This window comes from Epargyreus clarus, unplaced genomic scaffold (genome assembly GCF_041222505.1).
Source record: "Epargyreus clarus isolate Ecla_fem2 unplaced genomic scaffold, WU_Ecla_fem_2.2 ptg000005l, whole genome shotgun sequence".
Taxonomy (NCBI): Eukaryota; Metazoa; Arthropoda; class Insecta; order Lepidoptera; family Hesperiidae; genus Epargyreus; species Epargyreus clarus.
Genome location: NW_027332213.1, coordinates 780,588 through 1,327,076, shown reverse-complemented (window position 1 = coordinate 1,327,076; position 546,489 = coordinate 780,588). Strand labels below are relative to the sequence as shown.

Below are 546,489 nucleotides of genomic sequence, written 5' to 3'. Positions count from 1 at the left end.
ATTGATTATTCGTGCTTTTATAAATAAAATATTAATAGAGCAACCAGCAGTGGATAGCCTAGTGTTTAAGAAACTCGGCCTCTCGATCGAGGGGTCCGAGGTTCAAATCCCAGGCACGCACCTCTGATTTTTCGAAATTATGTGCGTATTAGAAATTAATTATCATTTGCTAAAACGATGAAGGAAAACATCGTGAGGAAACCTGCATACCTGAGATATTTATAAAAAAAAATCTCAAAGGTATGTGAAGTCCACCAATACGCACTTGGCCAGCGCGGTGGACTATGGCCTAATCCTTCTCATTTTGAGGGGAGACCCATGCCCAGCAGTGGGACAATAATGGGTTGATGATGAATAGAGAAACCACAGCTTTAATACCATAACACCATTTTAGAGCCCAAAATTATTTTCCTCAACAAATAATTATTTAGATATAAAAATGTGCATAATTCATACCAATCACTTAATGTTATAGAGAACCTGTAAACTATATTTTAGAAACTTCCATGAAAAGATATTATCGCAACATTAACTTAATGTAACTAATGTGCCCCTATATAACAATGTCCAACTTTTATATACTGGACCCCGTAGAGTATGAACTCTACATATTACATATTTGTAGAGTTCATACTCTATAGGTAATCTAGGGTACATGTAGAGTACATATTATGTCTGATTATGTCAAAGTTACATATATACTTGCCTATAACCTGGTCTGATACTTCATGTAGCAGTGTAGTTAAAGTCGTATAATTAAATTTTGCATCGTAATTTTCATTTATGGCACTTATTTAGGATTAGGATTAATTTGTTTTGTGTTCCACTTTTATAAAATAAAAAAGCGAACGAGCTTTTAGACGCTCATCGATGGTAAGTGTACTCTACCGTCCGTAACTTTTATAAACAACCCCAATAGATTTTAGGTCCCACCAGAGGCCTACGTCGATTGCTACATCTGAGGACTTATTTGAAAATCCTTGTATATATGTGTTATTAAAACCGGTAAACAGCAGCTTTTACAAAATCAAATTTAGAATTAGTTACAGTGACCTCTAATCATGTTTTACATAGTGAAAGTAAATCGATCATTCTTAAATGTATTGTCTGTTACAGTCAATAAATTAAGGTAGCAGTAAAATTGTGATGAAGTTATTTTTTCAAAGACTAAGTAGTTTTTATAACTGAAAGAAAAACAGTTTCAATCTCTTAGGTTTCAATGATAAAAGTAACAGCGTCGAAAACCTTCTAAAACCGAGATGTTCTAGAAAAACCGATGTGTCATCAAAGTTTTGTATTTGAACGAGTTAAGATTCTTTTTCATTTTCCAAAAAAGTGTCATTATTTGAACATCGTCACTGATTTCTACAAAATGTGTTCTTTAACTTATAGGGGTGTAAATAATACGATTATTTTTCATTAACAACTGAAACAACTGTACCTAATTTAAAGAAATATTAATATCTTGATGTTGTATCACTAGTCACTAACTACTCTTGATTAATTAAAAAAACAATCCTCTCCCAGAATAAAAACATGCCATTGCCTATACATACATATATAAGAAGAAAGTAGGTAACTGTGAGATACACGCAAAAGTTCGAAATTACTTAAGTAATGAATACTAATTTACAAACACATACTTAGTTATTTTTGTGTTTTTCTTTTTGTATTTAGTGTAAATTAAGGTACAATAGGAAAGTCGCCAGCGCGTTACTGTCTTTTTGGAAGAGCGAATTATAAATAATCCACACTAACACTCCGGGAATCCCATATCATCGTTTCTCATCCATGACGTTTGCGGCAAAAGCGCGCGAGTAAACCGGAAAGTGTGGATTGAAATTGTATCGGTCATTAATTGTTTTTTCGCCGAAATTGGCTCCCCAGTCATACCTGCTATAGGCTACTATGTTTTAACTGTCTGACTCACTAACTTACTTTCCGGTACCAATGACCTAGTGCAAACTAGATCTAGTTCTCTAATTTCAGTTAGATCAAGGTTACTTAGAAGTAAAGGAATCTAGAGATTTTGCTTATATAACAGAAAGTTTTAAGATTTTATGCGAAATAAGATACTCGTATTATGCGCAGTTTCGCTACCGTTTACCCTAGTAGGCGGTTTAAGTAAATCTTTCGCTGAAAATCTAAGCATTTTTGAGATATTATATCTAAATTTAAACCGCTGTCAGCAAAATTCTCAAAAATTTCGTGATCCAATACCATTGTTTTCAATAATTTCTTGACTTGGGCCGTAATAAACAGATTACATATATTTTAAAAAGACAGTTACCTATTTCGAATATTTCGCTATATTTCCCTGTATACATTATTTAACAAATTCCATTCCATTTTAAATTTTAATTTTAATTCGTGGAAAAAGTCATGAATAATTTCTCTGCGCCAGGCAGTCTGAAACTGGTAGCGGCCACTGGTTCCAAACACAAAAGGATCTGACCCTCGGTCAATGGCTGCGATCAGGTGTCTCTCTCAGACAAGGTTACTGGTTTCGGGTTCAGGCGGGATAGGGCTCCAGTGGCCGTGACGGTTTGTACTAGCACAATTGTGTTTGAAGACCTGATTATCAACAATGACAACCCACAAAAACATACCCAGTGTGTTTTCTTTAGAGTCTACATTGGTATGAGCAAGGATTGTAAGGCTGGCTGGCAGAAATAGGACACTAGTTACTCCAAATACTATTATTCGAAAAACAAAACAATATAGGGATTTTGTTTGTGTTTCTATGTAGGTACCGTTAGTTAATTGTCCATCCATTGCAAATGAGGCTACGCAGCTCTTTTCCATCGAATTTTCGACTAATAAAATTAAAAAACAATTACATTACCTAATGAATAAAAAATATCTGTTTATATTTTTAAGTATCTATTTCACGTCCTTGTAGTATCGGTACCAGAATAGAGTTTCGGTATTCCCTGCCTACCGTATGAGGACACTCGGAGGACGGCCACCTGGGGAGTTTTAGTGAGTAAATTGCACATAACTGGTGATCGCTTCAACTATACCGAACACCTTCAGAAATTTTCCCCTTGCCAAAATAGGGAAAGAAACCATCACCAGTGTAGGTCTTTCATATTCATAAACAATGACATTTTATACTTATTAGTAGTATATCGATGTTCATAAAATACAGTTGTGAAGTACCTATAGTGCATACATTTTCACTTTAGGACGTTTATTAGTAATGAACTATGAGGCTTTATACTCACGCCAATATAATATAAGTACCTATTGATTAATTAATTTTACTAGTAAAAGCTTTAGTAGTAAAATATAGAAGAATGATTCTTCAATACCTTTCAGGTTTTAATGTGATTTAAAGGCAAGTCAGCAAGTAACTACTTTATACGAAGAAAGACATCGTGTGGTCTATCTATACCGGAACGAAATGATATCAGCAAAGCCGTTTTTTCAGTACCTAATTGTTGCCAAAATTCAAAAATCTATCTTAATGAAAGGCCTCCCATCGGGCTCCTTTCAGAGCGCAACCGTAAGGCGAAAAGTCTTGTTAACCACGCCTAGTTCCGCCACTGTATTCAAAATCTGGACTGCTTTGTTATAGAAAACCTTTGTCTAATAATAGATTAATAGTGATGATGATTGGATGAAAGGTGCCACTGCAGAACCTATGACAATGATTAATCTTTTCTTTGCTATATAGGAGCGGCAATAACAGTATCATAGTATATTTTACCCTGTATATAATAATACTCTATGGTACTCGTATATTTGCTGTGTAGTGGTATTGAACTAATAAAATGTACAATACTTTTATAAAATATATAGGTATATATCAGCCCCTTAAAAATGTTTTGTTCATAAACATGACAGGCCTTATATAAAATACTACTAAATAACGTTTCATATTTTAACGATAGATATAAAAATAATCATGAGATAAAAATATAAGAACTGTTTTTCGAAGTAAATCTATGGAACCCTTAAACTAAAGCGCCTGTTAGGATAATATAGCATAAAGTTCGTTTTAAAATAAGTGCGTTTATTTTTTCCAGATAACTTAAAAGTACTATGTAATTGCTCAAAAAATATAAGTTAATCAACAATATAAGCTGTTTAATAATATGGTCCATTAAAATTATTATAATGTTATTGTATTTAGTTTTGCCGAAAAGAGAGAATTCAGATTCTTAAAACTATTAAAAATGATCTTTACTGTCATTCTACTGCCAGTGCCAATGACAGCTGTGAAGTGTCAAATTGACAAGTCAAGTGTCAAATTGTCTAAAATGGTTGAAAGAGCGTTTGTTCTAAACTTTCATTTGTAAATAACTCTATTCTATGATGTAAATATCGCCATCGTGAATATTCTCAGTGAATTTGCTACATATGTTGAGTTGTCATGGGTGATAGCAGCGATTCCGAGGAGTTTTACGACGCTGAGGAGTTTACGCCCGTAAAGGGTTCTAAGTGAGTAATTTTCTTTTTTGAACGTTTTATTCGAGCATACACTTGCTATATTTGTTTTTTAATAGTCGGCCAACGAATGAGTAGTATTTAAAAGTGTGCATAGTTTATTTAAAGTAGTATTGGAGTATGTTTTTGTAGGAGTATTCTTTGGGCCCAAAACAGATGTTTCTTGTATATAGACGGCCTTGGCGAGTAGATAGGGAGTCCTAATGACCGTTTCCACTCAGGGGGAACTAATTTGCCTTAGATGTATCGCAATATATGAATTGACATGCCATCGTAAATACCTTACCTAACATTTTATGTTCAATCTGTTTTAGTTTGTTGTTTTTATCAGAGAGCAAGTATAATTTGGCACCACTTCATTACTTTAATGACTCTATTATGAAATAAATATTAATATAACTATTTTAATATTAAATTGTATTGCTAAATATAAAAAAGACAATTATTGTAGTAATTATCAATTTTGTTACAATAAGTATTTTTAATGTTATTTATTTGATAACAAAAATTTGCATTTAAATATGTAACATTAAAAGTTATGATTCAGTGTGAAGACTAAAAATTTCATAATAAATTAGTCATCATTAAGGTAAATAATATATACCTACAGTTAATATCCTCCATATTTTTTATATTTTACTCATTGTTATATGATGTAGGAAAATAGTACAAAAAATACAATAATGAGAACATTCTTTCTTATTCATTAAGTGTCATCTCATATCACCATCATCATAACACATAATTAGTAGGTTAAGAACCAATTTTCTCTTATCTCTAAATAGTTTTTGTTGCATAAACTTGTTTTAAAATAATGTGCCAAAATATTTTGCTCTTTTAGGTATAAGTATGTGTTATGTATGGTCATTATTTATTTTACTACTGCCTATTTAAGTATTAGAAGAAGTTGTGTAATATAAAAAATAAAAATATTATGTGTGAGAATAAACTAACATGGGGCAAAATATATATGTGTTGGTGTATCTTTACTTCTGGTTTGAAGTTCTTGTTAAGTTCTGTTTAGAGTTGGTATCACATGACCAAGGTGGTAGCACTACAGCCACTCAGAAGAAGTTTGTTGCTTCCATATAACAAAATAACTATTTCCAAATACATGAATTTAATAATCCTTGACAATTTTATTTTACTGAGTGTAATGAGTGGACGATAGAGTGGACGACGAAGTGACTGAGTGCAATGCAGTAGCAACTTTACATTTTAGAATCCTTTTCCAATCATATTTATATCCATTATTTACACAAGTTATATCCATTACTTACAATATTCACACCCTTTATTATGTTACTATGATTAAATTGCAGACGATCTTCAATATGCAAGAGCTTAAGTCTGACAGAGAGCACACACTCAATAGACAAGGACAAAACATTAGTTACCAAGAATGGTGATGCAGTCCAGCCCACAGCTGTTCCTACAGTGGTCACCGAGGCCCCACCTGCACAAGATGACAGGAACAGTGTTAAAAATGTAAGTACATACAATAGTAATGTTATACTAAAAAATTATCATCTCAACTTATTATTGTTTTTGATCATGAGTCCTCTCGCAAAATAAAGGCTTATGTCACCGTCATGCTGTCTTAATGTATATAGACTCACTTATAATTTTTCTAGAAAATCGTGAAAAATATATGTTGTTAGATAGTTGTTACAATTTTTTCCTTCACTGTAAAGCTACATGCTTTAATTTGCTTAATTAATGTATATAATTTCAAACATTAAAGATCAAAAAATCTGGAATTTACAACCAGAACAGAATGTAAGAGTACAAAATCAATGTAATATATTATCTATAATAGATAATCAATATTAGATAAAATATATTTTTTGAGAACTGTGAATAAAAATTAATAAAAGAGAAGGGCCATGCCATTTATGCCATAATGCCATTGAATAAATAAGCCAGTTCATATTCATAAAAAAATAGACACACGTCTTGGAAGAAGCCTTTGAAAAGTATAAAATTGGAGCATGTGTCTATAAATAAACTAAATACCAAATGAAGTGCAAACACTGTAAAGTCAGAAGGTACAGGACCCATCCACGAGAGGTTAAGTATGTCTGGCAGTAATCTCCAAATAGTGTCAATATATGTTACAAATATATTATGCTAAGGAATGTGAAATCAACCACATTATTATAAGAATTTCAATCACATAACACTATTGAATATGCAATAGCATTCATCTTCATACCAACATTTAAATAATATATACTTGCATAATAAATCTGAATTATATAGTCAAGATTTATTATGCATCTATGTATCTTCTATTATATTACATTGATTTTATAAAAATTACATCATTTTTAATGGAGTTACATATTTCTTTACTAATTAATTATTCATCATGGATGATTGCAAGATATTCAAATACTACTTCGATACAATCTGGTCTAGCTTCTGAATAAAATACTGGAATGAATTGCAGGATAAAGCTACTTTCCCAGGAGCTTTAAATTAGCGTCTCCAAGTGCATGAGCAAAATGCATTTTGTTTGAGAAATAAAGAGTGTTTCTAAATAAAATTCTATTAGCCAAAGGTATTATTACTAAATGATTAAAATGATATTGAAAAGGGGATATTTACTGTAGCTACATCAATTTATCAGCGTAAATTCTAGCTAAGACACACATATGTATATGTTTCAGGTGGTCCAGGGACGCAGGAAATTCCAGGAGTTGCGGCGCTGCATGCAGACTGAGGAGGAGGATGAGCCTGATGCTGGGGTCTCCTCCGACCATCACAGCTATGCACTGGAGCATCCATTCAAGTGAGTCTATATGTATGGGATTTCATTGCCATTCAAGATAAAATAATAGAAAATCTGTACAAAATTTGGGACTGTTTTTTCTTTAAACCAGTGTCATTGTGCAAAGTTGTAGTAAGACCTATGTGATATTTATTTTTTTAAATGAGAATGAATGCATGAGTATTAGAGATGTGCCTAATAGTGGTTTCACCGAAAAACCGAATACCAAATAATATTCGGTTTAACCTTTACCGAACCGAATATTCGGCCGAATACAAAAAGCAAAAAAGATGCCGAATACGCCGAATTCCCGAATACCAAACGAATATTCGGCGCATCTCTAATAAGTATGTATGTAATTTATAAAAAAATTCTTTCGCAATAAGAAGAGGCCCATGCCCAGCAGTGGAACAGAAATATTATGACAATGATGACAGTATTATTTTAAAATATTGTAAAATAAACCCTATATGTACAATACGATTTTAATGTTTTTTCAAAGTTCAAGGCTATATTAAAAAAATCGTGATATCTTTGTGTCAATTATATGTTGTTTATAAGTACTCGACTAATGCGCTATTTCGTCACTGTTCTATATGTCAGGATGGCCGAGCGGTCTAAGGCGCTGCGTTCAGGTCGCAGTCCACTTCTGTGGGCGTGGGTTCGAATCCCACTTCTGACAAATATTTTTTATATAAAAATATTTACTTATAAACCGATTAATATATTAATATGCATTTTTTTTTTATAAAAATAAGTGATTTCTAAAATTTATAAGAATATTCTAGTACCTGTTTTTTGTTGTTGTCTATGTCTATTAACAGTTTTATAAGGTTTTTTTTTAATGATAATTTCATTTGTGTATGTTTTGTTTATTATTTTTTAAATATCTTATAATGGTATAATATCTTTTTTATAAAAACCATTTTATTTTATTGTCACATTGCATAATTCTTGTAAGCATTCCAAATGTAAGTTTGTTAAATTGAATTATTTTTTAGGTTATAGCGTGGCATTTTGCCTATAGTATTATTATTCTATATTGCGGATAAATATTTTTTTAAATACCACTAATGAAAAAAATATAAATGTTAATGAATAGTTAAATTATGGAAATTTCTTAATGTTAAGCAAAGTTAAAATATTATAATGAATTTTATTAAATTATAATGTAACATAGAATATTTTATGTTACAGAATCATATCCCACGATACAATGAGTCTGCAAAGCATGACATCTTTGGGAAGAATTGGGAGGATTCTTAGCGGCGCTGCTGAATCTCACCGTAAGAAAACATTTGAATTTATTATGTGCATGTATTTGATTTATTTAAATAACATTATATTAATCGACAATAATAAAAATACATTAATATAGTCAAATGCAGTTATTAATCGTTTTTCAAACTCGAATAGTCCATTCAAATTATTAGTGTACTATAATACTTTTTAAATTTTTCTTTTTTTGAGACATTTCTGCATAATGGGAAAGTAATCCGATGATAATAATGAATGTAATCAAATATTTTTATGAGGGATCAACTTGTAATATTATCATTAAATAGTTTCATGTTTTTTTTTTGTTTTAGCAAACATACGGGAAGCGGCGCCCATGCCGTCGGCGTCTTCTAGAGAACCGTCAACTCTATCCGATGATCCGTTGGCCAGTGATAACCGAAATCAGAATGGTATGTATTTTTAATAAATGGTATAGATATAAAGCTAAAAAAATATTTTCTTATATAAAAATAGTGTTAATGCGTTCTAATTTGATATTTTGTTTAGGTAGAAACAATTATTTTGGGTTAAACAATTACTGTATTTCAAATGGCATTGGCATTCAAATGTCACTTAAATGCGCATGCTGGCATTTTTCCGCGTAAATTACACCGGAACAGCCATTAAATGACTGACAGAATTGTCAGCCGTTTATGGCTTCTTAATTTAATTTTAATTACAATGCGGAGATATGTATAGTTATCTGTGGTTGTTAGTTAATCCTCGTTGTGCGCAGTGCTGGCGATGGCGGAGCCGGACGTGATCGCGAGCACGAAGGCGAACAGCCTGAAGCAGGCGCGCGGCGGCGGCGCCATCGTCGCCGTCAGCGGCCGCGCCGCGCCGCCCGCCGGGCCCGTCGCGCCGCCCAGGAAGAAGAAGCGCAGTTAGTGCCTTGATTGTTGTTTGACTGATTTGTTGGTGTCAACGCAGTAACGCATCTGTATGCTGGGCAAAGGTCTCCTTCAAGAGGAAAAATGATTAGGCCGTCGACCTTGACGCAATACTGTCTCATTGCTGGGCACTGGTCTCCTCCCAGAGGAAGAAGAATTAGAACATTCAGCCAAGTGCGGATTCGTAGACTTTCATCAAGGACATGGCCGTAGTTACCACCGTATTAGCCATATCTATGATACGCGGCCCTGTGTGTATTAAATGTTATTCACAAATTTATCAAAAAAGTGCTAAAGAAAATATCACTTCAAAAATAAGACAAAAATTGAAGAATTTCCTGGTGGGTGCAACAGTTTTTAAAACAAGGCCCATCTAAAACATACTACGCCACTGGTCAAGGAAGTTGCCAATAGGAGGACCAGTTGCTAGCATAAAATTACCTGTCTACTTACATATAAATTAAAAAGTCATCTCATATATTACATTTCTATAATTTATCTTATTAAATGTAGTATTATTTAGAACATACAATATACAAATGATTAGTATATGTACATAATTATAGTAACATATATATCACTAAGCCACTTCATATTTCATTGTAATTTATTCATGAATTTAATAATAAAGCCATGAATCTTGATCTTATTACAGATAAACTCCACGGCTCCCAATCATTATCTACAACGGACGGTGACAACCTGAGCATCTGCACCACGGACACCGACGAGATACGATACAGCGTGCGACGGCCGGAGAAACCACAGCTCGACTCGTTATTGGTTGAGGTATATTTATTATTCAAATTACAATATATCAATGAATTTTTAGTAATAATATTGATTAAAAGAATATAAATATTGTGGCGGCAAATCAAGCCTGTTGCCTCCCGGCAAGTTCCTCCTACGTATTAGGCGGTAATTTCAACTTGCGTTCCAGACGGAAAATTCTTCTTGATCCTAGGGGCTAAAACTAATGCCACTTGCAGGGCGTACGCATTTACCATACCCTTACATTTTATATCGTTTGAAAGTAATAATAAAAAAAGTAAAATAAAAAAATCGAAAGTGTGACTGCACGTGAAAGATATTGTTTATTAAAAAAATTGACTGCACGTGAAAGATATTGTTTATAAAAAAATCGACATTTTATTTTGATAGTGATTTATTTTCATTTTATATTTCAGCCTTTACTGTCGAGCACATTGAACCAAACGATGGCGTTGCCAAGTCCGGCCAGCACTATCGAGTCCTTGACGAGAGAATTCCAAGATTCATTAGAATTATCACAGGCGAGATATGGTGAGTTAGTTTGAAGAAATTATTAAAAAATATTTCAAAGTACTCCTAAAGTCTAAAATGATCAGATGTGTGAAGTGGTTGATATTAATAATAAAAACAAAGGATATTCATAATTAAATATAAAATGAATTACATACATAGTTTTTGTTAAGTTTGCCTACAATATTTGCTAGCAATAAAAGTGTATTAAATAAATGTATAATAAATCATTGCTATAACTAAGAGTTAGCACTTAAGATAAGGTGGTCTGTACAAAATGTATACACGTCTGTCTATATTATATTACTAGCTGACCCGGCAAACCTTGTACCGACTCAAAATCTATTTATCAAATATATATCATATAAAATATAGCCTGTGGTACTCGTGGATAATGTAGCTTTCGAATGGTGAAATAATTTTTAAAATCGGTCCAGTAGTTTTTGAGCCTATTCATTACAATCAAACAAACAAGCAAAGTTTTCCTCTTTGTAATATTAGTATAGATTTTATTATTTAGATAAAATACGTATTTCAGCGGACATGTCGCTGCCGGTGCACGAGTCCCGCGCGAACGAGCGCGGCGCGTCGCGCGGCGGCACGCCCGCGCCCGCGCCCGCGCCGCACACCGCGCACGCCCCACACGCCGCGCTCGACGGCAAGGCCGCGTCGCTGGAGTGGTTCAAAGGTTGGTTGGTTGTGGGATGGAATGGGGATATGTATTTTGTCATGACCATTAAATTGGAAAAAAAAGTGTGAAGTGAAGAAGCCTAGTGGTTAGAAACATTCGGGTGGTCCCAGATTCAAATTTTAAGCACGCATCTCTCATTTTTTTGTAATATTATGTTACACATTAAAATTAATAATCAATTGTTTAAATGGTAAAGAAAAATATCGTAAGAAAGCCCATGTTTTTCTGTGTTGTTGTAGGTTTTCCTGTCCCCTGAGAAGTAAAAAAATAAGTTCTCAAAAGTGTTTGAAGTCTACTAATTCGGACTGGACTGTGGCGGTAGACTCACCATCAAACCAATGTGTGTGTACAGGTACGCCGGCGGCGCGTCCGGGGCCCGGCCCGAGCGGCGGCGCGGCGGCGGTGAGCGAGGACGAGCGCGCGCGCGGTGGCTCGCGCACGCACAGCGAGGGCCGCGCCGCCGCCTCCGGCACCGCCAGCCTCGGCTCCGCGACCAGGTGCGTGCCGCGCGTGTGTACGGTGCGGGGGCCGGCCCGGCCGAGGACGAGTAATCAATGGACCCTTAAAGCCTTTGACTGAAAACACAAACCCATTTTACAGTGCCACGCTTTATACTTTTTCCGACGCTGTGAGTTGCAACGGCGCGTTGGATTTCTAAAGTCTGAATTGCAGATAGATTGCGTCAACATAATTCATATAATATGTTTGTATTCCAGAATAGATTGCGCTAAATTCGCTCATAATATATTTGCATTCCAGACGTTCGGAGAGCGGTCGCGCGCGGCGGCGGTCGGCGGGCGACTCCCCGCAGGGCGGGCCGGCGCTGCGCACGCGCTCGTCGTCGGGCCACCAGCTGTCCGACATCGAGATCCTCGAGCAGGTCACCGTGCTCAACCTCGACACCGGTGCGTACACCTCTACACATACGCCAGACTGTGAGCATCCGGTGGTGCGCACGCAAAACCGCTTCTATAGATAAAGTTCTGAATTAATAATAATATCAGCATATAGAACACAAAGGTCGCATCTACACAAATTTCAATAGTTAGACAAAATTTTACTAAACTATAATTAAAGCATCTGTAGTGAGTGTATAAAGTGACATATTTTCGTCCCTAGGAAAACATACTAACCTGTGAAACCTATTATTGTTCTACTACCCAATAGTATTCTCAGGTAATCTTACTAAATGAGGGATTCTATAAACGATGAGTCGATAGTCCACCGCGCAGACAAAATGTAGATTGAATAACAGGCTTTTGTGAGGCATTTTTTTTAAATTACCCGTCTAAAGTTTTTTTAATATACGTAAGCAAACTTATGCATATTTTGCAAAAAGACAAAGTTTTACTAACTTACCTGATATTGTCTCGTCAGGTGAGCGAATGCCCCTCAGCGTGGCTGAGCACAAGCTACCCCAATGCATTAACCCGCTGAGCCTGCAGATCATGCGGCTTACCTCCGAGTACATCGGCCGCACCATCGACGACGACAACACCAGGTAACACTTGTCTTGTTATTGTTAATATGAATGAATGAGAGATTAGGTCATTCATTCATAATATACTATAGCAGTGTGCTGGCCAATGATTTTATTTATCACTGTACAGAACTATAGTTTGATTCATAATTAGGTGTCCAAAATGTTCTCTCTTTACATCTTATAAAAATGATTTATGACTCAAGTAGCACGTTCGTAATGGCCCAACTATAACTAAATAATTTAATAGCGATTTACGTTCGCCAAAAAAACGTAAATTATGAATAAAAATTAATAAGCAATATTGACTATGGGTTGTATATATCTTATTAAAAAAGGCTTTTTCAAGAAAAGATCATGGGAAAATTATGTTATGAACATAACATTCACTTGTATTAGCATGCTATAAATAGATATGCATGCTAAGTAGCGTATTTCACTGGATTAGTTAAATGTCATGACATTTTTTGTGCTTTTGCAATTTATGTATTACAAATCGTAAAGGAGGGAGTATGCATTGGTTGATATCGCACTCGTGAAATTTTTATGTAATTTAACATAAGTTCTTAATAATTTGTATAATTTCAGTGTTGAGGGTTTTTATTAAATTATAGTACTATTATAATTGGACTGGTTAAGGTAAAAATAAAATATTTGTTATAGAAATGGTCAATTTTATTGTTTGAGGGACTATTAATCCTATTATTTTGTATTTTGTATGTTTGATTTAGATGTATTTAATAATGGTAAATAATAGCACGGTGTATGTTTTTTACTTGTAGCAACGAATCTTGAGCGTTATTCAGTTTTTGTGTTTCGGAGAAACTAATTTGATGCTGGTTGACTTAATAAAAAATACGAGTGTACTTTAGACTACACGACTGAAGTAAAACTTCTTTAACTCCAGCAATAGTCGTCACAATTTAATAGGCCCATTTTGACACATGCCATCGCTACGGCACCAAGCATGTGCAACACAAATCGATAACCAAAGATACCGATTTTTACTACAAATTGATTACAACTCCATATCGTACTGTATAGATAACTTAATAGTTTGTAAACAGAATATTTGTTTACTATTTTTCTAAATCATCTTAAGATTTAATAAAAAATAGAAAAGAAAATAAATTATTTCGTAATTTAAAAAAATTAATCATTTTCAAAATATTAAATAAAGCATTTCCGTGCTATCGTAACCTGTATTTTTTTTTTTCATTTTAACATTCACTAAGGAACAAAGTTTCGGTTATTTTATTGTTGCTATGATGTAAAAGCGATAAAAAATAATTATTGGTAATTTTAAGTTTCGATTATTGAAAGTTAATCGATTATGGTTTCTTCCGTATGGTTTGAAGCCGCAAGCTGTAGCCATAAATTGTCGTAAACTGCTAAATTATCCGACTCATATAACATTGCAACGACGCCCTATGATACTTTTTGATGTAGGATAAATTGGTTTTTGGACAAATCTTAATTGAAATAAAATGTGTAATAAAATTAATAAATTCTACCAATTATTCTTGTTAATAAATTATTTCGTAATTGTATGTTTAGAAGTATGTGACTTTCCAATTACGTGTTATCGTTCATACAAGGTTAGCTCAAAAAATTTATGACATTAGGATGGCATGTGTCAAAATGGGCCTATTAAATTGTGACGACTATATATGTATAATATACTTAAACGTGAATATACATATAAAACTACATGTATTTCGACAAATATTTAAATATAGAAACATAACTCCCTCTCTTACTTATCTATCTAACTTATATCTCCCTCTCAACTTCCATTCGCGTCGCCCGTTCGCTCTTTTCGTATCGCACTCGTCACCAGTTTCCTGCCTAACTGAAGTGTGCGTAAAGAAGTTTTACTTCAAGAAGCGTATAGATAGATAAAAATGGCGGGGTTGTAGCGGGGCGGGTGCGCGGCGGGCGTGGCGCGCGCGGCTGTCGCTGCGCTGCGCCGCGTCCGCGCTCAGCCTGCGCGCGAGGTGACATCACACTATTGCTTGCTTGCTGCATTGTTATTCGTTATCAGCGCTTGGTACCTTTTATCATAGACTAGCTGACCCGGCAAACTTTTACCGCCTCAAAATCTTTTTTCAAATATATTTCATATAAAATATAGCCTATGTTCCTCGTGGATAATGCAGCTTTCGAATGGTGAAAGATTTTTTAAAATCGGTCCAGTAGTTTTTGAGCCTATTCATTACAATCAAACAAACAAACAAACAAAGTTTTCCTCTTTATAATATTAGTATAGATAGAAGTATCACAATGTGGTGCGCATCCCTAATACCAACGTTAGTAATTTCGTTGCCACGTACCATAAAGTGTGTGAGGTGCGCACCCCCTAAAACAGTAACAGCGTCAGTTTTGGTCGTGGCCAAGTCATAGATAAGTATAAATATCTCACCGCCTTGTAATTGAAGGAAGCCATTAAATGGCTGAAACGGCCGACAATTCTGTCACACATTTAATCTTGCTGTCATGATGTAATTTACGCAGAACAATGCTGACATGCGCAGTTAAGTGGTGCAAAAACACGAAATCGCAGATATAGTGCGAAAAAATATCGTTTCATTCGTAAATGATCTAAAACCACAATTTTTTAATATTTTTCAAACATGAAAATAGATCACAGTGACAATTTCAATGGTCAAAACTGGTTACGTTTTCTTGTTAGGAGTGAATAATCGTTACTAATCTATGCCTTTTATTAATAAACACAACTTACGTATGCAGAAATTTTTGTCTTGTATAATAATTTTTAGTTTAAATTCTTACGTACGTACACATGCCTTTTTTAATTGTAAAAACACTTTAAGTATTCATGAAAATGGTACCCGTAACTTCTTCGAGTATATTTCACTATTCCCATTATAGTTTCAAATTTAATCATCCTCGCACAGTTAAAACATTCGCCCCATGATTTATTAAATATAGTTCAATATATACAATTAATAAGTAAATTGAACTTTTATAAATGAATTCATAATAATATAATATTATTAAATAATTACACGCTAGAAATATATACAACTGTATAGAAATTACGGCTTTTGTACATGTGTCTTGCTTGATAATTTGTAAATGCTCCCATAGGCCTATACAGAGTAAAGCCGTATATTTTTTTTCCTAAAATAACCTTAGAAAATATCTTGTACGTTATAAATTGCTAGTATTTCGCTATATAAGTAGTTTAAAAAAAATAAGTAAAACTGCTTATACCCAAATTTAATATGTACTATAGTCATTAATCATTATTACAAATTAATAATAAAATTAAATAAGCAAATGTTGTTGGTATACGTTTTTCGTTTCCTATGTTGTGTTGATGTAAACCGTATCGTCATGTGATGTATAATGCTATGTTGTAAATGTATCGTATTGGTAAAATGCTTTTAGTATAGTATTTATTTTAAATACACAATTATTGTATGAAATTAAATATTGTGGTTAAATTATAAGAGTCAATGCCAATTTTTCTTTTGTTCAATCAATCAATATATTTGATAAATTTATATTATATTTAAAAAAATATCTCGAAATTTAAGAAAACTTATACTCGTATATTTCAGTTATTATAAAGGACCAATAAAATAGTTAATATTATACTTTTATTGACCATTATTGGACGTATACAAAATAATAAATATCCTGTTATATGTACAGAGAAACGGACGAAGAAAGCGAAAGTGTATGTACTGGCGGCGCAGAGGACGAGACTAAAGAGACCAAGCGGGAAGCCACGGACAGACAGACCACCGGTATTAAGAGGAAGACTGAAAAGTTAGTATATTTCTACATATATATTTCTTTAGTACGTTTTATTGATACTTGATTTTGTGTCATAATAAAATGAACTAAATATAAGTAATATATAGGATCCACTATTAAATTTATGTCCCTGTTATTGTTATACGTAAAATAATAAAAAAGTAATAACATTCATCTTGAGAGAATCTCCATATTGTGGAGAGTGTGTATATTAACGTGGCTTATTTTATGAACTACATCTTAGGGTACTTTTTGTTCAAAAAATTGATGATCATTGTAAGAATACTGATAAGTTTAATTTCCAAAAAACATCTAAATGAATAAGAGAACATATATTATATCGTTTTTTATTAATTATCTATATATCTATATACTCCCGAACACCACACATAATTAAAAAATGTCACATACGATACACATTACACATGTTACAATATAATTGTCAATATTAATTTTGATACATTTTAGGCTAGTCAGGTAAAAAAATCAAACATAGTTTTCTTTAAATTGTTATTTTAACTTAAGAAAGTCTTATCATGTAACTTAAATTTAAAAAATCTAAATGCATGTTTTTATTCATTCACATTAAAATATGATATTATTTTGTGGATTCAGACTAAAGCTCGCCGAACTAGTGAAGTCCCATTCGCAAGACAACATTAACGTCAGGTGAAGCTGCGAGGTGTATTGTGTTTTAAGCTTCATGAAGTTTTATTTTTGCTTCCAATCACTGATTAACATTATTCATTCTTCAGAAGCATTCGAATTTTTAATTGTGTGTATTTTGCGTTTGATTTTTATATTCAATTTTGAAGTTGATAATAATATGATTTTTATGTATTTGTCGCGTGATTTTTGAAGCTTACATGTATTTTAATAGGTCATTATTATACTTCGTATTTTATAGCTTATAGGCCCAGTATCCACCAAAGCAGAGGTGCGATGTCTCGTAAATAACCGATAGAATATCGTTATGCTCTTTACTCTTTGCTTCGCTCATATGAATATATTGTATTGGTTATTTACGAAATATCTCTACGCTTAAATTATCTCCGCTTTGGTGTATAACAGGCCTTACGTAAGTAATGCTTGATCAGGTTTTATATGAAAAATATAATTCTATTATGTATTTCAAGTTCTCATTTTTTTAATTTGATTTGTTCATTAACAGCCTTTTTGATATATCATTTTTATGTATCTCATTATATTTAAAACATATATTTCTAATAAAAAATAAGATAGTCCTTATCTATAATAGTTACATATTTTTAGTTTAAAACAAAGTTTTTTTTATCGTATGAAATGAACGCGTGGTAAAATTGTTACGCCAAATTTTGTTACGAAATTTAGTATTTTATGATATTTCCCTATTTTATTATATTAGCCTACAATATCTTCAATATTTTGTTAGTTACATCTTAAATATAAGGGTTGCAATATAATCATATTTCTGAGTAAATAGAATGAAACTTCTACATGACATTTGTTAGGTTAGGTTAGGTTAGGTTATTTATTTCGACCATCAGTACAATGACCCTACCATCCCCAGATTGAAACGTTTCTTCGGCACAACAGTGAAAAAGACGGTTGATGCCGCGAAGTCGCTCGCCCAAGAAGTGTCACACGCTAGACATAAAGAAGATGTAGCTGATATAGCGGACGATGTGCGCGGCGAACATAATATCAAATTGAAAGCGTCAAATTCCCATAAGGGCCCGTATGACTTTGACGGGTGTGTTCGATATGTTCAGGTGAGTGGGGTTCGTAAGGTATTGTAACTAATTATATTAATTTAATAATAAATGTGTATACAAGTGGGGATTTTGGATGACGATTATCTATATTTTATAAATTTTTAAATGGTAATACAATATTATGTAATAACAATAAAGCGAAAAAATAATATAGCTATGTATAACTCGACAGTACAATGATGTTACGACATGATCATGTGACAAGGAGACGTGACAATATCACGGTGACGATATGACGAATTGACAATGTTTCGTTTTGAGGAAGTGACGAGTTTATGTTATGATGAAATGACAATATGTCTATTGGACGAGGCAACAAATAGACTTTATGGCGATGTGACGTTTAGAGAATTTGACGCTGTGACGTTATGACGATGTTACTCTATAGCATTATATAGAGTGACGATGTGATAAATTACCATTGTTTCATTATGACAAAAACGGATTGATGTAATGATGAAGTGATATTGTCATTTCATAGTCGATTTGAGGAGTTGATGACGATATGATGTTACGACAATTTGACTTTCGACGAGATGATAATGTGACGATGTTATTATTATAATAGGAGGAAGTGACATTGTGTGTTCTATGGTCACAGGAAATGGGCTCGGGGCACTCGGGCGCGGTGTGGTGCTGCAAGTTCAGCGTGTGCGGGCGGCTGCTGGCCACGGCGGGCCAGGACCGCCTGCTGCGCGTCTGGGTCACCCGGGACGCGTACCCCATGTTCCAGGTAACGTCGTGTGTCAGGAGACGGGCTCGGGGCGCTCGGGCGCGGTGTGGTGCTGCAAGTTCAGCGTGTGCGGGCGGCTGCTGGCCACGGCGGGCCAGGACCGCCTGCTGCGCGTCTGGGTCACCCGGGACGCGTACCCCATGTTCCAGGTAACGTCGTGTGTCAGGAGACGGGCTCGGGGCGCTCGGGCGCGGTGTGGTGCTGCAAGTTCAGCGTGTGCGGGCGGCTGCTGGCCACGGCGGGCCAGGACCGCCTGCTGCGCGTCTGGGTCACCCGGGACGCGTACCCCATGTTCCAGGTAACGTCGTGTGTCAGGAGACGGGCTCGGGGCGCTCGGGCGCGGTGTGGTGCTGCAAGTTCAGCGTGTGCGGGCGGCTGCTGGCCACGGCGGGCCAGGACCGCCTGCTGCGCGTCTGGGTCACCCGGGACGCGTACCCCATGTTCCAGGTAACGTCGTGTGTCAGGAGACGGGCTCGGGGCGCTCGGGCGCGGTGTGGTGCTGCAAGTTCAGCGTGTGCGGGCGGCTGCTGGCCACGGCGGGCCAGGACCGCCTGCTGCGCGTCTGGGTCACCCGGGACGCGTACCCCATGTTCCAGGTAACGTCGTGTGTCAGGAGACGGGCTCGGGGCGCTCGGGCGCGGTGTGGTGCTGCAAGTTCAGCGTGTGCGGGCGGCTGCTGGCCACGGCGGGCCAGGACCGCCTGCTGCGCGTCTGGGTCACCCGGGACGCGTACCCCATGTTCCAGGTAACGTCGTGTGTCAGGAGACGGGCTCGGGGCGCTCGGGCGCGGTGTGGTGCTGCAAGTTCAGCGTGTGCGGGCGGCTGCTGGCCACGGCGGGCCAGGACCGCCTGCTGCGCGTCTGGGTCACCCGGGACGCGTACCCCATGTTCCAGGTAACGTCGTGTGTCAGGAGACGGGCTCGGGGCGCTCGGGCGCGGTGTGGTGCTGCAAGTTCAGCGTGTGCGGGCGGCTGCTGGCCACGGCGGGCCAGGACCGCCTGCTGCGCGTCTGGGTCACCCGGGACGCGTACCCCATGTTCCAGGTAACGTCGTGTGTCAGGAGACGGGCTCGGGGCGCTCGGGCGCGGTGTGGTGCTGCAAGTTCAGCGTGTGCGGGCGGCTGCTGGCCACGGCGGGCCAGGACCGCCTGCTGCGCGTCTGGGTCACCCGGGACGCGTACCCCATGTTCCAGGTAACGTCGTGTGTCAGGAGACGGGCTCGGGGCGCTCGGGCGCGGTGTGGTGCTGCAAGTTCAGCGTGTGCGGGCGGCTGCTGGCCACGGCGGGCCAGGACCGCCTGCTGCGCGTCTGGGTCACCCGGGACGCGTACCCCATGTTCCAGGTAACGTCGTGTGTCAGGAGACGGGCTCGGGGCGCTCGGGCGCGGTGTGGTGCTGCAAGTTCAGCGTGTGCGGGCGGCTGCTGGCCACGGCGGGCCAGGACCGCCTGCTGCGCGTCTGGGTCACCCGGGACGCGTACCCCATGTTCCAGGTAACGTCGTGTGTCAGGAGACGGGCTCGGGGCGCTCGGGCGCGGTGTGGTGCTGCAAGTTCAGCGTGTGCGGGCGGCTGCTGGCCACGGCGGGCCAGGACCGCCTGCTGCGCGTCTGGGTCACCCGGGACGCGTACCCCATGTTCCAGGTAACGTCGTGTGTCAGGAGACGGGCTCGGGGCGCTCGGGCGCGGTGTGGTGCTGCAAGTTCACAATACCACGTCAGTGCCACTGCAAGTCTGAGTCATTAGGGACGCATATCCTAATATCAGTTTACTCTGATTTTTATATAATTTTGAAATAAATGAAATTAATACAAATAAAGTTTTTTTTTAGTCTAGAAGGTCTGAAAGTGTGCCTTTCATTCGTATTTTGTACTAACTAAGGTCGAAGACTCGAATGAGTCATGGTAGGTACTTGCATAAAATAAGCGTGTATTCATGACGGTGGCGTAAAGGAGACTGGCGCGGCGAACGGTAGAACGAGCAATCGCGACTCGCGGTGACGAAGTACGTGAAGGCGCGAGCGAATCGATACAATAATCGGCGGCGTTACTGCTTGTTATTTTTGTTACGTACCGATTAATATACAGTCAAGAGTTTTTTATAGGTATAGGTATTTATATTCGTACATTTGCGTTTTTATATCGGTTTTACTACATACGTAATTTTATAATTTATTTTTATTTATTTTTGTTTCATTTCATTAGTTTAGAAAGTTAAATGTGATTCCAATTCAAAGAAACACTCGAAGTTTTCAAAGTAAATCTATATACATTTGTCTTTAATAAAAAACACCCTTTATAAAAATAAGAAAGAAGTACCTATTAAAAATCGTTTTATATTCCCAGGAGCTACGAACGAAATACAACGCGGAGCAGAAATCATCCCCCACGCCGTCACAAGAGTCGCTCGCGTCGCTGGCGCCGCCGCCGAGCCCGGAGCAGCCGCCCGGGCCCGCCGCGCCCTTCTGCCCGAAGCCCTTCTACGTGTACTCAGGGCACACCTCCGACCTACTCGACGTATCGTGGTCCAAGAACTACTTTATACTCTCCAGCTCCATGGACAAGACTGTCAGGTGAGGTGCATTTAGAGCGACTTTCGTCGCAGCACTGAATTCGATATACATTAATAATAAAAACAACACCTATGCAATATTTAATTACTCGGGAGCAATCAGCCAAATAACTCGCCTAATCATTTAATAATGATATATATTATAATAATAATGATATATATTATAAATATATTGCCGTGGCGTATACATGAGGCGTATACATGCTCGTCATTACAAGCATGTAATCGCCTCGCATGTGTATAGACTACAGATGCATATTCCTTTGATTCGCTCTAAAAATCCTACACCGAAAAAGTGACTAGAATCTTTGTAAACAAACTCAGTATGTCAGTGCTTCGTTAGACACTCGATGAACGGAAAGTCGAGGAAAAATTCGCTGATTTTAATTCCGCGAAAGCCACTACAATGTATTTCACCGTAATCATGATACATACATGCATCTATCCGAAATAACTTTAATATCTGAACTAACATAAATTATCAATTGTTCTTAGATTATGGCACATATCCCGCGGCGAGTGTCTCTGCTGCTTCCAACACATCGACTTCGTGACGGCCATCGTGTTCCACCCGCGGGATGACCGATACTTCCTCTCAGGCAGTCTTGATGGAAAACTCCGGCTGTGGAACATTCCTGATAAGAAGGTCAGTTCGACTGATGGGTCGTAAATTTAGTAATTTAATAGACACAAGACCGTTTCTAAAAAAAAATTCTTGAAAGTAGACTAACGGGTTCAAGTAAGTTAATGGACTCTTAACACAGGAGACAGTTTGTAAAAAGTTGGTTCGCTTTAGTCGTAGTAGGTTGAACGCTTTAGTCAGGTACTTTTATATACTTTAATGGTACATTAGTCTCAAAATTGAGGAACGAAAACATGTCGTCAAATGTCGTGAATTACGCTTCAATAGTAAAAAAAAACTAAATAACTAAACATACATTTCTCGAAATTGAGTTTACAGTTTACTTTCAAGGAAAAATATTTTAATGTTTACTGTATATTTGATTGCTAAGGCGTTCAACTGTTATGTTGCTACGCAAACATTATATGTGGACAAATTTCATTTTTTTGGGACATGCTTTCGTGAATTTATTATTAAATCTGATACTCTTTTGTTAAAAGTTGTAAGCAATGTCTATGTAATTTACTCGTAATTTATCATGCACATAAAATAATTATTTTGGTTTTTTGAATGATTCAGGTCGCAGTGTGGAACGAGGTGGACGGCAAAACGAAGTTAATAACCGCGGCAAATTTCTGCCAGAACGGCAAATTTGCCGTCGTCGGCACTTACGACGGCCGCTGCATCTTCTACACCACCGACCAATTAAAATACCATACTCAGATCGACGTGCGATCCACACGGGGGAAGAATTCTACCGGACGGAAGATAAGCGGTATCGAGCCAATGCCGAACGATGATAAGATCCTCGTGACGTCAAACGATAGCCGCATCCGGTTGTACGATCTACGTGATTTGAATCTCTCGTGCAAATACAAGGGATATGTGAATGTTTCGAGTCAGATTAAGGCGTCCTTCTCGCATGATGGTAAGTATAGATTGATCCATACTGTGATTCGTATTCAATCCGATTTGCAGATCAGATTAAGTCTCATATCGTTATGATCGTAGAAATACATTCAAATACCTATTTTTCACTTCTCTGTTGAAAATTCATTTTATTTATCCATCGCATTTGATTTTGCAATCCTTTACGCCAATCGGATTCGCAAATCGGGTCTTGATATTAATCCCATACTATCTTAAAAATCTGTTTTATCTTTAAAAAAAAATATATTTAATCGACTTCTGCACATTCAATTTTCATTCAATCCGATATACAGGGAGGATCGCGTTATCTTAAAAATTAAAGAATTTGAGTAAAGAACTTCAACGTTTTCTGTTAAATATCAGACTACGTTCGATCTGTTTCGAAAACCGGAACCGTCACGATCCGTTACGGTTCCTCGAACATAATTATCTATCCACAGGCAAGTACATCGTGAGCGGTTCAGAGAACCAGTGCATATACATCTGGAAGACTTGCCACGACTACTCAAAGTTCACGTCGGTGCGGCGCGACAGGAACGACTTCTGGGAGGGGATCAAAGCACACGCGGCGGTTGTAACTTGTGCAGTGTTCGCGCCCAATCCGGATCACTTGATCAGGATGATCGCGGAGAGAGAGGATAGGTTGGCATACCGCGGACCGGATGAGAAGGATGAAGTGGTGAGTTACACATTTTGACTAATTTTATTAATGGTATATTATCGGTTTTATACTCATTTTTGTTTTCATTTTAATTTAAAGGATATTTTCGATTTCATTTCATTTTCTAGAAATCTTAGCAGTATGTAAACAATGAAAGTGATCTTGAAGAAAAATTAAAATGTAGCTTTATATCACGGCGTGCGTAAATGGACGTTTTACGCACTCGTGTGATTGCAGTCCTCGCCTGCGGCTCGGCCTGCAAACTCACACTTGTCAGAAAAAAATTTTTCGTCCTCGTATTGTAATGTACTATTATATGTCTGTTTTGAATTAACTGCTTAATATATTTAATCGTTACTAGAAGTATTTTTTTTACATGTAACAACATTCACACTTAAACATGTTGTAAACTATTATGGTTTTAGCACATCTTCTTTTTCTTATATTTCTCTAATAAAAACACAGCATTGTACTAGCCATTAGTAGACACGAATATGATGTTCTAGTATACCTGAAAACCCTGGCACATTATATGCCATCATAAGTTGACATTGGCCTCTATAAAGCTATAAAGAAAAGGTAGGCTTGTTGCATTTTAAAAGTATCATAATAATACACCACTTTACAATTGCTCTTTTTCTTCATAAATACCTATATCCGATCGTTTATATTCGTTGACCCGTACCCAACATACACTAAAAATGACCCAGCCAGCCACGACAGGCGACATTACAAAGAAATTACTTACAAAGCGACTATTTCCGATCGTTCATATTGCATTGACCTGTACCCCCTAACAAATGCCCACAACTTACGGGTCACGTTACATCTGTCCAGAAGCCGGCAGAGAGCGGCATGGTGTCGTCCTCGCAGACGGGGCACGTGCTGGTGAGCGCGGACTTCAGCGGCTGCATCAAGGTGTTCGTGCACAAGGCCAAGCCCAAGCACAGCTCGCTGCCCGCCTCCGCGCTCGCGTGAACATCGTACTGTTTGACGAATCCGTTCTGTTAATAGTCAATCTTTCCTATTTTAAGTACTACAGATCGAAATTTGTCGATTTTTACGTAATAGACATTGTCAAATTTTGATTTTTGGTAGATAAAATTGGATAGATTGATTACTAATAGGTGTAAAGCAGCTATTTGTCGACTTGAGGTATTATATGTGTCTAGATACAACTGTGAACTACTTCATACGTGTATAAAATACATTATTTGTGACTGGATGAAACATGGACGTGAAACAACGACCACACATAATTGAAATGCGACTTAATATGTGTTTTGTCATTGAGTGGTAGTAAATCTGGCATTGACCTTTAACCAACAATCAATCTAAACACATATAATATCTTCATTATGAATTCAGAAGTGATTGGGACACTTATATAAAGGAGCAGGTGAGTGCTCCTGAGATGAGCATACAACCATTTGGGCCTGTTTCTTGTCACGCGGGCCCGTGAATTAACAGTGCTAACTGTGTAGTTTATATCACCTGAAATATTTATGAAACGGTAGAATACGAGAGGCATGCATACGAGAGGGAGACCTGATCACCAGATCCGAACGGTGCAGACCTGCGTGACAGGAAAGAGGCCCTCTACCTGCGCGTATCTGATAAGAGTATATTTGGTCATGTCATCTATTTTTAATACCATATCATGGTGCGATATTTTTGTAAAAATGGAAAGAGATCATTGGTTGTAAACGGTGTTGGAATTTTTGAGTACTGCCCTTCAAAATGTTCCTTATATATTTTCAAGTTATTAGCTATTGTTATTGATATAATATAGACATGTAACATAATGTATCATATGAAATTTACGGTCAGAAGCTAATTACAGACGGTAAACCAATCACATCCTTACTAATATTATAAATCCGAAAGTAACTCTGTCTGTCTGGTTGTCTCTTCTTCACGCCCAAACCACTGAACCGATTTTAATGAAATTTTGTACAAAGATAGTCTTAGACCCGAGAAAGGACATTGGATAGTTTTTATCCCGGAAATCCCACGGGAACTAGGGATGGCGATCTAAGATAGATTAATCGGAGGATCTCTCTTTGGACCCAAAACATCGATTATTTTAATCGATATTAGTAAGGATTGAATTGTAAACTATGCATTTGATCAAGTGATGATCTTTAGCAAAGTTGAAGGTACGAATTTTTACTTTTATGCATGTTAGTATGTTATATTATTTTCTTTTAAATGCGGGCGAAGCCGCGAGCAAAAACTAGTTGACAATAATTAAAAATATTAAATCTCCAGCACCCATTTTCATGTCTCACGGCTGGGTACAGGTCTCTCCCCACAACTGGAGAGATCTGGGTTAGTAGTCAATTTTTATTAAGGCAAACAAACATGCAGTCCATCTGATGATAAGGGATCACTGTAGCCCTTCTACCTCAAGCGTGTTGCCACTCCTATGTAAGTCAGGAGTCATCAACAACCTTCCAAAGAAAACTTTGAACTGTTTCACGCTAGAAAAAAGCGTCCTCTGCATATTAATGCTATTATTACTTCTTAAAAGCCTTTTATATATTTCGGTAGTGTTTTTTCCTGATGTAAAAAGTACTCTTGAATGTTCTAATACTGTTTCCGACTATGGTATAGTCAGTTGATCTAGATGAGATTTGCTTAGATATAGAGGTATAGATGTGCAATGATATATTTATGTATATTATAATTAATCGTTAATTTGTATATTGTTTGTTTAACTTATATTATTATTCAACTGTTGCTTATTCATATAAAATTATTTTTTTTGAGATTATAAATGTGAGTGCGATAGTTTTGAAGTTCTGTTACCCGATAAACATGAATTACACATTACTATTGTTTATTAGTTGCTATACTATTCTTGGGAGATTTTTTAAAAAAAAATCAAGTGCTATGGAAAAAAGAATTACTATGTCTGCCATAACAGATCTATCTAGAAATGACGTCATCATTGACGTTTTATTGCTAAGCAAACAAATTCGGTTAAGTATGGGTTTTTGGCGTCAATTGGCAAAATGTTTCTAATTCCTAATTCGAATCGCCATACAATTTGAACTACCCAATCAGAAACGTGTATTAAATGTGTGTGGAATGTGGATGTATTATTTACTTTGTCAATGTATTAATGCCATTATTTTTATTGAACTTCAATTCTTCTTATTTTTTGTGTATGCTTACTTGAAAACTAATCACGATTAGTTGTTTTATTTCTGTGTTTCTTAGGTATTAAGAATATCACAGGAATATATTTGGAATATCTACTTTTTACAGCATTATATTAATTTAAAAAATTGCAAACGAGGTATATGAAATATTTAATATTCGGCGTATAGGAAGAATATTATAATATTTCAAATGATTTTGAAATGTACAGGGCTACATTAACGTTATTGTGTTACAATTATTTATTCAATTGGGAAAGTAAAATCGTGCTCACAGAAGCATCATGAATGTATGAATGACTCATTCTATTTAAATGGCTAGACATTTTGATTGTCATTAATTTCTACTGTTATAATTTTTATTATATTATGAATCTTTGATAACGACTGAATCGATTTTGACGGAGCTTTCGTCGAATTAAAAACAAAAGATATTAATTTTAGTATTTCATTGGCAGTATATTAAATAGTATTTATTAAAATGATAATAAAAAAATCAAATATTATAAAAAACAGTTCCACTATCCCAGCTGTTCGAATATATTCTTAAAGCATATATTTCTTAAGATCTTGCCTTAAATTTAAATGAAATACCATGTGATTATTATAAATGATAAGTGTACATTTTTTATTTAGTTTTGTATAGAGATCGTGAGGCCATTGTATTGTCGTATAAAAGATTATGTATATTTTTAATTCGCATTTACTTCCATCAATAAATCGATGTATTAAATTGCTGTTTTATCTATACACTATGAATGCTTGTCTACATCCATAATAAAATTAGCGAATACATCGTACTTGTCTGAATTTGAATACTTGCCGGTACGTTCGTGAATGAATGAGGAATATGTAAACGTCATGCACGAATACAGACATATAATAGTATTGAGCAGTATGTTATTTATATGTATAAGTGCAAAAAATCCAATTCAACATTGACTTAGTAATTACGGGAAGTTTAGGTAGATGGAAACAGATTTGTAATTTTAATAGCGTGACTTGTTATTATAAGTAATTCTATATTTTTTTAAATTGCACTTATATTGTTAAATGAATCAACATAATTTTGTAATGAAAAAAAAAAACAAAAACATGGATATAAAATTAAATATAATTCATTAATAACAATTTAATATGGACTATTGTCAGGGAATGTCAATTACATTTTTTTATAAAAAGTACAAAAAATACATTCAAAACGCAAATATAACATCATCTTATATCTACTTAGCGGTGGTTATATTTATTTCAACTTAAGTAGCAGAAACAGAGTATTAAAAAAACCTTATTACGACAGCACCTTATTTCTCTCAGAGCAAAGGAGGTTTTTGTTACTATCATTTTGTACTTATGATGGCTTTTTATATGAATTGAAATGATTTTATTATTTAATACAAGTAGCAATTGCGCATACAATCCTGTGGTCTATGAACAACTATTATCAACCTGAAATGAGACTGAAATACTGATGTCGATATGTAGATACTTTTTACAACAAATCGTCAAGTGGTGCCACTCGTTTTCTGATTTATACTATCGAGATTTCAAAACATCTTGTATGTATTCCAGTTCCGATCTGAGACTACCGAAATACGACCACTCCTGAGGTTTGGTTCCCTCGCGTGGCAAGAGATTTTTACCAAACAATAAACTAAATAGTCACATAATGAGTTAGGCCTTCCAAGGCGGCTTATTGAGACGTTTGCGATCACGACGTTCGTTCCTGTCGGGGCGGTCGCTGGTGGGCTCCTCGAAGTCCAACTGCCGAGGGTCACTCTCCTCCAGATTAAAGTTCGCTGGCTTTGTTAGTAGCTGCAATTTGAAAAAAACAACTATAATTAATAGGCACTGTTAATTTGGTACAATAACTAATTTATGAACAAAATCTTTACAGTAAACGTAATGTACAGTATGAATACTTTCATAAATGAAAACATAAGTCCTATTGTAACACGTTCCAAGGCAGGAGCCTTGGAACGTGTTACAATAATTAAAAAACACTTAACATCGATTTTAAAAAAATCAAACAAACTTAATAATATATAATGGGGTATAAAATAGAACGCCATTTATAAACATCAGTTCACTCACCTTTGATAAGAGCGGTAACAGCGCAGTGTCATGACGTAAAATCTTTTGCTGCGAGTGTGATCCTTATGTCTTAGGAATAAGATACAATATGCATTTCCTTAATTTGACGAATTTGCAACATTTTAGTTTTAATACGTCTCGATTTATAATGATTTGCGATTATACAAAGCATGTAGAAATTTTAAAATGCAAAATAAATTCCTATGCCTAAAGTACTAAACATATTTGATTGAAAATTTGTCTGGAGGCTTGGGAGATAGATAGGTTCATGTGGTTAAATTTATTTTCGTATAAAAGTATCCACCCTGTATATTAATTGACAAAAAATAGGCTACAGAACTTATAATATTAGGGTAGTAGACGAGCATGCAGTCCACCTGAAGGTAAGTGGCCTCAAATAAGGTAAGATTCCTACCCGAGGTCGACTAAGCTGGAATGTCTCGTATGAAAAGTATGTCTTCCTTACCACACCCTTCAAACCAGAACATAGCAGTGCTTTACACTGCTGATATTAATCAGAAATAGATATGGCAGTGGTGCCGCTGTAATCGAACCACTGAGAGTTCTATCACCTTCAAAAACCAACATAAAATAGATATGGACAGAGCAGTGATAAAGCTGCACGATAATTACAACTACCAATTTTCAAATCACCGCTTCAGTACCACTCGACACCAATTCAGTTCTTTCACATTGGTTTTCACCACTCACATCACTCACCAGTTTGACATATTGTTGCAACTCATTATCGCTGAGCCCTTCAAAATTAAAGTCTCTATACTCCGAGGGCTTTCTGTCCTCTGTCCTTAAGAGACCCTTCTCAGCAAATGGAGGCATTGTTAGCGGCGGGATTTTCGGCGGCGCGTAGTCTTGACCTAGAGGAGTCGCGGCTGGAAATTATAAGTATTTTTTATCAAGTCACTACCTTGAATTTCCACCAATTTTGAACCATAATCGTAACTTAGAACAATAATAGATACATTGCAACATACAAATTAAATGACAATGCTTTTTAAAACATTTTACATTCTCAGACAGACCCACACTAGAATTTTCTATGTACACATATAAAGGCATGTACTTAAACACCCAGACCTTAAATTGTTGTGTATAGATTGAGGTAAATAAAGTCACTTAAATTAATATTAAGTAATGAATATGTCTTATGTAACACCAAAAACTGCTGCTGCTATCAAGAATTCAAATGTTAATAGGTAAGCATTCGCTTTCTGTGATATAGGTATATTAGTAGAGTCCGCGCCAAACTGCTAGTCCGCTCCGAATATAGAAACGAGTCGCGTTGCGATAGCAAATTGTAGATATTAGCGGGGCGAAGACAGCGCGGGACCTCCCGGTACCCTCCGCTGCCCGCTCACCGCGGGGACATGGCGCAGTTAGTGTGCCCGCGCGTTACGGAGTATATGCTAAATAAACCTGTGCAAGCAGTGATAGCCTAGTGGTTAAGTTAAACTCGGCCTCTCGATCGAAGGGTTCGAGGTTCAAATCCCACGCACGCGCCTGATTTTCCGAATTTATGTGGGTATTAAAAATTAATTATCATTTGCTAAATTAGTGAAAGAAAACATCGTGAGGAAACCTGCCTACCTGAGAGATTTATTAAAAAAAAATGTCAACGGTATGTGAAGTTTACCAATACGCACTTGGTCAGCGCGGTGGACTATGGCCTAATCTTTTTCATTCGGAGAGGACACCCGTGCCCAGTGATGATGATGAAACCTGCGCATGACAACTTCAGAGCGGACTAGAAGTTTGGCGCGGACTATATAACTGTAAGACCTACCTCCATCCCCCGTGTCGAGCGCGGAGCCGGCGGGGCGCGCGAGGCCGGGGTGTCCGTGCGTGAGGATGAGCAGCGCCTGCCGCCACTGCGCCTGCATGACGCCGTGCAGCTGCGAGGCGATCTGCCCGCGCCGGCGCCGGTACGTCTCCAGTTTACTCTACAATTTGAATTGAATTGGATATTTTATATCCTGGAGTTAATTGGTTACAGGCCACATTCCTGGAATCTTTTTTATTAATTCAACGCAAGAATGGAATACACCAAAAAAGTGCTTTTGCATTCAAACGAAAACACAGCAGAACTTTTTAGCTAAACACAGCAGTGTTGATACATTATGTTACATTTATATTTCTTTACTTATACACTGTAATATTGCACACCTCAGACGCGAAAGTAGAATAAATACTTTACCTCTAGTAGCCCAATTTTTTCATTAGCTTGCGCGAGCTGCAGTCTGTACAGCTTTATTTCTTCTTTTTGCTTCTCTTCTAGTACATTCACCTCCAATTTGTGCCTGTAAATATGGAAATAAATTAAAACTAAATACATATTTCGAATTCAAACTTATTAAATTGATAGTTCTACTAAAGGTTGCTTACAATCCACAAATGCAAAACAGAATCTGAGTTCTATGATGGAACACTTCATAAAACGAAATCTAATACATGCTTATTGTAAGTGCTGATAATGACAGCAACTCTAAAGACTTATAAAGCAGAAATAAATATGTCAATAGTCGTATCAAGTACTGCTATTTTTGAACAATGCAGAAAGAAAAGGCTGACTCCCAAAAATAAAAAAAACATGACTCACTGCTCCTCAATCCTGACCATTTGCTTATTGTAAGTGTCCACTATAGCCGCCTCCTTACTCCTGGCTTGAGCTTCCATGTCCCTCTCAGCTAGATCCAGCTGCCGTTGGAACTCCTGCAGCTTACCTAGGACAGCATCTTCGAGCTGCCTCTGATAGTGGCTCTTCAGCTCCGTCTTCTGGAGTTCTAGGTGCTTACGGAGGGTTTTTGTTTCGGTGTCTAATGTGTCCTGTAAAGAAATAAAAGAATTACTAAATTATAATAATAATGCTCAGTCTGCAATCAAAAATATAATTGCTACAATACGAAAAAGTGCTACAATGACGCGTCAATTGTTACGCGCCTTGCTTAAATAATAATTAGTCATTTAGTCGCAAATATTTTCAAAAACGTTATTAAACAGATTGCAACATTTATTTATCTTGCAATTTTGTCCAGTTTAAGTTGTATTGTAATAGTACTTTATAAGAACCTTATCTAAATTAAAATACTAAATAAAAATACTTACAGTATCACAAAAATAACTTAAATTATGAATAGTAAATAGTTTAAGTCATATGTTTAAAAATTGGTTTTACATAAGATTTAAAATAAATAGGGTGCATGCCGGCATAAGAAAGCATCATGACGTTTACCGTAACTGCATATCTATCTTACCCCCAAGGCTCGCCATCAGGTGTTTCTCTTCAAAATCATATTGTTTTTTCTAATCAATGTAACGTAACTTCTAAGCAACCTTATATTTAACATGTATCTTTTTTTCGACAGTATATTTTATACGATTTTTACCGATGTCGAATTAAATTTAATTAATCTTAACTAAACGCATATAAATTTAATGAATCGCATAATATGTTTAACGCTCCCGAGCAAATGCCAAGATTAATCAAAGTTAACAGGAGTCTACAACAAAACTTACATATTTCTTCAATAGCTCACTATTCTGATTCTGCGTATCAGCCAGCTGTCTTTCCAGCACATTGCATCTCGCTCGCTCGTCGTTCACTTTATCCTTCAGTATCTCGCGCTCTTGCTGCACTAGCGACATCTCGTCCGTTACGGATTGCATCTTGTTGTTTAGGTCGTTCATTTTGCTCTTTGTTTGTTCGTGGTCTGATCGCTCCTGTAATAGATGTGATCGTCTTGTCTTGTAGTTGGTAATTTAATGATAATATAGAGATGATACACATAATAATAAAGCAGTGATAGGCGGATAAAAAATATTGTGTTCCTACAGTTTCACTTACACTCCCTAACAAGTTCTTAAATCTTAATTTATGTACTCAACTTTATACAGTAAAATTTTAAGCATAAGCAAACAATGCACATGATTGACAGAAAAAAGACATCTATATAATAAGATGTAGACATTAACCAAATACATAGTTTTTTAAAATCAGTATAGTGTTCAGCCTATAAAATTGATTAATCTGTAAGGCTAAAAGAGAAAAGTGCATATGCATTAAAAACGCAATCACATCTTTATACAGAGTTAGGGATTAATTGCAAATTCAGAATAAGCTACAGTAAAGTTACTTACTTTTTCCAAAGCATCTTCCAAATTCTTTACACAGTCAGTGGACTGCTTGTTCAATCTCATCACAGTGTCATAACTCTCCTTCAATACTTCTATTTCTTTCTCCTTACTTCTGATTACTTCTTCTCTGTTAGCGATGGCTTTATCCATGTTCTCATGTAGCTCTGTTTTCTCTGCTGTCAGTTGCTTGCATTTCTCTTGATAATCATGGGCTAAATCTAAAGCTTTGTAGAGTTCTGTTTCGAAGTGGTTTGTTTTCTGGAAAGAATTTTGGTTTATAAAAAATTAAATAATCTCAATGTTTTTAGTAAAACTATTATTTTAATTATTTAATTATGTATTAGACAAAATTAAGAATAGTAAGTGCAAAATATTAGAGATGTACATTTAAATTGTCTGTTAAATTTATTCAATTGTAATTTTAATACTGTTTATATAATTATAATTTTAATGCTGTTCCTTCATTTTTCAGTCAATATTGATTTATAATTATAATTTTAATTCCAAAAGTATCCAAGTTCCTATTTTGTGTTTTTTATCTAGATAATATCATGTTTTTTATCTAGATAATATCTTTAAATTTAAAACTAAAATCTTAAATAACCATACCTTCTGAGCCTCCCCAGCGACAGTTTTAAAGTTGTCCACTTCATGCACCATGGCTTCCAGAGCTGCCCTATGCCTTTCCTCGGCGCGATCCAGGTTGCCCGTCAGTTTCAGCCATGCATCTTTCAGTTTCGCAATGGCAGCGTCCTTCGCTCTATCCACTTTCATTGCAACTGCTAATTTCTCTTGCTGCTCCAGACTTTTTCTTTGTAGCTGCTGTATCATGGACTCGCAGTGCTGGATAGGGAAGAAAGATGAAATTTCAGTTTGATTAATTTAATCACAAAAGAAATACTTTATAACATTTGGACCCGATTTGTTAAAATTGACACAGAATGACATGGATTACAGTATAATAAGTAAAACTCTAATCTTTTGTACATATTTTCATTGCAATTTATAGCAATAACAATATTAACGATTTCAACAACAACTTTAACGAAACTTCTAGATGTCTAACATGAGAATGTTAATATTGTGTAGTAATGCTAAATAAAGGTAATGTTTTTTGTGTATAATTGTACACATGCATATAATGGCTAAGACTAGAAATTAATTGTTTTATAATTAATGTACCTCTCTCTTCAGTCTTTCCTCCTCCAGCTTTATACTCTCCTTGTCTCTGTCGCCTCTGTCTCCCCACAGCTCGCTCAAACTCAACAAATCCGTATCTATTGTATCCAATGGCATAGCAGCTAGTTTCAAACCCTCTCTGGTATCTGGCTCAAAAGGTCTCATTTGAGGCATTTTGAACTCTTCCTTCCTGAGCGATGTTAAATCAGATTCTGTTACAGAATTCTGTGTACTGAAATTCTTTGATTTATAATGTTCGAGAACTTTTGACGCTCGGTCATAGATTTTGTTAGACGTTGGCTTGAAGTCTGTGTAGCTTGTAGAAGTGAAACGTTTGGGCGTTGATGTTGGGTTCACATCTCTGTTTTCAAAGAAGTTTAGCCTTCTCATACTGGGAGATTTTGCGTCCTTTGTGTAATTTGCTGTTGATGGATTAGTAGTTGTATTCTCTGTTCTACCTGCACTACTCTGTGGTAAGGTCTCTGCTTGAGATGTCTGGGTTACACTCCCTTTATTTCTTACTAAGTAGATATACTTATCCAAGACATCACTGGATACAGTCCTGCCGCTGGGCAACCTAATGTCTTCGCGTGAATTCTTTGGGTCCATTTTCTGGGTGAAATAATCCCCAGCAGCTTTAATTACATTTTCTGGACTTATTGCCTCAGTCTTCTGCTTAGTCTCTGGAGTCTCGTAGGACTCCACTTTGTTCAGAAACTCATCTATTTCATGCAACAGGAGTTTGTCATTTTTTTTACTTGGTGTAGATACTATACTGCTGATGTCACCATCCATGCTCTGCGAATCATTGACCGTTTCAGCTTTATCTCTCAAATTCAGTACGGGTACGCTTTTTTGAGATATAATCGATTCAAAGCTAGTCAAAGACACATCGATGCTTTTTCCTCTCTTACCGAGCTTTCGGCGGCGCCGGCGCGGGAAAGTGGAGCACTTCCGGTCCAAACTACGGTTGTCGAAGCTATCCGTATCCCAGGTCTTACGTCTCAGGGAAATACTAGACACGTTACTATCTATCTCCAAACTGTCTAACCGAGATTCTAACGAGTTAACCTGGTTAAATAACTTGCCGAGCGCTTGGGCAGTGCACGATAGGGGCTTGTGGACGACTGTTCTAGAAGATTCTAGCACCGAATCCTCAGATCCGGAGCTGTACACCAGAAAGAAGTTTGGCGGTATGAGGAGCAGCACATCAGTGTCGTCCGTCTCACTCATCCCAGTAGCTATTTTCGTCACGTAGATTTTCAGCCATTATATTACGCTTATCAAAGAAAGTCACCCATTCGCTTATGAAGTTAAAAACTGAATAAGAATAATATTAATATAATTCACGTGAATACCGACAAACAACCGTTGTTTTGGTTTGTTTTGTTGTCAAGTCAATCACTCAATGTCAAAATGAAATTGAGTTGTCTATGATGCACATATTTGATATTATTATAATTAATATATATCATGACACGTAAACGTAAAACTTGCTCTATTAAAACTTTATTTAATGTAACCAATAAGATAAAACGTACTATTATAATTATTTAAATACTGGATACGATTTGCAAGAGAATTTTAGTTATTGTTTTGATATCTATTACATGTCTATGGACCGGGCCGATCCGATTAGTCTACTCCATAGAGTATTATTATATACATGTTAGTCTACTCTTTGGGACTATGGCTGAGAGTAATTTATTATTATTTCACTATGTACTCCTGAGCTTGGGAATGTTTGCAAAAATAAAACACATTCAATTGGTTTAAATTAACATTTAACAGTAATATTAACTTAAGTTTATTCAGAGACATTAATGTAATACAAAAATGTAGCAATACAATTTTTTCATAATATTCATCATCATTATAGGCATCAAATCAAACAGAATATGTTACAAGTAATATACATTACAAATAAATAAATAACATAATATCAGTACCAGAATTTCAAAGATGTACGCTTCTAAATAGCATACAACTTTAAAATTTCTTATGTTATATTTTATTCTAGCCAAAGACATTAAACTATAATATAGAAATAGACTGGGGTTGGGAAAGTATTAACCTTAACTTATTACCAAAAGGTAATAAGTTTTTCTGAATTTTATTAGTTGTCAATTATGTTAAACTTTAATTAATCCGAGATCTATGAGTTACCAGTGTGAAGCTGGACATGTTTTGGATGAATATCTTGACAATGTCCACTCTGTAGCCATATACATCATTTAGTCACTGATTGTAGATGAGAATAACTTTTACAAAGATGCAAAGATGAACATACTTTCATACAAAATTTTTCATTTATAACTTATTTATATTTACATTATTATCTACAACTTATCAAGAAGCTCTAACAGTGTTCAAAGGTGCCTGTTTGATGAAGGTGTCAAGCTTATTCTTAAAGAGTTCGCTAGTGATGGGCTCTCCCATCCCGCACAGTGGGTTCCGCACTGCATACTTTACATATATCTCAGCATACAACTTCTTCAGCAACTCCCTCACACCTTGTGCCTGGTTGTCAGTATTCATGACGAACTTCAACCCCGATGGAGTCTCCAGACAATGTAGTGTATATTTAGAAGTCTTGTAATTTAGGAACCCATCCTTAGGGTCCAATGGTGATATTTTTGCGACGAACGATTTTATTGAGAACAGCATACCGTACATTAGTTTACCTTCCTGTAATTTTAAATTGGAATTTAAATTTGAAGTAAAAAAAAATAGGAATAAAGTGGTTCTTTTTATTGCAATTTTAAACTCAAATTTCGATGCTAAATGGCAATGTTTGATTGCAAAGATACTTTATGCAATTGTAGAATCGATCAGAGTATAATTTTATAAGAATATTTTATGTAATTTATAAAAGTATATCACAAACCTCCTCTCTGGACATTCCAGATTGCTTTGTTCTGTTCCATTCTCCGTAATATAATAAAGTGCCGTAACGATCGAAAATATATAAGTTGTGGATCGTCATTATATTATAGCCTGTTTGTCTTTAGAATAAATTAAATAGTTATAATATAAATACTTATTTCAATTCCACAATAATCCACAACAATACAATTTAATTTGAAATGAATGACATTTTTGTCACTGTCAAATTGTGATACTTTGTAAATATCTGTCATTTCACTTTTTTTTTTTTTTAAATGGTGTTTTACGGCTTTGGCTTTTTGCCTTTCAGCCTAACTTTATTGTACTTTCATTATTATAATTTTATTTATTAATGTTTCCTTCATTTGGTATAAATTTCTAATTGTATTTAAGTTTCATTATTATTTTTTTTTCCTTTTAACATTATTATTCTATTTCAAAATTTTGTTTATATTGTTTTTACAGTGTTTTTGATATATTCGTAAATATATTCGTAGGAATTGTGATTTCTAAGGATAGATGGTAAAAGGCGGGGAATGTCTTCAGTTTTGTAAATTTTCATTAAACCATCTATCATTATAATTCTTGCTATAGTAAAGGCTGGACAATTTAAAATTAAATGCTGCAAATCAGCAGTAGTTGCATTACAATATTTACACAATTCGGTTGTTTGTAATTTTAATCTTTTTAAATGAGATGGAAATAATCCATGTCCTAATCGCAAGCGATTTATGGTGGTAATATAATGTCTGTTAGAATTTTTTATACTAAAATACCACGGTTTCGAGGGAATTTCTTGTTGTATGTCTGCATACCATTTTCCTTTAATTGCTTTAGTTTTTCTCCATAAAACGTTCCATGCATTGTACATTCTACTTTTTAAAAGTTCTATAAAATCTGATATTGGTACCGCAGGTACTATATTGCTTTTAAAATAATTTAGTTTCATTATTTTGTCTACTATTTCATTTCCTGTTATTCCTGAATGGGAAGGAACCCACATGAATTCAATTATTGTTTTTAAATTAATTTCTGATAGGAGCTCTCTTATTTTATATATGTATATATTTTCTTTATATGACAATTTAAAGTTATCAAGTGCATTAAGGGCACTGAGAGAGTCAGTTATTATTAATATTTTCTCATTGGTTTTACTACATTCTTTAACATAATATAGCGCTCTATAAATTGCATATAATTCGGCTGTGAATATCGATGTATGCTTGTCTAATAAAAAGCAATGTCCAGATTTAGTATAAGAGTCAAAATAGGCTGCTTTTGTTGTTTCTTTAGTTTTTGATCCATCAGTATAAATTTGCCTATATTCAGCCTTTTCTGAATTCATAAAGAATGTAAATGTTGAATTGTTGTTAACTTCTCTTTTATAAAGTACAGGCTTAATTAATTGTACATCTAATGAACCGAGGTTCCAATCTTGGAAATGTTGAATATTAATACATTCGGTCTTTACATCATTTTTAAAATTACCTTGTAAAAGAACATTACTATCAAATAAGTTTAAATAACAATTATTACTTAATATTTTTACATAAAAAATTTCCTTTAAGTATGCATTTCTTATACTAACAGGTGGAATACCTGCTTCTATTTGTAAAGAATTAATTGGTGTAGAATTCATTGCTCCTGTTATTATTCTAAGTCCCCTATTTTGACAAATTTCTATTCTATTTAATAAATTGTTATTTATATTAAACATATATACAATTGAAGCATATTCGTAATGGCTTCTTACAATAGACTTATACATCATATTTAAAATTTTTGGGTCCATACCCCAACTTACACTAGCCATATATCTTAATATATTTATGCTCTTTTGCATCTTATTTACAATTCTTTTAACATGAGATGAAAATGTAATTTTGGAATCAAAAATTAAACCTAAAAACTTCTTTTCAGATACTACATTAATATTTACATTATTTATACCATACTTAATATTTACATTATTGCGATTTATGTTATTGCCGAAAATCATGACTGAACTTTTATGCGGATTAATATTTAAATTTAATTTGTTTTTATAATAATCATGTAATTGCTTAAGAGCTACATTCAAATACAGTTCAGCTTGTGTAAGATTTCGATTACAAGAATACATAACAATGTCATCAGCATATTGCAAAATTTGTACATTTTCGGACTGTACATATTTACATATTTCTGCGGTATACAACGAATATATAAGCGGAGATAAACAAGCACCCTGCATAACACCTTTATATGACTCTCTAGGTCCATGTAACTTATTACTATGTCGAACGTACACATATCTGCCATAAAACAAATTAAATATCCATTGTGATATTTTACCAGGTATGTTATAACTATTCAATATCGTTACTAAAACACGTAAATCGACATTATCAAACGCTCCTTGAACATCTAGAAAAACACTGACAGTGAAAGAGTTATTTAACATGGCAGATTTAATATCGCTTGTATATTTTAAGAGACTATCAACACTACTTCTGCCTCTACGAAATTCATATTGCTGTGGAGGTATAATATTTAGAGATTCAGCATAAAAGTCTAATCTATTTTTAATCATGTTTTCAAATATTTTGCACAAACACGAAGATAAAGATATAGGTCTATAAGATTCTGCAGAATTGACATCTTTGTCGGGTTTTAATATTGGTACTACCATGACAGTTTTCCACGATTGAGGAATTTCATTAAGTTCCCATAACTTATTAAAAATACTAAGCAACATTAGTTTACAGTCAATATGCATTTTTTTTATCAATATATAAGGTATGTCATCAAGTCCAGGAGTTGTATCTTTTCTACTATTCAAGGATAATTGAAATTCAGAAAATGTAAATGGTTTAATCAAATGTGTGTTTAAGTCATTAAAGTTAAAATACTGTTTCAAGATATTCATATCATCATTGTTTACTATATTCGTATTATCAGTTATTTTATGCAAAAAATCATTAACCCAGCAATCATCCTCAGTCTTATTAGTACTAAAGTTAACTCTACTAAATTTTCTTATGAAGTTCCATATTCTGCCAATATGGGTCAATCGATTAAAGCTAGAACATAAATTAATCCAACTAATCTTTTTTTGTTCTTTAATTGTAAGTTTCTTTTCCGCGTCAATTTTTTTATATATTATATAATTTTCTAGTGTAGGATAATGTCTATAAATATACAGTGCTAATTTACTACTATTTACAGCATCAGAACAGATTTCATTCCACCATGGTACAGGTATGTGTTTTTTATTATTTACATTGAACTGTTTTATTGGTACAAATTCAAGTTTCAAACTGTTAGTAAATTCACAAAATTGTTGATATGCTAATAAGGGATTTTCATTAATCTCAATAAGTTTTAAAGACTTCAAAGATTTTTCAGAATAGGAATCCCAGTTAACATTTTTATATATAAATCTTTCAGGTCGATCAATATACTCGTAAATTTCGGGTGAAATATGCAATTCGACTAGTGTTGGATAATGATAACTACCTAATGGATCTTCGGTTATAACTGACCATTGGCATAATGAAGCTAAAATAGGTGAAGCAAATGCTACATCAATTGCTGAAGGATTTTGATTAGGTCGGTTAACTGTAGTCATTGTGCCTGTGTTTAATATACAAAGATTTATTTCATCTAACATATCATATATTCTTAAGCCCCTTGGCTTATTATTTTGGCAGCCAAAGGCCACATGGTGAGCGTTTAAGTCACCTAAAATTAAAATTGGTGATGGAAGTGCTAAAATTACATTTTTTAAAATATTTATAGGAAATGAACCTTTTCTAGGTGGACAATAACAACCTAAGATACTAAGAATACCAGAATATTTCGTATGAACCGTTATTGCTATTGTTTGCACTTTATCACAAGTCTGAGTTAATACATGAGAACATTTAATTGAATTTTTACATAATATTGCAACACCACCGTGTGCAGTGTCGCTGTCAGAACGGAATATTTTATAACCTCTAATTTTTATGATATCAACAGATTTCAACCAAGTTTCATTTAAAATTAATACATCTATATTATGATCATGTAAAAATTGGGTTACTAGAGGTACTTTGGGTTTTAAACTTTGTATGTTATGTTGGGCTATTTTTAAAAAGGAAGGATTCGAACAATCCATTATAATTTAATGTTTTTAATAAGGAGTTCCTTAATAGTAGAACTATTTATTGGTAAGGTGTTTTCCTTACTTAAAAGTGTTGTGAGAGTCATAACTAAACTGGATAATATCTGGGTGTTGTTGACAATTTCACCAATTAGAGTTTTATTGTCTTTTTTAGGTAAAGTAGTTGACGAAACTACTGCATATGATTTATTGAGAGCAGGGAAATTATTTTTAATGCTTAATTTATTTACAATTTTTTCTTTATTTTCAATAATTTTCTGCTGTTTTACAGGGCAGTCTCGTGACACTGCTATGTGATTACCCTTGCAATTAATGCATAATGGATTGTCCGAGTTTGTACATTCTTTATAATAATGAGCCTGCGAACAGATTGAGCACACTACATTATGTCTACAATATTTTGTAGTATGTCCAAATGCCATACACTTATAACACTGAACTATAGGTCTAATATATGGTTCAACTCTAAGTTGACATAAGTCGAAGTTAACGTGATCTGGAAGTATGTTGCTTGCAAATGTAACAGAAATAGTAGTTAAGGGTATAAGCCCCTCGTGAGTCTTTTTCATAAAACGTCGCACAGCTAAAATGTCTTGCCTAGACGAAAGTTTATCAAACAACACTTTATTGCTTAGGTCTGTTGGTACAAATTTTATTACTCCAATAGATTCGGATGTAGATGCTGGTATAAAAGCTTTTAGTTCATTAACATTAAGAAATGAAGAATCACGAAGCAGAGTATTAGCACTTTTAGCACTATCAAAAATAACTGCATATTTCTGAGCATTCACACGTTTTAGTTCTTTAACACCTTTAATAGATCTGCTAAATATATTGTTCAAATATATTGGGCTTTTGTTGCCAAATTTTACATCGTCCTTTGTGCTTTGTATGTAAACTGGAAATATATTACCTGTAGAATTTTCTGGGTAACTCCGTACATAGTTTTGTTTTAAAAAAGGTGTGTACATTACATGGTCCTCAGTATCAGAGTTGTCAGGTAACTCTGGTAAACTTGGTGGGCATGCAACACTTTTCTTCCTTTTTGGTGGTGGCGCCTTTACAGGAGATGCCGGCGATACCTTAATGTTTTTTCTAATTTGAGTTCCGCCACTGTCGGAACTCATTTTTACTAATGAAATAGATACATATAACGTCTAAAATAACAGAAAAGTTATTATTTTTCAAGAGACTAATTAAAATTGAACTTCCCGCCTCGAAAGTTCCCGCCTTTTTTTTTCCTGTCATTTCACGATTTACGTTCCGTTCTTAATAATATATACTACTGTTATAATAATTATAAAATTAATATTTCGTCTTAGATTATTATTATATATTTTGTGATAAAAGCACAAAGATATATATTATATATAATTAATATATTATTTACACACAGTTTCATCTGACTTTTTAAGCTGTATAGCGATTTGTAAAATTTTAAATGTCAAAGTCCTTTTTCATCTTGAATGTCTCGGCAAAGCTACGACAATAGTAATATGGTGTAAAAATCCTATTTTGTGGTGAAATACCATTTACAATAGCACAAAAACAGCAAGTAGTCATACTGAATAACGTAGTGTGTTGTTAAAAAGTGGGTAATATCCTTCAAGGTGTATTCGTACCACGATGTGAATTATTTAGAGGTTATAATCTTACCTAATCTTACAGGATTATAAAAAGTAAATAAAAAATGGATGAATATTCAAGAGAACCTTGTCCGTGGCGTATTCTGGACGACTCTGGCGGTGCTTTTATTATGGGTGCTATTGGAGGTGGTTTGTTTCATTCAATAAAAGGATTCAGAAATGCGCCTGTGGGATTCAATAGAAAAATGGTAAGTACTAACATTTTGTGTGTACGGTAGTTTATTTGCCTGATGGCATTAATACTGATAAATATATGCAAGTAATTTGCAATTATCTGAGAGTTTTTGGGGATCAGGCTTAGATTATAAATACTCTGTCATCCAAATAACATGTAGTAGTAATAGTAGTTTAAGAAAATATTGTAACTGACAATTTGTAAGTGCCGCTGTTGGCCTATACAAAATAAATATATATTTCATTTCATATTTCATTTCATTATGTTTGCAGTGTATTGCAGTGTATCCAAATGGATACACTGCAATACATTATACATGTTATTTTCATGTTTATAAACACAACACACCTTCGGTTGTAATTAAATGAATCATGACTATATTGATTATCTAGAAATTTAGAATTGAATTTCTTTTTGGCTTATTGATTAAAGTATATTGTAAAAAGTATTAATATTCCTATTATTTATTGAGAAGTACAATCTTGGAAAAAAACATCATTCCTATTCATTCCCAATGGCCTAAAAATTGCATATTGTCAATAGCAATATATTTTAAATAAATGTATGATGCAATTGGAGTGTGTTCAGAATCTCTATGCATATTTATTTGACCAATCCATTTCATAAAATGCACACACTGATTTTTAGTTGTGTTTTGGTTACTTTTATTTCTACAAGACACTCAGTCTGGTTTTACAAATGCACATGTGTTATTCCATAAGGCTGTATGCTGAATTATCACTATTATAACATAAATAAATGAATGATTTTTACTTATTTATAAAATATTGTAAGCAACAATAATTACTCGTAAACATAAAAAAAAACAGTAAATAAATTGGTTTTGTGTACTTTCCAGCTTGGCAGTTTAGCAGCCATCAAGGAACGCTCACCAATTGTTGCCGGTAACTTTGCTGTATGGGGAGGCATGTTCTCAACAATTGACTGCTCTCTGGTATACTTGCGGCAAAAGGAAGACCCATGGAACTCTATAATGAGCGGAGCATTGACTGGAGGCATATTAGCAGCAAGAAATGGTGATTAAGTTATTTGTATATAAACATATTTTGTGTTCTTACATATAGGATTTAGAGAAATGATGTACTATTGGTTCTTTACCTTTCTTTGGATTGAATTTAACTGTTTCTGTCAGTATTTATAGAATATTTATTAATTATTATTAGTGTAGTCTTGGATGTCTTAGTTTAGCATTTAAAAATTAAATGCCAGTTTACTAAAATCCTAATACAAACATGGCATTTATTATAATGTGACTTTCAACGTGTATATTTCATTTAATTAAAAGATACAATGACATTTTGTTTTCAGGAGTTCCTGCTATGGCAGGCAGTGCTCTAGTCGGAGGCATTCTTCTTGCCCTTATAGAAGGCATCGGTATAATGTTTACGAGATTATCAGCAGAGCAGTTCAAGCCTCAACAACCAATATTCGAAGACCCCTCCGTGCTCGGCCAAAGTCAAGGACAAAACCAGTCTTTCCAATAGGATAAATTAATTAAGACAAACAATTAGTAGGGTTGTACATGTCGAGTTACTTGTTTTTAATCGAATCTGAAATTAATTATTGTTATCTCTTTTAATAACTTCCAATCATATCATAAAATCTTGTAGATTGTTGTTCAAACTAAATCTTAAAGACCTAGTAGACAGCCTAAATTGCTATTGTGTAATTTTGGCTTCATGATAAAAAAAATTCAGTAAGAAAAATTGTCTCTATCCTTTATAATAGTAGTTGTAATATTAAAAGGATGTTATAGTTTCTATGTTCCTATGCAAGTTTTGCGAATTTACAGATTATACATAATTCTCAATTCTCATAATGTTCAAGATATAAGAAGACTCTTCCTGCCCTTACTAAATCCATATTCATTTTTATTGACATACATTACTTAATCACAAATAAGCAATCCATAATTTGTTTCCAGCACAAATAAAAGTAAAAATACTACATACAATATTGTACATAGCTTAGACTGTATGATCCTAGGAAAACTTGCCAATATGTGGCAACATTGGTGTATTGTAGGGCTATCAAATTTTAGGTTATCCCACCCAAACGTTTAAGTGGATTATTTGCATCTGTGATATTTTCAGTTCTGTACTGATTGCTTATAAATTCACTTGAAAATTTGAAAAACGCACCATACCAACCTGAGACACTGGATTTGGGTAAATGATCGACTTACAAACATTATCAATATAATGTAATACTGATTATAATTAAATGGATATCTCACAATGTTCCCGTCACATACAACTTATTTATTTGTTTCCCATATGGTTGTAATGTGATCTTGTGCGGTGTGATGAGTAAGGTGTTCTGTTTATCGTAATCAAGATTTATTTGTCCAATCTTTCGATACAGTACCGAATCCTTACATGCTGTATTATGAATTGTACTATTAAGAACATTTGTGCGATATTCATACATCAAAGATGAAGAAACTCAATAAATATTTATAAATTACCATGTTGTTTTATAATTCTTCACATCCTCTATATGCATACCATCTATATGCAAACACAATAATATAGTTGACAAAGCAAAGTGCAGATGCACATGCAGTCAACCTGATGAAAAGAGAAATGTGATGTCCAATGGACAGTGTCTATGATAGAACATATCAGTAGCATAATAGAACAAGGGAATCCTTCCTACCTTAACATGATCACAGCTTGCCATGGCATGCTCTTGGTATGCCATTGAGTAGGATCCATACGTAAGCTGGTCTACATGATTAATGCTGACATAGGTGTTTTTTTATAATAAGGGTGTAGCAGGTGAGCATGCAGTCCACTTGATGGAAAATGGCTACTACCGCCCATGGACATCAGTGATCAACCCCAGATAGGATTATATATTTTTACCTGATGTCGGTCACAGATGTGCAGAGGTCTCTGAGGACTAAGATGGAACGCCTCGGAAAAGTATGTCTCCCTTACCACACCCTTCAAACCAGAACACAGCAGCGCTTAACACTGCTGTTATAAGGCAGAAATAAGAGTGGCGGTGGTGCCGCTGGAGTCGTATCACAATGGGTACCACCTCTCTGGTCTAGTTATACTGGTTTTGCCATTATATTACATAAATAAAACAATGCAAAATACTTTGTTTACATTATATATTTATTTGTACGCTTGTATCTACATCTAATAGCTCCAGAGTAAAAATTATACACAGATCAAATTAAAATCGAGACATTAAACAAAAGAGATTTATAAGGCATATTAAACAAAGAGGAATTCATATAGCCTTGGATTGTATGTTTTGATGAGATGTTTCAGGGGTCCAATGCAGAAAGCGAGAATCACAGGTTGACTGGTTTCCACTTCATCCAGATATATTTCTCGTAAAAGGATGCTTTTACGGGTGCGTATCGACGTTTCTTTGTAGGGAAGCCTGTGCTTCCATTTTCCGTATTTCTTTAACGACATTAGCGAGGATCTTGGGGTCGACTCCGAGCTCACACAGCTGGATGCAGATGTTGAGGGCGTCTGCGTCGAGGCCGGTGCCCAACAACTGCGAGATTTGGTACAGTGATTGGAACGCCTCTCGTGCTTGCCCCACTTGTGCGTTTTTCTCTGATGTCATCACTTAACGTCTGAAAAATGAGATGTAAATAAATTCACAACATTTATAGATTTATTCCCTACTACCTAGCGATGAGATACTCCTAATACTTGACTCACAACACAACATTAAATAGCCCTATTGATGTACAAGTATGTAATTTAAATGACAATACAACAATTCATTGTCATTGAGATGATGTGATTGATAATGAATGTTTTCAATGGCTTACTTGATTTCTTTTCATGAAGCCAATACATTATCTTATAACTAATCTTAATGGGCAATCCCAATGTAACATAAATTTTACACTGGAGGAGAGGAGGCATTATTTAAATGATATTGTTATATTAATGACGACCCGCGTGGCGGAGCGGTCACCATGCCGGTCTGACGCGCTAAGGGTCCCGGGTTCGATCCCCGGTCAGACAGTTATCTAAATGATGAATTTAGATTTCTGATTCTGGGTCTGGGTGTTTGTGTATTTGTCTATGTGCGTGTCCATAGCACCCACGACACAGGGAATCCTAGTGTGGGGCTGTGAGTGTAGAAAGCGTTTATGTTTATACATGTTTATGTTTATGTATCCGTTTTTATATTACTGTATTTTTAAGTAACTTACTAATACTTTGTAATGTTGCGAGTAATCACAAGGAGCAGTTACAAAACATTCTATTCGTCGTTCATTAATATGACCTTACTGGTCATCCATTTTATTGAAAAGATCCAGTACATTCGATGGAAACTATAAATAAATTTAAACGTTATAAATATTTATTTACCTACCTGTTGCCTTCCATGAGACGTCGTTACAAAAGGCGTTGAGACCGCAATTTAAATTGCTTAAGAAGATTCCAGATTCAAAGTGATGCGCTCCTTATGTGTCCGACAGAACTGCATTTAATTTTACATCAAACAAATCTTAAAATCAATAACCGAACCGCTCCCTCGGCCTCTTCCCGTGTATGTCATAATTCATATGTCAATATAATTGACAATTGACATAAATCATAATATTATAAAGCAGATGAGGCCAAGTGCTTAAGTTTTATTCAGCCACGCATACACACATACGTACCGAGTGAGTAAGCTATGCTGGTTTTTATTTCAAATTATAATATAAAATTGATTAAATAAAAATGCAAACATGGTTAAATTTTAAAATATATTGTAACTTTAAAGTTTTAATAAATTCCTAAACGTTACACAATAGTCATTCTCTTTTGCATTGTCATGTTCAATATTTTTGCGGGAAATTTAACTGGATGAGCGGATGATACAGAACAGTGGTGGATGAGCTTATATTATGCAAATATGCATACTATTATAGACCTAAATTTAAAAACTAGAAAATTGGTAAAAAATAATATTTAAACGTCTAAAAGTCAATTAGGCAATAATTCATATTCCATTACCAAAGCGGAGAAGATTAAATACGTAATTAATTTATCCGAAACTTCAATATTCTTCCTATTTACTAAGTACATTTTTTATATAATATTTGAATACATAATAAGTAAAAAAATGCACTCATTCAGAAAATTGAAACTTAAGCGGGAAGAGAAATTGGAAGTAGTATACAAGAATTTCGCGTCGGTATTCACTATCTATTTTTAAGTTCTGGCGTCTGTACTCCAGAAATAGATGTAGCAGCGTAAAATTTTGAGTTCAGCTTGCACTGCCGCTTGAGCTTTGTGTCCGGATATAAATTATTTTCTAAAATTCTTGCATTTACTTAATTTTTTGTGATCACAAGTTTTAATTAGTAAAATGGTAAGTGGCTCCTTTTTCTATCTATAATTTAATTACTGGCCATTGTTGTATTATTAAGAATGAAATTTGATTATTGCAATGTCATTTTGAATTATTTGGCCACGTGTATATGTGTTTTGAAAACTGATAGGACAGGATTGAATGCTATTATTACGATTTCCTTTGTAAATGATCTGAATGCGACTTTCTAAGCGAATCATGAGGTCTATTTGGACTAGAGTGCGGAATTTTGAAGTGAGGGTTAGTTTACCTTTAGAATTTTATACCTATTTATTTCAGATAAAGAAAGTCAACACAAATAATTTTGCGAACTTCAGTGACATGATTAAATGTAGCGATTTTTATTCATTTGAAATTTATTTACCTTGCTGAATTTTTACGACGTAATGATGACCGTAAAACTTCTAGAAATTTTATAGTACTCGTAATATAGAATATATACTGAGGAGAATATATGGTGCAACAGCCAACATGACTTCTCTACTCAAAAAATAAATTTTGGAGTTTTATATTGAGGTGTGTGCTACGAAGCAGATGGCTTTGTTACACTTTAGGTATATCTTTATATCATTAGAGTAAATAACCTTTAAAATACCAATAATCGCTGATAAAGGTGATGGAAGATATTATTTTCTATACCTACATAAGACATATCTTACGATTAACGTATAAACCATAAAGCCTAACTCGATATCGTGGAATAAACTATCCGTTTCAGAATAACCGTCATGGAGCCATAAATACTGATGTTCTACATTAAAATTAGCATTTTGCAAATAACAGTCGCAGTCTGTTTACCTTTGTATGATGATATTCCGTTTTCGAGCAAAACATGTTATTAATAACTATGTAGTTGATAGGTATGTTATTGCTTACGTACGTGTAGAAGGGGATCTTGTACGTCTTGAGATAGGGATAATATGATGATAGTAAACCTTTGTGGCTGATTGTTTAGAAATTGTTTTACTGGGAACTTAAAACATCAGCCTTTAAGAGTCCACTACTGGACATAGGCCTTCCCTAATCTGCGCCACTCCGACGGGCTTGAGCCATCTGAATCCCGCGGTTACCCGCTGTCCTCTTCAGGTCATAAGTCCACCTGGTTGGAGGGCGTCATGTATTCCTTTTGTCGAGAATACGGGCAAAGCAACACACGAATATTTTAAAGTAAAGTTCGATCCTCATTCAGTATATACTTCGTCGTCCTGCTCCGATGCCTATTGTTGAAAGCAGTACGCGTTCGTGACACTCACGTGTTGAATGTTTTCGTCCAATATTCTATAATAATATCCGGAGGGACGGCTCAATGTCTTCTGCGGAGCGCGGAAATGCAGTGAAATAAACTTTTAGCCTCTCGTGACTCATCAATCTACCTCCTGATAATCTCCGATGCTGCTTAATTTTGTTGATGGTTTAAGATCTATAGGTGTAAGCCACGGGGATAGAGACGATTCCTTTTATATAATAGGTAACCGATCAATCACAGTGTAGAATGATCCTCGTAACTTTTATTGATACAATATGCAAATGCCCTTAAAACCGAGCGTTGGATATCGAGCACGGTTGCGATAATTTGATTAATTAGTGATTGGCCACGTCGTGAGCTGCCATACTGATCTCATTAAAGTTCTCTCTGAAAATGTTACCTAAAACGTGAACATACACCCTGGTATCAACGATTAACTAGTAATTAGAAACTTCGGACTAGACTAAACACTTATAGCATTTAATTAAAAGTAAATTAAATATAATCAAAATATATTATTAAAAGTACATTCTCTACAGTATTATTTTTGAATCACATCGCAAGGTGTTTTGGTTATAAAGAAGTTATTAAATTTGTTTTCAACAAAATGAAAGGTAAATAGCACTGCATTGAAATTTCATTAATTTATCGTCTAGCAGCAGTGATATAGATAGAAGAACAACATATTTAACAAAGTTATTTTGATAAAATTTTGAATCAATATTACATTTTCGTGTTCATATTATTTTGGCATGAAAATTGAATAGATTTTGATTTGCCGCTTTCAAGTAATTATCATACTACAAAGTTTCGAACTGCTCCTTGTTTACAATATCATAATTGATTGCCTCTCTCTCAACTTTGATTTCAGTAAAATGCAAATGCCAGTAAAAGCTCCGGTAATTTGATTAATTAATGCTTAGGCACATACGAGTTGGCCGGTATTTACTCTTTTGTTTGAGTTTTACGTGTTTAATGTCGACGTGGGCTTCCGCGTGCGGGCTCGCCTACGTGCATCCTCTCGGATGTTTATTTGGATTTATGCAGAAACGGAATATTTTCAAGAAAAATAATTAGTGTAGGTAATATTATTTTGCGTCTCGTTTTATGTGCGTTTGGTTTTGTAATAAATACAGACAATTCGGACGGAAAACTAATTTTACAACTCGTTCTTGATATCGTAAACATTGTCGACGCTCCTTTAATTCAATCCTTTAATTAATCAAAATACTTTTATTGGATTTGTTTATTTTAAGTGAAAGACTTTATTTTCTTGTATAATTGCGTTATTTACGGTCAGTTGACTTTGAAAACTTGGCACATCTTTGTCAAATTTGTTTAATTTGTTGATGAAAACCGCTCACAAGGAAATTAGGTAGGTACGTAATACTAATAGCTGGTATATAATAATATGACAGAAATTGTCATAACGGAATTTTTTTTTTGAGGTATTTAGAATTATTGTGTACCTGTTATGAGTGATATGCTTAATGGACGACGGAAATGTAAATATCTGCTGAAAAATGATTAAAGTGGGATAAAAAGTAGTTACCTCTTGAAGGTAATATACAGTAAGCTAACTTAGGGTGAAGCCAAACGAACGTAATTTTATGAGTTGTGAGTCGCGTATTTTCGGTCACTTATTTTACGTTCAACTGAATTTCTGTTGAGCTGCCAGACGGACGTAATTTATTCAGTTACTATTGAGCGTTGGTACGGGGTATTTGTGACATCAAGTGCGATGGATCCATTGAAAATATTGTGTATTTATGAAGCGTATTCAGAAGATGATACCAGAAAAAGAAGCTGGGTGAACCCACTCAATAGTGAGAGGCTGATATGTGGACAGTTCCATACATTATATGAACGTGTATGTGCAAATCCAGATATGTTTAATAACTACTACCATATGCCATTACATGTTTTTCAAGAATTATTACATCAAATAAAACCTTTTATTACTAAATCGGACATCGCCCCGACAGAAATTCGGTCGAGTTTATGCGCGTGAGTCGGCAGACAACTCATTTTGCGTCGTCGTGTGGTACAAACTACATTTTTGTATGAAACCGAATGCAGCAGAAATTACGCGACAGAAATTTCGCGACTCACAACTCATAAAATTACGTTCGTTTGGCTTCACCCTTAAACTGACAATTTATCTAAACAACATCACATTGGCATGCCCGGAAATCAATACATGTTTTTGGTGCTCCTTATAACTGTGTCGGACATTGACTAATGGAAAGTGAAAAAGCAAAATAAATGCGGTCTATCGAAAGCAGAAGCATGAAAAATTGCGTTTATTTTGCATGCATGCTCTCTTGTTAAAATATAAGAGTTCGGTTTTGAATAGAACATTGTTGTTTGTGTCGCTGTTTCTGACATCCATGGGTTTAATTAAGCAACGTTATGGATTGCTGCATTCTACCCTATTTCAGCTATTATTGTGAACGCTGGACCTCACGTTTTCCGTTTTTTTTTCATTTTACCTGTGTGGGAATGTTGTGATGTGACTTTTAACCTAGTAATCGTCGCTACTTGATTTTTTTTTCTATCCGAACGGTTATCAGTACTCCAAATAACGTTGCCCCATTTCTCCTTGGTGCTTCTATATTACTAATCCATTGCTTTCACGATTTTCCTTTAAATATCAACGGCTTGTGATTATCCGTGATGTACAAAAAAACTTTGTTTTTAATATTATCAACGTTATATTTACTACACCTTACATCTTCCTACGCAGAGATTTAACAAGGAATAAATTGTCAATATAGTTATAAGATAAAGGCGTACACGAGAACCTATATAAAGCTCTTTATGTGAACAGGATATTATATTGTTTTAATGGCTGTATATGCGAACGCGGGAATAAAGCTCCTTTTCGGCACAATTGACATCATTACATATTCGTGATGCCGGCGATACTGTACGGTGCTTGTTATACGAAATGATACAGGTTTATGAGGGTAATAATATGTTTTGTTATATTTTCGTGGCGCTCGCTTCGGCTTAAAACTGGAGGTACCTAAATGGGTTTTACGTGATGTCTATTTACATAAATTAATATGTATTAGACATTTTTTGTCAGTGGCGAGTGATAACAGCTAGAAAATGGTGTCGTCGTTGTTTTTTGGTACTTGCACGTGTGATTGTAAGTGGAGATTTTTCACGAGTCAATACTTCATGTTACGTTTTAGGGTTTAGCTATTTAGACTCTAGTATATATTACTTCTAATAAATCTACACTGAGTCTTAGGTAATTTGCCTGCCTGTTCAGCAATCCTTAGTGTTCTGTTCTATGATATAATTTTTCTGTAATCAGAAGTGGCTTTAATCCAAAAACTACAGAAATATCCATAATAAATGTATTTTATTAATATAATTATTTTTTTATGTTCGTTATCGGTTAAAAAATATGAATACTATTTTGCGGCGAACATCGTACCAGAAGATAAAAAGTGAAAAATAATATTTTTCTTTCATAGTAAAAGCGTCAGGCTTCGCGTGATTACAATGCAAAATCCTACTTGAATAAAAGCGTGCTGTTTAACCTGATTTTGTGACAAATTCAATTTCCATCAGATATATCCGGTTTTCTTACACGTGCCGGGATATTGAGAATAATGTCGCATTTACCGAGAGTCACATCCTGGTCGCACGGCCGTAATTAATGGCGCCCCGGGAATACGTCCGTAGTTTCCTCGGAATATTATACTCATACGAAAAACATTGGGTAATATTTCATAATAAGTCATTGAACGACAAGATATTATTACTGCTGATTTAGGTTTATGTCGGCTTAGTCAGATTTTTGCGCATCTTCGTCGTGTAGTTTTTTTGATACGATGTCTATGTCTCTCTATTTTGACCTACGAGTATTTTGTGTATGATATTTATGATAATATGTAATTTTTTGTATTTAAATGTAAGTGAAATAAAGTGAGGACAAAGTGATCCAAGATTATCCTAGTCCACAACGCCTAGCTTTAGGGAAATTTAATTTAGTGTTAGAAATTGAATACGTAAATCTCAAAGTTAATAAGAAAGACGCTTTCTACAGTCATATAATAAATTTAAAAGAAGTTTAATTGTATTAAATGAATAACTATAACAAAGGTAACACCATAAGCCAGTGAGCTACAACAAGTGTCATAAAGCTTTTTTTAATACGCTTTTTATTAGCTTCAGACGTATGTATGTTAGTATGTAACGGAATCTTTGAACATGATTTTAACCCCCTTCAAAACGTCGGATTAACTTGAAATTTGGCATACTTATTAAGGACCGATGACAATTCAATATTTTAAACATTCTGACCCGTTATCCTTACTAGGATAATCAGGATCAGCGATTTTTGTTTTCCTGAGACCCGGAAGGTCTGCGTTAAGACCAATAAAGGAATCTACCAGGCGCGCCGATCACCTAACCTGACCTGACCTGACCTGACCTGACCTGACCTGACCTGACCTGACCTGACCTGACCTGACCTGACCTGACCTGACCTCAACTTTGACGCGTCCGTTGTTAATAGCATCATGAAGCGGTGTCTCATCATCCTTATTCATTCAGCACTTCAACATCTGCACCTTCCTTTAACAAGATTTCCACTATTTCATTGTTCCCATTTCTTGCTGCCAAATGTAAAGGCATATATGATTTCAGCTCATCGTCATAGTCACAACTTATATTATTAACTCGAGCTGTAAAATTAATTAAACTACTAACAGTTTTAAAATCTCTGCAGGCAGCAGCAACACAAAGAGAAGAAATTCTAGAATTATTTTTGATATTAACATCATCATGCTGTAATATTAAATCGATGATTGGACGACGTCCTTTTGAAATGGCTAGATGTAAAGCAGTTAACCGTTTTTCTCTTGAGTATTGCCATCAGCGCCTGTTTTTAAAAGATGCTCTATCATCCTTTTTCCGTGATTACTTTTATCCAAGATAGAGGACCTGGGATATGGTATAAATTATGAAAGAAAGCAGTTAGCATTGGCAATTCGGATGTCATTCAACAACTCCTCTGGGATTTTCACGTTAACAATAAAAATAAACACCAATGTAAAACACCACTACATACAGCTGTGTTAAACAATGACCCAATATTCATTTTTGCACTGCTAAGCAAAGGTGCTGATGCTGATTCGAAAGATAAACTTGATAATACGCTACGTAATAATCGTTAAAATCATCGCCAAAATAATCACTAAAAAATGAAAAATAAATAATAGTTAAAAAAAACTAAAAAATACGCTTTTATAAAAAATTCGACCAAAAAATGAAAAATAAATAATAGTTTAAAAAAACTAAAAAAATACACTTTTCATAGAAAATCCAACTAAAAAATAGAAAATATTTTTTTTTAAATTTGAATTAAGAATAGTGTAAATAAGATAAAAATATTATTTATTGTAAAAAAGCGTGGGGTGCTTTTTAAGATATTATCAAAATGATAATCCTTCTACTTAATATCTATCAATAAAATATTTATAACTATTGACACCATGCACCCCACGCTTTTTTACAATAAATAATATTTTTATCTTATTTACACTATTCTTAATTCAAATTTAAAAAAAAATATTTTCTATTTTTTAGTTGGATTTTCTATGAAAAGTGTATTTTTTTAGTTTTTTTAAACTATTATTTATTTTTCATTTTTTGGTCGAATTTTTTATAAAAGCGTATTTTTTAGTTTTTTTTAACTATTATTTATTTTATAATATAGGAGTAGCAGGCGAGCATGCAGTCCACCTGACGACAAGTGGCTACTGCCGTCCATGGACATCTGTAATCAACCCTAGTTAAAATTAGTGTCCTACATAACGTCGGCCACAGATGCGCCGCTATCCCTGAGGACCTAGCTGAAACGCCTCGGAAAAGTATGTCTCTCTTACCATACCTTTCAAACCAAAACACAACAGCGCTTAACACTGCTGTTGCCGCCGGTCGAAACACAGAGAGTTCTACCATCCAAAGCTGCAACAGCGGTTGACATGACCAATGATGAGATCCATTATTTTGGCTTTCAGGCAGATCCAGTACAGGAGCAAGGGGTGGCAGGTGGTGAGCAGTTACCAGCACCGGTAGTTGATACGCCACCAGCAAGTCCGCCAGAGGTGACAGCTACAGTAAGTATTTATGTTTTTTCGGAAGAAATAATTACATTAATTATATAGTGGAGCAGAGTAGATTACTATATAAGTTAATGTTGAACGGTGAAGGTACTTTTAATGATACCCTTATACAGGGTGAATTTTTAAAACGGGCCTTCAGGGCCAAATCTGAAACTATAAGGATTAGCGAAAAATGCTGAAAGGAGTTACGAGGCCGATTTTGATAAAAACTAAAACTGCATCATTAGTGTTTTTAAATATTTTTTTCCTTAGCCGGGAATCGAACGAGTTCATTTTGAAAAAAAATGACACCTCTATATTATTCCACTATCTGATAGTGTCCCTTATAAGGATCAAATTCTGGGAAGTAATGTTATGTGACAAATTAAAGGAAAAGGAAAATTTTGAAGAAAATACATATTTTTCCATACATTGGCATACTAATCCTTAAGGATTATACATAACAAATGATTTATGTATAATTCTTTAGAAACAGACATAAGTCATACCATTGAAGAATTTGTTGGTTATTCAACTAATTATTCGATGTTATGACTATGACATACGGCTTAGTATGAGAAAGTAATAGTTTGGCAAATAAGTTACCGGCGTTTTTAGGATTTATTTTTTAATGAAAATAGATAACTGATTAAATAGTAAATTCTTATTGTTTGTTGTTTACAACTTCGTTCCAACGTTAAATATCTCTTTTTTTAGTAATCACTCGGATTTGACTCTAAAAAAAAGTAATTCTCGCAAATTGTCAACTTTATATCTTTATTAGGTAAACGAAACTCCGCCCATAGCAAGTAAATATATTTTAATGGTCCTAAAAATAACCTTAGCTAAGTCAGACATAAAAATATAAATTATTGGGAAACAAAACGTCCATTTCGAATGATTAAAAATATTGAGCCAAAAAAAAAAATGTTAATATACGAAATGTTTAAATTAATGAATGGCGGGAACTTAGCTGCCAAATTAATATGAAAAATATGTATTTTCTTAAAATTGAGGCTTTTCCTTTAGTTTTTCATTTATCATTACTTTCCAGATTTTGATCCTTATAAGCAACACTATCAGATAGTGGAATAATATAGAGGGGGTATTTTTTTTCAAAATGAACTCGTTCGATTCCCGGCTAGGGAAAAAGTTATTTGAACAAAGTAATGATGCAGTTTTAGTTTTTATCAAAATCGGCCTCGTAACTCCTTTCAGCATTTTTCGCTAATCCTTATAGTTTCGGATTTGGCCCTGAAGGCCCGTTTTAAAAATTCACCCTGTATAAACAAATGTTAATTTAGTTACATATAAGTTGTTATAAATATTAATATTAATAAATACCTATTGTAAATTACAGCCTGAAGCGAAGCCCCAACCAACTGAACCAGAAAAAAAAGAACAGGTGAATACTTACGTATTCTTAGCATATTTTTTTTTGTTTACTATTATATCTTTTGTAGCGACAATTACAAAATAAAGTTACATAGGTTTGTCTATATTTAAGAATTAGTATTATTTGATTAAGTATGATGTCTTAATATTTTTTTTTGTACATTTAGCCCGAAGCAAAGCCTCAGGTAGCAGAACCAGAGAAAAAACAAGAAGTGAGTATCTATATTACTTTGAACAGAAAAATTTTAGTTGATTAAGTTAAATTTAAGGTTACTCTTATAAAATCCAAATACAAAATATGAAGCGCAACTCCAAAAATTACCGCGTACCTAAGACTTTATATTACATGATAACTTTTTGAAAATTTTAGCCTGAAGCAAAGCCGCAAGAAACTGAACCAGAGAAAAAAGAAGTTGTACTTGACGCTGCGAATAATGAACAAAAGGTAGAAGAACCTAAAGTAGAACCAGTACAGTCACCGGTACAGGTAGTAGAGAACACAGAAGTTCCACCACCACCTACGTCACAGCCTGAGGCACCCTCAGACGTTGTCACAGAAGTGAAACAAGAGGAAGCTATACCACAACCAGAACAAAGTGAACCGATCAAAGAAGTTGAAGTAAAGGCAGAGGCTGTTGAAGCACCGACAAATGGGACTACTGAGAAAGATGAAAAGAATAATGAAGAACCAAAGGAAACTAAACGAAACGAAAAGGTAATTTTAGGTAAATATGTAAAGCTGAATAGGCATAAAGGAATATATTTGATTAAGTTTTAGCTGTAGTCAAGCTTATTATCGGCGAGTAGCAATTTGCCAAATTATTTTAAACTATAAGTTCAGCTTAGTAACGGTCATCATGAAATTATTTAAGGACCATTTAAATTTAGTACTTTTTTTAGAGTCTTCAGTAGTCTTCAGAATTTAGTATTATTTTTTAGTACTTTATTTCTCTTTTAATCGAAACGTGTATACAAAGATTTTAGTGACTTCATATTGTCGTCTACAAATATCGTAACAATAAGAATTTTTATTTCATCCCGTCTTGCAGGATGACTGGCAGAAACGGGAATCGGAACTCTTGAAGAAAATAGAAGAGCTCGAAACAGTCAAGAACGCGAGGAGTGAAGACGGCTTGAGGTTGGAATTGAAAGTAAGAATTGTGTATTTTGAGATTTTCTTTACTTTTAAATCTTTTACGGTAGAAGGGAAGGTACGATTATACGAGATTATTAAACTTAGGACGTTCCTTTGCACCTTCTATTTGAGGAACTTTGGTACTTAGTCTTTTCTAAATTTTTTGCTCTTATTATCGGCCTTATATTTTATATTTATTGTAATTATATTATATTTTTGACAAACACAAGCGCACGGATATCCAAACCTAGACTAGAACTAAATATAAACAAATTTACCCTATAAATGTCTTCCACGCCAAAAATTTTGTTCTAACGATTTAGAAAGAAAGAAAGAAAGAAAGAAACATTTATTCGGATAATTGCAACACAAATGAAATACTGTAATGTAGAGAGACAAAAAAAAAATAACATAAAACAAAAGAAAAAAATAAATAAAAAATACAATAAAACAACAAAAGGACAATAAAAACGTACAATCAATTATTACAATAATATGTGTTGCAACGACCACGAAAAGGGACAAACTCAGCATGTGCCACGTGCAGGTAAACTGCGTCGTGGCTCTGATTTTCAGTTTGCCCCCTGCGTCTGGGCTGCTCGGACGGCTGACTCACACATGCCGTCTGTGCCTTTTTATTTGCTAGTCTTTATTATCGTTGTGATTCATAGAATTTGTGTTTATGTGAATTGACGAATACTGCGTAAAATGTTAACAATTATAATAAAGTTTTTAATGAAAGCAATATGGTGAGTACCTATTTCAGATTGTTGTATCTTTTAGTGTATAAGCATATATAATAATATTTGAGTGAATCATCCCAAATACCACTTTTTATTTCTAGAAAAGTACAGCAAGCCAGATGGGAACCAACCATGTGGGGTACATGTTACGATAACCCAGTGGACCACTACTATCGCTAGTACCGCGCCCGAAATATGACAACCTGCTATGATGCCTAAGAGCTATAAATTTTGGGTAAGTAAGGAAAACGTTATGTAAATATCTCAACTATTTAAAAGTCATATAATGTATTGTATTATACTTAATATAATTACCCAATTTGGAATTAAATTAAAATTAAAAGTTAGTTTAGTTAAGATTTTGTTTTTGACTTTCAAGTAATATAGCTTTATATGTATACTTAAATCTTTGTACTGTTTTTAGGCTGCGAAGAGGAGGAGGCAGGTTGTTCCAACATTTCGTGGCGCTGTACCGGAAGCTACCCCTGAAGGCAGCTGAGCAGTATGACGGGTACCATAACTTATCCGGAGCTGACCGAGTTCTGTCATGTAAATAATCCCTAGCCCAAGTAAGCTTATTGAATAGATATAAGGGTTCCTTATTTTTTATAACACCGAATATAAATGTGGCTAGATGTAGTTGCCTGCGGAGGTCCATTTTTAAAATGTTAGCGGCATTAATATAAGGAGTTACGTGAGAGCGCGGCGGAATGCTAAAACAAAAGCGTGCACAGGCGTTCTGGACTCGTTGGATGACTTTCTTTGTCCGTGCCAGTAGTCGTGGCCCTATGAGGGTATCCGCGTAGCTAAACTTAGATAAAACAAGGGCCTCACATAAGTTGATGCGTAAGGTCCCACTGAGGTAATTTCTCATACGGTATAAAACTTTTAATCTATAAAAGCAATTACGTACAATATTATTTATGTGCTTCTCGAATCTAAGGTTTTCATCCATGACTACCCCCAGGTTACGTGCCTCTGATACCCTATCTAATAATTCTCCGTTTAAAATAATAGATGGATTTTTACCACTAATTTTGCGAACCTGTGCAGTTGTTCCCATGATCAAAAACTTAGATTTCTTCGGATTTAATACTAAGGAGTTGCGTTCAGACCACAGAGAAATACGATCGAGTTCCGAGTTTAGTCTAGACACTGCCTCGTCTGTGTCACAAGGTTTAAATGAAGTATATACTTGTATATCATCCGCGTATATGTGATATTTACAATATTTTATATTATTTATCACATCAGCACTGTACAGTATAAAAAGGAGAGGTCCTAAAATAGACCCCTGAGGAACTCCTCGCCTTATATTTTGAGATGTTGATTGACTTTTTATACCGCTATTGCTATTTTGAAGTTCGACCTTCTGAGTTCGATTAAAAAAATAACTGTTAAACCAATTTACTGTTTGAATACTAAGGCCGTAGAACGACAGTTTTGATAACAAAAGTGAGATATTGAGCGATTCAAAGGCACGCGAAAAATCTAATAGAGTCAAAATTGTTCCCTCTCCTTTGTCCTGCGATGTTAAAATATCATCCACTACCTGAATTAACGCGGTAGTGGTGCCTCGCTTCCTTCTAAACCCAGACTGATATAACGGTAGAATATTATTTGACTCGAGGTAACTTATTATTTGATTAGAAGCAACTTTCTCAATCACTTTCGAGAGGCATGGTAAGATGCTAATAGGTCGTAGATCAGAAAGCGCAACAGGATTGCCTATTTTCGGTATAGGCTTTACAAGAGCCGTCTTCCACGCCTCAGGATAAATACTTGTTTCGAATGATTTGTTAATTAAGGCTGTGACCGTCGAAAGACAGTTAGGTAATACTAGCTTTAGCATATCCAGTGAAATGCCATCACTTCCAATTGCATTGGAGCTTAGTGATTTAAATACTTTACTTACTTCAACTTCAGTGACAGGCCTAAACTGAAATGTATCTGACGAAAACCTACTGAATTCAAAAGATGTTATAAGTGAAAGAGGTACATCCCTTGTACCAGGGACTTTCATAAAATAGTCATTAATCAGATTCGGATCATCGAAATGTGTAGGCAGAGAGTAATCGTTATTATTTATATGAATATGCTGCTTAATGTGCTTCCACATTATTTTTGGCTGTCTTAATTTGGAATTGACATAGAACTTAAAATAAGCGGCTTTTTCAGAGTGAATAGCAGTTCTTACAATATTTTTAAGATCTTTATAGTAAATTTTGTGTGAGTTTATCTTAGTGTTACGCGCTCTCACTTGTGCCTCATCTCCCGTTTTCATCATTTCTTTTATGTTATAAGTAATCCAAGGATAACTATTTTTGTTTTTTATATAAGCAATTTTAATCGGTGCATGTGCGTCAAAAACGGTTAAAACAATATCATTAAAGGTGATGATTATTTCATTTACATCATCTAGTTTTGCTATGGAGTCCCAGTCTATACAATTTAAAACATCAATGAATAAATTAAAATTTATACTTTGTAACGGCCTGAACGCAACCCACTTAGGTTTGATACGAATTATCGGGACATCAATTACACATGTTATAAACGCGTGACTGCTCAGTTCCTTTATGTGATCAACGTTAGTGTAAGATATAGGTGCATTGACACATATCAGGTCCAGAAGTGTTTCCGAGCTATCTGTAAAATGCGTCGGCTCTAGCACCAGTTGTGAAAGATTGTTACTACTTAAGAATTCAGATAGCATTTTAGAATTGGCATTATTTTTATTTAAAAAGTCAATGTTAAAATCTCCCACCAGTACTGTGTAATCATATTGAGTAAAAGAACTCAAGGATTCACTTATAGCATCAAGAAATAATTGCACGTTTAGCCACGGGGGCCGATAAGCAGTCCCAACGAGTACAGTTTTGCCTTTAACTTTAATGCCTAGCCACATTTGTTCAATCGCAGGACAAATCGGATGTTCCAGTGTTTTCGCATTTATATCCTGTCGCAGATAAAATCCGACTCCTCCCCCGCGAGATCGCACTTCACTTGGCCTAGGAATATGCCGTAACCGGTATCCCGGAACTGACGGAGCGCGTCCCTCCTCACCTAACCGAAGCCACGTCTCATTGATTGCCATTATATCAACTGAGTGACGCATCATGGCTACTAAAAATTCGTCATGGTTGGTGCCTAAAGAGCCGGCATTCAACAAACCAACTTTAAGTTTACTATCCTTAATCATTTTTATAAGAAAATAAATCATAATATGAATTTATGCCGTCACCACATACTAGTATGTTTATATGAATAGTCATTGATATTAATCGCGTTTTGAAATGAAAAAAGGTGTATTTAGTGGGCGAGAGGAAATCGAGTTTATCAATATAATAATATAAGTATGCAACATTAATATAGGATAATCTGTGGCCAAAAAATTGTGGATAGCTTACAAACGTTATTTTGCAACACATATTACAGTAACGAGACATTAAATAGACAACTATAAGCGAGGAAGATTCATAGAAACAAATAAATTCACTTCCCCTTATTACCAAGCTATGTATACATAATATAACGCAATGTATAGTATACAATAATAAAAACTGCCAAGAAAAATAATACATAATAAAACATAATGGCTTTTTTTGAGATAATCTTATCAGAGACATAAAAGCATAGCACATAAGGAGTTTTAAAAATATATTTTCACGACACACAAATATAGTAAGAAAAAATATATTTTTTTGTGAATAGTTAAAAAGGCAGTATATAATTAGGAACATTATATGCAGCGACCAACAAGTTACAAGCCAAAAAATTTTTTTATGTCAGCATCTGTGCGAAAACGATAACGAGGCGTATCAGAGTCCCGACGCGCATATATGCATCCGTCTCGCGTCCACATAAAGCGCCATCCTTTTCGCCGTCCCTCCTCCCGTACTTTATAAAAAAGTTGCTTATTTGTTCGAGTGAGGCGCTCGTTAATATAGAATTTACGGGGCTCAGTTCCGACGATCAGTCCGGCGGTGTCCGCACCGCGACGCACGCGCGCTGCTTTTATCATTTCATCCCGCACCGTACGGCGCGCGAGACGCACTACTAAGGGCCGCGGTCTCGGCTTCCCGCCATCTGATAAAATGTCGTGTTTATGGCGAACACCTGCACGCGTCACACTTACAATATCGCGCTCCTCTAGCGAGACACCGATCTTGGTTGCTATTAGCGTCACAATACTTAGGGGATTCTCGCCTTTAGCTTCTTCAACACCCGATATCTCAATGTCGGTTAAAAAGGACGCTTGGTCGCGGTCATTAAGTTGACACTTTAGCTCGACGATGGTTTCCTCCATCTTAGAAGATTCTGAAGGAACGTTGGTGTCAGGTGCCCGCTGCTCAAGCATTGTAACTCGCTTTTCAACGTCACCAACCCTGTTGTTCAAGTCTCCTAAGTTTTTATTAATTTTTAAAATTTCTTGTTGGAAAGAGGCCATCTCTTGGAGGATGGTGGTAACCTGCTCTCGAATGAATTTAATGTCATTTGCGAGATTATTGTCGCTCTCGCAACGCCCTCTGTCAGCCGCTCCGACAAGCGCATCCGCTAACTCTGTATCCGTGCCACCCGTGCTGCCACCAGAGCTTGGAGTACCAATAGCTGTGACGCTTGCGCATGAAGCCTTGGTTTTACACTCCCGGCAATGCCATTTTGACAGTCGGGCATCACTGCTAAGTTTTACACATTGCTTATGGAATGCGAGTGTGCATTTTACGCATTTAACGGAATCCGACATGGACGCAAACCTCCCGCAGGCGCCGCACTTATTGGCCATAGTCAATTCGGTCTTATAAAAAAGTTCCAAGGTGTGATAATAGATGGCACTGTTACCGATAGTTGTTAACAATTAATTTAGGAGTTTCTTTTGTTTAAAATGTTAATTTATTTAATTTTGCAATAATATTAAGCACACATTTATGTCTTAGTTTATAATTAAAATGTTCAAACCCGAAAAGCAGTTTTATTTACACAACACTTGTCCTCTAAATAACAGCTGATTTTGACGTGTCAGATTATCAACAGCTGATGTTAAAACTCGTATTATGTCGCAAGCAAAGTAAAGTACTTGAGATCACTTTAAATCCAAACACTATACGGCACTACACAACTGTACTGTCCACACAAACAAGGTAATAATTGGAATTAATGATTAATTTAAAATAAATTATCAATAACAACAGAAATTTTGCACTGTGACAGCCTTAGACAAAAGACCTCTATCGTGACAAACAAATAAAGTTCTGTGATCGTGACCATTATCGCAACATAATCGTGTAAGTTAAAATGATCACTTTATCATTACCTATTCAGGTCCGTGAAGAGGAGATCGATCTCTTGAAAGCAAGAGTGAAGAATTTGGAGATGGAACTCCAGGCAGCGTTGTCGAAGCCGGGCGGGAAGAATCATGAGATGATTCAAAATATCAAGCAACAGCACGAAGAGGTATTAAATAAGTTTATAAAATCCCTTTCAAACAAGACATATTTTTTTTTTTAGTGGCATTTGATAATTTTTATTTCATTTGTGTATTGGTGGGAATAGAGTGAAGCATTTGTATACTTTGTGGCTGCAAATACACAGTTAAGTGTAGTAACTATGGCATCACCTCACTTATAAAGGTGATAGATGGATGGATACAATCGAAAGAGAATTAGTTACCTGTTATCACAATGTGATCCTAGGGGTAAAACTCTTCGTTGGTTTTCTTTTTCTCTCTAATCTATAGAATACCTACTTAATAACAGTACATAATTTTAAATGTTATTAATTATATGATATATTAATTATATGAGGCAGTGACCATTTACCATCAGGTGGTCTATATTATTATGGTAGTGCACTACGAAAGCCAAAAAAATAAATACCGCGTTAATATTCTCCCTGTTACATTTCACCATGTTCCAACAGCCATACTTCACGTCATATTATTGCCCTTGTTTAGTGAGATTTGTCTGGTTTAGTTGAATTAATGTGTTTCGTTGGGCGACGGCGTTGATCGTTTGTTTGCGGCTTTGCGGGATCTCCTTCATTGTTACCGGTTACCGCGGCTGGAGATCTTTGTCATCTTTGTCGAGTTATGATGTGATTTGGATGATAAAGAAATGTGTAGATGGACAATGTTTTTATCTAATGTGTTTATTGCAGTATTTTTAGATTATCTCGTTTTCACTGAGGATTGAATTCGCAAAAGTCACAAAAATATAGTATAATTGGCATATATATTTCTTTTACTTAATAGGTAATCGTTTAATATTAAAGCATCCATTTCTCAAATCTTTGTTACCAATTGTCTCTCTCTAAAACTTCCAATTCTGCAATCACTAGATTGAAGGAATAAACTTCATGCAAGTTAGACTTCAGACAAACAGTTACTGAATGCGATAAGAGTTCTTCAGTCCGTTAAAGAAACATTCAAAATTTAGGTTTAGCCATGTGTATTTTACCACGCTTTTATTAGCTTGATCTGTATGCATGTAACGGAACCTTTGAACTCGATTTTTACCCACTTTGAACGCAGAAATAAACGGTAATTTAAAATTTCGAACAATTATCGGAAACCGATGATAATACAAAATTTTAACAATTTTATCCCATTCTCCTATCAGGATCGTCAGGAATCAGGATTAACGATTTTCCTTGTGCGATTTCAGCATGGTTTTTAGTTCTTAAAGTATAATTATTTAATTTAATAGAACTTTTAATGATTAATGCTAAAATTCCGACAATTCTGATTCCAGCTTCTCAGCAAAGCCCGCGGCATGATCTTCGACAAGACGAAGATGGTGAAGAACCAGGAGCTGCAGATCGAAGCGCTAACGACACAGGTGCAGTCGCTTAAGGACATCAACGTTATTACAAAGGACCTGCTTGAAATCAGGAACTCTGAAGTGAAAGCTATGGAGGTGAGTTATCTTATAAATACATTTATCTATAGGGCTCATTTGGTTACTATTGAGTTATAGTGTTTATGTAAGAATTGCAGGTCAAAAAGCCGACCAAATCACTAGTACTCTTCTTAAAGACAGGCAGAATATAGAAGATAAAGCGTTATTAATGAAAAGACTGTTTTACTAGGTAAAGAATTATAATGTACGTGTATAATATTATTTCGTACTCGAATAATATTTGGCAAGTAGTTGGAAAGTTATTAAGTTGTAACGCCTTTGCTATTCTAAAAGTTTGGAGAATTCGCATTGAATACGTGTAAGTAATATTTATAAGCGGCTAGTAATATTGAGTTCTTGATTGTATCCAATTATTTTTATCTGCTGATACATAGCCAAAGACTGAATTAGTTTGACAAATTCTATTATTCCATTTTTTAATTAGCAAAACACTTCCATTGAATTCCTGCTCTCGACTCGACTACTTAATCTGGACTACTCGTTTATATAACTTTTATTTATTTTATTTAAATATGTGGACACGATCTATCTACTGATGTTACGTATTTTATTAAAAAATAATTCAAAAAGCGACTTTATGTTAAGTGATGGCAATAGTCATCTGTAACCCATTTCTAGAATGTTAAATAAAGATATCTTTAACGTACTTATAATATATACGATACTATTAACGATATTTTACAACCCTAGGAACGTTTCCAAGCAATGGAGGCGAGGTACAAGGCGGAGAAGGAGAGGTACGACCTGGTGCTGAAGAGGGCTCAGACCAGCACCAACATCAACGATGACCTGCGCAAGGAGTATGAGACACAGCTCGCTATATTCAAGGTAAGGGGTCAGAAGGTAACAGGAGATGAGAAGGTAGGAGGTACAAGGAGAAGATGTACGACCTGGTATCAAAGGTCGACTAGGTCAGCATATATAACGACCATGAAAAATCCAGCATAAATAATCTTTAACGACGATCTGCACAAGTGGTGAAGGCAATTGAAGGCCAATGAAAAAAAAAAATTAAATATTTTTCAATATTCATGGCACAATGGAAAAGATGATGATAAATAAAATATCGAATGAAATGTGAATATTTATCCTTACTTTAGGTAGAACTAAAGAGAAATTTAGGCCTATGGCAAAATAATCGAATCTATTTAGAACACAGCAGAAATAAACAGCTGCAATAAACAATATGAGAATATGGGATTTGAATTTTCCTTTTTAGCTAAAACAAAGGATAATGAAATTTTCGGACTTTTTGAACACTGGCACTGGCTGTGTTGTACTTTATCTGTTTTGAAGGACTTTTAGTTGAACGTTTTCGTTTCGTTCATTATATATTTTTTTATTACAGGAACTACGCGAGAAATACGAACTCAGAGTTCAAGCGTTGGTCGCAGAGAACAATCGGTTGAAGGAATCCGTCAAAGGTCCGGGGACCTCTGGATAGTGGCTCCCATTATCTTCATATTGAATAGTGACGACAGACTCGACCTCATAAAGACTGCTTGTGTACTTATCGCCTAATACTTATGTGAATTTATGCAGTGTTTTGTAGAATTAACTTATTTTAATAAAAAAATGTTTTGGAATGGTCTTTTTAATGTAACCCTGTTACGTTTTGTTAGGTTTTTGTCGCCTCTTTTAAGTACAAATTGGCATTAACATATCAATACCTTAATTCGCAAATCAGCCAACTCCATTTTTTGTCATAATGATTTTTTATTTATTTTGATTTCGTTCAACGCCATTTACTATCAATCGATATATAAAAACGGAGAATATCTGAAATATTAGGAAAAAGACATTTTATCGGCGCTTATGAAGTTTGCATGTTTGTTACCTGGTAAAACAGATGTTTTAACGGTCAATCTAGATTTCCGTTCTATGTTTGGCGGTTTTTTAAAAAATCATACATGTCTGAATTGAAGTTACACTTAAGAGGAAATTGCCCGAGAGAGATCGCTTGTTTTAGGTACATCTTTAATGCTGCATTGCGTTTTTATGTTAAGTTCCTGCTTCAAAAATCTAAAAATAGTAGAAAATTTATAAATAAGTTCATTAAACCTCATGAGTAGCAAAGTATCTGTGACTGGCCTACCCAGGGTGGGATTCTTGTTCTACATGAGCTTATCATTTGTTAGTCGGCTGCATACTCATTAATTGCTCTCATTACTGTATGCAATTCTATCATTATAGTAATTAATTAACAGCGGATTATCAAAGATTCACACGGTACCGTATCAAATAAATTCCCTCGACGATGATAAATTACATTGAATTAAATTGACATTACTCCTGGTATTGCCTGTATTCACAGTGAATTTTTATCAACCTTGAAAACAATGTTAAATACATTACTGTTGTAATTAAAACAATACTAATTACATAAAACTTCTTTTTAAAATATTCTGCTAGATATTTTATGATGTTATCTGTGAAACAAATGGATACATCTGTTCATAATGTTACTTTAAATTTAAATAAAAACGTAAAACGTAGTAATTGTATGATTTTTAAGCATCTACCAGTAAAATGATTTGCGCGTTTTGGTATGGAAAATATAAAAAAATACTTATATGAATTCTCTACTTTTATATTAGCCCTAAGTCCCGTGGAGATTTGGCTTTCCGTAGAATTTTTGATAGAGCAACCATGCTTTCCTGCTCGTTTTAGTGTCAAAATGAAATGAATAACTTCACAAGAAATCGTAACTTATATAAAACATATTTGTTTACAAGTTACAGGGCAGGAAATTACCATCGGGAAAACTGAACGCCTATTTGTTATAAAATCATTAGTGTGCTAAGGGAGACAGACTTTTCCGAGGCGATCCAGCTTAGTCCTCAGAGGTAGCGGCGCATCAGTGGCCGATTATCTAATCCTATCTGGGGTTGATTACAGATGTCCATGGGCGGCAGTAGCCACTTACCACCAGGTGGACTGCATGCTCGTCTGCTACTCTTATATTATAAAAAAAATCTAAGTACCTATAACAAACGATAGAACCATCTGTCAATGTCGTTCTAGCTCCGTTGCTTTATCTGACCGTGGACTTGCTTTCAATAACCACTACCGGAACAAGCACCGGTGTTTTGTTAATTTCGCATCCTGCAGTTTCGCAAATTAATTTCCCGTCATGGTGATAAATTGCTTAAAATGTGACCCTGCGCGGAAATTTCGGTATTTACGCTATTTATTCTGTGAAACGACCTGCGTAAATTCATATTTTTGAAATTAATAAACGAGCAGTTTGCCTACTTAGACCTGTCGTAGTTGCATCCATTTACACTCATTTATTCACTATTGGATATTGTAGTTAACTCGACAAGATTACTCTTCCACTGCTGGGCACTTGTCTCCTCTTAGAACGATAGGGGTATTGGATATAGTCTACCCCTCTAACCAAATGCGAATTGGTAGACTTCACACTCTTTACAGTCACGTAGGTTTCTTTACAATATTTTCTTCATCGTTAATGCAAGTGAAAATGAATTTCAAATATATAACAATACCCATAACTTTGTAAATTCACTAAACTCTCGACCCCCAGATTATAAAGATCCCCTGAAAAAATTGCTGAAACCTATCTCCAAGGATTCAATCCCTTAATCACCATTACACCTTTTTTTTTTTTTTTTTTTTTTTTTCTCGAGGGGGAAACCTTCAAAAGATACCCGACGACGTGGGAGCGACGCCGGGTTATGTGGGATTTTTACCGCACTAAAACCCCCCCGGTGGCCGTCCTCAACGCTTGTTGGAGAACTCCGGGATCTCCGACGGAACACAACCGGAGCCCTCCAAGCGCGATGCCCCGATCGGGCTCTACCCTGGAGGAGCAGTTTTCGCTCCTCCCACACCATGTAGTGTTTACGACGGTATGCGACCACACATACCGCCGTCCTTCCCGGGGTCGCTAGCTGGACGGTTCGAGCTCCCACTCTTGCCGCCCGCAACCCCGGAAGCCCCCTTTTAGTCGCCTCCTACGACAGGCAGGGGATACCGTAGCCCTAATCTAGTCCCGGAACTACAGGGACAAATCACCATTACACCTACGGGAAGAGAAGGAATGGCTGAATTAGATAAACATTACAACTCACTCGAAAACACCTAACTTATCTATAAACTGATATATTCCCCGACGTATTCAGTTATTTACGAATCCATTTAAGTACTAACTTTCCATTCCAAACATTCCCGTCCTTCCGAGGCGACTCTTGGCGTAACCTATTTTCAAAGTCGTTTCAAAGCGATTATAGGTCGCTTAATTACTTTAAACCCGACCCTAGGTTAAGGGTCGCAATGACCTTCGGCAGGCAATATTGACGGAATCCCAACTATCGGCAGATTATATTATGAGAAGTAGGATAGGGATAGTTAACGTTGTTATATATAGATGATACTTCGGGAGGTAATAAGTTTTAATGATGTTACATATTGTATAGGAAATTTGCGATAGAACAGAGTAGATATAAACTATAGTTATGAAACCTTGTTATAGCTTAATTAATGTTATCCAAGTAGTTTTCTTTCATAGTTTACTACACATTGAAACAAGCATTATGTATGTACCTAATTATAAGTACTTAATTAAAAAATACTACAAACACAACAACTTAATTGTATCTACTGACGTCTTTTCACGTTTTTTCTTATTTTTCTTCAGCAAGGTTAATCATTTAAATACATATTCATGCAATATTATCTTTACAATTTTAGACGTTTACAAGATAACGTGCCTGATAATAATATACCAAAGAAAATAAAATTATACTAGATTTTATATTATGTCTATTTTATTTTATCCTTAGGTTATTTTAATTAAAACAAATTAAAATTTGTTTAAAACTGTTTGGGCATCATATGTATTTTGAACATTGTTATATTTTGACGGTAAATTATTTAACTCTCCAAGCAGAATATGTAACGATATCTTGCTTTTTTCAGTTTTTATTCACGCAGTGGACTTTTTTGTACTGCTTTTTTTTATCATGCACCTACCTAAATGTTTTGTTTGTACTCTAGGTGGAAATCTCACTGCCTGCAAGATACCTTTTTCGTGTAGGCTTTATTTCGTCGAAGAAAATGCTTACGTTTTCGCGTACCTTCGAAGGCACAAGATTGAACTTCGCGTTGTCGTAAAAATCCGACGTTTATTGAAGTTCTCACGAAAAAGGTATAATAGAGAGGACGAAAATTCGACAAACTAGGTAGCTTCATCCATAAAAAAGGTTCATCGGAACGTTTTGACACGACGTTGGCTTATTGGAACGCTGTGTACTACGCCACAATGCGAAAGACTAGACTAGGGGTTTCTAGGGGCCTTCCTCCTTGCGATCCGCGACACGTGCCCTATGTACAAATACCTACATAAAATAATTTCCGCGTTCCTTTTAAATATCACCGAAGTTTTCAGATCATTAATTATTGATGAATTTTTTTGGTCAAATTCGGCCTGCCATTGCCTTATTTACGCAAGTTATTTAGTTTTGTCAACATTCAATAACATTTTTCGTCAATTTCGATCATTGGTGGGAAAACATTGAACAAAATATTATAAAGAAACGGACGTAACCTACTTATTGCAAAAAAGGTTGCCGACGGCTGGACTAAACCAAAGTCATACTTATGAAGAGACTAGACCGACCATTTTCGGAAGACAGCGGCGTAATTCACATTTTAAGTTTGAATCCCATCTGGCCTAATTTTGCACGATATCTTTTTATAACCGCTATCAGGAGCGTACGATATGTGCTTAGAATGTATTATTCGTTGAAAATTCTTCTGTTACCCTTCTTCAAATGTCAAGGTTTCACATGACGACATCCGTTCTATATTGTGGAAGGGTAGAAAATATCTACATTGCTCAATTCATTTTTACAAAACCGTCTTATGACATATACTTCAAGATTTATACATTTTTATATAAACAATAATATTATGCTGCATCCATACGCATGGCATTGTCGCGAACTCCATACGGTGCACCTACCACGATGCACAACCCTTGTTCAATGCTCTATTTGAACAATGTTTTGTTGATTTGGTTTGGCAAGCGTGTGGTCGCGCCATTAGAAGTAAGTACTACAATATAATTATACAAGTATTAAAATTATGTCTTATGCAAAATAACTCGCATCAACTTCCTGCTCTATCCGATGTCGCCCGAAACGAAAAAAGGAGCTATTAAATCGCAGTAAAAGTCGCCGTGTGTAATCGCATTGGATTAAGCGACAATTTACGAAATCATTTGACACTCCTTGTCTAAATAAAATCAACTTTCAAATAAAATTCCATCGCCTAATTCCGGACAATATCTTTTTATCGTCATTCGTGTACGTGTCTAGAATAAGGCAGACAGGATCCGATATTGTTTGCAGACGATATTGTTTCATGCAAACTCAATATAAACGAGGCTCTGTTAAATATTATGAAACACGTCTCGCGTGCAAATTTATTCTGAGCTAACTTAGCAACGACTTCACTGCAAACTGAGGTTAAATAATGAGGTGGATGGATTTTCAAAATACTAATATAAAAAATATATTACACATTATCACTCATTACTGTCCCACTGCTGAGCAAGGGTCTCCTCTCACAATGAGAAGGAATAGTCTACCGCGCTAGCCAGCTAGCTAGAGGCAGTGATAGCCTAGAAAAACATCGTGAGGAAACCTGCATAACCTGAGAAATCTTTAAAAAAAAGTTTTCAAGGGTATGTGAAGTCTACCAATTCGCATTTGGTCAGCGCGATGGACTATGGCCTAATCCTTCTCATTCTGAGAGGAGACCCGCGCCCAGCAGTGGGACATAATTGGGTTGATGATGATGATGATGCTACCGCGCTAGCCAAGTGCGTATTGGTTGACGATTTTATATTTATTTATGTTTATTTATACAATGTCACAATATGAGAAAAAAAATAATATACGTTTCATAAAAATACTCATAATAACATCATGTTTATCAAATTTTTCACAAAAAGAGTTGGTAGGTTATTAAGAAACTCTATATTAAAAGCGCATTTTTTTTATTTGACTTAAAGTATACATCTCTACAGTTAATTAAATTATATAACTCTACAGTTTCAGAATAGGTAAAATTATACAATTTTTAAACGTTACCAAATTATAAAAGGCTTATAAAGCTAAACAAAATAACGTGGGCAACTTTTTACCAGGAAAATACAATATTATTTTGTTTATGTTCAGGCGCAATAAGGATTCAATCGAGCGTGGAGATAGAGAGCACGGTCTTTGTGAGCTCGTCATATTTAACGTAAATAAAAGATTCATGCAATGTAGGCTATTGTACTTTAACGATTTCCGCGTTGTAAAGAAATTGTTAAAAGATTTTTTGTAGTTTTTAATCACAGGAAATTTTTCTGTTTCATAGCAGCATATTTTTGAGCTGCGTTGATTTTAGTATATCATTTTTAGATAGCTCGTTATCGCAGAATACAATTAAAAGATAGTTCAGTTGTATTTTACGATAACGATCTGTCGATGTGACTTATTAGCCAGCTTTAAATTACGATTTACATTACATATCAGGTATTTCTGGAGAGAAGTGTTCACTAATTATATGATGAACTGCATGCATTCTACTCAAATACCTGTGATACTTACGGCATATGCTAGATAGAGTTTGTTGTGTTACAAATTATCATTATTATTATTATTATTTTTCATTTCTATTCACGACGAAGTAAAAAATATGCTCTTGTGAGCATGCGTATCACTGCATCATATTGTTTATTATACCTACTTTTCTTGTCAGGGGTGTCACCTGTCATGAAGAAACTGCAATCATTACATGAAATAAATAGCGCGTGTATGCTAGTGATAGGAAATGAATAAGAACAATTGTGTGTGTGTGTGTTTCAAAGGTGGTAGAACCCTTTGCGATTCGACTCCGGCGGCACCACCGCCACACCTATTTCTACCTAATAACAGCAGTGTTAGGCGCTGCTGTGTTCCGGTTTGAAGGGTATAGTAAAGGAGTCAGACTTTTCGGAGGCGTTCCAGCTTAGTCCTCAGGGGTAGCGGCGCATCTGTGGCCGACCTCAGGTAGGAATATGTAAACACCCTATCTGAGGTTGATCACAGGTGTCCATGGGCGGCAGTAGCCACTTACCATCAGGTGGACTGCATGCTCGTCTGTTACTCCTATATGTATTATAAAAAAAAAATAGCGCGTGTATGCTAGTGATAGGTGCACGTGTATGCTAGTCTTATTCATTATAAGAACCTATTATTATTCGAACTACAAACAGTTCTATTTTCCTAATTCATATACATTCTCAAAACTCGACAGGACAGTCTCAGTCAGACGAACACCCAAACTCATATAAGTTTGGGTAATATTTGTGTAACAAACAACAAGAAACCATAGAATTATGTGCGGAAAGTTTGTATTTATTATGAGTATCCGTTGACGGCTAATAGAAATTTATTATATGTAGCTAACATGTGGCGATCGGTCGCTCCAATAATGAGATTGGGGGGAATTGGAGCGCGGCGCGACACATGGACATCGATAGAGTTGTTTGAGCCAAATAACGCAACGACTATACCATTTGCTTTGTAGTTATACGTACATGACATTTTTATGGTGATTTTGTATGGGACAATGGAATAAGTATACTACTTACATGTATATCTACTTTTTTGTGTAATATAGGAGTAGAGTAGACGAGCATGCAGTTCATTTGAAGGTAAGTGTCAGCTGCTTATCGACAATAGTAATCAACCCCAGATAAGAGTAGTTTTATAGTCTATATGAGGTCGGCCACAGATGCGCCTCTACTGCGAGGACTACGCTGGAACGCCTCGGAAAAGTATGTCTCCGTTACACCCTTCAAACCAGAACACAGCAGCTCTTAACACTACTTATCCAAGGAGTTTTTGCTAGCTTACTCCTCAGGACTAGTATCTGTAGCCAACCACAGGTAGGAAATAAATCTTATCTATGGTTCATTATAGTTGATTATGGGCGGCGGAAGCCTTGTTACCGTCAGGTGGAGTGTATGTTTGCAACTTTAATGCAATAAAAAGTTGTACCAACACATTGTCAAGATTATTTATCATTTATATTTATCACTTGTATCATACAAATTTGAATTTTCGTATGACGTTGATATAAATCTTGATTGACAAGAGCTAATTGACTTTGTAATCATCTTATCTCGCTTAACAACGTTTTTATTTTAAAACATTTTAGTATGACCTTAATATGAAGGGTACAAGAAGGGTAAATAATTGATAAGGTTCTAACAAAAATTAAGAATTTTAAGAATACTATCGCATTATTATTAACTTTAAAAACTTTTATGTGGCTTTATCTTTTTACCGACGTTTCTAAATCTATTTTTGTAACTTTATACAATTTATTTTGAACATTTTTATTAAATATTTGGTGAAAAGGTTTTATAAATTATTATATTTACAGAAAAAGTCTATGTCCCATTCGAAACTCTATTGTTATTCCACTATTATAGCGTAGTGAAGTCCCTAGGCACTCGTAGGTACAAGTGAAATGCTTTAGGTATTTGCAAATGCATCTAGTAGTTTTATTATCATGGAAAAATAAATGCTACATGATCAACTGGTAAAAACACTATATTCTCATCTGATAACATATTATTGCTCCACAGTTAATAGGGATTAAAATATGATCGAATATAGAAAATAGGTTATTATTTATCCTTATAATTCCCCAATCCTACGACAGTATTTCGTTTTAATATTTTGTGAACAGGAAAAATAGCAGAATTTAATAATATGTATAGCATTGAAGTAGCAAACGAGCACGCAGTCTATCTCATCTCATGGTAAAAGTCCACTTCTGCCCATGGGCTCCATAGATAACTTATATAAGCATCACATGTTAGTCAGCCGGCATCTTTACCGGCTTCCCGCTAGAAATAAGTGGGGCGGTAGTACCTCCCTGGCAGAACTACACTGATTCTACTACCTTTCAAAGTAATAGGCACATAATATGACCTTCGTCATAAAACAGAAGTTTCCGAGGCTGCAATAGGGTTGGAAATAATCGGCGAATATATTTCTTCACTAGTTAATCCATTAACTACAGTACTGGCATACTTGCAAACGCAATCTTACAGAGTGGCCACTCATTAAAATTGAATGTATTCAAAATCTTGGCTGAAGACCTAAAAAGTATTCGCTGACCTACTACTCTATCTCTATACAGATGGTATATTTCGAACTACTATTTTGTAATTATTTTCTGTCTCATTAAAATTGATGATTCTGCCTTTGAACTTTGCTTCGTAAAGTAATCTCTTAATGAAAACAACTTGGATTAAAATCGACCTTGCTATACTGATATTGTTATTTATTACGTAATTCTCAGCATTCTAATAATGATATTGTTGTGTTTGTTTATACTTTCAAAATAACTGCCTTTTAATTCGCAGATTTCTATATGTATAGTAAACTAAATACCACGCTGACATCGCTCAAGAAAAATCGTTAATCCTGACTATCGTCAATCGTTAATACTGATGTGGAGAATGGGAAAAATGATTAAAATCCTATATTGTCATCAGTTCTTGATAAGTGTTAAAAAAACCGTACAAAGTGGGTAAAAATCGAGTTGGATGATTCCGTTACATACATAGTACATAATATAACATACCTATATACGGGTCAAGCTAATAAAAGCGTGGTTTAAATCAGTATTAGAAATGTTGTTGAATACTTGTTGAGGCAAAAGCTTGAGGAAAGCTTACGGCTATTTTTTACACAAAGAATACCTTCATGTCCTTATGTAAAATCCAGATTTTAATTTTGTTACATTACGCCATCCTTTAAATACAAAAGCTCTACAACACTAAGGCAGATATGATACTACATGTAGGCTTGTACCACATACGAAGCACGGAGAATCTATCTTACATCTCTAGATTGATAATTTGTTATAAGATGTATAAAAAGTATAGCCATAATACTTTTTACACAAAATTAACAACCCGGAAACAGCCGTCACCGTCTCTACTCGCGAACACGCATCGTTTACCTTGTAAGGGGCGTCCATTAATTACGTGAAGCAAGGGGAGATGGTAATTTGGGGGGAGGGGGGATTCGGCAAATAGTACATTTTTTTCACAAGAAACAAAGTAAAATTGCGACAAAATAGTGTTACGTAAAATAAATCTTGCACTTGCACTCAGAAACGTGAAAGGGCATTTGAACGGTTCTCGAAAAGATTTGATTCTAACATAATAATCTATTATTAATATGGAACTAACTTATGGCTTTTAAAAGCTTAAAAACATCCTTATATAATTATTATACATGAACAAATAGATAAATATAAAAAAAATAAAATTATTATGAAAATATTTTCATTTAATCAAATATTTCATTGATGGGTATAAAACAAATCATGTTTGAAGCTATTCCGTCAAAATCGACATAGAATTTGGAAAGCCATCATCCCAAAAGCGAATCTACTCAAATAAAGCAGCGAAGCGGAAAAAAATTACCAAAAAAACCCGTACTCTCACGGGTCCGAAAAGGACTGGAGAAAATTTCCATTCCACGGCCATTGAACCGTATCTCCACAGATAAACAAAATTTTAGCAATCTTCAAGTGAGCCGCTGGGGATGAATTTGCACAAATGCAAAAAATAAAAATATAACAACGAAGCTAGATGCGAATTGCTGCGAAATTATTATTACAGTCGCGATATCGCAGGTCGTATTATTTGTTGTTATTGCATCCTTTTGAAGGATTTTTGAAGGTGGTGGAACTCTTCGTGGATTGAATGCGATCCGTCTATTTCTGACTTACTAGAGTGGTTAAGCTTATGGATATCTGAAATAATCTCCAGATAATATTGGAGTCTTAACTAACCTCGGTTACGGATGTGCTGTTGTAGTGAAGAGTAAGTTAGATGTCTCGTGTAAGGTTCGTCTAACGTGGGTACCATAAACACACCTGTTGGATATTGAGTCTCCAGGCAACCGATGTTGTTGATTGTCAATGTAAAAATATGGATATAATCGAATAAAGTATTATTTTACATTCCTTAATATTTTATTTGATATTATATTAGCATTTTTCATAAATGTTACATTTTCAACTTTTCCCATTTCTATTGCTGTGGCGATCTGCATCAATCTTGAAAAAGATGGGGTTTCTCTATCTTGTAATATTTTTGTACGAATTTCACTATCTTTCAAACCCCTAATAAACTAGAGATAGGAAGGAGTCCAGAGTTTCTTTATTGCAATTTTTACATTTGAATTCGCAGTTAGACGACAACTTTTTTAGTTCGGACGCAAACACAGTAATTGATTCGTCGTCTTGTTGTATACGACTAATAAATTTATGCTGTAATGCCCACACGCTCGGTTTAGGATCCATATGGTCATCCAAAATTTTTGTGAGTCAGTGGATCTTCGGGTGAACATAGATCATACATTTTTTTGTGTAGTTCAGGAGAAATCGATGTAAGTAATAACACCCAAAGATACACAAACACCCAAAATTAGCACAGATACCTCTATTTATCATTCAGATACCTGTCTGGCCGGGATCGAACCCAGAACCCTTTGCGCGTCAGACCGATATGGTGGCCGCTCCGCCATGCGGGTTAAATCAATAACTCATATGATCGACTTCAAGTTCTCTCGTATATGTCGGTTACACGTGTTCGGTGGCAATGACCATTGACCGCGGTCACAGAATAATACTTTTTAGGGTTTCGAACCCACAGTATAAAAACGGAACCTATAGACTTCGCTGTCTGTACGTCTGTCACAGGGTTCTACCTCTGGAACCGTAATAGATAGACACTTGAAATTTTTACAGAAGATGCATCGTTATGTTCCGTTGTGGCCGCTACACTCGTAATAACGAATACTAAAAATAAATAAAGTTGAATATTAAAGGGGGTCTCCACACAACAAACTGGTATTTTTCAGCATTTTTCGATCTAACTCTTAAACCGTACTAGGAAGACAGTTGAATTTTTTACAATTCGCTTACTATAACTGCTATTATAATAAAAACAAATAAGAAAAATAGAACATATTTTAATATGGTTATTTTATAAGAATAACCACATTATAAAATATTAAATATAATGAACATTTGGTGGTACGGAAGCCGCCATGTGCGTTCGACTCGTACTTGGCAAATTATTATTTTGTGACGCGGAGTTGTTCTCATGTTTTCGTGTGTTTTAGTGTTAAACGTGTTTAATGGTTTTGTAAACTCGATTAATTAGATGGAGATAAGGTAGATTATAAGCAAAAAGTCGAATTTATATAATTACTCGAGCAAGTACTGTGTTTAATTGGGCAAGTACTTATGAAAACAGGCTCCTTACATAATATTATTCTTTATGAAGATACACAGTACTGATACAAATAGGATATTTATATAATAACACTGGATCCAATGAAAAAAATGCTTGTATTTTTTACATCATATTAATTGTTAAAAAAAGCTCTTACAACCATTGATGGTTGTGAGAGCTTTCGGTGGAAAGAAGTATATGAGGCGACTATTTTATCCCTCAAGAGTGGCAAAGTATTTGTCAAATATATCCCTATATTATATCCCTATTGGAGTGCCAGTGCCGATGGAGTTCGTTATAGATGTCAATGGGCAGCAGTGACTACTTACCATCAGGTGGACTGTAAGCGACCCCCATTTATTGTGAAGTTTTTTTATTTCTAGTATTTGTTGTTATCACGGCATAACACATATTCTGTGAAAATTTCAAATGTCAGACAATTGTGACAGACGGACAGATGGCCAGACGGACAGACAGCGGAGGCTTAGTAATAGGGTTCTTATACATATATTAAGTACGGAATCCGAAAAATGATTAGAAAATTTAAGTAAAATACTACGGAAACAGTCAAACAATTCTCTTTATATTCAGTAGGTATTTGTTCGGGTACTCGGCATCACGTACCGGATAAATGTGCGAAGCGAGCCATCAGTATTGCTTCGTACCACCGTTATCGTTAGGAGGGAGATTTGTCAGTAAGCCTACGTCACAAGACTTTATGAAATCTTATTTTTGTAATAAAATCGGTTTCCAGGTAGGTAGGTTTATTTATTGTTAAACTAAAATTCGTTAGTCTTACGTCAGTTATTAATAATCATCATTCTATCCATTTTTTGCTTATTAAAGATCGTAATGTGATATTTCTAGTATGCGTAAATTGTGTCGCGATGCTATGTTCCACAATTTCTTTTCTATCGCTCTAATTGCTAATCTTTCTAATTGCTCTTATCGTCCATTAAGAGCAATTTCTTGAACACTAAGTTTCTGTTACTAGATTTATATTATAATACATGGTGTCATATTTATTTAAAGTTTCTTAAAACGTATCAAACGTGCAAGCAGTCCAACGATTTTCAATCACTGTTGATCTAATATATTACCAGATATTTCATTAATAAATAGGTATACTCCACGCCAAACTGCTAGTCCGCTCTGAAGTTGTTGCGAGCAGGTGTAGTCATACAATTTACTATGGCGACGCGATTCATTTCTATATTCAGAGCGGACTAGCAGTTATACGCAGACTATACGCTGAATTAAAATAAATGCGCGAGTCTTCTAACATTAAAAACATAATTCAAAACGATCCTACCAAGCATCTAGACTCTAGAGAGATTAATCAAAATCTCTCCGAGATAAGAAACATTTCGGCGAATTCATTAAAGGTCTACTTTGAAGTGGGATAAACACATAATGCCCCAATATGCAGATTGGGATTAAAAAATCCGATTCAGCTGAACACACAGATTACGATCGATTTGGTACGATTCCAATTTTCCCTCGCCCCTTCATTATTCATTTTCTTTCTGTCCACAGAATTCAATTAAAAGACCCACTGTGTACCCAGGGCATAATTTTTGGCCTGACTGGTTTTGATATATGGGGTAAACTCATCTCACTGGTAGATACAATCCCATTTGATTTATTCGAATATTGCAATGACAGTATTATTACAATAAGGAACTATAACGAAATAATAGATTAACTCGTGGCGATCTACCATGATACATTTTACCACAAACGTACAAGATGTAGAATGAATTACCTATATAGGAATTCTAGGAGCTTATGATGTGGAGCTCTTCTGAGACTGATCTTTAAATCGGAGGTTCCATTGACGACTCTGAGTGTTGCAAAATGGTGACTTCTTTCCAATATGTAGCTTGTCAGCCTTGTCGTTATTTTTAGTAAGAAGGGTTGATAATGTCATTGAAGAAGCAAATATAGAAAAAGCAAAGTATGCCGTCCACCTGGTAAGAGGGTACTGCCTTCTGTAGATTTCTGTGATCACTGAAAGTCTTGCAGTTGATCGTAGTTTAGTTGCTACTAATAATGATAAAGTTTAACCACCACATACTTTCACCACACCACATACTTTTCTTACCATTCAACACCATCAAGATGACAAGGTAAATTGAGACATACCGTGCATGCAACTTACTTCATCTTATCAGGGACTAATTACAGATGTCCATGAGCAGCACTAATCGTCAAATGGACTGAAAACTCATTTGCTATATAAAAAATACAAATAGCTATAGTGTTTGTTTAGTGTGTATAGCCTACGGGGTCTATTAGACCTCCCGCTCATCATTAGCAATACAGATGGCCTGCTCAGGTGCCTTGCCTCATTATGGAAATTGCGAATTGCGAATCGCCTCTACTCCGCTGGGCTTTGTTGAGTAGCGTAGTGCTACTTAAGCCTCGATTAGACTTTTATTGTTCAAACAAAGGGGATACGGATTATTTTCTTGCTACGATAGGTACTACTGTCTATGTGCTTCTATCATAGATACAAACAAATAAAACTTCTAGATTACTATCATAATGCCATACAAATTTATTAGGCGACGATTTACTTAGTATAGTTCGCGCCAAACTGCTTGTGCGCTCTGAAGTTGTTGCGAGCAGGTGTAGTCATACAATTTGCTATGGCGACGCGATTCATTTCTATATTCTTTATTTATATTTATATTCAGTTTTACGCGGACTATACCTAGGGTAACTCCGAATAATTTCTTCACTTAATATCCCATACTAGGAAAACCTATGCCATAAAGTTTTCGAATGTGTTATTGCGCTATGCGAGCCATATTTAGATACAGTAATACCTCGAACTTACACGATTGGTGGGACTGAGTGATAACCGCGTAAGTCGAATTCGCGTAAGTCGGGGTATGCATGTACATTGTACAAATGTACATACCATCGTATGGTATGATTTCGAATGTGTTGACTTCCCGCAACAAATACAAATGTTTACATGAATAATTGTAGGTTAAGTAAGCTTATCTATACTTCTATACTAATATTATAAAGAGGAAAACTGTTTGTTTGTTTGATTGTGATGAATAGGCTCAAAAACTACTGGACCGATTTTAAAAATTGTTTCACCATTCGAAAGCTACATTATCCACGAGTAATATAGGCTATATTTTATATGAAATATATTTGATAAATAGATTTTGAGGCGGTACACAGTTTGCCAGGTCAGCTAGTTTTTTATAATCGGGAATTGCGGGACACTCAAACCATTGGAGAATCGACAAGATTTGAAAATCGCGTAACTCCGAATTCGCGTAAGTCGGGGTAGCGTAAGTCGGGGTATCACTGTATTTAATTGTTCGACGTGGTCACGACTGCTAAGACAAAAGTATTGACAGATTGACGTTATATAATAGAATCAAGTATTAAAACGCTCAGAAGGAATTCCAGAAATACAATATATTCTTCCATAATCATCAACATTTACATTAATACATCTTTATCCACTATTATTTTATCATATCTCCATTATAAAAGACATTGCAAAAATCAGCTGACATTTCATGACTCAAAGCAAGACTCCACATTCTAAAATATAAAAAAGAAAAGTATTTAATGAGTGACGTAAAGTATTAACAACCAGCAATATAAATGGATCAATGCGATGTGCCTGTAACATTCGGCCATCCGACAAAGTAACGAGTCCCCTCGTTATTCAATACATCAAACTTCTGACTGCTGGTCAGCGTTATTTGATTGTGCATCTCGAAGTATACCTATCTGAGATCGCAGTACAATACTTTCGACCATTTAGCATCTCAACCGGTGTTTTTTTTTTTATTTGTTTTTTTTTTTTTATTTGTAGAAGAATATTAATGGTAATCTCCGCTTGACTCAGTACTCGTAAGATTGTGAAATATTATTATTCCTGTTTAATAGGTTCTTCCAAACTAATGCTCGTTTATTTTTCTCTTCAATTCGCCATCCACTGCTGGATGTCAGCTTTTCCATTAGTCTTACACAAGTCCCGATCTCTCACTGTTCTCATCCAATCAAGCCAATCTTACGATGTTGTCCGTTTGTGGCTCGGTAGACGGCTTAAGATGCCCTGACTATCTGCATTTTAGTGCAGGACGCTCCCCTTCTTCGCTTCCCTACATTGCCTACCCTTGTCATCTTTCGGAAGGTAACATTGGGGTTAGAAGTAGTTCATTCTCTGAAACTAAAACTTATTGAAAGACCAAGGCAAATATTTAAAAAAATATATGTGTGGTACAACACCACAAATAGGTGATTCCCTCTGAGATTATTTTTGTTGTAGCTATCAACCAGTACAAAAAATGGATCTTCATATAAAATTTAGCAAAATCAATATATTCCAAAGTCTGTCCAGTACGATTCATGTTTTCTAAATTTTTCGGATGATTGTTTCTCATCACTCGATGCAGCTTACATTCACTTAGAAATTGCTCTATCTTAATGACTTTGACCTACATGACTTTCCGTAATATAGAAGTATTCAGCTATTAATTTTTCATCTTTACTATTTCCATCGATATTTTTTAATAAATCTATTTTCCAGCGAATTGTTGTCGGCTGTTCGTTCTTTTAATGTCCTCAAAACACTCACTAAGGTACCCATCGATGTTGCAAGAATTGTCCATCTATTTGTGAAAATCGGCATTAACTATTAATATCCTTGCTTAATACTGATTACTTTAATCCAAAGGTTAAAGCTTCTTTGTCAATTTATTCATACATTATTATTCTCTAGAGTGCGTGAAGCCATAATTAGTGTTGTTCAGAACGGTCCTTCATGGCATATGTAATTATTACACCTAACTTATACTCTGATAGGTCCTGAAAAAAATAAAATCTCCCAGTTTAGTTCATATCCAAAGAATAGTTCCATATCCAAAGAAGTCTTAAATCCTATAAATCTATTTTTAAAGTTCTTAAATGCCGCTTCTTCTCTTGCTCATATAAACAATTTCGAGCCCCAACAATTTTTTCAAAGTATTTTGTTGATTCTTCGTTGGTGACTTATCTTGAATTTACTTTATTTTCGATGAAGATACAAGCCTTCAGCATCTTTACATTCAATCCAAATCTTAGCCGTTGGTATTGTTTTTGATTTTCCACAGTATTAGAATAAGTATTAGCAATCACATTTAATTTATATGACACATATTCCTTTCCAGCAAATTATCTTATTGGATCGGTTCGCTCGTATCTTACTAACAATTTCCGTAAGACGCATTCGCTCGATTCCTCCCCGTTCCCAACGTCAGTCAGCTTTATAACGCCGTCTGGAATACACACTTTCACGAAGTATCTACTGTGTGTTAACTTATTGGCGTCTCTGACTCGTTAAAATATACAGTTGACATGAACCTCTGAGGTTTTGCCGGTCCAGCATGAACTCCAAAAATATATATAGCCAAACATAAAACCACCTCCTTCAAAAATCGATTAAAATTAAACAATTCTATTTGTGTTCATCATTCTGCAGTTTCATTATCAACCTTTACTTAATCGTATGTTTGCTTCATTTTTATTATAATAGGTATAGAATGTCTACTTGACGTCACAACAGCCTCTATCGATGTTGAGTATGATGTACCTCTATCAATGGATTGACTCTTCGAAGGAAACAGATCCGTGGAAACCCCCATCTTTCTTCCCTATCTTAAGGGGTAAAGTTCATTTCTAATATTCCACTAGAATCATTATTTCCGCCTTGAACATAAAATCTATGTCTTCAACTTTTTTTAAACTTGTGTCCTGGCTCCTTATATCCATCAACGCCTTCTTGAAATACCTCGAAAACTGTTCTCTTAATTATTTCATCATTAGCACTGATTTTCACATTAAGTCTTCTTATGTTTCAGATAAAATATAATTTAGCTGGAATTAATTTTTATTATTGCAAGTAAGTTCCGATTTGCTCAGGGAATTTCAATGGGTTTTACGTGCATGTCAGTAATTTTGTCTTAAGCACATTATTTATAGAAAATATTTACAATAACTTTCTATGGTCTATTCATAATGAGACTGTGATGCGTATGATTCAATTATTGATAATTTTGTTCATAAATCACAATCGCAATCTTTATCATAGAACTGTAACATAAATACTATTCCTTTCGTTCCCCAAACAGACTGATGTCGGTATCAAATCTTATTTTTTTTTTTCAATTAATCCGTTGTTAATTCGTATTAGTTGTGTCATAAAAACACTTGCTTCTAAAAATAAATATTCCATAAGCCTATGATGAATATTTTGTACAGTTAAATATATCTAAAACCCTACTATATGTTAATTAGCCCAATATCCGTAGACTTTGTAATATGGCCTGGGGTTTGATTCGTCTATTTAGTCTTGGAATAAGTTAACTAATATCGCATGATATTTGTGTCAAGGTATATAGGTAATTTGTGTCAATTAATTTAACGTGTTAACTGTTTACATCACTTATTTTATACTCGTATAAATATGGTCTTCCAATTATTTAAAGTTAAATCACTATTTCAATATTTATGAATAAAGAGGATCATACAATTACATTTTTGTCTGAACTTAAATTTCATTTCAATTTCACATCAATAAAATGAAAACATATACATAAACATACGTATTTTATTATGCTATGAAATTATATATCGTTACCACTATTCTATCCCTGTGGCTTTGTAATAAGATATCTACTTTTAATTACTCAGTTAAGAGATAACTAAATTTGTCACATAACACTCATGCATGGAACATGCTCTCTCATGGACCAAGCTCATGTGATATGTAGACAGTATAGATATCCTTACACTGTTACTTCTCATTATTCAATATCATAAATTTCATTAAAATAATTGCATGAATATATACGTATGTTATATACACGTATCGTATATATCATTATAATAATTATTTGTACTCATCTTATAAAAGTAAAATGTAATTATATGCTCCATTCAAATAAAACATTACTACCTCATCATTCATATAACATTTAGTACAATATGTTATTTGAAATAATAAAAACATATAAACTATCTATTGTCTTTAAATGTTAATTATCACTTAAAAGAGAAAACAGGATCAGGAAAGGTTTAATTACACATACTATAATTCTGTACGTTATACCATTTCGAGCAAGTGAAGTACCAAGTATGGGGTATTCTTTGTTATAAAGTACACTTTGAATTCAGTATCAACTCCAAACTTAGGTTATATTTTGATTTTCCTGATTTACTATTGTGATCACGTTGACAAAATTGTAACTTAAAATGTTTTCACTACTTACATATTTTATATCATATAAATCTACATATTTCATATTTCATATATCTAATCTATTATATATTACTTCGTTAGTCTAATTGTCCTTTAGTCTATTTTTGATAACGTGCTGCTGTGTTTATCTCTTCTCTATATTCTCTTATCTATCTCTTTATCTTCTTATTTTCACGTTCATAAAACTCTTCAGAAACATTATTTTGTGCGGAATAGGAAACCATAATCTCTTAAGGACTTTTGCAAAATCTTCCAAAAATAATCAGTAGAAAAAGAGTAGGTATTTTGATTTATAAAGCACTGTACTTTTAGTATCACTTCTGTAAGGAGCGAATACTTTTCGTTTCAGGTGATTATTCAAGTGCAGTAACGTAGACACGAGTTGTTCATTTTGCTTTAACAAATTTTCTTTAACAAAAGCAATCTTGATTAGGATTTTCGTTATTATTCGACCTTAAATTATAATAATGAGTAGTCTGTCGATTTCCCTCTTCTTTTATTATCACGTAAATACGTTGGGACTTAACACATTTCCCGTAATTAATGGCTTGCGATCTTTTCTAAAGAGACTTCGGCCGCGATGCTGATCATAACAAGTTCTCGGACTATGTGTGGAAATACTTCGGCTGCAGTGCTGATCATAACAAGCTCTCGGACTATATCTGGTACTTCGGTTGCAGTGCTCGGCTGCGTTGCTGGTCATAACAAGCTCTCGGACTACATCTGGAAATACTTCGGCTTCGTTGTTCATCATCGCTGGCTTTTTTAACTTCTGCAGTTGGCTACGAAGACCATCTAAAGTGCATTTATGGATAACTTCACTTTGTTTGTCTTCCTTTATCTGAAACTTACACATGAATCCTATGTAATTGTTCGTTTAATTAATTTTACATTATTTATCGTTTATGGGGTTTATTTCAAAGAAGTTAAATATATAAGGCTGTAGATAGGGCCTTATCAGTATTTTCATAAAAACGATCATCCTGGTTCATACTGACACCATTTCGAATTGGTGGTAATAAGTCAAGGATGATATTTTATTTCGCCATGACCACTATTTCTAAACCTCATTACATACGACGCACTTTTACAACATTGATATTATTGCGCTCAGACAAAGACAAAAAAATATCCAAATAAGTTTAGTAGTAATAACCCTAAGAATAATCCATGCCATAGGAATGTCAGGTTGTTAGAACATTTGGTCTGATTTTGTTATGGTGTTTTAAATACAATTTCAATTAATTTATGAAACTATTCAATAATGCACACCGCACCAGCTGGCTTGTATAACGATGTGAGTATCTTCAATTTAAAATTCATTGTAATATGAGACTGGTATGCATTTATATCATCAAAATAGAATTTCACACAGCATTTTAAGTACAAGACGTATGAATTTACTTAATATACGTTTGAATACGAATTAAAAATTAAAATTTGTAAGATTAATCGCGAGAACTAAAAGTAAAGTCAAGTTCAAATATCTATTCACAATATTTAATTCAAAACAGACATAATGTGCCGAATAGAAGAAGCAATATTGATATAAAACAAATAAAATTTTACAATATTATTTTTAAATACATTGGACCGACGAAAAAAGGCTTTTGTTATATTCCCCTTATCAGTTGCTAAGCAACGATTGTTGGTAAACATACTTCCAATTTCGCTGTCTTTAAATGTTTATTTACATGTGAAATGTGAAATTTGCGAAATTATGACGCCTCGATTTTTATGAAAAATGCAAAAATACATCACGTAATTCAAAACAAAATAAAAATCAATTGAAGCGAAAAAACGATTAAACTTGTATCGAACATTTTAAAACAGAATATTCACCATCTTAACATATTCATATATTTCAACATTCTTTCAGTATTAATTTACTTCATAAATTCATTCGACTATAATTTCAATTATCGTGTATTCTACATTATTTCTTTAAATCGTTTACAAAAAATAGCAAAAATAACATGACCTTTGAGCATCCATCATCCGTGGGCGTTGCAAAAACAGTATATTTTTGCAGTAATCCCACTTCTGAGCTATTAAAACGCTCAGAAGGAATTCCAGAAATACAATATATTCTTCCATAATCATCAACATTTACATTAATACATCTTTATCCACTATTATTTTATCATATCTCCATTATAAAAGACATTGCAAAAATCAGCTGACATTTCATGACTCAAAGCAAGACTCCACATTCTAAAATATAAAAAAGAAAAGTATTTAATGAGTGACGTAAAGTATTAACAACCAGCAATATAAATGGATCAATGCGATGTGCCTGTAACACAAGTCACTCTATACGTTTTCAGTTTTGCGAGTTGAAGTAAACTGATTTTTTGTGTAAAGACAAAACAAGTTATAATTTCGAACGACTGTATATCTTATTTTAGAAATGTTTTGTATATAACAAACAAAATGATTTACAAACTTGAACAAAATACTTACACTGTTAGCGTAAATATACACAATTATACACAGCCGTTTATCTAAGACTTGTAATAATTTACCGTTGAAAAGTTAATCCAACTTACAATTCCCTGGGCGGATCCGGGCCCTTAGATCTCCAAATCTAGCCTTGAAATGAGATTAAGCCCTATTCCCGTATTTGAAGTACCTACTTCTTAGTAAAGCCGTAGTAGGGATGGCGATTCTTTCCCGAAAGATATATTTATATAAGAATGTATATTATATAAAATTATAGATTCTTGAATCGATTCGAATCGAAGTGTAATAGTCGATTCAAAAAATATCGAGGCTCAAAGAATTGATTCCTCAAAAATCGATCTTCGATCATTTCAGCTATGAAAGGGTGAAGATAGCGAAGAAACAAGCACAAGCAAATGCATATCCGTCAACAAAAATGTCTACAACACATTCAACCAACTTCGAAAAGATCGAGTTTCGATCTTCTAGGAATAAAGATCGATTCACTCAATCGATCCATTGCTGGAGATTTATTAAAATAATCGAACGAGTCTTACATTAATCGATCTCAGATCGCCGTCTCTAAGCCGTAGTGTTCCTTGATTTGATATAATACGTATGTTTCTTTATTTTCTTACTCGTGTATGAACATTTAATTACCAAAATAACTCATTACTTTTTGTTTGTGTTTGTGTAGCCAAAAAACTCTAAGTCTATGGTTTTTGTTAAAAATAATGAATGCAAAGAGTAAAATAAGAAAAAACTTTGTTTGCCAACTAATTTATAGTGACTTTTATGATTGCGAACTTATGTTTTTTGTGGCACGTCTTTATTATCTAGTTTATACAACATAAAAACGTGCTGTTTACAGTAAGAATGTGTAGACTTTTTGTTATAAATACTATAATTATGACGAATAGGACATTTCCAATTCATGTAAAAACGAATCCTACCTAAGGTTAATGATAGATGCGTTTCCGTTCTTGCAGAAATAGTTGGAATTAATCACATAAATCTTTTATACAACTTTCAAAGTTACACAGCAGCTTTACGCCGCTAAAACAATAAAACAATAAGGCAAAAACAAGGGTGGTAGTTGGAACTACGCGGAGCAGGAACCCGGAACCGGAAGGAGGAACGCGGAAGGTGGTAGAACCCCTTGTGGTTCGACTCCGGCGGCACCACCGCCACACCTATTTCTATCTTATAACAGCAGTGTTAGACGCTTAATAAATAAATTTCCTTAATCATTTTATATTAAAGTCAAAATATTGTTATTTCATTTTTTATTTCGAAGTATTATATGTAAATGCAGACTGTATCTATCTTTTTTCATTTTGCCACTGGACACTAAGTTTTTTATAAGATTTGCTTTTTGCGACTTTTGTAATATAAACGAGTTTACAGTCCTGTTTTTTTATGTTTTATTAAAGTTTGATTTTGTTTAAGGAATAGTTGGTTATAATAATCCAACTGTATGCATCGACCTTATATGCAGTAGACTGGAAACAATATTTACTTAAAAATATGCCAATTAAATGTTTTTCTAGCCTTCGTACAATGATTCAGGAAAAAATTCACGATCAAATTGATTAGATAAGTATATTTACGTAATTTTGTTGACTTCGTTGCTTTTGACGCAAGTTGTATAAAAAGAATAATTAAAAAAAACGCACTTTATTACGTCTTAATATAATAAATGGTTATTATCAGATGGTTTGCTATTTCTACATTATAAAAAATGCCTAGTTATCTTACAAAATATCTTAAAATATTATCATCATCAACCCATTACTGTCCCACTGCTGGGCACGGGTTTCCTCTCAAAATGAGAACGATTAGGCCATAGTCCACTGCTCTGGCCGCTTGGTATTGGTATACCTTTGATTTTTTTATAAATCTCTCAGATATGCAGGTTTTCTCACGGTGTTTTCCTTCACCGTTTAAGCAAGTGATTATTAATTTCTAATATGTACATAATTTTGAAAAATCTGAGGTATGTGCCTGGGATTTTAACCTCAGACCCCTCGATCAAATGGCTGAGTTCCTTAACCATTAGGCTATCACTGCTTGTCATATAGATTATATAGATCTGTCAAAAACAGCTTATGATGTACAAGATAGCCTTATTACGCAAAAAAATCCAAAATATGTCTTTCAAGACGCAAAGTATGAGGCAGAAAATTTTACTAACTGAATGCTAAAAGAGAACGAAGTATGTTTCTTAAGTGGATTACTTTCTAGCGAGCACGTGACGACCTTATTTGTGTGGAAAGGGCTAAGCGTTTGTACCCTAAGTGTTTGAAGGTCGTGATAGGTTCTATCTAGGATTTACTCGGTATCTGCTATAACCTAGGATAGGTATTATGTCAGATAGAAAGATTTCCGTATAAGTGAAAATTGATTTATAATAATTTTATAATTCTGACGAATTTTGTAATTAAAGTGAAAAAATGATATAAATGCGCACTTAATATTATAAAAATAATCATCATGAAAAAAACATGAAACATGAAAAAAAACCATCAAGATAATATTATAATTAAATAATTTCAATATATTTCTAACACCATATAGTAAAACATATCTAGAAGCATAAAAACAGTTAAAAAGCGTAACAAGCTGGCAACTAAGTGCTTTTACTAGAAACAGCTGTGTCTGAAGAAACCAGTTCCCGAAACGGTCCCTAAAACGTTATTAGTGAACGTGGGGTGCGTGCGTAACTGGATTAGTTCCCGCGGCATGTGGACCTTGAAGAAAAACATCATCGCATAATATTATATCTTAGAAAATGTCTTTCAAACAAAGCATTATATTTGGTAACAAAATATTGACGATTCGCGTAATCATCATATGTTTGGGCAGTGGGTTCCGGGTTTAAATATGAATTTTGGTTTCTGTTCTGTTAAGCTATGAGCGTAGAAAATAATTCAAAAAGGTGTCTCTTTGAATTTGACATAATTTGATACACCTAAAAAACCAGACCCAAAGAAAAATCCGAATTCAAAGATATCGGCTTCAACGGGAAAATAATCTTGAACTCTCTAGGTGTTACACTTTCATTTTTTTTTTTTTTTTTTTATATGTAACCTAACGATAAGGCAGACGGGCTGCCTGATGGAGAGCAGTCACCGTCGCCTATGGACATTTGCAACACCAGAGGAGTCGCCAATGCATCGCCGGCTTTGAAGGAGAGCTCTTTTTACACCCCTCTTGAAGAGCCCCATGTCATAGTCCTGAGGGAATACCTCAGGAGGAAGTTCATTCCACATTTTGCACGTACGCGGCAAAAATGATCTATTAAACCGAACTTTTCATAATTATGTGGTCGATTTGTATAGGAAACCAATTGCGTTCAGTATAAAGTAGCATGTGGAATTGATCACAAATGAACAAATAATCATAATTCATCATCATCATCCCATTATTGTCCCACTGCTGGGCACGGGTCTCCTCTCAGAATGAGAAGGATTACGCCACAGTCACCGATCTGGCCAAGTGCGTATTGGTAGACTTTATATACCTTTGTGATTTTTTTTGTAAATTTCTCGGGTATGCAGGTTACCTCACGATGTTTTCCTTCACCGTTTAAGCAAGTGATATTTAATTTCTAATACGCACATAATTTTGAAAAATCAGAGGTGCCAGGGATTTGAACCTCGGACCCCTCGATCGAGAGGCCGAGAGAGATAATCATAATTAGTAATACTTAATGTCATGAAAATGCGTTAAGCCAACAATTTATATTTCGTGTAGATACCTACAACATTTCCAAAAACAACTGAGAGGAAAAGGCGTGAAACAGCGTATCTCCAATGACATAGATTAATACTTAGTATATAAAACGTTAAATTAAAACTTAAAATTGCATACCTTACCGGGTGAAATATGTTTGAACTTTATAAATTGTACAACATCCTATGTAATACCATATTTATGCAATAAAGAATTATGATTATGATTATGATTATGACAGGAAATTAGTAAATTGTATCGTAAGTAGATTATTCCGAGTGAATGCTCAACACAGCTGCGTATCGACCCAATGCCGACAGAAATCCATTTCCATTAGGAATGGTGCCGATATACCATAACGTTACCAAAAACTGTTCATATTCTTCATATCATTTGAAGGTGGTAGAACCTTTTGTGGTTCGACTCTGTCGGCACCACCGCCACACCTATTTCTACCTAATAACAGCAGTGTTAGGCGCTGCTGTGTTCCGGTTTGAAGGGTGTGGTAAGGGAGACAGACTTTCCGAGGCGTTCCAGCTTAGTCCTCAGGGGTAGCGGCGCATCTGTGGCCGACCAAAGGTGGGAATATCTAATGCTATCTGGGGTTGATTACAGATGTCCATAGGCGGCAGTAGCCACTTACCATCAGGTGGACTGTATGCTCGTCTGCTACTCCGATATTATAAGAAAAAAACAAAATCATATCATATAATATCGTACTGATATACTAAACTAACGCCGGTAATCAATCGATTTATATAATGGTTCAAAAATTGACAATTTCTACCTAATAGAATTTGTCAAATTTCGATTTTTGTTAGAGAACATTCTGATAGATTCTATACCTCACATTAGGATTCCATGTATTGTGGGCGCCATGGACATACAAACACTAATACACAGACACCCAGACCCAGAACAAATATCTAAATTTATCCTTCAGATATCTTGTCTGAGCAGGGATTGAACCCTTTGCGCGTCAGGCCGGTATGGCGATCTCTCCGCAACGCGATCATAAATTAATTTATTAATAACGTTGTAACCAAACTCAACAGTTTGGTGTATTTGTCAATACAAATGCACGAAACAAATTATCAAAGGGAAAAGTAAAACAGTTCTCAGTCTTATATTTTCTACATTTCTGTTCATCTTTTATCATTAACTGGGGAGAAAAAGAGACGAAGCAAATAAAATTCAACTTGTATGAAAATGAGTGCGTTTTCGGTCGTTTAGATATCGATATGAAACGTATTTTTACATCGATATGAAAACTTCATATCAGTTACGTTAACGTATTCAAATAGAAGTGAAACCGATAATATCTTATTTCCACGGATCATGTTACAGCGTTTTAGATGAGTCAAACAAGAGCAGGTGTTTCACATAACAAAAACGTAGATGGAAGATATTTATCTACGTGTGAAGTAAGGTTGTGTGATCGTTCGTAAGCTTATCCCTTGTATTTTTTGCTCCGGGAGGTAACTTGTGTGTTACTCCGTTCAGTCCAAAAACGTAGTAAAACTTTTTATTAGTAAGTAAATTTTCCTATCAGTTAATCTCATCAAAATGAGTGTTATTTAAATTTGTATTTATTATAAAAAAAATTAACAAAAAAATACAACCGACTTCTATGTCATTACAAAGTAAAAAATAATTCAAATAAATGTTGGTTAAGTACATATTTCAATATATTTCGTTGGATAACGATGTAACCAGCGAGTCTAATATGATCGCCGACTTCAGAAATATGTACTTAACCAACATTCATTTGAATTATTTTTTACTTTGTAACGTATAGTCTAACGAAGGGTTCTACCAAAAACTTATGCATATATGTCATCCGCGACATATATATTTAGTCAAATGCGTATTTCATCAAGTTTTATATTAAAGTTTAAAGTATGTGCACCCTACTACCCTTATATCTAATCCTTTTATTATGTATCAGCCTGTAAGTTAACGAGGGTTGATAAGCTGAACCGTTTTGTAGCGTGTAGATCAATTTGTCAGATTTTCTCTGAGCACCTACGAACATATTACTCTGTCGTGACTCAACATTTGCTTTTAGAAATAGATTTCTTTACATTTAGTCATGGCATTTTTAAACGAGTTTCAATATAAAAAAACAGAAGGGTAGGTAATAACATATGAGGGTAATAACATATTTAATAACATATGAGGACGTAGATCTATTGCGCAACTCATTCCTGAGGAGTAGCACCGCATCAGTAGGTAATTAATTTTCATTGTATATAAAATTTGTTAGAAATCTTCTTGTGTAGGTAAGTCCTCAGGTTTACAAATCGGTATGTGATAAACCTAAATGTGTTATTTCAAGCAAAGTAGTAACCTGGGGTCGGTCACAGATGCTTTGCTACCAATGGAACTGGTATCATCTTTGGTAGCCAGAATGTCCTGAGTAAACGTTTACTTTACCACATATTTACTAATGTTTTAACATAATATACGTGATAGTAGTACGGTCGCAAGTGAACTACGAAGGCATTTTACGTTCTACAGCATCCGCTAGAACACGAAGTGGGTGTTTCCGTCGATCAGTTTGGGAACCGTCGCGGATGACCGTAATACTCAATATTCGGTTATGGCCAGTTTAACAGATTTTGAGAAGCAGAATGCGAGCTGGTGCCAGCGCGTGTAAAAAACCGTCACATGTGTATAGCGCTGCACTACTATTCTTCAATACAAACACGGGAGCACTCGCGTCAGTTTTAGCAGACGCCCTATCAAAGTTAGCTGCAGTATATTCCTGCATTTTGATTGGACAGCGCAAACTTTATGATTCAAACACGGTATTCGGTAAAACTAATCTGACAGCCACTCGTGTATGCAGGGTTGTTTGTGAAACTTTCTGTATAGGAATTTCAGCTTTCAGTCTGTTTCAATTTTTGATCTCAAAATTTATCTCTGTTTCAGTTTAAATTGCTATACACCCTCATTTGACAATAAAATTTTCTATCTTCTACCTTCGTTCCTAACACAAAAAGTGTATAAATATAGTATGTATTATAAATATTATTAATTTGCAATAAGCGAAGAAAGTTTACTAAATTCCTTTGTCAATGTTTCTCATAAATCATAATAGAGATTTCTTTTCTGTAACTACGTGAAAAGAGTTATAATTTCTCGCCCTAAAAAATTTGATGTTATTATCTCTTCTGCTTCAGTGAAACTGATGACTCAATTTTTTGCTAGCCTCCTCAACAATAGATGTTTCATAGTCTTAAGGCTGTGTTATTATTTTCTGCGATAAGCGAGCGAGTACCAAATTTATTTATTAGATATTTTTGGAACGTTGCATATTTACGCATGTTATTAAATCCATTCAGTAATCAATTCTAGGTAGGTTAAGTTTCCTATCTGAAGTCGACCACAGATGCACCGCTACCCCTGAGGATTAAGCTGCGATCCCTCAGAAAAGTACGTCTCCCTTACCACTCCCTTCAAACCAGAACACAACAGTGCTTAACACTGCTGTTATTAGGTATAATGAACCAGAAAGAGTTCTACTACCTTCAGTAAACATTTTAAAGAGACGGTGTATAACTTTTGATAGTTGCGTTAACCACTATTTAATCGCTACCAGTTGCCCAAGCGATAGTAGCCAAGAGGGCGGTCAATATTTCCACTAAACAAATAACTTACAAAGTTAGTCAATTAAGCCCGACATTATAAAATATGTAGGTTTTTCTGCAAAAGATTTTTCTCAACAGAACCTATTTGCGCCAGGAAATTTCAATTTCCTTTGCACGACACTAAAAGATGCCGGAGAATTAAAAATATTCTGTTTTCAAGAAGTTATTTACTCTTTGTCGTATTCCTGGGAATCAGTTGCCGTTTTGTGTTTTAATATTTGTAATAAAAATGTTTTATAAGAAAAAAACAGATGCAGTCGACCGTGATATATTTTCTCTTTTTGCGGATAAACGTGTTTCCACAAATATGTACCTGTTCTTGATTTATTGTAAGATAATATTGTAAATAAACAAATTGACTTATTTTATATACTTATTCATAAAAAAATATAAAACATCGAAACACTTTAAAGTGAAGCAGTTATAGCCTAGTTGTATATATGTTACAGTTAAAGTGATAAATAACACTTTTAGAAATAAATTTCCCCTTATTGTAATAGTGAACGAAAATATCATGAGGAAATGTACCTAAGCCCCGGGCATTGTCCACAATAATATCAAAAGTGTGTTTAGTTCAACACACTTTATTTATTAATTATGATTCTGTTCACAAAAGATCGAAGTTTGATCGTGTCGGTCAAATTTTAAATGTCAAATTTAGATTCTTGGTAAACAAAAATTGGATAGATTGGTGATGATTGATGACGTGTCCAGATGTGGGACAATGATGGATAGAAGATTAAGTCTATAAACCATATCAATTTTATCGATATGTATCATATATATGTTTACTCATCATCTCATATAAAAAAATCTCGTGTCACAATGTTAGTTACCGTACCCCTCCGAAACGGCTTTACCGTTTGTCACCAAATTTTATATGCATATTCAGTAGGTCTGAGATCGACTACTATCTATTTTTCATACCCCTAAGTGATAAGGGTTGTTCACCCTTAACATTTTTTCATTTATATGGCAACACAACGTTTGCCAGGTCAGCTAGTATACTTATAAATATTATCATACGTATGTATACTCATCATATACTCATAAATATTCATCAGAGAAAACTGGAGACTGATTTAAAAACGATACAACATAAAAACTTGTAATTGGCTAATGGTAATTACAGATTAACGTTGTTAAAAATCTTAGTAGAGCGGCACAATAACGAGTGTCGGTCAAAATCACAGAGTAAAAATGTGTAGAGGCTTTCGTGTTTTTTTTTTGTTAATCGAGTAGAGAAATTACGCAAAGTACCTTTAAAGTAATAAAAAAACTTTAAAATCAAAATACAATCGAATTAAATTTAAAAATAATAAAAATACTTAAATATCTATACAAATAAATAAAATTGAAGTAGACTGACGTCTGTAATTTAAAAATTACGCCTATTTACTAAATGCATATGCTATGTGTCCTTCTGTCTGGCTGTTTATTCTCGCTAAGCATAGATAAGTATAGATATCTCACCGCCTTGTAATTGAAGGAAGCCATTTAATGGCTGTCATGGTGTAATTAACGCGGAACAATGCCGACAAGTGCAGTTAAGTGGTGCAAAAATACAAAATCGAGGAAAAAGTGCGGAAAATATCGTTTTATTCGTAAACTCTCTAAAAACTATATTTTTAAATATTTTTTAAACACGAAAATAGTTGAAACTGACAATTTCAATTGTCAAAACTGGTTACACTTCCTTGTTAGGAGTGAGTAATCTTTACTAATCTATGCCGCATGGCTCTGAAATGGCTGGATTGATTTTGATGGGATTTTCACTAACATTCAGCTGATGTTATAAAGAGTTACTTAGGCTGCTTTTATTTTAGATAAAGATTCAGGAATCCGGAAAAAATAGCGCGAATGAAACCGCAGGGCGCAGCTTGTATTAAATATACAATATTTAGTAAAGAATATAGTTAAGCATATCCATAAATTCCGAGACCAATCCGCGCTCGAATTGTGTATAAAACATTATATCATGATGTAACGCCGATTAGCACTAACCCCGCCTGAGCAAATATTTGTCTGACCGCCTCATATTTGTCCATCCATGTTCATGCAGACCCTAGATTCATTTGTATCATTGTACTAGGATTTTGCGTCAATGTAAGCGGTAAAGTCCCTAAAAACACGAGGATATGTTATTATGATTATTATATAAATAGTATTTATAGAAATAAAACAATTAAATTATAATTATGTCCGGTGGTACAAAAATCCTCGTTATACATAATATTTTTGTAGATTTTTTTAACGAAGTGTGAAGCTGACGTTAAAAATAAATCGAAGTAAAACGAGTATGTTGATTAATTTAGTAGTTTTAAGTTGACTTCAAGACTCTTAAATTTTCAAAATAAAGTTACGAAATGTGTTCCATTCTTATGTGTGTTGACTTCAAAACAACACCTTCTAATGCCCCATTTACGTAAATCAACATTATATAAGAAAGTTACGGGTTTACGGAAAATATATGTGTTATGGAATTTCTTTGCTACAAAAGAATTACCTTGCATAGTAGTAAATTCTTCACAACAAAAAGTTTACGTTAAATTGACTTAGAATAAAATAATAGGATTTTTATTTTACCCACCTATCAGTAGTATAATTTTTTTACAAAAATAAAAATAAGATTTCCTTTAAATTATTACAAGATGACATACGAGTAGCATAACACCTTGGAGTCTGAGACATGATGAGGATTTTGAGAATTTTAATTTTAGATTTAGAAGCGCCAATATTTAAACCATCAATTAATTTAAACTCTATTTAAGTTATTTTATTTTATATTCATTTTGGAGATCATGATAATGTTATTTTTTAACTAACGTCACATTTGGCCACGTTGTAATTAATTTATTTAATCTTGTATATTTTAATTTATTCGTGATCGTAAAAATATTCCACGTGTGACCTTGAATTAGGTTGTTTTATTTGTAACACACCTCTGTGGGTATATACTCTATGCTTTATTAACGTAAAACTCATTATTTCGTCCTCCAAACATAGTGACGGCCGCTACTTGTATTGTGCGTTTATTATTTATAAATAACATACATTAATAATTAATAAAAAATACTTATTAAAATTAAAATGTGTGCAAATAATATTGAAACATTTAAAGATATTAATTTATTAAATTAAATTAAACTTTAAAGTAAATAACTTAATTTTTGGACATTATATAAATAAATATATTTTATATGTGATTGTGTAAATTTTACTTACTTAATTCTATTTTAATACATTTTGAACAGTGTTAAATAATTTTTAAAATGTTAACGGCATTGTTTTTGGTGGCTTGCGTAGTTTTTGAAAATTCAAATGCGTATTCGGCGACTTTCTACGATTCCTTTTCGGGTAATCGTATAACAAACGAAGAAGTGAAGATACATGTTATAAGAAACACTACATAGTAAGTATTTTACATTTTTTATAAATGTTAACAATCTAATTAATTATTAATAAGATAAAAAAATACATATTGTACTTATGTAATTATTAAGTAAATATATTAATTTACTCAATAAAATAATTCTAATTATTTTTATTTAATAAAATGTATAATAAATATTGTATTACTATTGCTTTAAAACAATTTTTACATTTACTGTACATTGTTTAATTAATGAGTTACATGTAAAATAAGGCAATGAAACTAACTTACATAATTATAATAATTATAATGTAATGTAATATTGCTATAATTTAAATGTTACAATACTTTTTACATTTATTATAAAGTGCGCGGCTCCGCTTAATAATTAACTAACTTAATAAATAAATTATACATAATAAATAAAGAGAGGATTATTTTTATAATAAACACACTTTATTTTTAATCTCAATTCATTTTTGTGTGTAACCTGAATAAAAGTCCAATTAGTTATAAAACCACGTGATTGTTGTCAGATTCGCTATTATAGACAGAAAATAAAATTGCCTTTTTATTCATAATAAATGTAGTTGTAATAGAGCTTTTGTTTTTAGTATTTAAGTTGTAAAGAGCGTTTGTTATTAGGTCTAGCTAAATTAGTTTGGTCAAATTTAAGTTAGACTTTACTTTTCGTGTTAATTATTTTGATAAAAATTTCGATTCCTTATGCTTTATTATTTCTAAAACACATTTTTCTATACAACATCTGAATCGGAACTTTTTGAACTTGTTGACCGGACTATTAATAATTAAAATTGCCACCTTCGTGGGAGAGCTTTATTTGCACTTTTTTGATAAACCCACAAAATTTCCTTATGGTACTAATTTTGGTATCAAAACCAGAATACTTAATTTATTTTCTTGTTACTATATATAGATTGGTGCATGCATTCCTCTAAAACCGGATTAGATCTTGATCCTACTCGTACCAAATTTGTACTTATTTATTTTGAATTTTGTTTATGATTACAAAAAGCAGTGATAGCCTAGTGGTTAAGAAACGCGGCCTCTCGACCGAGGGGTCCGAGGTTCAAATCCCAGGCATGCACCTCTGATTTTCAAATTTATGTGCGTATTAGAAATTATATATCACTTGCTTAAACGGCGAAGGAAAACATCGTGAGGAAACCTGCATACCTGAGCGATTTATAAAAAAAAAAATTAAAGGTATGTGAAGTCTACCAATCCGCACTTGGCCAGCGCGGGAGACTATGGCCTAATCCTTCTCATTCTGAGAGGAGCCCCGCGCCCAGCGTGGGATAGCAATGGGTTGATGATGATGATGATGATGTTTATGATTAATATGCACTGATGCCCACTTACTTTTTGTTCGCTCTGTAGATAATCGTAATTTAATAACCAGTCGGCAGAACTTAAATTAGTTCCCAATATTGGGAAAGTAAAACAGAGAGGTACGTTATGGAGTTTTTCACAACGCCGCTGAAATGTATTGGTAAAATTAATCCATTATAAAAATAAATGGTGACTCAGTTATAATTAAATTTTTATACGATTGCTAAGAATGGTTTCTAGCCTGGGAAGCGAACCTCGAATCTTTTAATGCTGAGTTTTTGTTCTTTGAGCCATTCAACTTATTATAGTAGAAGCGAAAGTCTCACTTCGTTTGTAAGTATCTACTGACGTTTTTTATGTCTGGCCGGGTATTGAACCCGGTACTCTCAGCATGTCAGACCGGTATGGTGACGACTTTGCCACGCGGGTCCTCATTTCTCGGTCGTGTTTTTATAAATGTTTCTTTATAAAGTTCAAAAATATTTTAAGTGTCAAAAATAGTAATTTTGCTCCAGCTTAAGTCTGTAGATTCATCCTCATTACAGCTGGTGTACGAACGAGGTGGAGCCCTGCGATCCCTCTGAAGGGCGGCGCATTGATGGCTCCTGCAATAATCTGAAGTACCCATCCGTTGGCGCTATACACACGCCTACGTACAGACTGCTACCGCCCGTATATGATGTTGGTATGTATTTTGTCCTGGCTACAAGGAAAGGTTATGATTTTGTATGTGTGTAATCCATGTTTAATAATCCGCATTTTGAAGGTGGTAGAACCCATTGTGGTTCAACTCCGGCGGCACCACCGCCACACCTATTTCTACCTAATAACAGCAGTGTTAGGCGCTGCTGTGTTCCGGATTGAAGGGTGTGGTAAGGGAGACATACTTTTCCGAGGCGTTCCAGCTTAGTCCTCAGGGGTAGCGGCGCATCTGTCGCCGACCTCAGACAGGAATATCTAATCCTATCTGGGATTGATTACAGATGTCCATGGGCGGCAGTAGCCACTTACCATCAGGTGGACTGCATGCTCGTCTGCTGCTCCTATATTATAAAAAAAAATATATCATTATGTTGATATACGCAGAGGGTTTCAAGTGTTAGGTATGTATTAAATGTACTTAGTTTAGTCTTTTATTTTATTGATCTGTGTAATCTTCCAACCTATATAACCAGTGTTTATATGAAATACAGAGTAGTATTATTCGAGCATTCCTTAGTTTCATTGTCACCTACATCCCACCTTATACGGCGACCCTGCCAGGATTCAATTCCCAGCAGGTAAATATTTAAATAACGAAATTAGATTTTTGCTCTGATTTGGTTTTTGTTATCATCTTTATGTGAATTTATGTCACCCACAATCCACATAGTAATTTTTTTTGTTAACATGAAGTGGCATACCGGCATGCAGTTATCTTATAGTAATTAGTGTATGCAAACACTTAGAACTGACTCCTTATAGAACAGGGGTATTACCTAAAGCCTATCACAGAACCCTTGCCACTCCTGAGATTATGTTTCATGTTATGGGATCATCGTTTGGGACCATTTATGAAGAAAGCGTTATTCACAGGATACGAACCGAAGCGCGCTAAGAGCGGGGCCATGTTACCGCCCATCAGGCCTCTGAGGACCAGCCTGCTGTTGGAAGGCCGTGTCCCGGACCTCAGGTTTACTCAGCTCGTGGCTTACTACATGGTATTCATGTCGGCGGACATTCTGTCGTTCCACGATACTGGTGAGATTTGATTTTTCAAGATTTACGTTATGCATAATTTTAGACTTTCTAGAACAATACTTTGACATATTGTAAAATATTATATTTTTAATGCCAAAAGGTTTCGGGTTCGATTCTTGCTGTGGTAAACATCAAAATGATAAATTTAGAGTTCTATGTTGTGTGCTGCATGTGTGTTTAATACCTACGACACAAGGAATGTTTACGGATAGAAAATATCATTATCAGTTTTGAGAGTGAAGCCTAATATAATTTAGAAAAAAAAGAGTTGATCAATGGATAGAATATTATTTATTGCACACTTCAATAGAACAGAACATTAATACACAATTATATAAGTTAAACGTATCAATAGGCGGCCTTATCTCTAAGCAGCGATCTCTTCCAGACAACCTATGCATGGAAAAAGTAAGGAGGATAGTGAGGAAAGTGGGAAGTTTGTGTGAAGTTGGAAAAGGAATATGAAACAAAAGATAAAAAATACACTAAATAAATCATGCTTAGTAATTGAGCCTAAGTATTAGGTATTTACTTAGATTAGGGAGACATACTCTTCCATCTTCCAGCTTTCCAGCTTAGTCCTCTGGGGTAGCGGCGCATCTGTGGCTGACCTCAGGTAGGAAAATCTAATCTTATCTGAGGTTGATTACAGATGTCCATGGGTTGCAGTGACCACTTACCATCGGGTGGACTGCATGCTCGTCTACTACTCCTATATTATATAAAAAATCATAGTCATACTTATAAATAGATAAATTCATGATACACGAGTAGAATAAGTAATCATAAGTAAATATGCTGGGATTATATCATATGAGATTACGCTGGAATAAAATTGTAACTAAGTAACCACGTTGACTTAGATAACTCAAATAACATTATGAATATTAAAGAACGTAAGTACTTCATAGAACATTATTTAAGGATTTATTTCAATGTTAACCTTAAGTTACGTTGATGTTGAAGTTGTTGAGTCGATATAAGTAATTAACATTGTTTAGAAATTTGATTGGATCATATTGAAGAATAATCATTTCTCATAGTGAGAATGATTTACCACTACGGCCATAGTCCACTACGGTGACCAAGTTAGAATTGGTTGTATTTAATAACATTTTTAAAAAACGTCCAAAAAACTTACTTGATTACGCGTTCACAAAATCTTCAATATGCACTTTACTGCTTCACTTAAAGCATAATTAATTTCTTATACGGTAAAAAGTCTAAAATAAGAGGTATTTGACTTAGATTAGAACCCAGACCTTCCAGAGTTTGAATTTAAAACCACTAAACTAGTGTAAACTAAACTAGTGTAAAAACACTTCTTAGTGTTTTCAAATTCGGTTGTGCTGACTGCTTTTCACATTATTTCCAGTAAATTATCTAAATTGGAAGCCGTATTGCTGTGAAAAAAAAGGGAAGACCGATCCCGAATGCATTCCAATAAGTATCCCGGATGACGATCCCGTGCATCGCTTCTCTGACCAGCGGTGCTTCAACCTCACGAGACCCTGGACTTTCCAGAACCGAGGATGCATCCACAACAACTCTCCACCGGAAAGGGTAAGTGCAATATTTGCAAATAGGTCTTATGCTTGAAGATGAAAGACCGAAGGAGGCAGAGGTCCTTTGTGGATCGACTCAGGGCTTCGAAGGTGGTAGAACCCTTTGTGGTTCGTGGGTGGCATCACCCCCTATTTCTGTCTAATACCAGCAGTGTTAAGCGCTGCTGTGTTCTTATTTGAAGGGTAAGGGATATATGACTTTTCGTGGCGTTCCAGCTTAGCCCGTCAGGGATAGCGGCGCTTCTATGGCCGACCTCAGGTAGGAATCTAATCCTATTTGGAGTTCATTATCGACCTCCATAGGCGGCAGAAGCCACTTACAATCAACTTTGATCTTCGTCAACAGTTTCGCAGTAATATGTAGTTTGAATTTAAATGATGGTGAACTAAAGTATCTTTAATTTTTTTCAGATAATCTCATCAACAACGACCTTCGACCTATCCCAGATATACGGAAATCTTTTAAGGGAGACGAATACCCAAGTAAGAGCATTTACCAATGGGCTTCTGTTGTTTGAGGTGGAAAACGGGAGAATATGGCCCCCGAGTAGCAAAAGACCGTTTGAGGTCTGCATAGCGAATCAGAGGCCCCATGAAACGAGGTGTCATGCTATAGGTAAGTATTAACTGGTGAATTCTGATAGTCATATCGGCCTAGAATAGCGCTATTTCTTCCTTTTGTATACATTTATACAAAAGGATACGATTAAGAGATCAAAATCAGGAGATGTGAATCAGTTCTTTCCTGCTATGTTTATCTATCCAACCAAGTGTGGTGATTGCGGCAAAGTCTCCATTCTAATGAAGGCCTATTAATAGTCGTTTACTTTTTACTTACGACTTTTTACTGTTGCATAGCATTTTATTTGCTATATTTCCACAAAATTTGAAAGATTTGTCGTTTATGTGTTTGCCGATGTGCCTTATCGAATGTAAAACATTTAATATTTATTAACAAAGCAGATCCAAAGTTGAGTTTGATTGCTAATCGTGCCCACAGAGTTAGAAAAATCTTAATACAGTTTGTGGTATTTTTTCATCCAAAAGGTACCCAAAATTTACCAGAATTGTGATCATCCATGATCCAATTCAGTAACATTTATTTACACTTTCCAGCCGATGACAGCACTAACGGAGTGTTTGGCACCAACTTCTTCGTGATCATGTTCTGGAGGCTCCACAATGTCATCGCGTCCAACCTCGCCCGCATTAACCCATGCTGGGATGACGAGAGGCTCTTCTACACCGCCAGGGATATCAATATTGCCATCGCCACTCAAATATTTTATTACGAGTTGAATCCCACTTTAATGGGTGAGTTCTATTGATATTTGTAGATAGAAAAGGTTGAAACGTTAGAACCTTCTGTGGTTCAACTCAGGCGGCACCACCGCCACACCTATTAACAGCAGTGTTAAGCGCTGGTATGCTCTGGTTCGAAGGGTGCGGTATGTCTACTTTTCTGAGACATTCCAACTTAGTTCTCAGGGGTATCAATACTTTGTGGGCAACCTCAGATACGACTCTAGACTTACCAAGTGTCTACAGATGTTCATAGGCCGCAGTGGCTATTTACCATCAGGACTGCATGCTCGTTTGCTTTTTTATTATAAAAAGTAGGTACGAGATTATGACGTAAATCAAATAAAATAAAATTATAAATATCTAAACTACATACTTGCTTATGTTTTTTATTTTTATTGTGAATATTTGACGTGCTGTTTTGCATATTTTATTTCGAACAGGAAAATAGCTTTTTATACTTAAGCAATAAAAAGCTAATGAAAAAGAAGAGTAATAAGCAGTAAAATACATTTTTATTGCGATTCTTAAATTATATATATATAATCCTGAACTTACCACTGACTGACTGACATGCCGTTCTCCATGATGCCGTCTAGGAGCGACTTTGTTGTCTATGGCGGGTTTTCTCCTCTCCCCCCCGAGGCAAAGGGAAAAATATGAGATGCCATAGATTCAAGATGGCGGCCGATTTAAAAATTTTAACTTTTTTATTTATTGACTTTATGCTGATGTTTGTTTCTTTTTCGAATAATATTCACGTGGGTATTACGATGAAATTGGAAAAAAATGAAAAACCAAGATGGCCGCCGAGATATTTGAGTTTGAAATTTTTCAATTTTCGAGGTGTTTTTGGGAGGTCGTATTTCTTGGGATTTTTAATATTTTGTTGCCATTTTTTAAAATTTTCTCGAATATATTCTCAATTTTGCCAAATTGGATTTATTTTTTTTTTCAACAAGATGGCGGGTCGTCTGTTAGGCGATTTGTAAAATGTACGAAAAAACGGATTTTTTGAAGTGAAATATTTGGAGGTTGGCAATGTTTTAGCGATTTGGTTTGTTCGGGGCGGTCGTGGGGCTCGGTCCGAGGTGTTGCCAGGTTTGAGTTTTTTTCTCCCCACTCTAACAATTTTTCAAACTTTTCATTCAAAAATATGAAAAGTAGAAGGAGAAATATTTTTGATGAACATTTTTCACAGGAATATTTTTTTTGGCTGTCGTAATGACATTTGACCATTTTCGTCGATGTCGACTGGCAACACTGGCCGCAGGAATTTTTTTTCAGTTTTACGAAAAATCGACTTCATCGACCTGAAGGAGTGGTGGGGGGTGGATTTGATGTATGAGTGGAATTTTTTGTTTGCCTCCGTGTCTATGGGAAAAATCTGAAACTTTCAAAATTCAAGATGGCGGCCGAGCTGGATTGGGCAACTTTTTTTTTTATTTTGCACCTATCCAAGATCGGTATCGTTTCCGGCTAATTTGAGGGCGACTGATACGATGAAATTAGAAAAAGTTGAAAAAACAAGATGGCCGCCGAGATATTTGAGTTTGAAATTTTTCATTTTTCGAGGTGTGTTCGCGGGGTGGCACTGATGTGTTTTTTTAAATATTTTTTGGATTTTTTTCTTTTTTTTTCTTGGATATATGCTCAATTTTACCAAATCGGATTTATTTATTTTTTTAACCAGATGGCGGATCGTTCGTCAGGCAATTCGTAAAATGTATGAAAAAATGCATTTTTTGAAGTGAAATATTTTGAGGTTGGCAACATTTCAGCGAATCGCCTTGTATGGGGCGGTTGTGGAGCGTGACTTGAAGTGTTGCCAGGTTTAGGTTTTTTTTTCTTTGTTCATACTTTTTTTGGAACTTTCCATTCAAAAATGTAAAAAGTAGAAGGAGAAACGTTTTTAATGAAAATATTTTACATGGGTATTTGTCAGGGGGGTCGTAATGACATTTGACCATTTTCATCCAAATAAACTGGCAACACTGGGAACTAGATTTTTTTTTTCACTTTTTTGACATTTCGAGTAGCCCAGCCTAAACTATTGGTGTGGGGTAGTAATAATGTATGAGATATTTTTTCGGTATATTATGGTGGTTATAGGAAAAATGGGAAACATACAAAATTCAAGATGGCGGCCCTCCTGCGATTTTCAACTTTTTTTTTACTCTGCGCGCCTACCTGAGAATGGTGTCATTTTCGGCTAATTGTGGGACGACTGTTACGATAAAATTAGAAAAAATTGGAAAAACAAGATGGCCGCCGAGATATTTGAGTTTGAAATCTTTAATTTTTCGAGGTGTGTTCGTGGGGTCGTAGCGCGATGGTTTTATTAATATTTTTTCGACATTTTTGTTTTCTTGGCCGGAGTGTATCCTCAATTTTATCATATGGCAATATTATTTGTTTTAAACCAGATGGCGCACCTTGTGTCAGCCATTTTGTAAAATGTACGAAAAAATGCATTTTTCGAAGTGAAATATTTTGAGGTTGGCAACATTTGAGCGAGTCGCTTTGTATCGGGCGGTCATGGAGCTCGGCTCGAAGTGTTGCCAGGTAAAGTTTTTTTTTTCATCGTTCATACATTTTTTGGAACTTTTCATTCAAAAATGTAAAAAGTAGAAGGAGAAATATTTTTAATGAATTTTTTTCACAGGACTATTTTTTTTGGGTGCCGTAATGACATTTGACCATTTTCATCTTAATCAACTGGCAACACTGGGATACAGATTTTTTTTTCACGATTTTCACTTTTTGCGTACTTGGGCGGAAACCGTAGACAGAGCATATAAGTTATGTATGGGAGATATTTTTTATTTCAAATGGACCCTATGTAAAAAATCGAACATCCAATGTTGCCATATACAAAAAAAATGTTTTCATACAAATGCATTTTCTACAGGATTATCGAAGATTTCAAGCTGTTGCCGCCATTTGGCGTCATTTTTTTGTATGAGGCGCTTAATGGCACTTAAAGACTGTACCAATGTGTAAAAAAATATTTCAGTGTTGCCATACAAAAAATAATAATTTTCATACATGTGCATTTTTGTATGTCACATTTCAAACTGTTGTAAATTTTTGACAACGTTATAATGTATGACGCGTTTGTATGTACTAATAGACTGCACATTTTGGTAAAAAAATATTTTAGTGTTGCCATACAAAAAATATTAATTTTCATACATATGTATTTTTGTACGTAATATTTCAAGCTGTTGTCTTGTATTGGTAACATTAGAATGTATGAGGCGTTTGTACGTACTAATATTGTGCACATTTTGATTAAAAAATATTTTAGTGTTGCCATACAAAAAATAATAATTTTCATACATTTGTATTTTTGTACGTGGTGTTTCGGGCTGTTGTCTCCCTTTAAAGACCCCCACCACCATGCCCAGCATCACTTAACGTCAGTTTTCTGTATGAGGCGTTTACTGGTACTTATAGACTGTATAAATTGGTGGAAAAATATTTCAGTGTTGCCATATAAAAAATAATAATTTTCATACAAGTGCATTTTTGTGTGTCATACTTCAAGCTGTTGTTTCCTTTTGATGTCATTTCAATGTATGAGGCGTTTGTAGGTACTAATATTCTACATATTTTGATAAAAAAATATTTTAGGGTTGCCATACAAAAAATTATAATTTTTATACATATGTATTTTTGTATGTGGTGTTTCGGGCTGTCTCCCTTTAAAGACCACCACCACCATGTCCAGCATCACTAAATGTCAGTTTTCTGTATGAGGCGTTTAATGGTACTTATAGACTGTATAAATTGGTGAGAAAATATTTCAGTGTTGCCATATAAAAAATAATAATTTTCATACAATTGCATTTTTGCATGCCATATTTCAAGCTGTTGTTTCCTTCTGAGGTCATTCCAATGTATGAAGCGTTTGTTGATATTAACAGTTAAGACATTTGGGTAAAAAAATATTTCAGTGTTCCCATACAAAAAATAATAATTTTCATACATATGCATTTTTGTATGTAATATTTCAAGCTTTTGTGTATTTTTGACAACCTTATAATGTATGACGCGATTGTAGGTACTAATAGACTTCACATTTAGGTAACAAAATATTTAAGTCTTGCCATACAAAAAATAATAATCTTCATACATATGTACTTTTGTATGTAATATTTAAAGCTGTTGTCTTGTATTGATGCCATTAAAATGTATGAGGCATTGGTAGATACTAATAGTCTGCACATTTTGGTAAAAAAATATTTTAGTGTTGCCATATAAAAAATAATAATTTTCATACATTTGTATTTTTGTATGTGGTGTTGCGGGATGTTGTCTCCTTTTAAAGACTACCACCACCATGCCCAGCATCACTAAATGTCAGTTTTCTGTATGAGGCGTTTAATGGTCCTTATAGACTGTATAAATTGGTGAGAAAATATTTCAGTGTTGCCAAATAAAAAATAATAATTTACATACAAGTGCATTTTTGTATGCCATATTTCAAGCTGTTGTTTCCTTCTGACGTCATTCCAATGTATGAAGCGTTTGTTGATATTAACAGTTAAGACATTTGGGTAAAATAATATTTCAGTGTTCCCATACAAAAAATAATAATTTTCATACATATGCATTTTTGTATGTAATATTTCAAGCATTTGTATATTTTTGACAACCTTATAATGTATGACACGATTGTAGGTACTAATAGACTTCACATTATGGTAACAAAATATTTAAGTGTTGCCATACAACAAATAATAATTTTCATATATATGTATTTTTGTATGCAATATTTCAAGCTGTTGTCTTCTGTTGATATCTTTAGAATGTATGGGGTGTTTGTAGGTACTAATATTCTGCACATTTTTATAAAATAATATTTTAGTGTGGCCATACAAAAAATAATAATTTTCATACATATGTATTTTCTATTAAATATTTCAAGCTGTTGTATATTTTGACAACATTAAAATGTACGATGCGTTTGTAGGTATTAATAGATTTCACATTGTGGTAAAAAAAAAATCAGTGGTGCCGTACACAAAATAATATTTTTTATACGCATGCATTTTTGTATGTAATATTTAAAACTGTTGTCTCCTTTTGAAGTTATTACCTAATACGTGGCGTTGTTAGCTACTAACAGTTTGAACCATAGATATATTATACTAATAGATTGGCAATCCGAAAGAGTCAGAGCATAGTATACGTATGTGTTAGAGCGAGATAGACAGGCGAGACATTATTAACATTATAAAAATAAATAAAATTAAAATTAGGTTAAAACCTTTCACTCGAAAAATAATGCTGGCCACATATTTAATTGGCTGTAACGCTGTATTCGTGATTTAAAAAAAAACAAAAGGGTATTATGGCGGGAAACGGCAGATGTTAAGGACGATGTTTGTGGAGGTCTTGGAAATAAATAAAAATAACTAGGTTGAAGTCTTCCATTGGAGATACCCCCAACAATTCAGCCAGTGGGATCGGGTGTGTAAAACTGCGTAAGTTAATTTATTCGATATATTTAAATACAACAAATTAAGAATCGATACAAATGTTGGTTGGCACAGATTGTTTTAAGTTTGCTATCTGAGTTTATTAAATAGATATATAGTAGCCTAGCCGGGCGTTTTTCAGGAATTTGATTTGATTTTGGGTCAAATGTTTTTGTTTTCATTTTACCTTAATTTGATATAAATCATAATAACACTATATTAAAAGTTCTTACTTACACAGTCGAGATATAAAATGGCAGTACCGTTGTTATGAGCAAATGTTATATTTGTTTAGAAGAACTTTAATGTTATAAGACAATTTTTGCAGGCTTCAAATTATTAATATTTCGTGATACATTTAACACCTCACGTTTTGGAGTATATGTTAAATATTTACTAGGGTTCATTGTGCGGATAATATCCGAAAGTAATTATTGAATTTTAAAATTATCGATGTTATATTGTTTAACATTATATTATCCGTATAATAATAATGGGATTAGGTTATAGAAAGTTTGTTCTATTCCTAAGTGTCCATTATGACTTGAGTTTTTGAGTATTCTATTTATTTTAGTTTAATTCGTTGTATGTGTTAAATTGTTTGTGGCTTAAGTTACCTATATGAATTTTACCCGTGATTATTCTTTTTGGAGTGTAGCTCTACCATGCACATAGCAGGAAGGGGCGTAAGATGTTAGATTCTATTCTTACGTATTCATTTATAATTATTTATTAACAGACACAGACACAGATTTTGTGGATGTGGTATGTAGTCAAATAAAGGATACAAAATGTATTAATCTTCAACATTTTTGTGACTTTAAAAGAGGGGTAAAATATAAGATTTACTAAAGAAGGGCCATAATCTATTAGGTATATTTGGATATTTTCAAAGGATGGACAGGATAAATATGATATACGATTTACAAAAGAAGGATTTTTTTTTTTTTTTTTTTTTTTTTTTTATAATATAAGAGTAGCAGACGAGCATGCAGTCCACCTGATGGTAAGTGGCTACTGCCGCCCATGGACATCTGTAATCAACCCCAGATAGGATTAGATATTCCTACCTGAGGTCGGCCACAGATGCGCCGCTACCCCTGAGGACTAAGCTGGAACGCCTCGGAAAAGTCTGTCTCCCTTACCACACCCTTCAAACCGGAACACAGCAGCGCTTAACACTGCTGTTATTAGGTAGAAATAGGTGTGGCGGTGGTGCCGCCGGAGTCGAACCACAAAGGGTTCTACCACCTTAAGGATATAATATAAGAGGTATATTTTCTGCACTGCTCTGCTCCTATTGATTGTAGCGTGATGAAAAGTATAGGTACTATAACCAGCTCAGGAGTATGAAAAATAATTGTATCAAGTTTCGTTAAAATCCGTCGAGTAGCTTTTTTTTCTATAACGGTTATATAGACAGACAGACAAAAATTTTAATGATTGCATTCTTGACATCAGTATCGATCCCTAAATACCCCCTGATAGTTATTTTGGAAATATATTTCTTGTACAGAATTGACCTCTCTACAGATTTATTATAAGTATAGAATTAATATAGATAATATAATATATAGAAATAATGTATGACGCGTTTTATGTACTAATAGACTACACATTTTGGTAAAAAAAAAATTTAGTGTTGTCATACAAGAAATAACAATTTTTATAAATAGTTATTTTTGTATATAATATTTCAAGTCTCCTTATTATGTCTTTAAAATGTATGGCTTATAGACAAAAAAATCACGACCCAAATTCTTGGTAATTTGCAAATATTAACTCATATCTTTTCCAAACAGCCCCAAACAGAATTAATAAAACTTCAATATCGGGTAAAAAATGTAAAAGAAATTTGCACGCAAAACTAAAGAAGACAACCGTTTCGCGAGCTGCTTTAGCAGCGAGCGCACACAAGCGATACCTAGTTAAGTATATAATTACGTTTGTAAAAGTTATTTTAAAGTTATTTAATATAAGTTAATTGTTTAATTGTAAGCACAAACCATGCTTACTCGTACAGTATCAAAATTTTATGGTGCCATTTTAATTTTGGGTAATTTTGTTAGTATACAGTTTAACTTTATGACTTAAATATAATTCTAGAGTCCTCTAAAGCAACACATTGGTTAAAACAATTTGCTAATTAAAGATTATTATTAAAACTAAAAACCGGACTAGTTAAAAATATAGCCTACTTATATCTCATACTTTAGCAATTTCCATTCCAAACACTCTTCATCTGTTAAAGTTTGTCCAGTCGTTTGATCTCTAAAACGTGCAAAATTACCTAATTTTAGCTGAAGGTAATGTTGTTAAGTACCTACTTAACAACGTTACCTCCATTATCCTCGGCGCTGCGTAGAGGACTCCGGGATCTCCAAAAGAAGGCAACCGGAGTCCTCTAAGCAAACTACTGCCCATTGTATATGACTCTGCTTTATTGAACCTCAATCTATGAATTTTGTATTTGGTGTTAGATTTATTAAAATCTTATTTATCTATATTTCTGTATTAGGTCGTGAGAATCTAGAACGAGACAGAGTGATATCTTACCACGAAGGGTTCAGAGATGTTTACAACGAGAATCTTCTACCGCAGCTGTCTGCAGAGTATACCTTGGTGCTGCGCTGGGCACACACCATGCAAGAAGGCGTTATGCAGTAAGTATTATTGTAAGCTATTTTGCGAATGTCTTTGGCAAGATTTTGTAGGAAAAATATTTGGCTAACGTAAGAAATCAAACAGTCAGTTTCGGTTATAACTATGTATACCATTCCAGCGAATTTAGGATTCCAATTCCAACCTCTATTTTCTATATTATTATTTATCAGAAATAAGTGAAACATGACTTTAGGAAAGCTTGGATCGTAAAACTTGATCGAAATGTGCCATAAAGATGTTAGAGGTGTGTGTAAGTTACCGATCCAAAAACGCTAAAATTTTCTTTTTTTAGTTTATACGACAAAGACGGCAACTATGTCAAGGATATGAGGATAGCCAATCTGACTTTGAGGACTGGGTACCTGGGCGTCGGGGATAATATGGACTATATGACGCAAGGCTCCTTCCGGCAGGCTGGTGCCAAGGTCGATTACACCGTGGATCCAGACGTAAGTATATACCTATTTTTTATAATATAGGCGTAGCAGACGAGCATGCAGTCCACCTAATGGTAAGTGGCTTCTGCCGCCCATGGACATTTGTAATCAAACCCAGGTAGGATTAAATATACTACTACTACCTGAGGTCGGCCACAGATGCGCCGTAACCACCAGGACTAAGCTGGAATGACTCGGAAAAGTATGTCTCCCTTACCACATCCTTCAGACCAGAACACAGCAGCGCCTAACACTGCCGTTATGAGGTAGAAATATGTGCGGCGGTGGTGCCGCCGGAGTCGAACCACAAAGGGTTCTACCACCTTTAATCTATTTGGCAAACGTAGATCTCCCGGCGGGCTAGGTGATCATGCCCGCGGAGCGACCAAGCTCTAACAGTCTCAGTTCTGAGCTTGTATAAATACAAGATGTTGAGAAAACTTCTATAGAGTAATTAAGAATACTCGTGGCACCATCTCTTGACGAGAAGTGGGAAGTCGCTACATCTACATCTTATTTTACGGGAAGCTTTACTTTTACCGTTTTGTTAATTTTGACTCCCAATGGGCGTAGATGTAATACTGCTATTTGCGTAATCTTAAATTCCCGGCGGCGATACATTAATATTTGAGAGACCGAAAAATGAAGGTTGACCTGGATGTGATAAAAACGTTTTCTTAACTTATCCCAAAAGATAGATGACTAATATAAAAGGTAGGTAGAAACGATCTTTTTCAACATTTTTGAAGAACTGCTTGTAATGATAAAACTTGTCTGTAAGGGGATCATGTGAAATGTTCTCAACTCGCCTACAAAAATTAACAAGGTTTGACGATAGTTATCTAAAGATAACTAAATTAAGCCGTTCGTCTCAGTGATGAGCTTAATGTGCTCCCAGAAGCACAGAAACGTGCATAAAATTTTATCACTGACGGTCACCCATCCAACTATAGCCCGCGCCGACTTTGTTATAAGATTGAAGTAATCAACGAGCTTTCATTTATTACATGATAAATGGTATTACTTCATAAATAGGTCGATGTCGCCCAATCTGTACCCAATTGAGAACTGCTGTGTTTAAGGTATTTTTTCCTCCTCATGCAGATTGGTGAGACGGGTTTGGGCACTCTGCAGAAGATAGCGGATCTCCCTTCAAGCGATCTGTCCAAGAACAGGCACTTCGGCATGCAACCGTACACCAAGTACAGGGAGTTCTGCTTCGGAGACACCTTCAAGACTTTCGATGATCTGTTACACGTTATCGATCAGGAGGTATACGCTACACGCTTTATACACTCACAGCCCCACTCTAGGAATCCCTTTATATAGTATAGTATAGTATATAATAGTATAAGATAAAAGGTGGTATGGACACAGAAACCTAAATTCATTATTTAGATATCTGTCTAGCCGGGAACCAAACCCGGGACTCTCGACTGCGCGTCAGACCGTTGTGGGGTCGTCAGGATCGTAAGGATCTTGATTGTCATTTTCGTAATAAGTCAAGCAGTAAACAAACATACACCCCATGTTGGTAAGTCCCTTGGACGAAAGTAATGCCATTTAGAATAGGGGTCTTACCTGATGCCGATCACAGATGCGTTGCCACTTCAAGGTCTAAGATTCTCGCCTTATAATATACTCGTAAGTTAACGTGATACCAAAAGACCAAGTACACTCATTGAATTGGTGAGTGGTCGTTGCCATCCATGGATATCTATAATCACTCATCAAAAATAGATCTAGAGTTGTACTTGAGGTTGGACATACATGTCTAGCTATTTTTGAAACTTTGAATAAGAACACAATAACGTCCGCACCTAACTACAAAGGATTTTACCACGTTCGTATATCTCAAGTCTTAAGTGTACTGTAGGGCCAAGCTATGTAGACAATCAATTTCTACGTCTTTGTAACTATAGATATAAGATTAAAATCTTTGTTTTATTCCAGAGGGTAGAAAAACTAAAAGAGATGTACGAGCACGTGGACGACATAGACCTGTTAGCTGGCGTGTGGGTGGAGAAGCTGATCCCTGGCGGTTACGTCCCGGAGACGTTCTACTTCATGACGGTGGAGCAGCTGCTGCGGATCGTGAGGTCCGACCGCCACTGGTACGAGCGGCCGAATCGACCTCATGCTTTTACGATCGGTGAGTTCAGAGCACTTTAAGAGTCTGGGGATTGATTTCGGTGCTACTTTGATTACTCTGATTTATTAATTTAATTTAAAGCACTGATCTTATGATGATTATATGATGTTTTAATGAAATAAGTAAAAATGTTTTCTGCCACGTCGCATGCTCATCATTTGTATGAAAGTATTATAAAATTGTAATGGAAGATGTTATGTCATAAATATATAGAAAAATAATTATATCGTTCCAGAACAATTAGCCGAGATAAGAAAAGCATCGATGGCTCGCCTTCTGTGCGATGTAGGAGACACTGTGTCCCACATACAACCACGAGCGTTCCTACTGGCTGGGCCCGGGTAAGATATCGTCGTAAACCCATTCCTGTCTTACTACCGGATACAGGTCTCTTCTCAGAGAGGGGTTGGGCCATAGTTCACGACGCTGCTAAGTGCGAACTGGTGGAGAAACTATTATGTACTTGTCTTGTATAGTGTTCTGTCCGTCCGTCTGTCACAGGAATGTATCTTTTGAACCGCATTAGATGGATACTTCTATTTTACGGAATGTATATTATTATAGCCATTATAAGACTAAACACTAAAAATAAATTTCAAAAATATGAAAAGTTAAAAAACCGGTATATTTAAGCATTTTCGGTATATCTATTAAGCCGTTATTAGTATTTCATATTTTCATAATGTATTTTTATAGCTGCTATTATAACAAATAATTAACCGAGATTAATTTAATAAAAAAAATATAAACCGGGATATTCGTGCAGTCCGGGAATTTGTCCGGTTGTTTGTTTAATACACACTTAATCCGATTATTTTTCTTCTTTATTGATGTTTTTCTTGCTTCTTATTTTTTTATTTTGATCTGTTTTGTTGTTACAGGAACGAAATGGTGAGCTGTAAGCAGATCAAGAAACTAAACTACCGTGCGTGGAAGGACGAGACATGTCAATCCAATTATAAGCCGAACACTGCAGTTTAGTAAATAAGTATTATATATTGTAATTAATAATTTATAAAAGTTATAGATAAGTACCTACTATTAAAGTGTAGAATAGAAAAATAAAAGCGATTGAATGTCTCTTTATTTTAGATTGTATTCCTCCCGAAGAGATTAAATGCCTAGAGCAGAAATTTATAACGTTTTCATACAAAATTTGTCCCCTCCTACGATAATCATCTCTGATAGGTCGATTAAAAATAAGTAAAAAAATAAAAAATGTAGTTTGAAGTGGAAGTGCCACGTCTAAACCTCAAACCTTAAAAAAGTTTTCAAAAATGTGTGAGATCTACTAATTTACAATTGACAAGTTCGGTGGATTATGGCCTAAGCCTCTCTCACTACGAGAAGAGGAAATTGAACAGCAGTGTTACTACATATAATGGGTTGACGATGACGATTGGTGGACATAGGTCACATTTAGAGTCATTTTATTCAACCCTACATAGATTGTTAGTGTGATATTGAAAATTGATTTACAAGTTTGAAGGTGGTAGAATCCTATGTGAATCGACTCAGGCACCACTGCCACACCTATTTCTGCCAACTAACACCGGCGTTAAGAACTGTCGCTTTTTCGAGGCGTTCCAGCTTAGTCCTCAGCAGTAGCGGCGCATCTATGACCGACCTCAGTTAGGTATCCTATATGGGGTTGATTACAGATGTCCACGGACGGCAGAAGCCACATACCATCAGGTGGACTGCATGCGCGTTTACTAATTCTATATTTAAAAATTCTGACAACTAAAAACACGTAAAATTATTTTTCCATTTAAAACTAATAAGGTTTATGTAACTTATCTATACGAAAAGGTATACGCGTACATGTGGAAACTAATTTGGGATAAGCGAAGGCTTTCCTCAGGGAGATCGAAGGTTCTGCCGGCTATAATGGCATAGATTAATGATGATGTATTATCAACTATTTTTTATTAATGCTGTAACAAAAACATTTTTTGGATTTAAAGATTCTTTTTTATAATAGTATTCGGAGCTTAGGTAACTTTTCGAATATAATATTAAAACATACCAATTCTGCCACACGCAGTAGGTACTCGAATACGTACTCGTAGTACTTATTAAATATTAAATTCTTGGAAGAAATGTAGTTTTACACTAAGTGATTTTTACTTCTTTAGGGTTTCTTAAACAAAAGGTAAAATGATGAACCTGTGTGTGTCTGTCTATTACAGGGCTCTTTTTTTGAGCTGTAATACACTAAGACATTTTACTGAGTATATATTGCTACCATAGATTAGTAAAGATTACTCACTCCTACCAAGAAAATGTACCCAGTTTTGAGAATTGAAATAGTTGCGTAAACAAGTTTAGCCACGTCTCCGTGCTAAAATGTCCCTAAAATATTTGAAATAATTATTTATTTTTTACGTAAATTACGCAGTATTAGTTATTATTCGTAAATTTTCTCTAAAAATGTTTTTATTCGTCAAGAATTCAAAAAAAGAACTTACTAAAATAAGCCGTATGTGGCTTCATTCAATTTCAAGACGGCGACGTATCTTTATTAATCTATGATTGCTACGGCCAGTATAATAACAGATACTAGAAATTAAAAAGTTCAAGGTAAGGCCCCGTATACAAGGCGCAATAACAAATACTAAATAAACACATGAAAATTTGCAAAGTTCGGCTCACACTTTGCAATTTTTTGCTCTAAAGTTAAAACTTACATGCAACACACCTGTAATCTTGAATGGTACTCTCATTAATCACATCACATCACAAATAAAAAAACAGCTTTTAAAAACTCATTTCTGTGAAAGTGAAACCACGGAAATGTTCCAACGAAGACTTTGTCGTTGGAACATTTCCGTGGTTCGTTTTTGTTTTACTCTGACTGGTTTCGTGGCGTTGCATATAAATTGGTTGTGATGCCGTTTCGCTAAAAATACAAAAGAAAGTAACTTTGCACGCTAAATGTCGTTTAAGTCTTCGTTTAAATGTTTTTTTATTGCTATTTTATTTAGTGCAACCTTTATTTTGTATATTTTATGTATATCTTTAACGTTGGACGATCTCTGCATGATATAAAATATTATGCGATTTATTATGACAGAATATTAGCTAAAAATGTCTGACTAATATTATAAAGATTTCTTTACTACTCTGACTACTGAACTGATTATAATTATTCTTTTACCATTAGAAACCTATTAAACTCAACTCAAAAGTCATATAGGTTATTTTATACGCCACGTGAAACTACAAGGAGCAGCTAGTATACAAAGGTATAGGGTTGTTTTTCTTTAAATAATATGAAACATTATTGACGAAATTCAAACATACGAGAATTTTACTCGAGATCGATTATAATAAGAACGACGACGATATTTGCGTGTTGATTATAATTATTCTTTTACCATTAGAAACCTATTAAACTCAACTCAAAAGTCATATAGGTTATTTTATACGCCACGTGAAACTACAAGGAGCAGCTAGTATACAAAGGTGTAGGGTTGTTTTTCTTTAAATAATATGAAACATTATTGACGAAATTCAAACATACGAGAATTTTACTCGAGATCGACTATAAGAACGACGACGATATTTGCGTGTTCAGAACTCAAGACTTCAAGGAGATATAGACAGAAAAAAAGTTCCATCTTCTTTTTGTTTGCAGATGGCATACAAAAAAGTTGAGTCTTACAATCCGTACGAGCAAAGGTGTATCGATGGGACTTGATACCTGGAGTACCCTCAGCAGGCGGTGTATACACGCTGCAGTACACAGTGCTGCCTTTGCCTTTGATCATGGTATAATGCTTTGTGATGGTGTCTTTAATCATGGCATAATTCACATACAACAACAGTGCTTGCGGAGGTAAAATTCGTTTTTGTACAACGGGATTCCAGTTATTAAATCCCTGCAAACACTTCTGATATTTTTAAGTTATAACTATGTACATTATAAAAATATAATATCCTACTAGATCAATAAAGTTAAAGAAAAATATATTGAGAAAAGCGATTAGACATCTGTAAAAAACGTTATTAAAGCTGTGTATACGATCAGTACTAGCCAGCATGAGAATTAAATGCTTGTATGCCCGGAGTTATATCTGTAACCCAACCAAGAAATCAGTAACCGAATGTAAGTTACACCTTTTTGGGATCCAAAGTCCTAAAATTGACATAATGAAAACTGCACCTTAGTTTCCTTTTTTGTTTCAGCTTAAATTCTGTCCTCTGTGGTCTATTTATATTTGAAGATGGTAGACCCTTTGTAAGTAATTGTAGTAAGTTGTAGTAAGGGAGACACACTTTTCCGAGGCGTTTCGGCTTAGTCCCCAGGGCTAGCGGCGTATCTGTGAACGACGTCAGGTAGTAATATATATTCCTTTCTGCAGTAGCCACTTATGATCAGGTGGACGGCATGCTCGTCTGTTATATTACTAAAAATATATGAGTATATATGTATGGTCACGTATGTTTACGGCTCAACAAATTGCTGTTTGCGTTCCATTTAAAAATGGGTTAATAAAGTTTGTTTTCTATTTCAGAAATGAAATGGTGAGAGATTGCTGAAGTGGGTTTCTGGGCTTGGAGATGCTTCTTGTTATATGGGTTAAGTTGGTGAAATAAAACGAATACGTGTTGCATCATTTCAGTGCAGGTTGCCTTTGTTAATAAATGTTAGTCGGTTAGTTCAGCGGAGCAATGTCACTGGTGTTTTGGGAACTCTCTGACAATAATTCAGATGAAGCCTAAAATATTTAATTATAGTTATTATCATTGTGTTGATAAAGTTATAGTTATTAATTTAGTTTAGAATAATTAATGTTCGAAAAAGATTTTATCAAAAAGGAAAAGAAAAAGTTAGTGTATTTTTTTTTGCCTAATAATTTTAATCGTAGTTCAAGAAATAGCGTTATTGTTATTTCTGTAGTATATATTGTGGCAATACCTCGCCACTACAAAACTGTTTCTAGCACTTTTCAAAATAGATGGTACCGATTTAACAACCTTCTCAATTTTACGATAAAATCAAATAAAGTCACGTGCCCTTAAAATTGAATCAACAGACTAATAAAAACAAATGCTCTCATATTTACGGGCAATATATCCCGCAATATTAGCGGGCAAAATTTCAACAGGTGATAAACTTAGCACAATACACGTTTGATTAATCGTTCGTCCGTTCGTACAGATCTTCACCTGTTAGAAATATTCGGGAGCTATGCGCATGTGTAGGGGTGAAACCTTCAGTACCGCGCCGGCTTTCGTTCGAAGGGGACCCCAACCCTCCCTGAAAGCCTCAAATACGCGGCAAATCGTAAACTCTACAACTTAACAAATTATCGTATTGCCCCGAAGCAATTTAATTCTATTTCCGAATCAATTGAATTGATTCCGTTAAGTGATAGTTCGAATTTCGAATTTGTTTGGCAAATGTTTTAATTGTAACTTCGCTGTCGTTTAATTGTATTTTTATTCAATTAAATTGCATCCAATTGAATTATAACGTATTAAAATGTGGTGGATCCTGCGACGTGCCCGGCTCACCGGCGCTTCTCTCTTCAGCCAGTCTACCAGCACCTCTAACAACAACAACACCAAAACAGGTAAGTTTACAGTTACTAAAACTTAATAAAATTTATTTTTAACGTGCTATTTACATTTTATTTGATCGATACTAATAAAATAAGTGCTTTTTTAAACATATTCTATTCTAATTAGAATTAGATAATAATCAGGCCTGATATTTTTATAAAAAATGTACACGTGCCAAATTTTTTTTAATTATGAAATTAAGTAGGTTCTTTAATTTTGTACATTTAAATTATATTAAATGCAGTAAATATACAGTATGTTATTTATCAGCCATAATTTACTTCTCCATTTACGATAGTGACTAGTATTATAGGTACCGAGAAGATAGTTTAAATTGTTTAATGACGTGTTGCAAATCAAGGAAGTTTTATAATTTTTGAAACTGTTATCATAATATTTTGGTTTTTATTTGTAAGGGCAAATGTGCAGCCTGCGTAATCTTAAGGGCTCAGCTCGTTAACATTTGAGATCGACCCTAACAGGACGAGGACCTTAATTAGGGTCGATTCATTAAATACATTTTTGCTTCTCATCAACTTTTTATTATCACACTCAAGAGTATATACGTTCTACTCTCAGAATGAAGAGGGTGAGAACGTAGTCTACCATGTTGGCCGAATGCGAAATGGTAGACATCTCAAAAATTGAGAACGTTTATAAGAACACTTAGGCGAGTAAGTTTCCTCGCGATAATTTCCTATACAACAAATACAAATATGTGATAAATAATTCGTAATATGTATATACGATAATTACGCTGTGATTTGAGCCACTGATCCGATATTGGATTGCTGAATTTCAATAAAAAAATTATTTATTTATGCTGCTCCTTAAAATTAAATGGGTGTGTAGGCGGTATGAAGAATTCTTTTACCATATTTATTACTAATACGAGCCGATATTTGCATATTATTTAAATATATTTATAACAAAATATATTATTTATTTCATTGAAACAAACCTTTATTTAAGATATCATTTGATTTCACTTTAATAATGAATAACTTAAACACACTTATTTAATATTCTGGATACTTCACGTAAAGCTTTATTATTCATGATACTTACTTAGGTGCTTAGTATGTCAAATTCTTTAAATAGATACTTAATTAATATGTAATACTTGTAACAAATGAATCAAACTTAATAAGCGATTAGAGCAATTGCGACTACGCCTACGGAATCGCGAGTAAGCCGTTTACACGAATCCTTCTCGGAATTCCGTCGAGATTACAATGTTTCAGATTGTGTAATTTATGCAAACGACCTATTTATAAACCCTCCGTTGGATTGAAAGTTATCTTTGCTTTAATCCCAACAAATATATGGAATCTTATAGCTTTGTGGCAATTTTAGGTAATGAAAATACGAAATGACCGTGAATTTTATCTGATAACCTAGTGACTTTCTTGTGAGATCTTACATAGGCTTGGGTTCTATCCAGATGGTGTGGGAGTAGCGAAAACTGCTCCCCCACGGCAGAGTCCCATGAGGCATCACGCTTAGAGAACTTAGTGATGATGGTACTTAAAGAGATGAATAAGTTATCTGTCGGATTAGCATACCACATATACTATATCCATTAAACCGGAACACATTAACGCTTAAACTTCGAATAGCACTACTATCTGATGTTGATTGCAGCTTCTTGCTTCTCTTGAGGTCTAAGCTTTTTTTCTTTTTAGAACAAAACAAAGTCCTGCTCTGTTCTATGTGATACCTTTATAGATAAACTATGGAGACCTTATCAATAATTCAATTGAATGCTACAACAACCGCAACATTTACATGAGACACTTTTTAAAACATCCTACTTGAATTGTCAAGAGAACCCTCCAATTCAAATATTATTAATATTTAAAAAAATATTTAAAGAAATTACTAAGTTATGAAGCGTATGTTAAACTGAATAATACTGTTATTATTACATAAACTTGTGGAATCGCTTAATATTCACTACAAATATATAACTATAGCTCATTTCACCAAAGTAAACAATAGATTACACACTAAGATAATTACCACAATTAGTATAAGTTACTGGGAATCTTCATAATTGCTTCACATATCTCGTATTAAGCTTATATTAAATACCGGAACGGGTGCTTCTTCGGGACGTTAACGGCACGGCACGGCACGGCAGCGATGTTGTCAGAACTTTTGTCAATTCTGTCAGTGCCGTCCATAGCTAAGAATCTGAATAAGTAACATTAGTTATTTATTCAGATTATTTATTATTTTTATTTATAGTATTTTGTCCAGATGCTTGTCAGTTGTTTAAACAGCTGTCAACTAGATTGGTCGACGTCTCTGGGGACCCGAGAGCTGGCATGCATTTTGCTCAAAGAATTGGTATAGCAATTCAGAGAGGAAATGCTGCCAGCGTCTTGGGAACCTTGCCCAAAGACAGTGATGGTGACATTTTTTTATGGTAGTGTTTTTGTTTTTATATTTTTGTTTTTCATTTTTGTATATATGTAAATTTTGTAAATAAGTTGTTTTATATTTACCTAGGTTTATTTTAAAGTGTTTTCCGAAATTTAGTTATAAATATCAAAATAAAACTTGAAATATTCAAGATATTTAAGACATTTACCACAAGCAACCAAGCTTATAATTTTTTTTACCTACTGTGACCTCACAAGGGAGATCTGAGAAAAATAACTGAAGAAATGATTTTACAAAAACAGTTATTTATTAAAGGCATTTTAAATGCTAATGACAATTATTTCCATCATTTTGGAAATTATTTTTTGATTACCAATAAAGTAAATCTTTAAAAAATAACTATTCTTCTCCAACAATCAAACATTTTATTCCTTTTCGGTTTTCTTATCAAGTAATGAATCTAGTATACTTTTCTGGTTCTATTCGAATAGTTATATTAAAAAAATATGCAATAGCCAACTGTACAATTTAGCTTTACTCTCCCTTTGAGCTTTTGATACGCTAAATACTTTCTGGTACGCAAAGTACACACACACTCATCGCCTATTTAGATATAATGTCTGTTGTCGTCGCCGTGTCGTGCCGCTGTCGTCCCAATGAAGAAGCGCCAAATGGCGTAACCCGTTCTCGATAATGGCGGAACATAAAGCCATTTGTAAACTTGTCGCCATTTGTGAATAAGTCCTGTTTATTTTGGTGAGATTTAATTTATTGTTTTGGTTACGGATTCAATTGATTATTAATTTGATTTATGGCATCAGGGTTCAGTGCGAGGTACTGCACTGGACGGTGTTGTAATTTTTACGACGGGGCCATAATTTCAAGGTAAAATATACATCGAATTTGTCTAAAGACATTCAACTTAGAAGGTAGTAGAACCCTAAATCCGGCGGCACCACCGCCACACCTATTTCTGCATAAAAACAACATTGGCATGCGCTGATGTGTTCTGTTTTGAAGTGTGTGGTAAGGTAGACATACTTTTTCGAGGCGTTCCAGCTTAGTCCTCAGGGGTAGCTGTGCATCTGACATTGCCGACCTCAGGTAGGAATGTGTAATGGCGGCAGTAGCCACTTTCGATCAGGTGGACTGCATGCTCGTCTACTACTTCTATATTATGAAATAGATCGGGTATCGAGAGTAAGGGCCGTGATAGCCTAGTGGTTAAGAAACTCGGCCTCTCGATCGATTGATCCGAGGTTCAAATCCCAGGCACGAACCTCTAAATTTTCTAAATTATGTGTGTATTAGAAATTAATTATCAATTGCTAAAACGGTGAAGGGAAACATCGTGAGGAAACCTGTATATCTGAGAGATTTATTAAAAAAAACTCAAAGGTACGTGAAGACTGTCAATACGCACTTGGCCAGCGCGGTAGACTATGACCTAATCCTTCTCATTCTGAAAGGAGACCCGTGCCCAGCAGTGGGACAATAATGGGTTGATAATGATGATGATGGTGGGGAGAAAACTTATTTGAGATATTAATAAAATGTTAATGATTTTTGAAGAACATAGGTATATATTGTCAATCAATTCGAGATGGTCAGTGTAAATGGATGAAAGATTTATGAAAATCTTGACAATGTCCGCGCTATAGCCTTATATTGAATCTCTTTGCATCCAGCCGTCTATCAAGCGGTAATTATAACAAAGGGCATTTTGTGTAATTAACACGATTAGCTGTGCGCGTTTGTGACCAAAATAGATGAAATTTAATCTCTTAATGGTGGCCTACGAAAACGGGAAGGAAATAGTGTAATCTTATTCTCGTGTCACAATGTTAGTTACCGTACTCCTCTGAAATGGCTTTACCGATTTTCACCAAATTTTATATGCATATTCAGTAGGTCTGAGAATCGGCTACTATCTATTTTTAATATCCCTAAGTGGTAAGGGTAGTTCACTCTTAATTTTTTTTTATTTATATGGAAACACAACGTTTTCCGGGTCAGTTAGTATAGATCTCAAACTACCCGGTATAAGCTATACATCGAGAAAAAGTCCTACGATATCTGAGGCGTTCCAAGTCCTAAAGAGTTCAAAGGAGCAACGCATCTGTGACTTCAGGTCGGACTCTTATCCTATCCTATCCATCAAATTTTATCTGGGGTTGATAACACATTGATAACGGCGGTTGAAGCCATTTACCATCAGGACTACATGCTTGTTCGTTAGTTTTGTTTTGATATTTAAAAATAATTATTTATTAATTAAGTATTTCTCAATTAAAATTAATTCTTAAAAATCAATATTTTAATAATACTCAAGAACATATAATTTCTTGATCACAGTATCATAAGGGGTAAAGGATTTCTTAATTAAAGGACTAACTATTATGTATTTGTATGTACTCGCAGAGATATAAATTAAAAGGACAATGCCCATGAAAGTATGGACCGCCGTCCAGAGTTGCATCAAATTGAAACTTGTTGTGGACGATGTATAATTAACCAAATACTACCACCAATAATTATTTTTTAGATCAGCACCCGGGCTCTGAAGTTATTTACCGAAATGTTACATAACCTCAATATCGAAATTATCCGACGATAGATTGATGGTCGGTTTTAACTGATAGTAGGTATCTATAATGTAGTTCGACTAACATATTCCATTTACTTTTAAAGGTAGTACGTAAAAAAACCTAAAATAATCCTAAAAACCTAATATAATGAATTCTGAGTATAAAATACCGCCATTTTAATTTTTAAGAACAACAATCAACATTTCATCTTATTTTTTTCTTAAATGGAATCCCCTTGTTCAAAGATACTATTCTGATCGACAAACTGTGTAAAAAAATCAAAAAATAATTTTAATATTACTTTCATTATGACGCATGAGAAAAATCAGTACCAAGAATGGGCATTCTCCTTTGTTTAAGTGTCCAGGGGAAACATCCGAATTACTAAGCCTGAGGTTATTTCACAATCGCAATTTGCTAAAGTATAGTTTAATACCAGTAGCAATTCCATTGTGGTTGGTGTTCATGGTTCAGGTTAAACCCATTTAGATTTTCCAAAGTTATACACATTACCTGTCATTAGCCTTAATAATGAATAATTGCTTCGAAGTTCTTTATGAAGCACTTTATAAAGTTTTCAAAGTTATGCGAATATGCACTAAAGATGAATATTGATAGTGAAATAGGAATAGTTTGGTTGATGGTATCTGTGAGATTAGCTTCATCTTACCGAAACACGTTCAATAATGGCACGTGTGACAAAGCCTTATCTAATTGCTATCATCTGATCGCCAACACGCACCAATGGGCATCGTGTATTAAACCTGCGTTGAGAGACAAAGGTGATAGGGTTCCATTGCGGTTTGTCTGCGGAGGCTTCCCTGATACGCGCATTTCTGCCTTATTATGACAATGTTGAGCGCTGCTGTATTCAAACTTAAAAGGTGTGCTAAGGAAGACACACTTATATAAGGAATATAATTTATAATCAGACGTAATATCGCATCTCTGGCGGACTGTAGTCTACAGGTGATACAAATATCAAAATTGATATTTATTAATAACCTTATTAAATACTTTTTGGCAATTTCATTATCGAAATTTCTACTGAGAGGCGACGAGCAGGCAGTCCAGCTGATAGCGCCGTTGCCCCTGAGAGCTGGAACTCCTTGGAAAAGTATCTCTCTCTCTCTCACCTGCAAATCAGAACACAGCAGCGGTTAACACTGTTTTGCCGCTGGAGTCGCACCAAAAGGTTCTACCACCTTCAATTACTACTTCTATGTACATATATACGGGCGCGCCGGTAGATAGATCTACAATGGTACTTAGATTTAACTAAGTTACCAATATTTATAAAAAAATAGTTAATAAAATAAGCTATAATGCCTCCATAGCAAGAATAACACCTAAGCAAAATACCAAACAGTTCAGAGCACCACCGTGCCGTGCCCACTATTGGACAACTTCTGTGTCCAATAGTGGGCACGGCAGTGGTGACTATCTGTTTATACCATGATTCAGGTAAGCTATTTATTAAATACGGAGCGATAGTTCGAAATTAATATCATGTGATTATAAAAACGGAATATTTATATATAAAATTAAGCACTCTCCTACATATATTAGAAATGAAAGCTCACAGACATGTATGGTCGACAACCTCTGACAGCCTACACGCTACGTTATTCAAAATTAATTTTATTCTCATAGCCCGAGGTAGCTGATCAAACATCGACGATTGAGTTTATATTTGTATAACTGAAATATTATACAAGTTTTAACAAGACGATGTTTAAATACCATTCGGTTTGTTCTCGGCTCGTTAGTTTCGCAAATTGGGAGCATTGGCCGTATTTACTATTAATTTTAATTTCGTAAGTATATTTGATTACTTAAAGTTATTGAAGTTATAAGTTTGTTATTCGATACTATTGTTCGTTGAATATTTGTCTGCGAGTTCATAAATTAAAGTTTAAATTTCTGCTTCGTCTTACTCAAATATAATTATGTATTTTTAAATGTGTTGTTGCATATTCACACATTTTAAAGTACGTATGGCTCTAGTTTGAAAGATAAGGGCTTTTGAAAATATTCAATAATCTAATGTTGTACCTGCAAAATCATAGACCTATATCAGTACCCTTAGTATGAGTTGTTACGATTTTACAAAAAAATCTGTTTTGGTATTTGTTTACGTATTTGCCCATACATTTTCAATCAGCGCCCCTAACGGATTGTATCATAGCATATTGGAATAGTATGGGAAATACGTAAACAAAAGCAAAAATAGTCAGTCATTTTTGTAAAAACGTAAAAATTCATATTAAGGGTACAAGTCTTATGCTAATATTCACAAACATTTGACAATTTCTTCATCTATACTAAAATTATAAAGAGGAAAACTTTGTTAGTTTGTTTAATTGTAATGAATAGGCTCATAACCTACTGGACCGATTTTAAAAAATCTTTCACCATTCGAAAGCTACATTATCCACGAGTAACATAGGCTATATTTTATATGAAATATATTTGACAAATAGATTTTGAGGCGGTACAATGTTTGCCGGGTCAGCTAGTATGTACTAGATATTGTCACATTTCGATTTTGGTGTATAAAAATTTGATAATCCACATTTATTAATCCATTTTGTTATTTACTCACTTGTAGATGGTGTTATTGCGAATAAACTTCAATGCTGTCCAACGGATAGCCGATAATCCTTATGGACATTGGACACCATTTTTCATTTCGTTTCGATTCGTTGGAAAAAGCTTTATATATTTTTATATAGATGACAGGGTAACATCGGGCAAATTTTATTAATTCTCTGTCAAAGTTATGTACTTCGATAAAACATATGGATTTACGCCTGTTAATAATAGAATAAATTAAATGTTTTGCTTACCAAACATTGAAAATTTACAATTGTAGTTAGACAATAATGGCTTTTGTAGGCAATATACTCGATAGATTGATTATTAATAGTCCACTAATTAACCCACAGTCACATCTGGAGTAATCTGGACTGATAGACTTGCCTAATTGATTAACCTTTACATTTCACATTAGCTTTGAGTGGGATTGCTGTCAAACTTCTCGACGTAGATGTATTAATGTTCTGAAGACTGCCTTGCGTCTTCCCCAGAGCGTTGCGAGCGAAATGAAAATATAATCTTGTTTGATTTTTCTTTTTGTTTCGAAATGTCTATATTTATTATTTTACCTGTAAATTGGTAAGTCAGTGTGGGAGGACCAGGTTATATGACGTGACCTTTAGAACTACAGTGACGTAATTCATAATTTTGGAAAAAATAAGATCTTTCTTAAATCGTTTGAAATAAGCGTCAAACAAAATTTTGCCCTATATTTTTACTGCGCTAAAGGAAGGATGTTTTATAAAAAACATATTATATGTACCAATTATCAATTCTTTGGCTAACTACACATCCCAAATGGCTGCACAGATAAAGATTCGATGTCGTTACTTTTGCCTTGGTAGCACGAGTTACATTGAAGACATTGAATTAAAAAAAAATCGTAATAAGTATGTTTTTTAATTTTTTTTTCATAGGCGCGCCATGTGCAGCTTACGCAGTCTGATTTCTTGTTTAGAAATCATATGACTACACTCGTGTATTATGTAATCGTTACAGAACATGCAATGCTAACATTCAAAATTATAAAAGCTTACGATGTTTTCTTTTACCCTTATATCAAGTGATAATTAATTGATGCACATAAGTCTAAAAAGTTAATGAATTTGTGAATAAATTCGTTCAATAAGTAAAAAGTTTCGTCGGTTAAAACATTTCAGGGTCGTGTCTTGAAGGGCTCCTGTTTGATATAGAGTTAGTTATAAAATTTAAAATAGCTATCAAGTATTATCAGCTGAATAGTGGGATGAACCGAAGTTTAATTTCCTGGAATAGAACACGAAAGCCTCACCGCGGTAAACTTCCCTCTCTTCCTCGCATACAAATGATTCGTCTCCCTGTTTATACATGAGCTATATGGGAATTTTATGGGATCACGCGCTTATCTTTTCCTTCCTTTATGGTGAGAATACAATGCCCTTAAGAGCTACAGATACTAAACAAATCTGATATGTATTTAAGGGGAACTCAAAGTTCTTATATGTACTTGTATTTAAGGGGAAGTTAAACACATTTTATAAAAAATAAAGGATAACAATTTCAAAATATATTGCAAAATTTATGTTTAACCATCCTCTATTTAATTCTTTTCATGCTGAGTATAGTGCAGAATTGTTATTTGTTACGAAATGAATGTTTTTCTATGTTTCCACATGTTCCACTATGCTCTACGGAATTTGGAACTTTAAATTATAGGAGTTAATGCTATTAGAAAGTTTTAAATATGTCCATTTGTTTGTATATATTTCTTGTGTTCCCTAAATTATTAAGAAGGAAGAATATTTTTGTACATCTATAGACACCAGACACGTTTAAATATCTTTTATAATTTCGACATAACGAGATAGGTAGAGTTTTTCCATTACACGAACTCCCCAGATTGTACTCTACCTTTATTCCAGCTAGCCGGATGTTCACTTACATTCAACAACAACACTTACACATATGACTACACACATTGTTATAAGCCCTCTCGACTCTACTGTAGTGTTTTCGTGGCAAATGTTTGGACGAGGCCTGGAAACATGACAGTTAGATCTCTATGTAGAGCTATGTAGAGTGTAGAGCATTAGTAGAGTTTAATGGAGTAAGTGGGGATGTTGACAATTAGATGCCTATATGCATTTGTGGAATTTAATAGAGTAAGGGATGTAAGATTGTTTAGTTTGGTAGAGTACAATACAATAAATTGTATTGTTTGTATTATACCTTAATATTTTTTAAGAGTAACTTGTATGTATTAACGTAGATATAAGTATAATTCTTCTAAGAATTACGTATTATAACTTCTCTTTTGAAGCTTATTTGCATACATATTTAACCTACATACATATTTGATTCTATTTCCTATATTTAACTTAAATCGTAAAGAGAAGGCCAAGTTTATATTTCCCCGGAGTATACTATCCTCAGTAAATTAAAACTTAAAGAAGTGAAGCTTAATGAAATCTGAAGAAGTAGATTAAATCGGAACTTAAAGTTGGACGGTCTTAATAGTTTTAAACCGATAACGTTTTGACCCGTAACTTGCCTGAAACTACTTTATTAGGTAAAAGACTCGTTTGTCCCTGTAGTTCCGGGACTAGAATAGGGCTACGGTATCCCCTGCCTGTCGTAGGAGGCGACTAAAAGGGGGCTTCCGGGGTTGCGGACGGCAAGAGTGAGAGCTCAAACCGTCCAGCAAGCGACCCCGGGAAGGACGGCGGTATGTGTGGTCGCATACCGTCGTAAACACTACGTGGTGTGGGAGGAGCGAAAACTGCTCCCCCAGGGTAGAGCCCGTTGGGCATCGCGCTTGGAGGGCTCCGGTTGTGTTCCGTTGGAGATCCCGGAGTTCTCCAACAAGCGTTGAGGACGGCCACCGGGGGGGTTTTAGTGCGGTAAAAATCCCACATAACCCGGCGTCGCGTACCTTTTGAAGGTTTCCCCCTCGAGAAGAAAAAAAAAAAAAAAAAAAAAAAAGGTAAAAGACTCGTTAGGCTTAGTGGTCACCAATTTACCACACACACCTATTTCTGCCTCAGTGTTAAGCGCTGCTGTGTCGTGGTTTGCAGGGTAAGGGAGACATACTTCTTCGTAGCATTCCAGCTTAGTCCTCTGGGAAAGTGGCTCAATTGCGGGCGACCTGAGGTAGGAATCTAATTTTATCTGGGGTTGACTACAGATGTCCATGGACAGTAGTCACTTACCATCGGGTGGTCTGCATGCTTGTCTGCCACTCTTTTATAAAAAATACCTACTACGTACGAATTTAGTGCAAATCCGCTGCGTCGCATGAAATCGTACTAGTTTAAGTCATTTATCGTCATTTACTGTCGTACTATTTTGCCTGGATCTAGAACGAAAAGTCAGTTGACATCTTTCACAAATCTTTGAGAGTATTACGAAGAACATGGCACTTACAACACAAAGAAAACAAATAATTTTAAATAAATAATTTTCTTTAGTTGAAAGTTATATAACACACACACGTAACACTTACATGAGCTGTGGTTCAATTGCAGTAACCATTCCGCGCCGGTTACGGCAGTCACGCCGATCACGCCGATCACGCCAATCACGGCAGTCACGCTACGCGACCTTGGGACTTTATGGTGTTACTCGGTTATAACTAGCACCTCATTTACACGAAATTGTATTAGGTAATGAGCATGTAGTTCACCTGATTGTAGGAGATTACTGTCTGTGATCTTCACTAAGTAGAATCGGAGTTCTTGTTAGTGTTAGTTAGAACACACCTATTTCTACGTGTCGGTGGGATGGTGTGAGTCTTAGGTGACTTACATACTCATACTGAGAGGTGAGGCAATATCTTAAGGAGTGGCAACGTATCTGTAAATGACTTCAGGTAGACACTCCGTTCAATATAGAGTACTAGTTTTTGCCCGCAGCTTCGCCCGCGTTAATAAATATACATAAAACTGAAAACTCGTACCTTCACCTTTGCTAAAGAGCATCACTTGATCAAATGCATAGTTTACGATTCAATCCATACTAATATCGATTAAAATAATCGATGTTTTGGGTCCAAAAGATCTATTCTATGATTAATCGATCTTAGATCGCCATCCCTAGTTCCCGTGGGATTTCCGGGATAAAAACTATCCTATGTCCTTTCTCAGGTCTCAGACTATCTTTGTACAAAATTTCATTAAAATCGGTTCAGTGGTTTAGGCGTGAAGAAGAGACAACCAGACAGACAGACAGACAGGCAGACAGAGTTACTTTCGGATTTATAATATTATAGTAAGGAGTAAGGATGTTACGGGTGCCTATGGACGGCAGTGACCGCTTACCGTCCTTTATACTGCATCGTACATGCATGCTTCTTCTTCTTCTTCTTACTTCTGCCTTATAAAAAAACTTTCTGCCGTTGCGGTATCTGAAAATATTGGATCGATTCTAATACTGCTTTTGCCTTATCACTCTTAAACCTTAACACTGTAATGCTTAACACTAAATGTTAAGTGTAAGACAGAAACGAGGGTGGGGAGGTGCCACCGCAATCCAACCATGAAAGTTTTACCACATGGCACTAAAATGGAAGCGTCTTTGTAACTTAGGTATCATCTACATCTAGATTGCAACCAAGGAGACACGGCACCCTAAGGAGCGTAAGAAATCTTAGGGGGCGGAATACATTTGAAATTAAAAAAAAAAAGTTTGAAGTGTATTTTGTCTAACTTAATCAAAATAAATAAAGTCGTTAACATAATGTTTTTTGTACTGAGAAAATAAAACGAGGCATAAAAATATTATTTTTAATCCGGAGAAGCTTAACAAAATAAAGGTTGGGAAACCCTCATCTACATATATCGCGTTCACGGTGAAAAGGTGAGAGAAATATTTACATTCGTTACGTTATTTGTGTGTGTATGTTCGAAAAATCTTTCAATGTTTAAATTTAATTATTCAAAATCAGATGGAATGTACAGTCAGCTCCAAAACTAGATGAACATATTAAGGTTTCAAAAATACCTATACACCCAAATGTTCATAAGTAGCTGAACACAAATAGCACCATAATTAGAACGTCGTAAAGTTTCAAATGTAGATAAACACTATAGTATAAAAAGTACCTGAAAAATGTCATATCATATTAATGACGTTAGCCATTTTGCACATACGGTGTTCAGCTACTTTAAATGCGTTAGTGTTCATTTAATTTTGACGCTCTACGATGTTCATCTAATTATGATGCTAGGAGTATTCAACTATTTAAGAATACTTTGTTTAGATATTTTTGAAACCTTAATCCATTCATCTATTTTCGAAGCTGGCTGTACTTACGTAAACTTCCTTACGTAACGGATATTTGTAGATGACACCGATAATGGAAAAGCTTTACAAACAACTTATTCGTTTTTGGATTAATAATAAATATAATATAGTTCAAAAAACTAAAAAACACGCTTTTATGATAAAATTAACTAAAAAGTAGAAAATCTAAATGAATCTAGGAATCAATTAAGGAACAGTAAATAGTATAATTGTGAAATAAATCTACAAAGTTTGAACGAAATCTGGCCGTTTAAAGTGGGTCAAAATCGCGCCCAAAGAAGTCGGTTACAAACATACAAACAAACATACAAACAAACATACAAACATACAGGTGAAGCTAATAAAAAGCGTGTAAAAAGCGTAACTATCGTTTACTTGCTTCCGAATTTGGATGACGAGGGGCAACTGGCCTTGGCATACTAAAGTGCCTCCATATCTGCTACCCGTGTCATTGGTATCGACAACCGAACGAATTGTGTGAATTGATTTATTTTAATGTTGTATGGAAACTTCTGTTTAAGGGTCGTTCGCATGGGCGGTTTGTTCCCGGAGTAATTTTGTCAGAAACTCGTAGCAGTCGTTTTTTAGCGTGTGCGAATTTTAACTACGTGGAGTCGATTAATGTCTGTTCTTAATAAACTATACAATTATTACTTACCAATGATTGAAATTTGACAATTTACAGTAGTAGTAAAATGAACTTTGTTGGGCAATAAGGATAGATTGATTATTATTAACGGGCGTAATCCAAGAAAGTCAACATACTAGAAATTTACAGTGTACACATACGATGATTTTATATAATTTCAAAATAGCTGTTATGGGATAGAATTCTAAATATGCGCTCTAAAATTGAGGCCGCTATTTTACCGCTGGTCAACCGTAGCAGCATGTGTAAACAGCCTAAACTCTGGTATTGACTGTGTTATGGACGTCTAACAACAATATTCGTTTTAGACAGTTTATTATTTTTAAGTGATTGAACGCGTTTATTTTGATATTATATTTTCTCTTTTATTCTATGCCCTTTTAAATTTGTTGAACTTTACATTCTTTGACAATAGGTAGGTACTCGTATATATTTGCTATCTAAGCAAATATAATAATATAAATATACTTATATGATAAAGCTAATTTAATGTATTATATGAAAAATAAGTGATACGTTTAAATAACAGTTTTAGTATAAAATATATTTTTATTTCGAGAATAAAACATTCCTAACTTGATATAAAATTTAAAATAGATATTTACGTGTAGAGCAATTAATAACACTATTAAATCTTTATACATATTTTTAAAAGATATCTTCATTAAAACTTTATATAACTTTTCAAAAGATATATTTAATTATTAAAACTACTACTTTTGTTACTACTATTTTTGTCCTACAGCTGGGCTTTTTCCCCAGCACTGGGCGAGACCTACAGCATCCTCCACCACACTGCACCAGTACGAAATTAAAATATTATAATAAACGCTTTTCATAAAAAAAAAAAACTTGATGAATTCATAATTTAAATTGAAGTAGATACTTAAAAATTTGTTAAATGTTGAGTCCAAAAATATTTTACCGTTAGTTAACAAATGACCAAAGAATAAATTGAAGTACCTATTCAAACTTTTTCAATTAAAATCTGTCCTGAATAGCTGATTTCGTTCTAGCTTCGTGTCTGTGTAATTATGAAATAACAGACTATTTTGTTGCAATTTGGCTAGCGTTTATGAAATAATTGCTTACAGTTTTTGGTTTATACAAAGGGGTCTTAATTTTTTTATCGGAGTATAACTGATCGATGCTTATAAAGACTATGTTATATGATAGTTAATAGTATCAGGCGTTACTTTGCGGATATCCATGCTATTAAGTTAGGATTAAGACTACTTCACAACAATTCGCTACTAATATATATGATGGTATTTATTTTAAATCATTTATTTATTTATTATATTGATCTAATTAGAACGGCTGAGGCCACTTACACTAACTAGACAGATCTAACATACAGACATCTCACAGAACTCCAAGCATACAGACACGATCAGCTTCCAGTCATCAGCAAGCACATCACAGTTCGGATAACGATCCATGAGCGCGTTCAATGTCGCAAGTGTGCGAGGAACAGGTGATTTAACATGCAGTATATACCATCCTCCCTGCCACGTTCCCACTTAAAGACTTAACGATCAACTTTCGTAGAGTCAACTTACCTTGATGATGCTCCATTTTGGAGCGAAACACGTGTTTGTGGTGGTATGTATGATGGTGTGTATTTTTTATAATTTTATTGTTTGCATCTACACGCATCCTTTGCGGAAGGAAGTGTGGTACATACCGCATGGTTAAATATATACCATCATAAACATTATTAACGGATTGTTGCGAATTAGTTTTAATCCTAACTTAATATCTTATATGAAACTAGTGGACAATGGTTTTTCAGTTTCCAACAATAGCTACTGACATATAGACAAATTTTAAAACGTTAAGTTAAGTTAAGTTAGGATTAAAACTAATTCGCAACAATCCGTTAATAATGTTTATGATGGTATATATTTAACCATGCGGTATGTACCACACTTCCTTCCGCAAAGGATGCGTGTAGATGCAAACAATAAAATTATAAAAAATACACACCATCATACATACCACCACCAATACGTGTTTCGCTCCAAAATGGAGCATCATCAGGGTAAGTTGACTCTACGACGGCTAATCGTTAAGTCTTTAAGTGGGAACGTGGCAGGGAGGGATACATACTGCATGATAAATCACCTGTTCCTCGCACACTTGCGATATTGAACGCGCTCATGGATCGTTATCCGAACTGTGATGTGCTTGCTGATGACTGAAGCTGATCATGTCTGTATGCTTGGAGTTCTGTGAGATGTCTGTATGTTAGATCTGTCTAGTTAGTGTAAGAGGCCTCGGCCGTTCTAATTAGATCAATATAATAAATAAATAAATGATTTAAAATAAATACCCTCATAAACATTATTAACGGATTGTTGCGAATTAGTTTTAATCCTAACTTAATATCTTATATGAAACTAGTGGACAATGGTTTTTCAGTTTCCAACAATAGCTACTGACATATAGACAAATTTTAAAACATGTTTTTGTTTCGTTGTTAAACTGTGATTATAACCATGATGACCGTCAAAACATTACTGTCCCACAGGTGTGTAATGTTTTAAATTCTTCTGGAAATTAATATTTTAACATAGAAATTAATTATAAGGCGCTTCAGGCGGTGATGAACTGAATTTGGATGATTATTTTCCGTGTCTCAACTTAGACACTGAATTTTAAACCACTTCCAACTTCAATATTTGCATTGCTAATAACAATAACTTTTAATTGTTTCTTTATAAAACAAAATTTACCCTTTTCAATCTTTGTAGCATCCTAATCAAAAAATAAAGCAGTCAAGCAGTCCAATTAAATTAAAAAGGTCCCATAAAAGGGATATAAAAAGGGATATCTGAACCCAAAAGTCACAACACGATAAAACATGCCATTTAATTCTCGAAATAAAATGGGTTCAAATTGAACCCTTCCTAGTGAAAAATAACGGTTTGCACTTTATATTTCATTAAAACCGAAGTGTGCCCGTAAAATGCCGCGTCGACTTAAAAGCCTTTACGACGCGTCAAAGTCACTGTGTCACAGATTTAAGATGTAATAGAAATGGCTTACATTGGTTTCATTTTGCCATCTTGTTGTGTGTACCTGTGTGTGTGCGAGCGTGTGTGTATGTGTGCGCGCGTGTGTGCGTGCGAGCGTGTGTGTGTTCGTGCGAACGTGTGTGTGTGTTGTGTGCGAGCGCGTGTGTGTATGTGAGTGTGAGCGCGTGTTTGTTGTGTTTTGTGGGAGTGTTTACTTATATGTTTGTGTGTGTGAAATAGAGATAGAGAGTGCAGGGTGTTAACTTGTGTGTGTGAGATAGAGAGAGATGGTGGAGATGAGGTACAAACTTTTGTCTCTTCGAATTTTACTTGGTAAAGATCACTTCGTACACTAATGGTTTGTTGATGATGATGACGAGGATGCCATTTCTACCAAATATTAGTTCTATGGCCCCACCACAATGGATGCGGTAAGTTTCTCGGCGTCTAATATTTACGTGGCTTACTAATTTCGCTAACAACAAGCAGAGTGAATTCGACGATCTCCTGAAAGTTTAAAAAGCTGCTAAAAGTTCCCAGAGAATACTTGCGTATGTGAATCCTTTGTAACTTTTACAAACTTAGCTGCATTTTTAAGTACTTTTGTTAAGACCGGATCCCCTTTAGGGACGGCGGGCAGTTACATTAATACAAAGTACTGGGCAATAGTTTATTCTGAGTTCACAGAAGGTTATGTTCACACAAGTTATGTACCTAAACAAACTAAACGCATGGAAATAATGCTTCGTAAACTGCTCTGTGTACAACTTTCTGCTACACCTTCTTACAATTAAACAACTTTGGAAAATACAAGTATACTCTGATTTTTAAGTGTACCTCTATGGGGAAATCTGGAACTATAAGGATTAGTGAAAAATGCTGAAATAAAAATAAAAAAACAAAAGTTTGTTTTTTGATTCGTTTCATATAAGTTAACTTGTGAGACGACTAGACTATCTGCAACATATTTTTCATAACTTCGAAGTAGTAAATGAACTGAAGCAGTAAGTGAACAGCAGTCCTCCTTGTATACCTATTACGTACGTAGCCCCAGCCACCCAGCCGTTTGTGGCCAACTCCGTACTGAAAGGTTCTCAAGCCACTTTTAAAAATTTTAACCTTTCAAAGTTACACAAAAAAATACATTTTATGTGAAAAATAAATTGTGTATGTATATTGTAAAGTATACAACACCATTATTGTCATGACGACATTAAGCGAGACGAGCGTGAGAACAATAAAAAGGGTCCGGGTTAAAAATTCAAAAGCCTCCCGGCTTCGGCTTGGGGTTTGGTGTTAGGTGGCGTTAGTGTGCACTCGAGCGAAGCCATTCATGTTAGACCTGGTCTACACATTGGGGGAATCGACAACTCGTCATAGTCGTAGAACAAAGACGGATTTGACAAAAATGCGAATTTCACTTTTTATTATATTTGGATAACATATTGTCTAAATATTATTACTGCATTATATAAAAAATCTATGTATTTTAATTAATCAGTCGGTATAACGACGGATTGACATGTGCTCATAGTAAGATGACGTTTGTGAATAACTTGAAATGGCCGCCTGTAAAGTTTGGTATTTGTTAATCCGACTTTGTTCTACGACTATGACGAACTGTTTTTATATAATAGAAGTCGATGAGCATGTATTTCATCTGATGTTATACTGATAAATGTTACCGTCGTTCATAAACACCTGCGACTACCTAAAACAGTTCTAGTGTCTCCAAACTAAGCGGTAGTAACACGTTATACCACGAGGAGTTACAATTCGTATTTACATTTGCCTAAAGTTATCGATTATCTTTGCCTATTTTATTAGTTAGATTGTTATAGTCCGCGCGAAACGGCTAGCTCGCTCTGAATATAGAAACGAGTCGCGTCAAATAGCAAATTGTAGATATTAGTGAGGCTAAGACAGCGCAGGACCCCTCCAGGCACCTGTCCGCTGCCCACTCTCACCCACGGCTACATAACTGCGTTAGTTTGCCTTACGTTACACAGTCTATGCTAACTAAACCTGCACGCAACAACTTCAGGGCGGGCTAGCAATTTGGCGCGGATTAAAATATGTGGTGGGTCTACCAATCATACTAACAACTCGCACACATTTAACATATAAAAATAAAGTTAATATACAAATTATAAGAAAGTCTTAATAAACTGTTTTTCATTATATTTAATAAACTATTATAAAAAATAAGCTATAAACCTGTAATAGCTCACAATATTCAAATTGGTTTCATGTACACGTATCGCAAATGTGTGCAACTGGCGTTACAAGATATATTTTTCGCGACAAAGGAAAATCGTCAAGGAAGGTTTCCCATTCGATTTCTACTTACGTAAAATCACTCCAGCATCCGTGAAGGGTTAGAACAGCTTTGGGAACAACGAATTTGTTTTACCGCCCTTACGAAAATGGTAATGTAGCCATGACCAAATCCAGGCTTTTAACACAAGAATATTAGTCAAATATCGCATTTGAAGGGTGTGGTCAGGGAGACATACTTCTCTGAGGCGTTCCAACTTAGATCTAATGTTCTTTTATTATATTATTAAATTTATTATATTATTAAAGTATTATATTATTATTGTTCTCTCTAGTCTATATAGAGATTCTAATCTATCTGGGGTTGATTGCAGATCGGTAGTTACCACTTAGCTTCAGACGTTCTAACTTAGTCATGTATCACCTTTACCCCATTCTTGGAGTCGGAACTGAGCAACAATAAACACTATTGTTTTTTAGGTAGAAAACGATATGACTTTGGTGCCTTTGGAGTCGAATTCTACCACTTTTAAATGAATTATATTTCTTCCAGCTCGTTTGTTACTTTTTTATGATATAGGAGTAGCATACGAGCATGCAGTCCACCTGATGGTAAGTGGCTACTGCCGCCCAAGGACATCTGTAATCAACCCCAGATAGGATTAGATATTCCTACCTGAGGTCGGCCACAGATGCGCCGCTACCCCTGAGGACTAAGCTGGAACGCCTTGGAAAAGTATGCCTTCAAAACGGAATACAGCAGCACTTAACACTGCTGTTATTAGGCAGAAATAAGTGTGGCGGTGGTGCCGCCGGAGTCGAACCACAAATGGTTCTACCACCTTCAAATTTAATTTACTTTTATAATAACAAAAAAAATGAAACAACACAAGTATAGTTAGTATGTTCTTCAAAAATAAGCAGCTATAAAAATAAGCCACAACCGTCTAAACATAAAACCTTACAAAAATACGCTTGTAAAATAAAACATAAATTTCATTGAAAAATCAAAGAGCTGAGTGGAGAATTAAAAGGTCGTTTCACTCGCTCAGTTCCACGAACGTTCTTTGTGGATTTTCATAAAACCTTTGAGTATTGTTTTCGGAGCCGGTTTGTTTCTGCAGATAAAGGGAAAAGGTCAGAATTTTGTGTCAAATGACAGGAATAAAGATTTCCGAATAAATGCCTGGAAACACAGTAACAGATATAGAAAATACGAGAGTTTCCGAGCGGTCGAAGTTTGACCTTAATTATAAGTATTACTTTTTTATTGACGATACTTAATCTCTTCAAAAGCTTCTACGCAAAGAATAAAACGATTCTCAAACAAAATACAAAAGTAATTGAATTGTTATTCTGTTATAGGTGTACATTTAAACAAACATATAAATAAAGTCGTAAATGAAATAATCCATCTTGGCAGTCGGCTAATAAAGTCTTAAAATATGTCAACTTTTTGTGGTTCATCTCAGCGGAAAACTGCGACTGGGTAAGTTGATCTTTTGATTTAAACTTCAGTAAATATGTTTATTTGATACGATGAGATATGTCTGTTAGCTAGTAAAAGCATACGACAAGCAGAAACTCAAAGGTTTGATATCTAACTCGTGAATTTAAAATGTTCAAAGTAACTCTCTCTTCGCCCATATTTTCAATGTTCTTCGTAATGTTTACACCTACACGTGAACAAAAGTAAAGTTCAAATTTTATGACAAAGCCGGACTTAAAATGGATGTTCGGAAATACATTTTAAATTTAATGCCAGTTCGTGATTCAATTTTGCTATAGTTGTGCTAGTGGACATCTTCCGTCAATTCAAGATAATATAATCCTGTTTGAGATATACATCAGGAATCACCAAGGGTTGTAGCTCCTCATGTTGTAAGGGTAAGAACATCTGTATAAGAATTTCTCGATTACCATTAATAACACACTTCAAAGCAGAGCTCAGGAGCTATTAATATACTCATGTTAATAGAAAGAAATAGGTGTGTGAAATCTTCTAACCTGCACTAAGTCTGAAGAACGAATGCAAATGCTTGTAATCTTTCCCATTCTGAAAAAAGACCCATCTCAACAGAACAGTATAGCACAGAAATAGGTTTACATGCTATTCAATGTGTTCAGCATGCTAAAAGATTACACATGTAGGATAACATATGTCGGAATACATAAAAAGAAAATCTACATTTTTTATATATTCAGAAGGATGAAACCAAAAGTCGTGAACCAAAGTGAGTCTCCAGAGTGAAATAATCGACAAAATTTATAGACCCGAGTGGAAAGCGATAAAGTGGTCTTCAGATAATTTATGTACGAGTATGAATGACCTCAGATCCTCCTCTATTACGTAAAGTGATATAAATCTTGCCCATGTCAGATACAATTTCAATTTCGTTTCATTTGGGTTTTTTGGAATACGTTATGATTCAACTGAAGTACGGAAGGTATGAAATTTAAAAAAAAATACAAAAAAATAAAACCGACTTATAGGTCACTACAAAGTAAAAAATAAATTAAATAAATGTTGGCTTAGTACATATTTCTGAAACCGGCGCTCAATATATTTCGTTGGATAACGGCGTAAACAGCGTGTCCAGTGTGAGCGCCGACTTACACTTAATATATGGTAGTAGATTTAAATTATTTATTGACGTTAAAATATTTAGGTCTGAGGTTCAAAAATTTTGTAAAAATTGTGCGTTGAATAGAATATTTTGATTTTGATTTTTTTTTATCTTTATTATTAGTAAGATTTTTTACGAGTAATAAATGTCACGTAAAAGTAAAAATCAGTGCCTTTTTATGTAATTGTCGTAGCAAACAAGAATGTAATCCACCTGATGGTAAGTGGTGAATGCTTCAAGGGGTATACTCAGAGGCAATACCGGCCAATTGTAATTAAGTCCTCTGGGACTTAATTTTATAGGCATTTGTAATTAAGTCCTTAGGGCCTTTAGTCTTAGCCTCTAGAAGAGGTAATTACAACTGCCTGGTGGTATTTTTTCATTGAAAGTAGGTCAGACCAGCACTGCTGTGATGCGAGCACAGAGACAGATATTATATACCTACTAATAGTTCTATGGATTTATCATTTATTATTCTATGTAATGGCAAATTCCCATTAGTTTCCAGATGCATTCAAGCATCAGCATTGGACCCATTGAGGCTGGGTTAAGGATGTGATCTAGAATTCTGAATGATCTAAAATACGAAAAACGGATTATTAAACAGAATGTGGAATAAATCTATTCGATGTTCAATAACAAGATGGAGAAACTCATCCAATTGGAAAATTATGGAAATATTTGAAGAAGAACCTTAAATATTAAACGATATCCGAATACATTATTTCCTGTGTGATCTCGAATGGCTGGTGTTACTTCTTCATATTTTTCTATGAATATTGCAGAACGCGAAGAGATTTTATTCTGGACAGGAGCAAAACAGTTTTCCTGAGAAATTATTCATTTACTGCGATTAGCAAAGTCGTTATCTCTAACAGATTACTATCCCATGGTTGGGTTCGGGTTTCCTCTTAGAGTGAAAAGAGGTTTAGGCCATAGTTTACCGCACTGCTAATGTGTAAGTATATCGATAGGCTTCACGTTTCCGCGAGAACTATTTTTTACCGCGGAAGGTAATGTTTTTCGAGCATGTGTATGTTTGTCTCATTCTTTGGTACGTCCAAGAGCACAAGAGTAATATAGGGTAACTTATTTTATGCACAGGTGGGCGGATTTTTTTTATTAGGTATATCCATGTCTATTAACAGATCCTTTTAAAAATATAAATGTACAACTATTTTTGCGGTAGGTATAAAATTACACTATTCGAACGGTCAAAAAACCAAAAAACACTTGTTCAGTAATCCAAAAATTTGGAATAACTTCGTCCAAAGAGGTTTACGGTTTACAAAATTTGCTTATTTATACCGGCGAGAAATATCCCGTTTCCCGTCCCGTGGCCCTAATAAAACCGTATGGGAAATTGGGGACCTATAAAAAGGACCGTGACTTTTATCCAATCTGACTGCCTCCGTTAATATGTGATTTAAAAACTAATAGCATTGCGGATTGTATGTTTATTTTTTATGTAACGAAACGGAATGAAAATATTTTATTACCTGTGATTTAAATATTTTATCTTGAAGCGCGCATATTTTGGTTTTGTATAGATATCAGCCGATCTACAAAGTTGATGTCGAGTACAGTCGGAAGTTGGATGGATCACCGTCAGTAGCAAAATTTGCACGTAAGGCACACTGTGTTTCGGTTCCTGTTGACATGTTAGCAGTGGGTACACATCGTCGTAGACCATAGAAGTGGTTTGAAAACTTCCGACCAGGGTCATTAACCCCTACCTTCTTTACCAATACTTATCTTACGGCCGTTATTAATTATCTATCTATGCAATTTTTGTCATTAAAAATCGAAAATTGGGAATTTGTAGTTCCTACGCAGGAATTGAAAAAATTTAATCTTTGGTATGCAAAATATTGAATGGATTGAATATTAATAACAGGCCTTAGTGTGCAGTGATAGCCTAGTGGTTAAGAAAGTCGGCCTCTCGATCGAGGGGTCCGAGGTTTAAATCCTAGGCACGCACCTCTGATATTTCAAAGTTATGCGCGTATTAGAAAATAATTATCACTTGCTAAACGGTGAACGAAAACATCGTGAGGAAACCTGCATACCTGAGATTTATAGAAAAAAACTCAAAGGTATGTGAATTCTACCAATACGCACTTGGCCAGCGCGGTGGACTATGGCCTAATCCTTCTCATTCTGAGAGGAGACCCGTGCCCAGCAGTGGGACAGTAAAGGGTTGTTGATGATGATGATGATGATGTTAATGTGCCCATGACAAGGAATCCAACCGTCGTCGTCCAAACCAATCGTGACTATAATATTCTCCTTTCATCAACACACACATAACCGTTGAACTATAAGTCAGTACTCCAACTACATAGACACAAGTTCCGAGAATCCAGATTACATCATTAACAACGTTGTTCTACATAGCTGTGTGTGTGCACTTGCAACTAATCTACTGAAGCGTTGATTAAACTTCCTACAAGCCTGGATTAGGTGCTCTATGAAGTAGCGTGACTTTTATCAAACTATAATGGAGGGATTATATTTTACGAGCTTTTGCCCGCGGCTTCGCTCGCGTTACGAAGTAATATTTTCATTCCCTATTTTATCTCCTTGGGGGTAGAATTAATCAAAATCCTTTCTTAGCGGATGCCTACGTTATAACATCTACCTGCATGCCAAATTTCAGTCCGATCCGTCCAGTCGTTTGGGCTGTGCGTTGATAGATCACTATGTCAGTCAGTCACCTTTGAGTTATATATATTTAGATTAGCTGGAGATATTTTGTGTTCAATTCAAGGCGTTTTAATTCAGTCCTCAAAAATAGCAATACATTTATGTCCAACCTTAGCAGAACTCCAATTCTATCTTTTTTATAATATAGGAGTAGCAGACTAGCATGCAGTCCACCTGATGGTAAGTGACTACTTCCGTCTATGGACAATCGTAAGCAATCCCAGTGTAGGTGGTGGTTGATTGGTGGTGGTGAGATTATGAATTAAGTGGTAATATGTAAATAATCCAAGTCCAAATCCACGAACACACTTTTTATTTAGCCACAATACACCATACAAAATACAGAAGAAAGCAGAGCGAGAGAGAGGCAGAAAAGAGATATAGTTCAGCATACACATACACAAGCACAGAGTCCGAAAATTAAGCGATACACAAGTAGTTTTTAAAGCGGCGCGAAAAAATAAGTGGCGCGGTATAGCCTTAGATCGATGCGGGACCGACTGGTCGCTCCGCGCGCGCCGCGCGGCGCGCGCGCAGGCGGCCGATCGGGAGGGATCGCCTGCGCTCGGCACCGGTCGGCCATACCGTAAGCAACTATATAAAATTGGAATTGATTGCCCTATTTTTACAAACAAAATATTTTTAACATTTTTATTTTTTATTCAGAACATTTTAACATTGCTATTTTTACATATATGATTTTAGTTATTATTTTACATTATATTTTTTATAGTAATATATTAATATTTATATGGGTAATTATGCTTGTTTGTGTATGTATGTCTGTGTATATATTTATATATATGTATTTAATGTAAGTGTATGTATATAGGTATATATTTATATTATCTGTGTGTGTTATGATTATTTTTAAGGTAAGTTAATAAATAATATTCTTAAATGTAGCAAAATATGTAGCATATTGGAGTGGACGCCACATTACTCCCCCCCAGAGACCTGGTTAGGGTCGATAATAGTCTGGAAAGTGTACGCGTCTTCCAGAACGTGTGATTTTACCTGTATTTGACAGAGGATTTGTGACCGGTGGAGTATGTACAGGTGGTGTGTTTTTAAGTTTATTCCCTGTCACCTCGCTGTCATCGTTCAAAATGTAAGCTGGTTTTAGGCGGTCTATTGTAACAGTGACAGGTTTGTTATTGACCAGTATTTTATAAACCTTGTCACTTTTGTCTAAGACCTTATGAGGCCCGGTATAAGCTGGTTGCAGTGGCGGTCGGGAAGCGTCCTCGCGTAAGAAGACGTATTTCGCAGACGCTAAGTCTTTAAATACAAACATCTTGTTCTTGCTATGACGAGAAGCTGGAACTGGTTTTAGTCTCCCGGCAAATGACCGTAATCGCGCCGTGAAATCTGATAAATCAGATGTACACGGTGTAGCGGTATTAAAAAATTCGCCAGGGAGTCTCAGCGGCTCGCCATACAACAACTCTGCAGATGATGTTTGTAAGTCCTCTTTAAAGGCACTGCGTATACCGAGCAGAACCAACGGTAAGCTTTCCACCCAATTTTCGTCAGCATGACATGTAATGGCCGCTTTTAGTTGGCGGTGAAAACGTTCCACCAATCCATTGCATGCTGGGTGATAGGCGGTGGTACGCTTGTGATGGAATCCTGTTGTCTGTGAAAGATACCGAAACAGCGCGGACTCAAACTGCCGGCCGCGATCTGTGACGATATCCGTAGGACAACCAAACCTGGATATCCATCCGGAAAGCAGGGCTTTTGCTACCGTTTCTGCAGTGGCGTCTTGTATAGGTATGACCTCTGGCCACCGTGTGAAGCGGTCTATAGCAGTCAGGCAGTATTTATATTCCTGTGAAACTGGTAGTGGGCCTATTAGGTCGATGTGAATAACTTTGAAACGAGCCCGCGGTAAATCATACGTGCCCCATGGTGCAGACACGTGTCGGGTTATTTTCGCCCGCTGGCACGCCAAACACGCTTGGGTCCAAGCTTTACAGTCCCTTCTCATTCCCGGCCACACAAATCTTGTGGCCACCAACTTGGTGGTTGCTTTAGCTCCCGGATGGCTAAGGGAATGTAAACTTTGGAAAACTTGTTTCCTAAACTGTTTTGGCACGAAAGGTCTGGGAGTCAATGTACTGACGTCACAATACATAGTTATTTGACTTCCAGGATATTGTATACTCTGTATACGAAGAGATGTATCTGTATTGGCCAGGAATTGGGTTAACTCCTCATCGGCCTGTTGCGCTTGGGCGAGACTGACTAGACATACAGGGGCTTCCAATTCTTCGATCCGAGATAAGGTGTCGGCAACGACGTTATCTTTGCCAGATATATACCTTATGTCAGTGGTGAATTGGGAGATGTAGTCTAAATGACGGAACTGTCTGGGCGAGCAGTTATTTTTCCTTTCATGGAAGGCGTAACTGATCGGTTTATGATCCGTGTAAACTATGAAGTGTCTCGCCTCAAGCATATGGCGAAAGTATTTTATGGCCTCATATATCGCGAGGAGCTCACGATCATATGGTGAGTACTTTTGCTGAGTTGGACTTAGCTTCCGGGAAAAGAATGCAAGTGGTTCCCACTCTTGATCTTTCTTCTGCTGTAAAACGGCCCCAATAGCGATGTCCGAAGCATCTGTCACCAAAGCCAGCTTTGCACCACAATCTGGGTGCGCTAATAAGGCTGCTTTGGATAGACTTTCCTTCGTATCGGTGAAGGCCTGCAGTGCTTCGTCGTTTAGGGATATGAGTGTGGAACCTTTGGTTGCTCCCGTCAGCAAGGCGTTCAGAGGTACTTGTGTTTGGGCGGCATTAGGCAAAAATCGCCTGTAAAAGTTTGCCATGCCCAAAAACCTTCTGAGCGATCTGACGTCTTTTGGAGGGGGGAACTCTTGTATGACTCGAACTTTTTCATCGAGTGGCTTTGTCCCGCTTTCTGATATATGGTACCCCAGAAAGCTAATTTCCGGAGCCCCAAATACACACTTTGAGATATTTAAAACCATACCATAATCCCGCAATCTGGTAAATACCTGGCGTAGGTGGTCTTCATGCTCTGCCTCGTTTTTGCTAAAAATTGCAAAGTCATCTAAATAGCAATATACAAAGTCCAGTCCGCGCATCATTTCGTCTACAAAACGTTGGAATGTTTGGGCTGCATTACGCAGACCAAACGTCATGTAGGGAAATTCGAACATACCAAAGGGTGTGGTGATGGCGGTCTTTGGTATGTCTTCCGCGCACACTGGAATCTGATTATATGCTTTAACGAGGTCAATTGTGCTAAAGATCTTGCAACCTGAAATGTTGTGTGAAAAGTCATGTATATGCCTAATTGGGTATTTGTCGGGAATGGTACGAGCGTTGAGCTGCCTGTAGTCGCCACAGGGACGCCATCCGTTGTCTTTTTTCGGAGCTAAATGTAATGGTGACGACCACGGGCTATCAGATGCTCTCGCTGTACCATTAGCCAACATTGCCTCGAATTCCTTCTTTGCAATCAGAAGTTTATCTGGGGCCAACCGTCTGGGTGAACATGAAACAGGTGGACCGGGTGTAGTGCGTATATGATGTTCAGTGTTATGGGGTATAGTGCGTTGTGTGCCAGATGGTCGTGTTATTTCGGGGAATTCCCGTGATAGCAAAATGTGATAACGCGAGTCACCAGTGGGAACCTTTACAGATGAAATATTATTACTATTATAAGCCAGTGAAGCTGGACTGGATAAAGCAGTAGTATTATCTATAAGCTTCTGGTTCTTACAATCTACTATCAGGTTATAGTGGCATAAAAAGTCTACACCTATAATGGGTTTCGTTACATCCGCTACTATGAATTGCCATGTATACGTGCGTCGCAGTCCTAAATCTAAGTTTAAATGGGCATATCCATAGGTACTTATCGTCGTCCCGTTGGCTGCAGTCAGTTGATACGTCGTAGGCGCCCGCCGCTCGTGCACTCGGGACCGGGGAAAAACACATAGATCGCTGCCGGTGTCGACCAAAAATGTAGTTTTTGTACTACGATCCGTCACGAAAAGGCGACCTGGGGGCGCGGGGCAATCGGTCGTCGCCATTACTGAGTGCCCGCTGAGTTTCCCGCTTTGTAGTCACATGGTTTCAAGCAATTGTTTGCCTTAGAACCATACTTCCAGTGATACCAGCAGACCGGGAAACGGCGGTAGTTTGAGGCTGAGCGTGACCTGTTGCGCGAAGAACTGCGACGCCTCTGGGGACGAGAACGGTCCATGGTACACGGTGCTCTGGTATGTTCGTCGAATCTGATCGCTAGTTGTTCGACCAGTTTTCTGAGCTCGGCGATTTCACTGGTTGGTTTCGCAAATGAAGTACTCGGTGCTACGGCTGCTACCTGGTATGGTGACGTCAATTCCTGAATGCGGTCTGCGAGATCGCTAAGCTGTTCAAGCGAATGCGTAGGCTGTGATGCTAGTAGCGTTTGGATGTTGCCAGGCAGTCGACTACTCCAGATCGTACGTATAAAATCTTCTGGCACGGACGGTCCAGCCAAATCCATCAGGTGACGTAAAAATTGCGACGGCTTTCGGTCACCTAATTCTTCATGCGTAAGCAATTGTTTCACTTTCCTTTCGTGTGAGGCCGAAAGTCGCCGTATAAGCTCTGTTTTAATTTTTACATACCGTCCAGTCCGTGGGGGGTTCAAAATTATGTCCTTGACGGCCTTGGCATGTTGCGTATCTAAGTTCACAACTACTTGCGTAAACTTGGTGTGGTCATCCGTGATGTTGTAATTGTCGAACTGGCCTTCTAGAAGAGCGAACCATATTTCAGGATCATCCGGAGAGAACGATGGTACCTTGAAGCTCGTTGTATGTCTGCCCGGACGACGGACGTTATCATCCGAACTGTCGTCATCCGTCCGGCGCGCAGAAACGCGCATCTTCCTTGGGCGGCGCGTGGTGACGCCATCTTCAACCGATTTTGCGGTTTGAATTGTCGTGTCACTATCCTCGCTCATCGTGTTTATTGAGGGGTCACCAATGTAGGTGGTGGTTGATTGGTGGTGGTGAGATTATGAATTAAGTGGTAATATGTAAATAATCCAAGTCCAAATCCACGAACACACTTTTTATTTAGCCACAATACACCATACAAAATACAGAAGAAAGCAGAGCGAGAGAGAGGCAGAAAAGAGATATAGTTCAGCATACACATACACAAGCACAGAGTCCGAAAATTAAGCGATACACAAGTAGTTTTTAAAGCGGCGCGAAAAAATAAGTGGCGCGGTATAGCCTTAGATCGATGCGGGACCGACTGGTCGCTCCGCGCGCGCCGCGCGGCGCGCGCGCAGGCGGCCGATCGGGAGGGATCGCCTGCGCTCGGCACCGGTCGGCCATACCGTAAGCAACTATATAAAATTGGAATTGATTGCCCTATTTTTACAAACAAAATATTTTTAACATTTTTATTTTTTATTCAGAACATTTTAACATTGCTATTTTTACATATATGATTTTAGTTATTATTTTACATTATATTTTTTATAGTAATATATTAATATTTATATGGGTAATTATGCTTGTTTGTGTATGTATGTCTGTGTATATATTTATATATATGTATTTAATGTAAGTGTATGTATATAGGTATATATTTATATTATCTGTGTGTGTTATGATTATTTTTAAGGTAAGTTAATAAATAATATTCTTAAATGTAGCAAAATATGTAGCATATTGGAGTGGACGCCACACCAGTAGGGGTTATATTCCTACCTGAGGTCGACCACAGATGAGCCGCTTCACCTTAGATTAAGTTGGATCGCCTCGGAAAAATATGTCTCCCTTACCACACCTTTGAAACCAGAAGACAGCAGCTTAACACTGCTGTTATTAGGTGGAGATAGGTATGGCGGTGGTGCTGCCGGAGTCGAACCACAAAAGGTTCTACCACCTAGTATAAGTTTATTCACGATATTGTCTTTTATTATTAAAGCAAGTGACAATTCATTTCTTGAAAATTCGCTCGGTCGTCTTATATCGGGATCTTAGACCATCGAATCCCACATTGAAAGAGTTTCAACCACATGGTTATCACTGCTATCGGTATCGGTTATCGTGAATAGCCTTCTCATTTGATGTAAGAATTTCTCTAAGTATCACTAAGGTCTATAATGGAGATCTTCGGATCCGTTTCGTAACCGACACTGATTCGATTTCCGCAATCGGGCGCGCACGAGCGTCTTGCTTCGAAATGTTGTAGACGAACTAAATAAACAGACTCCTAATCTATCATAATTGGCGTTTTCTCGAAGTAAAGTTTTTTTTTTTAATTTTCTTTATGAATAAAAATACAAATTTGTATAAATATTGATTATAAATAAAAAACGAAAACTGTTTATTTTTTGTTCTGTTTAAGCTTATCTTAGAATATCGTAAAAATTTAGAACAAGTTAGTATTCTGTCGATCCGATTTGGTCCATACAAATTATTTATTTATAAATAAATTTACATAAACATTATTCATGCCTATAATTGGCACTCATTACGAGATTTGTTATTATAAGAGTTCTGTACCATACAAGGTATGTTAGTCATTACTATTGGCATGTTAATAAATAAATAAATTTCTCTAAGCATCACACTAAGATCCTATAATGGAAGCCTTCGGATCCGTTTCGTAATCGACACTAATTCGATTTCCAAACGAGCGCGCGCGAGTGTCTTGCTTCGAAGTGTTGTAGAGGAACTAAATAAACAGACTCCTAATCTATCGTAATTGACATTTTCCTAGTATTTGTACGTAAAGTACGTAAAGTTTTCATGTATCTTTATTTTTTAGTATTTTCTTTATAAGACACTATTTTCTCAGCTTGTTTGAAATAACGAAAACCGTTAATTCGTTCTGCCTTTGAACTTATCTTAGAATTTGCTGAATACACAGCGATGGTTAGCAATTCTCTTTTATGATACTTACGAATAAAAATTTAGTACAAGTTAATATCATATCAATAAATTTATTTTCGTTATTATTATTCCTTATCAAAACGAGAAAACTAGACTTTACAATAGAGGTTTTAAGCTATACTCGCTGGCCAAGCGTGGATTGGTAAACTCCACAAATCTTTGACAACTTTGTTACGTTAAGACGCACTTTATTGCAGAATATTGCAAAGGCAAGTATTTATTATTTTTTTAATACGCACATAATCTGAAAAATCAGGGGTGAAGAACCCGCGCGCGTGATTTCTTCAGGCCTCCGATTAAGAATCAGAGTTTTAAACTATTTTTTGCTGCTGCCGCATCCTACTACTAAAATATATGGTGTCAAAGTCGCGTTAAGTAATGAAAACCGAATTCCGGACGTAACGCGGTTAGGCGTCCGGAATGCGGCTCAAACCGACACTGATTTAATTTCCGCAAACGCCCGACGCCATGCGGATCGAATATCTTGTTGGGAATTGGATTATTCATCTTAGCTTTGAGATAATACTGGATGTGATGCTGAAGGTAAACTCCCTCGCTTCGAATGCTACTAGCATCACAGGTTTACCACAGATATAACAGCAATGGTTAAGCGCTGCTGTGTTCTTGATAGATGGTTTAATGATGTAGTCTTTTCCAGTTTAGTTTCTCTAGGAGTAATAATGTATTTATTTTAAGCCTTATGCAGAAATCCTATTATCACATGAACGTTGATAAATCAGTCGATAATACAAAATCATTATATTTTTATTCAAATTACGCATATTTTCAGATTCAAATCGATACGGTAAGAAAGAATATGGCTTACCAATTTGGCTTACCAAAATTGATGTTAAGCAAATGAGAATTATTTTCCAATACATAACTTTGTAAATACAGAGGTGCGTTATTACGCTCACTAGTTTTAAACCATTTGGCATTTTTTTTGCAGCTGGGTGAAATATATGCTGTCAAAGGCGCGTCAAGTAATGAAAACCGAATTCCGGACTTAACGCGGTTAGGCGTCCGGAATGCGGTTCAAACCGACACTGATTTAATTTCCGCAAACGCCCGACGCCATGCGGATCGAATTTCTTGTTGGGAATTGGATTATTCATCTTAGCTTTGAGATTATACTGGATGTGTTGAAGGTAAAGTGCCTCATTTGGAATGCTGTGGCACTACCGATTTACCGCCGGTACTATAGCGGTGTTAATCGCTACTGTGCTATATAATAATATGTGTGTAACCAATATTTAATAATATAATATTTTTATCCAAATTGTATGTCAATTGGAGATTCAAATCGATACGGTAAACATCGCAAAGTTTATCACCAAACAGATTTTTAAAGTTCCGTACTCAAATAGTAAGGACGGGATCCGATTACTTAGCTCCCGCTATCTGACCGTTTGTTCGAATTGTTTTTTTTTCATTACAAGAAATAATAATAAACGACTACATACTACATTGGTACGGAACAGTCCATGTGCGAGTTCGTCTCGTACTTGGTCAGTTATCTAGGCAAACGTCGGAATAAGCGGTGACGCACGACGCATATTATTGCGTTGCGACGCACAACGACGCATATTTTGCCGGTGCAGACCGCAACGATTTTATGTGTCAACCCTACGAGAAGTAATTGAAATCGCTTTTATCCTCTTAAATAATTACAAAACACCACTATACCCGAACCTCATATATCAAACTATTACGTTCTAAATTTGCATAAACAATATCCAGTTCAATTATCAAATTAATCGATATAATATGTGTTTGGAAACTCATTAATTTTAACCAAAAGCAATTTGCCCGACATGAGCGATATCCGATATTGGAGGGGATAATTAACGTGTGTGTAAATGGTGCTATTACAAGTTGTATTATATCCGCCGTTAAATAGGTTCTACTTCCTGTACTGGGTGTGTTATAGGGGTTTAGGGTTAAGCGACTTAGGCGGTTAGGGTTAGACGTGACTTACGATTAAGATCGAATATAAAATTTCAGTGGACATTGTAAAATGTCGATCTTTGGTAGCCAAACAATTGATAGATTGATTATTAAACTGGGCGTAAAACTAGTCAAATTTAGCTTGTATAGACAACTGGATTAAACAACTGAAAAACACGATTTCTTAAATTTTAAGTAGCATTTAAGGAGTATTTACGGATCAATTTCAACTGATTTTATTTGACTTTTCCAAATACCTACATTACTAACCAGCAGGCAAATATGGCAAATATTTACTAACAAAGGGCGTTAATATCTTAATATTATATGTATAGATGTTCCACTACCCTTGAACTACAGTACATAAATATGGAGTAGTACCCGAGCTGTAGTCCTCGACAGAATTTTAATGAACAATGCCTTCGACACGTATCAATATAGACTTTATTGAAGCGCCTCTCGGAATTGGGGGCTTCTTCATCGACGACAAGGACGCGGCAACGACACGACGCCGCAAATGTACGAGTTTAAACTTTATGTACCAAAAGATATTTCGCGTATCGAAGGAGAGAGCGAAACTCTTATAGATAACATTGTACAGTTGCCTTATAGATTTTTTTAAATGTAACAGAGAACTTTGTGCCACAGCGATTAATAAAAAAATAGTGAATAGCTATAAAAAATCTATCTGTATTTTTAGTCCTAAAATTGATTGTTCGATTATTTATCTGTATAGTTATCCTTATAAGTACACAATAGGTAAAAAACTGACACGCTTCGTTTCATATTAATGGTGTTACATGCCTCATTATTGTTCTAAGGCCTCATCTACAGAGATATTTGTCCATGACCGGCACTGACAGAACTAACAGAAGTTCTGTACCCTTACCAAGAGTTTTTACGTTTTGACAAATATGACTGTTTTAGTATTTGTTTACGTATTGGCCCATACAAATTCCAAGTTCTGACACAATCCGCTAGGGGCGCTGATTGGAAATTGTATGGGCAAATACGTAAACCAATACCAAAACAGTCATATTTGTCAAAACATAAAAACTCATGGTAGAGGTACTGACAGCGTCGGTGCCGTGTCGTCCCGTTATCGTTCCAATAAATAACAACCCATTGCCTTTTACAATCCGCATTCGAATGACGACAGCGGCGCCACTTAACTGCTTCGTACAATGCAGATGAAATTGAAGGGCGGAGTGAAACTAAATTATGTTCCATTTTCATATGACGGATTTACTTTTAAACAAGGTTTGAATGGATTATTTTCAGTTAGAAAGTATCATCTGGTAATGTAAGTGGTAATACATAACAAGAGTAACACATAAGCGACATCGACCAACTGCCGCCGACTGTCTTCGACGGTCTCCGGTGCACGCTACCGCTCTTATATTACCACCCTGACCAAGGGTAAGATTTAGAACATATTACTTACTTGAATATTTTAAAAAGGGTTTTATGTATTGGTGAATTTGAGGTTCAGAAAGTTCTACTGTCGTTTCCGAGTTTGTGCGATTATACATTTCTAGGTGCCTACCTAGAAAGAAAAAATGCAAATACACATCCTCATAATCTCGCATACTACACCCATTCCTGCCTAATTAGAGCAGTGTTAAGCGCCGATGTGTTCCGGTTTGAAGGGTGTGGTAAGGAAGACATACTTTTCGGAGGCATACACTCGTAAGTAAACTCACATATGTTCGCTATTCATCGTATTACGTAAAGGAAGTTAATAAAATAAATTTATGTAGTTGAAAAAACAACAGTTGAAAACAAAGGGAATGGAGGCATTAAATCCAACCGGGTTTCCCGCGGGTAATAAAATCTCTCCCGATGCACAATTACACCGGCCGGCCGGGCTGTAAGCTCTGTTTACTGTACAATATTTGGGTGATATACTCAAACTTATAGGTATTTATTGACCAATGTGCAAGTGTTATTTTTTTAAAGTTCCTCAATTAAAGAGGTCGATACATAAATTTAACGAATTTTAACTATTTAGCCCATGTCTTCTTAAAGTTCTCCATCATTGGGAGGTGGATCCTAAAGTTTGTTAATATAATTTTTACGGTTGTTATATTCCAATTTCCCCATCATTATATGCTTAAGTTTTGGCAACTGTCATATTACAGAAAGTTCTATCAGTTATAAATCTCACTTGATCGAAAGTCAGTTCCGCGTTGAATGTTTTTAAATCCATAAAAAGTCAATTTATGGATTTAAAAACCTTCAATTTTATTAATTTAAGTATAGGCCCAAGATAATTTAAGACGAATGCTAAAGATCTAGCTCTCTATATACCGAGACACGAGTGCAGCAGCGCGTGTCATGTAAATCCAGATAACAGCTTCAAATGATAATGCGAAGCGCATTGCTTTGATGTCGCGAAGATACGAACAGATGCTACTCCTTGATGCGGTATACGCTACGAAGGTTCTGTTAATAGTGTTGTAGTACCTTATAGGGATTTTGAAATAAAATTACTTGAGACCATAATATATAAAACATATATGCTACAAATATTCTGTAAACAGTGTTGTACGTAGTTTGTGCATTTTAAGAGAAATTTCTTTACGCGTGCCATAAGTGACCAAAACATTTGGCCTTACGTTTTTGTAACAGAAATGTAACCGTTTCCGTTACACATTTTAAAAATACATATGTAAGTATTTTTATTTGAATATTATTGATTTATGTAATGACATGATATTAATCAATTCATATTAGTGCAACTTAAATCGGCCTACTGGTTTCGTAAATTTATATATTCAGACGGTGATTTTTTTAGTATGCCAACTTTTTTAATTGTTAAATGTCAAGTATGTATGTGAGTTTAGTTATATTTTTAAACAAAAATCGATAGATCATTACATGAAGTAATCATAAAATCCAATTAAAACTAGCCGGAAAACTCAGTAAAGCTTTAAATAACTTTTTGAACTGAAAATACATTTACCTGGAACTAGTTGGCGCGAAACGAAATAACCAGATTAGTGCGGGAATGAAATTGTTATCCGTGCATGTGAGGGGAAAATTCTAATTTAGTTTTTCATATTTACACGTTAAATTGAGACCACACCTATGTACAACATATATATATAAATTCACAGACCAGTACCCTGTACATGAGTTTTTATGTTTTGACAAATATGACTGTTTTGGTACTTGTTTACGTATTTGCCCATAAAATTTCCAATCAGCGCCCCTAGTGGATTGTGTTAGAACTTGGAAATTTTATGGTATTGGCCATACGTAAACAAATACCAAAACAGTCATATTTGTCAAAACGTAAAAACTCATGGTAAGGGTACTGTATTGTTTAGATACAGGTCTGTGTATGCATGCAAATGTATCGTCTGTAATCAACCCCAGATAGGATTAGATATTCCTACCTGAGGTCGGCCACAGATGCGCCACTACCCCTGAGACCTGAACTGGAACGCATCGGAAAAGTATGTCTCCCTTACCATACCCTTCAAACCAGAAAACAAGAGCACAGATCCTTTTTGAGTATTCCGACAGCATACTAATCATCCGTCCGTCATTACCACCACACAAAATAATAAAATGTGTCAGTCTTCTCCATAAAAAAATCACATAATTTACCACTTATTGCTATATGGCCAAGTACCAGCGAAGTTTAATAAAACCGCATATTTTATGAGCCACTTGAAAAACTCTGTGATGTATGCCGTAGATCTAGCGCCGGCTCATTTGCATGAAACGTTACGAAGAGGGTCTATTCTGAACGCTGAAATCCGTGGCTTCAAGATGTGGGTATTTCTCACTTCAATGCACTGGTTTATGTTTGAAGTAGCAAAAAGGGTGCATTCTAATGGTAAATAGTAACCTATGGAAACCAATAATAAACTCCAGATAAGATATTAACTTTATTTGAGGTCAGCCACAGTTGCGTTGCTCCCCCTAAGGATTAAGTTGGAATGCCTTGGACAAGAAAGTTTCTTTTACACAGCCTTTACACCAGAGCACAGTATCGCTTTACATTGACGGTAATTAAGATCTGTAGCCAACTAGGTTACGGTTTTAAGCTTTACTTTAAATCGAGGACTAAGTACGGCACCATTTAAACCAGATATAGGTGTGCTTGACACTTTTTTAATAGTCAGAAATACATACACGACTTCCACCACTATATCTAGATCGAAGATATTCGATTACTGTGGAATTAATTGAGAACTGATTCGTCATGTCAAATTTTACTATGAAATAATCATAGATATATTATACTAACCCAGTAGGATAATATATCTATGAAAATAACAAACTTCCGGACAGATCCGAAATGTCATTGACGTTACCCAAGTTTTTACGATTTTACAAAAATGACTGTATTTGAATTTTTTATATATGTACAATCAGTTCTGATACAGTCCGCTAGGGGCGCTGATTGGAATTGTATGGGCAAATACGTGAACAAATACAAAAACAGTCATTAAAAAAAATGTAAGACTCATATTAAGGGTATCGAATTTTCGTAGACGAACGTACAGTACCCTTACCAGGAGGTTTTACGTTTTGACAAATATGATTGTTTTGGTATTTGTTTACGTATTGGCCCATACGATTTCCTAGTTCTGACACAATCCGCTAGGGGCGCTGATTGGAATTTGTATGGGCAAATACGTAAACAAATACCAAAACAGTCATATTTGTCGAAACGTAAAAACTCCTGGTAAGGGTACAGAATAGACCTCCACTAGCGGTCTCTGGCGGCTTCCTTCATTAATCAAAACTCGCAATTTCTTCTACGATGAGTTAAATTAAGCGTGACGTTGCATTTTTGTTCCGTGAGGTATTAAAGGTTAGAGGTTTAGGGAAATTAATCTTTCCAATTTTTATGACCCTTTAAGAGGCGAAGGTTATACTTGAGACGTTTATAATCTGGTTTAATACAAACCTGTTTTTAATGGCCAAATGGTTGAAGATGATATAATTATTGTTATAGGTACTTTTCATTATGTGTATTAAACGACTGTAGAAGATAGAAAATTTAATTGTCAAATGAGGGTATTAACTAAAAAAGGCCTTCTGGGTATTTCCCGGAAATTTACTCTGCCACTTTTGTTGTCGAATCTACAATTTGTATGCTTAGGTAACTAACTTAGGTAGGTAAGTAACTAGTGAAATAAAGTAAAATGTTCTCGGTTTATAAAAGTTGTTTTTAAATAATTTCCTAGCTAATTTCCTAAGAGTATATTAATATTTGTTATCTATTAGTTGGTGTTCTATAAATATTTTTTGTATTTTAATGTAATTATATATTAGCAATATATTACTAAAGGTTGAGAAATACATCATGTACGTTTCACGTAGTAATTGTTATTTTATTGGCTATTAGCATCAATGGGTGTGATAAAGGAGTCATAATTATCCGAGGCATTCCAACGTAGTCCTCAGGGGTAGCAACGAACACTTTACCGCCATCAGATTAGACTGTAATCTTATCAGGGGTTAATCTGTAGTTAGCTGTAGGGCTATACCCTGCCCTGATAAGTTATTCATGTCAATTATATAATATGTCATATTATCGCTGTGTCATGGGACATTATAATTATAATCATAACTATAATATTATTTATCACGGAGGTCCTCGAAGGACCTATTCAGAAGACACCGCGTCTTCTGAATAGGTCCTTCGAGGACCTCCGTGATTTGCAACAAGGACAACCAGTCGCCAAGTGAAGCAGAGCACCATTAATCGGTATTTTTATATTGTTTTCACCTACAATTATTGTCACTAGCGCACAAGAATCTAAATAACATTTCGGATTGGTTATTATCCGACCTTAAATTCATACATTTTGCTCATTAATAACTGAAATAGTCCATTCGATCACATGTCAGTAACAAGGACTAAATTGGCACGCCTAATGCACGAATAGCGTTGATATTTCGCCGGTACATATTAAACTCGTTAAACTCGCCACTTAAACTAATTCACGCCGTTAGGATCACGTAAATTGTCAAACTTAACTAAAACAACTATTTTGCACGTAAATTTGAGTAAGCAGTGCTTTTACCTTGTTTCAAAGTAATTAATTTTAGTTCACAGCTCCGTGCCATGTAATGAAATAGTATTTTTGAAGTATGTTGAATTGTTACTTGAAGTGTAGCAGAGAGTTTGACATTTGAAAGACTTCTTGAAATTAATACTGATGCCCATTCATTTATTAGCAGTTGTATAGAGTACTTATACCTAGAACTTTATATATTAGTAAATACTTGAGATTGAACTTTTAACTGACATCTAAGGTTACTTAGATGTACTTCCATATAATGAATCTATGAATTTCAGCTTCTATGAAACGGTGCTAGATGGTATTGCAAAAAACGAATTATTTGTGTGATTAGTATCTTAAAGAACATATGACGAAGTAAAGCCTTTTCGGCCTCTTCGAGGGTACTCTATAGTCGTATATACTTGTATTTAATACCTTTTCCCTATAGACTATAGACAGAATCCATACATAATTACTTAGTGTTTTACATTAGGCCTTAAAAATCGGACTTAATACTACTTAAATTATAGGTATTTGTAACTTTAAGAGACTTTAATATTTTAATCTTATTGACTTAGAAGCTCCAATCGTCCTTGAGTCAAAAAAATCCAAAAATAATAAATTCATAATCGTAAAAAAACGGTGCGTAAGAAGTGTATTATTCGCTCAGAATATTAAACAGGCAAGCTTTTGAATATCAAATAATTTCCCGAAAGATGGCTCTCGAGTACACATTAATTTTCAAGCGAGCGTTAAAACAAGAAAATTCATTAGTCACCTCTCTTAAGAAGTCCTTACATTCCTTTAGATAAGGGCACATTAGCATAAAAAAGTAATTTTGAAAGATAGGTACACATTTTATGAGCCTACTAATGCTTTAAATGCTTGATGTCGCTTAGCATTTTTATTTAAATACATTATTGCGTTGTTTTTAACGATTTATATCAAAGCGCTTGTTTATTTACTACCATCATTTTTTCCTCTTAATTTTAATTAAGGATTAATTTACTTGTACTGAAATTGTGTGTCAAACAAAACATACTTTTCTTCTATACAATATTATTTCGACGATTTATATCTACCATGTCAATATACACGTTTACTTTAATGTCTGTACATATAAACAGAGCTTAAGATTCACTGAATTAGATTTTGATGGTAATATGGCTCGACCTTTTTATTTTACTTCTTTGTATTCTTTACAACTTTCCTGTGTTTTGGATTACGGTCCATTTAGATACATAATGTATGTATGACAATGAACATAAAGTGTTGCCTATGAAGATGCCAATTAAGTCGCGCGGTTTCAATGCGGCCGAACGCAGAAAGTCGCCAAAACATGATGTAGTAATACACTAAAAGTACCGTAACTAGTACCGTAAACGGTTCAAAAATGCTAGGAACTCCGTAATCGCAATCTCAGAATGTCTGATACATTACATTATGTAAGTATATTGCATAGAGGGAGAGCCAGGGGCCCAGGTGCATCGACTAACGAAATCGCCGACTACCAGTATAACAAGGCAATCTTGTTACTATTCTACCTTCGTATTACTTCTAGTTCGTTCTAGTTGAGTAGTTCACAAATCGATCTAAACTTTCATTTGAACGTGAGAAAGGAGTAAATATTAAAATAATTATTATATGTATAATGAAGTTAGGTTAAACACTTAAGATCCATAGACGAAATAAGCTTACCGGTATAGCTCTCAAAATTAGCAAGTTGAAGTGGTAATGACCTTGTCTCATTGCTCGTAGAACTAGTAACCAATGGGGATGAGAAAGAAAGGTCCTCGAGAAGCGACCATACTTATGCAAAAGGAGCATAGGTTGCCTCCGGCCAATTGAAAAAGATGTCGGGCAACCACTAGATTGAAAGGGTACGGGACTGCTTGGAGTAACGCCAATTAAAGGCAGCCTATGTCCAGCAGGTTACCTGAAGGCTGATGGATGAGTGAATGGAAACGCTAAAAGTATTCGAGTTTGCTCTTTTTTACAAAAAAAATATACAAAGACGACCTGCGTGGCGGAGCGGTGACCATACCGGTCTAATGCGCAGAGGATTCCGTGTTCGGTCCCCGGTCAGACAGATATCTGAATGACGAATTTAGATTTCTATTCTGGGTCTAGATGTATTTGTATTTGTTAATGTGTGTGTCCATGTACCCACGACACAGGGAATCCTAGTGTGAGACTATTAGTGTAAGGCGTCTTTAAATTGATTTACAAACGTATTTCACGGTACTACACGTGTAAGATACGTTTTACCCCATCCGAATTTCCCCTCGCATAAACACGGGAGCGTGCCGTAACGAGATCAAGTTGATTATAGGCGCGACAACGTTTAACGAATACTTAACTACACTATCATATGGGTTAAAGGGGCCCGGGTTCGATTCCAGGTAGATAAGTAAATGGTGAATTTTTAAGCTGTACTGTGTCTGGCTGTTTGTGTGCATGTTTTATGTGCTTTTTGTACATTTTAATAATATAGAAGTAGCGATAGCATGCAGTCCTAGTAGTAAATGGCTACTGCCGCCTATAGACATCTGGGGGGCTAGCCATGTTACAAACTTTGCATTCTATTCGTTTTCTATTCTATTCGTTAGCTAATGTCATTCTACATATATGATAACTCTATGGTTAGCTATCACATTTAATATCAATAAGCCGTCAAATACAATATCGTCTGATTTCTACACCAGCCAAAATAGCTACATGATAATGATTAATTATTTAATAGTAATATTACAATATATCATCATAATATAAATAAAAAAATATACCATATTTTATAGCACATGTATTTTATTATTTAAAATTATTTGCAAAAACTAAACTTAATAATGTGTTTATGGACGGTAACTATGGTGATTAGTGATTGTTTACAAAGAGTATACAAATTGTTCATAGCGATATTACTAATGACAGTAACAGCGATTGCATGTATTTTGTATAAAATTACCTTCTTCAACTTAGGATACGTATAACCAAAAAAAATATCTGGACGTCCAACTTGTTAAGATTTACTGGCTCATGGCACGAAAGTCTCTCAGCAACAAACTTGTCCACTACAAATCCATACTAAAACCGATATGGTCATATGGATCCGAACTTTGGGGAACCGCATCCAACTCAAACTTGGACATCATACAGCGCTTCCAATCGAAAATGCTTCGCATGATAGCTGATGCCACAGAGACAACAGTGAGAGAGAAAGTGACAAATAAACTAAAATCATATACTCGTACATATAAAGACACTTCAATGAACTTGCTAGTAAACTTATGAAATCCACCCGCACTTTAAAGCTCATCAAAAGATGAGCTCCTCAGGCTACTCAGGATCTTCTTCCATCGTAGGAGCGGATTCCAAGGACGCATTATTATAAATGAAAATGCCACTGGGTGTATACCATACATGCCATGCCAACAAATGAAACCTCATAACCACCAGATTTATGCCTAGACAGGGAGATTGCTGGGAAATAGGAGATAATAATGAAAAAAAGGATACAGATATTAATATTATATTTTCTTTTAAGGTGTAAATAAATGGTTTAGTTACAAGTAAAGCTAATATGAGAAACATTAATAATGATGCAATAAAACAGTTAAACTGATACAATATTAGTGAACTTCACAACCCAGTTATATTGAAAGAACTGAAGTTGTGTGTGCCGGATAGAAGCGTGGAGCGCCGGCGACGTCCGCGTCTTCTGGCGTTGCCACACGCACGCACCAACCTGATGCGCGACGTACCCTTAACACGAGCATTGCGCACACTTAACACTATAGCAGACCATATCGACTTGTTCTGTTGCACACTTGGAGAGTTCACGAGGGTAGCCTTCCATGTAATTGAAAATTATTAATTATTTTACTTGTATATAATATGTATATTGTATATTTTATATTTTATGTAATTTGGACGTTAATTATTGTTATTTTTAAGCTACACTAACGCATTAGGATTTTTTTCCTGTAATGTTAGATGTAAGTTGTGAATAAATAAATAAATAAATAAATAAATATTTTTATTTAAACACTGGAATAACTCTAAGTTCTATCGTATCTATCTATTATATTTATTATATGCTCCTATTAATTTAAAATAGAAAAACGACTGTGTAATTAATTTCTATAATATTTTAGGTTACCCTAGTTATAGAGAGCCATATTCAAATTTCAACACATTTAAAGTGTACATTTTTAAATGATCAAAAGTAATCAAAGTCTATAATGCAGTGATAGCGCGTAGTGAAGTGACAAACAGTTGATACAGAATCCGCCATTTTATTAGCGATTACGTTTTCTACAGGGTCGGCGCGATCGCTCACTATGACATTTATGACATTACCAAATTTGACAAAAAATTCAAGAGGTTGTCAAAAGGTTGTCAAAGGTTGTCATATGTATAGAACAAAAGAAATGTGAGCCGTCACGGGACGCCTGGCAGATGTGAAACATCGACATTATTTTGTAAAAGTAATATGCAGAAAAGAACATATTGTGATAGGAACTAAATATGTCATAATGATAAAATAAAATATTACGATTTTTTTCCAGATAACGATGACTATTTATTGAATTCGATTGCGCATGGCGACGCGTCGCCACACCGTACACACTACTGCATATAGACTGTATATATACCATCGTATAGCGTGGCGACGTGTCGCCACGGCATGCATCGCCACGGCATGCGTCGCCACGCCAGAAATCGGTTTTACGTGCGGCTATAGATGTTTCACATCAAAAAAGCAATGACATGAGCATTGTAGAATCGCTAGCGTTCTATTCTATCGTGTAACTTGGCTACGACTTTTCTACTTCGCTATTTTGATCACGTGATCATTGATAATTTCATACATTTTAGCGTTTCTATAGCGTTTCTACAGCGCAAGCGACTGTAGAATGTCAACTTGGCTAGCCCCCCTGTTATTAACCCAAAGTTTGGAGTCCTACCTGAGATCGGGCACAGATGCGTTCCTACCCCTAAGACACTAAGTTGGAACACCTTGGATATGTTTTCTTTGGCAACCCTTCATACCAACACATATCAGCGCTTATCACTGATATATCAGAAAAGGGTGTAGCGGTACCATCGGAAAAGAACCACAAAGAACTCAACCTTTTTGGCTTCTTTATTATGGATTTATTATTTGGTTTCTGTTATCTTATTTCAAAACATTCGAAGATTCATAGCAAAATATATAATTTCTGCTTACTATAAGCAAATTAATTATTAAGATGTTTTAGATTAAATAAATGCGTCGTGAAAGCAGAAAATTATTCAAACTTGTTTCCTCATTAATTGATGAAGATGGCGACATCGTCCTTCGCTTAATGTAAGTTGTTTAATTAATTTATCTTAAAACTGGACTTATTAAAATTTATTGAAATTGTACATTTACAACTTTTGACCTTAAAAATTAAAATTAAAATATATAAATTCAGCTTTTAACATTACTTTTGAGTAGATTTTGACGTTTGAACGTCAAAATCTACTCAAAAGTAATGTTTAAAATGTCCAAAGTGACTTAAATAACTGTGAACACATCCTCCAGTTCGAGTACTTTGGTGCCACTGCCACAATCATCTATATGACAGTGTAGTTAGCTAGTAGAAGGGATGTTCCTTATAGATATAGTGCATAAATGTGGCCATAGATCTAGTTTGTTCAAGAGAAGGGACCCAAAAAGTTCAACTGATTTCTGTTTTTTTTTTTCACTCTATGTTACGGGGACTGTCCAGAATAAATATTCTTAGATTTTTGTCGGCTTCAAAGGAGTGTTTGGAATTTTTTACTTCCTGCCTAAGTCACATGTGGCATTTTAACTTAGTCTCCAGTGGTATAAGAGATGTCTGGTTAGACTTCAGTTCTGTTTGGTATTGCTTAAGTTGATTTTTTTTTTATAATATAGGAGTAGCAGACGAGCATGCAGTCCACCTGATGGTAAGTGGCTACTGCCGCCCATGGACATCTGTAATCAACCCCAGATATGATTACATATTCCTACCTGAGGTCGGCCACAGATGCGCCGCTACCCCTGAGGACTAAGCTGGAACGCCTCGGAAAAGTCTGTCTCCCTTACCACACCCTTCAAACCGGAACACAGCAGCGCCTAACACTGCTGTTATTAGGTAGAAATAGGTGTGGCGGTGGTGCCGCCGGAGTCAAACCACAAAGGGTTCTACCACCTTCGAATTGTGTGTGACTTACCATCAGGTGGTAAACATGCTCATTTGCGATTTCTATTATCCAGAATTTTACTTCTATTTCCCGAAAAAAAAACATATTTTTTTTTAAATAATACACGTACCCTATCTATTTCTTCATCTACAACGCAATAACAAAATTCAGTCTTCGTACAAAATATAAAATTCTCGAAGAATTTCCAGTGGAAGTTTCTGCAGTTGATATATCTTCGTTGAGGGAATCATTTGTACTGTAAACTTCCAAGTAAACTTCTAGCTATCTTACAAATATACTATCCGTACTGCGGTTAAGATTATGCAAAAACTAGAAAACCTCCTGAGAACATTAGTATAATTTTCTCTTTAATTTTCAATTTGCGTGTTAGAATGTTGTTTACTTCAATTCTCTACGTAAATATTATAATAATATGTATGTAAACGTAAATGTTAAAACATTATATTTTTTAATGTCCGATAGACTTAGGAAATCTTCGGACATTCAAAAATAAGTAAGTACACTTTTTGGTTTTATATCAGTCAAAGAGATCCTGGATAACCTTATACAAGACAAACACTGCAAATTTATTTTTTTTGCCATGCGTTTTATTATAAAAATATGGATTTTAGTATATTGTCGGTTATCTATGGAGTTTATCTAATCTTATTAACATGTACATTAGTAACTCAGTGTCTTGACCAATCAGCGTCCAGTTCCAATCATTCCGCACAATCAGGACATAAATAAGGGATGATAAAAACAAGGGATGAACTATGTCTTTTTTAACAAATAATTTAACGTAGCGATAATGCAGACGGGCTACCGATTAAAACGGCGACTAGCTAAATGGAAAATAGTCGATCGTGCAAACCGAACCTTATAGGACCACCACTAATCCAGTTGATATGGATGGGACCTTATCCTTCAGCAAGTGAAGAACTGCGATGTAAGTCAAATTACATATATTCTTTGTGAGGGCCATTCACCTATACAGACTAATTCTACTTTAAATTAACACTTAAACAAAAACATTTAAACAAAAACAATATGTGATGAGGTGAAAAACAATGAAAATAATTATTTTCCTAAAACAATTGACATTTAATTGTCATATTCAAAACGTACAAAGAATGCCTCATTTTACCTACAAAAGTTTCAACAGTAATTATTTTTTCGCTGAAACTCAAACATTCGGTGCCTGTCTTTTCGAGATTAAACTTTTAAAAGCTCAATAATTTCCATAATTTACTTTGTCTCTAAGCTTCTTTCACTTTCGTATGCCTAGGTGACTTTCATTGGATTCTAAGTCTTTCATTCTATTTTTTTTGTGAGAAATGAAAGCTTACGTCAATTTGAAAAATTGTTTTGGAAAGGTGAGAGAGTCGTTAAGATTAAATATAAATCGAATATATTTATATGTATAGACTATATATCTATGTATTTAATATTTTTATGTTTATATATTGTATTGTTTAGAGTGTATTGTATAGAGTTTTTTTCTTTCTTGCACTGAGTCATCAAAGTCCTGCAGTGATTTCGGAACTCTGCCAAAACCGTGCCACGGCAAATTCAAGGTTTTAATTAATCTAACTTCCCTTAGTGTATTAGGTGGAACTACCACTACTCAAAAGGGCGTTTCGGTAAGCTACAACAAGATAATTACAGTTTAGGTAAATTGTACTACGAACATCAAATTTTGAAATGCAATGACCACATATTACTATAGAACTTACCCCTTTCTCTTTGCGCACAACACTAATAGCTCAATACAATTGGCCTTACACTCTTATATATATCAAATAAATAACTTGAATAATTTCGATTCAAGACACTTAATTTTTGCAACAACGCGTCTACCGACAAATACCGCCGGTCGCGCGTTCGCGATATCCACAGTGCGGAGGGTACATTTTTATTATCATAAAACTACGTAATATTCCCCCAACCAAATTAAGAAAAAAAATATTATCAATATTTTATTTCTTTAAACCCCAACAGCTTGCTGCAATGGCTTCAGATCTTTAGCATGCCACACGCCTATTGATCTGCCATAAGCATTATTAAGACGAAAAACGTTGTCAGATAGTTTTTCAATTATAACGGCTTTTTCAAATTTTGGTGCTAGTTTAGCCATAAATTTAGTTCCTGCATTAGAGAGAAATTTCGTGCGCTTCCATACTACATCCCCTGTTTTGAAATTAGCGTTTCTACGTTTACTATTATAGATTTGAACACTTTTCTTGTAAGATGTTATTAATTTACCTTCCACATTTTTATACAAGCTAGATAGTGACTGTAAATTCGATAAATATTCACTATAGTTTATTTTAATGGGTTCATCTAGAATCGTGGAATATTGATCTCTCGCTGAATTGTTAATATTAGCTGGAATAGATGTTTCTCTGCCGAAAAATAGAAAGGATGGTGTATATTCGGTTGTTTCATGAATAGATGTCCGTATAGCATGAGCAAACTTTTGTAGGTGAATATCCCATTCGTTATGTTTTTTTGTGCTAATAAACGAAGATATCATAGTGCCAATAACTCGGTTAACCCGTTCTGTTGGATTACTTTGCGGATGGTAATTAGGAGTAAACCATATTTGACTATTATATTTGTGTACTAAATCTCTAAATACGTGTGAATCAAATTGCTTTCCATTATCACATATAATTGCTTGAGGTATACCGAAAAGTAAAAATTGGTTTTCAAGAATTTCGCAAATTTTATCAGCTTTACCTGTTCTAAGCGGAAATAAAAGTACAAATTTACTAAACAAACAGGTGATTACTAATAGCATGGTATTACATTGCTTGCTTTTAGGAAAGGGTCCCATTAAATCTAATGAAATTATCTGCCAAGGCCTTGTTACGGTTCTATGCTGACCCATTTGACCAAAAGGTAGTTTTTGAGGTATCTTTACTTTTGCACATGTTTCACAGTTTCCAACATATTCTAAAACGTCATGTTTCATATGGGGCCAATAATAATATTGTTTTATTCTAAATAAAGTTTTGCGAACTCCTAAATGACCGGCTTTTACATCATCATGACAAAACTTTAAAATATTAACTCTTAGAGGTTTTGGTATAACTAATTTCCAATCGTTAATTTTGTCCGGATATTGCTTTAAAATAAGTTTTTTATACAGTATGCCGTTTTTAACTTGCCAATCCAAATTTGGTGCTTGACTGAGAGTTAGCTTTTTAACCTTGTCTTTGTACCAATCATCTTTATGTTTGTCTAAAATTTGTATTTCGTGATTATGATCTTCAAGAACCTCAATACATCTAGACAAAGCATCTGGCACGACATTACATTTACCTGGTCTATGAATTATATCAAAACTAAACTGTTGTAATTTCATTGCCCATCTAGCCAATCTGCCATGGGGATCCTTCATTTTATGTAGCATTTTAAGAGCACTATGATCGGTTACAACCGTAAAATGAGTTCCATCTATATAGGGCCTAAATTTTTCTACGGCATAAACAATGCTTAACAGCTCCCTTTCTGATGTCGAAAATAATTGTTCTCTATCATTTAACTTTCTACTTAAGTAACATATGGGTTGTTCTACACCATTAACATTTTGACACAAAACCGCCCCTATCCCTTTATTTGATGCGTCACATTGTATAATAAACGGTTTAGAAAAATCTGGACAAGAAATAACCGGTGTAGAAGTAAGTAAAGTCTTTAAATTCACAAACGATTTCTCGGCTTCCTCATTCCAAGTAAACTTTTTATTCTTTTTCCCCTTAGTTAAATCATGGAGTGGGGCCGCAACAAGAGAAAAGTCTTTTACAAATCTCCTGTACCAACTAGCAATCCCTACAAATCTTTTTAGTTCTGTAATGTTTCTAGGTCTTGGAAAATTCATTATGGCTGTAACTTTATCTGGGTCTGTGCGTAACCCATCTTTATCGATTATATATCCCAGAAACCGTAAACTACGCCTCGCAAATTGACATTTATCAATATTGACAGTCAAACCTGCTTTGTTTAAAATTACCATAACACGCCTCAACATTTCTAAATGCTCGTCTAAGCTCTCTGAACAAACGACAATATCATCCAAATATGCCCATACCTTGCCTTCTAAGGCGTGAAACAAGATGTCCATAAGTCTTTGTTGAGACTGTGAAGCATTTACTAGGCCAAACGGCATTACTTTAAAATGAAAAAGTCCTCTACCCGGTACAGCAAATGCTGTTTTTTCCTTACTAGACTCTTCTAATTCTATTTGCCAGAATGCGGACTTGAGATCAATTGTACTGAGAACTCTAGCATTGCGCAAGTTATCTATGATTGAAGCTACTCTTGGCAAAGGATATGTATCTCGTTTCGTTATTTTATTCAACTGCCTACTGTCCAAGCAAAGCCTATTACCACCGTTAGCCTTTTTTACCATCACAATAGGAGAACACCAAGGGCTATGGGATGGCTCAACCACATCTTTTTCTAACATCTCATCTAGCTCACGTTCTATTTCTTTCCTAATAATTGGTGAAAAGTTATACTGTCTTTGATATATTGGCTTATTATCTCCTGTATCTATGGTGTGTTTTATCATTTTAGTTCTGCCTAAACCTATCCCTATATTTTCTTTTATTTCCTGAACTACCTCTAACAGTTTTTGTTCTTCATCTTCCTTTAATGGAGAGACATAGAATTATACATAGTAATTTGATGTTCAATTATGAATCTATTCAGGTGCCAGCTTTAAAAATGAAAATTTTTAAATGTACAACTTTCAGAGATAATGGAGCTTAGGCCATAGTCCACCACACTGGCCAAATATGGATGGTAGACTTGATACATCTTTAATTCTTTTTTTAGATCTTTAGGCGTGTGACTTTTACAAGTGAAAACAAGTGATAAAATAGCTCAATAATATTTATAAAGAACAACGCTTAAAATTTACACTTCTTCGAGAAACAGGTTGTTTTGAACGCACGCTAAAATTCTCACCACGACCGATGTTTGACTTGGACACAGAAATATATTCCCACTAAACTTTTCAAATAAATCAAAAGAATACTTGTCTAGAAAACGCCGAATAAAGCCGATTCAAACTCGGAAAATTATATGCCTGATTTGCTCCGTCAAGTAAGACGGGAATAAGACGGGAATTTCACGGGAAGCGATGTTGGAAACTTCGCGTGCTGTCGGAATTCCCGAGATTTTAGGGTCATTGCATACTTGGAAAAATAAGTTCAAATATCTCTGATGTTTTCAAGGTTTAAATATGTATTCTACGTGCAACACAGATTTTTATTGTGTTTTAATGTTATATTTTATTGTTATATCATTTTGTATTTACTCTAAAGAATGAAACGTAATGTAATGTTGCTAGATCATCTAAAAACTTTAGTATTGTTGTAACATATTGTTGCCGTCAAGAGATACAGATATAATAATGCATTGAAAAAATACTTATCACGTAAATATGGTGTCATTATATTATATACTATCCCCTGCTTTTTCTTTGCTTGCTAATGTTTTTCCTTATACAAATTAATATTGCATACTACTGAAATTAAAAAGAAAACATGTATTAAATTAATGCAGAAATACTAGTAGTGCAAAAACTTTTGGTTCAGCAGTTAAAGTCATCCTATTGTTTCATGCAACATTATTCGTAGATTACAGACGCTTTCTGTACTCAAAAATTCACTTGTCATATTCTAAGGCTAAACGCACATTGACTACTATTAAAACTTAATGTATCCAATTATTGCTTACTATAAATTGTAAAATTTTAATCGTTGTGGTTAACTAGCTTCATAGATTGATTATTGATAATCACTTTATTAAAATCGTAAATTGTAAGCGTAAATTTACCAGATTCTCAAGCGATAATAGCCAATGTGCGTTCAGCCTAACGCCGCAAAAAGCGAACTTCAGAAACGTTGACATGTAAACAGCCTTAAAGTGACGAAACCAATATTTCAGAGAGCTCCGGTAGTGACACCCGAAACTTTTTATAATCTTGTCCAAAGTTTGGGACTTTTTCTGTGATTCATTATGCTTGACTGAACACTTGTTATTTGCACTGAAGGGCAGGGTGGCATGTCCTTAATCGTGGCTTGTCTTTGTTACACATTTTTTGCTACTTTAACGGGCAGAAGAGAATTGTTATAAGCAAAGGTCAAAAGCGAATGAGAAACCGGTGATTATGGTTGACTTTTAAAACTTTCTCCATAAACATCTATTATGTAATTTGGAAAAGTAATGGAAAAAGCCCACGTAAAGTGACTTGCAATAATTTTTCAGTTAAATCGTAAAGGAAACATACCTAGACGTTGAGTGGTCATTGCACCTGCCAAACAATAAATCAGTTTTGAGTCTTACTTTAAACTGTAAAATTGAGTTCAAATCATTATAAATGCTAGCACAGGTGTAAGGCTCAGTGCTCACGGAGCGTTTTCGTACCGCGTGCGGACGCGGAACCGCAACACGCGTTGAAGCTTGAAAACGTATATGAGACTTGCGTTTTCCGTGGATTTTCTGCTGCTTCCGCTGCGTAAGCAAAATACATTGATCTCTATCCATCGTTCGGCTACTTACTATCCTTGGCGGTTACGCAATCGCACAAAACTGCGGATTGAAAAAACAGGTATTTTTCCCTTGCGCGCGGAGGCAGAAGAAAAACGCCCCGTGAGACCTAAGCTTAATTCAATTAAAATGTATATTTGTAGATGTTAGTCATTTCGACAACGAACTATTGAAATCGAATGATATATTTGCCAAAGGGCTTATTTAATTAAGCCGCAACAAATAGTACACAAAACATTGTAAGCCCCGGCTACATCGGTGGAGCTTTTACAAAAAGCCCACAAAAGTTACAAAGTACGGACTACGGACGCTGTTGCAATGTTCGCTTTCGTTTTTGGTAGAAAAAACGTTTTTGTTCTTTTTTCGTACATGTTTTTGGAAATGGAACTTCACAGCGCTAACGAGCTATGAACTTGTAGAAAATAAAACAAAAACTTGTCAACCTTCGGGCGTTTTATTGACAATTTAATAATTGGGAAACATTAAAAAAATTTTGGACCCTCGGACATTTTTATGAAAATCCTAATCATGAAATTAAATTGAAGTACCAGACACGTAAGAGGACCTGATAAGTGGTCAATGCCGCCCATAAACATCTGCGATCAATATATAGGTTTTGAAAACCTTAAATCTAACTTAAACTAAGTTATATCTGCACGAAAGATTGAACATACTAACGTGATTAGAGCTCAGCCTTTTCTTTAAACCAATTGAAGCAACTGATGCTATTGGACTTTTCAGTGGTCAGTATTTCCCATTACTGTACCCAATACTTCACGTATACTAATAATTTGTTAATCTGCGTATAAGGAAAAATAAAATTGAAAATTCTTTTTATTTCACTTCCTTTCTTCTTATTTCGTTCCGTTTCGTTTCATTACATCCCATTTCGTTTCATTTCATTTCGTTATTTCCTAGTTCCCCTAGTGGTAGAAACCAAAAGAAAAGCAAAATTAGCTACATTTATTACAGTTTTACCACCTTTAAACTTTACATGCCTTATCTCAAGGAGGATTGGCTAATTTATTTCCATTTTCAGAAATAAACCTTTTTTGTTCTGAAAATGGAAATAAATTAGCCATCGACCGAGAAGATAAATGTTTTGTAAAAGCATTAAAGGTTACTGTCAGGTACAAGAAACGAATACTTAATCTTCCCATTGTTCTCGTAATTCGGTCATCGACTTGTAGCGCTAAGTAATAATGAATAAATATAATATTATACTTTGTAATACAGAAATATTACGGGGATAATCTGTTAGATACTTACGTATTTCTTCGAATAGACCTAAGGATTTGTAAGGGATCTTTTAATGATGAATAGTATAATTTAAGTAGATATTTACAAGTAAACAAGAATAATATTTATAAGAAAAAATATTTTGTTGGGATTCGGGTTTTTAATTAATTAATTAATTTTGAAACACAATGAAATACAGTGTCTAACGGTATGAAATCCGGCTTTCTTCGTATACGTGAAAAGTTGAATTACCGCAATTTTTTGGAGTAAAAAAAATGTAGATTACTCGTAATACTCATAAGATTTTTCAAGCATGAGAAATACACAAATAACATACAAATCCGCACTTGAAGTGGTAGTCTTATTCTGTTTTTAATTCTTCTTATTCTGTTAGAAGACTACGAAGGAAGGAATAATGTGTTAATTAGATTAATACGGTCTTCATATTCATTGCGAATTTAGCATAAGAGTCCATTGGGAAGAAAGTCATGGCATATATAGCTATTTATTTTCCACTATTAATCTTTCGACAAATTGGCTTAGGTTAAGGGTGTGACTACAATGGGTTTTGTTACTTCAAGGCACCCCTAATCTTTTTAAGCCCGAACCTTTCTTTTGTTAAATCTTATTCACTATCGTGTACGTGATACTTGAGCATTCTTTTATGTAGATTTCTTTTTAAAACAACCTTTTGACTGTAGCATTATTTTGATTGTAGCAACGTGTAAGTTATTAGAAGAATTAAATCGAAACTTTATGTTATCGCCGTGAATCAACTATTGTACCAACACTGGACTCAGGTCTTGACAAAAAATATAAGTTTGCCAATGCTCAATTTTATAAAAAAAAATCACAAAAATGTATGTACTGATAAGAATAGGTACTAATAATACAAATACATGCTGTTTATAAAAAACTCATTTACAAATGCGTCTTACATTTGACGATACTCTATGACCCTGACATCCTAATGTAACAATTTCACGATCGTTTCATCCTGACATCCTGTATAATAACCATAACCTTTTATCAAATTACGCTGGGACCAAGCTTGAGATCCTCAGACGCTTCTCGCAACAAAAAGTCGTGTAATTTTGAAAACGACTCTCAAGGCAAACAATGTTTTGTTATGCCTACGCGATGTAGCTCTAATTTACATGTTTTTGCCTTGAAACAAAATGGGACTGTCTTTAAGAATTATATTGAAGAAATATGTAAACAAAAACAATTTGTTTACATATTTCTTCGATATAATCTTAACTTTTTTTTGTGTATTAGAAGAAAATGGATTGACCGATCACCTGCTGCTGTTTTTCCAACTCTAGCTATTATAAACGAGGCATTATCAAACCATGATACATCGAGTATTCCGATATCATAACAAATATCTCACAAATATATAATTATCTAAAGAGATATCTGCAGTCCTATCTTAATGTCCAGATTCAAAAATAGTAATAAACGCTTAAACGCTTTCTACACTCACAGCCCCACACTAGGATTCCCTGTATCGTGGGTGCTATGGACACACACAGAGACAAATATACAAACACCCAGACCCAGAAACAGAAGTATAAATTCATCATTTAGAAATGTGTCTGGCCGGGGTCGAACCCGGAACCCTCTGCGCGTCAGACCGGCATGGTGACCGCTCCGCCATGCGGGTCGTCATAAAAATAAATATTACAGTATTTTGATCCCGTAGTTCCCATACTATTTTAAATTTGCAATACATAATATCATAGTCATAGTAAGCGTTAATTATACTTAGACAGTGCGATTATAAACATTATTTTTGACCAAGTCAGCCGGTGACATTCCCGAACTAAATTACAGTAAACACATTTTTTGTAAATACAAATTGTGTATGTACTGTGTCGTGAATTTAATTTGTTTTCAACCTACATTTTATTCATGGGAGCTTAGAGAAAATACTTTCATAAATACACATGTTATTTATTTCCAGAATTCAGGTATTTTTAGTAAGACAATAAAGCAGACCTGTCCTTTAATTTTACATTCGAATAGATGAACAAACAAATACCTAGTTTATTTACGCTTGTTTATTCTTTACGAATGGATACAGAAATAAAACGTATTTATTTTCTAGAAAATGTACTAAATATACATGTGTTTATAATAGATATTTCTTTTGGTCTGTGTTGTGTTGACGATATTTTTATTTGATAGATAGATAGATAGATAGATTTTAACACACAATAAACAATGAAATCCAAAAAAATACACATATTGAAACAAACTTAATTATGAACTTATTGATAAAATAAAAAAAAATAAAGCAAACAAAATACATAATCGAGTGTTGCAGCTAAAGTCTATGAAAAGGGTTCCGGAGCTCAGAAAAAACCGAGGTTGGATCTCGGCAACTGATTTTTAGCCCGGACCGTATGCGAACGTTGCTCGGAAGGCTATACAGTATACAGTATATTGCCATATAAATATTTAATCTTTTTAAATCGAATATATAGGGCGACCATAACAGTCGTTAACATCGGCAACGCATGTGATCGGCTTTAGGTCGATCGCTTGTTGTTCTTTGTTTGTATAATATATGGAGATGGTTTCGGATGTCCTAATGTAGCAGGAGTCACTCACCATCAGATGGACTTTATTTGAGTTGGCTACTTTAATCTTATAAAAATATTTCATAGTACAAACGATATAATATAGTCAGTTAAAATACTACATATAAAATGTTTTGACCCACTTTCAACTTTAACCTGATACATGCAAATAAGTAGATAATTTCATTATCTGTCCAATCGTGCCTTAAAATTAAACATTATTTCGTTGAGCTTTATAGTTTAAAGATAGGGTTAAAATTTGAGTGTGGTTAGGTTCCGTTCGTCGTGTAAGCTTGGCTTTATGCCAGTCGCAATATATTAAAGGTTGATTAACACTGTGTCGCTAGTGTAATGCTAACGCTTTTCGGGATCCGGAACTGAACCTTCAGATGAACGTCACGGAGTTTTAGTCGGTAAGAGTCAGACATACCCCTTCCTCTCCCCCGGGCGGGAGAGGATCCATAAGGATTTCTCCGCGAAAAAAAGGATTGATTCACACTGTACAGGTTTTTCGCACTTTGATAAGTGACGTTATCTCAATATTATGATCAGCTCTTAGGTCAAATACGTATTTGAATTTCTGATTTTTAATTTATTTTAGTTTGCCAATTAACTTAAAATCACAAAACTTTATTTGTGTTTATGAATTTATTGAACATAAATATTATTTTCAGTTTTTAGTTTTCAGATGAAGTCAGTCGTGAAAACTTTAACTGCTATTTTATTACGAAAACAATGATCAAAAAGAAATGACTGGGAATTTTGAAGGTGGTAGAACCCTTTGTGGTTCGACTCCGGCGGCACCACCGCCACAGCTACTTCTACCAAATAACAGCGCTGCTGTATTCTGTTTTGAAGGGTGTGGTAAGGGAGACAGACTTTTCCGAGGCGCTCCAGCTTAGTCCTCAGGGGTAGCGGCGCATCTGTGGCCGACCTCAGATAGGATATCTAATCCTATCTGGGGTGGTTTACAGTTGTCCATGGGCGGCAGTAGCCACTTACCATTAGGTGGACTGCATGCTTTATGAATTATTAAAAATATATATATAGTGGGAATACACCCTAAATGCTATCTCTCATATTCCGGGAATCGTAACTTTAACCGTTATGAAAACGGGATTTATACATTCATTACTATCTATGTGGATAAAATTATTCAAATATATGTTTGGGGTAAGTTGTTTGGGACTGAATAATATATGTTTTATAATATTTCACAGAGTTTAGTTTCAATGACATATTTGTATTTCAAAATTGTTTTGCCAATTTTCAAAACTACTCATCAGTGTTATGTATCCTTGACATTAATATACCTATATACAGTTTGAAATAGATTAAAGAAGCAAACAACCAAGCAGTCCATCTGATAGTAAATGGTCGCTGCCACCCATGCATATTTGTACCTAACATACCATTTGAAGGTGGTAGAACCTTTTGTGGTTCGATTGTAGCGGCATCACCGCCACATCTATTTCTGCCTAATAACAGTAGTGGTTAGCGCTACTGTGTTCTGGTTTGAAGAGTGTGGTAAGGGATACATAATTTTCCGATATTAATATCTTCTATGGCTAATGTGTCTTCTATATTAACCCATCAAACCCAAACATACCAGCTCATACGTTATTAAGTCAGGAAAAGGCGTAGCCGTGTCGAATCATAAAGATTTTTATCACCTTTAAAATGTGTATATTTTTAAATTTATTTTAACCCATAATATAAAAGTGGCTAAAGTGAATAAATAAATAACAAACACCCATCAGAGGGATTAATTAGTTTCTTTGTTCGTTTCCGCAAACCTTTTGCGGGCGACCCGGAAGCTTCCCTTTGAACCCTTTGGAACGCTCGGCGATATCCGGTATTTTGTAATGGGCAATTCGATTTTCGATTTGATAAATATAAAGCTATTAAGTTGTTTTAAGCTTCTCACTTTTGTTTGTTTTATAATACAGTTAGCGAAGTTTAAAAGGTTTAAAGGAAGTAGCCTTTGAGGTGCCAATCTTTCTTGCTATCAAAATGTAACACGATTTGGTTGGAACTTGCTTTATAATTCGGTTAAAGTAAGAGAAACCAAAAAAATAGTACTGAGTATAAGAAATAAATATATGTAGTAACAGCCAATTTAAAAGTTGTGTTAAAATCAATTTAAAAATTTCATACTTAAACTACTTAAATAAATAAATACTTCTACACATGTTGCGTGTTTCTGCGATTGCGCGCGGAGGCGGAAAAACGCATCATTAATTCTCAGCCTAACGAAGAAGCCGTATCCAGCTGTGTGACAAACGCGCAGCAGCGGCAGCAACGCTTCATGCGTTCTAAGCCTAAGTGACCATATCCAGCTGACAAATGTATCTTAACCACAGTATCGCTGTGGACAGCTGTCGTTCCCTCGCAAAAATCCACTAACACCCAATCCTACGAAGATAAAGCACTAAATCGTGACGTTCCCAGTTACGTGAAGACATTAGTCGCAGTTGATATATTGTGAGTATATGTTCTCCTAATCCCATTACACTTTGTTCTTAAGGAATGCCTTTTATCTACGACGTCGCCTAACCAACTTCTACTTTTATTTATTAGGAATAACAAATGATAGCCTGATCCTAAGTAATCGCTGCTACGGACATTTGTAATCAACTCCTAATAAGATTGGAGTAACCTGAGATAGACAGATGCGTCACTACTCTTATGGACTAAGTTACCTCGTGTAAGTAAACTTTCAAATTACAGCAAGAAATTAATCAAATTATTATTAAGAATTATCTCTATTTAATTTTATAAAAATGTGTAGGTCTCCTAAAGTTTTGGTCCTTCAAACCAAACTACAGTATACCGCTTGACAAACGCTATTAAAAGACGGAAATCGATTGATTCAATGGTGCTGCCACAGTTTAACCGTAAAAGGCTTTACACCACAGTTCAACACATTTAATATTATGCGTAGAGATTACATTATATATATATATTTATATATATATATATTTTATAATATAGGAATAGCAGACGAGCATACCGTCCACCTGATGGTAAGTAGCTTCTGCCGCCCATGGACATCTGTAATCAACCCCAGATAGGATTAGATATTCCTACCTGAGGTCGGTTACAGATGCGGCGCTACCCCTGAGGACTAAGCTGGAACGCCTCGGAAAAGTATGTCTCCCTTACCACACCCTTAAAACTGGAACACAGCAGCGCCTAACACTGCTGTTATTAGGTAGAAATAGGTGTGGCGGTAGTGCCGCCGGAATCGAACCACAAAGGGTTCTACCGCCTTCAAAATACCACACAATACCACCATACATTTGTTGTATTATACATTTTGTTGTAGCACATGTATTATGTATGTATGCACACGAGATTTTCAATTATAACTTAGTTTTTAAAGAAGTAAACATTAGCTATCAGTAGAACTCTTATCTCATAAAATAAAAATGATAAACATTTCCATAAATGGACAACCACTTAAAATAGAATCAAGTCAATCCGATTGCATGCATATTAAAAGAGCACTTATAGAACCACTTAATCATTTTTCCTATGAAAATAAACATCGCTACGAATATTCCAGCAAACAGTTTCCTTTGAGCGTTAGGTTTCCACAAGAGAGACTTTGAAATGGTGTCGAGTAAAAACGGTTTGAACCAACCGTTTGAAAACTGGTTTGGCGTACAACGACACGCTTTGCACAAAATCGATTTCGTTTTGTTGTGGTTAGGAAACATTTTTCACACCTCGAATAGGTTTGTAAGGAATTGAAGTTAGAAGTGTAGTGTAGTGTTCAGTTCACCTGATGGTGACGAGGTAATAAATACCTACGCTTTCTACACTAAGCCTTACTTAGGATTTCCGTGTCAGTCTCAGAACAGAATTCTGAATCCATCACTTAGGTATTTGTCTGACCGGGGTTCGAACCCAGAACTGCATGCTATTTTTATTTATTTTTTATTTTATTTTATTTTAATAGGAAAACATACAGTGTGCAGTTATAGCTATATAGTTATCTCTTAATAATAAAAACAACACACCATTTAGCTGTTTTCGCATAAGTTATGGGAGCTGGGCGTCGAGGAAATAATTGCAGTCTATTTCGCGAACAAATTAAATTTTTATTTAAATTTAACACAAATTTTACACAAGTTTTAACAAAAATGAAATTAAAAAAATAAATTGATGGGATAGGTCGAGTCACTTTCCGCGATGGAGGTGAACTGATTCCATGGTGGACGGCCACCTGTACGTGGGACGGCCACCCGCGCGTGGGACGGCCACCTGCGCGCCTCGTCAGCGTTGGCCGTTCCGCGAAGGCCCGATGCAGCGCAAGCACGATGCAGCGTGAGAACGGTGTAGGGCTGGCGCGATGCAGCCTTAACGTGTAGGGCTGTCGCTTACACGTAACTTCTCCCGCCCCAGTTATGGGAGCTGGGCGTCGAGGAAATAATTGTGAAACCTATAAATGTAAAGCTTTACGGGGTTATTGTCATTAATTTCAGAAAAACATGGTATTTCTATGGAATAGTCGTTTCTAGTAGAAGCATGAATATTTGTCACAATAAAAGGGTCGTAATATAATGGTAAATCCGAATAGTATCTTTCTATAGCTTCTGGATTGATAAAGGATTGATTTGCTCCTGTATCTATTAATAATTTCAGAGGTGGGTTATGAATTTGAATGTATGGAAGCTGTCTTTTATTTTGTAAATTTAATTCTATCTTGGGACACTTGAAATTTGAGCTGACAAAAAATTTTCGTCCGTTTGTTCGTCAGTCTGTTCAATAAATTGTTGGTCATTTATGTAACCGTTTCCCACTAAGTGTTCAACTACGTTAGATGGGGTGTCATAGCTCATGTCATAGTTATCGACGAAGTTATGGTCAATGTCATCACAGTTATCATACTCATTAGTATTAATTTCTTGGTAATAATTTGGAGAACGGTACTGACCTTGTCGGCTCCAGTCAGGTTTCATTGAAGTCGGTGGCAATGTACGGGCTTTGGGGTGGCTAATGCCACTCATAGGCTGTCCGTGCATTTGATTACTGACCTGGCGTTGGTGCTGTGTGGGGTGAGTTTCCCTAAGTGGTATCCTAAAACCAGTGCTCATATTCGATCGTGGTAGAGCCCTAAACATTTGCTGGGTTTTTGATGGACCTTGATAAGGCTTATTTAAGTGTGGCAACATCTGAGAATTATTCATGCGTGACTGCTGGCTAATTTGCTTATTAAAGAAAGGATTAAAATTGTTAGTTCTGAATGATGGTGTCTGTTGTGTAAGTTTTCGTGAATAAGAATTTCTATTTTGCATGTAAATAATATTTAATTCCTCCTGAGCAAACTCCAAGGCCTTTTCAAGCGTTGGAGGCCTCATACAACGTATGCGTGAGCCTAATGGTTCACGTAAGCCTTTAAGGAAAGTCTGTAAAGCTAATTTTTTATATAAGGTCCGTTTAGCTTCAACGGTAGTGGAAATATCATCATGTAACTCAACATATGTCATTATTGTACCGAGTAAATTCTGAATTCGTTCATAAAAAATGTGGGGTGTGTCATTACCTTGAGATAACATAGATAAATCGCTATACAATGAAGATTCATCACGATGATCTGAAAAGGTATTAATAAGAGCTGCGCGGATTCCATTCCAATCCGATGGGATGCCATTCGTAGCTAAGGTTCTAGCCGCGGGTCCCTTAATTTTATTTAAAATTCCATTTATCACTGCATAATTATTTAACTCATTTCCAGATGCCGGATCGACATATGCTAATACAATTTGATCACATATGTTTAAAAATCTAATTAAAACATTTGAATTTCCATCAAACTCAGGGACTAATCTTAAAGCATTAAAAATTTTATCGGTTTTGTCTGACAAAGAAGCAGAAATTGCCGTTCCACTTACACTTGGCATTGAATTTTCTGTCATATTTAATGATTCTTCTATGACAAATAAATCTAAATTACGATTACGGTCTCGTATAGATCTACGAATTTCCTGACGAGAACTGGGTGAACTACCCTTATTTGCTCGTAATAAAAAAATCTTGAAAGATTTTATGTCACTGTTCACTCAAATTTTCAATAAAATTATATTTATAGGGATAGGAAGGACATATATTGTATAGGAGCTGCAACCAATAGGTACATACTTAATATCTACTTATTACTCACAGAAGTAGCTTCATCTCGTATTTGCACATCGATTTTTGGATGTAGCGAGCTGAGCAGGGTTCCCCGACGTCCGGATCTCGTTCAATGGTTCGGTTTCCCGTTTAATAGCGATAGTCCGAAACACGCACAAACCGGGAACTTTCGATTGCGCCAGTTATGGGTTCTGCGCCACTTATGGGTTCCTCGTTTAATTGCGATAGTCCGAAACACGCACAAACCGGGAACTTTCGACTGCGCCAGTTATGGGAGCTGGGCGTCGAGGAAATAATTGCAGTCTATTTCGCGAACAAATTAAATTTTTATTTAAATTTAACACAAATTTTACACAAGTTTTAACAAAAATGAAATTAAAAAAATAAATTGATGGGATAGGTCGAGTCACTTTCCGCGATGGAGGTGAACTGATTCCATGGTGGACGGCCACCTGTACGTGGGACGGCCACCCGCGCGTGGGACGGCCACCTGCGCGCCTCGTCAGCGTTGGCCGTTCCGCGAAGGCCCGATGCAGCGCAAGCACGATGCAGCGTGAGAACGGTGTAGGGCTGGCGCGATGCAGCCTTAACGTGTAGGGCTGTCGCTTACACGTAACTCATATAAAAAGCTACACATTTATTTATTTATTTATTTATTTATTGAACACCAACATAATGAACATTTATACAGTTAAGGTACAACAAAACACATAAGGGGCTAGCTTAATGCCACTATAATTATAGGTGTAGACTACAAGCAAGTTAATGGAAAAAAAAAGAAACATAAAATTGAATTGAAGAAGCACACTAATGTCTATACAGTTACAATGAAGTGTCACAATCGTAATGCAATGTAGTACACTTGATATTCTTAAGATTAGTAGAGAATATGTCAAAATTTGAGGTTCTGGAAACAGTATTGTATTCTTTAATGATTCTGTTAATAGGCGCATGCTGTCCGAGATTTGATTTATGGGAGTTTTCAGAAAAAAGTTTAAATGTTGAAAATCTCGGTATTCTTCTAGGAATTGAAAAATTTAAAAGACGCAATAAGTTTGGGCAATCGAGAAAACCATTTGCGAGCTTGTATAAAAATGCTATGTCCAACATCCGACAAGTCAAGCACATATTTGCTTGACTTGTCGATCAGAATATAATATTAATTCTGAATACTTTAACATTTCTTAAATGTACAAGTGTAAAATATCAAAAATAACTTTACCCTAAAAATTATTGATACATGTAAATAAATAAATAAACTAAAACTTTATGTAAACTTATTTTAAAATACATAAGTATATACATTATGGTAACTGTTATAGAGTCGCACCAAACCAGTTTTTAGACATCGATATGACGACAGCTCCGTCTCGCGGGTAGTCAATACTGAAAAACTACGGGTACTAAGACAGAGGTTTGTAATAATTTCCAAATATTAATTTGTATCTTAGTACTTGTATATAAGTCGTCTGTAGACATAGAAATTGAATTAATAAGCGAGCATCAAATCAAATCATTTTTTTTTGTGAAATGCCTAATATACATATTTTATCAATACAATACTATACATTTTGTCAACGCTGACGTATAAAATTATGCATGTAGTCCATCTGTCCTGATATCCAGTCTGATGTCGGCAACAGACATTGCTAATCATTTTTATTAAATTTGAACGTATTAACTTTACCACATCCATAATATCTATATATATAAAAGAAAGTCGTGTTAGTTACTCCACTTATAACTCAAGAACGGCTGAACCGATTTAGCTGAAAATTGGTAGGGAGGTAGTTTAGAGCCAGGAGAAGGACATAGGATACTTTTTATCCCGTTCGACCGCGTTTCTTTGAAGTCATTTTATAACTCAAGAACGGTTGAACCGATTTAGCTGAAAATTGGTAAAGAGGTAGGTTAGAACCAGGAAACGGACATAGGATACTTTTTATCCCGTTCGACCGCGTTTCCGTGAAGTCATTTTATAACTCAAGAACGGCTGAACCAATTTGACTGAAAATTAATCGAGAGGTAGCTTAGACGCAGGAAAAGGACATAGGATACTTTTTATCCCGTTCGACCGCGTTTTCGTGAAGCATTTTATAACTCAACAACGGCTGAACCAATTTGACTGAAAATTGGTGGAGAGGTAGCTTAGAACCAGGAGACGGACATAGGATACTTTTTATCCTGTTCGACCGCGTTTCCGTGAATAAATAAGAGTTGAAAGTTTGTATTAAAGTCCCCCAGTTTTGATGCAAATCTATATGAAAATTGGTATTTGATAGGATTTCGATAGAAAGTAATTAAATATCTATTTTACGATATTTGCAAAATCAACCCTTAAGTTGGTTAAGTAGGGGTTGGAATTTTATGTTAAAATCCGTTAATTTGGAAGCAAAAACTGTAAAAATTTGCATTTGGCTTTAGAAGACACTTCGTTTAGAAATCGGCAGATTTTGAAGCAAAGTCTATGAAAATTGGAATTTAGCTTTTTGATTCAAAATAATAGAACACATTTTTCACCGTTTTTGGAAAATTAACCTTTATCGTTTAATCGGGTATGGAACTTTAATTTAATATCCGTTAATTTGGAGCACTAAGAAAATTATCATAAGACATAATGAAGCATCTGAGTCACTGTTTGTTTTTTTAGATCAACCCTTAAGACTGTTATAAACCGCCTTTCTACTTACACACCTGTTTCAGCATTTTTAGCTATTCAACAACCCGATTAGAGTACTATAAGTAAATAAACTTTCTTTAAAAAAAACCGTTATTGAAGTTATAGGTACTTCTTTTCGCGTGTTTGTAAAAAAAAATAACAAAAAATACAACCGACTTCTATGTCACTACAAAGTAAAAAATAATTCGAACGAAATATATTGAGCGCCGACTTCAGAAATATGTACTAAACCAACATTTATTTGAATTATTTTTTACTATGTAGTGACATAGAAGTCGGTTGTATTTTATGTTAAAAATTGTTTTACCCTTTTTAGTGATGACATAATAACATTTATATTAATACAATATAAAATTGTATAAACGTGATCATGAATTAAGGTACGGTCTGAATTTACATTGATTGGAACCGCCCGCTCGCAGGGCGCTACCGCGCCCTGCCCGCTTATTTTATATTGTCTTATGTGTTCCAACCTAACCTAACTAAATAGTCAATGATGAACTGGCTTTGCAATTTCATTAGAACCTCCTACACCAAATATCTTCAAACACGACTCAATTATTCCCATCGGTTGAGGAGTTACATATTTTGTCTCCGAGCCACATTATCAGACCCTTAAATAGTCAATGATGAACTGACTTTGCAATTTCGTTAGAACTTACACCAAATATCTTCAAACACAACTCAAATATCCCCATCGGTTGAGGAGTTACATATTTTGTCTCCGAGCCACATTATCAGACCCTTAAATAGTCAATGATGAACTGACTTTTTAATTTCATTAGAACCTACAATAAAAAATAACACAATAAAAAAATAATTATTAAAATCGGTTCACTAACGGCGGAGTAATTCGTGTACATACATAAAAAAAAGATACCGGCCGAATTGATGACCACCTCCTTTTTGAAGTCGGTAAAAAAATAACAGAGTGCAGAGAGGTAGAGTGAATTTTATTTAATTGTATTTTTTATTTTCCTGTTCTCCTGTGGCCATTTCCTAATATTTACCAGTAGTTTATGGACATAATACATAAATTACACGAGTGAAACCACGAGGTACAGATAGTCACTCATAATTAGGTGGTACGAAGTTCACCGGGTCATATATATAGTATCATAATAGATTCGTAATTTACAGTTTTTACAAAAAATCTCTCATATCTCAGTTAAGCAGAAGCCTATATAGTATGTACTTATCTTAGCAGTTAATAGTTTTCAAATCATAGGGATCTTAGAAGCAGTACAAGTCAGAGCTTTAAGCTCTAATATTTAAGCTTCTAAAATCTCTCCGAAATTTGTGTCTCCATACGGTAGCATATTTTAAGGAACAACCTAACTTTACATTTAACTTCAGAACTGAACATTTAATTAATACAAATTTAACTATAGTTTATAATAAATTGTAAATCTAGCCATTGCCAGAAAACTTTAAATGAATTCCTTAAGTAAAAAATATCTTAAATTTTTGACAATAATTAGCACAAAATATTTCTAATTAACAATATATACAATCAAGAGTAAAAAAGATAAAATCATAAATAAAATAAACCATCTAAAATTGCCGTGTGAGGCATGGTTCCCAAAACGCTGGCGGCGTTTCCTTGTTGAACGGCAAGGCTTAGCCTTTGAGCAAAGTAGCCGCCAGCTTTTTGGTCCCCGGAAGCAGTTACAAGCTTGGTCGACATATCTGACATGAATTTTTTCATGTCAGATGACCATGGACCCATTGTCTCTATTGCAAGCGCCGCAAACAAATAATTGTCTAATAAATTATTATATTTACGGCGCTTGAGAGTTTGGGCATGGTCGGCTGCGGCCCCCGCACACACAGATGTATTGGTTACGTGCGATGGGGCCAAGGTGTCTACGCACGTCGCGTCCCATACCAGGGGTCGTCCGAGACTCCATGGAACTAGAGTGATTCCATCGGGTCTCTTGCCATCGTCTCTAAAAAGGCCTGGAGGTTCTAACGTCGCAGGTATAGAGACGGTAGCAAGTGCCCGACGAATCAAACTGTTCAGAGTCCCGTGACGATACAACCTGCCGGCACTCCTGGTACAGGACAAGCCATGCCGACCCAACGTGTCCACCTCCTGCCCACACGGACAAAAATGAGGCTCGCAAATCCTGGCACCGAGCCGGAGACCTATGGAAATACGCAAAGTTATAGGATCCAGCACGGTGCCAATATAGTTGGACGGGAGTGCGTGTAACCAATGCCCTGAATCGCTTTGGGCAACAGCTAATAACCGGGCCCTATCAGTGTTGTCCGGACATCTTTCCAGAAGGCAGGCAAAAACAGATTTAAGACCCGGTGTGTCCCAAACCGATTGTTTGGTCTTTTCTGACATAGAAGTGTCCTCAGACGGAAAACGATCACTCCAGACCTCCACGGCCTCTGACATGTACGCCACCCGAACATCATTTAAATTAGTATTTAATATTTCAGTGATGAGGGCGAACGTACTATGGCAGGAGGCCAAGAAAGCCGGAAGTGCTAAACTTTCCGTCGTGCGGACACCTATGCCACCAAACCTAACTGGAAGAGTTGCCTGCATCCAGGAACGATCATCAAATTTTAAATTTAAAATTTTGGATAAGCAGTTTTGTAATAAAGTATCTAAAATATGAGTGACCGATGGGAATTTCCAAAATGGACAACAACGAAGTAAATACATGAATTTTGGAGCGAATAAGCAAAGGCGCAAAATGTATATAGCCATGTGAGGTTTTAAATCAAAAAGTCGTTCCGAAATGTATTCAAAGTGATGTAATTTAGAATTTATAATGGGAAAATAAAAAATAATATAATGACAATAATAAAAAAGTTGGCACCCAAATATCAAAGCCCGACAGAGTTTTAATGCTTCGTTGTTATAGAGTCGACCCGCTCAAGACGATGAGTTCACGACCTATTTAGTAGAGTTTGTGTCAGCGGAATGGAGAGGTCTTGGCATTCATTATAGTCAGCAGTAATCGACCCATCAAATATCAGCAACGTTAACTTTATCGTGTAGCTTAAACGCTACTGATACCTACTGATACAAGCGTAAAATATATTTTATATTCTATGAAGATAATGGCGATTGACTGACTGACTGACCCTTTTCATTCTTAGGATTCCGTACCCAAAGGGTAAAAATGGAACCCTATTACTACGACTTCGCTGTCTGTCCGTCTGTCCGTCTGTCACAGGGCTATATCTCTGGAACCGTAATAGATAGACACATGAAATTTTTACAGAGGAGGCATAACGGTGGCAGCTATAAACAACAAAGACTAAAAATAAATGAAAGTTGAATATGAATATGAATTGAATAGAATATTTTTTCGGCATTTTGCGATCTGTTAAACCGTACTAGGAAGACGGTTGAAATTTTTACAATCCGTTTACTATAACTGGTATCATAATAAATACAAATAAGAACCATAAAACACATAAGTGTTGAAAATAATAAAATGAATAAAACCAAGTAAAAAATAATGAACATTTGGTGGTACGGAAGCCTCCATGTGCGAGTTCGACTCATACTTGGCGAATTATTTTTATTTACGAGGGCGAAACCTTCAAAACCTCCAAAAGGTGGTCTATGCCGTGGGAGCGTAACAGGGTTATGTGGGATTCTTACCGCACTAAAACCCCCTCGTTGGCCATCTTCGGCGTTGCGTTGAGGACTCAGGGATCTCCAGGGAATGCAACCGGAGTCTTCTAAGCGCATTGCGTAAAAAAAAAGTTTTTTACGAGCTCAGATATGTTTGCATGTATGTATCTATGTCTCATTCTTTTGCACCCCCTACAGCCAAAACGACTTGACGGATCTCAACATATGAGCCATAATTTTATTTTTAAAACTATTTTGATACTCAATTTTTTCAATTACTAACGTGAAAAGTTTTTACATAGGTGGCCATAGATATGGTTACCGAACGGGAAGCACGGATTAATTTAATGATAACCGCTAGGTTTTTAGGTCGACACTGTGGTTAGCGGGAATACAGGTACAATTTTTAAAAGACTTTATTCTACAATGTGTTTAAAACTATTCGTACCTACTGCCAAAAATTTTATGAATTACTTTATGTGATTTTGAAATAGAGGGCTAGATGTAATTATGTACAAACAAGTAATAAAAATATTATAAAGCAAGGTCATTTTTATAATGTAATTAAGTAACAGCTTTAGCTTGGTGGGTATTTTGAAATCACACATACCTTCTTAATGATTATATACAATTTTTCACAAGATGCAAAATTTTGGGTAGAAATTATGTTTTTGGATTTACTAACCAAACCATGCAACCCGAATACAAAATAAATAACAAACAATAACTAATAACAAACAGCAAGGGAATGGATAACTTCATCAATTCTTAATATACTTACCTATATGTTAAAAAGAGCTTATTATCGTCAAAATAGTGTGCAGATCTTACGATATTTTCCATGGACCTTGTTTTAGTGAGATTGTTCTCAAAAACCAAAATTTAAATAACACGCCAGTACATATGTATACAGTTACCACAGTTGTTCGCAACTCTCAACTCAAACTGTACTCAATACATAATGGATACGAAGAACAAAGTTTGTACCGTATTCTGTGGAGCAGGTAAGTTCTTCAGAATACGGTAGGTAATTTCATTGTTCCTGTATTATAATTTTTACATTGTTGCATGTAACTTTTAAACTAGAATTTAAAATGTATTAAAGATGTGAGCTGGATAGGTAGTTAGGTAAAGCCCCACTTATGTAGGTCATAACTAAAGTTTAAAGTTAGGTAAAGTCTGTGGGAAGTTGCAAGTTCGAGGTTGAATGGATGACCGCTAGTAGTAAAATTATGAAGCTTTCGTACTTCTGAGGGCAAGTTAATCCACACAGACTTGGTTGTTATTAGTTACCAGTTATTCAACATATTTTTTTAACGTTGGAGTACACGGTAGGACTCTCCCAGTTGCGAGAAGAGACCCGTTGTTGGGATAAATAAAGTGTTTAATTTTAACAACATATGACATATCGCATAGCATATATGATGCGAACATTAGGGTATCCGATCTCCGGAAAAGTTATGTGAATTATTTCGACCACGTGAGCTAAGAAGTCACAGATAGACATCATATACCTTCAAAAATATTATGAGGAAAACTCATACAGTGATCCGCACTTACATATCCATTAATATTTTCTTTTGCTGTTGGATTAGGTGATAATTTCAGTGGTATTTATTTTAAAAAAATTGGTGCGTGATTTAAGCTATGGTCGTACAGTATATGAACGAAATGTAAGCTTCTACTGTAACTGTTCGTTGTAATACCTTTACAATATACATAATTTGGTCCCAAGAGCTTGGAATTCAGAATACAAAGGTACGAAAAGCGTTTCAACGTAGGTGTATTACATAGTCTTAGGCTAAAAATACTTCGGGTGGTAAATTCCACCCTAAGTTCGGTATAAGACGGTGAGTACTTAGATTTAGGAAGCACATAAGTGGTCAGACAAGTCCTCAAAGGGTGTGCGGTGCCACAATAATCGACGGCGACCAAAACCCTTCCTTTTAACCCATAGTTTTCTGACACGCTTCAGCATTAAGCTCGCCACTAAAACCCGATGGAGCTGAAAAAAGTACTACGAGTAGGACCACCAGCAACTAAATTTGAAAAAAGCGACCGGTTAACCTTAAAATGTATCTTTTCGAAAATTTTACTAGTACTTCCTCTTACCATAAATCTAGTCGAATAAATTAATTCTCGTACCCCACTTAAGCAATTCACAATGCAATTCTTGAAATAATAAAAAAGCAATAAATCTAGATAATTAAGCTCTCGGTAATTGCCTAGCGCCTAGGCTGACGTGTACGAACCACTGTTCGGAGTATTAAGAAATAGCTGTATTGTTTGACCTACATTAGATTACACTTTTCAAGTACTTAAGTCAGTTTTTACCACCACCGTATACCTAATTTTAGGTTTCAAATGGTTAGACAGTCGTATAAAATCGATGCTTTTTCTTCTTTGTTGTTGCACTCTTGACAGAGCGGTCGTGGTCATCATGTTTCTTGTCTTGCCTGGGGGCCTGATGTAGTTCGCCTCAGGATGTCTTGCCATTTCTCGCGGCTGGCCGATTTTCTGGTGCACTCATGCAATGGGCCGCCCACAAATGATTTGATTTAGTCAGTCCATCGCGTGGATGACTTTCTGTGTTCTTCCACAATTCCTTGCAAGATAAAATCGATTACAGATACATTATTAAATATGACGTCAAAGGACTAAATTTAAATGCTTAAACCAGTAGTGATGTTCCTATTGATGTCTATGTCTGTTTATATTGATGTGTTACTTTAGTTGATGTTGATATTTATATTGTTAATAATGTTTATGTCCAATTCCGATTTTTATACCAACATTCATGAAAAAACATTTACAGTGATCATTAATGATATTATTATCTGTCATTGGCTATGCAGATATTCATACTCTAGTCGATGTCGATGTGTACCTTTTGAAGGTGGTAGAATCCTCTGTGGTTCAACTGGGACGGCAGCATCGTACACTTATTTTTGCCCAATAACAGCAGTGTTAAGCTCTGCTGTGTTCTGGTTTGAAGGTGTGATAAGGGAGATATATTTTTCAAAAGTATTCCTCAAAGGTCCTCAAAGGTACCGGCGCATCTGTGACCCACCTCATGAAGGAATATAATCTTATATGGGCTTGATAACAGACCTCCATGAGCGACAATAGCAACTGCTACTCCTATATTATAAAAAAAACATGGGTTTTGATGAACATGTCGATGATAATCTTAACTAAAAGAAGCCAATTTATAAAATTAACCTACTTGACTAAGCAGACCTTATATCTTGAGAAATCCTTCGCTGAAAAAATACCTTTGAAATCCCAGCTGCTTTTAAGTCAAGTAAATCTTCCTAGAAGCGCTATGAAAGAATGTTTTAAGTAAGACTCGAGGGTTACCGCTTGGGAATAGAATTATTTCAAGGCTTTGGCTGTGTCCACTCTATCGATGTATTTTAGATGCATTTTCCTAGGAATCGAATCAAGTTAATTTTATATAGATATGTTATATTTATATAGATATATTATAGATATAGATATAGTTGTACTAACGTAATAACAAAATGGATCTCAGTTATCTGAAATAAAATTTATTATTATTATTATATATACAAGTAAGTGTATTAAAATTGTGTCTAGTCGCAGGGACGCTTGTATCATAGATCGTCCTAACATATTTTAGTGTAACATGTATAATATGAGTCTTATAAATCACCGTTTGGACGATTTCGACTAAAGTTCTACTTAACAAATAATGTCATAGAATACGCAGAAAATATGAAGTTTTATAATAGTTTTACATTGTGAAATTATACATGGAGCAAAGGAGCATGCGTTACCTCTAGAAAGAAACAAACAAAGAAAGAAATAAAACATTTATCTGATGTTAATTGGTGGCTACCACCCAGGGACATCTATAATGACCAGGTAGGACACCAGGTAGGATTAGAGTAATAACTGAGCTCCAGCACACATGTGTTTGTGTTTCTGCCCCTGAGGACTGAATTGGAACTCCTTGTAAAATACACACTTTCCCTGTAACATACTTCAAACTTTAACAAGATTATAACAGTAAACCTATTGTTATGAGACAGAAATAGGTGTGGCTGTGATATGTAGATTAAAAATAAAATAACCTGAGTCATCTTGAATTTATTACGTTCAGTACCAAATTATAAAATACGATGAACATTGTATTCAACAGCTAATAAAAGTTAGCGCAAATAGTAATAATACAATTCATTTCATTGAATCCCTTAGTTGTTCTAAATCATCATCATCATCATCATCAACCCATTACTGTCCCACTGCTGGGCACGGGTCTCCTCTCAGAATGAGAAGGATTAGGCCATAGTCCACCGCGCTGGCCAAGTGCGTATTGGTAGACTTCACATACCTTTGAGATTTTTTTTTTTTTTTATAAATCTCTCAGGTATGCAGGTTTCCTCACGATGTTTTCCTTCACCGTTTAAGCAAGTGATAATTAATTTATAATACGCACATAATTTTGAAAAATCAGAGGTGCGTGCCTGGGATTTGAACCTCGGACCCCTCGATCGAGAGGCCGCGTTTCTTAACCACTAGGCTATCGCTGCTGTTCTAAATTCAGTATTTTAAATCTTTAATTTTAACGATTCGTATTTATTTAAGGTAAAATATGTTTACACTAAATGTATGAATACAAATAGCATTTTAATATAAGTTTTTCGCATTTTGTTTTTCAATTTGCTCTGTATTGTACCTTTGTCATTTTTTCATTTATTCCAATTTTTTTTTTATTTGGGTGACAAAAGGCACATGTTTTACACGTGTTATATACGTGAAATAGGTAGGCGGTGGTGCCGCCGGATTCGAACCACAAAGGTTTCTACCACTTTCAATTCATGTTTTCCAATATCAATTTTGTTCAGAATTTTGCTGAAACAATTAATGTTACGATACAAAAAAAAAATACTATATACCACTACAATATACGAGAAAAATAACTGGAATATTGCTTAAGAACATAACAAACTGACTTTGATTTGGATTTACCTTTAAAAATCTCAGCTGTTTCGACGCTGGGTAAATCCGTCGTGTCGCGCTAAGAGCGTCGCACCTGCCGGAGCGAGGATTACCCGACAAGCCAATCCTTTCAAAGTAAGAAATTAAATATATTTCATTAAAATATATTTTGAACTAGCTGTGTCCCGGGGTTTCACCCACGTTAAAAAGAAACAGGGGCACAGCTACTCGTAGTTCTAAAATATAAGTAGCCTAAGGAGTAACCTTATTACATCATGCCAATAAAAGTCCCGTCGAAATCGGTCCAGCCATTTCAGAGATTAGCCATAACAAACAGACAGACAAAATTAAAGAAAAAATGTTATTTTGGTGTATTTACCGTATACAGGGTGAATTTTTCAAACGGGCCTTCAGGGCCAAATCCGAAACTATAAAGATTAGCGAAAAATGCTGAAAGGAGTTACGAGGCCGATTTTGATAAAAACTAAAACTGCAACATTAGTTTTTTAAAATATCTTTTTCCTTAGCCGGGAATCGAACGAGTTCATTTTGAAAAAGATTACACCCTCTATATTATTCCACTATCTGATAGTGTCGCTTATAAGGATTAAATTCTGGAAAGAAATGTTATGTAATAAATTAAAGGAAAAGGAACATTTTGAAGAAAACACATATTTTTCCATACATTGCCATACTAATATTTAAGGATTATACATAACAAATGATTTATGTATAATTCATTAGAAACATACATAAGTCATACCATTGAAGAATTTGTTGGTTAATCAACTAATTATTCGATGTTATAACCGTAACATACCGCTTAGTATGAGAAAGTAATAGTTTGGCAAATTAATTACCGCCGTTTTTAGCATTTATTTTTTAATAAAAAGTGAGTAATTAAGTGATTAAATAGTAAATTGGTATTGTTTATTGTTTATAACTACGTTTCAACAGTAAATATGATTTTCTATATCTCTTTGTTTAGTTATCACTCGGATTTGACTCGAAAAAGACATTCTCGAAAATTGTCAATTTTACATCTGTATTAAACGAAACTCCGCCCACAGCAAGTTAAATCTATTATAATGGTCCTAAAAGTAACCTTAACTAAGTCGGACATAAAAATATAAATTCTTGAAGAGCAAAACGTCCATTTTGAATGATTTGAAGCATTGAGCCAAAAAAAATGTTAATACGCGAAATGTTTAAATTGATGAATGGCGGGAACTTAACTGCCAAATTAATATGAAAAAATATGTATTTTCTTAAAATTGTGGCTTTTCCTTTAGTTTGTCATTTATCATTACTTCCCAGATTTTGATCCTTTTAAGCAACACTATCAGATAGTGGAATAATATAGAGGGTGTATTTTTTTTCAAAATGAACTCGTTCGGTTCCCGGCTAGGGAAAAAGGTATTTTAAAAAGGTAATGATGCAGTTTTAGTTTTTATCAAAATCGGCCTCGTAACTCCTTTCAGCATTTTTCGCTAATCCTTATAGTTTCGGATTTGGCCCTGAAGGCCCGTTTGAAAAATTCACCCTGTATAATTGTATATTCATATGCATGTGGTAAAAAGCGGTTATTTCAATATTAAAAACAGACACACCAATTTTATTTATATGTATAGATAATGTTTTCTTAGAAGGTGGCAGAACTCTGAAGTTTGATGACATTGTCACATTTGAGCTTTTAGTGCACTTTATTTTGGTGATATACTCGTAAAAGAGGACACAAAAATACTTTTATTATCCCAGATGAGACAGTTTTATTACGTTTTCTAAATTTTAATTTTAAATTAAATCTTGCTTTAAGCATTCCGTTATAAAAAAAAACTATATACAACTAAAACATACGAGAATAAGTTATGCTTACAACGTAGCAGAAAGACTTTGCTCTGGTTTTACCTTTAAAAATCTCAGCTGTTTCAACGCTGGGTAAATCCGTCGTGTCGCGCTAAGAGCGTCGCACCTGCCGGAGCGAGGATTACCTGACAAGCCAATCCTTTCAAAGTAAGCAAGCCAATCCTTTTAAATATGTTTCTAAAATATATTTTGAATAATGTTTTTGTTAAAGGTCGTAGATCTTTGAAGTTTGCTTGCTTGGACATATCTATTTCTTAGTTATAATATATTGTTATATATGTTGTTGAAGGTGGTAGAACCCAATCTGGTTCGACTCCGGCGGCACTACCGCCATACCTATTTCTACCTAATAACAGCAGTGTTTGGCGCTGCTGTGTTCCGGTTTGAAGGGTGTGGTAAGGGAGACAGACTTTTCCGAGGCGTTCCAGCTTAGTCTTCAGGGGTAGCGGCGCATCTGTGGCCGACCTCAGGTAGGAATATCTAATCGTATCTGGGGTTGATTACAGATGTCCATTGGCGGCAGTAGCCACTTATCATCAGGAGGACTGCATGCTCGGCTGCTACTCTTATATGATAAAAAAAATGCTGCTGTTTTTTTAAGTATGGCGATACAAATTAACTTTTTTGAGATGTTCCATTTTAGTCCTTAGGAGTACAAATGCATTTTGATCAACGTCAAGCTAGACGTAGAGTCAACAAAACCAAGCCCTTCTTGACTTATTCTATTTTCTATCACTTTTTGATGACCAAGACGGCAAGTACATTGTTTTTATACTCCTAATAGCATATCATTGAGTCCACGGAGTTGCCAGCCATGGATATGTGTAACCAACTCAATATAAAACACCGGTTCTGACTGAAAAACATCATAAATGCGTTGCCACTATTGAACATGTTCGTCTCGTAACTTCAACTAAAACGCAAGAAGTGTAACCCTTACTATGAGTTTTTACGTTTTGACAAAAATGACTTTTTTGTTTTTGTTTATGTTTACGTATTTTCCATATATTTCCAATCAGTTCTGATACAATCCGCTCGGGGCTATGATTGGAAATGTATGGGCAAATACGTAAACAAATACCAAAACAGTCATTTTTGTAAAAACGTAAAACTCATACTAAGGGTACAATTCTTGCGTGTCAGTGGAAGTTATGAGTACAGTATTACGCTAGATACATATGTTATTATGTCAATCAATCAATCAATCAACAAATCAATCAATTTTAGACTAATACACAGTAATTTTGTTTACCTATAGTGAACAGGTAATATAGGAAAATTCGATTATAATAATACACCAAACGAGATGTACTTTGGCAACTTTTACAAAGTTGCTCAAATTGGAGTTGGGTTTGTTTGGGTTCATGAATTTCTGTTGTCCCTCCCCCTCCCCCCGGCACACAACTTTTGTTTGACAATACGATTAGTTTTGTTTCGTTTCGCACAGTTTCTTTGTAATCTCGTTTTGGCAAACAAAGTAAAGTTAAACAAAGGCTGTTGTTCGCGAATGTCACTTTATAACAATTGTCTATTGTTTTAATTTATATTTTCACTTTTTTTATGAAATCATTGAAGTAGTAAAGGCATGTTTTCCGTCTGTTAATATATCCGTCTGTTTCCGTCTGTTAACTTAAAAATAAAATTGAAATAAGGTCCTAAAATCAGCCTCTATGCGTTGCTACGTCCAAAAAATAGTTGCAACGTAATTTGTAACATAAGCTTTTGTAATATAGAATTAGCAAACGAATATGCAATTTGTGAGGACACTGTCGCCCATAGATGTCTGTAATCAACTTACACCTAAACTGAAACGTTATCTGAGATCCGCTATACATGTTGCATGTTTGACGACCCGCGTGGCGGAGCGGTCACCATACCGGTCTGACACGCAGAGGGTCCCGGGTTCGATCCCCGGCCAGACGGATATCTAAATGATGAATTTAGATTTCTGTTTCTGGGTCTGGGTGTTTGTGTATTTGTCTATGTGTGTGTCCATGGCACCCACGATACAGGGAATCCTAGTGTGGGGCTGTGAGTGTAGAAAGCGTTTGTTGCTACCTCATAATAAATCGGAACGCCGTATGTAATTGTCTCTTACTCGAATTCTTAACGGGAACACAGCAGCGCTTAACATTTACATCTAATATATAAAATTCTCGTGTCACAGTTTTCGTTGCCATACTCCTCCGAAACGGCTTGACCGATTTTGATGAAATTTTTTGTGCTTATCCGGTATCTATGAGAATCGGCCAAAATCTATTTTTCATCCCCCTAAATGATAAGGGTTGTTCACCCTTAACATTTTTCGGGTCAGCTACTTATAAGATAAATGCGACGATGCTGCTACCAGAACCGAAGCAAGACCAGTTCTATGTATGTCTGTCCGCTTGTCAGTCATAGGGTCGGTTTAATATCGATAGGTTAATCCAATTTTTTCCTGGTTTTTGTTAAAAAATAATTTTAATCAAGGCATTTTTCATGCCAATAAAATCAAGGATTTAACATAAATAGGTAGGTACCAAAATTAGAATAATAATATTCATTAAAACAAAACATTTAATATTCTATTAGCCTTTGAAGTGATTTTAACGCCAAAATTACTAACGCAACTAATTCTTTGTCGCCCAAAATGGGTCAAGAGCGATCCATTGTGCTCAAAATACCCTCCGGGTAAAACAATAGATTACCATAAACAGCCACTGTTACGCAATCAAATCGGGAAGATCAGATCCTTGATTAGCTATGACAGACGTTTTGTTTTATAATATAGGAATAGCAGACGAGCATGCAATCCACCTGATGGTAAGTAGCTACTACCGCCTATAGACATCTGTAATCAACCCAAGGTAAGATTAGATTCCTGAGATTGGCCATAGATGCGCCGCTACCCCTCAGGACTAAGCTGGAACGCCTCGGAAAAGTATGTCTACCTTACGACACCCTTTAAAACACAGCAGCAGCTTTAAACTGCTATTGTTACGTAGAAATAGGTGTGGCTGTGGTGTTGTCGAAGTCGAACCACAAATGGTTCTACCATCCTAAAAAATTATGCGATATAAAATGCGACTTTTTTTGTTGTTTTCAAGGTTATGATCATAGACACGTACTATAGATATAGACGTAGAATTCTTCGCTACTCTGTCTTATATCTATGGATTTTAATAAAAACTCATGATGTATAAATATAAACTAATTCAAACAGAATTCTTCTTTAGTCTCTGCATTATTACGAAACGTGACGATGGTGCGAAGGCAGCCTTCAAAGCCTTATCCGTGGTGGCTACCTCAATCTGTGTTGTGACCATCCTATCGAAATTTATAGAGATTGTCTTGTTCTTATCCTCCTGCGGATACGGATGCGGATTTATTGGAACGTTTGTATCTATGTCTCATTCTTTGACACGAATTTTAACATAAGTGGTGTCGTTTAATACGTTTAACTTGTGGGAGTTAAATAGGCTATACTTTAAAGTAGTCGTATTTTTATTTTACCGTCGACACTCGTTAAATCGACTACACAAACACCCATACCCATAACAGAAATCAAAATTCATACTGTTATCATCAACGCATTACTGTTCCACTGCTGGGCACGGGTCTTCTCTCATAATGAGAAGGATTAGGTCATAGTCCACCGCGCTGGCCAAGTTCGTATTGGTAGACTTCACATACCTTTGAGATTTCTTTTTTCATAATTCATTCATTCATATTTTACATATCTGTTTGGCCGGGGATCGAACTCTGAACTCTCTCCTCCTTACACCGGCATGGTGACCTTACCATCAAGCGAGTCGTCATGGTTAAACATCAATAATTTAGTTACTTATTGTTAAATACTAGATGTATTTATCCTGACATCGTCAAATTGTTTTATTAAGAGATTTGAGTCCGTATTACATTACTGAAACGTTGTATTACATTTCAACACCTCAATTATAAATACACGTTATTTAATTAATGAGATATTAAATATTTAATCACCGCGAGCTAGGTCTCGTGTTTGTATTTAAATTAAATATGATACGTAATTTAGATTTAAATTGAGTGCCAATTAAAATATTTGCGTTAATTATCAAATTTTATGCGTTGTGCTTCGTTTATTTTGAATAAAGAGTCAGTGCTTAATATATTATTTTTATATTTTAGAAGTACCAATCAAGCATGCAGACTAAGTGATAGCAAGTGGTCAGAATAGACGTCTGTAATCAATTTTAAATAAATCAAAAGTACCACTTAGGTCAGCCATAGTTACTTTGGTAACCACAAGGACTACGTTTGAACGACTTTGATAAATAGATCTCCCTTATCTCATCCTTCACACACAGCAGCGCTCAACCCTGCTGCTATTAGGCAAAAATAGGTGTAGCGGTGGTGCCCCCGGATTCGAACCACAAAGGGTTCTACCACATTGAATACATAACATATACTACATAATTGTGGTATCTTGTTTCAATATGTGGACAATCCACACAAGATCGTGCTACACGGAAACCCCACAAGAGAAATGTCCGCAATTCGGCGAGGAAGCCATTTTGAAATTCAGATCGTAATCCGTATGCCCTTCAGTGACGGAGATATTTGAGGCCGGCGTCTTAGAATTACTGGAATTTATTCATAAGTATTTACCTGCACTAGTTTTTGGGTCTAAACTTTAAGGCCTAAGTCAGTTATTAATTTTAGTTTCAGGTAAAAATGTGAATGAGAGATGCATTAACGGTTAATGTCTCTACACTAATATTATAAAGAGGAAAACTTTGTTTGTTTGTTTGGTTGTAATGAATAGGCTCAAAAACTACTGGACCGATTTTAAAAATTCTTTCACCATTCGAAAGCTACAATGTCTACGAGTAACATAGGCTATATTTTATATGAAATATATTTGATAAATATATTTCGAGGTGGTACAAAGTTTGCCGGGTCAGCTAGTTATACAATATGGCAGCATTCGTTTATTATAATTGTTGGATAGAAATATCCGAATTAGTAATTATATTTCCCTCTCACTCGTTTTTAATTATAATTTAAAGTTTAGAAGTTTTAGTAATGTATATAGACAAAAGTCATTTAATTGATTGTTATATGACACAGGGTATACTAAATGTAGCAATTTTATATTATTTTCAAATATCAAACACTAACTATAATACTAGATTTATAAAGCCACATAAACAAAAGATATTTACGTAAATTAAATTTATAAGACTGCACATTCTGGCTATTCAACAATATAAGCAAGTCTTTACGATCTAGTTTTATGACCCTTGGCTCAAATATGTCACCTGGCATATGACAGGTGAGTGTCTGCAATTTAAACCCGACGGCGACAACCCGCGTGTCAGAGCGGTCACGATACCGGTCTGACGAGCAAAGGGTCCCAGGTTCGATCCCCGGCCAGACAGATTGGGTGTTTGTGTATTAGTCTATGTACGTATGTATGTGTCCATGGTACCCACGACACAACCACAACACGACCTGGCGTGGAGCTGCGAGTATATAAAGCATCTTTTTTTCTTAAATTAAATTTGTAAAGCTGCACTTTCTGTCTATTCAACAAAATAAGCAAGTCTTTACGATCTAGTTTTATGACCCTTGGCTCAAAACTGCCACCTGGCACATTACAGGCGAGTGTCGGCAATTTAAAGGCAATCTTAGTATACTGCTTCGGGAGGGGTCACTGTACGAATTTACATAGTTCGCAACTTACTCTAACTGGAATTCAGCATATTATGACTTGCTTTAACTTTATTAAGCGAAGTTGTCTCTAGGGCTCTTTAAATTTAAATTATTGCAAGTAATTGTCGGAATAAACATTATTTTTTAATAAGAGTACTACTTAGACTAATTACTACTTCAAGTTAGCAAGCATTTTTTTTTCTATATAATATCGGAGTAGCAGACGAGCATGCAGTCCACCTGATGGTAAGTGGCTACTGCCGCCCATGGACATCTGTAATCAACCCCAGATAGGATTAGATATTCCTACCTGAGTTCGGCCACAGATGCGCCGCTAACCCTGAGAACTAAGCTAGAACGCCTCGGAAAAGTCTGTCTCCCTTGCCACACTCTTCAAACCGGAACACAGCAGCGCCTAACACTGCTGTTATTAGGTAGAAATAGGTGTGGCGGTGCCGCCGGAGTCGAACCACAAAGGGTAGAACCCTAAACCACCTACAAAAGTAGTTAGCTATAGACAACTTCTACTTAATGCCGATTACAGATACTCCTGAGGACTAAAATGGTCGCCTTATGTCAGCCGGCATCCACACAACTCCTACGAAATGCTGAACTGTTTCCCACTAGAAATAGGTATGGTGGTACCGCCTCGTTCGAACTATACTGGTTCTAAAATAATAATAGAAGTTAATCTGGGCATGTATAATGTGGGTTGGTCTATTAGAGAACCATAAGTAAGTACTAAAAGAACTGTTTTAGTGTTCTGTCTTTCACATCTTCACAATCAGAAATAAAACGGCAATTAGTGCAGTTATAAGAAGGTGGTGATTTATTTTGTTAGCATTTGCATTTTGCAACTTATAACGTCAATACTAAACTAATATAAACGTCTATACTAAACGATGGTATTTATTATAATAATTACCTAGGTAAAATAAGTAAGATTTTATCCTATATTATATTTATAATAAGTAATACCTATCTGTTGTTTCAGGTAATGGTTACAATATACCGGTGGATGACTTCTGGTCTGTACTCTTATATTAAAAGGTGACTTGCCTTTTATGAGGATCTGTTACTTATTTTAGATGTATCTTTATTGTCTGCTTACCCAAAATCTGTGTATTGCAGAGTGTTTAAGAATACAATATACAGTTTTTGCTACTCCGTCGTGGTATACCATTGGGTGGTAGAACCCTTCGTGAGGCACATGTATCTATCTAATACCGGCAATGTTAGTCACTGTTGTTTTTTTTTAAACGAAGCATTAGAAGTTAGTCGCTAAGGGTTATAACCCTTTCATTATATTTCAATATATTGAAATCGGTAGGTATTAACCTGTAGCCAAACTTAAGCAGGACTTCACAAAAAAAAATTCTCTTTAAAATTCCACATGTGCCTTTGTTCATTAACAATAAGTTCAAAGTTCTGACTTACCACATACTGACATTCAACAAGACGGTTCAATATTAGTTAGAAACTCGTGCACGTTAGCCACTAATCCTCCCGGACCTCTGGAGCGGTACATATCTCAATTAAGAACTTATTTTCTCTCAGCGAGAAACTTACAAGGTTTCATGCCGTCTCCGGAGATAAAAGAAGTTAAGAAGAGTTAAGTGATATTTTCCTACAGAAATAATCATTTATAATATTATGATACAGATATCATATGATTTGCTATATAGTAAGCCCACCAAAGTGTGCTTAGATTTTTTCGTTCTTTTATTTTATGAAATTCAACTTTTAAAAATAAGATAAACATATTTTTTTCTATCAACATCAGGTATACACTAGTTTATAACGAGCATGATGTCTTACTGATAATAGTGGCTAATGACTCACATGGACATCTCTAATCAACTTCAGATAAGATTATGTTCTTAACTTAGGTTTGCCACAGATGGATAGTCGTGAGAACGAAAATGTAACGCCTCGAAAGCGAAACACGGCAGCGCTCAACACTGCTGTTATTGAGCAGAAATAGGTGATGCCTCTGTAACCGATCCACCAAGGAGAATCCTTTGTAGATCGGTGGAAGAACTACCAATAAATCTTTGTGCTTCTACAGACTACACTATCCTCCAAACAAAATTACAATCATACATTACTTGTTCACTGACCTCCAAAGAAACCATATGATTGATCGCGGCTTTTGTGACCAATACAAACCATTCATCACGCTTTGTAATAACTGCTACGGGAGACAGATGGACGATTTATCAGAACCGAGTCAGTATTAGGTATCTGGTTATAGAGATAATGGACCTCGGAATAGATTCGGTTTTTAATTATAAGGGAAATCGAGCCTAAAGTGAGCAACATTCTTAAGATGCCAGAAAACCTATGAATGCTAGCATCATATACTTTTGCAAATGTAAAAAATGATTAGCATAATATTAATACTTTTGGAAAGCGCAATAAAAGATATAAAATTGGCTGAATACGATTTGTATGTAAATATTGGTAAATACTATTTAAGTTTCTTTTACGATTATTAAAAAATAAGCTAAATAAATAAGGTTATCGTGGAAATGTGCACATGTGACTTGAATTTCATAACCAATTACTTTGCTTTTTTTTCAAAATTTTACTCCATATACGAGTATCTACGTTTCTTTAGATTTTTACTCATTAGCCCGATTATTTTGACATTTTTTATGCAAAAATGAAAAATATATAATTAATGGTAATGTAATTTCCTCGCATTGTATGGAAATACAGGGCATAATGCAGTTCAAATTATAGTACCTTCTAAAATTTAAATGAAATACGCTTAAAAAGCCGTCCAATATGCAAAATACTTGTATAATGTGATTGCTTAGCGACACGAATACGAAATTACGTATTACATGCAGATGAAACGAGGGCATCGTATAATTTTCAATCATAGCTCCTCTCGAAGAATTTGAGTTTAACGACGTATGACGTTTCGACTTAATCTTCAAGAAATGCTTCTGACCGACCTTAAGAATCATCTTATATGGATTTGGTTTCTTTGCAGATGTTTTAGAAACCAACTTTTAATTTTTTTTTATAATATAGGAGTAGCAGACGAGCATGCAGTCCACCTGATGGTAAGTGGCTATTGCCACCCATGGACATCTGTAATCAACCACAGATAGAATTAGATATTCCTAACTGAGGTCGGCCACAGATGCGCCACTACTCCTGAAGACTAAGCTGGAACGCCTCGGAAAAGTATGTCTCCCTTACCACACCCTTCAAAACGGAACACAGCAGCGCCTAACACTGCTGTTATTTGGCAGAAATAGGTGTGGTGGTGGTGCAGCCGGAGTCGAACCACAACCTTCAATTAATACTAATATCAAGCTATTTTGCTTGTGCAAGAATCACTTAAAAATAAAAGGCTATATTTTAATAAAATTATTTGAATTTAAAAGCATTCCATTAAACTTTAAACCTGTTATATATTTTATCTCACTACGATTACGGGAATAACGGATTTTTTCGCATTAAAATTACTCTGCGGTTTTTGCACTTCGATCCAATAAAGTTAAACTCCCGCTTGAAATACATAATATATTATTGTATTTTAAGTATGTAATAGTATATAGCAGATGTCTCTATTCTAAGTAGGAAACTATATGCATAGAAAAAATATAAGAACATAATTGATTAAAGTTGTGTTTAAAAAGAAAAAAAATTTTAACAAAAAATACAACCGACTTCTATGTCACTACAAAGTAAAAAATAATTCAAATAAATGTTGGTTTAGTACATATTTCTGAAGTCGGCGCTCATATTAGACACGCTGTTTACATCGTTATCCAACTAAATATATTGAGCGCCGACTTAGACACGCACACATATTAGACACGCTGTTTACATCGTTATCCAACGAAATATCTTGAGCGCCGACTTCAGAAATATGTACTAAACCAACATTTATTTGAATTATTTTTTACTTTGTAGTGACATAGAAGTCGGTTGTATTTTTTGTTAAAAATTTTTTTTCACCCTTTTTAGTGATGACATACTAACTTTTACATTAATACAATATAAAATTGTATAAACGTGATCATGAATGAAAGTAAGGTCTGAATTTACATTGATTGGAACCGCCCGCTCGCAGGGCGCTACCGCGCCCTGCTCGCTTAGTTTTATATTGTCTTATATGTTCCAACCTAACCTAACTAAATAGTAAATGATGAACTGGCTTTGCAATTTCATTAGAACCTACAGCAAATATCTTCAAACACAACTCAATTATTCCCATCGGTTGAGGAGTTACATATTTTGACTCCGAGCCACATTAGCAGACCCTTAAATAGTCAATGATGAACTGGCTTTGTAATTTCATTAGAACCTACACCAAATATCTTCAAACACAACTCAATTATTCCCATAGGTTGAGGAGTTACATATTTTGACTCCGAGCCACATTATCAGACCCTTAAATAGTCAATGATGAACTGGCTTTGTAATTTTATTAGAACGTACACCAAATATCTTCAAACACAACTCAATTATTCCCATCGGTTGAGGAGTTACATATTTTGACTCCGAGCCACATTATCAGACCCTTAAATAGTCAAAGATAAACTGGTTTTTCAATTTCATTAGAACCTACACCAAATATCTTCAAACAAAACTCAATTATACCCATCGGTTGAGGAGTTACATATTTTGTCTCCAGAACCCACTCTGATCCTCATCATATTTAAATGGGACCAACTTGTAGCAATTGTCCACACACGAAATGAAAGGCATTAAAATAGGTTCATAAATGGCGAAGTTATGGCTGTTATATTTGGGTGGAGGAGTTCCCCTCTTTTTCTCCAGAACCAATCGATGGATCCTAACCATATTTAAATGGGACCAATTCGCAGCTCGTCTCTACACAATAAAAAAAGAATTATTAAAATCGGTCCACTAACGGCGGAGTAATTGCTGTACATACATAAAAAAAAAAAAAAAAAAAAAAAAAAGATACCGGCCGAATTGATAACCTCCTCCTTTTTGAAGTCGGTTAAAGATTAATGTTATTTAAAGATAAGTCTATGAGGACGAAGTCACGAGTAAAACTTAGTTTAATAGAGACAAAAGAGGTGTAAGAAGTTCAGTGAAGTACATAAGACTCACATCTCATAGGGATCAATCTCAGAGTAAATGTGCTGTCCCGGATTTGTGAGCGCTATCCGTCGAGTGCGGGAAAACTTTCAGGATTTTCAAAATCCGCTTGGATGAAGGAACCATCTCAACAATATTGAAGGAAAAGGGTAAAGAAAAATGAGCTTGAATAACTTTCTTCTTATTAAAATTATCTATGAGAAATTTATGACGTATTATGTAGACGAAAATCCTATGTCTTTTGAAAAATATTAACAAGATCTAAAAATAACTACGAAGCACATTTGAACTATTCAAGAATTCTTTCTCTCCGTCTTACTTTATTTTCAAATTAAAATAATAAATCCAAATATTTATTAAGCTTAAAATATATTTTAAAATTAAAAAGACACACTTTAAATTAATTAATTAGCATCGAGCTGTCCTAATAAATTACTTTAGAAGGTTAGGATTGAAAACTACAAACTGTTTATTAAATTGGAGATTGAAGATAGTTTAAGCCACTTAAGTTAGGTTACTATTATACACCTGAGATAAATTTAAGGTTAATAAAGTATTTGTGTTTTTGTAGAATATAATAAATTAGTACTTAAATGAATATTAACAGTTTAATACACAAATAACAAAAAAGATACTATAGTCCACGCCAAACTGCTAGTCCTCTCTGAAGTTGTTGCGAGCAAGTGTCGCCATACAATTTTCTATGACAACGCGATTCATTTCTATGTTCAGAGCGGACTAGCAGTTTTACACGGACTATACGTATCATAACTAAGAAAAAAATCAACGTTTTAAAATACATAAATGCGGGATAATACGCGGATTTCAACATGTTCATCGGAAAACCTACAACATAAAGTCCATAACAAGCCGCCACAAATCAATGAATAACATATTCGGACGTGCATGAAGCCCAAATAATAAGGTCACGAGAGGCGATGATCCCCCGGGAATACGCGGGATCCTAACATTCACCCGCACTCTATAACATAGGGTTGTGAAGAAGCTATCCCGGATTTTTCGCCTTTATCCTTCAAGTACGGGATAGCGGATTTTGGGAATTGGTAACTTCAAGGTTATACATATATGTAGGTCAGATTTAATCAACAATATTTATTTAACATAGAAATCTGTCATACATTTGTCTTAAGGTATTTTTATAAGGATGAGCTGCATGTACTTATTATATTTTTATTTTTATAAAATTATAGTTATAAATGAGCACTCCATCTGATAATATATGGCCAATGCTCCCCGTGAGCCTCAATAAAAACCTCTACATAGAACCAGGGTTGTACTTAAAGACGATCACAGATTCCATGTCATTTTTGAGGACTCACATGGTAGGCTCATATTTAAATAAGCGATATATTTTTTCTCAGAAATCATTCTGATTAAACTGGGTATTAATACAATATATTGTTAAACTATAATTTATTCATATAAAACTATTTGAACATAAACTTCAGATAATATTATTAGGAAATTTTATTACACAATTAATGAATATTTAAATGATAAAATTATTTCAACGAGACATTAGTAAATTAAATATTGACATTGTTAAAATTGACTCTAAAATGTGTTTTATAAAATAATTGACTTATTACACTACATAATAAACACTTATTGTATAACCTTATTTGCAAATAAAGACTGAATTGATTTGATTTTAAATATCTGCGAAAATAAGTCTTATAGTATACTAAAGAGTTTTCTGAAAATTAATTGTAACGTACCTACGTAGTCATAATTCAATTCAAGTGAACTTGAATTGAATTGATATCCATCAATTACGAAATCAAATATATTTAAGTCAGATAATACTTAAGATTTCAAAGCGTGTTCCATTTGACAAATGACAGTCCTGTGGGAACGTATTGGAATATTCCAGCGTTAGAAATCGCAGCCTTCGCTCCCCGCAGTGTAGAAATGCTGAAAAAATATCGATATATTGATATATCGATGTATCGATATATGTATTTTTAATTCTATACATCGATTTTTTTGGCCGATATATCGATACAAAATAACCAATATCGAAAATTATTGTAACTAAAGAAAAAACAGAAATATTTATTGCATATGTTTTGTTTACGTTTCGTTGAGTGTGTGTTTGTTTGTGCGGCAATTACGTTAACGACAGCCGGAGGACTCAAAAAAAACCAAAGTTACTTTAAACTAATTTATTAAACTAATTAAATTACAATTTAAGATTATAGTGGTCGATGTGAGATCCAGCTATATAATGACAAATAATTCTAATTATAATTCAAATGAAAATTATTAAATGCTGATGTCGCGTCAGCTACATCTAAATTGAGGGCGCGCGTGGAGTTAACACGCGCTGCAGCGTCGGCGGTCTTCATCTAGGTCGCGCATGTAACACCTCCACCCCCAGAGCAGCAACTATTTGAGTACCTTGACCGAAAATGTTGCTGGTACGGCCTCCTGGGTTCTGGATCCTTCAGGAGTAGCATAGGTGTGAGCCTCGTCCTTTTTGGGTTCTGGTTTCTTTTCAGAGGTAGCGGTAGTGCGGTTCACATAGCGGCGAATTATTATAACTGCGGTGACTGCGAGTACCCCAAATATAATAGTGTAGAAGGGTAGCGTCGTATGGTATAGTGAAGAATTTGTGTTGTCCAAGGTGAGTGGCTTCTGAAGAAATATCCTGTCTTCTAATTTATGTAGACTTTTCAGGTTGACGGAGTTAAGAGTTATTTGGTTCATATTACTATCGTCTACGGAAATGTGATGATTGGGGATCTCCGTAATTTTCAGTGGCTGTCCTTTTACTTCATCGTTGATGTTAATGATTGTGATAGATTCTGTACGCAGGGAACATTCATATGGAATAGTGGCGAGATAACTTCCAGAAAGAGATAAGTATTCTTCACGGCCACACTTTAAATCCACTTTCGTAGGTTGTGGGAAGAAAAGAGTGTAGTGTTGTCCGTCCAACTGCTCCATGGCCTCCTTGGTGACTGTAATTTTTGTAGGACTGCAGGATTTATCTATCAGCTGGTGCGTAATGATGCTCTGGATACAATCAGTGTGCTCTCTTAAGAGATGGTTAATATTTTCTTCACAGAGAAGGTGGTGACCGAACTTCGGGCATTCAGCCTCCATGTACATGAATGCTTTTCCATCGGTTGCCATGAAAGGATACGGAGGTAAAAAGGTTTGTAAGAACTTGTTAGGAACGATGGAAAGGCGAAATAATTCGTAAGTGTCCGGGGATATAATCGGAAATTTAAATATTAATACTAATCGTTTATCAACGAAATAACTACCAGGTTTAATGACGTTATAATACTCTCTTAAATCAGCATCTAATATCTCATTACTACTATAAATTTTCCTAAGTTTAGTTAACATATGTTCTAAGTTATCTATACTTATCATACTATGATGAGTGCTCGATGCACGAATAAATGCTAAAATATTTTCTAGTTTAATTATTTCTAAATATAAATCCTCAGCGTTTTCACTGATAATAGCTAAGAGTTGTGCAAATTTGGCATACTTAACTTCGTAAATGTAATTTTTATCTAAAAGTAATTTAAATGTTTCATTTAACTTCTGTTGGTTCTCCACTAAGATGTCAATCAATTGTGAATGTTGAACCATCCAGGCTTTATTAAGGCTAACATGATTATTGAACTCAGATAACAATCTTTGCTCGTTATTCTCTAATATTTCTATTGCGCTGTTATATTTTTCGGCATCCAAATGATCCAAGTTACCAGTTACACTCTTAATTAATGATCCTAATCCATCGAAAATACCTCTTTTTGTGCGGTTAGGTTCTAAGCTTTTTAGTTGGGATCTTATCTTTATAAGTTTGGAGGTCAAATAGTCAATTTGAAGTTCATATATGGGTAGGGTGTTGTTGTCTAATTCAGTCTTAAAATAGTTCAATTGGTTGTCAATAGAGTTAAGTTGGTTTTCCAAGTCTGAGAGCTGTATATACTGTACAAAGGAATGGTAATGGGTAATAATTTTAGTTTGTCCAAGGTTAAAGGGTAGTAGTCCAGGTCCATTGTCAAGTGGTTCCAGTCTTATCTCGAGCGCCATCGTCAGGTGAGCTAACAGTACCAGTCGAAACCTGTAACAATTTTATTTGGGTTTCTTAGGCGCACGTTTAAGGCGGGATTTAGCGATGGGTCCTTTCTTTTTTGAGGTATATATGTGAATAGGGAGGTCGGCAAGGACGGTATCCTGTGTATATCGTGGTGCTAGTTTCTGTCTATTAGCTAATGGGTTTTTAATAAATACTTGTTGGTCAGGTGAGTATTCTATTTCGGGTTCGCGGTTCTTATTTCGGTTATTCATTAATTGGTTACGGTCAGCTGTGGTAGACTCGTTTATCAAGTCGTATACAGTCTTCATTTGTTCACGATGAGTTAAGATATACTGTTGCATTAAGTGCTCGGTAATGTCAATGTCCAGTGGGTCTCTAGGGTCAAAATGTCCTCTTATTATGTCGTGGGGTCTGCATTTAGTAAAGCTGTGTACTGAACTATTATATGCTAATATCGCATAAGGCATCTGATTAATTGTCGGTTCGTCCTTTTGTCTAAGTCGTAATATACGTAAATGCTCTAATAACGTCGAATGAAATCGTTCTATGATTCCATTATCATTAGGTGAATTAGGCAATGTTCGGTGGTGGTTAATTTTGTGAAGTCTTATAAATTCGGCGAAAAGTTGATTTGTGAATTCGGTTCCATTGTCGGTCACTATAGTCAGGGGTAGTCCGTGATGTGTACAGTAGGTCAATAATCCTTGTAAGATACTGAGGGCTGTACCGTCACGTAAATGATAGGCTTGTCCGTATTTTGAAAAGGAATCTACGAAGGTCAAATATTTCTCATTCTGTGCAGTGAATAAATCCATATGTACTATCTCAAAGGGTCTAGTTGCGGGTGGTACGATATTAAATTGTGGTTTGATAGGGTTTCTGTCATATTTAGTCTGTCCGCATATTGTACATTCGTTTATGTATTTGGTTATTTCTTCCTTCATTTTAGGCCAGTAATAACGACGGGAGAGGGACAAATAGCATTCATTAATGCCTCGATGGTTAGTCTTTCCCTCGTGATAGTGTTTTATTATCTCCTGTTGTCTTAGATATTCCTTTACGTCTTCTAGCTCAGTTTTAGCTAAAACTAAGTTCATAGACGAGTTTCTAAAGTTCCTCTGAAGGATTGGAATAACAGAATACATCCCTAGTGGTGGTGTGATTTTAAGGGCGGTCTTTATTTTGGGGTTAACGTATTCTTTAATTGCATTGACAACGTCTTGTTCTAAAGTCGACTCGGAGATTTGGATGTGGGTTCGTGTGTGCGTGTCAAAAGGTTTTGTAACTGTTGTCCGTCGTTTAATGTCACCTACGATTGTCAAGCAAATTTGTCTGTGGAATTTATTTAAGGGTTCGTCTGTGATGGGGATCTCTAAAATAGGGTCTTCATTGGATGTGTGTATGGTGGCTGTTGAAGATCCAGGGGGTTCAGGTCTCGTGGATAGATCGATTCCACATTCTCTAAGGAGGGATTCTATTTCCTCGTTATTAATCTGAACTCGGGATAGGGCGTCTGCGTTGGTGTTACATTTTCCTTTTTTGTAAATGATAGTGTAGTCGTATTCGCTCAGTTTAAGTCGCCATCGTGTCAGTCTAGAGTTCGGTTCTTTCAGGTTCATTATCCATTGGAGGGGTTTGTGGTCAGTCAAAATTTTAAATTTTCGTCCAAACAAATAGGGTCTGAAATACTTAGTCGCCCATACTATGGCTAAAAGTTCTTTCTCGATAGTGCTGTAGTTCATTTCACTATCGTTTAAGGTTCTAGAAGCATAGCAGATGGGTTTGTCTGAACCTATAGTACCTTGTGAAAGTACGGCTCCTATCGCTACGTTAGAAGCGTCTGTCGTTAAGATAAAGTCCTTTGTAAAGTCGGGATATTGGAGAATGGGGTCGTTAGTCAGTAAAGTCTTACATCTCTCAAAACAGTTAATGTATTCTGAGTCTAAAGTTATTTTATTTGATTTTTTTAAGCATTTAGTCATTGGTTTTGTCAGTCGTGCAAAGTCCGGTATAAATTTCCTATAATAGCCTAAAAGTCCTAAAAATTGTTTTATTTCTTTACTTGTCTTAGGTATTGGGTAATTTTGAATGGACTTAATTTTATCAGGGTTCGGTTTGATGCCTTCTCTAGTAATTACATGTCCAAGATAGGCTGTTTCTAATTTTAGAAATTCAGATTTATCCATCTGAATCTTAAAATTAGATTCTCGAAGTCTACTGAAAACCTTCTCGAGATTCAACATGTGTTCTTGTAGAGAAGTACTGAAAACTATGATGTCATCTAAATAAACCAAACATATTTCATTTTGAAGTCCTCTGAGTACATTGTCCATGACTCGTTGGAACGTCGATGGAGAATTTTTAAGTCCCATGGGCATGCGTAAGAACTCAAAGTGCCCATGTTCGACATTGAACGCGGTCTTAGGGATGTCGTCGGGGTTCATTTCGACCTGATAAAAACCTGAGGCTAAGTCCAAAGTTGTAAAATATTGACACCTACCAAGTTTGTCTAAGACGTCTGAAATATTAGGGATGGGGTATTTATCGTCAATAGTCTTGTCGTTAAGTTTTCGAAAGTCGACTACCAGTCTCCACTTTTGTTTGCCGGAAGCGTCCGCTTTCTTGGGTACTACCCAAATAGGCGAGCTCCAAGCAGAGTCCGAAGGTCGTATTATGCCTTGTTGTAACATTTTTTCTATCTGGTCTCTAACTTCTTGTCGGTGTACGAAAGGGTAGCGATAACTTTTGGTATATACTGGGATTTCGTCATGGGTCCTAATATTGTGTTTGATTTTGTTGGTAAATGTCAGGGGTTCTCCTTCTATATAAAATACGTCGGCATACTGTGCACACAAGGTCTTTAAGTTAGCTTGTTCTTCGGGGTTTAGGTGGTCAGTTCGAAGTCGGGCTAGTACGTCATTAACGCGACTTGGGTCTTGTTCCTTAAGGGTACACTCTGCGTTACAGAGTTCAATAGTCATTGGTCGGTCAAAGGTAAGTAATACGTCATTGTTTGTCGGGTTTCGGATCTCCACTATACCAGTATCGTCTGTCACTGTCGTAATGCATTCGTGTATAACACAATTGCATAAAAACTGTTCAGGGATGTATACGTCGCCATTAGGGTGATGAATAGGGATGGTCACTAGGCGAGAGGAGTTGGCCGGAATAATTTCTTCTGACTTAGGTTTTCTACACTGATAACGTAATAACGGTATACTTGCAAATTCAGTTAACAAAAGGTTATGTTTTAAATCTATTTTACAATTTTCTAACAAATCTAAGCCAATTAATCCGTCGAAATAGTTATGAAATTTATATATGAATAATTTAATATTTTTCTGGCTATTGAATTCCGGAAAACTAGGTATAGTAATTGAATGTTCATGCGTACTTGTCACACGCGAATTAGTGACTTCAAAAGGATCAAAGTTTCTTTGTATGTGTGAGAAAAAAGTATTTACGGCTTCAGGGCTTATAAAGGACTGGTTTGCACCGGTATCTACAAGGAATTTAAGAGGTGGATTGTGGAACTGAATATATGGTAATTCTTTTTTTGATTGCAAATTAAGTTCTATTCTGGTGTGGTTTCGCAGTGGTCCTTGGGAAAATCCTTCTCGGGTTTTCTGTTAGAGGGTTGCGGCGGTTCTTTAGAGTGCATGGGACGTGAGCCCTGACTCTCACAGTACTGAGGGTAATTTTCGTAGTGGTAGTCTGGTACAGTGTGGTAGTCATAATAATTATTATAGTCAGGTTCTGTATAGTCGGTCTGATAGTTATAATAATAGTCATAATAATCATAATTATAGTCATCGTAGTCATAACTCTCATTAAAGTTCATTTCTCTTGTCTTAAAGTAGTTAGATGGAGGGGGATTGCCAAATCTTTGCCAATCGTGACCAGAGATTCGCGGGGGTAACGGCTTAGGTGTAAAATGACTAACTCCGCTCATAGGTTTTGGTCCTGTAGCCTGAGGGGCGTTCCTGGGAGGAAGTCTAAATCCACTATTATTATAGTTTGGAGGGGGAGCTCTGAACATTTGCTGCGTACGAGTGGGCTGCATAAACATACGCTGCGGGGGTTGGTTAGATTGAGGAGGGGGACGCCAATGCTGGGGTGCATTAACAGGCGTGGGGGCAGGCCTCTGCCAGCTTGGTCCGGGAGAATTTAAATTAGGCACAGAATAATTGTTAAAATACGGTACTTTTGGTGTTGGTTGTGGTGTGATAGGTGGACGCCGGTCCGAGGAAGAGCTATTGCGATTCTGAAGATACATCACGTTAAGTTCCTCTTGGACAAATTCCAGAGCCTTCTCTATAGTTTCGGGTCTCATACACCGTATACGGGACCCGAGAGGTTCTTTCAAACCTCTGACATACGCCTGCTTGGTTAATTTACGATAAAGGTTTCGCTTGGCCTCAATGGTTGTAGCCACAGACTCATGCAAAGAAACGTATGTCATAATTGTACTAAAAAGGGTCTGGCATCTGTCATAAAACTCTTGAGGGGTGTCGTTACCTTGAGTCGCTAGAGATAGATCATTGTAGAGGGCAGTTTCATCCCTCTGGTCGGCAAAGTTATTAATTAAGGCCTCTCTAATACCTAGCCAACTATCGGGAATGCCGTTGGAATTAATTGTACGAGCTGCGGCGCCCGTAATTTTATTTAAGATGCCATTTATTAAACATAAATTCGTCAACTCGTAGCCTGGATCATTTTTAATATATTGTAGTACTAATTGGTCACAAAATCTTATAAATCGTGTGAGAATATTAGGATTGCCGTCAAAATCTGGGACTGAGCGTAAAGCCTTAAAAATCGTATCTGGGTCCATATTTAAATTAATTATCGTACTATCTAAATATAAGCTAGAACAATTTAAATCTACGCTACAGTTTAATGAATCTGAATTATTAGAATCCGAATCTAATGTATCCAAATTTCTATTATAATCTAAAGCACTATTTCTATGAATCTGTCTTGAAGAGACAGATTCTTCCCCGAGTTTTCTTAGATGGAAAATGGTGGGAAGGGATAGACAACACGAAAAGAAAATGCAATTCAAAGCACTTACATGTGTCTTCTCTGGTCTTTTTCGGCGCTGATTTCTGAGTGCGGCCTCGGCTGAACGTACGATGTTCGGGATACCTCGACGAAACACTTGATAGTGTACGCAGCTGGTCCTCTTCTGTCCGATTTCTTGGTCTTCTAGAGCCTAACCACTGCTTCGAAGTATCCTACCGACTGCGCCAATTACGTTAACGACAGCCGGAGGACTCAAAAAAAACCAAAGTTACTTTAAACTAATTTATTAAACTAATTAAATTACAATTTAAGATTATAGTGGTCGATGTGAGATCCAGCTATATAATGACAAATAATTCTAATTATAATTCAAATGAAAATTATTAAATGCTGATGTCGCGTCAGCTACATCTAAATTGAGGGCGCGCGTGGAGTTAACACGCGCTGCAGCGTCGGCGGTCTTCATCTAGGTCGCGCATGTAACACGGCACTTTCTAATCTAAGCTATAACGAACTTCAATCTCGTAAATTTTCTACTTTGTTCTAATTCTAAATTAACATTTCATGACGGTATTTTTCATGTTATTGTCCAGCAGTAGTGCTGTCCGATGATATTTTGGTAATTTTGTAATTTAGCCAAATAAATTTGAATAGTTTGTAAATTCAAATAATGTATATTTTGTAAGTAAAATCTATTCATTTTATTGAGTAAAGTTCAACTAAATACACCATTATTTAAAAATCACCAAATATTTAAAATTTTTTAACGATTATCGATATGTCAATATTTTTTGTCACTTCGACATCCCTACTGCACTGTGGAGAAATTCTCCGTAGATTGAACGCAAGACGTGGATTGTAAAAATACCTTAAGACATAAATCCTAGCCTTAGACTTATGATTTAGTACGTTTATGTCGAAATATTTTTATGGCAACCAATTGTTTATTTGCGTTCAATTTATATCAATTTTTGTGTGACAAACAATTATTTATTTTCATTTATGTATTTTTATACGTATTACAAAAATTCACAAAAATGTTTCTTCAGTCCTCAGGAGCAGTTGCTGTGGTAATAATCTAATACTATCTAAGGTTAATTATTGATATAAGATCATTTATTTCTTAAAAAAATCATTTATTTCTTAATTCATTTATTTCTTAATTAAATATAAAAAATCTCATTTGCTTCGTCACTGATGTCTCGATATTGACCACATAGCCCATTAACACTATCGATAAATTGGAACACCTCATTAATCAATCGATAGATTATTTTCGCACAACACTATTTTGGACTAAATTGGCACTAACAGGGCAAAGCCCCATTAGTGTCGAGTGAGTTCCCGCTGATTCAAACGCGGGTCTCAATTTTGGACTCCAAAATTTGGCTCCAACTTTCGATACATTCTGTGATGGTACTCACAAAATATTTTAAAATCTGGGGCTTGTCATACTTTATCTATTCTAAATCTTGTTGAAAGTAACTGGAAGAAATTTGTCGACCCGTCAGAATTATGTTGTCTAAGGTATGCTACACACGGGCGACAATCAGTTAATGCCGAAGCGACAATTCATGTCGACGACTTTAACGACAGGCGACAATAGACGGCGACAATTGCTGATGACAGCGACGACTGTTGACGAAGGTTATCGATTTTATGTCGCTTATTGTGCCTCAGCTCCCTAATTCAGTTTCTACGTTATTCTAAGAAATTCTCAATTACATTTATCTAATCGAGTTTATGGTAATCTTATTCATATTTCATATATCATAATTTATTTTAGATGATATAATAATATAACAGTGTTGTAATGTAAAATTGAAATTTCTTTAAACTATATTTATACATTAAAATAAAGTTGTGTGTGTTTACGTATACTTCTAAGAACTGTTTCGTAACTATAATAGTAATAGACATACCTTCTTTTACATTCTAGATTCTAAGCACTATTTCTTATGCCCATGAATAATCCAATAAATAAATAAGAAAGATATGTAACAACAAAAGTATATTTTTATATTTCTGAATAAATTTTCTACAGGTCTATCATAAAGGTCATAGCAAACATTATCAGAAATGTACCCTATTATTTTTTCTACAACAACCCCGCAAGTCGGTAAATATGTTTCGGGAATTCTTGTTGTACCTTGTATTTTTACGACGAATGTTAGTATTATAATAATAAAGAAGAGGTAGGTTCTATTTACCGATCGAATTATATCTATTGTTACAAATGGAATAAATTATAGGGAAAACATGACGAGCCTAAATAATTTTTATAGAATACTAATACAATGAGGACATTTCTATAACATACATATACATAACAGTATTCATATTAATACAATAAGGCCTAAGTCCTCAGAACGACGTCACAACACCACTTTCATAGCTCTTGGACCCCTGCTTCTGCCATTTTTATGATTAGCAGCAACGTATAAACTTTTTACTTCATACAGGTAAAAAGAGGCCAATGAAATTGTCGCAAAAATATTGAACTAATTTTAACTAAAGTGTTAGAGTATTACAGTTTTTACACTAAGCCGAAAAATTAAATAAATTTTACATGCCCAAATGTAAGTCATACGTAGTATTTAAAGCGAGTGTCTAAGTTCGAAAGTACTTGACACAGTGTCGTAAGCTTTCAGCACGAGCTTCGAGCTTTAAGCACAGCAAGTGTAATTGCAAAAATAAAAGTTTGATAGGGCTATAATTTTAAAATTATTTATAGGCTTGCAACGCCACAGCCACGCATATTTTATCTGCAGAAGCAATTATAAGGAAAAAAATACGTTGATAACGGAGAGACATTTATACGAAGCGTTTCAACTTAGTACTTAGGTCTAGCAACGCATCTATTCTCAACCTCAGATAGGACTTTAATCTTATCTAGAGTTTATTATGGACGTCCCTGCAAGGTAGATTGTGCTTTATATACGTACTTCAGTATATAATTATAAAATCTAACAAATATTTTCTATTCAATTCAATTACTTCTAAGGTCCTGAACTATAACACGTTACGACATCTAGTACCTACGGTTTTATGTAAAAAGGTATATGTCAAAGCCTACGTCCTACATAAAACCTATCAAAAATTGCGTAAAGGACGTCTTTCTTAAGGATGATAATTAGTTCTCAGTTATTGATATCCTTGATTCCTTTCAACTCCTAATTAGAGCTAATTACAAAAAACTTTGAAGAAAATAGAAAATAAATCTCGTTTGTAGTTTCTCCTGGGATTTCAAAATATCTTTTACGAGAAGTGACCTACTAAAAAGCGGTTTTCAAAACATTCTTCCGTGTTTCTCTCATTGTACGGGATACACTACTCTACTTTCTCTGTACTGTTTACGGAGTGTAGGCAAACAAAAGTTGGCTCCGTGATGTAAGCCCCAATTGGGCTTCTTCATCGGGCCGACACGATACTGGCACGACATGATACTAACTCAGCGGACGCATAATTATGTGATTGTAACGCATATTGTCTTCTTGGACCGGCACGACACCGACATGATATGTCATCGGTGAGAACAGTTTCTTTATATGTTGTTTACACACTTAAGTTTCCATGTATGAGGATATTATTTGGTTTCATTCTTCAATACATATCTATATATATCTATTGTCCTTAATTTAAGAAATACTTGTAACAAAACTTGTTTCAGGAAAATGTTTGGTTCCTGAAATACAGTTTCGACTAACCCAGGAACCAGAGGTTTCAAACGTCTGGAATGTACTTACAATTGTTATGTCAATAAAGTTGTTATTTATTCATTAAAAACGTGTCAACCGTCACTGTAAAATAAAAACACAGGCATGTCGTGTCTGAATGAACAGACAATGAAAAAACAGCTGCCGGTGCCATGCTATCTGCATCGGTGTCGTGTCGTGTTGTGTCGTTGCAATGAAAATGAGTTCATAGGATAAATGGACCATAGGTATATACTCGTAAGTCCCTAAAATATCTAACTACGTACAACGATTTATATACCAAGTTTGTGAGAAATGAAAACACTGTTCCTATTCCTTAGTAAAAGACTTTCTTGAGTAATTTAGAGCGAAATCAACGGAGTAAATGACTATGAAATATTCTGAATTGAAAGGGACTGTGAAGTGTTTCAGACTGAGTGTAAATATGAAAAGTAAATTGCAGTCTGAATATGCAAGCGGTTGGAATATTAAAGCCTTTGGATCGAGTTTTCTTTAGTACTATTGTAGGATAAAATTATAGAAAGAGAGAAAAGCGGTACAAAATATACGTACAAATGATGGTAAATAGTAGCGGGGAATAAGGCTCGCTTTAAAGTTTCAGGTTCTTTTTTTTACTGTATTTGGGACTGGCCGAAATACTAATATAAAATAAATTAAATTAAAAAAAATAAATGTAGACGTTTCGGTCATTATACACGAATACATAGTCATAACTGAGAATTTGTCATGTGTTGTCCTATAATAAATATATATTAACGGAGGTCATGGGAAAACCTTTTAGGACGCGAGTGTGTGAGTAGAATCACAGCTGATCGGTCGCCAAGGAAGGCAGACGGCACCACTACACGGTATTTATTTATTTATTTTTTTATTAATATAAGAGCAGCAGACGAGCATGCAGTCCACCTGATGGTAAGTGGCTACTGCCGCCCATGGACATCTGTAATCAACCCCAGATAGGATTAGATATTCCTGCCTGAGGTCGGCCACAGATGCGCCGCTAACCCTGAGGTTTAAGCTGGAACGCCTCGGAAAAGTCTATCTCCCTTACCACACCCTTCAAACCGGAACACAGCAGCGCCTAACACTGCTGTTATTAGGTAGAAATAGGTGTGGCGGTGGTGCCGCCGGAGTTGAACCACAAAGGGTTCTACCACCTTCAAGTTTTTATTTAGTTTTTTTCACCTGCACTATTACTACTAGTACACAAGAGTACAAAATTTGTTATGAATAAAAGTTATTCTTAGTCTTATAGGTAGATTCTTAGATAGGACAAAAAATAGGGTTATTTTTACCACTTAAACCTGAAGAACTGTAAACTGTCTCAAAACCTGAAGAACTGTCTCAAAACATAATAAAATAATAAAAAACACATACAAATATAATATTTTTCATTATTTTATATAAATTTTAAAATCTACAATATCTACATCAATACCTACCTAATAAAAACTCCATTAAACTAAGAAGTTACAAGAACCTACTATTTGAATGATTAAGTATTTACTGAAGCGTACAAATAACTTCCGATTTACAGTAGTACAAATACCAATTTCAAAATAATATACTATGTATTTCGCTGGAAAATAAATATGTTCTGAAATATCGCGGGCCAGTGCAGAAAATGTTATTTTCTCAAAGGCGTCATTTCATTCGCTCTACTGAAGCTACGGCCCACGACGTAGGTTGCTACGCCGTAGCTATCGTAGCGTACCTACGCTGAATTGTGCTACAGATCTAATATCAAATAGAAATGCTGTAATATCGAAATGAAATTAAATAGATGGCGCTTCCGATTCTATTTTATTTCCACATTCTTATTTATTTGGTCATAATGTTTATAACGTTTTATAACTTGATTCCTAAAATATATTTTTAATTTATTATAGAATCGTCAGTTATTTAGATTGTCATCAACACCAATTGTCCCATGGCTGGACATGAGTATCTTCTTGTTTAAGAGTTTAGACCACAGTTGCTACACTTGTCAAGTTCCTTTGGAATTTTTTAAACAACTTTCAAGGGCATTTTTCACAAATTTTTCAAAATAGAACTCATTATCGCTACACAACTGCTATAAGTCAGAAATGCGAATACTAAAATCCTTCAAAGAATTTTTCTGCCTTTTAATATTCTATATTTTTCAATTTCAACTTCTTACAGTATTTGACCAATCTGTGCAAATGCACAAATTGCGCACGCATGCACACGCGTCACGGCCTATTTCACTTCTAGTAAAAATATATCTTGAAAAAGTCTATGCCGTAGCATCTATATAGCGACTATGTTGGCTGAACGGGAGGATTTATTCTTTAATATCTCCTGCAAGAGACAGTTGTTTTCCCGAGTTATGTCCTTGCGTACCTGTGAAGGTTATTTCATGAAATAAAATATGATTATCTCAACTTATATGTAACGTAATTTTAGTGGAGTTACTTATAACTCGCATTTGAATTCAGACATAAGTACTCAAACCTTAGTATTATAAAATAAAGTAGCGACGGTTGTTGATAAACTTTATACATAGAAAACATTGATACTTTAATATTTGGCAAAGTGCAAGTCGAAATCGCAGACGCAGAGGGTTTCGAACCATCGAAATTTTGATATGTTTTTTTCATTTCTAGTATTTGTTATTATAGCAGCCATTGAAGTAAATGCATTGTGAAAATTTGAACTGTCTAATCGTTCTATTGAACCGTCCAACCGCGTTTTGTAATCTATTGATAACACAACAAACATAAACAAAAAAAGTTGCCGTTTTTGTACCTCCTTTTACTATCAACTTGTTGAATTTTAGTATTTGTTGTTATAGCGGCCACTCTTATACATATTCTATAAAAAAAATCAAGTGTTCATCTATTACGGTTCAGGAGATAGACCCCTGTAACAGACGGACAGACGGACAAACGGACAGACAGCGGAGTCTAAGTAATAGGGTTCCATTTTTATCCCTTGGCTACAGAACCTTAAAAAGTATTTCTGTTCCTATTAGTGACATATTGGTACTACGGTAGTCGGACTACAAAAAGTTACCTCACATACTTGTCAAAGTGTTCAGTAAAAGATATTACGCTATATTAAATATCAATTTGTAACCTTATCAAATAATATTCTGAGTAATACATAAACCTCGGCTTTTAGAAGCTTGCTGAACTCCAAATAGCTTTTTAAACTAATATTAGATGTATTGCAGATGTAAGACAAATTTTATTTTAATACGAAATTTTTTGGTCCATCTAAGAATAACTTAGTACAAGGTTATTTTAATTTCACGCAGGAATCCCAGATGTGTGAACAACTCTTTAATCACTTAATCGTTTTTCAATATTTGGATGTTACAAATAAGATGTAACTTCATAACGGACTTTTTGATGTGAAACATCTATAGCCGCACGCAAAATCGATTTCTGGCGTGGCGACGCATGCCGTGGCGTCGCCACGCTATACGATGGTATATATAAATTATATATACAGTCTATATGCAGTAGTGTATACGGTGTGGCGACGCGTCGCCATGCGCAATCGACTGTGCGATTTTGAAATAAATTCGTAAATTTTTGTATTCAATGAAAATAAATGTTTATTCAATAAATAGTCATCGTTATCTGGAAAAAAATCGTAATATTTTTAATTTATCATTATGACATATTTAGTTCCTATCACAATATGTTCTTTTCTGCATATTACTTTTACAAAATAATGTCGATGTTTCACATCTGCCAGACGTCCCCGTGACGGCTCACATTTTTTTTTGTGTTTTGATAATATTTATTTTGAGTAAAAGACTCCTCAATTCAATGCAGGCTTTAAGAGTATTTAGTAATAATTTATTATAGCAATCTCATCTAGATTAAAAATATTGCGTTTTACTACTAACAGGTGCGGTTAATACCTGTAATAAAAACTGGGCATGTCTTGCTAAAACAAGATTTTAAAATCTCCTGCAAAAATAACACATTTGTTTTTAGGATTTTTATTAAGAACAGAAGTCGCGTAGAAAAGAAGAAAACAGCAAAAACAAAAAGTAAATAACAGGAGAAATTGATTGAAAGATTAATGTAGAACCTTACTAGCATGATTCCTATTTCTTAAACTATTTCTACACAAACGTAAGGTCGTGACGTATTCTCCTGAGACGTTATAATTTAGAAAAATATTTGTATTTACAGTCATAATATCCAATGAGAGCTAACATCAAAAATTCAAATTCAATCAAGCAGAAATTTGGGGAGTTCCCTAGGGCGTTCATTTATAGAGGTTATTGATCGCCGAAGGCAAACGGGCATAAGTGCTGCATTATTAACGTTGCTCATAGCCGTTTTGAGTTCAATTTTGGATCGATCATAAATTCTAAACGGTTTCTAAACGGTGTCGGTTTCTAAGAGTGTCGGAATCTTACGTTCGAAGTAACTATTAGACATTATCGTGCAAACATTGATATTCTACTGCTAGGCACGAGTCTCTTTTCAGTTTGAGAAGAGTTTGTGTCATGGTATATTGCGCTGGTTATGTGATAATTGGTAGACTTCACACATTTTAGAGAACTTTTTAGTAAAGAATTCTCAAGTATATATAATTACTCAATATGAAGGACAACTTCATAAAGCAAATGATAAATTAATTTCTAATAACTTTGGAAAAATAGAGATGCGTAGAAGAAGACTAAATAATTTATGGGCTTTAGCCGGACCCTTGCGGAACTACATTAGTGACCATTGCAAATTTATAGCTGACGTCATAGATTAGTAAAGATTACTCACTCCTAACAAGAAAATGTACCTAGTTTTGAGAATTCCATTTTATTATTCTTTATTGATACATTTTTAATAACTAACATACATTAAATGTTAAATATAAACTAAAAATGGACTTATTTACAAAATATATACAAGAAAATTATAAATAAAATAAGCCATCTAAAATTGCCGTGTGAGGCATGGTTCCCAAAACGCTGGCGGCATTTCCTTGCTGCACGGCAAGACTTAATCTTTGTGCAAAATAGCCGCCAGCTTTTTGGTCACCGGAAGTAGTGACAAGTTTGGTCGACATATCTGACATGAATTTTTTCATGTCAGATGACCATGGACCCATTGTCTCTAAAGCAAGCGCCGCAAACAAGTAATTGTCTAATAAATTACTATATTTACGACGCTTGAGAGTCTGGGCATGGTCGGCTGCAGCCCCCGCTTTCACTGAAGTATTAGCAAGGTGAGAGGGGGCTAAAGTGTCAACGCACGTTGCGTCCCATATCAGGGGTCGTCCGAGACTCCATGGAACTAGAGTGATTCCATCAGGTCTCTTGCCATCGTCTCTAAAAAGACCTGGGGGTTCTAAAGTCGCTGGTATAGAGACGGTAGCAAGAGCCCGACGAATCAAACTGTTCAGAGTCCCGTGACGATATAGCCTGCCGGCACTCCTGATACAGGACAAGCCATGTCGACCCAACGTGTCCACCTCCTGCCCACACGGACAAAAGTGAGACTCGCAAATCTTGGCACCGAGCCGGAGACCTATAGAAATGCGTAACGTTATAGTTAACGTTTTGAGAATTGAAATAGTTGCGTAAAAAAGTTTTACCACGTCTCCGTGCTGAAATGTCCCTAAAATATTTGAAATAATTATTTATTTATTATGAAAATTACGCAGTATTAGTTATTTATTCGTAAATTTTCTCTAAAAATGTTTTTATTTGTCAAGAATTCAAAAAAAGAACTTGCTAATAAGCCGTTTGTGGCTTCATTAAATTTCAAGGCGGCGAAGTATCTTTACTAATCTATGGCTGACGTCGGTTAAATTGCTTTGGGTCAACGCACTTAATTGATCTTTTCAATATTTAATCATCATCAACCCATTACTGTCCCATTGCTGGGCACAGGCTCCTCTCAGAATTAGAAGGATTAGGACATAATCCACCGCGCTGATTTGATAGACTTCATATACTTCCTGACAAGCAGTGATAGTCTAGTGGTTAACAAACGCGGCCTCTCGATCGAGGGGTCCGAGGTTCAAATCCCAGGCACGCACCTCTGATTTTCAAATTTATGTGCGTATTAGAAATTAATTATCACTTGCTTAAACGGTGAAGGAAAACATTGAGAGGAAAGCATACCTGAGAGATTTATAAAAAAAAATCTTAAAAGTATGTGAAGTCTACCAATACGCACTTGGCCAGCGCGGTGGACTATGGCCTAATCCTTCTCATTCTGAGAGGAGACCCGTGCCCAGCAGTGGGACAGTAATGGGTTGATGATGATGATGATGATGATGATATACTTCCTTCCTTCATATAAATCCTTTATTTACATACAAGTATGCGGCTTAAGCACTTTAGTGCCAGTTTCTGTAATTTAGTTTATCCCATCCTGCACCATAAAATATTGATTTACATTTAATAAATAATTATAAGAATATAATAAATTCATTATTATAATACTTCATGAATTTTAACGCTTTTTCGGAGTTTGTATTAAAATTGTAAATGAAGAGTAATATTTATATTTCTGAATTTTATGTCAACTAACCTCTTTGATACATATTAACATTTCCCAGCTTACTAATTTTCATAAGCAGACGACATATTTAAAAATATATTGGCTATATTATACCGACAATTAAGATGATATTTAATGACACTTCATATATTAAAACCCGCGCAGCCGTAAATTCGGTGCAACTTGCCAAAGAATGAAACATTCATACGCTCAATAACATTACCCTCCGCTGTCACGTAAAATGTAGTTATGGGTCTCAAAATCCGCAAATCCGGAACGAAACGTCAGCGAAGTTATTCAGAACACACCGATCCCTTCGTAACTACTTTAGTATCCATTGCGGGCTGTAACCAGATGTCGTCTTCGGGTCACGTCCACTTACGTAAAAGGACCTTATTGGTCTGATTTAGGTCCAGTTATGTGGACCTGGAATCATAAATAATGTTATTGATCTTTCGCCGAACCGATATATTTTTTCCGTACAGTTTGTTGGTTGACGCTAAGATGGAGGTAGAGTGGTTGTCTATATAAAGGGTTCCGGGTTCAATTCTGGATAAGGCACACGCCTCTTTTTTTTTGTTGACGAGGGGGAAACCTTCCAAAGGTACCCGACGCCATAGGAGTGACGCAGGGTTATGTGGGATTTTTACCGCATTAAAACCCCCCCCGGTGGCCGTCCTCAGCGTATGGTGGAGAACTCCGGGATCTCCAACGGAACACAACCGGAGTCCTCCTACCGCGATGCCCTTTTATCGGGCTCTGCCCTGGGGGGAGCAATTTACACTCCTCTCACATCCCCTGGTGATTACAGCGATATACGACCACACAAACCGCTGTCCTTCCTGGGATCGCTTGCTGAACGGTTTGAACTCCCACTCTTGCCGCCCGCAACCCCGGATCAGGCACACGCCTAAATGACAAATGATATGTATTTGACAAACCGTTCTTATCTAGTGTTGGCTTATGTAGCCACCAAAAGTATTTTTAAGAACTAAACAACGTCTATAATAGACGAAAAGTGTGTATTTGAATATATTCTTAAGTGCCTTTAGGAGTTTCGTACTATTTAATTTTACAAATCATGTATTATTGATGGTGAAAATACATTTTTATAATTTTACTTCTTTTGACACGTTATCTTAACAGAGCACATAATTTAAAACTACACGTGCATTTTTCATACAAAACTAAAAGTTGCTTAAATTTCAAACACGACTAAAACGCCCAAAAACTTTGGCGCGAAAACATGAAAATATATGGCGCTCTCTAGTACAGTATAATGTTTGCTATACAAGTGTGAACCAGCGAATTGAATTAGGGATTAAACTCGTAACTCGCTGATTACATTACCCGCTAGGTTTAGCTGCACGGAGTACTCTATTGTGCTACAAACTGGATTTCAACTGAAATTTGTTTCAGGATGACGCATTTGTTAAGTTTGCTACGATTTTAATGGTAGCAACAAAAATATTTTTGAAAGTGTAAGTCTATTAGTTAAATGTGGATTCGAAAACTACATATTTCTTAATAACATTATGGAGGTTTTTGGTGCATGAAGTTACATGGAGCTTGGAGAAAGGTGATAACTTCTGATGATTATGTTTTTTTTTATAATGAAGAATTAACAAACGAGCAAGCAGTGCACTTAATAAGTGGCTACTGCCACCCATGTTCATCTGCAATCAACCCCTAGACTCTATCTAGGGTTAGCCATAGACGTCACTACCCCTGAGGACTAGCTTCGAATACTCGAAAGTATGTCTCCTTTACTTCACCCATAAAAGCGGAACCAGGTGGAACTCCTATCTTATTTGGGGTTTACTGAAATCCATGGATGGCAGTAGCCACTTACCATCAGGTCGACTGTACGGTGACGGTAATGGATGTAATGGTAATGGATGGTACTTGGAACACAAAGAATTACTTTTAAAGTAAACTTGCACAACATCAGAAACATAAATCAACTTCGCGGTTTATTTTTCCACTTGAAATATCCAATTTGTCGATTGCCCTTTTACAGGCTTCTTGAGAACGAAGCCCTTTAGATCCAGACTCAAACAGGGTAGAAGTTACCGCTTCAATAAATTTGTGAAAGCCTAAAAAGATTTAACGTTTGCCTGTCGACGTTATTTTAGCAACTTGTTGGTAAAACGAATTCTTAGCTTTGTAATGTATTCTGATTATTATTTTTGAAATTATCTATAAGATTTTATAAAGCATTGTCAGATCAAATCAACATTCCACAATAAAGTAATAATGAGGATTTTAATATATCTTTTGATTTTGTTTTTCTCCGATGTAAAATAATTTCTTTACAAAAACTCAACATACACAACATATAAACTAAAAAGGGATAATATTAAGAGATATAGAAACAAATACTATATTATCGCAAATGCAAAAAGGCTATTTACTTGTATTCATGAAAGGTTTATGAAAAGAGATAATAATTAGATAATCGTTTGCGCATAGATCTATCTAAAACCCCTTTTACCAAAATGTGTATGCACTAGCTGAAAGTGAATAAACCCAGTGAAGCAAGCACAAAGCCATTAGCCCTGCGGAAGCGGCCAAAGGCTTTCAGGCGCCCGATGACCGGATATTGCGGTAAGTGCGTTACCGTATCCGCCCCGGCAGTCAAGAGGGTTGACAACCATGCATGATGAGACTACCTTACAATTATTTCTAAAGGAACTTTCATCATTATGGGTTACTAATGATGAAAGTTCCTGCTCCACTGTTGGGCACAAGCCTCCTCTCAATAGGTAGACTTCACATACCACTGAAAACTGTCTTTTAAAGATCTCTCATGTTTTCTCACGATGTTTTCGATAACCGTTACTTAAATGATACTAATTAGCATATCACTTTGAGAATCAGAGGTGCCGGGTACCTTGATTTCTAACAGAATAATTATCATTATTATCATCAAGTCATCACTGTTGATGGATTTTTATGATAAAAAAGTTACAAATTACCATTCATAATGGTAACTGCTGTTTCAATTTAATAAAAAAACTTAAAGAAGAAATCTTCAAATAGGAGATCCATTCTTGGAATATTAATAATACTAGCTGACCCGGCAAACTTTGTACCGCCTCAAAATATATTTATCAAATATATTTCATAATAAATATAGCCTATGTTACTCGTGGATGATGAAGCTTTCGAATGGTGAAATATTTTTAAAATCGGTCCAGTAGTTTTTGAGCCTATTCACTACAATCAAAGTTTTCCTCTTAATAATATTAGTATAGATTTATTTAGCAGTTTATCTAATCAAAGACTAAATTGCATAAAATATTCAAGTAAACTGAGCTTGCTAAATTCGAGAAATTGTAATAACATGAGTAAGTAACATAAGTTTGCAGATGTTATGAACTCCGCTACGATTTGCATCTGAGACTCAAATACAATAATGCTTTGAGATATTTGCTAAGATTGAAAACTTGGATATTAGCTACCTAGATGTTTCTAGTTATTGCTCTTCAAAGTATTCGCTGTGTCTGCCTTTGAGACTGACATTGCTTTAGTTCGCATGACAATAATTTGATATTAAGATCGTATAAATGATTTATATAGAAGTGTTATATAGGGAAGCAGATCACCCGATGTTAAAATGGCACTCATATAGCCTTCATTGTTATCTATCAAATTAATTGATGAAGGATTAAGTTGAAATTCTGAATCTAATTCTAGGAGAGGACTTGATGTACTACCGTCATGTTTATTTCTGCTAATTCTGCAGCCTGTAGCCACCGTGTTGTAATTAGAAGAGAGTGGTAAGGCGGATTCATTTTTTATGACCCAACTGCGGGAGGGTAATGTTTCGGACATCTTTTTATAATGTAGAAGTAGTAGACGAGCATGCAGTCCACCTGATGGTAAATGACTACTGTCGCCCATGAACGGCTCTAATTAACCCCAGATAGGATTTCATATTACCTCTTACCTGAGGTCGGCCACAGATGCGCTGCTAGCCCTGAAAACTAAGCTGAAACGCCTCGGAAAAGTATTTATCCCTTACCACACCCCTCAAGCCAACACGCAGCAACGCGTAAAACTGCTGTTATGAGGCAGAAATAGGCGTGGTGGTGCCGACGGAGTCGAACCACAAAGAGTTCTATCACTTTCTATTATTAGTTGTATGCATACAACATTGTGACACGAGAATTTTATATATAAGACTAGCTGACCCGGCAAACGTTGTGTTGCCATATAAGTAAAATAAATAGTAGCCGATTCTCAGACCTACTGAATATGCATATAAAATTTGGTGAAAATCGGTAAAGCCGTTTTGGATGAGTACGGTAACTAACATTGTGACACGGTATTTTATATATAAGATGAAGGTATATATTGTTTTCAGTAAATTATTTTTTATCAGTCGGGTCTTTTACTTTTTATAAAAGTTACAAAGTAGTTCACCTTTTTCAACAGATTTTATTGTTTTGTTGATGAGCCCTTGACGAGCTTTAAGTATTATTTATGAAAAAAATCCTCAAATTTTCAAAGGTGACAACGAATTTCGATCATTAGAAAAATCGTGCCAATAAATTAACTTCATTCTTTCGTTACATCAGCACACCCTTTCATTAAACAAATAGAGATATACTGAAGTTGTTCGCATATGTTTTTACTTTTCTTTACTTTACCTATACTAACTACATGTCTACACTGTACACTCTAATTAATAGAGTTTGTAACCTTTTCAACTGAAATATCGACATAATTGGTATTGAGTATAACTGGTAAGTTCGTTACATTATCAATTATATTATCCAATTAGAAATAGTCTGATTAGTATTGTTTCTTGCGTCTCTTATTAGGACCCGAGGGCCGTTAAGATCAAAAACCATATTTGTTTATTTTTCCGTGTAATATAATATGGGTGCTCTTCCGTAAATTGCTCTTCCAATTTTTTGCGTTTTCCTGCTTAGTAATAAGCGAGAAAGCCGATTTTCGATAACAATTTGATGGGAATTAATGATGTTAAAAATGGCTTCATAAAGCTAAATCTGATTGAAAAGAATTATAAAGGTTTATTGTTTTATTTTCAAACTGAAATTTGTGAAGATTTTATTTTTTCTTTGGGAATCTTTGTTCTTAACAAGTGTCTTAGAAATGATAGGTCCTTACATTGAGGTTTTGAGATTTTTTTTTGAAGTTTTGTACGAAGTAGTGATTAATAGTTAAATTGTTTAACAATGAAAGAAGGCATCAATGGTGGTCCAAATTTAGATTTTTCAGATTTTCCCAAAAAGAGGTATTCAAGATTTATGAAGACTGAGGTCATTGGACTCTAATCTAAAATACGTTTAATTCTAATAGAAGATAAATGCCCACCAATGGGATGCTAACGGACTGAAGATTTAGTTTCTTAGTATGAAAAGGTTTGGTTACATCAAATTACGAGGTATTGAAAGCGAAGTTTAGCTTCATCAAACTTAAACCACTTTTTAATACTATTTTAGCATTCGTGTTCACAACTTTGGATTTTTAAAATCGATGCGCTGTCTTTGGCAGAGATTTAGAAGAGCTTTAGCTAAATTAGTAAATTCACTTTTTAAACCGTTTTGTTTTAAGTTTTTATTTTAAGTATTGGTTATAGTGGCTTTACTGTAAAATATGTCTATCTATTACGGTTTCAAAGATGAGATTTCAATACATAATTCGAAATACATATGTTTTTGTGTGGCCCCCTCTCTTTTCTTTTGTAACTTTTTACTAGAAATGGAATCCTAAAAAAGACACTTAGATTTATTGGTTTCTTCCCGATATTTTTTGTTTCTGTAAAAATCTTATATATAAAATTTTCGCGTCACAATTTTAGTTACCGTACCTACTTCTCCGAAACGGCTTTATCGATTTTCACCAAATTTTATATGCATATCTATTCAGTAGGTCTGAGAATCGGCTACTATCTATTTTTCATACCCCTAAGTGATAAGGGTTGTTCACCCTTAACATTTTTTTTATTTATATGGAAACACAATGTTTGCCGGGTCAGCTAGTACATAAATAATAATTTCTAATGCGCACATAATCAAATGTCAGGTCAGGTGTCATTTGAGAGCTTATGACACAAATGTATCAACTAATGACACAATCTAATGAACACGTCAGACCTATTTACACAATCGTAAGTGATTTATGGAAAATCCTTTGAAGTTCGCAGTTCAGTAATCGCCAATCACCATAAATTATCCCCTATTCAACTCAAAACCGCTATTAGGTTATCTGTTATCTAATGACGGTTACATTTGGGAGTCGATATCTTGTTGGCATTCGATAATGTTTCGAGCGATTAGATTTATATATTTGTAGTGGTTTTTTTTCAACTTTTAATATAAATAACCACAATCTGTTGGGTAGTGCTATGATTATACTATTTAACTCTTTCTACACTCACAGCCCTACACTAGGATTCCCTGTGTCGTGGGTGCCATGGACACACACATAGACAAATACACAAACACCCAGACCCAGAAACAGAAATCTAAATTCATCACTTAGATATCTGTCTGGCCGGGGATCGAACCCGGGACCCTTTGCGCGTCAGACCGGTATGGTGGCCGCTCCGCCACGCGGGTCGTCATGTATTTATAATGAATGTATGTATAATTGTATAACGTTTTTCACATAGCCCCAAACTAGGATTCCCGTGTGGCTATAGACAGTTATACACACACGGATTAGAAATATAAATTCATCATTTAGGTATATGTTTAGTCGGGAATCGAACCCAAAACCCCATGCTTATAAAACACGTTCAACACGCGGGCCCTAAGATTATAATTTACGCATAACCTCGTAATTACTATATGAAAAATATCTTCAAAAGTCAGTTATTTAAAGACGGACAGACAAGAAATTGAAACAAGAATTATTTAAAGGGTATAAAATAAACGCTTAAATATACCTTAAAACATACAATAGACATACTCGTACAGACGGACGGCGTAAATTTTAATTATGTTCCTTTTGATACACATCCCTAAAATGGATTTATTATAAGCTCCAACTCCAAGATCGCGTACAGGCCCGTGCGTAATAATGGTCTGTGGCTGCCATTCGATTTTCCTTTCATGAGGCTTTATACATTTGGGATTAAGAGTATATTTCGTAAGGCTAGCATGAGAGGAATTTCTTTCGAACATTATTATCGTTTAGTTAACGATAAAGACATTCGAAACAATTAGAAAGAAGAAACATTTTATTCGGATAATTGCAACATACATGAAATAACTGAAAAATACAAAAAATACACAAATTACAAGTTTTTATCTCGCTTCTGTACCCTTACCAGGAGTTTTTACGTTTCGAAAAATATGACTGTTTTGGTATTTGTTGACGTATTAGCCCATACGATTTCCTAGTTCTGACACAATCCGTTACGGGCGCTGATTGGAATTTGTCGAAACGTAAAAACTCATGGTAAGGGTACTGAATACAAGAACGCAAGAACTTTAATTTGTTTAGCTTCACTAAGTATAGCCATAACAAATATATTGATTTATGTAATGCTGAAGTTCCGATGTCTTTAAATGAACACTTCTATTTTATTGTCACTAAGAATTTTTAATTTAAATTAAATTAATTTTCTGCAAGTTGTAGTCAATTACTTATAGTTTCTTGTAAGTTAACTATGAAGTTTTGTTAACTATGAACTAATGAAAATTATCGCTAAGTGAAGTGATTAACGAAGTATTCTATTATAACTAAACAATAAGTAATACTAACAAGAATGACTTACTCGTGAATCTAAATTTGTGTAAAACGAATAAAACTGCCTTGTTAGCACTACTATAAAACGAATATTTTAAAAGGCTTACGTATATCCTTTACAAGTACGATACGATTTTTCGACTGCTCGATAGTAAAGTTTATAAAAAAATCTTCGGGAGTGCGCTAGAAGAGAAAACTTTCGAAACCTAACCTGAATAATAAAATGTTATCAATAAAAACTGAAACTGACCTATTGACATATTTTTTCTATGCTGACACCGGATGACATCTTGACTTTTGCAGTTTGCTTTGCCGTCTTACGAATTTTCTATCAGGACACGTGACCTGACGTGAGCTTAACATTTTTTAACCATCACAAAAAGTGCACAGAAGTTTTCACTTGAAAAATCGATACGGTGTCGAAAACAGCACACGCTCGCCATCCTGATATCAATTTGTAATAATGGTAAGAGATGCTCGATTTCTTTGTGTAACCTGTTCTGCGAATTGTACGAGTATTGTTCAACGTTATCCGTATAGCTTTCCGCTTTGCTCTTTGATCTTTTAAACTCTTGCTGGATTTGAAAGAGGATTTCCTAGCAATAAAGTCTTTTTTATTGTGAGTGAATGAAAACTATTTATATAAAAAGAAATTCCATAAATTATATTTTGAAAAAAAAATATCGTTTGCTTTTGTGTTTCTGTGTTTGCTTGAGTTTATTTTCGACGCCTTCTATTTAGTGCTAAATAAAGGAAACCTAAGTGTAGGTAGTTCTCTTAAGAGTTTTCGGTCCTATGTTCTAAGGAACATTTGAAGGTGGTAGAGCTCTTTGTGGTTCGACTCCGGATGTACCATCGTAAAAGCGGTCTTTAATTTATTAGGCAAATGACAACAGTGATAAGCCCTGCTGTGAGCACATTTGAAAAATGTTGTGAGCGAGACATACGCATACTTATCCGAAGCGTTCTAACTTAGTCTCCAAGGCTAGCAACGCATATGTGGCCGATCTCAAGTAGGATTTTAATCTCATCGGAGGTTGATTACAAATGTATGGGCGGCAGTAGCCATTCATCAAGTGGTCACCATGCTCGTCTGCCACTCCTATGAGTAAAACGTTACCAATAAAATTACCTTTAAACAATAACATCAAGAAATGCAATAATATAAAACGAAAACTCATTTAATCCCTACCTGAAACCGCTTTGTTTAAAAATGCATCTGTTAGAGAACCCGACGTGAATTCGTTACGAATGCATAGTCGCGTCCGTGGGAAGCCAGCTTACGGCGAGCGTTTTGCAAAACTTCTAAAGTTGTGTATGTAGATTTGTGTACGGTATATGAGGTTTAAGTGTGTTAAAACTAACTATGTACGCGCTTTTTAGCTTGTATGTGTGTGTATGTGTGTATATATATGCGTATATGTTTGTATATATGTGAGCAGGTATGTGTCTGAATGGATTCTTTAAAAGTAATTTTCAACGTCATAGAAAAGTGTAATTAGTTTGATAAACTGCACATGTATTGGACACTGATAACAATACCGTAATTTAGCACCTTGTAACTTATCTGTTAACGCAACCAGGAGGTGGACCATGGAACGATTCAGTAGTTACAAGTAAACCCTTAGAGTTGACATTATTTTTCACTTTTTAGCTCGATTATCCTTTAAAACGTGCTTTAAAGTGTTTAAATTATAATGTATTATGATATTTAACTTTTAAAGTTACATTCCAATCCATTCACGGACATGTCATCATATTAAATGAAACCGCTTTGTTTGAAAATGCATCTGTTAGAGAACCCGACGTGAATTCGTTACGAATGCATAGTCGCGTCGGTGGAAAGCCAGCTTACGCTGAGCGTTTTACAAAACTTCTGTATGTAGATTTGTGCACGGTATGTGAAGTTTAAGTGTGTTAAAACAAACTCTTTACACGCTTTTTAGTGTACTAAAACAATTACTCTTTAAATGTTCTTGTATGTGTTTATCTGTATGTGCCTGGATGATTCATCATCAACTCATTACTGTCCCACTGCTGGGCACAGGTCTCTTCTCAGAATATGAAGGATTTAGCCATAGTCCACCGCGCTGGCCAAGTGCGTATTGGTGAACTTCACAGACCTTTGATTTTTTTTTTTATAAATCTCTCGGGTATGAAGGTTTCCTCACGATGTTTTCCTTCACCGTTTAAGCAAGTGATAATTAATTTCTAATACGCACATAATTTTGAAAACTCAGAGGTGCGTGCCTGGGATTTGAACCTCGGACACCTCGATCGAGAGGACATGCCTGGATGATTATTTTAACGTAATTTTCAACGACTTACGCCGTTTATTAATACTCAGTGTTCCTTGTATCCCTACGGTAATAGTATTAATTTCAACTTTGAGAAAATCAGAGCTTTGATCCGGCACTAAGATTCACATCTCTCTTACAACCTAAGCAATTTCGCTTACGATTTTGATATTTCAAAGGTTTCACCAGAGCAAAAGCAAAATTTTGATATTTCTGGTCGATCCACTTTTCAACAATGAAGAACATGAGCTTGCCTGATACCATTACTATTCCTCTACTTGAATTAGAGAAAATATTATGACAGATAGGCATCCAGAGAATAAGGATTCATCTTTCAACAGATGTGCCCTAAAAATCTCAAACCGAAATACCGAAAAAGATCTATTGAGTTTTCCCAAGAAGCGCAAACATTACAATTTTATTCCCAGAGATAAATCACAAAAATTCACTGAAGCCCACAAGCCACCAGATTTCTTTGGGACCCTGCTATCCTCGGGTTAATCTCGTCTCATCAAAGGGTGTCATCTATGTAGTGTGACAATATCTTAGGAGATAAGATTAGGACTACAACAAATTGAAAGGGGCTCTTATTTTCTTTCAATTTGATAGTATGATTTTTCAAGCCATGTCTTTTCTGTACGTTAATTTCAAATTAATTGTTTAATGTAGACTAACATACATTAATTAATGGCGTCGTTTTATAAAATACAATTACATGTCTCATGTTATTATGTTTTAATTGAATTAAGTACATATAATAATGTTTATTCCAGTTGATTAATGCTCGCAATACGAATAACTTTAGGAAAACACTGCTATTGTCATATATATATTTTCTAACTATAATCTTTCAGTCACTTTCTACGCCAAATGCGGCAATCACCTTATTCTATGCCAACATCAAACAGCAAAAAACTATGTATGTTTATTCATCCCGGACTGTCTCTCACAAATCAAATGTATAGTCACCCTATACACCTTTTGTGATTCGAACCTTCACATCCGGTTCAACCTTTCCATTTGCCCGATCGTATTCACACATCCACCATTTAGTATTCCGTGTACAGCCGGAGTTCTCTGGGAATTATTCGAGGTGAAGAAATATGGGTGAAGTATTTTCTATCCTTGCTAAACATTATTTGAATAGATACTTAAGGAAGGACGGCTACACTATTCAGAAACTTTATCTGTATAAGTACGTTTCCTAAATATAAGCTAAGAAACAACTCATTTATAAAAAAAAAACTGTGTGTCAGCTACGACGCACGATTGGAGTTTACTCTTTACGAACGATAATTATGATATATATCGAATAGAAAATAGTTAATGACCTTTTAATGTTTTATATATTGCTAATTATTTTTATTGTTATAATTACTTTCATATGGGATTTGAACTTAATGTATTTTAAATTAATAAAAGCACTCTTGATTCATATTTTGGTTAAAAACGCTACTTCCTTTTTGAGAGGATATGATGATTGTAATAAAAAGGAGGGATTGTAATGTAACGTTGCCGCCCAGCGACATGTATGCATGTCCGAAACGAAATGTACCGTAACCGTCCACGGACATGTATACATGTCCGAATTTAGCACCTTCGTATTTGGCTTATTTTAAATTATCTGTTTTATTTGTGGCTAAAAATACTTTTAATATGTAGTCTGTGAATCTATTTTACCGATACAACGCATTCCTTCACGTCACTAGTACAAAAAAATAAAATTATGACATTTCTATTCAGTGACTTCACTGGTGTTGCGCGTAAAGTGTGGATATATATGTTTGTCTCTTTCTACGTAACGCCTCAACTTTTCGTGTTACACTTGATTTTACTCCTCATAAAATTTCCGTACCGGGCCTTGTAACTCAAATCGTTTCTTAAGGAGTAAACTCCAATAAATAAACTTGAAGTGTCTCTTTTAATTTCAAGATTACAGCTTTGTACTAGTTTCCAAACGACTGATCAGATTTTGACAGAACTTTCACTGGCAGTTAAATTCATTATCTAACTGTGTAGGAGTAAGTTAGGCTACATTTTTTTTAATAATTATTTTTAAGAACAAGTAATTAGATTACATGTGAAAAAGGCGGGTGAAACCGAGTGGCACTGCTCGTACTTACACAAATCTTAAGACAGGATCAGAACAGTACTCTTACCATGAGTTTTCAAAACATCCCACAATTTTACGTTACGTTTACTCAATCCATTATTCTGTTCCATTTGCTTAGTAGACTGAGTAAACGTAACAATAAGTAAGTGGTCAATCTTTTTGTCTACCTCACATGTTCGCAAAAAAGAGAGACAAAACATAAAGCGCCATTTGTCAATTTAACATTTAATGTTACGTTACTGACACTATAGTTCTGATACAATCCGCTAGGGGCGCTGATTGGAATATAAACTCATGGTAAGGGTACAGATCCAATATATATTATTACTTGATAATCTTTTGCAACTTTATTTTTCATTTGAAAATTAATCTTGCCTTACAAAGGCCAGATGTGGAACATATACTACCAAGCTACTCCATTACATATTGGTAGAGTAAGATACGGATTAGTGGCCATCTAAAGCGGATTACCTATGTTAGATGTTATAGGCATGTGTTCTTCATTTTTCACAATTGGATCAGACAGGAATATCAGAAGTTTTCTTTTATCTGTAATAGATTTTGCTGTAACTGGCGTTTTTAAAGCCAAATAACTTTTAATAAAGTTTAAGAAATGAATGAATGAACAAGGATGACAACCGGAACCGACCTATGTCGCTGGTTTACCTTTATAATCAATACGACGCTGAGTAGAGATCTCTCAAACTAACTAACTAAACTAACGATCTCTCAAAATAACTATACCTAGTTAAAAAAAAAACTAAAAACCACGCTAAAATCGCACAAGGAAAATCGTTAATCCTGACGATTCTGATGAATGGAACAAAATTATTTAAATCATGTATTGTCATTAGTTTTCAATAAGTGTTAAAAATGTTAAATTAATTGGACCGTTCAAAGTGGGGAGACAATGAGTTCAAAAATTCCGTTACATACATACAGGTCAAGCTAATAAAGGCGTGGTAATAAGGTTTTTAAGGGAAATGTTAATCAAGTATGTTTCCTCGAGATATTTCCTAAATTCCTAATACGGACATAACATTTTGGATGTTATGTCCGTATTAGGAATTTTCTGAAGATTCGAACCCGAAACCACGGATATATGACACCAAAGTTACCACCAGATTATAACTGTAATTGCCGAATACATTAATACTCGTATTACATGCGCGAAAAAATAAAATCTACTCTGCAATATAAATTCAAATCCACAACAGACGGTACATACAAATATGTCTGCACCAGATTAGATCACTTCAATTTACTGTCCTGAAAAGGGTTTTTCTAGGCAGTTACATTTGAATAGACATTTGCGAACAAATGGAGTGTTGTTTCTGTCTGGGATGGAGTACATGTCATTAGATTCTACAAAATAGGTTCGAAAAGTCTATTGTATGCTTTATAAATAGAAGTGTTGTGATATGGGTTAAGTGAAACTGATAGGCTAATGTTGCCCTTTTGTACCCTGAGTATGAGTTTTTACGTTTTTACAAAAATGCAAACATGTGAACATTTGCGAGGCAGACAAAAAGACTTGAGCACTTATTTATTGTTACGTGTACTCAGTCTACTGAAGCAAACGGAATAGAATAATGGTTTGAGTAAACGTAACGTAAAATTGTGGGATGTTTTGAAAACTCATGGTAAGGGTACTGATTCGAAACCCGAAACTTCCGAAAGAGAAGTTAAGTTTAATCTACTGGCCTATTACAACCTTCCACTGAAACTTAATTAGGTGTGGCGGTGGTAACTCGGGAATCTACCACTCGTTCTAGATTGTCACTTGTATAATAACTGTTTATACAATACTAGCTGACCCGGCAAACGTTGTGTTGCCATATAAATAAAAAAAAATGTTAATGGTGAAGAACCCTTATCACTTAGGGGTATGAAAAATAGATAGTAGCCGATTCTCAGACCTACTGAATATGCATAAAATTTGGTGAATATCGGTAAAGCCGTTTCGGAGGAGTACGGTAACTAACATTGTGACACGAGAATTTTATATACGAGTATAAGATTAACATTCATGTTACAAGTTAAATTTTTTTATGAAACAAAATCATATTTATTTTATAGCAATGTTCAGTCAAGTGATATACGGAAGAGTGATATTAATGAAAACGAACCTTGTTTATACGAATGTTTTGCTTTAATGGAACCAATACATGTTATAAGTGAGTACACAATTCATAAATAAATACGGAATCTGTTGAAGTATATTGTAAACAAGATATTTGAATTATATCTAGAAGTCGTGATTAAATAACATATGAAATTGGTTTAATATTTTTTTAATACAATATAGGAGACAACCATGCATTCCTCCTGATGCTAAGTGGCTACTGCCACCCATGGAAAGATGTAATCAACCCTAGATAGGATGAAATTCCTACCTAAGGTCGGCCATAGATGCGCCTTTATTCCTGAGGATTAAGTTGAAACGCCCTTGAAAAGTACGTCTCCCTTACCACACCCTTCAAACCAGAACACAGCAGCGCTTGACACTTCTATTATTGGGTAGAAATAGTTGAAACCAATTGGCACTTAGCCAGCATAAACCAAAGCCTAAAACACTCTTCCTCTAAGTGACCCGTGCCCAGCTGTGGAACAGTAATGGATAATGGATCAACGTAGTAAAAATAACTAGTTAAAATAGAAGTGCACATTAAAAACAGTTATTTCATTATAAGTAACTGTTACGTTTTAAGTTACTTATTATGAAAGCATAAAATATATAATGATGTATATGAAGTACGTAAGCGTATGCGAAAACATTACCAAGATATACTTATAAGGTGACCTTTTTATTTTCTATTTGTAGAAGACTTACCTTGGAGAAACGATTGCACGTGACGTGAATTTAAAATAAGATAAAAGATTTCACAGAAAGTGCGTAGGCCAATTTAGCTTCTAACATGTATTCTGTTATATTCATTCTACATATATTTATATTCTTTCTTGCTCACATATCAAAATGATGTACAAAAGGGGGCGGTAACTTTTTAATGTAAGGTAAGGTAATGACAGGCCCCTTTCGAAAGTACGCTCTGAAACTTGCTAGGCTCTAACTTTTTTAACAGGGAAAAGAGATCGTCAAGTAGAAACACAAATAGTATTTAAAACTTGAGGACGATAAGGACCTAACTTTAGTTTCTCGAAGGTCCGCGGGCCGCAAGTGACGGTTTTAGGACGATCCGCGGGCCGCAAAGAGTGACGTGGACTGCGGGTTGATTACCGATATAAAGGTAGACATTTACATATATACTCAAATCAACGCACACATATAAAGTAAAAAAAAATATATGAAGATTATATTGATCCACCACCACTATATTAAGCAATCGATTATCTCTTCCACAATAATTGTGGAAATTCAAGTGCTACCAAAATCACATAGACATTCTTAAAAACATATAAAAAATCGTATATGTACGTTATATGGTACTTAGCAAGGTTGTTAAAAAAAAATAATCATTTCCTAACAAATCTAGCGAGTTCTTGAACAATCGAGATACGAAACAGACCGCTCGAGTTATCAAAGATCTTTAATTGTTCTCCAAACTCCGTAGTTCAGAACAAAAGGAAGTTTGCTCGCTTGCATTACTTTCACGCTGTTTTAACTTCGTAAGTAGTGGTCCAAGTTTAGGGTGGAGAATGGGATGCGAGGCTGAGAGCAGTTATGCTTCGATAGGCATCGCCAAAGTTTGTGTATACCGCTAAGTTTAAAAAGCAGTGATAGCCGACGATAATAAAGTCGGTCTTTTGATCGAAGGATCCGAGTTTCAAATCCCAGGCACGCAGCTCTGATTATTCAGTTATTTGCTTATTAGAAATTAATTATCACTTGTTTATACGGTGAAGGAAAATTTAGTGAGGAAACCGGCATACCTGAGAAATCTTAAAAAAATGTTTTTAAACTATGTGGAGTTTACCAATTTGCATTTGGCCAGCGCGGTGAACTAATGTTTATCATTCTAAGAGGAGATCCGTGCCCAGTAGTGGGAGAGTAATAAGTTGACGGTGTGCTAGTCTATAAAATTAATAATGTACATAGTATGCTTAGTATGTTACTACGCTTGCATCACATTCGTAAGAAGTGGTCCAAGTTTAGGACGGTGGGATGCGAGGCGAGTTATGCTTCGATAGGTTTCAAAGTTTGTGTACGGTACGCTAAGTTGTGCGGTTGTGTATCTATGTTGCTGTATTCCTCCTGGAAGTTTATACTACAGTTGGTTCAATATTAAAACAACATCATTAAAGCAGATGTTTGACTTTGAATCGCAGTTAGATTGTTTACTGAGTCCTTCTTTCATAATTTGTAGGTCTAGAATTTCGCAGGTAGATGTTATGACGTAGGCATCTGCTAAGAAAGGATTTTGATCAATTCTACCCCAAAGGGGATAAAATAGGGGGTGAAAATATTACTTCGTAACGTGAGCGAAGCCGCGGGCAAAAGCTCGTTATTAGTATATTCTTTTAATTCATATATATCAAACTCAATCGGCAGGATTATATTTCAATATTCGGTGCTAGAGGTTGTCTTGTATTTGAATTTGAGGTGGACATAAATTAAATTAAGCTTGAAGGCATTAGACATATGGCAGTAGACAGGTTTTATTTAAACTTTTCTAAATATCGAGTTTATCATAAAATGTCTACGATTTCTAAAAAAGGCTGTTTATCGAATTGCCCGCAACATAAGAAGAAAATATATTTATAAAATTAAAAACCGATAGTAATGTAACTGTGTATATTACAGGAAACAGAACATATTGTTTTCCGGTAGTTCACGCTTTATGTCTGTCAGTTGTCAAGTTATAAAAAAGGCAAAGATAACGTTACGTAAGGCTATTAAATATTATAAATAAATTAAACAACTTAAAAGTAGAGTAATGTAGCCTATCTTACTTCTACAATTCAGACGAATGTAACGTCACCTTAAATGTTAAAATCCGTGAAGCCATTTAGGCTGTAGGGCGTGGTAACGAATAAGACATACATACATACATACATACATACATACATACATACATACATACATACTACATTTTTTTCATTTTCATCTTTGTATTTTTAGTAAAAAAAATTTACTGTGTACTGCAATTGTCTTGAATAAAAGATATTATTATTATTACATACGCTCGAATACATTACTCTCCACAATATAAAAAGTTAAATTAGATATTAAAACAGCGGCAAATTCGGAAGGTACTACCTTTCTGCAATAAGAGAACTACGGTAGGGCCGTGAGAAATAGGACAATGTTAGAAACAGGACACGTAAGTGGGTAATAAACATCGAAGGGTTCCCTTTGCGAACGTTTTGCCAAATTGTGTTTTTTACGATTTACCTTTGTGAGAACGGGGGCCATAAACTGATTGCGATTAGGATAGATATAAAGTATATTTTATTTGTAACGGTACTTTTATATACCAGGCCATATAAATGGCCTGGGATATCTCATCTCATCATTTATCCCAGAGAAGCAGGCAATGCAAGACATGTGACAGGCACGACTGACTGATTTAAATGGTAACGTCCCATGGACTTTTATAACCAACCCCAGATATAAATATAGTCCTTCTTGAACCCACAGATGTTTGAAGTTGGTAGAACCCTTTGTGGTTCGACTCCGGCGGCACCACCACCACACCTATTTCTACCTAATAACAGCAGTGTTAGGCGCTGCTGTGTTCCGGTTTGAAGGGTGTGGTAAGGGAGACATACTTTTCCGAGGCGTTCCAGCTTAGTCCTCAGGGGTAGCGGCGCATCTGTGGCCGACCTCAGGTGGAAATATCTTATCCTATCTGGGGTTGATTACAGATGTCCATGGGCGGCAGTAGCCACTTACCATCAGATGGCCTGTATGCTCGTCTGCTACTCCAATATTGTGTAAAAAAAAAAACAATAATAATAATAATGTACGACATCTATGGGCTAAGAACGCCTCTCATTAGTATATACCCCTATAGGATCTTCCTTACCAAACTTTAAATCTAAAGCATTGCAGCGCTTAATAGTTAATACGTCTGTAATAAAGCAAAAATAGGTGCGGCGGTCGCTGGATATCTAACGCAACATAACTTTAGTCGCCCTAAGATGGGACTAAAGTTAAACAGAGTATAAAATACAGGTGTCCAATACTAAATCATTCATATCAGGTTGCTGTTCTTAAAGGTTCCATTTACAAAGGGTAACACACCAACACAAAACACTGTCCGTCTGACATAGGGCTATCACGGAAACCGTAATAGATAAACAATTGAATTTTTTACAAAATATGTATAATCCTGGCCGCTATAACAAAAAAATAAAAAAAATAAAAATAAATGGAGTCGCCATACAAAAAAGCCATTTACTTCTATGTGTGCTTTATAACAAATACTAAAAATAAAAACCAAATGAAAATTTGGTGGTACGGAATCCTCTGTGTCGCTCCAATCGCACGTGGCCAATTACTAACTCTAATTAGACTCATATAAATATACTTACACGTTCTCACTGTAAAATATTAATTTCTAAAACTCCACGAAATACTCAAGCCAATGACCTACAGGTCTGGTTGTAAACTTTCCTAAAAGCCTTGTCTAACTTTATCTAACGTTACCTTGGCACTTAAGCCCTAAGCAGCTTATATGAAGCACCTGTATATTTTATTAAGGGCTTACATAAATATTATTTCACGCGACATTTTTTTAACGTTATCTAAATAAGAGTTGGTGAATTCGTAAAAATGTATATATTGTTTCATCCCTTATTTTATTCCGAAAGGCTCATGCTTAACGTTTTATATGAAACTTGATTTAAATATTTATTGTTTTGGTAAATAAAATATTTTGTCCAACTTTATCGTGCCTCCATATAAAATTCTACTTTACAAGTTTTTTGCTTATTGTTATCATTTTGAAGGTAAGAAATGTAGCTTGTTATATATTGGCCTTAACCAACATTAGGCATTCGACTTAAACAAAATCATCAGAAAGAAATCCGATTCTCACCGACCGTGACTCCGCCACTACGTTGCCATCACATAGTCCTCAACGTGGGAATTCACCCTGGATGCTAACATCGCCCCAGCAAGTCACCATTTTAGGTTGGGTAGTTATAATTTAGTTTAGATTTAATTAAACCATGTAACATTAGGTTTGGATTAAATACATATATAATAAGTATATAATTCGGTATTTCTATATCATGCTGCATCACCGCTAAAAATATCTAATACCCATATTTTATCGTTACTTATTATATTGTATTAATTTTGAAATACTAACTAGAATCTATGCTAAATTACCTGTGAAACCAAATTAAATAATAAAATATCTACCTAAATAAAGTAAAAATCTTACAATTCTAATTTACAGTAAATGCTTCTCGTACATTCCTAAGAACATTAAAATTCAGAACATGCCTGACACTCTTCTAGCGATAAATCCTTAGTTTGGAGTGCGCGGTATCTTATCAACTTAGATTTGTCTAAAGCAGATGGTAGTGTGAAGGGCTTTGTTCAAGGGCCAAGGTACGAGTATTCCTATGACGAACAATAGATCTATTTAATAAAGCATATTCAAACGTCTTCAACAGAATTTGGTGGAGATTGGTGTCCTCATCTTTAGGATTAGAGCTGAGCTGTCATTGTTTGCGTTCTGTCTAACCCAAATTGTTGATATTACATTTGATTTAAGTTATAACTCAGTTGAAAGAAATACTACTAAGTTTATTATAGAAATTTATCTAATTTTATTCTTATTCGTGTAAGTATTGTACTTTGATGAGCTTTAAAAAATATAATTCGATTTCACATTCTTGTAGCCAATATACATACACGTTGCACAATCTAGTCTCGTAGTCAATCTTGGTAGTCACCCTTCGGTAATTGGGTATTTTGGTATTTCCTCATCATAATTGATGTCAGTATTGAATTATTGATCATTATGGTCGCTCGCGGTATCACTTGTGTCATCGCAAAAACCAAGATTATTTCTGTTCTACTTCGATAAATCAAATCAAATCAAATCATTTTTTTTATTCAAAATAGGTTCTTTACAGAGCACTTTTTGAATGTCAAAATCCACGAAAAAATTACATAATTACAAATTCTATACTCCTACATTAGGATAATAGATGGCGTTAGAAAAGCCTAACGTTCATCTTCAACACTAAAAATAATATTTTTTTAACCAATTTGCTTTTTTAACATCTATACCACTTCACTACAAAGTATTTGATTATAATTACGTATGTAAGTAATATAATGATAAGTCAATTTAACGTTCACCAAAATTATTTTATAAGAAGACTTGCATAAGTAATTTTCCTAATTTATTAAACGAAAAGTTTAAAGGTTAGACACTTACTTACAAATAGGACTATTCAGGCAAGCATCGTCTGAACTTTGAACCATTAGGTTTGGGGAATCTCTCAGCTCCAAAATGCCTCCAGGCTTCAAACTGTACGAATATACTCGTAAATTACTCGAGTAATTTATTTCTACTTGATATTAACTTTTAGCTCGATATTAGATATTGTACGCGCGTTGTTGGGGCAAATTTATAGGAATAATATTTGGAAGTGGTTCGACTCGCCACCGCCACACATATTCCTGCCTAATAACAGTAGTGTTAAACGCTGCTGTGTTCTGGTTTGAAGAGTGTGGTAAGGGAGACATAACACTGGTCAACAAAAAAAATATTTTTTTTTGTAACACGAAAAGTTATGTCAAATTTTGAATATACTAGGGCCTACAAACAATAATACATCAAAGAAAAAAAATTGACACGTGAGGTATCCTTGTGATATAGAAACATATATTTAATATATTTTTAGGTATATATAGAAAAAATGCTACACTTAAAGAAGTAATTGTTAAATGTACAATTTATAAACATTATTTTCGAGAATATTTAGCATCTGGTTGGTCTCTTTTAAGATTCCAACAATAATCTTCTTGCATTCGTGGACTACATTTCCCTTGGTAGCGCTTCTCCATTGAAGATATGTCTTGATGAAACCTCTCGCCTTGTTCATCATTCATAGCACCCCAATTTGTGGGAAAGAAATCCAAACTAAAGTGCAGAATGTGTATTTTTAAAGACATGTTACACCCTAAAGCAATGTAAAATGTAAATTAGTAAAATACAGTAGTTATACAGTTGCCGAAATAAAGTTTATTTTATAAAAACGCGTTTTGAGGTTAGTAGGCATGGCGATTTGAGATCGATTAATCTAAGAATCGATCTTTTGGCCCAAAATAATTTGTTATTGTAATCTCCAGTAATGGATCGATTCAGTGAATCGATCTTTCATCCTATAAAATCGAAAGTAGATCTTTTCGATGTAGGTTTTGGTGTTATAGACATTTTTTTGCAGATGCATACGTATTTCAGTGCTTGTTTGGCCCTGATGACCGTTTTTTCGCTATCTTCGCCCTTTTTAGCTGAAAAGATCGAAGATCGATTTCGTACAATCGATTCTTTGGGCCTCGTTTTCTTGGGAATCGATTTATTACACTTCGATTCGAATCGATATTTATCGGAAAAAATCACCATCCGTAGAGGCTAGAAATGTATCTATAGGTGTCACAAAAAAACTGGACGTGATTAGAAGGAAATAATATTTGATTTTTAATGAACGGTTGCCAACATAATAAAAAATTACTACTAACTTCATGTTACAAAACAGTGTTGACCAGTGAATTATCCGAGACATTCCAGCTTAATCTTCAGGGGTAGAGGCGCACCTCTGTGGCCGACCTCAGGTAGGAATCTACTCTTATATGGGTTTGACTCAAGATGTCCATGGGCGGCAGTAGCCACTTACCACTTTTACAAAACTGCTTCACGCTAGAAATAGGTGTGACGATGATGCTTGCTGATTAAATTACATTCTAGTCGTATCACATTTCAAAATAATCTCTAACACGCAACATAATATCGAAGAATCACATGCCTGGCATTTGAGCCCCAAACTTCCAACGTAAAAGTCCCAAATTCATACTTACCGCTCAAAATATACAAATTTTACAAAATGTGCAGCCGTTCGTATTTTAATAATGCCAAGCACTTTAAAAACCTTTGACAGTTAATATTTTTTTTTTTTTTTTTTTTATAATATAGGAGTAGCAGACGAGCATGCAGTCCACCTGATGGTAAGTGGCTACTGCCGCCCATGGACATCTATAATCAACCCCAGATAGGATTAGATATTCCTACCTGAGGTCGGCCACAGATGCGCCGCTACCCCTGAGGACTAAGCTGGAACGCCTCGGAAAAGTCTGTCTCCCTTACCACACCCTTCAAACCGGAACACAGCAGCGCCTAACACTGCTGTTATTAGGTAGAAATAGGTGTGGCGGTGGTGCCGCCGGAGTCGAACCACAAAGGGTTCTACCACCTTTAAAAGCTCTGTGATTAGCTGAGCCTGCGTAATTACAGTCCCTCTCGGCAGTGATTAGTGGCACCGATTAGCCACAGGGAAGTTACTATGTACTAGAACCCAGAAGATTAATTAAGAGCTATAGAATGGACCTTGTCAATATTTTTATGTAATAGGTTTCATCCTGCTTCTTACTCATCCAGTCATTACTATCCCATTGCTGAGCACTGAATGGGAAATTAATGAAGGAATCCTGCTTCATACTGACATCAGGTCGACTGACGGTTAATATACATACTCGTATGTATATCTCAGTTCGACTTAAATATTATCAATTGGTAGATTGGTAGAGGTACTCGTAGATGACACTTTTATGGATGTTTTATTTCTATTATTACTAAATACTTCAATGTTTTTGACAAGACCTAACGACATAATACTATTGAATTTATATTGCAGTGACTGCAAAGCTTGCAGAATATCTAATGGGTTTTATGTAGGAACTGCAGCTGCTGGATAGTTGAGGATAACTGAGTCAAGTCTAAATGGATCTTGACAATCTTTCTGAAATTCATTACAGAAGATTAATATTCTTACAAGATATAGCCCATCTTTTTTAAAGAAATTGCAGTAGCATACAAATATACAGTCCATCTGCATGTACTTGTATCTGTCTCACTACATCCGTAAAATATTGTCGTCATCAACCTATAAATGTCCCATTGCTAGGAAAGGGTCCCTTTACGGACTGAGAAGGATCAGGGGATAGTCAACCCCGCTGGCCAAAGATGGATTGGTAGAGTTCTAACACATCTCAGGTATGCAGGTTTCCAGATAATTTTTTTTCACTGTTAAAGCAAGCGATAATTATTGTCTAACACGCACACAACTTGGAAAAGTCCCCATGACTGAAAGACCCTTATCCCCCTAGCTGCTTCTTCTGCCAAACGAGAACATATTAATATCCTCAAAGGTATGTGAAGTGTGCTAATACGCACATGGCTAGCACGGTAGACTACGGCCTAATCCTTATCATTCTGAAAGCAGACCCGTGACCAGCAGTGAGACAGTAGTGGAAAAACGAACACAGCGACTGTTTTGAGGTAGAAATGTGAGTTACGATAGTACCTTTGAAAAGTTTGTAATTATCCGCCGGGGTATAAATAGCTCTTAAGTAAATAGTTTTAAAAGGTAGCTACTTAACAACTGAAAATGTTTTTAAGTACCAAAATCACTTTGCTAACGCTTTCATAATAATCTTTCCAAGTGTAATTACGTTCGCCGTCTGGGTTCATAAGTAGGAACGATTACCAGTTCAACTACTCAACTGTAATATTAAATCTTTTACACTGATTAACAAAATCTGGAAGGGAAAAAAGATGAATAAATATACTTAAAGTAGAAATCGTTAAAAAAGAACCATAGATTAGTAAAGATTACCTAACAAGAAAATGTCACCAGTTTTGACAATTGAAATTGTGACTCTCATCTATTTTCGTGTGTGAAAGTTATTAAAAAAAATAGTTTTTAGATTATTTACGAATGAAACGACATTTTTGCGCACTATTTCTTCGATTTCGTGTTTATGCACCACTTAACTGCGCATGTCGGCATTGTTCCGCGTAAATTACACCACCACAGCCATTAAGCCATTTAGTGGCTTCCTTCAATTACAGGGCGGTAAGATATCTATACTTGTCTATGAAAAGAACTTAAAAATTCCACTGCTTAAAAATGTAGGCTATGATCATACCCGCAATTTAGACGAAAACAAATTAGACATAAAATAATATGTTAAAATCCGTGATAAAATCCGTTTGTGCTGCAGGTCGTGTGAAAAAAACGCTCTGTATTTGCTCGAAGTACCTCCACATTTATGTAAAAATACGCGCGTGCTGAAACACCTTAGCTATTTCAAATTTAAATGACAAGTTGCAAATGAGCTAACTCATTTGCAAGTGGTGAACGCCCATGGATATTTGTCAACGACTAAATAGAATAAAAATTTAGTCCACCATACCGTGGTCGTTGTCCCCATAAATATATGTCGTTGAACTTGAATAAGACAGAAATAATATTTAAGGTCAATTAGATATGCGTTGCTGGCCTGAAAAATAAGAACGGCTCGCGTAAAAGGGGGAATACTTCACACACACGAGTCATTTTAATTTTCCGAAATGGCAACACATCTGTGATTGACTCCAGATTAGATTCTTATTCTATATTGTCGTGTGACACGTGTCCTTAAGTGACATTGATCACTTACCATCATTTATTTATTTATAAGGTGGACTGCACACTCATATGCTACTTAATCTTATAAAGATGATGTTTAAATAATGCCGCTATAGTCTGACCATAGAGTTTTACTATCAACAGACAGATCTTAGATGAAATATGGACTGAAATCCTTTGGTCCCACTTCTGAGCAGTTTTCTTTCTATTGCGCCACGCTCCTCCAATGCGAATTTCTGTAGCCAGCCCATGTCCGATACCTTAAAACTATCTATAAGCTTCCAAAAAGCTTAACGACTACTTTTTAATAATTAAAACTGTTGCTAACAAACCGTCCCCTCCGATAAAGTCCCACTTGTGTTCACCCATCCAATACCCGACCGCACCCGACGTTGCTTAACTTTGTATCCGTCAGATCATCACAAACCGCATGGCTACGCACTTGACTAATAATATAATTGCAATTAATTAAAAGCAGCTAGCAATCACATGTAATTAGCTCGTCCAGGTTAATTACACCCGTTCCCTGGCCGGCTGTAATTAGTAATTAGAAAGCAATTTGCTGTTTAACTTTAGCTTTGTGGTTGTGCCCGGTTGGTGTAAAAGGTCCTTATACAGACTTTAGTCCGTTTCACAAAAATATAAGTAAAAGCATTTGATGAGTCGCGTATTGTAACTGCAACCACACCTTAAATATGATAATCGCTGGACATACATAAAAATATAGACGCGACGAATAGATAACCTCTCTTTTTTGCGAGATCGGTTAAAACCTCTTTGCGCCATTGGCAATGGTGGTATGGTAATAATCACAGGTTTTTATAATAATATCATATAGAAATACCAAGTAAGTGTGGAATCTATATGATGGTGGTTAGCCACTGCCGTCATTAGACATCACTAATAAACCCCAGGTAAGAGGAATCCTTCCAGAGATCAGCTACACTAGCGTTGCAAATGGCAATCCGTGAGGAGTACGTAAGAATGCATTGTAAAAGTGTACCTTCAAACTAGAAAATACCAGTGCTTAACATTGTTCTAGGACAAAAATAAAGGTCCAGTGGTGTCTCTGGAGTCGAACCACAAAAGATTCTACCGACTATCAATTATACCATTACACTTTAATATAATCACTAACCAAGCGATAGAACCAAAAAGATCTAGATCTTAAAACCAAGTGCTTTTCGTACGTGTTTAAAAAACGCATTAAACCTGTTTACGACGAAGCATAAACCGAGCCAGGAAACTGGGGAAGGAATACATATTTTATTACAAGTTCACTTTCATTGGTCATAAATATCGGGTATTTTATACCGGCTGGCGGGATAAGGATTTACTTTTGGGATATCTTGAGGTCAGTTTATCTTAAAGGTCTGGAGGGTTTAAATTTTAAGAGATTTCCAAATGGTTTTCTTACGGTCAAGGTGAAGGTCTGTAAATTTCAAATATCATTGGTTTAGTTTATTCATTACAAAAACGCGTTTAAATCTCTAAATTTCTACATGTAGGACTCTTCATTAACGCTTATTTTGACGCTTTCTAGACTCACAGCCCCTCACCAGGATTCTTTGTATCGTGGATACCATGGACACATACAAAGACAAATACACAAACACCCAGACCCAGAACAGAAATTTAAATTTATCAGGTATCTGTCTGGCCAGGGATCGAACCCGGGACCCTCTACGCGCCAGACCGGTATGATCGCTCCACCATGCGGGTTGTCATTAAGGATTTTTTATTTTTTTTTCTTTGTAATCATTATAGATTTGTAGGTCCCGGGTTCGATCCTCGGCCAGACAGATATCTAAATGATGAATTTAGATTTCTGTTTCTGGGTCTGGGTGTTTGTGTATTTGTCTATGTGTGTGTTCATGGCACCCACGACACAGGGAATCCTAGTGTGGGCCGTGAGTGTAGAAAGCGTTTATAGATTTGTAGGTGCAATGAACAAACTATACGATGCACACTGTAACATAGTACAATCCCATAACTGATAAAATATCTATATGTATCATTAAGATATCAGATGAGCCTTTAATCCCACGATTTGCTGCATAAGTTGTGGCAAATTGGGTACAAATAAAAAACTAAAATAATTATTTTCATGTAGTTACCCATTGGAGTGAAGTTTTCATAAATTCAGTGTCGATCGTAACTGATCTACAAAGTTAAACAACGTCGAACGCGGTTGGGAGTGGGATGGGTAACCTCCGAGGACTGACTTGCCTTACACTGCTACAGCTGTTTCTACCTTATAACAGCAGCGCTTCTGTATTTCGTCTTGAAGGGAAATATAATTAACCGAGTCGTTCCAACTTAGTCCTCAGGAATAGCGGCGCATCTGTGGCCGACCTCAGGTAGGAATATCTAATCCTTTCTGGGATTGATTACAGATGTTGATGGGCGGCAGTAGTCACTTACCATCAGGTGGACTGCGAGCTCGTCTGCTACTCCTGTGTTATAAAAAAAATACACAACCCACCAGTGAAGTCACTAATCAACGGACCACTAAATATACCGGACACGGGAGTCTCGTAATTCCACATAAAATACAGGCCCCATTATTGCCGGGGCTTTTATGGTCGATAAATAAGTCTCGCACTATAGAGCGGAAATTGCTAGGCCCTCTACACGACGCAGAAATAATAGTGGAAATAGTATTTACGTTACCTGTCAGTGTATTCAGGTAAAAAGGTGGTGTTTTCTTTCGGAAGTGTTATCTATGATAAAGAGGTGGGCCAACCTGTTTTATTTAAGTAATTGTACGAATAATAATTCTGGAAGTCTTGTAATAAAGATGTCAGTGCATGCAACTGTGTTGCTGTGTTTGTGTATGTGTGAGTATTACTCTATGATCATAGAATTAGTGTAGTATGTGTAAAACGGGTGTATATAGGTATGTATAACTTATTCAAATGAATGTTTTCGCTTGCACATACATATAAATAGCGAGCGAATAGGAGCGGGTGGTATATAGAAATTCCGTCATTATGGTTTACAATGTTTAGCGAACCAAGTTATAGAAGAATAAGGATTTAAAGAACGGTCGGGTTCAAATGGTTTTAATATTTGAGGTGTCGTAAGAATTGTCTTCATTCCAAAAGTATTGTAGGCTCTCCCTTACTTAGTAGAGAACGAGCCCAATCTCCAACGTTTATCTGAAAATTACTAAAGTTTTCAAGCAATCATATTTATAGATGTAAAATTTATATACTTTAGATCTGATCTTTTCAGCTCATTTTACCCAATCGGCTTTTTTCGATTCTTAATTATTCAAAAAGAAAATTAAATACCTTTATCAGTCTATATATTTCACTCTCCCATTATTACTTTACAAGTTAGAGCGTAATAAAATACCATTATCTAAAATTAGACTTTTAATTACTTTTTCTTTCATACCAGATAACTTAGACTGAGCAGCGAAATTCAAACAGCACAGACTAAACATTCAAGAGTAATTAAACCAATTTAAATATTGGAGAATTGGCCTAATACCTTAATTAATAATTTAGCTAATACTCTGTAGACAGTTTGAAACTAATTAGTCTCGATGTTGATCTAGCTAACTCGTCAGACTGCGAAATGTTGAAGGAACGAAAACAACTGATTTTCACTTAGCGAATGTTGTTTGAGTCCATTTTTGTTTTGATTTACGTCCGACAATACTCCATCAATCCAAATTTTACTAAACAAAAATCGAAATTTGCAATTTCTGGTGAAGTAAATGTCAAATGTAGACGTTTTGTTGGTAAAACATTGGCTAGATTGATTATTATTTATAACGGGCGTCGGTAATTCCAGGAATACATTTTATAAAGTGATAGATGTGGTTTCCTCTCCAGAATCCCGGCATAAGTTCCGAATTAAAATTCTTAGAAACCTGACATTCGCGTAAGCGGCATAAGCGCTACATCTGTTTCTGTCCAGGAATCAAGATGTCGCGCTAAAGCCGTTAGGCGAATGTTACTTAAAGCAGACATGCTACTTATAACATCGGGGATCAACCATTTAGCTGCTTCAGAATTTGATGTAGCGATCAAACGCTACATTCCACACATGTTCGAGCACCAGTCCCTGTTTCTTTGCAGGCTCGGTGGTGCAACTGAACAAAAAAATGGGATTTAGCCTTTTACACTCGGTTTACGTCTTAAAAATTTCAAACTATGAATTAAAAAATGGATACAGTTTCCTTGATTAGTTGTTTAGGTCCTGAAAATGTGCTACTTTTCTTTGAAGCTTCTGTCGAAAACAGTTAAACTTTTTAATATCAAAAATTTGGTTTCTTTTTTTGATATCAAAGTCACCGTCTTGATTTAGAGATTAAATCTTTACTATAAGCCTTTCGCAGGCCGTTAAATCGCACTAATCGCCGCATCTGTACAAAGCCTTAATTGAGCGAGGAATTTGTAACAAGTCTCTTCGCTCAGGAGAAACTTTTCAAACAATTTTCCCTCGCATATCAAGTTCGTGAGTTTAAATGGTACTCGAGCGTCAAAACTTTTAAAATACGCTTTTATTTCTGTTTATTTAACTGTACTTTGAAGCGGAGTTTTAATAAATGTGTATACTTAAGGACATCTTAATGATTTTGTTCTTCGGGTAATTAAAACATCCAAATTATATTCATAATTTTGGCTGTCGGATTTTAGATATAAATATTGTATTGTATTATATATGATTTTCTATGGTTTATGGCGCTTAAGATACAATAAAACTTGTTTTTTAAACATTTTCAATTTTTTTAATATTCATATTTATAAATTTATAGATTTACATATATATCACCATGCACAACATTAGACGTCGTTCAACCATGTATGTGCGCCGATTTTCATATGACGAATGACGCTTAAGAAACAATATTTTTTTTGTGTAAATATTTTGACGACCCGCGTGGCGGTGCGGTCACCATACCGGTCTGACGCGCAGAGGGTCCCAGGTTCGATCCCGGCCAAACAGATATCTAAATGATGAATTTAGATTTCTGTTTTTGGGTCTGGGTGTTTGTGTATTTGTCTATGTGTAAGTCCATGGCACCCACGACTCAGAAAATCCTAGTGTGGGGCTGTGAGTGTAGAAGGCGTTTAAGCGTTTAAGTTTAAAAATTTATAATAATTACTAATGCTCAAAAGTCTACAAGTACTTGTGCACTCTTTGTATTTTTTTTATTTGTATTGTATTTTTTTACTCTTAAATTTTTATAAGGATTCTTTTCTAAATTGATTGTCTTATTTATTATTAACTAGTTTTATAACCGTGCAGTTCGTTTATTTATTTTGTCTATTTGCAATTGTACTGTGTGTTGCAATATTCCTGAATAAAGTATTTTCATTATTTCTTTCTTTCACTCAAAACAATACTGCTACTAGTATCTTAAAATTATTATAAGAATACTTAATCCCCCCAGACTTGACTCGCCCCACAAGTATCATTCACACGTCACATCCGATCGCAGGATTCTTATTTCACCCCTCGTCAAACACGAAAAGGGGTCGGAAACGTTCAGATAAATATTTCATCCCTATAAAGAATTGCGCTCTGAAACCATTACTATTTGACTTATTATGTTATTAAGCTCTCGTTTTACGCTTTTGAAAGATGGGACAGTAAGGGTAATTCAACCGGAAATGACACCACCGCCATACCTATTTCTAGTGGAAAATAGTTATATTGAAACACACGTAAAGTAGTCAAAGATCAAATACACATTCCAACATAAAGTCTACCACAGATGCTTCTCCTGAGGTCCAATATTACATTAATCATCTAAGTTTATTAGCTTAGCACCCTATTTAAACCAACACAGTAGCGTATAAAGCTAAATAAGTATGTGTGGCGGTAACTTACAACCTTAAGACGACCCGCGTGGCGGAGCGGCCACCATACCGGTCTGACACCCAAAGGGTCCCGGGTTCGATCCCGGCCAGACAGATATCTAAATGATGAATTTAGATTTCTGTTTCTGGGTCTGGGTGTTTGTGTATTTGCCTATGTGTGTGTACATGGCACCCACGGCACAGGGAATCCTAGTGTGGGGCTGTAAGTGTAGAAAGCGTTTTTTTTAGATAAATTATGAAACAATGTTTAAAAATAGGTGTGCTATAATTCAACAAACCATAAATAAGTAAATAATAAAATTTGGTACATTTTTAAGACTAAAATAAATAAAAAATAAGGAAACTTTCTAATCATTGTAAGTATTTTTCTATCTAAATATATTTTCTTTATTCAAAACTTCCAAATATTGCAGTATACTGATAAGTATTACGAACCAGCAAAAGCCGATAATCTCAAGCTGAAAAAATGTGGTCTAAATCTTATGGATTAAGTGGAAAAATCCACAGGATTAGGCAAAGGACGCCGTGACCCACTTAGGTAAGCTGGTATTTGTGAATAATCGTTCGGTGACAATCTTAATAGTTTTTTAGGTCACAACCCTTACTACTGGATGTATCTTATTCTTGTAGATAAAGATAAAATCGATATATTGAAAGAAAGTTATAAAGCAAGGAAATGCAGCAATAGCCTAGTGGTTTAATCGCAGCCTCTTGATCGAGGGGTCTTAGGTTCAAATCCAGGGCCTCTGAATTTTCAAGTTATGTGTGTATAAGAAATTAATTATCACTTCCCCAGTGCGGTAGACTATTTCTTCTCGTACTGAGAGGAAACCCTTGCCCAGCAGTGGGACAGTAATGTGTTGATGTTGATGGTGACAAAGCAACAAAATTTTCAAAACTACAATTAAGTATATTTGTAAAATTGTATGTATATAATAATGTAGCTTTATTAAAAACTTAAACTTAACCCGACGACCCGCGTGACTGAGCGGTCATCATACCGGACACCCAGAGGATTCCAGGTTGGTGTTCGATCCCCGGCCAGGCAGACATCCGAATGATGAATTTCTATATGTATTTTGGGTCTGTGTGTTGATATGTATATTCATCTTCGTAAGTGTCCAAGGTACCCATGACATACAGAATCCTAGTATAGGGGTGCTAGAAAGCGACTATTTAAAATTCAGAATTTGCTTCTTCCTATTATTATCATGGAGACTTTTGGGATCTCTTGAAATGGAATCGGTGAAGATTAAAAAACACAGTCTTGTAACCAAAAATGTCGAATACTCTCAAACATTTCCGCGCTGTTTCCTAATTCTATTTCGCGAAAGTATCACAACGCATACCAAGCCAAGCCAAGGTGTTCCGCCTGCAGGCCTGAGATATTGGCTTAAGTAATGAAATCAATTTGGGGAGCCCCGATATTACCGAGCTGATTGCTTTTATATACGCCTTTTCCACGCCTCGGTATATTGGTAATTTTTTTCACGTACGTGCTTCGAAATTCTGTTTCGGCGCAATAATATTGCTTGTGTAACTTCGTCAGTTGGACCTACAAACGTGGCCTTCTTATCCTCGGATAAAAATAGCATAGAGTAAATCTCTGCAACTCTGTTTTTTTTATAATATACGAGTAGCAGACGAGCATGCAGTCCACCTGATGGTGAGTGGTTACTGCCGCCCATGGACATCTGTTATCAACAGGATATCCTGTAATGTTAGATGTAATTTTGTACGAAATAAATAAATAAACTCTAGATAGGATTACATATTCCTACCTGAGGTCGGCCACAGATGCGCCGCTACCCCTGAATGACGAAGCTGGAACGCTTCGGAAAAGTGTGTCTCCCTTACCACATCCTTCGAACCAGAACACAGCAGCGGTTAACACTGCTGTTGTTAGGCAGAAATAGATATGGCGGTGGTGCCGCCGGAATTGAACCACAAAGGGACCTACTTCAAAAGTTTAACTGGCCATTACTGTGCATCATTTTATTCTCAGAATTGGGAGGTCTGGAACATACTTCATCACGTTGCTCCAATTGGTATATCTTTGTAACAGGAAGAGCGATCTTCAAAAGGAACGCAACCTGAGATCTCTAAGCGTATATTCCCATACGGCTGTGATAAAATTTAATGTTGGTCACCGTGCCTTTTGATGCTCGCACGTAATTGAGCCAGGAGCGATCACCCATCCAATTCCTGACCTCGTCCGATGTTGCTTAACTTTAGTGTGGTGTTCACTTTACATAGTTTAATTTTACATTAATTTTTTATTTGCATAAAAGTCTAAAAATACATACAAAATATTTAAGTTTTTATTTTACGTTCAAATAAAGACCCGTGTATGAAAATGAAAACTTACAAATAATCTTAATGTCGATGAACTTTGAAAATCTAACATTGAATAGTTTGAATACAAAACTTTGAACCCTTATTGTTAAACAGGGCTTTTAAATAATTTTCTATTCATTTTTTACCAACTTTCCAATATAATTGAATTTATCTCAGATATTGTTTATTTTCTGAAAATATTATAATTTGAAGCGAAATACCTAGCAGGTAATATTTTCGCAAACCTAGCAGGATTATTATTTTATGTAAGGTTTTGTATAAGATATTTCTCGCAGCTTCGTCTGACTTGTAATAGTAAAATAATATTCAAAGTGATTTCTTCAACCTGTTAAATACTGTCTATAAATAATATGCTTTCTATATTTCGTATTCAGTTCAGAGTACGATTCTTGACGGTAGCCAATATTTGTCAAAATATATTATAATCCCAAAGCTTAATTTTACGTTCAGTTTGTGTTTTTTAAAGACAAAAATACAGCTATACTATTTTATTTTCACTATTTAGTGTAATCTTTAAATTTGCTTCAGCCTTATTATTCCTTTATTTATTTAACTAGCTGGACCCGGCAAACGTTGTGTTGCCATATAAATTAAAAAAAAATAAGGGTGAACAACCCTTATCTTTTATCACAACTTTTTAAATAGGGATGACTGAGTGTTATAAACGTAGGAGTAGACAAATATAATCAGAAAGCTCCTAACTGCTAAGCTATCGGGAGTTACACGTGTTATTGTGAGTCAACCATAAAAGATAGACATATGCTGTCGTGGGATATTTTTTATATAATTTTAAGGAGACCATTTCCGTCATACATCATTTCTGTGTAGCTTTAACCATTAAGGTTTCACACGCGATGAAAGCTTAAAAAATGGAGTAATAAAATTTTTCCCAACATTTCCCATCACTGCTCTGCTCCTATTAATTGTAGCGTGATGAAAAGTATACTATAACCAGCTCAAGAGTATGAAAAATAATTGTGCCAAGTTTCGTTAAAATCCGTCGAGTAGTTTTTGTTTCTATAACGGTTATACGGACAGACAGACAGACAGACAGACAGACAGACAGACAAACAGACAGACCGACAGACAGACAGACAAAAATTTTACTGATTGCATTTTTGGCATCAGTATCGATGCCAATAAAACAATCAGATTCCCTAATCACCCCCTGATAGTTATTTTGGAAATATATTTAATGTACAGAATTGACCTCTTTACAGATTTATTATATGTATAGATAATTCATTAATCCGCATAATAATTAATAACATTAAATAATAGATGAAAACAGTGTTTACATGTATTTGCAACATAAAGTCATATTTTTTCCTTATTTACGACACAGCTAAATTATTTCGGACACTAAGCGAATAATCCAATTAGTTGAAGTATTAAAACGATTAACTTTCACAATTGCCTAACGATCGGATCCAATTAGGGAATAAGTCGTAAAGGTCGGATGTTGTAAGAAAGATTTTACATACCTTTTTCTGCCTCCAGTGTCAAGTGCCGCTGACTTTTGGTTTAAAGGGAGTGGCCAGAACCTGTATTTCTTCCTGTATGGTATTTCTATTCCCTAATTATCCTAACCTGTATTTCTTGAGAATATTCGACGTGTTATCGGCGGAAATCTTAAGGAAAGTCGTGGAAAACATGATAAAACGGCGCAGATTTGTGTTAACTCTGGTGGAAGACTTGACAGATATCATATGTTCTAATTAGCAAAAAGTTACTAGTCCTGGAAAAGATTTCAATTACTTAAAATCACTTTTTTATTCAGTACAAAAGTTAATTAAAAAAAGGGATGATTAATTTTGCGCCACCCTATACTTCCAAAAGGCATTGCAATTACATAATGGTCACTCGTCTCGAACCCTTAGTCATCAGGAATAACGGTAACGCATTTGTCGACCTCTGATAGGATTTTAATCCTATCCGGAATTAATTACGGGTGCCCATATTCGGTTATGATCACTTTTGACTGACTGCATGCTGTTTGCTACTAATTATTTTAGCTAAAAAGTTACAAAAACTATTTTCTTTATCTGGGTATCAATCCCAGATTGAAAACTGATATTTTAAATTTTAGCACATTCATCTATCACTTACATTATCTATCAAAAAGATATTACGGAGAATAATAAAATAAATTATAAGTATCTTTCTTCGAGAGTAAACACTCACTACTTTGATTTATGGGAACAATATCGGAAACAACCACGGATAAAGGCGCGGAAAATCGTAGCTCCAAGTTTCCGAGAAAATCATCAATACGGTTTCCCGCGAAATGGAACTTCGTTTTCAATTCCAGTTCCATCTACGTGGAATCATAGCAAGGTTATTTATTGAGAACTAAATTGTTCTGGAAGTGTATATTGTAATAACTTTTACCTATTTCTTTATCGACTTCGAATCAATTTTTGTTTTTTTTGTTTGTAATATACTATTATAATATACTATTGTATTTGGTTTTATTTTTTACTTTTTTCTTTTATTTTTTTTTTCTTTTTCCACTATTTCTGCATTTATATGTTTATTAAATTACCGTTTATATACATCTATACGTACAATATATATATTATTTTGTTGAATATTTTATTTAGTAAATGTATTTATATTTAATTCTATCAATACCGTCCTCGCTGATCTCTGTTTGACCTAAAGGTTGACTGGTAGAGAATGCTCATAGCATTAAGTCCGCCTTTATACCATATATTAGGTATATTAAGAATGAATAAATAAATAAAAAAAAGAAATACTAGCTGACCCGGCAAACTTTGTACCGCCTCAAAATCTATTTATCAAATATATTTTATATAAGATATAGCCTATGTTACTCGTGGATAATGTAGCTTTCGAATGGTGAAAGAATTTTTAAAATCGGTCCAGTAGTTTTTGTGCCTATTCATTACATCCAAACAAACAAACAAAGTTTTCCTCTTTATAATATTAGTGTAGATGTAGAAGTAGCATACGAGCACTAAATTGTTCCAATTTATAATATATCTCCCTTACCAAGCCCTACAAACCAGAATAACAGAGCTTAACTACTGTTTTAAGGCAGAAATAGAAATGGCGATGGTATCCCTCCAGTTGAACGACACACTTTTCTGTAATTCGACTTCATAACAATTTGAGTCTAGTCACCACAAAACTATGAGTGATGAGCGGTCAAAAAATTTTAAAATACAAAGTTTAAAAGCGATGAAAATGTAATTAAATTTGACAGATAACCAATATTGGAAATGAAAAAAGCGAAAACAGTATCGATGAACGTAATTTCGGAGAATCCCATCATTATTATTTAATTTCTGTGAAAGGTTGAACCGGCCTTCACCTCCAATTTCCCTTTAATCAACAACCTGTCAGGTATATTTTGAGGGTTTTATTACAATCTTCACTGACTGACATTTAAGCTACCTTTAAGTTTAGCGATGACTAAGATAGCGATGAGAAGTAATCAAAGTATACTCCTAATAAATCTGGAGCTTGGGACTAGAATGGAGCTACGGTTTACCCTGCCTGCCTTAAGAGGTGACTAATGGGGCTTCCGGGTTGCGGACGTCAAGAGTGTGAGCTCGAACCGTCCAGCCAGGCTTCCCGTAATGGGAAATGTGGCCGAAAATATGTCCTGAACACTCGGAAGAACACCAGGATAATGCCTGAACAGAACTGCTTTAGAGATTCCGGAGTCTTCCCAGCGTTTAGGATGGCCACCGTGAAGGGTTTAGTGGGTAATAATCCCACATAACCCCTTTTCGTTTGATTAAAATTCATCTGCTTGAATTAAAATGATACCATTGTAAATAATTAATTGTAAATTCAATTTTATTAAGGAAAATAAAATGGTTAATTATATTATAAACAGTTGTCGTTGTCAAACGCCAATCGTCCATGGACATCTATAACCAACTCCATATACAGCAGCTTTCATGTAGAAGACCTGAAAGCTATCATGGATGCTTTATTACCGAGGACTAAGTTGGTCGCATCTTATCAAGTCACCCAATGTATAATGAATGAAAATAAAAATAAATAAAGGATGTATCCCGGATGCAAATGCAATGATTACAAAGTTGAAGTATGCAATGCTATATAATGAAAAACGCACTCAGACTTTAATTATTGGTAGCTTCTGATTTTTTACATCCATTCGAAACTTGTATCCTAACAGAAGGTATCTTAATTTCGACGCAGCTTTCCAATAACCATCCATCTTCATTTCACAGCATGACAGAGATGAAATCCCATCTTTCTTTCTCTTTTTACACCGCGTTCACGCCAAAACACCACCGAACCAGTGACTTTTTTTTGTATTTGTTTACGTTTTTGCCCATAACTCATACTAAGGGTACAGTACGAACGTCAAATTATTTGATAACAGTATTAAACAGCAGCGTAGCGTATTTTTGGTACAGTGGGAGTAAAAGTTGAATATGAACAGAAAAGTAGGAAAGTGGGTAACGATTGCTCACAGTCAGCGACTGATAAATACGTTTGGTCTAAACGCGCACCTCGATACGTTCCACTTAATGCCCGCAACGATTGTAACACCCTTGTAGCGTCCAATTTAGGTTCATGGTCAAATTAAATCAAATTTATTTGTGAAATGCTTAATATAAATATTCTGAAAATATCGTACTATGAATTTTGTCATCATTGTCCTCGCGAGCGATGTCTTAACGACACACATAAATGACATCGGTGTTCGCAACCTACTTCAGCTGTATTGGTCAGTGGCCGGTACCTATATTAGTCAGTGTGGAAATACAGTCTCATTTGCGTTCCACCTTTATAGCTTGCCTACAAAACCCATGACTTTTTTACTTTAGTGAATTGGAATATTAATAGTTTACAGTTACAGCGGTCGTAGGCGTTGCGAATGTTAAGTGGAACGTACTGTTCATCTCGGCGAAATTCACGTCAATGATTTTAGCACGAAAACTCATTGTTCACGTTGTCATGACAATGACAACAGCCATAGTTGACAATTAATTCCACGTCATGTTGTGAATGACAACACGGACAATTGACACCGGTTCGACCCGGTTAGATATGCTCTAACCGGGTCGAACCGGCGTAGTTTGAATTTTCCAATTAAAATATGGCCGTAGACAGTTACCAAATTGATACCTAAATAAAGGTATATTGTGATGTTAGATAACGATAAAATCCAAGGTTTTCTGAGTCGCCTCGTCAGTCAGCATCCATACCCTTCCACCAAAACTTTAAAACTGCTTCACGCTAAAAAGGGCGGTGGTACCACGAACGAACTACTGATTCTACCATCATTGATACAAAAGATACCTTAAGGTTCGGAACTCTAAAACCAGGTACAATATCCACATCCATTATGAAAAGTGCTATTCGGTGTAGCGTATTGTTCCCGCGGGTGTCGTAAGCGAGCGAAGCTCTTGAACACTGGAGGTATTCCGATTATCTAACAATTTGTCACTGACACCATTTCTGAGAAGAGTTTTGTACTTTCTTCATAATTGTACTGATTCATGGTCGACTAGCAGTGATAGCCGAGGGGTTAAAACTCGGCCTCTCGATCGAAGGGTCCGAGGTTCTAAACCCAGGCACGCACCTCTAATTTTTCAAAGATGCGTATTAGAAATTAATCATCACTTGTTTAAACTGTGAAGGAAAACATCGTGAGAAAACCTGCATACCTGGCAGTCCTTAAAAAGGGGTTCTCAAAGGTATGGGAAATCTACCAATATGCACTTGGCCAACGCGGTGGACTATGGCCTAATCCTGCTCATTCAGAGAGGAAACCCGTGCCCAGCAGTGGGACAGTAATGGGTTGATGACGATGAACGGGTGCCCACCGCGTAAGAGAGCGACGTACGCTCGCCGCATACAGTGCATGTAAAATCCCATAGCACGCGCTATCACGCCTACACATAGCATTTTTTTACATGTATACAAACACGCGAGTGTGCACACCATGCACACAAGGACAGTGACGGATACTGACAATGGAAACGATACAATTTCGAGCGGATAAGTAAGGTCCGACTAAATGCCTACTTGTAACATTTTCCCCGCAAACAATAGAAGAAAAACGCTTTCCTCCCATTTAGCGTTGAGAGTGTAATAACTGTATTGTAGAACAAGAGTAATTTTACTTTTAAAGATCCTTTTTACTTTTGTTAACTCTAATTGTTCTTTCGTTCTCGAGCGGTATGAGATTTTCGTAAAATATAATATTCAATTACATAAATAATGCGTGTCTATTAGAAATAGGTGATGTGGTGGTACCTCCTAGGTCAAATCATATCGCTTCTACCACTTTTCATGTAACCTATGTTATTTCTAGGCTAAATAAAACAAAGTTCAAACCTTATATCTATCGTTAGCATTATCAAATATACTGGGTATGAAAATTTATGTGTAATAATATATAAACCTCCTTGAAACCGTTCGTGAAATAACTTAAAAAATGTACATCATTTTCGTTTGTCAATGTTTGGCGAATTCAAAGAAACTGAAAATAATATAATCTAAAGAAGTTAGAGAATAAAAATGTGTGCCTATTATTGAACGTATTGTAACCCTGAGCACAAACCGTTTATATCATGACATAGCCTTCCAATACCGCTTATGAAACACTTTATTGATTCCTCATTTGGTTGAACCAAATCGTTCCGTAGGCAACCGCCGGTAATTACAGTAACTCCACTCGTAATTAAAACGGCACCGCTTAATGTAGGATGGGCCATTTTACTTAATTGTTTTGTGTCGATATGTGCTTTTGTTAATATTAACTTACGTTTTATAAATACATGATTTTAGTTTAACATTTAAATGTGAGTTTTTTTTATCGAGCGTGCAGTGTGTCTGATGGTAAGTGGCTTCTGCCGCTTATGGATTTCTGCCTTCTTCTCAGTTGCTTTTTCATTACGGAAGGCCGTGCCTGCTTAAGAAGACACTTATTACTCTCACAGCCCCACACTAGGCCCTGTGACATGGGTGCCATGGACTCGTTAATAGACGCCAAGATACCCAAATCTAGAACAGAAATCTAAATTTATCATTCATGTCTGTCTGGTCGAGAATCGAACCCGGAACCCTGTTACAGAGGCACTCTGTAACTGACATCTTAGTTAGGTTCTTGATCTATTCAGACCATCTGGTTGATCTTCCTCGAGGTCTTTTGTCCTATACTTCTGGACATATGTAGTCAACCTCAGATAGAATCCTACCCGAAGTAGGCCAGGTGCGTTGCTACCTTGGCAACTGAATTTGTACTCTTCGGATAAGCATGTCTCCCTTACTACCTCAAAACAGCAGTACTTAGCAATGCTGTTAAAACGCAAAAATAAGTACAAACAACAGCCGAACTTAAAAATCAACCGCATTTAATTCCTTTACGCTCCTCTACCACAGATTAATAAATAATTACTACGTAACCTCAATATCTATTAATATTCACTTTATACGTTTAATAAACCACACAGGATTAAGTCGTCAGCACTCGTCAGGGAGAACATTTGTTACACGACTCACATACGAGTGACGACCGCTCAGCAACTAAGCCTAGACAGATCATTAATATGTAAAATAACTTGGATTATGGATAGTGGTAAAGTTTGGTTCAGTTAATAATGGAATTAATATTCATACGCAAATTCATTTTACGTTGTTAGAATAAGGTCAAACATTTATTTTGACTATTATGATGTGTGACGCAACTGTCTCCAACCGGTTGAATGCGAACAGGGTTCATGATTCAATCCCTGGTCTGGTAGCTAAATAATAAACGCTTTCTACACTCACAGCCCCACACTAGGGTTCACTAGGCCCCACACTGTATCGTGGGTGCAATGAACACATACAAATACGAATACACAAACCCAGAAAAGATATCTAAGTTTATTCAGATATGTGTTCGGCTGGGGATCGAACCCGGAACCCTTTGGCCGTCAGACTGGTATGGTCACCGCTTCGCCAGACGAGTCGTCAATTATGTATTTAAATTTCTTTTCTAGGTCTGAAAAATCATAGGATCAATATTACAGACCTATATAAAATACAGGTCTGTGATCAATATGCTTAAACAGGGGTAATACCATCGCCATACCTATTTCTAGTGTGCAGCGATTCTTGTATATTGGTGGAAAAGATACCAGCTGACTTACATATAAGGCGATCATTTAAGTCCTCAGAAGTGACAACTCATTTCTAACCAACATCAGGTAGAACCTCTACTCTATATGGAGTGTAATATATGAAATACACATGTTCATTGGCTCGTTTATTACATTACTCCTTCGATCACTAATAAGAACTAGATACACAATCCCATACAAAAATGAACTTAAAAAGTGGCGTCAAATTGACGCTAAAAACAAAGAAAAAAAAATTGACGACCGTGGTTTGTCACTTGGACAAGGAATTAGTGGAGACGAACTGTCATTACTTTTAATATTTTTATTAGGTCGAAGTAATTAATTTTAATGAACATAATAATAATTTATCAATGAAAGTAAGTAATATGCAGTCACAATTTATTATAATAAAAACATAATAAGTTTAAAATTAAAATATAACCAAATACAAGTAATTTAATTAAAAAATCAACAAGCTGTTTACGCCGTTATCCAACGAAATATATTGCCCACGACTAAATAAATATGTAGTAAACCAACTTAACCAACATTTATTTCAATTATTTTTACCTGACTGTCAAGGAAGGGTTATGTTTTTCGCGCGTATCTTGTATGTTTGTCTTTATTTATTTGATCGGATCTAACAAACGGCTGGATGAATGTCGACAATTAAGGTGTCATTATATTCGTCTCAATGACCCGAGTGTCCTTAGATAGGTGTTAGAAAAAAAAATCAAGATGGCGGATTCTTGGCGCGAAATAGTAATATTTCAAAAAAAGTTAACCGAACCTATCGACTATGATATCAAATGAAAGGAAATTAAACGGAGATTATAAAAACATATAATTTGTATATATATAAAATAGCAAGGTGACTAACTGATTGACTGACTAAATGATTTTTTCATTTTTCAGAAATCAACGTACAGCCAAAACCGCTTAATTTAGAGTTCTGAAATTTTGCACATGGGTTCGCTATATAGCGTAAATAAGTACTAAGAAAGGCTTTTTGGAAATTCTACCCCTAAGAGGGTAAAACAGGGGATGACAGTTTTTTTCAAATCCTTTAATTTTGAAGCAACTACTGTAAAATTTAGTATTTGGCTTTCTGGATAGGAATAAAGACACACCTATTTATCCCTTTCCGAAAAATCAACCCCATAGAGGGCAAAATAAGGGTTAAAAGTTAATTTGAACAACCGTCAATTTTGACGCAAACACTATGAAATTTTGTATCTGGCTTGTTGGATAAAAATAATGAAATTCTACCCCTAACGATATAAAATAATTACTAGAACTTTGAATTACTGAAGTTATATATTCTATAAATCGTAAATGGTGGATGTTTTTCCGAAATAGTAACACGTTTTAAAAAACGTTAACCAAAACTATGGAGTGGGGTATCAAAATAAAGGAAATTAAAAGGTGATTACACACATATTATATGATATATACATGTGTATAACACATCGAGGCGACTGTCTGACTAAATGCGTAAGTTGCTGCGCCAGACACCAACGTAAAGGGAAACCGCGGATCTTTAGCGTGCTGGAATTTTACACATAGGTTCTTTATATAGCGTAAATGAGCCCTACGAAGATAAAATAGGATAATATTGTTTAAACATCTTTTGTTTTTGAAGCAGATACCTATTATAAAACTTTTTTTTGGCTTTCTTGCTAAAAAATAATGAAACGCCTATTTCACTGTTTTTGAAAATTCTACTTCAGCCTTTATAGTGCAGTCGGGTTTTTGATTATTTTAATTAAATTACTTGCTTACTTTGTAGTGACAGAAATCCGTTGTAAATTTCTTCTTAAATTTAGAGTTTTTTCCAACACCTATCTAAGGACATTTGGATATTTGAGACGAATATAATGACACCTTAACTGTCGAAATTCACCCAGCCGTATGTTTGATCCGAGGGAATAAAATGCAGTGCAGCTAAAGTCCGCTTATAAAGATACATACAAGATACGTGCAAAAAAACATAACCCTTCCTTGGCAGTCGAGTAAAAATAAAAATATGGAATCAACAGGATGCCATTAATTCCCTTGAATAAACTGAGTTTATTGGAAAACAGTCTTTTCGATGGATTTTTATTTTTTTTCCGTATCTTTTTTGGCTATGTTAAGCAATCTTATTTTAGAGTATCTTTCGACAATAGACTTTATTATAATAATTCTATGACTATTGTCGCGGCAGTTGGATGAAAAGACATCATAAAATATATTAAATAATAATTTACTTAATAATTTAATTTCACTCATTTACTATTTACTCATTGCCTATGTTTAATTATTATACAAAACAAATATTTTTATATAAAAAAAGAAAAAAGAAATTAAATTAAAGAAAAAAAAAATAAAACAATAGCGTCTCCATTCAAGTTAGAACAGAGTCACCATGTAACCCGAACAAATCAAGTGGGCTTGCAATAGTAAGAATTGTACGTTTAGTAACAGACTTTACAATTTAAATGGTTTATACATTCTGTTGATTTTTGTTGATAATTTTTAAAACTTAAAAATAAATTATTTACGAACGAAATAGCAGTATTTATAATTGAGTGATAGCAATTACCTACTTATAATAATAATACTTACCGAAAATACGATATTCCATTATTTGTTAGCGTACTAGACGTGTGATTTTTGCAGTTTTGAACGAGCACTGAGGCATGTTTATTCTCCGAACGTTCAAACACTACTAACCTAAAAGCGCACCCAAATGTCTATTTGGGTGCTCTTTTCGTCGCGCCATTTTTTTGTCGCTGATTGTGTATCTAGTTCTTATTAGTGATCGAAGCATTACTCTCATAAAAATACAAAAGGCTAGTGACTTTCTTAATTCTATTAAAAGTTTTAAAGAAAGAAAATTTAACGACAACCTAAAAATAGAAGCACCATTTATATAAAAAATTCAGTACTGTTCTACTCAAAGGGAACGATAAAATACTTATCCGAGCCGTGTATAAGCCGCATTTTATAAAGTTTGCTTTCACATTACTTGTGCAGTTTTAAACTCTTTGACGGTTTACCTCTCGGCTTTAAGAGGCCTTTGGGAAAATTTAGAGCGGTTCGCGTAAAAAATGAGTGTTTTAAGTTTGCGAAAGTTAATACAGAAACAGCGTTTAAAGGCTGACCCCATAACTGAAGTTGTTTTTTATAATTTAGAAGTAGCAGACGAGCATGCAGTCCACCTGATGGTAAGTGACTACGGCTGCCCATGAACCCCAGATAGGATTAGATTCCTACCTGAGATCGGCCACTGATGCACCGCTCCTGAGGACTAAGCTGGAACGCCTAGGAAAAGTATGTCTCCATTACCACGCCCTTCAAACCAGAATACAGCAGTGCTTAACACTGCTGTTGTTAGGCAGAAATAGGTATGGCGGTGGTGCCGCCAGACTCGAACCACATAGGGTTCTACCACCTTCAATTTTTTTTGTTAAGAATATATTTTAAGGAAAATAATAGCTGTGAATTGAATAAATCTCGATACAAAAATCTAGTGAAAATTTGGCTCTTTTTCTTCATCAGTAATTATAGTAAAAAAAACCCGAAAGCGCATTTAAATAATTTACTCTCACATTTTAGACGAATACGAGACAACGACACCTCATATGTTAAAACCGTATGTTTCATTTTATTCGAGAGCCTGTTTCATTCTTAGTTCATCCCATCTTTTCACTCTCACCTGGGCAGAGCCCGACGGGGCAGTGCGCTGAGAGGACTCCGGTTGCATTCCTTTGGAGATCTCCCGGAGTCCTCTACGCAGCGCTGAGACGGTGTTTTAGTGCGATAAAAATCCGACATAACTCCGTGTCGCTTCCACGGCACCGGGTACCTTTTGAAGGTTTCCCCCTGGAGAAAAACAAAAAAGTTTATCCCATCTTATATTCAACAAATATTTTAAAATCATTTAAAATTTAATCAATAACCGAAGCCTCGAAGCGTATACGCAATTTACGAGGTAACTAAAGGTTAATAAAACCATTTATGCGTTTAATTACATCTTAAATCAATTTTAATTTATATTACCTGTACCTAAGAATTAATTTTATACTAACATACTACGCATATAAAATTGTTTGGATTATAATAAATGAAACTTTGTTGGATTTAAGCTCCAAAAATTTTAATTAACTTGAAAGAAAATTTTATCCCTGTCGTCTTAAGGTACTTGTTCTATTACCACAAAGAAAGTTAAAGCGATTTTGTAAACGATATCGAGAAATTTTACACAAAATTCAGTACCTGTCTGACCTACAATCTTCTTGATCTACAGTATTATGGAAAACACAGTAGATAGTAACCAAAAAACATGCTTACCAATCCATATTGGACCAGAATTGTGTTTAGGTCGTCATTTGTTGTGAGAAAATACCTCGGACCTAGCGTGGTACATAAAAATCGATTATTAATCTATTACTAATACTTATACATTTGCGATTTATGTTACTTATTAAATTTAAAATATATGACGTGTTATTATGTATAGTGTATTACATTATCTGTGTGTTATGAAGTAAAAATAAAGAAATATATTTTTAGTTAGCAAATCTGCAAACGCTTATCATTTACTCGCTTGCAATACAACAGTGCGCTGCGCTTATACAGGATGTTTTATTTAACATATAAATAGGGTGTTTCCAACTCAAAATTTAATCCGTTTGGCCTCTGAAGTTTATAAAGCGTTGATGAAGAAAAAAATAATTTTCAGGAATATCGCGGCCACGGTCCGGTAATGAAGTCGGGACCGACGGGAAATTTACATCTTAAATAAGCCCGTTGTTAGGGCTCGTTACGTTATCCGCCGCCATTTTGTATACGGTTGAATCATAATATTTTTTGCATTAGTGCCGTATTTTAACCGAAATGGCTCACCAAAAATGAATTATTTTTTTCATTGGTAAGGGTTGAAGCTGAATTTAAACGTTTCTTTTTATATTTTCTTGTTGTGTCGGGAATATTTCGTTTTGAATTCAGATTATTCCAGATTATCTGTAACCTTCAGACGGTGAGATTTTGCACATATTGCCAATTTACATAATGTAGATGATCTTTTGAGAGCTCAGCCACGAAGCTTTGCCTTTTGTTAGCAAGGTGCAGTTTGGAAGGCTATACTTTTACTTTTAGGAGCATCATGTATAAAACTTAAGAATGTTGTCATTTGCACTTAAAATAAATAATTATAAATTTTAATTATACCTTGAAAACACTTTTGTAATTTACATTTACATACACTTTTACACCCATTTTGTTTTTGCCAAGAAAAGATCGACAGTTAACAATTACTTCATACTTACTAGAAATTAACAAATTTTGAACTTTGGTAGGCAACATTTGGATAGATTAAGTATTAATAACGGGCCTTATCAATATCTCTCCAGTCTAACACTTCAGAACAAAGATATAATATCTCACACCGCTAAACAACCAGTAACATATTATTATCATCGTATTAGAAATATTGATAAAGTTTCCATAAACAATGAACAAGCTTCGCTTCTCCGTAACCACAGTTCGCTATATTGCGAAACTTCGCGATTTCTGATATTAATTCCAAGATAAGTTACATGAGTAATAATGCTAAGATAATTTGATTCTCACCATATTACAGCATCGAAAGTAATTGTACAATAAATCAAAATGATAAGAACTTCTTTATTTTTATAATATTGATGTAACCAAGGAGCGTGTAATCCACCTGATGGTAATTGGCTACTTCCCCCATGAGTACCGGTAATAATCAACCCTAGATAAGATAAGAGTACTACCTGTGGTTGACCACAGATGTCTCGCTACCCCTCGGAAAAGTTTGTCTCCCTTACCTTCAAACCAAAACACAACAGACTGTTTAAAATTTTTTCCTATGTCACTCCTGCCATTTAGACAACTCCAACGACACCTCATATGTTAAAATCCAGCCGTTTGGGCTGTATAAATTTATTACCATTTGCTTTAACGATGAAGAAAAACATCGTAGGGAAACCTGCATAACTGAAAAATGAAATGAAAAGTTTTAGAAGGTATGTGAAGTCTACCAATTCGTACAGCGCGGTGGACTATGGTCTAATCCTTCTTATTCTAAGAGACTCGTGCCCAGCAGTGGGACAGTGATGGATTGATGATGGGCTGTAAAGCATGCCAAAGAATGAGGCATACCTACATACAAACGCGTTCGAAAAATACCCTCCGCAGCTGGGTAAAACTATAACATAATCATAACAGCGTCTAGCGAAGAGTAGATTATATTGAATTATCACATACCCAGGGGAATGGTTCCTTGCGTCTACAACTTCATGATAATTTAATAAGTCCTTTTATTTCCCAAGATTGTGACTTCACTAGTTTTCTTACGATATTAGCTATATATTATATCAATAATTTCTCGTAGGCTCGAGGGTAGATTATGAATTATTAACTGTTCAGTGAATTCCCTTGAGACCTCGCATGTAACCTTATGCTAACCTTTGACGTTTATACTTAGGGCCATGATTGAAAGATCAAAGTATGTAATGAAATATACTTAATTAAGTAAATATTCTACGGAAAGTAAATTAACTGAATCATTGAAGCACTAAATTATCAAAACCTGTTTTGCATACGACGATCAAAATTGAGGATTTTGGCTACGAAATTCTAATGTTCAGCTTTTTCAACCCCGAAAGTTGTGTGATGTACCTCCTCGGAAGCAATCGACGGACAAAAGCACATAGGTTTTTTTTATATTTATAATATAGAAGAAGCAGACATATTCGTACATATTTAAAAATATCAGTAAACAATCTACAACATTTTATCTCGGCATTATAGGAATAGATAATTAATGTTTTATCCAATCCTTTGTAATCCAATACTACTTTAGCGAGAAAACTTTTAATAAGATCCAGCACAAACGTATTTTCATTTTGATTAAATTAAATTTAACAAGACTACAATAGGATGCTAAACTCTTAGAAATCTGTGCGTCTTGCGAAGAGCAATTGATCTCAATCGGGTGACCATAATAACTACAAATCGAAGGACTTTCCAGTTCGGATTTTATAAACGGTCTTTATTGTAAAACCCCTTAAACCTGTATTTATTGATTTTATAAGCAAATAGTGTATATAAATTCATTTGTGCCAAACAAAATATGGCGGATGTTAATGTGTAATTTTTTTGTTACAGGTATGGGCCAATTTCATCGCCACGTGAGCGTGTAAGAGCTTAAATATTTTCCCTTTAAATTATTAATAAAATTAATTCATAAGAATAATTGTAGACTGAGTGGTCATACAATATTACGAGACTTCTTCTTGAGGCTAATAAAATTAAACCCGGGTTTTGCGTACAATTGTCCCGAAATTTCCAATCGTATGGTATCTATAGCGTTTAGGAACTTTACTTAATGAATAGCAGTACAATAAGAGTTGATTCCAGCATCTGGGTGTCGTTATTCTACTGTATTCTCTGTATTCTCTATCAATTCTCTGAATAAATTTCACAATACAATGCTATAATTAAATATTAATTTTATAATTCTCGCGCGTCGATTAATTACTTGTACTCGTATTTTGTTTTAATAACAGTTCCAGTTTCCCATATTTATATCAAATGTTTAGGTATATGAACCATGTATTAATAACAAAGTGTATCATAGAATAAGTGAATAAGAATTATAAATAAATTAAGCATTACTATGGCAAGGTGTGGATGCCGGTTGACTTACACATAAAAATGCCTTCACTTGTACCTGTACTAAGTATATGGAGTAGGTCACAGATCTCCATGAGCGGCAGTGGCCACTTAGCATCAAGTGGAGTTGCTTGCTACTTATAGAAAAAATACTAATTTAATAGAAAAAACAAACATCTAATACAAAAAGTGTCCCAAAATTTTCAAACTCATGGCACATATAGCGTTTAGCAACTTTATTTAATGAATAAGCAGCAATACAATGAGCATTGATCCCAGCATCACTGGATATCGTCTGTATTGTCAACTCTCGGAATAAATTCCGTTATAGAAATGCTCGAATCAATTTACACTGGTATAAATTAATATTAATTTCATAATTATGATCGTTTTCGCGCATGAACTGATAATTTGTTTTTGTTTTAATTGGCGATCGAGTTTGTTGAATTTATGTAAAATGTGTAGCGTATTTGAAAATATTTTTTTGTAGTGTATAAGCTCTTAGCTATTAGGTTAAAAATATTACTGTAGTAGTAGCTTTATGTAATAGAAACAGTAAAAGGGCAGTGATGACCTAATTTTTAACCGACTTCAAAAAGGAGGTGGTTATCAATTCGGCCGGTATCTTTTTTTTTATGTATGTACACGAATTACTCCGCCGTTAGTGGACCGATTTTAATAATTCTTTTTTTTTGAGAAATTCAGTATTTCAATCCATCAATCGGTTCCGAGGATCAAGTCCCAGGCACGCACTTCTGATTATTTTAGTTATGCTCGTATTACAAATTAATTATTTATCACTTGCTAAACGGTGAACGACCTGAGAGTTGTTAAGAAAGGGAGAAGTCTACCAATCAGCACTTGACCAGCGCTACCTAAAGTGGGCTACCTAAAGTCGATCACAAATACATTTCCAAAACTGACTTAAGTAGGAAGCCCTGTGTATCTATAATTTACCTTCAATACATAGGTAAAAATGGGCGCAATATTAGTTCCATTGCAGTCAAAATTACCTCAATGTACTGGTCATTTATACACATATCAGCACATTACACGCTCCAACTATTATCTATACGTATACCAGTATACACATGACAGTATGAAACCGCAACCAACCAACCGGATAATGTAATTGTCATATGTGTGTATATGTACGCGGTTACGTTACATCATTGAAACATATATTATGCAGCAAGAACTATTTATTGATGTTTAATGGTTAATACATTTTGCTAATTAAAGTTTAATAGTTAGTGCTTAGGGGTTAAATGTGGTACTCTGCGTTGTTCAATTCCGGTTTAACCACCGTCTTACTTTTTGTCGACCTTTATTTTTTTTGTTCACGAGGGGGAAACCTTCAAAGGTTATGTGGGATTTTTACCGCACTAAAACCCCCCCGGTGGCCGTCCTCAGCGCTGCGTAGAGGGCTCCAGGATCTCCAAAGGAACGCAACCGGAGTCCTCTTAGCGCGTTGCCCCGTCGGGCTCTGCCCAGGTGAGCTTGACGCTCGCCACACCATCTGGTGTACGACGGTATGCGACCACACACACCGCCGCCCTTCCCGGGGTCGCTTACCGGGCGGTTAGAGCTCCCACTCTTACCGCCCGCAACCCCGGAAGCCCCTTTTAGTCGCCTCTTACGACAGGCCGGGGACACCGTAGTCCTATTCTGGTCCCGAAACTACAGGGACAACCTTTTGTCGACCTTACTACCCTACACTGTTAAGTCTCTTCTCAAAGTGAGAAGCTTTTAGGACATGATACAATCAGAATTGGTTGAGTTTACATACCTTTGTAAACCATTTTCAAGAAACTCTCAATCGTCTAGGTACGCCCAAAAAACAAGTGTTACATTTCTTTCGAATATATAGATATTTTTGAAAAGTTGGAGTGTGTGTATATTGACCTATATGGGATTTGAACCTCGAACTGCCCGATTGCGTAACCGATTTTGAAACCTCTAAGCCATAATTGCTAATGTCATTAGGAAAATGCATTATTCTTGAAGTTGCTCTTTCGTTTTTCGTATATCTTAAACCCTGTAGAAACGTATCATTTACATGAAAAATTCTTGTAAACAAAGACATCATGCGATTTACTTAAAACATGTAAAACAAAAATTCTGCGTATTCATTAAAGGGAAACAAAGTGTTCTCTATTTATGTTTTCATGCTCCAAACCAAAAGCCACACTAAACCGGGTTTTAGTAAAACCACAACGCACACATGCATGCACATGCACAGCATATGAATGTAAGCGGTCACGTAACTTGCCGATACCGCATATGTACATACAACCCTTGGCTTAGAACGCTCGAACGGTATGTACGAACCTCTTGGCCTGTTTTACGAGTGGTGTGGTAATCTTCGAATGCACACATCTGATCTTCGCTTCTACGTAATAAAACTCTAATATTAGCTTTTTTACGGTTCCGTTCCTACTAAGTGGACGGTTTAAATTTTCACAATGCATTTACTTTTATAGTTGCTATAATAACAAATACTAAAAATATAAAAAAATATATGAAAATTTGGTAGCCAGGGACCTTCAGTGTGCGAGTTCGACTAGCCGATTTTTACATATATTTTAACTGTCAGGCGTGTTGGTTCCGTGATAATCAGTTTTTGAATCGCACACAACTTCGAAACTTAATTAAGAGGCTGAGTTTTAAACCACTAAGCTATCACTGCTTCTTATTAAAAATGATGAAAGCAACTTACAAAAATTATAAATATACCCGCAGACAGCACTGTGGCGTCCTCAATAATAGTACAAAAAAAAAAGTGTTGGTTCATTTATCTTCAGACTTGCTTCGTTTCTTATCAAGGTCCGTTATAAGTTAAAAGTTGCAACTTTCAAACTATTTAAACTGGTGTTCTTTTTAAACTGATTTCTAAAAGACTCGAACGCCAACAAGTTAGCACTGCCTCGGAAGAAGTTTAGAAGCAGACAACGCAAGGACCTCGTTAAAAAATGTATATTAAAGTCATACTATAAGACTTTCTCATAAAGTATGCATAACCACGTTCTCTAGTTGGAAATAATTAAGTTTGGTGCAGCCGCGACGAGCAAGCAGTAATTATCGTGAACGAGATGTGGTTAACTTAACGTTATGGCTCTTGCAAGACAGCTTTAATACATAATAGCTGGTTTAATAGTCAACGGTACATCACTAGCTGCGCTTGTTAGTAAAAAAAATATTAAAACACATTTGTGACTGTGTGACAACTATAAAGTAAGATAAGGTTAGAACTCTTTGTGGTTTGACTCCGGCGGCACCACCGCTACACCTATTTCTACCTAATAACAGTAGTGTTAAGCGCTGCGGTGTTCTGGTTTGAAAGAAGACATACTTTTCCGTGGTTATCCAGCTTAGTCCTCAGGAATAGTGGCGCATCTGTAGCCGACCTCAGGTAGGAACATGTAATCCTATCTGGGGTTGATTACAGATGCCGATGGGCAGCAGTAACAGCTTGCCATCAGGTGGACTAAATGCTTGTCTGCTACTCCTATATTAAAAAAAGCACAACGCAAGAACCTCATTAAAAAAAGCATATTAAGATCTTACTTTATAAGACCTCATAAAGTATGCATAACCACGTTCTCTAGTTGGAAATAATTAAGTTTGGTGCAGCCGCGACGAGCAAGCAGTAATTATCGTGAACGAGATGCGGTTAACTAACGTTATGGCTCTTGCAAGACAGTTTTAATACATAATAGCTGGTTTAATAGTCAACGGTACATCACTAGCTGCACTTCGTAAATCACAGACCAAAAACAAAAACGTGACTTTGTAACGATAAAGTTTTTTATAAAGGAGATATAAGTTTAATTATTGTGTTTGTTTATTTATTTGTTTTATGTATCTTGTTTTTGTAAGTACTTAGTATGTTATTAGTAATCGTTGAGCGTAGCACTAAGTAAATGAATGTAATTAGTTTTAGGAAGATGATTTATAAATGATTCTAAAATTACTCGAAAATACCTTATGATTATTATTTTTTTGTTTCTTTATCTTTAATTTAATAATTAAATTTGATTAGAAACGTTACTTTATTATTATTTCTGTCTAAAGCTAGAAAAACAATCTTTAAAATAGTTTCGCAATCATTCGTTTAGAAAACTGTTGAATACCACTGGCTTGTGAATTGCGAAAACGTTATGATAGGAACTTTACTATGAATAACTATGAATAAATGGAACCCAATTTGACTCACATATAAAGTCACTTAACATTTAGCTATTGCTATTCATTTCTGAGAATTCTGGTCTATTAAAAAGATAACCCCTATCATATACCACACTGGTCTTTCAAATATTTTCCTCCATTTTTAAAACCTAAACCAACAAGGTACGTAAAGATCCGTTAAAATAGAAAAAAACACCTCTCGTATGTCGGGCGGTAATAAAAACATTGGACCGGCATCGTGATTCACTGGCGCGGAAATATCTATCGGTACTCAATTGGGAGTGCAGTTACTATATCGATATACGATATTTATAAACCATTTGCATATTGCTGACTCTATTTTTTGTAATATTTAAAATAACCTACATATTTTATTTCAACTATTCATGGTAATTTGAAGAAAACTTTTGGACTATTAAAAAAATAAATTGTATAAAAATGTTTATTACATAAGAAATTCATTCATTACGCAACTCATCAAGAGATGGCGCTGCATGCTCCTGAATCACGCTATTGACATTTACTAAACATTTTATTTAACTACTCTATGTACTAATATTGCAAGCGTTGAATTTATAAAAGCTTGTAAAGCTTAAATTCAATAATCTTAATTAATTATATAATCTATATTAGCGAAAAAATCTAATACTAATACATAGGAGATACTAATACTAAAACTACACGACCATAGTGGTCATATTATTCTTACGTGATCCAATTACTAACTCTAACGACCTCAGCTTATTGGATCCAATTGTCCCGAAGCACAATTTTTAGTCTCCGGATAGCCGCCGGGATTAGTTGCTCAAGATAATAACTTGCCTTGTATCTGGCCTAGGCTGTTAGTAGCTACACCGTAAATCCGAAGTGAAACCTTACTTATCTCTAATGAGCGGAGCAAAGAAAATACTTTTCTAGTTATTTCAACCATTCCCTAGTTATTATTGTAGCTAATCCACATGGTGACTACACTTGATTGTAGCTAGTTTTTTTAAGCAATTAAATTAGCAATATGAGCATGTAGACCACATGATGGTTAGTGGCTATTGCCACCTACAGACATGTTACCTACCTAAGAATCCTACCTGAGGTGGGCTACAGATGCGTTGAGTACTATTTTAGAGTATGTGTCTCCCTTACCACACCCTTCAAACTAGAACACAGCAGCACTTAACACTGCTATTATTAGGCAGAAATAGGCGTGATGGTGGTACTTCCAGAATCGAACGACATAGGGTTTTATCAAAATATTGCACATAAAACATTTTTAATCCACGTCAGATAGAATCGAAGCCCTACCCGAGATCAGTAAATTGCATTGCTATCCCTAAAGACTAACTTAGAAACCCTTACACAGTCATCAGACCGGAACACGGCACCTAACTCTGTTGTTCTATACGACAACAACTATTGATGATCTGACCTAGTTCAGACCAGTTGTTCGAAACCGCACTCATTAGCCGAGCGTCCCGTGGGATATGACAGAAACTGTGCCTGCAACAATTCCGTGCTATGCCATATTTATTTAGGGCTCTATTTTTTACAACTCCTACTTTAAAGGTCTGATTGAATTATAAAAGATACATGTAGATTTATTTAATAGGATTCCGATTGCTTACTGTAAGATATTATGATACATATTTAGTCAGCGCTCAAGATTTTAGCTTTAACCCCTCTTGCTTTGAGAGGGCCCTTCAGATATGTAGGGATTCATGTTTTGAGATGTTGAAACAAACAATGATTAGAAAGCCGCCATATTGACCATCCCCCCTAGCCACAGCCGAAAGGTGGGGGCAATCGTTAATAAAAACCAAACTCAGCCATTTTTAATGCCATTTCCATTGCAATTAAACGAGAAATGAAAGCTCTGTTCGTGTTTTATTTCGCTTTTATCACAATGTATTAAAAGCGTCATATAACTTTAAATAAAACGAGTTTTGCTTGTTTTAAGCCGTTGGTGGTTTTGACAAAAACGTTCCATTTTATGTTCATAAGCAGTATTTTATCGCACATATTTTATTTATGGCTTATTCGTTTCGTTGAACAAACAATTCCAATATTTAAATTGAATAAGCGTTTCATAAATATAAATAAAACTTTGCAAACAAGTATGTTATTTGAAACAGTTTTTAGTTTACGGCTAACTGATTATTTTTAAGTACTTTAACAATAATAAGAGAACCAATAACTAACATGCTTGAGAGATTTAATAATCAGTCATATCATAGTGTTCTTGTATCTGGAGTACGAAGTTAAAACATCGATTATTTTATTCGATTAATAAGGATTGAATCGTAAACTATGTATTTGATCAAGTGATGATCTTTAGTAAAGTTGAAGGTACGAATTTACAGTTTTATGTATGTTAGTATGTTATATTACTTTCTTTTAAACGCGGGCGAAGCCGCGGGCAAAAACTAGTCCATTTATATTTTTGGAATATTCAGTCTTGATCTAGGTTATACACGTCATCTGATTTTTGCAATGTCTTTTGTAATGAAAGTATAAATTAGTGGATTCAGATGTATTAATGTAAATATTGATGAATAAGTTTTATTTTCGAAATCCCTTCCGAGCTTTTAAACAATAGATAAATCACACTTCTCTAAACTATGATTCTACTAATCTGACCATGCAGAAGAGACCATTTAACATCTATAAGTACATGAAACAGTATTGTCACAAGTATAGCGTTATCTAACGTAATAAGTATCACATAAAGTGAGATCACTCCGAAGTAATGAGTTACTGATGAGTTTGTTAACGTCTCATCTCATCAACGTCGTCTCGTTAGCAGTTACTGTTAATAGTTACTCAACCGTTGTCTGAAGCACTAAATGATAACTGGCGACTTGGTTAATTCCCTATGATATAAAAGTGATATAGATAATATAGAAGTGACAAACACCAGTGTAATCAACCCCAGATATTCAACCACAAACCTGTATGACGCAACTGAGGTTAGCCATAAATGCATTGTTGATTCAAAATATTAATATTAATATTTAATTCATTTAAATTTTGCCTATAAAAAAAATTTAAAACTTCTAGTATGCAGAAATAATCAAATATCGACCTTTGATAGGCAAAACAATGGATAGATTGAATATTAATAACCGGCGTAAGTTGAATATCTCCTATAAATGTCTCTCCCATACCATACTCTCAAAACTAGAACACAGCAGAGATTAACACTGGTGTTATTAGGAAGAAGGACATAAGTTGGGCTAGAGTTGAAGCACGAAGGATTCTACTAAAAGTATACCTGAATTCATGACTCGGTATCTCTATAAACATACCCTTTGAACAAATCACGTATTAAGTACACATTTACATTAATAAAGCATTACGCATACATGTGAACAATATATTCATTCGAAGAGCTGACTCGCTTATCCTAACTCGAATGTGCGAGCAACTCTATCTAGAGTTACACTCATAATAAATTCAAATGCTTAAGCATTTCTCAAGTTAAGCACTTATAAAGTTAGGATAAGATTGAAGTAAGTTTACATGTACTTATGGAGATTAAATATGTATAACACATAGCCGTGTCTAATCTTTGTTTTTGCACTTTTCAAGATTTTATTTTTGTCATATTATATGACATATTATACTGATTGACATTCCATTTTTGTAAAACAGGGAAAAGGCATAACTAAGGGTGGATTGCATCAAAAACCCGTTTAAAGTTTGCGTTAAAATTAAATATAACAGTAACTTTATTAGTTATGATGGAATTTAGACGTCAACTAAAATGGTGCACCTAATGAATTTTTTAACCATTCGTCTGCTACTCATAAAAAAAACTTTTTAATACATTTATTCTAGTACCAGAAGCGTACTACTAGAATAGGCGTAAATCCATATCACTGGCATGTCAATGTTGCACAAGTAGCAACTTCACGGTCCATACATCCGACTACTTCAGCAGTACCATTAAGCCATCCCCTGGGAACTACCAACTTCCTGAAGTCAAACACGCTAAGAGCAAACCCGCTCTGTAGAAACGCTAAATAAACTTTGCTTTTTATTACTTTATTATATTTCAAAATCGGTATTGTGACCGTAAGGAGCAGTGATAACCTTGTGGTTGAAACTAGGCCTCCCAATCGAGTGGTCCGAGGTTCGAACGCCAGGCACGCACCGCGAAATTTTTCAAAAATTATATGCGTATTAGAAATTTATTTTCACTTACTTAAACGGTGAAGCAAACATTGTGAGGAAACCTACATGCCTGAGAGCCCTTTCAAACAGAGTTTTCAAAGGTATGTAAGTTAATTTACACTTCGGCAGCATGGTAGACTCATGCCCAGCAGTGGGACAATAATGACTTGACGATAAAAGTGACCGACCCGCGCAGCAGAACAGTCCCCATACCAGTCACGACGTGGGGTTCCAGGTTTGACCCCGATAAATGAGATATCTGAATAATGACTTTATATCTCTGTCCTGATTCTGGGTGCCTGTGTATTCATGTATGTGTGGCCTTATCCATGACACACACGACACAGGAAAATTCCTTGTGTATATATCGCATTATAATTATTCTGCTGCGTAGTTGAAGAACTTCGACGGGGAATAGTTCAGAAATACAACGACCATTTAATTGTCCTACTTAATTTATCGTCGACTACTATAACTTACTCGACGTTAGCTGTGTCTGGTTCCACTCGACCTATTTTACTGAAACTAACTCTGTATTTAACACGATCTATTATCTTTAAACCGCGTATAATGTAATGAACGTTATTCGGTGTTTTTTTTCGTGAAGCATCCAAAGATACAAACTTTGGATTATACTTTAATCTACATAGTTAACTCAATTAATTTCTAGATTTATTAAATATAAACACTCTCTTACAGTATATAAAATAAAAATAATTCTACATGTAGACATATACGATATAATTCATTCAAATTCAAATCTCAAAAGTCTCTCAAAAGTTCTCTCTAATTAAATCAAATTCAATCTTTATGGTCGAAAATCTACCACAATTTTGAAAAGTATTTCGCTATAGACAAAAAGCGGTTCAAGAAATTCTATATGTGGACACAATTTGCTCATGTACGGAGTTTGATTTACAAATACTTATTTGGTATTTTTACATTTATAATATAGGAGTAGCAGACAAGCATACATTCCACCTAATGAAAAGTGGCAACTGCCTCCCATGGACATCTGTAATCAACCCTAGATAGGATTAGATATTCCTACCTGAGAGTGGCTACAGATGTGCCGCGACCCCTGAGGACTAAGCTGGAATACCTAGGAAGAGTCAGCCTGATTTATGATGTATAATTTCTTTGTTCACGATTTACGGAGCTTTTTCATATCAGACCGATATGACGACTACTACGTCACATGAGTTTTCTCAAAATATAACTTCAAATTGTTTAAAGTCTTTACCTTTATCATGTACGCCGGTAAAGTAGTTAATTTTCTAAATGAGTGAAGTACCTCTTAAGTGTAATTTATCATGACTTTGATAATTACAGCTGTACAAACATCTACCCCCGGATTGTTTAATCGCCTTCCCTGCGAGATACAAACACGTTTGCTAATTACATATTAAACAGCCTGTTACAATGGTAATTGATCGTGAATTTGCAATTCTAAGCGAGTAAGAGTAATTAGGCCGAATAATTTGATGTTAGGCTGGGTAAAATCAACTTAACATCAAATATGTTTTTTTTAATAATATAATGTAGCAGACGAGCATGCAGTCCACCTGTTCGTATGTGGCTACTGCCGCCCATGGACATCTGAAATCAACTCCAGTTGTGATTAAATATTCTTACCTGAGGTCGGCCACAGATGCGCCGCTACCCCTGAGGACTAAGCTGCAACGCCTCGGAAATGTATATCTCCCTTAGCACACCCTTCAAAAGGGAACCAAGCAGCGCCTAACACTGCTGTTATTAGGCAGGAATAGATGTGGCGGTGGTGCCGCCGGAGTCGAACCACAAAGCGTTCTACCACCTTCATTAGCAATCAATGTTAGAGCAAGTATGATGCTAATGGAGAGGTATCGCCACCACACCCATTGTAGTGATAGGCAATTCTGCGTTTCGGATGGGTGTGGATGTTAGTTGATTTACATGTAATGCGACCATCTTAGTCCTCAAGAGTGGCAACCCATTTGTGATCGGCTTTAGGTAGAACTCGTTCCATAGGTATGGAGTTGTTCACAAATTTCCTTGGGGGGAGTAAGTAGTTCAGCGATGCTGTGTTCTTGTTCTTTGTGTTTCTGGGACTCTTCCGAGGCGTTCCAACTTAGTCCTCAGGGGCCATGGCGCATCTGTGGTTGACCTCAGATAGGAATCTAATCCTTTTTGGGTTTGACTACAGATATCCATAGGCAGCAGTAGCTGCATACCATCAGATGTGAGGTGTGGTATGTAGCGTATGTAGCATTGTGTGCATATTAAAATGTATTGTGGAACAGAACAGTGACAATAAAGACATCGTCATGGCTACACGCTTTTATTGCAAGAGCTCCCTTAACACTTAGACAACGAACACTACATGGCGACCCTGCCACTGCGCCTGCCACTGCGACTGCCACGCGGACGAATTGCATGTTCGTCTGCTTCTATCCTATATTATATAAAAAAAACAGATACCGTCAGATGGACTGCAAGCCCGTTTGCTACTCCAATCTTACTGTATATCCAACTTGCGTTTAAACATACTAAGTTATGCCTCATCACTGTCGTCGTCACTGCAACTCATGAATGTCTATAATCACCCCCAATCGGCAAATACTCCTACGCGAGATAAAATGAAATATGACATATTATATTTATTTTTATTGTATAGGCGAACGGCGGCACTTACTAATTGTCAGTTACAATATTTTTCTTAAACTACTACCGGATCGGAACGCGACCTCTACTGAGAAGATCCGGTAAGAAACTCAGTGGGTTTGTGTTTTTTTTTCGATCAAGTAAGATCACATTTGTGTCGATGACAGTAAGGGCTAAGTTGGAATGCCTCATATCAATATAATTATTATCTACCTTACATACCCTTCAACCCTTGATACCGCCCTTTACCACTATAATAACGTAGAAATTTCTAAATGCTAAATTAAAAACATTTTGCTATTTCAGACCGAATCTCAATAATTATACAGTTAATTTAAAGACCCTTTGTGTTTAACTGAACGTAAAATCACATCACGAGTGTAATGTAAACTACCACGAAGCTCGCACGTACAATATTCAAATAAGCGTGGGTTTGTACAATTGATATAAAGATAAAACGTTATACGATATAAAGCATATAAAGTTATAGCTTCAATAAGATTATATATAAAAACTGACTGTTTAAATATAATTAACTAAAGGGAAAAAGGAATAAATCTAGCCTATATAGCCCTAGGCAGTGATAGTCTAGTGATTAAGAAACTCGGTTTCTCGATCGAGGGGACCGAGGTTGAAAACCCAGGCACCTCTAATTTTTCAAAGTTATGTGCCTATTTAATTATCATTTGTTAAACCCGTGCCCAGCAGTGGGACAGTAATGGGTTGATGATGATGATGATGATATAACTCCCATAACAGAGATGAATCCAAATCCACCTCATTTCTTGACATCCGCCAAGCCATTTGCGCTGTAGGGTGTGTCAAAGAATGAGAGATACATACATACTTGCATACGTTTGAAAATCATTTCCACATTTCCCTCCGCAGTTAGGTAAAAAGGCGGTATATTTTTAACCAAACGGTACTTATTAATTTACAGTACCGGTAATGTACTTAAAATAAATATATTTCAAAGCAAATAAAATTTGGGCGCAGCTGTGTTCCGGTTTGAAGGTTGTGGTAAGGGAGCCAGACTTTTCCAAGGTGTTCCAGTTTAGTCCTCAGGGATAGCGGCGCATCAGTGTATATCTTATCCTATCTGGGGTTGATTACAGATGTCCATGGCCGGCAGTAGCCATTTACCATCAAATGGACTGTATGCTCGTGTGCTACTCCTATATTATAAAAAAAAAACATTAGAAACTAAATACGAGTAGTAACATTACTTAAATATCCAAAATTTATGCAAGCTTTCCTTACGTCTGAATTCAGAAAATGATCAACTCAAAGTGTGGAAATATAAAAAGGTGGTATGATTTAGTACCTTCGGAGAAATTACTTCGGAAAAGGTAAAAGTAGAAAAAGCTGAGGGTTTGCGTAGGCACCTTCCCTGCGTTACGATTCTTGGGAGAAAGGAGATGTTTCATTTTCGGCCATCTCATGTACACTATATCTAAAAAACACGAATAATTTGTATAATTGAAGAAAAATACACATATATTTTGATAACCTAAAGTATTCCTGTTTAAAAATATTTAAAATAAGCATTCTTCATTGAAATATTAAATATGGCGGAATACTGTCAATGTCAAATTTTCAAAACTGTCGACGTCGGTCAGGGAACCTATGTGTACCCTACACATAGGTTACTATACTCATTGGATGTCGGTAATTCTTTATTTCGCTGTTTTTGTCGTAAAGTTATTGTTACCTTAGTAATTTACAACCTGGATTTTGTTTTGGGTATCCCGTCATTATTTCTGAATTTAATTAATTATTTATAATAATTATAACAAAACTACCTTTTAAATAGTATCTGGTTTTATAGATGTAAGTGACATGTCAAATTAAAAAAGAAGTTGTCAATTTGATATATGTAAAAGTATATACATATTATATAAATCAATCTTGAATATGTTTCTGCTCTGTGCTGCTTACGATTTTGGACTGATTCTACCTTACTTGTTTACCCAGCTTATGTTTTATGGACTCTTGTGATTTTCGTGCGATCGCTGTGGATTGTGTTGACAAGGATTCAATATCATCAGGTAAAATATACATGAGTTAGTTGTATTAATCGTGAAATAATCGTTAATAATTTTAAACTAGAGAAGCTGATCTTTTTACTTTTCTCTTTTTTAGATAATTACAATAGCAAGACAAGGATATTCTTGGGATGACAAAATAATCAGTTATTATTGCAACTGCATCGCCGGGCAACGAACCGTACTCGTAGGTAGCTGCGCTCACATTATGACCATTGTTTGATGTTTGGGCTGAGCTCGTCACAGGATATTACAGAACCTGCTACATGATTGGATGAAAATATTGATAAGGGAAGATATTGAAAATGAATAAATAATGTATCTAAGTCAAGAATAAATAAAATATTATCTAAATGTGTAGTTAAAGTTGTTTTATTTACACACTTAAATGTTTTAACTAAAATAAATTGGTATAGAAGTACATATTTTGGTATGTTTGTTTTAAGTCAAGATTCATGAAAGTAAATATAATTAATGTTTATCAAATATAGGCATTGTTTCTCAATACATACAATACAATATTTATATATCTACGCCCATTCGTGTAAAAAATATATTAAAAAGTATATAATACATATAGTATGTTAAAATAGAATGACAGATGACATTATTACGGTAATCACTACCGCCATGATGTTTTTTCACTATTGTGTTGCAAGTTTAAGTGTAAATTATTGTTTTTACACAATTAAACAAACATGATTTGAAGAAAATGAACCCCTACGAATTGTTCTTTGCATGTTTTCTTAGTTTTTATTATAGTGTACAAAAGGTGGCCGGGAGCCCATACATTTTGAAACATCTCCTTTAATAAAATCCGGCTTAACTGACTTGTATGATTAATTTTGGGAAGCGATGGGCGATTATCTGGTGCAAGGATCGTAATTAATGTTTAAATATTCGCCGAATATTTTAGCGTAAAATATTTTAAATAATAATTTATGTAGAGTTTTCATGGTAACGTATAAGCCTAAAAAATAATTTAAAAAGTCTGTTTATAAAGTCAACGTTTATTGACAAGAGGTTCCAAACCAATGGTAGGGAATTTTCGACAGCAAACACCAGGTTACTTGCAAATTGTATATTCAGGCTAACAATGGAATATTTAGTTAAATCGCAACTATTAAAGTATATATAGTGATCGCGTGGACGGTTCGTCGGCCAGTGGCGGGCGGCGGGCGCCCTCCTGTCGCGTTGGTGGACCCGGTCGGTGTGTGCGCGTGCGCCTGTGTGCGTGCGCTAACAGGCTCCCCGGGTTGGAACGGAATGTTCCAAGGAAGTTGTCGATGATAAGGATGATGGCAGGACACATAGGCGATTGTAGGCTCGTCTCAGTATGCCGGTGGATGTCGTGACGTCGGCGACGCGAGCGACGCCGTCGCAGCCGGGATGCAGTTTGCTGACTCGTCCAAGCAGCCAGCGGTTTGGTGGAAGACGATCGTCCTTCACTACAACAAGGTCTCCGACATGCAGCTCTTCTCCTGGGCGCTGCCATTTCATCCTCCTCTGAAGTTCTGAAATGTATTCAGCTTTATATCTGTTCCAAAAATGTGTTGCTAGAGCTTGAACCCGTTGGTAGCGAGGTAGTACACATATTTGGCCTGGCTTATCTAAGTCGACCTTAGAATTAGGCAGCATTGTAATAGTTCGCCCAATAAGGAAGTGAGATGGGGTTAAAGGGATAAGGTCGTTTGGGTCTGAAGACAAAGGAGTCAAAGGCCTGTAATTAAGTATTCCTTCAATTTGAATAAGAACGGTGTTCATTTCCTCGTAAGTCAAATGAGCTAATGTTAAGACTCGTTTGAGATGATGTTTGATTGATTTAACTGAACTTTCAGCTAAACCGTTAAAGTGTGGACTGTATGCAGGTGAAAATTTGAAAGTGATTGCCTGTTCTGCCGCATATGCACTGACATCACTACACTTTGTCGTTAAAAATTTTGAAAGCTCGTTATAAGCCCCAATAAAGTTGGTACCATTATCAGAGTAAATGTTAGCCGGTTTACCTCTGCGTGCCACAAACCGATTTAATGCAGCGATAAAAGCCTCCGTGGTCAAATCAGTAACCAGCTCTATGTGTACTGCTCGCACAGCTAGACAGACAAACACACAAATATATGACTTTATTAGTCTACACCCTCTACCTTTTCTGTCGGCAATTAATATTGGACCAGCGTAGTCTACAGCTGTATTGCAAAATGGAAAATCGCCATGAAGTCGTTCCTTAGGAAGGTTGGCCATTATCGGCTGAATACTTCGTCCCTTAAACCTACAACACTTATGACAATCATGAGTCACTTTACGTGCCAAATTACGACCTCCTACTACCCAAAATTTATTTCTAAGTAGTGACAGTACCAACTGAGGGCCAGCATGTAAAAATAATCTATGGTAATGAATGAATAAAAGGTTTGTAACATGATGTGAGGCATGAAGTAGAATTGGATGCTTAGTGTCGTAGTCATAATTGGAATTGGAGAGTCTGCCACCGACACGTATGACATTCTCATTAGACATAAATGGATTCAAATTTTGTATTTGTGTTTTTATCGGTAACTGTTTATTTTGGCGTAAAATATTATACTCTTTTAAAAATACATCTAGTTGCACAATTCTACATAACATTAAAGTTGCAGAAGTCAACTCCGATACCTTTAAATGGGCGGAACGTTTATTGTTAGGTTGTTGACAATTGTGTATGAACCGCAGCATGTAGGCTGTAACATGTTGTAATTTGTTAAAATTTGAGAACTTATGTGTGAACTTTATTTTTTGTGTATTATTAACAAATTTACATTCAATTTTCGTTTCGGGTAAAGTAGTTGGAATTTGCTTCGGTTCATTGGGCCATTGAGTTTCTGAATGCAATAAAAACTCTGGTCCACAGAACCATAAGGAAGATTCTTGCAATTTGATAGCGTTGCAACCCCGCGATCCAATGTCAGCGGGATTTAAATTTGAAGGCACATACCGCCATGCTTCCGGGTCGGTATGTTCTGATATCTCATTAATTCTGTTGAGAACAAAGGCCTTTAATGATGACTTAGGGGCTCTTATCCATCCTAAAACTATAGTGGAATCGCACCAGAATACAGTTCGGTTGATATGAAGTCTTAAAGATGTTTTAACCTTCATTGCCAATCTGACACCTAACAAGGCGCCTGAGAGCTCTAGTCGGGGAATTGTAATTTTTTGTAACGGCGCGACCTTGCTTTTTGCCATGACTAAATTAACGGTTGTACTATTATCGATAGAAATAGAGCGCAAATATATACATGCACTATATGCATGTTCTGATGCGTCACTAAAGGCGTGAAGCTCTATATAAATTGGTGAGTTGCAAACCATGTGACGTGGAACTGATATAGTATTTAAATAAGTTAAAGATTTTAAAAAATGTGTCCAATCCCTGTCTATTTCAGGAGGCAGAGGCTTATCCCATGAGACCTTTAAAGCCCAAAGCTTCTGTAAAATAATTTTACCCTGTAAAATACACGGATTTACAAACCCCAATGGATCAAACACTTGCCCAATAGTGGACAGAACTGTCCGCTTGCTTGATTTTATATTATTGTATTTTAAAAGATCAGTGTTTAGAGAAAATTGTAATGAATCTCTTTGGCAAGACCATCTGAGGCCTAATGTTGTAGCGTTATCGTCATTAATTAATTTAAGCAAAATGTCATTATTATCATCAATCTGGATATTTTGCAAAATATCTGGACAATTTGAGCGCCATTTTCTCAAATGAAATTTACCACCTTTAAGTTGGTTTATGACACCTTGGATTATTTCCAATAACGTACATTTTGATTCATGTCCACTTATAAAGTCGTCAACATAAAAGTCCCTCAATATGACCTCTCGCACTACAGGATCTGTACATTCTTGTCCCAACTGTACAAGACATCGCGTAGCAAGATAAGGAGCGGAGGCTGTACCATATGTCACCGTGTTAAGCTTGTACAATTTAAGTTCTTGACCTGGATCAAAGCGCCAGAGTATCTGTTGTAAACATCTTTGATTTTCGGCAACGAGTACGCAACGATACATTTTTTCACAATCTGACGTAACCACATATCTATGCTGGCGAAAACGAATGAGAATGCTAATTAGGTCATCCTGTACAGTTGGTCCAATGTATTGAATGTCATTAAATGAAAGACCGGAGGTGGTTTTCGCAGACGCATCGAACACCACCCGCAGCTTTGTGGTTAAACTGTTATTTTTTAAAACGCCATGATGAGGAAGTACATATGCAGGGCCTTCAATAGATGTATTATTGCATAAAGACATGTGATTAAGGTTAATATATTCTTGTATAAATTTTGCATATTCTTGCTTTAATAATGGAAAACGTTTAAATTTTCGTTCTAATGATAAAAATCGATGAAATGCTTCTTGATAAGAGTCACCTAATGATTCGGATGACTGTTTTAATGGGTGTTGTTGTGTAATATTACGAACTGCCGGGACCGATTCCAATTCAAAAAATCTGTCAAGTTGATTTTTAAGTTCGATTTCATTTAAAAAGTTGCACTGGACTGTATTATCGTGGATACTTTTGTTATTCTTTTTTTGTGTGTATATTGAACCTGATATTAACCAGCCAAATTTAGAATTGTTAAGAACAGGCATATTTTTACCTAAAGGTATACGTTCATTTTTTAATGTAGTCCAAAATAGGTCCGCGCTAAGCAGTATATCTACTTCTGACGGTATATTGAATGTCGGATCTGCTAAAACCAAATGATTGGGTATATTTAGTGATTTAAAGTCAAAATATGTTGTAGGTAATGTTTGAGTAATGTGTGATATAACGAAACAATTAATGCTAGTAGTATATGCTTCTGTGCGCGAGGATATAGTGACGTTACATCGTTTAGTAATGTTTATTGACTCGCGACTTATCCCTTCAACTGTGGTCATTGCAGGTTGCAAGGTGAGGCTTAATGTTTTACTTAATCTTTCAGTTATAAAATTTGATGTACTGCCATTATCCAATAAAGCACGCACGGTGTGTTGTTTGCCATTAATGTCGGCAACTTGAATGAGCACTGTAGATAGTAGAACATAACTGTTATGAGTGGACGATAAAGCGACGTCATTGTGCACTGAGTGCTCATGTAAGGATTGTGTGTCAGAGTTAGTGTCGTCCTGTGCTACAATCATGGCGCTCTGGCCATCTTCGCTAGTTGTAGCCCTGGCTTGGGGCTGTTGGGAAGTTGTATGTTGCTCATCAGTGTGAATTAACGTGTTATGCCACTTGGAGCAAATTCTACACGGACCCAGTTTGCACCTTTGGACATCATGTCCCTTACGTAAACAATTGAGGCACAATTTCATTTGTTTAACCTTGTGAATTTTTGCTTGAACTGACAAAGATTTAAAGTTAGGGCATTGATAAATAGCATGATCTTGTTTACAAAAATGACATTTATATGATGGAGATGAGTGTTGTGTATCAGAATTTACAATGAATGTGCGGGATCGTGCGGCAGGTTCGCTGTGTCTACGTTTAATGTTTGTCTGATTCAACGTTTCTAGAAGCTGCGCTCGATTTTTCAGAAAGTTAATAAAAACGTCTAATTCTGGTAATTTATCACAATTATTAAGATATTCTTTCCATTTCCTGTTTGTTGTGTTGTCTAATTTATTTGAAACCATGTGTATTATCAATATATCCCAATTTTCTGTGTTAACATTTAGTGTCTGAAGCGATCTTATATTTTTGTTAATAGCGTCAATTAAATTTCGTAATGCGAAAGATGATTCTTTAGTGATAGATTCTATATCAAATATTGTTTGAATATGACTACTAATGAGAAGTTTGTCGTTGTGATAACGTTCACACAAAAGCTTCCAAGCAACTTCGTAATTTCTACTAGAAAAGTCTAATGAATTAATAACATTAGCGGCACTGTCTTTAAGGGATGAACGCAAGTAATGAAATTTATTTATCTTAGGTATGCTGTCGTTCGAATGGATAAGCGAAACAAAAGTGTCATGGAACTCTAACCAAGTTTCATACCGGCCAGAAAAGGTAGGTAAATGTATTGTAGGTAACTTCAAGCTGAGCCCACCTGATGTGCAAGCAGTACCACAAGCGGAGGAAGCAGACGACGCCGGCTCCCCAGGCTGCGCAGAGGTAAAGCGACTCACATATTCTCGTGCCCTGCCAACCGACGCGAAGTATTCAATCTCGAACTTCTCGCGATATTGATACTCCTTTTCGCAGTCAGTGTCTGAAATATCCATAAAACTTTCTATTTCAAGCTGTAAAGCATCATAATCACTATACCATGCTTCGATTGTTGATAATCTTAACGTAAGTTCACTAATTTGTGTTTTGTTTGGATTTTCGTGAACAATAATGGTGTCCAAATATGTCGTGAATTGTTTAAGCTTTGATTTGTATGAGCCACGCTTTCTTCGTAACTCAGGTAATGTAGTCATTTTTATAACAAGACAAAGTGTAGTGAATAGTAAGCGAACAGAAAAATACTTAAATGCGCTAAGTAGGTATGCAGTGCAGAACAGGCAAGAAGCAAGAAAGAAGCAGTACGATAGCTGGTGGCTGCACGGCCGGCCCCAAGCTGGAATGCGATACAACAAAAATATGTTAAAAATGAAATAATTGCACAATATACAGCCACGAAGTTAATGGACTCAATTACACGCAATAGCTCCAACAGAAATTGATCCAGTGATTGATATTTACAACATATTGCTAACATTAAACGTATATTATAATGCTAATATTAAATGAATATTGAATAATTAAATACTCCGTTACAAATGATTCTATTCAAAGATTAATATTAAATACTAATGTAGGGTAGGTACTTCTCACGTACTAAAATGGCTTCAATTTCGAATTAAATACCAAACGTACAACCAATATTATTTGGAAATAAGAAGAGAGGAATCTGCAAGTAATTATAATAGTATTCTTATAAAAAGTAGCAACTAATAGCCGAGATCGAACACCGATGATTTGGCACAATTGAATTTTACCACTTTTAAAATGTAATATTAAGATAGGATTTAAAGGAAAGGTACACAAACACTAAGAAAGAGGGAAAGATATGGAACGAACTTACAATGTTATCGCCTTTACCAGGTTGCTTGTTCGAATTCCTTGATATAACGGCCTCAGTCTTCTTACTAGATGCCGTCGAGTAAACTTCCCAATATTTTGCTGATTTCTTTCGTAATGTACTCCGGGTGAAGGACCATTTATGGTAGGGAATTTTCGACAGCAAACACCAGGTTACTTGCAAATTGTATATTCAGGCTAACAATGGAATATTTAGTTAAATCGCAACTATTAAAGTATATATAGTGATCGCGTGGACGGTTCGTCGGCCAGTGGCGGGCGGCGGGCGCCCTCCTGTCGCGTTGGTGGACCCGGTCGGTGTGTGCGCGTGCGCCTGTGTGCGTGCGCTAACACCAACGTTTGCTTATTTCAGAAATCTGTTTATAACTCTTTATAACCTAGCTTTTCAGTCCTTTAAAATATTGAAAAGCTTTGTATTTTTATTTCGAACCCCGGAAATCTACAATTTTTAAATTTATATTTAAAACTTTAATTGCTTTTTTTAGAAAAGGCCTCAAAGTATATTGAGGAACCATCTCTTAATAAAAAGAAACAATCCCAGATTATTTAAACGCCACATCACTTACAATCACAATAATGTACCTTATTTTTCTTATCAATATAATATGGCATCTTTCATTTTTGCTGTTACAAACGCACTTTCATAAGATCGCTCAGTTACATCTTTCACGGTGTAACAAGTACCCAAATTCAACCACGACTTCTTTTAGCAATATCAGCAGCGTTTAAATACTTTTTTCGTTTCCTGAGGTTTAATTAAGATTTCCGGCCGGTGGAACACGTGTGGGCTGAACAATCAAGATTTTATTTCACCTAGTACAGGATCCCTAGTATAGTTTTCATCATTTATTAATAACAAGCTGATTTTTCGTGAGTAGCTTCGTTTCGACAAGACGCCCAACATTTTTCCTTACAGCAATGTTGGTAAATGGTAGCTTGATGGGGCAGCAAGGATAAAATATGTTGACCGGACGAATTCTAAAAATTTATTACTAACCAATTTTTTCTTTGTTAATTATCAAGATAATTATTTAAATAACGTGAAAAAATATTTGTCCTACAAAATATAAGGTTTTTATTAAGGCGTCCCCCCTCTCCAACATGTATCATAAACAAGGTCATGAAAAAGTAATTACTAACCAGCTGATTTTTTTTTTATTGGCTGTATACCATTTACATAGTCTACCATGCACATTGTCCTACAAATTGCATGGTATGTCATCTCGGACCTACGCTGAAAAGATGTTAATTCCGCAGGATTATTTTTTTTATTAGTAACTGTAGGACAAAGGTATCACGTGATAGGATAATATAATTTTTATCTAAATAAAACAATGTCCTACAAAAAAAAGGGTAACTTTTATTAATCCTACAAGATTTGTAATTTAACTATAATATAATATAAATAAACTATAAAACTGGCGGACTGGAATAACGTACTTCGCAATTTGTAGGACAATGTGGGTAGTAAGCTGTGTAAATGTTAGACAGCTAATAAAAAAAAATCAGCTGGTTAGTAATTATTTTTCATGACCTTGTTTATGATACATGTTGGAGAGGGGGGACGCCTTAAAAAAAACCTTATATTTTGTAGGACAAATATTTTTTCACGTTATTTAGATAATTGTCTCGATAATTAATAAAAAAAAATTCGGTTAGTAATATTTTTTTTTGATTCGTCAAATCAACATATTTCATCCCTATTATTTTAGTTATAAACCACAATCGAGAACTTTCGTACGAGAATTTGTTGGGCGTCTCATTGAAACGAAGCTATTCTGGAACACTCAGCTTGATACTAATTATTTTTACATTAAGTATTAGTACTACAACTTTTAAGTGTAGGTCCGAGATGACATACCATGTAATTTGTAGGACAATGTGCATGGTAGACTATGTAAATGGTAGACAGCCAATAAAAAAAAAATCAGCTGGTTAGTAATTATTTTTCATGGCCTTGTTTATGATACATGTTGGAGAGGGGGGACGCCTTAATAAAAACCTTATATTTTGTAGGACAAATATTTTTTCACGTTATTTAAATAATTATCTTGATAATTAACAAAGAAAAATTTGGTTAGTAATAAATTTTTAGAATTCGTCCGGTCAACATATTTTATCCTTGCTGCCCCATCAAGCTACCATTTACCAACATTGCTGTAAGGAAAAATGTTGGGCGTCTTGTCGAAACGAAGCTACTCACGAAAAATCAGCTTGTTATTAATAAATGATGAAAACTATACTAGGGATCCTGTACCAACCGGTTTGTAGAACGTTTTCAACATTTTTTGGTACGCGAATACTTTACTTTAATGTGCGCTATAATTAGAGAAAATATTTTAAATTTTACATCGTTCTAAAGCATTTTTACTTTGAATAAAATATAATATTTCAGAGTGAAAAGAAATCCTGATATATGAGTCTTAGCAAGTAAATGTTTCATTACACTGACCGATACTATAACCAACCTCTTCAATATATCCTCATCCTAACATATCACACAATACTATTTTTTTTATTCAGTCTTGATACCTCGTTATACAGTTAAACTGCAGTGACATGATAGGGAATCATCAACAACCCATTACTGTCCCACTGCTGGGCACTGGTCTCCTCTCATAATGGGAAGGATTAGGCCATAGTCCACCGCGCTGGCCAAGTGCGTATTGGTAGACTTCACATACCTTTGAGATTTTTTTTTATTAATCTCTCAGGTATGCAGGTTTCCTCGTGATGTTTTCCTTCACCGTTTAGCAAGTGATAATTAATTTCTAATACGCACATAACTTTGAAAAATCAGAGGCCTGGGATTTGAACCTCGGACCCCTCGATCGAGGGGCCGAGTTTCTTAATTACTAGCCTATCACAGACATGACAGGGAATGACATGACATAACATGATAGAAGATAAGGATGGTTAATGTATATGATGCACACAGGTTATTATTAACGCATGCGTCAGTATGTAATCACGTCACACATTCTTGATTTGTCGGTACGATTCCGTAAAGTTAGAGTTCCGACATATCGTCGTTAAAGTGACTGTGCTGTATCGATGTCGTGTTGCAGCCTTTAAATAAAAATATGTACTATTTCTTCTAATTTTTGATGTCCATACTCTCATAAGTAAGTTTGAAAAGAATTTCAATAAAAATAAAAAGAGTAATCCTGAATCCTTTGTCATACGTAGTCATAGTACGTGTCATACATTTAAGCTTCAAAAAGGAGGTTCTTTTTGCTTACGTATTATTTGTAGCATGTTATATCGTCTGTTTCTGGGAATATGAATAAATGTGAAATAGAATGAGCGACGCTTTTATATTGGTACCGTTTGAAGTAAAAGAGTGAGCAGAAGTGGACTATATACTGCAGCAATTCGGCGTAGTGAATATTTTATAACCTAAAAAAATGTTGCCTGTCTATACCTGTTGCCTGATTAGCCTTACTAGATGTTTTAACAAATGACAATTTCTATATTAATAACTCCGTAATACATTTGTCGTAGGTGACATGGACAAATAAAGACAGAAATTATAACCATAGACAAAAAAACTAAAATCATTGCTTGTTTAAGTAGTTACTAGACTAATTAAACAACCAATTAATAAAGATTAATACTAATTAGCCTTGCCAAGCAGCAAATAATTATATATGAGGCTAGTTAGTATTGGTATTTACTCTTACTACGTATGGGTATAGGAAAATACTATTTTTAGCGTTTTAAAACTTTTTATTAATTAATCACCGTTCTAAGGCTTAAATTTATCTCTCGTCTCTATCTCTTGTATGTCTGAGAGCTGTCGCAAAAAGATTTTACTTCCAGTCAATTATATTCAAGGACTCAGTATTGAGCCGATCGGTTTAAGCCTAGACGGACGAACTCGTAAACATGTCAATCCTTGATTAAGAAGATATTCGGGGACTGAGGGATTCTGTTATTATTAATATCCGATGTTTACTCACTAAAGATCGAACTTTAACAATTTCTGGTAGAAAGATTGAGTTTCGACTTAACTGCGCGAAACATTGGATTGATTATTATTAATAACGGGCGTTATGCCTTGATAATAATAAAATAATACAAACAATATAGAGCGGGATCAAGAGCCAGATCGATGACCACTAGTGAGTAAATTTAATTTGCGCTTACGAACTTCCAGGAGTACATTTAGTTAAAATTCGGTATAATTTTCAAGAAACTTATGGTTTGATAGCATCTGAAGTGGGTTGGCTACTAACTCGTACCTTTCCTAATACACCGTCCGAAATGTTTACTTGTAAGATATTATATATTTAAAGGTGGTAGAACCCTTTGCGGGTCGGCTCCGACGGCACCACCGCCATACCTATTTCTACCTCATAACAGCAGTGTTAAACGCTGCTGTGTTCTGGTCTGAAGGGACATACTTTTCCGAGGCGTTCCAGCTTAGTCCTTAGGGATAGCGGCGCAACTGTGGCCAATCTCAAGTAGGAATATCTATAAGATTAGAAAATCTGAACCCCAGGTAGGCCTGGGATTGATTACAGATTTCCATGGGCGGCAGTAGCCACTTACCATCAGGTGAACTGCATGCTCGTCTGTTACTCCTATATTATAAAAAAAAAACTAACTTGTATATTTAGTAGTATATGTATACTTTACATATACACGAAATATACCAATTGAGTCCAAGAATATTACCCTGTAAAAAGCCTATACCGCCTAGCAACAGCACACACGAAAAAGACGTAAATTATATTGCAGCTACAAGGTCTACGAAATGTCTACATATTACATACCGTAGTATTATGCTACGTAATATGCTACGAAAAGGCTACGAGATTAGGAATACGAGAAATGTATTTTAGTAGAAAGTATTTAATTAAATTAAATACACATATGAAATACTCGTAATTGTAATAATGAAAACGGTAAAACCCTTCGTAGTTTAACTCCGGTAGCTCATCTCATCTACTTCTGCTTAATAGCAGCATTGTTTAACTCGGCTGTTTTGAGGGGGGTGGTAAGTTACAACTTATTCCTTATACAGAGATACCCTCACTCAGTTAGGATCCCTTCGTATCTTGTGCTTGTAGATATGTCCTTGGGCGGCAGTTGTCACTTACCATCAGTACCCTTACCATGAGTTTTTACGTTTTGACAAATATGACTGTTTTGGTATTTGTTTACATATTTGCCCAGTGTCAGTAACGTAACATTAAATGTCTAAATTGACAAATGGCGCTTTATGTTTTGTGTCTCTTTTTTCCGAACATGTGAGGTAGACAAAAAGACTTGAGCACTTACTTATTGTTACGTTTACTCGGTCTACTAACAAAACGGAACAGAATAATGGTTTGAGTAAACGTAACGTGAAATTGTGGGATGTTTTGAAAACTCATGGTAAGGGTACAGATGGTACGTGCTTACTACTTGTTTACTACTTCAGCATTATAAAAAAAACCCGTCCATCCGATGGTAAGTGGTCACTGGCGCTCATGGACATTTGCAATACACATATAGGATGAAGATGATCACCTCATATGTAAGGCACTCGACATCTACACCCATCTACCGACACTCAGAACTGCTTCACGTTAGAAATAGGTGTGGTGGTGGTACACATACTAATTCAACCTTTCATTTGTCACTTCTATATTTAAAAAAATAACATTATGGGTGTTTATATTTGGTACACATGCACTCAAAATTATTAATACACAAACTCTACATTATCTTTGCGGCAAAAATGTGCAACCTCATTTCCGAGTTCCTGCCCAGTGCAAGGTAAATAACGCTGTTTATATATAAAATTCCATATTTTCACAAGAACAGTATTTGTACTGCATTATCCATGGTTTTTGAGTTATCTCGGACAGGGTGTAGTCGTTATAGAGATAATGTATATTTTTAAAAACTTGTATACAAACTCAATTTAATTGAACGACAGCAAATTATAATCGTGTTGTCAAAGTGTAGTACATTTAAAGTAATTTCGTACAAACAATGGGATAAAAGATTAAGTTAACTTTCTCAAGTATCTTCAATCTTATTATATATATCTTCGTATAACTCAAATAACGATATTTATTCTAGTTTTACACGCCATTAAATAGACTTATGTAAAAGACAAAGTAAAATATTATTCCTTTTAAAATTTATTACGACTTGACTCCTTTCAATTTTATTTGCATCACATATATTTTATATCTATAGGGATTTTCCCTCACATGTCAAAATACATAGCCACCTTTTTCTGTCCATTCAATTTAACTCCGTTCAATTGTTTTGTATCAGTAATATTTTATTTCACGTCCTGGGAATTTCCCCACATGTTACAATTCATGGCCACTCTACTCAGTCCACATTTTGAGTCTCTGTAGCACTACCATGAGTTGGCATAGAAACGCCACTATAGAAATTGTAAACAGAAAGCTATTGTCATTTTGCTAGTGAATAACATAACTATTATCGTTACGGTATTTCTTGACAACGTCTGTCAAATTAATGACTCATGGGACCGAATTTGTATGGCAATAAATCATAATGACATTCGCTAGCGATTTGATTTCGAAGGTTTTTTACGTATCGAGTTACGCCACTACGGATTTTAGTTCTACGAGTAACCACCAGAGGCGCTGTACAATTTTTCATACATTTATTTTACGCAGTCGTTAACGAGTAATACTTTTGTAAACTCATGGTAGTGCTACTGCTCTCTGTTTAATAAATACCAACACGTACACAATGTACCATGTACTGTACAATGTTTGTCTTAACACTGTACTGCAATGTTTCAACTCTGAAACTACTGTTTGTTTACTTCATGCTTGCTTCATAATGTTTTAAGTACTTTAATGCACGTGAAATAGCTAAAGAACACATACCGAACATTGTTTTAGGACTACGTTTTTTTCAAAAAATATTTGCATTAAGATTATAATGCAAGGTTAGGTTATGTCCTTATTTATTTCTATGGCTAAGAATGGCTAGATAATGCTGTTCTCAGCCTCTTAGTGTTATCTTAACTTACAAGTTTTATGAAACTGCGTTAAATGTTTTTAGTTTTTGAAACAACAAACTACTATGCTGTTCATCTGGTATTAAGTAATGGACTGTTCAACGACATATATAATCGTCTACATAAAGACAAGAGCCCTACTCAAAGTTGATAACAAATATGTAATGTTTCAGAGGACTTTAGAGGACCTTAAGATTACTGGAATAAGATTATTACAAGTGTAGCAGAACCAAGAAAAATATTGCGTTTCCATTTTTAAAATCTTCCGAAGCTGTGGTAGTTAGCTGACATACAAAAACATTATGTTTTTAGGGATTGATTTTCAAGATGCCTGATTTAAGTTACATATGAATTTGTATTCTAACACCTATAGTCAGTATGTAAACAAATAGTTAATAAAGTTGGAAATTAAAAAAAGTTTTTGAATTTCAAATTGAATTTAAAAGTTACCAAATAGGCATTCCATTGCTACATGCCAGGCGTCTAAATCGAAAACGCTAGCTAAAATTGCCCGAAGTAAAACTATTTTTCCATCAAAGCACTTTCTAAGTTTCTCTCCAACTTCGAGACCGTATTGAAATTCACGTACTCTTATTTCTATAAGATTGGAGTAGGATACAAGCTCGTAGTTCATACAACAGTAAGTGGTTAATGCCGCCCAGGGACACATGTACATACACATACAAATAGCTCCACCTAAAACCACCGCTACTCCTGAGAGCTAATATGGTCGCCTTATGTGCCAATCAGTATCCACACCTTTCCACTGAATTGCATAATCTTTTCCAAAAGTTATTTGCATTAAATCAATTATTACTTGTTTTAACGTGAAGGTTTTATTATGAGATATGCTTAATGCGAATTCTAAAAAAATTTATAACGACGTCAAAATATTGTACACACGGCCAGTGTAGTGGACTATAGACTAAACTAGTTAAGAGGGTCTTAACTCTGAAAGGAGTGTCGTTCCCAACAGTGGCACAAAAATAGGATCACATAGATATCTCTATATCTATATCTAAAATATTATCATTATCTACCCTGTACCCTTACCATGAGTTTTTACGTTTTGACAAATATGACTGTTTTGGTATTTGTTTACGTATTTGCCCATACAATTTCCGATCAGCGCCCCTAGCGGATTGTGCCAGAACTTGGAAATTGTATAGATCAATACGTAAACAAATACCAATCAGTCATATTTGTCAAAACGTAAAAACTCATGGTAAGGGTACTGTTCAACACAAGGCTGTTATTAGGCCCTGTTCAACACAGAAAACTTGGGTCGAATACCGAAACAAAAAGCCGTAGGAAAGGCAACACAAATTGAATGGAATTCGTCCCGGTAATCCAATTTTGTCGCCCGCTACATAATAAGTTGGTGGCAATTAAGTCATAATTTTTGTAAACAACTTAACTTGTTGGCCTCGGGTTTACTGAGTAATTAAAACGTTCCAAAATGTAATTTTATATCACGGCGTGCGTAAATTGACGTTTTACGCACGCTTCGCGTGCGCAAAACCCCCATTTCCGACCCCGTAATATAAAATTTTATACAACACGCGGACGAAAAATGTTTTTCTGACTCGTGTGATTGCAGTCCTCGCCTGCGGCTCGGCCTGCAAACTCACACTTGTCAGAAAAAAATTTTTCGTCCTCGTATTGTAATGTACTATTGTACACAGTTTATTATGAAATAAAAGCACTTTTATAAAAAAATAAGACTATACAAGTGAGTCATTGGCTACTATTGCTTGAGAAACTAGCTGATTGAAATATGTTACACACGTCAATAAAACGTTCACCGTCAACCCACTGATACACTGCTGGGCATGGGGTTCCACTTAGAGTAAGAGGGATTTAGGCTGATGGTATACCGCGCTGACGATTAAAACCTAGAATTTGAACCACGGACCAACCGCTGAGTTTTAACCACTAAGACCTGGCTGTCAAACAATACTTCATGGTTATATGTAATTTTATAACATATATTATTTATAATTATTTATTATTTATAATATTAATTTTGCCTACCAAAAATAGAAAATTTTACAATTTCTCATAGATATTTCTAGGTCCAAAGTTTCGCCTAACAAATATTGAAATTTAGGGTCACACACCCAACATATACTACATATCTTTACAATGTTTGCGATTCCATCAATTTCCCGAAAACCACGAAACACATCTGTATAAAATCTGAAAAATCCTTCACCCCTTCTGGCCCGCAATCCGCCAAATTGCGAGAATATGAGATCAAATATCCATCGGGGATTGGCAATACGCCAGGATTCCGTATACATCGTTATCACCGAGAGGGAACAACTGGAGATTTTTACAAAACGTTTTATATACGGTTTCTTTTACTCAAATATTCTATCTTACTCGGTGTTATCTACAAAAGATTGTAAGTCTGTTAAAACAATAATCCTTACAATATGTTGTCACTTTCACTGACATGATTTTTATGCGCGTATTAACTTAATGTAGGTAGTCATTTATATACTAGTAAAATTGTACTAGTATATTCATTATTACAATGTTATGTACATTTCAATTCACAAAATCTTTAATTGAAAACATTAGGGAGACTCTACAGCACACAGATAATGTTTACAGCGTTCTTGGTTCGATTTCCGGCCAAAAATATATCTAATGATGGTTTTAGGTTTCCATTTTGGATCTGGATGCCTAAGAATTCGTCTCTGTGTGAGTTCTTGGCACCCATGTCACAGGATCCTAGTGTAGGTCTTTGAGTGTGGGAAACGATATTTATTGTAATTAAATTATTCGTTATACTACCACTAACAAAATATTTTATTTAAAAAATTATATTTTCCACATAAAGTTCGTTGTAAAGTGACCAAGTTCTAAAGAATATGCTTGACCCAATCAGCACACCCATTTTCGCGCTAAATAATATTAATTTAAAATTAAGTGACGGTAACATTTTAATTGCAAATTGGCAAAACGTTTAAATTTTTTGTATAATTGCTACAAATTGGGGCCAAAGCTGTTGCAATGCGGTAGTCGACATATTTATTAGAAAACAATCAACATAAATTTGAGAGTCGCCTTAACCTACTTAATCGGTAAAGATTAATTAGGTAAAATTAGTTCTTAAGCCTTAGTCCCTTAAATAATTAAATAACAGTTTTCTGGATCACCTAACTAATGTTGCTTATGCAAACTACAACTCTAAAAAGGCACAAATGTGTGAATGAGTCGCAAGCGCTTGCGGCAACATTCTTTTGGTAAAAGTTTGACACTCTAATAAATCGACTACAAGCGCTTGTTAACCTACTCAAGCTAAATTCTCTCCACACTTTTAATTTGTAAAGGTTTGTTCCTTCTCATTATGAGAGGAGACTCGTGCCCAGCAGTGGGGCAATAATGGGTTGTTGATGATGATGACGATGATGATGATGATGAAAGGTTTGTTGAAGTTTGGCAAGCGTGCGAACGCGGCATCAAATTTGAAATAGGTATACCAGTAGATACATAATAACTACCACTTTGGTGATAATACGATGAATATACCTCTCATCAATTTTCATAATCTTCAAGCTTCTCCCTAAAACTAGAAGTAAGTTAAGTTTTCCCAGGACGGCTAATTATCTCTCTCATTTCCACGACAGAAAAAGTTAGTTAGAAACTTATTACACTTCTCTGTTGGGTCTCGAACTAATTTCCTCTTTTTTCTGATCAAAAACTACTTTATCATTTTCATACTGCATTTACTTACTGACTCTCTCTTCTCTCCATTTAACTTAAACGTGATTTCAGCACTTTTCCATTTGTATAGCTACAAGTAAATTAAATTGCAATGCGTTTAGGGATTCAAATACCTACATATCGAAATTAAAATATCGAAACTATATTGGTAATATGCATACAATATTATCATGTCGATAAAAAAATGATATTGAAACATATTAATATTTTATCATAATACGTAAATCGGCGATAAAAGGTCGTCTAAATTAATAATCTTTCAAACTTGATGGCGCAAAAGAGCCCTTCCACTTGAATATTTTATGTAAGTTTTGAATTATCGATACATCCATAATATCGTGATAAAATCTTTAAAATTTCATCAAATTCACTGCGTTTTCATAAAGTCATATGCCATATACCCATGACATAAAAAGTACTATTTAGTATAACTTTTATAAATAAAAATTACATCTAAAAATTCGGGCCCCTGTACGTTTTTCGCTTTTACATTATGGAAATGAAGCGAGAAATGAATAAATGAGATCTCATTCACGAAGATATGTGCGAAAAATGTCAAGTTATATAATTATATAACGTTTAAAAATAAGTAAGTTTAAATCTGTCATCATATACAGTCATGATAAATATCAAATATTTCTCACACACGCTTATTCACTATCAGTTTTTAGCTCGATCGCTATTTTCAGCTCATTTCATATTATCTCGCTACATGTTACTTCGTGGCCGTGAAGCGAACAAAGCGCTTAAACTGCGACTTGTTACAAAATATATTGAATCCCAAATATACTTAGTAAGCGATTTTAGCTCATGAAGTTATTAAACTGGTTCAAACAATGTTTTGCATAGTGTGCACTTTAGTTCCGCTGAAAAGAGGCACACAAAGCGTTTCTAGTTAATAAGAAGGCTAACACAAGAGCGAAAGTTAATAAGTAAGCCCATCGCCGATTGACGCCGCCTATCGTGAGCGACTGTGGAAGCCTGTCGTCAGCAACTGACGCCAATCGTCACTGCCAATCTTCAGCAACTGTCACCAACGGTTATCGACATAAGCTTTTTAAATGTTTCTAACGTTATTTATACACATCTTCCAAACCGCAGGCGGATTTTGTAAGGTATCGTAAGAATTGTTAGATTCTTACAATATCTTAAGAATTGTTGATATGAACAAACGTATCGGTGCAACGACATATAGGTATTTTTATTTACAACTGTACTACACATCTAAGAGGGTCGAATGTTTTCAAATTGTCTTTAAGGCCTGTGACAAGACTTGACTTTAAAAAAATATAACGGGTTCATTGATTATGTTTCTTAAATCGTAAATTAATTAATTAACAATTTGGCTAGCGGGTCGTCGGAAAACGAACCAGCCAATGTACTTAATAAAGTCTTTCATATTTCTAATTACAAAAATCAATTAAATTTCAACAAGCGACATTTCGTTTATTGAAATTCTGGGTTATTGTGTTTCAATTAGCTTTTGCTAATTTGTATTTCATACGCCCATTTTCACTACAAAGGGAATTGGGGAACAATTGTCGAAACCGTTTATTCGATTACTGTTACAGAAAAGCTTTAAAATTAGATTTTAATTGATTTACGGCACACATGACCTACATACGTAGATCTATTTCCAATTAGCTTTATTGAGTTTTGTTTTAAAATATTTCAATAAGAAGTAGAATGCCATCAGGCATTATGTTTGTCCTTTTGTACCTTAACTTTGTGTTAGTGTTACAATAAATAAATTAATTAAAAAAAGTATTAAAGGTGTCAAAAAAGAATCTATTAACCCCACATATTAAGCTGTACTGTCAGAAACGGATGTCTTCTCATAAAAAGAACTGATTAAGTTCTAAGCCGCTATGCTTTCTAAGTGTTTATCGCCACCCACTACTGGGCACGGGTTTCAGAGTTAAAGGCGTTCACGCAATAGTCCACCACGATAGTGAAGTGCGAATTAGTAGACTTAACACACCATTAACAACTTATAAATAACTCTCAAGCGTAAAGGTTTCCTCAGGATGTTTTTCTTTACCATTTTAACAAGTTATAACACACACACTAATAAATAAAGAGTGTAAAAATAATAATGCACATTGTGTGTTTTTACAAAATATTGTAAAAAAAGAAATGAATTTCCTTTGTCAAAATCAGTAATCATTCATTTCTAATTCTGCTCGACGTAATACTGCAATTTGAACAAGCTTATTCAAAACTTTGCAAGAGCAAAACGTAAGTAGATAAAATAAATATACAATACTGAGAAGCAAGCAAGTGCAAAATGAGGTTATGAACAACGTTTGAACACAATATTATTGGAAAGCACACAATAAATGCTAGTGTATTTTTCTACTTCGCTAGAACAGTGTATCGCATCATTTGTATTGGTATAGTTTTCGATATTTGAAAAGCATTTTTATATAAAAATAAAATAGCAAAGGGACATGCAGTGTGCCTGAAGGAAAGTAGTCATTGCATGAGATGGAATACGACGTGAGGTCGTCACCCTTAAGAACTAAGTTGGAATGACTTCTGATAATGTTACCACACTGCTGCTGCTATTATAAGAAAGGAATTAGCTGTCGTTTTAGCTAAAGCACTAAAATATTTTACTAAATAGAGTTTTAATAAAAGACATTCGTTATATATCAAAACCTATTTTCGAAAAGTTATAATATATCGATAAATTATAAACTCAAATAACATAACCATAACATAGCAACCACCATCTATAAGGAAGATTAATTTCAAAAGTTTATCTCAACAATACTTAGATCTTTATCGTCAGTAAAGTAAATAAAAGTCAGATGCTCAGAGCTAATAAAATAAATAAAAGTGTAATCACCGACAGGATTGCAGTGCCTCGGCGATTTCCGTCCACCGCAAGGGGAATTGTATCCTGGAAAAGTAGGTATTTATTCATTTCTTATTTTAAAAGTTTGCAAAGGATTAATGGTTACTTACACATGCCTTCGTATTTACGTAAGCATGTGTCAATCTAAGTATTTACTTAAAGTACATACCGATTAATTTAATAAATTCTGTTATTTATTACAAAGCTATGTTACCCATTTAACATTAAATGGTCACTGCCTCAAGTGAGGTTGATCATTTATTGTTGCTTAGCACGAAAGCACGAAAATGCAAATATGCTTACCACGCTTTTCAATACAAAACACTGAAACGCTATATTGCTATTAAGAAGAATATGACGCGAGCAAACGCCCTCACAACCGCGGACGAGTGCTATTAGCTTACTCGTGGTCCTGACAAAGGGCGGCCAGAGGAACACCGTGTGGTTTTAATCTGTAAGGATCTGGTATATCCTCTCCGCGGCTGATAGAAACCCATATTTCTCCACGAAAATGTTATATAAAGGGATTCCAACGCTTGATAGCCTAGTGATAGATAGTTATGTGCGTATTAGAAATTAATTATCTCTTGCTAAACGGTGAAGGAAAACATCGTCAGGAAACCTGCATACCTGAGAGATTAAAAAAAAATCTCAAAGGTATGTGAAGTCGACCATACGCACTTAGCCAGCGCAGTGGACTATGGCCTAATCCTTCTCATTATGAGAGGAGACCCGTGCCCACCAGTGGGACATTAATAGGTTATTGTTAATGATGATACAAACGCGAACAACCTCAAATAAGTCTCCAATACTATTTGAAGTAGAATGTAGATGTCAACGCAAGCAGCAGCAGCTATGAGCTTCACTATTATTGTAGTAGACAAGGAACAAACTTATTCCGTCAGCAATCCATGCCCAGCAGTGGCACAGTAATGTCGACAACAAGCGAAAGGCTCAATAATAAAGACGTACAGGGCAATAAAACAGTAATCATGGGCAAAATTGCACTGTCCCAGTGGAACGGTTCGCTCGCCGCAAACGTAATTGCATTCTTCTGATTAAACGCTGGCTGCCTGGCTGAAGTTTAAATGCATTCTAAATGGGACCTGACATTTGTACTTTGTAAATAAATTTGTACTTGGTAAATTGTGTATTGATGGTTTGTCCAAATGAGTTATTGTTTGTGCTTTCCATATTGTTGCGATTTTTTTTTTATTTCGGTCTAAGAGCAGTGTTGAGCGTCGCTGTGTTCTGGTTTGTAGGATAAGGGAGACATTCTTATCCGAGGCGTGTCCAATTTAGTTAGTAAAGCATGTATGACCGACCTCAGGTAGCCTAGTGTCCAACTTTGAATTGATTACCATAATGTAAGTCCAATGGCCACTTATTAACAGTTGGCTGCCCGTTAGCTACCTCTATATTATAAAATTGTCTTAATGTCTTGCTGTTCAACATGCATAATTTCGCATTTTTTGTTGCAAGTCTTTTGCAAGTAAAGTGATAAAGTATGAATTTTAACAATCTGAGGGTATTTGTTGTACAACTCAGGCATATTACGACGTAATATAGGTGTATATAAAAAATGAAAAGTCATATTGGCTTAAACGGTGAAGAAAAAGTACATTATGACGTAAATACTCTTATTCTCAGAGGAGACAAACCCAGCAGTGGGAGAAAATGTTACGAAGTAGCCCACATTTTCTTACCTACGGCTTTTAACCTGTTGTAACATCACGTTACATATAATGAATTCTCTATTCACAACGTTATTATAATAATGTAGTCGGACTGTAACAATACAAAGCCATCAGTCAAGCTGTCATATTCAGCTGGAAGATGATTCACTAGAGATGTATGGGGATTGTTTAGTGTCACGTCATTGTTTACGTCAAGTATAAATACAATACATTATGTTATTAACATGTAAATGTACTTGTATTGTCGAATAAAATAAATTGTATGGAAAAACTTAAAACTATGCTTTAATAAAAGCCTCTTAAAACACAAAAATCTCGCTCGTTATAGCTTCTTAAAAAGCAAAAAACTCTAAGCCTCAAGTGAAATTTAATAAGCAATAATGTACAGGCAACAAAACTTGAAGGAATAGAAATTATACATATTTTAATTACATTTTAACTAATTACTTACCTAAATAGAGTGTCACATGTAAAAGGATATTATGTTGAAGCATTCTCCACTTTATTACGGACAAACGAAGCATTCTATATTTACTCTGCACTTTAATTTGTAATACTATTCATAATTTATATGTAAACAGACAAACCGGCAAAGCGACATATATGGCTATAGTCTAAGATTCAACTGCGTGATTATGACTTGCATCTATTTAAAAAAATATTTATAATAGCATAACTATAAATAAAATTTGAAAATGTAACAACCGTATTTAAATAAAAATTAGGCTTTAAAAACATTTATTTACCAACGTCACTTTGTTTTTCGTATTATTCTCCTATCCGTTCATTCATTTCATACAATATTTGGGGATGTATAAAACAACAACGTTACTAAACTAATTATGGATTGTCAGCCAAACCTAACGTGTATGCAAAATGTAGCTCAATTGATTGGTTTCAAATTCAATTAAAAGATGAACCCACACATAAATTTGAATAAACAAGGCAAGTCAATTAAATGTTTTTCATTTTAAAACAATCAATTAGTCAAAAACAGTCAAAGATTTTCAAAAATATTCAGCGTTGATAATTTCAAAACTCTAAAATTTTCCTATTTACCTTTAAAAAGTTATCATTCTCGATGTGAACATAAAAAAAACAGATTATTTCCTTATCTGTCTCTCTAGCTCTCAGCGTATCTGTACCTTAATTAAGTACCTAAAGAGGAGCTCAATTTAAAACTGCCTCATTCGTAGCGGTAATGAAGTCTTCCATTGTTCCCTGGTTTGCTATTTGCGACCTTTTACCCATTGTGTTTAAATCTATATTATCCTGTTGGTAAATACAGGGTAATTACGGAGCGGGTAATAACTCTACTTGGCTCGCAGGGTTGGTTAGCTGGGACTTACTTTACCAGACGAGTAGTATTAAGAGTTAAGGTTACATCTTTAAATTTTGTGGTTTTGTCGCTTGCTACTACGAGTATTTGCATAAAAGCAGTGCAGCACTGCTACGAGTAATAAAGGTAATACGAGTATTATTCGTAAGTATAATTTAGTACGATATTCCTAATGGAGTTAACTAATTTTTATTTACAATTATAATTAAACTTACAGAAAATTAAAAGAAATAAATTAAACTATAAATATAAAACATCTTATTTACAAAATTTACATATATACAAAAATGAAAAACAAAAACACTACCATAAAAAATTGTCACCATCACTGTCTTTGGGCAAGGTTCCCAAGATTTAGTACGGATATAATACATCTGCCGAACTTAGAACTACAATCCAATTTGGGGTTGATTACATATTGCAGATGGTCGACAGTTAATGTATCCAGAAGCTGATCTACATGCTTGTATGTTTATTAGAAACAAAATGAATTGATATTAATTGAAACATGAACAATCTTTAGTCCTTCCTTTAGTTAATTCAAACCTAACCCTATTGTAATTAGACCAGTTCCAGCTAATTGAAAAAAACTGTAACGTCTCAACCAATTACTTCAGAATGGCGTAATCAAATTAATTTCGGCAGCCTTTCAACGCAAATTAATCGAGATGATTGAAGATTATTGTGGAGTGGAGCGCCCTAATTTAAGGCTTCCTTAAGTGAGAGCTTTTTTATGACTCTTTTATTTAAATAACAATGCTTATAAGTACTAAAGAGCAAGTGTAAAGGGACGTTTATCAGTTGTGTAATACACTAAGAGTTCCTGGTTATATGTTCAAAAAACATCACATATATATATTTTGTTTTTTTTTCATAATATGGAATAGCAGACTAGCATGCAGTTCACCTGATGGTTAGTGGCTACTGCCGCTCATCATCTGTAATCGACTCCAGATAGGATTACATATTCGCATCGGAGGTCGGCCACATATGCGTCGCTATCCCTGAGGACTAAGCTGGAACGCCTCGGAAAAGTATGTCTCCCTTACCACACCCTTCATACCAGAACACAGCAGCGCCTAACAATGCTGTTATAAGGCAGAAATAGGTGTGGCGGTGGTGCCGCTGGAGTCGAACCACAAAGGGTTCTACCACCTTGTTTCTATAATATTGAAGTAGCAAACGAGCATGCAGTCCGCCTAATGGTAAGGGACTACTGACGCTCATGGAAATCTGTAATCAATCCCTGAAAGATTAGAATTATATCTAAGGTTACCCACAGATGTGTTGGTACCCCTGAAGAATAAGTAGGAACGCATCGGACAAATACGTCTCCCTTACACTTCCTTATACTCTTCAAAGTGGAAAAGAGCAACGCTGAACACTGCTGATACTAGACAGAAATAGGTGCGGTGGTAGGGCCTCTGGAGGCAAACCACAAAGAGTTCTACCACCTTAAAAAATAACGCGTTGTAGTTTTTCTTGCTTTAAATTATAGCATAATATACATAGTAATAATATTCGCACACCACTTAGATTCTTCATAATGAAGTTTGCTTATACATTTTCATAACATACACGGAACATGAAACATATAAAGTAGTATTTTAAAACAGAAAGCAAAGTGTATAAATATTTACAAAATTCAGAAAGTTCAAATTTAACACCATGAATAGCTTCATGTTTCGCAAGATTCGCTCATAACTGAAAGTGGAATAAAAATAAATAAAGTCATACGAGAGAAATGCAGCATTGCAGTGAAATAACGTAACATAAATTTGAAACTTTCGTCCGTAGCCGTGCAATAATCAAATATTGAATACGAGCTGTGCCGGCGGTTTTGTTCGCGTGGATTTAAAATATAAGGTCAATTTTACAACGCCATTTATCATATACACCGGTGAACTAAAATTCGCTTCGCATACACGTCGTGTTCGAAAAAATAGTTCTGACTTTCAATTGTAATTTTGGATAGAGTAGATCGATTTGAATGAAATAAAAACGGAATCTTAAGACAAGATTCGGATTAAGAGTAGGTATAATGTTAATCCATTGAATTCAATTTAGTAGTATTGGTTTGATGCGATTTCAAACATACAGACAGACAGACAAAAATTCGCAAAATTATAAAGAATACTATTATTACTTATTATCGATTCTCATGACGTCTTTCTTTGGAATTCTGTGGGGAATAAATACATTCAATGTACAGACATGCGAAATTCTTATTATATGTATAGATATTAGTACCTATAGATTTTGTGACCTTACTGGAGCGCGCTGGTTACCGAAGATCGCCTTTTGAGCAAATTTCAATGGCCTTTGTGTAATACTGTATGCTTGCGTACAATAAGGAATTGTACCGTAATTTCTATTGTATTTGTATTACATGATGTGAACTACAGTTTGGTGTCTTTGTTAGTTCTAAATTTCGCCTCGAAAATTTAATCATGAAAAGATGCCATAAAGATACTTTGATGATCCATAAAATTAATGTTCCTTCATATAAACCATATTTCGGATTGTTAAGTTTTCGGGCTATATTGCAAAATCAGAATTTAGAAAAATTTTGTGCCAACGAAATACTAAAGCTAAAAACATTTTATTTTATCTATGAACATACAATATGTCCCGGCGCACATCCTAGCGTATATTTTTGTCAAATTTAATAAGTGATATAAATTAAATCTATTTATTCAATAACAGTGTGTATTTTGTTTTCCAATTGCGAATAACAAACAAAGTTTATATACATATAGCTCATATCAACTTCTACAAACCTAAACTCAATTTACCTTTCTACCTTTGCGTGTCCAACTTCAAAAAACAAAAGCAAATTTGAACGAGAAACAATACTCGACTATTCTCTTGAGGCATTTTTCGTTTATATTCAAGATTCCGTTTATTCAATTAAAAATAAACTCCCACTTGGCATTCGTTTCGATGCGGCAAATAAAGAATCTTAGTGAGATTGTAGAGTTAAGAATTTTTGGAATTGTTTTGTTACTCGTATTTGCAAATAGACGTGTATATTTCATTTTAAATTGGTACTGTCGCCGTTAGATAGAATGCTATAAGACGTCTTCGTTGCGAAATATAAACTAATTGAAATACATTATTTAAATCGACACTCATATTCTTTTTCACTCATAGTTTTGATTGATATCACAACATTATTTTATGACCAATAAGAGTTTGATTTTATTAGCTAATGTTGGATTTGGAATTAAAAACTAATATATTGTTTAATACACGCCGAAAAACGAATTACATTCTTACATTTATACTCAAAGGCAGGAGATCATTCAAATAGATACATTTTAAAATGTATTTATAGTTGTTTATACACCATTAAGTCTACTTTATTCAAAGTACCCATTTTAGGAAAATATGTTTTACTTTAAGATTCTAATACCGCTTTAACTTATTTTGTTTATACAAAAGAGTCAACGAACGAAAAAATAGCACATATCATTTCCATAATAAATCATATTTTTAGTTGTATTAATGTACACAATTAACAATGTTCTTATTTCTTATGAGCAGCAATAGATGACGCTAAACATATAAAGTTACATTTTATATATTTTAATAAGAACGTTACTTTACACAAATGCAGATACAAAAAAGACAAATTACATCGTAACCTTCAATTCTGAACGCTCTTCGCTCTGGAGGCAATCTTTTTCAATTCCCGAGTCGCGAAACGAAAATGTTTTACCGTGTAAACAACTTGTTTATAAACGGACGTCTTTTTAATTCACTAGGATTTAATGAGGCGTCTCTCAAAGCAGCCCTCGTGTTGGAATGAATTCTAAATTGCGCGGTCGAGTTTGTCTTTCGAGTTTTCCAGTTGACTTCGAGTGATATGGGATTTCTTGATTGGTTTTACCACTGCAATTGATTTAGCTCGTGATAATTCTATTTTGTTTTTCAAGTGTATGTATTTATTCAGACATATTTATTCCGACCAGGCTGCAATGTATATATAAGTATGTATGCAGGGCTGGATTTAAGGGAGGGCAACCGGGGCGGTAACCCCGGGGCCTCCACAAAAGAGGGGCCCCCACAATAGAGACGTATTTGAATCTTTTCCTTTGATATTTTTTTCGCTGTTTTACCTTTATCTACAGTACTTCTACCTGCGTTTCACAATAAAATATTGATTGAAAAACTCAACTGAAAAAAATGTTCTTTTTATTCTTAAAATAATTTGGGGCCAGGGTGCCTCCACTCCTTTGTTGCCCCAAGGCATCCAGACCTCTAAATCCGGTCCTGTATGTATGTACATTGTACAACCCAAACAGCTTGACGGATTTTGTCATACCTATGGGATGTTATTCGATTCGTCTAATTTGTGGGAGTGACATCGCTTACTTTACTTCCTTTTCAGTAAATTATTTTTAAGTTACCGGTTATTTGTTTTTATAAATAATTACTAGTAAGTTATATAATGCGTCGGGATGCAGCAGCCAGGATACAGAAAGACCGAAATACTTATATAAACGTATTTAATCAAAACAGAATATTACATGTTTTGGATTAAATCGAACCTAAATTAAAACTAACTATCCTAAGTGACTTGCTGGGGTAATGTTAGCGCCCAGAGTGAATTCCCACGTTCGGGACTATACGGTGGAAACGGAGCGGTGCTGCGGAGTCAGCGTTCCCACGGCACGGCGGCAGTGCAGGATCTGATGTCTTCTTCATAATTTTGTATAAGGCGAATTCCTAACTATGGTGATTAAGGTCAATATATAACAAGTACAGCTTCGCTTTGTACCTCGCAATAATATCGTAATATTGACACTAATTGTCATAAGATGGTATTAATTGTCATTAAAACGTTTTTCGAATTGGAGACAGCCAAGTATTACAAGGTGGATAGTTATGGATTGTCAATGTCTGGCATGATTTTTCCATCACAATAAAAATGAGAATTAATAAACACGAGTACCTAATTACTCGTGTTTATTAATTCTCCGTTATAAACCTGATAATGAAGGATTATCGAAATATTTATTATTTACATTTCAATATAAAACAAATCATTGAGATTAAATAATTACTTCGTCAGATTATTAATGGTATTAACATTCGTTGCATACATTATAAGGGAAAATGAAAAATAAATTCCAAGTGGATTATAACGAATTCATGCAGGCTGCCGACGACATATGTTTTAATATTGCGTGGAGTTATGTTTGCCTTTCATTTATGGTTTCGAAAGTCTGCATTGCAATAACGTGGACATAAAGGTGGATTCATAATGAAAATTCATAAGTGTAAGATATAAAAATTAAAATAAGTAAATAAACGCTTTTTACACGCCCAGCCCCACACTAGGATCCCCTGTATACATTACATGGAGATTCCCTGGTTACATGGAGATTGGACACACAAAAAGACAGACACAAACACTCAGACCCAGAAAAGATATCTAAATTCATTATTCAGATATCTGTCTGACCCGGGATCGAACCCGGAACCCTTTGCGCGTCAGACCGTATGGTGCCCGCTCCACCGCGCGGGTTGAATAAATGTTGAATATACAACGTTAGCATACATACAACGTTAGCATATATACATACAACCCAGTTAGCATTCTTAGGACTCTCCCAAGAGACAGTGATTTGGATATTTTTTATTTATATTAAATTCATATTTTGCCTTTGGGTATTACAGTCAAAACGATTTTTAACATATGAGAAGTCGATGAATCCTTCTTAATTATGAGAGTGGCATAGGCTACATTACTATTTATTTATTTAATAAGCTTTAGTTGTGATATCTAATAATTAATATTAAAATAATAGCCAAAAATGGATTTACATTTTACGTTATAGATACAGTCACTAAATATGTGTGTGCGTTTATATACTTTCCTTTTTAAATGAATATTTTGAAATAGTAGGGTTTTTCATTTATATAATTTCTAGTATAAAACATAAATGCAAATTTTATTCCAGTAGTAAAAGTAGTCTTTAAAATGCCTTATTTGGGCTAATCTCCTAATAGCGCCATAACCCTGCCTAGCACCTGACCTGGTTTTTTGCCAGAAAGTAAGCTAATAGTTCTATAAACGTGAGAACAGCAAAAGCCATAATAATTAAGAAGGTAAGGTACTTTACTTTTAATTACGAAGCGAGGTTCTTATATAAATATTTTTTAATAATTTCATTATTAAGTAAGTAGCAGTAAATCGGATCGTAAAAGTTTACCCAATCTTCAACACGACTAATATATAGATTGCTAGTTTCATAAGCTCTCACAAAGATCGTAAAATGTAAACTTCTATATCAGATTCAGTCAGACTTTAACAACGTCCATTGTCTAGTTTTAAACTTGATAATAATATCATGGTCCTTCATTGTATTGTATGGTTTAAACCCGTGATTTTAAGTAAGCATAGATAGATGGATAATCAGCTGATGATCCTCTGATCCTTCGATGCGCAGAAAGTACAGGATTTGATCTCTGACCTGACTGCTGTTTAAATGGTGAATTTGGATTTATTTTTGGATCTGGGTATTTGTGTATTGGTCTATGTATGTATTCATGATACCTACAATACAGAACATCCTATTATGGGAATATGAGTGTAAAAAGTGTCTTTAAAAAAAGTATAAAACAGAATTTCGAATAGGCAATAAAAACGCAAATTTCAAAGACATTTATTATGATACAAAGTGCCGTTGCAAGGACATTGTGGAACTGCCTTACGCGATCAAAGTGTGACGTAAAATAAAATGAACAAATAAAACAACATCCCAATTGAACGAATGGCGCCATTCGGCCGGAACGAAATGAAATACGTTACATTCATGACATTTGACGCGTTAAAATGGATATTGTGTAACAAAGACGAAATGATTTAACTTTAAATCGGACATTTGACACGATTTTAATTTACTTACTTTATTACTACGTACGTGATTATTAGACTTACACTTACTTAGTTCCTAAGTACGTGTAAGTCTTATATTGCAACTGTTTTTTTGCCACGCTTTTATTAGCTTGGGCTGTATCTATGTAGGTATGTATGTATGTAACGGAATCATTGAACTCGATTTTTACCCACTTTGAATGTTCTGATTAATGTAAAATTTTGAATACACGATTTTAATAATTTTATCTCATTAACCTCATCAAGATCGTCAGGAATTAGGATTAACGATTTTCCTTGTGCGATTTTAGCATGGTTTTTAGTTTTTAAACTATAATTACTTAGTCAGTTAACCCCAACCAAAATTATGAGATACAATAATTCTAACTCAAAAATATGTTAATAGATTAGTATCTATCTAAATTTTTAGATATATTTTTAATAACAATATTTTTTTACTCGTCTGAAATTCTGTATAATTATTTAAATTATAACTTTCAAAATGTATCTACATTAACATTAACAAGACTTATACCTAATACTCACAGTAAATACTTTATTTTCGCACCTGCGTCTCCAGCGTGGGAATGTGGTACAGCTGCTACTCTAGAAAATCAAATCTAATTCAGAGAATGGTCTAAATGAACCTTAAAATAATACCTCTAACCAAAACGCGCACGAATATGCCCCTTAATGCAAATTCAGCTCAACTTTCACGCGATTACTTTGTATAAACTTTGCAAATTTCTAATTCAGCAATCAAACTGGCAACTCCTTTTGAAGTGTGTTTTGTTGAAATTTGCTTGTAATATGCTAATGCATGCGGTTACTCTGCTCTCCTTTTACTTTAGTCCTCTGCAAGTTGAAGTACGTTGGAACTCGGAATTTCAAATTCGTTACATGTGGACATAGATAGATTTATTATGCCATGCTATTTATTATGCTAATGTTTATTAACTTTTTGTGCGTGAACTCGAATATATGTGGAATCCTTCGTCATTTATCAGATTTAATAGAAATAGAAAAATTTAGAAATTTAGAGAATAATTTTATAGCAAAAATATTAAAGTTTTACTTATTTAGGCGCATTTATTATTAGCGCATACTGTATACCATAATGTATTTTGACCGCGGAACGAAGTTGCCGGTACCGCACGCCGGTATAACATATTATTTATTTATAGTATTTATTTTCGTGTATTGAATTACGTTTTCTATGTAAACATTTGTTAGGCTGCCTAAACATATTTTATTAATTACGTGAAAGTAAACTTCATACGTGAGCACATGATTTATACACACGGATTTACATACATACATCACACGTCCATTAAAAAAGTATCCAAACGCAAGTGCATATTTGCCGTTGCCTCTGTCGTAGACTGTCGCAATCTGTCGTAGACATTAGAAGTCGATGATGGTCGCTGATGAGAGTTGATGACAATTGAAGATAAGCGAACCACTTCGGTGGGGCACAGGACCACAAGGAGTTCTACCAGCCTCAAAATTTAAAACCTTTTAACATCAAATAGGCCGCCAAATTACTGCTCCAAGGCCTTTTAAACTAATATAATCTCCCAAACGAAGCCACGGAAAGTTAGTTACCCAACAAAAGCAACTGCGATTTGGAGACTAGAGCAACTACATAAAGTTTACAGATAACAGAGGCTAAATCTAATGTAACAAAGTTTGACACCAAGTAAGTTAATTAGTCTTTATCTCTCTGGCCTTGTGACACACGGCATGTGTAGGTAATCTACGACCCCTGCTATTTAGACGGTATTTGTTAATGTAAAGATTACAAGAAAATGGTTTATGCCACCAAAAACGTAACTTCAGTGTTTATTATCTCGAAAAGTCTCGGTCTCTGAAAATATTTAAATCTAAAGACAAACCTTTAGACAAGGTTCTGATAAAAATGTTATGATAAATAAAATCAATCTACTTGGTTATACACATTTTACATATCTTTTTAAATTCACATGTCTGCTAGTATATTTCGAAAACGGTATGTTATTGAATAAGACAACTGAGTTCTCCTTGAAACCGCTTTTGATCTCAATTTCATTACAGAGCTAGACCGACTGCGTATTATCTACGTTTGCTCCTATTCGCCTTTCTAATAAGCCTTAGGCGGTCCACAGTATTACAGATTAAGAGGAGATATAAATTGGATATAGGTTGGATACGAGAATTTACAAACATTTCACAATTAAATACAAAGTTTATCTTACCTAAGGAGCTTATAAATATGTATATGTCTAACTAAACTGCGATAGTTATATTCTGAAATATTTTATGAGAATTATTGGTATGGAAATATGCTTATCTTTCAAAGTGTTAAATATAACAGTAATCACGACACGAATATAAAAAGGCTACATAATATGGAGACAGCGGTAAAACCGTTACGTTAACTTTTGCAGTCGCTAACACACATTTTTTTATGAATTGCATAAAATGGTAGTCCTACATTACATATCCTATTTACATTACATTAAATATTTTTTTAGCTTTAAATCGTATCTCAAGCGATAGTATGAAAGCAGTCTAAGCCTACGGTTCGAAAGCTCGTAGCAATCTTTCATCACTCCAGTTAATAAAGCCGTACTTGGTTCTCGTAGAACATAATAACTTGCACAGAATCGTCTACGAGGCTACGATCTCGTCATAAATCTTCCAGAATCTATATGTAATGTATAGACGTAGCATACTCGTAGCACCAAGTCAAATGCTACGAGTCTATTGTAACATTCTCGTAGCTTGATTCATATTGTAGCAGGATTAATACTTAAAGTATAACTCAATGCATGCATAACAAAGTAAGGAGTAATATGGTGAATTTACATCTCATAGAGAGGCGGTCGAAATCGAAGTAAATTTATGACTTGCTTTCTTGGCGAAAGAAAATAACGTAAAAAATCCTCGACTTAATCTAGAACCGAATAATGTCCATAATATATGAATTGTACTGGACCAGCGTAGTGTAAAATGGTATGAACTCTTATCTTAGTTCGTACTAAATTTTAAACCTCATAATTATATCGTAGCATATTATTGTAGAAGCAACTATTATAACAGTATATTGAGGCTTCTTGAAGTTTGTTTTATTTTACTTAATTCTACAAAGCAATCATAGTGACGACCTCTAGACAAGAATATTTTGTTTTAATTACAAGATATGATATGCAAAGCCTCATTGACGAGCTGAAATTTCAGTAAAAATTCACAAAGCTTTATAGCTCTGGTTCTTAATTAAAATACAACTTACGTAAACTTTTTAACAAGTAAATTTAAACTTAATTATGATGGCCTTTTTATGTGGCCGTTTTGAACCCTAATCAAAATGAGCAGGGAGAACACAATACACAGTTGGATAAGGGTCGATTAACTTCACACGCCTTTGCGAACATTATGCTGAATTCTCTAATATTTGGACCCTTCGCGATGCTTACTTTCACTTTTGTCATAACAAATAATGGTCTATTTATTCCATCTGTGATAGTATATTACTTAATAACACCAAATAGCGCTGTTGCATGAAGAGAGAGATAAAATTATACGACACATTCCAACTAATTACTATCCAGGGGCAGCAATGACCACTTACTATCAGATAGGCAGCATGCTCATTTGCTTCTGCAATTAAAAAAGTTAATACGTAAATCAACAACAACAACAACAACAACAGTTACAAATATTGTGATATAAATGTTCAACTTTAGTATTGTCAGCTAGAAACATTATATTATTTATATTTTATGTTTTTTAAAACTAAATTCTTCTGTTAGAATTAGGAAGGTCAAAAAAATATTACAGGAATATTATTAAAGATAGAGCCAATAAAGTCTTGATTAACGTTCGTCATCGTCAGAATACAGGAGTTCATTTAAAAAGATAAATGCCCTTTCCACAAAAGCTTTGGCGATAAATAATTACCTCAATTCCGAACTGAGCTGATCTCTGTGACTAATAACATCGTAATATTACCCGATATTTGGGCAATATATTATCCTTGTAATAAGACTTATCATAAGTAATTTTGACTTATAATAAGTTTCAGGTTTTGGTCATAATAACCGTGAACAGGTACGGTTTGACCAGGGAGGTACCACCACTACTTTCCTAATATGAAGCCGTACTGTGTTTCGCTGGAAGACTATGGACTACCGTTGACTAACATCTGAGGAGACCATCTTAGACCTCAGTGGAAACATATCTGTGGTCTTCTTTACGTAGAATTCCTGTTTTATATGATTGTGTGGTAAAAGTGAAGTTCTGCGTTTCAGTGGAAGACTATACTTTACCGCTAACTTATATATGAAGAGATCATCTTAGTCCTCAGTGAAAATGCATGTGTAGACTTCTTCAGTACCCTTACCATGAGTTTTCAAAACACGCCACAAATTTACGTTACGTTTACTCAATCCATTATTCTGTTCCGTTTGCTTAGTAGACTGAGTAAACGTAGCAATAAGTAAGTGCTCAAGTTAAGATGAACTTTTTGTCTACCTCACATGTTGGCAACAAAGAGAGACAAAACATAAAGCGCCATTTGTCAATTTAGACATTTAATGTTAGGTTACTGACAGTATAGTTCTGATACAATCCGCTAGTATGCGGCACTGTATGGAATTTGTATGAGCAAATACGTAAACAAATACCAAAACAGTCATATTTGTCAAAATGTAAAAACTCGTGGTAAGGGTACAAGTAAAACCCTTGTTTTATATGGAGTTGGTAATGACTACTTACGAGTACCATCAGATGAACTGCATGCTCGTTTGCTACTTAAAACAAACAATCACTCTTTTAAAAAAACATACTCCGAATAAGATATGTAAGCCCAAATGACATACATAAATTCGAATGAATAAAAATAAAGAAAAGTATATTTGAACTCATATATTATTTAAAGAGAAAGTAAATCTTACTTTTTGTAGCGTAAGGTAATTTAAAAGATAAATGTTCAGCATTGAAAGCATTTTGATGTCAGCTAATTATCACTGGGCCCAGACCTCAGTCGTCCGTAATGACGCCTAATCATTTCGTAGCACTTTCTTTTTATTCTCGTAGACGATTGCTACGACCTTGCTACGGGTCGTAGCGATTATGCTACATTAAGCTATATTTTCGTTTATTATAAGGGGTCAAAAATATTACTAATGCATTAATTATTTTTTGAATATGTTAAGATAAAAATAATGTTTGGTATGTCAAATATGATTTCATAAAAATTACATTCCTTACTATCAATATGAAATACATTTTGATTATAACCAACGCTATAAAACACGACTTTTATGAACAATAACAAATCTTAATACAAAACCAATCAACTTTACTGCTTTTTATATTATTAAAAGACGGTTAAACTTTAGTTACCTATAATATTTTAATAAGTTTTTTATAAGTCCCATAATTATAAAAATGGTCTTTCATTTTATTTTTGCATATCTAAACAACTAACTAAAATATACTTCTCTTTATTTTAAAAGTACATCATTATCTCAGTGTGGATTTCGTAAGCTCTTTTATTAAATAATAAAACAGGTGGTTTTCAACTAAGTCTGAGGTTATCAGTCCTACGAGGCCCTACATTAACAGCCAGACGGTTGTCCAGCCCTTTGTCCGTCCCTAGATGCCCGGATTACGTTTGAACCGCACATTCGTTTGAGTAAAAGTCTTATCTACACTTGAATTTATTCCAGGCACAAAGGTAAAGATATTGTAATCTGTTTGAGCTTATAAGGTTTTGTGGCAGCCCTGTAGTAAAATAAAATAACGCTTTCTACTTTAATAACTATATTTAAGGTTTACTCTATCATATATCTATCTATATCTATCATAACTATACACACTCATAAATATGATTCACTAAGTTAGAAAAACCACGTACGATTTGAAAGATATACTATCAGACCTAGAATAGAAATCTAAATTCATTTTAGATGCCTCTCTGGACGGGGATTAAAACTAAAAACTCTAGTTGCGAGGGAGAGTGAGATACCATTCGTATAATATAGGAGTAGCACCTTGCTATTTACTTCTATGTAGTTCAACTGATATAAACGGCAACTACTACTCACAGATTGGGTAGAATTGGAGACCCGAAGTCAACATCATATGCGACGTTATTCCTGAAGTTGAAGTTGAATTCCTCACATAAGTAGATACTTGGAGAAGGGAGGGAAGGGAGATCCCTTACCGCAGACTTCAAACCTCGACACAGCAACGCGTATTATTATTTTTCATAAATAGATTTCCCCGCAGCATACATATAAAGAAACTGGGGGATTAATAAAAAAAATAACTAAATTGATGCTAATTTGATGCTCAATTTCATATATATCCAGCTAAACATACGTTGTATACACGGCTTTACTTGTGGTTCATTTAATAAAAACAACGCGTCTCATTACTTAGCTAATAACGACATGTTTTGGCAAACATCGCATGATTACGTTCGAATCAGCTCGGCTGACGCCATAATCGGCTCAAATAAAGCCAAATGGTGGACAAACGGTAATAAAACAGACATGTTGTTAACGTAGGGCTGTCGAAATTCATAAGTTTTTAAATAATTTAAGCTATACAAATATATTATTATTAATCGACCAGACTTTTCTAAATAATTCGTAGCTTTTTATAAAAATAGTTTGTAAGTTATTACTTTCATGAAAAACTCAACTATGCAAACTATTCGACTATGTCAACACCTCTACTATACCTCATTTCTATAGCCAACATCTGTCGCATATCGAGAGGTTAGGCACACAGACCCTAATATGCCAACTAATGCCTATTGTATTTAATGCAAGTCTCTGGGCATTACCGTGTTCTGGTTTGAAGATAATAGCGGAAATGATATCAACACAAAAGCAGTTCAAACTTCAATCCTATTTAATTTACTACGATTGAATTAAATATGTTATAACATACTCTCACTGGTGGATTGCCAGCTTATTTCATACTTTAAATGCATAAAATCGTTACTCATACAAAGCACTGATTAAATCGTAAGACACTCAGAAAACGCACTTTATGGTATTACGGATCGCCAACCCTACATTTTCATATGATGTTACAAATGATCGCGCTATACATAGCAGAGTAATCATACAGTCGGATGGGCAATTCTGATAGTTATGAGACAAATGTGACGAAATGATTAGGCGATAGAATTGTTTCATCATAAACCACGTTATATGAGGTCACAAATAATGTAATACGTCACTCAATTCTACAACTTTGTTCAGGATAAGCATGGGCGCCGCCAGGATTATTTTCAGGAGGGTGTACCTATAGCTATTTGGGCCGTAATGCATATCGAAATGGTCTTATATAGACTGTTTGGTCTTGGCGAACTTTTTTTTTATTGACATACCTATAGATTTTTTTTCGCTGGTGCACATTTCACAGATTATTTAGCACCAACTTTTTCAGCTAAAAACATTTCAGAGATTTCTTCGCCTGTATTCTTTCTTTACGGCCAGGGGGATAAGGCCAGTTACTACAATGCTTAAAATTGTGGAATCATTAATAGCTCACACGGCGGTTGACACGTCTATTCCTGTGTTATGACAGAGGAATTAAATTTTTGTAATTAATGAGTGATGAATAAGATCAAATGTCGACTTGGTTGATAGGTTAAAATATTCGGTTAGGTTATGTAGAAGTTAAAGGTTGCAGTTCGATTCTGTAATCATTGATAGAAATCAATGATTACTGTATCTTGGATTTTTTATTAGTTTTATCACTTTGTATCTCATAAATGCGATCAGGTATAAAACAGAAATAGTAGCAGTATTGCCACGTACCCAAGTATTTTACGACCTTTCAGTCCAATAAGAATGATCTTTATTGTATTTTTTTTTTATAATATAAGAGTAGCAGACGAGCATGCAATGCACCTGATGGTAAGTGGCTACTGCCGCCCATGGACATCTGTAATCAACCCCAGATAGGATTAGATATTCCTACCTGAGGTCGGCCACAGATGCGCTGCTACCCCTGAGGACTAAGCTGGAACGCCTCGAAAAAGTCTGTCTACCTTACCCTTCAAACCGGAACACAGCAACACCTAACACTGCTGTTACTAGGTAGAAATAGGTGTGGCGGTGGTGCCGCCGGAGTCGAACCACAAAGGGTTCTACCACCTTCAATACAAAAACATTAACAAATATTTAACACTACCAACACGGGAGCATTATAAACAAACTACTTACTTATACAAGGCGTCCCACCTTAATCCTTAGGGATAACGTCGCGTCTGAGGACAACCTCAGGTGAGCTGCAAACTTTTGTGCAAACATATACATTAAACAACAAAAGTTGCACTCTACAGCCGGCAAGTAACCTTTGTAATAATATAGTTTCGTTGTTCCCAGGGGACCAAAACCCTTTTAAGCCCTTGGTTTAAGCATGAGAGGTCACTCATAAGACCATTATCGTATGTTACGTTAAACGTATATTATCATATGACCGTTAAACTGCCGTAAGTTTCAGACGCAACTTTGTAACGTACCTGACATTTAGGTCATTTCCTTCAATATTTGCATAAATGGTGTTATTTCTATTCGAACTGTTATGTTTGTACAGCAATTATATTAATTTTGACGTTCTTGATGTAGTTTTTTGCAACTTTTCTATATAGGATATGAATAAATCCGTACGGCGTGAATAAGGTAAGAAGTCGAAAATGCACATTTTTCATTGCAGCTATTTGTACCCTTTGATCACAGAGTTAGGTTATGTGTGTGGTAATGAAGACCCGTAACTTACCGACTCGTATTTATTCACCCTTTAAATTCATCAATCCTATAATATAATACCTAATATAATATAATTACCTATGATTGAAAATATATAAATGTATATAAACATATCGGTATATATTGGTCGACTTATCATCAACATATTCACGCGTATGAAAATGATTCATTCTTATTAATTGCTTGAACAGAGAAACGGTCAAATTGAGAAACCTACTCCTTTTTTGAAGTCGGTTAAAAATATACTACTATAAAATAACTGTATAAATATTTATTTTAGTACCTTTCAGGCGAGTTAAAATGGCTATCGCAGTAGAAATATTCTCTCTGTGAACTACGAAGAATAAAATATTTACAGCCGCAACACAGGTTTAGTTATCTCGTCAGATTAATGGCGATGCATTTTTAAACAAAGCCTGCAGTTTGTGGGCCTGTGGGGCTGGCACAATGATTTGTGAGTACGGTAACTTGTTTGTATACTAAGGATTATGTCCTTCAACAATAAAACAGAACTATACCACTAAATAATCTCGTTATTTTTATTTATCTTTTCCAGGCACTGAATACCTCTTTAAATCTATGCTTGTCAAAGACAAGTCTGAGCTTTGTCCTATTCCATAGTCAAATGTTAGGTCGTCACGGAATCTTACGTTCGTTGTTTATGATTTACACTATAATTATTAATTATACCTTTGCATTACTGAATATAATGTTAATTGAAAATTGCCAATGAAATTAAAATCAAACGAAATTTTTGTTTGCAATACGGAAACAGTTACTTATTGTAACAATACTTTTTCGTAACTTGTACCAGATCAGAAAATTACCTCAACTGGTAAAAACTAGTAAATATATTTTATACAATTTAAGTACTAAACGAGCATGTAGTCCACTTTGTAGTCAGTTCTATCCAATGACATCTCTAAACAACTTCATACAGAACAAAGACATACCTGAAATTAATTATAGAAGGTTTTCCACCGAGAACTAGATGGATGCCTTATATGCAGGACAGCAGGCATTCAGACCCTTTCACCGAGACCGAAACAAAAAGAACACTCCGAGCTAGTTCAACCATTTTTGTGATTTTTCAAATTATCATCATCAGAAACCCGTTACTGTCCCACTGCTGGGCACGGGTCTCCTCTCATAATGAGAAGGATTAGGCCATAGTCCACCGCGCTGGCCAAGTGCGTATTGGTAGACTTGACATACCTTTGAGATTTCTTTTTTTTTTATTAATCTCTCAGGTATGCAGGTTTCCTCACGATGTTTACCTTCACCGTTTTAGCAAGTGATCATTAAGTTTTAATACGCACATAACTTTGAAAAGTCAGAGGTGCGTGCCTGGGATTTGAACCTTGGACCCCTCGATCGAGAGGCCGAGTTTCTTAACCACTAGGTTATCACTGCCTTTTTTCAAATAACTAATTAAATTATTTCCTTACAACAATCTGTTGTGAATCAAGCTACATGTATAATAAATAAGGTTTTACTTGTTTAAGTTGTAAACAGCAAGCTCGCTTCAGACTCGACAGTGATGTATCGCGGATGCATTTGTGCGGCTGACAATGATTTGTGGGAACGTTTTGGAGAGCTACAACTTGCAGAAACTGAACAACTACGTGTGCGGAATTACAATGAAATCTTGTTGCATTGTTACTGCTATTACGTAATTTTAAACTTTTAATGTAGGTAAATGTCATAAATCATACGTCTTAGTTTTGGTACATTTAAGGTTAAGGTTTCGAAAAGATTCAACTACGGCAACCACGTATCACGCTCTCACAAATACCCAATTTTACCCGACTGTGGAGAGTAATGTGTTTTAAGCACAATTAATTCTGCATGCCTCATTCTTTGCTACACAGCCCAATGAACTTGACGGTTTTTAATACAAGTATATGAGCTATCATTAAATTAGTCTAAATTGTACCAGTAATATTGACTGTATCACGAACTACATGCTCATTTCAAATTTAACTTCGTTAAATAACAATAACTGGATGAAGCTCAACATCTCTGCTAAATTAGTTCAGTGGATCAATTAAACTGATAAATTACCTTTGAAAAATTATTGCTAAAATTTACCTACCTCACAAATGTGTAATTCAAAAACGAAAAGTAGCAACGTAGACAATATGTACTATAATATTTACAATACAATTACTGTATCATCTACCTACAACACATACCTATGTAGGTATCAAACACTCACTTGTACACAAAGTAAGTTGTTTAATAATGAAAAGGTCCTCGATATTACGTTGTTTTAATTAAAGGCACGGTAATTTTGTAAAGGCAATTAACAAACCATTAATACTAAATCGCGCAGTTACGGTTTTATAGGTATGTATGTGTAGGTGTGTGTGTTGTTACGATGAGTTTTACACATACCTACTTTGTTCCTAAATTAACTCTTTAAAGGAAAGTGTGTTTTTATGAAAAGAAATTTAATTGTTTAATACAAATATATTGTTTTGTTAAAATATTTGTTATTTTATCTGTAAATTTCACTTTCTCTAATAAGTTTGGTTTATAGCTCACTACTCCGTGAACATCGCTACGTATGATGTGATGTTAAAATTCTCTTAAAATGTATAGTAAAACCAAATTTCATTGCCCAATTTTATCAGGTTATCGGCCCAGAGAAGCCTGGAAACTGCAAAAAGTGATAAAAAGAACAGAAAATATCACACATCAGTTTGTCAGACTAAAAACTAGAAATTCAATTCGCCAAAATTTTGCTGTAAAAATGTTTTCAAGCAATACGATGATTGAGAAGTGGCCGGAACTTGTCGTGATAACTATTGTACATGGAGATTTGCATTAAAATACCTATCTCGAACACGAAACTGGAATATATTTTATACCTATAACAAACAGTTAAAAAACAAACGATCGATATAATTATTCCATTTAACGTCGAGGACCATATAATGAATGATCTTAAGTGTAAATAACAAGAGCGCCCATAATTCATTTTTGTTCATTTTAACCTTTGATATATTTAGTGAAAAGATAATTAAGTTGTTACTCATACGTTTCATATGTTCCACTACCTAAATATATCTATCTGACCCTAGTTTTACGTTGAGTTTGATTAATACAATATATTTTATCATAGTGTAATAGGATGCGGTAATAGTTTTGACCCGCCGCGGCTGGGATGAGTATTATCAACTGTAGAATATCATAATGTCAATTATTATACAGATACACAATGACGTATGTAAATTAGACACAGCATTAATTTGAATGTATGATTAACCGTGCGAAGTAGTTATAGGAACTGTGTCGATGCTGTAGGTACGAACATGTTATGTAAATATGTGTTACATGTATTGTAGTGTGTATTATGTGTATACACGATTATACGTATTAGAAATTAAATATGATTTATTTTAACGTTGAATCATGAGGAAACCCCTGGGAGTTCTTTAAAAAAATTCAAAGGTGTGTGAAGTCTATCAATTCGCATTTGGCCTGCGCGGTACACTATGGACTATATCCCTTTCTATCTAAGAGAGAAGACATGTACCCAGCAATAAGACAGCAATCGCTTAGCACCGATAGTATTACGATAGCGAAAATTTATTTTCATAATTTCATTTATTCATGATTATATTGAGTCTTGACTGACTTCGCACAGGAAAAATATTATGTATTCGGCATGTTTTAATTCAATACTAAATAATAAGAGTATCTTCGGAGTAAAAATATCACGTTTATAAGTGATAGACATGTAGAAACGTAAGGATTAGTGGAATTTGAGGAACATTAATAGAAAAAGCCAGAAGAACCGATGAAATGACAACATTTGAAGCAAGAAGTGACTTAGAAAAAAGAAATATACATTAAAACCTTCTGCGGTAACTAAAATAATAAAATAAATAAGCAAATAGTGCGTCGCCTACAACGTTTATCAACGTAACGTCGGCTTTATTATATAACTTATTATCACGTATCACGTAGAGCATTTCGTTTTCCAAGTAGTACCTCCATTAGCATAAAGTACCTAGCCAGTGCCCAGACCCAATTGATATTCTAGGATTCAGGTCACATACGAACTAGATCCAGACGGCTCACGGACTGATCATTTCAATAACATTTAGATTAAGTATAATACGGTTTGGGGACAGAAGTAAATTGATTGTGTTAGTCTTGGACCTACATGGCTACTTGCGTTGGGAGCAAAGTAAGAAGAATCAAAAAGGAATTATTTTTGTAAGTAATTGATGCCTGTAACGAGCTAGAGCTACATATACATAACATATAGATGTCTATATGTTATGTATATACATAACATGACCTGTAGATATACGTAACATTGGACTATAATTGATTGAAGAATTGTTTTTTAAGTAATTCAAATTTAAATTCAAATTCAAATCTCATTTATTCAAAATTGATTAATATAGAATACTTTTTGAAAGTCAACAAACTACCACCGCTTCGGAAGGTATTTCGCTATGGAGAACGCCGAGAAGCGGCGCAAGAAACTCCATACGTGTGCATATTTGCATCATCGTAAAATCTATCATTACGCAGTTGACCAAAATAATGGACTACAGCCCCTTCTGATAGTAAAAGGAGATCTGTACTTATCTCGGGGATAATTATGAGTTGATTTTTATGATGAAAACTCCGTTTCTCCAATCAGACAAAAGATGTACCTATTAGAGACAGATGTGTTGAATTATTTTCAAAATTACAAGTACGTAGGTAATGTAAAAAAATCACAACAAAATTTAATAGTTATGTAGAGGTTATTTATAATTGAGTGTAATAATTGTAAGAGTATAAATAGGTAATTTATACCATAAGTACGAAAGTACGAAGTGAATAAGTAACTTTAGGTCACCTAATACTATCTACATAAGGTATTTATTAGTTGACACATCTAGAACGCTTGGATTAGGGACCTTTGCGCGATTGAATTAATCTTCACACATTCAGGTCACACCCGGTCTAGTACAGTTTATCTAGAATTACTGCGTACTTTAGATCAAAAAATACAGACCAATGCTATCTTTAGACATGTTTAATTGTTTATACATAGGTGCATATAAATAAAATCGGTATGTAAAATTGCTTATTGCCTAATTTAGACCCTACAATTTCGTAAACTTAGATACATAGGTAATATCCTTATTTGCTTTGCATTAAAAAAAAAAATATTTTTTTTGTTTTGTGACAATGGAAACACAAGAGCCAAAAATTAATTACATTTTTGTGATTTCGAATTATTACTTATATTGCTCACACTTTGTCCGTCAATACTGAAAAGATATAATTTAAATGGACCATTGTAACTGTCATTAAGATAAATTAGCGCAATGTTATATTCATTTGTTCGCGCAGTTTTGTAATTAACACATCCACAAACAGCGGTTATTAATAGCTTTTGTTTTTCTAATGTTCTCAAAGCTAAATGAAATCAAAATAAATCTTTTACCAAATTAAATTTAAAAAGGCTACTGTTGCGATTTTTTTAACAACTGAGATAAAAGAGTCATAAGCTGTCATTCTGTTCGACTTACATAAAGTTCTGCATATTTTGAATTGTTATAGTTTGCCAGTTATAACACATCGGATATCCTAACAAATAATGTCTAGCTAGAATTAAGAGTTTCAAAGGTTTACTCTAGCGCAAATCCTTATACCGTGTTAGATACAAACGTCAAACTTCAATCAATCTAAAGTGAAAGAAATAATAAAAAATCCTCCATTATCAGTCGTTCCCCAATTAAAGACTTTATGAAAGTAAGGGTAAGTGATAAGGGAGACATACTTTTGTAGCCGGCTTCACTTAAAAATATCTAATCCTATCTGGGGTTGATCACAGATGTCCATGTCACAGATGTCAGTACCTATCCACTTATCGTCAGGTGGACTGTATGCTCGTCTGCTATATAACAAATATGTTATAAAAAATAAAGTAATTTAATAATGTAAATATTTTTAGGTCCTATAATCCTACTATGTGATCCAGAACCCTCAGTACGTAATTCCGACTCTCATTTAACCGGCTTTTATTATAATAACCTCCATAAACTAACTTCATGTGAACATCATATAAACTTTATAGCTCTTGGTGGCTTTTAACCTTTATTTTTTATATCTGAACAACTCTTACAATCCATTTGCATAAAATCTGTTTTTTTGGTGATAAAGGATATAATAACCTTTAATAAAAGGAAAAGAATTAGCAAATAAGCATGCAGATCGCCTAACTCTTTTATTCTTATTGAAAAATAAATAGTTCTGTTAGAAATACATACGAATGTAAAATTATTTTAAGTATTAAATAAGGATTTGTTATTGTATAACTACTTTAAATAAAATTCAATAACTAATAAATGAAGTAATATCTTAGTTAATAAGTAGTTTCTTAACCCATAAGTAATAATATACAGGGTGAATTTTTCAAATAGGCCTTCAGGGCCAAATCCGAAACTATAAGGACTTTCCAGAATTTAATCCTTATAAGCGACACTATCAGATAGTGAAATAATATAAAGGATGATTTTTTTTTTCAAATTGACCTCGATCGATTCCCGGCTAGGGAAAAAGTTATTTAAAAAAAGTAATGATGCAGTTTTAGTTTTTATCAAAATCGGCCTTGTAACTCCTTTCAGCATTTTTCGCTAATCCTTATAGTTTCGGATTTGGCCCTGAAGGCCCGTTTGAAAAATTCACCCTGTATATGTACCTACGAGCGTTAATGTAGGCAAATTTCATATATAAGTTCAGCCTGAATTGAGTAGTAGAGAGTAGCATTAGACACAGGTGCCAGTTTACCATCTTAATGTTACTTGAAGGTTCCATTTCAACGGTTACTTACGTATACTTAAGGATACTCGTACCTACTTAAAAAATGAGAAAAGATAAACAATACATAACTCGCTCTTAAACCAATTCTACTTATATAGATATGTATGATTTCCGCAAATTATAAAATGAAAATTTTAGATCTACTTAAATAGGGGATGGAAACTTGTCACTAAATAAGCTCAATTGCCTATCAAGTCAAACAATATCACTTCCAATCTTCCTCGCTTCCATTATAATAATTTAGGTAACCACAGCGCCATAACTCAGCAGTTATTTGACAAGCGGTACCTTCATCTGTCAAGGTTTCGTCCTCGTCGCATGACAGCGTTTAATCACGCCCACAATACTTCCAGGATGCTATCACTCTTACCGATACCGATATATCAAACTAGATACAAGTATCTATGTAGCTAGAGGCGTAGTGCATCACCACGCCATTTGACAGTAACATCGCAACGATGATACGACAATATCACAACCTAATGTCATCGTTGTCGTCATCGTTAGCGTGAAATCATTGTCGTCATCCATGCCAGCCACGGCACGATCCCATGGCTGGACACTGTCTTCTCTCAGAGTGAGTGGAGAGAAGGGTAATATCTACGAAACTGGCCAGGTGCGCATTAGTAGATTTGAAACACCCTCGAAAATTCTTTAAATAACTGATGACACTGATTATCTGTGTTGTATGTGGACACAAAAGTACACATGTAAATACAAAAAAACACCCAGGCCCAACAAAAGTTTAATTGTATTATATGTATTATATCATTAAGGTAACATACCCGATTAAGATTTAACATACCTGGAACAAGGGTTCCAAGGGCTGGTCAGACCAGTATGGTGATCGGTCCGCCCGTTGAATAAAGTCACCTTCATAGAACCTTTTTGGAGGAATTTGTGAAAATCAAAAGTAAGCACATTATGCAAAACTATATTAAAGTCTACGAAACAACTGTTCTCAAATAACAAAGGGAATGAAATCAAACTCATCTTGTAGGTCTTGAAGTCATGTAATAATATAGTCACATAAACGGTACAGAGTAACGATATAACAATTATACGTAAGTAAGTTCACACTAGTGATTAGAAGTATTATAACTACACAAGTATCTCCGTTATTCGACTGCTCTTGCTGAAGTCTCCGACCAGAATGTCGCTCTCTGTTAATTCGAGCGCCGCCAAGGTGTCGTCCCCACTTCACCTACCCGCATCTGTTTTTAAACTGTAGTATCAAATGAGTCACTTATTACTTTAATGTAACGTTATAAAAATGTGATATCGTTAATATCCAAGCTTCTTATTAACGACGATAACATTCGGCCGTCCTGCTCACACGTTCGTCCTCGATCGTGTATGGTCTGATGCAAGAGCTGCAAAAGAAAACCAGTTGTTTAATGCCTAAGTCCAGAAGAGTTACACATTTTCTTGTAATACCGACTCGCACGTAAGAGGCCCGAACTGTTTATCAAAAACATGGCTTAAACTCTACGCATTTTCTTGCAATACCGACTCGCATGTAAAAAGCCCGAACTGTTGATCCGAACCAAGGCTTAAACTAGGTGATGTTCATATAGAATCACACTAGTTGTGTATTACCTAGGTTATAAATCTGCCCCAACAGTGTTCACCACGGATTTCTGTTGCAGGCATAGTTCATAAGGACTCTTTACATAAATGTCATATGCGCGACAGGTATTGAAGCGAATGCATTAGACCATTGTTAAATAATAAAACACACGGTTTAAACTAGGTGATGTTCATATAGGATCACTCTAGTCATGTATCACCGCAGTTTTTATACCTTGTTTACGATAACATTCGGCCAGTGCTCAACTCAAATTTACTCTAAAAATGCAATATTCACTCAATGTAATACATCCACCCAACATACATACATACATACACCCAACCATATGCATCACCAAGAGACACCCGCGAACATTACACTGCTCGAGGCATCTGCACTAATCCATCTTAACTACAGATAAATAAAAATCAAACTAAAAAAAGTTTCCTACACCTACAGTAATGACAACATCTAGCTGCCCACTTTACTTATGTCTGGATTCTAAGTCCAATAGTTAAATCTCCAACAACTATTGATTCGATAAAGTTACGCATCAGAATAACGACGTTTATCTTATTAGTCCATTTCGGAATGCTCAACAACCTGTTCAATAACTGTTATACTGATAGATAGATAGATCTATAGTTGGCCACTAAATGAATCTGTGCGACTCAAAATACTATTATAAAATTATTTTATTACTACTTAGTACTTCTTTTAATTATTACAATGTTATTTTATACAAATAGTTGCCTTTCCAATGTACGTCTTTTATCAACTGATGAAGCAGTATCAAAATAATAATATATCGTGAATATTTGAAATGAATGATATCAAAGTTAAAGACTAAATAATGGTAAACTAACCATGAATTTCACACAATATAACACGTATAAGTTGTATGAACCCAATTTTTTTACGTTATTTATCACAAATTCAAATTATTTCTTTCAAAGTAGGGCCACATAACCCACTTTTGAAAGTCAGAAAGAAATTTCATTACATTAAATTGAATTTATATTCAGTTATAATAATACATACTATTACATGAATTTCAAAATTTAATTAACAAAGCAAAGGACCCATGCGTTCACGTCAGCGACATACTTGTCAATTGTGTATGGCTTAACTACTTAACTTTTTTTTTTTTTTTTTTTTTTATTTCACCAAAAGTTTTAAATTAAGATTCCCATAAGGAAGTTATAGTTTGGGCTATTTTACTGTAAAAGTTATGCATTATACTAAGGAAGATTTGCTAGACTTTACGCAAACGTCGTTTTTAAAAAAAAAAAATCAAATAATGTTATGGAAAGAATAAACACATTAAAATGGTCCGTTAATCTAAACGGAGTTTAAACAGACCTTGTCTTACATTGAGTTCCTCGGAAGCGGATTTTTTTTTTCCGTAGGTAGTTATCAAACGGATAGTGTTATTGAATACACACTCGTAAACTACCTACCAAGAAAAATGACTTCAGAAACCGGCCATTATTTTACTATACTTATTTGTGTCTACAACTGATAAAAGATTTTTTTTTAAACACGCTTTTATTTTTGCCACGCTTTTATTAACTTGACCTGTATGTATGTAACGGAATATTTGAATTCGATTTTTACCTACTTTGAACGGTCAGATTTATTTAAAAATTTTGAAATACCTATGACATGACATGATTTTAATAATCTTGTCCGATTCTAATTTTGTCTCATCACGATCGTCAGATTTAAAACTATAACTGTTTTACATAACATGTGGCTCCTTATCAATCACAACCTAAAATTTCTATGACATGAAAAAGGTCTATTAAAGTTGATCATGATTTTATACCAGCCAGCCAAACAAACAGTTAGTCAAACTATCTTATGATACACCTTATTACCGAACAATTCATATTTATTATATATATTTCAAACGCCTCGGCTTCACCTGACTTTTATATAGTTTGTAATAAAAATTATATTAGTGCGTAATATCTATATAGATTATATTAATATAATATGTATCATTTACAACCAACACTCTCAAGGAGATGCTCGATGTTTCTATAGAGAAAACCTAGACATGACGCAATTGTGAACCGTATGAAATTTATATGAAAAGTAAATTATTGTATAAGAAAATCCCATCGAAATGTACCTATGCTTTTATTTGATTACATTATTATTCATTTGGCTATGATATACATATAATAAGAATGAAATCTTCACGTGTTTACATCGAATATATTTGAAAAAGAAAAATTGTCTGTCGGTTTGTATATTTGAAAATGCATTAAAACCAAAACTACGAAGTCGATGTCAAAAGTATACATTTTTTTTAAAAAACATTACATGACCAGGTAATGGACAATTCCAAATTACTAACGTACTCCGTGATCTTGACAGAGGGCATTGTATAATTCAAATTATATTTTGAATCCACATGAACAAAGTCGCAGGCAAGACTCGTTTTAAAAATGCAATTCAAATTATATTCTGACTCCACATGAACAAAGTCGCAGGCAAGACTCATTTTAAATATGGTATACAAGAGACTATCTAAATTTATGTAGGCTTCAGTGACCGTTTCTCACTTAATACGTATAATAACTTAATTGCTGTAACTTGTAAATAGAACTAAGCTCAAGTTATAAAAGCATCAATTTATTATTATTATTATTATTATTTTACTTAAAATAATTTATTCTCAATCCCATACAAAGTGGATCCCGTTTATCATTTCGTAAATGGCTCACATAATTAATAATATCGATAGTCTAAGCGTCTCAACGTTTAAGGTACAAACTTCATTTACCAGTATTTGATAGTGCCCAATTTTCAAACCAAAAGGACGTGTAATGTGTCAAATTCAAATTGAAATTTAAAGATTTAAAATTACGAGATGTAAAGAAATATTAATACAAAACGAAACGTTGCATACTAAATTTAAAACAGACATTTAATATTATGTATAAGTGAGTCAGTCTGAAGTAGAATGGGAGATAAGAGAGATATTTTTATATATAATATTCCAAAGACCGCTGCGCATAAGTTTCTCAGTTTTCTTATAGATCATTAACTAATGTGCATTTATACTTTATGGGAGTCAAAACACAGTAGTACACAGTACTGCGTGAATTCGCCTAGAATTGATGGAAATCTAAATTTGGCAACGTACGTATGCTTCTTTCATAACAATTACGTATCAAGTATATGAAATCAAAAGGAAACTTTCATTGATTTATAAAATGAAAATGTGAACAATGTAGATGTGAATGCAAGTTTATTTTTAAATATAGTCAATTAATATCCAAAAAAAAAAAACAATAAACCTTAAACTCATTTACCATTTCCCTCCTGGGTACACTCAGCCACTCAATACCGTGGTCGTGATACTTTTTTTGCAGGCAGTTAAATATGTACCACGTAGATATTATACATTTCTGTACAATTATGAATAATCAAAATTTTGCAACTTAATAAACGTGTCACTTATATCAAGTAGGTATACTGTACTCTGTAACTGCGTTTGTTGCTACCGCATAGTCCCTTCCATACAATAAAAACAAACGCATATACGTAAACCCCGTTTGAAACATTAAAAGTTATCAAAAATAAATTCAAATCTAACCTGTATGCAATTTCTGGCGTACATTAGCCTATATTAACAACCATTAGGTTCCCATATCTATAAAGCCTGACATTTAAGATTAAAGATCCTTAAAATATTTTCATAAGTACGTGTATTTCTATATATTTCAAAGTAGGTGTAACTTTAGAACAATTAGGATTTACTTTTTACACCACAGAATTTAACCAAATGGACAGATTTACCACAAGAACTGCCTTGCAAAATTACTTTTAGACACTTCTTCACAGAAAATGCACTTATTTTGAAGTAAACACCTCAGTTTACAATGTTAACAAGTAATTTGATAAGAGTAAAGTTTGTTCACAAAATTTAAGTATATCATTTTCAGAGGGTATTAACATTTCATTGAATTACTAGTCTCAATCTATCCATTTTCTTAATTCAAATGAGTTTTCCCTTACATCAACGACATTTATCTACCCCCATTTTTACTTATTCTACCAAGATGAATTCACATATGACATAATAATGTTTTAACTCACGGTTTTTATTCCTGTGTCAAGTATGTTTGTACTTACGAATCGCCGTCCATGATTGTGAGCTGGTTCTTGTACACTTCTGATGAAATCAAACTCATCTTGTAGGTCTTGAAGTCATGTAATAATATAGTCACATAAACGGTACAGAGTAACGATATAACAATTATACGTAAGTAAGTTCACACTAGTGATTAGAAGTATTATAACTACACAAGTATCTCCGTTATTCGACTGCTCTTGCTGAAGTCTCCGACCAGAATGTCGCTCTCTGTTAATTCGAGCGCCGCCAAGGTGTCGTCCCCACTTCACCTACCCGCATCTGTTTTTAAACTGTAGTATCAAATGAGTCACTTATTACTTTAATGTAACGTTATAAAAATGTGATATCGTTAATATCCAAGCTTCTTATTAACGACGATAACAGGAACAAGATCAACGGTAATGTTCTCTTTGATGTTACAAATAAAAGGGGCGCCCTTTACATACGACACTACTACCCTATTTATTTTGTTTTTTAGAAAAATATTGTTTGATTCGATTGTATTATTTTTCTAATAGCTACATGATTTTTAATAATGCACAGGTACATAACCTGCCATAGGCACCTACAATTACCTGTAACTAGTTATTATAGGTAGGTAAATATTACAAATAGTTCCTATAAAGACGTAAACAAACAATAGGTGATAGAAATTAGTGGTGATTTTTTTTCATACGTTTTATTTAATAATGAAGTAAGTGACATTAGGGTTAATTTGTACTATGGTATATTTTAAACAAGAATATATTAAAAACCACCATTTAGACCTTACTCCTAATATTGCTCTTAAAAAGATCGACACCAATTTTTACAGCATCCATTGCTGTGCCTGGAGCGCACATCACGCCGTAACCCCCATGACCGTAGCAATGGACCACCTTCAAACCGTTAATCAACTCTCCTTCAACACGAACAGGAACTCTATGTGGTCGTAAACCAACTTTATGTTCAATAATTTCAACATTTTTCAGTGCTGGCAACAATTCACAACTTCGTTCGAAAATGGCTGCCGCATCATGTTTACAAACGTTCATATTATAACTGTCGTACTGCCGCACACCTCCCAAAGTAGCAATATCATCAAAGCCCGGAATAATATAAGCATCATAATCTCCATAAAACGCCGTTTTCAACCACGGCACACGGGCTTTTATTACCTGACCTCGAATTGGGACTAAATCAAAATCATTGCACAAATATTTCGCGCCCAATCCGGTACAATTAAATACCAAATCGAACCTTTGTGGTAGTGATGTGAAGCTATCGATTTTCCCTTTCACTATTTTTCCGCCATTTACAGTAAACTTTTTCTCTACCCATGGCAGGTATCTTTCGCATCCGATTTTCAATGTTGAAAAATACGAGCCATACTTCCAACCCTCGCCACAAATTTTGAGTTCATTCTTATCAGCAGGTCTGTAAATGGGTACTAAATCTTCAATCAAATGATTTCTTGTGACTTGATAATTTTCCTTCGAGAATATGTAACTGGAAAAAGACATGAGGCCGGCTTGCGGAGCCTCAGAAGATTTTAATATTTCTTGCCAGTATTCCCAAGAGTTATCAATCCATTTCTTTGTAATCTCTTTAGTGGAGCCTCGGAAACTTGTACCTGGTCTAAACATTCCTGCAGCCACAGCACTGGTCGTGTCTTCTTTAAAACTTTCTGCTATTATCGTGACTTCGGTGTTCCTCATTTCATTTTGCAGTAATCTTGCAGTTGTCGTGCCCACTACACCTGCCCCGAGCACAGCTATTTTCGGTGACTCCATTTTTATCTAAAACCATAAACATTATGTTTTCGTTTACTCGCGATATGATAATGTTAATGTTACATAATTTGGTTGATTACAGAAATGATTTTATATTTCTATATTATTGTATTTTACCACAAAAATAACAGTTTTGTTAATCGGTAAACTTATTAAATTATATCGTCCAAAATCTGTCATTGTGAAAAAAATATAAAATTATTAGGAAAAATAATTCGATAAACAACTGAATTTCCATGTATAGCGTACATGGTATTCCACACCCTGTTACTCAAAGATTTTATATAAAGTAGTCTATTCTGCACTGTACTCACATGTAGCAGTGCAATCAGGAGGAACGAGTCAATATTCACTTAGCGGAATGACCGCTCTTGCGTCACACGTCCAATCTACTACGAGACTCCAATCAAATGTAAATGATGTTTACTCTCTTTTGTGGCGATAATTCCGCTAGAGAGAATCGCCCGTCCCCCGCCGTTATATCTCAATGACTGTGGACATTATATTGGCTCCGTAAATAGATTGTTTGACAAGTGTTATCAATGGAAACATAAAATATATGACTAGTGCATGTTAATAAATTACGTATCTTCAAATTAGCTTATTGTTCTAAATCAAACAGTATAGTTCTAAATGTTGATATAAAATTGCTCTGAAACAATTACAAAAAATGAAGCATGTTTAATAAATTAAGGCGTAACATTATGCCGATTGGAAAGCATTCACATTCATTATACTGCAATATTTTTCAGAACAATAATAATAGAATTTAGTGTATTTTTTTACAAGTGTAAAGTAGCTTGCGGTTCATTTCATAGTAGTTAGTGGTCCACTATACAGACCTTTGAAACTTTTAACTATTCTAAAAACTCAGTTGGACCTAATAGTCATTACTAGCAAACCCTGCTACAATCAAAACTTTTTTAACATAGCTAACTCTTTACATTAGTAATAATTGTAAATATTACACGATATTTTTATTTCATTTATTAATGTTTAATTTGCAAGCTTTTTAATTTTACAAATTATTGATTTAGAAATAAAAATCATGTTGTTAATTATTATTTTAACGCATTATACCCTATTTCCCCCATCTATTTCCATAAAAATATGGACCGTTTTCCACATGGAATGTGTAAATTGACTATAATTCTTAATTTTATTTTAATACTCAACCTCTTTGTCCACAGAAGCACGACCGCCTCGCAAAAACTACAATCAACTGTCATCGAATGAGAAACTCGATAACAGGCAGACTGAAGATATTCACATCGAAGAGGCGCAAGCTGACTCGGACGGGAGCAGCACTGATTTAGACGACCGCGACACGCGGGGCGTTTGCCCGCCTTGTGCGCATGATCGATACAACAACAACATACGCAGACACGTTCACGACGACTTTAGCGACGATACGGATTATGGTACGCGTCATTTAAATCGTAATAATATTTAAGCAATACACTTTAATCGATTACGTTTTATATAGTGACGTTGGTTTCAACTCGCACTTCGCATCACTAATAATGAAATTGACAGCTGTCAGCTTGTCAGTTGACCGTGTGTGGTGTCACAGTGAATGAGGTCATGAAAGGGGCAGAATAATTTTGTATTTTCCGTGGTATTTTGATGACAGACTTAATAAACGTAGATAATTACACTATTAAATTGTCCGTGAATCTACAATAGTGTGTAAAGGAGGTATTAAATCGATATGGCGAACTTAAAATCGGATTTGGACGAGTACTTGTTGCAAAATGATCGTCGCAGCAAGTTTAGTTTCTCAAACTTCACCCCGAGTTTTTTGTCTAGAAATAGAGATGAGACCCCAACGAGCAGTCACTCGAACGAGAGTTGGTTTGAGAACGTACAGAAGGAGTATTTCACTTTGGTAAGTACTGGCTGATTTACTGAGATTGCATTGTTTACACAGCGTTAACTGTGTCAGCGATGTACTTGTATTGGTGCTAATAGCGATATTCGTGTTTCAGACCCGAACGCAGCGGTTCCTCGGCTTCGGAATATGTCTGTTCATCGGAATCCTATGTTTTACACTGTCCTTCCTCTATATACCGCTGTTGTTACTAAAAGCCAGGAAATTTGCGCTACTCTTCACATTAGGAAGTCTATCCTTTATATTTAGGTAAGTTACTCTTCAGTAATCCAAATGTATTTCTTTTTGATTCTAATATTTTTACATACTATTTTGCTATTTACCATCTATGCGTAATATTTGTGTACCTCATATACAATTTATGATTACTTTCTAATACTTTCTACCCCTCTACATGGTTGATGAGTGGCAGCACCTAATGCGCATCAGATGCATTCTGGAGTATAACTATAAATTATAATAATATAATAATAAGTGAAAAAGATGTACCTCCAATAACACATGACAAAAGCCTTTGTTCACAAATAAGCATAATCTCATACATACTTCTGTTTTTAAAGCAAGCTTATCAGACGATGTGTCAATACTTTAGTCTGTTCAATAAGCTATAAATACAACAAATTAACATAAAGATATTAGTTTACAAAGAACTTATCTGTATTGGAGTTTGATAAACTAATAAACTACATTCTTTGTAACAAAACAATAATTTACAATACATAAAAATGTACAAAGTGATTATATACATTTTCCAATATAGGTATTAAATAAGTCATAAAATACTACTGCTACTAATATTATAATGTATATCTATAGTAAACACTTTGTTTCCTTAAGAAAAACCTTGAGATGAGCTGTCTGCTTCCTAGATTCATTTCATCTCATTTATATTATATTTGTTGTTCATGAATGATGTACAAAAAGTAATAAAACATTACTTCTTTTACAGCTTCAGCTTTTTATACGGACCTTGGAATCACATGAAATCAATGTTTTCGAAAGAGAGGGCACTTACAACTTCATTGTATGGTTTTACATTGATAGCAACACTCTATTCCGCACTACATCTGCAAAGCACACCTTTGACAATCATCTGTGCTGTTGCCCAAGTGCTGGCACTGCTTTGGATGCTGATGGGATCCATCCCAGGTGGATCTTCAGGAATGAAATTCTTTGGCAGTATGATGAAATCATCAGTATCAAACACACTGCCCATTTAACAGAGATTGAAAGAAATAGTGCACTTTAGTGGACAGAAGCCTATGCGCTGTGTGGTGTTTGAACATTTTTCCTATAACTTTACTTTTACTTGATATGAAATGCTTATTGGTGGATAACAAAGATTTTGTAAGATACTGTCATATTATAAAAATATTGTAAGCAGTGTAAGGAATTTAATTATTATTTTTTATCTCCTTTTGCTCATAAGACTTGGTTTGGTTTTAGCTGTTGTGTATTTCTACAGAATATAATATTATGAATAAGTTACTCAATTTTGTCAATTTGTAGACTTGCCTAATTTGCTCAATATATTGTAAATGTACAAATTTGTAACAGCTGGTAACATGTAGCATTTTAAAATTGAATTGATGCAAATGTATTTATAATGACTTAATGAGCATTTCAGTTGCCTTATATTACCAAAAACAAAATTTTTACTAGTAACTTTTTTATTTATTACTATAACATTTTAGCCTATTGGCAACTAACTACTTCAAAGTCTAGGTATTTATATTATCTTAAAAACATACTGAAACTTGTATTCAGAACATAGAATTAAATTCATATTTTATGTTTAAGTAACTTTTAGGTACTAACTTATTCCATTTTTGGATTCGAACTTCTGATTTTTTTGTATAAAATACTTCCTTTATTATAAAAATTGTGTAATTGTGTCTTGGAAGTAAAATTTTCCATTTTACTGTAGAATAGTATAATTGTAAAAAACTTGTCATACCTATTTTATAAGACTAAGACATATCCAATATTTTTACTACAGAATAAATGCGCACATATGTATCGTAAGTTACATCAGACTCGGCGATAGGAATACAATACGTTCGTACTTTTTTTCCTTCTTTTATACATTACTATAAATATGCAGATATAATTGGTGCTACGGTGACGCATCACTTACGTCAGCCTTCTGCTAAATGTTAGTAACAAAAAGTTTTTTTAAAGCACACTCATTCTTGTCATAAGTATGTACATGTAGTACCATGAAAGTACCAGTTTTCAAAATGGCCTAAATCTCCATTACCAGTATCATCTTATCTAATTTGGATTGTCTGATAGTCAATAATATTGACTTGAATTATAATTATTATGTACATAGTGTTAGTAAAAATATAACGAAATGATCAGGGTTTAATGTAACTATTTGGAATCAGTTGGACATAATCTTAATCTTATCACTAATACGAATGGCTGTTCCTATTTTTCTGATGACCCCAATTCCCTTAAGATTGTATGATTAAACACATGCAGATATTTTTTGTGAAACTTAACTAATAACAAAGAAGGAAAAGAACGGTATTGTCGTTTAACACGTGTAATACAATTTTAAATAGAAACAATGAATTTATTTACATCGCACATTAAATATGCTAGTACATCTACACAAAGTTGTAACCACCCTCTCAGAATATCCTTTAAGCAGCTAAGACATGCCCAGTATACATTTTGTTGTTATAAAAACAAACTTATAATAATAAAATTGAAGTGTGCATTATACTATATTTTAAATAAATTATATTTTTCCTCAAGGGATGTGTTTGATTGCAAATTTTCTTACACGCTTTTTACTGTTCTTATAATAAGATCAAAATATGAGAAAATCAACAAAGAACCGTCAATTTCTGGGCAAATCAGATACTGTTAGCCGCGGAGATATGCGTTTTAGCGAATCGCTGCGTTCGCTCGAAGTATCAAAAATGTAAATTAGAGACTGCACATGCCTAGTATGTTTGTGAATATCTGCCTTCTATCAGACCATAACAGACATTTTTGTTTGTGGCGGATCGTTTGATCGCAAACTCTTAGCTTCTGAAAAGCAGGATGTCAGTTACTAAAAGTGGCAAGTCTATGGGTTCTTATTAGATTAGACTCCTTCCTACTAATTACATAATCTGCTTTTGTTAAAAGAAACAAAGGAAACACAGTTAAAAGTAAAAAGTTGAAGCTAAACGAATCTGTACTAAGCCCACCACAACCTGCTGAATGTGACGATAGATTACTCTTTAGAACCCTACCACCACCATAATAGCCTCATGTAAATATTTATTTCTAATTTTTCCTACTAAATTTCCCAGATGAGGCACTAACGTGCAACGTGTGCGACCGGTCGTTTTCCACGCGCCGCGCGCTTAGCGACCATCAGCAGAAAAAGCGACACTTTGGGTATTTCTTTTTTAATTTATAGTTTTAAAATTATTGCTTGCCTACTTTGACCTAACGACTTACTTTGTGTTGATCACACGCCAACTTATAAAGTATGATTACCTAAGTTGCATAAAAATTAAATTGTGGTATGTAGTTTCTGTTAAAAACATCATCACGTTACCTCTATATTGATTGTAACTATAAACTTAACTCACTGATTCACAAATGCAGCTGCATATGCATACGTTGATATTTTGGTACGCTGGTTTAAAAACTGATAATGCAGACATTGGTAACATTATAATAAACTGCAAAGCGTAATAAAATTAGGCAATTATTTTAATTCGAACAAAAGATAATGCAATCAAAACACAAAGCAAAACTGCAGGATGCAGAAATTGCAGCTCGAATTTATGAATAAATCTATAGTTTGATACATAATTAGGTGTCCAAAATGTAAACAAAGAAATGTCACTGTCAAAATTAACAAGAAACACAAACTTTAAAAAACTCAACAAAAAACGAAAATTTATCAAATATACACAATTTAACAAACGCATTATGTAAACGAGAAAACATTAGAGTTTGATCACAATCACGAAAATGAATAATATCAGTTACGAAACTAAAAATGACAGCACAAGAAATGTCTTGGATTCCGATTGTGTTACCATTATCACATTTTAATTTTCTACCATAAACTTTGTTTTTTATTATTATTACTGTATGGAACGAAATCGAGGCGATATAAATATTAAAAAATGTGAATCAATCTTAATTTATTTAGATTATTATTTTATTAATGTTGTATTACTTAAATATCGACAAAAATAAAAACTACCATTTCTAACGTATTCTCTTGATAGGTCAACACCTTTGTTTACATTTTGGACACCTAATTATGAATCAGAGTATATCTATCATCGCACACTTTAATATTAAAAAGCTATAGTAGCGACATCTATAACAAGTTGGAATCACCTATCACAATATGCTCTTGCAATCTCGCTATTACATCTGAAACCAACACGTTAATTTCAGCTGAATAATAACCAAACACTCATCGAACAACGTTACACATGATTACAGATGCAGCGCATGCGACAGCCTGTTCCCATCGCTGATGGCGCTCGAGCACCACAAGGAGGAGTTCCAACACTGGAGCGACTCCTCATGCTGCACGCCCTCAGACTCCGAGGACAGCGAGCACGAGGACCGCCACCGCCTGCTCTAATGCCACCACCTCATTGTTGCCGGGGACAGGCCCGCTCAGCTGGGCACATTTGTTTAAACTGATCATTGGCCTATTTTATGGATATCGGGTATAATTGCAAGCATAAAATGTCCGAACTAACACTACTACAAAAGGGATGCAACTTGCTTTTTAGTTTTAGTATCAAAGGCGCAACAAATGTTACTTGTGTAAATAATGTACCAAACGTCAATCATACCATTAACTTTAACATATATTCATAGATTGGCGTCTAAAAGGTTTAATACATCATGCTAATTTAATAAAATAATTTTAAATACTTTAATACAGCAGCACACTAGATTTTCCTATCGTGGGTGCCATGAACTCACAATAAAGAACACTAATCAAACACACAGATCAGAAATGTAAATTCGACACTCAGATATCTATCTGACCGAGGATCGAACCCGTAACTCTGCGTGTGAGAACAGCCACGCTGGATGTGGTTTCTTTGTAGGACTCGCGAGGGCGATGAACATATGTTCGGACATTTTTCAGTGAATTGATTACTAAACCCGATATCTATTTGATGGTCAATGAATGTAATGCTCTTGTTATGTTGCTTGACAAGCAACCGACCACGGAATTAGGGTGATGTCAGCAAATACTTTTGAAGTTTTCTTTTATGTAATGAGTACCATATATACATTTTGTATGTGTAACAATGGAGTCCAATTAATAAGTTATGTACATCATTGACCTAAGAATTACACACTGACTTAAGACTCCCTATAAGGAACAATGACAAGTATACTCCTACAAAGGAAACATAAGCGTTGCAATATGTTGTAATAATCCTAAAGGATTGTAGAAATGTACGTTTTAACATCTAACTTTACAAGATCTACATACAAATATGGACTCACACTAAGTTTGTTAACCTAATATGATGTGGATTCTTCTGCCAGAAGATGATTTTAATTATTTTAATAGGATCTAATACTTCCTCAATTATAGCACAAGTTGAATTCAAATGGGATTTAAAATTCCAGAATATAATTTAGACTTGTTGCCAGTGACGATGTCTTGTGAAATGAAGTTAATACGAAACTGTTTTACATGTTGAACGAAATTTAATACAATTTTATATACTGACATACTTTGTACACCTACTATATTATGTATTACTTTGATAATTTGAAAATTTGAAAATTCATATAGATACTTGTACTATAATAAATAAATAATAATATTATCACTTTAACTACAGGTCATTCTAATAAAAATCATTTTCAGTTGTTGTTACATTTTGTTTATTACCAAACAAAAAAAATCACCAAAATTAGGTATATCATGCAAAATGTCGTGCAAAATCGTAATTACTTTGTAACTCCAACTCGCAACTCCAATTTTTTACATTACCCAGTACTGCTTACTGGGGACAAGAATTTCCTTCACAAGTTCTTTATCATTGGCAGTACACAAATTGTATGGTCAAGGGCGCGTACACACCGGCCCACTGAACACCAACGAGGGGTTTCATTGGCGTTTATACAGCGAATCACTATCGTACCGTCCATTGGGCCGGTGTGTACGCAGCCTAATGCGAATTTCCGTTACTGACATCACTCATACAATCAAGTCATGTAACTGCGAAAGATTACAAAGCATTTATTTTTTCAAAAATATTGTAAAAAAGTGCTTATCCTACGGTCAAACATTCGTTGTTTGATACAGATGTTGTCGTAAATATCCAATAACTATCAATCGTGTTCTTACTTCTCTCTAATTAATCCTCACTGACACAGTTAGAAAAATCCGAATATAAAACTATATACTATAACGATTCAGTCACAACTCGTTTCAAATTATGATCAACATTTTCAGTAAAAACGGGTTGTAACTGAACCAACTTTACAATTGATTCCTACTAACGGTGCCAGCAACGTGCGAACCGTAAGAATATGACAGCGGATACTGGGCATTTACGGTAACATAAACAATACTCATGTTTATCAATTATCGACACGTTAAATACCTGAAAGTTAACAACATATCAAGAGAGCTACATTTATACAATTTCTATTGAAGATGGACCCACATTAGCACCAAATTTTCTTGTATTTTGCCATGTACATAGTTTTAACATCTTAGGGACGATTCACATCTGACGGAACGCACTTATTATGGAAGCGCAATTTATTACTCTTAAATAAAACTTAGGGGATAAATAAAAAGTTTTATATCTGAAAATGCGATCCGACAGCTGAGAATCGCTCAATCGTGTTTATAAATAACCTTAGATAACATTATAGATCTTGCGTAAGGAATTTAGAAACATGATCGAAAGGCAATTATACATTGTATCGAGGCCTGTGTAATTAAACGAGAAATGTGTATAGTATAGTTTCAAATATTTTTATTAATTGAATTTGAATGTCTATATTACATAATTATACGTATATTTAGGATTTTACTTGTAGAACTGAAGGTGTCTTATACACAATGTGGGCCCATCTTTTCCAATATCTTAGAAAGCATATCTGTACTTTTGTAAATATATTCCGTAGTGATATCCCGGCAATAATGCATATCGAGGTGTTATTTATCGTAATGACTGATGTAATTATCATTGTAAATATTTATTGTCTAGTCGTCAACCAAAAAGGCCTTTGCCGTCGTATAGTGGTTCTCAGAGCCGAGGTCAATGTTAGTCGTCTAATTGATGTTAAAGTTTCAAATTACTTTTAACTCTCAAGTAAAATGTCACACTACTTTATAGTTTAAGATACAATAGTTTCAATACAATAGTGACTAAATGTAAAGTATAAAGAAAAAAATAACCTATTTTCGATTCGACAAAGTGGGTAATTTCCGGTAGTTCAATGGGAAGGTCTTTTTGGAAAATAATAAAAGGTACTCTCTAATATCGAACGTAGTTTTTTAAGATTCTGAGTGTAACATTAAATAAATTAGCGGATTCCCCTAGCCTTCCCCGAACCCGATAGCGTCACATATCATCATAGTCATCGCGTCACTCGTCGGCCGCGTGGCGCCCGGCGGACGAATAAAAGGCGGCGGAGAATATGTACAGAAACGTTTATTTCATAGGAAATCACATAACCACAGAGTACGGGCGACGGCTCCGCTCTCCCGCGGGCGGTCGGACACGAGCTCAATTTACCATGTCGTCGAGTAGCAATCGGGAATACAAATCACGAATCTCTTACAAAAGCATAACGCGTCGGGCGCGGAGGGGCGCGGCGGGCGGCGGCCTACGCCGTGCCGTTGAGCAGCGCCTCGCCCTTGCCCTTGCCCAGCGCCGCGCGCGCCTTGCCGCCCGCCGCCGCGCCCGCCCCCGCCGCCGCCGCCGCTCCTGCTGCCGCGCCCGCGCCCGCGCCCGCCGCCGCCTGTGCGCTCGCACCGCCCGCGCCGCCGCCGCCGCTCACTCCGTTCTTCCACCCGCCGCCTGTAACACGACACCGATGTTATTAGCTACCATGTATACAATAAACATTTATCTATGTACGTGCGTTCTTTTAATTCAACGCCCCCTGTCCTACTTGAACAAAAACCATTTATTAAGTATTTACATTGTACTACATACTATTTAAATTGATTTTTGCAAAGTAACATAGATTTGATATATTAAAGCACACATGAATTAATTAACACAAAACTGTTACACCTATAAGCGAAAGTTATTTCGAAAATAAACACTATATAAATCATTTAATACAAATTACTATAAATTTGTACATACAAAATAAATAATGCTGTTTCAATTTAAATATTCAAAATTACTCAACCCAATAACGAAGAACACGAAAATCATATTTATTTACTCAAAATAATAATATAAAATATCGAAATGGTGAAACGATAGCAAATAATTTAAACTTTTTCTAGAAACAAATTAATTTAACAATGTGTCAGTAATTTATCTATACTTAATACTTATATATTTTTTATCAACAATAGCAAGTTACTTGAAGCCTATTTCAATCTTCAATTGTATTCTTGATTCATACAAATGTTAATAAATATAATTTATTGCTATGATTATATCGTTTCATCACTAATCATAAAACACAAAAAAATATAAAAAGCCAATATTTAAATAATAATAGTAACATTGTAAGTGTAACAAAGCCGCTGTGCAATGGCCCAAAATAATATTAACATTTGTGTAGTACTGAGTATTTTACATCTAAATTTGTGTGAATTGTATGAATCTGAAAATTTTACATCCCGTGAATTACAATTAGATTTTGTATATAAACCCATGCAATACAACTACCACATTGTTATTCTAAAACTAAATAAAGTTGTTGGCCACCAGTTGATGGGATCACCCAATATATTAAATGTTACAAGCAAAATGATGAAGTCATATTACCAGTTGACGTAGACGTAGACAATATAAATGTAATATGAAATGAAATATATTTTACGGAGCAAGAATTTAAATGCTATAAAATGGAATTAATATATAATTTACTACATGCAATTTATACCATCAATTGTTATATCTAATATGTACATTTAATAATAGTGATCATGGGGGAAACTGTGTTAAAAAATAAAACGTTAGATTCACTCTCACCAACCCCAATATTACTTAATTTAATAAATTGATTATTACAATTTAACATTCTTTTTAATATATCAATCGCGTTATTTTAAATGATATAATAGCTTCTTTTAAGTGACATGTAACGATTGCGTGACATTTGACACAAACCAATAAAAACATCCCCGTTATTTATAAACAATCTATCCATTTTTCCTAACAAAGACCAATATCAGTTTTTTTTTTAGTAGGTAGAAAATGTCAAAATGCAATGTTTGGCACGTAAAGTCCGCGCTTAACTTCTAGTCCGCTCTGAATACAGAAGCGAGTCGCGTTGCATAAAAATTTGATCATTGATGAGTTAATACATTTTATCAATTGAGTATGAATAACGGGCGTTAGAAATGATCGACAAGCGCGTAAGATCGTTTGTCCACCGCACCGTCACCGAGCCGATACCGAGAACGAGGTTATTTCGGACTGATTTTTTTAATGTCGTGACGGTGATAGTTTGTCCACCGCGATATCGGCGGTTTATTTTGTTCCAGCTGTCACGCGTGTGACGGCAGCGTATGGACTAGTTCCAGTGTGTTTTATATTGCCGGCACATCGGCCCGTCAAAATCTCGGTGCCGATCTAGCGGTCACGCTGATCTACTCGAAATATCGGCGGCCGGGATGACGGTGCTCGGGTGACGGGCGTGCGGCGAACAAGCGGCTATAGTAAATGTATGTACGCTACGTCGGCGTCGTCATTAATTATCGGTATCGGCTCGGTGCCGGTGGCGGTGGACAAACAGCGTAAGAATCGTTTGATGATTTACCGGCAGCGTCGGCGGGTGTCGCGCGGTTACCTGCGTGCCGGCGGCGGCGGCGGCGCGCGGCGGCGGGCTCGGCGCGGCCCTCCGACGACGACGCCGACTCTGCACACCCACACCGCTTATGACCCTCCAGCCCTCCGGCCTATCACCGCAAACGGCCGCCGCCGAGATACAGGCACACACACACACACTCCCGCACGCACGCGCACACATCATACGCACAGACATACACACATACACACACACACACACACACCCGCACGCACACAGTCACACACGCACACACACACAGTCACACACACACACACAAGTCGACGCACACAACAAGTAACCATACACTATCACGGACTAACAATACACACACACACATGAGCCACAGACACACACACAAACGAACTCACACTTCCAATTGACTATACACTATCGTACTATAAATTTTAAATGCATACACATACATTCCATATGATACGCATACACACAATCATTCGCTTTCACTCATTTCATCGCACACTCCATTACACATTAAATGATGCGAAACTTTGACATCTATAACCAGGTCCTTAAAAACACAGTGGTAAATTAAAGTTGATCCCACGTATTTATGATTGTACCTTAAGATCTAAGCAAAAATAGTATTGACTACGTTTAACATAACATTTAAAACAGTTCAAAAATTGATTAATAACCATGAGCATCATACAACTGCAGAGAACCACACAAATTCTTCAAACATTACTCCACGCTTTTATGCATTTATTTGCTCACACATACTCCATCCATACATATAGAAACATACACAACACGCACGTTATGGCACGATACGATAAACGCTTGCCAATTCTGAATGGCCAACTGTATAATCCATAAAACATTATTCAACAAATATAACTAATATTGGTGCACTGCAACACTGCAGCATTAAATTACATGGTGTTATGACATGATGGACGCACATAACATCTATTTTTATGTATTCGGTACTAAAACATTTCTTAAAAACATACATTATGCATGCATTGTTCACTTACCCTCACACCAGTCGATAAAAGCATGCTTCAAATATTGAATTATGTCTAAAATTATAGAAGGCACCTAGTATAGAACGTCTGTATACATACATCTACCTCACACCTTTTCAATGTTTATCTGGCAAAAATAACATTGATAGAACCTTATATTCACTAATCCGTCACCAGATTACTATATACTATCTAATCCCAGACCCATTCGAAATTACAAACAAAATTACCATCCAGAATTAGCAAGCAAATTATCCAACATCCATATAAATAGTGTTCTTAAATTGGTGATATTTTTCTTTTCGATAATAGATAATAAAAAGAAATTAAAAATTATAATAATTGTCATACTTAATAGTTTAAATTATGCTCATTTACATTGGAAAAGGCCAAGCTATTTAAAAAAAAATATTATCCATTTTAAGAGCACTATATAAAATACAATACATAAATTACATAATAAAAATTCCACTTATTTCTTTATTTTCGCTGTCTTAATGTACTAATTAAAGTGTATTAACCAGGGGTGCAACAACATAAATAAACACTAGAAATAGATACATACATAACACAACAGTAAACAAGATATTCTACTCGCTACATTTTAACTAGCACATTCAGTAATATTTTCAGATTTTGTGTATATAAAATTACTTTATAATATTTGTTATGTTATGGTCTTCTTTGTGTTGCTTAGGATCTCAAATACATTTTGTTGAACAGTGTTACAGACGAATTTTATTGTATTTATTATAAATAATACATTAACATTTATAAATAACTACAGAAACCCTCTCGAGATCCATACAAATTCAAATTTTAACGAATGTTGAGTGTTAAAGATATTTTAAATGTTGCTAAGCGAAAAGAGGACATAATGAATGAATCTTGGCAGGGTCGCCATGTAATGTTAAGGAGCAGGCTCGTATGAGGCGTCTTGTTTAGATGATGTCTTTATTATGACTAACTTAAAACTACTCTAACGCTAACTTATATAACGGCTTAGCTCTACAAAGTCCTCATTATACTGATTTCCAATCACACTTTTATCATATAGTATTTGTTAACTTGGCAAGATTCGAAGAAGATTGTAAAGGAGAATTGCATAACTATTGCTACTTTTAAATATTTCAAAGTTCAGTTTTCGAACGTTAGACTAAGGACACACGGAGTAGTTTTCAGCCATCTCCGGGTGCTCAAACGGAACATGCATTAATGTTGTTTTAAAATAGGTGTCAATTTTGTAGCGCGATTTATAGCCGCAGATTAGTTTCTTTTTATTTTTCATTATTAGTAATGCTACTACTCAATATATATTATTATGTTGAGTAGTAGCATTACTAATAATGTTATTAGATAAAAAAAGGGTGCAGCGATGTTGCTTGGGAGGTCGAACCAAACAAAGGATTCTATAACCTTTATCGTCTGCAGATTTTCGCGGGGGTGGGGCTGTAAACTGCTCCGCGAGTCCTTTGTTTTTGGATGTCTGAATGTGAATGTGCACGTGTGTCGTGTAAGTCATGTGTGTATGTGTGTGTGCACGTGTGTCGTGTAAGTCATGTGTGTGTGTGCGCTCACCCCTGTCGGCGCTGCTCACGTCCTGGCTGTCGAGCACGGAGCTGTCGTCGTCGGTCTGCCGCCGCCCCTCCCGCGGCTCGCGCGCCTCGCGCACGTCGCGCCGCCGCCCGCTCTGCAAACAACAACGTTGCGCTATGACCATGACTGATTGCATAACGTAATCTATTTTATAAACTAATACTACATACTATATTTTTGAAATCTGTGAAAATAAAACTTGGGTTTTTTTTATTTATTACTAGCTGACCCGGCAAACGTTGTGTTGCTATAAAAATAAAAAAAATGTTAAGGGTGAACAACCCTTATCACTTAGAGGTATGAAAAATAGATAGTAGCTGATTCTCAGACCTACTGAATATGCATATAAATTTGATGACAATCGGTAAAGCCGTTTCGGAGGAGTACGGTAACTAACATTGTGACACGAGAATTTTATATATAAGACAAATTATACCTCCTTTTGTCTTAAAATGTAAGGGGGCACAAATTATAACTATTACTTTAAAGTAGTTTAAAGATTCCATTACATACATACATAGATAGATACAGGTTAGGCTAATAAAAGCGTGGTAACAATCGTAACTAACCGCGTCCCTGGCGTCCCTGCCGGCCTCGCGCTGCTCCCTGGGCTCGCGGGGCTCCCGGGGCTCGCGGGGTTCGCGGGGCTCCCGGGGTTCGCGGGGCTCGCGGGGCTCGCGGCCGTCCCGCGGCGGGCGAGGGTGCGCGCGCCCGTTCTCTAGCGGCACGCGACGCTCCTCGCCGCGACGCTCGCTCGATCTGCGGGACACCACGGGATTTTTAATTACGGACTTCACTTAAACGTTCAAATTTATAACGAGTCATGCCATGCCAGCCGAGCCACAAAAAACGAGGTGCAAAATAGTCCAGGTTAATGAACAGTGCTCCTGTAGAAACTCCAATGCATAGGTCATTTCATCAACCAATAGTGCGCCACGAAGCTTTACGTATACCACATGGGATCTTCTACTTAATATTTATTTCGCATACTGTTGATATTTCCGCTAATACGCTCTCAATTTACATCGTCACCCGTGAGTAGTATGTTAACACTTCTATACAGTGTCATACGTTTCATATCATCACTATTTCGTATGACAAAGATTTTAGTATGACAGGCACTAAAAGTACTTAATAATTATAATTCATGCCAAAATTAGACTAACAATAAAGACAACAAAAAAAAACACCTTTCCCGTGCAATAAATAAGTGAACTTTGAATGCACACATTTACCATCATAAACCACATATAATTAACAAGCTTACTATACATGCAAATTGACTAATTAAACATTGCAGCATGTTAAAAATATAATTAATTATTATTGGAAATTTCTTTTGTTAATCAAAGATCAAAGCGCACAATACATCAATTGGGGAATGTGAAAATTAAATATTATCGAAACAAATGTGTATATTTAAACATGCCGTAAGTAGAATGTTGATTTTAAATACAGTTCGTAGTATCAACATGCAACGAATACATTACATTTTGTTCTAAACTTCAGTGCAATATATGGTTTAGAAAACAATGTGTGTGCCGATTAGCAGCGCCCGTGTGCAAACACAACACTTATTTTATAATATTTTTCGAACTTTCACATATTTCGATGTCCTAGCTTGTCATAAAGGCGAATGACGCCTCGTAACATTCTCTTATCTGCAATGTGATCTAGCCAGACTGTTAACATGTTCTCGCAACAAATAGTCATAAATTGTGCAGTGTTAATCCTTTAAGACTAGCTAAACTACAATCAATACCCACACTTATTTTACAAACTTGTGAAACAAAATGAAATCAACTATAAAAACATTTTTTTCTCTATTGATGTAGATCATTTTGACCATGCACTATTATCACACTCAATACAAAATTGTAGTTCTTAGAAAGCGGATGCAAAAAACAAGCACTATAGTCAAACACAACAACAAGAATTTAAACACAAGTATGCTTACATTATCCTTGAGTGCATGAAATACAAATGCGGTCTAGATGTAAATAAGCAGAATGTAACATTGATGCACATTATAATTAACATTAATATTAGATACACAAATAAGCGTAGTGAAAAATGATATGTAAATGAAAGCATTAAATAATTATCGCTTTATTTAAAAATGTATTACATAATGTTAAAGTAAAAAGTGGGAATTAGGAAAATAACGGAATTATAAATTCAAGCAAATTACGTCTTTTCATTGATTGTTAGAAGGCTCCAATAAAGTAATAAATGAATGGTTACTATGGAAGCAATTTTTATATGGTCGGATTGAAAAACAAGGTGTGGAAAAGATTGCAGGAAATGTGGGTAACGTGTCCTTAGGGAGTTCTAAGTGGCGTGTGGTGTGCACGTTTATGAAGATGGAGTGAATTAGCTCCAACTTCATCTGAAACAGAGAAGTGCTCCGAGAAAGGACAACGCCTTTGGGACCGCGGAAGAATGCAATCGCTCAGCCGCAGTCCCAACAAGGTCGTCCAGAGGACATCTTGGGATTTTAACCGGTAAGACTTCATCATATCTTATGTTACCCCAACGACAGAATGGAACCTTATGATGATGGGTTCCTTGGGGCGTGCGCTCTGTCCACGTAAAAGGCTTGGAGCGAGCAAAACATATAGGTCACGTGGGACATAATAAAGCATAACGGGTCCAATGGATGAAGGCACGTTGATACAGGATGGTAGAGTCCGCGCCAAGCTGCTAATCCGTTCCGAATATAGAAACGAGTCGCGTCACAATAGCAAATTGTAGGTATTAACGGGACGAACACAGCGCGGGACCCCCCTCGGCACCTTCTGCTGCCCGCTCTCGCCCGCGGGTACATAGCTGCGTTAGTGTGCCCTTACGTTGCTACGGAGTATATGCCTTTTTTTACGAGGGGGAAACCTTCAAAAGGTACCACCTGCCGTGGGAGCGACACGAGGTTAGGTGGGAGTCTTACCGCACTAAAACCCCCCCGGTGGCTGTCCTTGGCGCTGCGTAGAGGGCTCCGGGATCTTCAACGGAACACAATCGGAGTCTTCTTAGCGCGGTGCCCCGTCGGGCTTCGCCCAGGTGAGCTTGACGCTCGCCACACCGGTGGGTACGAAGGTATGCGACCACTCATACCGATGTCCATCCCGGGGTCGCTGACCGGGCGGTTCGAGCTCCCACTCTTGCCGCCCGCAACCCCGGAAGCCCCCTTTTAGTCGCCCCTTACGACAGGCAGGAGATACCGTAGTCCTTTTCTACTTCCGGAACCAGAGGGAAGACGGAGTATATGCCTGTATTGTGTTCGACCGCGTTGGCTCTCTGACTGACACCTGCGCGCATTACTTCAGAGCGGACTAGCAGTTTGGCGCGGACTATAACAAACGTGATATCGGAGCCGGGCGGACGCTCACCTGTTGGGGCGCGGCGGGCGCGCGCGGCCGCGGTAGGAGCCGCCGTCGCCGCGCTCGTCGCCCAGCTCCGGCGTGGTGCGCCGCCCGCCTGGGAAAACAACATTTCCATAAGTATACAACGTGTGGCGAATCACATGTTATGAAAACTGTATTTGTCTTTGACAATTTGTAAATTTAAAAAATAAGCTATTTATTGACTTTTAAAAAAGAAGATTAGTAATAAGAGGTATTAATGACTTTATTAAAGACGTGCCATTCCTGAATACTAAATTGGAAAGCGTCTAAAATGTCTCCCTTACTTCACTCTTCAAAACCAGAATACAACAACTGTTAACATTGCATAAATTATCCATAAATTACCACCTATTTCTTCCTTGTAACGTTAAACGTTGCTGTGTTTTGGTTTCAAGGGTTGCATGGTAAAAGGGAAATACTTATCAATCATTCCAGCTTGGTTCTCAGGGGTAGCGGCGGCGCACTTGTGGACGACGTCAGGTAGGAAGCTTATGTTGCCTGAGCTTGATTACAGATGTCCATAGGCGGCAGTAGCCACTTCCCATCAGGTGGAATATATTATTATACTGGTCTGCTACTTTTATATTAAAAAAAAACATGTGTGACAGTTGTGTTGCCAAAAAGGGTATGATAATTTTGAAACCTTTTCAATACCTATTATGAAAAGGTAATATTTCAATCCAGTAATAGTATAAAATTAAAATATAACCGACAACGCAACAATGTATAAGTGCACTGCTGGCGACTAAAAATTAAGTATAAGATTTATTGAAACAATAAACATTTTCACATTTTGTACATTCGTAAACAACTGCAATAGTAAGAACTGTGTCGCAGCTAATTATGCCTCCTTTGAACGCAAAGGAAGTTTGTTTCAAAATCTACAATAACACTGTATAATATACGATAAGGATGATTATAATCTAGGTAAATATTCTATAGCCCTAAGAAATAGTGACAACCTGGAAAAGCTACTGGTGACAGGCAAGGTGTCTAGAGACCCAGAGGACGCAGCCCAAAACGATGGTCAGACCAGGTATTGGACCATCTAAACATACCAGTCAGTGAGGCGACACATCAGTTCACTAATCACAACTCTGGAGGGACGCTATAAAGCAAAGAAGTCACGTTCCTCAGCATCGAGGGACCGACTAAAGAGAGAGAGAAATATTCTATTACATGTATTATATTTCTAGTAAATATGAATAATGGCAGCGTCTCACCGGGCGGGTAGCGGTGCGGCGGCGGGCGCGGGCGGCGCGCGCGCGCGGGCGGCTGTCCGCGCGGCGGCGGGTAGGACGCGGCCGCGCCGCCCATCACCACGCGCAGCTGCTGGTCGATCTCCTGCTTCTCCAGCCGCAGCTGCTCCACCTCCTGCGCGCACACATTCATAAAATATAATAAAAAAAAAATTAAAAAAAACCTTTATTCCTTACATCTTATATATAACATTCTCGTGTCACAATGTCTACCGTACTTCTCCGAAACGGCTTTACCGATTTTAACCAAATTTTATATGCATATTCAGTAGGTCTAAGAATCGGCTACTATCTATTTTTCATACCCCTAAATGTACCCTGTACACTTGTTGACACTTAATATTTTTTTATTTATATGGCAGCACAACGTTTGCCAGGTCAGCTAGTAATTGTATAATAATGATTCATACGATAGCCATGGTTGTACACCACTTTATCCTCGGACTAAATCCTTATATCAAAATGGCAAAATTACTCTACATTTTTGAAATAATCTGATAGCGTAGTAACTTAATTACCCTATCGTAATATAATATACTTAATATTAACAAAAGCAAAATCACCAAATTGAATTTGCACAGATGTTCTCGTCACAAATGTGTAAGGATTGGAATGAGCTTCCTCCTAAAGTATTCCCAGAACATTATAACATGACGAAATTCTTCAAACAAGGTGCAAAAAGAACTCTCCTTCAAAGTCGGCGATGCAATGCAATTTCGTCTGATGTTGCAAATGTCCATAGGGAATGTTGACTACTTTCCATCAGGTAGTACGCCTGCTTTATCGTTAGGCTCAACTATAAAAAAATGTTACAATAAAATACAAACAGAACATAAAACGATATGGTACCTTAAGGTGCGCCACATGATACTCGACGAGCACCTTGGCGTTGGTGATGTTCTCGCGCGTGCCCACGAACACGAAGGGCACCATACCCTCCTCGCGCGGCGCCGTCGGTTGCGGCTCGTTATCACCCTCCACTTTCACCTGAACGTAAACAAGTATTTAACTTTTTAAGCTAATGTAGTAATATGCACCTTATGCTAAGAAGTCACTAGTGCCAATGAACATCTTTGTTGTTGTAAAGATATGCATGTCTAACTCCATAGGAATATATTTTTTAAATGTTATATGGTTGACTAAAAATGAGCCATCCGGGATTTATTACTGCTCAATGATTTTAAAATAATCACTTTTATTAAAGAGATCTTTATTTTAAAATACTCCTGATTATTTAAATTAACATTGAAAAAATTAAACTATAATCACACGAAAAAATGCTCGTCAACCACTTTCATTACGAAAAAATGGTTATTGAGTATACACAGGTAAAGAACAGGTAAATGTATATTCAAAGTATAGGTGTGTGTAAATGAGCATATCTTAACTGTGCGTGTACTCACGCGCACGACGCCGCTCTTGTCGACGATCTCCTGGATGACCTTGCCGTTCTTGCCGATGACCTTGCCGACGAGCGCGCGCGGCACCTTGATGGACTCCTCCGCGTACTCCAGCAGCGAGCGCGCCGTGCGCACCGCCTCTGTCGACTGACGCACACTTACACATCACCATGTCACGTCGTCCCAACGACACACACGCCGACAAACAGATATGTACATGTATACAGTCTGCACGACATACACCATTGCATTTCGTTCAGTTTTGTACTTGTATGAATGATCGCTATTAGGCGAAGTGTAATACGAATCAGTTTAATATGGTATTTATGCGCACAATACTTTTAATGTATACTATTGATATACCTGAGTGCATATCCAAATCCAAACATTATCTCAAAACCGGTAATGTTTGAGCAAACGTAAAGACAAACAAATACCTGCACAGCTAAATGAAAAATAAGTGTCCACTTGTGATTTGAAAGTAACATTTTGTAAGTAAACCTATCTGTATGGCAAATCCAAAGAATTAACAGATCTTTACAATACTTTCGCGCAAACCTAAGCAGATTTGTAAAATATAATAATTAAAACTTTTAAACATACACAGAATACGTTTATGCACTGTAATACTCAACATATACATTTTTTAAATATTACTTATGTAGCTAATTCGGAGCAAATGTACGTTCGTATTGGTTTTGTGCGTAGTTATCAGTACCTCTCCGCAAATTTTGAACGTGCACGAGACCTCCTCCAGCTCGATGTTGGTGATGCCGGCCACCTTGCGCGCCTGCTGGATGTTGGCCCCGTGCGTGCCGATCGCCAAACCCATTAGGTCCTCGCGGACACTGAACTCGTCTGAATACCTGGATATAATCACATTTGAAATATATTATTAGTTGTGTTGTTACTTAGGTTCGTTATGGATATTTGTATGTAATACCTTTAAACGAGCAATACTTGTATATATATTTATATCGACGATCTCGGAAACGGCTCGAAGGATTTTCTTGAAATTTTGTATTTAGAGGGTTTCTGGGGCGATAAATCGATCTAGCTAGGTTTTATTTTGAGAAAATGTCGTTTAAAAAAAACATAATTATACGGTCCAATTGAGAAACCTCCTTTTTTGAAGTAAGTTAAAAAACACAGAGCAAAGCTCGGTCACCCAGTTACTATATAAATAAGAGTCCTAATGCGCAATTTACGAGTGTCCTTTTGTAGTAGTATCCCTGCAAATATGATTTATCTAGACACACTACTAAATATATTCGGATGGAGCTACAAGAAAAGATACTTTGTTTTTGGATTTATAAGTTATATATTTTGCTATTGTATTTAAAATAAATATAAAAATAGGTTTTAGTTAAAGTCAGGTGGGAGAATAGACCGCAGCGCGTTGTGCTAAGCAATGACGACAATGCACGATGGCATTTGGGATGCTAGACAAGCAAGAACGGGCATTGAAATAAGGATTTAATACATAGTCCACACATAGCATAGTACGAGTGAAGCCAAAGGTAATTAAAATGTATGTAAACTAGCTGACCCGGCAAACGTTGTGTTGCCTTATAAATAAAATAATAAATGAAAGAAATTTAAGAGTGAATAACCCTTATCACTTAGTAGTAGTTGTAGCTGATTCTCAGACCTACTGAATATGCATATAAAATTTTGTGAAAATCGGTAAAGCCGTTTCGGACGAGTACGGTAACTAACATTGTGACATGATAATTTTATATATAAGATAAAAAAATTATAGAAACTTACCCTCCTTGATTGTGAATTTTTGTTGACTCTAATTGTCTTGCTGCCTCTTCAGTCTTTTTCAACAATAACAGCTTCTGAGCTAGATTCCTGAAAATGTAAAAAACATTTATAAACACTTACAAGTCAACAGAAACTTTTAATACAAGTTTATTTTCTTGCAGGAATCTACAATTTTAGGGACATATGTGTGAGATTTGTCAAAACATTTAGAAGAGTATTTTAATACACCTATCTTTTAAGATCATTTAAGATAAGATTACCTTACTATATGATGTATGGGAGACGCAAAACAGTTGGATCATGAACGTAACACACATTAAATATTGTGGAGTTCCAGACTAAATCATAACATATTTTATTAAAATATATAATTATGTTAAATATTTTATCAAAAAATATATGTATGAAGTCTATACAATCCATCTCGACAAAGCTTGAAGTCGGGGACCCTGACCCTTCAGCTGTCTTTAATATAAGCACAAAGCTTGCACATTCAATGAGGTCTCCTTGCACACTGACTGCACAAACCCTATACAAACAGACACTAAATGTCAAATTCATTTGCTATCTGTTTGCTTGTGCTGTAGGTGGGATTTTGTTACATATAAGGTTGGAATAACATCAATACAACAGTAAGGTGCAACAGGATGGGAACCACCACCTTACCTATTTCTAGCGTGAAGCAGTTCTTGCTTTTGGCTGGAAGGGTGTAGATGCCAGTGGATTTACATATGAGGCCAACATCTTTGTCCTCAGAAATGGCAATTCATCTATGATTAACTTCAGATCTATATTATAGAGCTGGTTACAGATTCCCATAGGGGTTGTGACAACTCATTATTAGACAGACTGTATGGTCGTAAGCTACTATAAAAAGGTAAAGGTAGTGGTAGTTCTGGTATTTCTTCCAAATAACATGAGTGTTAAGCGCTGTTCTGGTTTGTCTGTGGTGGTGGCGGTGGTGGTGATGTGGTAAGGAAGACACACTTGCCATAAGCATTTCAACTTAGCCCTCAAGGAAAGCAACAACTCTGGCGACTTCACATGGTACTAACATTATCTGCGGTTAATTAATAACCATGGGCGACACTGGCCACTTCCTATCAGAATGCGGGCATCCTCGTTTGCTACTTCTATATTAGGAATCAGTAGGTAATTATTTTTAAAACAAAAAACAACTCGACTACTTAAAAAGTAATTATTGGAAAAGTGAAGCAATGTACCCTCCTATGTAACTACCACAATTTAGACGAATCCAACGACATCTCATTATGTTAAAATCCATCAAGTAGTTTGCGATGTACGGCTTGCCAGAGAATGAGACATACATAAATAACACTCGAAAAACATTAGCCTCCTCAGTCTCCTCCATAGATTAGTAAAGATTACTCCCTCCTCACAAGAAAATGTAACCAGTTTTGACAATTGAAATTGTCACTGTCAAAAATATTACAAAAAATGTAATTTTTAGATCATTTACGAATGAAACGAAATTTTTCCTCACTTTTTCTTCGAATTCGTGGTTTTGCACCACTTAACTGCGCATGTTAGCATTGTTCCGCGTAAATTAAGCCATTTAGTGGCTTCCTTCAATTACAAGGCGGTGAGATATATATACTTATCTATGGTCGCCTCACCTAAAGTGCATCTCCTGCAGCATCTGCGCCCGCTTCTGCGACGTCTCGCAGCGCGACACCGCCGCCAGCACGCCCCGCTCCGGCACGTACCACACGAGCGCCGCGCCGATCGCCTTCTGGAACTCCTTGTGCGCGTTCTCCACCTTCGCGCTGTGTATGTCGTGAAGACTGCAATCAGTTGCGTAACATTATATTGTATTGTTGCGGTCACCGTGTACCCACCCTAATGTATCTACTGTTACTGTCGATGTGTGACTCTAAAGCGCAATGAAGCAGCGTGCAAGAATATAAATCAGGCCTTTGCTAATCGTATGGAGACCCATGTTAAGCAGTGGGACGGAAGTAGTGTTACTGTTATACTTTAAAAAAACATATTGATACCTTAATTTGCAAATCAGCCAACTCCACTTTTTGTCAAAGTAGTAATTTTTTTTTATTTATTTTGATAGTAAACGGCGTTGAACGAAATCAAGATATACAAAAATTCAGTTTTTCTATATTTATATCCGTTAAACTAATTGATAAATAGTCTACTTACTTACGTAGATTTACTTGGATTTCTTAAGAATCTTACAGTAATGTATTTGTAAATAGTATTTTTTCCTAACATTTTATAGAAATCATAGCTGATATTAATCCTAATCTATTTTATTAGATTGACCCACAGCAGAGGTGGATTCACTAAGTGTTTTAAAAAACTTTTTACTTATAATTACTATAATAAATATCATAGTACTTAACGCACACTCCATTATAACCACAAGGTAGCATAATTAAGTGCAGTCGACCATGTGCAAATGTTTCTATCTTGCCACCATTCCAAGCGGTAACGGCGAAGACGCGATACCGAATGATTGATAGGGTGACTGTTACGTGTACTGAGCAAACGTGTTAGGGTGCGTCCGTTGTATGAGAAATTATTAATTGCTTTCATAACACATAGGTTACAGCGTTGGGTAGACTTAGGGCTGCCATCTGTTCGGGATTTGGACTTCCCTGTTCATCCTGAATTGAAATGAATAAAACACTTCTGATATTCGGACACTAAACATGGTGCACAAACATGCTCAGGCACAAAAAAATCCGCAAATATTCCTTGTTTTAGAAGTTTTGTCTAGTGCAGTGTGTGAGTATAAAAAAAGAGCTACTTGGTGCAATTTTAAATACAAGCAAAGTTATTAATATCAACATTTGATTGCTATAGTGCGATGTGACAATTAGAAGTTGCATCTTTCAGAAACGACTTTTATTTACCGATTGTGCCTATACGATTAAAATTCGAATATTTCAGTTTTCTATTTAAATTATGCTATCATGACTTATTCACCAACTTGTCAATTTCTTTGACAAACTTATACATCTTTAAACAGGTGTAACGTGTGTCGGAGTGGCGCGGCTCAGTGCCTCACATAATAATTGATTTTACAAAGATTTATTCATTCGGACAGACGCGCGTAACGGCACACACTCATTGTTATACAACAATTATGCATATCGCAATAATGAGACGCCATTGTGCGTATGAGAAATTAAAATGCATCAGATCTGATACTAGATAAAGGTTTTTTTGCGGAAGAAAGTCTAGACCGGGCGCTATTTATTAATGTTTACAAGAAGGAATGTTGATTTTAAAGTTTAAACCCCTACAAACAAATTAAGTTAATATACAATGCACCCAATTTTTTTTATATAAATATGTGTCATGTAAGTTTGTGGCAATTTTTATGACAATTTAAGTACTTAGGAGGACACTGAGCAGTGAGTCCAAATTTGTATACGACAGATCTAAAAACATTTTCCAACCCGTCCGAAAAAATTAAAACACGATAATGATTTTGTTTAAAATGCAAAAATAACAGCCATGAAATACATAAAAGCAGTACATAATTTCATTTTGGATATCGCACATATTTGTCACTTGAGTAAGCAATTTCAATCAAGGTTATTACGTGACCTACGATGTAGCAAAAATTATGTTATTGTGTATGCAAAACAAATATTTTGACTGTATGCTTCTTATCAATTAATCTATACAATTTAATGATAATGTTTCAATGTTACTTCATATAAATTAATAAATGAAATTATACATCTATCTGGAATTTGAAAATATCCACGCTTTTATAACTTTTTTGCTCAACACAAAATTATAAAAATATAATTACTTTTTAGTATTCGTTCAATCTGTTAGTACTGAGTACAGAATAATCTTGAAATTAAGCTCAATCTCTTCAAATTACACGTTCACTTTTAATAAAGAAATACAGAATTATTTTATCTATCGATGAAGACAAAGGTTTTTTTCATGGCAAATATTAAGGTGTACGGCGGATATTTAAGAGACGCAAAAGCGTCTTCGTGTATTCTGAACCATATGAAAGTTCCAAACTTCCAAAATATTACTTTTCGAGCATCACGAGCAGTTTTTCAATTTTTAGCAATGCTAAATATTCGCTAGACATTTCCGTCTGTCTGTTTACTGTTTTACAAAAATAGCCAGTAAAAGATTACAATTTTACCAATTGTATTTGACTTTTTATTGCGTATAACAACGTACGAGTGTTGGAAATTAACAGTCGATTGTTTTAAAATTCCAGTAGCATCATATCTACATGTGTATATTAATTGAAAAAAAACTAAGGTGATAAATACTGTTGTCCAAAACTTCAGAAATATAAACTTACTAGTCCTTGAGATCATCAGGTACGGAAATTTCGAATTTGTGAAAGGTGTTCTTGTCGATGGGCGTTTTGGGCGTCTTTACCCTCAGACGGTCCTTTGGCACTATCTCTGTGTAGCAGTTGTCCCATTCCAAATACTCTATCACCAAAAAATCGCCCCTCATCATCTGAAAACAAGAATCATCAGGTTATTATCTTACTTATATGTTTTAACAATGCTTAAAAAGTGTGTATGAAAATAAAAATATATCAAGAATAACTAAACTATAAAAGAACCGGTTTTTATAGGCTAAGATATTTTTTACATCATTCAATAATAAATTAATAAGTAAATTTTATCCCTTATTCGAGTTCTATGACCTACATGGAAGGAAGATATGGTGTTATTCAGAATGCAGTATATAATAAAGAGATCTACGTCTTGTAAAATTTTAATGTATATGACAAGATGTGGAAAAATATATTTGACCCTTCATACGATTAGGAATGGGAGAACCTTTTTTATGCAGTCTTAGGACTAAGAAGTAAACTTATATTCCTCCAAGTAGAGCAAAAATGCCAACAAAATCTAGCACTGCTGGGTCAAGATCACCAAACTAAAATCCTAGCTCCGTCGGTGAACTAATGACAGAAAAAATATTGACACACAACCATCGACGTGTTTGACTAAAACATCTCACAGTTAACGGTCTGTTTTCAGATTTAGAAAAACATATCAAGAGCTATTTAGCGGCGTGCGCCCCAGTTACGAATCAAGGTTACCGCCCCGATGTTAAGACTTTTAGTAATACTTCGGCAACGAATAAACATTGACACTAATAAACTATGCTAAAGTTTTATTTACTTTTAAAAATTATTATTTTTAACAAGACCTTAAATATGCATATTAAGTATATTTACAAATTCTAAATATAAATTCAATATTTTAATTTAAACAATAATTAATTAAAAAAATCAAAAACCCGACTGCACCAAAGAGGCTGAAGTAGAATTTCCAAAAGCAGTGAAATAGGCATTTCATTATTTTTATCCAGAAAGCCAAATACAAAGTTTCATAGTAGGTGTCTGCTTCAAAACCAAAAGATATTCAACAAACAATATTATCCTATTTTATCCTCGTAGTGCTCATTTACGCTATATAAAGAACCTATGTGTAAAATTCTAGCACGCTTAAGTTCAGCGGTTTCCCTTTGTGTTGATCTCACTCACACAGCACAGCAACTCACTCATTTAGTCAGACAGTCATCTCGATGTGTATATACGAGTATATATGTACTAGCTGACCCGGCAAACTTTTTGTTGCCATATAAATAAAAAAAATGTTAAGGGTGAACAACCCTTATCACTTAGGGGTAAAAAAATAGATAGTGGCCGACTCTCAGACATACTGAATATGTATATAAAATTTGGTGAAAATCGGTGAAGCCGTTTCGGAGAAGTACGGTAACTAACACGAGAATTTTATATATAAGATATATTATATAATGTATGTGTAATCTCCTCTTAATTTCCTTTATTTTGACACCCTACTCGATAGGTTTGGTTAACTTTTTTTAAAACGTGTAACTATTACGCGAAAAAATTTACCATTTACGGTCTATGAAATATATAACTTCAGTAAATCAAAGTTCCGGTCATTATTTTACCTCGTTAGAGGTAGAATTTCATTATTTTTATCCAACAAGCCTGATACAAAATTTCATAGTGTTTGCTTCAAAATTGACGATTGTTCAAATGAACTTTTAACTCTTATTTTACCCTCTACGGGGTTGATTTTTCGGAGAGGAATAAATAAGTGCGCCTTGTTCCTATCCAGAAAGCCAAATACAAAATTTTATAGTAGTTGCTTCAAAATTAAAGGATTTCAAAAAAACTGTTTTCCCCTATTTTACCCTCTTAAGGGTAGAATTTCCAAAAGGCCTTTTTTAGTACTTATTCACGATATATAGAGAACCTATGTGCAAAATTTCAGAACTGTAAAGTTCTTGGTTTAGGCTGTACGTTGATTTCTGAAAAATGAAAAAGTCATTTAGTTGGTCAGTCAGTCAGCCACCTTACTGTTTTATATATATACATATATGTTTTTATAATCTCCGTTTAATTTCCTTTCATTTGATACCCTACTCGATAGGTTCGGTTAACTTTTTTTTTTAAATGTGTTACTATTTCGCGCCAAAAATCCGCCATTTTGATTTTTTTTTACTAACACCTATCTAAGGACACTCGGGTCATTGAGACAAATATAATGACACCTTAACTATTGAAATTCATCCAGCCGTTAGTTAGATCGAATCAAATAAAGAAAGACAAACATACAAGATACGCGCGAAAAACATAACCCTTCCTTGGCAGTCGGGTAAAAAAAAGAACTTAAGGCAATATAAAAATTAAATGTAAAAAATATATTTAAAAAATGATTTGTGTATTTATTTTTTAATATTTGGAGATTGTTTTCTAATTAAACTCAAAGCATTAATCATCATTTAACATCGCAGTTTGAAGTTAATTATAATAGTATATAAACATGGGACATGGTAGGTATATTTATTAGCAAATTTTTAGTATATTTTTATTTCCTGTAATTGTACATTATTTTTTTAAATATAATCTTTGGAAAATGAAATTATGTTTATAAGTAGAAGTAAATATATTATACCAACCAACTGTGATATTTAATAGTTATCAATTATCATACTGTTAAAATAATTAAAATGGGCTAAACAATTTTTCTTCAAAAAAAAGTTTGAAATCATGCTTTTCACTGATTTCTTACGCATTTTAGCTATTGTAGTAGGCATTGCTTACAACAACAGTCATTTTCGGATTTAGAAGAAACGCAAGTATTCAGCGAGTCGCGCCCCAGATTCTAGTCAATGCCGCATACCGACATAAGAACGTCCGCACATCGATATTGTGAAAACTTACTAATTCAGCTCAATCTGGCTCAACACACTCAATGTACATTTCTTCTAATGTAATAGAAATAACAAAAGTAAAGAAACTGGTAACATGGATACAAGCCTATTAAATTGCTGCTTGTTCTGGTTTGAAACCCGTGGTAAGATACAGGATAACTACCAACTTGGTCCTTAAGAGGTAAAACTTATCTTTGGCAAATCTCATAAAATTCACCCACACTTTTGTTGCTTCTGATGTGTTTGCGACAATGGTCAGTTACCATTAGTTTCAGTAAATAGTCCAGAGGTGGCAACGCTATCTGTGAACGACTTCAAGGCTTCTGTTCTATTTAGACTTAGATGTCCATATGCTACAGGGCTTTCAATGCTGATATGGCCTCTTGCTACTTATTTAAATAAATGTAATGACACCGGACACTTTAATAAATGTTAAAGATATTGAACAAAATATATTTCAAACTTATTTCCCATTCATACTTCCTGTGTTAAGTTTACAACGTAAGAAAACTGAATGGAATAAATTCAATTTACTTGCCCTACAAACTTTGTGGAAGTTAGAATTTTGACCTTTTGAAAAGAATTCATCTTTCTCCATTTACATTGTACGCTTATGTAATATGTATATAGGGTAAAATAAATCTAGCAGCTTATTCTTGAACCCACATAAAACATCACTTGTTAACGAGTTATGCAAATATGTAGATAAGGTTAGGTCATACTTTTAAATGGATTCATTCTAAAATATCTGGACATTGTTATAGTTCTGTACAATGCAATTTATAATATAGCCATGTGATGTTTTAGCCTTTTCAAGTTACGCATAGATCCGGGTTAAGATTCCCCAGTGTCCGTGTACCCCAGAGTACTCGGTCGTTTAGTTAGCTTTAAAACTAAGACGGAAGCTCTTATTGCGTCTTTACCTAGTCTAATGTTAGTCCTGGGAATGCCTAGGAAAAATAAAATAAAATGGAGAAGTGTTATTTATTCCATTTTGGTCTATTTCTAGACGATGTTTCGAAAACTATTTAATCTTTCAAGCTTCCAACTTCTTAAGATAACCTATGAATTATTTGTGGACGTGTAGCGGCGCATCGGTTCTCAATTTTATGTGTTGCGGCAGTAGATTAATAAATCACAGGAACGAAAATCTGCCAACTGATGCTAGACATCCGTGCTTCCAATTTTTCCAAGAGTTATCAATCTGTTTGTTTGTAGACCAAAATAGACCCACCCTGCTCCAGGAATTCTATTAAAGTAAGAAGGCAATTTACAAAAAAAAAAAAAAAATATTTGCAATTCATATTATACACAAAAATAACGGTGTAACATAATGGATTCCTCGTGACTCGTGATACACTTTAAATAGTGATAGGCAATGATGGATAACACAATAACATTAGCTCAAGAGTTACGATTATGGCTGAGTATAAATTATTTATATTTATTTTTATGTACATTCCTAGCATATCATTCTCACCTGTTTAGATCATGTGGTGAATCAATCTCTACTTGGGTGGTCCAATAACTATGATTTCAGTCAATTATAAAGTAATGAAAGGGTAATTTTGAAATAAGTTCTCCCATAAATCAGGTCCGAGGGCTGATTCGTAGACAAGGTGATACTTTTAAATCGCCCAATTTACACCTATTGGTAATATCAGGTCTAGTTTGGCCAACGAGGAACAGTCACCCATGAAAACACCGAGCGCTCCGTTGACATAATAATAAAGAAATGGTCATTAAAACTGTGTATTTGTTTATTACTGGGGACTAATGAAAACTAGACAAATTTAAGGGATCGAAAAGCCTTTTTCTATTACCCTTAAAACGAGACAGAATTCCTCTCATTCCAGAAGATGACTACCACACCACAAAAATAAATCGGCAAAGCAGTGGAGGCGATAAAACTCCGCGAACGCTACGTATAGAACTTTCTACAACCTTTAAAAACTAACCTCGCCGGTTCATAAAACAAAGATGCGAATTACGTTATTATGCAATAACATGATCGAACATTCGTACCCAATACGGGGCACAAGTAGTGCGCGCACGCATGCGGCATGTTCCGCTTTCGCTGTCAAGGTATACCACTAAGTACTTTATGATTCTTACATTTTAATCTACTAGCTAAACTCGGTCATGCTTCACTCGGTTACGTTTGATGTTCCCCTGGGAGTTTCAGGATAAAAAGTATATACAAACACCATATAGATATGCAACATTGCATAAAAAAAGGAAATCAAAGGCACATCCGACATAAGACTTAAAAAGTCTCATATTTTATTAAATGTAATCATGGTCCCGACGTTAAAAATATAAAATTTTGGCACAAAAATCAATTATCATAATATCTGTGTTAAGTTCCCAAATAAATCAAATGAAGAGGCTAAAGTTTTTATCGAATGTGCCAAGTATTAAAATCCCCATAAGTGATTCTATTTTAGCCAAAACTTTAGAGCTATTATTTCTCATTGTAAGCTCTATTCAGGGCATCAAAGAACAATCTTTGACTACGATACACGATAAAAAAGAAACATTAATAATCGCCTCATACAATGGTCAGACGCCTTCCACCGAAAGGAAAGAACTGCTTCATTAGAAATAGGCTGGTGGTACCTCACCGGTCGAGCCATACTTGTTCTACCACCTTTCAGTATTCCCAAATCCACAATGAGAACGTGCATCATTGCATAATGCATATCAATTTAGAAACCGTTTATAAAAAGTTTAATCCATTTAAAAACAAAGACCAATAACAATCTAGAAAATATTGAAAAAAAAAACGTCATCAATACAGATCACGTCAGATTTAATGCATACTTGAATCAAATCTCACATATAATATGTACATAGCAGATACCGGCGGAGATAAGACAAGTCTATTGTTCCGCTGATAATAGCGTCCTTTACACGAATTTTACATAATTATGTTTACAATTAGTAGGCACATACCGTTTAATTTATTGCGGAAGCAGCAAAAGGGTAAGGAGACCTGATGATAAGTGTTCACTACTATTCATAGACGTCTGGAAACATCTCTAAACAGGATTGTAGTTTAGCTATTTGAGTTTGACCACAGATGCGGTACTGCTTGCGACACTTTCTATGGATAATTAATTTAATAAGAAAGTTAAAAGGCTATTGTTATTGCTATACTAAACCATTCAAGAGAGGTAACAAAGCACCGCGCCTCCTTGGGTAGCCTGTTAAACTATGAAGTCATAATGACGATAACGATTAAATGAAGTACGTAATTATAATCTCAAAATTAACGTAAGTACTTATGACAAATGGGAAAAATATTACAGACAACGCCGCATACAAAAGGAAGAGTTACACATGAATTTCGGCGAAAACTCGAGACAATACCCCGACGTTAACCAAAGCCCACACGACAACTGTCGAATTTAATACATAAAAACGCACTCGTATGCATTTGAAGGGACGACGCCGGGCGACGACGACGAAAACACACGTCTCGGATGATTCAGATGAAAATTGTGGAGGATCAAGTCGTCGGCCTAGACGCCCGGTCAATGACTTTTAGCGAATAAATTACGGTAGGCATGATGGTTTTATTTTTTATAACGAGACCGGAAAATCACGTTTTTGTCATTACTAGGAAATTTTCGGAGTGGAAATTCGGTTTTTCAATTACACTAAAACAATCGCGGTTAATGAAAGCGAGCCTCAGACCCCGAAGTATTACGATAACGAGCTGAACGAATCTTGTTCACTTGAATTTATTTAGAAAATGGTCTATTTCTAGCAATAGATATTTTCTAAATTTTAGAATCTAAAAGCATAGAGAAACTATGGTACAAATTACCTACATTAAATTAAATTTTCTTAAGACTATTTTTAGACGTTCTCAAAGGTAATAATCGCCTATTAAGTATGAGTTATTTTTATTACGTCTCATAATAACCCTCGAAAGTTCAACTGCGGTAAAATTGACCTCAAATAAATGCAAACATCAAGATTTAGCCCCAATGGGGTCAACTTCGTAAACAATTTTATTTCCCCAAGGACAGTAGACATTTTGGTACCGATAGCTAATTGAACAGAACATTGCACTAGGATGTAGAGATCACGATTGAGAAAACTTAATACAAGAACTTTGAGCTCTATTGCAAGGGAAGAACATTGCGTATAATTTGACATTATGACGATCGAAATGCTGGAGTCTAAAAAACAGGCTTCTTGGGCCACAGCCAACCCACCCGGCTCACATTTTAGTCCATGGAATTATGTTGCAACGGAATCGATTACCGGCAATTTATTATCCAGAAGACCAAAGTGAAATCCTTTTTCGTTTCCATACAGGTATTCGGAATTTTAACTAATGATATACATATTTCTCCCAGAGATCGTTCGCGTGGACTTTATGACTAGCAGTTACGAGTATCAATGATCGCAATATGACCAGTTAGAATAAAATGGATGCAATCAAAATAAAAAAAATCTTGCCCTTGTAAAAACAGTTACGCCAAGTTTAATAGTATAGGTCAAATAATGTTGAAGGTTAACTATCTCATATATAACTACTAATATCCATTTTAATATGTATAATCAAAAAAGTAGAAAGTTGATGAAATGTCAGCAAAGGACATGAAACCTAAATAGATACAACTTTCGTACATGCCCCTATTTTGCATTAATCTCAAGATAAGAGATAAGTTATGACACCATGATAATGTAAGCTATGAATAAGTGTCTCATGTATTAATTAACTTATTGGAAATAGGATGCACATTCTTAGTAGAAAATTATATCATTCTTAAATCATTCATAGAATCGAAATGTTGCCCAAATACCTTGTGTTTGTAAAATAAATTGTCATTATGAAAAACAAATAGCAAGCCAAAGTTATTAGTTCAAATGATAAGAATAAAAAAAATCGTGTTTTAATGCTGACCTTGCATAATAGCATTGAGTATATTTGACCATGTAGTGGATTTTACATATTGAAATATATAATAAAAATACTTTAGATATCAACAAAGCAGATTCAGGAAAAAATATTGTTTGTATTAGATTCAAGATAGCAGAGTTCAATGAACTTTCAGCTCTACGGACTAAAAATATGTCTGAAGCCTAACAAACATTAAATTGGCACACAATAAGGGTTTGCTCTAGTACTATTGATGACTCAAGTGCACAATTGTGCATACAACCTGAACGGATTTCACACACTCAATACTGCATCACAAGCATTAAAGCCATTATCAATAATATGCAGCCATAGTTTTACTAATGCTTCTATGATTTTGTTCAGAACTAATGCATAAAGATGAGAATCTATTTCATTAGAGGAATCTTTTGAGTTCGTTTTCTGTTTATCTATATAATATTATCTTCAGTTAATACTTAGATAGCAAAATTAGCTATAACCCAACCCACTCATGTCAATTTATTTCTTGTATAGGGTGTATGATAGACAAATATTAAATATGATACATATAATACACTAGCTGACCTGGCAAACTTTGTACCGCCTCAAAATCTATTTATCTAAATATATTTCATATAAAATATAGCCTATGTTACTCGTGGATAATGTAGCTTTTGAATGTTGAAAGAATTTTTAAAATCAGTCCAGTAGTTTTTGGGCCTATTCATTACAATCAAACAAACAAACAATGTTTTCCTCTTTATAATATTAGTATAGATACTACAAATGTTTTAACAATCTATTTTCTATACATGTAAAAAATTAAGGATTATATTTTTACCATAGTATCATGAATATGGGTTACACAGTAAACAAATAATTATAGCTTATGTTTGAGTATGGGGATTATTAGTGTTAGTATCATTATTTCCAATATTTTCAAATATTGTAGAACAATTTACGGTTTTGACTCCAGCATCAGCACCCCACCTACTTCTCTATCATACTAAGTTATTTATGACAACTTAGTTCCAGGCGTAGCAACACACATGTGAAAGACTTCAGGTTCAAACCTATCTGAGATTGATTACAGATGTATGTGAGAGGCAGAGGTCTCATTGTTATTATTAAACTTGTATTTATACTCAAATCTGAAGTTTGGTCAACTAGTTTGATATATTATGTTGGTCCAAAGTAGATATTTTAGCATCAATTCAGCTTGCCTCAAGAATTTGTCCTATTTGGTGTAAATTTCTAAATATAACTTTATTATTCATGAGAAGTAAATGCAATTTTTATCTCATGATTAGATGAAGTCATCATGTACAAAGACAAGTTAAAATATAAACCTAAAGTGGAACAAGACAATATACATTATATCTGTATGTATTACAAGTGTATGTAATGAAATTACCTTTGTTAGTTTGTTATATGCTATAGAAATAATTGACAAACAAAAGATAATCATGTAAACATAAACCACAACAAAACAATGCAATAAGTAGTTATGTCCTAAATGTATAAAATAATAATGTACTTTGTATTATATTACAGTAGAAATTATAATATTTTTTAAGGACAGTACATTTGAAAAATCAAACTAGTTTAGGGGCCCTAGAAGCAGCTTTATGCTAATTGACATCTGGCTCCATATGATGCATGAGGGGTCAAATACTGGTTTCCATTGTAATCCACCACATATGATCCAAATGAACATGATGGGTAACACATTATCAACAAAGAGTTACACATTAATTGGCGGGTAGTTCTATATCGGACGGCTACTATATAGTCTATGCTACACCAATACGTAACTAGTAAAAGTTCGTGAATACCTTGATATTTGCAGTCCACCACCCACATGCTTCCTTCTCGTTCGACCTCGCGAATACCTCAACCTCCTGGTTCTCGACGAACTCTGTGTGTTTGCCGGTGTCTTTGGGCGGGAGGAACACTTGCGAGAAGGGAAACTTCGACTCTGGCTGCCAGCTACAACAGCAATACATAAGCCGTCATTACCATATTATCCACTCGTTATAACAACTGATGTTTTACGCAAATTTTCAACTCACTCATTTTCAAAGGTTACGAGAACCTCGTTGTCGAGCACGTCGGTGACAATGGCCTAAAAATATAGAAGAATTTTAGAACATTCATGTGATCCAATAACTTGGTACGGCAATAGAACTAAGTTTTCTTCGGCGCATATGCGAAAATATGCAAATACAAAAATTCGGCACGTGCCGCCCCGATCGGGTTCCGCAATGGTCGCTAAAAATATAAAATGCGGCACGAATAAAACACATGGAAAATTCACGCCCTGTCAAGACGGACATGGCGTCCATTCCAGCCGCGATGATCTTCCCGGAAAAATACTTTGGTAAGTATGTGATAAAATTAGGAAACGATGGCTTGGTATAACTCTCTATGTGACTCACTAATAAAAATAACGTATTTTATGCACAATTAGAACGTACTTCACGATTTACAAACCTTATAATAAGCACCATTTTCACCGTACACCTCGACCGACAAATCCTCCATTTTGGTTTGAAAGCGTATTTGGCGTTTTCAGAGCGAGAATGAACGCTCAAAGTAAAACCACTAGCCAATCATTTTCGAGAATTCCTTCATAGACTAAATTCTTTCTTTTTAAAAAAATGCTGGCAACAAATCATGGATAAAATGTAAAAAATAAACTCTGTGGTTTTTAAATGAAAGTGAATCATGGATGATTTATTTGATTTTGGAATTCCCTGAAAATTGTTGCCATTTACTATAATGACTCTGATTTAAAAAATATTTATTTTATTCAGAAAGTATCATGCAAATGCTAAAGAAAAAGAAATAATAACGAACATTTGAAGAAGTTAAAGATGAGATAACCATTTGTGATTGTACTTCGGAGACACCACTGCCACACCTACTTCTGCTTAATAATAGTAGTGTTCTGCCTGGATGTGTTCCTGTTTGAAAAGAGACATACTTTTATTCGAGGCATTCCAACTAAGTCCTCCTGGATAGCAATGCTTCTGTGACCGATTGCTGGTAGGAATCTAATTTTATCTAGTGTTGACTACAGATGTCCGCAAGTGGTAGTAGCCACTTACTTTCTGTATAGGTTACTATAATCTTTTCACTTACCATCAGGTAGACGTTATGCTTATGATTTCTATATTATAAAATATTGAAAAATACTATCGATGTCACATTACATCAATATGACATACTTGAAATGTTTTAAAGAATGTATTACTGTTATTGTAATAAAATTATACCGGGACACTAGGAAATTAGGGAACGATTGGAGTGGCGCCAATTAGGGGAGGCCTGTGTCCAGCAGTGGACCTCAAAAGGCTGATGGATGCAATAAAATAAAAAAATCCGTTTCTTTATTACGGGTTAGTAATTATTAAGGATTCAAAACTCTTCGGAATTTATGGATAAATAATATAGAGACGAATTCTAGCTTAAAATATAGAAAACGTTTTGGGTCATTATTACTCAGTAGTAATGCATGTATAAAATAATACTCTATGAGTATGTAATGCCAATACCCTTAGATCACCAACTATCTAAGGCCAATACCCTACGGTTATAAAATGTTACCAGTAAATTTTGTAACGCCATCTTTAAATAATAAAGCTAGAAGTATCGTTAAAAACCATCAGGAACTTTATATTTGAACTGCATTGACTTCTTATTGTATTACTAGAATATATTTTGCTACGATACTTTTTCAATCCATTTTATTTAAGTAAAATTGCCAGAATAATCTCTAAAAATTTAAAAAACATTTAATCTCTAATGCATACAAAAATAAATTCTCATTATGTAATTTAATCATTCTCATAATTTGACATAGTTAAACCAAAAATATCCAATCCATATGAAGTCTATTGTGGATTGGATCCTTTTCTTGTAAACGTAGTTACAATTATTTATTACAGTAACTGTATAATGTATGTACGTACATATGTTTTAGTATAATGTATATGTCAATTAGTAATTACAGGTTAAAAACCACTGTTTATGAAAAAGAACGAACAAAAGAAAGTGACATGAAAAAAGTCAACCGTTCATTCAATTTTTTCCAACTTTGATTTTTCAGCAAATTCCATTCTGCATTCTCGGTCGCCGGCGGCAGATAAGAAATTGTGATATCAAATTGCCACATATTTACTTTCTTCGTTCGTATTTCATTGTAATTTGTATGTTTTTGTATTTACTGCTGTGTCTTTAAAATTATAAAGGTAATTCGTGTTCTTCTACATTGAATGTTTTGTGGACAATATGAAACGATAGACATTTATAAGTAAAAAGCATTGTTTACTTTTAAGTTTTACGTTTTTAAAGTACTAAACTTGCTTTATTATAGATGAGTTCAGAGAAGAACGTTATTTTGGTGACTGGAGGCTCTGGTTTAGTCGGACAAGCCATCAAAACCGTAATAGAAGAGGAGGCGGCGAAGGGAAACTCAAATGAAACATGGGTTTTCTGTGGTTCAAAGGACGGTGATCTTAGGCAAGTTTGTACTTTTGTCAATGAAAAGTAATAAAATGAGTACTAATAAAATTTTGATTATAGTAACCAAGGTAGGAAACTGACAAATATAAGTAAATACTTTAAGTAAATAAGTTTAGGTTGGGTATAGTTGCTAATGCTAAACGTTCTTGTAATTGGTTATACTTTCTATTATGTACAGTATGCCTTAAGGATAGCAATATACCTGTGATCACCCTTATGCTAATGTGACTGACGGTTAACATTTAACAACCCCATATTGACTTTAATATAGTGACTGACAAAAATACTTTACAGATGTTTATGTTCAGCGGTGAATTTATAAGGATTAAGGGATAGGACTGACTTAACGTCAAGTGGTAGGTTTACTGTGTTGCTTTCAGTATGTAGAAAATAAATATTAAAAATTAAACTTAATCCTACATTATTTTTCCAGGGATCGAGCCCAAACAGAGGTTCTGTTTGATAAACACAAGCCTACTCACGTGATACACCTCGCTGCAATGGTTGGAGGCTTGTTTCACAATATGGCACACAATTTGGACTTCTTTGTGAGTGCTTAATTACATTGCCTTGTATATGTTGCGTTTTTGTGTTATATATTTGGTTTTTCTTAGTTGCATACTCATGATTACAAAATATATTTATGGATAATTCATTGTATATATTGTTGGGATTCCTGACTGTACTGATTCATTATTTCTTATATTTAATTTTAAATTTCCTAGTTTAAAAGCCCATAGAAGTTTATTTGAAGGGATGTCAGGGGACATGGGGATCAACAGATAAGTTAAAAAATATTAAGGCATTCCATACTAGAATGTGATTAGTTTTTTTATTAAATTACTCCCATTTGAGCACCAATGCTTTAACTTAATTATAAGTGTAAGATTGGTTACCTTTACAAATAAACACAACTGTAATAACATTAACATAAATGTGAATTGATTTGCTTATATTTTCTTTAATATTGTCAACATCTTTGAGAGGGTGTTAATAAAATAACAACATACTTAGTGTGACTTTTAATTGTGAAATACTGCAAGCTCTAATAATAATTTGTAAAAAAAATGTACATTGCTACTGGCTACTGGCATTTTTATATTTTTATCTTTTGAATTTCAGAGGGAAAATATGGCAATCAATGATAATGTGCTCCACACCAGCTATAAACATAAAGTAAAGAAGGTGGTGTCCTGTCTGTCCACATGCATCTTCCCAGATAACACTACATACCCTATAGATGAGACCATGGTAAATAATTATATATTTTTAAACGATTAAACAATCCGCATTAACTCTTAATTTGGTAATAAAATTAATATGTTATGTGATACTAAAGTAATAAAGTAAAAAAAAATTTAGAAAGTAATAGTTACATTGTTTTTAATTTATTTTTATATCATAGGAACCGCGCATGCAGTTCACCTGATAGTAAATGGCTACTGCCACCCATAGACATCTGAAATCAACTTCAGATAAGATTATATTCCTACGTGAGTTCACAGATGCGCTACCACAAATAACATAGCTCCACTGCCTCAGAAAGGTATCCCTGCCTTATCACGCCAATGTAATAAATAGTATCCCAAAATCAGAGGTTTGTTACAGGTTCACAATGGACCTCCTCACACGTCCAACTATGGTTATAGTTATGCAAAGAGGATGATAGATGTATTAAACAGGTATGCTTTATAAAAGTAGTCTCATTATATGAGCACTATTTTTAATATTGTTTGATTTTGTTATACATTATATGTGCCAATATTATAATGTCTTAACTAAGTGTGCCAAATTTTCAACATCACCATAGACCTAGTATATTGTAGATTCAACCAATATCAGTATCAGTGTTCCTCCAGAACTAAAATATTTCTGCAAAATATAATTGGATTTCCTGGCTTGTTACTAAACTATTCAACTTTATTTTGGGAGTTGTAAGATACAATTGCGCCGCTTCTTCTTCATAGCGAAACACCTTCTGAAGCGGTGGTAGTTTGTTGACTTTCAAAAAGTATTCTATATGAATCAATTTTGAATAAATGAGATTTGAATTTGAAATTTAAATGTGTGCAGGGGCTATCACGAGCAGCACGGCTGCCTGTTCACATCGGTGGTGCCGTGCAATGTGTTCGGGCCGCACGACAACTTCTCACTTAGCTCCAGTCATGTCGTACCAGCGTTGATTAGGCGGATGGATGACGCTATACGAAATGGTATGTTAAGCACTTTTCATAATAGCTGTATTCAGACAGTTCGTGAGCTGTATAGCATAAACTAATAGCATGAAGACGGTCTAATAAGTACAATAGTTGTTATCCCAAAAGATACTTTTTTTTAAATCTTGCGCCTCGATTGACCGATTTCTGGTCTATAGCACTGTAACACTGCACTCTGTGGTTTTGAAGGGTGGTAGACACTTTTTCAAGTAGTTCAGAGGCATCCCAACTAACTGGCAGGGCAGCTGGTAATTGCAGTGACAATGTTGCCTAAAAAAACGGCAGAATATGTTTGATGATGTGTGTGAAAAGAACAAAAGAGTTGACTCCACTGGGAGCAGTTCGCTACAAGCGTTACAACAACACAAGACTCACAACACATCGGAGATGATAACACACAAAAAACATAAATTGCAATATTCTATTGGAAATTGTCCTAAAAAAATAATGTTTCAGGTGATCAAACATTCACCGTGTTGGGCAGTGGCAAGCCATTGAGACAGTTCATCTACTCTCTAGACTTGGCAAAACTATTCATATGGGTGTTGAGGAAGTATGAGAGCGTCGAACCCATCATTTTATCAGGTACGGACATTCAGAGCTCTTAAAATTTTATAAAATATATCTAACTAGTCTTTTAAATTAACCTTATAGTCAGTTATAGGACTGCTATACGTTCATAGATGGACGTTTATTTTCCTTTCTTTTTAATCAGAAATAAAACATTTTACACTATACTTATTGTTAATGTTAAGTTAGTTACTTTTAACTTAACTTACTTTAACCTGGATTACTTAGGGTAAAACAATATTTAAAAAAAAGTTAAGTGTAAAAGTTAAGTTTTAATATGGACATACACCACTTGGATAGACTAGGGTAAAACTATCTAAAAAAAGGTAAGTTAAGTGTTAATATGGACAAACTCCACTAGGATATTTTAATAGCTAAGTACAATTTTCAGTGGACGAAGAAGACGAAGTAACAATCAGCGCTGTAGCGGAGGCTATAAAGAAAGCGCACGGCTACCAAGGACAGATCGTGTACGACACGACGAAAGCCGACGGCCAGTATAAGAAGACCGCTTCAAACAAGAAACTTAGGGCTTTGAATAAAGATTTTAGCTTCACACCTATCGATAAGGCGATTCAAGATACAGTGGATTGGTTTAAAAAGAATAGGGAACAAGCTAGAACGTAGAACTTATATTTCACTTATAAATCAGTTATCGGTATTACTTATAAGCCGCTACGTTAAAGAATTCATAAGAATGGCGGCCAGTTGGATTTAAAATATAATAATGTATGTAGTCATAGATTAGTAAAGATACTTCGCCGCCTTGAAATTGAATGAAGCCACAAACGGCTTATTTTAGTAAGTTCTTTTTTTGAATTCTTGACAAATAAAAACATTTTTAGAGAAAAATTACGAATAAATAACTAATACTGCGTAATTTACGTAATAAATAAATAATTATTTCAAATATTTTAGAGACATTTTAGCACGGAGACGTGGCAAAACTTTTTTACGCAACTATTTCAATTCTCAAAACTGGGTACATTTTCTTGTTAGGAGTGAGTAATCTTTACTAATCTATGTATATAGTACAGAATATTATATATTTAATACACTCATGTACTTTAAGCAGCGAAACTTCATTGTTAATGAAATAGATACGTAAAATAGAAATTGTATTATATTTTTATTTACAAGATATAGCTTTTTATTTAAAGATGAAATAAACCATATTATGAACTTATAATTTTGTTTTTTCACTATATATATTTAAATTTTTACTGATAATTTTGCCAGTGTCTTAAAGGTGTCATTTTCTTAAGCTATCTGCGTACATAGCCGCTAACTTGATTGTTTTGTAGTGAATTTGTGTATTGATTAAAAGTTAATAAATCATAATAGGTATAAATCATTTTAATTATATTGACAAAATGAAATAAAACAATATCTACAACAATAATAAATTATATTTTGTGATCATTTATCTAGCCTACAGATGGGGTTAGATTGCACCATTTGTAAGTCGACTTTTGGTCCAACGAGGTCTCTGATGTTGTTGAGGCCATACTTTATCATTGTGGGTCTCTCTAAAGACAAACCCCAAGCAATGACATGCACATCTTCTGGAAGACCCATTGGCAACAACATCTCCGGTCGGAAAACACCTGAATTACCAATTTCAATCCATTTTCCGAGTCCTGAAAATAATTCAAAATGTGTTATACAATGTACTATAATACAAAATAAATGTTAAAATACGAATTAAGGTACAATTTTTCACTTTAAATAATGAGTCATTTTAGTTAACTCTTTATATTTAAACAAGTAGTGTTACAAAATCAAAAGTACTTTTAACTGCACCCATATGGCCCATACCTCAAATCATATATAAAGATGGTAGTTATGATTATAATTTGAGTTATGAGATTATAATTTGACGTCAAAGTATGTGCAGCACACTGATAGCCTGAGATAAGGAAGCCACGTAGTAAAGCATGTACCTACATATATTTGGAGACTATTCAGTAACTTTGTGTCCATTATAAATACTGAAGCCGACTAACAGGCTATACTAAGCCGTCCATGGGCGGCAGTAGCCATTTACCATCAGGTGGGCTGCATGCTCGGCTGTTATTCCTATATTATAAAAAAAAAACTATACTTACCAGTATGATATGCAAAGATCTCCATACTAGGTTCGGTATAGGGATTGTATGCTGGTTTGAACTGGAGCTGGTCGAAGCCCAGGCGCTTGAAGAAAGCGTCCAGTACGCTAATCAGATCTGCCAGACCGAGCCCGAGGTCCGCGATCACACCCTCTACCTGGTGGAACTCTGCTAAGTGCGTAGCGTCGAGGGTTTCGTTACGGAACACCTGGAGATTAAATAAACTTGTCAATAAAAAATAAGATAAGAAATAAAGAAAAGAAATAAGAAATAAAAGGTAGGAAGTGTCTTCACACTTCATACTTTTTATTTCTTTTTTGTTTCCTTTATTTCTTATCTTATTAATTTGCTTTAATTTAAAGGTAAGAAGTGTGAAGTATACTTCTTACCTTAGATGAGTAAAATACATAGATAGATCAATCCTAACAAGAAAGTGAAGTTTTGAGAATTGAAATTGTTGCGTAAATATAGTTTTGCCACGTCTCCGTGCTAAATAATTGACGAAGCGCTTTGTGGCTTCATCCAATTACAATGCGGTGAAGTATCTTTCTATTCTACTTATTAAAGCTTCTTACATATGTATTTATAAATCTAAAGAAAACTTCTATTAACTTGTTAATAAAAGTAATATTCGCGTTAATTTTCAAATTTTTCAAGTAGCTATGTGATTAAGTACTTCACATGTATCGTTTGTTATCATTGATAGCTAACCACAGAAATAACATAAGCACATTTATAGGTATTTATTTCCTCGATAACAACACAACATACCATTCTGAGACATAAAGATCCCAAATCAGGCACATAAGTAAATGATGAATGCATTTTTATGTTAATGTACTTATTTGTGCATGTTCATAATACAACAGAATAACTCATTAAAAGAAAGAAATAACATACCTTGTCGATGCTGAAGTACTTCTGAGGAGTGAATTCCTTTTGCTGTGCCACCTTGTACAGCATACGAGCGCTTACAGCTGTTGTGTGTGTGCGCAAGATGTTCTTCTGTGCTTCCTCAATCTTCCAATCGTATCTGTAACCCTGGTCATCTACTTGAGTGTAACGCATTTTGTAACAAAATTATATATGATATTAATATACATGACTATGACCATGATTGTGTGGAATATAGGGTTGCCGCATGCGGGCGCAATACCGCAATGTGCGTAGATATATGAAAATGTAAGTAAATTATAGTTGCTGTTTTTTCGGCAGGATTTATTTCCACTGCTGTATGTTTGTCTGTTACCGCTGCGCCTTTGGGTAACGCAACATTATCTTTCCTTCCTACAGCTACTACATAACCACAGGGGCTACTTAATCGCGCGAAACAAAACAACTAATCCACGTTCGCGCGCGTACTCGGAAGACAAACGCGCTGTGACTTCTCACTCTCAGAAGGAGTAGCTATGCATCAGTGTTAAACCACATATCAAACTAAGTATAAAAATAAGTTATATGTATATTAGAAGATGACTACAGATGTTCAGAGATGGCACTAATTACTTAACATGTGAACTGCGAGTTTATTTGCTATTAAAAACTCATAAAAAACAACAAACTAACCTGTGATCCATAACCACCTTCACTGTGAACCTTTTTAACCCTCTCCAAGTAATCCATAGGGAACTGTGTGGTGTTAGCAGGTGTGGTCATGAAGAAGGTATCATGAGCATCCCTTGCTGGGTGCTGCTGCGGTTGGAAGAGGGCATCAAAATTCCAGAAGGAACTCTCCACATACTGGTTTGTTGGCATTTCACTGAAGCCCATCTCGAGGAAGATTTCCCTGAACTCTGACCGTACTTTAAGTAATGGATGGAGGTGTCCACATTCTGGTGGTTGACCTGTAATTTTTGATACATAGAATAATATTTTTTAATGAGTGATATTACATATTTATGTAGATCAAAGCAACAAGCAGTGACAAACAATGATTGATACTCAGCATCCCAATCTGAGGAAATGAGGTTCATATCATAGACATCTTGATTTAAAAAAAAAAACTAGAATCCAAAATATTTGCATCTCACTAGCATCTAGCAAAAAGCTTACAAAAGCTATAATGCAATTCTAGATCTCAATTAACATTGGAATAAGTTTACATATACATTCAAATACAGACTTTCATAAAATACAGTAAAATACCAAAATTGAAGTTCTATTCCTTTACCTAAAGCATCAAAATTGTATGGCTTGAATTCCAGTTGCTTCCAAGAGCCAGTTAGCAGCATTTCACTAGTTAAGTCAGTTTCCAACTTCTTGATAGACGTAGCAAACTGTGGACCCTTGGATATCAAGAAACTTTTCACAGTAATCTCTTGAAGTAGCTTCCGTTTCTTATATTCATTCCGTACGTTATCTGGAAGGTTGTCTATGCCTTTCTTTATTTCATTCAAATGATCCTGCACTGTATCGGTGATGGAGTCTACTTTGCGTTTCACAAGAGGTGCTCCTCCAGATTTGTCTATGATTATCCAGCCAGCAGACATGGCTTTGCTAAAACCAACTTTTGCATTGGGTACAGTCTGTAAATTGTAAAGTTAAGTTAGTTGAGGAATTTACTTAAATTCATTAATGATCCTGAGATTTTTGTGTATCTTCAAATTGTATGTTATTGGCACTTTCTGGTTAACACTTAAATGGACCACACCATTCGTACACATAACGATTCTGTTTTGGCACCTACAAAATATTGTATGAACCATACTTTGCTTTATCTTTATTCATTTATGTGGTATCTATCATATAGTATAGTATTAACTAGATGTTTTTCATTACTTAATTTAATATCCGATATTCGAGAGTATTTTAATTTAGTATTACCTTCATAACCTCAGCTTGTGAAATTCCTTCATCAGGAATACTTCTGTACAAGACAGCCTCGTGGCTCCCCTTCTCCGCTACCAGCTTGCCCTCGTCACTCAGGTCCCACTTGATACTTTTCACCGGTTCCGACACTACCATCTCAAGAGCCTCTATACTTTTTACAGCACCAACTATTTTCTGATGATCCTCGTTAAATTCACTTGCCAGTTTTAGAGTATCTACATTATCACAGCCTTCTAAATAGTGTAAAATCCTCTCGTTAAGTTCCATTTTATTATTAAAAGTGTAAAAGTTTATTTCAATTAGGTTATAAGGTATCGTAAGCAGTGTAAGCACAGCATATGACAATTTATGACTTCGCCTGATTGAAAATTTGATAAATGTCAACGTCAACATCGACTGTAGGACAGTCTCGCTTTACATTCGTATAACGGAACGCTTTTTTGTATAAAATAATTTATAAAAAGCTTCTACAGTACTTCAAAATAAATTAAGAAAAGGTATTTATTTTCTTGATTTTATATTATAGATTTTTTTAGTATTTAAGAACATTAAAGGGATCGTAATCATTTCTATGTACATCCGGTTAATAAACGGAAGTTGATTATTAAATGTCATTGTTTTTGAAATTATTTGATCGATCGCGTGGAGGAAGGTCAACCTGTAAATATTAAGCAGGCAGTAGGCAAAATATTACTATTTGTTTACAATACATACTCTAATGGCTAAAGCAAGTATCAGTCTGATTTCGGTTCTGTACCGCCTAGTACGTTTCATATTTTATACAGCTACAATTGTGCTAGGCAATTAAAAGGATATATTAAAATAAATAAAATAAGTCAGTGAAATAATAATAAATTAAAGAAAAAAATTGTAAGGTATACAAACTTCCCTTAAAATATATTTTAAAATGTAATCATTTCATTCATGTAAAAAGTTATAGTTTCGTTTCAAATAAAATTATCCTTTTAAAATTAAATTAAAAGATAAAATACTTGAGCATCGCATTAGATGGTTTTAAATGCAATTATAATGCAGCATTTTGTTTTATAATTACTCTCTTTAAGGTCTTTAAATGCTATAATTATTTTAATTAAAGAAAACAAATATTTTAATGAGAAGAAAAATAATTTGATGAGTGTTTCAACCCCAATGGATATAAAGACATGAAAGGAGTGTGATAATCATATTATATTAAGTTTCCTTTACTTTTAGGCACAAGTTCCTTGCCAGTTATACATAAGGTAACAGTTTAATACATATAATATGTTCCTGCCATTTGTGTACATTTCAATTTATCTTCAAAATCAACAGAGGGGCCTTGCAGGTGCTTGATTGGTGACTGATAAGGGTTTAATTCCATGTGTAGTATCATTCTTTGGAGGGCATGTTAAGCCATTGCTACCAGTTGCCATCATTGGACATAAGCTGCTGCACATAGACACCATAAGTGGTTTGGATATCAAATATATCTAGGCATGTTGGCTTTTATCTTGTACCGATATGTATTGGATCAGAGTGGTGGAGATATTTCAGGCCTCCCTTGTGCTCTAGTCCAGAGGACTTACAACTATCCTATATAACAGCGTTTCCCAGCCTTTTTCAGTCCACGGACCCTTAGGAAATCAAGCACATTTTTCACAGACCCCCTTAATAAAATAAACAGGGAAAAAAACATGTTCCCAAACAGGAGAGCCAAAACAACATTTGAAAACCCAATTTATGTATTTTTCTTTTTTTTTTATAAATTAATAATAGTGTTATACATCATTGGATGCATCTTTTTTCAATTTTTTAAAATACCGTGTGCTTAGATCACATTTTTCTAATAAAACTGGTTTGCTGACTATTCGTCTTGCGGCCCTTTTGTATTTAATAAGTGATTTATGTATGGTCCAGAGATGACACTGCGGCCCCCCATACATATACTCGCGGACCCCCAGGGGTCCGTGGACCACAGGTTGGGAAACGCGGCTATGTAATATTGTTTGTGCTAATTGATTTAAAAATATAATTTTTTGTGCCATATATTTTTGTTTCTCATCCCACAGATGTCTCGTTTAGATATAGTTATATTTGGAGCAACAGGCTTCACTGGACAGTATGTAGTAGCTGAGATGATCCAGATGGCAAATAAGTATCCAGAATTTAAATGGGGAGTAGCTGGTCGCTCGCAGGAGAAGCTGGAGTTTGTTATGAGAGTTGTGGCTGAGTCAACCAGTAAGTCTATTTTTAACTACCCAATTGTAAATAGGAATTGCCGTGTGGCTCCGGCGGCGAATAGACCACCCCATTTCTACCCGTGGGTGTCGTAGAAGCCAACTAAGGGTCTAAACCAGGATAGATGGGCAGCAGCGTCTACCTGGACATTTACCATCTTACTGCGACGGTCCCACTGGTCGCTGGGTCTGACACCGCCTGGCGTAATTCCTAAAGGTGTTCCCGCTTGGTGGTAAGATCTCTTCGTGGGATCTGCCTGGCTAGCTACCACCCTCAGGTCGGAGTCTACCGCTAATAACGACTCGTCGTGTTTCGGTAGTGCGCCTGGGAGCCAGTTCATCCCTTCATCCCCCCTTCCCATCCTCTCGTGGTGCCTCCGACGGCGTATCCATCGGGTCCGGCGAGTCTGTTTAAACATCGTTGCACTCGGGGGCGTGGTGCGTTGGCGTGGGGGCCAGGGAGACCCGGTGAAACGGTTTTTCGCTGGCCGCCCGCCGGTTAGTTGGGGACCCGAACCCGGGCAACACCGTTAACCTCTGGCCCGGGAGGCTGTCCCGCCAACCGGCGAAAAATCCCGTTGCATGATTGCCCTGCCGGAGTAAGAGACCGGAGTGGAGCCGGGTAGTCGTGCACGGGGGGGGACCGGGGGCCCTTCCGTCCCCCGCGCCAGCATCCCACATTACCACTGTGAGCACGATGTTACAGGACCCGCACCTTGTCCCGTGTGGCGTCGATGGAGCTTCGCGAATCCTTCACTATCCCCCCTCTTTTAAAACACCAACATGACAAGGCAGCCAAAAAAGAATATAGTTTGTACAGCGGCGACCCCCTCCACACTTACTGTGGACATGTGCAACATCAGGGGGATCCATTCAAATCTGAATGCCGTCCATCACCACCTCGAGACGGCAAAGCCGGCTTTTCTCTTTTTGACGGAGACGCAGATATCACCTCCGGACGATACATCGTACCTGGATTACCCCGGCTACAAATTAGAACATGCCTTTAGGCGTCGAGCCGGGGTATGTGTGTATGTTCGGGGTGATATCTGCTGCCACCGTCTCAGCTGCCTTGAAGACAAGGACCTATCTTTGTTGTGGGTACGCGTAGATCTTGGGGGGCAGACCCGCGTCTACGCGTGCCTATATAGGTCCTATAGCGGAGATGTTGAGACAACTCGATTATTCGAGCACGTCCAGCGGGCAACAGACAGAATGCTGCAGCAGCATCCTTCGACAGAGTTGGTGATTCTGGGTGACTTTAATGCCCATCACATTGAGTGGCTGGGCTCCCGAATCACTGACTTTGCCGGAAGATCTGCGTATGACTTCTCCTTGGCATATGGGCTCTCCCAGGTCGTACCCGGCCCTACAAGGGTACCTGATGTAGATACCCACACTGCTTCTTTGCTGGATCTTCTGCTGACCGACCAACCTGAGGACTACCAAGTGATGGTCAAGGCTCCTCTTGGATCTTCTGACCATTGCTTGGTAAGTTCTTCTGTGCCCTTGTCTCGTCCCACGGGGGCTCGACCTCCGGGGAAGCGACAAGTTTGGCACTACAGTTCAGCAGATTGGGACGGGTTCCGGGAATTCCTGGCCTCGTACCCGTGGAGGCAGCTATGCTTCGTCTCGGGTGATCCTAGCACGTGCGCTGACTCTGTGGCCAACGTGATTCGGCAGGGTATGGAATGCATTATTCCAAACTCTGTCGTGTCCGTCGGTGGGCGGAGTCAGCCCTGGTTTGATAGGTCTTGCGCTAAGGCGTCCAGTCATAAGCAAGGGGCCTACCAAGCGTGGGCATCAGCGCACGCGTGCAAGGATCCGCACACCGACGAGTTCCGAACGGCACTTAACGCTGCCTCCCGTTCAGCAAAGAAGCATATGGCCAAGGCGAAGTTTAGGCACATCGGCAAAATTGGCGAGCGACTCTTGGGTTACCCCTCCGGGAGTCGAGCTTTCTGGTCGCTGGCCAAAGCTGTCGAAGGGAACTTCTGTCGTTCCTCGTTACCGCCCCTGGGGAAACCAGACGATTCTCTGGCCCACACGGCAAAGGGAAAAGCCGATCTTCTGGGTACCCTCTTTGCCTCAAACTCGACTCTTGACGACGGAGGGGCCACACCGCCTACGATCCCGCGGTGTGAGAGCTCTATGCCAAATATATGCTTTACGCAGAAAGCTGTCAGGCGAGCTCTATTGTCCCTTGATGTCAAGAAGTCGAGTGGGTCAGACAAAATCCCCGCGGTGGTGCTGAAGACGTGTGCTTCCGAGTTGGCTCCCATCTTAACGCGCCTATTCTTGGTTTCGTATACCACCGGACAAGTACCGTCTTCGTGGAAGTTAGCCCTTGTTCACCCGATTCCCAAAAAGGGTGACCGCAGTGACCCGGCTAATTACAGGCCTATAGCGATAACCTCCCTGCTCTCAAAGGTAATGGAGCGTGTGGTAAATACACAGCTCCTTAGGTACCTCGAGGACCACCGGCTGATCAGCGACCACCAATATGGTTTTCGCAAGGGCCGTTCAGCCGGTGATCTTCTGGTGTACCTAACACACCGATGGGCTCAAGCCGTTGAGAGCAATGGTGAGGCATTGGCAGTTAGCCTGGACATCGCCAAGGCCTTTGACCGGGTCTGGCACAGGGCCCTTCGCGAAGCTTCCATCTTACGGTCTTCCCGAGAGGTTGTGTCTGAAATCGAAGACTCTCTGGAGCAGGTCTCGACATGGGGTCGTCTTAACCTTGTTGAGTTTAACCCCACGAAGACACAAGTCTGCGCGTTTACCGCTAAAAAAACCCCATTCGTCATAGCGCCACGGTTCCAAGGAATTCCACTCACCATTGATAAAAGTGTGGGGATCCTGGGAGTTGACATATCGTGTGACGTGCAGTACCGGGGTCATTTGGACGCTAAGGCCAAGTTGGCGTCAAAAAAGCTGGGCGTCTTAAACAGAGCGAAGCAGTACTTCACTGCGGGGTAACTCCTTTTGTTGTATAAGGCACAAGTGAGACCCCACATGGAGTACTGCTCCCATCTCTGGGCAGGGGCGCCCCAATTGCCCCAACCAACTTAACCCACTTGACTCCGTGCAGAAACGCGCGATCCGAATCGTCAACGACCCCAGGACCTCCGATCGGTTAGAACCTTTAAGCTTGCGGAGGGACATAGGTTCCCTCTGCGTGTTCTACCGGCTTTACAATGGTGAGTGTTCCGAGGAACTATTTGACCTGGTGCCTACGTCACCATTCCTCCATCGCACCACTCGCCGAAGGATGAAGTTCCATCCACACCAACTGGACTCGTGGCGGTCCTCCACGGTTCGGTTTGCATGGACGTTCTTGCCACGGACGTGCAAGATGTGGAATGAACTTCCTTCTGAGGTATTCCCGGAGCACTATGACATGGGTTTCTTCAAAAAAGGTGTAAAAAGAGCTCTCCTCCAAAGCCGGCGATGCATTGGCAACTCCTCTGGTGTTGCAAATGTCCATAGGCGACGGTGACTACTTTCCATCAGGTAGCCCGCCTGCCTCATCGTTTAGGTATAATTATAAAAAAAAGGAACTGTAATATTTTTTAAGCATATGTATCTATGTCTCATTCTTTGGCATGCCCTGCAACTCAAATGGTTTGATGGTTGTTAACATATTATGAGGTGTTGTTGGACGATTTAGATTGTGGGTGAGACATAGGCTATCATTTTTAAGCAGTGGGTGTTTTGTTTTTATAACATTTCACTTGTATTCAATGTTTTTCTCAATGAAGAATTTTCAGATGATTAATTGGAGCTGCCCTAGTGGTACTAATATAGAGTCTGAAAAGGGTTTAGGGTTTGAATAGTGGAATATTAATGTGTAAGATAAATAATTTAATCATTTTATATATACAGACTTTTTCATCTTCTATCATGGGTTGATCACAAAAATATGTACCTACATGGCTGATGGTTACTTACTAGTGGTTACTTACAATGAACTCAATTCATGTTCATTAGCCTTTTTTTGTATTAAAAAAGCCTAATTAATTTCCCCACAGAAGCCGACGTCTCCAACGTAAAGATAATTATCGCGAATATAGAAGATGAGCAGTCTCTACTAGCGATGTGTGGTCAGGCCAAAGTGGTAGTTAACTGCTGCGGACCATACAGGTTTTATGGCGAGCCAGTGGTGAAGGCTGCTATAGACAGCAAGACCAACTATGTTGATGTCAGTGGGGAGCCACATGTAAGTTATTTATGTTATACAATAATAAATTAAGATACTCTTCTATTTATACACTAAATATATTAAAAGTATCAGGTAGTCTATGAGCCCCATCTTTAGGTAAACTTTACTTATGTTTCTATAAGTATAGTATACAAAACATATCTATAGTAAGCATCTGAATATAGTATCATTGAAGGTGGTAGAACCTTTTGTGGTTTGACTCCGGCGGCACCACCGCCACGCTTATTTCTACCTAATACCAGCACTTCCGTTTTGAAGGATATGGTAAGGGTGTTTTCCGAGGCGTTTCAGCTTAGTCCTCAGGGGTAGCGGCGCATCTGTGGCCGACCTCAGGTAGGAATATCGAATCCTATCTGGGGTTGATTACAGATGTCCATGGGCGGCAGTAGCCACTTACCATCAGGTGGATTGCATGCTCGTCTGCTACTCCTACATTATAAAAAAAAATCTAAATTAGGTAACCAAATTCATGAAAAAATTAAATCCAAATTTAAATTAACCGCTGGCACTAAATGCGCATTAAAATGTAACGTCACATACTCCAAAGTAATTATCATTAATTTTATAGATATTTAGATCCCAGTGAACTCCAATACACACTCCATACGCACAGGGTTAGATTACAATGAAACTGTAAGCAATTTATCATAAGTAATTATATAATTATGTGTAAATTAGCAACATACCTACTAGTATATTACGTAGTAGGTATATTAAATATGATTATTGTGCCCATAATTTCAACGGATGCCTACTAAGCAGATATTTTAAGCGACTAGATTTAATTTATGTAAGTAAAAAAGAACAAAAACATTGTAATACATACAATAGTGTACCTATCTATAGTTTTTGTTCTAACTTGTAAGGTCAGGGATCGTATTTACTGGTTGTTTTTTATGATATAGAAGTAGCAAACGAAAATACAGTAGGTAGGTACACCTGATTGGTAATCAACCCCGGATAAATTACATTCCTACCTGAGGTCAGCAACAGATGTGCCACTAACCCTGGGGGCTGAGGTGGAATATTTCGGGAAAGTATGTTCCCTTACCACACCTGACCAGAATACAGCAGCGGTCAACATTGCTGTTATTAGGCAGAAATGGTGAAAGGTGTAGCGGTGGTGTCGCCGGAGTCGAGGGTTCTACCGCCTTTAAAATATAAGGCTTTTAGTTTTAAAGAGGAATTATCAAAATAACACAGTACACTTTCTACGCTCATAACTCCTCACTGCGATTACACATACAAACACCCACATATAACATAAATCTAAATCCATCATCAAAACTTCTGACGGGGTCGTTCAAGTATTACGTAACGCAATTTGGGGGGGAGGGGGGGTCTTGTGAAACGTTACGATGCGTTACAGGGGCGGGAGGGGGTCTTCCGTAATACACGTTACGTAACATTTTTTAATAAAAAAATAGGGAATTGAACCTCCTAAATTGGCCCTAAATTGGCAACCCTTTTCATTTACGTTTTACGGGAAATCCCTTGAATGAGCTGGTTCAGCCGAACTAAGTCCTGAGTATTCTGGGTTAGACTAAGTATAGTACAGTATAGCAGTATATATGCTTTGACTATACTTAAACTAACTTAGAATACTCAGAAGACCTAGTTCGGCTGAACACGCTCTTTGTATAGTCTGGTTGTCATTCTTAATTTGTTCTCGCAAGTTGGCAAATCTTTTCGTTCATATTTCACGGGGAATCCCTAGATTGTATTGTACGTCATTTAATGTTGTTTCCATTGTCAGTATTCGTTCGTAGTGTTTATAGACAAGTAGAGATGGGTTGTACTAGGTAAATTTCGGACTAGGTATGCCTGTTCCTGTCCCTGTAGTACCGGGACCAGAATAGGGCTACGGTAACCCTTGCCTGTCGTAAGAGGCGACTAAAAGGGGCTTCCGGGGTTGCGGGCGGCAAGAGAGGGAGCTCAAACCGTCCAGCAAGCGACCCCGGGAAGGACAGCGGTTTGTGTGGTCGCATATCGCTGTAATCACCAGGGGATGTGAGAGGAGCGTAAATTGCTCCCCCCAGGGCAGAGCCCGATAAAAGGGCATCGCGTTAGGAGGACTCCGGTTGTGTTCCGTTGGAGATCCCGGAGTTCTCCACCAAACGCTGAGGACGGCCACCGGGGGGGTTTTAGTGTGGTAAAAATCCCACATAACCCGGCGTCACTCCCATGGCGTCGGGTACCTTTTGAAGGTTTCCCCCTAGTCAACAAAAAGAAAAAAAAAAAAGGTATGCCTGTTCCTAGTATTTAAAAATACGTGATTCAGAAACCTGTTCCACCTAGTCTCATAAAGTCTCATTAGTTAGTACAATTTGGTGTGGACTAGGTACTTATTCTTGGACTAAGAAGCTAGTTCGTTCATGCCTTGCATCAATACGTAAGGGCGGTAAGGTTTGCACGCGCACTCGCTAGTAATAATGAATTGTAATCTTTCCTTCATACTTTATACAGGCTTAGGACTATCGACGTTAGATTTATCGAAATAGTAGTTTGATTTATCATTAAAGGTTTCGTGAGCCGGCGCGGCGTCTACCTAAATGACATTCGTATAGATTCGGAATAGATGCACGACTGAACAATTCCGAATTTTCACACATTTGACATTTCATACTTAATTCGCATCGAGTATCTGTTTGATCCGACAGCGACTAGGTGTAGTTAAAAAGGACAAGTGTATTTTTGCCTGCCCATGAGTTGATGTTTTATTAGTTTTTACTCTTATTCGCATTAAAAATCTCTTGTTTTATTTCTTAGTATTATAAAGTAAATATGTAAGTAAAAGTATCCCAAGGATAAAAACTATAACATAACTTTTTAGCGAGTTTAGGGTAAAAATTGACACTTGAGTGTTACGTAACGTTAGGGGGGGGGGGGTATAGAAAAACGTTACGGTGCGTTACAAGGGGGGGAGGGGGGGTAAAAAATCTTCAAAAATTGCGTTACGTAATACTTGAACGGCCCCTGATTGGCCGGGGATCGAACCTGGAAGCCACTGCGTGTCAGAGTATCATGATTACCGCCCTGTCACGCAAGTCAATAGTAATATTGGAGGTAAACAAGTTTTTGTTTTTAGCATAGATTAGTAAAGATACTTCGCCGCCTTGACATTGAATGAAACCACAAACGGCTTATTATCATAAGTTCTTTTTTTGAATTCTTGACAAATAAAAACATTTTTAGAGAATATTTACGAATAAATAACTAATACTGCGTAATTTACATAATAAATAAATAATTATTTCAAATATTTTAGGGATATTTTAGCACGGAGACGTGGCAAAACTTTTTTACGCAACTATTTCAATTCTCAAAACTGGGTACATTTTCTTGTTAGGAGTAAGTAATCTTTACTAATCTATGGTTTTAAATTACAATGACGCATTTTGTGTTAGACCGATATGGTTATTTATTGCGTACACTGTGAATCGTTAATAAGACAATGATGTATTACTTACCTGAGGAGTTCCAACTTAGTCCTTAGGGTAGCAACGCCTGTGACCAACCTCAGGCAGGACTAATGTTATCTAGGGTTGATTGCAAATGTCCATGAGGTACAGTGATCGCTTACCATCTGGATAGACTGCATGATTTTTTGCTACTTCTATATTAATAGAAACAGGCGTAAACAGCATGTCCAATATGAGCAGTGACTTCCAAATTATATATACTAAACTAATACTTATTGAATTTTTTTATTACTTTGTAGTGACATGGAAGTCGGCTGTATTTTTTTTTTATTTTTTTTATGCCTCATACGTCGTTAGATTTGAATTGTGGGAGTAACAAAGTCCATATTTTTAACAGGCGGGTCTTTTTTGTTCTTCTTTTTTTTTTATAATAAAATTGTCTATAATTTAAGTTAGTTAATAGTATTAACAGCAATTACTCGTAGTTGTGAGAGCGTAGTGGGCGAGGTGTCTGAGGTTAAAATCGCTGGCAGTCACCTCTGATTTCTCAAAGTTATATGCATATTTGAAATTAACTATGGTTTGCTTAAACGGTGAAGGGAAATATCATGAGAAAACCTGCATACCTTAGAAATCTTATAAAAAAACCTTCCAAGGTATTTGAAGTCTACCAATCCGAATTTGGAGATCCGTGCCCGCAGTAATGGGTTAATGATAATGATGAATAGTATCACAATTACTTATTGATTATAATAGTCCGCAGTCCGATTGGTAACGTAGTACCTACATGGCTCAATTTTAAGCATAATTAAATAACCTTGACTTTGATTTATTTTATTTTGTATACAATTTAAATTACATTTTTAATTACAATTACAAATTTAAATTAGATTTTTAATCACAATGAATATTTATAAACTACTCAGTGTCATAATAAGTGACTCAATAAAAATGTTTACCAACTATCTATGTCATTATTCTTGTCTCACTTGTCTCATTCACAAACGATACGGCCCTCTTTACTATATTTTTTTTTAATTTTATTTTCAGTAGGTCATCTATTTGTTACCATAGCAGCTATCTATAGATAAACGCTTTTTACACTCATACAGAGACACAAAAGACGAATACACAAACATCTAGACCCAGAACGGATATCTAAATTCATCATTTAGGTATTTGTGTGGCTGGGGATCGAACCCGGAACCCTTTGCATGTCAGACCGGGATGGTGACATCTCCGCCACGCAAGTAGTTATAGATATATCTTAACACCGTAAAAATGCCTCGTATATCTTTATTAGGATTCACGAGACGAGTCCTGTGACTGACCGACAGAAAGTGGAGGCTTGGTGTAGTCCGCGCCAAATTGCTAATCCGCTCTGAAGTTGTTGCGCGCAGGTTAAGTTAGAATATACTCCGTAACGTAAGAGCACACTAACGCAGCTGCCAGCTACGTACCCTTGGACAAGAGCGGATAGCAGACTGGTGCCGTTAGGGTTCCGCGCTGTCTTCATCCGGCTAATATCTGCAATTTGCTATTGCGACGCGACTCGTTTGTACTCGTATATTCGGAGCGAACTAGCAGTTTGGCGTGGACTATAATAGGGCCCCATTTCACCTTTTAAATATGGATCGCTAATAAATTGATATGATTGGATTTTTTAGTTCATGGAATCGATGCAGCTGAAGTATGACAAGATGGCGCAGGACGCCGGCGTGTTCGTGGTCTCCGGCTGTGGCTTCGACAGCATCCCCGCTGATCTGGGCGTGCTTTACCTCCAGGACAACTTCGGAGGTGAGAGCAACTTTGTGACGATTTTGTGCTACTTGTCATGAGATTAAAGGAAGACTTTGAAGGTGGTTTGATCCGGCGGCACCACCGCCACACTTATTTCTGCCTCATATCAGCAGCGACAAGCGCTGCTGTGTTCTGGTTTGAAGGGTGTGCTATGGGAGACATTTCGGAGGCAAGGTCCTCAGTGGTAGCGGCGCATCTGTGGCCGACCTGGAATATCTAATCCTATCGGGGGTTGGTTACAGATGTAGATGAGCGGCAGTAGCCACTTACCATCAGGTGGACTGCATGATCGTCTTCTACTCCTATATTATAAAAAAAGGTGGCGCTGCAAGTATTCTGAATGCTATCGAAGTTTGCTAAACATTTTAATCAAGGACAGTCTCTTTCCTGGAATGAGCAAAAAAAAAATTACGTTCGATCCCCGGTCTGACAAATATCTGAGTGATAAATTTACATATTTGTTTTTAACCAATCACGACTATTTTATATCCATCTCTTTCGTACTATTTTTGAACCTGTACGAACCTGTTCAGATTGTGGCCCTAACCCAAGGATTTACAATAATAATAATTATTGTTGATTTACTTTGTATAAGAAGTTACACAATTTTCATCTTATATATAAAATTGTCGTGTCACAATGTTAGTTACGTACTCCTCCGAAACCGCTTACCGATTTTACAGACAATATTAAATCTTATAAGTCCCGCACATAAGTCTTGTCTTCAATATCACATATAATATTTTTCACTTTCAGGCACATTGAACTCCGTGGAGATTTACATGTCAGGGTCTATACCGTCGGAGCTGTACAAAGAGGCGTTACGGGGCGGCATTATACATTACGGCACTTGGGAGTCGTTGCTGTACGGGTAAGAAACTGTGTTCCAACTTTAAGCTTCCATATTAAAAGTTCGGTTAGATTTTTAGCAGTAGCACCACCTGATGTTAAGTGGCTACTGCCGCCCATGGACATCTATAATCAACCCCAGATAGGACGACATATTCCTACCTGAGGTCGGCCACAGATGCGCCGCTACCCCTGAGGACTAAGTTGGAAAGTCGCGGAAAATTATGTTTCGTTTACCACAGCATTCTGTATTCTGTATTCAGCCTTGTATAGGTGGGTGCAAAAAAGGGTTAGTGTTATTATTGCATAATCACAAGATGAAATAAAATGTTAACAAACGTTTGTATATGTACAACGAGCTTTGTGTGTGTGTATACGTGCGTGTGTGCGTTCGTACGTATGTGTGAAAACGGGTTATTGTTATAATTGCATATATGATTAAGTAAATAAAAAACGTAACATCTGACACTGACCAATCTAATTCTGTGTACGAGAATAATATAAAAATGATGCACATAAATCGATAAAGTATAAATGACTAGTTTTTACCCGCGGCTTCGCCCGCGTTTAAAAGAAAATAATATGACATACTAACATACATAAAACTGAAAATTCATACCTTCATTGGAATGACAGTGGCGCCATCTGGCGAAAATTGGTCGTACCAACTCTGAAACCTTCGTGGGCTCATGGACAGCAACTTTGGTAAAGATCATCACTTGATCAAATGCATAGTTTACGATTCAATCCTTATTAATATCGATTAAAATAATCGACTTTTTAGTCCAAAAGATCGATTCTCCGATTAATCGATCTCAGATCGCCATCCGTAGTTCCCGTGGGATTTCCGGGAGAAAAACTATCCTATGTCCATTCTAGGGTCTCAGACTATCTTTGTACAGAATTTCATTAAAATTGGTTCAGTGCTTTAGGCGTGAAGAAGAGACATACAGACAGACAAACAGAAAGACAGAGTTACTTTCACATTTATAATATTAGTAAGGATTTTCATTTTCATTTGATTTCAGCATATGGAATAGGAATGAATTGGTGCCTATAAGGAAGCAGCTATTCCGCGAGCGGATGCCTGAATTGAAACCGAAACTAGTTCGCCGGTAAGCAATTTATTGCTGTTCGGATTTTTTCTAATACTTTTACTGTACTGTACGGGTATGGGCGAATTTTCCTATACCACTTTGAAGGTGGTAGAACTCTATGATTCGACCTCGAAGGCACCAACGCCACACCTATATCTGCCTTATAACAACAGTGTTAGCGCTGCTATTTTTCGATTTGGAATGTGTGGTAGGGGGGCATACCTATCTGAGGCTTTACAACTTAATCTTCTGGGGTTGCAACGAATCCTTTGCCTACCTCGGGTAGGATCATATCTTATCTGAGGTTGATTACAAATGTCCATCGGTGGTAGAGGCAATTTATCATCAGGTTCACCTTGCAGTCCACTGCATCTTGTCTGCTAAATCTATGTTATAAAAAAAAATATATAGGGGATTTCCCTATGAATTTTTCTAGTTTTACTTGTTAGTAAGCAGCTACATAACTACATAACTACAACTAAACATACACATGTACATAACTACAACTATAAAATATTATTGAAACTAGTTAATTGGCTGTGTTGGTTAATGTGCATGAAAACAATGAAAAACGATTTATATTTTATGTAAATGACATAGTGAGAGAATTAATCGATCTTTATCATAGATTTTCATAGTAAAGGGTTTGTAACTTCACTTTCTTGGTGCATAATTGAATTTATTTTTCCACTCGAATACATAATTAGTTATGCTAATGTTAGTATCATCATCATTACCTAAATTATACCTTTATCATTATTGTTATCACTTTTTCACAATTATAGCTGTTCTCTGTAGTAATTATTACTTTAATCATTTTAATTGTTAATGATAAAGAGAAAACTTTGTTAAAAAGGGAAGGGAATAATTAATGATTATGTTAGTTATACTGCTTTATTTTTAAAACAATGAAGCAAAGACAGTCTAAGAATAAGATCTGTTGTTGAAGTGGTGGTAGATTATGTTGATGTTCAAAAAGAATTCTGTAAAGATACAATATATATCATAATATTGGCTTTGGATATTAATATTTGGATTTTGAAGGTGTTAAAACGCTCAAAAGGGATTCCAAATATACAATATATTCTTCCATAATCATCGACATTTAGAATAATACATCTTTATTCACTAATTTATCATACTTCCTTTATAAAAGATATTGCCAAATCAAATGATATTTCATAATCCAAAGCAAGATTGGATCATTCCAAAAATAGAAAAAGTATTTAATAACTGACATAAATTATTAATAACCAGAAATTATGTGGGCTGTACGTGAATCAGTTTCATGTGTCTGTAACAGAAGGTTAATCTTAAAAATGTAGTCGAATATTATAGGTTATAGTCCGCGCCAATCTGCTAGTCCGCTCTGAAGTTGTTGCTCGCAGGTGTAGTCATACAATCTGCTATGGCGACGCGTTTCATTTCTATATTCAGAGCGGACTAGCAGGTTTTCGCGGACTACATCTTTGTATGTGACCACTTTTATATTGTGTGAACCATATTTTATTATTGATATTATTATTGACATTGTTATGCAACTTATAATAATGTTGCATTTAATGTAGTGTGAAAATTAGATAATGAATATATAATAATTAATCATGACTGACGTAAGTAACGATGTACCTACTTGATTATAATTTTACCAATTACTCTGAAAATTACTATTATACTCACTAAATTTATTAATGTAATGCAATTGTTCTTTCTTACTCTAACGTATTAGGTATAAACCTGTAATGTTAGCTGTAAATATGATTAAAATAAATAAATGTGTAGATTGGTGCACCTGTACGAGGGTGCGTGGTGTTTGCCGTTCCCGGGCGCGGACGCGGCGGTCGTGCGCCGCACACAACGGACTAAGCGTCGCCCGGCGCAACTCGCTGCTTATATTGCATTAAGCGCCCCTGCTGCGATGATAGTGCTTTTTATCGCACTATTGGTTGCGTTGTTCTCCACATTCACGTGGGGGAGGCGGCTGCTGCTTAAACATCCAAGGTGAGTAGCTTTGAATTAAGTTAATGAGTAACCTATTGTATACACACATGGTGTACAAATTAAGACAAACGGTTCCTAACTGTTCTAAACGGGTCCTAGAACGGAAATCTTTGTCTATTTTAGCTTGCAATTAAATCTGGAACTTAGTGTGTTTTGAAGTAGATGACCATCTTCGTCTTCTAATCATAAAACCTTCTAAACGGATTGATGACCTGAAGAAGATTGCTTATAATGTCGGTCAACACAAAGTAAAACAGATCCATAGTACCAGTTAATGTCAATTACTTATGTATAGATATCATATGCGAATTTTTCATATCACGTCATAAACTATCTATAATAAAGAAACACATGTCTTACATCCTCACTCTTAATACTCTGCTAAGTCTAATTACATCTCTACTCTCTTTATAACGGCTGATTGTTATCCCCAGGGTGTTCTCGCTGGGCGTGGTGTCGCACACGGGCCCGCGCGCCGCGGCGGCGGCGGCCACGAGCTTCGAGCTGCGGCTGGTGGGGCGCGGCTGGGCGGCCCGCGACGAGCTGGACGACGTCCTGGACAGGACCGTCGTCGCTAGAGTATGTCTCGTTTATTTTTATTTATTTATTTATTTAAACATACCAACAGCAAGACATATAAACACATTTGTTATATATTGGCCTTAACGCACATAATTAGGCATTCGCCTTAAACAAAGTACTAGAAAGACATCCGATCCTGCGATCCTCCGATCAAGGCAGTGATAGCCTAGTGGTTAAGAAACTCGGCCTCTTGATCGAGGGGTCCGAGGTTCAAATCCCAGGCACGCACCTCTGATTTTTCAAAGTTATGTGCGTATTAAAAATTAATTATCACTTGCTAAACGGTGAAGGAAAACATCGTGAGGAAACCTGCATACTTGAGAGATTTATAAAAAAAAAAAATCTCAAAGGTATGTGAAGTCTACCAATACGTACTTGGCCAGCGCGGTGGACTATGGCCTAATCCTTCTCATTATGAGAGGAGACCCGTGCCCAACAGTGGGACGTGAATGGGTTGATGATGATGATGATGATGATGATGATCCGATCCTGCACCGCCGCCGTGCCGTGGGAACGCTGACTCCGCACCACCGCTCCGTTTCCATCATACAGTCCCGAACGTGGCAATTCAATCTGGGCGCTAACATTGCCCCAGCAAGTCACCATTTTAGGTTAGGTCAGGGATTCCCAAAGTGTGCGCCGCGGCGCCCTGGTGCGCCGTAGAAAGTAAAGAGGGGCGCCGTGAGTCGATCCTCTAATCATTGGACACCACAAATATTGGCGTTTTGGTCATCGATTCAAAATGAATATCCAAATTTAACATCCAAAGCATTAAAAAATTTCATTCCGTATGCAACATCATATCTATGTGAAGCTGGGTTTTCAGGTGTAGCTGTGATAAAGAACAAATATCGGATCAATGTGGAACAAGAAATTAGAATAGCAGTGTCAAGTGATATTCCCCGCTTTGAAAAACTGCGCGGAGATCACTTAGCTCATCCTTCACATTGATTTGACTGAATAAATATCGTATTTTATTTTTGTTATCCTCAAGTTTTTCTTGTTGTTTTCCGTTTAAATTATTTTATAATAACGTATTGTACAATTTCATATTGTGGTGTTTTAAATTCGTTTCGATCAACCTAAGGTAACTATTATTATTGTAGTTACCTATTTCTTCCGACTGTCTTCTTCAAATAGTTAGCTAGGACAGGGCACAGGGCGCCGTGAAAGAATATTCAACTTGTAACTGCGCCGCGGGTTACAAAAGATTGGGAACCGCTAGGTTAGGTAGTTATAATTTAGTTTAGATTTAATTAAACCTTGTAATATTCGGTTTAAATTAAATATTATATAATAAGTCATTTCGGTCTTTCTGTATCCTGGCTGCTGCATCCCGACGCAATACATAACTCATTTACATTAAACATACAACCAGGCAAATAATACTTATATGTAAGCCAATTATAGACATGTACAGCAATCTCTTAAATCTAGTATTACTGTTAATGCAGTTACAATAATAGTATATAATATAGGTAAAAAAAGTCTCGTTTACTACCTAACATAAAATATATAGACCAAGTGTGAAAGTCGAACTCGCATACGAGTTCCGTACTATTGAGGCTTAAAAAAATGAAAAGCCACAAATAATTACTAAACTTCCGCTTCTATTTCTTACTACGTAATAGACACTTGAAATTACTATGACCTAACAACAAATACCAATTAGTAATTATTATTATAAAAACAAGTAAATGCCCAACTTCATTCAACATATAGCCTGCGTCATACTAAAACCATTATTAAATTATTAAAACCAGCCAAGCCATTTAAGCTGTAAAGCGTGCCAAAGTCTAAAGTCAGTAAAATATAAGTCATGCAAAATATAATAATGTTAAAAGTATCGGATTCCGCCCTTTATATTTTACTTGTCACTTTTTATGGAAAGTTGCTGTAAGGTACTTTTCAATAGGGGTTTTTAAAATTGCGTAATAAATTCTTAAAATTGCGCGATATAATGTATGTATGAATACCAATATTAAACAAACGCTATGTAAAAAAGCGTACATATAGGCTGAGTGATTATTTGACTGATAAAACGGTGTGGTCTGAAGTAGCCCACATAGCTCCACATGTACCACTAGGTTAAGAGCCATTGTATAAAACATTTATTTTAAAAAAAAGATGTGTGTTATTGAGTTTCTTTCTTCTTCACCATAACGAAACACCTTGTGAAGTGGTGGTAGTTGTATTGACTTGCAAAAAGTGCTCTGTAAAGAATGTTTTGAATAAAAACAATTGATTTGATTTGTTTTCGACAGGTGTCAGGGAAGAACCCAGGGTATGGCGCCACTGCGACCGCGGTTCTACTGTCTGCTATTACAATCCTCAAGGAGAAAATTCTGATGCCGACACCGTAAGCAATCATACTTTACCTACTTGTATATAGATATTATATAATAATATAGAAATAACTAACGAGCATGGTATGTTTGATGGTAAATGGCTACTGACGCCGTGGACAATTATAATCAATCCCAGATAAGATTAAAATTTAGCAAAATCGGTCACAGATGCGGTTTTACCGCTGAGAACTAAGTTGGAATGCCTAGAATAAGTATATTTCTATTATCATACCCTCTAAATCTGCTGCAATGACAGCACTGTGTTACGATTTGAATAATAATTCAGATATAAATGAGTTAGGGTGTCTGCCCAGTCGAACCAAAAAGGGTTCTACCATCTTTTAACAAATATAATTAACCCCAGATAGGATTGAAATTCTGTCTGAGAATAGTAACAGATGCGTTGCAATCTGTAAGAACTAAGTTGGAGTGCCTCGTTTAAGTGTCCCGTCCTTATTACTTTTTTATTTTATTTTATGACGAACCGCGTAGCGGAGTGGTCTCCATGCCGGTCTGACGCGCAGAAGGTTCCGGGTTCGATCCCCGGTCAGACAGATTTCTAAATGATGAATTTAGATTTCTGGGTCTGGGTGTTTGTGTATTTGTTTCTGTGTGTGTCCATGGCACCCACGATACAGGGAACCCTAGTGTGGAGCTCTTGAGTGTGGAAAGCGTTTTTTTTTATCGATAGTGCCTCTCATTTTACCAATTACAATTTACGAAAAAATACATGTTTATCATAAAATCATCATTATAATATGTATAAATTATATTTATATTTACAGGGGTGGAGTGATGACTACCGGAATCGCGTTCGGCAAAACTAACCTCACGAAAAATTTGATCAAACATGGAATTAAATTCGAGATAACTGATAAATAATGCGGACAAATACAAGTACAGGCATATACTCCGTAGCAACGTAAGGACACACTAACTGCGCTATGTACAATTTGCTATTGCGCGCTGTTTCTATATTCAGAGCGGACTAGAAGTTTGGCGCGGCTCTACCGTAGGCACAGATGAGATCAGAATTACTGTAAGCGGCTTGTGAACACTTGAACAGTAATAATTAAAGTTTAAGTGGTCGTAAGCTAATTAAGTAATTCTGTGCTACAGAAACTATACAGGGTGAATTTTTCAAACGGGCCTTCAGGGCCAAATCCGAAAATATAAGGATTAGCGAAAAATGCTGAAACGAGTTACGAGGCCGATTTTGATAAAAACTGCGTCATTACTTTTTTAAAATAACTTTTTCCCTAGCCGGGAATCGAACGAGTTCATTTTGAAAGAAAATACACCGTCTATATTATTCCACTATTTTATAGTGTTGCTTATAAGGATCAAAATCTGGGAAGTAATGATAAATGACTAACTAAAGGAAAAGCCTTAATTTTAAGAAAATATATATTTTTTCATATTAATTTGGCAGATAAGTTCCCGCCATTCATTAATTTGAACATTTCGCATATTCATATTTTTTTTTGGCTGAATGTTTCAAATCGCTCGAAAGCGGACATTTTGTTCTCTAAGAATTTATATGTTAATGTTCGACTTAGTCAAGGTTATTTTAGGACCATTATAATAGACTTGCTATGGGCGGAGATTCGTTTCATACAAATGTAAAGTTGACAATTTGCGAGATAGACTTTTTCGAGTCAACTCAGAGTGATTACTAAAAAAAGAGATATAGAAAATCATATTTAACGTTGAAACGAAGTTGTAAACAACAAACAATTAGAATTTACTATTTAATCAGTTATTTATGTTTATTAAAAATAAATCCTAAAAATGGCGGTAACTTATTTGCCAAACTATTACTTTCTCATACCACGTCGTATGTCATAGTCGTAACATCGAATAATTAGTTGATTAACCAACACTTATGTATGTTTCTAAAGAATTATACATAAATCATTTGTTATGTATAATCCTTAAGGATTAGTATGCCAATGTATGAAAAAATATGTATTTTCTTAAAAAAATTCCTTTTCCTTTATTTTGTTATATAACATTACTTGCCAGAATTTGATCCTTATAAGCGACACTATCAGATAGTGGAATAATATAGAGGTTGTATTTTTTTCAAAATGAACTCGTTCGATTCCCGGCTAAGGAAAAATATATTTTCAAAAACTGATGATGCAGTTTTCATTTTTATTAAAATCGGCCTCGTAACTCCTTTCAGCATTTTTCGCTAATCCTTATAGTTTCGGATTTGGCCCTGAAGGCCTATTTGAAAAATTCATCCTGTATATGTGTTACATTCCACAACTACGTTAGTTAAACAGCTATAGAACATCTGCCTACGAACCGTACCAAGGTATTGACGGCATTGATGTGCTCTGTTATTTATTACTCTGAGATTAGTACATATTTTATGTATAATTTAATGATGGTGTGACCTCCGGACGGAACATTTTTAACAAATATTTAGACCAAATTAGATAGACAAAGCCTCGTGAATATTACATTGCAAATTACATTGAAACTTGCACCGGCGTAAATGAACGTAAAAATATGAATGATTGTGAAAGATGAATTTCGTAAATGTTGCATGAATGTGAGGATTGAACTGTATGTGGTATTTTAAATCAAATATTGAATATTATCTTCAAAAATTCTATCTTAAGGCTAAGTCTATCTTTTTTATTTTATGAACAAATTTAATATATATGTAGTTTATATTCAATGGTTCCTCTTATTTTGATAAAAATATTTCTTACCAACTTACTAACACTTGAAATCACCTTATGTCAGCTGTAACCATAATTTGTATTATGGAAGGTGGTGAGGCATTTGTGGCCGATCTTGTCTGTGGTCTCTAATAATATTTGTGGTTGAGTTGTCTATGACCAGCAGTGATCATTTATCGATGGACTGCACGTTCATTTGGCACTTCGATTTTATAAAAAATGCAGCGCTTAGCAACATGTCCAATCGAATGTCTTTGGAGGGGAGGCCTATATCCAATAATGGCCTAAAAACTAAACTGAAAATAAATTTTGGTTCGCATATTCATACAATATAATTTAATGATATGTGTCACCCTCAGGTCAATATATTTGTAGCTTTTGATTTAGATTTGCGGTAAAGCAAATGACCGGTCTATAAGATTAATTATAATATACCGTATTTTTAAATGTTCAAAATGGTAAAGAGATGGTCGGTGTGTTTTCGAAAGTGTGTAGTTGTTGGCTCTTGGGGTACTTTTAGATTGTGGTGATCCTGATTTTGAAAAGACTATGAACTGAAACGCAGGGACAGGTTGGAAATCTAATTTCGATGGGAATTTTTATATGCCCTAAGGGAGCCAAATATTAAAATTGTTGTAGAAGGGTAAATTATGGTGATATTACGATGGGACTTTAAGATGTGATGAAGAGACTGGTGGAAAGACTTTGAAGACGACATAATCAAATAGACTGTTAATTCAAGTGAAATTTGCAATTTTAAACCAGTCATGCAAATTTAAACATTTAAATGTGTAACATGTACTAACTAGAGATGGTTTGTACTAGGCAAATTTGGGACTAGGTATGCCTGTTCCTAGTATTTAATATACGTGATCCAGAAACCTGTTCCACCTAGTCCCATAAAGTCGCATTAGTTAGTACAATTTGGTGTGGACTAGGTACTTATTCTTGGACTAGGTACATATTAAAAGTTGGACTAGGTCCCACCTAGTCCGGTAAAATACCTAGTCCCTGAACCTGTTCCAGTATATACGCCTCACCTCTAGTACTAACGAAAATATCAATATTATGATCCATTTGTATGACTCCTGGTATATACTTTCAGTTATTATGTACATCGATATTTTTAGTATGTATGACCATTATCTTACGTCATGCTTGTCAAAACATTTAGCATGCAAAGCAACTCCGAATTAGCAGTCTATTTGGATATATAGCGAATGTATACATTTATTGCTATATCATTGAGGTTGTTTATATTCTAGAAAATAATTGTACCTACGTTTTATATTCTCTTTAATCACTATAAACTTTAGAGAGATAAGTCAAGACTGTCTTTATTCTTCCTTACGTCCGGGGGTGTCAGTGGCTTTCGATGGCCAATGTTGTCCACGGTTCTAATATACTAATGGATAATGATTTGAATATTTTGTAGTGATATTATACTTGACCATTTATGGCCGGTGGCATCTGTAGACCACGATAGGCAACTATTTTGATATTATTCTGATATTAAGTCCGTAAATATATTCTGTATGATGGCTTATAATGATATACCTTTAACTAATGTGCTTAAGTGCGAATGATTTTGTTATTATTTTTATATTGAAATGTATCTATTTTGTAATTCATTTTATTTATTTTATAAATTGTTATTATTAATTTGTTACTAAAAATTGTAATGTTTTGAGTTCCAATACTTGGCTCTTACAATTGGTTGTCGACGCGTACAAACCTCGCACGTAGTGTTTTTTGGCGAACATGTTTTAAATGTTGATTAATGAAAGAAAACTTTGCGACTTATCACTATATGAATACAAATTGCATACTTTCTTTGATAATATTCACTTAAAATCTATAATGTAACAAATGGAATCAAAGTCAAGTTTCGTCGAATAATTTTGAGGTTTATATGTGTCGCAGACGAATAAAATTACAATACATAATTCATTATTTGTATTTATTTATTCCAAGCAACAATTTTGTATTACAATACATTAGGTGTATTTTAAAAATTAATTATGCATTTATGTACCTGGTTGTTTGATAATTGTGATCTACACATTCGAATGGAAACTTCAGATCTGTATTCTATTAATATGTGCATGTACTGTGCTATGTTTTTAAATATTCAATGATATTAGATGTTATAATAATATACTTTACTAAGTGTCTACTGATAACCAAACCAATATTCATCTAATAAAATAAAATTTAAACGTATTTTTTATTTTCTTCAACCTTAGATACAGATACTTAGATGTAACTAAAAGTTAGTATTTAGTAAGATCCCATTTTTGAAAAACCATTCGTTAGTAGAAAACCGTAAATTATAATTTATTCCCTCAGTGGATTTTTTCTTTATCATGAACTATTTCGAATGCCACTCCGTTTTCTTGAAGGTTCTTCAGAAGACTGGTTTTATTGAATGCTATGCCGGGCGTAATAACTCCGCCCCTAGAAAAAAAGATGTTTATATCAATAGAGTACCAAGCTAAATGGACGCTCATAAATATATATTTCAGGACCTAGCTGTGTGTAGGAGGACCGTAGTATGTAGACTAGTATCTATCTACCTGATGGCGCTTAGCTTTATTCAATACTAGACCTACGGACATTTGCAACATCAGAGGTGTCGAGAATACACCGCTAGGTTTGGCGGAAAGCTCTTTTTGCACCTTAAAAGACTTCATTGAATAGCTTAACAATAAAAAAGTATATTGGTGAGGTCTTACTCGGTAGGCATTTTGTCTTTCTCCTCAAGGATGGCTATGGCGGAATACAGCACTCCCATAACCGTCATTCCGTAGCCGGGATTTTTGCCTGACACCTGTAAAAGTCATTTTACTTCTTACGTTAAATGGAACGAAAGTCATAAATAGGAATTAGGTTCCATCGGGGGACTAAGCTCTTCTGAGGCCCGGGTCCGTTGAATGGAAGCCAGGGGCGGATATTTTTTTTTGCGCTGATATACACACATTTCACACATTGTTTGGTCCAGACGAGCTTTTTTCCCTGCTTTTTAGTTCGGAAGGGTTAGCAACTGTGATTGCCCCCTCAGGACTGAAGACCTGCCAAAACACCACCAAAAACGAACAAATAGTGGTTTTTTCCCTTTAGAATCATACCTACTCGTTTTATCTTTCAGAATGATTACTTTTAAATTCTTATACCATGCAGTAGTACAGTGTAACGGTAGGAGACACAAACCTAAGTGCTTATGTAATAGATTGGGCTTTAAGAAAATCCGGTTATGGTATTCAAGTAGTAGAAGATAAGCATACATCAAAAAAATAACTGGTAGAAAAAACCAAGTCTCTACAACTCCACTTCTACCGTAAAAAGTTGTGAGATCCATGTAATACCAAGTCTAGTTTTTTTTATTCAGTCCCTACTTAAGGAAAGAAAGAACAAATTTTTATTCACATAAATTCAACACAGAAAATGAAATAAAAGGTTATCTTGTTCAATTTTAATAAATCTTTTTAAACATGTTACGTATTTATTCTGGAAGAAGGGAGTGTTTACCAAAGGCAACACATTTGGGGAGGAGTTAGTGTTTTTGTATTATTTAACGTGTATTTTTTAAAGAAACACAATATACCTACCTTAAAATAAAATTTGGGGCCCCGGGAGGCATTTCAAAGACCATCTTGACTTTTTTGTATATGATATTGATATATGATATTTCTTTTTAATGCGGGTGAAACTGAGGGGCACAGCTAGTATAACATATACAACAAAACAAAAAAGAGAAGGATAGAAAAATACACTGAATTATTAACGACCGCGAAAGGGGACAAAGCTCAGCTTGTGCAGTGTGCAAATAAACTGCATCATGATTCATGGTGCTGATTTTCAGTTTGCATCATGCGTCCGAGCTACTTGGACGGCTGTCTGCACGCCTACCGTCTGTGCATTATTACTTGCGAGTATTGTTCGTCGTTATGTTTCGGAACACAGTAGAATAAATATGTGTTGTCGACAAGTGTATCAGAAACTAAACTACTCAATTCACATTTAAAGTACGGTGAGTGTCTTATATTACTGTTAACTCATAGTATAGGATCCCAGTATAGGACGACCTTCACTGAGCTGGTTAATGGATAAAACGTTTCTTATATCAAATTATATATGTCAGTTTTTTTTATAATATTAAAATATATATTTTATGTCAAAAAAAAATATGTGTAGTCCAAAATTACACTTTGTATGTTTTAAAAAAATTTAACATTTTATAAGTTGATGTTTCGAAGGGTTTAATAGATGTCAAATATGAAAAAAATATTTCAAAACAATCATGCATCTAGTATAGACAAAATTTGCTTTTTATAGTATGTAATTTAGACTTAATAGTTTAAAAGATATTATGAGCTTAATACTTTGTACCTACGCCACGCCTACCGTAATAAAGTTTTACTGTAATAACATACATAGTAAGAAATGGGCAATACGATATTTTTATATTATTATTTCTATCTGTAATAACGTAATTAGTTGTTATTTTGTTTTTATTGTTCAAATAATAAAATCTTGCACCTATACTTATATCTCTGTACTGTTTTTAGGCTCTGAAGAGAAGGATGCAGATTGTTCCAACACTTAGTGGCCACCACCTGAAGTTGCCCCTGAAAGTAGCTGAGCATTAGGACGGGTACCACGACTTATCTGGAGGTGATCGGGTTCTATTCTTTAAATAGTATCTAGCCCCGATAGCTTATTGAATAGATATAAAGGCGGAATCGTTTTTATAATACTAAATATTACTGCAGCAGGATGTCCTACCTGCGGCCTGCGGAGGTCCATTTTCAGTATGTTTGCGATATTGATGTACGGAGTAACGTGGGAACGAGGTGGGATGGTACAACAAAGCGCAGGTATTCTGTACTCGTTGGATGACTTTGATAAAACAAAGGCTTCACAAAGGTTAATGCGCAATGTTACTTAGGTAATTCCTTATACGGTATAACATTTTGAGTTTATAATGGCAGTTACGTATAATGTTCAAGATAATAAGCTTCTCGAATCAGAGATTTCCATCCATGGTGACCCCAAACTTCGTGCCTCTGACAGTCTTTCTATTGGTTCATCATTCAAATAACTAATGGCCGAGCTTTTTGCGGATCTCTGTAGATGTTACCATAATCAAAAATTTTGTTTATTTTTCGGATGCAATACTAAGGCGTAGCTTTCAGACCACATGGCAATACGATCAAACCCAGAATTTAGTTTCGCTCTAGGTTTGAATGAGGTGTATGTTTATAAGTCGTCTGCATATACATGAAATTTGCAAGACTTATTATTCTTTACATTAATGATTATTTCTTGTATCTGCACTGTATTTAATGAAAAGGAGAAAACCTTACATGAACACATGTGGTACTCCTCGATTAATATTCTAGGAAGATGACTAATTTTTTAAACTATTAGTACCTTATTGAATTAGATGATTTGGTACGATAAAATCAATCTATTTTTTTAACCATATTTTTAATATTGATATGGTCCCATAAGATATTGTTAGGTGTGCTAATTGTGTAATTACTTAATACAGAAGGTCCCCATACGTAGGGACTGAATATTAACCGAGTTGCTATTTCATGTTTCTCACGTTTTTTATGGTAGAAGAACTGAGTTTCAAGACTTGTTATTTACACTTTATGTTTTTGATGGCATAGTATTTACCTTTGCAATCTTAGTTTTTCTAGGCGGCAATGAATCAATATGTGCTTGATCGTTCTTGTCCCAGCCAACACCGCACAAGGTGAATTCATACCGCGCGTTCTCAATCACATCCTTCGAAGGTTTATTTTTGATAACACCAAAAGAGAAGATGTTCGAATAATTCAAGACAAGATTTCTCGTTAATTTAAACTGGCTCATGATGAAGAGAAAGACAATACAAAGTGCAATCGTCAAAGCACTTATAAAAGACTGGAATTTGATGTAAGTTTTGGTCTGAGCTGGTCTGATATGGTCCTTTTCATAGAAGTAGCGCTGAGTCCGGTACACTGCGGCGGAGTCGTAGCTTGGCAGCGGCAAGCACCAGCCGCCAAGACGTTTATGAAGGGGGAATCTGGAATGTGTTTTTCCGATTATTTTCATGCATATCAAAGTTTATGTAGATAGTGACTGGTCTAAAAAAATAGTCAACGTCTGAGAGATTCCGTACTTTGGAGGGTACGTTAAGTCGTTGGTGTCTATTGTCATCATTAGATAAACAATCATATTTTAATTATGTTGCTGTTTTTGAAATGGATTCGTAATATATCATGTACCTTAGTAGCCGAAATACTGTTTAGATTAGAAGACAACAGCATAATTTCTATACATGCATCTTATAACCTCAGACATGTAGGTATCTTATAACGTCGTTCATTCGTCCCACGCCACTATTTAAAAAGATAAAAATATATTATATAGCATAGATTTCGTTACTAATACTAGGTACATACCTGTGTTTTAATTGAGGAGCAAACTTAGGCAGTGGTGTTGGGTATATCTTCTTTCGCAGCCTATGCATCGCCAAAAAATGTGGAAAGCTATTAAAAATATAAAATAACAATATTAGGTAGGTACTTGCTTAATTTTTAATAAACTTATTCATTATTTTATATATAGACTTATGGAAAGTTACTGAAGTAATCATGATACCAAAACCGGAGAAACCGCAATATGACGTTGCATCATACAGACCTATCTCCCTATTACCTATAATGTCGAAGGTCTTTGAAAGAAGAAGCTACTGTTAAAGCGACTCAAGCCCATATTGGAACATAAAAAAATAATACCAGACCATCAGTTTGGTTTTCGAGAAAAACACTCCACAATTGATCAAATTCATAGGATTACCAATACAATAGAGAAATCATTAGAAGAGAAGAGAGTCTGCTCTGCAGTATTCTTAGATGTAGCGCAAGCCTTCGATAAAGTCTGGCATGAAAGTTTGATATTAAAGTTAAGAGAAATGTTACCAAAACAATTCTCAGACATTTTAATATCCTATATCTCAAATAGAGCTTTCCGAGTGAGACAAGGAGAAGCATACTCCGATCTCAAGCAAATAAAAGCTGGAGTACCACAAGGCAGTGTATTGGGGCCGGTCCTGTACCTCTTATATACACATGTGACATTCCAGAAACAGAAAACAACATCTTTGCAACTTTTGCGGATGATACTGCAATCATAGCTGTTGGGAATGATCACGCTGAAGCAGCGGAGAAATGCCAATTTGCTATCAACAGAGTAGTTAACTGGACGAAAAAGTGGCGAATGAAGCTCAATGAAAGCAAATCAGTGCACGTCGATTTTACAAATAGGCATAATACCTATCAACCTATATATATAAATAATACACCCATATCATACGCAAATACAGCCAAATATCTTGGCATGACTCTTGATGCGAAGCTGCGCTGGAAAGCTCACGTCAAGAAAAAACGGGAAGAGATATAATAGCTAAATAATAATAAATAAAAGATAAAATAGCTGAAATATAGAGCTATGCATTGGCTGCTTGGGAAAGATTCCTCGCTGTCTACATACAATAAGTTATTATTATACAAACTAGTCTTAATGCCAGTATGGACATATGGTATTCAACTCTGGGGCTGTACCAAAAAAACTAATGCAGAAATTATTCAAAGATTTCAAAATAAAGTACTTAGGGGTATTGCAAATGCACCTTGGTATGTAAGAAATGAAGATCTACATCGGGACCTTAAATTAGACCTTGTCAAAAAAGTAATTAATACATATGCCGAAGGTCATCAAAAAAGACTTCATCATCACGTTAATATCGAGGCTATCCAGCGCCTCGATACAACGGACCTAGTGAGAAGACTCAAACGGACTAAACCCTTTGAGCTTGTGACATGACACAGTGTAGTGTTAGTGAAATAGTGATAAGTGAACATTATAGAACACAAGAACAATGTGTCTACTCCCTTATGTGTTAAAACAAAGAAGTGCGGTGTCAGAGGACGCCACCTTCATTATATGATTATTTAGCAGTTTAAGTTAGCGTAGAATTACTCATTAGTCACTTGGTACTTTATACAAACAAAAAAAATATATTTTTATATGTTTATATTAGAAATAGACAAGAATTATCTATGTTATCGAACTATATTTACCCACGTAAGGGCAACGTATCAGGAGAGTTGAGTCGTTCGTCTACGACGCTTAATTATTACAACTAAGTTTTATTATATTTCAATTATACTTCAATTATTAAGTGTCTAAGTAATTGCATTTTTTTTTATTTGAATTGAATTTTCATGGTTAGTTTCATTATTTTTCTTGATAAATATTTTTATGAATTTATTGCTATGGAATATTTTATTATCCTGTCGCATTTTATCCGGTTGATTGATTGAATTGTAGTTTTAAAATAAATTAATTTTGTTATGTAATTTTCAATTAGCTCTTATTTTTTATTCTATTTCATGCTGTTTGCAACTTTGCACCTATATATATATAAAGTGCATCAAATTGGATTTGTCAGTCATTAATTCGTTGGTGCAACTATTGATAAATAAATAAATAATTGTTGTTATTATAAGACCTCACCTGTGAATCAGAGATTGCCAAGTGCCAGAGTTTATACTGCCGTCTTGTAGGTCCGCGGTCATGTAACACTCCACGGAGTTCAGGACTCCTGTAAATGTTGCAATGTCCTGACATTGTAAATCCTTACCATCTTTATGAAAATATGGATACCCGGCGGGAATATGTTGTTAAATCGATCTACATATACAAATATGTGTATATTAAAAAATGTAATAATAATAAGAATTTATTACGATTTATTAATTTATAGTCTGAATAAATAGGTATGTTCGTTAACTTAATCGTTGGTCTTTATAACCGCACACCCAAATTGCAAATTTTTAAATAACTCTCACCAAAGAGTACGAAAGCTGCGATGAAAAGTGTGCATTTTCGACTTGTCTCTTGTTAACTTTAAGCCTGGTGCGGGTATTAACGCTCAAGGAAAACATACTGAGGAAACCAACACATCAATTACCTATTAAAAATAAATTTTCATAAAGATGTGGGAAGTCTACTAATTAGCACTTGGCCAAAGCGTTGGTCTAGTTGCTGAATCTCTCACTCGGAGAGAAATAAGTTGATGATTATTTTGATGCTCTGGAACTCTTCCGTACAAAAGACTCTGAATTAGCTGGTTTGTACTCACCATCGAAGTTCTGTTGGAGGAACAGTACGCCCAAGTCTGCGGGGATGCTCTCGAATGCGCACGCGCTGACAATGTAAACTCCGGCCTCGCGAGCTTCTTGATCATACTTCAACTGCATCAGCTCGATGAACTACAAAATAAAGGTACCTCAGTTAAAGTATCTTAGTGACTTAACACTTTGGGTAGCAGAACCAGGTGGTATAGTTTTTTTTCTTTTTTTATTTCGGGGTTTGGGTAAAGGTATCGTTCAAGAGTGAAGCTTCTACCAGTACACTTATTTCTACAGTGAAATAGTTTTGCGAGTCGAAACACAAAAAGTTCTACCCCCTTCGAATTCACGTTCTTTTGTATCGTAAGTTAATAGAATCGTAACACGGGGGATTTACTTTCTCCTCAGGTGTTCCCTGAACTTTTGAAAAAAGGTGCATATAAACCTCATTCCAAGATGGGTATCCTCTGGTATTAATTCCATATTAGATATATACACTACAAAAGGCCATTGAGTCATTAGTCATTACGTAATAAGAATAACTATTTACTCTAAACACATTAGCATCCTTGAACAACCATGAACTTCCTTATTTATACCTATACCTATCTAACTAAAACCAAATAAACGTTATGGAAAATTTTAATCTATAAGCATTACATTAAGAGGACTGGATGAGTAAACGAAGCAGCTAAGAAGTTATTTTATAAAAAATAACGTATTGTTCTTGACAATGATATATATTTTTCGAAACAATATTTAAATTCATTAATGATAATATTTCCCGTGTATTACAGATTTGTTTTGAAGGACTTGGTTACAAACATGTGCTGTTTAACAATTGTTTTCCACTGTTAAATAAAGCTGATGGTAGCACTAGGCCTATTTAGGGCGTATTTATTTACAAGGGCGTAGATGCCCGCTGACTTCACTACATTTGAAGTGACAATTTTATTCCTTTGGAAAGGTATCATTATAGACTACAATTAAGAGCCCCTTTTCTATATGGAGTTGGTTTCAGATGTTCATGAGGAACCAGTGGACCGCAAGTTTGATTGCTACTAAACCGTATGACAATATGTACTATGACTCACGTTAGGCTCCCCACTGCAGTCGACGTAATGCGTTTTGCTTTGTATCGCCGCCCTTACAACGGCTTCTCCATGTAGGGAGTAGGGTCCGCAGCAACTCGCCAGCACCCTGGCCTGCTCGCACATGCTCTTCAGCGACTGCTCGTTCTGCACGTCCGCCACGATGGTCTTAATAGCTGATAAGTCTTCGCCTGTAGAAGATAATATTTATAACCGGTCTCATGCATTGGACTACCTGGACGTGACAGTTGTCTTTATATCAAAATAACGCATTTTTTTTAATGGAGATAGCTAACGAGCATGAAGTCTATCTGATGTTCAGCGGCTACTGGTAGATATATAACACGGTTTAAAGTTGGTCCATCTTTAATTAATATCTCAAATTAATATATTTACTAATTATCTAGTTCTTTAACAGCACGTTCAACATGTAGATTGACTAAATTCCTTATACGAGATACCTTAGGCTAAGTAGTTATGGTATTTTTTATCAATAACTGAATCCACAATCCTAATTTGTGGATTAAATCCGGGAAAGGGTCAACAACATGCATAAAATAATACCTACCTACCTATTACAAAGCATTTTATTAAGTACCTACCAACATACAATGTTAAATGAGTCATTGATATCCCACGTAATTATAAGAACATCTCAAGGAAACCCAATAGTTTCCAATTGGACACAACTTTGTAGGTAATTTAGAATTTTAGACAATGATCACAAAAACAGGTTATTGTAGTCGTTGTCGTTTTCTAAATTACAACTTACAAAAAGGTCTAGTCAGATACTTAAGTGGGTGAATTAAAAGTCAGAACAGTGCAGCGCTTAACATTGTTCTTATTAGGCAGAAATAAGAGAAGCACCTTCAAATGCCTTATGTGCCTACCACAACCTCCTTACCAGTCTTTTTAGATATCTCCTTCAGAATATCCTGAAGTTTGTCCCGGCTGCGGCCGGCCACGCCCCAGGACAACCCCCGCTGTTTGCCGATGCGAACCATCTCTTCCGCGGCATGCTTCCCCGTGAACCCCGTGGCACCAAATATCACCAGGTCTAAGCGCGCCATCTTGGGAATTGTAACATAAGTTTTTAATTTAAGAGTCGCCACGAGCACGCCATCGAATAACCAGTTGTTACAAAAATCACAAAAAAGCCAATTAAATATACCTATACATAGTTTGTTGGTAAATCCTACACGATTTTTATGTAGTACAAAAAGTGCAACTGCAACAACCAAGAACACACTACGGGAAAAAATCTATTGTATTAAAGCGCTCAACTATATAATAAGCTCCCAAAATAATAAAAAACTCATAATCTATACGTTCTTATATTTAATAAACTTTTGAAATAATCAAATATGTAGGTAGGTATATCCCTTTTACCAAAAATTTTGGGTAATTGAAAAGTCCCTAATACCTATGTTACTCTGTTACTACGGTTTTTCTGTTTGTTTATTTATGTACCTACGCTTTCTACCGATTGTTATTTTGATTAGAAGAGATAAATAAATATTTAAACAGTTATTGCTATAAAGATGTTGTGCAAATGTCATATAGGCACTCGAGAAAAGTGCATTTGAATCAGGCGTGTTGACGCTAATTCCGTAGCAGAATTTACGATTAGTGTGCAAAAGTCAGTGTAGCATTTTTGTATATGTAGGTAAGTTAATTATAACATATAAATCAATTTGATGATATGAGGAAATTATTGCAGAGTGGTCAAATTATTGAGAGTGGTTGATAGGTCAAACTTTTACTTATAAATTTAATAACAATATAAAAACAATACACAGTCTGATATTATGTGCTAAATGTAAACCTGTACAATATCGCATATAATATTTTTCAGTGCGATAATCTGTATGAGTATTAGCATTACGATTACCAACATATATTGTCGCGACGTGATCGTATTCTTGCTTTTCATAGATAATTATGAAATACAATTATTGTCATGTTTACAAAATAAACTAATTATAAGATCACCTTAATTACGATATTGTCACGCAAGGTTTATTATTTAACTTTATAAAACAATAAACCTAAGCATTTTAATACATTTTACAGCAATACTTTAAATTTATAAAATTGGTAAACTTACTCTGTTATCGATAGTACCGCAGTGCGCAACACAACACTCCTCGACCTTATCCAATATAACACTGATTGTGAACTGATAACTAGTATTATAACTATTGTGATTCCATGTGGAAAACTTCAGTGTTGACGTCTTAGAATTTTTTTCCTTAAAGTGTATAAAACTTTAAATATATTATACTGCAAAAATCTGAGAATAATTATAATTCAATAATTTGTTTTTCACTTATTAAGATTTGTAAATGTGCGTCACGCACGTGTTGTCTTATTGTTATCTCAATAACGACTGCCCGTATATTGCTTACATTAACTGCCACCTACAAATATATATTTTTAACCAACATTTAATACTGGAGCTCAGTGGAATTGCTCACGTCCAAGTAATTTCTTTCCACTTCAAAATTTTAGAGACAAGTAAACTCTAGGAAACTCCCCGCACTTATCTACCTATACCAATTGGGTAGGTATGAGGATATAGAAGTTCTTTATTTTTCAAAGAATTAGTTAGTAGGTACATAATTTGCTACTAAAATACCCAAAGCAATTTATATTTTATTTATACCACGTACACCACACATAAAAGCATAACATTATGGCAACACTATTATGAAAAACAATTAATAAATATGACGGTGACCAATACTCATGTATTTTAAGTCGCGGATGTAAACTATAAAACTGGTCTCAATATAACATTGACAGGCTTTGGCGTTGACCTTGACCTTGTCGTATTATATATAATTAGTTTCAAAGTATGTATAGTAATTATTGCACGTTGTGGGTGATTACTGGCGTCGCTTTATAGATAAGGGTATGTTTTTTTTTATAAATAAATACAATTGTTAATGATAATTTAAGCAGGCATAAGGCACTTTTATTGATAATTCTCTATGCCGGTTGCCTATTAAAAAAAACTGGCCAAGAGCGAGTCCGATTCTCACACAAAAGTTTCTATACGTTAATTAGAAGAAATATATTGTTTAAGTTAAAATCACTTTAAACTAAATAAAAACTATGATGATTGCTTTCACCAATAGGTACTAGTATCTATAATATTTTAAAAATATTACTCGTCGCTCGATAACTTTAAACTCGATACGTATTTGTTAGCGAAGTAGAAGTCAGTATGAGACATTTGTAATTTTGTAAATTCACAGCCTTCGACTTCGAGGTGTGACTCGAAGGTTGTGATAATGTATGAGGACATAAATAGGTAGTAGTAAAGCTAGCAAGTCACCTGTGGCAGACTTCAGATAGGACACTAATGTTTTCTGGGGTTGATTAGAGATGTCCATGGGTGGCAGTAGTCACTTAACATCAGGAGACCATAATATGTTAATGGTTATGTTCAAAACGTAAAACACATTCTTATCCTATGTTCATCTTCTGAAACCAAGATTCATGTTAATAATAAACATGTAATTAATTTAAATTCAATTGCATTCAAACGCATTTTGAATTAAAATATTCACACACGTTTTTCATCTTTATACATCTATTTAAAATATGATTATATTGTTTTTTTTTATTTAGTTTAATAATTAATTTCGTTATCCTGACTATTTTTCCTCGTTCTCATTTTATCGTATTCAATTTTATATTTTTTACTCCTTAGTAAAAACGCTTCTCGTTTGAAGCAGTAAAGTAGCGACATCTATTGTGATTTCAAACAATTACTTGATATGCTGAGTGAACGTGAAACAGGCGAAACTACGTACCGGTCTATTACAGTACGGCTACGAAATGATTTGCATAACGTTCTATAGATGGCGCCCGTTGTATAATTATACGGGTTTTAAAGAAAGTTCTAGTTTATAGGAGTTAATATTGTACATCAGTATTTAGTTTAATCCACTTGTAACTTTGTAGTATGTAGGTATAGGTACGGAATCATAGAGAACTATATACACTTAATTCTGCAGCTGTGTTGATAAAGCAGTTAGTAATTTTTATAATCAGCTTTTTGGATATCATTAAATGATATCCAAAAAATGAAATGTTCATTTATTAAACATCAAATATACAGAGTTTCTAACTACTTATTTCATGTTAATTTATAAACCAGTACCCTTACCATGAGTATTTACGTTTTGACAAATATGACTGTTTTGGGATTTGTTTACGTATTTGCCCATATAATTTCCAATCAGCGCCCCTAGCGGATTGTGTCAGAACTTGGAAATTGTAAAGGGCCAATACGTAAACAAATACCAAAACAGTCATACTTGTCAAAACTTAAAAACTCATGGTAAGGGTACAGGTTAGTAGTATTTACTTAGATTTGCCTAATGCACACCTAACGCCACGTGCTTATAAAAATCTGTCTGTGGTCCGTACCTACCTAGTACCAACTGGTAGTTTAGCCTCAAGTGGAAGCACTGGTGCCAGATAAATTATAAGGTGTTTTCTGTAAGTGAAACATTACATTTAGTTGTTTACGCTTCCTATGATCTATATACTGGAACAAGGTTCAGTGTATACCTACATCGCATAAGTAGAATTAGGATTATTCCACTACTTTTGTACCTGTGATTATCTTATCTTCCACATTGTAACCCCTTTTATTTTCTAATTACATTACGAAAATGTTGACGCTCCTACTCTACTTAATTTTGAATGCGTTATTTATCTCAGAATTATTTCTACGTTTAAGGTGAAAGAACTCTTCCTGATTTGACTCGAAATATCTCTACCTCACTTAGATATTGCCTTTTAACAAGCTTGGTTAAGTGCTGCTGTGTTATGATTCAAAGGTTATAATAAGTGAGCAATTCAACTGCAGAGCTCTATCATCTCGATAGGAACACCAGCAGTAACAGTCGTGGTTCAAATTTCAGGCACGTAACTCTATTTACTCGGAGTTATGTGCTTATTAGAAATGAATAATCACTCCTCAAAATAGTGAAGGAAAATATCGTATCTACACATGTGAGGGCTTTTTTCAAAAGTTATTAAGGCATGTAGAGTTTACCAGTTCGTTTATGGGTAGCACGGTGGACTATGACCTAAACCCCGGTCATTCTGAGTGGAGAAGCCCAGCAGTGGGACTGTAATGAGTGGACGACATGAATGTTATTTCTCAGTTGAAACTTGTTGACTCCACTACATTATCTGTGCGCTATTGCTACTATCTTCTATTATTTATGGAGTATCCAAGGTGGTAGGAACTCTAAGTGGTAAATAACAGCAGTGATAAGTTCCGCTGTATTCCTGTATTCAGGGTCGAAGGCTATGGAAGGCTACGATACATACTCGTCCAAGGCTTTCCAACTTAGTCCTTAGAAGTAGCAACCTCAGGTAGAATCTAATCTTATCAGGGGTTGATTACATATGTCCATGGGCGGCAGTAGCCAATGAGTTACCATCAGGTGGACTGCATGTTTGCTTGATAGGTGCTTCAATATTATATTACAAAAACTGAACACAGCAAAATATTCGGGATAAAGGCAAATAAAAGTTCCATTTCAAAATAGATATAATTAATTTATTGATAAGAAGTACTTAAGATAAAAAAATGTACACACACTCCTTTTCATATCGCAACTGGTATATACATAATCAGTTATGTATAACACGACACCTGTACAATAATTACACTACAATGTATATTCTACCACTTAATAAATTAATCGAAAAATGAGCTTTGGTTTTAAATTATATTGTAAAAAAATATTATATTAAATGATGTAAAAGTTAACGCCTAGACGAATGTTGTATTCGTAAAAAAATAAAAATAATCAAAACAAAATACAACCTTTAATTCTGCCATTACCAATGTAATAAGGAACAGATAATCTAAAAGTTTTATCAAAAATGGTTACAACTCAAAAATTCTGTAGCGATGCATATTTTTTGTAATTACAAAAGGTAAATATAATAATTTACTCTTATGTAAGATTTACTTCTTATGGTTTTAGGATTTACAATTACATATATTGTTAACTTATTTGACGTGAACATAACAGTAAGTTAATATTTAAGTGTAAATCTTTTGCATCACTTCAAAATATGTTTTAAAAAGTCGAAACTTAAGACTAATTAATCTCATCCTACGCGATTCACTACCAGCCGAATAACACAATCTTAACTCTAAAAGAAATGCATAGAATTATATGAAATATATATACCTATGAATTATGAAGAATACTCAGGTATTTTTTCTGAAACATTTTACGAAATTCTATAGAAAGTAAATGTATTTATTGTAACAAGATAACTGCACCATATTTAGGGACAATTAGTACTTCAGTATTATTTATTTTTGCAAGATATAATTATGTCTGTTGGACTGTAACTTGTGGCGCTTCTTCTCTAAAGTGTAAAACTGTAAACCTTCCGAAGCGGTGGTAGATGTTGACGTTCAAAAAGAGTTTTATGTGAATCAACTTTGAATAATGGATTTTAATTTTGTATGTATTTTGTGTTTTTTGGTTATGATTGATGATATATATCACTTATCTGACAAAACTATATAATGTCCTACCTAAAATACTGAAAATATCTGATAAATAAATTACTATCCAACATTTTTAAAACGTCTTTGTAAAATCATTTTGGAAACAGCGAAGCAAGAAGTTTGGGAGGTAACAAAGGCTTATCTTTTTCGGATAAAATTAAGAAATTAGAAACAGATTTCAATAAAATACTAGTGGCATTGTACCGCCAAGTAAACACTGTAGTAGGTGTTCATAATTTTAAATTAAATGTCTAGAAAAATATAGCTCGTAGGTAGGTACATACTAAGATATTTTATGATAGATATTAAAAAAGAAAATATGAAGAAAAAATTCTATAATGCAAAAGCTTTTTAGAATTAAAATTATATCAAGATTGTATATTCGGCGTTTACAGAAAATTGTACACATTTACAAAGTTTAACGAAGGTTTCAAATGAACTGGACTTAACGTTACAATGTTATAATGAAGTTCAGGGGACTTACTACCATCTTTTAAAACAATATTAGTTTAATCATACATACAAATTTCGTACCACGACCTCGTTAAAGTAGGATTGTTTTTATAATATTACAATAAGCAGTTTTGTATGATATCGGTCGAAATTATACATTCTTTTTCTTGCAAGAAGTTTATTTTTTTTAGGCAAAATATGACAATTTCAATTAGTTTTATACAATCAATAAACGAAAAATGAATAAGGCATCTTTCGGCAAGAATGTTTTAAACTGTTGAAAACAAAACTGTTTTAAGGAGGTCGTGGTACGAAACAAAATAATGTTGATTCAATATTGAAATAAAACTTTCCTGAAGTATGTCTGTTTTTAAAAGATGGTGGTAGGGTCCCAGTTTTTATTACATTGTTAGGGATATACCATTTGTCAAAATTATATAACTTGTTTTTTAATTTTAGTTGAATATTATACACTTAGAATTACAATGACGTAAGTAAAAAAAACGTCGAAGTCTTAAGTAAGTATAAAATGACTATAAATTCTGCTAGATAGGAAAAAAAAAAATTAGATTATGAAGCAATTGAACTCAACACTTCTGATTCGAATAACTAATTTTCGTGGGTGCACAGTAGGTATTTGTAATTATTTTCGTCATTATAATTTTTAAGGGACGATTTTTGCAAGTGTTAATAGTGTTTTACTAATTGAATGTCCGTGGTTACTTCTTATAATTTTCCTTAACATTTTAGAATATAATATTGGCACATGGCATAACCCGTTATCCGCGAAGACTAAGTCCAATACCAGATACTCCAATCACAAGAAATCTGATTGCAAACAGTAGCTAACGTTACTCGCAATAGACACGACTGAGCACTGAGAAACGTCTATTCACACGTTTAGCTGGACTCCCGGCTGTTCTCGCTGGAGCCGACGGGCGCGTGGGTCACCGTGGAGGGCACGTCCGGGGCCACGATCAGGCCTTCTTTGATCCGCTTCTTTTGCTTCATCCGTCGGTTTTGGAACCAGATTTTCACCTGAGTTTCATTCAGTTGCAGAGCTGAGGCGATTTCTATCCTCCGCGCTCTCGTAAGGTACTTGTTGAAATGGAACTCCTTCTCGAGCTCCGTGAGCTGCTTGTTGGTGAAGTTGGTGCGGCCGGTGTTGTTCAGGTTGAGCAGCGGGTTGGCCAGCATCTGGCTGCCGGTTGGGGTGCGGAGACCGTCCTGAGGACTCCCCAGCACTCCCTGGCTGACGAACTCCGCCGGCGGTATCATCAGCTTCGGAGCTGCAACAAACGGTGAAAATAAGTATGCTGTTACTGATATAGTTTTGAGGGAAATTAGTTGTAGAGATTACTAATTGTTGTATCATTAAAGGTATATAAAATGCCGTGGTTCTTACACGTCTATACATAATGTCATAATAAACATTGAAATTCAATTTTACATGTCAACTACTCGTAGATAGAGAAGAGATAAAAAATATAAACATGTAACAATTAATATAACGAGTACAGTGTATCGGTCTAGTGACTTATTAATTAAGAGCTTACTTATAATAATTTTAATCTATGGTACTTGTTACAATTGAATAAAGAATAATCTTCTTTTTTCCACTCGACTACGTATGTATGTATGATAAGGTATATCAATTTATGTAATGTCTCATGCTTTGGTAGATCCTCCAGCTCAACCAACTTAATGGATATTATGAGGTGTCGTTGGATTCGTCTAAATTGCGGGGGTAACATAGGCTTTACTTTTAAGCAGTCGAGATGTTTAGTTTTTGTACGAAGTCGTCTCTTACTTATAATATTATTGTTGACATTCATAGATCTTATAGCATTCCTCTTTTTTATGTTTCAAATTTTGTATTATAGCGAATCTCCCACTGACTCAAACAAACAGTTGTATAGAATTCGATTGAAAAGTTAAATACTGGTGTTTGCGGAAACAGGTTTGTTTGCATGTCTCGTTCATGCACAAAGAAATGTCCGTGGGAGCAGCGGAGCGTCCATTTGTGACAGGTGTCAATTTTTTCTAATTCGAGAGAAGCGATGGGTAAAAGATATTTCAATATTGGCTTATAGCGGGCGCCCCGCCGCGCTCTAACCTGCCTCTTCAGCAAATGTGAAGTTTTGACGTTTATTATTGTTGTGGCATAGTAAACAGGGATTGTGGTCGCGTCACTTATCTCGTTAGATGCTTTGTAATTATTGCGGTTTTTTGCTGTCGAAGCCAAGTGAGCGTGTGATTTGCGATGTGTTGTACGCTGTGATTCTGATTTCATGTTTCAATGAACAGTTTGAATTTTAAAAAGTTCAGAACGCACTATTTTCTGTTATTTTAATGCTATTGTGTTTAATATTAAAAAAGATGTACAAAAAAGGTATAGGTAGCACATATTTAAACAATTTTTATTGTCTAAGTTAAATTGTGTTTTCAGAAGAACCAAGAAATACTTAGATCTATCTATACCTAATTCCATTCAACCCTCATAATATCTTATGAGTTACAACGTAGTACTTAATAGAGGTTTAACGTTTTAGGTGACAGACGAAGAGTTAAATCCATAAAATATCACTATCTGAACGTGTAAACTTTAAATAACTGAGTTTTCCAAGAGCAAAAAGCCTCGTTTCCGAAACAATAAGTCTAAACATTTCTCTATTATTTCAATGCAATCAATCTGTGAAAGGACCTACAGTTGTGTGCAATAAACTGCAATGTTCATAAGACAACTCAACCCTTCTGTCCATCTCAGATGCTTCCTGTCCATCTAATTGTCCAGCTGTGACCCAACTGTCAGGGGTCAGCAGATAATCCGTACTAATATTGTAAATGGCAAGTAAGATCGTTTGTTGCACTTTCACGGTTACATTACGGAAGAGATTTTGATTAAATTTATTAATACTTTTAAGACTAGAAATAGCACACAAGCATACAATTAAATAGTAAGTAAGTATACGATAGAAGTCCTAACTTCAGAAGTTTTAAATACCATACAGTAAAACGTTGGAATATTCTATGCAAGAGTCTTTCCAATATGCTTTAAAACGAAATAAATCTGTGCTTAATACGTTTGTCATAAGTCAGAAAAAGATGTGCTTCTGCAGTTCAGGCCCGAAGAGTTTACTTTATTCCTCTGATGCACTGAAATTCTTTGATTATTCTGAGACACTTCTCAATAGCTATAGAAAAAAGATATTTCAGTGGATACATGAATAACAGAAATAAATTCTTTAACAAGTCCTTCGGGAATCTATCAATCGTGGAAAGTGACGGGTCGGGAGGGGACTATGGGAAGAGAAGTGTGTAGTGAGAAGTTGTAGAGTAGGTCGCGTCACTATTGTATTCTGTAAATATTACAAATGTATGATTCCACATTTCGAATATTTACAAAACTATCATATTACGTATATTTTACTGTAATATTACAATATTTTTACAGTTCACAGAAGATAGAATTTTTATTGAACATGATGGGGGTTACAAATAAAATGACGATGACGTTACATAGATATATACAAATACATTAGCTGACCCGGCAAACGTTGTGTTGCCATATAAATAAAAAAAAAATTAAGGGTGAACAACCCTTATCACTTAGAGGTATGAAAAATTGATAGTAGCCGATTTTCAGACCTACTGAATATGCATATAAAATTTGGTGAAAATCGGTAAAGCCGTTTCGGAGGAGTACGGTAACTAACATTGTGACACGAGAATTTTATATATAAGATATCTACACAGACTCCTAGAAACAAATTTGACGTCTACATTCACCATTTAAATATTGATCTGGCCTGGGATTGAACTCGTAACTCTGCTTGTTAAGCCTGTCTGATAAAGGATGGCGACATGGAAGAGGATACATATAATACAATTACAATAATTCTAAATATACGAATACCGAATATGGAGTAAACCACAGACCGGTAGGTCCGTGGAGTGAATCCTTACCATCACTTAGTAATTTAAAAATATGATGATATGAAAGAAAGAACAGAAACATGATGAAAAGTTTTTCGAAGAATACGATATAATGATATGGTCTTTAGACAACTTCATTATAATCGTTTTATTTCATATAGGCTATAAATGTCCTTGTAACATCATACAGGCACTAAAACTATGAATAGGACTCTATTTATTAGGACTACATTGACTCTACCACGCGATTCGCCAATCTGTGTAGAGTCAATGTAGCGCTACGTGAACGCGTTGATGTCTAAAATTGCGCGGTTACGCAAATTTGCAGAACAAACATTTGAAAGATCCTCCCCTTGTACAACACCCTCCGAGGGGCGCCAGAGGGTCGACGATTATTGTACCCTTATCTCCTGCCAAGAGATTGATGTAAGTTCAGCCCGAATTATCTGCTTCAAGTTGATTTACAAATCATTTTCATAATTTAATTATTACACAGAATTTGATTTTTTCATTAAACTTAAAAAATGATTACTTTGTTCGATTTGTAAGTCTGATAGTTTTCCTGACAATAGTGTAAGGTACGAAACCTTGGTATATACCTACTACGAATAATAACACATACATCCTTAATATCCAAGTTATGTATCAGAAAATATTATTTACGTTTTTACATAGTTTGAAATGTCAGTAAGATTAAAATTTCTGTTAGTGAATCACTAAAGTCGTTAACAAGATTATAACTAAACCGATAAATAATAACACGTAAGTACGTAAGTACATACACATTAAAATTTTGTTATATACAGAATATAGAAAATTTTCTATTAGGTAAAATTTATTTCCGCACAGAAATATGTAACATAGTAGCTCCAACCTGTAGCGTGAAGATGTAATCGGCCGTCGGTTTTTCTCATTAATTTATTTTAACGAGAACATTATTTACCATCGTATGCAAGATGGTATCTCCCCAACTAGCCACTTTTTATTGCCAAGATGGAAAAGAAAAGATTGGGTAAATATTTGCCTAGAATTCTATTCTAGTCTGTATTCACTATTCCTTATTGCACGCGTATCTATAAGTTATCTTTGTAATATATCTGCAAACAAATTTACGCTTAGTTACCTCACGAAATTTAATAATATTACGGAAAATAGTTGCTGTATATTTTTATTTCCTTAAATGATCAAAAGTATAAATCAAGTCGCTGGCATGTCTATTGCCTATATGAATTTAATACCGCCTTCACGCTCATATCCTGATGAACATCACGAGGGTGGCGATAGTCGAATTATGGCGTACTATTTATTAAAATTGATTAGGTAAAGAACATGTTAAATATATCTAGTAGATTTTGTAGGTGGTAGAACCCTTTGTAGTTCAGCTTCGGTGGCACACCTATTTCTGCCTTATAACAGCAGTGTTAAGCGGTGCTGTATTCGGCTTTGATGAGTATGGGAAGGGAGATATACTTTTTCGAAGTATTCCAGTTTAGTTCTCAGGGGCAGCCACGGAGTCTGTTGTTGTCCTAAGTTACTTATGAGGACTAAGTTGGAACGCCACATGCAAGACAAGCAAATAATCAAACTCTTTATCATAGAGCATTATTCAACACTGTTTTTATAATACAAATAGAAGTCTATGTACTATAGCTACTTCTATACTGGCCTGGTTTAGCCAACAAAAAAGGATGTTAACATTAATTCCAAAAGTATTCGAGTAGATGCTTCAAGTGGCCTGATAACTCGCCATTACTTATCACGTACTTCCTCCCACGCGCAGATTATCCCCACATAAAGGTTCGGGAGTGGAGTACCTAATCCGAGAGTGAAATATTAATAATTCCGTCGGTCCGTGCATTATGCGCCCGCGACAGGCCGTGACGGATCACCGAACGGAAAAAATGTGTGTATTTACTTAGGGCGAATTATGGTACGATGCAAAATTCTGCCGGAAAATGATACGCGGATAAAATAATTGCTGTAAGAGGTAGGTAGCATAGATGTTATTTTAACTTCATAGTTTTTTTTTTCCAAATTCGTTACACGTTTTGCGTATGAGCTTGGGTGTGCTTCTTACCTGATGACAAGTAGTCTCAGCCAATCAATTATAAATGTGATCAAAGTCCTACATGAATTTGAAGGTCCTTTGTAGTTTGACTCCAGGATTACCGGGATTTCAAACTTCCAGTATGATGGGTGTGATTAGGAGATATACTTATATGAGTTGTTCCATATTAGTCCTCAGGAGTAGCAATATCAAACATGAGATCGGATAGTGATGCGTTGTTGTCCCCTAAGCATTACGTTATACTCGAGTTTATGTAGTCGTTGCTTTACCATACCCTTAAAATCAACCTAGTAGCGCTATCATTGCCGTTCAACCTAGTTTCTTATTTTAGTTATTCAAACTTAGAAACTTCTTTGAACCTAAACGTGGACCATCGCCTGTTTCCTTTTAATTGCAGAAGAGAACCACAGTAATGTTTGTAAGGTAGAGTAGGCATGGTTCGACTAGGTGTCACCACGGGGATGGTACCTATATCTATAATGATGCAGTTATTGCATTTCGCTAGAAGAATGGATACCGACTGACTTACTCGTACATATGAGGCAACCTGTTTTGTCTTCAATAGTTGCAATACGTCAGTGATCGAATTCAGGTAAAACCTTAGCACTTCTCTATATGCAATTCGTTACAGATGCACACAAGTGGCAGTGACATGCTTTACTTCTCCAATCTTATAAAAAATGTACATGCGTACACATATCGAAGGATACTAATATACGTCATTGTTTCTCGTTTTAATAAAACAATACTCGACACTCGATAAGGGGCCGCCCAAAATTGGAAAGCAGCGCAAACAAGCGTCGCCAATATGGCCTAATCCCGTAATCCGGCGGCTCCCGCGCAATATCACTGATACCAAACTACCTACTAATAGGGTTTTACTTTTATTTTATAACTAAACCTCACGATAAGGCAGATTGGCCAACTGGTGGAACGTCACCGTCGCCACGACATCTCTTGCTTATGGGGGATTAGCTAGAATATTGTTGGAGTTTAAGGTACTCGTAGTAAGCTTTCTATATCTAATTTGATGAGCGCTATATCATCGGCAGTCTTGTATAGTTTCTAGTGAACAGAAATAGTCGAGTGTCGATCTTTGTTAGGCAAAACAATGGATAGATCGATTTTATTAAAAACAGACAGAAATAAACCAGGGTCTTTCAGTATCTAACTGTAAATATGTATTTTTACTGTTAATATAAATATAATAGTAACTTTATGAATCTTTGTATGTTAATTTAGTATTCCGAAGTCTTTTATCCCCTGTTTCCAATCGGAGCCTTTTATATTTTCAGTAGTTCCAATTTGCGTAACTCCTTTCAAAATAAAATATTCCATCAATGCCAGCAAATAAATCTTAAATTTCAATTAATGAAATATCAAACACCTTGCTTCATTCATTACGATAAGTCTGAAACAAACATACCTACATACAGTTGCTAAATCAATTAAAAAAGTGTACGTATCAGAACTTCCGATAATTTCAAGCGAGGAATTGGTAGCAATACATCATTACTACCAGATATCATCGAAAATGACTCCGAACGCCTCTGCTTCTTATTTAAATTAACGCATTTTATTATGTACGATACAATCGTCCTGTCATTCGTATTCATGGCAAATTGAAACGTCAGCTGCCTTCATATGATTTTTTTATTATGTACACCCATTTTTCGGCTAAAGAATTTGAGCAAACATGGCCGTGCAAGCGGTGAAAAAAATATTGTGAACGCATCTGCCGCATTGTCCAATTTTCGACCAATCGCGTAGCTTCCCGCTCCCCTAGCTGTCATTTAACTGTCAGAGGTCCGATGGTGTTTGAAATTCGAATGTTATTTTTTTCTGAGTGCGTAGGGCGTTGACGTGGCGGTACACGGTGAGTCGTGTACAACAATTGAATTGATTGAATTATGTTCAGTTCGGGCGATGTTGCGTTATGGATTGCCACCCGCATCGGCAAGTAAATAAGGGGTTAATGCGTCTGTTAAACCTTTTGCGAAGTTAAAAGCTATCTACGTTTGTCTCTTAATTGCTTGTATATTTGCTAATATTCCGAATTTATTTGCCGATTGCCAAAAATGATTTGCACGATTAACCGAATCGTAGCTGTTGCGAAATATACGGCTATATATTTTACCAGCGTCTGGAGCAAGAGCAAGAGCAAGAGAATATTACTTTCAAACTTTAAAATATTAAAAATAAAACATTTATGGTTATAAAGTAACATTTATAATTTTTAGAAGGATGGCTAAAGTTTTATACATTATATTTTTACTTACTTGTGATACAGATTATAAAAGGATTGGGATTAAAAAGGGACATTGGGACTGACCTGTGAAAAGGGAAGTAAAATAAAATTTAATATGGTGTCACTGAAAATACACTACCAATTTTAACAATACGTTTCTTGTATCTTATACTACAACTTACGAAATCCTCGTTAGCAACAAAAAAACCAAAACCAAAAACCTGTCGGAAAAGCATTGACTCTACAAATATTAGCTATTGGCGTAATGGATTATTGATGTTACGGCCTCCTATTACATGCCACAAACAGCCTTAAACGTTTCGAAAAAAACTTCGCAGGAGATACGACAAAAATATTCTTTAACATAAAAAGCATTTTTATGCTTTTTATGTTAAAGAATATGCTTGAGATAAAATTACTTAAGATGATAAAACATTATAATGCTTATAGCTTATAACATTATTTTGCTTAGACCATATTAGCTTAGATCATCAGACCAAGAAACGATAGACTTCGTTTTTGAGCAAAATATCGAAAGTTACCGAATTTTGACGATTTTTGAAGTACCTACCTATATTACCTACATAGCAAAATTAGACGCACATTCAATAAATATCCTCTAATAACTTGATAAATTATTGTATATTAGTCCCTTGAAATAATTGACTTTATATGCCGTTAAATGCAAAAAAACAATACAATTACTCGTATATAGATATTACATGAAAGTTCGTATTCACCACTTTCGTAAATGTAGTACATGGTTCAAAGCCTGTGATGTTCTTCGAGCTATTGTATTTCTTTTTTTGTCTGCTACTACATAGGTAGGTATACAATCATATCAGTTTTCTCACGTATTATCTGTGCTTTCATAAAACAATCACATACACAGTTCGAGTATATTATTGTGTAGCTACTTATGTGCATACCTATATGGGGTTTTTTCTACGATGTGGTAAACACATGAATAGATACATCATAGTTTAGTAAAGATTACTCGCTCCTAACAAGAAAATGTAACCTTTTGACAATTGACGGTCAATTATTTTCGTGTTTATAAAATATTAAAAAAATGTAGTTTTTGATTGTTAACGAATTAAACTTTTTCTTCGATTTCGTGTCTTAACTGCGCATATCAGCATTATTCCGCGTAAATTACACCATGACAGACATTTAATGGCTATTGGCTTGCTTCAATTACAAGGCGGTGAGATGTCTTATCTATGAGGTACATTATAATTGTTTTAAGTTTGAGTAGACATTTATTTATTTTTATTATAATAAATATATGTGTAACTAAATCTAAAAATATATTATGCTTTATCAGAAAAATGCATTAATGCCAATCTCTCTCAATTCAATTCTCAATGTTAGAAGTTATAAAACCTTAAAAGAATTGTTTTAAATATACAGAGAAGGCAGGACGATGACCTAATCTTTATCCAATACCTTACGAGTATTATTATCCTATGACTTACCTGTATGAAGATTTAGGTTTGATTAAAAGAGTTTAAGCCAAAATGTCATTATCAAGATCTCAGATGTACGGTTCCCGGTACTTTAGATATTTTCGCGATTCCTTACTACAACTTAGACATTTTTTAGTTATTTTATAGTCGCCTTTACATCGATGTCCTTTAGAAATTCAGATTTTTGTGCTTAGAATTCGACGAACTTGAGATTTTTAGTTATTTATTATGTTGTAGTCGAAACCATCACATTGATATATTTGGAAAAAAAAGATAGAAATTTGTGTTTAGAATCGAATAAGCCAAAGTTCAAACTACTTCTGAGTTATCACTAAATACATTACAAAAATCCAAATCCAAAATCGGGCGGTAGTTGCTCAACAAACATTTGTGATACGTAATGGATTAGCGGTGTAGCGCGACCTTCTGCTGTCATGGCGCTCTACAAACATGGGATTTTTTCCATCGCACCGAGCGGGCCATCAAGCTGACCCCTTAGTTAAAACGTCTTTGATTTGTTCTTTAACTTTAGAAAATGGGTTTGTCTAATGCTCGTTTTTCGACAAAAATGACAGGAAACGCTGCTGTCAATATTTCTAATTTAATATCTTTGAGGTTCCTGTGACATCTATGGTGTAGGGTGTGGTTGTTGGTGATTAATAACATGGTTAAAATTCAAAAATAATCTTAAGTAAACATACATACATTTTAACATTTTTTAAATATTGCCACGGTTAGTATTAGACAATCAAGGATTTTTTTCTGTGTGTGGATTGTAAATTGTAGAGTATTCATCATTTGAAACAATCGAAAAAAATTCAGAAAAATATTGCTCAATATTTTTTTCAAAAGACTCTGCCGCACGCGGTCTCCCAAAGTCACCTTCAAATTAAAATCGTAATGAACAGACCAAACAAGGGGAGCAAACATTGACACATAATATTGACTATTGTCAACCTGTATTGTCATTCGAGAAGAAATAAAACGTTAGAAGCAAGGCGGCGACCATAGACGAAATAGACGGGTTTTGTCTTTATTTTGCGTCACTGTCAATATTGGCGTAGGCGGCTGCGTATGCGCACCGTGCCGCTATTGACTCCGTCTCCATTATACCACGGTAAAGTTAAGGGTTATTAGAACAACATTAAATACATGAATGTCAAGGCCAGATAAGAGGTGCATACTTTAGATTTATCATTGTTTGAGCATTAAAGTTTTGGACTGTCTTCATATATAGTTTCAGCTTACTACTTAATAGATCGCACCTGTGAACGAAACTTGAGTAAAAACTACAGCAGTAGGCATTAAACTGCCTGCTTTGTCGGTTATATTGCATCTAACTAAAAATTGATACGGCTGTACAACCACATACTTTAAATTTTTACATTATAAAATACGACATATTTCACCATGTATTAACGACCTCAGATAGGAATAGGGAGGAGTAAGGTAAGGAGTAAGGTAGACCTTAGGTAATAATCATTTACATATGTTCAGATGTACCGAGACGTGGTCTTTCACTGTGAGCCTTTTGCGAAGACTCAAAGTCGCTCAGCGAGCTATGGAGCGGGCTATGCTCGGTATTTCCCTACGTGACAGAGTTCCGAATGAGGAAATCCTTAAGCGAACGAAAGTTACCGACATAGCTCTCAAAATAAGCAAGCTGAAGTGGCAATGGGCTGGCCACATAGTTCGTAGGACCGATAACCGGTGGGGTAGGAAGGTCCTCGAATGGAGACCACGTCTTGGCAAAAGGAGTACAGGACGCCGCCCGACCAGGTGGACTGATGACCTGAAGCGGACGGCGGGTAACAGCTGGATGCAGACGGCTCAAGACCGGTCGGAGTGGCGCAAACTAGGGGAGGCCATGTCCAGCAGTGGAGTTTAAAGGCTGGTAGATAGATAGATAGATCTGTTCGGATGTTAATGATTATTATTATTATGCCGCAGATATCTACTATCTTATGAACTATATGACTAAAGTAGCTAACACTTCAATTTCCTAAAAAAAATCGGCTTAAAACAAAAGCCAAACATCATTTAGCTTAACTTCATCTTGAAACCAAAACGCATAATGGAAACGCGTACCCATGTTTGTCGGCGCAGTGAGCGGAGGCTGTTGCGCAAACATGGACACACACGCCGCCGTTTGATCTCGCCAGGGGGTGGCTGGGAGCTGGGTACGGTGAGACTTCACTTGGGGAAGCGGATACTCTTTAATCCTTACTTAATATTATATTAATATTATAAATCCGAAAGTAACTCTGTCTGGCTGTCTGTCTGTCTGGTTGTCTCTTCTTCACGCCTAAACCACTGAACCGATTTTAATGAAATTTTGTACAAAAATAGTCTGTGACCCGAGAAAGGACATAGGATAGTTTTTATCCTGGAAATTCCACGGGAACTAGGGATGGCGATCTAAGATCGATTAATCGGAGAATCGATCTTAGATCGGAGATTCGGAGAATCTTTTGGACCCAAAACATCGATTATTTTAATCGATATTAGTAAGGATTGAGTCGTAAACTATGAATTTGATCAAGTGGTGATCTTTAGCAAGGTTGAAGGTACGAATTTTCAGTTTTATGTATGTTAGTATGTTATATTATTTTCTTTTAAACGCGGGCGAAGCCGCGGGCAAAAACTAGTAGTGTTATAACTTTTGCTGTTCACACATATCTAGGGATTTATGTAGCTTTGTATACATTGTCTGTATATAAAATGACTGTCTCTCTGTGTATGTGTGTGTAATATACCTATGTGCATAATTGAAATGCGTATGTTGCTATGTGTATGAAAAGGTCTCTATGAAAAAATATCTGTCACCAGATGTATTCAATTATTATTATACAAATACAAATGAGACATAAAACAATACATTCGTTACTATTTTGTGTCATTAATTGTAAATATACTACAAATACAACATACCGTACTTGGAACCCGCTCTTTTGGTCCCGTCTATTCCGCCATTTTTATTCAGTGTAGAGTAAATATATATTATATTTTTATGTGAACTCTTTGATGTGTGCTCAAACCAATAATGCACGCAAATACATAAATGCTTAGTGTTTTATTTGACGTAAATTTGCAAGGAGAGCCAAAAGATACGGGTAGAGTATCTACATATCGTCGCGTTAATAGACACATATTCCAAGTGGCGCCCCACCAGATTTGAGCCTTTTATGGTGTCAGTATTGCATTATATTTCGGTCAGAGCGACCGTTACCTCGCACTAATAGGTATGACTTGTTAATTGCAATTACGAAGCCTTGCACTCCTGTTCTAGAATATTTTTTTGAAATAAAATTAAAGTGGTTCCACTGCGGTGGCACCACCACTATACCAATTTCTGCCTAATTACAGCAGTGTTAAGCGCTATTGTGTTCTGGTTTGAAGGTTGTGGGTAGGGAGACATACTTTTCCAAGGCATGCATGCTGCAGTCTTGTCTGCTATTATAAAAATATTATTAAAGAAGCTAATATCGGAGCAGGCTGTCGCTCATGTGTTCAAAACCCATGATCCAAACCTATATTGATATATCTTTAAAGAAGATTAAAATGTAATTATTCTTTATTATTGCTACTTTACGTAGGTACTTATATTTTGTCAATAAAATAAGAAACCAATAATGACATGACAATACCAAGACAATACTTAAATTAAAATTATGTATATAAAATAGTAAATCAGAATATGTTGTCCGTCCTTAGAAATTAAAATTATCGTGTAGAACTTTTATAAGAAATAACGAAATGCCGTGATCTGTAAAACTTATCAAGTAGGTAGGTATGTTGAGTCCAGTCCTTGCATCCCGGCCAGCGTCCCCCGCTGTCACTCCGCACGATTGATAGCGTCCCGGGGGACGTGTTCTGGACTCCACCACCCCTGCTCTTGTTGCGAGGATTTTTATTTGCTCTCCAGAGCTATACGAGAATGTACTTGTATGTGGGAGAAAGACTCGTGGGATATATTACTTGGTATTGCATAAGTAGTTCTACTAGATAATACTATTGTCTGAAGGAATTGTCTTGTTAAAAAATAAAATTTTAATTGGTTATTTCCACAGACGTCATGTCCGTGATTCTTTTACTACTCATAGTAGAGTAATTCTTTATTCGCTAGTGTTTCGCTCTTCGTTTACGCAGGACATTCTAAAAATATATATGTTGTAAGACGACTGACTATTAAGTAAATTGAGAAAGCACTTAATAAGTGTCGTAAATAATCAATAAACGGCGAATTATATCTATGCATGAAACAAAGTGCTGTGATAATAAACAATAGTATGCATGCAACGCATATTTCTATTATAAAAACGTACTTCTTCTTTACTACTTCTACATAAAAACACGAGAGTATTGATGCCCAAAAACTTTTGAATAATATTCTGGTCAAAAGTAGGCAACGTTTGATTTGAATGAGGGTTTCAAATTTCAAGGTTTGACATGTATTTCTAAAGATCTTTCCTAATTAACCTTTTCTCAAATGTAAGCAGCCATTAATCAGTAAATAATGCGTATTAAGTGTTTTAATATAAATTTGAAGGGTGTGGTAAAGGAGACATACTTTTCTCAGGAGTTCCAGCAGGGGTAGCGGCGCACCTGTGGCCGACTCCAGGTAGGAATACCTAATCCTATCTGGGGTTGATTACAGATGTCCATGGGCGGCAGTAGCCTCTTACCATCAGGTGGACTGCAAGCTCGTTTGCTACCCTCATACTGTAAGAAAAATAAATAAATAAGTATGCATATTTTCTGTCTACTTTGTCTATCAGAAATTAACAACTAAATTTTATCAATTTTGTATTTTCATAGCAAACCAACCCCATTATTAGATATTCGAATTCGCGGAGTTCCTGTGTGTTCCTAATAGTTATATTTTTTAGAATCAAATTCTGCAATGAATAGTTTACACGTTAAACCAATGGTGTAGAAAAGTAAATAATATTATCATGTAGCTTAAGCTAGATAGCTAGGTTAACAGGCTCTAATAGGAAAGTGGGTTAGAAACAAAACTTAATTATACGCAGTTCAATATAATTTACATTTTAATAGTTTTCATTTGAATATCAAAAGCAATCGTTTATCTAATATCAATCTAAAACGTCTATATCTAACAAGTGGTGTCTAGGCAGGCACGTTCTGCAAATAACATCTGGAACACCTTGCTACTGACAACGCTAAACATTTCATTGCATATAATACTCCGGCTATTGACTAGATCAGGGGTTCCCAATCTTTTGTAACCCGCGGCGCAGTTACAAGTTTAATATTCTTTCACGGCGCCCTGTGCCCTGTCCTTTTTTTTTTTTTTGTCGAGGGGGAAACCTTCAAAAGGTACCCGACAACGTGGGAGCGACGCCGAGTTATGTGGGATTTTTAGCGCACTAAAACCCCCCTGGTGGCCGTCCTCTGCGCTGCGTAGAGGGCTCCGGGATCTCCAAAGGAACGCAACCGGAGTCCTCTTAGCGCGTTGCCCCGTCGGACTCCGCCCAGGTGAGCTTGGCGCTCGCCACACCATCTGGTGTATACGACGGTATGCGACCACACATACCGCCGTCCTTCCCGGGGCCGCTAGCCGGGCGGTTCGAGCTCCCACTCTTGCCGCCCGCAACGGAAGCCCCCTTTTAGTCGCCTCTTACGACAGGCAGGGGATACCGTAGCCCTATTTTAGTTCTGGAACTACAGGGACAGCCCTGTGCCCTGTCCTAGCTAACTATTTGAAGAAGACAGTCGAAAGAAATAGGTAACTACAATAATAGTAGTTACCTTAGGTTGATCGAAACGAATTTAAAACACCACAATATGAAATTGTACAATACGTTATTATAAAATAATTTAAACGGAAAACAACAAGAAAGACTTGAGAAAAAACAAAAATTAAATACGATATTTATTCAGTCAAATCAATGTGAACGGTGAGCTAAGTGATCTCCGCGCAGTTTTTCAAAGCGGGGAATATTACTTGACACTGTTATTCTCATTTCTTGCTCCACATTGATCCTTAGCGATATTTGTTCTTTATCACAGCTACATCTGAAAACCCAGCTTCACATAGATATGATGTTGCAAAAGGAATGAAATTTTTTAATGCTTTGGATGTTAAATTTGGATATTCATTTTGAATCGATAACCAAAACGCCAATATTTGTGGTGTCCAATGATTAGAGGATCGACTCACGGCGCCCCTCTTTACTTTCTACGGCGCACCAGGGCGCCGCGGCGCACACTTTGGGAACCCCTGGACTAGATCATTATTAAATTATACATTAAGTATTGAAAATGTGCAGGTAGGCATGAAAATGTGTAGGAAGCAAGATGAATTTCATTATTTTTTATAATTTTAAAATGAGGATGCAGTTTACAAACTTTAGCGAACGAGGATGTAGTTTACGTGATGGTAAGTACTATCTACCTCCTGTACACATTTGTAATCCACTTTATATAGAACAGTGTATCCGAAGTATTGTCATAGTTAGTTCACGTACGTTTAATCTCTCTAATCCAAAACAGCAGTTTAAAGTGCAATTTACTTCGTCTGCCTAGATTCAGTGTGTACATAAGAGTTGTCTTCCTAACCGGTGGTCACTTTTGGATTTCGTATAGCAATTGTGTTTATTTCGCCCAAGAAGTGTATGCTTGATTACTCTAACATTGTGCAAGTGAAGGTAGCGGCCTATGATAACTGAGAATAAAAACTATTTACCCTACATAACAGCAAAAGAAGTTACACCTGGAAGCCGATCGCAGATTCTTTGTAACTCGTAAGGATAATTAAGATCGGCTCGTATGAAAGTCAAGAATAGCTTCGCCTAATTTTAGATGTATGCAAAAGAGCGTACAGTCCACCAGCTTATGTTAAACGGTTATTGCCGCCATTGACATTTATAATCAATCCCAGATAAAAGTCCTGTCTAAGGTCGGCGACAGATGCGTTATAACCTCTAAGGACTAAATTGGACGTCTTCTACGTTATCGTATGGTCGATTGAATGAATTCCTCCGGTCCTTTGAATAAACACACAACAGCAATTTAAAACTGTTGTTATTAGGCAGAAGTAATTGTGACGGTAGTGCCCGTGGAGTAGAACTTTTTTTTTTATATTTAACCTAACGATAAGGCAGACGGGCTACCTGATGGAAAGCAGTCACCGTCGCCTATGGACATTTGCAACACCAGAGGAGTCGCCAATGCATCGCCGGCTTTTACTACAAAGGACTCTACCAAATTTATTTTATCTATGGTCCTTTAAACAGTAACTGTAGATAAAAGTGTTATATCGAGATCAGATATCAGTAATATCGATACCATTACTAAATCTAGCTAAACGCCGATACGCAACAAATGTAACAATCTTCGTACGCCAAATCGCGTGAATCGCAAAAACAGATTTACAAAATCACGTATCCCGGATGTGACGTAGAGATAGGATATCTGAAATCTGCGCGGCTATCGGCGCCACATCTTAAGATAGCGCCCAAATATGCGATAACACCGATCACCTTGTCCCTACGTCACACACACAAACATGCAGTAATACTGATGAAGATCTTGGAGCTATAATAATCGTAAGCTAATGCGTATGTTTGTCAATTATCTTTTTTTTATAATATAGGAGTAGCAGACGAGCATGCAGTCCATCTGATAGTAAGTGGCTACTGCCGCTCATGGACATCTGTAATCAACCCCAGATAGGATTAGGTATTCCTACCTAAGGTCAGCCACAGATGCGCCGCTACCCCTGAGGACTAAGCTGGAACGCCTCGGAAAAGTATGTCTCTCTTACCACACCATTCAAACCGAAACACAGCGGCGCTTAACACTGCTGTTATGAGGCCGAAATAGGTGTGGCCGTGGTGCTATCGGAGTCGAACCACAAAGGGTTCTACCACCTTCAATCTGCGCTGTTCAGTCCGTTTACTTAAGTAAGATTTGGTTCTATGGATTCAAGTAATGGATGGATATTATGGATCATTCGATGTTGATGTTGATGTTTATTTATTTGCCATGAATAATGCGACATATTCATTGTTGCTAACTTGTAAGCTACTTTATATAGGATAAATACATGAAGGTGGTAGAACCTTTCATGGTTCAACTCGTCCGGAGGCTTTACGTTCGGAGTAGGATGATCGAGGTGTAGTTGCGGACAGCAGTTCCTGGACAACAGCGACCACATAAAATAAGGCGAGCATCATAGCCGTTTGCTCAATCGAACTACGAGTAAGTAGCTTTAAATTTTATTTCATTAATTGATAGTAAATGGTCACGGTCGCCCATGGACTTTGAGCAAGACCATAGATCCTTTAATAGGTTGCCTGAAGCCAATCACAAATTCGTTGTTACTGCTAAGGACCAAGATGTTCCCCTAATGCCTGAGTCAATGGGCAGCTAGAAATGTGTGTGGCGGTGGTAACTCCCCGGTCGAAGCGTACTAGCTCTACAACCTACTTTAAACTAAGAGACTAAGTTATTATGCCTCGAGTATGCATTCTGCACTAAGTTGCAAAGCTTTATATTATGTATCTATATATATTTTATTAAACCTAAAAAAACCCCTAACATCGATTTATAAATCTTAAACGCTCAAAGATAAGGTGAAGTAACAAAGTAATATGTTATGAAGATAGAAATCTATTCGATATTTGTCCTGCCTTATCAGTTTGGTAAGGCCAGTTCGGTCCGGTGCGACTCTAATCTTGTATACCTACCTTTTTGGGAGGAAATTTGCTTGATTTATTGGCTAGATTTTTTTTATGTAATGTTCTATCGAAAAAAGCAGTGATAGCCCAGTGGTTAAGAAACTCGATCGAGGGGTCTGAGGTTCATGTCCCAGGCATGCGCCTAGGATTTTTCAAAGTTATTTGTGTATTAGACATTAATTATCACTTGCTTAAACGGTGAAGGAAAACATCGTGAGGGAACCTACATACCTGAGAAATTTAAATATATAAAAAAATCTAATCCTATCTGGGGTTAATTACAGATGTCCATGGGCGGCAGTAGCCACTTACAATCATTCCACTTACCATACTCAACGTACATTTTAGTCTATGGGAGGTAAAAAGTTCCTATTTTGCATTATAGTAGACTTTGATTATAGTCAATAGTAAACTAAAACGTTTGGATTGGAATTGAACAGTTTTAATATTTTGTATAGTTATAGTGATCTCTTATCTATGTAATCTGTAGTCCAAGTGCTTGTACAAGTTACCTTATGTTTGAAATTTAAATGTTTAAAACCGATTCAAATATAATGAACAGGAACATGAATTTTCACACGAACCCTAAACAACATAAAAATATTTGATTTTAGACAAAGGCTACAAATTACAAAAAGAGTCTTTTTACGCAACAATATGTTGACTAAATTTAGATAGGTATTTTCATCTAATCTTCGGACGCGTGCTAAGACCAGTAAATAAATAAAATAATGCTCGAGTTTATCATGTATCTGAACAAGGTCACAAGATAAAATCTACTAGTCAAAATGTGTATTTCAAGTGGATAAGGAAAATCGACAAATCTGATGGGATTATGGTGTCAGATAATTTAAAATGAAATCTTGTATGCACTCGAAACAAAATGGATTGAAGTAGATGTTTAAAATAAAAAATGGTAAATCGGGCCCTAAGATTTTGCACGTGATGAAAAAAATTTGGTGTAAAAATATTTTTTCCTGTATCCACTGAAGGTTGCTTTTAAATGTGCTCTTTAAATGTGTCTAGGGCGTATTTGTAGGGTAAATCTGAACAGTTCTAGTTTATTATTTAAAATTAATTATCACAATGTGGACTATGTAAATATAGTACCTACTCGTACCTACCGTAAAATTTAAAGTTATAAAGTAAGTTTATATAAGTTTTTACTAACATAGGTTTTTAAGTACAATGTAAATACTAACAAAATATGGACTATGTCTGAGTTAAATGGAAATAAATAAATATAAACCAATGTTTTGATTTAAGCAGTTTTGGGCAAAAAGCTTTGGCTGGTGGTATTTAACTTATCTTGTTATTTTCAGTTAATTATATAAGAAAATCTGAGTATTCTTTAAATAGAATTTGTTTATTTATTTGATAGACGATCGACCTAAAGGTACTCATTATTACTTCAATTGTTATGCAGTGGATTGATTGTCTTATATTTATTAGCCTGTAATAGGATTAGAGACGATTTCACTATACTCGTTGGTTTAACACTCTATCGAATCTTTTGTCTGTTAAACTTAGATAGTGTTACCATGCTCTAATAGATAGCTTAAATGTTGCTTTGAAGTCAGACTACATTTTTTATAAACAAGGAAGCCGATGTGAAGCGAGTTTTAATTGTGATGTGAGTTGATGTGATTGAAATTATAAATGGATGTTAAGGTGAAGTTTGTATTTACTGAAAATAGTCAACTAACTTGCCTCTCATCTGTGTTTACTGTTTAATACCTAAGTATATTTAAAAGTATTCCGAAAAGAATTAACCTAAGCTTAATTAGGAACGCGTTGTTTCCCCTAAAGAATAACTTGGAAAGCATTATATATATCTTTTATGTGGCGTTAGGCAACTCGAAGTAGGTATGATAGACATTTGAACCATTCACAGATCAATCTAATTTAGATGATGCAGAACCGGAATTATAGAATGTAGAGCCTAGTAAAATGATCTTCCCGCAAAACTATTGCGCACTTTGGATAACATTATGCACAATCTAAGTATATATTCATTTGTTGTTCAATTAATGATTGATGTATCAACTTGTAACTGGAAACGGGAAATTCATATAATAATTAATATAAGTAATTCATTTATATTTCTTTGATAGGCAGGTGTAGAGCGTTTTTTATCGTTACATTCTATATGTAGGTATGTTCCCTGCTTAATCATCACAGAAATGTAGTAGCTGATGCAACTAACACGTAGCTGAGATGATCAACGCATAATGTGTACGGCGGCAATCAATCACGTTATCTCCAGTAATTCCGACGTGATACCGGCCTATCTGTCTAGAGTAAACGTCACTCACCGTGTTTTCTTTTCAAACTATTTTGGTACAAGCTGTTGGGGACACTCTTTCTAGATTTTCCTGCGATGCGATGATATGATGTATTAGATTAAGACAATGATGACAAGTTACGGACAATTTTAAGGTATCGCAAGTTAATGGCTAAGTAAATACTCTTAAAATTTCGTCTTGTCCGTCTGTTCATAAAACACAGCCATTTTATTCAGTTAGTAAATATTATGAATTTTCATGAAATGTAAAAGACAGATTTTTTTAAAAATTAAAATTATAAAAAGAAAATCGGGAAAATCATCATCTATATTACCTAAGTATTTTTTGTTAATTGTAGCGTTAGAAATCGAGCTAATCACAGTTGCTCAGGTACTAAAATAATATAAAAACGAATCTTAAATTAGTTTTTTATTGAGTTTAATTTACGTCGAAGCCAACGCTCAAATATTTTTTGTGATTGTGAATTTTAAAAAGCCTCACCTAATCTCAACGCTTATAATTCAATCAAACGACTACCAAATATAAGAATCGGAGAGCGCTTTTTATGGCAGCTGAGCGAGATTCCGTGCGTCTTGTCGCTTTATCTCCCAACTGAGATGTTACATTTAATTGATTTATTGAGTGTTGACAGTGTAAACTGGACATGCATCCGGACTTACTCCAAATATAATAAATTACGTGCCGGCGATAGTGGCCGTCGCGCGTGATCGATTGACGGCCGAAATCGACCGAGCGCATTCAAAATGGCTGCCCGAAATGTCAAGCTGATGACTTCATTGTGCGTGGCATTGTTATGGAAACCGTTAGTGCATTCTATCTTGATTTTTCGTAAATTTGAAAACCTTTGTGTGTGTGTGTATTGATGCATATTATTAGAACGTGTTACGAAAATGATCGATCGGCGCTCGTAGTATGTGACATTTTAATTTTAGTGAATTCATTTACTTTTCAGAGTTTTAGAGATAAGTTTTTGTTAATTCTTTATCTTAAATCTTATAAGTTCCTTATACTATGTAATTTAGTTTTGGTAATTATTTATTATTCGAGTAAGCATACGAGTATCTTTACCATACCATATTCTTTACCCTTCAAAGCGAACACAGCGCTTAATACTGCTGTTAAATAGGTTTGGCGGTGGTGTCCTTATAGTCGAAACCCAAAGAATTCTACTTAAACCTACTTAAATGTTACATTAGAATCGTGAGCTAATCGGAAGGGCCTCGACCGATAGCCGTCGTAATTCCTCACTATCGGTATCAGTCTCAGCAAATACTTAATCACGCTCCAACTTTGATTCGATTGACATTTGGAATAAACTGATTGTGGAATATGTTGAGAATTAAACGACTTTTATACGTTTATAAATATGCTATGAAAAAGATTTTGAAAAAATATTTTGAAGGTAGTAGTTCCCTTTGTGGTTCGACACCGGCTGCACCATCACCACACTCATTTCTGCCTCATACCAGCAGTGTTATACGCAGCTGTATTCTGATTTGAAAGGGGGTGGTAAGGGAGGCATACTTTCCGAGGCGTTCCAGCTTAGTCCTCAGGGGTAGCGGCGCATTTATGGCCGACCTCAGGTAGCAATATATTATCCTGTCTGGGGTTGATTACAGATTATCTATGGGCGGCAGTAGCCACTTACCAACAGGTGGACTGAATGCTCGTCTGCTACTCCTATCTTATAATAAGAAGATGCTCCTTAATAAAAAGCTGATCATCGGTGCCATGGACACTAAAACGAATACAGAAAAACTCAGGCCCAGAACAGATGTATAAATTCAGAAGTTCATTTCACTTGCCGGGTTCCAACCCGGAACTGCGTGTCAGAACTGTATGAAGGCCGCCGTTTCATATGGATCGCATCAATAATGTTGTTACTAAGTATAATATAGAGCTCCGTTTCTATGATATTATAATACAAATTATATTACAAACTTCTTCATAATAGAACATGGTAAGTAAAATGAAAATGTACTTTGTGAAGAAATAATTATTTTATTTATGCAAATACTAGCTTGTGAAGCGAGATGATGTGAGAGATATGGTCAAAGAACTTTATGAGCAATGTGAGAATGTTCACCTAATCTAAGGATGACTGTATACATAAATTGTGTAGGAATACAATATAAAACTTTTTTTAAACTTGTAAGAATTTTTGATGATTTTTAATTGACTCCACCGGCACTCATATTTTGGTTAAAGCTGCTTTAAGTTAGATTTCTAAGTTACGTTCCCCAGCGTTTCGTTGGATATATAGATATAGGAGTAGCAGACGCGCATGCAGTCCACTTGATAGTAAGTGGCTACTGCCGCCCATGGACATTTGTAACGAACCCCAGATAGGATAGGATTAGATATTCCTGCCTGAGTTCGACCACAAATGCGCCGCTACCCCTGAGGACTATGCTGCAACGATACGTAAAAGTAAGTCTCCCTTACCACACTATTTAAACCGGAATCAGCCATACACTGCTGTTATTAGGTAGAAATAGGTGTGGCGGTGGTGAAGCCAGAGTCAAACCACATTCTCTCTGTCAATCTTGTTCTACCGTACTGTCATTCTAAGTTAGCTCCCGGTCGCTCGTGTGTTGCCTGCCTTATTCGTACGCACTACGACAAGTCGATTATGAACTATCAAACTGTATGGTACAATATAAATCCGGTCCCTCCAGTGATAAGATACGGCTAGTGATTTTTAAAGTGGCAACAAACGACGGCATATAACGTTCACCGGACCTGTCCAATTTGCGATAGTCCGAGATAACGCTCTATGTCGACGTATACAACTAATAATAATAATAAACCGCGTTTAACTATAAATAACACTTGATATTCGGTTAGGTTATTCTGCCATATTCTGTAGAGAAAGCTACAATATTTTCATAAAATGTCGATTTGTTCGGGATATGTTCTATAACTTCGGGATTAGATTTGGTGAATATGCGAAACATGATTTTTAATGTGATATTTTGATAAAAAACGTTATTTTAAATATTTATTTATTTTATGTACCTACTAAAGAAATTTAGACACTAATAATATAAAATTTAATAAACTTGATAATTAAGATATCAGTTTTCATTATTAAAAATGCGCAACTTTTTTCCCAAGAAATGGCTTCCTACATACCAACTTATTTCTACCAACAATCGGCAATCAAATAACATAGAACTCGCATTTTCGAAGCTTTTACTCTGATGAGTGGTTTTCGCGATAAGAAACAAAGTAAGACATACATCACAAAATATGAATACCAATAAATGCAACAAGAAAAACAAACCTAATGGTTTCACTATATCAGATTTCGTACAGAACGATCGTATGATTATACAAAACACAGTCACAGGTACGCACGTGATTAACAGAACACTAGTCAATCTAACCGCGGATGAAAAATTCAAGTCATCTCCATCGTCATTTGTTAGAAAGATGAATAGTAATTCGTAAATATTCATAACTATGACCGAGGAGCAGGTAAAGAGAGTCATGTCCTTCACGGTGAACACATCTCCGCTCGTGAACAAGTATAAATCCGAGAACATTTTGAGGGAGATGCACAGCGTCCAAAAAGGTATAGCCAATTCCAAGGTGCACAGCAGTTCAGACCTCAGCGAATTGCATGCCAATCTCTCATCCTTGGTATACTCTGGCAATTCCCATAAGGCTCCGTGTAGAATACTCATGACTATATGCTTCATGTTCAAGTTATCATACACCTTGTTCTGTCGTTTCGATGCCACGTAGTTGTAAAGGTACGCCACCAGCATAGCAACGACCACCCCACCCATCATAATTCCCATCGTGTCAGCGTTAAATGACGTATTGTCTGTAGTGTCAGGATATTTTGTAGTGTTATTTACTTCAGTATCTTCATCTCTCTCGCTTGTAGTCGTTATATTAATATTCATAGTGGTCAACTCGATAGTGCTATTCATTTTTAATGATTTTTATATTAACACACCCCTTTAAATATATAAACAATTTTCACAAGTTGTTATCGCAATGGTATATCGACGAATGAAGAGTGTTTTAATTAGATTTGTTCTAATTAATGAAAGAATATGATTATTTTAATTAACATTAATAATATTGATAAAGTTATTGATAATTAGGGTACGATGGTGTTTTGTTAAGGTACTTTGACGACCCGTGTGGTGGAGCGATCACCACCGGTCTGACACACAGAGGGTACGTAATTTATAGGGTTGCCAATTGTAGAAATGTTTTTCTCGTACAAACACAGATAAAATAAAGTAAATAAACTTGTAAAGTCCCGGAACGATGGTACAGTATATAGGCGAAAAATGTCGGAAATGTGTATTTATCAGCAAAAAAAAAATGGTCGCCAGGATCAAACAACCTGTGAAATGTGTATAATATGAGTGAAAAAAAAACTGATTACCTACGTATTTGACTTCAAATTCAGTTAATTCCTATTGAAACCAATACCATTTTCATTTATGTCAAAATCTCGTATTTGTACGAGAATTCCCGTAGAGTCGGCAACGCTAATAATTCATTAACCAAACGCTGTGTAAACAGTGATTAGGTAATAAAACAAACATTTATTTGGAATATATAAAACTATGTGGTCTGAATTAGCTTCAGCTCCACATGATGATGGAAGATTTTTTTTGGCGTTTACTACACTACTTCTTCTCTATATTGAAAGTTGATAACTAAACGGTAGTAGAATAATGTCATTCAATAAGTTTGTAAATATATTTTTGATTTAAATTTACACTAGGCTCTGATTAATTATAAGCCGGTAGGTACGATTTATAAAATTAATACTTCTGAATTTGATCAAATGTGCAGTTCATAAAACAGGGTAATTTTTTAATGCATTTTTATTTGAGTAAATAATCCCCTATGGAGAGTCGACAACACATTAATTTACCGCTGGTGTCCTAAATTTTACGGTGTCGTAGGCAGGTTCCGTACGTCATTTGGAGTTTATTATGATCTGTCAGTACTAGGATGTTAGATATTTCTTTTTTAGTTTAGATCGATGTCCTTTGAAATTTTACATGGTTTTTCTTATTTTAATAAAGAGCAAACAGGCATGCAGTCCGTTATAAGTGGTTATTGCGACCCATTTAAACCCATAGGTTGTCCGACTGTTGGCTACTATGGCTAGAGTACCTGGTAGATTTACGCCCGTTTAGCGAAATCAATTTTCCATCAAAGTTGACAATTATTGCCTAGAAACTATGTAGTGGTGGACTGTGCTGTCCTCTTAAGAGGTCAGCAGCGACTATTTGGTAGTTTATGCATCTATACAGACCAATAATCTTCGATGTATCACAGACGGAACCCTAAGCATAGGTTATTAATGATTTATTCAACGTTATTAATATACGATCCGCTTCCTCCCACGCTAAATATCGGTATAATCTGTCCGTCCGTCCGTTGTGTCCACGGAACCACGGAGCGAAGACAATGGGTTTATCTCAAGAATGCGGCTATCTCGGCCACGTGGGTTAAATGTTTTAAACGCATTAATTTAATGTGATATCACAAGTAATATTGCCATAGGCTTTGATTTCTCTTTTATAGTTTAAAACATGTGTTTCTTACACTTTTACAGGTTTTTACATGCAATATATGATTTTAGACTAAAATTATCGCGGAATTGAGACATTTTATTATGTAACGGGTACTCACGATACCGATTTTTACATGCAGTCCGAAATCGGAAATTCGGTTTATATTTTTTATTTTTTTTTTATTTTGAGTCTTATCGAGAAAGCTAATTATACTGCAGCTAAATGTACGAATTTAACAATGATTACTATAATTGGGTAAGTGATACTTAGAAATGCTTCAATGATGAAGGAAAATATCGAGAGGTAATCTACACAAAAATGGTTCTTTGACTTAACTCAACGTAAGTTAAGTCTAATAATCTGTTAGCAACAAGCATGGTGGATTATGGTCAAAATCCTGTTCCCTCTGAGAGTAGCGGGATAGTATTTTAATAACAATCTTAAAATGTTGCGGTTTTCGTAGTTTGGTGTATCATTGAAAAGTGGTTATTTTGAATAGCAGTGACTTTTATACTACTCAATTTACATTTACCATTAATGATTACATTGTACCGAAACTAAAGAACGTCGCATCGAATCCTACCAGTAGATCTTTGATTTCTTGAGTGAGTGGACTCCGGGCGCACCGCTGGCCGCTCTACATTGGAGCAGTTGCACACATTTATTGATATTAGAGTTATCAAACAAGGGGTCATTACCAGGACGCGTGAGTTCGTGAGGGGTCGCGGTTGCGTGCGAGATCGCGCGATACGACCCCGCCGGCCGTAATCGGTTTACTGGGCCTAGCTGCTTTGGGGTGTGGTGCAAGTTGGGGGATGCGGCGACTGGGTCAGTAGTAGGGAAGTGGGTATTGTAGCAAATTTTTAAGCGATGTAAATGTACTAAATTATTATTAGATATTCGATTTAAGGTATCTATTTCGGCTAAGGGTATTGTTATTATTTGTTGCATGTGTACGAATCTTAGATGAGAGGGAGGATAGTACATAGGTACTGTATGGTTTAAAATATATAACATCATACATACAATCCTTACTTAAATGACGATTACTAACTACTAATACTTAATTCCTTACATTTTACATATAGATATTTTGAAGGTGGTAGAATCCTTTGTGGTTCGACTCCGGCGGCACCACCTATTTCTACCTAATAACAGCAGTGTTAGGCGGTGCTGTGTTCCGGTTTGAAGGGTGTGGTAAGGGAGATAGACTTTTCCGATGCGTTCCAGCTTAGTCCTCAGGGGTAGCGGCGCATCTGTGGCCGACCTCAGGTAGGAATATCTAATCCTATCTGGGGTTGATTACAGATGTCCATGGGCGGCAGTAACCACTTACCATCAGGTGGACTGTATGCTCGTCTGTTACATCTATGTTATTAAAAAAATGCTGACCGAATAAGATCACCCTTTCCGCTACCTCTTTTGCTTGATCCCACGGTCACTTTTGGTGACTTGCAAGCGACGGTTATTAGCGTACTCGCCTCGAATTCTAATAGCTTTACACTTAAAGCTCTTATACAATCACTTACCTATAAAATTAACTTCGATTGTTACAATACTGCACAGGGTTCTTTGGAAATATTTTGGGTAAATTGCATATTATTATTACGATACTTTCGTAAATTGTTGTGTGGACTCAATTATGGTAGCGAAAAATACATACAGTATGATGTATTTATTATACATCAATTGTATCCACGATTGTATTTATTGATTGATTATATTTATCAGTAATGTTTCTATTTTAATGTGATTTCAGAAAAAAATATAAGTGGTTATAAAAAAACTGTATATAAAACATAGAAATTGTTCTAGTAACGTTTTCACGTTTTTATTAAAATGAAATAAAGTTACATTGGAAAAGAGTTTAAATTACCTACGCTAAAACATCTTGATATAATAATATAAAAAGTGTAATAGCAAGGATTGACACTTGAGATGTAAAGTTTTAACCACTTACTTACAAAAAAATAGTAGCTCCCCAGGTTCTCAACAACGTCATTGTCATTGTCAACAATATATAACCGAGAATGACACCTTATTATTTTTAAAAGTCTGTAAATTTGTCACTCGCTTCCTCCTGCACCTTAAGCCGTTGTATTAACAGGTGACTTGCAGCAACGGTTTATTAGCACTCTCGACAACGGGTCGCGGTAAAAGCTCTGCGTACCCCATATTGGACGTTATGGAAAGCCCATTAATTACACCATTGGCTTTACACTGTTCACACAGATTTTAAGTTTTAATAAAGTTACTTATGTACGAGTAATTTTGAATAAATAGGTTAGGATATTAATTAGATGAAAGGTGAATGTAGATATTTCACATCGTAGGTTAAATATATCATACCAAATATATTAGGAATAAAATGTCATCTCCGGCTTATAACCAATTGGTAATAGGTTGTTCTAAAATATAAGACAAATGTCAATCGATCTGAGATGATTTCAGTGTTAAGTGGTATAAAAGTAATTGTATGAAAATACTCATATCTTTATTATCTATTATGTATAATTAATCTTTTTGTTATACGTCTATTATTTTATTGTAGTGGTAAGCTATTGTGTTGTAGTTTACAAGAGAAATAAAACACGATGCGTTTCAAATTAGTCCGTATCCTACGTTTATTTTCGGTGGCACTTCAATCCTAATTTAGAATATATTCGCTTGTGAACAGTAGACACTTACCGTCAATTACAGTAGCTATGTACAGTCAATCTGCGTATTATTGACATTTCGATCAAATAAATATATCTTCGCCGATTTTTATTAAGTCGTCAGACTATCACATGACTGCAATCTTTTAAAATTTATGTATGTGTAACACAGTATACTTTATCGCTGTTTTTATAATAATATTTTTCAAAAAACTAATCTAATCACACCATAATTTATACATACTCTGTCCATTAATTTATTTCTATTTGACAAATTGGTTTAATGATGCCCAAATGACATTATCGACCATTGAATCTATTATCGATAAAATTCAAATGCAATTTGCATTCGTTTTTATAGATTCTTATTAAATATTCAACGTTTTAAATAATAAATATATGTAACACATAATGCATGTTATTTTATTTTTAAATTACTAGTAACTAGTTTTATATTAAGTTGATAGAGCTATCAGGAATTTCTTAGACACTTACTGAGTTCTCAATAGAGTGGCATTAAGTAGAAAGGAGGAAGCAACATGTTTTCTCCGAGTTAAAGAAATATTTAGTTATAGTAGAAAGTTAATTCACATTGGACTATGTTGCATACATTTGATCACCCCTTGAGAAATTGCAATAATGTAAGTGCAAAAAATCTTCATACTGACATATTATGTACGAGTTAAGAAACACAAGTGCTATATTATCCAATGTAATGATTACCGATTTTTCATAATTAGAAGTAGAGTGAATGCAAGATTGAGAAGGAATTGATGGAAACACTGCCTGCCTGACTCAAATGTATTTTTCTCGAGTATTTTTTTATATTATAGGAGTAGACGAGCAGTCCACCTCATGGTAAGTGGCTATTGCCGTCCATGAAAATCTGTAATCAACCCCAGATAGGATTAGATATTCCTACCTGAAGTCGGCTACAGACGCCCCGCTACCCCTGAGGACTAAGCTGGAACGCCTCGGAAAAGTTTGTCTCCCTTACCACACTCTTCAAAACGGAACACAGACGCGCCTAACACTGCAGTCCATCTGATGGTGTGCCGTAAGTGGCTACAGCCGCCCACGATAACAGTAATCAACCCCGGATAATATTGGAGTACTACCTGAGATCGGGTACAGTTATGTTGCTATGCCTTGTGACCAAGTTGGTCTGTAATTTTGTCTCTCTTACCATATCCTTTAAATCGTAATACTGCAGCGCTCAATGCTGCTGTTATTAGGCAGAATTGCGGCGATGGTGCCTTCGGAGACTATCAAAAGTGTGTAAAAAATAAAGGAGAACATTATTTAAAAGTAAGTTACCCATTATTTTATAAAAAACTAAATCGAACAATTCAATGTAAAGTTTCCATTTAAACATTGTCGCATTCCAACATTCCGTATATCATGCGACAGACGTTTCAACCAGAAAATGACACCGTGAGATATTCTTTCTTTAGCAAACTTATACCTTACTCGGTATAAATTTAAACCTTGTTTACTTGAAATAAAGTCACTTTGCTTAGGGTTAGATTTGACAAGGATAAAGATAAAGTTGCGATTCCCCCGAGGTTCGGTGTTCAATAGATAACATCGACTGTGGCGTGACAGACTCAGGTGTGGTCTCGCGGATTTTCATTCTTATTTTCGAAATTAAAATTCTGTAGGTCATTGTTAATTTAGATTCAGTATTTATATTTAGTCTGTGTGTTCATTGGCAAATGTTGCTTCTGCTACTACCAGCTTTAGCTTAGTTATTAATAATAATTGATCTATCTAGTATATACATACGAAAGATCGAAATTTGACAATGTCTACTGTAAATCTAAATAAATGTCTAATGTCTACTGTAATGTAAGTGTGACATGTCGATCTTTAGTAGTCAAAATATTGGACAGATTGATTATAAATATTGGTTACGTAACATGACTGTCAAGAGTTCCTCGGTGACTATTTATCGCCTTCTGTATTACGTAGATGCCACTGTTGCCTCATTTTTTTACAAAAATCAAACTTGTACTCCTTGCCGGTCGCCTGAACCACAGTATAAGATTTCTACTGTGCCTGAACTACAAATTTACCTTCCGACCGGAATTGGATTAAGGGACTATTTATTAGTTTACGACACGATCTACGAGATAGTAGCAAATTGGCCGTTAGTCTAACAGTCTATTTTAGTATTTTAAGCATGACCATAAAATTCATTTTTTTCGCTGACGTTGAATATCTTATCGTTACAAATATAAAATTCTCGTGTCACAATGTTAGTTACCGTACTCCTCCGAAACGGCTTTACCGATTTTCGCCAAATTTTATATGCATATTCAATAGGTCTGAGAATCGGCTACTATCTATTTTTCATACCCCTAAGTGATAAGGGTTATTCACCCTTAACATTTTTTTATTTATATGGCAAAACAACGTTTACCGGGTCATCTAGTTTATTTATAAGCTTTTGTACCCGGAAGAGTTATCAATAGTTAAAATTAATGAAAAACAGTACAAAGGACTGCTTATTTCAAAATGAAATCTCTTCTAGCAGCTTTGAGATTGGAATGCTCATACGAAAGCAAAATCAGCGTGCAAAAACAAAACTATTAACTATTAAGGTTATCATTAATTTATAGCTAACTAGTTTTTGCCCGCGGCTTCGCCCGCGTTTAAAAGAAAATAATATGACATACTAATATACATAAAAATAAAAATTCGTACCTTCATTGGAATGACAGTGGCGCCATCTGGCGAAAATTGGTCGTACCAACTCTGAAACCTTCGTGGGCTTATGGACAACAACTTTGTAAAGATCATCACTTGATCAATTGCATAGTTTACGATTCAATCCTTACTAATATCGATTAAAATAATCGATTTTTTTGGTCCAAAAAATCGATTCTCCGATTAATCGATCTTAGATCGCCATCTCTAGTTCTCGTGGTTTTTCCGGGATAAAAACTATCCTATGTCCTTTCTCGGGTCTCAGACTATCTTTGTACAAAATTTCATTAAAATCAGTTCAGTGGTTTAGGCGTGAAGAAAAGACAACCAGACAGACAGACAGAGTTACTTTCGGATTTATAATATTAGGAAGGAGTAAGGATAAGCATTTTAAGATACCTCTCAGTTTATGCATGGAAAGGATATCAGTGTTGAGTCATCCATGGGTTAGGTCAGTTATACTGACTTGATTCTATTATATAATTAGTAAGTCATCTATCATCCCATCACTAAATTCTATTAAACGAAGTGAAACTGATGTGATTCACTGAACAAGTTCAAATCAATTTTATCCACTTCAGGATTATGAGATAATGACTACCAACTTTGAAGTTTTGTCGTAAGGACACGTTAGTGAATAGTCGTCGGTGGGTTTAATAGGAAGATTTTTTTCTAAGTGATGTTAATAAGTTAACTAGGTAGCTACATTTGTTGGTAAGTCCGATAAATAAAAATACAATTAAATCACAATTATTCTTTCGAAAGTATCTTTGAAGTAATTTTCGTAACTCACAATAATTAACTCCGAAAAGACGATCAAATTTTTATTTTCATATTTTATTGGAAAAAATGCCTCAGTACCAAAAGTTAACTTTGACAAAACCATCGTCACCTAACAGTTACACCAGTGGAACATAAAACGCCTTGCCCGCGGGGAGAATATCATGTAGTCACCCTGAAAATGCCAGTCACGCGCGGTTAGTGGCGCGCGACAAAGTTAATATAATTTTATTGGCCACACAAAGCCGAGCCAGTCATCCTGACTGCGTGCTTCAGGCGAACAAGGATTCCGATGTTAATATTTGATCCGACGGTATGCGAGACTTTCGCGTGTAAACATTTGTCAGATTTGCGTGAAGTCATTTTTAGTCGACTAGAGCGGCAATTCTAAGACTTATCTACTATGTATGTATGATTTTAGAATACATTGATTATCTTTCGTAGAGGCTCACATCAATCTAGTAATATTTCAGTTTAATATTTAACCTAGTGGTTGATTATAAATGGTCAGAATTTAGGTAATATTTTGGTCTTCAATAATATAATTTTATTGGCCACACAAAGCCGAGCCAGTCATCCTGACTACGTGCTTCAGGCAAACAAGGATTCCGATGTTAATATTTGATCCAATGGTGTGCGAGACTTTCGCGTGTAAACATTTGTCAGATTTGCGTCAAGTCATTTTTGAGTTGACTAGAGCGGCTATTTTTAAGACTTATTTATTGTGTGTGACTTTAGAATACATGGATTATTTTATATTAAAGAAAAGCCCGTCTGACCAAAGGATTTTTCTTTATTGGTTAATCCATGTCAATATTTGTCGTAATCCGTCGAAGTTTGAGAGCTCATGCAAATATTTATACTTGAAGTTTTGTGTACCTAATTTTGGCATTTTGATCTGAAAAGCGCTTTTTCTACAAAGCTTATTTCTGTTTGGAAAAGGTTTAAAAATCTTGAATTAAATATTGCTTTTAACAGTCAATATTAAATTAATTCCAGGGTTCCCCACGAAGCCACTTGACATTAGGAGAACTTCACAATTTTACTTAATTTAAAATAGGTGAGGATAGATGAGTGTAATACCTAGAAGCTAATAGGTAAATAGTTATTGAAGTAGACACTGCCGGGATAAGCTTACAGCTTGCAACCAAGTGGCGAAAGATAGGGTGACCATTTTGCGGAATTTAAGCGGATTATCTTTTTATGACGATATTCACGTGTGGAGTGATTTTGAGTAGTCATATTACCAAAATGTTGAATTAAGATTATGTATATACTTTATGTATCATGTCACCCATGATGTAGGGAATCTTAATTAGGGGCTATGAGCATAATCGTAGTCAGGGGGAGGTTACATAGCTTCAAACGATGTAATAAAATCCCGTGAAATGTTAGGCTGACCGAGTGTGAGCATTGAAAAAGTAGGTAGAACGGGGGAATTTTGTTACTTATTTGGTATCTTATTGTAGCCTAACCTATGTATAGATAACCATCGTAGAATCCTTGTTCTACATGGACTTGTATACAGATGGTCATGAACGGTAATGATCACTTATCATCAGGTAGACTTCACGCGTGTTTACTACTTCAATCTTACAAAAAAAGCCTGATACAGTAAAAACTAAAAGCAGTGATAGCCTAGTGGTTAAGAAACTCGGCCTCTCGATCGAGAGGTTCAAGGTTCAAATCCCAAGCACGCACCTCTGATTTTTGGAAAATATGTGCGTATTAGAAATTAATTGCTTGCTGTGCTTAGCACTTGCTAAAACGGTGAAGGAAAAATCGTGAGCATACCTGAGAGATTTATAAAAAAAAATCTCATAGGTATGTGAAGTCTACCAATACGCACTTGGCCAGCGCGGTGGACTATGGCCTAAACCTTCTCATACTGAGGGGAGACCTGAGCCCAGCAGTGGGACACTAATGGGTTGATGATGACAGTAAAAACTATTGCAAATACAAAGTTCCCATAATAAGAATATCCTGTATTTATCACACTGCATGGTCACATCAGGCTATCAGTTACGCACAACAAAGTTGCAAAGGCCTGTTAATTGGTTTCACGAGCCGTAAACACGTCGTACAGTGGGCACACACTGCAAAGCGGAAGAGATGCCTATTGGCTTAATAGCAATAATCGACTTTGATGATCACTTTGGTGTTTTATGGGGATTTGATACAGCGGAAGGTAAAATATATTCGTCTAACACACAGTTGTGTTTTGATAATGATCTCGTTACATTCCTTCATCTTAATACTAATGTTTCTTGAGTGCTGTAAGTACCCTTACCAGGAGTTTTTACGTTTCGACAAATATGACTATTCTGGTATTTGTTTACGTATTTGCCCATACAAATTCGAATCAGCGCCCCTAGCGGATTGTGTCCGAACTAGAAAATCCTATGGGCCAATACGTAAACAAATACCAAAACAGTCATATTTGTCGAAACGTAAAAACTCCTGGTAAGGGTACTGGCCTTATATGTATGTAAACCTATCCTTTATGATTCGATTCCGGAGGCACCAGGGCAATATTTATTCCTTGCTTGGATGAACAGTGTTAAGTTCGTTTTTACCCTCTAATGTGTTCTGATTTGTAATGGTAGGGCTGTTAATACTCTTATACTAAGCCTTTCGAGTCTGTCTTGAGAATTTTGTTTACAGATTTGCACTTGGTTCATAAGCAGCAATTACCGTCTAACCGCTTGTCATCATGTGAACAATATACGATCCAATAGCATCAAACCCAAAAATTCCTGAAAAGTGTCTCGATTCAAACCTCAAATTTTAACTAATGAGTAATAATACGTAATCAGCATTAAATTCATTGTATAATGGTCATTCAATTAACATGCCTACTTTAATGGAAGCGGTTTAGTGGGCACTTAAACTATCGGTTATCTTTAACTAGTTTGAGTAAGATATTGTGTGGTTTAGATGGAGCGGTGCATCCAACAAAGCGGGATACATGTGTGTTATTCCCGGCTTTTGTTTATACGGAATAAATGAGCATGCCAGGCACTTTATGTTAAATGGTCATTGCCCAATGACATTTTCAGTGAATATACATATTCAAATGTGTAAATTTTGCGATTATCTAACCTATTTTGATTTATCTCAACTAGAAGATTTGTTTTTTATTGTTATACAATTTGGAATATTCTGAAGAATGAGAAAAAATAATAGTTGCAATCTTATCTTAAGAGATTTTTTAAGCAATTCATTAATTGCAGTAAGGACATTACTGCAATTAATGAATTACTTAACCATAGGACTTACTTAACCATCTCTCTCTTAAAGTATCTCCCGTAATGTAAACATTACTAATTTAATCTCCTCAAGAGGGATTTTGACAAAGTAAAGGTATCATTCTCCAAACTGTAAACTAGACACCTACATGAAATTCCATCAAAATCGGTTCAACCATGTAGCCACAAAATAAAAGGTACTACTACTACCTATCCTGTACCTAAGCTACCTTTTTATTTTGCGATTTAGCCGTGAAACTATACCAAATAGACTATAGTTACTTACATATAACATTAGTATGAATCAACTAAGACTCAAATCGTGACACTAAAACGATATTCTGTCGAAATCCTAGCGAGCCGTCCGGCGACACGAGTGCGGCACGCAAGCCTCCTTACAATTTAACTAATCCTTATGTTGAATGTTATCTTGTTTGTTTTCGTAATAGCACGCGATTCGGGACTGGGACGCTAATAATTGGGAATATTTCGGTAAAGATTCTAAGTTTAGCTTTAATGGAACACGTGGTTTTTAGGTTTGTCGTATACGTATACTGCGGTTTTCTAAGACGGTCGTGAAAAAATATAAAGGATCTCTAAAAATTTTGGGGGTAAATGCCCATGATTCTTCATGTTAAATTATCTACTTATTTGTGTGAAGTCCTTTAAATTGGTGCTAAATTTAATTAGCTTTGTCAAACAGCTCCCATAATTAGCTTTGGGAAACAGACACTATTAAGATCTATTCTAGACTATTAAATTCTTGCTTTGTGTATCTTTCGTTGATCTTTCGTACATTGATATTTTGTCTGTATGGAGTAGTACAAACGGATGGACGAGAAGATATAAATTGTTATTATATTTTGGTATTGTCAAATCAGTACAAAGATATCACTAGTTTGTAGTTATCTAAATCGATATCGCAACATAAACTCTGCATTATTCATCATTTTTATAAATTGATTTTTTAAAAGACGTTTCAATTTACTCAAATTTTGATTAAGTGGCTTGATTTCGATAAAATTGAAGCGAAATCATTTATTACTGAAATTGAAATCTTACGTTTCTTTAAAGTAAATTTGAATTGAGCCATTAGTATTTGCATAATGGCTGTCAAAAAACATCAGTTACTAAAATTGAAATGTCTGTATGTGATTTTATAATGATCAGTCTTACATAGGTCAGCTTTATCGAAAGCTCAAAAGTTCCTTTCTTTTATTTCATTATGTTACTATAGTTTAATGAATAAGTGGATTATTTGGCTGTACTTTATTAACAAATAGCTATACGTATTTAGTTTTAATTATCATGGCATATACATGTTTGGACTAATCTTGAAAATGTTTAAATGTATTGGATTTTCATGCAAAGAATAGGACCGTGGAAACAGTGAACTACTTGACTACAGTGACTATTTAAACTACGTATTTTTCAACTTCGCGGATAGGAATGTTTTTCGCCACTTTTTTATAATCCATTTATTACATTCCAGATTTAATAATTAGTTATTTATTTATTTACATGCCAACAGCAATACACACAATACATTATATAATACTTAGTAGTACACTATAGTAGTATTTATAATAATAAGGCTCGTATGAGTGCCAATGATAGGCATGAACAACGTTTATATATTAGTTTATATTTTAATTTGTATGGAACAAATCGAACCGGACGCAACCATTATAGCGCTGACTGAGCTTGGTACCTAATACTGAAACAACCGCAACTGTTGCCCACGAATTATAAATTAGTTATCGCTTGCTATACCGGTAAAAGAAAACGTCGTAAGGAGACCTACACGCTTGAATTCTTAAAAAATCTCAAAGGAGTTTGCAGTGTTAGATGTAGAGTCATCAAGTACTACTTTTTTCTACATTGTATATAATACTATGGGCTAAACTCATTTCACTTAGGCAAGATCCGTATATAACTGTGGGACGTTAAAGATTTTTTAAAGAGAATAATTAATTTAATTTAATTTACTCATACAATCATAATTGTTTCTTAAACCCCAATTATCTTTACTTTCCCGTAATAAATATAAGATATAAGTATTTTATGATTTACCAAGTATGTATAATAATAATTTTATAATAATAATCATTTATTATGAATCGTTTTGTAAAAAAATGCGTAATCGCAATAAGCCATCAGATAATCAAAAACTTCTTGAATCCTTATCAGTTAAAGAACAGGATTAAATGTATTTATATAATGCTGCTTATCGAGTAATCAACAGATTTTATCATTAGCTCGTATGTAAGATAATTTTCAAAACGGTTTCTACTATTATATAAAACTGATATAAAAATATGTTTATTCACATCATATCATTTACGATTGATACTGAACATAATTGTTTATCTGCCTGTCCTCTAGAATATAATAAAATTAATAAACATTTTAATAAAGAATACTTTAATAAAATTGCAAGGAAATAAACTTGCCTTGTATTTATATTTACTTTTTATTCTGTGCGAGCCATTCTTATGATTTATCCGACAAAATAAATGTAAAATTTATATCGAATTTAATGGATAATAATCTTTTGTAACTTTGTTATTTTTAAGATAGTAATAGATATTGCATCATATTACCTACTCATAATTGACGTCAATATTTTTATCATACTATTATTAGTGAATCATATGCGCTAATAAAAATTTGCGTGTGTGATGTTTGTTAGATTCATCTCTCTACCATACGCGTACATCTTAGTTATAAATAGTGTAGAGACAGATACTGAAGAATCTTAAGCAAATGTGTTCATGTTAAAACGAACTTAATTTTAATATACTTGTAATTTTCACAGCGGATTACACTACAATTACTAATTTGCCAAAATTTACTATTAAAATAATGCAATTAGCACACTTATTTCACTTGATTTAATATGTAACCGACCGTATAAGGTATCGATTGCGCATAATGCCAGTGTTCTCACTTATGTATACTGTTCATACCCGAGTTCAGTCGCTCTATACTTCATGTTCACTCTGAGGTGCATGTACATCTGCATACATGTTTCCAGTGTTATCTGGTCTCACCATCTGTCTGTCTGTCCGCTCGACGTGATTGCGAATGGACTAGCGAAATGTTGCGTAACTGACCTGTGGCCTTTGGGCAGGGTACGCCGTGTAACGCATGTTGTATACTTTTATAGGTTACTTTGAAATTGATGTAGGAAACGACCATGCGGTTCAATTGATGATAAGTGGTGACGGTCGCGAATGGGCCAACATTGATATTTTTTACCTCAATTTACATTTAAAGACTAAATTGAAACGCTGTTTGTATTGAATTGGCTATTTCTTATCATTCAAATGAAATAAATAAACGCTTTCTACACTCACAGTCCCACACTAGGATTCCTTGTGTCGTGGGTGCCATGGACACACACATAGACAAATACACAAACACCCAGACCCAGAAACAGAAATCTAAATTCATCATTTAGATATCTGTCTGGCCGGGGATCGAACCCGGGACCCTTTGCGCGTCAGACCGGTATGGTGGCCGCTCCGCCACGCGGTCGTCTAAAACCGCTACATACTGTTATTGTAAGAATAAATAGTCTGTATTTTGAACCCCGTGACCAAAATACCAATTCCGAGGAGTCATTGTCTCACAATTAGTAAATGTTATTACTACTTTTGTATTACATTCCTTTATTAGAGCCTTTTTTTTTTTTGTTTTTTTTTTTTGTTGACGAGGGGGAAACCTTCAAAAGGTACCCGACGCCGTGGGAGCAACGACGGGTTATGTGGGACTTTTACCGCACTAAAACCCCCCCGGTGACCATCCTCAGCGCTGCATAGAGGACTCCGGGATCTCCAAAGGAACGCAACCGGAGTCCTCTTGGCGCGTGGCCCCGTCTGGCTCCGTCCAGATGCTTATGAAGCTCGCCACTCCGTGTGGAGCGTACGACGGTATGAGGTCACACATACCATCGTTCTTCCCGGGGTCGCTAGCCAGGCGGTTAGAGCTCCCACTCTACCTTTATTAGAGCCTCGAGGATTCATTGTTGAAACTATGAATACGCAGCATTGATCGAAATATAATTTTGATTGACACCTATATTATATGTATCTGGGTAAATAAAAAAGTATGTTCATAAATCATATGATATAAAATATATATGTATGGCACAAATAGTTTTATCGAAAGTAGTAGTAATGCTTGAGTAAATAGTGCCGAAACTCTTGAAATAATGGGCGAAATTGGATATGAGTGATATAGGATCATTAATTTAAAATTAACAGTAAAGATATTCATTACGAACAAACCGACATGCGAGAGAATTCTTTAAAAAAGTTTTCAAAGACTGTGAAGTCTATCAATACGCACTTGTCTAGCTTCCTACAATTTGTCACCAGCTCTTCGGCTAAGGATGGAATATGATCAAAATACATCTCTTTCTGATAACCAATACCAATCTGAACACAGGAGTGATTTACACTATTAGGTATTCTAAGCTAAAATAATACGTGCACTTTTATGATTCAGTATATTTTTTTCATTAAATACGGAACCTTGCGTGCGTTAATTAGTTGAATGTTTGTTTTATTTATTTATAAACCAAAGAACTTTGTAAGTAATTGTTAGGCAGGTTAACTAATAAAACTGAACGAAGTAATCATTTATTTTTGAAAAAGGTATAATATATTATATACCTAAATAAATATTTTGTTACAAGATTTATTTATGGTTTACAAATGTATAATACATCAAAACAATCTGAAAGACTTATGGCCACGTAATCAGGAACTGTAGTTAAAGCAATGATTTCTAAAAGTTTTTTTAAAAGTTAAAATAATTATGAATTAGTTCCTTTTCTACGCATGAAAGGTAGTACAATAATATTATTAGTTCAATCGGGGAGGTACCACTGCACTCATGCGGTTCAGTGGAAGGTTGCGGCTGTAGGGTTATCTACATTCGAGGCGATCTCAGTAAACAGAAGCGGCAAAGAATTACGGAGTTTGCGTATATCCATGGGCAGCAGTGACCATACCATCAGGTTGACCGCAAGCTTGTTTACTAATAAATTCAATTCATACTTATTTATAAGTATAACACATGTCAAGGCTTTGATGCCCTGGTATTGAAGATAGATATTACGCAAATATAAATATTTATTCATATATTTAAAGGTGGTAGAATTCTGTGTGGTTCGACTCCGGCGGCACCACCGCCACGCCGATAACGGCATTGTTAAACGCTGCTATGTGGTAAAGGAGACTTGTTCCAACTTAATCCTTAGAGGCAGTAAAACATTTGTGGCCGCGCTCACGGAGCACTAATCTTATCTCGGCTTGATTACAGATGTCCATGGGCGGTAGCAGCCACTTTCCATCACGTGGACTGTTACCTTGTTTACTATTTCGATTATAAAAATATATAGGTATTTATTCATACCAATGACAAGTTACCTCGGCATTTAAACATCGATTAGCGTTCTATCCGTATAAAGTGACTTCTAAATATTTATAAGAGGTTGTCAAGCAACGATGGGCCACGCTGGCAGTGACACATCTCCTCAAATATACGTCGCGGCCCGCGGTGTGGTGTCAGCAGCACTCTGCCACTTGGCGTTTGATGGTTTATGGCCATAGAGTAGGTGGTTATAGAGGTAGACAACACTACCTACTGTAGTTAATATTATTGTTGATGATTGTTGATTAGAATAAGAGGTATTGTTCAGTTATTTATTATCTACTATTTCGAACTAGTTAACGTTTAGTTTCATTTTTCAGTAGAGACAATGGTAGAGTCAGAGAGAAAGTAGATATTCAAATAGTATTTAAGTGTTTTTTTATTTGAGTAACTATCTAGTATTGGGATCTTAACGTGTTGGAACTTTTAATAAACATGTTTTGAAAATCTACAAATTAGTTACAAACCTAAGGATAAGTTGTACTAAAAGTATTAAGTCATAATTAGGGTAATGAAATACATAAATCAAACATCACTTTAATTCTAGTTTGTTTAAAATATGTATTTATGTTTAAAATTTAACGAAGATATATTTTTAAAAGTCTAGTTTTTTAAACATTTGATATAAACACATTAATTTTCGTTCAAAACAGTAAATATGCCCAGCACAAGCCTAATTAATAAAATTATTTACGTATATGAAACATGCACAGAGGCTAGTAGAAACACATGACCGTGATTCTACTAGCCTCTGTGTTTTCACTGCTCTGTGCGTCTTGACTGATGCCGGAGTGAATGTTGGCAGCGGCGCGGTGTCAAGGGTTACCCCGAGTTGCCGCGCACCAAATAATTTGATTATTCCTCTTGTTTAACTGTTTGAGGTACGTATTAAGCTATTTGACTTTCCTCTCTCTTAGGTCTTGAATGGTTCAACTTTCAACGGTCATATTCTTAATAAATGTGTTGTTAAAATTGAGGACGGTTACACATCAGTTAGATTCAGAATTACTAGTTATTCTACTTTAGAATATCTACCACCATCTTCAGAAATACATGATTATTTTGTAATAAACTATTTATTTTTTAGATTAATATTATGTGTAATACTTATGTTAAGGTACTTGGAAGTCTATTACGGATGAAATTAACATACATAATTACATATGTATTTGTTTGAATACATTATTAATACGCGAGGTATGCCTCGTATCAATACGGCTAATTAATATCCTTTATCCTCAAAATATAGAGTCAAAAATTGTAACTCAAAACACTCCAAAATGTTTGTGTCTAGTGAATTAAAAAAAGGAAAAAAAATCTTTTGATTCTATTTTATTGGTTGTCATCTTTCATTTTTATATTTAATTTTTAACGTATGATAAAAGATTTTTTTTAATTTGAACATGTTGAACAAGGTCTAAGAGAGTCAGATCTGTAGCCTCGTGCTGGCATGTGGCAGCCGGTCAGGGGTCACCTGCCGTAGCAATACTTTGACGTCCACATGTTGCCATGTAGGACTGTGGGTCACGTGTTACTCTCTACACACATGTACTTACACTTATAAACAAAAGTGTAACGTCTGTTTGTTATTTTGAAATAATATTTTTGAAAGTAGATACTTTGTGATTTGACTGCGCAGCACCGTCATTTGATTCTTCTTCATAACACCAGTATGTTCTGGTTAAAATGCTATGAGTGGTAAGTTATGCATCTGTTAGTAACTTATAGACAAATTAATTATATTTACTTGGGTATACACAGATCCGCAGATTTCGAACTTAGTTGTCAGGCTTAGAACAGCATTTGTTCAACTTCTACCGGAGCATTAATATTACTTAGCGTAGATTAAAGATGTTTATGGACGGTAGTGGTCATTCACCATTAATAGACTATATACTAATTTCCCACTTCAGCTGGATAAAAAAATCTTTATTATGATTATATGTAATTTAAGTGATCTCAATACGTACTCGAAACTTTGAAACTTATTAAGCCACGATAGCACAGAATGTGTTTATATTTTAATATGCAAGAGTTAATTAACATATTGTCATGAAAGCTTGTTATCAATGTAAATAAAATTAAAAAATAATGAATCAATCTTAGGAAGGGCTGAATTCATTTATGTAGCTAGAAACTATATAGTTTTATATATGTACGGAATTTATATGAATATGATAATTTAATGATAACCTTTACCTACTTTGACATACTTATTTAGAAATTATCCTAGTTATAATATAATAATATATTGTTATATAATATTATTATTATCATTGGACATAATATTAAAATAATAATAATATCATTGTATATATTAAGAACTCGTATTATTACTTGAAGAAAATCTTAATATTCAATAGTAGTATAGTAACATAGGCTATGTTGCTCCCACAATTTTAATCGAATCCAACGACACCTCATATAAAAATCCGTCAAGCCGTTGGACTGGAAGGTATGCCAAAGAAAGAGACATACATAAATACATATACCTACTTGAAAAAATTGACTCTCCGCTTTCGGTTAAGAAAAACCAATAAACCTGTATTGACTATTTTTTAAGGTATTTTATTATGAGTATCTTTCACACATACAAAAAAACAAATAAGATAGAACATCTGGCTACTAGATATGTCTATATTTTTTGTATGTGTGTGTAAAGCCAATAATAGGTATAGCGTGGGTTTTATACATGTATTCGTGCCTCCTACAATCCCCACGTATAAATCAGAAGTTATCAGTAATGTTATTCATAGACTATTAATTTATTCTAGCCGCAATTTGTCCAACTAATTATTTCGTTCTGACCTCGATTGCTTTGGTAAAGTGCTGTAATTAATATAACTAAATTTATGGCGAGGAATAAGTTGTTGCGTACAAGAGGTCAATTACATTTGGTAAGTTGATTAAGACCTATAATTATTATGTTTTTAGGAATATTTTTTGTTGATGTTAGACTGCTGGGCACGGATCTTCTGAGTGAGGCTTAGGCCAAAGTCCACTACGCTGACCAATTTTGTATACTTCACACACTTTTTGAGATTTTTTTGAAAACTCTTTGTTATGGGTATTCACGGCTTTTTTCTTTCACTGTTAAAACAAGTGATTATTACGAGTAATTTCTAATACGCACGTAACTTCTAAAAATACAAAGCCTGAGATTCGAACCTCGGACACCTTTATTATATTACGTATAACATTTTTTGTAAAGGTTATATATTGTAACTTTACTTTGAGCGTTGAATAAGAATAATATGATTAACGGTCTTGTTTTATGTAAATTATATTTTGTTTATGTACCAACATGTTTATTCGAGATTTAAATTTTAAATGGATTCTGTTTAGAATTTTAGTTAAGTAGATACCCATTTACATGTAGAGATCGTATCAATGTCAGAATATAGGTATAGTTATGTTACTACCTACAATATTCATATTAAAATATTATTTTAGGTAGGTAAGTAGGTACTCAAGTCACATAAGAAACTATGTAGAGTAGGACTTTGTATCATAAATATGTTTTAATTTCTTAATTGAAATATTATCCCATTAATGTACCTATTTATATTACAAGTAGGTAATGGTACTTAGATAATAATATAATATTATAATTATATTAAAAATTATATCTAGATTAATTGTAAGAAAACAAAATGAAAAAAAAAATAATATTATTTAGTACCAAATTATTTTTTAGCGATACTGTGTACTCACCGGCTGGTTTAGGGACGTTTCTCTTGACCTGCATCCACTTGTACGTGGGTACCGCGTGGGAGGCGTGGGGCTGGTGGCCCAGGTGCAGCTCCCCGTCCCGAGGGTACTCCCGCATCCCGAACTCCTCCTTCGGCGCGTACGGATCGAACTCCGGACACGGGAGCGGCGAGCTGGTGTGACTGTACTGCATGGAACCTTCATCAACGAAATGCATGTTGTATTTAGTCTCCAGGTAGTGGTTGTCAATCTTATGCTCGTGCATATGCATGTCCTCGTGTCTCGGCAGCTCCTCTCTGTGTTTAAACGCGTCCGGGTGGGACGGCAACGCGTGTATCGGGTATTGCTGCAGCTCCCCATAGTCCAAGTTCGTGTAGCAGAGACCGGTGTCCGTGCTGATGACCGGCGCGGTCTCCTGGCTCACCGGCTCGTAGTAGTGCGTCGCCGGGTCGTAGTACCCCTCGTGGTAGCCCTCGTACGGCGGCTGGTACGCCGCGCCCTGCTGGTAATACTCCGCGCTGTACCCGCTCTGTTGGTTGTTGTACATCCCGACGTCCATAGTCATCATGTTTGTTCACTGTCGCGCAGTTCACACACACATCACTACGGCGTAGAGCGCCGCGGTGCTCGTAGCCGCTATCGACCGCCCGCGCGTCAGGTGAGTCGGACACTGATCGCGCTCACGCATACGATACAATTTTTCTTAGCCGCACCTCGCTCTATTATCGCCCGTCCTTGTCTAGCGCGCACGTTACCGCGCCCGAAACGGAGACGGTGTTATCTGGTGATGCAAGGTGATAAGCGGATAAGAAACGTGATTTTAATGGAAAGACGCGGTCCACGGTCACGGTGTACGGTATTACGACATCTACGCCGACGGTCCGAGCTTGTGGTCTGTCGGGTGAAGCGTTTTGGAAACTTTTCGTAGCCGGTGGGCGGGGCCTGTGGAGTTGGGCGGAGCTTTGGGGTGAGCGTCGGCCAATCGCGGGGCGTGCGTTAACTCTCCATGTTGGATTGGTCGTTTTAAGATAATAGTTGCGAATCTGGGAGGCTGGATGGTGGTTGCTGATGTTTTTTTGTTTGGCCGGTGGCTGCGAATGGTCCGGCAGTCCGTTCACTGGAAATACTGGAAGGCTTCAATTTATCCCGTGACGTAAATCGATGCGAAGGTGCGGACATTTTTTCGTTTTTGTTAACGCAGCTGCTATGTAAGATTCTATTATTATCGCTCTCCTTTCAGAGTTTTTATTGAGTGATGCCCTTTGATACGGTTATGTACCTATCTTTCAACCCTCTGGTATAGGGTCTTTTGAGTAGCAGCGCTCATTCAATATCCAAGGTTTCTTAGTGAATTGTAGAGTTAATTTACAAAAGAAAGTAGGTACCTACTCTACCTTTATATTTTCTACCTATCCTACTTTATAAATGTATTACAACAATAGTAATTCCAACGTTAGGTAATAATTCCGTTTGATACTACCTTAAAATATTAAATTCTATCCGTAGGGATCGAAGTTGGTAGGCAAACTATATGTTGGTATCTTATAATCCAGGAACCCCTAACCCTCCCCTAACCCAACCTAACATATCTACCTATACCTAACTCTGTACGTAGATAGGTACCTATTACCTAGAAAGGTACCTATTTAGCCCATATACCCACCTTTTTTTTTGTTTACGAGGAGGAAATCTTCAAAAAGTACCCGGTGCCTTGGGAGCGACACAGGGTTATGTGGTATCCTTACCGCACTAAAACTTCCCCTCCTCTACGTGGCCGTCCTATACGTTGCCAAGAGGACTCTGGGATCTCCAATAGAACGCAACCGGAGTCCACTTGGCGCGTTGCCCCGTCGGGCTCCGCCCAGGTGATCTTGAAACTCACTACACCATCTGGTGTTCACGACGGTATGCGACCACACATACCGCCGTCCGTCCCAGTGCCGCTGGCCGGGCGGTTTGAGCTCCCACTCTTGTCGTTCGCAACCCCGGAAGCCTCCTTTGCCTCTCACGTCAGGCAGGGGATACTGTAGCCCTATTCTGGTCCCGGAACTACAGGGACATTTAGTTATCCCTAATTGAACCCTAACGTTGCACTTGTGTGTGACAATAAATAAATAAAAATAAATCTACAATACCTAATATTATCTGCCTTGTGGTATCTGTCTCCAATAGTACCTAGGTACCACTCGCTCTCTTCCCGTGTAGAAGACGACTCATTCACGGAAACTTCCAGAATGAGCAGGTAAAGCCCGATAAAAATATAAGTGCTCTTTTAAGTAATAAAATTGCAAGTTGATACAATTGTTTATACACAGCCACAATATAGAAAAGAGTCGGAAATAACTTTTTTATATGTAGTAAAATTAGTCCTTTTTAAACCTTATGATAGGTACCTTACGCTTAATAATGTGTTTTAATTAAACTTCATAAGTCTTAGATATTAACATTGTTGCATTAGAACGCCAGATATAATCATATTCTTACTTTATCTTGCACGTGCACGATACGTTAAACTTAATTTAAAAGTTGGTATCTACATGATTCTTCCTAAATATGTATTTATATATGTAGCTTCTGATATATTATGTGCATACCTACGTCAAAGTAGTTTTAGATTATGTGAAATAATACATAAAATAATAGGACAAGAAAGTGTTGCTTCATATTCTGTCGTCTGCTAAGTTTATCCATAGTAAGAAAATTACTATGGATTATCTTTGTAGTGCAAGTAAACTTACCAAGATAATTGTATGATATAATTAGAAAATAAAAGAAATTGACATAAAATAAAGTTTATTTAAGGTGGTAGAACCTTTCGTGGTTCCACTCCGGGGGCACTACCGCCATATATTCTTCTTCTTCTTCTTCTTCTTAGTCGTTCCGTCCGCCATATATATTTCTGCCTAATAACAGCAGTATTAAGCGTTGCTTTGTTCTGGTTTGAAATGCGTATGGTACGTATGCGCATGGTAAGGGAGACGCACTTACGTCTCCCTTACCAGACGCTTCAAACGCCATACCCCTGAGAATTAAGATGGAATCTGGATACTTATCCAGATTATTTTATGGTAGCGGCGCATCTGAGGCCGACCTCAGGTAGATCTCTAATTTTATCTGGGGTTGATTACAAATGTTCATGGGCGACAGTAGCTACTTACCATCGGGTGGCCTGCATTCTTCTCTGCTGCTCCTATATTATAACAACAAAAATAGCATAGTAGTTGTCTTGCAGACGTATCATGGATGCGTTGGCCGTTGCTGCCACTGAAAACTAAGTTAAAACGTAAAATATAAATGAGTGTGCGGAAGATTCAGCCACCACAAATAGTTATAAATAATAGTTACCACAAATTTATTCTTTAAGGATGTGATAAAATCGTATAAGAGCGTTTCGGATAAACATAATAAATTTATATAGGTACCTAACTACTATGTGAAATGTAGAGTTTAAAGAATAGGTATGTGACTGATAAATGAAATGTCAGCTTAGGTATTTGGGTCTCATTTCTGATTTGATTTGAATCGTGTTATAATGCAAGATTTTTTTGCGATATTTTCAAAAGTTAACAACACTCCAACCATATTTGTTGTTGATTACAGATATTTTTTGAGCATGTCCACTTAACTTTATGGTAAGTGGACATGGTCAAAAAATATCATCTAACACCATACTCGTATAGAACAGGGGTACTGAAGTCTATCAAGACGCGTTGCCAATTTTTAGAACTAAGATATCATCGCCGCCTCATATCTAAGCCAACTGGTATGTATATGTACACCTTTCAACCGAAATGCAACAACTGTTTGACGCTAGAAATTTTAAAGGTGGTAGAATACTTTGTGGTTCAACTCCGACGGCACCACCGCCACACCTATTTCTGCCTATTAACAGTAGTGTCAAGCGTTACTGTGTTCTGGTTTGAAAGGTGGGGTAAGGGAGACATACTTTTCTGAGACGTTTCAGCTTAGTTCTCCGGGGAATCCTTATTTGTGTTCGATTACATATGCTCCATGGGCGGGAGCAACCACTTACCATCAGGTGGACTGCATGCTCGTCTGCTGCTCCTATATTAAATACATATAAAAATAATAATTATAAACGTGACGGTGATACCTACCTTTCCGTTTGTACAATACTGACTCTACCATCTTTCAACATACTCAATTGGTACTTTACTTAAGTGCATAGAGTCGCAATTTTATAGTAGGCAATTTATATGTGCACAACTGTGTGGAAAATACATAGCCTACAAGTTATCTGTAGTCTCTACCCATCCGTTTATAGAAGAGCCTCGCACGCCATAAAATGAAATGATTTATTGTGTTATGTTAATCAACATATAAAATTAATTGTACAATTTCAACATATTTTCAGATTTTGTTGGGTTTGCAATGTTTATTAATAAAAAGCTAACTAGGGTACTTACAAGTTTCGTACATACCTACCTATACAGTTTTTTTGGAGTGCGGTGCTGTTTAAACAGTACCTTTAGTATGATTTTTTACGTTTTTATAAAAATGACTGATTTGTTTTTGTTTACGTATTTCCCATACTATTACAATCAGTTCTGATATAATCCACTAGGAGCGCTGATTGGAAATGTATGGGCAAATACGTAAACAAATACCAAAACAGTCATTTTTGTAAAAACGTAAGAACTCATACTAAGGGTACAGTAACTATAATATTTATCCCTGACAGTTACAAGGTTCGTGTGTTACAGTACAATTATACACTGTATATAATGTATTTGCAAAACAATTCACTCATTATCTACATAAGTAGCAAAAATTTTAAATTTATTATTTTATTCGAACGCATACCTCCATGTTATGGGGACTTAAACAATTTCAACGCTGTTGAAAAAAAATACAACAATAATAACCCTTCACTGCGTACTAACCCCTATCATTGATCATTTGATCATAACGAGTGCTTCCGTTGCGAGGTAGAGCGGGACAGATATATATATTTGTGTGTAGAGTGAGGGAGATAGCGTCCTGTAGTCGACAACTTAATTGAATACACGCTACACGGCTAGGGCTGCCAAGTGTCGATAGATTTTATCGGCGAGCGAATGATAAATGAATGTTTAAAGCCACACAGATTGTTCAAGTTGACGAAAAGGGCAAATGAAAATAAATTATGCTTCCTGATGTAGCGGTTAATTTTAATGCTTTAAATTTTAATTTTTGTATTTCGTTCTTTTTTATTACATGCTAATAATAATAAGAATGCCTCATTTGCGTTAAGGTTTTTTGAAACAAAAATTACATAAAAACAAGCATGAATTCAATGGCGGATGCGCTGCTTTCTAAGGACTGGCACGTCATATATGTGTAAGTAAGTCTGCATTATTTTATTTAATTAGAATTCAATAACCAGGCATTCAACTCGACTAGAAGGTATCAACTCTCAACTATTTATGTACCGACTGAATACCTATATGAATAAAAAATCGGTTGTCTGTAAAGTCGGTTTACTGACGATAGTTGAACGTGACAACGTCATATGAAAATACTGATGGAATGGTTGCATTTTTCAAAAGAAATTTGTAAAATAATAATTAATTAATTAATTAATTTTAAACTAATAATTTACTTAACACTATCAACATTTATCAATAGTATGACATAACCTATAAACTCAGTTTCTCAACTTTTGTGTCAATCTAACAATTAATCAATCAATCATAGTTTACGATAATGAAATATCAGTGTACAATTATTTACCTTTATTGTTGTAGTTGTTGTAAATGATAAATGACGAATCTAAGCACTCCATATTTTCACTACAGACACAGCTGACGATACTTTAACCACACGTGTGAACTTGTATTGTGACGCTTTCTTGTTTTTCCAACGCCAAGAACGTTCGAGAAAGACAAAGACAGAGACACAAGCATGCGCCGATTCAATGCGCCTAATTCTCTAGTGCTGCGCGCGCGGCAGACCGATCATAGTTGAGTGGGAGAGAGACGCAAGGCATTCGGCGGGCCTCTCTCTCGTTCGGTGACTCATCGTAACGTTACCGGGCGCTACACTTTTTCATATGACTCCCAGCCGCAACCTAATTTAAGACGTTGTCACGTCAAAATATTGAGGATTCAAAGAAGCACATATAGTCGTATAGTCTGAAGGAAGTAATCCCACATAGGCTTATGAATACAAGAAAGTTGACTTTGTAGTCAATGTAGCTTTTAACGAAACTTCTTTTAGATCTTACGAATATGACGTTTCAGGCTCAGAAGAGAAGAAAAACGCTCCAAGAGTCAAACCAAGCGACTAGAATAATTCCAGACACCGAATACCTTATTATTATATCAAGACCGCCCTTCACTAGCTCAATCATCTGTTATATCCAGAGCGTTATCTCGTATGGAGTATTAACACGTCCAACCTCATTAAAATATCCCTCACACACACCACACGATGAACAAAAACAACCCTTATTGGTGAGGAATAAGAGGTAGAGTGTGGCTATCGTTAGTGGGATGTCTGGTCCTGAGTACTGAGTGGTCTGTGACATTCACGTAGACGTTTTAAATGTTTGTTTTACTGGTGACCACTGAAATATTATACTAGGGTAAAAACGTAAGTGTGATAAATCGCGTATAGAAGATTGGCTGCCTATAATAATATTATGTTTGACAAAAATAGCTTTTACATTTAGTTTTAATACCTTACACTTGACCGATTCATTTTTGATTCAACTCTTGTTAGTATTTTACTTCAATGAAATGTTGTGTCTAATTTATGAGGCGTCATGAAAGACAAAATCGCAGGGGTCTTGCAGGATTCCTTTCAGATCATAGAGATTTACATTGTTAAGATTTAATGACTACCTACTCACGGTAGAGAGTTTTAAATACTTTTACTGGTCACGGTGACTTCCGAATATACCTATTATACTTATACTATCTGACCCGGCAAACGTTATGTTGCCATATAAATAAAAAAATGTTAAGGGTGAACAAGCCTTATCACTTCGGGGTATGAAAAATAGATAGAAGCCGATTTTCAGACCTACTAAATATGCATATAAAATTTGGTGAAAATCGGTAAAGCCGTTTCGGAGGAGTACGGCAACTAACATTGTGGCACGAGAATTTTATGTATAACATATTTAATTATCACTTCCGTGATAACATCAATCTATCTCGTAGATTTTGCAGGTACAAAGAGTATATGGGTAAGTATGGTATTGGTACTCTTAGTATGTTTGCAACGTTTGCTAAAAACTTAGCCTGCGACCCCCAGACGGGTTTGCACGGACTGTTACCCAACCTTTATATATACCTAAATTGAATTAAATAAAGACATCAACTGTAAATGAAACTTCTGGTTCATGTTAACACCTACCTATTCATTATCATAAAAGAAATCACAAAAAGATTAAAACTTACACCAGTTTTCTTGTGTGATAGAGATGACTGATTGTGCCCTGATAAGATCTTTATACACTTGACTATACTCGCTCTATTTTATTATTTACTTTCAAACATTGTCGTGCAATTTCCGTCTAATTAACTCTTATGAAACTTACAAAAAGTTACCTACAATTTGATTTGGTGAAAAAGCATTTTATTTTTTTAACTCGCGACTTAGTAGTCACAAAATTAGAATATTTTTTGTTTGTTCTTTTGTTTATTTGTCAGTCAATTAATGGATTAAGATTTTCGTTGATTGGGTTCTGTACATTCAATTAAATAAAAGCGCTTAGTGAATAAAATAAAATACTAAATAAAATTAATAGTAGGGCGAGTTATACGAACTTTTTAGCGAAAAGACAAATACCCAATAGCAATATAGAATATTGTTCATACGAATAGAGTAAAATATAAGATACTTTATTACATTTATTGAAGGTTGTAGAACCCTTTGTGGTTCGACAGCAGTGTTAGGCGCTGCTGTGTTCCGTTTTGAAGGGTGTGGCTTACCCTTAGGAGTCATACTTACCCGAGGCGTTCCAGCTTAATCTTCAGGGGTAGCGGCGCATCTGTGGCCGACCTCAGGTAGGAATATCTAATACTATGTGAGGTTGATAACAGATGTCCATTGGCGGCAATAGCCACTTACCTCATGTGGACTGCATGCTCGTCTGCTACTCCCATATTATTAATATATATATATATATATATATATATATATATATATATATATATATATATATATATATATATATATATCTTTTCAGCTTATTACACATATGAATTTTAGTCATTCTCGGTCATCTATTCAACTCCCGCCGAGTTACTTCATTTTGTAAATTAATGATTAAGATTCCATAAAAAAATACTTTGAAAATATTCCGTTATCCAGTTAAAGGGCACGAAGCTCTTGTCGCCAAGAAGACAATCAAACTCAAAAATTGACAAGTCCACAAGCCCAAGTGCCCGATACAAAATAAATCGGTTATTAACCGATAAAAAATCCAAAACAAACCCGGCTAAAAGCGTTACGCGTCACCTACATCAACATTTCGAAAAAACTCACTGAACACGCTCACTCCATTATTAATCAAACGACGCGTCACAACACTATGATATGCTTATTCAATAATGACTAATAACCCTTTCAATTGGACCTACAAACTAACTTGAGTCTTACCTCTGTCCTTTAAGATTCAGATTACAAAGACTCTTGAAATTGTTTATACGGCCTTTTGGAAATAGCACATGTTCTTGACACGACAAAGAAATTTGAATGTTGTATCAAGTATACAAAAGTCGTTTTCAAATGTCATTTCTGAAGATTAAATGTTCAAGATTTTTTCGTAGCTCCAACCGAAATTTATCTGTAACATTTTGAAGCTAAGGTGGAGTTTCGTGTTGTGTGTTTCATTTTAATAATGTAAAATGATAGGGCATTGTTTTTGTGCTGGTATGAAGACATCGGCTGTCATTCTCGTTGTCTGGTTGCCAGCGAGATAAAGGTCTTTCGTTTATGTTCACTTTTTTCGTCAACTCTGGTCATTATGTGGGAGTAAGATAATACGGTACAGTCTTAATGTGTTTGGAAACTGAGATGGAAACGGACTTTCCTTAATGGTGTGCAAGTAATGGACTCTACATTGTAGAGAATGTAAAGCTAATAGAGTCGGAAGCTAAAAAGAAGATTATTACTTTTGGTTACTAGATCCCTCTTTAACGGGCGTATATATAAGTACTCGCCCATTTGTCACTTTTATAACTTTAGTAAATAAGGGAGTACGTATATATCCTTTAAAGCGTAGGTATATATTATATAATATAAAGTTTTACATTTTTACCTAAGTGAGGTAATTTTCAGCAAATTGTTTTAATAATTTAAAAAAATCCGTTCATAAATCCGTGTTAAATAATGTTTGCTCATTAATTACTATGGTATTATATAGATACCTACATATATATATTTTCTCAATGGCAAGATTTTTATTTTAGTCAGCATTCCGTATCAATGAAAAGAAAAAACAGAGACTGTTTTTTTTACAAACTTTTTGGAAATGTTTAGAATAAAAATATTTAGGACACAAAAAAAGAAGGAATTTCTTAAGTTTAAGGTAAGTAGGTGAAGTGTGTCGCCGGGACAAGACGGATAGTCCCCGGGGACATCCGGCGTCCCAACACCGACGGACGATTGCACTTACAACGATGTGATTTACACACTGATTTCCAAAATTATCTTTGAACGTATTATTTTGTGATATTTAAAAAGTTATATGATTTTTATATTGTCCCAGCAAATGCCGTAAAGTAAATATTAAAAATATAGTAAAAACACTGAAGCAGTTATTAAGTTAAGATTAAAACTACTTCGCAACAATCCGCTACAAATACAATGGAGGCTGGTACATACTGCATGGTTTAAAATATATACCATCATACATATTTGTAGCGGATTGTTGCGAAGTAGTTTTAATCTTAACTTAATAGCATGGATTTCCGCCAAGTAACGCCTGATACAATTAACTAACTGAAGCAGTTGTTTACTATAATAATTTTTTGATAGAATTTTTTGGGTGCACAAGTCCATAAGATTTCACGGACAATACATTAAATTTACTCTTAAATATTTTATAGAGACTGTTTAACATCTTAAAATTATGGCTATAAAAATAGTTTTACTCAATTATGAATTTTTAAATAACGTTCCGGGATATGGCTGAAAACGCACAAATTGCTGAATGGTAAATATTGTTTTCAAAAATTTGTGACATCTAGCAATCCCTATCCTTAGTTTTTTTAGCATAACTTGATGAGCCTCCATTATGCACCCAGTTGCTACTGAGATCATCAAAAGCTTGTTGTATCAAGCACTAAAGGTAGTTATAACCATCAACACCGTACATAGGTATATCGTCGTGGGGAGAGTTGCAACAAGACGGATGGCGCTCGCGGGACCGCGCCGGACCGCGAGATTGTAACACTTTGGTTTGAAACTTTGCTTATACATGTATAAATAACACTGTAGTATATACATACTGACACAAATTATAAGTATCTACTGTTACTTACATTTTACAGACAAAAAATGTAAGCAACTATACAGTTACTTACATTTTTGGGAGTCGACGAATCATTTGAAATATGATTACAATTATAACACTTTTTTTAAATAGAACTTAGACTGCAGTTCACCGTAGTGTAGTTATAGTTCACTTTTTAAATATATCGCAGTAATAGGATGAGACGCGAAGTTTGCAGCTCAAGTTGTATCTGTACAATAATACAAGGCAATAGTTGTATATAAATAAATAACATTAAAGTGTCTGTTTATAACGTAAATGTTCAGTAATGTACTTATAACAAAAAAATAATTGTTAAAAATATTTCTGTCAGTATGTTTGTTCTGGCTCATTTTTGAATTTTCTGTACCGAGTTTGCGGGGATTTCTAATGCCACTTTTTTGATATTACAAGGAGTAACTTAGGCTACTCCTGTTACTAGGAATAAAATGTAAACAATATAAGAAGGAATATTAGATGCATCTACTTAAACAATAAACGCATATCGCAAATTATAACCAATTAAAGTTTCGTTTATTTTTGAAACATAACGTTTCCTAGTCAATGTTAATGTCCTTAACCTTTCCATCAAGCTTCACCGCCTTCCCACGGCCATACATTAAACTTACAATTTTATTACACCACGCCGCGTGTATACAGTAGCGATAAACGCTACAAGAAATGATAACAAAACCAAAATAAATATTTGTCTATTGATTCCTCTAAAACAATCAGCTTCCCACAGATAATGCCGAGCCTTAGTCTATGGTTATTTAGGGCAGCACAGATTATAAATGGTGCGGGAGACCGCTATGTATAAATCATGAGTTTGATGCCTGATAATGATGAGTGTGTGAGTTCGAATTGTTTCCTAATTATGGGTAGTGGTTGTGTATGATAGGTGTGCGTTTGGCTAACTTCGTTATAATTAAAACACTTAAACATGAAGAAATGACTAAAATTGTGATACGGGTTTTTATAGTTCTACCAAAAGGTAGGACTTACGTCACGGTAGAAATAGGTAGGTGTGGTAGGTTTAGTTTCTATCATCTTTACGTACCGAACCGTCCCTGATTTAAAGATTTTGATCGGTTATAGGTAGATTAAAACATAGTTAGTAACGATTATGCAGGTTAACAGGAAATCAATTCGCTACCTAAGTATTTTTTGTTTGCTTGTCGAACATTTTTCAAAATCCAAAAATTCTATATTTTTGTACATTGATCTGCGTGTTGTTGATTCGGTACATGGATCGTTCTATGAAAACTTTTAGATATAAAAAGAAGGACATACATTATTAATCGTCAATATAGTATCTACAAACCGATCGTATTATTAACTGTTTAATAGCAAATCATTACACATTCCTACACCATCTAACTGTTTAACCAACCTTCATATTAGGGAACTATCACCCTTGAACCGCGCCACCTTGGGCTGTCAAACCTGACAGCTGTCAAACTGACAGCGGGCGGTTGTCAGCCGTCAGCGCTTGACGGAGCGCGATCAATTAACTGTGAACTAATTGATTTGACGGCCTGTTTAACTTGCATGGTAGGCTTCAGAGTAATTAACTGTTGACGATTTTCTTTGAGAGGGATTATGTTTTAGTAATGAGTGAAGCTGAGCATAAAGATATTTTTTTCTTAGTAATTAATGAAACAAATGTTAATTTTTTATCTCAAAGTTTGCTACGAACAGTTTTTTTTTAAACCTTAATTTTACTATATAAAAAGTATGTAAAGTTAGGTACTTTAGTATTTTATATAATTACTATAAAGTAAAAAAAAATATAAACTTTTTTTTACAATTTATGAGTTATGATGAATATTTGAGCTTAGAACATATTTTATATTCTATTAAGCTATAAGACTGCTGAAGTAAAATTAAAACAGTTGTTATATTTAAGATATGAGAAAATGTTCTTGTTGATTTACCCCAAAACAAAATGTTATGCAACTACTTCCATGCTACATTTTTGTAGATATGATTTTTCCTTTTACCTTATAAACTCGTAACGTATCGCAATTGTAATGAGAATGTCTTAGTTGTTGTCGTATTTTTGAAATACGTAATTTCATGTTCCTTTTGTTTTAATCTACTGAGCGTAATAACTACGTAGATATTTTCACGTTCAACTTGACGTAACTAATCTACAGTAGAATCTATATTGATACCAAAACCAAGATTTACACAACAAATATTACATATACCTTCTTACCTATAAGTAAAACACTTTTAATAAATAAACAAGATGCGAAAATCGTCACTGAGATTATATTGGATTATCTGGATTATATTGGTATGATGTGGTTGGTGATAAGAATATATTTGGCCACTTTGGTCTGATTTGATCGAGATGACAGGTCGCATGTTTCTATGAGGCATTGACACTGATATTTCAGATATTTTTAAATAAAAAGACGATAGAGAATCATGATGACTTTTATTTTTTATGGTGTAGATTACTGAATGCCATAGGCGGCAATAGCCATTTACTATTACGTAGACTGCATGGTCTTTCGCTAGATCAATCATACGTAAAACATACTTATTTCAATATTTTGCTTTCCGTTGTTGCTTTTTGGTTTCATGTTCTGATTTTTTTTTTTAATATTTTGCAAACAAAAATAGATCTACACGATGGCTTAAATTTAAGAAGCCAAAGGCTCTCTTGGCAATACCGAAGCTACACTGCTACCACAGAAGTAACGTGTGGTTGTACCGCCTGTGTCGATAATAAAACATGTGTAGCGCTATACTGCTGCTATGCACATTTGCACAATTTGTGTAACAGTTGCGTTTCTATAATGATAATACAAATGATATGTCAGGGTGGAGAACTCTCTGTGGTTCATCTCCGAAGGTACCAGCGTCACGCTTATCCAGCCTAAATAGCATTCAACGCTGCTGCGCTCTGATTTGAAGGGTCTGGTAAGGGAGAAATAAGTATCCGAGGCGTCATAAATTACTTCTTGAATCCAATCAGCGTCACTATAAATACTTATGTAATAAAGACTTAATTTGTTTGTTATTAAAATCAAAACATTATATAACTGATTGTGGCCATCGATGTATGTACCTAGGACATAGACTTACCGTAGAAGATCACATCCAAAGATTATTTTTAGCCGGACTTAGTGGATAAGATAGTCGGCGTTGTAAAAATCACTAGCGCGATACCGATAGCCCAAGATAGCTGCATACCTGTGTTGGTATCGGTCCTTATCGCATTGGTAGCGATTGTTACTTGCTTTGTTTTATTTTACTCACTTTGGCTATTTTAATCGGCTTTAAAATTGGCTCATTAATAAGACTTGGGTTGCTCGGTTCTTGGGTTATCCCCCGATCAGGCAACTAGAGAATGAGGAAGATTTCTATGGTTGCGTACCTACTCTTTTTAATATGCAAGTCTTGAGAAATCGTAGTGTGGGGCTGTGAATGTAAATAGCATTATTAATTACTAATTTGTTATAGGATTCCGTACCGTAGAAGTGGCACCTTATTACGTAGCCTCCGCTGTATGTCCGTCGGTCCGTCTGTCTTTATCTCTTAAATCATAATAGATAGACCATTGAAATTTTCATAATGTATGCTTCTATACCTTTTGTGATAACAAATATTTGTTTATAAACGGTTTATTTCTCATTTAAAACATTTTACACTCCTATATTGCGCAATAGGCGCAACGGTTACACTACAACAAGTACAATCATCTATATTTTTAAATTCACAATAGAGACTGTTCTACTAAAAGACGTTCATACTTATATACAGGATAATAAGTTGAAATAAATCAACTTAATATTCAGGAGTAGTAACGATGAAGGTACGCAGCCTCCTGCTTTACATGGAGTTACTACCTGAGGTACTACCTGAGGTAGCTATTAAGTAGGTGAGGTAGAGGTCAACTATTAAGTACCTGAGGTACTACCGTAAAATCTTTCTATAGAAGACGCCGTGGCACTTATAAAATAAAATTACAGAGTTAGATTTTTACATTTTGAGAGTGGACTGCATTGAAAGCCCGTTTAAAGTTAGCTTTAATGTTAAATATTATAATAACTTTGACGATATCCATGGAATAAAACAATTTATGTGTTGCACTATTTATTTTGGCATTAACTTCATTTGTCTCACTATCACTACAGTTTAGTCGACGTTAACAGGTAAGGAATTTGACAAAAAAAAAATAACCTAACTAAGTCAAGCGGTTAATATTAAGTGTTAATTATTACTTAATTTCGGCGCTAACCAAAATGATGCAACTAATATTTTTTTAACCTTAGATTTGAAGGTTGGCTCTTGTAAACGTTAAAGTTACGTGGTCCGAAGTTGGGATGCTTCGGAAAAGTATGTACAACAGCGCTTAACACTTAACTATGTCAAAAGGCAGAAATAGGTGTGGCGGGGTGCCGCCGGAGTTGAACCATACAGAGTTCTACCACCTTTACCTACAATTAAACACATTGAAGAGCAGCAACTGCAGTCATTTTGTTTTTAATAATTACTTTTAATTTTTATTTATTTATTACATGGTAAATAAGGGCTTTAAAATAACGGTGTACAAACAGATATGCCGAGATCCAAAAATTATACAAAGTATGTATTTTTTATTTTTGTTTTTATAATAGCACAATTGAAAACAAAAATGGAACAAACATGACTCAAGAATGAAAATAGAAAGAAACAACATAAATAAATAACATAAATAAATACGGTGTGACGTCAAAAGGCGATAACTCGATAATTTGGGTATTTCCATTTTGTACACTTTCCATATCGGTACTTATCGATACACTTATCTATTCGGATACCAATACTACAACCTATATTAATAGTTAGCTTCGTATGTGTATCCATCCAACCAAATAGAAATAACATAACTAATAACATAAAAAAAATTAAATTGTTACAAAAATGTATTAAGACTAAGAGTTAGTTTTTTGTATATGATTTAAAACTAAAATTGTCGCGGAATTGAGACATTTTAATATGTAATGGATACGCGGATTTAATTTCCCTATTGCCGATATTTGGACCCAGTTGCTTGTTCGTTTACGGCGATTAGTTTTTGTATCGATTAGATTACACAATAAATATGATTTTTCAAGAAATATTATGAGAAACGATGTGCTATGTTATGTAATTTTGAAGAAGTAAGGATGATTTTAATTAAGATATAGACATGAAAAGACAGATGGATTAATAATGGTGGAAGCAAGGCTTCCAAGAAGTAGTAGTGTTATTTATAATAGGTACTTTAGTATTAAGTGGTTAATTTGCTGACAAGTACCTACGCTTACATATACCAAATTACACTAGTTATGAAGACTGAAGATAGCAACACACAAATTGACATCGAAAACATAACAACCCGTGCGGCGCAGTGGTTAGCACACTTGTTTGATATGCAGAGGGTCTGAGTTTTGTCCTTGGCTAGACAGGCCTAAATGATTAATCTAGATTTCTGTGATTCTGTTTCCGCCTTTATTCATTGCAACCACGATATACATTTAATAGAATGTAAAAAAATCTTTGATTTTATGCATAAAAAGCATTTAAAAAGCGTTTAATAATTGAATAGGATTTTATTGTTATTTGAGATTAGTTCCACAACCAATGAAGGATTCATTGGTTGTAATGACTACTTAACCGGATGGACTCATTCCTTTTGATAAAAAATATAACATACGAATAAAAATAAAAGTTATATCATGTCAACTATTAAAATCCTAGTCGATACTAATTGAAATACCCCTGATCCTGATTCACGTTAATAACTCGCCCGTATCAGTGGACAGTGGCACCCGGTAGCTAAGCCCTTTGATCCCTTAATCCTTACAGATAGGTTGATGTATTAGTTTACCCACGTGTCATCGCGTCTAACTAACCCTTATTACTGAACCATATTAGACAAAAATTAATTTTCTCACACAATATTTACAAGCAAAGCGGGTATTTGAATAGTTTTAGCATATTTCGCTTGAATTCGCTCTGATAAAACATATAATACAAATATCAATAGTTTTTATTAGCCTTATCGACGGTCTTCATCGGAGTACGTTTGTTTTATTAAAAAAACATATCGCAATGAAGTCTTTGAAATAATTAAATCAATATACCATTAACCTTCAGTAAAAATAAACAAAACTGACGCTATCAATGTCGCCCGTAAAATGGCGGTGTCACCGAAAAATAATATTTAAAAAAAAAGTTGAAGCGACTCGCCTGTCAAAATCAGTAACTTGGGCAAGCCAAATTAATTTTCGATCCTACCTCGGTCGTGTAAGATCGAAAGTTGTGTGACCACATCAGTAATGTCCAGTCAATTAATATGAAAAAAATCGTCTTGTCTTTCTAATTACGTAGTGATGGAGGCAGTTGACAAGTTGAGATAAACAAATAAGAATATGACATTTTCCGGTCGGGAACAAAAAAAGGTTGTTGAAAAAAGCGCAATGCCAAGGGTTTTATCGTGATCGGACGTATGAGCTTTTGGCGGGAGGCTGTCCGATGGAAATAATGTCAGAGTTATTGGAAATTAAAAATATATTCAGTATATTTAAAAATAAAATCAACGTTATCACTATAATACAATACCAGCCTGGCGCTTCGTTTATCGACGATGTTATAAATCGATTTTTTTATCGTTTAAACAAGTATTTTATAAGAATTTACCAAGTTCTAGTATTACCTACATGTGTGTCTTGTAATAAAAATATTAGTATTTTAATGTAGCACGCATATATTAATGGAAATAAAATTATAAAAGGACTAGAAGGAAATTATATAGACATCTGTACATTTAACAAAACAACTTGTTGCTTTCGACTTCTGTTATATCATGCATGCGTGCATCGTATAAATTCATTGTTAATTTCCATAATGTGTTTATAGAAGTAGAATTAAAAAATGAAGTATATAGAAATCGCATTTGAAACTGGGTAGTTAGAGCTCAGCTAAAAATGATATAACAAGAAATTTCTTAATTTAACAGTGCAGCTAACATAAGTTTTATCTCTCATAACAACAAGAAGGTTAATGGTTTAAATCTCATGATTATTTCCATAGTACAAGATTAGATAATCATAGATTATCGATCTATTATAGAGAAGAATGTTTCAAATTAAGTACCAATTAATAAAAATCTTAGACATCAGATAATATAAGAACAGAACAGGAAAATAAAATTTTGAAATTTTGAACCCGAAACAAATATATTTTAATTTTTTCGTTACTTTACTACTAAAAATTTTGAATCGGTTAAATAAATTTTCTTGAAGCTTTCTTGCAAAGATAAAATAGGACAGAATAAGTAAGTAACTAAATTATCCATGAGAATAACTAAGTTTCTCATCCACCATTATCTTTAAAAAAACTACTGGAAAACTAAATTTATGAAGTCTGTTTTAACTGGTTATAACTGACTATTCTGTAATTAAATAGTGAACTTTTCTAAGCAAATCAGCTCTCAAAGTCAACCACATGTTGCTGTCGACATTGATGTTAATTTGTGTTTGTGTGTTTGTTCATCTCTGCGGATCGCGTCTAGGCGTTAATTTGATTGAGGCCATTGAGATGGGTCCGATTTAGGGGTCAATTAAATATCCGATTAATTAAAAACCATTGGGAGTGAGTTAAAAATAATCAACTATTTTGTTTTAAAATTGCTTAGAATTTATGCTGTGAAAGTGAACGGAACATTTTATCTAAGTTTTTATTAATATATACTACTCCGAATTATTATGAATACAAGCCCTATATTATGTATTAGTTAGTACATGTAAGTGTCTGCAGGCAAAATATTGTAGATAATCGTAAATTCTTAACAGAAAATCGATTTTGAACTTTAACTTTAAACTCCTGCACATTAAATACAATATTATAAAATCGAATTATTTTTTATATATCTATACAATTTAAAATAATATCTATTTAACTAATATGTTAGAGGGAAATGTACAGCTACACTTTATTGAGTATACGGAACACTATGAAATTTAATTTATGAATATGTTTTTTTTCCAATGTTCATTGTAACCCAAGCCATGTGGTTTACAAGTCTTTGGTTTTACGGTGTTATGGGTTCATTGTGGCATTGAGCACGCGCTTCGTACCGAAATTCTTTTTAGTGATTATTTACACTTTACTTGTTTAATTACACTTAATTTAAATTTTAATCCATATCGGCCAAACAAAAATATGAAATTCGCAAAGTGGCCTAGCTCGGTTTAGTAGACTTTATATATCTTTGAGAATGTAATGGAAAACTATATACCTAATCGGTTCGGTACAATTTCTTTTACAACATCATTACTGAATGGGATAAAATTTTGTTTGTCATAATGGGATTTCTGTGAATTTTGTTCGTAGCAACATTTACAAGAATAATTTTCCAGAATAGTAATAGTTCATTTATATTGTCTAAAATCTGATTTGCAATTAAGAAACATCCAAATCAGGTTGGACCTTCTTCCAATAAAACACTTAGAGCACCGGTTTTATAATATTGAAGTAGTAAAAATAGAAAATGGTCACTGTCACCTATGGAAATCTAATATAACAATCGAATATCGGGTTGAGTAAACGTAAAGTAAAATTGTGGGATCTTTTGAAAACTCATGTTAAGGGTACTGTAACTAACTCACTGAAAATGATACACAAGGCTGATAGTCGCTTCACGTTAAGTCAACCGACATCGACACCCGTCAAATAAAACTAGAACTGCTTTAGACTAGAAACACCTTTCAACTAAAACTAAAACTAAAACTGCTTTAAGCTAGAAAGATGTAGCAGTGGCACTTCCCAGCTCGAACTATGCTGGTTCTACTTTCAAAAATGTTGGGTGGTATAAGCTTGCACCAGCAGTATTCATGCTTAATTTCAATATTTACGTTTCGTGTAATCCAATCCACTTGTATGTGGTTTCCCTTTTTATGTGTTACGATATTCATTTTAACATTATGGTCAAGATACAACGTGCTTGTGGTCTGTCGTCTTCAATATACATTTTTGAAGATGATATTTAATAATATAATGATGATATTTTTGAAGATGAATAGTTTCGTAATCGCGGTTCCAGCGATTATGATAACAAGTAATCGCGTGCGTAGTGTTTTGTGTGTACTGTACCCTAAGTATGAGTTTTTACGTTATTTGTATCTGTTTACGCATTTGCCCATACATTTAAAATCAGCGCCCCTAGCGGACTGTATCAGAACTGATTGGAAATGTATGGGAAATACGTAAACTAATACAAAAACAGTCATTTTTTTATAAACATGAAAACTCATACTAAGGGCACTGGACGTATATGCCCGTTATTAATAATAAATCCATCTAATCATTGCCAAAAAATTACTGGTTAATTAGGTAAAGTATTTTCGTCCCTGTAGTCTGGGAACAAGAATAGAGCTACGGTATCCCCTGCCTGTCGTAAAAGGCGATTAAAAGAGGCTTCTAGAGTTGCGGGCGGCAAGAGGAAGTGCTTAAATCGCCCAGCCAGCCACCCTGGGAAGGACGATAGTTGGCATATGTGGCCGTATACCCACTGCATGCTCGTCTGTTATTTCTATCTAAAAAAACGTCTGCCCTTCCAGTGATGAAACTCAGGCCTTTCTTGCATATTATATTTTCTATATCGACGTAAGTTATTACGTTCACATAACTATTTACTGTTATAAGACCCAGATGAGGCTCTTAATATACCTATTTGTTTAAAAGCTCCGTGATCACCTTTTCGTGCGTACTTGAGATGGAAGTTTTGATAAGAAACACATAATATATCGAATGAAATTTAAAATGTTAGTTATTACATATATCGATAATTTACAAACTTTTATTTATTTGTCGGCCTAAATATTTTAGCAGCACCTACATACGTGCCCTTTTCTCTTTCTCAAATATTATAGAAAAAATCTTTCTTTGAAAGACACGAAATAGCAAAATATCGAGTATGAAAAGAATTCTTATCATTGTCGATTGTAAGATAGGACAGACAACCAAACGTGGACTCCCAAGGGAATTGAGATATGTCGAATTTTGGCGTAGACAGGTAAATACAATACCAACTTAACTTTGCTAAATTTTTAGTATTACACATTGTATAATAATCCTTATTTCTATGTAATTGAGAAAGCGCCTATGGTTTAGATAATTGATTAGTATTAGGAATATTTCTGGTAGGTAGTTTTAAACAATATAGATTTCGACACGCGCTGACGGTTGGTGGTCATCTTTCATTGGCTTTTTGGACACCAAATTTTCTGATTGTTAGTGATATGTGAGGCTGAGTTTAGTAACTAGAGTTAAATATTAGGAGGTAAGGTGAAGGGTTAATATTCAAGAGAACTGTCGTAAGTTTAAGAAAATAAACGGGAACTAGTGTGTAAATTGTGTTATAACACAGTGTGTTTTAACGACGATAAATATCCTGAGAAAATAGACAAGCGTGAGAATTCCTCATATTTTTTTAACTTAAGTATACTACTAAGTTACTAGCCACTAATATTCGACTTGATGGTAACTATAAACGACGGCTATAAATATCTGGATACATAGACAATTAAAAATATTTCTGTATCAGGGAGAAATAGCAACAATCATTGCAATTATCCTAATACTTTTAATTTTAAGGTTAAATTAGTATAAAATATATCATTTTGATATAGCTATTTTTTAATATGTTGACAGGCTTATCACTGTATTAAAAACAAGTTTCTTCTAAGTTATTTATGTGTATGTGTTAAATGACTATTTCCTTATAATAACTCTTTAATTTTTCAAAATTTAAACCTTCTTAGTAATATCGAACTGACCTTGGAGCCTACACTAGTAAGTCGCAGGATATCAAGGTGTTGCAAAGATAAAAGTGTTCACTTCGTTGACAGGGCAGGAAATTGCATGCAGCACGCCCGCGCCTTCCATGCACGATACTGTATAAATGCTGGGAGATTGTATGCTAATTTAGACCTTACTGACACTGCGCTGGAGGGGAAGGAAATGCGATGCAACGGGTGAAAATAACACATTTACAAGTCATACTACAACAGAGCATAAATGGAGCAATATAATGATTATGTAGGTATCAGGTCTTTTTAAAGTGTTACAGTTTAGCGTTTGAAACTCGATTTCTAAATGGGAGGTTCGATATTGAAATCCCAGGCATACATTTTTGATTTTTATAAAGTTATGCGTATTACAAATTAATTATTACTCGTTATAAAGGCAAAGGAGAACAGCGGGAGACAATCAATATGATCAAGAGATCTTTAAATTTAGATAAGTAAGTTCTTAAAGTTATATGAAGTTAACCAGTTAGCACTTGGCCCCATAGGCCCCATAGCCTAAATTTGTTTCACCCTGAGAACACACCCGTGCCCGTGGGAACAGTGGGAAAATAATGTTGTCTCATTCCAGGTTCACGACGACTCTTGTAAACTCTATGAAACTGTGAATGCTTCGTTAAATTCAAATGAAAATAATTTATTTTCATGAAATATCAACACCAAATATACCTATCTGTAAGTTTTAATTTTAACAATACAGTTAAACTATTATGTATGTATATTCAATAATAATGAATTTCGTTCCAGTAAATGTTATGGATTTTATTTTAAAAGCAAGATAACTGCAATTTAAATGAACAACAAAACCAAGAAATAAGTTAATGATCTTTGGCAATATAATTTTATCTTTACCCCTCCGTAAGTATTCAAAGTTAATATGACTAATTTGATATCTTTTGTAACACAAAAAGGTAAAAAATACCCTTTACCTGTTTTGGCACGGGACAAGAGCCTTTCCGTATCACTGAACGACGGGTTGACATCGCAGTAGTTCTCAAAGCTCCACTTATAAAAACCTGTTTGCAATAACATATTTTCTTACCATATTCCGTTAAAGGTCTATAATAAATGTAAACTGCAAAAATATCTCATCAAATATAAAATAAAGACCTTCTTTAATTTTTTAACAATTTTATAAGAACTTAAACACGCAGGCCACCTAGTATTAAGGAGCCAATACATTCAAGGATAGAACGATTACGATAACAGTACTGATAATTACTAGTATATGCCTACTTGTAATAAAATTTTCTTTGAAAGAACTGGTTTCTATATGGAGTTAGTCACATATGTTTCTGGACGCTATTTACCAGATAGATACCAGGCAGATAAAACGGTCGTTTGCTACTCGAATTTCGTAAGATATATACCTATAAATGTCATTTTATTGTTAAATTTAAATTTCAATGTGTGTTCCTCAATCCAACCGCAAATCGAAAAGACATGAAATAAGTTTGATATATTTTTGTTAGTGTTAAATCATGTTATCACCCCAAACTTTGAGCAACACTGCACATCCGTGACCAGTCGTGGTGTTGTGACAGCTCGGTGGGACGCCGTGGCGACAATAATGTTAAAACGTCCACTGTTGGGATTCATAGAACTAATGCACCTTGGGGAATTAAAAGGTTTGTGTTGTAGAATGATTTTAGATGTAATTTCTTAGTTTGCGATTTATATTGGATTTGGTACTTCCTATGAGTTTTATTTTCCTTTATTTAAGATAAGACGATCGACAGAAGGATAAGTCGAGCTACATTGTTGCTGATGGATACTACTGCCCGTTATTGATAATAAATCTATCCAAGCTTTTGCCTACCAAAGATCTGAAATTGATAATGTCTTCCTAACAGAAATCTTCAAAGTACGATGTTTTTTTTTAGAAAAAAGGATAGATTGATAATTATTAGGGGGCGTAAGTTCACGCCTCATATTTGTAATCTAAGGTAGACCACGCAATTATTGTCCCTATAACCCAGAATTCTATACCATACAGCAGCGTTCTGCACCGTTGTAATGCAGATAAAATAATGGTACGATCGTAATTGAATCTCGAAGATATACTATAACTAGAACTAGAGTTGCCTACCCTTTATAGTATAAGGAATCTACTTTAAAATGTCTATGAGATCTATAGTTTGCAAGCAAGGTTTCCTCACGATGTTTTCCTTGATACAAGCAATTACTCATTTCTAATACGCACTTATTAAAACATTAGTTGCTGCCAGCTACACATATTTCTAATTTCATAAAAATAGTCCATTATCGATACAATGTTCCAACCCAAAAAAGATAATTATCAATGCCGTGTTTTGTGGCGATTAAAGGAATACTTGTAGAGATTTTAACAAAATATATAGAAAATTGATTAATTGCTAATACATTATGATAGAGTTGACAGTCCAGATTGGAATCACAGATACGATATAGGGATTAACGAAACACAGATAACATAGCAATGATTTTCATGTACCTAATTGATAAGGCGATTACGCAAAGCCATAGATTTATAGAAAAGTCCTGATTCCATGACACACGATTATGTTGTCGTGTTGAAGCCGTTTAAGCAATTTGGTATTAGCATCAGGCGCCAATGAACATGATTTAAGTGCGTGGGTGATAATATTATGTAAACACAACCCTTAAGTCTATACAATTCCTTAATAATTGAAGTAGGTGCTTGGTAGAGCGGTCAGAGCGACGAGACTTTTCCCATCAGACGAAAGAAGTCATTTTTCCTGGATCCAAGTTCATGTCTTCGTTAAATAAATCGATTACCTAATCCTAGTACTGCGCTATAACTGAAGAAACAATTATTTTGGTTAATGGTTATCTATATCCATTTCAACTTTAAAGAAGTAATGTTAACATCGTGTAGATATTATTGTAGGATAAATGTCTCAAAACAGGGCATCTCAATTTATTTTTGCGGATTTTTTTATTATTCTATACGAGTAGCAGACGAGCATGCAGTCCACCTAATGGTAAGTGGCAACTGCCGCCCATGGACATCTGTAATAAACCCTAGATAGGATTAGATATTCCTACCTGAGGTCGGCCACAGATGCGCCGCTACCCCTGAGGACTAAGCTGAAACGCCTCGGAAAAGTCTGTCTCCCTTCAAAACGGAACACAGCAGCGCCTAACACTGCTGTTATCAGGTAGAAATAGGCGAGGCGGTGGTGCCGCCGGAGTCGAACCACAAAGGGTTCTACCACCTACCAGGGAAATGACGAAGTATTTTCGCTTTTTACAGTTGCTATAACCGGGTGTACAAGCAACCTATAAGCAGTTCTTATGGAGATGTAATATTCAGATTTGTGTTATGTAAGTGAAACAGACTAGAGCTGTCTTAGACTTCGTAGTGATAGTGTTTTTCAAATTCAAATTCAAATTCAAATTCAAATTCAAATTTTTATTGCTCATGCATACAGTACATAATTATGGTGTTATAAGTAGGGTATTCGAACATGCATGTACCCTGCTAGGGCATTGCAATGAAATACATTCACATTAGCTCATATTTATCTTAACTTAGAATCGTCATTGTTTATATAAAATGGAAAATACATTATTATTACATTTTAATAAGTTCATATCAATAAAATGTCAATATTTATACAAAGTCAAATTAATCAATTATATAAAATTAATATTAATGTATGTAAATTGTATTTAATTAAGTATAGGAATGTCAACATTATCATTATTTAGGTTAAAGGTGATAGGTCATTTTTCATTGCATACCATTGCTTGAGGTATCTATATGTTAAAGGTGCACTTTGCTAATGAACCCATAACATTACGTATGCCTTTCTTATCATAAAAAAAACCATTTTTGTTGTTACGCAAACATTTTATTTTTACAGTGCGTCAATACGCATATGATGACGTAATGACCCGCTTAAATGAACTTAATTGGATAATCCTCGCAAATGTTAGTTCTGAGATTGAATTAGTGTAATTTACGACTGGTATTGGAGGATTACGATTTGACACTGGGAATTACAGATAACATTGACAGGTTTCGACTCAAGGCCGGACCTCAATCCGAAATGGCAGATAATAAACTCAGGTATAAAATGATAAATAGAACCTAAGAGCCAGTTCCCATTAGGTATTTCGGTACTGTTATCATCGTGTCTGAGCTGTAGCTATCTTGGCTCTAAAAGTTTTTCTGTCTTAACAATTCAAGAAGGTATAGAGTGTAATAGCACTGTGTTTTATAATATAGTAGTAGCAGACGAGCATGCAGTTCACCTGATGGTAAGTGGCCGCCCATGGGCATCTGTAATCAACCTCAGACATGATCAGGTATTCCTGAAGCCGGTCACAGATGCGCTGCTATCCCTGAGGACTAAGCTGGAACGCCTCGGAAAAGTATGTCTTCCTTACTACACCCTTCAAACCAGAAAACAGCAGTGCTTAAAACTGCTGTTATTAGGCATAAATAGGCGCGGTGGTGGTGCCACCGGAGTCGAACCACAAAGGGTTCTACCACTCTCATACCACTACCATAACGGATCTTTCCGTCTTCATTATAAATATGAAGTAACGAAAAGTTTACGGTCCACCAGATACAAAATAGTTACCATCGTTGCTAGAAGTCTGCAAACAACAATAAGTACATATATTGAACAGGTTCTACCTTAAACTGATCACAGATGCGATGGCAGTCCTTAAGGCTATACGGCTGACGTACCTACATATGCGGTTGCCTCATATGTAAATCATCTCTTCCAACGACACGCAATACAACATCACGCTAGAATGAATGTGGTACCTATAGTCCGCGCCAAACTGCTAGTCCGCTTTGAAGTTGTTGGAAGCAGGTGTAGTCATAAAATTTGGTATGGCGACGCGATTCATTTCTATATTTAGAGCGGACTAGCGGACGCGAACTATACCTCTACGGTCAAACCTCACTAACTCTACAACCTTTTAAACGTTTCGAAAGTTAGGGTTAGGAAGAAAGAGGGTTAGCTAACTTTTAAGATGAACGTTTTCAAAGTCAGCTCTTCTAAATTCGGTACCTACTTATGATGAGTAACATATCACTTAAAGTAGCCAAAGTATCAAAAATAAGTCACATACACTAATCCGAGTTAACAAGATAAGTATCAAGAAGGAACGGTTTGAAAACAAACAAAAAATGTTCTGAGTAGGATATCAATGACACGGGCGTCCTAAGCTAACAACATTACCCCAACAATGGGATTATGCACTCAGTAGCAACCCTTCCAAATATCTTAATGCTATTGTTGGGTAGACATATTTGCGGATTGTGTGGGCAGGGGCTTCGGGTGAATATGTTATGCGTATTAGTATGATGCTATAAGGTTTGAAGCATACCTGCGTGTTGTCAGTCGGTCAGTGTGACTTCTTATTTCAGTAGAATGTGATATTTTTTTAATATAGGAGTAGCAGACGAGCTTGCAGTTCACCTGATGGTAAGTGAATATTGCCGCCAATAGATTGGAATCAACTCCAGATAGGATAAGATTCCTATCTGAGGTCAGCCGCAGATGCTAAGCGGAAACGCCTCAAAAGTATCTTAAAAGGTCTTTTTTTTATAATATAAGAGTAGCAGACGAGCATGCAGTCCACCTGATGGTAAGTGGTTACTGCCGCCCATAGACATCTGTAATCAACCCCAGACAGGATTAGATATTCCTACCTGAGGTCAGCCACAGATGCGCCGCTACCCCTGAGGACTAAGCTGGAACGCCTCGGAAAAGTCTGTCTCCCTTACCACACCCTTCAAACCGGAACACAGCAGCGTCTAACACTGCTGTTATTAGATAGAAATAGGTGTGGCGGTGGTGCCGTCGGAGTCGAACCACAAAGGGTTCTATCACCTTTATGTAACGTGTTATGTGGATATCAATCTTTTAAAGATACTAAGTATCTAAAATGTAAGGTATGACCATCAAAAGTGTATGCAACCTCGAATTATTAGTAGCATAACTCTAGGCGTTTCTCTTTTTAGTCATTAAGATATTTTATTTTCAAATTCGCAAAATATTTTAGGTAAAGTGCTTGTTAGTCAGCTTCAGCTAGCTATGAAGGTATAATTTAATCATTTGCATTTTTGATTGTAAATACTTTGTGCGATATAGATTAAAAATAAGTTAAAAGACCCATTAAAATTTGTAATAAAATAAGGTGTTAAGATATTATTACTACATTAGCATTGTTATTTTAGTCATGTTCTGTAATTTATATTGTTTCTTTAACTCTCAACAATTTAAATTGTTCTATTTTTATTGGTAAAACTATGAAGATAAAGATAAAATATGGCGAACTAAAATGTAAAATGTGATACTAATTGAACACTGTCATAATCTTAAGAATAAAGGAAGATATATTGCTACACATACTTTGAAAGGCGCTACATTACAGGATTTTTTGAGGTAGAGATGACAAACCAATACTAAAATTATCTCAAAGTTGAAGAAATCCTATCTGATGTCTATCAGGTATAACAATATTATATAACTAAAACAAAAACGTTATTTACTTTCAAATTAAAGTTGTAACGCCTTACATAAATAAGGTTGGTTTCCCACACCTTACGCTTGTAGGTAACTTTCAGGCGCAATTTAGCCTTTTAAAGCCTGGCTGATTTGTAGTTGTTTTTGTTTTTATCTAATTTCTCATGGTACGCTTGACATGGGGAGTTTCAATGTAGGGCTACAAATACAAAAATCGTCATGTTTATCATCAAAAGTGGCAGAAGTGGCAAAAGTGGCTGTAGTTCATCTCCGGCGGTACCACCGCCACACCTACTTCTGCCTAACAACAGCAATGTTAAGCGCTGCTGTGTTCTAATTTGAAGGGTGTGGTAAGGGGGACATATGTTTCCAAGGCCTTTCATCTTCGTCTTCAGGTTGGGGTAGCGGCGTATCTGCGACCGACCTGTGGTGGGAATGAGGTAGTTCTGGGGTCGATTGCAGATTTCCATGGGTGGCAGTAGCTACTCAACAATACAATACAATACAAAAACATTAGGTGAACTGCATGTTTAAATGCTACTCTTAAATTATATATTAAAAACTGACACAGAATAGCCCAGCATAAAATTACTGACATAGACACTTTTCTGAACATAATCTTTGAGTTCTATCCCGTGCATCTCTATCTCTGTTTGACTTGCAAATCTTCGGTGTAGGTATTCTTTTATAAGGTTATATGATCATTAAATTTCAAGATTTTTGCATAGTTAAATTAATCAGCATCACACCTCGATCTGTCTTTTAAGATAAGGCTTTTAGCTTTTAAAGTTCACTTGTACCTATAGACTTACAATTATTTCGCTTTGCTACTTGTATCCGTTCAGTTATGTTAATAAAGTTTAAATAAAACATTAACATTAAAGGTTACCTGTTTAAAACAAAAAATAACAAGTTAGTACAATTGTTTTAAATTTTCAAACAATACTAACATTTTCAACATGGTTCAACCTTGTACTCACTTCCTGCTCCCTTGGTAATGTTTATTTTATTCGCATTATCTTCCATATCTGGTAGATCTGCCTCCATGTCTAGCGCATGTGGGTCAAGTCTATTACTTAACCAAAATTCATCAAAACCAGGCCACTCGTAACTCGATTTGCATAAACGCGTGAATAACTTTCTATGCGCAATGGTTTTTATCTTCAAGCTGGTCTAAAATTTCTCGTGATTTGCTGCTATGTTCCTATCATGACTTTGTATTGATTATGCAATATGCATATTATAAATAGTTAATTTAGATGAATAACAGAGATGAGTAGTCATTATGTAAATGACCGTGTGAAACCTTATTTAGCGTCCTCTTATGAGTCTCGGGGGGCACGGTAAGAAACATTGTCGATGGCGAATGGATTATTAATATTTTCGCTAACCATGAAAGTACTGTCTCTGTAGGTACCATGGTATTCCTAGTACCATGACATATTTGTCCGAAGTATCCTAATTTATTCCTCAAGGATAGCGTACCGTATGTTTAACTGTATCTGGGATTGATTACAGATGTGCGGCATGGGCGGAATGGGCGGCAGTAGCCACTTACCATCAGTTGAACTGCATGTTATTTTACTACAACTGTATTATAAAAAAATAGGATATCGTTGAGAGCTTACTGTAAAAAAAATACCACAAATCTTAAACGGTCCAAGTAAAGTATGAATTTGTTGCTTATATTTATTATATAGTCATTTTCTAGGCAGTCAGGCAAATGTTAGTTATTTATGACGTACTTGTATATACGACTTAAAACTATTATGTGCATTCCTATGTAATAAAATGTGTTATTTCTTTGTTTCTACATAATGTATATGAATTGTGGGAAATAAAAATGCATTTTTTTATGAATAAGTACAAATGTTTAATTTAATACAGCCATACAAGGTTTTAATATGTACAGAAAAATCATTCACATTCTTTTATTATATCTTATGTTTCCTTACAAAATAGGTATGTAACATTGAATAAAATATGTTTTAATACAAATTATAAATATGATAAATCTGTAAATTGACCACTAGAGCTAAAACAAGTTTAGTTTTTGTATAAACTAGCTGACCCATATAAAATGTTAAGGGTGAACAACCCTTATCACTTAGGGGTATGAAAAATAGATAGTAGCCGATTCTTAGAGTTACTGATTATGCATATAAAATTTGGTGAAAATCGGTAAAGCCGTTTCGGAGGAGTACGGTAACTAACATTGTGACACGAGAATTTTATATTTAAGACTATATAGGCAGTTACATTATAAGTGCATAATGCCAATGCAGTGTATTGGCGCCGAATAGTTAGATGGACCTCAGGTCGAAAAATAATGCTCCAACACCAACTCGTACTCATGTACAAAATTTCTTAACTCAATAAAGTAGTTTCATTTTCATTATATTTCATGGGTACGCCCATTATTAAGCTCACTCGAAGCTCATGGCAAGAATCGCTCAAGATCGGGAAGAGATGCTTTTCAGTATCTGTAGCTAGAATAAATTTGGATGCAATTCGCAATTCAATGCTAACTAGTATACAAGTAGCTGGTAAACTAAATATTTTTACAATCTTGTATCTCAATTATTAATAAAGCTTTAAAATTTAAAAGTAGTTTTAAGCGAGATTTACAATCTTAATGGCTAATGTTCTTTTAAAAATTAAACATAGTTAAAAATAGACAATAATGGTTTTATCAGTTTTATAAAATCGTACCAAGGTTTATCCAGCATTTTATCTAGATAACTTCTTTAGGGGCTATTGAAGGCATTTTTTCGCAATTGTATTTGATAATGATCATTAATCTGACCTCGTTTATCAAAAACATGTGCATTCGAAAATAATAATATTAATGACATTTACTTATTCCTGAAATTAAAATAAGAAGGAAAAATATGGCTCTATGAAGTGGCAAGTATTTTTTTTGCAAGCAGCTACGGAAGTATGTTGAAGTATTAATAGGACCCTAAAATGTGTAGGTAGAACATTTTTACAACCAGACGTACAAGATAAATATATTGAAATAAAAAATATAAACATCAACATTTTTAAAAATGTATAAATTTTTGTTGATACTTATTTATGTTTCATTTCACTAATGCACGCAAATCTCCGTTTTTCGGGCATTAATATGAGGTAATTTTGCATTTTTAATCACTTTAAATACTATGGATTAGCTAGTGATTCGAGGTTTGTGCGCTGATATATTCGATTACTTTTCGAATGAATCTTATAGTCGTATAGAAATGTTTATAGCTTGACCAGAATCGCCAGATAGGCGATTTAGAAGGGTTCGCGAAGGTTTTCTTCATAAGTATGAAGTAGCGAACGAGCATGCAGTCCACCTGATGGTAAGTAGTAATGCTGCCCATTGACACCTATAACCGATTTTATATAGAAATCGATTACTGATACGTTGCCATTCTTGCGGACTAAGATGGTTACCTCTTATGTAACAAGTGGATTAAAGAATGATTCTGTAAAAGAGTAAAAGTTTCAGAACCACATTCCATCTCCAAAAGTAGTTGCCTGATTAAAGCGCTTGTACACTTTCATTTTGTTTATACTTAAATCGGACGAAAATCTGACTTTAAATAATTGACTGATTTCAACACCGTAGTTGTATAAGTTACGATGAACCGTTTCCGATATTCCTCCGGTATTTTTAGACTATAGGAAAACGGTCCGGCTCGATACATTAAACTATTTATCCGGTAATTCGATATATTACAGTACGTTATTATTTGAAGAATAATAACTGTGTTGACAATCACGATGACAATGTTAGTCCACAATCAGATAATTCGGCAACTCGTGCAGATATGATTGTATTAAAACTATCAGGAAATCAGAACGTTATCATGTTTAATTGCTTACAGTCACTAACTAGATGGATTAAAATAACATTTACAAGTATACAGTGACATACTCATAGTGCTAACTCGTGTGTTATACTGGTCTGATACTCCAGAGGTCTCGGGATTTGATACTCGGCCAGACTGAATATTAAATCTAGATTTTTTTTTGTGGTCAGTTGTTAACGTCCTCATCTTGATTTGTTTTTATAGCACCTATAACGCTTAAATTATGCGCAATATAGCGTTAATGCGAATATCTTTATTACCGGATCGTCATCCGATAAAAACGTTGCAAATGTACAAGCGCTCTAAAGCATGAATTGTAGCCTAAACTATAGTATTCTACTGCGTGCTGTGCCTCTGCACTGTGGCTCTGAAGCCCTGCTTGTCGTCGGCTGTGTACCGCACGGTGCGCTGCTTGCCGTCCGCGTCCATGAAGGAGTAGAACCCTCGCACCACGCCGCCGTCCCTGGTCTCGTGGGCTGACTTCGAGTCGCCTGTGTGCTTGTCCTGGAAATAAATTATGGTTGGTTAATTTTATGTAGGAAGTTTGAGGTTTGTTCGGCTGGGGTAGTTCTGCTGTTTTAGAAAAATATGATGTTAAACTTTACAAATCAAAGGCAGTATCGTATTTATAATCAAAGGTGGCAGTTTTAATTTTGCATGGAATTTTTTTCAGTAACAATCCCAGACCCAAATTTTGCAGAAGCAATGTAGGGTACATTGCTTCTGCAAAATTTGGGTCGCTGAGAGAGGCACAAACCCATCTGAATTTTTATCAGTTGTAAGTAGTTATTTGATTGCATAATACTACGTAAATACCTCCGGAAATTTCGGGACATAGCCCCCGTCACTCGTCCAATATAAAAGGCATATAGAGCAGACATTCTCGTACGTAAAATTTTTGTAATGAGTTTTCTATTTGGGTAATATGTAAAAAACATACGAACATATAACACGGCAATAAACACTTCAATTACGTTTATTTGTTCAGCATTGTTCAGAATAAATTGAGTCTATTTTATTGTACAGTTAATCAATTGTTCGCAAGTTACTTGTTTCCTTGTCCGATCTTGTTTAATGTTATTTCATACGAACGTGACAACGAACTCCGATTTTTATTCGCGATTACAACAATTTTGCAATTTTAGATAGTTTCCTGTCGACCTTGACTTATAAATAGTGGGTAATTCAAACACCAAGTGACTTGGTAAAATTTAGCTCTATATAGGTACCTATTGTAACAACTCTATGTAAATATTCGTGAACGATATCTCTATTTCAAAAAGTCTTAAATACCAAACAATTGAATACACTATCCCAGTTTTGGTGTAAAGTTATGGTGTAAAGTTCTTGTAACAATGTTTTAAGATTGTATGCTTTAAGTATACTAATTTAATCACCGACACAGAATTTTTACAGAACAGTGATCGAATTCAAGGAAAATCTCTGCTTATTTATATGAAATGGTATGACAATAATCAATTAAAATCTGTACTACTGTACTGTATTTTTGTCATTAAAACAACAAATAAACATAAAAATTAGGTATGTATATTTGTTTTTCATTTTTTAACCGCATTGCGTGCACCTGTCAGGAGCATTCACAAACATATATGTTTCATATAGTACTGTATCTATTAGTCCATTGTGCCCTTTAATTACAAGTTTAACAATGCAAAATAAATAAATAAAACATATCTTGTTGAGGTACATTTCCGCAGTCGAATACTATATACTTCTACAGGTACTAAATACTTTAAACACAACTATCCATTATTTGTTTTTTGCATTAAGTACATTAAAACTACCTTTAATTAAATGCCAAAGCTTAAGTAGTTTCATAATTCAAATATGTATTTTATACCAATATAATTTTATAGTGGTAATAATTTTATCATGTAAGTAGACTCTGCCTAAGTACATTTTGATGACTGTCATCTTGTTCAAACTGGGTGTGTTAGAATCTGAATAGCATTATTGAAGTACATGGTATATATTGATGTAAAAGGTAGAGACCATCTACTTAAATATAATAATCAGATCAGTACAAAGCCTGTGCAAGATTTCGTATCTCGGTAAAGTAAAAAGTGAGTAGAGTCGGCGGACACTCTTTCACTCTGAAAGGTTCACTACGCCTTATCTTTATAGTAAAAAAATTAAGTACCTATTGCAGTTATTGTTTGATTTTCAAACGATTTAAAATATTTTACCAAGAAAATTTGTACTCATACCGATAAAAAATGAGTATAAACACGTGGTTCTCACACAAATATAATCGAATGCTTAATTTTTTCATCAATTATAAATAAAATTATTCAATTATATGAACATACACTGAAATATAAACTTCGATAAATGTCTATTGTAGGAGTAGATTAGATGAGATAATTTCTGCAATAACGATAAGGTTAAGTATGTATCGTGTAAGATGAATGTAAACGTAACATTCCTACGTGTATGAATGGTGTTACGCAAGTCAATGTCGCAAGCGCAAGTTCAGCGCAAGGCCGCGAGAACCAAGAGAAATGTGCACAGGTTAATTTACCATAGAGGCATTAAATTGTATGTCTCAATTACATAAATATATTACATTGCATTAGACATTTATGCCACTTTTTATATTTTGTTCGATGATAGTAGGAAACGAGTGTATGTTATGTGTTACTAATTTCGTATGGAGTCACTATCTCCATCTGAAAGCTTATTAAAGATAGGTTACTATTATTAAGGATTAAGATGTCTTGCAAAAAGATAAACCATCTTCATATGCTCTAAATTAAAATACAGCATTACTTCACTCCGAAGGCAGAATATTTAGCATTTACAAAATGGTGTCATCGAATGAAATATTTCGATGAGTTCTCTCAATTTGGGCTTATTTCCTTTTATAGAGATAGGTCACTTCATCGTATAAATTGGCTTTGTCGTACCAAATACGATAACTAAATACTAATTTTATTAAAAAAATGCTTATCAGTAAATTTATAAAAATGAAGACGAACCTTAACACTAACCTTACAAAAATTTAAGTAAAGTCATAATTAATAAACGTATCTGAGTGCACATTCATCTGTACTATTTCACTGCGTAAGCCATACCCATAAATTATACGCATGCAATTATTTCTACAGCATTCTACTTAGCTACCAGAGTATCAAATAGTATTTAGTTTTTGGATCACATCATGTTATGCTAGTATCTGTTTATATTTCTTTTGATTATTTTAGCTCTTAATATTTTAACAATTATCGAATATTTGACAATAAAAATAAAGGTTATTTTGAGTTTTATAGTAAACTAACTGACCCGGCAAATTTTGTACCGCCTCAAAATCTATTTATCAAATATAATTCATATAAAACATAGCCTATGTTACTCGTGGATAATGTAGCTTTCGAGTGGTGAAATAATTTTTAAAATCGGTCCAGAAGTTTTTGAGCCTATTCATTACAACCAAACAAACAAACAAAGTTTTCCTCTTTATAATGTTAGTGTAGATGAGCATGTAGTCCACCTGATGGCAAGAAGTCACTGCTATGAATATCTGTAATCAATTTCGTTTAGAACCGGGGGGTTACTACCATCTCTTAACACAATATTATTTTAATCATACTTCTACTTTTTTTGCAGGAAATTTAACTTTTTAAGCAAAATATGACAATTTCAGTTGGTTTTATACAATGGATAAGCGAAAAATTAATGAGGGTTTAAGTTTGTTCAACTGTGTATGACGGAATATTTTACTGTTTTAAGGAGGAAGTAAAACTTTCCTGAACTATGATGGTTTTTAAAAGAAGGTGGTAGGCCCCTGGGATTCTATGTAAGGCCGATCACAGATGTGTATGCCACTCCCGAGGACTAAGATATTGCCTTATTGTCATCGTATATATTCTCCGTAGTTATAAAAAAGCTTGAAAGTTAATGAAATCTTTGATAAAAATAATTGTCAAGTTATAGTATCTACTTCTAAAAAAAATGGCGTCCAACTTGGAGAAAACGCGTTCATTTACTTATTACCTATCTAGGTTTTAATAATAACAACGGTCATTGTACTTTATTTAAATTAGGTGCAAAAAACATCTTAAATCAGCGTCATAATGTATCAGAAATAGGTGTGGCGATTTATTTCCTTGGTTGAAACTCGCACAAACTTTTTATACGACCTTCAAATGTTTGGAACATTTCATTCACTTATTTATTTACAGAGGCACTTTATGCTTCTTGGTCCGGGTTTATGAGTATTCTTTGTGTACTATGGCATCCACGACGCTTAATTTTAAAGTGATGCTATTCAGTGGCAGATTTACACATTTGTCGCCAGAAGGATACTTCTGAATAGCTGCAGATACTGTGGGACTATTAAGGTCAGGTATGATTGATAAATTCACGATTTGTTGCCGCCCCATACAGTCAGCGAAAAAAGGTCGTCAATATATTTATATTCTAATTCCTTAGATGAGATATTTTTTTGTTGGCTAACGTTATCCAAGATAAATTTGCCGCCCTTACGTCCTGCCATTCTAATCTCCAATCTACTCAGCCTATTGGTAAATCCGTTATTAAGACTATATATGTACAAAATTTGTATTCTTTACATGCGTGCCTTTATTGATTTGATCTAAATACATAATGACTGCATCGCATGCATCCTTTATTGGTATTTCAACTTCAGATATATATCATGTGGTTTGCGTTATTTCAAGTTATGTTTAGCAATCTAGTTACGCCTTTAGCAATATTGTTATACGCCCGTTACTAATAAACAATACATCCAATGTTTTGTCTATCCAAGATTTGACAATTCTTGCTTATTTGAAATTGTCAAATTCAGATCTTTGATACGCAATAATTGTATTTTTTTAAATATTGAAGTAGCGAATGTGTATTAAGTCTACCTGATAATAGGTAAGTGCTAAATCCACCCATGGACATCCCCCCAGATTAGATTACTTTCCTATCTGAGATTAGTTATAGATGCGTTGATGATATCTTTGAGGGCTAAGTTAGAAAGCCTCTGATAAGTAAGTCTTCCTCACTACACCCTTCAATCCAGAATACAGCTACCAGAGTATCAAATAGTATTTAGTTTTTGGATCACATCATATTATGCTAGTATCTGTTTATATTTCTTTTGATTATTTTAGCTCTTAATATTTTAACAATTATCGAATATTTGACAATAAAAATAAAGGTTATTTTGAGTTTTATAGTAAACTAACTGACCCGGCAAATTTTGTACCGCCTCAAAATCTATTTATCAAATATAATTCATATAAAACATAGCCTATGTTACTCGTGGATAATGTAGCTTTCGAGTGGTGAAATAATTTTTAAAATCGGTCCAGAAGTTTTTGAGCCTATTCATTACAACCAAACAAACAAACAAAGTTTTCCTCTTTATAATGTTAGTGTAGATGAGCATGTAGTCCACCTGATGGCAAGAAGTCACTGCTATGAATATCTGTAATCAATTTCGTTTAGAACCGGGGGGTTACTACCATCTCTTAACACAATATTATTTTAATCATACTTCTACTTTTTTTGCAGGAAATTTAACTTTTTAAGCAAAATATGACAATTTCAGTTGGTTTTATACAATGGATAAGCGAAAAATTAATGAGGGTTTAAGTTTGTTCAACTGTGTATGACGGAATATTTTACTGTTTTAAGGAGGAAGTAAAACTTTCCTGAACTATGATGGTTTTTAAAAGAAGGTGGTAGGCCCCTGGGATTCTATGTAAGGCCGATCACAGATGTGTATGCCACTCCCGAGGACTAAGATATTGCCTTATTGTCATCGTATATATTCTCCGTAGTTATAAAAAAGCTTGAAAGTTAATGAAATCTTTGATAAAAATAATTGTCAAGTTATAGTATCTACTTCTAAAAAAAATGGCGTCCAACTTGGAGAAAACGCGTTCATTTACTTATTACCTATCTAGGTTTTAATAATAACAACGGTCATTGTACTTTATTTAAATTAGGTGCAAAAAACATCTTAAATCAGCGTCATAATGTATCAGAAATAGGTGTGGCGATTTATTTCCTTGGTTGAAACTCGCACAAACTTTTTATACGACCTTCAAATGGTTGGAATATTTCATTCACTTATTTATTTACAGAGGTACTTTACGTTTCTTGGTCCGGGTTTTTGTGTATTATTTGTGTGCTATGGCATCCACGACGCCAAATTTTAAAGTGAGGCTATTCAGTGGCAGATTTACACATTTGTCGCCAGAAGGATACTTCTGAATAGCTGCAGATACTGTGGGACTATTAAGGTCGTGATTGATTAAATCACGATTTGTTGCCGCCCCATACAATCAGCGAAAAAAGGTCGTCAATATATTTATATTCTAATTCCTTAGATGAGATATTTTTTTGTTGGCTAACTACGTCATCCAAGATAAATTTTCCGCCCTTACGTCCTGCCATTCTAATCTCCAATCTACTCAGTCTATTGGTAAATCCGTCATTAAGACTATATATGTACAAAATTTGTATTCTTTACATGCGTGCCTTTATTGATTTGATCTAAATACATAATGACTGCATCGCATGCATCCTTTATTGGTAATTCAACTTCCGATATATACCACGTGGCTTGAATTTCAAGTTATGTTTGGCAATCTAGTTACGCCTTTAGCAATATTGTTATACGCCTATTACTAATAAACAATACATCCAATGTTTTGTCTATCCAAGATTTGACAATTCTTGCTTATTAGAAATTGTATTTTTTTTTAAATATTGAAGTAGCGAATGTGTATTCAGTCTACCTGATAGTAAGTGCTAAATCCACCCATGGACATCCCCCCCAGATTAGATTAGTTTCCTCTCTGAGATTAGTTACAGATGCATTGCTATCTTTCAGGGCTAAGTTGGAAAGCCTCTGATAAGTAAGTCTTCCTTACTACACCCTTCAATCCAGAATACAGCTGCGTTTAACACTGTGAATAGGTGTGGCGGTGATGCCGCTGGATACGAACCATTGAGGGTTCTTCCACCTTCAATACTATATGAAGCATTTTATTAAAAACCAAGATTTAGCTTTATCTCGAGCTGGCTACACAAATCAATGGACCGCAATACAGAAGTTAATTAATTACAACTCGTCTCATATTACGCTCATATCTATTTCATATTCGTAAAAAGCATTTTGTACAGTATAAGTTTTCATGTACCTGTTGTAATAATATCTAGTTGTCGTATACGTAACCGGAAAACTGAGTTAATATGTCATGCGGTTGATTTTAGCAATACCGTCGGTAGCAACTGTGTTACGGGCTTATTTGTAAATGTGGTAGAGCTCTTCGTGGCTTTGATTGTAGTAACCACTAATCTATTGCCTTGTCTAAAATGATAACAAAAATATTTTTTTACGAGATTTTATGCGATTATTTTGGCTACCAGCGCCTTAACAAAAAGTTTTTATTCAGAATTATTTTGAAACTTGAAAAAGATACCAAAAAAAATATTAAAAACTATAGGAAACATTGGTGTAATAGTTGGATGGTTTTACTGTGGTGGATAGTTAGATAGTTTTAGATATGAGTGGTCTTAATGTAGTCGGCATCCAATAAACATCTTTGATTTCGAACCCAACACCTCATTACTTGAGCATGAAGCGTATTCATATTTTGGAGGGTGCGCTAATGGTCAACAGGACCTGAAATAACCGTCAACAATCATCAAACCTTGAGGCTTCCAGTAGGTTTTACAATTTTTGACAATACTTGAGATCGATGTCCGATTTCATCAAAAACACATCTTACTAATTCTTTTTGAAGTGTGGTGATATGTTACTGAGTAAGTTGTCAGTGAAGCATATCCGAAAGTAGTAAACCAGCATGCTTTTGATTTAGCGGTTACTTTCCACTCTTAATATATCTAGAATTCTAAGTGAATTCCATGATACCTGTGTCGGGCTTAAGGGCTAAGTTTATCCCTTATGTTAATATTTGTCCTTTATCACATTGAGACCCTTTAATCCAGTATCACTCATAAGTCATAAGGCTTACTTTGTACGCACACCTACGAGTATAGTTTTGTCTGTATTGCCGGAAATTTCGTACTTCTTACTTACAGAGAACTTACAAATCTCAGTTTAGAACAGATTAAACGCAGAATAAATGCGATTTGCTAGCAAAACTGTATTTTGCCAATTTACATAATGTGCCAAGTTATATTTGATAAATTAATTTGTGGAAAAGGTTTGTCATTGTAGTTGTACGAATTGGTTCAAGACGGATGTACAGAATAGACTCCACAGGATATACCAGTGCAACCACTATTGCATTGTAGGAGCCACTACAACCGTCATATAGTGTTGAAACAATCCTACCTTACTAGCTGTATCAGGTATCCAAAATTTAGAAATGCGATTCCTCGGTCAGTGTAAGAGCATTTCTCGCAATACCTATGATATAATTATCAGATTACAAACTGTTATAACTTTAGTCGTCGTCAACCCATTACTGTCTTACTGGGCTCGGGCCTCTGAAACGAGAGGAGTTTAAGCGTAGATAGTTCACCGTGCTGGTCAAATGCTAACTGGTATCAGTTTAGTCACAGTCTATACTCTGGCACAATTTAGCATTTTATAGGCCTCTCAGGCGTGGAGAGGAAGAAGAATAAGAAGGAAGTCGAGAAAGAAAATACTGAGAAGAAACCCTCTCGATGTTTTCGTTCACGGATTAAGCAAGTGATAATTGATTTATAATACACATTTAACTTTGAAAAATCATATGCCTGGGGTTTGAACCTTGGATCCCCTGATTGAAAGGTTGAGTTTCAACCACTAAGCTATTACTACTTGTACTACAGGCAAACACAGTTATATCAATCATGTATTATTCATTTATTTTTAATACATCTTTTGTCTCTTTCGACCTTCTCTCGTAATTGCTATGTAATGTAATTAAAATATAAATTCCTTGCGGACCTTTTAAAACTAAGTTGGGTGTGTTTCGTAATAAGTGCCAAAAAGCATCTGATCAGTGACAGATCAATTTCAAGGCTTTGGTAAATATTTCTCGTATTTTTAGACTACTTTAAAATCCAATTACAATAAAGAACAAACAAGATATAATTAGTAAAACTTCTTACTACAAAGATTGTATACAGTCGGATGACTGTATACAATCTTAGATCTCAATAGAAGAGTGGATACTCTTCTATTGAGGTCCAATACAACTCATAGTCCTTAAAACTGCGAAATTATAGAAATGACAACACTTAAATGTTTATTTAATGACCACATGAGATGGATAACTTAGAGCTTAGTAGAGCTAGTAGAGTTCGATTGAGGAGGTTTCACCACCAGATTTATTTCTAGCGTGAAGCTGTTCTGCTTTTTGCTGAAAGACGTATATGTCGGCGAAAATCGTAGTCCTCATGAGTGGCAATGCATCAGGCTTTAGATAGAGCCTATTCTTTATGAAGGACTTTCTTTAGGAACAGTTAAAGTCAAAAATATTTGGGTAAAAGCAGATTGTTATATCTCATTTTATTCTATTAATCCTTAAAAATATGTGTAGGTAGTAGCAGTGGTCAGATTTGCAGTATCGAGAGAAAGTGACAAAGTGTGTCAAAGTGCGTCACGGCGAGAAAGTGACGGAGCAACGTGATTATTGTGGACGAGTGGACAAATAAACAAATTATATACGAATACTTGTTATTCCTGTGCATGAGCCGCTAGAATCATGAATTGATTCGTGATTACAGTAGATTCAACTGTAAACTTTCCAACTTATTACGAAGTTATAACGTCTTATCTAAGTATTCTTGTTTTTTCTCTTATTTAAGGAACTCATGTACATATCCAAAATAAATCGTTTTAAAATCGATAATAAATATCGTGACCATAAAAATTATAAAATGTCATTTCTCTTATGTCTTGTAGGTTCGAAATTATTTTTCTTTGCTTTAGTATTTTGACATTTATTTGCTTTGTTGCCAAATAATATAAAAAATATAAAATATTAAAGATTTTAGCAATAAATTTGAAGTAACTTAAATATTTATACAAAAATTTAATGTCAATAGATAAAAGAGTTGTCTCTTTTGGAATTAAATTATTCATGTTAATTTTTAGGTTTTCCTTAAGCTGAGGCCGTATAAAAAAGAGAACTGCCTATATTTGTAAGATGTACCTGTGTTTGAGGGATCACGAGGGTATTGTGGAGAAACTATAAATCGTTTTTGCTCCACTTCATAAATTATTTCTAAGTACATGCAGTGAAAATCGTAACGCACGACTCAAGGACCACGTCCGTCGTTTGCAAAGTTGTAGAAAGCGGGTACTTCGCGCTCTACTGGTTGTGTTTAATTTTAAATATGACTGCAGTTAGTGCAGTTGCAACTAATTTATGTTTTCCGATATGAGACCAGTCTTTTATAAATTTCGAGTGGAAAATAACATGCAGTCCCCTAATGATACTTGGTAATTGTTGCCCAAGGACACGTTTAATCAATCCCAAATAGGATTGGAGTCTTACCTAAGCTCGGACACTTATGCGTGGATACACCGAAGAAAAAAGTTTCGACTGCCTCTTATTATTATAGGACTCCTATTTGTATCAAAGCAGTGATATCCTGGTGGTTAAGATACTCGGCCTCTCGATCGAGGGGTCCGAGGTTCAAATCCCAGGCACGCACCTCTGATTTTTCAAAGTTATGTGCGTATTAGAAATTAATTATCACTTGCTAAACGGTGAAGGAAAGCATCGAGAGGAAACCTGCGTACCTGAGAGATATATAAAAAAATCTCAACGGTCTGTGAAGTCTACCAATACGCACTTGGCCAGCGCGGTGGACTATGGCCTAATCCTTCACATTAAGAGAGGAGACCCGTGCCCAGCAGTGAGACAGTAATGGGTTGTTGATGATGATTTTTATCACCTGCTTTATCCGTGAACATATGCACTTTGGATTATGTCCTATTCTGAGATGATACCCGTGCGTAGTAGTGGCATACGATTGACACGCCGACACATACATATGTTATTTTATCACAAGAGACTTTCAAACCAGATCACATCTGCGCTATTTGTTAGCAGGAATACATTAGACGTGGTAGGCAAAAAAAATGGATAGTATTAATTAATAATGTGTAATTAGCGTATGTGTGGCAATGAGCAATCCGTATCGGAACCACGTTTATTCTAATCATTTTTGAAATTTGCATATGACCTTTACCGACGACGTTCTGTCTGTTGCGTTACGATTTTATTAATACTGACGATGGTGTTTTAAGATATTTTTGCACGAAAAATAAACGGGAAAATACTAGTAATTTGAAACAGGCAATAAAATCAAAGACCACCGCTTTGAAATCTGACGTCATTTTGAAAAAATCCGACTATATCCAACAATTGTTACAAAGTACCTACAAGGAATCTGACCCACAAAAAAACTTAATGTCAAAGGACTACAGATAATTAAATAACGTGTTTTTGTCTCTTAATAATAGTTTTTGTATTAATCTGCCCGAGTGTACAATCAAATGAATACTTATGTAGATTTCAACTTTATGTTGAAATAACTGACCTAAGATATAAATTTTCAGGCATCGTTTGCGTCCTGTACGAATTCAAGACCTCATACACTTATAAAACCAGTAAGTACGTGGATCAAATTGATGATATAAGCGTATAATTATGATATTAATGTAACATTAATTTATAAAATACACTTAAAATTTCCACATTTATACATTTACATAACAAATTATTAATTTATAGGATTGCGAGATAATGTGTGTGTTGCGAAAGTGGTTGTGATTAGCGAAGTATTAGGTAGTGTTTTTGTTTTTATATTTTTGTTTTTTATTAGTATATGGTTTAATTTATTTTAGCGTAATTAATGATTATTTTAATGTTTTATTTGTGCATATTAATTGAATAATTGATTTTTAGAATTTTCCTACCAACTTGAACAACTACTTTTATCGAATCCTCATGAATTATTTGCGTGTTCGATTTGAATTTCAAAAAATCACGTTTTCAAGTACATTATATGACCTTTAGAATAATCAAGCTAACTTTCTAATAGCGAAGGAATGATTAGAATTGGTTCAATACTTTTAAAGATTACATCCAATATGGCAGTTTTGTCTTTTCTATACTATATATTTAAAAATTATATCCTTTATAGATTCGTAAACTATGCATTTTATCATGTGATGATCTAGCAAAGTTGTTTCGCATGAGCCCACGAAGGTTTCTGAGTTGGTAAGATCAATATTCTATACATGGCGCCACTGTCATTACAATGAAGGTAAATATTTTTAACACGCGAGCAAAGCCGCGGGCGCTCCTAGTTCTTTTATTTAAACTGACGACTTGCCACTTCTATAGTAGTTTGTTTTTATTTGTGTATCCATTTACTGCATATTTTTTATCATTATTATTTATTATTTATTGCTATTATTATTTTCTCTTTTATAATTTTATAGATTTTAATTTAACATCACATTAAAGTAGTATGTACGAATAAACTTTTAAAATAATTCACAATATAATTTTATTTAACGACGATGACACATAGAGGTCATGGTTCGATGGCCAGGTGAATATCAAAAAGCGTAATTATGATTACAAATGTTTATAGGCCATGACTTTAGTTTTATTATGGAAAAAACTTTAAACATTGCAAGATTTTACGCATATGATGCGTCAAGAACCTTTAAAATGACTCGTGACATTTACCGGGCACATTACCCTTTCGGCGTTAATTAATTTTCTTGTGTTTTATTGTGATACTTAATATTATAACGGTGCCTTAAGACTCAAGTAGACTTGTGTGAGTCCTTTAATATTATTATTATTTATATTTATTTATCTATTAATATTCATTTTATTAACGTTCCAACGTAATACTCGAGGGCAAAAAATAATTTATCTGAGTAATTTAAATGTAATAAAGAATTAACCAGATGGGCTGTATTGATCATTTTATGTTAAGTGGTTACTACTGCCCAAGTATAATCTATAATTGACTTCAAGGAAGACATAAGTCTTACGTGAATTATTATAATTGCATTGTATTAATATACCTCACTTACCACACCATAAATAACGTGGTATTTTACCGATCCAGTGAAAGCAAAGAGTAAAGCTTTTCCTGTCACATGTGTTCTCGCCTGCACGCGTGTCTCAGCCACACAAATGAACTCGCTACAGTCTTCCCAAGATCCGTGTGCGTATGAAACCATAGGTTGCATGCGTCTGTACGGAAACTCGCGTGATAGGAAAATGCCAATACCATATGCGTGAGAAAATAGGCGGTTGGTGTCATGCGATAAGACTTATGGATGCAATTTGAACTAAATAAATTAGTCTATTTTCTATCTAAAATATAAGTATGAACGAAGAATTTGTATATAGGTCTGGCATTATTGATCTGATTCAAATTTTCTAGCAAAAAATATACTATCCTTGAACAATATATTTATAAGCTGTATAATATTTAGTAAATTTAAATAAGTCAAGGTTGATTGGGCACACCCACTATAACGGGTAAAAGCTAGTCATTATTATACATATAAATAATTGATACCTGTCAGTCCTGTCATTGTTTTCGATAACAAAGCCTTAGTTTCTAGGTACCACAATAGTCTCTAGCCGGGCAGGGAACCCGGAACCTGTCGGCAATCAAGGTTGATTTTGCCAGAATATTGATTAAGTGACACCTAATCATATGGTGTAGGATTATGTAATTTTTTGCAATGTAATGATCTGTTGTGATATATCAATCAGGAAATGTAATCCAGTAAGCGATATAAAATATTGTTTTGTACCTATCATATTATTCAGTTTTGACAATTGATATTGTTTGTAGTCTGAATATTACTGATCTGTAAATATCGAATGCTTTTTTTTTGTTTTACGTTTTACTCATAAAACAATCAAATATGGTAGAGCCGTGGTTGAAGTTTAGAGGCACTACCGCCTTACCTATTGCTTTCCGTGAATATTTATCGTGTTTTAATTTTAAGGGTGATAGGAGTAAGAGAGAGGAACGTTCCATATTAGACTAGCAGCGCATACAGACACACCAATTTTATCTCACACCGAAATTGCCATTCATCAACAGGAGGGCAACATGATTGTTTTCTAAGATTTTTAAAATGTTATGTATGTTTCACGCTTTATCACAACCTACTTAGGACATAAGTCGTCGCCAATCCATTATTGTCTCATTGCTTGGTACGGATCTCTTCTCAGGATGAGAAAGAATAGATCATAGTTGGCCGGGCTGGTTATGGCAGATAGCTTTTAGAACTTTTTAAGATACTAATTAACTTAAATAAGGAAATGCTACATAATTTCCCAATGTGCAAGCTATATTTAAAAGTAACCATTATTAAATCGGACTTCAATTACATACTAACTTTCGCCACAATATCGCGATTGTTATATTTTCTTAACTGGCGATCTTAATAGATACATTAAATTGTTTACAAGTCATTGTTTTGCATTGTTTCCACAACAATACATTGCCTGACTTCAATGTTACGTGTTAGATCATATCGTTTGTGTTAAGACCAATAGAATGTATAATCAAGGATGAGTATTGCTTTATTTTTCTCAAGATTTTAAGTAACATTGTAATATTTGCATGTTTGCATCAGGATAGAATACCTCATTAGCAAAGAGCGTTGCTACATATTTGACATTTGGAAGCTAATTAAATGTATTAAATTCTCATGGGCCCTCTGCCTTCTCACACCTTCTAGACTATTGTTATAACTTATAAGGCAATTGGGTTGAAATATCGGCAATAAACAAATTAAAAACTGCGTATCGTAAAGACCCCTTACATATTATAATCATTCGTATGGCTAGGAGCGTTTTGGGGACGGTATTTAGCTATTGCAATCAGATGATGGACGGCTTAATGATATTAATAACCTTTAAGATTTGATAAGTTTATTACCTATAATATATCGAAAGTTCTACTCACATGGACACCATAGGAGAAGCTGTACTGTGGGTTCGGATTGAACTCGCTGTCGCCCTCGTCTTGCGCCCGCGTGTAGTGCGCCAAGCTCACTGGATTGCTCTTCACCGCCTGGATCGTCTGCAACTTGTACGCCTCGCCAGATGGCCTCGGGTAGTTCTGACCTACACTTTGGTACTGCGCCAAATTCTTCTCGTCAATCGCTCTGTAGTCCAAGTCTGTGCGATAAGGAAGGTATTGGTTGTACAGCTCCCTGTTGTTCAAGCCGAATTTGTTTAGGATGCTTATGGGTTCAGCTTGGATTGGTTTCCATTTGTTGACTTTTGGAACGTAGTTTATCGGTTCTAGGTTGAAGTGCTCTGGTCTTACTAGCCTTTGGATCGCCTTCGCTCTTTCGTGTTCTGGTAACTTCGTGTCTGGGTCATCGAGGTAGTTTATTAGCGCGTCTTCAAGTGTGTTGAAAGTCTTGAAGGCTTGTTCTGGACCTTTCGCTCCAGGGCCCGTGTCGTCATAGTTGTTCTCTATTGCGTTCTTTATTTGCGATTCTGAAGCTGCGGAGTATTCGTAACGGTTGAACGATCTTTGTTTTCTGTCTTGTGCTGATGTGATCGCCACTAGTGTGAGCACGAGGATCTGAATAAAAATATAATTTGTTATTTTATCTACCTGTGTACGATATTTCTATTGAAGGAGGTGTCTAAAACATGTCTAAAAACATTTATGTATTTGAATGGTTATAATAATTGCTTAATGAACAATATTCTTTCATCGGCCAGCCATCAACTCACTGCTGGGCATGGTTGTCTTTCAGTTATAAATGTTAAAATTATAAGATTAATTACATGATTCATTATTAAGATAATGGTTAACTATGGTAAAATTGTTGATTATTACTGGGACAGTTAGTAGAGATCAGCTACCGTAAGTCATAAACAGATTAACTATCTCAATGTTATTTATTTGTATTAATCATAATATTCATAATAAATATTAGACCAATTTTTACTTGGAATCAGAATACTCGTAAAAATACAATACAAATATAAAAATGTCATGCATTTCACAACGATCTAATTTCCGATTTTTGGCGCTTGTTACGTCATCGCGTATTGTTACGTATACATAAAATTATTGGAACTTAATACGAATATATTTTCGTATAAATTACAGCAAGCAATTTAGTCCAAGCCACGCATACATGACTCGTCTTCGAGCTAATGATACGAAAAAGGCGGTCAATCACACTTGCATAACCATTAACGAGTTTTGGTGGCTCTACATTCGAGTGGTACTCTATACCTCTTTTGTAATAGAACAAATACGGTATTCGTGTGTGTAATTATATTAGCCAATTATCCAATTATTTGAGTCATTGGTTTAGATGTTTTGATGTAATTATTTATGTTTACATGTCAGCTACGGTATTTTAGAGCTTTATCAGAGTAATAGTAAAATGAGGTTGATCTTTTTTGACATAAAGGATAAAAACGAGACCCTATTACTATGCCTCAAATGTATGTATGTGTGTTTGTTTGTCTGAATATAGACGTATATCGAAAATTTGAGTGTGTTCGTCAATGAAAGTTTCCATCTCTGGAGCCGTAATAGATAGACACTTGAGATTTTCACATAATGCACATTACTACGGTCACTATTACGACGAATACTAAAAATAAAATTAGGTAGTACTAAACCCTTCCATTTTAAGTAACAAAAATATGTCCAAATTAAATAACCTACCCCTAAAACTGATTACAATGTGTTGCTCGTCATAAAGATGTGTTACTGTATCTTTTTCTCTTTCGTTATGTTATGACAGCACGACTGCTACTGTAATATAAAAATCATCACAGTAAAACCAAAACGTTCTACCAACTTTAATTCATGTGCGCGCATTCAAACACACTTAAAAATGTTAATTAATGATTAAATAATCATTTATGTAATACTACGTCGAGCTGCAATTAGAAACTTGATACAGATGAGATAATTAACAGATTACAAGATGATGATTAACTGATTGTTTTAATTGAAGGTGGTAGAACCCTTTGTGGTTCGACTCCGGCGGCACCACGGCCACACCTATTTCTACCTAATAACAGCAGTGTTAGGCGCTACTGTGTTCTGGTCTGAAGGGTGTGGTAAGAGAGATAGACTTTTCCGAGGCGTTCCAGCTTAGTCCTCAGGGGTAGCGGCGCATCTGTGGCCGACCTCAGGTAGGAATATCTAATCCTATCTGGGGTTAATTACAGATGTCCATGGGCGGCAGTAGCCACTTACTATCAGGTGGACTGCATGCCTCCACCCATCGTCTGCTACTTTCATAATATAAAAAAAAAAAATTGAAGCCCGCGTATATATCTGCTCTTAAATTATATCCCGGTAAAATCTACTACTTAATTCACACATTATCTTGCTTTTTAAACGTTATATTATATTTACATTTGTCTCTGCAATGGGTATTCTTTGAAAACTATTAAGAAAGGGACACTCCTATATGAAAAGTTTCAAGTTTTTCTATAGGGGTACCAGCGCATTAGTGGCCGACCTCAGGTAAAATTTCAATCCTATTTAGGCTTGATCATAAATGTCAAAAAGGTGGTGTAAAAAATATCACACTTTTCGCCACTCTAAATTGTACCAAAATTAACATTTTAAGCAAACGTCTTCTATAATGACTACTAATCAATCGCAGTTACATAAGTTCATACATAAGTACATACAAGTTTCTTTGTTGGTGGGTATCTAATGCTAATTCATTTTCACTTGTTTTACCTGTTTTCACTTGTTCTGTTACGTGATTGGGATGTTCTAGTTTTAATAAAGTAAGGTTTTAAATCAGTATCTACGTATATTTTTGTTTTGGCTACGTCTTATTGGCCACGAACTTGAATCGACGCATTTATGTTGATAGAGTAGAAGTACTGATAGTTTATTGTTTCAGTAGACTACCATGAGTTTACAAAAGTATTACTCGCTAGCGTCTGCGTAAAATAAATGTATGAAAAATTGTACAGCGCCTCTGGTGGTTACTCGTAGAACTAAAATCCGTAGTGACGTAACTCGATACGTTAAAAAACCTATCGAAATCAAATCGCTAGCGAATGTCATTATGATCTATTGCCATACAAATTCGGTCCCATGAGTCATTAATTTGACAGACGTTGTCAAGAAATACCGTAACGATAGTAGTTATGTTATTCACTAGCAAAATGACAATAGTTTTCTATTTACCATTTCTATAGTGGCGTTTCTATGCCAACTCATGGTAATGCTACTGTGTTCAGTCTCATTAGAATAGTTCATATAAGGTACCTATTTAGGCGCTTATTTGAATTATTTTCTTTAAGATAGAAAGAGTGTCGCAATATAATATAATTAAAAATAATTATTTTAAGCTACGAGTATGTTTTCCGTTTTAAAAGAAATGGATAATTAATCATTATTAAGGTGACGAATTGAATAAAATTTAAACTAAATCTTATTACTTTTAATACCTATTCATTAAGTATCGCTGCTTGCTTTTTTATTATTTTCAAAGGCGGAAATGAGACTATTTCATACCATCCGTTTCTACATAAGATTCAATTATTTTCCATGTTATTTGGAATTAATTATTTAATTAATTCACCTCAATAACATTTACAAGCAAATTGTGCCTATCTAATGTTTGTGTCACTTTACTAGCATTGTTGTTCTATTGTAGACTCAGGTTCAAGGTAAGTTGTACAAAAAGTTCAAAACTGACATTTACCTGACGCCCCTTGCTGCTTTGAAATTGTGCAATGAGTATGACAGGTCATGGTTTCTGGTAATATAGTTCGATAATATATTTAAAATATTAGATCTACTATAAGTTGAATACTCTTCTATAATATTAAGTAAATTGTATGGTAATGTAGGGTATGAATGCGTTTTTGTTAAGATTTAATTGTAATTAAGTTGAGATTAAGATTGGAAAAATAAATTAAATGTACATGTATTTACAAGGACCTTTAGTAGAATTTAAAATGGCTGAAAATCGTGACGACTAATGTATTTTATATTCGTTCTTGTTTTTTCTACTTTAAGTATTACAGCTACCTACTTCAATTAGGAGATGTCAACCGTCTCATATTTAGGTAACAGGCTACATTATGGATTCAAGCTTTATAAATCTGAAGGTTGTCATATAACCAGCAGTTGGAGAGTAATTGCATTTTTTATTGTCATAATGAAAATTTATAAAATTTATAAACTTAAAAACACACACAATAACATCCTTTTTTTATAAGTTAATTAAAATATGCAAATTTTAAAGGACGCTACATTTTAATCTTCATTAGAGTCCAAATTAAAAAAATATTTCTATTAACTACACGCGCAATACTCACTACAAACCGCAGCATTTTACCGTCAACAAGCACAGTCACAGATAAAAAAATAAAAATAAAAATCCAAACCACAGACTAAAAAAGTACCACTCGCGTTACGACCGGTGCGCGGGGCCGTGCGGTACGGAGTGGTCAGTGGCGTGCGTACGCGCAGCTAATTCGCTTTTTACGTTGTTTTGATACATCTCGGAAGTGAAGTGTGGCGCGACGGGAAATTTTAATCGCTGCATATGATTTACTTGTAGGAAGGAAGCGCTTTGATTAAAGTAATCTATGGTTATGGTTTGAGTAGCACGGTGCTACCTTTTTTAAAGTAAAAGAGCAGTAGCAATAATAGTACTATAGTGGTTGCCATTGGCAATCGAGGGGTCCGTGGTTCCAATCTCAGGAAAGCAACTCTAGGTTTTTGCAATTTACTTGCATATTTGGTCGAGGTCGAATTTTGATTTAGCAAAAGTAAGTTTTATTATTCCTCAGGAGAAGCAAGGCGTCTGCAACCGTTTTCAGGTCGAAATTATGTTCCTTATACAAATATGCCATGTTCCCACATAGTATTCAAAGTTCTAAAGTTAAGGCTTTCAAATCTATTTAGAGGTAACGCCTACGGGGAGAACTAGGGAAGTTTGGCATGTCCTCCACTTCAAACGGCTTGACGATTTTACCATATGAGGTGCTGTTGGATTCGTTTCAATTGTCGGAATAACATAAGCTATAATTTAAAGCAGTTTATGTTTTTTTTTGCCTTTTCTGCAGCATTACATTGATTACAGAGTCGGTTACTAGGACGGAGTACCTACTCATTAAAGTACCTATACGCTAAGGTACCTACTATTGCGTTTTAAAACTTTAAAGCATTCTCTTGGCAATCTAAACTTATGCTTTTAATCATAGAGATAAGAATCTCTATTAGACTTTTATGTAGGTATTACAAATGCTAAGTTTTTGCTCTACATTCAAATCAAAATTATAGTTCAAATGCTGTTAAATGCCAAATCACCTTTTACTTTTAAATATATGTTGTACCTAGTGACTTTTAATACTAAGCCGATAAAGTAATGATAATATATAGAAAAGGGGTGGAGAAGGCTACTTTCGTAAGCATGCTACAAATAAATAATTTACGAGATCCGAACCGGTTTTTTGCTACACTTTCAGTTTTATTTTTGGGAATGGTGAGCGGCGGCATCTCTGTCAGTAAATGATTACTTGATTATATATAAATATGCATGTTTTTTTTTAATTAAATTCTAGTAGCAAACAAGCGAGCAGTTCACCTGATAGTAAGTAGCTACTACCGACCATGATCATTTGTAATCAACCCAAGATTAGATTAGAATTCTACCTGACACTTGTTAATAGGCAGAAATAGTTGATGCGATGGTTCCTCCGAAGTCGAGTTACAAAGAGCTCTACCTCCTTTAAAAATAAGTGCCTCTTTAGAGTTTATGGCTAGCTTCAAAAAGTTTATTTATATTATTTTTTTAAATTGCCTGTCATAACTTTAAAAATAATGTACTTGGTGTTTGGAGACACTTTCTAGGCTACATCTTTATCCAAACTATCAATTTTGTCGTTACGATGCCCAATTTTTTCGTGTTTAGCCTTTATGAGAAAAAATCAAAATCCGCGCATTGATCTACGCATAAAATTACAATATTTAATAACATATTTAAATATCATTAAGGAGGCGTGTTTATTATTTACCACGTACATTATATGCGAGCTTGAATCGTGATGGTTTCGGAACATGATAGGTGAGGGTCATGCCCTTAAGCTTAATTTTAGCATTGTTTCATCGTAATGCAAAAGGTCTTCTATTTTAGGAACGGATTTTGATCAAAATACAAATATATAAAGTAACAACGCTTCTTACCTGTTAATAAATATGTTATAATAAATACAGTTTCTAAATTCTACTTTAATACAGTTTTTCTCCAAGCATTAAATAAACAACACGACTTGAGCAAATTAAAAAAAAAGTTTAAGAACTATAATTATTGTTAACGAATATTTCACCCTATCAAGTTATTATATTTTAGGTACCCCAGAAAAAATAAAAAATCAATCAACAACAAATATTTCTTCCTACCAATCTGTGTCTTTTCTAAATTTAAATCATTAGCGCAAGCAGACAGAAAGTAAACAACATTTTAATAATACATATCTACCAGTATTTTCATATTACAGATATAGATACATTTCAATCAAGTTAGTATTAAGTAAATAACATAAAGTGGCATATAAAATATGATTTCCTCCTGATGGGAACTGGAGCCGGCGGGCGATAAAACCATAAAACAGCGAAAGTTCGATGACAATCTGTTGCTGCATGAAGTTTTGCGTGACGTGCAGACCGTATCTTGAGTTGAATGTCCACGAGGAAGATCCATTGATATGTAGTGTAGTTAAGAATTTATTTTATACGCTATTAAATTTCATATTGCATACTAAGATAATCATAATGGCTTTCCATACTTAGCTAAGATTTAAAGTTATTGCATGTTCCGTTGTCGTTAACCCATTACTGTCCCACTGCTGGGCATAGATCTCCTCTCAGTGTAAAAGAGATTAAGTTATAGGCGCTAGACTAGGACAGATTGGTAGACTTTATACACTATTGAGAATTTGCAAGTAATTTTGAAAAATCAGAGGTGCGTTCCTGGGATTTGAACCTTGGACCCCGCATTAAAAAATCGGGTTTCTAAACTAGTCTAGCACTGCTTATAATTAAGCCCTAAATATTATTATTATTTAGCAAGAACCCCTTATTATAGAGTCGACTAACCGAGGGGATTTTATGGTTTTAAATTAGGTTGAATTAACTAAGGTTAAGAAACAATATAAACAGTGCAATCAATACATTCCTATGCGGTTAAATACCATGTACGTAACACTAGATAGGATTTATATGGAAATAAATGGTTTATAGGAATGCAGATGTGCCTTTTTTATATATACTTATTACTGGAAAAACGAACATCAAGTACGAATAACGTTAAAGGCCTTGTAAGGTCGTGGTTAATTAAGAACATGATTAAAACATTTTTCAAGGAAATTACATATTAACATGCAAAATACAGATATCGATAATCTCCAACTAAGATATTAGTCTTGAAATCGGCTACCGAGATCGAGTTTTTGTTACGAGAAGAATTTCAATGCATAGAAATACTAATCATAATAAATTTGCAACTACACGTCTGCAGTCAAAAAACCAGCTCCATTAGTTGCTTAACTTGGCGGATTGCTTCCATATTGCTATAACTGAGCTTAAAACATATTATTAATCAAATAGGTATTGATTTTGTATATCCGACGTTTTACGTAACAAGCGCTGAGAATTCAAGAACTATTATGTTGTCTGGCCCACAATCTATCTGTCTATCTAGTCCTTGACTCTTACTGGGTGGAGTCAGTCAAAAGTAAGATACATAAATTGTAGATTATTTCTCATTTAACCTGTAAACCCGATTTAATTGGGAGCCAATTTAGTTTCTTAGGTGTTTTATAAGATCGAAGTAGATCTAGGTATGGGGGTGGGTTCTCAGTCAAATGTTACTTGTTCTACCACCCTTCAGAAGGAATATAATCTGAATATGTAGTATATATAAAATACTTTTATTTTATTGTTTGTCTCATATATCTAAGAGCGGATATTGATCTCATAACATCCGGCGGATTGTGTACCCGTTTGTCATCGGCTATTCCCATAAAATGAGAATAAAATAGCGGAAGCAGTTGAGGTAAAAATATTAGAGAGATAAAAGTAGAAACACTAAGAGTTCCGTAATAACTACACACATATCTTATATCAGTCTTGTCTTAGAATATTAACTTAAGGTTATGTAACTTTACGGTAAACTCCAGGTTTCCTGACGATGTTATGCTTGACCGTTTAACTAAGTTATAATTAATTTCTATCAATTACTAACAAACTGTTTAATAAACATTTGTATCGATATCCTAAGTCACTGCTCAAACCGACAATTTGCAAAATTGCCATAATGCCATAACAATTGTAATTCCTTTGGACCGGTCTGGGTGTGAATTACGATATTACCAGCATTATTTTGAAAGGTTCGAGGTCATCTGTTAACTGTTAAGCACTTATTATTAAGCTTCAATCGCTTGTTTAATAATAGTGCCTTGTTACTGTTACGTAGGTTTAACGATTTACTAAGTTTAATTGTGGTTTCAGAGAAAAATCGTAATTACTTAGTCCAAACTCTTTATATTTTTGAAAAATAACTAAGTATACTTCCAAAATATGAGCTTTGTTTAACGACGTTTAAAATTTTAGTCCTTGCTAAGGTCAGCCATTACCATTTAATTTCCAAACATAGGGAATCTTTTGCTGCTGAGACTTTTTGGCAGATTTATGTAAGTTCCAAAATACACTAAGTTGGGTAAGTGACGCGCTGCTGTGCCGACTCGTCATGAAAATTATAATTAGGTGTTTTCTCCGCTTATTTTAAGAGCATATGCAATAAGTCGGCTTTGAAGGTGGGAGAAACCTTTGTGGTTTGACTCCGGCGGCACCACCGCCACACCTATTTCTGCCTCATAACAGCAGTGTTAAGCGCTGCTGTGTTTCTGTGTAGTGAGTGATAAGGGAGGCATACTTTTTCGAGGCGTTCCAGCTTAGACAGCAGTTCTCAGAGGTAGCGGCGCATCTGTGGCCGACCTCAGGTTGCAGTAACATTTAATCCTATCTGGATTTTAAATGTCCATGAGCGGCAGTAGCCACTAAATATCAGGTTGACTGCATGCTCGTCTGTTACTCCTATAGTATAAAAAAAGAAAGAAAAATAAGATCAAATTCCAAGATTGTATTGTTTTTGAGCATATGTATGTATGTATGTCACGTCCAGCAGCTCAAACGATTTGACACACTTTAACATATGAGATGTCCTTAGATTTGTGTATTTTTTAAGCAGTCGGTTCATTGGTAAAATTCGCATATCTTTAAATAATTCGGAATCAACTTAATTGTATCTATAAATAAATAATTAAATGTTAATAAAATTAATCTGTTTACAATCTTAGTTACGTTGCTAATATAGACTTATTATCCACTGGAAAATTTATTGCCGCAGTAAGACTATTTTTAGTTTTGAAAGTAAGCTTGTATTGAAAGTATATAAGAAATATGCGACACCTATTTATTATGGTATGGCTTATAAGCTTGAGATAAAACAAAGGGTACTTGAAAACACAATTTAAAATAATATAAGTGTACCGTTATTTCCGCATGTCTAGTATTTTTCTACTCATTTGACACACCTACAAAGAGTATCTTGGTTACACACCATCGAGCAGAAATTTATTATACTACTCTTTTATTAACTTGACCTGTATGTATGTAACGGAATTTGAACTCGATTTTTACCCACTTTGAACGGTCAAAATGTTGAACATTTATCAAGAACCGATGACAATACACGATTTTAATAATCTTGTCCCATTCTCCACATCAGAATTGTAAAGATTAACGATTTTGCTTGTGAAATTTTAGCGTGACTTATAGTTTTTAACTATAATTATTTATGATTGGATGCCTACTTGTGTTCTTCACACTTATACACCATTTAAGGACACCGTAGCGCGCAACCCTTAAACCTGCTTTTATGAGGCAGAAAACGAAGTGGTGGTGGTCTCTGTACTCGAAAAACGAAAATTCTACCACTTTTAAAAGTCTCTTACCATATCCTGCAAGTCACAACGTAATGCGCTACTCCGTTATTGTGGTGTAGACATAAGTATGGTGCTGTGTAGATATATGTATCGGCCTCCCAATCAGGGTGTCTGAGGTTCAAATCCCAGGCCTTTCATTCTTCAGTTATGAACCTATAAATTTTTAGCCCCACGCCCATCAGTGAAACCGATGGTGTGGCTTTAGTTATAAGTACTACAAAGATTGTACCATTGTTATTTTAATTACCTATGTACCTCATAAAGAACAATTAAAAATGTATTATACATGCGTGGGTGCCCTACAATTAATGTTTGCGTGGCCACGAGACTCACGACTCACCTTCGAGGACCACGGTCACCCATGGACCGTTTATCAGTGGCCGTATTATCTGTGTTGGGCAATGCCTTTGGCGGTCACGTGTTTGCGTTACTGCAATTGTTATAAATGTTTAGTTGAAATCGTAATAGTGGTCATTTTAATGCTAATTTAGTAAGTTAGGAAAACATACCTACTGCTTTATTGGGGTCTGTTATTCTTATTCAGTACACCATTAAATGTGTAACGCATAAAATAATAATCTATACCCAATAAGTATAAGGCATTTCACCTTGTGACCTTATGAACAACTTGCGATAATTCTGATAGTATTTCAATATTTTTTTTCTGAGACCCATATTTTATATTTTGTTGCTGGTATCCAAAGTTTGTCAAACTTATACTCTCTTGATTAAGCAATTACCCATTTTCATTACATAGTCCAAATTCCGCTCTCGACAATATTTAACGAATATTCTAGAACCGTAATCTTCTTCAAGGATTTTATTTTGAGCGAAAAAATACAGAGCTAATTCCGTCGCGGGGGAGGTGGGGGTGCGACGATCCATCACGGCCGCTGTCACATGCCATTAGCCAGGCCTATGTGGTACGGTGGGAGAAATGTTGGCGAAAATATTAATGCATGACTTGGCATTATTGTTTGCTGAATGTAGATTTTTATATATTGTGAACGGGTGATGTTTAACCGCTGGAGATTGGTTGCTTGGTAGGTTTGAAGGGTCACGTGACTGTAATGCCTTATTTTTGCCTTGTAGTAGCAGTGAATTATTTTTGATTCAAGGAAAGCGTGTGCTAAGGCAGAGGTATGAGACATTTAATATAAGTCTAGTAGTAAGACTTCTTCTAATTTTTAGTGAGTAAAAGTAGCTAAAATTAGCATACGATTTGCTACTTCCATTATCCAAAAGGAGAAACTTATCTCCTTATCTAAACGAAGTACTTTAATATTCCCTGTTCACATAAATACAATTATGATTCATAAAACCTCAGAACCAACCTAATTCATCGATAAGGTTTTCATCAGAATTAAACATTATTTTTCGGGTGAAATAAAAGAAAACATAAAAGTGTGATCCTTTTTTGCCAACCCTACTCCAATTACATTCGCACAAATGAACATGTAAGCAGCGAACCGAACATCTCAATACACCCGCGTATGGACTCGAATAATAAGAACTACATTTGGGAACTATTTGAAAACTAAATTAGGATTTGGGTCCTTTAGTAGGGAGTGTAGAACTTTGACTATCGCCTGCGGTGGCAACATATGTCAAAATTTTAGCAGTAGCTTAGTCGTTTCATTTTAATTAGAAGGCGTACTAATATACCTATAGAGGTCAGTTAAAAATCCTGATTTAATAAAAATAAGTTTATTTAAAAATAATCAATGCGAAGACCCGAATTAGTTTTAACAATGAATGTCCCACTAATCTTGGTTTAATATCAGATGGTACTGACATCACATGCAATTACATCCCTTATTTCTAAGAGATGTAATTATATACCTTAGAAAAAAGGGATGTAACTGCTTCATAAACTATATTTGCTAAGAAAACGTATGAGAAAATCTGTAAATTTATTACATTTAAATTTATTTAACAGTAAAACCTTAACCCCTACGTTTCTAACTCTATTACTCTTCAATATAACTTCTAAAATTATTTATAAAGTGGTTGTAATACAAGTCAATCCAATTCAGTGAAAAGCTCTATAAGCTTCACTTACTTTAAAGCCTCAAAGGAAAGGGTGTGGGTTGAAGGGTGCAAAGTAATTCGATAAAGAAGAAGTTTAAATGGATTATCGTAGTTAATATCGTTAACAAATTGATTTAACTGTGTTATAAGTCAACAAGTTCTACATTGATAGGTGTTTAACTAAATTTTAAAGTGCAGTGACGTCACTAACTTACCTTTTCCTGTCTATAAAATAAACATTATAGACAATTTGGATAATGGCAGCAATATTTTGTATTGGTTATTATGCTTGCAACGATTCTGTGATTTAGTATTGAGTAGCTTTTAACGTTTAGGTGCAGATTACTAAAAATAAACTTATTAAATACAAATTGTACTTCAAAATGACAGCATTTCAACTCTCGCTTGTTCTCTATAATGTGTGAGCGAAACAAATAACAGCCATTTTAATTTACAGAGTTTATTGAAACAAGCAATACACGTATATTTATGTATTTTTAATAATGCGTATCTGTTGTCCACATGTTGTTGTCAGAGAAAGTGATTCAAGATTGAAAATAATTACACGACATTCGTCGAATTACATTTCAAAAAGCCGGTTTTCATCCTGTTTGGTTATCGAGGCATATCGAGAATTAATATAAATTCGAGTTAAGGTAACCGAGAGGTGTAAGAAAACGGCGCTTTCTACTCTCCTAGTCCCACGCTAGGATTCCTCGTCTTGGAGATGTCGACCAGTATAACATGTGGAAAAAATATGGAAGGTAACATTTACAGAATGTTTGCATTTGGTAATGCGAGTAAGTAGTTAACTTTACATAAAAAGGCTGGTTAATACTGATGTGTTCTGGTTTGAAGAGAATAGTAGTATAGTCTCCGGTTGCGTATGTATGTATATTATTTAAAATGGGTTTCTTCATTCAAAATCCGCTAAAGGTACTGTGATGCCTCCATTGCAAATGTAAATACGGACAGGCCAACCATATGGTTAGCGAGACAATTAAAAAAAATTACAACAGGAGTGATTACCAATTTGCTACTTCCATTGGCTACCTGAAATACACCTATCAAGGTACTGTTTCAAAACTTTTCTGTTGTAAAATGTCATCTGTTCATAGAGTTCCATTCGTTTCTAAAATGCGTGCTTTTTCCAACATTTCGTACACAATGCCTCGAAATGTGATTACAGCTTCCGAATCGCACGTGCGGGGCCCATTCTCCAAATCTGTCTGCCGGTGTCCTCGGCGTGATCGATCGTCGGCGAATTAAGAGCGTGGAATAAAGCCTCCTGTTACCATGGGTTTTTGTACGGGATAGACTTTATTGCTTTTAACTTAATTATTGATTGGTTGGTAGACGGTTCTGTTTTAATATCCTAATCCTATAGAATGAAAGGCGGTAGAAAGAGTATGTTTCGGAGAGCTATCACTGCCACGCGTATTTCTAACGTGAAGCTGTTCTTGACTTTCTTTCAAAGGGTGTGGATGTTTGCCTATAATAAAAGGCGACCCACATAGTCCGCGGGAGCACACAGCACGGTTTTATGTCTACTATTACAAAGCGTACCTAATTAATAATAATAATAAATTTATTTATTTCATGAAGCATTACAAAGGTATATTTTCATATTCTTGGGGTTATCTCTATATAATAGTAATTTATTTAACATAATTGAGCCAATTTGCGTTACTCATGTAAATTTACAGGTTTTACGGCTTAAATATAATATGGGGGGAGGTTCTATGTCAATACTATTCTAAACGTCGATAGCAAAATAGCATAAAGTTTAGAAGAAAATATTAGAATACCATTATGGATAGATAACGAATAACTACGCGCCGAAAGATAATGTTTTATGGATAAAACACTACAATCGTTTTCTATCGTTTATTCTAAGTATTCTTAAAGTCCTGTCCGGAACTATTGTGTGGTAACGCTACAGTGGCGAATTATATTTTTATTTATATATCCAAGATTGACATTTTCGTTACACGTTCGTTCGCTTTCGGATTTTTTTCTAACTTGCTTTTGGTGGGAAATTGAGATATTTTTGAAGGGATGGACGGAATTGTTTGAATAACGTAGGTGGAATAGGTAAATGGTTTTTGCTTTATTTTAAACGATTTTGGTAAGATCCATTATATGCAAGGTACTGTAACTTATAGGTAATAACTACCTATACCTTACATGTTGTATGAAATATTAATTTTAATTATCTGCTTAATTAATCAAGGTTTCACATTGTATGTTTCAGTCCATGAAGTGCACTCTAGAATCAAATTTATTAAGCGCTTAGAGCTACGGCGTAACCCGTAACGTACACTTATTCACACATAGAACAATTACCGTTAACCTATAATACTAGTTATAAATGCAACACCTGGCAAACTCAGGAAGCATCCAAAATCCCACGACGGAGCCCATCCATCACCCACGGCGCGGCTGTCGGCAGCCGCTGACACAGTAACTGCCAAAGTTTGTACAACAGTTTAGCAAAGTTGCTGGTTACCATTATTTTATGGTTGGAACGATTAGCTGGGACATGGAATTTCGTGTTCGATTTTCTTGTAATGTAAGGAGTAAACAGTTATGCTGTTTATTTTAAGTGGTCAATGCCTATGGGTATGCATAAATTACCTCAAGTTGGACTATTATGTTCTGTTTATTTTCATTCTGAAAGGGAATGGTGCCGTAGCGTTCAGTGCATTGGTGATACATTTTAAAACACTGTTAAAAATGAGGTACTTAAATAAATAAAAATCTTTTCATGTAGGTATGGCTTCGCATCTGAGTATAATCTGACACTCATAAAGTTCATAAAAATATTTAGATACCATCCTCTTCTATGTCCTATAAGGCAATTTTCAGATATGTTGTGAGTTCTTGAGATTTAATCTATAATAAACTTAGTTCTAAAAGAAGTAATGCCATTGTACTTAATTTCTCCAACTCCAAACATCGTAAGTTGTGTTACCTACAGGAAAAACACACCGTTTATGTTTATTTATAGATTTGAATAATAATTAGAGAAATCAGAATGCAGTAAACCAAGCGATATATTCACAACATTAGAGATAACGATAACTGATCTTACTAGTTGCGAGAAACTCGTAGATACCTAGGCACTTTAATATATTTAGAAAGTTAAGTTTTACGCAAATATAATGATTATTAGAAACGCCAGGGTGTAAAAACTAAATTACGAATTGAAATTTTACCGAATAGGTACCATCCATGTACCATCTTTTAGCATTTTTCACATTATTAAACTACTAGGTACTAAGGTTTTTTTTTACTATGAAATCATATAGGTTTCTATGAAGATTTTTTTCTGTCATTAGGTGCTATATATCATAGGTATATAGTATTTCAATTCAAAAACATTCGACTTCGTTCGATTCGTAAGGCATTTCAAAAACATTCGACTCTTCCTCCGACAATCTGCATCGGAGCAACGTTGGAGTGTGTTGTAGGTTTCAACCATAGAAACAAATTAAGTTTACGGTTTCAACCAGTAGTAGAGCGATTGTACCCTACAATGGGAGATTGCAGTAACCCTGGGAGTCAGGTGTTCAAATCCCTATCACACTTAGGACCTCTGATTTTTCGAGGACCCTGCCAAGACCATCTTTCATCTTGCATCTGTTCGTTGCATGCGATTCGCATGAAGGAATCAACATATATTAAAGTCAATTAGTAATTTGTAATTAACAGCACGTCTTTGTTATTAGCCAAATTTTTTGCGTATAATTTGAATTAAGTGTTGCCTGTTACAACAAAATAACATGTCGATAATTGATTGGTCATCACTTAAAAATGATTAATCGAAAATATTAATAAGGTTTAACTTGAATAATTTTGTTCTTTGTCTCAATACCAAAATGAAGTTGCAATTGCATTGTTAAGCAATCAATTTATTTGGACAATATTTCACGAATGGAGTATAGCTAACGGTCTTTTGTGAAAATAATTTCAAATGATTCATGGTATTAATAAAATTCTAGATTTTTATTTAATTTTATGAAACTGAAAAGTGCTTGAAAACAATTCCATTTTAAATTTAACATTTAAAAATGTGAGCGGGAGCACTTACCGCTGTTCTGCCTCGTGATGTTATTGCGTTAGTAAACAATGCAAAATACACAAATTATTTTTTAACATACTAAAAACCACGCTTTTATAGTTAATCAAACTAAAAAGTAATAATGTTGCAATTTATCGTGCAGTAACTTTGCCGTGACTTTCACTAAGGCGCTCGAACACCGCCTTGAAAATCGTTAATTAATCTTGATGATCCTAATAAGGAAAATGGGACAAAAGGATAAAATTGTCATGAATTTTTAATATTTTTTCAGAATATTAAATTAAGCTGACCTTTTAAAGTGACATACATACAGCTCAAGCTAATAAGCGTGGTAAAAGGCATTTGCGCTTATGCGTACAACCCTTCGATCACTAATAAGAACTGATCGAAGGTACAACCAAGGTGGAAGGATCAAGCAATAATATTTATGTTTGTTAATAAATTGTTACTTATAGTCTACAAAGCGCAATAAACTATGGCCTAAACCTCTTTCTCTGAGAGAATACCCGTGTCAATCAGTGGATCGGTAGCGGTTTGACGACTGATATGACCATTTTTATTGGTCAATATAATGTTTTTAATATTGGGTAGGTACACATAATTTATTTTGATAATATTTCACGTTTTTTTTTAATTCTAATATAGTAGCTGGTTCAACTAGACTTGACTACTATTTTAAATACTAAATGTAAGCTACTCCAACTAGATATTATAAAAACAAAAAAACTAGTGTTTACTTCGATCACAAAAGAGTGTTTACAAAAGTGATTATCTACGTGTAATAACGGAAATGAAAGATAAGTGTCTTATTTCTAGCAGGTGTTGTAAAAGTTTTTGTAAGTTTTTGATGAATTGATTGTTTTAGTGTTACTATAGAATTAAATATGAACATTCGAGGCGTGCAGAGCGCTATGATAGTTCTTTTCTGGTGTTTTGTTCAGAATAAAAATTCAAATTATTAATGGATAGGTTTCTAATAGAATATCGAAATTGATTGCGCTATTTATTCAGACAAAGATAAACACCAAAGTACGAATATTTTAATCCAGTTTCTATTGGCTTACTATTAACGAAAAGTAGGTACTATTATAGTAACACAACCACAGTAATTAGATATTTGGACATGTAAAGTATCGCGACTCTTTTTGAACGCTAGTTTTAAGACCGATTTTGTTTTTGATAGATATTTAATATTCTATAATACTAGCTGTTACCCGTGACTTCGTTCATCAGTTACTCATCAAAAATAAACTATATGGACTTGATCAGAATTTTATGGCAGTCTGGGTTAATTAGACATTTCCGGCGATGGTTATGTAAGTAGATACGTATAACACAGATGTGGACAAACTACCTATTACAATAAATTTGCAAAATAATATAATATATTTTTTTAAAGGTTTACAATCCCTGAATGTGAAATCACGTGATCTGCTGAAACTGACATTCTAGGAAGGATCTACATGATAAATAAAGATACTTTTGTTTTCAGAACAACTTCGATAACGTCAATTTATCCGAGTTTTATGGCTTCAAATTTTGGCACCTCTCGGGTGATAATTTATAAATTTTAATCAATAATGATAAAGGAAACAAAAAATATAACTAAAAAATTTATTTTATATTTATCTATTAAATACATATAGTTTCTTGAAATAATCACAATGGTCTAGGCAGTTCGTCTGCTAATTCGAAATGATAATAAATATTTACAATGTTCTAAGGCGACAGGTGGTGTTGGAGATTCCCTTGTTATTATTGGACCGCAGCTTCGCTGATTCTGTAACAAAATATTTAAGTTTATTTCTGATTTTAGAGTGTTCTGTGTCGAATTTCCCGCAACTCGTCAAATTTCTTAATCACGCTATCGAAGTTTTCTCAACACCTGGTACATATACAAAATCCGAACAGGCAATTAGGGAAAAAAACCCTTATTAAGCAAAAATTTGGTGAATTCCTGTATGCGAGTGCAAATGTTCGTTACATCACTTGCGCATACACAGTGGGCCGGATAAAGTCCACGCCAAACTTTTGGTCCGCTCTGAATATAGGAACGAGTCGCGTTGCAACAGCAAATTGTAGATATTAGCGGGACGACGACAGCGCAGTACCCTTCCGGCACCCTCCTTAGTGTGCTCTTACTGTTGCTACAGAGTATGCTTGTAGTTGTGTTCGACCGCATTGGCTCTCTGACTACACCTGCGTTCAGCAACTTCAGAGTGGACTAGAAGTTTGGCGCGGACTGTACACACCTGTTGGCGAGCACGGCGGCGGCGGCGGCCACGACGTCGGGCGGGCGCGGCAGGGCGAGCGCCTCGAGCGCGCGCGCGTAGGGCGGGGCGGACTGTACGCACCTGTTGGCGAGCACGGCGGCGGCGGCGGCCACGACGTCGGGCGGGCGCGGCAGGGCGAGCGCCTCGAGCGCGCGCGCGTAGGGCGGGGCGGACTGTACGCACCTGTTGGCGAGCACGGCGGCGGCGGCGGCCACGACGTCGGGCGGGCGCGGCAGGGCGAGCGCCTCGAGCGCGCGCGCGTAGGGCGGGGCGGACTGTACGCACCTGTTGGCGAGCACGGCGGCGGCGGCGGCCACGACGTCGGGCGGGCGCGGCAGGGCGAGCGCCTCGAGCGCGCGCGCGTAGGGCGGGGCGGACTGTACGCACCTGTTGGCGAGCACGGCGGCGGCGGCGGCCACGACGTCGGGCGGGCGCGGCAGGGCGAGCGCCTCGAGCGCGCGCGCGTAGGGCGGGGCGGACTGTACGCACCTGTTGGCGAGCACGGCGGCGGCGGCGGCCACGACGTCGGGCGGGCGCGGCAGGGCGAGCGCCTCGAGCGCGCGCGCGTAGGGCGGGGCGGACTGTACGCACCTGTTGGCGAGCACGGCGGCGGCGGCGGCCACGACGTCGGGCGGGCGCGGCAGGGCGAGCGCCTCGAGCGCGCGCGCGTAGGGCGGGGCGGACTGTACGCACCTGTTGGCGAGCACGGCGGCGGCGGCGGCCACGACGTCGGGCGGGCGCGGCAGGGCGAGCGCCTCGAGCGCGCGCGCGTAGGGCGGGGCGGACTGTACGCACCTGTTGGCGAGCACGGCGGCGGCGGCGGCCACGACGTCGGGCGGGCGCGGCAGGGCGAGCGCCTCGAGCGCGCGCGCGTAGGGCGGGGCGGACTGTACGCACCTGTTGGCGAGCACGGCGGCGGCGGCGGCCACGACGTCGGGCGGGCGCGGCAGGGCGAGCGCCTCGAGCGCGCGCGCGTAGGGCGGGGCGGACTGTACGCACCTGTTGGCGAGCACGGCGGCGGCGGCGGCCACGACGTCGGGCGGGCGCGGCAGGGCGAGCGCCTCGAGCGCGCGCGCGTAGGGCGGGGCGGACTGTACGCACCTGTTGGCGAGCACGGCGGCGGCGGCGGCCACGACGTCGGGCGGGCGCGGCAGGGCGAGCGCCTCGAGCGCGCGCGCGTAGGGCGGGGCGGACTGTACGCACCTGTTGGCGAGCACGGCGGCGGCGGCGGCCACGACGTCGGGCGGGCGCGGCAGGGCGAGCGCCTCGAGCGCGCGCGCGTAGGGCGGGGCGGACTGTACGCACCTGTTGGCGAGCACGGCGGCGGCGGCGGCCACGACGTCGGGCGGGCGCGGCAGGGCGAGCGCCTCGAGCGCGCGCGCGTAGGGCGGGGCGGACTGTACGCACCTGTTGGCGAGCACGGCGGCGGCGGCGGCCACGACGTCGGGCGGGCGCGGCAGGGCGAGCGCCTCGAGCGCGCGCGCGTAGGGCGGGGCGGACTGTACGCACCTGTTGGCGAGCACGGCGGCGGCGGCGGCCACGACGTCGGGCGGGCGCGGCAGGGCGAGCGCCTCGAGCGCGCGCGCGTAGGGCGGGGCGGACTGTACGCACCTGTTGGCGAGCACGGCGGCGGCGGCGGCCACGACGTCGGGCGGGCGCGGCAGGGCGAGCGCCTCGAGCGCGCGCGCGTAGGGCGGGGCGGACTGTACGCACCTGTTGGCGAGCACGGCGGCGGCGGCGGCCACGACGTCGGGCGGGCGCGGCAGGGCGAGCGCCTCGAGCGCGCGCGCGTAGGGCGGGGCGGACTGTACGCACCTGTTGGCGAGCACGGCGGCGGCGGCGGCCACGACGTCGGGCGGGCGCGGCAGGGCGAGCGCCTCGAGCGCGCGCGCGTAGGGCATGGGCGCGTCGGCGCCGCACACGCGCCACACCGGCGCGTCCAGCTCGAAGAACGCCGGCGACTCCATCACGCGCGCGCACACTTCCGCGCCGATACCTGCGCACACGTACATGCAAATATAGACATTATCTCCGCGTAGATAATGATGCACATAAGCCGCATATAGCATAACCATATACTCATATAGCGGTGGGCTTAGAGTCCTGGCCCACCCTCCCTCCAACCTTAACATAATAGAAAAAATGAAAATTAGAGGATTTATAGACTAATTTCAGTGATTGTATATTATAGACAAAAACCTACGCTACGCTGTCCCTGCTTTAAATTTGAAAAAAAAAAAACACTTTTAAAAGGACCAACACTATTTGCTTTTCCTTCACTCCCAAAAGGTACCAAATTACCAATAGATAATTAATCCCGTCATATTTTTATAAGTCAACACTACCTTGCTCCTAGGGATTTTCCAAATAAAATTGTTAAAAAAAATATACAGTAAATACAATAAAATACTATTTTACCTGACTGCGGCCATCCCTGCTCAACTGTGATGAGGTGGTGTGTCTTGGCAATGGACTGTGCAATCGTCTCGAAGTCTAGAGGCCTGATCGACCTCAAGTTGATCACTTCACACTCAATTCCTGTAATATTATCATTCATTTTTGTACTTCAAAATATGCTTTTTACTCCTTTATCCTAACTCTGGACAACATCATATTAAATAACATACCTTACACAAATTCTAAGTTGTTTTGGGACTGTGATATTAAACCATGTACAACATACAAATGCACTCTGAGGTGCAAAAGGCATTTTCTGCTATCCTTTATTTAGAGCCAACATTCTCACATAAGATTTGACCACTGCTAATTATTTTAACTGATATTGTCAGATTTTTTATACTTAATCTAGTAAAAAGCATGTGCGAGGTACAGACCTTTTCCAGCGAGTTCATTAGCGGCCTGCAGGGCGGTGTCTGTGGCCTTGCCCGCGCACACCACTGTGATGTGTTGGCCGGGCCTCTCGATTTTCGCTTTACCTGTAATCATGTTAAAGGGAATCTATTAATATAATAACAAAACTGACGCTTTTGAAGTAATGTGTTAATATGCACAATAAGTAAACTAAAAAAAGAGCTAAAATTCACAATAATATTGAAAAGGGTTAAATTACGTTTGATGGAGAATTCAGGGGAAGATAGAAAACTATGTAAACTGTAGATTATATAGAAATTAAAATTTAGATTTAGTCACATGAAGGATATCAGATATTTGTCATTGACCACATATACAAATTATGTCACAATAATAAAAAAAAATCTCTATTTACAGAACAACAACATTCGTTTTTTTCCACAAGAACGATCACTATTATATATATTTACAGCTATAAATATATGCTATCTATATAACTGAATAATATACATAATAGAAATGTTAAATACACACCAATTGGCACTACAAAGTCTGGAGACAGTGCCTCGTCAGACATGGGGAATGGAACACCGTACAGGAGCTCATCTTCCAACACCACCACTGGGTCGTTTTCTCTGATGGCAGCTTTCAGAAGACCTTAAAAAAAATTACAAAAATTATGAAGCATTTTCCATGTTAACACTATAAAACTATAAACTCACAGTTTTCATGAAAGTACTATGTACACATTTTACAGTATTATTAATTAATGTTTAAGATCAGAGCCGAGGTTTTTCTGTACTTATCTACTTTATGAATTAATGAATTGAATCCAAAGATAATTAAGATGCACATTATTTACTGAATATTTTTTTGGCAAGCAACCTTTATTATGTCTACATATACTGTAACTGTAGCCGACAGTGATAGCCTAGTGGTTAAGAAACTCTGTCTCTCGATCGTGGGGACCGAGGTTCAAATCCCAGGCATGCACCTCTGATTTTTCAAAATTAAATGCATATTAGAAATTAATTATGACTTGCTTAAACGGTCAAGGAAAACATTATGAGGAAACCTGCATACTTGAGATTTATAAAAAAAATCTCAAAGGTATGTGAAGCCTACCAATACGCACTTGGCCAGCGCCTATGGCCTAATCCTTCTCATACTGAGAAGAAACCCGTGCACAGCAGTGGAACAGTAATGGGTTGATGATGATGATGATACTGTAACTTCCGCTTGTCATACAACAGCAAATTTGAAGGGGCACTTAGTGTTACTAATAAAAGAAAATTTCATTTTCTTTTTATTCATTTATAACCAACTCCAAAAAAAGGAGGAGCACTTCATCGAAAACTTTTTATAGCAGTTCACAAACCTTTAGCATCCTCCGAGGAGTATGGCATGAGCACCTTCAGCCCGGGGCAGTGGCTGTACCAAGCGCCGAAGCACTGCGAGTGCTGCGCGGCGACTCCCGCCGCGGCGCCGTTCGGACCGCGGAACACTATCGGCACGGGAACTTGGCCCGCTGACATGTAGAATGTTTTCGCTGCTGAGTTTATTACCTGGAAATTATGACATCATATATTAAGTCTAGATATTTCTAGACAAAGCAATGCTTATCTTTTTATGTAAACATTTTATATCAACTTCCCTGACAATCCCTCTCAATTATGTACTACTAGCTGATCTGGCAAACATTGCGAACAACCCTTGCCACTTACGAGGTATGAAAAATAGATAGTAGCTGATTCTCAGACTTACTGAATATGCATATAAAATTTGGTGAAAATCGGTAAAGTCGTTTTGGAGGAGTATGGTTACTAAAATTGTGACATGACAATTTTATATATAAGATGTAAATATTGAACACTAACTTCCCTGTGTATATTTTTAAGATATATAAGCAATCTAAAAATTAGCTTTGTTTCATATATTGCAGTAAGTCTAAATTAGTTAAAATATTTCCAAATTTAACATAATATGGTTAAGACGTGTGGTTAGACAGGCAGATAATTTTTTATATTGTGTTTTTGTTTTAATATTATGCAGGGGCTACAAAAATTAATATTCCTACATTCATAATTTTACATTTCCTTATATTGTGGTTTACGTAGACATACAGAAAAACGAGTAGAGCAACTCTACAATTCTACAAGGCAAGTCTATAATTTTCATTTGCATGTCTGCCAGGCTGAATATGAAGATTTTTAATCCTAAAATAAATTATTAGGCTAACACTTAGTTTCCAATACATATTTTAGATTAGTACAAAATGTTCTACTTACATGATCAATAGCCTGCATAGAGAAGTTGAAAGTCATGAACTCGCAAATAGGCCTGAGACCAGCGAAGGCAGCGCCCACAGCTATACCGGCAAAGCCAGCTTCTGTGATGGGCGTGTCTATTACTCTTTTGTCTCCATATTTCTTCCATAAGCCTCTGAAATTGTGTACATATTATTATTATTTATCATGTTATATTATACCATATGTTTATTAGTATGAATAATTATTCTCTCTATTTATATTCACTGGAGGGGTCCAAGATTGAAATCCCAGTTCTTCGATTTTTTGATGTTATGTGCCTCCTAAAATTATCACTTGCTATAATAGTGAAAGAAGATGTGAGAAAACCTACAAAAAAGGAATTTCTTTAAAAAGGGTTTCAAAGGTATGCAGATCACCAATTCACATTTATCCAAAGCTGTGGATATGACCTGATCTTTCTCTTTTAACACACTCATACCTAGCAGAGGAGTCTTATGGGATTCCAGATGTTTTATATTTTAAATTTGCTATAAGGCAGTGTTAGGATAGCTTTGCAGTTTCTATCAGTAATAAGTCTTGTGACATCAGATGGACTGGTTTATATATGATTAGAACAACATTTACTACACAAAACCAGATGTTTTATCATATTTAAGATTGCACTCGGCTTAAATTTTACATCAAGAAAGTAATCTACTAAGAGATAAAAAATCATAAATAACATAGATAATGTAATATTTATTTTGTATAGTTGTTTATATTGTAAGTAGGTATGTTGTATAGTTATAGGTTTCATAACTCACGGCCAATTTTATACACTGTGGCTGGCACAACAGTAAATCAGCTGTTAAGATTACACCTTGCAATTCTTGGTTATATAACATTGCAAAAAAATACTTTTGATTTTCGCAACAACAAAATATGTATAACTATAAATTTACTCAATACAATGTCAAATATGGTTGATAATCCACTTATTGTGCGAAACACATACAGGATTAGTGTTATAAATGTTATTTTTATTCGTAAACTAACCTTGTGACTTTGTAAGCACCGTCGTATTGAGCGACCTCCTCGCCTAAAACAAATACTCTTTCATCCTTCTCCATTTCCTCGTCAATCGCCTGGTTCAAGGCATCGCGGACGGTCACAGGCTTCGACGACAAAGCCTTCGATGACGAGAAGCTGCGGCGAGCAAGACGCGTTGCCCAACCAACTACCGGTGAAGATTTCAACGCCATTTTCACTGAACACTTTTTACCTACACTTTAATTATAAATGCAGTACACTTAATAGCTTGTTACTAGCTTTATGGGTACGATACTACTATTTTTCCTTAGAATTTTAGTTATAAACGCCGCTCTTGCAGCGAAGGATGAATGGAGGTCGCAACTGACGTTATGCTGACGTGAGTGACGTTTGGCTTTCATTTGACATATTTGACTGGCCGGAATCAGATTAACCCATAGATATATTATCCTACTGACGTTTAACCACAGGACCTGTATTTGTTTTGTGGATTCATTCACAAATTACCATTCTTTGTAGTGTGTCTGCTATGAATTTAAATAGACTGTTACTTGTTTGTATTTAGTTGTAATTGTAAAAATAAGAAAAGAAGTAAATTTCCAAGGGTTTATAAAAAGAAAATATATAACTAAAATTATCCGTCTAAAGACAAAGATGGCGTTAGTATAGCACGTGGGTAATTAAAAAAAAATACGCCAAGAATATAACTACCAAAGTTATGTTTGCGATATTATTTTGGATTATATAAATAGATAAAGTAAGGTTATGTAATACTGCACTTCTATTAACTACTACTATTATTTCAACACGACGCATTTCTTTCTAGTTTCTTATTTAGTTTTAATAACACCTTTTTTATTTTTTATTTTATTTTTCTCGAGGGGGAAACCTTCAAAAGGTACCCGGTGCCGTGGGAGCGACACGGGGTTATGTGGGACTTTTACCGCAATAAAACCCCCCCGGTGGCCGTCCTCGGCGCTTCGTAGAGGACTCCGGGATCTCTAAAGGAACGCGACCGAAGTCCCCTCAGCGCACAGGTGACTTTGTATCACCACACCGTCTGGTGTATACGACGGAATGCGACCACACATACCGCCGTCCTTTCAGTTTAATAACACCTTGGAATGTTTTTAACTATGTTTCACTGCTTAAAGGTGATAAGTACTTTCTAATTTATTAATCTGTACTTTCTCAACAGATCCCAATTATGAAATGGCACTCCTTTCCTCTGCACTCTATATGCGAGGTGCATCTGTGACCGAGTTCAGGTAGGACTTGAATATTATCCGGCGGGCTGCATGCATGTTTGCTACTTCTGCATTAAAAAGTAGGTAGATAGGTAGGTAATTCTTGCTTTATCAGAAGATTTACATAAAGATACGTAATGGCCGAAATGAAGGACATTTGAGGTCCAAGCAATAAAATGCGTGAGACCGTAACAGTTTTAAGATATCCTCAGCTTTTAGTATATAGGTCAAGGATGTCTGCAAATGTGGGGTTTTAATGGACAATAAAATAAACTGTCCTTTGGGTATCATGTAACAGATCATAATAATAGCTTATGTAAGTATTTGTACAAGATCAGCGTCGTACATGGGTTTATGAGCTTCCTGGCAAGATTTGAAGGTTGCGTTCCCGGAGACTCTCTTCCTAAATAGAGTGAACCGTGAACCGTGAACTGTAATAGATAAATACTAGATTTTTACGGCGGATGTATAACAATGACCGATGTAACAAGAAATAATATAAAAGAACAATCAATAAAAATAAAGGGTGAAATCAAACTCATCTTGTAGGTCTTGAAGTCATGTAATAATATAGTCACATAAACGGTACAGAGTAACGATATAACAATTATACGTAAGTAAGTTCACACTAGTGATTAGAAGTATTATAACTACACAAGTATCTCCGTTATTCGACTGCTCTTGCTGAAGTCTCCGACCAGAATGTCGCTCTCTGTTAATTCGAGCGCCGCCAAGGTGTCGTCCCCACTTCACCTACCCGCATCTGTTTTTAAACTGTAGTATCAAATGAGTCACTTATTACTTTAATGTAACGTTATAAAAATGTGATATCGTTAATATCCAAGCTTCTTATTAACGACGATAACATTCGGCCGTCCTGCTCACACGTTCGTCCTCGATCGTGTATGGTCTGATGCAAGAGCTGCAAAAGAAAACCAGTTGTTTAATGCCTAAGTCCAGAAGAGTTACACATTTTCTTGTAATACCGACTCGCACGTAAGAGGCCCGAACTGTTTATCAAAAACATGGCTTAAACTCTACGCATTTTCTTGCAATACCGACTCGCATGTAAAAAGCCCGAACTGTTGATCCGAACCAAGGCTTAAACTAGGTGATGTTCATATAGAATCACACTAGTTG

General features: G+C 35.4%; 18 protein-coding genes, 1 long non-coding RNA gene and 1 other non-coding gene across 26 annotated transcripts; 10 read left to right on the top strand and 10 right to left on the bottom strand.

Moving 5' to 3' along the window:
- Positions 1–4,236: 4,236 nt before the first annotated feature.
- On the top strand, positions 4,237–26,222 carry LOC140757826 (WD repeat-containing protein 44). Its single transcript, XM_073093696.1, has 21 exons — positions 4,237–4,446; positions 5,775–5,940; positions 7,125–7,246; positions 8,423–8,511; positions 8,815–8,913; positions 9,240–9,386; positions 10,049–10,182; positions 10,581–10,695; positions 11,213–11,362; positions 11,718–11,862; positions 12,125–12,270; positions 12,743–12,866; positions 16,527–16,643; positions 17,247–17,300; positions 18,181–18,382; positions 18,987–19,118; positions 21,459–21,685; positions 22,180–22,330; positions 22,886–23,234; positions 23,677–23,915; positions 24,735–26,222. The coding sequence occupies exons 1-21, from the start codon at positions 4,379–4,381 to the stop codon at positions 24,873–24,875; spliced, it is 3,117 nt and encodes a 1,038-aa protein (XP_072949797.1). The 5' UTR covers positions 4,237–4,378; the 3' UTR covers positions 24,876–26,222.
- TRNAL-CAG (transfer RNA leucine (anticodon CAG)) lies at positions 7,824–7,907 on the top strand. The gene has a single exon. It is a non-coding gene; the product is annotated as a tRNA-Leu (tRNA).
- A 557-nt stretch (positions 26,223–26,779) lies between the features above and the next one.
- Positions 26,780–35,900, bottom strand: Cnb (centriole duplication and spindle assembly protein centrobin). The gene is made up of 9 exons (XM_073093775.1): positions 34,487–35,900; positions 33,914–34,147; positions 33,308–33,562; positions 32,687–32,890; positions 31,770–31,996; positions 31,368–31,470; positions 30,957–31,113; positions 29,876–30,045; positions 26,780–28,876 (listed from the first exon to the last, which is right to left on the bottom strand). Exons 1-9 carry the CDS (start codon positions 35,714–35,716, stop codon positions 28,736–28,738), a joined length of 2,721 nt encoding a protein of 906 aa, XP_072949876.1. The 5' UTR covers positions 35,717–35,900; the 3' UTR covers positions 26,780–28,735.
- A 350-nt stretch (positions 35,901–36,250) lies between these two features.
- On the bottom strand, positions 36,251–37,541 carry Bet5 (blocked early in transport 5). Its single transcript, XM_073093774.1, has 2 exons — positions 37,371–37,541; positions 36,251–37,171 (listed from the first exon to the last, which is right to left on the bottom strand). Exons 1-2 carry the CDS (start codon positions 37,467–37,469, stop codon positions 36,833–36,835), a joined length of 438 nt encoding a protein of 145 aa, XP_072949875.1. The 5' UTR covers positions 37,470–37,541; the 3' UTR covers positions 36,251–36,832.
- A 5,408-nt stretch (positions 37,542–42,949) lies between these two features.
- LOC140757899 (mitochondrial import inner membrane translocase subunit Tim17-B) lies at positions 42,950–45,824 on the top strand. The gene is made up of 4 exons (XM_073093773.1): positions 42,950–43,107; positions 43,185–43,350; positions 44,197–44,374; positions 44,667–45,824. The coding sequence occupies exons 2-4, from the start codon at positions 43,207–43,209 to the stop codon at positions 44,840–44,842; spliced, it is 498 nt and encodes a 165-aa protein (XP_072949874.1). The 5' UTR covers positions 42,950–43,107; positions 43,185–43,206; the 3' UTR covers positions 44,843–45,824.
- Positions 45,825–48,792: 2,968 nt separating this feature from the next.
- On the top strand, positions 48,793–67,848 carry LOC140757824 (uncharacterized). The gene is made up of 10 exons (XM_073093695.1): positions 48,793–48,941; positions 55,989–56,087; positions 57,433–57,477; positions 57,635–57,679; positions 57,838–58,182; positions 58,517–58,618; positions 64,668–64,799; positions 66,095–66,259; positions 66,953–67,090; positions 67,611–67,848. The coding sequence occupies exons 1-10, from the start codon at positions 48,879–48,881 to the stop codon at positions 67,704–67,706; spliced, it is 1,230 nt and encodes a 409-aa protein (XP_072949796.1). The 5' UTR covers positions 48,793–48,878; the 3' UTR covers positions 67,707–67,848.
- Positions 62,399–64,477, bottom strand: LOC140757896 (uncharacterized). Its single transcript, XM_073093770.1, has one exon. It carries the CDS (start codon positions 64,129–64,131, stop codon positions 63,109–63,111), a length of 1,023 nt encoding a protein of 340 aa, XP_072949871.1. The 5' UTR covers positions 64,132–64,477; the 3' UTR covers positions 62,399–63,108.
- A 31,852-nt stretch (positions 67,849–99,700) lies between the features above and the next one.
- On the top strand, positions 99,701–117,838 carry LOC140757890 (peroxidase-like). Its single transcript, XM_073093760.1, has 12 exons — positions 99,701–100,107; positions 101,967–102,106; positions 102,997–103,161; positions 104,537–104,724; positions 105,138–105,342; positions 105,843–106,040; positions 114,033–114,177; positions 114,471–114,627; positions 115,720–115,887; positions 116,569–116,767; positions 117,003–117,108; positions 117,649–117,838. Exons 1-12 carry the CDS (start codon positions 99,968–99,970, stop codon positions 117,746–117,748), a joined length of 1,911 nt encoding a protein of 636 aa, XP_072949861.1. The 5' UTR covers positions 99,701–99,967; the 3' UTR covers positions 117,749–117,838.
- A 4,167-nt stretch (positions 117,839–122,005) lies between these two features.
- On the top strand, positions 122,006–350,501 carry LOC140757888 (uncharacterized). The gene is made up of 4 exons (XM_073093759.1): positions 122,006–122,349; positions 344,034–344,264; positions 348,046–348,133; positions 349,205–350,501. The coding sequence occupies exons 1-4, from the start codon at positions 122,259–122,261 to the stop codon at positions 349,347–349,349; spliced, it is 555 nt and encodes a 184-aa protein (XP_072949860.1). The 5' UTR covers positions 122,006–122,258; the 3' UTR covers positions 349,350–350,501.
- Positions 341,746–344,138, bottom strand: Daao1 (D-amino acid oxidase 1). 2 transcript variants are annotated; one of them, XM_073093757.1, is made up of 2 exons: positions 344,020–344,138; positions 341,746–342,849 (listed from the first exon to the last, which is right to left on the bottom strand). In XM_073093757.1, exon 2 carries the CDS (start codon positions 342,841–342,843, stop codon positions 341,833–341,835), a length of 1,011 nt encoding a protein of 336 aa, XP_072949858.1. In that variant the 5' UTR covers positions 342,844–342,849; positions 344,020–344,138; the 3' UTR covers positions 341,746–341,832. The 2 variants fall into 2 exon arrangements, with proteins under 2 accessions (XP_072949858.1, XP_072949857.1); XM_073093756.1 differs by lacking the exon at positions 344,020–344,138 and adding an exon at positions 343,158–343,334 and having other exon boundaries at positions 341,748–342,849.
- On the top strand, positions 344,381–347,499 carry LOC140757887 (uncharacterized). Its single transcript, XM_073093758.1, has 3 exons — positions 344,381–344,731; positions 344,832–344,983; positions 345,684–347,499. The coding sequence occupies exons 1-3, from the start codon at positions 344,555–344,557 to the stop codon at positions 345,952–345,954; spliced, it is 600 nt and encodes a 199-aa protein (XP_072949859.1). The 5' UTR covers positions 344,381–344,554; the 3' UTR covers positions 345,955–347,499.
- Positions 350,502–350,599: 98 nt separating the features above from the next.
- On the bottom strand, positions 350,600–379,924 carry Fmr1 (synaptic functional regulator FMR1). Of its 5 annotated transcripts, none has more exons than XM_073093752.1 (15): positions 379,772–379,924; positions 379,351–379,403; positions 379,114–379,267; positions 369,470–369,633; positions 366,786–366,935; positions 365,149–365,235; positions 364,097–364,244; positions 363,367–363,525; positions 362,828–362,965; positions 361,943–362,093; positions 360,705–360,792; positions 357,888–358,077; positions 357,301–357,412; positions 354,707–354,805; positions 350,600–352,779 (listed from the first exon to the last, which is right to left on the bottom strand). In XM_073093752.1, the coding sequence occupies exons 1-15, from the start codon at positions 379,820–379,822 to the stop codon at positions 352,586–352,588; spliced, it is 1,938 nt and encodes a 645-aa protein (XP_072949853.1). In that variant the 5' UTR covers positions 379,823–379,924; the 3' UTR covers positions 350,600–352,585. The 5 variants fall into 5 exon arrangements, with proteins under 5 accessions (XP_072949853.1, XP_072949854.1, XP_072949851.1 ...); XM_073093753.1 differs by having other exon boundaries at positions 363,382–363,525; XM_073093750.1 differs by having other exon boundaries at positions 366,786–366,953; positions 379,772–379,923.
- Positions 379,925–381,313: 1,389 nt separating this feature from the next.
- Positions 381,314–385,472, top strand: Gmer (GDP-L-fucose synthase-like protein). Its single transcript, XM_073093749.1, has 8 exons — positions 381,314–381,531; positions 381,657–381,802; positions 382,239–382,353; positions 382,928–383,056; positions 383,414–383,487; positions 383,879–384,018; positions 384,478–384,606; positions 384,983–385,472. Exons 2-8 carry the CDS (start codon positions 381,657–381,659, stop codon positions 385,216–385,218), a joined length of 969 nt encoding a protein of 322 aa, XP_072949850.1. The 5' UTR covers positions 381,314–381,531; the 3' UTR covers positions 385,219–385,472.
- A 510-nt stretch (positions 385,473–385,982) lies between these two features.
- alpha-PheRS (phenylalanine--tRNA ligase alpha subunit) lies at positions 385,983–389,892 on the bottom strand. The gene is made up of 6 exons (XM_073093748.1): positions 389,523–389,892; positions 388,870–389,224; positions 388,266–388,543; positions 387,600–387,740; positions 386,700–386,907; positions 385,983–386,231 (listed from the first exon to the last, which is right to left on the bottom strand). The coding sequence occupies exons 1-6, from the start codon at positions 389,793–389,795 to the stop codon at positions 386,011–386,013; spliced, it is 1,476 nt and encodes a 491-aa protein (XP_072949849.1). The 5' UTR covers positions 389,796–389,892; the 3' UTR covers positions 385,983–386,010.
- Positions 389,893–390,142: 250 nt separating this feature from the next.
- On the top strand, positions 390,143–411,407 carry LOC140757823 (saccharopine dehydrogenase-like oxidoreductase). The gene is made up of 10 exons (XM_073093694.1): positions 390,143–390,291; positions 391,577–391,745; positions 395,776–395,963; positions 401,056–401,185; positions 401,945–402,059; positions 403,066–403,152; positions 404,917–405,135; positions 405,570–405,712; positions 407,980–408,076; positions 408,851–411,407. The coding sequence occupies exons 1-10, from the start codon at positions 390,247–390,249 to the stop codon at positions 408,945–408,947; spliced, it is 1,290 nt and encodes a 429-aa protein (XP_072949795.1). The 5' UTR covers positions 390,143–390,246; the 3' UTR covers positions 408,948–411,407.
- Positions 397,423–398,820, top strand: LOC140757881 (uncharacterized). The gene is made up of 2 exons (XR_012104036.1): positions 397,423–397,784; positions 398,210–398,820. It is a non-coding gene; the product is annotated as an uncharacterized LOC140757881 (long non-coding RNA).
- A 1,403-nt stretch (positions 411,408–412,810) lies between the features above and the next one.
- On the bottom strand, positions 412,811–423,410 carry LOC140757895 (saccharopine dehydrogenase-like oxidoreductase). 2 transcript variants are annotated; one of them, XM_073093768.1, is made up of 9 exons: positions 423,148–423,410; positions 421,945–422,110; positions 421,044–421,231; positions 419,961–420,090; positions 419,333–419,420; positions 417,217–417,303; positions 416,447–416,837; positions 413,497–413,591; positions 412,811–413,218 (listed from the first exon to the last, which is right to left on the bottom strand). In XM_073093768.1, the coding sequence occupies exons 2-9, from the start codon at positions 422,108–422,110 to the stop codon at positions 413,107–413,109; spliced, it is 1,257 nt and encodes a 418-aa protein (XP_072949869.1). In that variant the 5' UTR covers positions 423,148–423,410; the 3' UTR covers positions 412,811–413,106. The 2 variants fall into 2 exon arrangements, with proteins under 2 accessions (XP_072949869.1, XP_072949870.1); XM_073093769.1 differs by lacking the exon at positions 423,148–423,410 and adding an exon at positions 422,218–422,344.
- A 5,193-nt stretch (positions 423,411–428,603) lies between these two features.
- Positions 428,604–473,543, bottom strand: LOC140757897 (uncharacterized). The gene is made up of 2 exons (XM_073093771.1): positions 472,890–473,543; positions 428,604–429,341 (listed from the first exon to the last, which is right to left on the bottom strand). Exons 1-2 carry the CDS (start codon positions 473,452–473,454, stop codon positions 428,953–428,955), a joined length of 954 nt encoding a protein of 317 aa, XP_072949872.1. The 5' UTR covers positions 473,455–473,543; the 3' UTR covers positions 428,604–428,952.
- Positions 473,544–502,564: 29,021 nt separating this feature from the next.
- On the bottom strand, positions 502,565–524,070 carry LOC140757898 (uncharacterized). The gene is made up of 3 exons (XM_073093772.1): positions 523,911–524,070; positions 519,541–520,170; positions 502,565–505,080 (listed from the first exon to the last, which is right to left on the bottom strand). Exons 1-3 carry the CDS (start codon positions 523,923–523,925, stop codon positions 504,913–504,915), a joined length of 813 nt encoding a protein of 270 aa, XP_072949873.1. The 5' UTR covers positions 523,926–524,070; the 3' UTR covers positions 502,565–504,912.
- Positions 524,071–537,319: 13,249 nt separating this feature from the next.
- Pdhb (Pyruvate dehydrogenase E1 beta subunit) lies at positions 537,320–544,488 on the bottom strand. The gene is made up of 8 exons (XM_073093747.1): positions 544,109–544,488; positions 543,092–543,245; positions 542,182–542,368; positions 541,338–541,460; positions 540,827–540,928; positions 540,411–540,530; positions 539,808–539,988; positions 537,320–537,499 (listed from the first exon to the last, which is right to left on the bottom strand). Exons 1-8 carry the CDS (start codon positions 544,312–544,314, stop codon positions 537,475–537,477), a joined length of 1,098 nt encoding a protein of 365 aa, XP_072949848.1. The 5' UTR covers positions 544,315–544,488; the 3' UTR covers positions 537,320–537,474.
- Positions 544,489–546,489: the final 2,001 nt, after the last annotated feature.

Coding starts and splice junctions, on each gene's coding strand:
- LOC140757826 (XM_073093696.1), top strand. CDS start 4,379: ATGGGTGATAGCAGCGATTCCGAGGAGTTTTACGACGCTGAGGAGTTT. Junction 8,914..9,239: donor TGATAACCGAAATCAGAATG/GTATGTATTTTT, acceptor CGTTGTGCGCAG/TGCTGGCGATGGCGGAGCCG. Junction 21,686..22,179: donor TCCATGGACAAGACTGTCAG/GTGAGGTGCATT, acceptor AATTGTTCTTAG/ATTATGGCACATATCCCGCG.
- Cnb (XM_073093775.1), bottom strand. CDS start 35,716: ATGAGTGAGACGGACGACACTGATGTGCTGCTCCTCATACCGCCAAAC. Junction 33,563..33,913: donor TCGCTGGGGAGGCTCAGAAG/GTATGGTTATTT, acceptor AATTCTTTCCAG/AAAACAAACCACTTCGAAAC. Junction 31,114..31,367: donor AAAAAATTGGGCTACTAGAG/GTAAAGTATTTA, acceptor TTCAAATTGTAG/AGTAAACTGGAGACGTACCG.
- Bet5 (XM_073093774.1), bottom strand. CDS start 37,469: ATGACGATCCACAACTTATATATTTTCGATCGTTACGGCACTTTATTA. Junction 37,172..37,370: donor CTGGAATGTCCAGAGAGGAG/GTTTGTGATATA, acceptor TTAAAATTACAG/GAAGGTAAACTAATGTACGG.
- LOC140757899 (XM_073093773.1), top strand. CDS start 43,207: ATGGATGAATATTCAAGAGAACCTTGTCCGTGGCGTATTCTGGACGAC. Junction 43,351..44,196: donor TGGGATTCAATAGAAAAATG/GTAAGTACTAAC, acceptor TGTACTTTCCAG/CTTGGCAGTTTAGCAGCCAT. Junction 44,375..44,666: donor CATATTAGCAGCAAGAAATG/GTGATTAAGTTA, acceptor TTTTGTTTTCAG/GAGTTCCTGCTATGGCAGGC.
- LOC140757824 (XM_073093695.1), top strand. CDS start 48,879: ATGCGACTTTCTAAGCGAATCATGAGGTCTATTTGGACTAGAGTGCGG. Junction 56,088..57,432: donor CGCCAGAGGTGACAGCTACA/GTAAGTATTTAT, acceptor TGTAAATTACAG/CCTGAAGCGAAGCCCCAACC. Junction 58,183..58,516: donor AAACTAAACGAAACGAAAAG/GTAATTTTAGGT, acceptor CCCGTCTTGCAG/GATGACTGGCAGAAACGGGA.
- LOC140757896 (XM_073093770.1), bottom strand. CDS start 64,131: ATGGCCAATAAGTGCGGCGCCTGCGGGAGGTTTGCGTCCATGTCGGAT.
- LOC140757890 (XM_073093760.1), top strand. CDS start 99,968: ATGTTAACGGCATTGTTTTTGGTGGCTTGCGTAGTTTTTGAAAATTCA. Junction 114,178..114,470: donor ATGCAAGAAGGCGTTATGCA/GTAAGTATTATT, acceptor TTCTTTTTTTAG/TTTATACGACAAAGACGGCA. Junction 116,768..117,002: donor ACCTCATGCTTTTACGATCG/GTGAGTTCAGAG, acceptor ATATCGTTCCAG/AACAATTAGCCGAGATAAGA.
- LOC140757888 (XM_073093759.1), top strand. CDS start 122,259: ATGTGGTGGATCCTGCGACGTGCCCGGCTCACCGGCGCTTCTCTCTTC. Junction 122,350..344,033: donor CAACAACAACACCAAAACAG/GTAAGTTTACAG, acceptor CTTTGTCCACAG/AAGCACGACCGCCTCGCAAA. Junction 344,265..348,045: donor TAGCGACGATACGGATTATG/GTACGCGTCATT, acceptor TAAATTTCCCAG/ATGAGGCACTAACGTGCAAC.
- Daao1 (XM_073093757.1), bottom strand. CDS start 342,843: ATGGAGTCACCGAAAATAGCTGTGCTCGGGGCAGGTGTAGTGGGCACG.
- LOC140757887 (XM_073093758.1), top strand. CDS start 344,555: ATGGCGAACTTAAAATCGGATTTGGACGAGTACTTGTTGCAAAATGAT. Junction 344,732..344,831: donor AGAAGGAGTATTTCACTTTG/GTAAGTACTGGC, acceptor TTCGTGTTTCAG/ACCCGAACGCAGCGGTTCCT. Junction 344,984..345,683: donor AGTCTATCCTTTATATTTAG/GTAAGTTACTCT, acceptor CTTCTTTTACAG/CTTCAGCTTTTTATACGGAC.
- Fmr1 (XM_073093750.1), bottom strand. CDS start 379,822: ATGGAGGATTTGTCGGTCGAGGTGTACGGTGAAAATGGTGCTTATTAT. Junction 379,404..379,771: donor AAAATGGTGCTTATTATAAG/GTTTGTAAATCG, acceptor CTATATTTTTAG/GCCATTGTCACCGACGTGCT. Junction 363,526..364,096: donor CGTTCAAAATTTGCGGAGAG/GTACTGATAACT, acceptor AGTGTGCGTCAG/TCGACAGAGGCGGTGCGCAC.
- Gmer (XM_073093749.1), top strand. CDS start 381,657: ATGAGTTCAGAGAAGAACGTTATTTTGGTGACTGGAGGCTCTGGTTTA. Junction 382,354..382,927: donor CACACAATTTGGACTTCTTT/GTGAGTGCTTAA, acceptor TTTGAATTTCAG/AGGGAAAATATGGCAATCAA. Junction 383,488..383,878: donor ATGATAGATGTATTAAACAG/GTATGCTTTATA, acceptor AAATGTGTGCAG/GGGCTATCACGAGCAGCACG.
- alpha-PheRS (XM_073093748.1), bottom strand. CDS start 389,795: ATGGAACTTAACGAGAGGATTTTACACTATTTAGAAGGCTGTGATAAT. Junction 389,225..389,522: donor CACAAGCTGAGGTTATGAAG/GTAATACTAAAT, acceptor TACAATTTACAG/ACTGTACCCAATGCAAAAGT. Junction 388,544..388,869: donor ATACAATTTTGATGCTTTAG/GTAAAGGAATAG, acceptor CAAAAATTACAG/GTCAACCACCAGAATGTGGA.
- LOC140757823 (XM_073093694.1), top strand. CDS start 390,247: ATGGCTAAAGCAAGTATCAGTCTGATTTCGGTTCTGTACCGCCTA. Junction 391,746..395,775: donor AGTTGTGGCTGAGTCAACCA/GTAAGTCTATTT, acceptor ATTTCCCCACAG/AAGCCGACGTCTCCAACGTA. Junction 395,964..401,055: donor ATGTCAGTGGGGAGCCACAT/GTAAGTTATTTA, acceptor TGGATTTTTTAG/TTCATGGAATCGATGCAGCT.
- LOC140757895 (XM_073093768.1), bottom strand. CDS start 422,110: ATGGCGCGCTTAGACCTGGTGATATTTGGTGCCACGGGGTTCACGGGG. Junction 421,232..421,944: donor GGAGATATCTAAAAAGACTG/GTAAGGAGGTTG, acceptor TATCTTCTACAG/GCGAAGACTTATCAGCTATT. Junction 419,421..419,960: donor CCTCCAACAGAACTTCGATG/GTGAGTACAAAC, acceptor CAACATTTACAG/GAGTCCTGAACTCCGTGGAG.
- LOC140757897 (XM_073093771.1), bottom strand. CDS start 473,454: ATGATGACTATGGACGTCGGGATGTACAACAACCAACAGAGCGGGTAC. Junction 429,342..472,889: donor AAACGTCCCTAAACCAGCCG/GTGAGTACACAG, acceptor CGTTTGTTGCAG/CTCCGAAGCTGATGATACCG.
- LOC140757898 (XM_073093772.1), bottom strand. Junction 505,081..519,540: donor GCTTCTCCTATGGTGTCCAT/GTGAGTAGAACT, acceptor ATTTATTTCCAG/GACAAGCACACAGGCGACTC.
- Pdhb (XM_073093747.1), bottom strand. CDS start 544,314: ATGGCGTTGAAATCTTCACCGGTAGTTGGTTGGGCAACGCGTCTTGCT. Junction 543,246..544,108: donor GGTGCTTACAAAGTCACAAG/GTTAGTTTACGA, acceptor ACACAATTTCAG/AGGCTTATGGAAGAAATATG. Junction 540,531..540,826: donor TAATGAACTCGCTGGAAAAG/GTCTGTACCTCG, acceptor ATAATATTACAG/GAATTGAGTGTGAAGTGATC.